We start from the raw sequence: 468,446 nt of genomic DNA, 5'->3' as shown, positions 1-468,446 counted from the left end.
AAAGTTTAGATTTCTATCTAACTTACTCCATGTAGACCATAACCCCTTGAATATAACCCCACTCACTAAGCTTGGTTGAGAGATAAATGTTATTGTGTTTTTTATTCTGGCGTCTACGCCGATGTAACATAGCAACAAGTCAAAGAGGTCAATATGATGTCCTCATGTATTTGTCTATGAACATCCCCATAACCTCCCCGACCCAAACAACCGAAATTAACAAGGCAATGAGTACAAGCCAATCAGAGTCAGAGTAGGGTGGGTCATGACTGGAGAAGAGTGACACAGGTGAGTTGGGGAGGTGCTGGCTCTGTTTTCAGAGTTTTCAAATGTGACGTTTCAACTGTTGATGCTCCTCTGTCAGTCATTGTATCAAACCCGTCCTGCCCCATATGAAATACACTGTTGTGTTTGTTCAACCACAGCCAGGTAGAAATCTGTCTGAACAGGAGAGTGGCCAGACTTATCTGCCAGAGCAACTGAAACATGAACTTGCATATTCATCTGGCTCCCAGGCTACTCTGAGGAGCTTTAAATGGACAAAAGTATGTACGTATTTTAAAATACTGTGAATGTTTTGAAAAAGGCAAAAGAACAAGAAACCAAGCACATCAGTGGTCTAGAAATTTAATTAGCCACCATTCAGTCACCATTTCCAGGGATGATTAAGTTAGTGATATAACTGCTATTGATTTCAAATAACCATCTTGGATATTCACCATTGAGAGAAAATTGCATTTTTAATTGGTCTTTGTACATTTTACAAAACTAATGTATACTGTGTATGTCTGATATTAATGCTCTCACTGTGGCACAAACTTAACATACTGCAAGCAGCATCAGGTGTTCCTGTCGGCGTCACAGACATGTAACTGATATGCAGTCAGTGAAGTCTGCCAATCATTCAACTATGTAAGATGGCTGCACAGCACTGACACAATTGGTTATAGGCCTTCCATAATAATACATTTGACATATTTCTAACATGTTGGAAAGTGATATTGATTCCAGTCAGCTTGGTGTGTTACAGTATGAGAGGTCTGCCTCACAGCATGAATCTTCTGCATCAGTTTTGGCTATTTGTTTTTTAATTGCATGATGATACATTTACGCAGAATTTCATTTCTCACTTACTACTGTGCTATGACTTCATGCTTATATGTCATACAGCTAAATATCTAAAGTGGTTCTTAACTTTAAGACTAAAACTTATTATCTATTTTGAGTTGGATTAATTAATGAGTAGGGGTAACTTAGAGGGTACAGGCATTCACTATTTTACTGTCAGTAAAACATAACATAACATAACATAACATAGATGTGATGATTTGCAGTTCAAATGCATCTCTGCACACCCTACCTCGCCAGAGGTCTCAACTCACAGGTTGACAAATACTTGACTTGGTTGAACCATGAGCTGTGTACAGTATTTATTTGAACATTTAGACAGCTGCAGTAGGTTGACCTAATATGCAATCTTAGATCATTTTGTAATAGAATTAGACAATACTGAACACTGCTGTATTGTGGAATTTGCACAAAATTGTGATTGTTCTCTGTGATGTTATTGTTTTAAATGATCATGTCTCGATGGGAACCCCAGACCTGAGAAATATCTTCAAGAGAGTGATAATTTGAAACAAAACCCTGATTTTATCCCGACTAAGTGTTTTTGTCCCTAACCCTAAGCCGATTGTAACCATAGAACTGTCACATTAAAACAACATTATTAGTTTGTGAACAATGAAGAAACATCACAAATCTAGGGTTCTCATCTTGACACAACCTAAATAGATTCCCCAAAACTTTACATTTACCCAGAACTAACTGTACTTTAAAAAAAAATGTTGTGTGAATTGAAAACCACTGGAAGGTTTTAAAGTGTAACTTTTAAATAAGCTGACTCTGATTGAACACTGTTGTTAATTGAATCATCTGATGATGATTCAGTATGGCCTGGTTTCTGTATGCATGACATAAAAACTTAAGTAGCTTTTGCAGGGATTTTTCTGGCATGTTTTTTTTTTGTTTGTTTTGTTTTGTTTTTGTCTTCTAAACTGTTCAAGTCTTGTTGGATTTTTAATGCAATAAAAAACATTTTAAGCATCTGCGTTTGTTCCTGCAAGTGTCACAGACAACTGAAAAGACCATACAAAAGGACATACATGATGACATAATCAACACAACAAATATCCATGATTCTGGCAAACATGCAAACAGTTCAAAGATACATGCTAGGATGTGCTGGGTCACATCATTAGGGATGTTTCCTTCAGCATCATACAGCCTCAAATCAATCTGAAAACTTTTCACAGACCCCAGTCCTTGAGTAAATATACTTATTTTCTTAAAAATAAAAGAACAAAAAAAAAAAAAAAAAAAAAAAAAAAAAAACAACTAAAGGACATTGGGGATGTAGTTACCTGCCATTTGCTCAGAGACTAAAGGAGGAGGTGCTCAATCACTTCCTCTATTTATTCTGAGTGAAATCGTCAGTGACATCATGGGGAGGTGTAAATTAAGTCAAGTAAATTGTTTGTCCATTTTGATTTGCTGATTTATGTGGTAAGTTAGGGGAAAGTGTATAAAGTTCAGTGAAAATGAATGAACTTTATGACTTTTTTCTGGTACAGTATTTAGTTTTATCTCTTGAATGGTACAAATGGTACAGCCCAATTAACTCCAGCTGATAGAAAGCTCTATTTAAAGACTTGTTTGGTGGCTGTTCAGGGGAGAGCTCAGTGTGTAGCTGTGTGCACATGAGGTAAAGGCATGTTTGTTTTTTAAACATATTTTTTATTAGCAATTCTGAACATATAAAACAATACACATATAAAAAGAAAGAAAACAGTGAAGAGAAACGAAAGAAACTAATAACAATAATGTAATGTAATGTAATTTATTTTTTCAAAGTGTCATGCACCAAAAAAGGTGCCCAGCCCTCATGGGCTTATAAGACACTACAAAGAACAAAAACAAGACAAGTCAGGAGCAAACACCAAGATACAAAGAGAGCGAAAGAAACAAGGTCCTACATGACAAACTCAAATCAAATACTGAGGTCTCAGACCTGCTTACTAGAATTATATCACAAACCTTGAGCATATATAAGGCACATCACTATCTTTTAACAGATCAAATAAAGAGTACCCTTGTACGCTGCTGATAGGCATTTGACACAAATTGAGCTAAAAGAAACACTTTGTCTGTAAACAGGTATTTAAGTCTACATTCATCAGACATGGAGAATAAATCCAAACAATCATCAGACATTTTAAGAAAAAGCCTGCGTCTAAAATTATGATACAATGGACAATAGAACAAAAAGTGCATTTCATTTTCAACCTCACCCAAATCACACAAACGATACTTTCTATTTTCTTCAGGAATTGAATGGAATCGACCAGTTTCCACTGCCAGAGGCAAGATACCACATCTCAGCTGGGCACAAACAGACCTCTGTGCTCTAGTCAGGTTAAGGGTGACATAGTGCTCAGGGCAATAAATACAGTTATTCATACTATACATTCTCCATTTTGGTTTACACAGAACTTCTTCTGACCATTTCTTTTTATGATTTTCAAATATAATTGTTTTAATTTGACTGACATTACAAGATAATTTATTTCTGAAGATATATTGAAGACCTACTTTATCAAATATTTTTGCAATCTCTTTTGTCCAGAAATGTTTATTTAAAAGGTCCCAACAAAAAACTTGTTTTGTAAGTCTATTATCAGACATATTAATTAATCTATTCCATTATCGCAACATGTCACCCTTATGCCACACTTCACATGGCTCCCATCCCATGTCACCACATACAGCAAGTTTTGGGGCCATTTTATGCACGCCAAGAAAACAGCGCATAGCTCTGTTCTGGACTGCATCACATTTTGTTTGTTTATGATAACCCCAGACCCCCACGCCATGATCTAGAATAGGACAAACACAGGAATTATACAACTGAGTATAGGTTTTATAGCAAAGATCCCTACATAACTTAACCGTATTAAGGACAGCTCCCAGTGCCCTCCCTGCAGAGTCTGATAAGGTTTTTATTCCTTCTTCAAAGGTAAGATGAACATCTACAATTAGGCCTAAATATTTGTAGTATTCAATATGACAGAGAACTTAAACCAAAATGAAAATTAAACTTAGTCTGTACCACTCCCTTCTTTCTAAAATGCATAATCTGGGTTTTGTCTTTATTTATCTTCAATCTCCATTTACTGCACCAAACGCAGATAATATTCAACATACTTTGAAGATCATTGTCAGTCTCTGCAAGGAGAACTATATCATCTGCATAAACTAAAATTTAAACTGTCAGATCACCCAGACCAACACCAAAAGCTGCTTGCTTAATTTCTAATATTAAATCATTTATATAAATGGCAAACAGCGTAGGAGAGAGACACATCCCCCTGTTTGACACCAAATTGAGTTGAGAACCTACCTGTTCTATAATCATTAACCTGCACACATGCAACTGGTGTTTGATAGATTTTACGGCATCATAAAATTTACCATTTATACCAGATTTTATTCATTTAAAACTAAGAAGACCATGATTTATACTGTCAAAGGCTTTTTGAAAATCCACAAAACAGCAGAAAGTAGACTTCCCTTCCTGTATTCTAGCACCAACTATAGTAAAAAGAGAATATATGTGATCAATACAAGCTCTGTTTCGAAACTATTTTGTTCATCTGCTAGCAAACCAGATGTTTCCAGATAACAACACAGTCGTTCGTTTAAAATACTTGAATAGAGTTTATAAACACAACTGATAATACAAAATAACAAAAAGGTAGACACATTAAAAGCAAAAACAGGCAGTTGCACAAAGATAAAACTGAAGTCTTATCTCATTGTGAGGGGCTACATGGGAAAAAGTATATGCAGAATAATAAACTGGAAGGACTAATCTGGAGCTACATTCAGGAAAGTGGTGGGGGGGTTACAGTTTGGTTTTAATATAATCCATGAATGGTCTCCAAGTCCTCTCAAATTTGTCAGAAGAGCCACATATTGTAAATCAATTTTTCAAGGTTAAGATGCTGCATTACCTCTAATGGAGGAGGATCAGCCTCTCTGCTAACAAAGTGACAAATTTAGTTATTTTGAGATTAGTTCCACTGAGATCATTATTGATCTCTCCTGGTATGCCAAAAATAGCTATCACAGGAGCTGAATGGATGACCACTTTGAAAATATCAGACAGTGTTCTAAAGATTGAACCCCAGAAATTGTGTAGGTTAATACACGCCAGAATGAATGTGCTAAAGAGGTCGGTGAGAGTTTGCACTTTTTACAGGTGGGAATCTACGTCTAAGAACATTTTAGAGAGTTTGACTTCAGAAATATGAAGGTGATGCAGCACCTTGAACTGCATAAGGCTGTTAATTAAATTTATTTCATAACTGTTCAAAGGTAGGAAATGTTTTATTTATAAAAAGGGCCTCCATGTTGCCGTTCCGCTTCCAAATACCAAAAGATTCATCCATGATGGACGGCGGGAAGAGGTGGCTGGGACAAACAGGAGCACTCTGACATCCATAGTATCTTCTACAGACCATATTTTCAAAGAGTTACAATAGGATTGCTCTTAACATATCTTAGTGACAAAGGCATTGGAGAAAGGTATGGTTTTTTGAGTTTAAATGTCTGTATAGCTGTGTATACCTGATATTTAATTAGTTTCATTTGATTCAGTTTCTGTTAAAGGAACAGTTCACCCCAAAATGAAAATTCAGTAATTATCTATTCACCCTTATGCTGACTGAAAGTCAAGTTTAGTTTTTTTTATTCCACAAAACACTGCTAGTTTCACAGGAAAACAACATTGCAGAATCTCCCACACAGTGGAAGTGAATGGTGACCAGTTTTCAAACTTAAAAAACAAAGCAAAACAGCAGAATAAAATCATGAAATGCCTCCATATGCTCGTCTGGTGTAATCCAAGGCTCCTAAAGCCCCAGCTTGTCAAGTTGACTAAAATAATGTTATTTACACCGTGTTTTTAGCCTGAATCTTCATTGACTTCACTTTCTTAGCTTGGAGCCACATTCACATGCACATGCACACTATCTGATCTGGCTGTGTGTTTTCTGACAGTGTGCAAACAGCATGTCAGGACTTTAGGAGACTTGGATTATACCAGACAAACAGTGTAGATGCATTTTATGTTCTTCTAGTTGTTTGAAACCTGGTTACCATTCACTTATGTTGTTGGGCAGATTCTGCAACGCTGCTTTATGGTGAAACTCAAGCAGTGTTTTAATAAACCCAACTCTGAGGGTGAGAAGATAATAACTGAATTTTCATTGTTGGGTGAACTATCCCTTTAAGGTTTTTTTGGTTGTTTTTGTAAATAAAACCTTTTTTTTTCTCCTGTGCAGTCTTCAAGTCTGCCTCCTACTTCACCCTCTGGCAACTGACCCAGGGCCACTCTTTATATAAGAAAAATACTGGACTGTTAAATTTTTGTATGTTCCTTTTTGTGTTAAGTAAGTATGACAAAAATAAAAACTAGGGATTTTTTTTTTTTTTTAAATATCTGCCAAGGACACAAAAATTGTGATAGTTGAATAATGACCCATGTACAGCGCCCCCATTATAGTGAAGTCTGACAGTCATGTAGTTCTGTGGAACAATTATGCATAATGTTTTTGTTTTTATACTTGCCTGTGGCTTTTGCACCCTGCAGTCACCCTTTATGGCTGTGGATGCTCCATGTGACCCAACAGACTGCTCTCAGTCTATATGCTACACCCTTATCACCAGTTTAGGGCTACTTTTCACGTGATATGCTCGAGCTGTATTACATTCATCCACAAACACGGAGCATCAGCGGGCGCGCGCAGCATCCGGAGGACCGTGCGCGTTCGCGCGTTGCGAAAGTGAAAAGGGGCGGGAGAGGAGGAAAGAGAGCGGGGGAGGGGAGGGGTGAGAGACAGGGGAGTGAAAATGATGGCGACCGATGCAGAGGAGATAACAAACCAAACAAACCCCTGTCCCATGCTTGACAACAGTACTCTGTCCATCAAAATCACGCGGAAAAACCAGGACAGACACTGGAAGTTGCGCTTTATTTACCTGCAGTGCTGTGAGTACCGACACACACCACGACATTGTTTCGAGTCAAACACCGGTACAGGCCACACAAGCCCGGTCACAATACACAGAAAAATACGCTGCAACACTGCACACACCGACATACTGTTTGTCACAGCACGAGAAATACATGTGTGAAGAACCGAAGAGAACCTCCAGATAACGTGTTGTGGAAGAGGGACAGCACTCATGAGGACAAACATGGAGAAATAGTGGGAAGTAAATAAATAAATCTTTTGCTTTTTCTGCAATAAGCCTAGCAAAACATTATCTTAAATTAATCATCGGGATTTATCATCCAATTTCACATGAATGCAAAGAACCGAGAGGCGTTTAATACCTTGAATTTCAACTATAGATTATACCGGTGGTTTTTATTTCACTCGTTAACTATTTCAGAAAGTTGACATTCACGTGGTGCTTGGATTTTGTCTTGTCATTTAGCCTAACACTTAGTTAGCTGCTTTCAAATATTCTGTAACAAGCTTATGTGTCACTGTTGTTAAAGCAGACTGTGTGTGAGGGTTATTCCTTACAACGTCTGACACAAAAAAATGGTTTAAGAAGAAAGTGAGGGATGAAGAAGCTGAATAAGTTATTGCAACTTTTACAGTTACACTGTCACATACTCAAATTTCTGGAATTAAATAGTTTTTTGGATACTTGTACTTTTCTGAGTAGATTTTCAAGTCTGTATTTTTACTCATACTTAAATATGCATTACATCATGTAATCTACTTAGTTGCTTTTAAAATCATAATTAAGTATTGAGTACAATTTGACTCAATATCCGAACCTTTCATCTACACTTTTGAAGCCAATCTGGTGATCTGATCACAAACGGACCAATGAAAACATGACAAGTTTCACAGGGTATTTTTGGGTTTGTTGCAGCCTGAAATGCTTGAATGCCACGGCAGGTTTGCCAAAAATTTGCCATGCATGTTTTTCAGTGTTTTCAGGCCTTTTTTGCAATGAAATTGCAGGAGAACGAGAAAATTGCATAAGAATGTTGCAATTATTTTTTCATTACAATCAAAGACAACTTGTTCCAGGGTGTTCTAAGTAACCTTAATGAAAAGGCTCACAAGTAAAAACAGCTCTAACAAAATGTGCTTTATTTGTGGATAAAGTGCACAGAGCGTTGATAAATGTCAATAATGATGACAAACCTGTTCCTTTCAGTACCCGTGATAAAATCAAAAAAATATAAAGGCAAAAAAACAGGTGAATAATAAAACAAAACATTAACTGGGTTCATTGAGACGTACATGTGGGGTGTCAGATTTGTGGAAAGGTTGCAGAGTTTGGACAAAATTGCAAGGCTGCGCAGAGTTCACAGGGATTGGTTGAAGTTTTGTGAACTGCTGCGATTGCAGCTTTGCAACTTCCTAGAAGGACTGACATATGGACAAAAAACTAAACACTGCAGCAACACAGGTTTAGAGCAGTGTTGTTTCTGGCAGCCATTTGTGATTTAGTTTTAGTCTTAGTCTTTTGGACGAAATTCTTATTAATTTAAGTCACATTTTAGTCATTTCTATCCTTGATAGTTTTAGTCGGCGAAAACTAAAAGGGTTTTAGTCATTAATTTTAGTCGAAAAAAATAATGACTTTAAAACATTACATTAGGCCAATACAGATATAGGAAATTGTAATTGAGGTTGACAGGTTGTGTTGCAATTCATAAAGCAACAGTTAACTCTCTTAATAGTTTTGTATAATAACAAGATTCCTTACCAGTTTGATAGTGCTAGCCAAGACTTTCTCAATTGTTTTATTTTCTTCTGGATTATGTGTAAAGTATATCCATAAATCATCACGTCTTTTCTGCCCACCAAGCCTTTGTGCTGATGTTGCCGCCATGGTCCATGAACTGTGTGTGTGACTGGCCCGGTGTGCACTGTGTCCGGTGGTGGGCGTGACCAAACAAGGATGGGATGCAGGTGCATTGCTGATATCTTCAGCATTTGGCAGACAGATTGCACGTACAGTTGGAGGAAATACCATGCATTTTGATAGTCCTAAAGCCAACCCACTAACATTTTCGTCTCGTCTCGTCAACGAAAACAACAGATGCGTCTCGTCATATTTTCATCATCAAAGAGCTATGTTTAGCTCATCACCGGCTCGTTTTAGTCATGAAAAAAAGGTGCGTTAATGAAATCATTTCGTCATCGTTAACGAAAACAATACTGGTTTGGAGGAAGGATGTTGATGATTAATCGATTAATCACAATTGAGAAGCTGACCAATTAAAAATCTATTCATGGATGCTTAATCACTAGTCTACAGATGGAAGTAATTGCATACCATTTTACATTATTTTGTCTGGTGGAGCCATTTGTTGAATAAGGAAACTAAAACTTAAAATGAGAAAAAATGACGAAACAAAACAGAAAAACATGTTTTGTATCTTATAAATTATTCACAATTAATCAGTTGTTAGCAATTTCAAGTATTAGTCAAAGAATTGCAATGCAAAACCTCTTTGATTGATTGCTGTTATTGATAATTTACAAACAATCAATAATTTAATGTAATACTCTGAGTAGTTTTTGAGATGAACACTTTGTACTTTTACTGAAACAGTTTTCTAATGTCAGTACTTTTACTTGTAACTGAGTAATATTTTAATAACTGTTGTCTTCAGGTTAGTTATGATAATCTGAGACTGCTGTGGATTGGGGTGAAAATAATCATCAAGAGACTGATGAACAACAACAGCACTCAGGCTCCATTTGCTCTCATGATGCTGTACAGAGACCATAAGTACCAACAGACCTTCCCAGAGGAATCCAGCTTAACCAGGTTACAACTAGCTCACATAGCTTACTTTGTGTTTCAGCAGCAGCTTGGTGTTTATCAGGATAATGATGCATCTTAGGCCTTCTCACAGAAGACATGTCAACATGTCACAGTAGGAAAAGCAAAGGTGTAAGTAATTGAAAGTGATGATGGTTGAATTCCATGTAGTATTGTTCATTGTGGCTGGCTGTCATGGCTTACTAGGACACTTGAACAGAATGGAACCGCTGTATGGAGGCTTTTTATTAATTTTTTTTTTCTGTTGTTTTTTGCATTTGAAAACTAAACGGGACCTTCAATTGGCATGAAGGTGAGTAGATAATATCATTTTTGGGTGAAATATCCCCAGACCCACTCCTTTTCCACCGCAGCCCGTTTGGACCAATGATAACCTAATAATTTTAGTTTTGTTCCATTCAGGTAAAACAGAATCAGAGTGCTGCAATTGTGTGTATTGCCTCATTGAAAGAGGTCTGCTACACTAAATGGAGTGGAACATTAAGTATCATTTGTTTATTTGTGGAATTAATAATAATTCTATCCATGCTTTATGCAGTACGCAGTAGGGCTGAAAATACCGATAATTTGCAGTGTCTTGCAGTAACTTGCTGAATGTTGCTTAATTCATCCATTGATCATTTTATGTAATGTCAGACAATAGAGAAAAATTCCAAGCACCATTTCCCTTGACTGGTGGCGAGACGAGACATGTGGCAGCAGAAATTGTCCATTCCATATTTTGATAAAAAAAAAAATAATGTCGACAGTTTTGTTGGTCAGAGAGTACATCAAATGTTCTGACATTTCTTAGCTACGTTATGACACATAAACAATGTTCTGTAATGCTGTTATTAAGTCAAATGTTGGCTTTTGACTATAAGTACCAGACTGTAGCATGCCAAAAGACAAGGGACAAATGTTTGAGCTGTCGAAATCAAACTGCCATTAAATGTCTATTAAGGTTACTTTGTGCATGTTGCTGTCTCACTCTCATAGTCCTGTCTCTGTCTTTGACACAAGTTATTGAGTCATTATATTACATGCCTCGACAGCTGTGTGAACACAGACAATCTGAAAAAGATTATGATGACATGTCTAATTACTGACACCATATGTCCCTCAGTCATCTTTAGAGGGGTGGTGGGAGAGCACAGGAGAGGATTGATAAAAGAATCATGAAAAATGATTAGGCTGATTTAAAGTGTCAGCTTATTTCTAGTGATGATGGGAGGTCCGTAGAGTGTAAGTGATGGATTTGAATGCGACAGAAAAGTGACCTGCCTCGTCAATACAACTATCAACCTGTGGTGACAGAGGGGTTGGTTGATGGTGTTTGTTGTCATCATAATAAAGGTGCTCGCAGATGATTTTCATTGTGTAGGAATTGACTTTCTGGAAATATGGAGTGTAAATATGAAAGCTTTTACATCAAAGTAAGCCTTTAGAAAAAGTGTTTTTTTTTCCAAGTACTAATATATATATATATATATATATATATATATATATATATATATATATATATATATATATATATATATATATATATATATATATATATGTATACACACATATGTATGTGTGTGTGTTTGTGTGTTAATTAAAGTAAAATAAAAGTTAACAGTAAAATAAGTAGCAAATCAGCAAATCCTATGACAAGACCAAAAGCAACAATGCATCAGTCCATCTGTCAGTATTTAACAATTATTTCTTAAACAATTAATCTAGCAATTATTTTTTCAATTAATCTATCAATTACCTGTTCATTCATTTCATTATTTTATTATATAATAATTAGTTTACTTGAAATACATATCAAAAACTTATCACATTAATTATTTTGATGTTTCATCCATCTTAATCCTGAGAAACAGACACATAAAGCAGATTAAAATAATGATAACAGTGGCATGTTTTAAGTTAGTCTAATTTCCACACTATTTAATAGACTTCAGATGTCTGATCAGAAAATTACTGCACCTCAAAACAAAATGAGCTGGGATGCATATTCATTTACTAATTAATCACTGTCAACTCTTCATTGAACTAGACAATCACTATCTAGACTTCAAAATTAAACAGGTGATGACATGGAGTTATTTCATCACTGTAGTCATATGCAGGTAAAATGATCTCTGACACTGTATTTTTGGATCAGTGTGGGCCAAAGAAAACACTTGTTGTCTGTAGAAAAAGTCGTTGTAAGCAGCTGGACTTTCTAGAATTCTCAAAGACATTTTGCCTTTCATCCAAGAGGCTTCTTCAGTTTTTGCTTTTTGTTGTTTTTCTGCTGACTGAAATGAATTACAGACAGTCTAACGTTAGTTTTAACCATTTCTGCCTCATACATGGCTGATAAAGTGAACAAAAAGTACAAAATGACGGAATAACATTGTTAGATGTTAGAAGTTAACAGCAGCAGTGCAGACATCACTTTACAGGACATCACGGGGTGATGAAGAAGCATCTAGAAAATCTATCTTAGGTGGTTTCTACTAACAGAACCATGTTCTACATGTTGATAATCTTCATATATGGTGTTTGGATGCTGACAGACAGTAAACAGGATGATGATGCTGCTGCAGCTGCAGGGGGAGGACAGGTCACTCGGTGCTTCACTTCCAGCACTCTTGTGGAGCAGTTTGTCCTGCTGTGATAACTCATGTCCAGTTTGTGGAGCTAAAGAGAAACAAACTGTTGTGTCTTTATCTAGAATATGACCACACTTTAGATGATTGCAGTGAGTCTTGCTTTCTGCAGCTTATTCTTGAATCCATGCTCTAATCGCACATAGCAGTTCATAGTGATGCGTCAACGCATGATATGCAAATGGACGCGTTTTCATAATTGATTATTTTGACAAATAGCCTCAGCCTTAATTTGTTTTATTTTTAAGATTATTTTGTGGGTTTTTTGCCTTTATTATGACAGGACAGCTGAGGATATGACAGGAAAGGGGTAGAGAGAGAGAGGATGACACACAACAAATGTGCTGCAGGCAGGAATCGAACCAGCAGCTGCTGCAGAGGACTGACAGCCTCAACACATGGTGCACACACTCTACCAACTGAGCTATAGGGGCGCCCTTGTCAGCCTTAATATTTAACAAGGTTTGCCACAGTACATTGACTGACTGGGTGTCCAATACAAATACATATACACTGCAATTAAAATAAATAATCTGCCTTTTGATTCCATCAATTCTCTACTTTAATTGACGCCATACCATGATGCCTTACCATATCTAATTATGCTTTCCAGCACAGACAAAAGCTTGACCAAAATAAATCAATAATTTCCTCTTTTTCCCAAATACTGAGTCACCAGTGTCCCAGACAGTGATGCCACACACAAACCATAGGCCTAGTAAACACAGGCAATGATACACTCACTAAAACGCTGATGACTGGTTCTCTGGCTCCTGAGTTTGGTATTTTCAGTAGAACTTTTTCACAGCAGCCATATTGAAATGAAATAGTAGGATGAACACAGGTGTTATGAGTCACGGTAATTAAGGTCCCATTCCTTTTATGCCTAGTACACATTTACACAGGAAGTTTTAAAAAACTGTGTTTTAATGTCCAGGTGAACATTTTGGCCCTTTCTAAAACAAAAATCTCCACCTATATTAACATGCATGAAAATACCTATCACATGAAAATTGACTTACATTCAACAGCATGCCTTTGTAAACAAGAAGCAGGCTCTAATGATGAGGCAGAGAAACATGACTGCTAGTCACAATATCTTCCCAGGTACTTCTAGTTTTATCAAAACATTTTCCGCAGTGTGTGTTTTTGTCTCACTTTACCATCACTGTGTTTTCAATGTACTTTAATGTCTTCCTAATTATATGTTTCATAACATCTGTTCAGTGTACAAACTATAAGACTCCAATATCAAAACACAGTTTATGCTTACAGCCACATATTCATGTACAATTTTAGTTTGGCTGTTCTTTAAACTGCATGTGAATTTCACTTTCTTTACAGCAGAATCACCTTTTCTCTTCATTGTAGGCCTTTTACATTATTACAGAACCAATTAACATACATCTATATCTAGCTGCACTGCTAAATGCAAACAGGATTAACGGTAATTTAGCAGGTGAGTTTAATGCTAATTAACACACGCAGAATTAACACACTAACAACACACTAACAACTGCTGTTGCAAACTTTGATGCATCCAATCAAATCCATTATTGACAACATCCATGAAACACAACTTGTCACTTATCTCTTAGCTCGGGGTTGTTTTACTTTCATGTGCAGCAAATGCCATGTGTTAAGTAAAAGTTGACAACAAGATCCTTCACTTCAGGCTCTGCCCCCCCCCCCCCCCCCCTTTTCTTTTTTTAAATGTAGTCTGGATGCAGGAAAATGGTACAGCAGGCAAACACAGAGCTTATTTTCTCATTTTGCTTCTTCTTCCACATGTGGACATAGTCTTTCATTGAGGTTAATCAGGCCAGTAATCTAAGTTTTCTCGACATTCATTGTAGTCCCCTCATGTAAACGAACAGGGTAACCATGGAGATAACAGCATTACTGACATGTAGGGATGGGAATTGATAAGATTTTATTGATATCAATCGCATTAACAATTCTGCTTGACTATCCAATTCTTTATCGATTCCCTTTTCAATTCCTGTGAATTTTCTGCTTGGAAAAAATTATGCCTATTATTATCACTATTATTACCATTGTTGTTGTTCTTCTTGTTCTTCTTCTTCTAATTGTTATTATTATTATTATTAGTATTATCATCATCATCATGTATAAGGTTACATGAGGCTGAAACTGAACTTTAGTGGAGAAAATTTCGGTGTCAGTTGATGTTAATGGACTGTGTTTGGTAGTTTTCACCATCTGGGAGGCTTATTAAATGTTCATGACTTCCTTCAACCATTGTGGGGCACTGTAAGGTTCAGACAGGTCTGTCAGGTCAGACATAATGCTGAGATAAGCTCTCATTCACATACGCCCACGATGTAGTCCTTCGAATATAAATTTACTATTTGAAGTTCCAAAACATAAATGTTACATTGTGTTGGTGTTTTAATGTACAGTTGTTGCTTTCTGTTTGTGTGATGTGTTTGTTCAGAGACTGGTGGTTTTTTTCAGTAATTGTCATTTTTGTACTGGTTTAGTAGAGTCTTGGTGTTGCCATGTAAAGCTGGGAACTACTGTTCCCAGTAGGGATGCACAGATACCACTTGTTTTCAGACAGAGTACGAGTACAAGTTCTTACATTTGGGTACTTGTCAATACCGAGTACTTATACTTGATAGTGCCATTACAATTCTTAAAATAACTTTAAAAACATATTTTTTTTGTTTGTTTTTTTTGTCAGATGCTCACTTTCTAAATGTAACAAATTGTTGTTGTTTCCTGCTGCTAGTGTAACCATAGTTACTATACACATTACATCTTGGGGTTATTTGTAGTAAATTACTTTACTGATTATGTGTTCCATGTTAAGCTGTGCAGTTTACTGTGTGCATGATATATTTCAGTATAATAATTTCACAATGTTATTATGGACTTCCAGAATTAAAGCGATAGTTCTCCCAAAAATGAAATTTAACTCAGTATCTCCTCCCCCCTGTGCTGATGTGAGGATGGGTGAAGATCTCCAGTTCACAAAACACTCCTGGAGCTTCAGTGCAATAGCATTGCAGCCAAATCCAGTACAATTGAAGTGACTGGTGGCCAGTTTTGAAATGTAAAAAAAGAACACACACACACACACACACACACACACACACACACACACACACACACACACACACACACACACACAAAACAAATGTCTCCATACTGCTTGTGTGGTGTAATCCAAATGACATTAAAATTTGACCCAAAAAGACGCCATTTATACCATGTTTTTATCCTAAATGTCAACTGTAGCCTCTCAGACCTGATCCTCGTGCACACACATGAAGTGAGTACACAGGCTCTCACCCAAGCTGCACGGCTGCAGCAAAGAAACGATGTTCCTCTCCTGGGACATTTTCTTTGTTGAAAGTTTGTGAAGTCAACGCTGCGCGTAACAAGTCACTATTTCTGAGCAGATCTCTCTCTGTTGTCTGAGTCGCTTCCAGGTAGCACGTAAACACAGATGTGAAGGTATAGCAAGATCTTGTATATCGTGTGTCGCGCCGCTTGGCCGAGAGCCTGTGTACCCACTTTAGGCGTGTGCACGGATCAGATCTGGGAGGCTACAGTTGCCATTTAGGATACAAATATGGTGTAAATGGTGTCTTTTTGGGTCAGATTTTAATGTTGCAGCTTATGGACACTTGGATTACACCACATGAGCAGTATGGAGACATTCTGTGTTGTTTTGTGTTGTTTTTTTTTTTACATTTTAAAACTTACTGAAGATCTTGACCCATCCTCACATCAGCACAGGGGTGAGTGAAATTTCATTTTTGGGTGAACATTGCTTTAAGTTTACTGTTACAAATGGTGTTATATTTGCTAATTATTTCATTATTATTTACAGCACTAGTATTTTAATTACATATTTACATGTGTAGTATTTAAGTATCTTCTAAGTATTCTTCTTCTTCTGTCCCTCTTGTCTAAGATCTAATTAGTTCCTACCTGTCATTGTTTAGGGGGGACAGGTATGAGTGTGGTGCCATGTGTGCGACAGTGTTGTTCACCCTGCTGTGAAGCCCAAAGAGTGAAGTTGCGTGTACTGTGCTGTCAGGCTGTTTTAGTGAAGATTCACTACACAAAGAGACAGACTGGTTGCAGCTGTGTTTTTTGTCCTTTGTCTTTGGATTAATTAGTCGAGGAATTTAACTTATTTGTCCATTGGGACTCATTGGACAGTGGCTGGCTGTGGTCTACAGGTGCACTCTGTGCATTTATTTCAGTTTTAAAAAAAACTTAGATGTAATTTTACAGACAGTTTCGGTTGCTGTGGTCATCAGTGGATGATGTTGAGGACAGCGAGTCTCTCGTTGATAATGATGATGCGGCCAAAAATAGAGGGTAAGCATCAGCAAACACCTTGAACTCTGCATCATGTTGGTTGGTTCTTTAGATGTTTACTTGTATCGAGCGGCTTCTTTTTGTGACGTGGTATCGGGTGTGGGGTATTGGAATATTTTTGTGAGTAGGAGTATATGAGGACAGTATCAGACCGATACCCGGTGCTGGTACTGGTATCGGTGCATCCCTAGTTCCCAGCTATGAGAAGTAAAGGTAATCCTTCAACTTATGCTAAACGTTCAGTGTTTCCCTTATAGTTTATTTGGCAGGGCGTCCTGCCCCCCCAACAGACGCCCCCGCCCTGCCAACAGGACCCCCACCCAGAAACTCAGTTGTAGATTTTTTTTAAATTCCATTATTTAATTTTAATTTTAATCAAAATGGCCTATAACAGGTGTTTTTTATCAAATAAAAAGCTAACTCTTAATTTGTGCGATTTCAGAGTCGGATGCGTTGCTATCGTTTCATTACATTCATTACAATGTATTTCTCCTCTCCTCTGTGATGGGCGGGTCTCCCCCCTCATTCCTCTCTCACAGCAGACACCCATACACTCAGAGAGCAGAGGAGAGAGTTTCTGACCGTTACGGTAAAAAACAACAACAAACAAACAAAAATTGTAAATGGACGACCAGAGGTTCCCCAACTGTTCGCCCTGCCAAGCAAAAATATTGGCCTTTTTTTTTAAATGAACCGTACGTGGCGAGGCAGGAAGCACAGGTAGCTCTGTGGCCAGTGTTAGCCAAAATGAGAGCATCTCTCCCAGCCCCGACCACAGTGCTTGCTGATCTCCTATGACAAAATTTTCATATCGCATTTTTTTTTTAAATCGTATCGGTTTCACGGTATTTGACAGTATTTTTTTTTTGTAACAGTGTTCTTACCCACATTTTCTTCTACTGAGAACAGAATTACTGCAGTTGATTGGCTTTAAACAGCCCATTTTACTGTCATAAGGACTGTATCATTTTTTTTTTTTCATGTCCAGAAACAGGTAAAAGCATGACCTCTTCAAAGTATGGCAGGGACGACTGTACGATTAAACGTGCCCACACACACTAGTCAGCACCAAAAATACTAGTCGTTTAAAATATTTAAAAATAAAATATTTATCAATCTTTCATTCATGCATGATGCCAGTTATCTGTTGCCTCTAAGATTTTATGCAGCCGCACGCTAGTCGGGTCTGCAGCACTGTCAGACGGCAGCCCCTCTCACCCAGTGTGTATGAGCCAATCGCCCTGGCAACACCGGATATTAACATCAGCAAAGTTGGACAGATGAATGTAGACTGTGACAGAATAAGCTGATTTATATTCACTCGACTGGAGAAACATGCCCATATTAAGCTGCTGCTACTAGCACTGCTAACTTTAGCCACACTGTGTGTCAGGCTGACAGCTAACATTAGCTCTGGGTCCTTTACCTGCAGACATTGTGACCCTCTTCAGTCTGGAAAGGTGAAGCGTTTATTGAGTTGTTGTCATGTTTTGTACATTAATGTGTAAGGTTTGTATTGAACAGCGCAAAGTAGCGTGCATTTCAGCAGGATTTAAAGTACAATTTGGTGATTGTAGACTGTGATTAACGGCTTCAAATGGCTCTTTATACACAGTATTTTTTCAGACAGTGTTTAACATGATCAATTAATAGGTTGTTTTCAATTTTAATGCCTTTTGAGTGTTTTCTTAGTGTTAGACTAGTCGACTAGTCTAAATTAAATTTTGCTGTTTTACTTTGTCGTTTAGTTGAGTGGGAATTTAGTCGCCAGGAACATCCCTAGTACACACGCTCAAGCAAGCACACCTGTGGTGTTTGTGTGCAGCAGTGAAATGGGTCCTGCTGAAACACTTTCCTGCTGCACACGTTCCGGACGTTGTTTGGGCTATTCACTGGTATGGCGGTATATGAAAAATTAATATCATAATGAAAATAAAGACCGGTTTTCGGTACGAACCGGTATACTGCACAGGCGTAGGTGGTATGTAGTACTACTGCTCATTTTCCCCGAAGCCTAGTAACCCTGATGTGCTGTTTCATAAGATTGTAATAACTTCTGAGTTTAGCGGAGGCCCACTTATTTCAGGCGAAGCAGACTGCCTCCTGTATAAATTGCTGTGGGAAACCCTGACATTATTGTATCCAAAGGCTTACATACCATACACATGTACACACCACCAACAGTTTGAGAGTTTGACATGTTATGTATATTCACTTTGTTACTGACAGACAAGGAGATTAATGCTACATTCATATCGAAGAGTCATCTTCTTATCTATCTCTTGACAATAAAGAGGACAAGCATATTTCCCATTATTTACTAGTAATTAATCATGACATTTGGTCATAATTAACTGATTAATCTGATCAAAGTATCAAACTACACTCCCAAAGGTTTAATTTGTACCCACAATCACTCACAACATAATTTTAATCATGTAGTTTTAGTATATTTTGTTGCAGTGGACCCACTGCCCTGCATGTTGTAGAAGTTTCCCTGCACCATTGAACAGGTCATTATTAGGCTTCTGCAAGGGCTTGATGATGAGCTGATCATTTGAATGTGATCTGTTGGGAGAGGGAAACATCTAATACATACATACAGGACAGGTTGTCTCCAGGACCATGGGTTGTGTGGTAACAAGCTCTTTTAATTTGCCTTTTGATTTCTCAGTGGATGTTGATTTCTGCAGCTGGAGGGAAGTTGTTTTAAGGCAGTAAAGGTACAGTGGATGGTCAGGGTCATTTGTAATAATATAGACTTTGAATCTCAGCCGTAGAAGTGAAGTAGGAATAGTTGGACATGTGAGAACGAATGATCTCAGAGATAATGTGTAACTCTACTTTGACTTTAACACCTATGACTTCACTTGGACTTGAGCCCTTTGACTTGGGCATAACAACACATTGTACAAGTAGGATGAAAGGTGCAATTGACAATTCACAATAGTAGACACACAAATACTGAAATTAAACAAGTTTAGGATTAGAACTTGCGACACATTATTTTTGTTGTTTGTTTGTTTTTTGACTTGATACTTTCCTGTCCTGGCTCAGGACCCAGGATTTCCAGAGCAGACACCTAACGGACACATATTGCAGTCATATCAGTGGATTATACCATCTTTTTTATTTTTTGCATAATCTATTTGGAAGAACCTGCTGACTTTTTTTTATTTGTGGTAATAAGTTGATCTTAATTTTTTGTCTTTCTGAATACTTTGATCTGACCAAGCTTTGTTTGTCTTCCTAGATTTCTTGACCATTGCAACAATATTGGGAACTGGAATCTTAGGTGAGAACTTCTGTTTTCCTTCTTACAATACAGAAAACACAAAAGCTAACCGACAGTCCGAAAACCTGGACATCACACTCATACTTGAAACCATGGTAGAACTTAACATTGGCTCTAAGGAAAACACACACTTAATGGCCATGAGGGGAAACAAAAATAATGATCATACATTAACCATAATTGGTTTGAAGTTGATGAGTTGTTCAGTTTGGGGAACACATTTGATGAAAAATTGGATGCATGGATTTTTTGAAGCAACTAACCAACATTCAAGTGCTTATAAAAAAGAATGAATGAAGCTGAAACAAAATGTGTGCCTGAAACTAGAAGATCTATTCTTTCTTTTGATGTATTCCATGCTAACATATTCATAGAACTTAATATTCTGTGGGTGTTGAAATATCAGACAATTTTGTCAAAAATGCTGGCGCTTGCTGGCAACTGTATAAAAAAATGCTGGCGGGGAGGGCTGGCAAACAGTATCATGAACCACTATTCATCAATGGTACTGCTGTGAAGAAGGTCAGCAGTGTGAAGTATCTGGGGGTTCACATTGATGAGGACCTCACTTCAACCACTAACACCTTAGCAGTCCTCAAAAAAGCTCAACAGCAGCTCCACTCACTCCGCAGACTCAGGAAAACAGGCCTCCCCACCACACACCTCACCACCTTCTACAGGGGCACCGTTGAAAGCATCCTGACCTATGGCTTCACCACCTGGTTCGGGTGCTGCAGTGCGAGGGACAAAAAGCAACTTAACAGACTGGTCAAGACAGCCAGCAAATCATTGGTGCCCCACTCCCCTGCCTGATGGAGCTATACCAGCAGCACTGCATCAGTAGAGCCACCTCCATCATCATGGACCAGCTCCACCCCTCCCACCACATCTTCTCCCTTTTGCCATCAGGGAGGAGATACAGCAGCATCAGCTGCAAGACTAGCAGGAAGCTGAATGACTTCTTTCCCCAGGCTATAAGACTTATTAACGGACTGTCCCCCATCCCCACATACACACCCACACTCACCCTTGACAGCTGGTCACCTGTCAAGTCAAGAGACTGAATGCACTTTTTGAGAGAATGGACTGTTTTTTATTCATATTTATTGTCTATTATGATGCAATATTTTATTATTTTTACTATTTTATGTACATTTCTATTGCACTGCAGTCACAGATCGAGAAACAAAATCTCATTCTTTTGTGTATGTAAATGCACAATGAAAATGACAATAAAAATCCTTGATCCCTTGATCCTTGACCTTGAAAACACCTTTGATGACTAATTAAATTTGGCAAACAAACACTGAAACAAAATACGATGATGATGATGATGACTTAGATTTATGGAATAAAACACCCAGTCTCTTCACAATTGATCAGATTGGATTGATGGCTTTTGGGGAACGGACTGACTTGTGAATATACAGGGGTGTACAGATGTGTTTTAACTAATACAATGTTTAAAAAAACTTCTGGTCTTAATTCTTTCTACTGGACTTTGTTTTTATATCAGTGAATTTGGAATATAATTAAGGCTCTGTCCATCGCTTGGCTTTCATTGGCAGAGCAAATTTAACTGTGGTTTATGAAGTGTAGTTAACACCAGAGAGATTTTTGTAGAGGTGGAAATTACATGGGACATTACATTTAAGTACTTTGTTTTCAGCAGGGTCTTCATGTAGTTCCACAAAGGTGGTGCCCCTCCAAGTTAATTCTTGTTCAATCACTTAAATCTCATATTGAAATCAGCACTATCCATAAAATTTTATGGTAAGTTTGAGCCAGAGCGGAAAGGAGTGTCTGTGAGAAAGACAAACGCAGACAGTGACAGACATGCAGGTAGATGTGCTGACAAAAAATTCAGACCTTGTCTAATTACAACATGTCTTCAGATTTACTTAAGTAAATACATTCTGAAACAGTTCCATATGTTTCTTACCTCTAGGTCTTCCAGTGACAATAGCCCATGCTGGACTGGTGCCTTTCCTTGTCTCCTTTCTTGTTGGCTTCTTTGTCCAGGTAATTAACACATGACTTCAAGGGACTCTTTTTTTTTTAGACTAACTCTGTCTGTGAAAACTCAAAATGTTGTGAAATAAGTGCATATGAGTCTTAACAGTCACAAAGACTACACTTAGAACATAGTCAAGATGAGGCATCATTTCCTTGACAGTCTAGTCTATCTTAATGTTCATGTCTGTATGTTTTAACACTGCCAAGAGTCCTTTGTCTCTTTTTTGTAATGTTATCAAGCACAAATATTGTTAAATTTTTTTTTAAAAAATGTCTAATTTTCACTGTATTTAATAGACTCCATGCCAGATGTCTGATCAGAAAAATACTGGACCTCAAATTCAAAATGAGCTGCAATGCTTTAATTTAATCACTAATTGCTTATTAAACCATTAAACTGGTTATGACATGGAATTATTAAACCGCTGGAGTCATATGCAGGAAAGATGATCACTGGCAGTGTATTTTTGCATGACTGTTGGGCAAAGAAAATAAGTGAAAGAATTACATGACAATCTATAACATTAGTTTTAGCCATTTCTGACTCATGCGTGGCTGATAAAGTAAACAGAAAATACAAAACGACAGAGTAAGACCGTTAGATGACTCATGATGTTAAGTTAACAGTAGTGGTGCAGACACATTTAACATGAGAGTGATGAAGAAAATCTATGTTAAGTGACCTCTACTAACAGAACCATGTTCTACATGGTGATAATCTTCATATATGGTGTTTGGATGCTGACAGACAGTAAACAGGATGATGATGCTGCTGCAGCTGCAGGGGGAGGACAGGTCACTCGGTGCTTCACTTCTAGCACTCTTGTGGAGCAGTTTGTCCTGCTGTGATAACTCATGTCCAGTTTGTGGAGCTAAAGAGAAACAAACTGTTGTGTCTCTGTCTAAACTATGACCACACTTTAGATGACTGCAGTGAGTCTTGCTTTCTGCAGCTTGTTCTACGGATGAATCCATGCTCTGACCAGGCGCAGCAGTCCATAGCAATGCGTTGATGCATGTTATGCGAATTGACATATTTTCGTAAGTGATGATGTTGATTACGTTGACAAATCACCCCAGTCAGATTAAACTGCAGAGTGCTGGAAATTGTCCCTCTTGTCTGCCACCACCTGCTCTCACTTTCCAGGCGAGTTTATCTCAACAAGCCTGATATCTGTGTTTATATACAATACTGCTGTACTTATTTGTTGTCCTGTAACACCCATTTCAAGAACAAAATATATATTTATTTCTATCCTCCATCATACAGGCTTTGCTTATCTACCTGTTTGTGGAACTTCTTCAGAAATGTCAGGTGGTGCAGCTAGAGTCTCTAAAGGTAAGCTGAAGTTGAATTTTACTTTTTGGGCTCCATTAGTAACACTGAAACAGACTGTGACACCAGTTTCACTGACAAAACTAGAAACTATATCCTTTTTCATGTCAGCCATATTATGATTTATTATTATGAAATAGTAGGGTAAACACAGGAGTTGCTAATGATGCTGATAATTGAAGGTGGCTGAAGTGATTGTGGAGAAAGATAGTTGATTGTTGAGTCTCATTCACTGGTCGTCAGATACAAACACTTTAAGTTGTGGGGTTGTTGGCTCAGACTGAGCCACTCAACAAAACTGGACTCAACAATCAATTATCTTTCTTCAGAATTGCTTCCTCCATTTTTAATTATCATCATTGTTAACACCTGTGTGTGAACTACTTTTTCATATTGTGGCTCACTCCACCTTAGCCTTCCATCTCAACAGGGAGATTATTTGTCATTGTATAACTTGGATTGATCTTTCCACATGTATGTTGATCTTAGACAGGTGTTGCAGAGTGCATTGTGATGGATCAGGTGGGCGTGGAGAATCCAGCCCCCATAGAGGAAGAGGATGAGGATGATGAGAGTGAAAATGCAGAAGCAGGTAAGAAACCTCTTTTAAGCTTTTCTTCAAAATTAAATCCTTCCATGAATTCCATTTACCTTCTTCCAAGTTTTAAATTGATTATTAAATTTATTTAAATCTTGTAAGTCTACCTTTCCACTGATCAAGGCCTACTTGGACTTCATGTCTCTCAGCATTTATATGTATTTGGTACTGATCCAAATAGCCAACAATCACACACTTGCACTCACATTCAAACTACTGAGATTCCAAATTATTCATAACATTTTTCTCTACATTTTCTCGAGGAAGATGAACAGGTGGTAGGATTTATTTCTTTTAAGCAGTTTCTTCTTTTGATTAAACTTTTTATTTCTTTTTTTAAATATTTAAGCCTGTATTACAAATTTACAAAATCATTTGCATATATGAAAAAACAAGAAAAAAGAGGGGAGGCATGCACGGTCATCTGATAGAGTGTTACACAGGCTATCATACAACATTACACCTCTAACTCAATCACCAAGTACAAAAAGAACATGATACACTGAGAACAGGGATGGGACATATGAATGTCATGGTGATGCTCTCTACCTGTCGTTTCCAAATAGGGGCACCAGGTCTTTCTGAAAGCATTGAAACTATTATTAACTCTGTGAACACACTGCTCAAATGAAGCTATCCCAGCCAGCTCATCTGATTTTCTCTATGACTGCCAGTTCCAAAGCACTATCCAGCTTCCTGTTCTGAGGGCTAGTCTCACCCAATAACATACTTGTGGTGACAGTTTAGCCTCTAATGGCAAGACTCAAACTATAAGTCAAGCTACAGTGTAAAAGTCCACACTGTTGCAATAAACTGTGGTGAATTGCATCATATTGCAGTATAACCTGCTGCATCAGTACAGGGCTGATTTGAATTGTATTGATCTGTTAACTAGATGTTTCAGATCACTGATTGCACAGTGAGGTATTAATCAAATAGGTCTCAGTTGGAGAGATACACATACCTCCTGAAGCCTCATTTGTAAAAATCTAATTTATAATCATCATTTCAAAACATTAACCAGAAGAGAGGGTGATGGCAAGTTGCCAAAATTCTTTCCCTGTCTGTAATTTAATGTATTTTAGTAAAAGGTCTCCCTGTTTTTTGATCCATTTTAATTTGACATAGATGCTGTAGTGCAATTTACTTGTTGTCTTTATAGATTTAGGAAAATACATTCCCTCAGCACTACATAGTGAATGAATAGTCTTTTGTTTTGTTGAAAGGTTTTGCAGAGTTGTCTCTGCTAATTTCAGCAAGACACATTCTTTTTGGCAATGACGGCGGCCAACTGTATCACCGTGCACAAGGACGTGTGCATCTACTCATGGATGAGAGGCTCGTGACAGCGCGGGATGTAAATGCTGTAGGGTCATCTGTAACATTAACATCACTGAGTGATCTAGCGTGGTGATGCGGTTGTCGATTGTAGTTTGGTTGAGAAAACTCCGGAAAGTGGCATTGCTTTTGGGTTTTTTGAATGTATTTATTTGGCGCTGTGAGCATCACAAGATGAATGCCAACTAGTTCCATTGTATTCAAGAGGAGGCAGTCATCTTTAAACCTGCTATTTCCAAAAGTCTGCAACTTAAAAACAGTCTAGATCGAGAAATAGCACTATGGATAAGAAGAACTGGTATTTTGGGGTGAACTGAACCTTTACAGGGAAAATGAAATCCTAGCATTGTGATCTTATCCAGAGCACGTTAGACTTTATTATGTGTGAAGACAGTGAATAGGCAGTTGGGTTTGACTCCTGCCTAGTGGCTCTTTGTCTCCCATTCCAATACAAAGTCACCAAAGGTGCACATTTAACATACTGTATGTGACATGCAGCAGTGTAATATAGCTTGTGCTTGCCCTTGGTTTGGATGAGCACCCAGCATGACAAAACCATCTTTTATATGCCAAATAACAAAATATGTTTTTCCCTGAAAGTGAGAAGGCCTGCTGAATAAAAATAGCTAACCACTGTTTTGATATTCAATTGTCAAGGTTTAATCTCTCCTCCACACCTGTCTAATTTTATCGTCTCCATTACAAGCATCATGTGGCCAAACACTCTCCAGATGTATTTACACTGTCAGACCCTCAGGGATCTCAGACAATATGCAGAAAACCTTTCAACCATGATTATTGGTGGATTAGTAATGAGGCTTATTTCAGACTGATCCTGTTATTTGCTAATAAAGTGTCAAGCACTCTCATTACAAATCTGAAAGGGGTGCCATACATGCATATGTGTGTAGCTGCTTATTTCAACAGCCTCATGCATAGAAAGAAACACACATGGCACATATCCACAGACAGTGACATTGATGGCTTGACCTCGTTTTCTAAGAAATGCTGTTGCTTGATCACGTCTCCCCCATGCTGCCTGGAATGAAAACTCTGATAATGGCTGTAGTTATGTCACTTGAGGATTATGACAATCACTGAACACACTCATCAATCTGTGACTGGCCTCTTCAAGTACGGCCTCTGTGGAGAAGGTCAGTTGTAGATAGGAAGTAAATGCTCCAAGGTTGTTCAAACTCTGGAAATGCAAAGGCAGAATAACAGACTGTGCAAGTACTTAATCAGGATGTGACAGTCATCTACTGTATCTTTGAAGCATATTATGCAGGTAATGGTTTATTCATACATACAAGAATAAAGAGGCACTGGAGAGAAAGTGGACTATTACACATATTTCCCAAACACAACATAACCCTTCAGGCTGTGTCTGAGATTACCTGCTTCTTAAATTCTAAATTTCACTTTGATCCTTTGCCTGTGACAGGATAATTGGTGAGTGTTTGAAATAGATTTTTTTTAACTTGTCCAGTTTGCTCAAGCATAGCCTACAAGCAAAAGCAATTTATGCTGAAAGCTTCACAAAGGGTTGAAACCCTGATTTAAGCACTGATTTATAATTATATGGACCAGTGGCTTCATAGGCCTACACTGCTGAGTTGTTTGGCCTGTCCCTCCGACAGGAGAAATTATATTGTATAATGGCTAATTTGGTGTCTATGTAATTGCCATATCTCATTTTCAGTGATCGGCCCCAAGTCCATGGGCTCATATCAGTGTTTGAACTGTTTCTGTACTTTCAATTTCAGAGTACTGATGCTTTTCTGTTTTTGCTCACCTTATCAGGGATCATGCAGTCACCTCTCTGTGTGTCTGGACCTACAGCTTGTCTGCACCTAATTTCGAATACAACTGGACTGATAAGCCCAATTTTTGTGCACATTCTTGACTGTATGGAGAAAGACTTCTGTGATTCACATTTTTTGAAAAACCTTTCTTTATGATTTAATGCCTTATGTGTGTATGGCCGAGGCATTATGTTTTGAGGTTTCCCATTATTGTGAATGTAATATCTGAAGTAGGGATGTTCCTGGTGACTAATTTCCCTATCGATTAAACGCAAAATTTAATTTAGACTAGTCGACTAGTCTAACACTAAGAAAAATTTAGCAGAATTTATTAATTTATAATGTTTAACACTGAAAAAATACTGTGTATTAAGAGCCATTTGAAGCCGTTAGTCACAGTCTACAATTGCCAAATCATACTTTAAATGCCGCTGAAATGCGCGCTACTTTGCGCTGTTCAATACAAACCTTACACATTAGGGCTGTCCCAAACGATTATTTTTCTCCCGATTAATCTATTGACTATCTTTACGATTAGTCGATTAGTCTAACGATTAATTTTTCGACAAATCTAGCGATTATTTTTTGGTTGACGATGATTAATTCACGAAAACACTTCTGAACACTTATTTAAATTCTTTGTTTATTAATTAATTAGGTAATTAAGTAAAAAAAACTTTTGAAATTGAATGAACAGTCACATCTCTTTTAGGCAAGCATCATGACGTGTGAACATGAATGAGGTATTTCTCTGTCTATGCATTACAGTGAAACAATGTGTGAGCACATGTTCAGCAGCCCAAGTAAAAGAATTAACAAGAATAAATAACTAAAAAATAAATAACTCTTAAATAAACACAAAGTCCAATGAGGTCAAATACTGAAGACATTAACTAACACCAGTGCAGGTGAATACAAACAGAACTTTTTTCCAACAGGATTTAACACAATTTCACTTCTCTCATCTCTAGTATCTCTATATTGTTCTCTCTAGGAATTGAAGTGAAGGAATGTGAGCATGTCTACATGGTAAAACCGGGTCATATTAGTTAGTAAGTTAGATGGACTTTCTGTCGTCTTCCAGCAGTACACCTGGGTGACGTCACTTCAGGTGTTCATTCATCGCTGATGTGCTGCTGTGGTACGCCAACTCGGCTTTACAAAGGCTACAGACGACCAACTCGTTTCACTTTTCTTTGAAATATGTCCATACTTTGGACTTTCTTGTCCGCTTTTTTAGCTGCTTCGTGGTGCCGCTCTCCTCTTCCCCGCCCGGAACGCTGGAATCCGGAGCCTCCGCCATCTCTGCTGTTCTCCTTTCTTTTCTGCTGTGCGCGCTTGTTTACAACTGACGGTATGCATGTGTTGACGTATTTACATCATCGACACTCGACGGTATGCTGTGCGTGTCGATGTATTTACGTCATCGACGACGTCGACTACATCGAATAATCGGGACAGCCCTATTACACATTAATGTACAAAACATGACAACAACTCAATAAACGCTTCACCTTTCGGACTGAAGAGAGTCACAGTGTCTGCAGGTAAAGGACCCAGAGCTAATGTTAGCTGTCAGCCTGACACACAGTGTGGCTAACATTAGCAGTGCTTGTAGCAGCAGCAGGAGCTCAGCTTGCAGGTTTATGTCTGTGTAAGTTCTTAATGTGGGCACGTTTCTCCAATCGAGTGAATATATATCAGCTTATTCTGTCAGTCTACATTAATCTGTCCGACTTTGCTGATTGCTGATGCCAGGGCGGTCGGTTCATGTGCACTGGGCGAGAGGGGCTGCTGTCTGACAGTGCTGCAGCCCCGACTAGTGGTGTGTGGCTGCAACAGATAACTTCAATATTTCATTCATGAATTAAATATTTTAAACTACTAGTATTTCTGGTGCTGACTAGTGTGGGTGATGACATTTAATTATGTAGTTCACTAATTGCGCGCATTTCAAATCTGAAGGCTTCACTGTGACATCATCATGTTCAGCTCTCCATCAGTCCTCTGTCCTCCTCTGTAAACACAGCATGAGTCTGACTGGAAGTGGTTTACTGGACTCATACATGTACCGTAGAGTAATCCCTTCAGTTTTGTCAAAGATACACTTAATACATTTTATTAAATTCCTTCAAGGTTAAAGGTTGATATAATGCCAAGTTCCATATTAAATTCCTTCAGAATCTACATGGCATGCATTATATGAGTCTGTACAGACATGTACCTGGCTTGAATTTTGAAAACGCAACAGCAGTATATCTTTCCAGATGTCATGACAGAGTTACCCAAGAAAATCTACAGACCTGCTTGTGAATTTTATGTTGCTATTTTTTTCTACTGAACTACACCCAATGGTATCACCGTGCATTAGGAAGCATGCATTTACACATGGATGAGTAAAACCTAATACTGTAGTACCAAAAATGATCTGCAGTATGTGAATTCACAACCAAACATTTACTCTTGTCCAATATATTTCTATATTTATGACATTAACGGACAACAACTTGGCAGTTTGTGTAACAAAATTTTAGATTAGGGCTGCTGATCACTCTGCATTCATAATTGATTGATTGATTGGTTGTTTGATCTATAAAAGGGTGAAAAATATTGATTGGTGTTTCCCAAAGTCCAAGATGATGTCCTCAAATGTTTTGTTTTGTCCACAACTCAAAGATATTCAGTTTACTGGTAGAGAGGAGTAAAGAAACCAGAAAATATAAACATTTGAGAAGCTGAAATCAGAGAAATTAGACTTTTTACTCTAAAAATGACTCAAACTGATTAATTGATTATGAAAAAAGTTTGCGTTTAATTTAATAATTGGCAGCTCTAGTGAGGATAATATAAGGTGATGTGGAAATGGAAGAATGGTTGGGAATGTTCATTTATGCATAAATTAAATCTTACCAAGATTTATTAATAAAGTCATGATAGTAGACTTGCACTGATTAATCAGCAATGCTCGGAATCGGGCCGGTTTTCACATGATGGGCCCCGACCAGTGACCGGCCGGTCAGCGTCACAAATCTGATTCTGTGCCCGTCATTGTCACACACATGTTCTGCACGATGGTCACGTCATGCGCGCAGCAGACAGACTGACCGTGATATCACCACAGGGCTCATAACAGCTACACACACTCAGACACATCCTTGCTTGAAGCTGGTGTCAGCGACAGATTCCAAGAAGAGGATAAAGAGAAGACAGACAGTCTACAACGAGACAGAGCAGCTGACAATGTTACAGAACAGCCGTAATCTCTCTAGCATTTCAGGTTAATGTTAGCCAGCAGCAGACTGCTGTTCACAGAGGGACAGTTAAAATCTCACCTCCTGTTCTGGCTGAAGAATAAACAACCTGTGTTGATGTGTCTCCTCAAACATTTTCTCATCCAGACTCCTTTAACTTCTTCTCATGGCAAGGTTTTACTGCAGCAAACTGCTGCACTGCATCAGTCTCCGGTTTGTTTATATCTAACCCTAACCCTAACCCTAACCCGCTTCCACAGGAGATCACATGAAACCGCGTCCCGCGAAATCCCGTGAGATCATGTTCACCCAATTCATAATCTTAATATAAAACTATTATAAGGCCTGGCTGTAACCTGGAGGACTTTGGAGAAAGTATTTAATGAATATTTAATAGTCAGCGTTTTATTATGAACATCCAATTTAATTTTTACAAGAAAAGTTGCAAAAATGTTTGTGCTGTCAATTGCAGTTCTGACTGAAAATCGGAATTGGCCAAAATCGGAATTGGTAGGTCAGACCCTTCAAAAATCGGAAATTGGAATCGGCTAAGAAAATTGAAATCGGTGCATCTCTACATGATAGTTTGTCATTCTTCAAAAGTGGATCCCCAGGAACAAAGTTTGACACACACTAGTGTAGAGGACTTGCATCATTTCTATTTAAACCCAAGCACTGGCACAAATGATTATGATGGTGTGTTTGTGTGTATGGGTGTCTGTGCCCTACTGTTATAAAAGTTTGACTAGCATGTTTAATAATGTACACTGTGGCAGGACCACTTACATCCAAGTTATTATACCTTAAACAGGCAGTCATCATCACCTAATCAAGGTACAGGCTTGATAGCTCCCCCTTGTGCCCAGATGCATTCTATTTCGATTGTTCCTGTTATAAGTCAGAGATCACAATATAGGTGCAGGGCACGTACACAGAACAGTTTCAGACATCCAAATAATATTGTTGCTGTACCTCGCCAAATTCAATCACAGCCAGTTCCAGCCACAACTAACATGGCCTTACTTAATGTCGAATCACTCACCACAAAGTCTTGAAACTTGTCCACCAAACTACAGCTTCTTCCACTCAGTTAGAGAGAATAAAAGAGGGGGTCGGATTGCTGTTGTTTTTTCCAACAACTTCAGCTGTGCAAGGGATAACTTGATTTTTCCTCATTTGAGTACATTGCATTTTCTGTAAAGGCTGAGCCAATGATAATTATTCTTACAATATGCCGCCCTCCAAAGCTGTGGACAGGTTTTCTCTCTGAGTTTTCGGAACTTTTATCTCTCATTATCACAAACTATGATAGAATCATTGTAAATGGTGATATTAATATCCATGTCAATAACTCATCTGACCCAAAGACCAAAAAATTCCTCAACATCTTGGACAGCCTTGAACTTAAACAGCATGTTACTGCCCCCACCCATAAGCATGGTAGCACACTGGATCTAGTTATTTCCAGGGGAATCTCTGTTGCTGATCTATTGGTGTGTGATATAAATGTGTCTGATCACTACTGTTTATACTTTAATATCTCATTGAATACCATAAGACATCATTTTGAAACCACAATTAAGAGAAGAAATTTAAGTAACGCTGTAGAGTTACAATTTGCTGAGCTTGCAAACTCCCTAAATCAAGATCTTGTTAATCATCCTATAGATGCAATGATAGATGCATTCAATAGTCATCTGACTAATACACTGAATAAAGTAGCTCCTATGAAAACTATAAAACGTTCTCACAATAAACCAAGGCCCTGGATGAATAAAGATATTCATGCATTAAAGCAGTCATGTAGGAAAGCTGAAAGAACCTGGAGAAAAACAAAGCTACAGGTACACCACAAGATCTTTAGAGAAAAAAATGTATTGTATAACAAAAATGTCTGCACACAGAGATGGATCCATTTCTCAAAGATCATTGATGAGAATAGTGGAAACTCTAGAGTCCTATTCTCAACCATCAGTAGACTTCTACACCAGGTTCCCTCTGGCCCCACGGAGGCTTCTGCCCAGAGATGTGAGGAGTTTGCTATCTTTTTTAAAAATAGAGTTACCTTGATCAGGTCAGGCATTGGTGGTACAGATGATAAAATTTGTAACACACCCCATGGCTGCTCCCCAGTCTTTAGATGTTTTGCTAGTGTTTCCCATACTGACCTTCTTAATATTGTTACCGACACATCAGCCTCCACTTGCGGTCTTGACCCTGTCCCTAGCAAACTCTTCAAGAATGTATACAACAGCCTGTATCCCTCCATATTACAGATAATTAATACTTCACCTCAAACAGGCATCTTTCCCAATGCCTTTAAGACAGCAGAAGTGAAGCCTCTACTGAAGAAGGCAAATCTTGATGCAGACAATATCAATAATTATAGGCCAATATCTAACCTGCCTTTCATGAGTAAAATCCAGGAGAAAGTAGTTTTTAATCAACTCAACAACTTTCTCAATGAGAACAATATGTTTGAGAAGTTTCAATCTGGTTTTAGGTCCAATTATAGCACAGAAACAGCTCTAATCAAAATAGTGAATGACATGCTACTGACTTGAATCAAGTGTCAGTCCTCATCCTCTTGGACCTAAGCTCAGCATTTGACACCACTGATCACTCAATACTAATCAATCGTCTTGAAAGATGGGTTGGTCTTTCTGGCAGCGCTTTAGACTGGTTTCGGTCTTATTTAACTGGTAGGAGTTTCTATGTCAGTATGGGTGATCATGTCTCTGCGAAACACCATCTACCCTTTGGTATCGCACAAGGAAAGCTGTCTTGGTCCCCTGCTCTTTTCCTTATATATGCTCCCCTTAGGTCACATTATTAACAAATTCAGTATAAATTTCCATAGCTACGCCGATGATACCCAATTGTATATTTCTGTTGAGCCAACCAACCCAAATGCCCTTCCCTCTCTGATTGCCTGCTTAGAAGCAATAAAACATTGGATGAATTACAATCTTTTGAAACTGAATGAAGATAAACAGAAATACTACTGCTAGGGCCAAAATGCAAGAGAGAGGCAGTTTTTAACACACTTGGAAACTTGGCTCAACAAACCAGATCACAAGTTGCTAGTCTTGGTGACATCATGGACTCTGACTTAAGCTTTGAAGCCCACATTAGCAAAGTGACCAAGGCAGCCTTCTTTCACCTGAGGAATGTTGCCAAAGTCATGCCTTTTTTAGGAAAGCAGGATGCAGAGACATTAGTACATGCTTTTATCACTAGCAGGTTGGACTACTGCAATGCACTGCTTACCGGCCTACCAAATAGACTGATTAGAAAACTTCCAATGAATTGGTCCAAAACTCTGCTGCTAGACTTTTAACAAGGACAAGGAAAAGAGAGCACATTACTCCTGTTTTAGCTTCTCTGCACTGGCTCCCCATTTCTTTTCAAATTGATTTTAAGGTTCTTTTACTCACATATAAAGCTCTTAATATAGCACCTTCATACATTTCTGACCTTGGAATTCCACATCAACCAACAAGAGCACTCCGGTCTGCCGACGCTGGTATTTTAACTGTTCCTAAAGTAGGCCACAAAACAAGTGGGGAAACTGCTTTTAGCTATTATGTTCCAAGACTCTGGAACACTCTACCCAGTTACCTCAGACATGCAAGCTCTGTTGGCACTTTTAAAACTCAACTGAAAACCTACTTGTTCAGGAAAGCTTTTAGTGTAATATATTTCTACCCTGGTCTGTCATTTTTTACTATCTGCATTTGCCTGTTTTTTTATTAGACCTTATGTTACTAAGAATCATTTCTATTTTTATTTTCTATTTATTCATTTACTTATTCTTATTTTTTTCCTCTTTCTTTGTGATCCTCCATTATGTCTTTTAATGCCCGTTTTTAATGTTTTACTCTGATTTTATGTTATTACTGTGATTTTATGTATTTCTGTCTTGTCTGTTTTTGCCTATATTGTCATTTTTAATGCCACATTGTAAAGCACTTTGGGTTGCATGTTATGTGTGAAAAGTGATATATAAATAAAGTTATTATTGTTGTTATTATTATTATTATTATTATTATTATTATTATCATTATTTCACACCTGTGTGTGTATAAAAATAACAGAGTAAAAAGACAGTTTCTCCAAGAGGGATTAATAAACTATGCCACCTTCTTCTTCTTCTTATACACCAGTGATGTAACTATATTATACTGTATAATATAATATAATGTTTTCTGAAATTTCTTTATTCTCTTTATATCATATCTATTTGACTTTTATTTCTCATGTTATTAACAGTGTAATCCTGATGCTTTGGCAGCATTGTTTATGTGACATTCATACGAATAGACCCTAGTGAATTGAAAAAATTTAACTGAATATAGACAGCTGTGCACGTGCATTTGTTATATTACTTTTGATCCAAAACCAAGTCGACGACATTGCTAACACAACCTAACATCAAGCAGGTGCAACATAAGACAGCATGTTAGGTAATGTTTCTTACTAGTCCAACATCAAAAAGACCAGCTAACTGTCTTATTTCATAAAGCTCTCACCAACAACTAGATGCCTCTGTGACATTTGCTCTTATCTGGAGGCCTTTTGCTTGGTCATGTTCTCTTTGTCTCTTCTTTGCTTCTGCTTTGATGTCTGTAAGGGCTGATGAGCATAGCTACATTGCCTGCTTGCCCTGGACCTGAAAGTCACCTCCTCCTGGTGGTTCAGAGCTCCTGTGCTGGCGGTGTAAACGCCAACTCTCTCCTGGTGCTCTGAGCACCCAGTCAGCAGTGCAGCTATGAGTTAACTAACAACAGAAACATTTAGCATGAGTTTAATTTAAGGTCAAACAGAATACTCAGTAAGTGGCTGGGGGACATCAGAGGAAAAAAAACTTCTCCTTAAAATATGATCCACTTTCACCAAAATCTGTGACATAGTTGGCGGTGTGTGACTTGATGCTGTAAAGCGTTATGAACTTTTTACAACCTGCCCAGCAAAGTCACAGTACGAGAACACGTATTTGGGACATAGAGTGACAATGACAATGTCACCATTTACCCTGAAGCTTTTATTATATGATAGCATAGCTACATAATGTTGCTTGAAATTGTCTTCAAAAGATCAACACATAATATAATAAATAGTTTAGGCAAAATATGAAAGTAATCAATGACATGGTGAACCTGAGGTTGGCAACAGGGGACTGTGATTTAACCACAGTTGTGGCCTGATGGTCTGAAACCTTTAATCACTATTATAAAAAAAAAAGAAAATCTCACTTTTCTCATCACCTCTGTCACTTGATCCGTGTCTCCTGAAACTATTTTAACAAAACATTCATTTTTGATCCATGTTCCTTCCTCACTGAAGGGTCAGAGGGAATACATGATTTAATCTTAATGTTGTAACTCCTGTGACTGTAACCTTCAAATCCTTTCATCCATAGTTTTGTGACTTGGATTCATTGAATTGACATCCTGTCTGTCTGTGTCTTCCAGATACAGGTTTACTACAGTCAGATGCACTACCTTTGCACAACCAAGCTGAGAACCTGCAGCCCAACCTTCACCTACTTGGCCGCCTCTTCCTCTCCCGGCCAATGAGCCATGCCTTCAACTGCATCCTTCTCTTCCAGTTGTAAGTTGCCATGGTGATGACAAAGTCCATAATTTTACAGGATGTTAACATTGCAACATTTGCCAATCATAAAATAAAAAGCACTGAGTGTAGGAGAGAGTATGTGGGTGGATGTGTTTTTCCTATCACTTTAGTCCATTTGTTCTGTGTGTTAGGTTCAGCCTTCATCATTATACTGTGACCTGCTTTTGCTAAGAAGCATCTCCCATTTCACATGTGCATTTTTGCTTTTATAAGCAGAATTGAGCACAATTTTCTTCCAGCAATATCTTCCATTATAGTTTGTACATCTCCACTACACCACTAAATGTTGAAATTGTGATTTAGTGTTTACAGTAGCTTGAGAGGAGAGGGTTTAGTGAAATTCAAACAAAACGATCAGATTGAAATGTTAGAATTACTATTCTCATCACTGGTTTCACTGTCAGCACTAACCTGGGTCAGGTTCCGTTATACCAGGGGTATTCAACTAAAATTCAAAGAGGTCCATGCCACCTTTTTCTCCTCTTATGAGTTTGCAGGTCTGTATTTAGTATTTAAAAAAATAACGACAAGAATACCATTAAAGTACAACAACAGCAATAAAAATGTTGATTTTTCAAAAAAGGAAAGAATAACATGCAAAATATTTAAATTGTAATTAAGTAAAAACATTAATACCACAATGTAAAAATACCTAAGTAAAGAATATGAGTATTTTTTCCATCACAGCAGGTCAGTGATCAGTGTTTCAGTGGCTCTCTGTGGATCAGTGAATAGTGTTTTATTTATGGCGGCCCGCCACATTAAAAACATCGACACCACGACATGATTTTCTATTATTGGAGCTGAGCACCTTTTTCGGTCGTATCTGGAAGGTAACTCTTTATTTGCACAACTCTCGCGAGATTTGTGTTCGTTATTTCTACTAAAATAATCAAACTCGCATGATCTTTCACAGGTCTAGGGTTCCCTTCTAGACACGACCCTCTCTGTCTCTCTGTCAAACTACAGACAGCAGACTGTAAACAGCACAATATTACACTCTGCAGTGTTTCACACAAAGACTTTATTTGTGTGGACACCCAGGTTTGGTTTGTCACCAATTTTGTCATTTTGATTTTTTAATCAGTCCGAGAGGACGACGGTATCAGTGATTGATTAGTGATCAATCTGCCCTCCTCTCCTCCCTCACCTGTTCACTCTGCTGTCAGAAGGTCTGAAAGTTTCTCACAGAGAAACACAGACTCTCCTGTTTTACGTATAGGCCTCCTTATACAGTTGTTTAATTTTATAAGTGCATCTGGTTGGTGTCGATGTCATTAACCATCACATTAGTTTCTGTTGTAATAAACTCCGTCATTAACAACAGTTTCCTCCACACGCAGCTTCTGTGCTGTTGGTCTGTGCGTTTCCTGATCAGCTAAAGAAGCGGCGGAAAGACTAGAAAAGTTGCACCAGTTAAAATAGAAGCATTCTGCCAAAATTTTAAATCTCTTTATAATTTATTGGTTATAGGTCCGGGTCCGTATAGGACGGCGTGTGGGTCCGGACTCGGACCGCGGTCCGCCTGTTAGGGACCCCTGCCTTATACCAATGTGCAAGTGAGAAAGTTTCACATAGGTAAGAGACAGAAAGTCTTAATCATTTCCCATCTGAGAAAACTGGTTGGGATAATAGAAGTTACTGCATAAAAGACTGCAGCAGCCGTGGGTTCATCTCCCGCCCATAGCCCTTTGCTGCATGTCATTCCCCCACTCTCTCTCCCCATTTCCTGTCACATCTTCAAAGACAGGTTAACAGCATCATAAAAGCACACTTGCAAATGTTGGCCCGAATTAAAAATAAGAAAAGATAATATGCACAAAAATATTAGCAATGTTTGTAACAGTAGAAGAATTCTAAGTTAAACAAGTGCACACGGCTCTAATCAATATGTTTATATCAACAATAGATCAAATGATATGTGTGATGTTGAAGTAGTTGTGTGTGCTCTGTCAAAGTTGTGTCCAGCTGCAGCAGGCATCTATGTTTAAAGAAATCCCACCGTACACTGCCTGCCTGATGGTAGACAAAGTTGGAGACTAGTTGACTTCAAGAAGAAGTGAAGAATTTAGCAGTAATGAAGAGTTTAATTAATAATAAATTAACTTCTTTTTTATGTTTTATTAACTTTATTATTCCAGAGGGAAATTGTTTTGCAGTGTGGTTATAAAACACACTGGTACACAGCACTGTCCTGTCCTTTTTAAAGTTTTCACTGACTGATTATAAGGTGCCATTTAAGTAAGAGATACTTACTTTGTATCAGTAGTGGTAATAATACTGGCAAAAATCGTAATGATGATAGTAATAGCAGTGTTTATGTATTTATTTATTTCTCAGGGACAGTGCATAATTCATTGTCGCTAAGGGTCATGGGGGGCTGGAGCCTGTCCCAGCTGACATTGGGCGAGAGGCAGGATTCACTCTAGAATTACCAGTTAACCTATTATGCTGCATGTTTTTGGACTGTGGGAGGAAGCTGGAGAGAAAAATGAAGAATGTAGTGGTAAAAGTGATAGCATTAATATTAACACCACTACCTTGACTAGCACAATAAATAATAATAATAATATTAATGATAGTTGAAACTGTGGGTGTTGAGCAGCTGTTCTAGGTCTCTTGCAGCCAAAGATCCAGACTCTAGAGCTCCTGGGGCAGAAGTATCTTTCATGCAAATGCAAGCATTACTAAAGTAATACTTTAGCATTTTATGCAATTAATTATATCTGATAGTGTAGGCATGACGTATAGCCATACTTTCAAATGTTTTGATGGCATCTTGGCACATTAAACTGCCATCTTCGTCAAATACTGCACTCAAATTCACCATGCTACTGACCGTATGGGTTGTAGCTGCTGCAGTAGTGGGCCAATCACACATCACATTAATAAATCAAAAGAAGCTTGTGGTGTTTGCCTGCAAGCAAAATCATACAAATGGGGCTGGGTTGAACAAGACCTGCATTCCATCTGTTTGCTCCCAGCTCTAGAATAAATGTCTGTTCTGCTTGGCCATTGGTGACTAGTGTAAGATGCAATATCTTGTTGATGTTTAATATAACAATGCTAGAGAAAAACCTGCCAAGTCATTTCAGTGTCAGTGTTCTGTACCAGCACAACTATTCTCCACTGAGCCAGGACAGCAGACTTGTGTTAAATCTGTCCTTGAGGTTCAGACTTAATATCATTGGCTTCTGCTGCACAGAGATATTGAGAGTTACAAGGCAGAGCCAAACACTGATAAAATATGATCATTGCTGGAGCATCTGCTGTCCACCCACTTTTTAAGATGTCCAGCTTCTTTTCAGTCATTTTTTTCTGCCTTAACTTTTAATTTGACAGCTAGTTACAGAAACCTTACATTACATTAAGCCCACTGTGGCTGGTTAATGTAAAAATGCACAATACAATCGCTGCTTACACAAATAGTGTACATTATTTTTAGTTAGAAAAATGCTGTAGTTCAAAGAACAACATATTCCTTGCTATAAATCAAACTGATGTTCGATTTCCCTAATGGAGAACCGCATTCTGTATTTGTTTTTTATCAGTAACCAATGGCTGCAAGCTAATGGTCCATCTGTGTCACTCAGGAAAAGTAATGGTCTGGAAAAGTCATTGTATAGACTGATACTTAATTTTGACAGGAAGAAAACACTGATGCATCACTCAAAAACAAGGCTTCAGTTAGGGTAAGGACCAGATGTGGCTACTGGGGACATTCACTTGTCTGCAGCATGGTAATTTTTTTTTACAGTAGTACACTAGTCTAGGATGAAGGACAGGGTGGTGTGTCAATGTGTGTGTCCTTATGGGCACAGAGAAGGGGTCAGCGCTTTTAGCATCGCTGGTGGAAGGTCTTGTTATCAGTGTGCAAGCAGCTCTGTAACACCTGACCAATCAATAGTTCCCTCATTGTGTTCAAGGAAGCTTAGTGGTCGATCAATGCCAAGACTCGACCACACACACAGATGCACACACACACACACACACCACACAAAACATGACCTGCATATTTTACCCTCAGCGCCCCTTAGTCTTTATGTACTGCCCTACAGAGTGGAGCTGTTGTACAACACAAATAATGACAAAATGATACTGGATGCAGAGTATACACTGTAGGCATGCATACACCCATGCACACACACACACACACACACACACACACACAGACACTTAAATGAATACACATAATTCACAGTGAACATGCATTTTAAATAAGTTAGAATTCCAAAACAATTTGTTTGCTGAGAAAAATTACTTACATAATGGAAACATGTATAGTTATTAAATGTACTATGTATTTTTGTGTAGTTAAGAAAATTTTAATTTAGAAGACTCTATAAGTATTTTACCTTATGTGCCTCACTGAACCAGATGCATGCACACCCACATATGCAGATGGCTGATTCACTAATGAGTGGATTACATAGCACAAAATATTAAAATGAACCCCTTCTTGAACTTTTGCCAAAGCTTCCTTAAATTTAAATTTTAATGTACAGTATGTTTTTTAAGGGGAGATTATAAATTTTCAATATAATCCTCATTGCAGTTCAGATTCTTTGAGAGCCTCAAAGAGCAAAAAAGTGTGTAACCATTTACCATGAATAGCCATGTAGTTTTTTGTAAAAAATATTTTTGGCCTTTTTATGGCTTTATTCACAGGACACCTAAAGATTTCACAGGAAAGTGAGTAAGGGTGCTAACTTATTCTTGTGTCACTTAATTTGTGTAGGGGCGGGACGCCTTTACACAAATTAAGCTCAGCTGTTAGAGTGTACTGAGGCTGTCGGTCCTCTGCAGCGGCTGCTGGTTCGACTCCGCCTGCAGCCCATCTGCTGCGTGCCATTCCTTTTCTCTCTCTGCCCCCTTTTCCATCATATCATCAGCTGTCTCTATCAGAAATAAAGGCAAAAGCCAAAAAAATAATCTTTAAGAAAAAAAAAATTGTGTAGGGGCTCGAGTTATATGGTCGCAATTAACAGAAGATTTTCTTACGTCTTGCTGTCAGGTATGTTTCTCTGTGTTTTATTGTATTATATTGAATGCAAGACAGAACTCTTGCCCTTTTGCTGTTGTACTCCATAGGAGAGGGGCTCGAGTCATATGGTCACAATTGACGGAGGATTTCACTATTTATGTCTTGCTGTCAGAACTAAATGGAGATCACCTCCAAAGATATCCATGGCCTGGGCTTCTTCATCACAACACAACACAGATAACACTAGAGTTCACCAGTTATACTCACAGTCTAGGCAGAGACAGCTGTTTGTAGGCTAACCAAGCTAACTAGCAGTTAGTGGTTAAAGTACGTAACATTAAGAAGTATGTAACTAGTAAAGCTTTGTCCATCGGCACACTTCATAAATCACTGAACATTGAGGCAGACAAGCTAGAAGACATTAGATAGAAAACTAGAGAATATTTCATCCATACATTATGATCCAGTTTCACTAAAATCCAAAAAGTTATGAAGTTGTCTACTTGGGTACAATAATGAGTCCCCAGAAGCACTCTGCTGTATCATTTGTCCAATCTAATCCTCATCCCATTTGTGGTCTGATGAATGGTAAATTAACCATGTTCTGTGCCCCATGTTGATGTTTTCCATGTGAAGATGGAGCTCAGTATGACTAGGTGCTGTAGTCTTACATAGCCAGACCAATCTTTGAGCTAACTAACCAACACACAGCTAAAGCAGCCACTAACAACATGAAAACTTGTCTGTTGGTCAGAAAACCCTGTAGCATAAATCAGCGTACATACAACCCCACTTCAGAGAATGCTTAAACTGTCCCTTTAATCCCTTATGATCTTCCTGACATTTATATATGTGTAGTAAATATCTGGAGTTTGAAATATCTTACAGTTCCTTTGATATCACAGGTTCTCTGTTCTTTGCTTTGCAGCTTCAGTAAGTTCCTGGTTCAGAAATGCTGCTTAAATTGCTGTAGATGAAACTTTCCAAATTTCTTTGCAGTTTCTTTTAAGATTTGAAAGAGAAGATTTGAGAGAGTGGGTGTAAAATAACACATTGCTGTCTGGAGAAACAGCTAATGGATTTGCACTCTCAACAACCAACTGTTGAGAGATTAGAGGCTTAAATTTCTATGGAACAGAACAGATGTTGAGGAAAAACCTGTCTTGTCATTCACTTTGGATTGAAGCCTACAGTAACTTATGTTCAGCAACATCCAGCTCAGTTATGAAGGCACAGCATTTTGAAAACAGATTTCTGGCTTGATGTGAATGTGAGATGCTCAAAGTACATGGGCAATGTACAACCAAAACATTTGCTTTAAGTAGCCCCCAAGGGCAAGTTTTGTTTTGATGCAAATATAAAATAGGGAAGTTGTGGAGAATCAAGGAACTGCACTGCAAACAAGAAATGACTTTAAAATTAAATCTCTTAGCTGTTTTTTAGCCTCAGGCACTATGATGAGTCAACATCCTAATTTTTAACAGTTTTTACAACAGAGGAGTCCTAATTATGACAAATGATGTCCAATCACTGCCTAATACCTAACAGCCTCTCTTTTTTCTTCCCCCTTTCATCGTCTTTTTTCTCCTTTTATCTTTCTCTGCTCTTATTCTATCTTCCTACAGTATTTCTATTGGAATTAGTTATGTCTTAGCTGGCAGTGAGGCCTACGCTGCTCTTCTTAATGTCAGGTAAGTTTTCCACATGCACAAAAAAAAATCTATAGAAAAAGAAAAAAACACTAAACATATTCTTATCATCATGGTATGTAAACTGCATAATATGTAAGGTGGTGCAATCTGTGCAAGGCCTTATAAATTGAAAGAAAAAGCTTAAAATCAGCTGGACTTGTACTGGTAACTAGTGAGGAGAGGCTAAAGTGGGTGCTATATGACAATTCTTTTAAATGTTTGTTAAGATTCCACAGCATTCTGAACAAGCTGAAGATTTCTAGTAGCACAGCTAGGAAGACCAGAGAAAAGGGCCTTACAATAATTAAGTGTGGAATACAGATATGCATGGATCAGGCTTTCAGCAGCACAGAGTGAGAGAATAGGTTAGATTTCAGAAGTATTACTAAGAGGAAAAACTGCTGTCTTGGTAATAGCCTTTATATGTGACAGGAATATCAGACGAGAATCGAAACTCACTTCACGGTTTTTCATGATCGTGATGATTTTTCATCAATGTAAACACTAATATCCTCAATGCAACATTTGACTGGTTTAACAACCAATAACTCTCTTTTTATTTACATCTAACTGCTAAAAATTCCCCATTTATCTTTAATTTCAGATAGACATGTCTCTAAATGTAGAATTTGGACAAGGTCATTTGACTTTACAGGTGTGTATCATCAGTGTAACAGTGAATACAAATGGGAAGCATGAAGAAAAGCTTTGAGCGAAGGAACAGTCCCTGGGGTAATCCAGACTTTACTTCAAAAATTCAGAGATTCGTAACATACACATTGACTTTTATTTGATAAATATGAATGAAACCATGAAAGCACCGTCCCCTAGATATGCTTTTTCAAAAGGCTTAGAATGTCTATTGAATCCAATATCAGATCTGCTTGTTGACTCTGACTCCTTTCAAGTCTCCAATCATATCCATCTGTGGATTAGCTTGAATATCGATATGATATGAATTAAAGTGTAACTGGGACATGCCAACACGTACCACTGACATGATCAGCCAGATCATTTCACTCCACAAGACTCACCACTTTGTTAGTCTTGTTGAAGTACAACAACACATTGTCCACTTGACCAGCCAAGGCTTTCATTTTAGCCTACTGGCAATGAACTATAATATGTCAAAGTAACTACAAGAGTAATGGTCATCGCACACTGAAAATGAGAACCTGAATTAAGAGATGGAGGAGCATAGAGTAACCTGGAACCTGCTCTAAAACAGCACAGCTTATGTGATTTCAAGGGGATTTCTAGATGGATTTTCTAGTCTTCTCTATTAACGTTCCTAAAGCTGGCACTGTATTGGATTATTGTTCAATTTTAAAGCAGCTAAAAGGAACTTTTATTTTGTACAATAATAACTGTAATGTGACGTTCTTTTGGAAAATTTAGGATCCAAGTTACTTCTAAGTACATTATAAATAATGATGTGATAGATACACCATTTATGTATATAAATGGTTTTAGTTTAGTTTTGGTTAAGGTATTGTAGATAAAGTTGAGGAAATTCCAAACTCACCAGAAACTTTGGTTGGAGTCAACTGTTGGTGATTAGTAAAATCCACAGTTGGTGGTGGTGGTGGTGGTGGGTGGATTGGCTCCTGTGCAACATATGAGTCAGTTTTATTCTGAGTTTGTTGTCCTCCTACATATAAATCACCAAAATTATTTTTAAGGTTAGCAGCTCTTAACAGCATGTGACACAGAGTGAGTTATTCAAACAGTTAAAATGTAAAGAAACAAAGACTTGACAAAACACTTCACTGAACAGTGAGAAACATTGTGAAGAAAATCAAACAGCACCGCAGGTTTTCAGATAGTCATATCAGAGGAGGAAACTGTGATTATTAGCAAAAACCTTCCTCCTGTTTCTCACATCAGTCTGGCCTCCATCAGCTTCACTTAAAGCCAGAAGTTGAAAGTGAGTTGTCAGTTCAGGGGAGTGTTGCTTGAGGCGACACAAGCTCACAATAAAATCTTTTTCCTTGAAATTGAATTCTTTAAAAGCTGATGCAACCCTCAGAGATGATAGCTGCCCACTAGAGTGGGAGGCTCTGAAAGCATTGCATGAACTTACAGCATTTCTTTTAATTAAAGCAAACAACACACACACACACACACACACACACACACACACACACACACACACACACACACACACACACACACACACACACACACCAGCAGAGAGGCTTTCTAAGGCAAAATATTTTGTTATCAGATGGTGAGGATTTATTTATTTTTAATTTCTGTATTAGATGACTAACCCAAGTCTGAAATTTAAATCTCTGCTAACGAAAGCTAAATGCTAAATTAGCTGTGAGCCTTCTCCACTCACTTCACTTAACTGTGGCCACTACTTCCAAGAGAGTAAACTGGCCTAATTGGCTGACATGAGTCAGAATTTCTACATGCAACAAAGTACTTGTAAATGAATCAAGTGTTGATGTTTTTCAGATTAGCTCTAGCTGATTGGCCCTCATTACTTTTGGACAACATTTTGTGTACAGATAACTATGTTGTCACACTTCAAGTCAAACCAATTTTACTTCACTGGTTTTAGAGTAAACTCATATCCAACTGTTTCTTTTACTTTGGAATTATCATTTCAATTTCAAGACTGAATTGTCTGAACAGACTAAATCATATGAAATTGACACAATCTCAACACATGGCCCATTAGTAGCAGTTCTGGTGCTTTCAGTTATTTCATAAGATCTTCTTCAGCAGATGGAGTTTGCCCAGTTGTCTTGAAAAAGGGCATTTAAACATTACAATAAAAGCAGAGTAAATATGAAAAACATATTCTAGTATTATTTAGATGCAGCTTTATTGTGGAGGCCCTGGAGTTGTTTAAAGCCAGTTTTGTCAGAGGTGAACCTGGTAACAAAAGTGTTGTAGCAAGTAATGCAGCATATTACTTTTGCCTTTGAGGAATTGGTCTGTAATTTTTCAACAAATAATATGGAAGGAGTAACTGTTTGAGTAACTTTGAGTAACTTTCCCAGTACTGCTGACATTCACATTTCTCTCTTGAAAACAGAGTACAAGATGCAATTTCTTCTTTTATTTTCTCATGAAGATGATCTCTGAAGAAGTCAGGTTAGAGCTGTCATAATATAATAATCATAGTAATACTGTACACTTATAGAATAAAAGCTAAAATGCTTCAAGCCTCTGGTACCCATGACCATGCTGTCATATATTACCACCCTAGTTTATAGCTATTACTTTTTCGGCCAAAACATAGCATTAGGTCACAAAAATACTAACACTCCTCCTGTCTACCCACGGAAGGGGACCAGAAATCCAGGCTCAAATACAGGCTGAAACAGCCTGTAGTTTTTCCTTAATTCCAATAACTTTACTGTCAATACTGCCAATATAGCACACATTGAAGAATTTATTTCTTCATTTGACTATATTACCATAAAGACTGATTGGGCATTCACATAAAAAGTGGTGAATTTTTCCTTTAGAGTGGTTCTGACTGAATAGGGTATTATCATGCTGGTGTCGCTGACTAACTCCTCCACTACTCTCAAGTCACTGAGTTATTGCAGCGCAGTTAGCTGTCTCTTCAAGGGATTGTTGTCTCCTCCCCCAACCTCACACCTCACTCCTCTCCCAAGCCTATAATTACCTTTATCAGTTAACAGGACTAATTTATTTTGTCATGCCCCAGTAAATATTTAACCCAAATAATATTATTCAAACAGTGCAGGTCAGTTGGACCACTTTGTTGGCACGCCTGGGTGCTTCATTATTCAGCACCAGGGGAGATGCTGCGATGTGTTGTGGGAGTGGGAAGGCAGGGTTACTGGAGTGAAAAACCTTGGGCAGCCTCCTTTGGATAAACCACCTTATTCCTCCTCCCCAGGGGCAGCAATCAATAGGTTGCTGCAGGTCTCTGCACAAAAAATCCTCTCTCAGTCCCACTGCTGCAGGATAGTGGGTGTCTTGGAAATAAACCCCACAGAGCTCTGCAAGATTTAAAGCATCACTGAGATCCAGTTTCAACCCAGTGACCAGATTATTGTCTCTTAATAATCCTTCAACAGACTTTAAGGTTTAGACAGTGGTCAGATTCTATTTAGCTGGAAATATTTTAGAATTAAAACACTACTTTAAACCATTAAGTATCAGTTCATTCTTATTTGTTTAAAATAAAAACAAGCTGACAATAGTTTCTACATCTTACTCTCTTACAAATACCCATTTGTAACAACCGATACTCTTGCCTGTCTTTTGCCAGCTGTCTTGCCTTTTATTGTCTAAGCAAATTAGGGAGTTGTACCTTATAAAAAGTGATAATGCAATGGCTCTGAATGATATATATATATATATATATATATATATATATATATATATATATATATATATATATATATATATATATATATATATATATATATATACATATATATATATATTTATATGTATATATATACATTAACATAGGTCACAAATCAACAAATGATCATTCAGACACACACACACACACACACACACACACACACACACAATAGACTTGCACAAATTATGTATGAAATGCAATATCTTAAAATAAAACACACTATAATAATGTTCATATATGGTTCTTTACAGGTATACAAATTCCTTTCGTTTTTCTTTGGCAGTGTATGTTAGTCTTTCCAGACCAAGACATTCTGAAAGTTCAGGAATAGTTCATCCATAAATGAAAAAAAACATCCCTCTATGCTGCTTGTCAGGTGTAATCCAAGTCTCCTAACTGAATTTGGGGGTAAACTATCCCTTTAAGTGGCCTGAAGTAACTTCAACTTGCACTTGAAGCTTAAAGTAATAATTCACCCAAAAATGAAATTTCACTCAATATCTCCTCCCCCTTGTGCTGATGTGAGGATGGGTGAAGATCTCCAGTTCACAAAACACTCCTGGAGCTTCAGTGGAAAACAACGTTGCAGCCAAATCCAGTACAATTGAAGTGACTGGTGACCAGTTTTAAAATGTAAAAAAAGGAACAAAACAAAAAAAAAAAAGCACAAAATGTCTCCATACTGCTCATGTGGTGTAATTCAAGTGTCTGTAAGCAGCAACATTAAAATTTGACCCAAAAAGACGCCATTTCCACCATGTTTTTAGCCTAAATATCAACTGTAGCCTTTCAGACTGGATCCATATGCACACGCCTGAAGTGAGTACACAGGTTCTCGCCTGGGGGAAATATAAATTGACACAGCAGCTGTACACCTTTAAAGTTGTGGTTTTCCAAGTGGATGAAGTATTCCCACATGAGTAAAACTACAAAGTATTATCAGTAATTGTACTCCAAGTATCAAAAGTAAAAGTATTATAAATCTAATGCAGTAAAAATAAGCACAATATTTGCTTTTTTAATGTAGTGCTGGTATTTTATAGCATCTATCAGAATTACTCAAAATAAGAGTATCTCAGAATTGTTCTTAAGAACAGCACTTAAATAAATGTACTACTCTGTGTGAAATAAAAGCATATAGCCCACACATGCAACACATAATAAAACTGTTGAAAATTAAAGTCAGATACAGCTGACAGCAGTTGTTTGTTTTTGGAAGGTGGCTGTAATTCGGACCAGAGTTTGGATCCATCACCAAGTTACAAAGTACCAACCTTTACTGTCACATCTTGGCTATGAAAGTGCTTGTTAATTTTTAGCAGTCAGTTAATGTTTGTTGATGAGATGTGCGCAGGTGTCATGGATGTTGAAGGAAAACAATGAAATCATTTTGAAGGTTCTTGTGTTCTTTCTCCACAGCCACATCTATGTGATCCCGGCCTTCACGTGGATCCTGACTCTTGCTATCCTGCTGGCCCACACAATCATCCAGCCAATCACATCGCTGCTTACCCTGCTGAAAGGAATCTTGCTCATTGTCACGGTAACCATTGTTCTATCTCATCACTGTGTTTGCTTTCAATAACCATCATGCACATACAATTTAATGGCAGCAACATGTTTCTTTTTTCATGATTTCATGATATATCTCATTGATTTAAAATACATCCTTTATGCTTCCATTACACATTAATAACAACAGTTTCACTTATGTTAGGATGTACATGTATTTGGGCCACAGACTAGCAGCCAAAACTAGTAGTTGGTCTCAACTAATCACATGAGAGTCACAGCAGATAGAGATTGATCACTAGACTTTAAAAATGTTAAAAAGAAGATTTCCCTGTTGTAAAAGCTCTTCAGTTTCAGGTAGCATTGTACTAATACACTATTATGACAATTATTGAAAGGGTTATGTAGATGATGTATTGCTGTGCAGCTCTGTTGTATACATTTCAGTGCCTTGCGTGGAGATAGGATGGACAAATAGGATGTGTCCAGATGATGATGATGAGGAAATAAAACAAAACAAATAGAATACTGATAGCGGACTATTTTCCTATCCATAAACAAACTTTTATGACACATCCTATAAAAAACATGAAAATCAGGAAGCCATGCTCTACAAAATTTTGGATAATATTACTGGAGAAAAGAACAAACACTTCAGTGATATTGTGACTGTTATTCAAAGAATTTCAACTTGAAGTAAAATGACTACAACAGGAGACAGTGATTTTCTGAATCTATGTCCTGAACACACAGCTTTACTGAAGTGCTGTTTTGTCAGGACAGTAAAGTAGAGGTGAAAGAGTAGCATTACTTATATGTAAAGAAGAAAGGATGGAAAAATAAAAGGGGAGTAAGAGAGATGTAGTAATCAAACTTTTATTGCACTTACAGAGAAAGTAATAAAACTCCTGGTATCAGTTTTTGCTTTTGTTCTCTCTTCTCTGTAAAAAAATCCATACAGTTTTTACCCATCCAACTTATGTAATTAATTTTTGAATCTCTTTTCCAGTACTCTGTCAAATACAGTACTGTTGCAGTATCTGTCTACATTGATGGGGACCTTGGGTACATCCCAAGTCTCTGAAATTGCATTCATCCATACATTCCATGCGTCTTTTCCTTCCTTAGTACCTCCCACTGAGGACTCATGGAGAGACATGGGGAAACTATGTAAGGAGTGAGGACATGACAGAATGTCTTTCAAGGGACATGAGACGTCCTTTCTTCTGGAGCGTCATGTGAAGCAATGTTTGTTTGTTATGATGGCGACAGATGATCAGCTGTCAGTCAGTTTTAACAGCTGTACAGACTTCTGATTGAGTCTGTGTCTGCACATGTGTGTGCTGTGTTGATGTTTATATGGACTCACAGTTCTCATAAGTGTCAGAGCAGCAGCCTGGTTGACAAACACCTGCATGTAAAAAACAGCCTGCGCTCTGCACCTATACTGTGACTGTGTTCTGACCAGAGGCAGAATGCTTTTATATTTATTCATTATTTTCATCTGTGTTCATTGATATTCTGATCATGAATTCATTATTGAATAACTCAGAATATGATTCTGGTGTCTTTTGAACACTACAAATGATTTATTAAGCTAAAAGTTTAAGGGAAAATTAAAATGATGTTACTTGTATTGAACCTGATGTTTGCTCAGAAATGATCAGCCTCACCTGTGACTGAAGGAAATAATGATCAATAATGTAAAAAGTGTTTTCACTGACAGACAGACTCTCCTCTGTCTGACTTTATTTATAACCATAATTTTAAAAAATAACTGGGGAAATCACGATTAAAAAATAATTAATAAAGAAGATTGTTTGTGGTTTTCAGTGATCAGCAGATCAATTCTGAATTCCTCTGAATCCTTGTGTGAATAAGTCATCCCCCCGCCACCACCTGAACTGTTTAGAGTCTCAGAATTAAGGATAAGCGTCTCCAGGTCATTTACTTTAATAATTAGAGAAGCTGCCACAGACGTTTTCCTGCAGGCAGCTGCTGTGCCAAGTGCGCAATTGCGCACTGCTTCTCTCCTAGTGGAGAGATGCTTCCTCCTGCAACCCATCCACTATTAATCACAAAGTATATTTTTATGAACTGGCCAGCCTGACCCACAGAACAACTTAAATCTGAGCATCACAGACTTTCACAGATTTTTAACTGGATGGTAAATCAGGAAATAAATTAAATATAATAGTGAATAGGAGTGATGATGGTCATCACTTTAATCTGTTATTTGTCTTCACTCTGGTATGAAACTCCAGTTGTGTATCAGATCAGTCTGATCAGCTGAAGCATGCAATCAGCAACTTTTGTCTAATGAGGGGGCATGAAGGCCGGTTAAAAGACGTCTGTGAAGGCAGCTCTTGTGTATCCTCGCTCATCGCCCTTCAGTGATCCCTTCTCCCTCCTTGATCCTCGCTCCTCCAAGCCAGAATTAGTGACTTGGGGTGTTTCTTCAAGATGGCGGCCCAGAAGAACTTGGATGGGGATGCATCCTTTATTTCAACAGCCAGTCAAATCTTACACAAAGCAGTAAAGTCAACATTCTGCCATTGGCAGAGCAGATGGTCTCACTGAGTCACACACTGAGTGCCACAAACACTGAACAACAACCCACATTTAGCTTCTTGCTAAAAATCTACTTCTTATCTAATTTGCATGGACACACATCTTGTCCTGCAGCTTAGCTTGTTGAATGAGCCACCAAACAAACATTCAGTGGAACAAAAAGAAAAGTCAACATTAACACCAGTATTACTGTGTTTCACCACATTACAGGCGGTACATATTATTTAGTTTGGAGCTCAAAGTAGATGCAGTACTTCTTTAGTAAATAGAATGTAGCTACAGGCCCAAAGGACCAGAATCTGCACTATTTTTAGCTACTTAAAACATTTATCATTTCTTGTAATGTTGGCTTAATTACTGGATTGACCTTCACCAAAGGCCATGACTGGTCAGGCATAACTAAAAAGATTTAAAGGATTTTTGCCCAGTTTCTTGAACCAGCCAAACACTGATTGATTTAAATTCTTGCCATGTGACATCATGTCATGAATTAAGTATGAGAAAATTGAGAAAATTTCCCTCTAAAATTTAAAGGGTGGCTGCTGGTCCTTAAAAACCCTTAACATATCTTAAATTCATATTTAGCAATAAAATGCATTAAATAAGGATTACTTATCAGTCTTAAATTATGTTTGGGTCACATAAAGTTAAATATTAAATATATATATATATATATATATATATATATATATATATATATATATATATATATATATATATATATATATACATATATATATATATATATATATATGTATGTATAGTGAATACTGTGAGCATAGTTTAAAATTCACTCTAAGTACTAATGTCTCTACAGTTAATCTTAAGAGCTGAATTCAAATGTCCCCATTATCCTGTTACAGTCTTTTAGGTTTTTTGCTGTTTAACACTCCAGTTTACATTCTTCATCATTTTAACCCTGTCTGCAGTGCTTCTGTGTAGCTTTTAATCTCCAATATGTCAGAGCAAGTCTTAGTCATGGCAGAGCACTTGCCAGCTTGAACTGCTGATTAGGATTTTGCACATTTCCCATTCAGAATATAAATATGAGGAATGATGACTGGATAATGTGGGTCAATAATTGTTCAACTCCACAAATATCTGGGCAAAAGACAAGATGTAAAAACTGAGGCAATCATCAGTCCAAAGTACATGAGAAATTATGACATCAGACTCTGTAGGCTAAATGAGACAGGATGGTATAAATGTATTTATTAGGGGTGGGACTCGATTAAAAAATTAATCTAATTAATTAGAGGCTTTGTGATTAATTAATCTCAATTAATCGTATTTTAATGGCATAACAATATTTGCCACAAGAAGCAACATTTTTCAATTTAAATGGACTTTGGTATATGACTGAATCAAATGATAGACACATGCAAACATTTAAACAACAAAATATTGTTTGTTTAGCATCAGTCTGACAATGGCACTATAAATCATAATGGTGGCTATATTCAAGCTTTCATAGAACTTTATTTAAACTCAGAGGTGTTTCAGAAGCGTTTCAGCAGTGCAGAGTTTTGCCCGTCTGATTGTGTTTACCTGCTCTGATTTTGTTGATTAAGTCCTCTTTCCTTGCTCTTTGTGCTTCTACCATGGATAAGTAGGCTACATAGTTAAATTGTTTATGTTCTGTCTGTCTTTATGATCGTGAGTCTGCACAGGTCTTTTATTTTGAAAAGATTCTCCCCTGTTTTCTGTGCCTGACTTCCTACCCGTTTGACCTGCTCTGTGGCAATTGACACACCATCAGTCAAAAATAGACTTGCTGCGTATTTTCTGCGGAGCGGAGCGCTGAGCTGCTTCTGGGACGCTGCTGAGACGCGCCGCGGCGCTTCTGGTATAAATTACAGCATTGACTAGAATGGCAGCGTATCTCTCCGAGTGCAGCCACGCCTGGTGTAAATTAGGTTTCAGTGTGATTGGCAGACCAGGAACTCCTGCACTGACAAACATTCTGTGTTGTCTGGAGTGCAAACTGCGATTAAATGCGTTAATGTTTTTTTTTGGTTTGTTTGTTTTTTAATGAATTAATCGTAATTAACACATTAAAGTCCCATCCCTAGTATTTATTTAAAAGCCATGTTTTAACTGTAAAACTGGAGAACCACAAAAATTAATAAATAATAATAATCATAATAATCATAATCAATATTAATATAAGGGTGTAAAGGAATTTCAGCATGGAAATTGGGAATTCTATCATGATATAGTCTCATTTCAAGTCTGGCTGTAGGGAAATTTAAGTGATATCATTAAGGACAAATATATTTTTGTCAAACTAATAAACATATTTGGACAAACTTTTTTTTCACTGTATTTTCACACGTTTCATTGCAAAACTGACCTTACATTTCAAAGATCTTAAGTAGGGATGTGTGTAATTAGTCAACTGCACAAGGCCTTAAACTAATCGCCTCCAGAAATACTAGTTGGTTAAACTATCAAAATTTTATTCATGCTGAATGCCAGTCAACTGTTAGCTCTAAGGTGCCATCCATCCGCCCACCATTAGTTGGGACTGTGGCCCTGTCAGACAGCAGCCCCTCTCACCCAGAGCGTATGCCCCAATGGTCCACACTACCCTGGATGGTTTTATCAGCAAATGTCATGTGGCAATGGCAAATGGCAGTGTTTAGATATAGAAAATAGAAATAAGGTTAAGTGTAAAAGTGGTATATAATCACTCAACATGTGACCACATTCAGCACAGACATGGACATTAACCTGCAAGCAGAGCAGCTGCTGCTAGCACTGCTAATGTTATCCACGCTGTGGGTAAATGTTGTTGTTTGCTCAAACTAGGGTTGGGCGATTGGACGACTATCGTCTATCAATGATTGGCTGAATCCATTGCAGATTGCTTTTTTGCTTGATTTTTAGGGTGATATTTGTCATTTTATTTTGCTAATGTAATAGTCTGCAGAGTGACAGCCTCTGCTCTGCACTGCGCTCTCATCCAGTGGCGCAGTTCACACCCACTCAGCTGACCATGAGTGCTCTGAGCTGGGTGACAAGTGAGAAGAAAACAGCCTGCAGAGTCAGACTCTTTTCATGTGGTAAAGTGAGGATTTATTTTGACCAAACCAGAGTTGCTGGAAGAGTGGACAGACTAACAAAGATGGTTTTGGTGAGTTTCACATGAGTTTCTGTCGAGTTTAAATGAAGTGTGTTTTCCGAGACGTTAACGAGCCAATTAAGCTTGTATTAGTTTGGTAAAAAAGAGGAACCTGAATTCATGAGGTGAACAGTTGTATTCCTCTGTTTAAAATGGAAAATAAGTGTGAAAACATGTCATTTGTAGACACTTTGTGAGTTTTTTTTGTCCACTGGACGTAGTGAACGTATGCAGCATGCGTAACATAGTGAATTCGCCACTTGTGCACATCTCCCAGCTGAGACCTGAGAGGTTCACAGTGCCATTTTATAACTAATGCACTATATTATAATATTAAAATATCTGTATAATGTGAGTAATGTTATTGCTTGGTATTTTAGAAGCTAGTAGTTCACATGACTACAGACCTCCCTCCTTCTGAAATATATGATTTATTGTGCAGTGTTTTACTGTCTGCCTTTTGATAAAAAATTAAACTAAATGGAAATGTTTTAAGAGTCTTCTCTCACCTTCACGCTTCACACTTTATAGGCATTTAAGCTTTGTCTTCATTCACTCCCTAAAAGTGCATATCCATTGGCCATCTTTGTTAGATGTCATGTCACCATGACTGCTGTGTTTGCTTGTGAGGTCATGCTGGTAAAATGGATGAAAGTGGCTTTGTACACTGGTCACCTCATGCAGAAGCTGTGGTGCTTATTGAGCTCCCACTGTGTGTGTGGTGGTTTTGGGCTTTTCCAGGTCAGTGGATAGTCAGCAGCTCAGCAGGAGCTCTTGAAGGAGGTCTTTAGGTTTGGGCCAGAATGCATTTAACACCAGCACATCCTAAAGGTTACACTGATTCAAAGAATAGTAGTTAGCTGCTGAACTGCTGTGTCAGGTGTTGACCAATGCTTTGATTGACATCCTCCTTCTCATAATAACTACACAATATTACATTAAAGTAATGAATTAAAGGTTATCTTTCCATTTCCATTTTCATGGCTATGTTAACAAAATATTCACTAGTCATGATTATGAGTATTGAGAAAGTGATCTCTGGCATTAGTAGAGGATCACTCCACAGCCACTGTAGGGTACAGTATGACTCAACTCAACTCATTTCAGAAATAAAACAACTATGGAAATTCTGCAAGTTTAAGCTTTATATCTGCAGTACACCTTTTATAAAGCATTTAAAATGTGTTTATTGTTTTACTGACGAGAGGAAAAAAACAAGAGCCTCTTAATTCTGCCTAAATGCACTTTTGTCTCATTTATGACGTATGCCAAAATGTCCTATGCTCTGTAGTTTTCCTGATACGATGCAATAAAAACAATGAAATGTCCTGTTAACTCAGCCTAAATGAATTTATTTCTCCTTTATAAAGTCCTAACACATGTATCTGTTTTGATAAGTGTCAAGATAATATAGGGTGGTGTGAAAATGGCAGTAAAAATGGTCAGGAATGTTTATTTATGCACAAATTAATTTAGTTCACCTCAATAATAAAGCTTATCAAAACTTGGGTCACAATAGTCTGTCATTTCAAAAAATTGTCTCCCTAGGAAAACACGTTTGGGAAGCGCTGCTTTAGCTGGCTAAAACTGTCTTGACACCTTCAACTTCCTGCTCATTTATCGTGCATTCCCCAAACTTAGGTCAGAAGTTTACCAGTAATACTTTTTTATCATTGTATGAAACCACTGAGTGGTCACAGAAATTTAAAATACATTAGAAAGATGTGTAGCTCAAATGTGTAGTTAAAACTGGTGTTGTTACAATGCTGGAATTTCTCTTTTAGAGTCAATACCTTAAAAAATATAGATATTCAATACAATTTTCAATACCATGGGAAGAACTGACTCAATACAGAGTGTAAAATTTTTGATTTCTTTTTAAAGCCAAATAAATGTATATGTATATGTAATTATGTATAACTGTTAGGTGGGACGGTGTTGCATGTTCTCCCAGTGCCCGTGTGGGTTTTGTCCAGCTGTTGCTGTTTCCTTGCACACTCCAAAGACATGCAGGGTAGGTTATAATTGGAGACTCTTTATGACCTGTGGGTGTGACTGTGAGTGTGAATGTCTGGTCTTATATGTGTTAGCCCTGTCGATAACTGGCAACTTTCCCAGGTATCTCAGGGTGTCATGATTGAGAGGTTGTAGCTCAGTCTATAAAGAATACAAGAACTTTTGTGCTTTTAATGTGCTGTAGATATAATGCCATTGACTTCAACTCTTTCCTAGTGTGAAGAAGGAGATCCCTTGTGCCTCCTTGTGATCAAATACATGATAACTTTTCAAAATTGCAGCCAGTCAGCCAGTGACAGAACTATAAAACACCTAAATGCGTTATGTACTGTTGTTATTGCTTGGTGTCTCAGTTTGAGAACTCCACCTTTACTTCATAACTTACAAAAAGAATCATCTCAGCCAGTGGAGGAATTGCTTATGCAGCTTTCCATTTTTTTGTTTTTCTACTGGGCTCGTCTCTCTTTGACTTTGCCATTTCTGTTCCTGAAGACAGTTTGTCACATTTCTTTCATTCCGTATAATTTCCCAGAGGACAGAGCTTTCATTTTCTTTCTTTGTTCTTCTGCACTTTATATAATATGTTAGTTCAGCTTAATCACTGACATATTGGAAGATTAGCTGATGCTGTATTCTTACTGGAAGAAATCAGTGTCAGTCATATCCCACTGGCAACGAGGCAGTCAGCCATAGGTTTTCTACTGTTACACAAGACAAAAGTATGGTAGTTTGTGGGCTTCTGGGAGGAACATCAGCAGTGTCAACGTGACATAAAACAGCACAAAATTGAACAAAAGAATGAACTGGCACAGTGAACCATCTTTATCTGGTGTATTCTTCTTTAAAGTATTGATAGTGTTTTTCAAACCAAACCTATTAAATATGACTCCAATTATTTCTCACTGTGACTAACAACACAACCTCACAGATAGGCTTAGAGTTTGGAATCTAGGAGTTTCTAAAGGAGCTATCTGCCACTTGTTAAATTCATACTCCAAACCAAATGGGGGGCAGCATGTCACCTGAATGGTACTGGAAAGTCATATTAGAACATAGTTGTTGAGAGAGTGAAAAGACTAACCCATAACTTACACCAGGTGCACCTGCGCAGCGGTTTTGCTCTGTCATGCACACGACTTCAATTTATACCAGCAGTGTTTCAGCAGCGCAGAGTTTTGCCCGTCTGATTATATTTACTTGCTCTGATTTTGTTGATTAAGTCCTCTTTCTTTGCTCTTTGTGCTTCTACCATGGATAAGTAGGCTACATAGTTAAATTCTTTATTTTCTGTCTGTCTTTATGATCGCAAGTCTGCACGGGATCTTTTATTTTGAAAATCAACCGGATTCTCCCGTTTTCCGTGCCTGACTTCCTACCTGTTCGACCTGCTCTGTGGCAATTGAAAAAAAAATAGACCTGCTGCGTATTCTCTGTTCAAATTTGTCTGGATGGTTAATAACACATGTCTCTGTGATGTGACAAACTCACACACATTTATTGCTGTTTTACAGTCCCTTAAGAAACAAGGAAATGCATAGTCCGTCCCATAGGTCTTTATTTCTTTTAACAAGCAGCTAACTTTACAAACGTCAACACTGTCAGTAACATTATACAATTAGCTACCTTTTTAAGTTATGGCTAAATAGCCAACATTAGCATGAATAGCTGAACATGGTTTCTTTCTTGGACAGCGCTACATCTTCATCCTCTCATGTTAGATACTGCAATGACTCTCTATCTGGAGGTGCAAAGTGGTTTTACAAGCAGTCGAGCTGGTTAGCATACTTCAGGAAATATCTCTGCCCCACAATTGATGAAGCCTTTGATGTAAACATAAGAACTGATAGTTTGTTCACATTCTGTTGATAATTTTAGTTAATTGAATGTTTTAAATTAAATGTCTTAATTTCCATTTTTTCTTTTCTAACATAAATTGCACTAACAGTTCAGACTACAACCAGACGACCCAGTGTCAGTGAGCAGACTTAAATTTTTTCAGAAAGACATCCCCAAAATTAAACATTTTTTAAAAAACTCACATCCTGTGCTTATTTTGTTCTTCACCCCAAACCTGCCAACCCCTCCTAGTGGTGATACCCTCTAACAGTGAGTCAGGCTCCACCCAATCCCTGTTCTGTCCCCAGTGGCAGTCTTGGCCCCGCACCAGTGTCTGCAACACACATCTTAAATCAGCGTTCCTACCCTTTTTTTCTTTCCCTTTAACTTAATTGACTGGGAGTGCACTGTCATATAGAAACAGCAAGGTTGTTCAAATCGAGGTTCGGGCAGGGCTTTTTCTGTGTGGAGTGTGCGTGTTCCTCCTTTGCTTGTGTGGGTTTCCTCCAGTTGCTCAGGTTTCCCTCACCATCAAAAACATGTATGCTAGGGCAAGTCTTCAGTTAGCACCCCTGAATGATTTATTTCCCTGGACATATAGCCAAGTGCTTATTTAATTACTTCATTATCCTCTTATTTATTTAATTTTATACTTTTAATTTTATGATTATTGTTTTTTTTTTTTACTGAATCTTGTGTAATTTGTCATTGTTCTTCATCTGTACATCAGTGTCTTACATTTAGAGCTTGCTGATATCAGATTTTATGAATTGTGGCTAAAGTAAGCACACATTTTTTAAACTTTGCCTTTCTTTTCTTTTTTGTCAAAAAGTTGCTAAAATGTTTTCTCTAATTCACAACCTGCTTCAAGTGTGTGTGCTTATCTTTGTTGCATATGCATAGGAGGGAGAGGTAGCAACAGTGGAACTCTGCAACCAGTAACTGTTCGTAAGTGTAGCATCAGCACACCAGGGATTACATTTAAACATGGGCATTTGTAACTGGATAATATGGAAACACAGCATTAAACATAAAATGCATGTTGCACCTGATCGTCAGGGTGCTTTAGGAGGCTGGATCTGAAATAAATGCTGAAGCATCAAGTATTGATGATTACAGTGTCTAACATGTACTGTAGTCCTTCCCATTGACAAAGATATGCGTCCTTATTTTCCCCTCAAGACATCTTGGGTTGAACAAATTCTTGGCTTGGATTTCATTTTGATATTGATGGGAAAATGAACCATATTGCCAATTACCTCCGGGACTTATTGGAAGCTACACTTCACTGTATGCTACCAAATTTGAATCCTACTTTCTAAATCAGGCATGTCCGAAGTCCGGCCTTATAATGAATTATTTATGGCCCGCTAGCACTAGAATAAATAAATCACAAAACTTTAAAATGTAATTCCTCCTTTCACCACATGGTGGCAGCACCACTTTAATGCTATCTGGCTCTGCATCCTTGCCGCGAACCCTTCTCCGTTCATTGCTGCCATGGCAACTGCAAAGAAAAAGAGGAAAGTTGACAGTGAGGGCCGCCACTTTCAGGAAAGATGGGAATTACAGTACTTCTTCACTGAAAATCGAGGCAGTTGTGTTTGTCTCATTTGTCAAGAGACTGTTGCCTTGTTTAAGGATTTTAACATAAAGAGACACTACCAAACTAAACATGCTAACACATACGACAAGCTAACAGGGAGTGACCGCGCTGAAAAAGTGAAGTGAGTCAAAGGAAAGTATCACCAAAGCAAGCTACGAAGTGGCCATGTTAATAGCTAAACATGGCAAACCTTTTACTGAAGGTACATTTATCAAAGACTGTGTCATGAAAATGGTGGAGAACATTTGCCCCGAGAAGAAGCAAGAATTTATGAATGTTTGCCTGGCACGTAACACTGTGGCACGGAGAGTTGAGGACATCATCAGATATTCAGAGACAACTGGGGGACAGGGGAGTGGCTTTTGATTATTTCTCATTAGCCTGCGATGAAAGCACCGATGCATCTGACACTGCACAGCTCTTGATTTTTTTAAGAGGAATTGATGACAACATGAACGTAACAGAGGAGCTGCTTGACCTCCAAAGCCTTAAAGTCCAAACCAGAGGAACGGATTTATTTGTTTCTGTTTGTGAAGCTGTTGATGATATGAAACTACCATGGAGTAAAGTTTCTGGGATCATTACAGATGGTGCGCCTGCCATGGCTGGTGAGCGAAGTGGATTGTCCACACTGATCTGCAATAAAGTCAGCGAAGAAGGAGGTAACGCTATTAAACTTCACTGTATAATTCACCAGCAGGCTCTCTGCGCCAAACATCTCAAATTTGATCATGTTATGAAACCAGTGGTAAAGGCAATCAATTCTATTTGCTCTAAAGCTCTACACCACCGACAGTTTCAGCAATTCTTGCTTGACATCCAGGCTGAATACGGAGACGTAATATATCACAACGATGTGAGGTGGCTAAGTCGGGGGTCCACAATGCAGCGATTTTTCTCTCTCAGAGAGGAAATTGGACATTTTTTGGGTGAAAAGGGGCAGCCGATGGAAGAACGGTCCGATCCTGTATGGCTGGCAGATTTGCCTTTTTTGGTTGACATAACGAAGCATCTGAATGCGCTGAATGTTAATCTGCAAGGACAAGATGCAGTGGCAAGCCAGCTGTATGCTCACATCAAGGCCTTTGGAACCAAGCTGCAACTTTTCCAAAGACACTTGTCCCAAACAGAGCCCTGCACCGCACACTTCTCAGCTTTGAAAGAGGTCATTGACAGTTTCCCACAGGACAACATTGGTGCGCAAATGATGAGTTATGCAACAGCTATCGCATCTCTTTCTATGGAATTTAACAAACGCTTTTGGGATTTTGCAGTTATTGAAAAGGACACGTTGCTTTTCTCTTCTCCCTTCTCTGTGGACCCTAATGATGCTCCTCCACAGCTGCAGCTGGAGCTCATTGAGCTGCAGTGTGACGATGAGCTGCGCGGCAAACACCAGCAGCTTTCTCTTGTTGACTTTTACGTGCAACTGGATAAAGGCAGGTTTCCAGAAATGCGAACATTTGCTAAGAAAATGCTGAGCTTATTCGGCTCCACATATTTGTGTGAGCAGACATTCTCTGTCATGAACTTAAACAAGAACCGATTGAGGTCAAGACTAAGTGACTTCCACTTACGTGACATTTTACGTATCTCAACCACTTCCCTCAAACCAGATCTGGCCTCTTTACTGAAATCCAGATCTCAGTATCACCCTTCTCATTAGTGTCAGCAAGTTATTGGTTTCTTGATCAATCTGAAATTGAGTGTTTTGAACGGTAACATCTGTCACTATTAACAGTGAAAAGCCAAAAGCATACTTATGCACTTGGACTTATGGCACTTATTTTATTAAACATCTTGAATAAGATTTGGTTATAACTGTTGATGTTATGTACCTGTAGATGTGACACAAACTATTACTGTCTGAAAGATCTTGTAAAAGACAAGAGCAAAATTCACTTGTTTTAAACTTTAATAACAGACAACTTTGCATTACATATAACTCCTGTTTAAAATGATCATGAGGCAAAGATATTTATCAAACTCATGGAAATTTAAGGTATTCCATACAGTTCAATGTTCAATGTTATCTGACTCTCCAGATATGAATTAAAGGCAGAATTGTGTTTTTAGAGTTGTTCACATCTGCCTGAGTGGCTTATATTTGGTTACACTGCCATTTGAAAAGTAAAGATAATTGTGACACTGTTTTATAACAGTGTACATTTGCATGTAACGTTTGTGGTTGAAAAAAACATCAGAAGGAACTACTGGCCCCCGGGCATTTTCACTTTATTAAATCTGGCCCTCTTTGCAAAAAGTTTGGACACCCCTGTTCTAAATCTATCAAATTAAAATATATACGGGCATGTATTGAGGCCGGTGCCTTGTCCCATAATGCCATAGTGCAGATGAATGAATACATGTTGGTTGTAGGAGAACAAATATCCATACACCAACATCGGATCAATGACTTCATCCCTCCAGAGCAGGAGGCAGCCAGTGGAACCTTTATAGCTCCCTAAAGGATCCTCTGTCCTTGAAGAACAAGGGGGAAATGGGACAGATTGGTTTAAGACACACCCTTAAAACGCTATAAATTATTTCATACATTCACACACAAGTTTTTAGAGGTACACAAAATAATGCTTACCTCAGTAAGTACTTGCTGTTTTTCATAGAGGTTGTTGTTTCATCAGCGCCCCGTAGGTGGAGACATTTACGCAGAACCTCACTCACATGTATCCTCATGCACACACATACACACACAATATGAGAGAAATGTGTCCTAGAGATAAGTCCCAAACAGGAGGAGGCGTTAAGATTTAGAGGTTCACTTCTGGAGCGGGGCACTGAGAGCCATTCCCTGTACTCTGCATCAATATGAGAGAGAGCCGGGCAGGCAAGGCCGACTGCTCCAGAATAAAACACACTATCGTCAAGCACCAGCCATTTATGGCCCAGCAAATGTGATTTTTCTCTTTGTGGCTGAAATATTAATGTTTCTATTTTGGTATACTTAGAAAGAAAACAGCAGTTTCCAGGCCCTAAGCTGCCAAGACAGAGGGGGCACATAAAGACAGGGGGAATTTAATAAGTGATGTCATGGCAAATAAAAGGGTGACTGAAGTATGACCTTCAGTCAGCGACTATTGTAAAGCAAAAGCAAAACCAATGTAATGGGCATAAAATGTGTTTCAAGATTATTTTAATCCCATTTACATCATTTTTCATGGAAGAGCAGCCATTGATGTACTTTCTTTGTATGACTGGGGACTGAAATGATTCATTATATAAAAGTCAAACAGAGCAGGTGGATCTGTGCTCCACTTTGCTAATCATTGGTCAGTTGTTCTCTTATTTTTCTTAGACATTTAGAGCCTGGAGCAGCATTGAGCAAGTTACTAAGGAAATGAAATAAGTAAATAAATAAATGACTTTTATTCATTACTTGTTTTAAAAGTAATAATATTACTTTATACATTATTTGGTATCAAAAGTGATTAATTATAGTGGCCTGGTAGCTCAGTTGGAAGAGGTTACCAAGGTTGTGAGTCCTCTGTATCAGCTGGGGGTCAGCTCCTGTCTATAGCACTTTGCATGTCAACCCCCCCGTCTCTCTCTCACTCTCTCCTTTCCTGTCATATACATATATCTTCAGCTGTCCTACCCATTAAAGGCATTAAAGCCCCCCAAAAATACAGGGTGTCCATAAAGTCTCTTTACAATTTAACAAATTTATTACAAAGGCAAATGAATAGACAAATCTGTGGAAATTATTACAAAATGAAAAGTTTTTGTTTTTTTTTTTGGCTTCATTTAATGCACCTCTATATGGGCACCAGTAGTTGCACGAAGCACATCAAGATGGTACTCGATTTCTTTTCTTTGTCCAACACTGTCCCCGTCTCCATAAATTTCTTGTGCCATGCACGAATTGACGGACGTGACAGTGGATGTCTTCCATACTTAATCCTGTAGTTTTGCTGAGTCTGCGTATCTGATTTTTTTTTTTCTTGAAGAGTAGCCTTTTTTTAGGGTTTTATTTAACAGAACCTATTTCATCAACAGGGTACCTGAAATACACAAATGCAATGTGATTAAAAACTTTGATAACCATTGAGTACATAGAACAAATCTCATCAATTGGTTTTGTAATATTTTTTTAAATTGTAAAGAAATTTTGTGGACACTCTGTATTTTTAAGTAATTAATTACATTACTCCCTCTACAGTACTATATTACTGTGGTGCCTTGTTGGCAGCTTTGTTGTGTTCCAAAGTTGATCCACTGAACTGTTTACGTCCACACAGCTTTTGTAGTCAGCTGTCCCGATGTTGGATGCGGTGGAAATGTAGTCCATCTCCCAGAGTGTGGCCTTCAAATTAGATTCATCACCATTATAATTTCTTTGGAGGAACAACACAAAATAATGACAATACTTCCGCCTGAGGAAAGTATGCCTCTGTCATCCTCTACCCTCTGTCTTAGCTTTTTGGCTAGAAGCTGACCTGACATGCCCTGACCTGCCACAGGTACACATCATCAAAAGATAACCTACCTAGGTCAAAAAGTAACTCAATAACCCATGAATTAGTAACTATAATATACAGTCATTTAATATATAATATTACGGTAATATATACAGTATTATAGCACTGAGTAATGCATTAGTGCCCAGCACTAGTGTAGACAATATAGGTCCCCCTCCTCTTCTGTATCAGAAATCAGAGCTACTGTTGACATTAGCTTCTCCATTTATTCTCTGTTGCAGTAAGGTTGATTTCATTGCTTTGTTTTTGCATTAGTTTGATATTAGGGAATTGGGTTTGAAGAGGTAGCTGCTTTACCACCATGTCAGTTGCCAAAACTCACTCCCACCCAGCTTTTGTACGTTACCCAGCACCAAAGACCAGACAGTTGGAGAGGGCAAGTTCAGCTACATGCTTTTCACCAACTGATGTCAGGCTGGACATCAGTTTGGACTTGGGATTTTGCTATCCCTTAATGGGACAGTTCATTCCAAAATCAAAAATATGTGTATCTCCTTTTTATTAATCCAAACTGTTTTGGTGTGAATGGATATCAGCCATGGACTTCTATCCAGTATAACAGAACTAGGTTCCACTAGTCCTTTGGTGCTCAAAGCATGAAAAAATACAGTTAAGAAATTAAAAACCAGTTTCTCTTTCCAAAATCATGATGCCATTACTCATAGGGCTGGGTATTGATTCAGATTTCCTGAACTGATTTGATTCAGTTCAGGTCCTGATCCAGTTTGATTCAATTTGATATCAATTGAGCGGGGGATATTTTAATTACAATATCAGATTTACCCAGATATGAAAGAGATTCTCAGAAAAGTAGTGCGGTAAAGTGTACAAGGACCCCTCTTATGTGGTGAATAAGTTGCATCAATCATGTAATTTTTATTAAACATGACCTGACCAACACGCTAAATCTTACACCACGAGATCTCATGCTATCTTGCACTACAAGATCTTGTGCCAAAGGCTTGTCATGTGAGACTAACAAAGTTAAAACTGCAGGCTGTATCACACATCCACAGGAGAAAAGATGTATATTAAAGAATTGATTTGGGGATTTTATGAATTGATATTGGAGCAGGCAAAGGAACATTGATTTGAAATTATTAATTGATTTTTTTTAACCTGGCCTTAGTTACTCAAGATAATCCACAGACCTTGTGTTCATTCTGCTGAAGAACTACTTTTCTTCTAATAGAAAGAAAATAGTTCCTACATGAAACTGCTCACAACAAGGTCTGTGGATTATCTTGAGTAACTGGGTCATGATTTATGGAAAGAGACACGTGTGCCATTTAGTTACATTATATTGTAGAGAACACAGACATCTCCATGGCTGATATCTCCAAAACTCTACAACTCATACCAAAAACATCTAGATGTATAAATAGCACTACAGGCCATAAAAAAAAATGGGTATCTCTAATTTTGGGGTGAACTGTCCCTTTAAAGAAACTACTGCAATATTCTGGATCATTTTGAAACCACCACATTAGCCTAGGCTAAGGCCTTGGTCACACTGCCAGCCCAAATCCATTTGTTGGCCAAATTTTATTCAGATTGATTTTCAAAAGTTGGGACAGTAAAAAGACACGTGAAATGCATTTTGTGCAAAGTGAATCCGAGGCACATGTAGAGGTGGTTTGAAATGAGATTTAGATCAGATTGTTGGGTGCGACAGAGGCAACAACTTGACAGCATTATTTGTAGGGTACGATGATGGTTCTCCACTTCTCATGCTGTCTTGTTGGAAAGCCACATCACCAGCATATGTAGTTTTTGACTCTCTACGTTGTTTGTTGTTACCTCAGCAACCCATGCAGATAGGTTGGTGATTTCTGGACACACAAATCCGTGTGATCGCTTGCAAATAAGTGTGGACAGGCTGTTTTAAAGATCTGATTTGAGAAACAAATCTGATTTGCCTGCAGTCTGTTCACCACTGGCTGAGCACTTCTGGCTGTGTGAAGTATACAGCTACATTAGTGTTATCTTATAAACCACATTGGTTGTGAGTTTGACAGTATTTTTAGTTTTACACAAAAAGGTACAATGGATACCTTTCAGCCAGAAGTGATTATTGAAAATGGTCTTTGACTACAGAGGCTTTTAGCCATGCCTTCTTCTTTAGCTGATATGGTGAGACTTTATTTAAAAGGAGTGTTCCTCTAGTCTTTATGAATGTGAAGCGTGGAGCGCCCTGTCCTCCTCCTGCAGCAGCATCATCATCCTGTTTACTGTCTGTCAGCACCCAAACACCATATATTAAGATTATCAACATGTAGAACATGGTTCTGTTAGTAGAAGTCACCCCAGTGTTAGAAGTGATGTCTGCACCACTACTGTTAAATTTACATCATGCATGATCTAAAGGTGATATTCTGCCATTCTGCACTTTCTTTAACTAGTGTTACAGATTGTCTGTAATACATTTTAGCCGGCAGAAAACAACAAAAAGTATTTTCTTTGGCCCACACTGATGCAAAAATAAAGTGTCAGAGGCTCTCCGCTCGCACTGCTGCAGCTTACAGCATCCAGTTGGAGAACCGATATGACATCCTCGACCTGCATGATTTTCCCCCACTATCCGGGAACCGGCAGCCTCCTCCACCTCCCATCATCCAGGTCCAGCGGATCGCCATCTCCCTCAGTGAACATACCTGGATGAGCCTCTCGCCCCACATCCCGCCACTCAATGCCAAATTTCACTCCGGCTCCACGGGGCCATTACTCCGCCATCTCCCCCGTCCACCTCCCGTACTCTGCTACCTCACCGAGGGCGAAATCTACATCTCCGCCGCCTGCTTTGCTCAACACGCTGGTTATAGATGATTCAATAATAAGGCACATCAGGAGAAGGTCAGCAGTGACACACTGTTTCCCAGGTGCTAAGGTGGCGGACATTATAGGCAAGATTCCCAGCCTCTTAGCGAAGCACACCTGTACTAAGTATGTCATCATCCATGTCGGCTGCAATGACGTCTTCAGCCAGACCTCTGAAATATTAAAACGGGATTTTGACAAGCTTCTCCACTTGCTGAACAGCTGTGGAAAGCGTGTTTTTATCTCCAGCCCCATACCTCCAATTGGCCGAAGTGTCGGTCGTTTTAGCTGGATTCTTAGCCTTCACACATGGCTCCAGTCTGCTTGCACGGTGCACAACATGGTTTTTATTGACAATTTTAACCTCTTCTGGAACCGTCCATCTTTTAATCAAAAGGACTGCATCCATCCCAGCAAGTTGGGTGCTCGTATTTTAACACACAACATATTCCATTCAGTTCTTAATGCTCACGCTGTTTGACTGTATCCCACCACATGTCCAGGTGACCAAAGAGACTCTGTCTCGACACTGGTCACTTCCGGTCAGGCTGACTTCTTCCCTGCCCCGCCCTCATCATCACCTAATCAAGGTACAGGCTTGATAGCTCCCCCTTGTGCCCAGATGCATTCTATTTCGATTGTTCTTGTTATAAGTCAGAGATCACAATATAGGTGCAGGGCACGTACACAGAACAGTTTCAGACATCCAAATAATATTGTTGCTGTACCTCGCCAAATTCAATCACAGCCAGTTCCAGCCACAACTAACATGGCCTTACTTAATGTGGGATCACTCACCACAAAGTCCTTTACAATTAATGATTTAATCTCCGACGTGTCTTGATTTCATATTTCTTGTTGAGACATGGCTTAGCTCTGATGGTGCTGCTGTCCTTATTGAAACTTGTCCACCAAACTACAGCTTCTTCCACTCAGTTAGAGAGAATAAAAGAGGGGGTCGGATTGCTGTTCTTTTTTCAAACAGCTTCAGCTGTGCAAGAGTTAATTTTGGTGATTTTTCCTCATCTGAACACATTGCATTTTCTGTAAAGGCTGAGCCAATGATAATTATTCTTACAATATACCGCCCTCCAAAGCTGTGGACAGGTTTTCTCTCTGAGTTCTCAGAACTTTTGTCTCTCATTATCACAAACTATGATAGAATCATTGTAAATGGTGATATTAATATCCATGTCAATAACTCATCTGACCCAAAGACCAAAAAATTCCTCAACATCTTGGACAGCCTTGAACTTAAACAGCATGTTACTGCCCCCACCCATAAGCATGGTAGCACACTGGATCTAGTTATTTCCAGGGGAATCTCTGTTACTGATCTATTGGTGTGTGATATAAATGTGTCTGATCACTATTGTGTTTATTTTAATATCTCATTGAATACCATAAGACATCATTTTGAAACCACAATTAAGAGAAGAAATTTAAGTAACGCTGTAGAGTTACAATTTGCTGAGCTTGCAAACTCCCTGGATCAAGATCTTGTTAATCATCCTATAGATGCAATGGTAGATGCATTCAATAGTCATCTGACTAATACACTGAATAAAGTAGCTCCTATGAAAACTTTAAAACGTTCTCACAATAAATCAAGGCCCTGGATGAATAAAGATATTCATGCATTAAAGCAGTCATGTAGGAAAGTTGAAAGAACCTGGAGAAAAACAAAGCTACAGGTACACCACAAGATCTTTAGAGAAAAAAATGTATTGTATAACAAAAATGTCTGCACACAGAGATGGATCCATTTCTCAAAGATCATTGATGAGAATAGTGGAAACTCTAGAGTCCTATTGTCAACCATCAGTAGACTTCTACACCAGGTTCCCTCTGGCCCCACGGAGGCTTCTGCCCAGAGATGTGAGGAGTTTGCTATCTTTTTTAAGAATAGAGTTACCTTGATCAGGTCAGGCATTGGTGGTACAGATGATAAAATCTGTAACACACCCCATGGCTGTTCTCCTGTCTTTAGATGTTTTGCTAGTGTTTCCCATACTGACCTTCTTAAAATTGTTACTGGCACATCGCCCTCCACTTGCGGTCTTGACCCTGTCCCTAGCAAACTCTTCAAGAACGTATACAACAGCCTGTATCCCTCCATATTACAGATAATTAATACTTCACCTCAAACAGGCATCTTTCCCAATGCCTTTAAGACAGCAGAAGTGAAGCCTCTACTGAAGAAGGCAAATCTTGATGCAGACAATATCAGTAATTATAGGCCAATATCTAACCTGCCTTTCATGAGTAAAATCCAGGAGAAAGTAGTTTTAATCAACTCAACAACTTTCTCAATGAGAACAATATGTTTGAGAAGTTTCAATCTGGTTTTAGGTCCAATCATAGCACAGAAACAGCTCTAATCAAAATAGTGAATGACCTCAGACATGCTACTGACTTGAATCAAGTGTCAGTCCTCATCCTCTTGGACCTAAGCTCAGCATTTGACACCACTGATCACTCAATACTAATCAATCGTCTTGAAAGATGGGTTGGTCTTTCTGGCAGCGCTTTAGACTGGTTTCGGTCTTATTTAACTGGTAGGAGTTTCTATGTCAGTATAGGTGATCATGTCTCTGCGAAACACCATCTACCCTTTGGTATCGCACAAGGAAGCTGTCTTGGTCCCCTGCTCTTTTCCTTATATATGCTCCCATTAGGTCACATTATTAACAAATTCAGTATAAATTTCCATAGCTACGCCGATGATACCCAATTGTTTATTTCTGTTGAGCCAACCAACCCAAATGCCCTTTCCTCTCTGATTGCCTGCTTAGAAGCAATAAAACATTGGATGAATTACAATCTTTTGAAACCGAATGAAGATAAACAGAAATACTACTGCTAGGGCCAAAATGCAAGAGAGGCAGTTTGCAGCATGCCTTTTTTAGGAAAGCGGGATGCAGAGACATTAGTACATGCTTTTATCACTAGCAGGTTGGACTACTGCAATGCACTGCTTACTGGCCTACCAAAGAGACTGATTGGAAATCTTCAGTTGGTCCAAAACTCTGCTGCTAGACTTTTAACAAGGACAAGTAAAAGAGAGCACATTACTCCTGTTTTAGCTTCTCTGCACTGGCTCCCCATTTCTTTTCAAATTGATTTTAAGGTTCTTTTACTCACATATAAAGCTCTTAATATAGCACCTTCATACATTTCTGACCTTGGAATTCCACATCAACCAACAAGAGCACTCCGGTCTGCCGACGCTGGTATTTTAACTGTTCCTAAAGTAGGCCACAAAACAAGTGGGGAAACTGCTTTTAGCTATTATGTTCCAAGACTCTGGAACACTCTACCCAGTTACCTCAGACATGCAAGCTCTGTTGGCACTTTTAAAACTCAACTGAAAACCTACTTGTTCAGGAAAGCCTTTAGTGTAATATATTTCTACCCTGGTCTGTCATTTTTTGCTATCTGCATTTGCCTGCTTATTTATTAGACCTTATATTACTAAGAATCATTTTTATTTTTATTCTATTTATTCATTTATTTATTCTTATTTTTTATCCTCATTCTTTGTGATCCTCCATTATGTCTTTTAATGCCCATTTTTTATTTTTGTTTACTCTGATTTTATGTTATTATTGTGATTTTATGTATTTCTGTCTTGTCCGTTTTTGCCTGTTGTCATTTTTAATGCCACATCGTAAAGCACTTTGAATTGCATGTTATGTATGCAAGGTGCTGTATAAATAAAGTTATTATTATTATTATTATTATTATTATTATTTTTATTATTATCATCATCATCTTACCTGCATATGACTCCGGTGATGAAATAACTAACTAAACATCACCTGTTTAATGATTAGTTAGTAAATGAATATGCATCCCATCTCATTTTGTTTTGAGGTGCAGTAATTTTCTGATCAGACATCTGAAGTCTATTAAATAGGGTGGAAATTAGACTAACTTTAAAACATGCCACTGTTATCATTATTCTAACGTGTGTATTTTTCAGGGGTAAGATTGAATAAAATACTGGAATATTAATGTGACAAGATTTTGATATGTATTGTAGGTAAATTATTATAGAATTGAATAATAAAAAAAAGTTAAATTAATCAAAGATTAATCGATTAACTGAAAAAATAACTGATAGATTAATTGTTTGAAAACAAATAATTGTTAGATGCAACCCTAAGACAGATATTGGAAAGTAACTCATATTAAAGGTATTTTTCATATCTGATTGAATAGAAGCTTGAAATGATTAGAAATCCATGAAGGCTATAATGTCATATTTTGGATGAAGGATGGATGCTACAAGTCTTAACTTGTTTGATGAACAAGCTTTCATGTATTTTTTTTCATCTCTTGTTGAGACTTAACTAAGTTTCCAAGGACAGTTGTGTCATGTGCTTCTTCACTGATTGAGTGACAGGTAGACAACAACATGCAACTTGTAGCTGTCCCTGAACAGTCTCCTGGCTCCAGGAGGGGGCAGGGGACAGTCTTCTGACAAAAGACAGAAACACCTTCAGTAATTCCAAAGTTTAGTAACTTGTGTCGTGTTTGTAGCTAGAAGCAACCTGGGATTTGTTCATTGGAGGAGGTTGTGTGAACCTGTGGCTTTATGATGAGGATGGGAATACTAAGGTGAATACTGAAGTGCTTCCTGCCTACACAGAGGCTGTTTGTTGATGGTCAGTGAATAGCTCTGATGTGTGGGCTGGCTGCTTGTTGAATCACACTGTCTCTCTTTCTACACATGTTAAATACACGTGTGGTGGTGTGGAGTTCGGCTGCATAAGAGAAAGTAATGATAAATGCAACAAATACCCACTACTGCTAAGTAATTAGTAAAACTTTCTCAATTAGTCCATATCAGATAGAAAATTGGTTTATAATTGTTTTTCTCTATCTTACTTGTTGTTACAATATGACAGAGGCCTAAAAGGAATATTTTATTTTCTTTTTCCACTTTTAAAATCAGAAAATGTATTAAAATAACCTTGACAGCATTTACCAGGATTTCCGAACATTCTCAAAACAGAATCAATGCTGACGTCTCTTTGATTGCCTCACTTCATAGGAGTATAATCCTAAATAAAGCAGTCCATAATTTATTCCAGTTTCCAAACACTGGCCTCAGGGAGATGTTTCAGCTCTGCAAAAAAAAAAGTTACATTACTGCATCAAGCTCCTTTTAAGTCAACTTTATGAAAAGTGAATGTGAAAACTTGGCAGTAAACAACTTATGAAGTAGACTGATGTTTTGAGAAGGATTTAAAAGAGTTGGTCAGAGGTCTATGAGGAGGCAGGATGGGGGACATGTAAGCAGCCCCCTGGGCACTTTTGTTGATTGAGACTGATTCTAGTGAGACAAAGGCTGACCTGCAAATAGCCTGATGAGATTCAGACAGACACATCAGCAATTTGTTTTCTTTGGAAGACATTCACATCACTGCACCCTTTCCATGTCTTTAACAGTGATGATCATAGTGGAAACATCATCATGGAGAGTGTGAACATCTATTTTACTCATCCCTACCTGTCAGTTTGGGTACCTGTCAAACAGAACCCCACACTTGTTCTCAGCTATTCTTCCTTATTGATGATGGTGTAGCTTTTCCCACATAAGTGTGCAAACAAAGTCAACAGTAGAATCAGGCAGACATCAATCCAATCACTCCCTCAGCCTCTCATTTACTGCTTCCCAGATAATAGACACTGAAAAGTTTATTCAGTAATGAGCAGTGGATTGGTATTTCAGACTCCTACTAATAATTATTATTTTGCATCATTACTGACAGCACTGCATTGTGGGCTCATCAGAGGAAAGTAGTGTACATGCCATTTCCATCATTTTTTTTTCCTTTGCGGAAGTTTGAGTGCATTGTACAGTGTAATGGATACTACAAGTGTACCATGTAGTAAATACGGCCTGTTTTTGGACACATCTGTACACAAAACTTGAGGATGTCTAATAAGCAAAAATAAGTAAAATCACCTGTGTGGGTGGATCATGGGTGTGCAGGGCCAATCCAACTTGCAGAGATAACCTTCAAAATACACTGGACACAGACCTGGAGGGACACATCACAGAATGTGAGTGAGTCCCTCATTTCTGTTTTTACATGACTGGTCTTTTCTGTACATGCTGCTATGCAGCCTTCTAAGAGGTCAAAACTACATAGACATGTAATGTGTATAGAACTGTTCCTACTGTGCAATCCAGCCAGGACTTTGACCCAATAATGATAATGATCATGAAAATAATAATGATAATAATAAGAAGAATTAATAGCAATTAGGAAAAAAATTGTATAGTGCACAACCAGATACTACAAAGACAAAGTCTGTGTAGCAGGTAAAAAACTGTCCCACCGACATGTACAGCATCTGTGTCCCATATATTTCAGCCATAAGGCTCAAACAGTTTCTATCTTTTGACCTGATAGAAACCTTTAATTTGTCCACAGTTGCCAAAAATCTCAATTAGTTTATTTAATGTAATATGCCCAAATGATCTATTTATTGAAAAACAATTAAGGCAAATCTTAAGATGCATATCTTTTAGCCATTTCGTAAACAGTGACACTGTGTAAGTCTAACTTGTTAGTAGTAGTCATTTTTCAACAACCCAACACAGAAAAATAAATGCCATCACACTCCTCGTGGTCTGGTGGCCCAGACATGCAAGATGGAGTGCCAATTTTTTAGTTTGACACTGAGACAGCAGAGCAGATGTTTCAGAGCAGAGAAAACTGCTCACTATTTCATGATTTTAAATACCTAATAGAGATGCACCGATTTCAATTTTCTTGTCTGATTCCGATTTCTGATTTTTTTGAAGGGTCTGACCTGTCGATTTCGATTTTGGCCTATTCCAATTTTCAGTCTTTCTAAGAACTGTAATTGACAGCATTCAAACCATTTTTGCATCTTTTCTTGTAAAAATTAAATTGGATGTTCATAATAAAACACTGACTATTAAATATTTATTAAATACTATTTAAATTTTCTCCAAAGTCCTCCAGGTTACAGCCAGGGCTTATTATAGTTTTATATTAAGATTATGAATAAGGGGAATGAAATCTTGCGAGATTCCATGATCTTGCAGGATTTCGCGGGACGCCATTTCATGTGATACTCTGTGGAAGCAGCTGTAAACAGATGCAGAAGTTAAAGGAGTCTGGATGAGAAAAAATGAGACACATCAACACAGGTTGTTTATTCTTCAGCCAGAACAGGAGGTGAGATTTTAACTGTCCCTCTGTGAACAGCAGTCTGCTGCTGGCTAACATTAGCCTGAAGAGCTACATAGTTTATGGCTGTTTTGCGACATTGTCAGCTGCTCTGTCGCCTTGTAGACTGTCTGTCTTCTCTTTATCCTGTTCTTGGAATCTGTCGCTGACATCAACTTCATGTAAGCATGTGTCAGAGTGTGTGTAACTGTTATGAGCCCTGTGGTGATATCACGTTCAGTTTGTCTGCTGCGCGCATGATGTGACCATTGTGCAGAACATGTGTGTGACAATGATGGGCACAGAATCAGATATGTGATGCTCATGAGCCGGTAGGCCTGTGCAGTATACCAGTTCGTACAGAAAACCGGCCTTTATTTTCATTATGATATTAATTTTTCATATACTGCCATACCGGTGAATAACCCAAACAATGTCCGGAATGTGCACAGCAGGAAAGTGTTTCAGCGGGGATCCATTTCATTGCTGCACACCAACACCACAGGTGTCCTTGCTTGTGCGTCTGCACTAGGGATGTTCCTGGTGACTAAATTCTGTGTTGATTTAGACTAGTCAGCTAGTCTAACACTAACAAAACACTCAGAAAGCAGTTAAAATTTAGCAGAATTTATTAATTTATAATGTTAAACACTGTCCGAAAAAAATACTGTGTGTATTAAGAGCCATTTGAAGACGTTAATCACAGTCTACAATCGCCAAATCGTACTTTAAATGCTGCTGAAATGCGCACTACTTTACACTATGCAATACAAACCTTACACATTAATGTACAAAACATGACAACAACTCAGTAAACGCTTCACCTTTCCAGACTGAAGAGGGTCACAGTGTCTGCAGGTAAAGGACCCAGAGCTAACGTTAGCTGTCAGCCTGACACACAGTGTGGCTAACGTTAGCAGTGCTAGTAGCAGCAGCAGCTCCGCCTGCAGGTTTATGTCTGTGTATGTGTTTAATGTGGTCACGTTTCTCCAGAGGAGTGAATATATATCAGCTTATTCTGTCACAGTCTACATTCATCTGTCCGACTTTGCTGATATAAACATCCAGGGTTGCCATGGCGATTGGCTCATACACGCTGGGTGAGAGGGGCCGCCGTCCAACAGTGCCGCAGCCCCGACTAGTGGTGTGCGGCTGCATAAAATCTTATAGGCAACAGATAACTGGCATCGTGCATTAATGAAAGATTGATAAATATTTTAAAAATGTTATTTTTAAATATATTAAACGACTAGTATTTCTGGTGCTGACTAGTGTGTGTGGGGACGTTTAATCATATAGTCATCCCCGCCATGTGATGGCAACCATATTTTGAAGGAGTCATGCTTTTACCTGTTTCTGGACATGAAAAAAAAAAAACATGATACAGTCCTTATGTGACAGTAAAATGGACTGTTTAAAACCAATCAACTGCAGTAATTCTTTTCTCATTAGAAGAAAATGTGGGTAAGAACACTGTTGCATGAAAAAAAATACAGTCAAATACTGTGAAACGGATACGATTTTTAAAAAAAACCTTGATATGAAAATTTTGTCATACTGGCCGGTCACTGGTCAGGGCCAGTCATGCTGAAAATTGTCTGGTTCCGGTCTCTGGCCGGTCGATCAGTGCATCCCTAATACCCAAGTATGGAGGTGGAGCCAAGTGGTGATTAGTTTAGCTTAGCATATGGACTGTCAGCAGGGGGAAATGGCAGTTCTCCTCTGTCCAAAATGTAAAAAATATGCCAACCAAACTCACAAATTCACACTTTGTGTCAGTCTCTTTCTTGCAAGGCAGGGTCAACCAAGTTGTCCTTACAAACGAGAATAAAACAACTCAGCTGACTGTCAACCCTAAATACACTGGCCAGGAGTCATATCCACAATGGGCCACTTCCCTCCTATAAGGGTCTGTGGGTGACCCAAAGCTGGTCCGACCAGTTAAGGAGAGGAAAAGGGAAGGTAAAAAAAAAAAAATCTGTCCCTGGCTGACTGACCCTGGTGTCCCGTTCTGGTGTTCCAGTTTGGGGTAGCACTTCCACAGATTTTTACTACGAGTTATTGTTATAAGTAAAATTATTATTACTGTCGGGACTTGTAGCAGACTTGGAGGCAGAAAAGCGTGGTACACCTTTCCTCCTTCTAAAGTTAATGCAAGAGAAGAGAAAAGATGTTGATGAAAATTGTTTGTTTGCTAATCTGAGTTGCCTTCAGTTAATAGCCTGAGCTCAGAGAAACAAGCAGTGTGTACTTGGCAGTAATAAAAATGGTACAGCAATGCCATTCTTCAGGTAATTTATATTTACATTTAATATTCTCAATATATATGCAAATATGTAGGTATATGGCCTCTGGTACCTGGGATTTTGGCCATACAACTGGGGTTTGGCACAGTTCACATTTGGACTGATACAATGCCAATACAGGTATCTGGAATTTGATACTGGTACCTTACAGTACCTAACAGGTTAAAAAAAAAGTAGTTTCTAATGTAAAAAATAAGTCCAAACTTCTATTTAACACACCTCACAAATTAAACTCTCTCTCCCTTGTCAAACCCATCCCTACCACCTGCAGCCTGTCACCATGGCAACGCTGTTGTTTATGTTACCGAGGAAGCACACGCATATGTTGTTATGTTGTCTTTGTTGTTACCACCACTGTGCTTTATTTATGTTAATAGTCTGCAATTCAAGATCATTGGTTTAATACTAAGGTTTTGGACATACTAATAAATCTGACAAACTGTCGTGGCAAGCTAAATAGCATGTTGGTAAAGACTTTCAGATATAGCCAGTGGCTGAATGTTGGCTAAAGCTGGTAAAAATGCTAAGCCAACCAGTTTATTACAGTAAAAAAGCCCAGTCATCTCCAATAACTACCTGTCCAACAAGCTAATTAATCACCTGAAGAAGCTGATATAGTTGTTGATGCCTTGATTAAAGTTTTGTTGTTCATGGAGGGTTAAGTTGCACTATTTAGACGCTGACTGAAGGTGCACTAACATTAGTTGCAGCTGCTGTGGGAGACTTGGCACTCAGGCTATGAAAAACTGTTCATTCTTTAGCTGTATTCTGTGTTTGTTAGGTGTTATGCCCTTGCCAGCTTTACATTTCACATTACATATACTGCAGTGAGTGTCGTCTCTGTGTTGAAAGGTTTAACAACACTCTGGGCTGCTTATGGCTCACAATTACCCTCAGCAGTGGGTGTGACTCAAAGACTCACTGCTGCTGCTTGCTTGCTTGCTACATCACTCTCTTAATTCCTTTTTCTCTGCACCCCAGGTTTCAATGAGGCACCAATTGGGTTAATGTGAATCCATACTCAGTAATCGGCTTGGGCGGTATCCATTTTTTCATACCGTCATATCCTCCTGACTTTTTACCAGGGTATACAGTATTATGGTATTAAAACAGCTCAACTAAACTACTCTATTGCAATCAATACTCCCACAATGTATGTGGAGCTGAAACAGCTGGGAAACAACACATGCAGGAGCTCCACTTTGGTCTTGAGAAGTTGCAGCTTTTATTCACTTACAGAGTCAAACCTAAACCCTAAACTCTTTACAGCACGACTTGACCACTCACCTTTCCCTCTGCTCAGCATGCGTTCACCATAATTCTGACTCCAGTAATTAGTCTGCCCCTTACTCTCTGTGAAGTTACACACTCATGATGAAACTCTACTCTGACCACTCACCAGTCTGTGTGTTTGTTAGCTTACCCTTATCATCTGGACTGAATTTAAAATGGTCCAGAACAGGGGCAGAGGCATTTTTTCATCTTTGTAATGAGTTAGTCCTTTAACTTTATTTCCAAAATCTCTCTTCTTCACATGCAAGTTATATTTGTCTGCTCAGCTGTGCTGCCATGCACAGACTGACACCTGGTGGTGTAAGATACACACTACAATACAGTTAAGTAGAAGGAGGAGTGTCTGTATTTATGACAGTACTGAAAATCTTCCCGTCTGGATCTCTTAATACCATAATATCTTTATACTGCCCAAGCTTACTCAGTGGTACAGAGGTACAGAGAGTGGTTCAGTCAGTACCCTTAAAAGTACCAAGTTTGTGGAAGTTTACTTTCTGTACGACCTTTGCTACAGGTTGCTTCCACTCATATCATAGCATCAACATCTTAGTTGCCAGGGAACAGCAAAAAGTACACATGCTGAGCAAAGAGTGAAGTCACACCTACTTCTCCCAGATGGGACCTCTCACTTCTTATGAAAATCTCTTCTCTTCTCTTCTCTCCTCTCCTCTATCTGTTTCCGGTGAGTGTGAGTTGTGGTGGCGGACGTGTGAGTGGCGCGGAGTTTGAAGATTTTCTGTAATTTATTATTTGTTATTTATTAATTTTCCGGTTTTCCCGCTGATTTCTTCATCTGTCTTACGTACATGATTAGGTAAGCTTTTTTTCAATATTTTTTGAGTATTGGCTGAGTGATCAGTGGTTTTGTCCGTTGGTTTCTCGGGAGGAATCCGAGACGCCACCTCCGTCTATCTGGCAGGTAGTAGGGATAGTGCCGCCGGATAGCTTTGTTACCGTGAAGGAGGTTCTGCTGGCTGCTGGTGAGCAGGTAGGACATGATGATCTTTCTTTTGCATTGTGAATGAACAAAGCTGTGGTTGTGTTTTTGACAGATGAGTCTCATGTCTATCAGCTGATACAGAGCAGCGTGTTTATCAGGGACGCTTTTGTGCACATATCCCCTCTGTCAGTTCCCTCCACACGGAACACCGGACACGGTGATTTATACCTAACGAGTCGTTAGAGAGCGAGCTCCGTAGGTTCTGCAAGTTTGCTAGTGGATTTAAGATAGTAAGTTTGGGATGTAAGGATCCAAAGTTTAAGCATGTGCAGTCTCTGAGACGGCAGGTGTTCATGTTTTTGGATTCACCTTCTCAAACACTGGAGGTGTCTTTCAGAGTGAAGCACAGTGATGGCTCTTATATGGTGTATGCTAGTTCAGACAGTTGAAATGTTTCGAGTGTGGTGATGTGTTTGTGTGTCTGCATAAGAGGCAGTAGGCAGCCGGCGGCTCATCTGTTGCTCGCACCGCCTCCCTCGAGGCGGCTGATGCTGCTGTGCCGGGTGCCGCGGTGGCATGGCGGCTTCTGATGCCGTGTCAGGTGCTGCGGTGGCAGATGACGCCACAGGTGATACTGCGGCTGCGCTGACCGCCACGCCTAATGCAGCTGTGGTTCCTGAGCCCGGGGTTGGGCCTATGGCTGCGAGTGTGGCGGTGGAGCGCGGAGTTGTGAGTGTGGCAGCTGGTAGATCTCATGACAAGGAGGAATATGTCCAGTTTGAGCAACAGGCTCATGTGGATGCAGAGAACCTGGGCAGCTCTCAATCTGCAGGCACTGAGATGCAGTCTCAGTCTGCAGAGGAAGCACCTTCTACAAGCTCTGCAGGCATGGAAAACGTTGTCATTACAAGTGAAGTGCTCAATAGCCAGGCATCATATGAGGGTGATTTCATGGACTTTGGCTTGGAGTCAGATACTGTATCTGTGTATGAAAGCAACAGGAACGCAGATGATCTCTATTCTTTAGAGGACTTAAATAATTTCCTTGATGTAACTTTTAAAAAGTCTGTTAAAGTGAGTGATTACTTTAGTGACACTGAAAAATGCATCAAGTCTGTGGACAAAACCAACCAAGACTGGTTGGTTTTGATCTTTTGGATGAAAAAAAATGTTTTCGCCTGAAGAAACACATTACATCTCTGAGAAAGGCAAAAGACAGTCGACCTGCTCGAAAAATCAAAAAAGTAACATGATTATGTATCACTCAGTGTTTTGCTCTCTTTACTGTTCTCTGCTTGTTTCTTCTTACCTGTTTCTCCTCTCTCATCTTTCTATGCAGAACCTTAAAATAGGGTCTTTAAACATTAATGGGAGGGACAGGCAGAAAAGTTTCCACTCAGAAAAGAATAGATGTGCTTTTTTTGCAAGAGAGACATACAAATTCAGCAGATGAGGTAGATTGGTGTTTATGGTGGGAGGGCTCGTATTCTCTTAGCCATGGCACCAAGTGGAGGGGTAGTTGTTCTGTTTAGACCAACTGCAAATGCAACAGTTTTATCTTCTACTGAAGTGGTGAAAGGTCGACTGTTGATTGTTAGGGCTGAAATATAGAGTTCTGTTTTTTGTTTTGTCAGTGTGTATGCCCCAAATCAAGAGCCAGAAAGAGTAGGGTTTTTTACCCTGTTGAAAAACGAGTTGATTAATTATCATCAGGATCAACTGATTATCGGTGGGGATTTTAACTGTACACTAGATTTTACAATGGACAGGACAGGTGAGGAGCCCCACCCACAGTCATCTCAGCCTTAACAATGTTATCACACACTTGGATTTGTTAGACAAATGGAGGGTTAAACATCCACAATCTAGGCAGTATACATGGGTGAGGGTTGGTAACAACAGGGTGAGTGCAGCCAGATTAGATAGGTTGTATATCTCTCAGAATCTCAGTTCTAGACTAATTCACAGTAACATAAATCCAGTTGGTTTCACTGACCATCATTCTGTCATCATAGATTTGGTCAGTTCTTCAGGTGATAGGGTTAAGTCCCACTGTTTTTTTAATAACAAACTTCTGCAAGATAGTACTTTTTGAGCACTTTTGGCAGCAATGGACAGGGAAAAAAGGCGATTTTAGTTCCTTGAAGCAGTGGTAGGGGGGTTGGTAAGGCACAAATTCATGTTTTTTGTTAGCAGTACACCTCCCATTCCACTGCTAAAATCAAGGCAGTAGTTCAGGAACTTGAAGTCAGTATTGAAAACATTGAGGAAGGGTTACATAGGGACTCTGATCCTACCATGGGTCATGTGCTGCAGGAGAAGAGGCTGGAGTTGAGCTCCTTCCTGCAGGAGAGGGTCAAGGGTGCCCTCGTCAGGTCTCACTTCCACCAGCTAAAGGACATGGATGCCCCAATTTCTTTTTTTTTTCAATTTGAAGAGATCAGTGGCACAGAGGAAGCAGATGACCTGCCTTAAGCTGCCGGAGTGACCACGCGGCCAAGTGAGATGAGGAACTGTGCCATGGGTTTCTACGTTGAACTTTTCAGGGCAGAGCAATGCAGCATGGAATGCCGTGAGGAGCTCCTGGAGGGGCTTCCTCAGCTCAGCGTGGAGGAGCAAGCTGCACTGGACTGTGAGCTGACACTGGAGGAGTTGACAATTGCTGTCAACCAGTTGGCATCAGGACGGGCACCTGGGGTCTGTGGTCTCTCTGCTGACTTTTATAAGCGTTTTTGGAATGTTCTTGGACCTGATTTGCATTCTGTTTTGCTGGAGTGTTTCAGAGCAGAGTCTCCTGTCGACGAGCAGTACTTTCCCTGCTGCCCAAAAAAGGGGACTTGACCTTACTTAAGAACTGGAGGCCTGTTGCCCTCCTCTGCACAGACTATAAGGTGCTTTCCAGGGCCTTATCAAATAGATTTAAGAACGTCTTGGAAATAATCATTCATACAGATCAAACATATTGCATACCTGACAGGACAATCATGGACAACATTTTTCTCATTCAAGATGTCATTGATGTGTGTAGGTCTTATAATAATGTCAATTTTGGTATTTTGTGTGTTTGGACCAGGAGAAAGCTTTTGACAGGGTGGATCACTCTTATTTATTTTCTGCACTTAGGGCTTTTGGTATTGGTGATGGATTTCTAGCTTGGATTGGTTTATTGTACAGTGGTGCTCAGTGTATGGTAAAGACATGAGCAGGGCTGAGTCGGCCAATCCCTGTACAGCAAGGGATAAGACAAGGCTGTCCTACCTCAGGTCAGCTTTATAGTTTAGCCATTGAGCCCTTGCTGTGCAGTTTGAGGGGTCGGCTCAGTGGTCTGTCACTGCCTAGGTCCTCGGACCTTGATCATCTTCCTACTATTTTGGCCTATGCAGATGATGTTAGTATTGTTGTCACAAGCCAGGGGGATGTTCAGTGTTTGCAGGACACCCTGTCCCTGTATGAAAAGTCATCTGCACGGGTAAACTGGGCAAAAAGTGAAGCCTTGTTGGTGGGACACTGGAGGGATCAGGCAGTGCCAAATCTGCCTGGAGGTCTTGAGTGGGGGAAGGAGGGGCTGAAAGTGCTGGGGGTGTTTTTGGGCACAGAGGGCTTTCAGGCAAAGAACTGGGAGAAGGAGGAAAGTGTGCGCGTGGTTGTCTAAATGGAAATGGTTGCTAGCCCAGTTGTCATATAGGGGAAGAGTTCTGGTTGCCAATAACTTGGTTGCCTTGGCCCCTTGGCGCAGGTTCATTGCTTTGACACCACCAAGAAGCCTGATAAAGGATTTTCAGAGAGCAATCGTGGACTTTTTCTGGTCTGGCAAACATTGGGTCCGGGCAGCAGTCCTCTATCTGCCTGTGGCTGAAGGGGGACGGGTTGATTAACATCCAGTCTAAAATTGCCTCCTTTAGACTCCAGACTGCACAAGGACTCCTGTATACCTCTGGCCCAGGTTGGCTCGATACAGCTAGACTGCTGGATAGTCGGGCGCTTGGGCTATGACAAACAACTTTTTTCTTTTACAACCTGAGGATGTGGTTCTTGCTGGACTGACACCATTTTACAGTTCTGTGTTGCAGGCATGGCAGACTTTCAGGTTTGCACATACCACAGATGAGACTCCAGGTATGTGGTTGTTTGAGGAACCCTTGTTTTTTAACAATTTTCTAAGGACTCAAACAATGCAGTCTGCCAGCCTGCGAGCCAGCCTTAGAGAAGCTGGCTGCACCAAATTGGGCCATCTGATGAAGATGACGGCTACATCTGCGGACACTCTGAGAGTGAGGACTAACATCACCTCTATCAGGCTTAGAATGGTGGAGGAAGTTTGTGCTGCCACAATCCCTGAGAGCGTTTGCAGGGGACAGCACTTTGTGTGACCAGTGGGCTGAGAACAGTGAATACAGTTTTCCCTCTCTGCTCATCACCCCAGCAGTGGCAGGAGGGAGGAGACCAGCTGCTGTCGTTCACAACTCCTCACCTCAGCTAAAGGATGCAGGGAAAAAAGCAATTTACCACGTCTGCGTCAAAGTTCTGAACCTGCAATCTTTGGCAGGGTTGAAGGAGTCGAGGTGGACTGAGTTTTTTGGCACAGACGTTTCGCCGAAAGGCAGCTGGCGGTCCCTGTACAAGCTGCCCGTTGAAAAGCGGACAGCAGACCTCCAGTGGAGGGTTGTACATGGTGCAATAGCTACAAACTGACACAGAGCGCACATGGATCCGGGGGTAGGGGAGGAGTGTCTTTTCTGTGGTCAGACTGAAACTTTGGCACATTTGTTTGTACAGTGTCCTCGGCTGTCAGCACTTTTTGAACTATTAAGAAGGTTGTTCCAGGGGTTTGGTGAAGCTTTTTCTTTTGGTTTATTCATCTTTGGTCCGAAATACTGTGCCAGGAAGAAGAGTGTTCAATCCATGATAAATTTTCTCTCTGGTTCTGCTAAGTTGGCCATCTGGCTGACACGTAGGAACCACGTTCAGAATGTCGGCAGTGTGGAGCCGGTGCCGGTTCTGGAGGGCCTGTTAAAGGCCAGACTAAGAGTGGAACATGCCTATTATAGGATGACAGACAATATGTTTGCTTTTTGTCAAACATGGACTGTTGGGAGGGTTCTGTGCTCTGTGGGGGAGGATGAGGAGTTGATTCTAAATTTCTGATTGAAGATTTTTCTTTTTCTGGTTTTAATGGTGGTTGTTATTGTTGTACATTAGGCATTGCAATGGTTCAATAAAGGGATTTTGAAAACCAAGCCTCTCCTCTCCTCTCCTCTCCTCTCCTCTCCTCTCCTCTCCTCTCCTCTCCTCTCTATGATTTCATCCAAATCAATGTGCTGCTCCAGCAGCTCCTTTCAGCCTGACATCTGACTGATTGCTTCATACAAAAACCTGCAGCCAACTAAAAAAACATCGAAGCCCAAATGAAGTTGATACACCTTGATAAGAGCTCTATTCAGCCATTGTGAAATAGGCCTGAATGAAGCTTTGGCCATTATATCAACCACACATAGAAATGTGAACGAACACAGTTGAACACATACACACACACAAACACACATACACACTCTTTTTAAATGAATCTCATGCACCGAGGTGTGGAATTGTGTTCGAAGGTAGATTATTCACGGAGAATCGACTACAATTTCACGGCTTTCTGGAAATAATTAGCGTGACATTTATTCAGGCTTTATAATTGGTGAAGACTCCAGACCCTCACCTCTAATAAAGTTGTCATTGAACCTTTAATGCTGCTCACTCCCATGACAGCAGGGGGATATTGCAGGGCGGTCAAATCATTTGGAAGAGGATAATGGAGTCAGGTTTATGGTGTGTGTATGTGTGTTTGTTTGTGTGTGTGTGTGAGTGAGTGAGTGAATGAGTAGTTAAGTAAAATACGGTTCATTCCTCGTCCTAATGCCCTAATGAAACCTGCCACAATTTCTCAAAGATTTTAAAGAGTCCTCTCAGATGGTTCAGTCCTTTTTAAAAGCATTCATTGGCATACAAGACTTTTAGTTATTAGTTATTAGAACCAATCATCCTGTTGTCTTCAACATTCAACACTCCTTTCCACTTTTCTAATTGCTCTTCATCATTTTTGTTCAATTTTGTGTCTTGTTTCCTCTTCGACTCTCCTCCCTGTCATTGCTCTCTGGATTGTTCACATACCTTCCATCTCACTTTTATTTAGTTTGTTCGCTCCACTCCTCTCTCATCCTTTCCTCTGACACTTCTATCTCTCCCTTTCCATTAGCAAACAGACCACAGTGTGTTTTTGTTGCACTAAAACTCTCACTCTCTTTCTGGCCACCCACAGAGCCTGCGCTCACTTATCTACCTAAATGTTGTACAGGTTTTTGACTTCATGATGGTAGTGGTTTCAGCAAAGCTTCCAGTGTGATTATTCTACCTCACAATACTAACTTTTTAATAGACCAGGACAGAAACTATCAACAGAATTCCTCAAATCTTTTGTAGTTGTTCAAAAAGTGAAAATTAAACATCACAGAATAACATTTCAAAGGACAGAAAGGTTAAAATTAATCAAGTGCAAGAAATTAGCCAACAACAAAAAATACTTTTATACCTACATCCATCACAGTGCTTAATGATAAATCATGTAACATTCTCATTCACTGTTTGTTTTACATTAAAAAAACAAAACAAATATGTATTTGGTTTTACCGTCCTGTGCTGCCTACATGAAAAATACCCTGTTTATCTACCTTCATCTTGAGCTTGACTTTGATAGAATATCTATTGCCTGTATGGATAAAAAAAAAAACTGTGTTTGTGTGTCTCAGGTGGCTGTGACATTTGCATTGGGGTCAGAGGTCGGCCTTCAGAGCAGCAGTGACTTCAGTCAGATGGGGAAACCTTTCCTAATGGGCACAGTGGCTCTGGGTAAGAATGAACTTTGTACAATTTTGCACATTTTTTCTTTGTGTCTACATCTTTTCACCTTTTTGCCCCTCTGAATCCCTTTCATTTCTCCAGTCCACACTCCCTCTTCTACTGTCCTTGCTTCTTCCTGGGCCAAGAACACTAAAGGCACATGATGGATGATATTCTCCAACCACTTGTATTTAGAGTTGCCAACTAGATTTTGAAAACTAACTTGTAGCAAGTTCACAGCAAAGTGGCCAAAATATACTGCTCCATTAGAAAATACAAAGGTACAGTAGCTCATGTTGTAGTTCATCGATGACCAACGAAGCCATCTGATCCAAGACAAAGATTTTCAAATTGTAGCAAACTATGAGACAACTCAGGAGGGGAAAGCAGGGCTTGGCTCTGGGTGTGTTAGTCAGGGAGGAGAGCTGCTATCCCTGATATTGTTGAGCTGTGGAAAGATCGCAACCAACATGTTCTCTATGGAGGTAGAAGTATGATTCAGATCTGCCCTAAGACTTGTTGGTCTGTCTTGGCTGACACATCTCAGTTTTTCCTTATAATCTTTTATTAAGGATGTTAAATGAAGACAGAACAGGTAAGAAAGACATTAAGTCATATAAGCAATATATGTAGTCACACCTGCCTGGTAATCCCCACATCACCAAGCATTTTCCCAACGTCATACACCCAGATCCCTAGCCCTCCCCTGCAACATGCGAACAGTTATACAAAAGTTGAATAGACTAATTCCATACTGACAATAAAAAAGAAAAAAAACATATGAATAAATAAATAAAACGACAACAACAAAAAAGTTTGAGAGAGTTGGTCTTGAGTTTACATCACTGACTGCATTTTAAAGACATGTAACCTTTAGCATACAGTCAATGATCCACAGGGGCGGAGAACATATATTTTAAAAAATTACTATAAATTCATGCCTATTATGACACATCACATGAAATGTACAAAACAAGCATCAGTATATGACTCTGTACTGTGGTACTGTACTGTCTTTGAATTCATGGCATTTTGTGATTTTTAACTAATTACTTAAAGTTCTCGGTGTGCTTGTCTGGTAACACAGAAGAGCAACAAAACACACACTAGTGCATGTGAAAATTACATCTTCACACTAATATACATAGCACAGGCTGTGACTTTATTTTCCTTTCCTGTCAAATGGCAATTCAATTTATTAGTCTGTGGTTATTTTACAACTGTATATTTTCCTGCTGTGCCTCAAGATTGGGGGTTTTGCACCCCTAACTTCAACTCTGGGAGGACATAAAACCCAATGCTCCCCTCCCCCATAGATGGTGCCTATGATAATAGTTTATTTCTTTAATAACATATTGTCCTCTGAGGGACTTCAGCTCAGTCTATATAATAACTAAATGCACAAAATTCATGTTTTTGTATCAAGGAAGCAGGATAATTAACATCAGCTTCACTCAGTTTACATCAGTGAGGATGTTTTAGACAGACAGTAAAGTGAACTCCAACACACACAGAGGAGATAAAGAGGAGAGAGACAGTGTCTGGACAGTTCATCAACAGGACAGTTTAAAATGGTATGGGTGTCTGTCTAATGGGCACTTGGGCAGACTCGTGGTGTGAGAGCACCTGAGTGAGATTGGAGCAGGACGTAGCAGGAGAAAAGGCAACACTGAATCCTTTAAAAAAAAAAAGCCGCTCTGTGCTCTATCCAGTCCTCCCCCACTCCGCTCCGCTCACATGCTCTGGATGACACACTGGTGTGTTGGTTAAAAAGTGACTGAAAAAACATGTGGAACAGTAAAAGAATCCCACAGATAGATGTGCCATATGAATGGATGCAAACACATTTTCAAATAAAGTTTTGTCTGCATGCAGTAAAGAAAAATGGCAAACACTTTTGTGAGATTGACCTGCTGTTCTGTTTGTGTGTCAACAGGAGGGATTGTAAACGTGATGCCTCTGCTCTTCTCACAGATCTCACACAACAAAACACAGGTAAATCTAGTTTTATGTCTTGCACTGCCAGCTTATCTGTACACTCATTGTTCTGAATTCAGTTCCTGATATTCTTCTATAATATACATTGAGAAAGATAGACAGTAAGATGTTGGGAGGAAAGTCATCTCTTTTAGCCATCTTTAAAACCAGTGAGGCTGGCCAGTATGGAAGTCGGCTTAGCAGGTCCAGTTATTGCCAGGTCCAGTTTTGTGCAGACATGACCTACACAGGTATTATTTAAAATAAATCAGTATGGACACTGATATGATACCTTGAATTCAGTGCTTGGTATTGAATTAAAGTACCACATGCTTTTTAATATCCCATTTGGTCAGCCCTGCTGGTTTCCATTGGCTGTGTCTCGCTATTGCTGCCAGGCAACTAACCCTGCCTGCTGGTGGGATCAGTCTTTATTGGTCAGGTCAGAAGTGCTGCTGGTTAGGGCACAGCTCTTTCCCAGGCTCATGGTCTAGTTTTTGTTGGACAGGCTCCATCTGCTACTGTAATGGTAATATTAGGAATTGGGCTCAGCAAGATACTGTCAAGAAGAATACAAATCAACAAAATGAGATGATTACAAATCACCAATCAGACCTCAAACAATGAAAAACCTTGTGGAAAACATGGTGGAGAATAGAATTTGTTTCATGTATTAATTTGAGGAATGCTACAGTCCTCCTTATGGTTGTTTCAGTTAAATAAAAATTTAGTTAGTTAGTTTGTTTAGTTCTAGTTAACTAAACTAAAAAGTAAAAGTAGTCAAGTTTGTCAACACAACAAGCATGAGGAATATTTGGTGCATATGTTTTGAGTCGGCCATGTTGACATGACAGTGAGTCAACAGCCTTCTCAGAGTATTGAAATATTTATTCTGAACTTCTTAAATCTTACACCTGACAAGCACACCCCATATTTTTAAAGAAAATAAAACCTATACCGAAACCTATTAAAGCTAAACTTAAACTAGTTATTTTTAAACAATAAAAAAGCAAAATGAAAAGAGCAAACCCAATCTGGAAACTTAACTGAGTAGAAGACAAAAATTAAAAATGAGATAAAAAGTAATGAAACATACAAAACTATAATAACTCAGCCCCTCATCACTTCAGCTCTGGTGTGCTTTTGTTGAATTTTTGTATTGAATTATATACAAACTTTTCCCCCTCACTCAACCTTACAATATTATTGTGATACATTTTTTTGAACTTCTTGTTCAGAATTTCCACTCAAGTTTTTTTAATTAATTTTTTTTTTTAATTCAAAATGCTCATATGATCAGGTGAATGGAAACACACTGTGCTTCAAATCAAATACAGTATGTGGGTACTTGCAAGTGTCCTTTTGCCTCACTGTCTCTGACTGCAAACTTGCATTTCTGCTGCTGCAATTGTCAAAGTGTCTTTTTCAGAATAACATCCTCTGATTCAATTAAATAACCACCTACATCTGACTTGGCTAAGGCACTACAAAATGTATTATCTTCTCTGACATGATTTGTATGTTTTGAGCACATTATCTCCAAAGTGTCATTGATGATGGATCTTTTGCATTAAACACGGACATATTGCATAAAACACACAAAGGCAAGGTCAGACCCACCAAGTGTAGTTGCTTCAAGCAAGTGTGTAACTGCAGTTGACTTGCCTGAAAGAGCTCTTCAGCATTGTTGAAGTGTGTAAGTGCACAAATGTCTGGGAGTGCATACTGTCAAGTATGTAGCAAATTGAAGTTGTACTGCTAAAGCTGTTTGATAATTCAGTATTAATGGTTATCTACTTTCACTGGCATTGTATCATGATGATAGAATCACACTGTGATATCATTTTACAAAACTCAGCTGTAACTCAATACAATACAGTGTTGGCCACCATGTACTGTATTTTCTTTCTATTCTTTATGTTCAGATCCTGTGGTTTCGGAGAGCAGTGCTTGGAGGTCTGACAACCTGCACTGTGCTCAACATCCTCTGGTAAGCACATTATTCTCCTACTGTTTCATTTTCCTTTACAGCAGTGTTTCCCAAACTCTTTTTCTCATAACCCACTTTTTAAAAATGACATTGGGACCCATTTCACATCAAGTCTTATCAATAAAGTTTGGGAAGAGTTCACTTGTGTATAAATGACTTTTGATTTTTATTGCCTTTTCTGCATCACCCTCTATTATCTTGACTCGTTGTTTTATTTCCTCTTTTTAGGAAAACAACAGGACAATTTAGCCTACTTCCTCACTGAGACAAAAGAAGGCAGAATTAACAGTCTCTTGTTTTTTTCTCTCATCAGTAAAACAATACACACATTTTAAATGCTCTATAAAAATGTATACTGCAGATATGAATCTTAAATTTGCAGAATTTTTTCCACTGTCTTTTATTTATTTTGGGACCCAGAGCAAATCTCCTGTGACCCACCTGTGTGTCCCGACCCAGTCTTTGGGAATAACTGCCTTAGAGTCATATCCTTTCAGCCATTGCAAGAAAAAAAAAACCTTCTCTAACCACAGTGTCCAAAATGAAAAAAACGAAACATACCGTCGAAAAATTTTTAGGCAAGCCATCTGGCCAAAACAAAAAGAAAACATTATTTTATAGAAAATACAATTTACCAGGTTTTCTTTCACTTTTTTAACATTTATTTATTAAGGCTAGGTTCACTGAAAGTGATGCTCTCTTTTGTAGGAACATCCTGATCACATTCATGCAGTCATACAGTCACACCTGGAAGCTGCCCAGTACAACCCTAGTCTGATCAGCTAGCCACTGAGCAGCTACACCACAGCATTTGGGGTTAAGTGCCCTGCTCAAGGGCACCTCCATGGTTATAATGAGGGCAGGGCAAGTGCTGCCTTTTGCTTTCACTGCCCAGATTTATCCTGCCAGTCAGGGGAGTGAACTGGTGACCTTCTGTTCTGGTCCCAAGCCTGCTTCTCTAACCCAAACTGTCCCAGTCTGAAGCTACTCCTGTGTCATGGCAGACTTTTTCTCCACATCTAGTGTATTGTCTCCCAGGAGAGAGTGCCACAGGACACAGGACAGGGCTATTTCTGTGAATGACTGCCACAACCTCTCCAAAGGCAGAGGGGTCAGGGAGTATGGAGACTGGAAATTCAGGGGGGTCACTTTGTTTTAAGAACAGTAATGATTAGATTTAAAATTGCATGAAATCCATGAAAGGTAAAGATTTTGTTATTATTTTGGAACAGCAACAGGTATTTCTTTTTTGTCAAAATATTTTCTGGATGATTCTATAAGCATCAAGTCTTCTAAAAGATGATGAACAGCAGGCTGTTATTATCTGTGGATGGCAGATGTGGAAATACCTGATTAGGATGAAGGCTGATGGCTGTCATACCTGGAGAGTATGATTGGGTTCCAATAACCATTTAAGCCAGATGTGGAAATTGAGAAAATTCAGCTTTGATAGACCATGATTGACATTGAGCATTGTGGTCAGATGGTGCTGGAACGTCTGGGAGACAGACACGTGGCAGGACCCTCTGAGACCTTCAGCAGAGGCTCGAGGACAGCAGGCAGTAATGGCAGCCAGGATGGTAGAGAGAGAAAGAAGGCCATCTGGCATAACAACCAGTGGCAGAGGAGTCCAGATGCAGCAGAGTGCGCCGACCATCCACAATCTCTTGAAACCTATTTTGTAGCTGGAGAGCCTCAGACAGATGCTGAGGGATCATTTAACCTGCTATTACCTGCCCTCGACAAATACCTAAATACGTAAATATGGCTTGCAATCCTTAACATCTTCTTTAGTGGCTTCACTTACATTAGGTCAACTGGCTGCATCTAGTGTTTCTAGTGACAGCAAAATAAATCATACACATGAGACACTACCATCTGTCCATTACACACACATACACACACACACACACATACACACACACACACACACACACACACACACACACACACACACACACACACACACACACACTAGAAAAAAGAATGAGACCCAACTCTGTCAGAGTATTATTAGGAAACGTTTAGCTTTTCTGTAGATATTTGGCACGTGTCTGTGTCAGTCAGTGGAAACGACAGCTTGTTTCAAGACAAATAAGCCACAAACAGAAAGACAAAATTTATGGCCTTCCACCAATTTTACATGTCCAACTCGAGTCAATTTACTGATCATGGAGAGTTCCACTCAGTCTGCAGCTCTGGAGACTGTCTGTCAAGTCAAAGAAAATTACTCAAGTGACACCACCCAGGAGTATCAGCTTGGGCTTGGGGACAGTGTTTTAATGGAGCGTGTCCGTTACTTATTCTTAAAAAGATTTTGCCATTGCCAGCAGGTTGGCAAGGTCTTTAGAAAATAAGCTATGTAGTTGAATAATGGAAAGTGTATGATTTATTGTTTTTGAAGTTTGAGCCCAACTAGGCACGACTATAAAAACCAGGATATCTCAGCCTTTGCTTGTTTGCTTGATTTTGACCTGTCTTTGTCTCTGTCAAAGCCCCCAACTTAATGCAAGTGTAATATTAAATCATCAGACCATTACTTTAAAACCCTTCCTTACACTGATATTATGGACAGAAGCTCTCTCACATCAGTAGTCTCCTAACTCAGTTTCTCTGGCTAATTCCTGTCCTCCCTTCTTCTCTTAGTTATATTACTTGATCATATCATCACATAATGTCTGTTCCACCACTGTACTAATCCTCTGACACTTTAAGTGCATATCCAACGTATCAACACCAGCCAAATGAGCAAATCACATATTGTTTGTTTTAGCAATCAAGATGTCCGTATGTGCTGCATGCATCAGCAAAGAGGCTAAGCGATGTGTGGCCTGTGAAAGACCATGTGCCCAGGTTCTATTTTTGCAAGGTTTCGCTTCTTCACCTCCAACTTATCTACTTTCATCAAAATTGATACTAATGTCTTTGATGTTTGTTTCCCCTCCAGTCAACAGTCAACACACATGATGAGAGACTAGTTTACGACACTGAGAAGCAGCACATCTTAGGTGATCCACAGCACCCTGTAGGTGCCCTATAGGAATATGCTCAAACGTGGTTTTAAAGGAAAACAGGGAGCTGTTGAAAGTTACAAGTAAACTGTCCCGCAGCTATCTAGAAATAAGCCTGTCTTAAGGACATTATGTTAGTTATGAGAAAGTAACTTAATAACTTAAACAAGCGAGCTGCTGCAACACTGCTCACAGTACTGAGAAACAGCTCACTGTCTGTTAGGAAGCAGTGTAAGCAAGACTGACACCATACTAAGCCTTGTCCAACCTACTAAAACCACACAATACAAATAACTGTCAGGTGGGCATTCACTGCAATTTTTAAGTCCAAATACAGCAGATATATAGAATTTAATATCTATCAAGTGCAGTCATTCTTGTCTTGGGGACAGTCCGTTAATAAGTCTTATAGCCTGGGGAAAGAAGTTATTCAGCTTCCTGCTAGTCTTGCAGCTGATGCTGCTGTATCTCCTCCCTGATGGCAAAAGGGAGAAGATGTGGTGGGAGGGGTGGAGCTGGTCCATGATGATGGAGGTGGCTCTACTGATGCAGTGCTGCTGGTATAGCTCCATCAGGCAGGGGAGTGGGGCACCAGTGATTTGCTGGCTGTCTTGAGCAGGGCCCCGTTTCCGAGAGCCTTCGTAGCGCTTAAGGTCTTAAGGTCTCCCTTAAGGTTACGGGCTGTTTCCCAGAGTTGGGACAACCTTAGGGGAGACCTTAAAATACAACTTACGACGCACGTAGCGCTATGAAGGCTCTGGGAAACTGGGCCCAGTCTGTTAAGTTGCTTTTTGTCCCTCACATTGCAGCACCCAAACCAGGTGGTGAAGCCATAGGTCAGGATGCTTTCAACGGTGCCCCTGTAGAAGGTGGTGAGGTGTGTGGTGGGGAGGCCTGTTTTCCTGAGTCTGCGGAGTGAGTGGAGCTGCTGTTGAGCTTTTTTGAGGACTGCCGAGGTGTTAGTGGTTGAAGTGAGGTCCTCATCAATGTGAACCCCCAAATACTTCACACTGCTGACCTTCTTCACAGCAGTACCATTGACGAATAGTGGTTCATGATCCTGTTTGCCAGCCCTCCTGAAATCAATAACAACCTCACTGGTCTTGTCCACATTGAGGAAGAGGTTGTGGGAACTACACCGTGAACTCAGCTGTTTCACTTCCTCCCTGTATGCAGACTCGCTGCTGTCCTTAATGAGGCCCATCACTGTTGTGTCATCTGCGAACTTCAGGATGTAGTTGTTGCAGAATCTGGCAGTGCAGTCAAAGGTGAGCAGGCTGAAGAGCAAAGGGCTCAGGATGCAGCCATGCGGAGAGCTTGTGCTCACTGTGATGGTCTTTGATGTGCGGCTGCCCACCCTGACTGTCTGCTGACAAAAAGTTGTAGACCCAGTTGCAGATGCTGTTGTCCACTTTTAGCAGCTGCAGCTTTTCCACCAGCTGCTGTGGGATGATGGTGTTGAAGGCACTGCTGAAGTCTAAGAACAGGAGCCTGACGTAGGTGTTCTTCTCAAGATGAGACAGCGTGAGGTGGAGCATGGTGGAAATGGAGTCTTCTGTGGATCTATTTCTTCTGTAAGCAGTGGGTCCAGGTCAGCAGAGAGGCAGGTTTTAATGTGCTGCATGACCAGGCGTCCAAAATATAGTCAGTGATGGAATGAAATCCCTGCCACAAGCAACGTGAGTCCTTAGCTCCAGTGAATTGGCTGTTCAGTGTTTGTGCATACTGCCTTTTTGCCCCTTTAATTCCCCGGGCCAAATTAATTCTTGCAAGTGCATATGCTGCAGAGTCTCCAGCTCTGAATGCCTCGTCTTGTGCTTTGAGCAATGAGCACATTTCCCCCGTCAGCCATGGCTTCTGATTAGCTCGCCTCTTGATGGTTCTGACCTCTGTTACATCCTCAGTAAACTTATTGATGTAGCTAATCTGTGTATTCCTATAAATCTGTCTTCCCATCATGTGTTGCTGCCTCTCTGAAGATGTCCCAGTGTGTGGTGTCAAAACAGTCCTGTAGTGCTGCTGTTGCGTCCTGTGGCCACATTCTGACCTCACTGACCACTGGCTTGTCCCGCTTCACTCTGGGTCTGTATTAGGGGTGGTGAAAAAAATAGATTATTAATTAATCGCGATTATGTTATGGACGAGTATGAATCGATTATTAAATTTTCAAAAATCAATTATTTTTTGCATTATTTTATTTTGCAAAAATGTTATCTCGCGGTCAACGGAAGTTGAACGTCATGCAAGCGTGCCCAGTTCCAATTCGCAAGTGTGTGCAGCGGCCGGAGCGAATGAGCCATACGAGCAGGTGTGTAAAATGGACGAGCAACCAACTAGGGCTGCAATGAATCGCCTTCTACGGTTTGGCATGCATGTGATCCGCGGACCACATGTGAGCATCATAGTTTTACTGTCACTGTTACTTTTGTATACGTTATAATACCCGAAATCTCCATGCAGAGTTGCAGTGAAAAGACAGGACAGATGCTGCTGTGTGCAGCGCATCTCTGTGAAGAGCGACTGATTTAAAAGCCGTCACATTGCCTTGAGTGAAATCCAGACCATAACTTTTTTCACTGATGTAACTCTGCTATCACCAAAGAAACAGATCATAAAACTGTGATGTTTATTGAAACTTTGGTGATATCAGCTGTTTTAACTTCTACACAGCTCCTCTCTGCTCACCAGAGCAGCTCTGTCTCACTCCGTCTGTGACACAGTGTGTCTGCTGATTGATTAATTGATCATGACTTCTAACCAATCAGATGTGCTGCTGTAGGCGGGACATTGAGCCAGACTACAGAGCGTAGTTGTGTATTATACTGTACAGTGTATAATGATCTAATATATGTATAGTATATACATAGTACAGCACTGTATAAGTTTGAAGTTTTTAATATTATTACCATTATCATTACTATTATCATTATTATTACATTACATAACTATGGTGATAATTACAGACAGACAAAGATCAAAGTCAAGTGCATTTTTAAAATAATTTAACCCTAATCCCACCACTTTTTTTCTTTTTTGCACTACACAGGAAGTGCTTTGAGTTGTTACTCAATAAAAGAGTAAAGTAATTCAGCAACTGACTGTTTTTTTTTAATGGTGCAATAACTTTTTAAACTATTTTGGGTTACTGTTGTCAAATGGAAAATCAATAATCGCTAGTCGAGAATCATTAATAATCGAAAAATCAGTTGGTAATCGAATCGGGACCTCAATAATCGTAATTGAACTGGATCGGGAAATCAGACAGATTAACCACCCCTAGTCTGTGTGCTGGTATGAGTCTGACAGATATGTGGTCTGAGTTACCAATATGGGGGAGAAGCTCCACTTTGTAAGAGTTTTTAATGTTTGTATAAGCCAAGTCCAAAGTGTTGTTTCCTCTGGTAGCAACATTTACATGTTGGTAGAATTTAGGCAGAACAGATGTGAGACTTGCCTGGTTGAAGTTGCCAGCTGCTGTGAAGAGAGTATCTGGGTGTTACTACTGCTTTTCGCTGATGTTGTTGTAGAGCTCCGACATAGCTTCCTCCACATTAGCACTCGGTGGTACGTAGACGGCTGTTATGAAGACAGCTGACAGCTCCTGCAGCAGGTAGAAGGGTCGACACTTCACAGTCAGTAGCTCTATATGTTGTGAGCAGCGAGTGGAAATGGAGATAGAATCCTGACACCACAACCTGTTGATGTAAACAGCCAGGCCACCTCCTCTCTGCTTGCCAGTTAGCTCAGCTGATCTGTCTGCTTGGTGTAGCATTAGCCCCTCCAGCTGTACTCCAGCATCTGTGATGTTCTGATTCAGCCAGGTCTGGGTGAAAACAGTAACGCAGTGGTCTCTCACATCTCGTTGGGAGGCTCTCCGCAGTCTAATAAGGCCCATTTTATTGTCAAGGGATCGGAATTTCACCAACAAGAGTGTGGGTATGGCTGGCTTGTGTGGATTAGCGGCCTTGTTTCTGTCAGATTCTCAACAGGAGAAATTTAGATGTTGTCAAAGGACCAGAATGTAAAAATATAAAATTAACAGGAAAGCACATTTTAAACTCAAGAAAACTCAAGTAAAACTGGTGTTTTACTGCATGAGATCATCTTTGCACACCCATGACAGATTTCACTGAGCTATACCCAACAATTGGCTTTGTCTGACCTTTGGTGTACTTTACTGATCAGCTTCTGGCAAAACAACTTACAGCAGCTCCACACTATAAGTCTCTCTCTCCTCTGGGATACTTCTCTGAGATTTATGAGCTTCAGGCTGCCTTTTTTTCTTTTGTGTCCAACCTACACACCAGCTTCTGAAAGCAGTGTTTCGTGGCAAAGCAATGCTATATAATGGTACGTTTTTTCACAAGGGAGCTCCATTTATTGATCCATGATAACATTTCAGAGTGATTTCAATGCTCTGTAAACAGGCTTCACTTTCTCTCATACACATTCACAGAGCCCTTTGGTCAACACATGCACTGCATAAACCCAAAGTATACTTATACTCTCAGTTAAGTAAATGGATGGGTCAACTAAGTGTTGTCTTTCACATGGATTCCACCCTTTAACAAGGCTCCACGTCAGAGGTTGCGCTAGACTTTTTCATTGTCTGTCATTTTGACTGACAGGCTCATAAAAATCCCGTCATTATCTGTTTTTACCCGTCACTTTAATTTTTAAAATGATCATAATTACATATTCAATAGCATTTACTTTTCAGTCATTTTTAATTAATATTCAGTCCGAACAAGCTGAACAGAGAATCCACACCGTACCTCTTATATCAACACCACTGGGCTTTTTGAAGAAACTTCAGCTGCTGACACTCAGCTGCCGTGACACTAGGTGCGTTTGAGATGATCCAGGTCTGCGCAGAATTGATCAGCGGTGATCGCCGCATAGTGCATGCCGGTTAGATTTGTGTCCGACTTGATCCCGACTTGCACTGACGTCATGCACATGTGGGCAACGATAACCTCACGAGATCGAGGCGGCCGCAGTTTGTAGAGCCAGATGCTGCAGCTGCTCTCCACCGACTGCAAACGCCTGGCTGTCACCTGATTGACAAGCTGACAGGCTCTGATTGGCTCTTAATTTTGACAACAAACACCACGTGTTGTATAAAATACAAATTTTCTGTGTAATTGTAATATTTAATGCTGGACATATCAATCTTCTGTTGTGCAATGAAGTTTTAATCTGTCAGCAAGCAGATATTAGGTGTCTGATAATAATAAAGGTTATATATATGATTTATCAAAAGAACAGTTTAGTGCTTTACAAGGCAGATAAAAGAACAGATGTTACAAGCGTCAAAAGGAGGATCTCTTCTATTTTTACTTCAATCAGCGATCAAGAACGCACTTTATTTCTTCAGCTATGATCATGACCTGCAGACTACAGGTGACCTACAGGTGATCTAACAGGATGTTCGTGTCTCTTCCTCTACTCTCTCGTTAAGTCTGTTGAAAACTGTCCGACTTGACTGCAGCTTTTTGTCTCCACCTCCTGCTGCGGCCGCCTGATCTCGTCTCTCCAGGCGAGGCGCAGTTCATCTCGAACGAACCTAATAGCTAATTAATATGCTCACTCGCCACTAAGTGGTCAGGGCTGTGAATTGCAACCTGTCAAAATGACAGATGACCTTCAGATTTTTCCGTCACCGTTTTAAAAAACCGGTCAATGACGGAAAATATTCGGTTAACGCGACCCCTGCTCCACGTATTTAACTTTTCATCTGATTGACATGCAACATTGATGAACTGTGGTCTACGCTAGCCACTGCATCCACTTTCACTGGCCACTCTAAAGAAAAATCCACACCACAGTTCTTTTGGCTTGTTGTGGTAGATGCAAAGGCTGCTGACCTGCAAAACTGAACAGGTGTATCTATGGTCAGGCAGTATCATGCTTTGTATTCCTCATAGTAACTATATTTACTATTTATTTATTTATTAGGGAAGTCTTGTCTTCTGTGTTTCATCACCCTGTACTGCAGGTCCCCACCCAGTATGCTTCTTTTGCGTTCAGCCAGATCGTATTATTCCCATGTTTTGGGATTGTCTGCCATGTTTTCACTGTCATGTCCTCTTGGTGATCTGGCATTAGTGCCACTGAGATTACTTTTCCCAAACTGAGGGCTCATTCACCTCAGCATTTACAACAGTTTTCAATTTTAATGGAATTATCATCCTCAGTGGCTGCTTCTTTTGCAAAATTTCCACTTTGGTGAAGTTTAACATGGGAATTTGTGCCGTATACAGTTGCAAATCGGTATTCTGCAGCTTTTTGCCATGAACAGAATTAGTCACAACAACGGTAGCCATGGTGCAACTTGATAAAATAGTCATTACTTCACCAAGGTTTCAGCACTATTTCATAAAGACACACAAAGAGTCACAACTCTAACTATGGTTGGGGTCTGGCAAGTTTGACTAAGCACTGTCACCCTCCGGCCACCGTCCTGTTGTGTCAGGAAGGTGTTGCAGGGAACTCCTTTCTTTGTGCTTCTTTATCTGAAGACATTTGTGCTGCTGAAAGGGAAATGAGCAAGGCCACATACCTACCGGCTAGGCATCTATCCCTGACCAGCTGTTATCAGTCATACAAACATCAGCCTTCAAGAGAAGTGAGAAGAGGAGCTTCTCAGAAAGACAAATTTCACTTGCTGCAGAGTCCTCATGCTTCTTTCCAGCAGATGCCCTTCGTAGTGAGGAGCTAGCTTCCATCTCACCCTATCCCTCTAGGCAACAAAACAAGACAGGCCCAAGTATTCCTTATGGTTCACGTGTCTTATATACAGATCCATCCATATGATCCATAGACTCTGTCTTTGCTGACTTTTTAGGGTCACAGTTTGTGTGTAACACAACAATAAAGGCATCAGCAATGCCCGCTAATTCTGCTACCCTGCCACTTCACAAGTAGATGCAGTAATTAGAGCACACCCCCTTTAATGTGGCTCATATTTGTGCCTCAACACGAGTTGCTTGACAATGTGTGCAATAAGGGACCATTCTGCTTCAAATTAAGTACGTTTCATATCATTGAACAGATTTTGAAAACCTCTGTCTCTCTGAAAACCTTTCCAATGTCAAAACTGGGGCTGCATCCAACAATTTCTGTAATTTTCCTAAACCAACAATCCATTAGGCATGCCCACTTCATGCAGCGGTTGGCCAGGTATGCAGACTTAAGAACGGAGGCAGGAGGGATTTAAACTTCTTACTTATGCTCTACTCTGCTACTTCCATCACTTTTTGTGTGTACAGCCAATTGAAAAACTGTGTAGCTTTTAACAAGAAATTACTGTCGTTCCCATTTAAAAAATCGTGGCGTCTCATTCATCTCCATGGGGAATGCCCAATAGTCTGAAAAATGTCCCACTGGACTGGAAGTCCATTTGTCTAACAGCCTGTCCAATAATCCATTATCCCAAAAACAAATGCCAGTTGATCTGCAGCTGTTAGAATTAGTGTGTTACTACAAGATGAGGAAGATGCGGGACAAATACAGTTGGCTTTTGGTCCAAAGGGACATTTTTTTGACTATTGGGGCTTCGGAATGATGGGTGGTTAGAACAATGGCATGAGGCCATATCTGTCACACTGACACAAGTTTTTCTCCCCAACTTCGAACGTGGACATCTGTAGCAGCTATAGAAATGTCCTTCAGGCACATTCTTTATGTTCAACCATACCCTGGTCTTGAACATTTTCAGTGTGTGGATTTGGAAGGAGGTGAGGTTCAACCCAGAGTCGATTAACAGTATGAATCCCAACAAGAATAACATAAAAGAGTTATCATCCATCTTTGAAACACTGTGCAGGCTGACAGTGTGTCTACATAGGAGGTGTTGAAGCCGTATTTTTCAGTCGTCCGTCTCACATGCATTTGATGGAACAGATACACATCTATTTTAATCAATCCAACTGTCCACAAACTTAAAATATGATGTTTTCAAGACTATAGGGTTTTAGAGCCTGTTTGCAGCTAATAAAAAGTAAAGCATTCAAGCATTCATTTGAAAGACTTATTGCTTTCTTTCTGTCACATCTTTCCACTGGCTCCCTTTTTGTTGGCTGCCGGAGATTATAAACACTTCATATTATCTAATAGCTCAAAACTATGATGGAATAACTGAACTGAAAAGTTTGAATTGCCGTTATTTGTTCTTCAAAAGGCTTAAAGTGTGGCATAGTTTGTTACTATAAGTTGACTAAAATCTTCAAGACTTACACTGCACAGATGCAAATCTTCTTTCTTGAGTTGCTTTCTCTCACCTCTCTCTCTTTCTCTGATCACACTACTTCTTTTTTGGGTCCTGTTCCCTGCTTGACGTTCTGGTAAGCAATTTCCTCTGCCTCCATTTTTTAGACCATAATTTTGATTGATAATTATTGTTGGGGACATAATTCTGTTGAGCCACCCGGCAGAGTGAAAGACTAGTAGAATAAAATAGAAATGGTGTGTTGTTGGGTGCATTCGAGCGTAGCCACAACAAATGAATGGATAAATCTCTCAGAGCTGCAGTCTGCACTGCCGATTCAAAGAGACCAACAGCCATCGCTGCAGAGAGAGGAGAAAACGTTCTTGTCCATGACTCGCTTTCACTCTCTCTCTCCCTGCAGCCTAACTTTATGGCCTTTGGTTTCGAACAAAGAACTTGTGATTCATCCTCTGCTTCCCACTCTTTTGCTTTTGTTTTTGGAAAAACCTTCAAAGACTAGCTGTACCCTGAAGGATTATCAGGCTGATTTCCACCATACTTGAACATTTTGACAATCCAAGGGGAAATCCCTGTTGGAGGCCTGCTGGTCAGACATGATCGTCTCTCATAATACACATATCTGAGCTGATAATAAAAGCACATTTGCCATAGCAGTTGATAGAAACAGTATCAGTATCAGTATTCTTGTGCTGTGTGAGACTCCATCCTTTGAGGAATCCAGCATGAACATCTTCCACTGAGAGACTCAAAACCAAAAGCTGGTGAAATCCATCATTATCTATGTGTTGCAGTAGTGTCAATCTAGATGAGATTGTAAGTTCATAGAAACAGTACTCTGCAGAGCAGTCTTATCACAAGATCCATTTAGTAGCTGTTGCAGAGATTTTGTTTGTATCACAACATTTTCCTCAGGATTTTTCTGAGCTCTTAAAAATGCTTGCTTAAAAATTGAGACCTTGGAAACAGTAGTTAACAAAACAGTTTCATCACACAGTCCATGAGACATGAAGACTCCTCTCGCAAGACTCTGCTTTTTACAACTTTTCATTGCTGATATAGGATTTGTTAAAGACAAATCATCTAAATGTTGTAGCAGATATGTTGAGATATGTGTGGTTTCAAGATAATGTAGGGTTGTAAACCACAATGCAAACTGCTTTCTTGCAAGGCAGATCTCTTAAAGATCAGTTTGCCCTGATCCATAAATCTCTCTTTGTTGAGACAGGTGTACCTCATTTATCAAACAGACTTAAATATCAAACAGATTTTGATCCTCAGTATGACTTGGGCAGAACACAGTGTATAAGCAGCTATTTCTAAAACCATACTTAACGATGATCTAATCTTTAAGTCTAGACTTGACATAAGTGATTTTCCTGCTGGTTATGTAGAGGTTACGCAATTAGGGACATACAAAAAGCTTGTTTTTCTCTTTTGGTCCATGGCTGTTCCTGATTAAATGAATTTGAGATTTGAGTACGTAAACAGTGTTTCACACAGAATCACAGTGTGCCTATGATTAGGAGAAGGTTATTTCTCATTTTACCATTTTCAGATTACTATTTTAGTTTTTAGTCACAAACTACTTTTATCCGCTCACCTTGGTTTTCCCTTTCCCCCATCTCTTTTCTATTTTCACACACATACACACATGTGCACACACACACACACACACACACACACACACACACACACACACACACACACACACACACGCACGCACGCACGCACACACACACACACACTCTCTGGTATAATTAATGAACACACACTGGGGCTTGCCCTGCCTTTCTCTGTTTCTTTCTCCCTGTATGTGTCTGATCTGCTGACTGGTAGCACATGTGACAATGATGATGACAAATTAATACTGCACATTTACCACATTCAGTTCACAGTTTACAATTGCTAGATTGTATTCTGGACAGCAAAAAGTCTCACCTGTGTAAAAAAACAGATTTTTGAGATGAGAGACATGACATTAAAATGTGCCCTATCACCCTGAAATAGCAAAATTCCTTTAAACACCTCAAAACATGTTTTAATATTCAAGGTTTATTTTGGCAACAGCTGTTATAATACATTATATTGTTGCTACAGCTCTGCATTTTGAAGTGAAATTATCAGCCAATTGTTCAGAAACTCAACTGTTGGAGAAAAACCTTTGTTTTTAGATTGACACTTCATCAAACGGTTACCAGATGCACAGTAAATGGTTGCCTGGGGCTAAGGGGGAAATTAGAGTAACTTGACAGCATAAACGTTACCTTGCTTGTCACAGTGATTTTAATGCAGTACTGTCTTGTTAGCACACATTGAACATGCCACCTCTGCCATCTTTGTAGTCTGAAAAAAATCATCATGATAAAAGTTATAGTAGATATCAGACAAAGTAAACAGACAATCACAATGAGCTGTTCACTTATTTTACCTTGATCACATCATGTGCAAATAAGACTTCCTCACACATCAGATGGTTCAGTTATAACTGTGCAAACAGTGTTCACACATCAATTATGATAAATGTCCATTTATGGTGATAAATCCAGTTGAATTGAAATGTAAGTATCAATACAGTCATTTAACATTAATGACATTGTTTAATATTCATTTCTATCACCAATGTCCAAATTAATTGTAATAAAAGCCACAGCATCTGCCTATGGCTGCAGATTCTGTGTGTTCATGTCATGGCACTCTGTACTTTCCAGACAACAATGTGATTTCCATGATGAAGCGTCTTTCCATTTGTCGAGCTGCTGTTGTCATGCATCACTGTGATTGTCTCAGCTGTTTCAGAGCTATGACAGCAGTTATATGCCTAGCTGAGAGTATATTTATTAATTACCCCACCCTCCGATCTACATTCCACTTCACTCAGCCATGTTGCACTTTGCCCTGCTGCACATACATGATCAAAATTAGAAAATGTACCTACCACTTTGCTCTGGTCATTGCACAATTAAAACAGGGCCCTAAAATTTGACACTATTGTGAAGGTTGAAAGGTAACTGACATTAGAGAAAAAAAACAAGCTAAAACAGTTTAAATTCTACATGTTATTGAAGCAAACCACTTAAGTTACACAGTCAAATATTTTTTTTTTCTGCAAAGGCTTTGGAAATTCTGCCCTTAAGAATCCAGCAGCAAACGATCCAGCAGGAGCTCAATAAACCTCAAGGATCATGCAGTACAGACCCCAGCAGACACACAGCATTGAGAGATGGCATGCAAATAATACACAAGAAAATAGATGCCAGTGTCTAATATGGTAAAAAGAAACTAGAACAAGAGGAGGCTGTGGGGTTGGAGGGAGTAGATCAGGGGTGTCAAACTCAAACACAGAAAGGGCCAAAATTTAAAACACAGTCTAAGTCGCGGGCCAAACAGGATTAACATTTATTAAACTGTCTTAAACTGACTATGTTTTATTCAGAAATATGAATTTTAACAGCCAGACTGCAACAACATTTTCCTCAATAAAAAAAATAAATAAGATTTAAAATATATTTTTTTCAACAATAACAAAAGAAAACGAGAATATTTCAGCTCAGAATATTTAAGTTCACATATCCAGGTGGGGGTTACATTTGAAAATGCTTGCTTTTTGTCTGCACACAAGATATCGCACATTTTAATCATGCAAACCCTCAATGGCACTGAATCTGGCATAAAAATATGCTCATATAATAATATTACAAACCCATCAGCCCATCAGGTACAGATGAACATATTGACCTGCTCAATTTAACATTAAGGCCAAAACGCACTGAGAACTTCAACAGAAAAGTCAACTGTAGCTTCTATGGCGAACTGCAGGCTTCAGATTTAAAATGTAACACCACAGAACCAGCTGTATTTTAGGAAAAGGTTAAACTGCACACTGACACACACTGAGGAGATGAAGATGACAGAGTCTGGACTCTTCATCATGACTTACAATAATGCAGCAATTAAGTATTTAAAGGTACATAAATCAGACTTGGAGTAAAAAAAAAAATCGCGCACCACATAAGTGTACATTAATATTATGATTTATGATCATAAAAAGTTTTCTGTCCACATCTGTCCATATCGACACGCTCTCTCTTTCTCTCTCTCTCTCTGCTGTGGGTCAGTCTTATTTTTATTTTTACCTGGTTTCAGGTGGAGCTGCAGTTCATCTCCCTCCTCATATACTTGTGTTTCTTTGCACTGAGTCAGTTGCCTAAATAGACAAACCTGTTTACATTGTCGTTTGACAGAAGCTCGCGTCTTCGCAACTGCAAGCTGATTTATTTCTCGAGTTGCGCGGCAGCTGACGGAGTGCATTGTGGGACTTGTAGTATGAGTGGTGGGAGTGCTATTTACCGACGGGCCATTCATAATAGACACATGAAATTAGCTCGCGGGCTGTATATAATTGAATCGCGGGCCTTGAGTTTGACACATGTGGAGTAGATTAACAGAACAAGTAACTATCCAGCAGGTGGGTGAAAACAATGTAACCAGCTGCAGCAGCGTTATGTTACAAATGAAATCATCATCAACACTGAGACATTGTCAGTTTCTGATGAGCGCCTTATTTTCCAGTTTGAGCATGCTTTATGATTCAGTGCTCTGCCAGAACTAAGGCTTTGCTGCATTTCAGCTTAGTATGGCTCAGTCTTGCTGATAAATGTGTAATTAATTCATGATAGTGTCCTTGTGAGACTGTAAAAGTAGCAAGTCTCTGTTTCCATGTCAGGCTCAGAGGTAGTCTCATTCTCAAAAAGGGAATGTTTAAAACCAGACTTGGAAGGGAGGCTGCCATATCTCTATGACTCCTGAAAAGTCTCAGGAAGTGAAAAGAGTGCCCCAGTACAACTACCATATATTGTAGCTTCTCCTACTATAGGAAACATTAAACTTGCATAAATTGTTTATCTTTCTGATGAGATACATGTCATAATCAAATAGCAAACAAAGCTCACTAAATATTTTACAAGGATTGGTCTTTTTCTTTCTTTCAAATACATCCCTCCTCTACCTTTCTCATACTTAGTACAGTCCAGGAACACATCCATAAAATTAAGTCCAAATTATCTGAGTCTGGTTTGTTTAAACAAGAAGATGGTCAGGTGAAGTACAGGTGTGGAAACAAACTTAATAGCACTAACACTGCCCCACTAACAACATGCTAACATTACAAATCATTTACAGTTAACACCAGCAAAACAGTACTGACCATGCAGTGGCAGCTAGACGTTAAAAGTGCTGTTAAAGCACTAAGTTCTCTACTTTGATGACCAGCAGTTCACTAACACTGCCCGTCTCCTGTTTGGTGCTTTGTGGGTAGTGTATAGGGGGGTTATCAGAGCTTTTGCCTCCTGCTTTTGGAAACGTTCCTGATGAGAGTGATGAAGCTATGTGTCATAAAACCACAACATTAAGCTGAAAGACAGAGACACTCAACAGTCCTGAAGGGCACTGCAGAGTTGGATGATGATCTTTTGTTGGTTCATCACTTTTATATTACACACTATATTTGCATCCATCCTTACACAAAAATATTGATTCGTGCAGCATGGTGGTGACTAAACAAGCCTTGTGACAGGACAGGAAAAGTTCCTCTTAAGATCCTGAAGCTCAAGCTCTGGCAACTAGTCTCAAACCATTTAGTAGAAATCTACCCATTGTTTTTAATTCTTCTTTTTGCACACCATGAAAGTTATTTAAGTCTGCTTCTTCCATAAAGGATTTTTAGCTAAAATTAGATATGACATCTTCTGGAAATTATGGGATGGTTTATAGTTAGCCTTTCTTATGCTAACTTTAGCTTCCTTGCATCTGCTCTCCTCCCATGACCTGGAATTTGCTCCTCCTATGCCATCATGGAAGAGCTTCCATTTCCTTAGATTTATCTCAAGATGATGAGAGAGGAGACATTTGGAGGAGCTTAGAGTGAGGAAACAGGTGTATCCTACACCAGACCTGGGCATTGTATGGCCTGCAGGCTAGATCTGGCCTGCATGATGGTTCTATCTAGCCCGTGAGGTTGAAGACCACACCATTTTATTTAAGAGGCTAAAGAGACGAATGAAATTATCTAAATCGGCTTCTATTTTGAAATGCTTGTGTGGGGTGAGTGCGCTTCCCCCTGTCACAATTGTTTGACGTGAGTGATGTTTGCGGTCGCTGCATCTTCTGCTGACATGACTGAGACGCGCCCACGGCAGGTTGATGAATGAATGAATGAATGAATGGGGATTTTCATTTTGTTCGTGGAATGCAGTTGATGGAGGAATACGCTGGAGTCACCAAATGAGCACGAAAAAGCATGAGGTTGATGCTGAATGTCGAGTGTGTAATAAGTCATGGACTGTTAAGTATTTTTTTCTCGGAGGTCAGCAATAAGGCTGTGTGCTTAGTTTGGAACAAACGTTGCTGTGTGGAAAACAGTATTATCTTTTGTCAAGATTTTTGTGTTTTTGGCATTAACATCCACACAGTAACCTACACCTGTGTTTATAGGTCAGGACAGGAGATATTGTACTGTTTTGGATTTTTTCCCATTAGGTTTGTTTTGTTGCTCAACATTCTTGCCAAAGATAAAACAGGTATACAGGATGGGTTGTATCCACAGCATCCCTGGTGTGCTGCTTTAGATTACCTGTACAGTATTTTCAAAGACTCTTGCATGATTTAATGTTCTTAATAAGATGCTGTTTGGAATGATTTTCAATATAATAAATACTGAAGACTAAGAGTAAGTGTACAGTATGTTTTCTATATTTAATCTTAACGATAAAATTGAGGTACAGTGTGACAGAAATTTATGCGGACCTCTGCAACAATCAGGGCTTCTCATGTGGCCCCTTAGGAAAAATAATTGCCCACCCTTGTCCTACATGGTAGTCTATTATCAACTGGTGTGATGTATTTAAAGTAACCCCTGCAAGGTTGATACCCAGGTATCAAAGTAATGAAATTTAATTTTGGTTACTACTACATACTACTGTGTTTTATGTTGTCATCCAGCTATTCCTTCTGTTGTTATGTGTGAATGATGTCAGTCTGCATTGTGCTCCCCTGCTCTCCAACTATTTTTTCACTCATCTCACCGCTGCCTCACTCTACCTGCCAGCCACTCCCACCTGATCACCCCACTCCGCTCACCTGCTGCCACAGCTGCTGCACATCAGCCAGTCAGCCCAGTATATAAGCCTCTCCAGCTGCCTCACTCATTGGCAGATTGTTCTTTGCTCACATCCAAGACATCCAGTGTTCCTTTCCTGCCTGATCATCTGTTGCTGACTCTGCCTGCCTCTGACCTGCCTGCATTGTCTGTCTCCTGATAAACACAGCCTCTTTCTGCCTGTGCTGTGTTTCCTAATGACGATGCTTCAGCGTGAGTTCCTCCCCGTTTACCTATTGTCTGCGTGGCTCAGAGACTGTTGGTGAGAGGCGATACACGGCCCTCTGTGTGTGTGTGTGTGTGTGTGTGTGTGTGTGTGTGTGTGTGTACCTACCTGCCGGCTCCTCGATCCCTCGCCTGGCTTCAACTCACCTCCTGCTCATCCCTCTACGGCTTGTCTGCCTGTTCTGACGACTCACCTGGTTCCGATTTCTCTTCCTGGCTCTGACCTTCCGCCTGCTCGTGCCTCGTCAGCTCCGCTGCCTTGTATGCCTGCTCCCCTGGTTCCAGACCCTTTGCCTCATTGACCCTGTCCCCTGCAAGCCCTTCTCAGTTACCTTTGCCAACTAACAAACTGAACTGTTCAGGTTTGCGGGCCCTCAGTCCTGCTTCCGGGTTCGGCTCAATTCACTCCCTGAGCCTAAAACTCAGAGACAGTGTGTGGGCTTTGTGCCTGAAGAATGAACTGTTGCCTGTGTTCCTGTTTTGCCTGTGTTACAATAGAGGTCACTCTGTGCCTGTGTGCTGCAAGTGGGTCCAATACACACCTGTTACAAATGAATGTTTATATTAATATCTTAGAAATTAAAGACAAAATAATGACAGCATTTCCAGAGACAAGTGGCATGATTGTATGTTGTTGCTTATTTTATATCTTACTATAAAATTGTAATCCATTATTACCAATATATCTTTAATCCGATTACATCTTTTTTTCTATCTTTTTTTGTATCCTGATTAAATAGCTTCATTACACGTAATACATAACTCCAAAAGCCTGTGTATAAATGCTGCATCTAAGTAACTGATGTTGCTCAAGACTGATGCTGTGGGACTGTTTGCAGCTTCAGCTCCTCCATCCTTGTGTCTGTTCCTCACATCTCTTTCTCTCATCCTCGCTGGGAGGAGCTAAGACACAAGAAAGAGAGGGAGGGAGGTGATGAGACATTACATTAACATAATGAAAAGCACCCATGGGCTCCATTGACTCATGGTATCTTCATGTGAACACAGGGCAGTCATTAATGCTTTAGCCTCTCATGCTGCCTGTTCATAAAACATCTAATCCTCTGCAACATGATTAGACACAGAACAGCAGCTTTTTGTGACAGGCATTTTCAATTAATTAAAGTACCAGAAGCTGAAAGTTACGTAGGAATTATAGGCAGCCATTGTTTTTTTGGTTTGTGTTGTTAAATCCTGTCCAGTATTTTGCCCTTGGAAACACATAAATCCAATAACCATATCTATAGTGAGCTGCATATTTTGCAAGGAAATAATATTTAAAAAATGTTTCAGAAATAAATATTTTCAGCAGGACTCCATTAGTGGCTGAATATATAGTATCAAATAAGTGTTTAAGTTGTAAGTGTTTGAATTATTAAAAACAAATATCTGCTCTATAATAGTCAGGTACAAACAGGTTTTAAAGCTATGTCCATAGCCTGATGTGGGTGCCTGAGTTGGTGATGTTAATTATTTGGAGTTGACAATGCCTAATATGAGTGGAGGTATATGTGCTCCAATAAATGACATGCTTGTATCCATATTTTAGTAATATTCGTCTACCTTTATTAACTTTGTGTGGATCCGTGTGTGTTTCAGGTGCTGGGCAGTGTTGGAAATCGTCCCCCAGACATCGTTACCAGAGAGGCAGATGGCAGCTGAGATGACAACCCAGCCTGACTCCAGTAGCCTGTCTGGTCCTCACTCCACTGTCTCCCCACTGCTGTACTCCAACATCTCACTAGAGGAGTAAGTCTTTACTCTAAATGCTCTCTTGTCCTGTTTTGTGTCTTATGTGTCATATGGACCAACGGTCATTTGGCCACAGACCTCCTGCAGTAGCATGTAAGTTCTTACTGCCTAAACATATTTTCTGTCATTAAGGTCAGGCACATCTTATTCTGCCATGTAGTGGACATTTATATAGTTTGTCCTCTCTCTAGGCCTGAGGTAAAAAACCTGATTCCTTTTGATTCATTTTACTTTAGCTAAGTATGATGGAACTTTCTGTAATCCTTGCTGTAGTAGATTCATAGAAGAATTAATTTCAATAGTATACTGCAATATTTTCTATGTTAGAAGACATTGAAATAAATGTGAGCTGCAGCCAGAGTCCAGTTTACTTCAGTTTGTCTTCTTGTGTGTCTAATGGTATATCAGGGTGTTCTCCTGCAGTCACTTTGAATTACATTTTTACTTACTTTAATGAACCCCACCACAATTTTTTGATTGAAGGCCAAGATTTTACTGTAAATGTCTCAGTGCAATTATTTAGTGCAGATGCTCAGAGGGCTTTGCTATTACCCGATCAAATTAACTAAAATAAAGTAGTGAGTAAAATTTGCTCCAGAGGACACTTTGTGGATGATGAGAACAATCCTTACATGGTGGGAACCAAGCCAAACCGTTGATATTGGGTTGCGTAGAACACAGCTGTAAAGCTTTTTCTTAGTAGAAAATCCAAAGAACATTCTTAGAAGCTTCCTCTGACACAGAGGTCCTCAGCTGAATCTCATTACAAAATTATTAAAGGGAAATTTTGTCATATTTCATTTGGATATCCAGTCAATGTCGTCAATTGAAGCAATCAGTTCTTCAATACAAAGTTTGTTTGTATAGTCCAATGTCAGGAACCACATTTTGCCCCAGGGTGCTTTATGATCTCTATGTGTGCGACAACTGTCCTGTGTACCCTTGAAAAAGTAAGGAACCGCTCTCCTCTGATCCTCAGGGAGATCCACACAGGAGGGATCCCCATCCCAGGATGGACAGACATGCAATAGATACATGTGCTATATTCACCAAGAGAGTCCTCCTGCTGCGAAATCTGTTGTTCCTACAACACCCAGTGGTGATGCCATTGGTGTTAAGGAAGAATAACTGGCTCTTTCAGTGTAGATTTCTTGTCTTTGGCTCTGGGTAGCCAAAAGGTATGCTATGTTTGTCACCTAACTCTACATTTTGGCCAACAGAGTAGAAACTATAGGGTAGGGTGGTGATACACAGCAATGTGGGTGTTTAGGTTACTAAGCACTCAAGGAATGTATTGCTTTTATTGACTACATTTACCATCAACAGTGACTGGAAATCCACATGAAATGTGGCAATTTTTAAAAGCTTTTAACCTTGTGTGCAGCTGTAGACTCCTCAGCTGGTGTAGAGCTGTGGATTTAAACATTTTTCCATGAATCTGAGATTCTGAAGTACTAAATTTCAGGTTTGATAGTTCAAGAAGAACTCAAGCCAAGGTCTACTCACTTGCTTGGTCTGAAATTGTGGCAGCTCTAGAGCCAGACTCAATAATAGGTGGTGTATACTGTAGGTTTAGACAAGAATGTACTGAAGAGCCACACCTTAAAAAAAACCAAAATGACAAACTATCAAAGCAGCTCTTCTGCTTTGCTACTGTCATCTGTTATCTGAGATAGAATTACATATTGTCAAGTAACATCCATTGACATCAGCTCAGCCCTTAAATAATTTGGCAGGCATGGAGCTTTTTTTATACTATTACATTGTCTACTCTCATTCTAAGACCATAAAACAGCACCACATTGTCATTTTTCATACCAAGTTAGCTTTTTGTCATCAGAATTGTACAGTATGCTATTCCATTGATACCGAGGTGACGGTGATGATATATCAGGAGAGAATTGTGTGTATGCGCACAATTAACAGCTCTTGTACTGAATATGTAATTATTTCAAAGCATCTTTGAATTGTAATAGCTCTCTGGCTCAGGCTTCCCCTTTCCATTAAATCCTCCTTCACTGATTTGCAGAACAACCATTTCTCATTCTGATTGCTCGGCATGATTTTTTATTTCTGTGTTATTCTTTCCCCCCTACCGATCACTGCTCATTGTTCATCTCTTTAAAAGGCAGAGCTCTTGTGACCCACATGACTAAGACAACCTCAGTGACAGGTATTCTGCTCTCTCTGCTTGCCAGAACTGTGGCTTTCATAGACCAACATTGCCCCCTAGTGGATTTTTATAAATTGTTATCAAAAAGCATCTGTTAGGAGCACATGCTTCAACCTCCGATGTTCTAACCTTGGTCCTCGCGTCTGTTTTAGAGAAGCTATGTGCATTTAAAGCCATGTTGAGCTGAAGGGGGTAATAACAAAGATAAAAGTGCCTCGTGTGCTGTCGCTTGGATCACAAAACTACAGTTTGCTTTGTGAGGCTTTGCAGTTTTTCACTGTTACTCTTCAGATAAAACTGGAAAAAATTGGGAGATGCATAAAAAATATCTGGATGATTTTGTCCACATGTTGCTGAGTCCAACTAACACAGCTCATGTCTGTGGTAGGCTGTTGTCAAGACTGCAGTAATTTATGAAAGCGCTGTCTTTATGAACAAGTACAGTTGGTATTCATCAAACATTAAAACTCCTGATACTAGGAAAACAGACTAAAGTCTCTTTACAGTCATTGTGTGTTCCAGCATTGTTACTGCTGTTATTGTACTTATGTTGTGTTCAAAAACATTTCAACTATTTACAGACTTCCAGAGGTGTGAAGTAATGAAGTATAACCACTTTGTTTTCAGGTATTAACTTCAGAATGATCTTTTTTTGACAAATTTCACTTGAACTCCTACATTTTAACACAAATATATGTACTTTCTACTCTTTTGACACTTTGAACAACAGGCTCATTACTTTAGTTTTAATGTATTTAGGAGAATATTCTTCTTTTTTTTCTGCCTCATAATAATACGTGATGATTCATTGGTGTATCAATCAGTGCATATCACGCACAGGCACAACAGACATAATAAGATGAATTTGTCATAAAAGACATAACAAACAGAGAGGGAGACTCAACCACAGAGGAAAGGCATCTAGTGAATCTGTCAGTTTTATGTAAGAAGCTTCTTATCACTATACGACTGATTTTTTTAGACCCAAAAGGGCACACCTTCATTCAAAGAACTGCTGAGGCTGAACTAAAAAAAAATTACCAGTCCTGGAGAGATGGGGGAATTTCTTGATCATGTTTTAACTTCTGTTGCTGGTATTGAAAACTGATTTGCAACTTGGAGCAAAGTTAATTCTTTATTTCAAGTAAAGTTGTTTTTTTAGAGGGGTGGTATAGCTCAAAATTTCATGACAATCATTCATTTTGTGATAAAAGTACCAAATTTGGCAGTTGTGTTGATACACAGATTAGGAACAAATCTAGGTTTTGGGTCATCACCGCGGGCTGCCATGGGCATCATAATGCCAATCTGCAATAGCCTAATGTCCACATTTACTCTAGATATATTACACTATATATGTGCCAAATTTGGCACATATTTGCCACCCTTATGTGCTTCTGTACCTTTATATAAAACAAGTAATGTTTGCTCTGTATCCACCAACCAATTAATACTATTTAGGGCACTATATAGGACTAATAGAATTTAAGTACATGATCAATTATTATGTAAATTGCTACAGAGAGTATTTGGGTTCTCAGGGATACTAGGATCTAGGTTAATGTCCATTATTGCATGTGGGTCCAATGGAATAGGATGGTGTGACCAACAGCTGGCAGCCATTAGAAATATGACTGGCATTCCCACCAGGGGACGAGTTGGTGATGGCCCAATACCCACATTTGTTCCTAATGTATCTATCAACATATCTGCCAGATTTGGTGCTTTTATCACAAAATGAACAATTCTTCACTATTTTATTTTATTTGAAGTTAGAATGGTTTAAGTTTAATCTTATTATATTATGATGTTCAATTAGCTTTGCACAGAAACAGACGGCTGAAATGTCCTTCAGAGGGCTACTGTTTACTTTTATATTTCTTCTTTTATACATTTCAGTTGAATCAGTACCTCTACTTTTTACATAGATGTCTGTACTTCTACTTGAGTAAAGAATGTGTGTACTTTTGCCACCTCTGCACGCTGTATTTGTTGTCATATGATTTGAGTTTATGAGCAAATGTAGTTAGACTGCGACTGACTGCGTGCAGAATCTTTGATACTGGCTCAATCTGGTTGTTACGTCCCTTAGCTCGTGATGGGAAAAGGGAAGGAACATAAAACCAGTTGTAATTGGTAAGTAAAAGTTATTTATTAGTACCGGCAGTTAAAGAGGCAAGTACACACACAAAAAAAGGCATCTAAGCAGGCGACAGGGCCGTTGAGTGCTGCTCAACTCAAAGAAAATAATAAAACAAAAAGAGAGCTCCCAAAATGGGGCTTAACAACTACCTACCATGGCTAAAAGGAAAAGAACCAAAAGGGAAGCCTGTAGCTATCTACCTGGTCGAGGTTAAATAAAAATACAAACGAGACAGCACCCCTATGCCTAGTGTAATCTAATACAAAGACAAAATCCTAGCAAGTGTGTGACTCGACTTCAGTCAGTTTTTGAACCTGTTCCCTGGCCCAGTCCCTTTCATCGAGTACCTCATACAGAATGACTTAACACAGAACAACAACGAGAGGCACATGTGGCAAGCTGTCTATGGCAAAGGCAGCCGCCCTGACTGGCACGCTCCCTGAGCTTAAATCTCGTCGCCTTCCAGCTGCACTCCTGTGATTGGTGGATGGGCAATTCAGAGACACCAATCAACAGGCCGACCAAGAGTGTAGGTGGTGCAGGTAACGCCCTGCGTAGCTGGAGGCCAATCACGGGCCGGAGTTCACACACTGCAATATACAAACAGAACTACGTGGCAAAAGGGTTAAGCATGGGGGGGGGGGGCGGAAACGGCGGTGGCCATAACACTGGTTCAATCTCCAAAAGATACTGTTTAATACCTTTACAGTTTCAAAGCAGAGAACATAAGATGGAGACTGTCAACTGAAATTCAGCTACTCCAAACTATTTTATTGTACACTTTCTCAAGTTACTTTTCCCCAAAATAAATAAATAATGTCACTGCATGGGGACCAGAAAAAAAAAAACTTTATATAAATTAGCACTTCGGTGTAATTCAAAGATGAAGAATTTATTTTAACTAGGTTTTTTTTCCCATCATTATTAATGCAGCTTGACAATTACATGTCATAAACAGATCTTTCACAAGGAGACACAGGTGCTCAGTGACGCAGTATAAGAGAAACAAGACAAATAGAGGCATTAATGGTATAATTTCACTTGGAAAGAAATTATTACTTTGTTTTCCAAATAAAAATAGAAACAGTAGTGGACAATCTATCGGTTGACAGTTTGGGGGAGTTGGGGTTTGTTTACATTTATTAATTTGGCAGTCCATCGTCCAAAGCAATGCACAACTAAGGAAAAATCCAAGCCACAGTAGAACAAGGAGAACCCTTTGAAAACAGAAACCGTCAGTGAGACATTCCACCAGACTCAAGTGTCACAGCGCTTGCTGGTGCATTAAGTTCACATAAGTGGAAACAGATTTGTTTTCTTATTTTTTGAGAAGGGTTGAGAGAGAAAAATAGCACCTTAAGTAAGTCCTCTCAGAAGAGGTGAGTCTTCAAGTGATTTTTGAAGACAGAAGGGGATTCTGCTGACAGAATCAAGTTTGTTAACTCATTCAACCACCAACAGACCACATGAGAAGAGTGGTGATTGAGATGTTCTTCCTCAGAGTCACAATCACAGTAGCACTGGTTGTCATCAATTTGCCGCTAATAGTGATTGACAATGCTCATAAATCTGAATGAGGGAGGTAGGTGGCAAGCATTGCTTGAATTTAATGTGAGCAGCCACAAGGAGCCAAAGAAGAGCAGTTAAAAATGGAGCGACATGTCATTGGTTGATTGAAGTGCTGGGCCATTTACAGAATATTACAGCAACAGTATGATTTCAGATGTATACTTAATTAGATAGGACTGGTCTTTTTGATATCATATGGTGTGAAGCAACAGATGCAACACGTTAAATGGAGGTTAATTTATCATCAATCAAGATACCCAAGGAACACAAGGACTGGTTAGGATCACAAGAAATTCTGCTGGTGTTCCATCATGCAATTTCAAAGATCCTTGAGGCTGAGGTCCCTGCTGGGACAAGCGGAACATCGGGTGGGAAGGATACATAGAGATGGGCAGAGATCAGCATAGCAATAGTAAGTAAGTCCACAAGCAAGTCCACGAGAGGTGGTGTATACTGAAAAGAGGAGAGGACCAACCACAGATCCCTGTGGAACCCCAGTGGAAAGAGAATTACACTTGAGATGGGTTTAACATGATTAATTTTATGTGTCACAAAAGTTTGTAGGGTCAGGTCAAGTTTACAAGCAGAATTACTTAAACTGATATCTAAAAATGGTGTTGAGACCAAGTCAAGATCAGTGCCAAACCAAACTGAGTACTATGCAAAGATTTAGGTTAAAAGGATATACGTGCTAGCAAATGTAAATATTGAGAATGATGTAGATATGTAGCTGCAAGATTTTTGGATATTCCTTAACCTTTAAAAAAAGTTTGAAAATGTTAGGTCCAGGTCTAGAGATGACTAGACTAAGACACTTAAGTCCTGAAAATTTTTGTAGTCATACTCCAAACTATGTTCATACAGAAGGTTGGCCAGCTTGGACAAATTCTGTGCTTTTCATTTTGTTCTTAAAGACATGCTAACACAGCCTGTGCTGGGAACAAACCGGTCTGTTATTCAATCCATGATTTTATTTCTGCTGATAAAAATATAGAACAATAAATGTGGCATTTGCAAATGTTGGCTGTGCATCAGCGCTCACTGACATCTCTTGGCAAATATGCCTCCAGGCATTTCTTGCAGCCAGTCTTTCACTGGGAATTTTTACCCTGCTTTGTGCACTGTGAAGAGGATTTTAATTATCTTGTATCTTTTAAGTAAATTGAGTCAAAAAGTCGTGCAGATCTTAAAAAAGTCACATACAGTGTCTGATGAAAGCAAAGAATGTAAACATTAAAACAAAATGGCATGATTAATATTTTTTGTCATTATTTGTAACAAGCAAAATGTTGCCTGGAATGGTGTTTTTTCACCATACAGTCATTGCATTTTTTTCAGTCATGGCAAGAGACTGAATCTGATGAGAGGAGGATTGAGGCACATGAAAGGAAATACTTCAGTAACTTACACACACACACACACACACACACACACACACACACACACACACACACACAATTAAGCTGCACCTTTATGAATATTTTGAAATACAAACGAAAGTAAGATGAAAAGATTTTAGACTATGACTAAGATTTCTTAAAAAGATAGTTTGGATTATTTGATGTGGGGTGATATGAGCTATGAAAATATTGTCGGCATACCCTTGGTTTGGAAAAGCTATATTTAAACTATTTTCACCTCTTTCCTTTGCCATCAGACAGCCTTTTCCAGTGTAGAACCGCTGTTAAACAAGTTAAATGTCTCTCTGTCCAAAGCAACCAGACTCCTTTGGAAAATCTCATTTTACCTCTCAGAACACTGGAGCTGCCTTGATTGGTTAGTTTGTTTGTGTCATTGTGACTTCATTGAACCAGCCCTTTAAAACACCAAAGTCACACATCATGGTACAAAGACTGTCAACAGAAAGGTAAAGATGTGAAAATATTCAAAATAATGCTGATATTGATTGATTTTTTTTAGGTGGTAAATTAACAGCAGTACATTGCTTTGCCTCCTACACTGGTACTCCTGCTGCTTCTCCAAACTGGGGCTGCACTGACTGCCATCCACTGTAGACTATTGATGAGTACCTCATAAAAACTCACTTTAAAAAATATGAACTATCCTTTTTTGCTGCAGAAATACTTTGTGGGGATAGAAAGACCAATGAGACTAATAAATAGCATAGTTTTGACATATTATACAGTACAGATGTTAGTTAAAGTTTCTCCTTCCTTTTTCATCAGGTTACAGCATGTTTAACAGACAGAAAACAAAGTAATTTAGAAACTCCTGTTAATGTATATGTTTCCCTTTGAAAATTGACAATTAGGGATCCTAGCTAGTCAGTCAGTCTGTATTACAAACTGTAGAACCCAGAGAAAACACAAACATTTAAAAATTTAAAACGTGACAGCTGCAGCTGTGACAGCATCTCTTACTTTCAGCATTAAGGTTAGAGCATGAAAACACACCACACACTCCTGTGTGTGTCCACTCCTGTGAGGGCTGTAACCTTATCCTTGTAGATCAGGGTGGATGAGCAGCAGTCTTGCATGCTTTCATCAGGGGCATTTAGATTAATACAGGGTGTCAGGTGTGGCAGTTTGGCAGGAGGCACAGTCTGAGAGGAGTGCAGGAAAAAGCTCTTCTCACACATCAAACAAACAAGTCAGCAACTCGCCCCAGGACAGCCGCCTGCCATCACAGTGCAACAGGTGGAATATTTTTCTGCCCACTTCCATGCATATTTCTATAACATGATGAAATTAAATGCGCCTGCTTTGATCACGTTGATCGTCTTAGTTGACCATTTGGTATCTTTTTAAACAGCCGTAGCGTAGCTGTTTTCTAAATGGGCCATCAGCTGATAAAGATGTTGACTTCTTCTGTGAGCTTTAGTTTCAGATCACTACAAAATCATTACAAAGTCCTGTTTTACAAAAGAGTATTATGTATAAGTTAAAAAAAAAAACAAATGAGAGGAAGAAGATTTTTTTAATTATTTTGCATTTCAAATATAAAGTTGAAATGTTGAGAATGAAGTTGAACTTTTAATAATAGTGTCAAGCTAAGAAACAATAAATCAGGATTTTTTTGTGCAAATGTTGAGAAGTCGTCAGATCAATATTTCATCTTCATTCTCAACACTTTAACTTTATTCTAAACATGCAAGAAAAGTCTTCCTCTCATTTATTGTTTCCAAAATCTGTCACCTGACGCTATTATTGAAAGTTTGACCTGGTGCATCTTGGGCGCACAGTTGAAGGTGCATGGCACACAGGCATGTAGGATGAAAGGGGGTATATCTAGTCTCTTAATTAATCATAGGTGTGTTCTGGGCCTTACATGAATGAAATGAATTACGTATTGGTACCTTCTCATGCAGTCTCTCAGAAGTCTCTGTCTGGGGAACATCCTCTGTTACAATGACAGTGCATATCATCTGTTATGGCACATATTCTGGCCTCCATCTCTATGATGAAGACTTCTTCTAGACCCCCTCCTCCCATAGTCATCGATTACCTTGCTGTGGTGAGACCTTTAGGTTCAGGTAATACAAGACTAACAACAGATGTTGTTATTCCCCTCTCCTTGGCTTTAGCAGGTCTCTTAGTTTTATATTACTGATTTTACAATGAAAGATTTTCTTTTTATGAATCTCTGAAAGCAGGGGTTCAATCTCCAAACTTGCTGACAGTGGAATCTGCATCAGTGTGATAAACCCACTCTTCTTGTCATCATGGCTGCTCTGTTACCACAGAAACACACACAGCTTTTCCACTGAAAACTCTGCAATTATGAAGTTATTTATACAACCTGCTGATAGCAGCACTCTTTGTCCAGTCTGTCAGTTTTTTTTGCAAATTCTCCACAATTTCATCACGCTGAAGGTGTTTCAGAGAAGGCAGACACTGTGAATCTTTTGAGACATGCATGCCATCATAGAGTCTGAAAACAAACACATCACTATTCTGGACTTCTTCTTCCTATTTGCTTCCATTTTTTAACTCTGTATCTGAAGGTGGAACACTAGCTATCATTCCTGTCACAGCATTTGTTCAAAGTCCAAAGCTCCTCCATGACTTTATGAGACTTATTAGCTTCTGCAATTTGAAACACCCAAAAATGATGTGTTGTCTTTCCCTTTGCCTGTCCTTTTAATTTGTTTTGTTCTTCTGATTTTGGATGATTAACATGTGGTGTGGTGATTAAGCAGCCTAAACAATGCTGAGAACTGTAAAGAAAAAAAAAAAAAAAAAAAAAAAAAAAAACTCCTCTTGAATGGAGCGGGTTAGGCTAAGGTCCGTTGATTCTGATCCTGTCATCTCTGAGCACAGAACACATTTCCTCAACTCTGAAATGTTTGTCACTGGGTTGGGTCAAAGTTATATGTCTTGGCTATGAAATCACAGGTAAAGTCCCAAGACAAGTCTTAAAGGGGTAATATGTAGCATTGCGTGTGCAAAAATGAGTACTGCAGTCCAAATGACGACTTGGAGCCGTGAAATCCTGTTTAATGCACAATCTGTGGTTTGAGGGAGTTGCTTCCTCTTGCCTACTCCTCAGACATTGCAGAGACAGGCAGGTTGCAGGAGCACCACAGGCGTGCAGGATGCATGCAAGATTATAAATTGACAATAACAGAGTTGATCAGCTGTTTAGAACTGTCAATTGTCCGTCAATGTAAAGTTACAAACAAAAGCCCACAACTCTGAAATAACACTGTGGATGATGAGTGGTTGCCTGTCTCACTTTGTGCCAAACTCAATTAACATTTTGCTCAGTTTAACAGTTATAAACATCTACATCTTCTACAAGATTCATAATGATTTCTAAAGACTTATTAACAGTCAGTTATTTGTCAAAAAATTGTCAAATGAGTAATTGGGTGAAAATTCTGCATTACTCTTAACTCTGATTAATGGGAACTCGATATACAAAACTGTATATGGAAATTTCAAAGGGCATGGCAGCTGCAGCGTTCACGTGAAAGGAAGTAGAGCTGCACAATATATTGTTTGAGCATCGTCATCGCAATGTATGTGTGCACAATAGTCACATCGCAGGTCCTGCAATGTAGGAGGCAAACAAAAACAATCTAATTTCAAGGGTACCTGACACACACTGCGTGCAGCGATCCACCAATCACAATCGTTCTTGATCAGTTTGCCAAAGCAGACCACACCCCTGTATATGGAGTGAGTCACAAGATCAGTGCAGGTTAATTGTCCACAAGATGGTGGCAGTGCAGCATAACATAAAGTGCTATTCAAGTCATCTGGTGAAAATTCCTGTATTTTTTCATATCGCAGTATATATATCGCAGGGTTAAAAACACATTGCAGTGTCAGTTTTTTCCAATATTGTGCAGCTAAAAGGAAGCGAGTATTTCAACTAAATGTTTCCTTGAACACATTGTGTTAATTTTATGATTTATTACAGTAAATATATGACAGAGTTCTCCTTTACAGGTTCAGTGCGTAAGACTGAGGTTGGTTTATTGACAAAATATGACAGAAAGTAAAGATAGTATTCAGTATTGTGTTTTAATTAGTGTATAATGACCTGAGAATAAGGTCGGTTTATTGTTACCTTAGAACAGTATTTCTCAAACTGTTTACAGCTTGTACCACCTCAGAAAATACTGAGCTCTCCAAGTACCATCTTTCTGTTTTGTGTCATTTGGTGCCAGCAGGTTTAATGAACACTTCTCCAGCACTTATTACGTAGACTCTTCTTTGTAACGGTTCCTGTTTATAGCCAGGATCGCAGTGTATTGAAGCATTCTCTTCATTTTACCCCCACTTGCTAGATCACTACACAGATGATGCATGCGCATGATCATGAGTAAGTAGGAGACTGCTCTTGAAATATTTCAGTGATGTCATTTCATTTCTATCAGAAATATGTAGTATTTTGATAGTGTGTGTTCTTAAATTAATTCATTTCATTTTAAAAATTATTGTTAACATTCCTTCATGTACCACTAGAGGGAGCTCACATACCACCAGTGATCCATGTACCACAGTTTGAGAATCTAAGCCTCACAGCTGGTTCACACTACACGCTTGAGCAACGCTTGTGTGTGGCATTACCTGTTTGTTTTCATTTTGGCGCCCATATTAACCGATTAGAGCATCCACACAGCCTGCTTGAGCAGCGTGTCATCAAGCCTGACACAGATGTCAAGTTTTCCATCCCTCTACATGTTAAAGGTGTGCAGGAGGCTCAGAGAAGAGCAATACTTAGTGCTTCATGAGTCTGGACGGTCACATCTTTTTTCTTCTCTAAAAAACGTGAAACACAAGGGTGCACATGGTGAATGGATTAAACTCTGTCTTCATCTGCTCTAACATAAGCTGCAGACGTTGGTATGGCTAACTAAGGCTAGCTTACCAGCTGTAGTAACTTTACCTCCACACAAACTTGTTAGATCCCACTGCATCTCCATTTTTTCTGTTGGGGTTTGAGGAGGAGGATGTGAGCTGATGAAGAATCAAAGTGGGCCGACAACGATGCATCTCTTTCCGTTTTGCTGTCTCAGGTCTAAGCCAGGTTAGCTTAGCTCTTATCCTGACTGTCTTCTATGATCACAGCCCAGCTGGGTGACCTGTCTCAAGGTCCGCTGCACTACTCGAGTCCCTGTGCTTCTTTTTCCCATGTTAATGAGTGTATTTCTGTCATTTATCATGTAGATATACCTGCTGTATTTCATCATCTGAATTGCAATGTTTGCTGAGATGTAAGCTAGCTTTAGCCTCAGTCTGTTAGCATTAACGTTATATCATGTACACAGCTGCTAGCTGACTTTACATAAACACTTTCACTGGGTTCTTGTTTTAAAACATGTCAGATGGAAACATTAAAACGTCAGCTGGAGACTTCTGCAGTTAGCATTAGCATTAGCTTACATCAGCCAGCTACACTTATGAAATCTGCTTGTGAGTCATTATTTTAGCCGACAAAGTCCACCATCATCAACTAGAAATGAGAAGCTAAGGAACCACAGGCCTCATGTTTCAAAAATTACTCCCAATTTCAATGTTAATTCTGCCACTGTTATCACTGTAAACTGAAAAAATGCAGTGCAAGAATCGAAGCTTAGCAGGCTTAACATCAGTAACTAAGGAGGGCGGTGCTTAGTGAAGGGTCATTTGAAGATTATTTGCTGTGATTGCCTACAAGCAAAATGTTTTCTATATGTGGGTGCAACAAGGATTGAATGCAGGTATTGTTTGGAGTCTCATTGGAGAGGTTTTGATACTATGTGATAAATGGTTATTTCAGTCACTACCTTAAAGGAATCGAGTACCAATACCCAACTCTTGATAGTTCTGGTGTCAGACAGGTCTTGAGGCAGACTGCTTAAACAAAATGGTTTGTGAACAAAGTGTTAGGAGCCGCTGAGTGAAGCAACTCTTGTCTTTGCTCATCTCTAGGCTCTGCAGGGCTTTGTGGTTGTAGGAGTGAAGATCAATTTGTTTCACATGAAGCCAATATTTAACTAATAATTGTTTTGATAATTGCCGTTTGATATTATTATTTTGCTGTGGACTAAAGTGTTTGATGCATTCCCAGTTGTGTAAAAAATATGCTATGATTGACATGAGTTAACACTTACACTCTGTTACCACTATGTTAATGCAAGACACACAGTGGTTGTGTAACAGATGTCATGCACACAACATGCACCTGGGCTGTTTGCACCATAGCTCATGTTTTCTGACTTGAAGTCTTTCAGTAGTTCCCTCCTGCGCTCAGAGTGACGTTCTCACTTCTTTTAGTTGCACTGCAAAGTAAAGCAGAAAGAAGCAAATTAATGAAACCACAGCATTTTACAGCACCAAGAGACAAATGGGCAGAATTAGAGTTTAAAATGGAAACACTGATTCATAGGTTTAGCCCTGACCTGGCATATGTTATACTACCATTTGTGCCTCATTTAATATTTAGGACAATATTTCCCCAACTGTAGTATTCTTGTATCTCCCCAGGAGATCCCAGTGCAGGCTGGGAGCTGGCCAGCTACCAGAGAAACACAGGGAGCCAGGCTCTATTTCAATGACTCGTAATGAAGATTAACTAATGCAGAGGGCAGCCCTTTATAAATGACTTACTGTTAAAACTGTAAAGGAATAGACAGAGGACTTAAATGCAGAACCAAACTTAAGCTTTGCAATGCCACAGTTCAAGTACAAACCGGTGGGTTATTTGAACTCTGCAGTCAAACTTTGTCTGTGTTTGTCTGTGAAGATTCTCAGTCATCCAGGTCATGATATTCATAGCAAAGGTTGTCGTAGGCAACTGGACTTGGTAGTTTGTCTGTGCTCTTTCTCTGGTTTCACTAGATAAGGGCACATGTGAACATAATCTCTCCAAAATCACCTGAAACTCACAATAATACAGACAAACAAAAACACCAAAGTAACACAGTAATACAAGCAAACTAACTGATCAAGGCAACAGTAGATCAGAGGGGTTACTGTTTTTTTCAGTAGAATGTGGCAGCTTTGAATCTGGTGACTGTCTCTGGTTAAACTAATCATATCAAACTCTGTAAAGATCTCTCTCTGTAGTGAATATTTCCATAATGTTGTCAGACACTTTGAATAATTCAAGCCTGTATACTGTATATATTAAAAACAAACACTTCAGTTGGACATACTGTTATGGTGCTCAGTTTCACTTTTGCCGGCTGCAGCGTCTCCTTGTTTCCCTGTGGTATTACTTAGACCAGGGGTATTCAACTAAAATTCAAAGGTCCAGTTAGAGAAAATTTCCTAAAGCAAAGTTCATCATAATGTCTAACTTGTGTTATGATTTAGAGTGATATATACTGAAGTAGTGTAGTAGTTGTATCAACATCTACATCAGGGGTGTCAAACTCGTTTTGGTTCAGGGGCTACATACAGCCCCATTTGATCTCAAGTGGGTCGAACCAGTAAAATTAAAGCATAATCTATTGATTATTGTGCAGATTAATCGAGTAATCAGATAAGAAATATTGCGTATTCTGCATTATTTTTCTATTACATTACTTTTGCTTTATTTAAGAACAATGGTAATATACAAAAGAGAAGATAAGACAGGTCTATTAAATGAACAACTATAAATTGCTAAAGTAAAAATACTCAGTAAAGTAACTTTACTTTTAATGTAGATTTACTTTTACTGTATTTACTTTACTTTTTACTTTTTTTTTTCAAGTACAAAGGTAAAAGTAAAGGTAGTAATGTCTGCAGAAACCACAAACAGAAGAGTGAACTAACTCTTTTAACTGAAACAGTCACCAGTTTTGTTAACATGTTAAAATCACAACATTTTTCTTCTGGAGCAGGACAGACGCTCCCAGACCACCAGAGGACAGGGGACTGGTTTACCAACATGCCACCTTTTTCTCCTCTTATGAGTTTGCAGGTCTGTATTTAGTCATCAAAAAGTAAAAATAAGAATACCATTAAAGTACAACAACAGCAATAAAAATGTTGGTTTTTCAAAAAAGGAAACAATAACATGCTAGATTTTTAAATTGTAATTTAGTAAAAACACTAATAGCACAATGTAAAAATACCTAAGTAAAGAATGTGAGTATTTTTTCCATCACAGCAGGTCAGTTATCAGTGTTTCAGTGACTCTCTGTGGATCAGTGAATAGTGTTTTATTTATGGCGGCCCGCCACATTAAAAACATCGACACCACGACATGATTTTCTGTTTTTGGAGCTGCGCACCTTTTTCGGTCGTGTCTAGAAGGTAAGTCTTTATTTGCACAACTCTCGCGGGATTTGTCTTCGTTATTTCTAGACTCGCGCGATCTTTCGCAGGTCTAGGGTTCCCTTCTAGACACGACCCTCTCTGTCTCTCTGTCAAACTACAGACAGCAGACTGTCTTTAAACAGCACGATGTTTCACTCTGCAGTGTTTCACACAAAGACTTTATTTGTGTGGACACCCAGGTTTGGTTTGTCACCAACTTTGTCATTTTGATTTTTTAATCAGTCCGAAAGGATGACAGTATCAGTGATTGATTAGTGATCAGTCTGCCCTCCTCTCCTCCCTCACCTGTTCACTCTGCTGTCAGAAGGTCTGAAAGTTTCTCACAGAGAAACACAGACTCTCCTGTTTTACACAGAGGTGTATAGTAATGAAGTAGATGTACTTCGTTACACTACTTAAGTATTTTTTTTGAGAATTTGTACTTTACTTGAGTTGTTTTTTTTATCAGGGCTTTTACTTTTACTTCACTACATTTAAAAGTTTAAAAAGATACTTTTACTTCGTTACTTTGACATTTGCCACCTCGTTACTCGTTACAAATTAAAATAATCTCTGCATGAGATTCCGAGAGGACGAGAAGAACCATGTAGGCTACGGTACTCTCGCGCTTTAAATGCGGAATGCGCGCGGGGGCGGCAGAGAGATCACTACAAACATGGCAGCCGCAGAGCATGTGGATGAGGGAGACACAGAAGACGGCGCACAGCGTTCAACAGAAGCCGACGGTGACGGTCACCCCTGGTCTTACTTGGAAAGTATGTTCAGGTACCTCGGGATGGAGGGAAATTCCTACCGAATGAAGTGCATCTTACATATAGGCCTCCTTATACAGTTGTTTAATTTTATAAGTGCATCTGGTTGGTGTCGATGTCATTAACCATCACGTTAGTTTCTGTTGTAATAAACTCCGTCATTAACAACAGTCTCCTCCACACGCAGCTTCTCTGCAGTTGGTCTGTGTGTTTTCTGATCAGCTAAAGAAGCGGCGGAAAGACTAGAAAAGTTGCGCCAGTTAAAATAGAAGCGTCCCGTCAAAATTTAAAATCTATTAAGAATTTATTGGTTATAGGTCCGGGTCCGTATAGGACGGCGTGTGGGTCCGGACTCGGACCGCGGTCCGCCTGTAGGACCCCTGACTTAGAGGTTACAGCTGTAGAATTTATTGCTTCCACCATGACAAAAAAATGATTTGCTCAGTCCCTCATTATAGTGACAACCTTTTCTGAATTTAACAAGATCTTTTTCACGATTTAACAAGATTTTGTTACATTTTGTGTATTTTCTCATCATTCCAAATTGTTATTACAAGACACATTTCTTGTTATAAGAATATCACTTATCACTTTATTTTTTAACATCATAAAAACTTAGTGGAAGAGACTGGATCAGTAGTGGTTCCCCCAGCAGTAAATGCCAAGGTAGACAGATCGTCAGTTGTAGCCAGCCAGGTAACTGATGTGATCAAGTTGACAGATGTTGCTGCTTTACTGCCTCGTAGAGAATTCAAGATACACAGTGGACAGATTTCGGACTCAGATTCTGATGTTAACTATAGCTCACTGTGCAGGCAGATTGATGAAGGGCTATCTGAGAATTTCACAGAGGCAGAAATAATTCGTACTGTCCTAAAGATAATTAAACCTGGTACCTTTAAAGAGATGTTGATGACCAAAGATGGGTTAACTGTAGCTGAGCTCAAGCGTTTCCTCAGAGCACACTTACAAGACAAGAGTAGTGCTGAGTTATTTCAGGAGCTTAGCAATGCAAAACAACAGGAAAAAGAGAGCCCACAACAGTTTATGTACCGGTTAATGGGTCTTAAACAAAGAGTACTGTTTGCTTCTCAGCAAGGTAGCTCAGAGTTTCAGTATGATGACAAACTTGTCCATGGAGTATTTCTTCACTCATTGTACCAGGGAATAAGTGAGAAATATACATATGTCAGGCGAGACCTTAAACCTCTCATTAACAACACAAGTGTAACTGATGATTTTATCCTAGAGATAATGACAAAGTCAATTAGTGAAGAGGTTGGGAGACAGGCACGCCTAGGGCAAACATGTAAAACCAAAACAGTCACAGTCAACGCCACGCAACAAGGGGAGAGGCAACGTGCAATCCAGCCTCCAGCTGAAGTTCAAGCTAGTGTCCTTCAGACTAAAGCTGAAGTCCAGGCCAACCGCACAGCTATACATGAACTGACAGCACATGTTTCAGCTTTGGCAAAAACTATTGAAAAGGTCCTAACTCCTATGGCCAGTACTTCAGAGCCATCACAAGTCAACACAGTAAGTACTGTGTCAACACCCAAGTCCACCACCAAAGGGAAATGCCAGTCATGCAGAGCTCAAGGGACTGCCAGCTGCAACCACTGCTTCAGGTGTGGTCAGGAGGGGCACCGAGCTGTTGGTTGCCTGTCAAAGACCAAACCAGCGGGAAACGTGATGAGGTCACTGGGGAGGGACCACCAGTGACCAAACAAGAACCAGTGTCCCCTGTCACAGTAACCAACCACGACTCCATGACTTCATGTAACAGCCAGCCCCAATTAAAACACAGAGTCAGAAAAGGAAGTCGCGTTGCAAAGCTGATAGGCAAAAGGTGCATGCTTACCTGTTATCTTAATGGTGTGAAGACTGAGATGTTACTAGATAGTGGAGCGCAAGTCACCATACTGGAAAAGTCCTGGCTAGAAAAAAATCTACCAGATGCCAAAATCCAGTCACTCGCAAACCTTCTGCCAGATGATCCACTCAGAATCACAGCAGCTAATGGGACAGATGTACCATTTGAGGGGTGGGCTGAACTATTAGTGGAAATCAAAAGTGCAAAACATGGTCGAGTAGCCATTAATGTACCCGTGCTAGTGAGTCAGAGTTGTGTTAGTGGTTTACTGCTAGGGTTCAATGTAATAGAGGAAATCATCCTAGAGAGTCTTGAGAAGCCAGGGAGTGTCAGTCTCAGTGATTTACTAGCAGAAGCTTTAAAGCTACATCGAGATACTGCTGAAACCATTGTTTCTGTAATCGCTGAAACTCCAGTTCAGGAAACACTTAGGAATGACACCATCAGAGTAGGAAAGAGAGGTCTTACAGTTCCAAGTGGCCAAATCTGTGAAATAAAGGTTCATGTCAGGTCGTGGCCAAAGGGAGGAACAATGTTATTTGAACCCACCTTGGAGAGTTTCCTGCCAGAGGGGCTAGAACTGTTTCCAGCATTGGTCGATGTGCCCCCTGGTACCTCCAAAGCTGTAAAAATCCCAGTCTGTAACTCCACCAAGCATGACATTTTCCTGTCACCAAGAACAGTCTTAGGCTGTATTGAGGAAATCATTGACAGTAGGCCAGTAAATCTCTATTCCTATTCCCAGCAGCCAGCAAAGTCAGACAGTGACACACACGTGTGCACCGCACAGGTTAGCCCAACCAGTAACGTCAGTGAGAGAACCAGCACCTCAGCAGAGTCACACACACAACAAAAGTGGCATCCTCCTGTCAATTTAGACCATCTTAATCAGCAACAGCAGGAGGTTGTGCGCCAGATGCTTTTTGAGGAATCTGATGTGTTTGCAAGAGGAGAGGGAGACATAGGCTGTATACCCAACCTACAGCTCAAGATCAATGTTGTGGACAACAACCCGGTTCAGAAGTGCTATAACTCTATACCCAAGCCCTTGTATAAGGAGGTGAAAGAGTATGTGCAGAATCTCCTAGACCGAGGTTGGATCCGCAAATCTGTGTCTTCTTATTCCTCCCCAGTGGTTTGTGTCCGAAAGAAGGACCAAAGTCTGAGACTGTGTGTGGACTTCAGAGGGGTGAACCAAAAAACTGTCCCAGATCGTCATCCATTGCCACGAATCCAAGACCTCCTTGACAGTTTGCAGGGCAACACGTGGTTCTCCATCCTGGATCAAGGCAGTGCATACCATCAAGGGTTTGTAAGTGAGGAATCCAGGCACCTCACAGCTTTCAGTACACCATGGGGGTTGTACGAGTGGATACGTATTCCATTCGGCCTGACGAATGCACCTGCAGCTTTCCAGAGGTGTATTGAGGGTGTACTGGAAGGTATCCGAGACGAATGCTGTGCCCCATATCTCGATGATGTCTTGTGTTATTCTGTGTCTTTTGAGGATCACCTACACCATCTCAGACAAGTTCTCAACCGCATGAGGGAACACGGCATAAAACTGAGACCAACCAAGTGCGAGTTGTTTAAGAGGGAGGTTCGCTACCTTGGCCGATTGGTGTCTGGAGAAGGAGTCAAGATCGATCCACAGGATTTGGCAGCAGTGATAGCACTGAAAGAAAAAGAGCCTCACACAGTTGGAGACGTCAAATCCCTGCTGGGATTTCTGGGATACTACCGCTCCTTCATCCAAGACTTCTCACGACTGGCTAAGCCGTTGTTTGAACTGCTGCAAAAACCCACTGAAACTGGTAAAAGTAACACTCAGAACCAGATAAATAAAAATAAAGGCAGAGCTAGGAATGTAGCTAAAGGGCAGCTCCCCTCAAAAACACCCATTACATGGAGAGCAGAGCACAGGGATGTTGTCACTAAACTAGTGGATATGCTGACTAACCCACCCATCCTAGCTTATCCTAACTTTGACCTTCCATTCATACTGCACACGGATGCTTCCAATGAAGGGTTAGGAGCAGTGCTATACCAGCGTCAGGACAATAAGTTGAGGGTCATAGGGTACGGCTCAAGAACTCTAACTCCTGCTGAGAGAAATTACCATCTCCACTCTGGTAAACTTGAGTTCTTAGCTCTCAAGTGGTCGATCTGTGACAAATTTCGAGATTACTTGTATTACGCCCCAACGTTTACAGTATACACAGATAACAACCCTTTGACTTATGTCCTCAGTACTGCCCGACTAAATGCCGTTGGACACAGATGGGTCGGTGAGCTGGCTGACTTTCACTTTGATGTTAAGTACAGGCCAGGGAACATGAACACAGATGCTGATACCCTGTCAAGGTACCCTGTAAAACTCCAGGATAACATGAAAGAACACACAGAGACAATGTCACCTGAGGTTGTGTCTACAGTATGGCAAGGCAGCAAAGCTGTTCAAGACAGTGACGTGCCTTGGGTTGCAGCTTTGCAGCTTGATGGTGAAAATACAGATGTGGTGCCACCCGACAGCATTCACGGTGTTAAACCAGGAAATATCTGTGCAGCACAACAAGAGGATCCAGCCATCAAGGAAATTGTCTCTCTAAAACTGCAAAACTGGACTCATAATGAAAGAGACAAGAGAAACATGAGCAAAGAGACAAAGAGACTGCTGTATGAGTGGAATAAGCTGGTGGTGGATGATGGGATTCTCTACCGACAGACTGAACAGCACAAGCAGCTTGTTCTCCCAGAAAAGTTGAGACCCATGGTGCTAAAGGCTCTCCACAATGACATGAGCCATGTTGGGGCAGAGAAGGTAATCCACCTTGCCCGTGAGAGGTTTTATTGGCCCAATATGCAGCATGACATAGAGAACTATGTTAACAAAAGATGTGCTTGCATTAAACAGAAACGTCCTAATCGTCCCCAGAGAGCGCCTATGGGACACATCTCCACAAGCAGCCCATTCGAGTTGGTGTGTATTGATTATCTCCACCTGGAACAGAGTCAAGGCTACGAGTACATCCTCGTCCTTGTTGATCATTTCACACGCTTTGCTCAAGCGTACCCAACAAAGAACAAATCTGGAAAAACTGCAGCCGATAAGATATTCCAGGACTTCATCCCTCGGTTCGGGTATCCTGAGAAACTTCACCACGACCAGGGTAGGGAATTTGAGAACAGTTTGTTCAGCAGGTTACAGCAGCTGGCGGGTATTGGGCATTCAAGAACAACACCGTACCACCCGCAGGGTAACCCAGTGGAGAGACTGAACCGCACACTCCTTCAGATGATGCGTACATTAGAAGAGGAAAAAAAGAGTCAGTGGAAAGATCACCTTCTACATGTTGTGCATGCCTACAATTGCACGAGGCATGAAGCCACCGGCTTTTCCCCATTCTTCCTCTTGTACGGTCGACCCCCGCGCTTACCTGTTGACTTACTGTTCCCACCCAAGAGAGGGTCTGAAACACCTGATCGGCAGACATATGCACAAAAATGGGCGGACAGGATGCGCTCTGCATATGAAATTGCGGCAAACAACAGTGAAAAATCTTCAGCCAAAGGCAAGGGACAGTATGACAGAACAGTCAGGGGTGTTGTTCTCCAGCCAGGTGACCGAGTGCTGGTGAAAAACTTATCAGAGCGAGGTGGGCCTGGCAAGCTGCGGGCTTACTGGGAGCAGGTTGTGCACCGTGTCGTGGAGAGAGTTGCTGATAGCCCAGTGTATAAAGTGCAGCCTGAAAAAGGACCCAAAACACTGCGTGTGCTCCATCGAAACCTACTTTTGCCAGTGAATGAACTGCCCCTGGAACAAACACTTCCTGCCCAAGGTCAAAAAGGAAAGACAAAGTCAAAAAAAACACAGAAACAGACAGCTACAAACACTAATGAAGACGACACAGACAGCTCTGATGAGGAGTATACTTACCAGCAGATTCCATGCTACAGGTTAGTGAGACCCCAACAGACAGAGCATCGTCAAATAGAACACCATTCACAGATGGAGCAAAGGCTAAGGGCCAAAGCCTGTGAGTTTCACCCTGCTGTCATTGAGGAAATAGATACCCAGGACCAGAGGGAGAATGTACCACCAGCACAGGACAGGCTACTGGAGGACAGGATAGCAGAGGAGAATGTACCAAGAGCACAGGACAGGCTACTGGAGAACAGGATAGCAGAGGAGGATGGACGCCAAGCAGAGGCTGAGGCTGTCAGACGATCCCAAAGAACAGCCAGGCCAAGACAGATGTTCACCTATGGCACACTGGGACAGCCATCGTACCAGCAGTGGGATGCAGGAGTAAACTCACTAATGCCAAGCTATTCTCCTCCAAGTCATCTCAGTGCTGTTCCCCTTCCATACTTCACACCCCCATACCCTTACTACCACAATTGCTTTGCCCAGACGTATTGATGTGTCTAATAGACTCGAGTAAATCCTTCATTGTAGGCAAATGTCAGGAGACATTCAAAAAAAGCAGGGGAGAGTGTAAAGGGTTTAAAAATAATAAGTTAAATGTGGTTAACACTATGGTACAGTTCATGGTTAAAATAATAAGTTAAATGTGGTTAACACTATGGTACAGTTCATGGTTAAGATAAGTTAAATGTGGTTAAAAAATAGACACCCCTATAAATATTTTTTATTTTACTGTGTCTTAAATAGCAATTAAAATGTCAATTTCATTGTGTTTTACTAGTCACACTGCCAGTGTAATACTCAGAAAGGTCAGCAGAGGGTGCATAGAGCTTGGGAGGAACCTAAAACCCCCATAGAGGCAGCGCTGCATAATAAATACTGCAGCCAAACCGGACACAAGCTAAAGTTGTCCGCCTCTTTGTTTACATCTACAGGTGGGTTAATAGTTCCCTAAAACACATGCAGCTACTGAGGGGCAAGGGTTAATAGTTTGTGAACCCTTTGTGATAATGTGTGATGTTTAGAGTTGAGTAGTTTGCAGTAATGTGTCAAAATAAGATGTTTTGCTGTGTGCTGCTATGCTAGGCTAGCGAATTGTTTGCTAGGAGTAGAGGTAAAACACTGTGTAATAGTGAGGCTGAAATGCTAATGAGACACAGCGGGGTTTGTTTATTTGTGTTCACGGAGCCGAATGGATGTAAAGGGCAAGTTCACATATTTCGTTTTTATTCAATACGGTTTCTGCCTATTTTTAGTGTGTTTATTGGTAACTTGGTGGAAGATGCAAATACAATTGGTTAGTGAAGGTATGCAGTAGAAGTAAAATTACTGGTTAACAGGTATTTACTGTGTGTTTTCTGAGGATCTGAGGATGTCTGTTCAACCTGAAAGTATAGTAATTTACCTGAAGCTACAACAATGCTGTTAGTCACCTCTAGGAGTCAATGGATATTGTCATTCTTGAAACTGAGTAACTTGATTTGAATATGCCACTTGTTAAGTGCATAATAAATACTGCAGCCAAACCGGACACAAGCTAAAGTTGTCCGCCTCTTTGTTTACATCTACAGCTACAGACAGCGGCAGTAGGATATTATCACAACCCTCCCTGACACACCCAGGGCCAGGAGGGCAACACAAAGCAAAGTTAAAATGAACTTTTCTCAAAATGTAAGTTGGTACGTTATATAAATATATATTTTTTTGCTGTGAGAGACTATGCAAAACATTTTTTTACCCTGCCACAAGTATTTTATAAAGATCCTTAATAAAGTCTACATGTCACTAACTTACAGTTTTTTACAATTGCTTATGCACAACTTTGAAAAAGGGCTCATTTTGTCAAAACTCTACACACAATTCACCCTACAGAGGTAGCAGAACACCTCAAATCTTCTGCAAAATGAAACACTTTCAAATTCACAAACACTTTCACATTCAAAACTGTACAAAATGGAACACACAAGCTTCATATGATCTGATTTTGTTTGAACCAGTTTGACATTGCTTTGCTTAGTCTAAAACACATTTAACATTTCTACTTTTTTTATGAAAAGTCTGTTTTGTTTTTGTTCCCTTACGTACATGAATCATGTTCATTCAACTTTGTTTCATTCTATTTCTCCGCTGGTCCTCTGTGTCCCCGGCAGTGACTTTGTCCCCCAGTTTGGGAATCACTGTGTCAGGGTAAAGTACATGAATATATAGATCAAACACAACACATAACAGTGCTACACACTGATGAAAATATTATTTCTCTCCACATTGCAAAATCAAATAATTCATCCATACATTTCCAAAGTTTGCATTTTGCACTGGAAATCAAAACAGAACATTCTAAATAGAATAAAGAACATAAACACAGCAGCAACATGTGAATAACAAAACAGAAAATATGAATTACACTCAGGCTTTGACCTACATTGTACTGATTTGTGCTCATGTCAAAATATCCAAGTTACTGCTGCAACAGCAGATCTGTTGAGGTCAAGCTGAACACTGTCCAGCTTCTCTTTGTGTCAAACCTAAAATTTACATCATGGTCAACATATGGTGCACATTTGATAACTTTGCTACAGGTAAACTCACCTGCTGTCTCTTTATAGTTCTCATGCCTGACTGGAGAGTTTACAGTTAAGCAGCTAAGTGTCTGTTCACCTGACAGCTTTGTTTGATCCATTGTTTGAATTGTGTTGTATTTTGAAAGGGCAAAGAAGTGACATGATATTAGATTTGTGTGTCTAATATAGAGAAGAGTGTTCAGGGATTTGAAAAACACTGCATTCAGTATTTAGCAAAAAATGTGAGGCTGAGAATGTGCTGCTAGTCGGGGTGTAACGATTCACTCATGCATCTGATGCATCAGACTTTAATGTGTAAGACATGAGTGCATCAGTTCAGAGAGCCTGCATTGGTAAAAAGCTGAACATGATTCAGAAACAAATCAATGCAGCATCGATGCATATCGATATATCTCATTAGAGCATGCATAGGTTTCATTTTTGGCATCGAAGAGCTGCTGTGACTTTCCACCGTTTTCTCTCTCCTATGCCTGCACTGCTCTCTGGATGCCTGCTGCCGCACTCACACAAAACAAGTGCTCCCTAATCCCTCTCCTGTATCTACTCTACTTTCCTCAAAACAAACCACGTTGAAAACAGCAACAGAAGTGACATTGTACTGTGCAGGGCCGTGCAGAGACCTTTGGAGGGGCAGGTGCTCAAAGTTAAAAGGGGACCACGAATTTGCTCCATGGTGCTGATTCATAATCTTAGCACTCTTGTAGTGCTAATAATAAAGTAAAAAAAGAATTAAATGATATAGAAATCATGTATTTAAATGTATTTGTGCTTTTATTCAGTTTGACTATCCACTTTGCGCGAGACAGCAAGGTTATAAAAGTTATATATTTTATATTTATGCATATTTTGTGTGTATATATACAGATGTTAGAAACAAGTACTGATATGTTTAAATGAGAGGAGAATTCGGCCAATAGTCGAACCTCGGATCCAGGAGAAACAATGCGGTTTTCGTCCTGGTCGTGGAACACTGGACCAGCTCTATACCCTCCGCAGGGTGCTTGAGGGTTCATAGGAGTTTGCCCAACCAGTCCACATGTGTTTTGTGGACTTGGAGAAGGCATTAAACCGTGTTCCTCGTGGCATTCTGTGGGAGGTGCTTCGGGAGTATGGAGTTCGGGGCTCTCTGCTAAGGGCCGTATGGTCTCTGTATGACCGGAGCAGGAGCTTGGTTCGCATTGCCAGCAGTAAGTCAGACCTGTTCCCGGTGCATGTTGGACTCCGGCAGGGCTGCCCTTTGTCACCGGTTCTGTTCATTATTTTTATGGACAGAATTTCTAGGCACAGCCAGGGGCCGGAGGGAGTCCAGTTCGGGGACCACAGGATTTCATCTCTGCTTTTTGCAGATGATGTTGTCCTGTTGGCTCCTTCGAACCAGGACCTTCAGCTTGTACTGGGGCGGTTTGCAGCCAAGTGTAAAGCGGCTGGGATGAGAATCAGCACCTCAAAGTCCAAGGCCATGGTTCTCAACCGGAAAAAGGTGGCTTGTTCCCTCTGGGTCGGAGAAGAGTCCCTGCCTCAAGTGGAGGAGTTTAAGTATCTTGGGGTCTTGTTTACGAGTGAGGGGAGGATGGAACGCAGGTTGACAGATGGATTGGTGCGGCAGCAGCAGTAATGCGGTCGTTGCGCCGGTCTGTTGTGGGAAAGAAGGAGCTGAGCCGAAAAGCGAAGCTCTTGATTTTCCGGTCAATCTACGTTCCTACCCTCACCTATGGTCATGAACTTTGGGTCATGACCGAAAGAACAAGATCTCGGATACAAGCGGCTGAAATGAGTTTCCTCCGCAGGGTGGCAGGGCGCTCCCTTAGAGATAGGGTGAGGAGCTCTGTCACCCGGGAGGAGCTCGGAGTAGAGCCGCTGCTCCTCCACGTCGAGAGGAGTCAGCTGAGGTGGCTTTGGCATCTATATCGGATGCCTCCTGGACGCCTCCCTGGGGAGGTGTTCCGGGAATGCCCCACTGGGAGGAGGCCCCGGGGAAGACCCAGGACACGCTGGAGTGACTATGTCGCTCGGCTGGCCTGGGAACGTCCCTCCGGAACACCTGGAGGAAGTGTCCAGGGAGAGGGAAGTCTGGGCGTCCCTGCTCAGACTGCTGCCCCCGTGACACGGCCCCGGATAAGCAGAAGATAATGGATGGATGGATGGATGGATGTTTAAATGAGAGGTTGAGAAAATCACAATTCAAATTCTTCTAATTGTTGTATTTATACTGTAATAGTAATAATTAATAATTATGTGAATATGCATGTACATTGCATAGTTTTAGTGAAATAATAGCCTATGCCTCATTGCCTCTAGAAACATAGGAAAAACACCGCAACTCACTTGACAGTAAAATGATACATCTCTCTAATGCACTTTGCCCATGACAAAAGAAACATATAGAAACAAAAAGAAGCCTGACATACTTTTTCCCCTCAGCACGCTGTGTGTGGTTAACTAGCGGCTATAACTTATGAGAGGTGTGTGCAGAGTCAGACACACACACACAGGATGCTCATGGATCGTATCACGGTTTTGAGTAACGGATCGGATCATTTTTCGGATCAGCAAAAAAGAAAAAAGTGGTGGGATTAGAGTTAAATTATTTTAAAAATGCACTTGTCTTTGATCTTTGTCTGTCTGTAATTATCACCATAGTTATGTAATGTAATAATAATGATAATAGTAATGATAATGGTAATATATTAAAAACTTCAAACTTATACAGTGCTGTACTATGTATATACTACACATATATTAGATCATTATACACTGTACAGTATAATACACACCTACACTCTGTAGTCTGGCTCAATGTCCCGCCTACAGCAGCACATCTGATTGGTTAGAAGTCATGATCAATCAGCAGACACACTGTGTCACAGACGGGGTGAGACAGAGCTGCACCAGTGAGCAGAGAGGAGCTGTGTAGAAGTTAAGACAGCTGATATCACCAAAGTTTCAATGAACATCACAGTTTTATGATCTGTTTCTTTGGTGATAGCATAGTTACATCAGTGAAAAAAGTTATGGTCTGGATTTCACTCAAGGTGATGTGACGGCTTTTAAATCAGTCGCTCTTCACAGAGATGCACTGCACACAGCAGCATCTGTCCTGTCTGTTCACTGCAGCTCTGCATTGAGATGTTGGGTATTATAACTTATACAAAAATAACAGTGACAGTACAACTATGATGCTCACATGTGGTCCGCGGATCACACACGTGCCGAACTGTGGAGGGCGATCCGTTGCTTAGCAGCGCTTAGCTTCAGGGCACATCTGGGCAGTGAGGGCACATCTACGTGGATCATGTGACCAACCGAGGGTAGATCTGAATTATTATTATTTTGTTTTATTTGTTATTTTGGGCCACACAGACAGACTTTTACACACAAACTTACAAAAAACAAACAAACAAACAAACAAACAAAAAAACACTTTGACAAAAGGGCACTTTGGGCATCAAGGGGCAAAGGGGCAGGTGCTCCTCATTTAGGCTACAGGATCTCATTTACACATGAGACTCATGATAAGAGTTTTACTAAATATAGTAACAGTAGAGACAGAGAGAAGGAGACATTACAGTGGTGTTAACATATCAGGATTTCTTTTTGCAACTGATAGCACTCTACAAATGTATCATTAGTTGACGCAAAATGTAAAGATTGATACGTTGTATTGTCTTGTTGTATTGTGACAGAGCTGAATCGTATCAAACTGAACCGCTGCCTATTTAAAAATGTCTAAGATGTATGATATTGTTGAACATGTCGAATCAGCTAGCTGATGGTGAGGTTTTGCTTTTTTGGTGTAAGGTTTCACTTACTGTGTGTTATTTTTTAATTTATTTTTAGTGTGAAAGTAATTGTAAAAAAAAAACTGCAGCAAGGAATGAATAATTTTATTAGTAAAATTAGCATTCAGTCTCAGATCAGCTGAGATTTAGGAGTGACTGTTACATAAGACTTTGCCAGAGCCAGATTACCATCAGACATTTAAAACAAATATTACTGGTTGTACTTTTTATATTTTACATCCAGTTTTGTGATTCAGTTGTTTTCCTGTGACCCAGCTCTTACTTACTTGGTCTTACATGTTCCAGTACTCTGAAAACTCAAGTGTTGTGTGAGGTCAACCCTCTGAGGGATGACATTTTAAAGGAATTAGAGAATGCAGACATCTTGGATAACAGGAGGAAAATCTTATTTTACTAAAATTCAAATCTCACTCTGTTTTACTCAATGATACAACTGCACTGTTGGTTAGGTTTATTTCCTGGAATGTCTTTTTTGTTAACCATGTTTAATGACATAAACAAAATGAGCTTACATGGTGAAAAATACAAATTATTTTTTCTAGACACCACTTAGCCCTCTGCTGACCACCTTACAGCTCCAAAGCCTCCTGTGACCACCAGATGAACTAACTCTTCTTCTGTTTGTTTTCCCCTCAGGTCTGAGAAAGCAGGAGAGATTGCAACTATTCCATTGACTAAGGTACGACTCTGCACTCCTTTTTGTGTGTTTGTATTGGTCAGTTGTAGGCCAAAGGGCATATGAACATTCTGAAGTACTCTGAATTAAAATAAGCAAAATGAAAACGGGTAGAAGTCAATGCTGAAGCGTCGATTCTGATGCCTCCGCCTGCAACAGTTTCATACAACTGTGACTTTTTGTGTTCCCTACACCTGATTGAAACCATTGATTCATTATAAATCCTATTTGCAAGTGTCCCAGGAGTTTAAGAATTATGGCTCTATTGATACAGTATACAGTTAATCAGAAAAGATTGCAAGGAAAGAGCTATTACCTTTATTACCTAATAGTATCCAACATAGTTATTCAAAAATATATCAAAGTCAAATATAAAAAAGCTTTAAAATTGGCTGAGTTATTGGCATAAGTGTGTTTTTAGAGACAGGTCTGTCAGGTGGCCATTTTGTGGCCATCTCGAAAGCATTGGTCTCCAAAATTTAATCAGTTCATGTACCTGTTATAGAGTCTTAGCACACAAGATTTGGTGCAAATCTGTCCACCCGTTCAAAAGTTATCGCACAAACAAAAATCTGTGACGGACGGATGCATGGACCCACGTACGGCCGGACAACCGGAGAACAGTATGCCTCCGGCCCAGCACCTTCGGTGGGCGGAGTCATAATAATACCAATCACCTCAATATTATTGAGAATTATATCCTTCATTAACACCCTTTCTCATTCACATATGGACACTACATAAATATCCCAAACAGTCAGATGAAGTTGATGAGGACAAACTGTTTCTAGAACCTAAGCTTCTAAATATCACTTGATTACATTGAGAGGAATTTGGGTTTGAGACATAAAATTTAGCTCAGAAAGGTAGCACTGGTAATTATTAACTTCATGAGGTGTGTTTGATTTTTGTTTTTATTTAGTGACAAGATTCATTTGTGTAATGCTCTGTGTGTGCCTCATTGAGTGTTGTTTGATGTCAGACATATGGTTCAGTCTTCAGGTCCCTGGCTCATTCCCTCAGCAATTATTACATGTCTGGAGCCCATTGGCTCATCATCTGTTAAGGTCTGTTCAACACATGCATTGCATAAGTTGTTTCTGTAACCTTCTGCTATAGTTAGTAACGGTGACTGTCAAGGTCATGACACAGGTCACTGTAAAAAACGGCATCAAAACATTTTTAGGTCATTATATACTTCAAGGTTTGGAAATGAAACCACATATCTCATCTCATCTCTTCTGGTGTCTGTTGGAAATTTGGAGTTTGTTTCATAGCTTGTCACATGTCCTGCTTAAAACTACTGAAGCATTCATTATAAATAATCCAGTGTTTTTGAAGAAGATTCAAGTACTTGCAGAGATCTAATCAAAATGATGTTTAAGGGCCAACTAACTTTCCACACACACTTTGATACCATCACAATCAGTCCACAAAAATGGACAAAATAAGAGGATTAAAAGGCAAAATATAGAAACAGATTAAAAATAAAGAACACAACACCAGAATGCACATACATGCTCTGAAGTCGTGGATAGTTAAGCAGCAGGTTCACACTGGAAAGTGTTAAGTTGCCATGATAATGTCACATAAGTACCTTTAAGCTGAATGAGTAGCTACTGTTGTACTGGCTAGTAAAACTGAAGCACCTTGTCAATTAAACAGAGATTAAAGACAGATAATGCTGTTAGCATTTAACAGCTACAACTGCTATGAGACTTTTACAGTGCATCTGTGTTTAAGGGCTTGTTCACATCTGCCTTGTTTGGTCAGGATATTCAGACTGGTTTGATCCAAACCAAAATTACAGGTGTGAAACATCCCCCAGAACACACACCAAACAGCTGAACTTTGGTACGATTGAAACAGGGGGAGACAATGGGTGCTATCTCCGGCCTGGAGCAAAGCGGCACACAGTGTAGCTGTTATTACTTTTTTCTGACTTTCGTAGTTGTCATTTTCTCACCCAGACCCCACATTGTGCAAGCAGCAAATGTGCTTGTGCCCATCTGTGTGCCCATGGCTGTCTTGGTCTTAAAATGATGTGTGGTCAGGTGCATTGCTGGTGCATTGTTATCTTGAGGCACCAGACAGGGACTGTACCACTGACCAACAAAAACTTGGTCTCAAGTCAACAGTCTGATGTTTTCCGGCTTTTTAAAGGACACATTATTCAGATAATGAGATGACACTGTGTGGGTGGGTTCACAACACACATACACTCTGCTTCCAAAGCACTGCAATTAATTCACAAGTGATAAAAATTAACACCCTGAAAGAGGATGACTGCAGGTGGGTGAAATAGGATGAAGCTGAGGATTAAGCAGCCATATAAATCTTGACTTCCATCAGAGGTGTCTAAGAAATCTTTCCTCTGAAGAGTTTCCTCCATCCTGTCTGTTTATAGCTAAAGTTTTTAGCTTTTCTTCTTAATTGTTAACAATATTTTCCGTCTTGAAAATAAGCGTGCATAGAATTAAAACTAAAGTCTCTGATCATTAAAACATTGTTTAAATGATGTTGATTTCTTAATTGTATATTGTGTTGTCTGACAAGGCTGCTGTCAACAGGGGCGGTTTTTGGTATGGGCGAAATGGGCCGTTGCCCAGGGCGGCATCGTGGCGGGGGGCGGCATCATGCCCATCGGGCATTGGCAATTATTTTATTTTATTTATTTTTTTTGCGCACCCATGCTGCCCCGACATCATGCCAGCACATTTTGGGATTGCATGGGCACCAATCGGTTTTCTATTGCCCATCTGCAGGGAGTAAGGGCGCCCTGCATTTGGTGCTGGTGCGCCTGCTGCTTGCCGCACAGGAGAGGGAGGGGCGGGCCGGCTCTCTGCTGGAGCGGCCGGGAGAGGCATCTAACGCACAAGTTGTGGAAGAAGAGAGGGAGGGCGGGTGCATTGACAATACCATGCACCATAAAGGAGGCAAATCATCCACAAAGTATTGTTTTCAATAAATTAGATTTAGCCATTTAGGCTATGTATTGGACATCCATTTTTCTGTGGGTTTCAGAATTAACGTCTTCCATCATGACTGTTAAAAATTTAACCCGTCAGCCAGGCGCATATTCAGGCCTTCTCCCTGATCCAGCCTCGGCTGTAGGCATGCATCTAATAGTGTAACCATACCATAAGTTGGCCATATAAATCGCGTCAGTAATTGCTTCCAAATAAAGCACATTTAATTCGTAGTATTATCAATCCAAGCCCATAATGTCACAATTAATTTTTCCTTGGTTGTGCGAAATCGCAGAAAAAAACCTATACAAAATGACAATTGTCATCTACAATCACGGTTTTATGATCTATGTGGAGTAAGTTAGAAAATAAACAAATGTTTTTTTTTATTTTTACTCCATTAACCATTGACTATGACAGCACTCATTGAGATGGGTTGAGAAATAACAGTTAGTGGTTTTTAACCCAAAACATGTATCTGTTCACAGGTCCATGTGTGTATAAAAAAATAACAACAGACTGAAAGCATGCAGTTTCCCCAGAAGGGATTTATAAAGTACAGATATCTTTTCTTTTCTTTCTGAGCCCCATCCCTCTATCAGTATTACTGTACCACTTGAAAATCAAACAGTGTTGATAATGCTTCATAAATTCAGTGTCACAAAAATCAGATAACACAGAGACACATAAGAGACACATAAAAAAGGGGGGAAAAAAAAAGAAAAAACAATACAAATAGATACATAGATAGTAACAATTGGGTAGTAAGAAAAACACAGAAAATAAAACTGATATATGTTAAAATTTCTGAGTGCTCTTCTTGTAAAATGATAGTTCTTTTTTTTGTATTTATAGCCTATGTAAGTATCTGTATCTGCCTTCTATACTGTCATAATTGTTATGTTTATTTCTTATTTTGACCTCTGTGTGTGCTTGTTTTATATTTAATAGTTCTTCTTTTTCTTTTTCTATGTAAGTTCCTATGTAAGTTATCTGGTTAAATTCAGTATGGTTCTAACAACAGTTTGTACGATAAAATATGTTAATGTACAATCCTTAATATGTTTTATGCTGTGTGTGGGCAGTGGTGGTGGTGGTGCATGGTGTCATACGGGGGGCGCCACAGGGGGTGTTCGCCCAGGGTACCAAACAGGCTAGGACCGCCCCTGGCTGTCAACCTACAGTATTGAACTACTGTTGTAAAGTTACCATGTATGCTGTAATGTTACAGCAGTCATCCTTCTGTGACTCAGATTGTGTATAACACACACAGTGAGAACAGGGGGAGATGCTGCATCCTGTTTCACCCACCTGCATGTTGTAGGTGTTTCCCTGCTCCAACACACTTTGCTTATGCAGAGACTTGATGACAAGCTGATAATTGTAAAGTAATAAAAACACAACAATTCTTTGATTATACACTAATGCAGGCATGTCCAAACTGTTCCATAAAGGGCCGAGTGGCTGCAGGTTTTTGATCCAACCAGTCTACAGCACACCTGATTCGACTAATCAGCTGTTTGAAGACTGACATCAGGTGATTAAATGAGTCGAGCCTGGTGTGCTCCGGCTTGGTAGGAATGAAAACCTGCAGCCACTCGGCCCTTTATGGAACAGTTTGGACATGCCTGCACTAATGGAAACATACGTATGAATATGACATTCTATTTCTTCCATATTCTGCCTGTAAATCCCCCTAAAAAAGAAAGGGCATAATACAGTATACTGTGTGCTCTGTGTGTGTGTGTGTGTGTGTGTGTGTGTGTGTGTGTGTGTGTGTGTGTGTGTGTGTGTGTGTTGGGTCAGATTATGGTTTGTGGTGAAATCAAATGTGGCAAGATGTGGTCTATGTTTTGACCAAACATTAAATTCAGTTACACAGGAAACAGTACAACTTCTTGGGTTGCTAATGGAAACATGCAGCATTTAGCTGTGGTGGCTGGCTGGGCCTGGCTGACTAAATAATTGGGATCAGAAATTGTACAATGGCCTGGCTTGGCTCCTTTGGAGAGGGTATATAGTTCAGGAGGATCAAACTGGAATCAGTTAGATTTTTATCTAAAAATCTTATTAGCCTAACTGGCAAAGAGGGGGTTGGCCCACACAGATCCACTACAAATTCACCAGCAGAGCAGTGAGTGATGGTACCCAGCATAATTTTGTCTGTAACGAATTTAGGTGTTCATTCTAACCAGTGTGGTGATTTTCACTGATGAGCACTACTACAAAAATGAAGCTAATCATTGAAACACAACAACAACAGCCTGTCACTGAATCAAACAGGTATTCAGTCAGTGTGGATAAAGGATGCTCCCTAAAGTGTTTTTGTCCTCACATCACATCTGTCCAAGCAGAAACACAAGTTTAGACCTATTTCTGTGACCAAGTATGAAGTTGTGTGTTTACTTTAGTTACAAAGAGTGTATTGATTTTTAAAAAGTTTTTAAAAAGTTAATTTTTTTTTTTTTTTAAATTCTGTCTTCAAAAGCCAACTCTTTTATTAAAAAGCTCAACATTCATAGTTTAAGAAAAACATGTGCCAAATTTGTTATTTATAAGTTATTTATTAATTCACTCATTTTGTTCAAGCTGAGCAAGACAAAAAACATTAAGTAGGCTGTTATGTCTTCTCTCAATTATTTATTTATTTATTTTTTGGTGTGTGTTGTTTTTTTGTTTTGTTTTGTTTTTTTTGTTTTTTTACCATTTTGCTACATAGTGCAGCTGAAGATAGACAAGAAAAGAAAGAATGAACATGTATGTCAGCCTCAGGTTGAAACTGAACCCGTGTTGCTGCTGAGGCCTCAGGACATAGAGAGGACACTCTACCAAGTGAGCTATTAAGATAGGAAATTATATACCAGGATCACATTATCTTGGCATTTACTTTTTTTGGTAGTTGTGTCTTTCTTTTTACTTTTGCAGCAGTATTGGCCTTTTTATGATTACCTCTTCTCTAATCTGCAGGGTTTGTTTCACTGCTGAGAAGAAAATCACTTTCATTTTCTCTTCTTTTTGTGACATCTTATCCTCTTTTGACAATCAGCTGTTCTGGGCTGTTTCACTCATAATGCAGCTTGTTTTAGCCTGGCTTGAGTTAGCACTGACTACACCAGGATAAATTCTCATAGTGGAACAGCTTAAGACTTGAGTGGAAGTTGAAGTTAATCAAGCCAGACTTTTACACTTGAGTGCAGACTTAATTATCAGCCTTGATGGAATCCCCCCAGGCTCCTCAGTGAAACTGACACATGTATTTCAACATGTGAAATCATCTTAGCAGCAAGATACAGTAGTGTTTAAAACATTCCAGAAATAAAAATCCTTCTCTGAGTGTGCAGCTTCTTCTCAAACTAGATTCAACATGTTCTACAGTACAAAAACGTGCCTCCCTTCTTCTTTCCTTCTCATTTTCAACATCCACCAACATCCATCACCTTCCCCACCAACCCATGTAGATTATTAATGAACATTACAGGACATACTCCTGGGTGGCTGAGCTGATCCAGGTCTTTATAGCCATCAGTGTCACCGTGTCCTTCCTGGTGATGGGATCTGCCATGAAACACACCAGTAAGTTTACACCTGCTTCAATATCACTAATTTACTCTGTTACCATTAATGTTGCTGCTACAGAGAAAATTACAATAAAAAGAAAACACTAGTGCCATGTTACCTTGTCAGAAAGGTGGTTAAATTACTCTCTAAAGCTAGACAAAATTTTCATGAGGGAAAAGAGGTCCCCTTGAACTATCTTTCTCTGTCTGTCTGCATTTATAAAGGCAGTTGTCCATCCTGATTGAGATTTTTTACCTGACAGGATGACTCACTTATAGCTACAGAGTACTGTAGGTCAGGATGAGCTACTGGTAGTTCAGACTGTCAGTGACTTCCTTGAGTCCTCTCTGGGTGCCACACAAACTCACTGTCCGACCAAAGAAACAGTCTGACAAAAGTCCTGTAACTTGTTGTTTTTACACTTTATATTTTTTGTACAAATTAAACAAACAGGATATACCATATAAATGAGTGAGTGAATGGAGCCACGCTAGTTGTTTCCAAGAGTGGAAGTAACTAATTACAAATACTCAAATTACTGTATTTAACAAGTTGTTTTGGGCACTTGTACTTTTATGAGTAGATTTTCAAGTCTGCATTTTTCCTCATATTTGAGTATGCATTACATTATTTAATCTGCTTAGGTTAAAATCATAGTTGAGTACTGAGTACAACTTGAATCAGTATCAAAACCTTCCATCTGCATTTTAGTAGCCAATAAGTAGGCAATTATCTGATCACAAAACAAATGAAAGAATGAGATACAAATGAATAACCAAACATGCTGCAGCAGCACACATTTGGAGTAAGGACGTTAGTCATTAGTCATCAATCATTAATCGATTAATCGTCATTAAGAGTCTAACCAATTAAAAATGTATTCATGGATATTTAATCAATAGTAATGACTGCAGCTCGTTTGACATTATTTTGTCTGGTGGAGGCATTTTTTGATAGGGAAAATTAAAGTTAAAATGGAAAAAAAAGAAGACAAAAAACCCCAGAAAAAAAATTGAAAATGAGAAAAAAAAAAGTGATGTATATCTTGTAAATTACCAACGATTAATCGATTGTTAGTGTTTTCAACTGTGGTTAAGGGAAATAAGCAAAATTTGCAACCTCTGTTTGTAGAGGTGAGAGTGAGCACTGAGCAGGACAGAGCAGATGTTTGGACTAATTCAGACTTAAGATCTGGAGAAACAGAAAAGCCCTGTTGATAATTCACTAAACAGAAGCAGGTAAAAGTAACTAATACTGAGTAGTTTTTAAGAATAATTGAATAATAAAAAACAATGAACAATTGAATACTGAATACTTTTACCTAAGTGTACTTCTAACACCAGTACTTGTAACTGATTAACATTTTAGCAGTATAACTAGAGTACAGATTTTCAGTACTCTTTCCACCACCACCTTAAGCTAATTCTGTCTGTAGCATCATATTGAATGGAAGGTTATCAGAGAGGTATCGATCTTCTAACTCACTTGTCAGCAAGAGAGCAAAGAAGTCACTTTCCACAATATTGAAGTATTCCTTCAAGCTTCAGGTACAATGTGTTTAGTATTGACTGACTGATTGTGTTTATTTCAGTTGATGGCCTTGTAATCTCGCAGTGGAGCAGCAGACTGGAGTGGCTGTCTAAAGCCTGGGAGAGAAACCTGCCAAACAAACACCACATCTGCTCAGCAAGAAGGTGAGTGCACAGTGTGAGACAGGAGTGAAGCTGAAGTGTTCAGTTTGGTGGCTCATCTTTGTGATAACATACATAACACAACATCAGTTTATTCTCTCACCTACACAAAACAGAAGGTGAAAAGTTTGAGCTGATATAATGGTTCATGTCAGACACAGAGAGAGCACACAACCTCTCATAGGTCTGATGGCATGGCTGTACGTTTGGTGTGCCAGGTCACTAACTTTTCTCACAGCCTTACATTCTGTATACTGCTAATGACATGGTTGAGAAGAGTTCTACATTTTTTTCTGTCAAGTTTGAATGAAGTGTGTTTTATGAAGAGTTAATGAGCTTATTAAGCTCATCTTAGTTTGGTAGTTAGTTTTGGTAAAAAAAGAAAGACTTGAATTTTCGCTTGCACACCAGACTCCATTTACAGAAATAATGGTTTTATTATTATTATATACAAATTATGAAGTGAATTAGTGAATAGAATGTTTAGATATGTTCACAAGTATAAATGTCCTGTAAAGTACAATGTATAATGGTGTGTGTTACGTCAAGCGTTGTTGTTCCTCCTCTTTTTTGTTAATATATGCAAGATGGCTGTACAATTTGTGTGTTTTTGTAGCAATTACCAAAGTGCTTCAGGTGCATTACCGCCACCATCTGGACTGGAGGAGTGCTCACCCTGATTTTCATTTAGCTAACACAACTAAAACAAATTGCAATCATATTTATGGTCTGGCTATGAAGATGCATATTAGGCTTGGGCCTAATGACATTTTACCGAGGTATGCAGTATAGGAATGTGCAGGATTAGTCAACTACATGATTAAACATCACTACCTTCACTAGTCAGCACCAGAAATACTAGTCAGTTAAACTATTTATTGATATTTTATTCACGTACAATGTCAGTTAACTGTTGCCTCTAAGGTGTTATGTAGCCACCCACCATTAGTTGGTGCTGCAGGCCCAGGACAGTGAGACAGATGACAGCTCATAAAACCAGCACGGTTTGTCAGGTTTTGATATAGAAAATGGAAATAATGTTGAATGTAGACTGTGACAGAATAAACTGGTATATAACCACTCAACTGGAGCAACATGTGACCACATTCAGCAAAGATACCAACATTAACCTGAAAACACAGCAGAGAAGAGAACACGTATTAACACACATAAATTCACACCTGTTGTTGTGATACAAACTCAGTGCATTTATATCAAGTACTGTACTTATTTTGTACTTCAGTTCCATTTTATCTAACATTATATTTCTACACTACATCCCAGACAGACACTGAACTTTTTAATCCACTTAGCTGAAAAAAGTCTAACCAACTTACATAGTGTGCATATAGGGCGGACCGGCTCTGATCATGTGTTACAGTTTAACCTGAAACAACATCTGTCTGTGCTTCACTGGTGGCTGCTGCTGCTGCTGTACAGCATTCTGTGGATAGCAGCGTTGGTGGCTTTTTGGAAAAATCGTGGCTGTCTGTACTCGATGAGAAGCGCAAGTGAGAATGAAACATCTGCTCTTCAGGGCAGGCTACGTAGGCTACATGCTCATTGGTGGCGTATTACTGCGTACTGCACATTGACACACACACACAGAGACAACACGGTGGTACAGTCAGAGAGAGGCTGAGAGAAATTACTAGAACAATGTCATTTTCAAAACGTAAAAGATGTGGGGCTTTTGAGCAAACATCCGGGGCTTAAGCCTCAGTAGCCAGCCCCTAAATCCGCCTCTGCTGTACTGTAATACTGTGTTAATGTAGGTGGAGCTGGTCATCATAGTGGTACTATTCCCACAGCTGGGAAACAACACACACAGGAGCTCTTGTGTCTTGTCTTGAGAAGCTGCAGCCTTTGTTCGCTGACAAACTCAAACCTAAACTGTAGCCTAAACTGTACATATTCTGCCAGCATGACAGCTTTGCTGGTCACCTTTCCCTCTGCTCATAATTCACCATAACTCTGTCTCCAGCAATTAGTCTTCCCCTGGCCCTCTGGGATGCTCGCTGAAGTTACACAGTCATGATGAAACTCTAAACTCAGGACAAAACTATGACTTAATCACCAAGATGCCATATTTCTTCTTCTTATGAACGCCGTGTTTGTGTGCTCATCTGGGCTGCGGCACAGACACTGACCCTGGTCACACACAGGAGCATCTGTTTTTATGACAGTATTGAAAATCATACCATAATTTTGTAATAACCTGGTATAATGTAATTCCTTTATACTGCCCAAGCCTTTATGTAACTGGTATGTATGTTAGCATAAAAGGGAATGTATTACATTACATCTAGATATAATCTATCCAGATAGGCAAGTGTAACTGTTAATTTTTCCATTGTGGGATAAGTTGAGTTGTTAAAAAAGATAGATCATAAACCCTCGAATATAACACCAGTCATTGAGATTGGTTGAGAAATAAACAATATAGTCCCATATTTAACCAGAAAAAAATGCAGCTTCCCTGTTTACATGTGTTTTTCACAGGCCAGTCTTGAATGAAAACAGCAGCAATGTTCCGTACGATCCAAAGGCCAGTGCAGTGTCTGCACATATCTCTTTATTTTATCGGTCACTTCAAAGACGATATGACGCAGCTGTTTATCTCCACTAGCTTGATCAGCATTACAGTTTTTTCCAAAACTCTTTTGGAGTTGAGGCCAAATTTTACATGTCACTGCCATGTTGTGGACCTGCCCAGGCACACAGTGTTCCTACTACATTCCCAAGACATCTGGATCTTTTAATTGGGACATAAACGCTATCTAATTAGCTCAAAAGAAGGCTGTGTCATAATCCAAAAGTCTGAAGTAAAATGTTGTCAGACACCTCCAAAGACATCTTTTAAACTACAGATGACAGATCCTGTCATGCTGCAGACAATATTATTACACATTTTTGACAAATGTTACTGTCTTGTCATAATTTTAGTTTAAAGCAAACATAAAATCTGTATTACACTGCTGAGGAAATTCCCTTCAGGCACAAGACTTCCAAAGTTTCACCACTCTTACACCATTTTTCCCCAAACACCAATGGATGCAATTGCACAGTGAGTTTACTGTCAGGTTCCTTATTAGATTCTGCTTTTGCTTTCTTGTCATTCTGGTTTAATTATTTAACCTGTAGTGTATTTCCTTGCTTGGTGTGAACATATAATTCACCTGAAACAGTTTTCAGATGTTGACTTCTGCATTTAATTTCATGCTATTCTTCTTTGTCTTTCTTCCAGCATTGCAAAAGGATTCATGTCACTGCTGGGATTTGTAATCATCTTTATTGTGTCAGTGTGTGATCCCAGGGTAAATGATGCAAACACACACATTAATGGTGAAGAAAATGATGATGGTGAAATACTCTCCTGGAATTCTGCCAATTACTTACCTGTCTCTCTCTTCAGGGTTTTGTTGTCATGTTGGACAAAGTTGTGTCGTTCTCTCTCAACACTGAAGTTGGACTGTTTGTCTTCATCATGCTGAGAGAATCCAGAGAGGACAGATTTCAGTGAGTACCTGTGGTTCATACAAATACATATGTCATGTTGGAGAGAAAAAAAGATTTTATGAATAATTTGGAATTTTTTAACTGAAGGTGAAGCCAGATGTTTAGTAATTTAGCTGTTTTGCACAAAACAGACTTCTACAACCCCATTTCTCAAAAAGTTTGATGGTTGTTTAAAACCAATGCAATGCAAAGATTTGCAACATTGTTCATTTGAATAATAGTATAAAGAGAAGATATTTAATGTTCAAACTAATTATCTTTATTGTTTTTTGTAAATATACACTCATTCTGAATTTGATGCCTCAACATGTTCCAAAAAAGTTTGGACAGTATCAGTTTACCACTGTGATACACTGCTGTTGTATTTTGTGCTTCTTAATGTACCACACATTGTCAGATGGAGACAGGTCTGGACTGCAGGCAGGTCAGTCTAGTACCATTGTTCTGAAACTACTGGACTATTTGTCCAGGCAGCTTTTCACCACATCCATGCTTGTGAGTCTTTTCGAGGATGCCCCTTAATGCCCAATCATGATACTGCCAACTGTGACCAGTTCACCTGTTTGCCAGTCCAACGTTCCAAAGAAGTGTTTTTGAACATTTCACAACATTCAGTCTTCTGTTGCTCCTGTCCTGACTTTTCTGTAACATGTTGCAGGCATCAAATTCAGAAAGAATTTTTCAAAAAGAATTTTATTAATAATAATAAAAAAATAAGTTTATCAGTTTGAACATTAAAAATCTTGTCTTTACACTGTATTCAATTAAATACAGGTAAAACAGGATTTGTAAATCATTTTATTCTGTTTTTATTTACATTGTACGCAATGTCCCCAACTTTTTTGGAAATAGGGTTGTACATTTACTGTGTTTCTGTAGTTTGCTTGATTTATACTGAACACATCTCTGCAATTTTACAATTATTTGCAAGGATACAAGGAAATTTTATTTATCATTTATGACAGGGTTGTAAAATGAGATTATGATGTAGCGCCCTCTTTTATTGATTGATTAGGTGGAATTGGCTGAAGAAGTACAAAATTTAGAACAGACTAATTTACATGGAGAAGAGCTGAGGATTAATGAAATAGCTTCACGGTCTGTGGGAAGGTGGTACAGGAAGAGAAGCTTCTGTATCTTCTGCCTGATGGCAGTGGGGTGCAAAGGCTGTGGCAGGAGGGTCATGTTGTCTTTTAGTACCCTTTTTGGGCTCAGTGCAGGCTCTTTCTCTCCCCACTATCACTGATAATCAGTACTTAATGGGTACTTAATATTTAATGGTATTTAATTGGTTATAGTTGTTTGCCAACTACAACTACAGCGAAGTTACAACTTTGACATACAGGGTGAATGAAGTTACCAGTTATCAATACTAAATGGATATTTAAATGTGTTTAATTAAGCTTTTATTTAAAGGAAGTTCCAGTTTTCTCTTTAATTAGCACCAAATTACAGTGTTGGCAATATCATATCAAGTGGAGATACTCTGGATGTCTTTTGGATCATTGGGCCTCATACAAGAACCACTTGTACAAACAGATTTGTTCTTAAAGCGATAGTTCTCCCAAAAGTGAAAATTCACTCAGTATCCCCCCCCCCCCCCCCCCCTGTGCTGATGTGAGGATGGGTGAAGATCTCCAGTTCACAAAACACTCCTGGAGCTTCAGTGGAAAACAACGTTGCAGCCAAATCCAGTACAATTGAAGTGACTGGTGACCAGTTTTAAAATGTAAAAAAAGAACACCAAAAAAAAAACCCAAAAAAACACAAAATGTTTCCATACTGCTCGTGTGGTGCAATCCAAGTGTCTGTAAGCCACAACATTAAATTCTGACCCAAAAAGACGCCATTTCCACCATGTTTTTAGCCTAAATGTCAACTGTAGCCTCTCAGACCAGAGCCGCATGCACACGCCTGAAGCGGGTACACAAGTTGGGCCTTCCATGGCATTAACAACACTCACTTTCCTGTTTCTTTGCTTTAGCAGGTGTTTACTTCCACTGCTGACACTGTTAAAATGACACATTTTCTTTCATGGATCTCTGAAAGCAGGACGTCAAGCTTGAAACTTGTCAAGTTCTTTTTACTCTTTGATGCTACTTTCATGAATATGAAACATGAACATGAACACTTCTTGACATATGGAGCAGGAAGTGAAGCCTTATATGGTATTATTGGAGTGTTAATTTTGCTAATTTACAAGTCTCATGAACGTGCACTCAGATACACACAGGTAGATCATTTCCATAGTTATCTGAAGTTATGAGCGTTAGTTTAATCTGATGTGACGTTTGTTTGAGTCCTACGTACAACTAAAGTAAGAGAAATGTAAGATAAGAATATGAAAATGTTCTTGCATGAAGCCCAATGTACATAAAACTTTTCTACATTTAGCTGGAGATATTTGGCATATTTGGAAACATAACAATCTTCATGAGAATTAAAAATCAACTTGTGTGAGTTTGTTCTCTCTGACTGCTGTTTCCCTCTCATCCTTTCAGACACATGGCGGTTCCTCTGCCAGTAGGTGACTGTGTGTTCAGCCTCAGCTGGCTGCTCCCCACCTACTTCCTGTTTGCAGTAACCTATGATGTCCTGCAGACTCTGGCCGATGTTGCTCATTACCTTCATTTCTACAACCACAGTCAGGAAGCACACATCCACAACCTGACTGCGAGTTTAACAGCAGCCAATCTCTCTATCCTGCTCTGATATGCGAGCAGAACAGCACGAGTTGAAATTGCCAAAATTTTTAAGCTTAGCAAGTGCTTTATATATTGTATTCCCTCTTTTCAAGCTCTGGATACAGTTTTAACATTTTAAAGATAAGTATTATTTATTAGTATTATTTATTTGCCATTTTTGTGTTTTTGCACTCTTCTTTTACAGTCTACTCTGTCTTTGAAACTACGGTGGCCTCTCTGCGCATGCAAGCTATATCATTTTGTTATTGTTTTTATTGGCAGAGGATTTCTCCACCGTTCACCAGGGGCCAGTTGTATGCTCAAACACATCCATAAAATGTGCCCAGCTCATGCATTTTTCAAAACAAGTGTACACCTGATTTTACAGCACAATCTGTGGGGGATATTTTAAGATGAAATGAAAAAGAAGGTGAGAGACAAAATCATACAGGCCAAACTATTGAATGATAGTCCAGTTAAAGGAAAGCTTACAAACAATTTAGGTTTAGCGCTTTAGGTTGAGTATTGCTTGTAGCGGTTATAATAATTTTCTAGACACAAAAGTAAATACTGAGATGCTGCAACAAAGTTTGAACAGGTCCAACATGGCAACAAGCACGAGGAGTAAAGACAATCACACAGGCTGTAAGTATCTGACACAGCTCCCTCTGTCTGTTCTTTTCATTGACCCAAAAGGTAGTAGACTGGTGTTCACTTCCACACTGATTGAGATCTATAAGAGAGCCACGTGTACACACAGCTTTAATTATCAGATGAAGAGCTTGAGTCTTGAGATTAATGCATCTGGTCCCTGGTGCTGTAGAAGTGTAAATACTCAAGTTTGAATGAAGTCTTGATAGATGATACAGTAGGCAGAGTTACTATTAATGTACTATGCAGAGTATAAGAATGACATTTATTTGAATGAAAATGTACATTATGTTCACTAAAGCACTATTATCGTGATAAAAATTAATCAGTTTAATGGCTGTCTATTTACTGTTGCCCTCAGTATCTTAATCATCACCAAAAAGCTGGAAGTCCAGTGTAGGACAAGGGTTCCCAACCATTTTTGAATGATAGACCATTTTTATTTTGACAATAACAGTAGCCATGTTTCCATCAATGTATTTTTATACCAATCTTAAAGTATTGCATTAGAAAAGATTGATGCACATTGCAAACTTTAAGAAAAAACATCCTAAATTTTACAAAAGAAAGCTTCTATGCTCGCTTGAGGTGTTTTTGTGCCTTATTTGGGGGGAAAAGTGAGCTTCATGGGGTGGAAACACTGTCTGAATATCAGAAGAGAACCCTGAGGGCCTTCTATGCATCCAAAGAAGGCCTAACATATCAATATTTCAAATATTATATTCAAATATATTATAATTGATTTATTTCATTTATTCTTTTAGGCTATTCTCTTCCAGTTCTAACCAATTCTACCTTATTGTCTATCAACTTTGCTTCAGAAATGAAAGAGTACTGTCCTGAAAACAGCTAAATAGAGTTATCCAATTAGATTTTTTGTTGTCTCTAGGCACAGAAAGGTTAGAGCTGGCTCACTGATTGGTCAGGACTTAATCATTGGGACAGAAGGCCACAACCTGTGTGTTTGTTTAGAAAGACCAAACCAATCACATTTTGATTTACAGTGGGTGGAACCAAAAATCATTCCCTTAGGCCTTCCTGAAGGACAGTGGTACCTTGCGCGAGATGAAGTAGTTGAGAGCGATGCTGTTGCTAGGTGGCTAACTTGATAGCGCTGCTTTTGCAAGGTACTCTTTAACAGCGTAGTGGAGGATCTGCAAAGGACTGTGTAGTTAAGGAGACTGAAATTGTGCTCATCCCCAAGTCTGTTAGAAAACTATTTTCAGACGCCTGAATCTTCTTTTTTAAAGCTACTTTAAAGGTACTGTGTGCAGCACAGCAGACAGAGCTGTGTTGGTAGACAGAAATTATAGAACTGGACATCTATGCTACTTGCAACTGTGTGTGTGGTACTGAAACAGAGAAATAAGAAACTCAGAATGATTCATATAGATTATTACAACTCTTAATTTCAAACAAAAATTTAATTATAACTTATCCAAACAATAGTAGATTAAATTTTAATTATCTATTGTTTAATACAAGTTTAAGTAAAGAAAGCTGGGGAAAAAAAACATTATTTATTCAGCTATCATTGTGTGGTTTTTGCTGCCCTCTATTGGATTTCTTTTGTATGTGGCAGCTACACACTACAAACACATGTCAGAAGCTACCTGCTGCTTCTTCCAGCAAAATATTTTTCCATTGTGTTGCATTTTTAATGTGCCTGGCAACTTTTGGCCAAACTGAAGTCCCAGCTGTGTGGTGTGACAAACTTAGAACACACATTTATTGCTGCATTGCATAATTTTTAATACATGAATCTAACAGAATTGGTTCCATTTACTGCTTATCACAGTGAACTCCTAATAATTGCATTACGGTCGTGGATGGACACAGACTTACTCAAAATTCAACTAAAATTTTTGACACATTTGGATGGAAACGCGTCTACTTAAACAGAAATAAAGTTAGAATAGAGAGTTCACAAATTAAATTGTTGGTTCCTCCAATCAGCCTCATTATCAAGGTAATGATATAGCCTGTCAAGTTGCACAATTATGTTTATTATTTATTGCTTTTTGTAAAATTGTATGTTATGTGATGGCTAATTACACACAGTCCTACGTATTGGTCTGCAGCCCCAGGGTTTGGGAACTTCTGGTGAACTACAGTACAATCTGTTGAGTGCTTTACCTCTCAGGTCTGATGAGTTTTCACCAGGGCTGGACTGGGACAAAAATAGGCTCTGGCTTTTTTTTTACCCAGACTGGCCCCCCATGCATACTTTACTGTTCCCCCAAACCACTACAAATAAATGCTGTGAAAAAGTGATTGTACCAGTGCAAGTGGACCAGTGTCCTCGCTGACTCTCAACTGACTTCCTGGTGATCAGAGGTGACTGTCCCCAATCCTGGAGACAGTTGTAACTTGATTAGGGGACAGTTGCAACATATTAAAAATACATTAAATTTGAAAATATGTACTGTTTTACTATAACATCATAGTATAATTTATTGTATTAGTTATGCATAGAAAACAGGCTTACCTTGGGTCAATGTGCAGAAATTACAGATGCTCTTCAATCTCTCTATATTTCATTGTGTGACAGGAAGAATGAAACATTTGCAATGCAACAAACTTTTGTTAAACGTACATTTATACTTGGGTGAACTATCCTTTGAACAGTTACTTGTTTATGTTGAAAAACATATGGTCATGTGGTCAGAACATCATATGCTAGCTGACACATTGACTTAAACACAATGCTCTGTCACTTAGAAGTCAACAAAACAAGGATTTGAACTAAGTTTTGATTGATACATAAAAATGACCAGGATAGTATGACAAAAAGTCTGCTCACCAAAGTACTTTATCTTCAAAAGAAGTTTTTTTTGTTTGTTTATTTATTATGCAGCAGCAGATGTTGAGTATCATCACTCTAGCAAGTTTTGACTTGTTACAACCGTCCCTTGTTGCAACTGTTCCCAGTCTACCTTACCAACTATACAGTTCATCTTTTTGGTGCTCACGTGACCACGTGACCCTGCAGCTAAATGGACAGCAGCACCAAGTTTGAACATGTCACTGTGAGTGGAAAAAGTTCTAGATTCAGCTGCTGTGGGCCTGTTACCACACACAGAGTACTAACCATTATTATAGTTAATACACAAGTCACAATAAACATAGGACAACTATTGCCTGTTTTTGGAAGTGAAAACTGTTTTTATATATCATTTCTACTCCTTTCTTTCTCTTCTTTTTAGTCCTCCTAATACATTGTTTCGTGCTGTTATTCTATCCCTTTAGGTGTGTATGTAGCTCTTTGGCTTTGTGTAATGAAAATCTATATTTCCCTGCACTAGGGAATTGCTATATTTTAGCACAGTAGGGGTGATCTATTAAAATGTTTCAGCCGATTTGCACATCCTGTCCAAAAGGTGCCTAATAATTTTAATAATACTATCATACGATGTAGACCCACTGTAGGTTATCTGCTCACCAGTTGAACTACACTCTGCTCCTACTCACTCTGTTCCTCAGCTTCCTGTCACATGGTAGACACCTCTCCTCTTCCCAGCTGCTGCTGCATGTCAGGCAGGTACTGCTGTTGTAGATGTTGATCAGCCCCTGCACCAAACGTTTCTCTGATTTTTGCACATTTGGGGACAAACAGAGAGGACAGGGAGGAGGGCTGGGGCCGGCCCACTAAGAGACATGATTGGGCCAGTCTAGCATTACAAAAAAAAAATATTGCCAACAACCAGCCCTCAAAGATGCATCAGCCCACTGGAAAAGCTGCCCAGTATGGCAGATTACCAGTCCAGCTCTGGTTTTCACTTATATTTAAGGCATGATCACACATAAATGAATGTGGGGGAACACCACACACACACGTCAGTTGAACTTGAAACAGATTTTGCATGTGTAACCATCCCTCAGTCCCAGTCTCACATTTGTTTCCATCTACACTTGAATCAAGTCTGTGGAAGCCAAGAACAGCCACGCTTGCAATAATTTTATTTCAATGCTGTCATCTCAAGAACACAAGTTACTATTTTCATAGAAAATAGATTTTCTTAGAGAAAACAAGTTTTGTTATCTCAAAATAACAAGATAAACAACATGTTATCATGAAAAACCTAGAGGTATTACAAATCAGTTCATAAAAAGTTAAGTAAATATGGTTTGTTTTTAAACTCCCAAATCGATCCCTCATTAACCTACTCCTCTCCAGCTTGCATTAAGAATGTCAAGAAATTGTTTTCTCCATAACAGTACAGATTAACCCATTTTGATGAGGTAACAGAATTTAAAAAAAAAATCATTGCAAAGCATAGCCACTATGGCTTGTGTGTATCTTAAAAAAATCTTTTAGCTGTGGATTCCAGTTTTTGCAATCCAATGACTCCACAGCGCACTGATCACCTGAGTGGAGCCGTGAGGGAAAAAAAGTCCCTTTTCTCCCACTTTGCCAAAATGCACTGAGAATGAAGCCTGCGTTTGGAGTTTGATCTGGTGTTTACCTCAGGCAGCACTGCATTTCTACACACACACACACACGCACACATAAATAAAAACTCCAAACTCTTATCAAAATATATTTTATTCTGGACTTTTGTTTCACTGATCTGACTTAAATGATAACAGATCGATGTGATGCGAGTTGCAGAAAAAAAACAACAACATAGAGGCTTGGAGATGGGTGAGATGCTGCTGGGCTGACATGATGCTCTGTTGACTCAGCTTTAACTTTGGCCATGTTTATCCAGACACACTGTGTGGCACAGACCTAAGGATGGCATGAACACATCAGAGGAATTCTCCCATGTGTGAGATTTTCATTAACTATTGGTTCAAGTGCTTCAAATACAGGGAAGAAATAAACAATTAAAAAAGTACACAGGACATGAAATTTCTGAAAGCCCAATAATAGAAATCTCCACGTTATTCCAGGGAATACAGGAGAAAACATATTGATCTGTAGTTGTACAAGCATTTGTCAGAAGCAGAGGTGCTCTGGATGCAGATGTTTAAAGATGTTCTGAATGAAGCCAAAGCATAAACTTTGACAAATTCAACAGATGGATAAAATCCACTTCAAAATATGCTTTGGCCAATACATGACTCTGGAACATTTAGTTTTTTCAGTAGATTATGACAAAAAAAAAAAAAAAAAAAAAAAAAAAAAAAAACTAACTCAAGTGTTTGTTGTCTCAATTTTGCATCGGTACCTTTTTAGCACAGAATAAAAGATAGTTAGCGTATACAGAACATTTTTTAGAGAGTGTTTCCCTACTTTCTTCAAGAGCAGTGATAAGATTGTAGACAACAGTATGGATGCACCAATTGCAATATTCTTGGCAAAAGTCATTCTGATTTTCTGTCTTTCTAAGCATACACAATATTTTTGACAGTCACCCTACTGAACATGCTGTGGTCTAAGTTTCTTGTTCTGAATGTCTTTTGTGGTTGTTCCTCCACAGCTTAGTTTGACTTTATAGGTATTACAAATTGTTAGTTGTCTTCTTCACTCATGGTGAGGAATTTCCATACCAACGACATGCTAGCATCTGTGTCTCTGCCTGAATAACATGGACTATCTTTCGGTGCTGTGACACAAATCAGCCCATCACCAGAAATGGCTAATCAAGCTGAAAAACAATTCTGGTCACCAGCAGATCAATTGGTATATGTTAACAGAACAACCAATCAGAAATCAAGTGATCAATGATCCAGTTGGCTGTATAGAGACGAAGGAGAAAAACACTTCAGTGGATAACAAACTAATTAGCAGAGAACAGATTTTTGTTTTTTCAAATCATCCTTCTTTTTGGGTGAAAAGGGTACTTCTATAAAATATAATAGATTGTGCAAAAAATCTTTTTCTGTGCTCAAAATGTTCCATTGTGCAATAACAATTTAGACACAAATGTAACTACATAGTTAACCAATGAGATTACACAATCTGCTTCCAGAGCAATTGTCTCCACAAAACATCTGTGATTCCCAACTATAGCAATGAAAATGTGGGAACCAGAAAAAGTCCCTTGAGTCTTGGCTTGATTGAAAAATTACATTTTATTCAATTTAATTGTCTTGTGTGTAAGCCAAGAGGGATTTCAGGATTAAGTCATTTTCTGGGACAAAGCATCCCAAAAAGATTCAGGCCAAAGAAAAAGTAAAACATTTCTTTATTAAAACAGACAAATTTAGTTGTAATTTGCTCTCTGGGAGAAGACTCTTCCCAGGCAAGGTGCCTTCAGAATGACAGCTCAGCTCAGTAAGCCTAACATTACAGGGGTCAACCTTTAACAAAACCTTTTAAAATTTATAAAACATGTAAAGTAACACTGGCAATAAATCATCAATTCACATTTTTTTTTTTCAAATCTACAAAGAAATTACAAAAATGTAACTTTAAATTTGTATTTAAAAGAGTATAAAATGTCAGTTAGGAACCGCAGAATAAAATGAGAGCAGAATTTTGGTGGTGAAGAACCAAGAGAGGGCAGATGAATTCAAACACACTGAAGGTACAACCTGATATTTTCTGTCTCACTGTTTTGACTTCACCAAGACTCACATTATAGGTAAACAACTTTCCATTTGACCTTTAGCTACTTCACGTTCTTTTATGTCTGGTTTGTTGCTACCCTTTAACACTTGAGCTGGGTTATAAACAGTACAACCCCACTCACAAGTACCTGGTGATAAAACAGATAAACATGAAAATGTCCAGATATTGCTTTAATGTTACTGCTTTTGGGCTTGATTCTGAATAGCAACCTTATGTTAAGATCAGCCAGTAAGATTCAACAGAACTTGAGGTTTCTTTCTATTCTTATGTAAAGACAGGCAGATTACAAAAAACATTAGTCCTCTTCATGCCACAGAAATATGAGTGGGTGTGTTACTTAAACAACTTAAACTATCAGCAGACTGAAATTGTAGTTATAGCAGTCTTAGAGGCAGAGCTGCTGTGGAATAATTAAGTTATTAAACCTTTGACAGAGCAGAGCCAAAGAACAGATGTTTCCAACAGAGGAAGAAGTTAGCACCTGGCTAATTTGAATGGTAAAGACAAAACTTTGGTCAAAATACAATTTAAAAGGTATCAGTGGCAATGGCATTTTCCTCCTTAAGTCAAGACAGCAGGCAGGTGCAGCTATTTGGAAGCTGGAGGCTGACACTGCTATTTTACTGTCTGTGTCTGCACAATGTCAATTTTGTCATTAAATGACAGCACAGACTTCAGTCCACACAGCCACTATGCAAAGCGACTGGATGCCGAACTACTGTGCTGTCCGTGACGTCCATATAGACATCTAGGCTTTAGCTAAGCCAGCTCATTTCATACAGCCAGGCTGAGGCTGAAGTCACTCACTATGTAGTACATAGCATTTTATTTCTACAGGTATGTATGCTCGGAGTAGAGTAGGGCTTCACAGTTAATTGAAAACGCAGGATGACAAAATGCAAAATCCAAATAGAAGCAACAATTTTTGGATAAAGGAAAAATGCCACATCATACCATTATCATGTCACATTTTTTTCAGCAAACATGAAATGCAACAATTGGCATTCCCATTAAAATTGAGATTCTTGTTGCAATATCTGTCATTATGTATTATATATACAAAATGAATCACTCATTCTTGAGAACTGGCACAAAACTGTATTTTAAGGGGTTTAAATTTTTACTCTTCAATTCTGCTGGAAAATATATTTTAAAATACTAAAACCTGCTATTAAACTTGTAGCAAGCCAACCTCCTGATAGACATCAACTCTGTCAGATGAAAAATCTGACATTTGACAATGTCACCAACTGTTCTATGAATGTTAATCAAAATACACATTTTTAAACCATAATTCTTATTTGGCTTCTAAACCTTTCCATGACTGATGAAATCATGTTTTTTGCAAAAAAAAACAAAAAAACAAAACAAAAAAAATGTAATGGGGCTGATGGATATCTCATAATCTCATAATTAATTGAAGTTGTAAAGTCTTGTCCAGGACAAGGCTGTTTTCCACCACAGAGCAAGTTTTAGAAATGAGGAAAATGAAATAAGACCATAACATACACACACACACACACACACATATGTATGTCTGTACATATGTCTATGTGTATACATACATATGTATAGACATAATTTATATAGACAGCGAGTCTAAATATCTTCTGCCATCCTTGAATAAATGCAGCAACAGAGCTGCTTGCATGAGCGACCAAACTGTTACTGTGTGGATTTTTCTTTGGCTCTGCCCTCTGAGGTTTAAGTCACTAAGATGGTTTCTGTCTCCAGAACAGAGCTTTTCCACCACCACACTTCAAGGCATTGTATTATGTATGATTTGAGGCCTCTGAGGGTGAATCAAATTAGAAAATGTTAAAGGCTCATTTGTAAGATGGAGACACTACTCCACAGCAGAGTTACTGATGGAAATTTAAAACTGCTGGAATCCTACTGGCTGAGTGTTCCATGTCATCTGAGATGGGACCTGTCGCATTATCTAAAAGTCAGAACAGCCTTGAACATTCAGAAAAGTGGAGGTCAGCTTCTTGCCATTTTCTCTGTAACTGTTATGGAGTTCAGGGAGGAGAAATGTGGGTAAAACTATTTAGATCAAATAGTGCACAGACAGCTGTTTTTAAAGCATCTACATGTACATCAACTGTGTCCTGTGGATGTACACAGGGACTCCAGAGCTTGTCTTCCATAGAAGAGAACACATGAATTACTGCATTTTGAGGTGAACTGTGTGACCCACTGACTACTGCAGAAAGCACTACTGAAACACGTGAAAGAAAAAAGCCATTAGGTTCACCACGCTGGTTTGAAAACGTGATGAGGACACTGTTTTTGAGAGCTGTTTGGTGTTTGTATGCATGTACTTCTCCAATTAATAAAACTCCGACCTGACCAGCCTGACCCCTCCCCCAAAGATAAAAAATATAAAAACATTAAAACAAGAGATCTGAAATTTAAAAAAACTAAGTGCCATCCTATTTTATGGTGGAGAAGTTGATATGTCTGCACAATGAGATCCAACTAGTAACAAAGATCAACACTTTTTTCATTGTTTTTCATTTTGACGATGAGCATGGTTTACAGATCAAAAAAGCAAAATAACTTCCAAATTTTGGTACATATATGGATCTGTAACTTTTTTTTGTCTATCAGTTTTTTCTTTTTTTCACTGCATCCCTTCTGCATCTCTGGAAGAGTCTGCACAGATAGAGAGGGGCGCTTCTGTCCGCCCGTTTATCCATCTGTCTGTCTGTCCATCCATCTGTTTATCCCTGTGTCTGGACCTGCTGTGTCGGGTGCTTGCTTCCTGTTCCTGTTTCCTGCTTCCTGTCTGTCGGTGGGCGGGGCCATAGTCGTTAGCATGAGCAGTACGCAGGGCAGGCAGGGACAGTCATTTGGCTATGTACACATTCATGGTCGGTCCATGGCTTCCAACAAACAGCAGCACTATTTCCGAAGGTCTAGTACACACACCTGGGACGGACAGAGGAGGACAGAGATCAATGTGTAGCATTGATTGATTTAAAAAAAACAAAAACAAACCTAAACATCCAAACAGTCTGTGTCCACTTACAGATCCATCTGATGCGCTGGCTCCCACTTTGTCCCCCGCTGCATTCCAGCAAACCTCGAAGATCCCCCCCGTCCCTCTGTAACTGTGGACTAAAGCACCTGTCTGCAGCACAATAGACAGACACAGAGTGAAGGGAGAGATAACAGGCAGAATTTTTTTTTTTCTTCTCTTTTTTTTTGGGGTGTGTGTGTGAGGGGGGGGGGCACTTAAATATCTTTAGACAAGTTTTAACAGAAAATACCCTTTCACAACAGCATTTACAGCCAGTGCAGTACTTCGATTATTTGGCCACTTGGGGGCAGCAGAAGTTCAACTGTCCCCCAGCTGAACGTAAGTATTTGAAATATTTTTTGTTTACTGGAGACATCAAAACTATGAAATATGGAATTATGTAATAAGCAAAAAATGTGAAAAACAAGGCATAAGGAATAAGGGTCTTTTTGCCTTTAATTGTCGACTTCTTCTCCAATGCAGCTGTCGACCTACAAGTGTGCAAAAGTTTTGCTCTTAGATACTTTAGATTCTTATAGTACATTCATCTGTACTTTTGCTTTGACACCCTTGACACGGTTGGTATAATCTGAACCACTTCTTATGAAAATAAAGAAAAAACATTGCCACAACAGAACACAACAGAATGGCTGACTGCTGCTGCTGGAAACAAGGTGGATGACAGCTAAGTTGCAGAACCAAAACAATGAGTTGCATGATGCTTAAGAATCAACAGAGCTGAGGGGAACTGTAAAGTCACGTGATCATTTTCAATTTTTTTCTGTTTTGTGTTGTCGTTTTTTTCTCATTTTTAGTTTCCTTATTAAACAAAAGGCTCCACCAGACAGCATAATGACAGATTAGGTGCAATTACTGCCATCTCTAGACTATTAAATATCTATGAATACATTGTACATTGTATGATTACAGCACTGCTAACATTAGCCACAGTCTGCAAACCAATATAACATTGGGCCTCGTGCAAGAACATTTTTGTATTTTTGGCTTAAATTTCTCTTACTTTTTTTGTATGAGAGGCTCGTTTGACATACAACATGAAACGCATATAACTTCAGATAACTGTGTAAATGATCCACCTGTGTGTATCTGAGTGCACGTTCATACTCGTAAATTAGCATAATTAACACCCCAATAATACCATAAAAGGCTATGTTTCCTGCTCCATATGTCAGAAAGTTCAATCATGAAATTGGCATTAAAGAGTACAAAGAATTCTACAAGTTTGGAGTTCGGCGTACTGCTTTCAGAGATCCATTAAGGAAAATCAGCCATTTTAACAGTGTCAGCAGTCGCAGTAAAGACCTGCTAAAGCACAAAAACAGGAAACGCGAGTGCTGTTAATGCCCTGTTACCTGAGGGTCAAACTGTCACTGAAATAAAGAATAAACATCACAATTTGAAATTGAATTTGAAATTTGACTTATGAGAGGAAAAAAGTGACTTGCCACAGCCACAGTAAGGGGCAACTCCTGACTGCAGTGAAAGGAGAGACTTAATATACCTGCATGTGCAGATATACGGCCAATACACCTGACAACAGGTAAAAATAGATAATTCTAAATCTAAGTCTAGATTTTAATTTCCATTTAATGAACAGAAAAAGCAGCCCCTAGTATATATACACAATAACAAAATGAAAAACTGAGTAATCAGTCAAATGTGGTTTTACATACTCTATGTCAAATTGAATTTCACCTCTACTGAGGGTTATCTGGTTTACACTCAGGTAGTGGAAACCTATATATCACAGCTTGCAGCATATTTATGACCAGCAGTGACACCTTCTACATCCTGCTTCAAGTAGCTACTATCTCACACACACACACACACACACACACACACACACACATGCGCACGCACGCACACGCACACACACACACACACACACACACAGAATCCCTCCCTTTCTCTTCCTACCTGTGTATTCCAGATGTGCACGCATTTGTCAAAGGAGCCACTGGCCAGATGCCGACCATCAGGACTGAAAGCCACACTGTAGACTGGCTCCTGGTGTTTGGTCAGCGTATGGATACAGATGCCTCTCTCCACGTCCCAAAGACGAACTGTGGAGTCAAATGATGCACTGTGGACGTAGGAGACAGGGACACATGGGGACACAGAGTGTTGGAGTCATTTTGCTTTTCTGCTAGGTTCAGTTCAAACCTTGAGGCAGAAATACTCAGATTGTTTGTTTGCATCTGGCATGTACAGAAAGCTCAAAGGCCACATTATACCAATTTACTTTTTGCATAATACTAATACTGACCTGGCTAGCATGAGGTTAGCGCTGGGATTGTTGGTTCCAGGGCCAGTGGGACTCCATTTGATGGTGTAGATTTCTTTACTGTGGGCCTGCAGGTCATGGACACACGAGTCTTGCTTCATACTCCAAATCTGAAACAACAACAAAAAAAAGTCTTTATCATTCACTTTATGAAACCATTAAATGGCAGATGTGTTAACACAAGAGTTTACAGCACACACCATAAACACATATGGCCCTTTTCCATACACAGAGCTGGCTCGACTCAACTGTCAGCCCAGCATGGTGGGGGTTTGCATTTCCATTACAAGAGGGCTACCCACTTGAGGGTGTGTCTTTTACCTTAAGACAAGCAGGTCCTTTGTTGTTTTGTTATTTAAATGATTTATTATGACGCAGCACAAACACAAAATGTTTTAATTCGGGGGTATCATCAGTAGTAATTTAACACGACTCTGACACAGCTGAAAGTGAATATGAAATGTTAAAATGATGCAGATACCTGAAAGTACAAACAGCAACACAGGAGATAAACTAAATTTCAAAACATTAAGATTTAGTTAGAAGCTGAGAGAGAGAGGTGAATCAACAGCTGCCCAAAAGGAAAAAGTTTGGCTTTTTACAGAGCAGCAGACATTTTGGGATGGCATCTTCAATCAAAACACAAGATGAACAGGGGAACTAATGAGGTAAATATTTATTGTCATTTTCTCAGCATTATAATTGTCTGTCAAACATCTAACTCCATATCTATGTTCTAAATCTTTTAATATATTAGTTGAGAGAAATCCCTGCACATCATGAACACATGAGTACTGTCTTTACGGTTCAGCACTGTCAGCTCAAGGACAGCAGTGATAGTGATATTAATGACACAAATGTCCAATATTTCAGTAGGTTTAGCTCTCAGCTCACCTTCAATGTCATGTCATCTGAGCAGGAGGCGAGCAGGTTCCCTGTGGGATCCCACTTGATTGCATTTACTTCATTCTGAAAAGAAGAGAGGGATGAAGACATGTAAGCATGTGCACAAATGTTGAGCTGTCCTCCAAAGATACCATTTCAAATGAGATCACCAAAACTGCTAAACTGATCTTGAGGTCATATATGCTACTAAATGATTATAAATACATTCAACTAAACCGGTTTAGACCAAATATCCATATGAACTGTTACTTTAAGTGCTGTGTACCCTTTAAAAGTAAACACACACTCACAAGTGAACCACTTACTGTGTGTCCCTGGAATGTTTTAATGGGTCTGTCCTGTCCCAGTTTACAGACATGGATGCACATGTCTGTACTACAGGAGGCAAACGTATTGTTACTCTGCCAATCCACGTCTAGAGCTGGAGCTGTGAGAGACAGAAAGATGGATGTCACCAAGGTCAAACAAATACTACAGCCGAATGAAGAGCAAATCGTCACAGGAAGACATGCTATTATACCTGAATGGAAGGGAAATTGTTGTTTGGCTTCTCCTGTGTGGGCGTCCCATATGATTGTTGTCTGGCAAGACACACATACAGTTAGAACTAACAATGACTACACAGTAAATTACATGACAAGAACATGGACAGGACATGACATGGCTATGCACAGATTTGTTGAACAGATCCTGGTTTACCTTGTCTACTCCTGCACTGAGGATAAAATTGCCTTTTTTATTCCACTTCAGGGCAAAGATTGGACCTTTGTGTTGGCCAAGTGTACTGGCCAGGTTTCCTGTGGAATGAAACACACAGAAAGGGAACAAAACCTATTAAATCTGAAACAAAAAAAAACAAAAAAAAAACAAAAACAAAGCACTGAGGAGTTAACTAACAACACAGAAAATACATTGTAAGCCAGACAAACCAATTTAACGGCTTTATGCAAAAATCGGCCTCTAGGTGGTAGCGTTGTTTAAGGATTAACTACAGCATACAGGCTGCAGTGCAGACAGACGAAAAAACACGAACTACAACAGCATTCATTCATTATTATTAGAGTTTCCACTACAGATATCTCTACAGAAATTCACATCAAAATTATTAAGAACTGTAACTGAAAATTTAGAATTTTCCACTAAATCTATATATCTATAAATATTGCTCATGTTTAATGATTGAAAGTTATCTCACCATCCTTCGTCCATATTCTGGCAAAGCCGTCATAGGAGCCTGTTGCTAACAGTGTACCCTCGCTCTGTCAGAGAGAAAGGAGACAAGTGTAAGAGTGTGTGTGTGTGTGTGTGTGTGTGTGTGTGTGTGTGTGTGTGTGTCTGTGTGTCTGTGTGTGTCTGTGTCTGTCTGTCAGACAGGTGATGGCAAGGCCAGTTAGGACACATTGCAGCCTTACAGAGTTCAGTGTGAGTGAACATTTGCTGTAATTCAGCTGATGTTAGAGGAGAGGCCTGCATTTTCCATCAGTGTGGACGCTTTCCAGGAAATATTTGCCTCTACCCTTGGCTTAGGTTTACAATCCAGTGGCTGAACTGAAGGAAAATTCCACCCTCTGATACTCTTCCACCATTAGACATCATCAACAGTTTTGTACTCTGTGCTCTAGAACTTCCTCTGTGATAAGGGCTTTGTTGTCATTTGCCTTTTTGTGCAGTACAGTGGAAATCCATAAAAAAAACGGTACTTATTGACTGTGAAGTAGCATAATGACACTTTGACACTGATATATATCTGTACTATTCCCACAGCTTTGACCTGGTCCCATACTTAACATTGAATTGATCAGCCATGCAGGGAGACTCACATGTTATGTCATGTTTGTTTTAGCATGCTTACATTCCAGTCTAGCGAGGTGACATCTTTGTTGCTGGGGACGTCCTGTCCTCCCTCTCGTATGCAGTGTCTCAGGACCAGCTGTGTGGAGCTGCTTGTACTGTTCTCACTCAGGTTCCAAATACGAGCTGTTGAATCACCAGAGCTGAGACAGACAGACAGACAGACAGGTGTTGGTGGCTATATTTTAGTGAAATAAAGGTTACCAGGATAGAATCTGCAAACGATCCCCTAAATCACCTTACATACAAGTCAAACCTTAGCAAAACTTTTTGCAACTCTTGTCATAAGTTTTTAATTACATTTAGCTTGAAATATTTTAGACAACTGAAATGCATAAAATGATGCCACAATATGGTTACCACGATAAAATGTCACTTAAAGTTAACAATATATGATTATTAGTTGACAGAAAATGAATTGCAATATATTGTTTAAGTTGGTTATCAAACAAAAATGACAAACACTTGCTGGTTCCAGCCTCTTAAGGATAGGATCTGTGAACCACTATGTCCGGCTGGGCATCTTTGATGTATTTGTTTCTACTTTCCTCTCTACTGGTGCAGTCTTATAAAGGCATAAAATGCCGTGTTCACCTGTTTGATAAATACAGAGTGAGAAAACACTGTGGAAAAAAGGGAAGGTGACTTACCCCGATGCCAACAGATCGCTGACTGGGTTCCATGCACAGATGAAGACCTCAGACTCGTGGCCCCTCAAAACCATGGCCTTATTCTGAGGGATCTCCACATCTCCGTCCACCTCCATCAGGTCTGCGTGGTTGTCTGAGAACAGAATTGGAGGTGACAGAATGTTAACAAGCCAGAAAATACATTGTCATCAAGCTTTCTGTAAGGCCTTGGCCTTACCACTTAACCACTGTCAATAAGTGATCTACCTCACTGAGTTCTTTAATCAATCAAATCATTTTTTTTATAATAAAACACTTAAAAGATATTAACACAACTGGTTATAACTGGTTATGAAACGATCTCAATTGAGTACTGCCTCTATATAACCTACATAAGTTAAAAAGACCATCCATGAGAAGACCATCTATTCTAATGATAATAACAATTAATCAATGATAGATTAATCGGTCATTACGAATTCGATCAATTGTAAAATTTAATCGATCTACTATCAAATAAACATCTGACATATGTAGCTCTTTACATGTTTCATAGGCTACACTCTTAAATAAGGCTTCCAAAAGGGTTCTTCTTGAAGGGCTGTCTAATTGTTCTATCCAGAACCATTAGCTTCTGAAGAACCCTTTTTGGAAGAAACTGTTTGTCAAGGGTTCCTTGTAAGACTTCATTAAGAACCCTTTTCATCCAAAGAACCTTTTTTAGAAGAAAGAGTTCTTCAAGGATTATTGAAATCCTAAAGAACTCTCATTAAGAGTTTGTCAAGGGTTCTTTGTACCATAATATAAAGAGGTTATTGGTGGAACCTCCTGAACCTTAGAAAGGTTCTGGATAGAACCTCCAGAGAGGGTTCTAGGTGGAACCATTGCACCATAGAAGAGCTCTATGTAGAACTTCTCAAATGGGTTTCTGAGTGAAACTTTTCATAGATGGCACTTTTTTTTATGTTTCTAAGTTGAACTCTTTGAAAGGTTTCCAAGTGAACTTTTAAACAACATTTCTGACAGGAACCAAAAATGGTTCTGCTATGCGAACAGGCTGAAGAATCCTAAGTGGTTATAGTGAGCACCTTTACTTCTAAGGGTGTATGTAACGCTGTCAGAACGTGGAACATGTTGCTGTGGAAATAAAACATTGATTGAGGGTAAAAAAAACACATTTAGTGTTGTTTCACATAATTTCACTTTTGACCTAACATTTGTTGTTATTAAGATAGAAACTTTACACTTTTTTGAGTTTTATGTCAAACTGCTATTCCAAGTTCAACAGTAAGAAGTTAACAGTTTATGTGTATTGTGTATTACTGTGTATTAACAGTAAGAAGTAGCTTCATCACTGCAGGTAGCTAACTACCACTGCAAGTCCTTGACTATTTCTAAACATATTACTCACTAGCTAAGGCATGGGCTCCGTTCTCCTCCCCGTTGGCAGTATTCTCTCCATTCTTGGCGTTGCCAGTGATGCTGCCTCCGGTGGCTGATGCCGGTGCTGAAGCTGCAGCCTGCTGCTGGGCCATTTTGTCCCGGTAGGCCTGTTGCCTCGTCTGTACGACATCAGGCATCACAGCATCAATCAGGGACAGAGACTCTATGGGCCGTCCATCAAATAATGTACCGTCCTGCAGAGTTGGAGGAACAGGCAATTAGAAAGGAAACAGGTGAAGACTTGTTCAGTAGTGATTTAACTTGTTTGTGTCCCACCTCATTGATGCTGACTTCAGCCTCAACATACTGCAGGCCCTTCTGGATGATGCTGATGAGGGCAGCAGGGGGAACCAGAGCACCATTGATGTTGGACTGGCTGATGTGACTCTCTATACCGAATGTGAACGCTGAGTGGGAGAACCCTGCAGAGGAGGGGAGGAGGAGGAGGAGGAGGAAGAGGGCAGGAGGGGAGGTCATTGAGCATTGGATGCTACAACATAGTGTAGATCCCAGGACATAAGATTTCCCTTTAAACACAACCTGATTCATTGGAGAAACAAATTGCGTTTTCTTCAATGCCATAAAGCCAGATTTTTCCTTACATAGTACTGCTGCATTCTCTTTTTTCACATTCCAGAGCATTTCTCATATTTGACAACAAGATACTTTTGGAGGTTATGACCAAGAGTGTTTGTATTGCAACCTCCACAATGTTTAACATCAGACTTCAGAGTGTTCCTGAAATCATTTCTATTGTGTCGATACAATGCAGTAAAAGGCATTAATACTTGAAGTGCACTTTGGGATGTGACAATTAAAATGTATTGAATAAACATAATAGTGTATATCTACACCAATGTGTGTTTACATCAGTTCTGAATTTGTAAATGAAAAATAACCTGATGGGAATTTCTTTTTTCATCCCAAGCTGGCTTGGACACATGAGGTGTAACAGTTCACAAAATTCACAGACTGCTACGTACCTCAGTTTTACAGTTGAGCTGATCATTATATGCTTCTCATGGCCAATACGGATGAGATAACCAATAATTTAAGATTTCTGTACTTAAAAAGAAGTTCATATAACCTGCAGTCTATGCACCCCTGAGGGTAAAATAGGCTCAGATGTAGCGAGCAAAGTGATTTAATGATTTAATATTCCACAGCTCTGACCGAACCAAATCTAATATATAATATATCACTATTTCGACGAAACGAAGAATGGTTCTGACCTTACAATTTTGGCTCTTACAGCACATTTTGACAAAGAAAACAAATTTAAATATCGTCCAATTTTTTTTTTTTTTTTTTTAAGTTATGTTTTGGGCTTTTTTGCCTTTTTGACATAGGACAGCTGAAGAGCAGACAGGAAACAGGGTGAAGAGAGGGGATGACATGCAGCAAAGGGCCACAGGTGGGAATCGAACCAGCGGCCACTGCAGAGGACTAAAAGCATCCATACATGGGGCGAATGCTCTACCAACTGAGTTACAGGGCTGCCCCATCGTCCAATAATTTACTGACCCTGATATTTATTGTGCAATCAAGGATTTTTATTTGGCAGGGAAAAAAATAGAAAAAAACATTTGTGTCTCATTTTCCGTCATTCACATTTTGTTAAGAAAAAAACAACTAACAAAAATAATTAACCTAATTCAGATGATGCTGTGTAAGTGACGTGTTTGAAGTGTTTCCACAGACAAATCCGACTTCCGCTGAACAATATGGCCACACAGTTTACTGACACTTATCTTTGTCCATTTTCAATCTAACTAACCAGCACCAAAAACAGTACATGAGCTTGGCAAACTGACTAAACCAACTAGCATGCTACAACTAAAACGAATGGTGTACGGCCAAAACATTCTGAGTAAATTCGGCACTCTCTCATGGGTGCGAAAAGTATATATAGACCAATTTGACAATTTTTGTCACAGAGCGTGCCAAACCAAGGAAGTCGCATACCAATCCAAACATGTTGTACCAAACAGTTCAGGAAGAATTGTACCATTACACCCCTACACACCCACACATTTATTTCACTCACAAAAGTGTGTCTCTGGAGGCTGGTTGCTTCATCAAAGTCACTGCACATGGCAAGTACTGTGCATATATGTTGTTAAAAGTTTGTCAATCAAAAGATCAGGTTTACCACAACTGCACCAGCTGAGCACTGATACCTCCGTCTATGAAAAATGAATGACATAAGTGTGAGCCATGACCCCGTTCTGTAATACACAGCTAATGTACATACACAAGTCTCTCACAGTCTGCTGATTGCAGTTAGCTTTTATTTCTGCACCACATTAATGTTGTAAAAGGGGCAAGAATACAACCAGGGCAGGATTTTTTGATGCCTGAGCCATTTGTACCTTATCAAATATATTCTGTAAAAATATGATATGAGGCAGCAAGGTAAGTTGCAGATACACACATATAAAAGTGGAGCAGTGCCAGCTAAACCGAGTCTCCTGGCAGCTCCTCTGGGGGTTTTGGTTTACATAGCTCACACCAGTTAGATAAACGTCACTGTCACACTTACAGACTCCCTCGCAGAGAGGGCAGGGAGCCTCAGTGTGTTAATCGACAGTGAGGTATATTTACAGACACATTTTAACTATAAAGTTGGTCTAAAAACCAGACACATTCCCACCGTGCAGGTCAGAACTTTGCATGGCAGCAACTCTTAAAAAGCCTTCAGCACTGTTATCTGAGTAAAGGTGCTGTATAATTACAGTGTGTTTACATCTACGATTGATTAAACAGTAGATGGTTCAGACTGACTGTGTGAGAAGAACTATATAAACACTGCAGACAGACAGTTTTGTGGCTGATGTAATTTCATTCTCCCCCAGCCACTTCTCTTCACTATGTGTCGAACCGACCGACCCACACACATTGTGTTGTGTACACACAGCAACCAAGCTGACCAAACAAACTAACTTTCAGGTGTCTGCTGGGCACTACTCCTACAAGCAACAGCAGAGAATCATCTTCTCCCTCATATTCATATTCAAAAAAAGTCCATACCACTCCAAAGTTTAAAGGTCTTGCTGTACCAGTCTAAAATGTAATATAATGAACAGAGAAAAGCATGGAATCTTCATATTTGAGAGACAGAAAACAGGATATTCCTGTCATTTTGTATGAAAATTGCTTTGACCATTAAACTACTTTGAGAATCAATGAATAATTAAATTCTTTTTTTACCACTTGTCCAGTCAGGCAAGTGAGTTGCCAGATTTACTTGCTCAACATGGCATTTACTTGCCCTGGGCAAATGGACAGACAATATTAAGGCACAAATTAGTGACTAAGAATATTCACCATCACTTTGGTAATGCTTTTGAAAAATGTATTAAGTAGACAGAGTGCAGACTAAATGCAGACTTGCATTGCGGGCATAACAAATCAATTGCTTATTATTTGGACCATCAATAATTGCTGACATGTGCAACAGAATGACACTGAATATAAGACTCTGATTGGTTGGAAGCAAACTAATGCAAAATATTAGGAAATTACCAATACATTATGACATGAAGATTTAAAAAAAATGCAGACATACCTGACTCCTGTAGATATCTGTAGACCAGGAAGTTGACCTCATCACTGCTAATGCTCATCTTTACTCCTGTTACACCATGAGGTCAGCACGCACACTCCTAGCCTGGAAGGGAAACAGTCAACACAACTGCTCAATACAGGAGACTTCAGTATAATTAAGACAGTTTTTAGCCAGCCTAAAGTAAATACTTGAAAACTTTATTTTTATTTCAATCAAAAGACAAGGTAATTTCTCAACTCCACTGTTGTGAAAACTGTTAACCTACATGCCTAGTCTAGCTCAGTTTAAAGTTTAGAATACCGAGTACTGTGTATGAGATTGATAGGCTGCACTACTCAAATATGTATTTGTATACTTGTATACAATTTAAACATGATTCCATTTGGGGTGGTTAATCTGTCTGATTTCCTAATCCGATTCAATTACGATTATTGAGGTCCCGATTCGATTACCAACCGATTTTCGATTATAAACGATTCTCGATGAGCGATTATTGATTTTCCATTTGACAACAGTAACCCAAAATACACCACAAAGTTATTGCACCATTAAAAAAACAGTCAGTTGCTGAATTACTTAACTCTTATTGAGTAACAACTCAAAGCACTTCCTGTGTAGTGCAAAAAAGAAAAAAGTGGTGGCATTAGGGTTAAATTATTTTAAAAATGCACTTGTCTTTGATCTTTGTCTGTAATTATCACCATAGTTATGTAATGTAATAATAATGATAATAGTAATGATAATGGTAATAATATTAAAAACTTATACAGTGCTGTACTATGTATATACTATACATATATTAGATCATTATACACTGTATAGTATAATACACAACTACGCTCTGTAGTCTGGCTCAATGTCCCGCCTACAGCACAGCACATCTGATTGGTTAGAAGTCATGATCAATCAGCAGACACACTGTGTCACAGACAGGATGAGACAGAGCTGCACCGGTGAGCAGAGAGGAGCTGTGTAGAAGTTAAGACAGCTGATATCACCAAAGTTTCAATAAACATCACAGTTTTATGATCTGTTTCTTTGGTGATAGCAGAGTTACATCAGTGAAAAAAGTTACGGTCTGGATTTCACTCAAGGTTATGTGACGGCTTTTAAACCAGTCGCTCTACACAGAGATGCGCTGCACACAGCAGCATCTGTCCTGTCTGCAACTCCGCATTGAGATTTCAGGTATTATAACTTATACAAAAGTAACAGTGACAGTAAAACTATGATGCTCACATGTGGTCCGCGGATCACATGCGTGCCGAACCGTTGAGGGTGATCCATACGGGACACAGATCAACTGCAATCCGTTGCAGCCCTAGTTGGTTGCTCGTTGCTGGTTGTTTCTCATCCATTTTACACACCTGCTCGTACGGCTCACTCGCTCTGGCCGCTGCACGCACTTGCGAATTGGAACTGGGCGCACTCGTGTGACGTTCAACTTCCGTTGACCGTGGGATAACATTTTTACAAAATAAAATAATGCAAAAAAAAATAATCAATTTTTGAAAATGTAATAATCGATTCATACTCGCCCATAACATAATCGCGATTAATTAATAATCCATTTTTTTCACCACCCCTAGATTCCATACAGTATTTCAGACAAGTTGCTATGTTTTAGAGGGCATATTTAAGGCAGCTTGCCACAGTCAAAGAGACTAGTTGGTAAAATGAATAGCTGGGCTGTAGCTGACTAATACAAAGATCTCTAACACAACATCTGAACCCATTCAACTTTTGCTGGAATGTCACTTGGTAGGAACTGTTAGCTAATCAAATACAAACAAGAGACACATTCCTGGTAGATTACTTTATGATGTCAACACTTCATTTCTACTGTTGCTTCACAATTGTTACAACGAAAGATAAAATGAGTACTGCCTTGACAACTTTCCAGAGCAGCAAACCCCCGTCTCACTGTGCAGCATTTTGGTGTCGGTCACGTCAAGCTTGTGGATTTATCACTCAAACTGAAGTTTTTCAGTTCTGATCAGATTGCGATGTCTGAATTTCGATACTTTTGCAGAGGCTCAATTACTGGTAGTATTATACAAGTAACTAACAACAACGCAAATCAAAATTACACAAATTTATTTCAATACTATATGTAAATGCATAAGTCAGATGTTAAAGCCAGGTGGAAACGGGATCCTGGTCGATTATTTTAGACTTAACAGCTTAAGGTTCAATCTTAAGACCAGTCCTCTTAAATATTTCTATAAACCATAATGATCTTGTCTTTTCAAATATATAATATGCAACTTTATGCTGATGACACTATTTTATACTGTTGGGAATGAATATATAAAATCAGCCACTGATCCCTGCAGCTTTCTTTCAATGCTTTGTAGGATATGCTCATAGATCTCAAAGTAGTGTAGCACTTGGCAGATAAAATATATGTATACTGTTCTCCAGAGCTAAATACATTAATTACAATTCTCTCCAAATTTACTCTTAACAGTTAAATAGCAAGGAGTCCCATATTATAAATAGAGCATCTGGACTGATGCACTATGTGAAGTGCTCTACATAGGGCACTACATAAAGCACTCACAATGTGTATGCTGGTATGTGTGTATGTGTGTGCAGCAACTCAGGAAATGTACAGAATTAATCATTTCTTCAGCTGCTCTTTAGTGTTAACAGTGTTTCTCCCTCTTAATGCATACCTTCTCAACTGAACTACTCGATCTAAATAAATAAATAAATAAATAAATTAATTAATTAATTAAAAAAAATACAAGATGTGAGGAACTCAGCCAGATTGTAACATCTGCTGTGGCATGACGTCTTCAGTTTTTTTGTATCCAAGCACAAGTCAGGGGACTGTGATCCTATTGCTGCTTTGACTGTGGTTCCTGAACTGAGAAGGATGGGAATCACAACTTCAAAAGCTCACCAAGAGCTGATTCCAAATAAGGACCAGCTCAAAACCCATTTCCCCTGAGAATAATCAGCCATGTAATGCCTGGAGTTCAGTGTCTGCAGCTTCCTCTCCCAGGAGGAGGAGGCTTTCTGTGCATTTAATGGCATTTAAGTGGATGAAACACTCTCCTGGGTACTGTGAGCACAGGGTTACATTTCTTTTCCCAGGATGTTAGATTTTCGTCATCTGGCATGGCAAAACGTTTAGCATGACCTGTGGCCTCAACATTGCAGAATGTTCGGAACTTCAGAAGTAGTCAGGATCAGACTGTGCTAGGGGTGGACAAGCAACTAAATTCTTCTTATCTCCCAAGACATACACACTGTGTAACTACAACTCTGCCCTCTTCTTTTTAAATATATCTTTATATTTGGGACATTAAATGCTTCACAGAAGGTGGAACAACTTTGCTTAATTATTTTCTGATCAAATGCTTTTGGGCATGAAAAAACACATCTGCAAAGATCACTTTATCTAGTGTCTATGTAAAAAATTAAGTTGTAATTTATAATCAGGATGATTTCAATCAGGTTGAAGAATAGCATACTGTCCATGTAACCGCAGGTACTGCCAGGTGGACACATTTCTACTGGTCATGTCTCCAAAACCTAGCCTGTGCTGACATTAACAAATATTTCTTGCTCTTCCAACCAATTAACATGATTAATAAATTGTAGATTTCACACAGTTTGAGAATTAATTATATAATTTATTTAATGATAGCCTGAGGAGAAAGTGGTCACTGCAACAGCAGCCCAGTGCCTCTACTCCTGTGACCACTTTAACTAAGCCAGTGTAGTGGAGCCACAACAACAACAAGAGCAGCAGCGGTAGCAGCAGACTCCACACCAGAGATGGAGGCAGCAGACTCAGAGCCAGTTACATCACCTCCACAGGAGAATAATGCTGCCATGGCTGAGCTGTTTGGGGATCTGTTTGGGGACCCTGGAGACGGACAACAACTCTGTTGGCAAGACAGCAGAAGAGGAGGTGATGTTATTCACTGGCATGTTGGCTCAGCGATACTTATCTGTGCTTGGACCCTCTGTCTTTTGTGAGAGACAACTACATTTTCCATAGAGATGGTTGTCAGCAGGCTGACTGTTGTTAGGGTCAGATACACAGCAAGTACATAGAATAACACAAACCACCTCCAATGAGAATTTCAGATCAATTTAATCCCAGTTGCAAACACTGCTACAAACATAGCTCAGTGCTAACTGGCATTTATAACATTTTGTGAGGTTCACATAAGTCATTACAACTGCCCCATGAAATGCTGGCATTGCCAGTATACTGTAGTCTGAATTAGGTCTATTATGAAATCAAGAGCAGCTGTTGGGCTGCTTTCACTTCCAGTTTGCAACAGTTTCACATTGCAAACACTTCAGCTGCCTACTAACTTTAAAACAAGCTATGCCCCTGCACTTTGTGGTTAGTGTGTGTTTATGACAGAACTGTGCAACAGCCACTGTTGAAAAGACCACAACAGGGTGAAAATACATTTTTTTGTATAGTGCCAGTTAATTAAGACCTGACTAATTCTGACACTGATCTTCCAGATCCCCTTTGAACATCTGAAGTTACACTACTATAGAGATAAATACATTCAGTGACCAGAAACATAAACACAGGCAAATTGATATGCAATAGTGTGAGAACAATGACATGCACTAATGAGACAGCATTATTGTGGGAAAGATGGGCAGACCATTAGTACGGACTGTTCCAACTCTGATATCAGCATCTGAAATGCGTTCAATACAGCTGAAAATACTGCATGGGACATCTGCGAGAAGGCAAGTCTATGCACAGATGCAATATCACATAATTTATTAGCCCCAACACAAGGTTTGTATTTTGCCATAAAACAAAGATAGCAACCATATCACATTCACACTGGGGTAGTAGCACACGGGCATTAATAAATAACTGGATCAGTATCCGGTATCGCAAAGTTCAAGTAAGTATTCAAGTAAGGACAAAGTTGGATAAAAACGAGAGATGCACCGATCGACCAGACAGAGACCAGAACTGGCGGGTTTTCAGCGTGACAGGCCCTGACTGGTGACTGGCTGGTCAGCGTCGCATATCCAATTCTGTGCCCATCATTGTCACACATGTTCTGCACGATGGTCACGTCATGCGCGCAGCAGACAAACTGACTGTGATATCACCACAGCGCTGATCACAGCTACACACTCAGACACGTTCTTGCTTGAAGCTGGTGTCAGCGACAGATTCCAAGAACAGGATAAAGAGAAGACAGTCTACAAGGAGACAGAGCAGCTGACAATGTCGCAAAACAACCATAAACTTTGTAGCTCTTCAGGCTAATGTTAGCCAGCAGCAGACTGCTGTTCACAGAGGGACAGTTAAAATCTCACCTCCTGTTCTGACTGAAGAATAAACAACCTGTGTTGATGTGTCTCTCCAAACATTTTCTCATCCAGACTCCTTTAACTTCTGCATCTGTTTTTCTCATGGCAAAGTTTTAGTGCAGCAAACTGTTGCACCGTGTCCATCTCCGGCTTGTTTACATCTGCTTCCACAGATCCACAATTTCGTGAGTCATCACATTCAGCTGATTCATAATCTTAATATAAAACTATAATAAGCCCTGGCTGTAACCTGGAGGACTTTGGAGAACATTTAAATAGTATTTAATGAATATTTACTAGTCAGTGTCTTATTATGAACATCTAATTTAATTTTGACAAGAAAAGTTACAAAAATGTTTGTGAATGCTGTCAATTACAGTTCTTAGATTGAAAATCGGAATTGGCTAAGAAAATTGCAATCGGTGCATCTCTAAATATTATTGAATGAATTTGTCATCGGCAGGTCAGACCCTTATAAAAAACAGAAATCGGAATCGGCTAAGAAAATTGCAATCGGCGCATCTCTAATAAAAACATCTCAAATAATCACTTCAATACAATGCTGTCAAATACAAAATCACAACAAACTACAGCCTTAACCTTTGACCTTTAGATCAATCAGCACAGAAAAGTCTATGTTCAGCATCCACACGTTTGACATAGCAAGTCCAAGAATGCAATGTTTCCTGGAGACTTGTGTTTTACAAGAGTGTAAAATAGCCCTAAAACAACATTAAACCAAAAGACAGAAACTCTCCACTGGAACTGATATGAATAACTAAATAATAATAAAAGCTGTCACAGTATAAAAGAACACACCATCAGCTGCAGTGAGGGGTTTAAACACAACACAAAATGAAAATGAACCCTTGCCACTAGGGCTGCAATGTATCAAAAAGGTTTTGAGTCAGTTAATTTTTTGGATCAGCAAATTAGGGTTAAATTATTTTAAAAATACACATACATATAGTTAAAAATTACACATTAATAATAATAATATTATACAGTAATGCTATACAGTGTACTTTGAATACTATGCAGTACTGTACTATGCATACACTATGCAGTATTACTTCATTCTGAAGGCTGGCTCAATGTCCCCGCTGACGGCACTGATTGGTTAGTAGTCACGAGTAATAGCCAATCAGACACTGTCACAGACAGGCAGAGGCCGTGCTGCACCGCTGAGCAGAGAGTAGCTGTGTAGAAGCCAAGACAGCAGCTATTGCTAAAGTTTCAATAAATATCACCATCTTATTATCTGTTTCTATGATGACAGTATAAATACACCAGTGAAAATGCACAAATTCATGGTTGGGATTTCACTCGAGGCCATGTGATGGCCTCAATCTCTCTTCACCGGCATGAGCTGCAAAGTAAAACACAGCAGTATCTGTCCTGCCTTTCTCTGCCACTCTGCACTGAGATTTTTGTGTTATTACTTATATAAAAATAACAGCAACAGTGAAACTGTACACGTATCCCCAGATCACATGTGTGCTGAACCGTGTAGGACGACACGTACGGGACACATGACAATTGCGATTCATTGCGCACCTAACTGCCACAAATCTTTGTATGTATCACAATATCACAAGACAGTGTTTTTGATATAGTAACACAGAACATAATATTGCAGTACTCAAGTGTTTCAATAATTTCTTTGTGTTAAGTTGCCTTTTCTGATTGTTTTAACCTAAGTTTGTATTCAGGCCAATGGAGCATGTGCTTAAAGACCTCTATTCTTAAAACAAGCAAACAGTTATATGGAGTGAGACTATTTCAACTTGTTTCCATTGTATTGACCACTGCCTGGCCCAGTCATGGGAAACTACAAACAGTAATGATCTTACAACACAATTTGTTCTCAAAATGCTAAATCTAAGACATGTTATAACATTACACTAGATATTAATCTTAGTCATGATGAATTTCTCTAACAGTGTTCTATGGTAGCACTGGGGGTGGCGTATATTTAGGCAGTAGAGCATGCAGAAATTTATTTGAGCCAAACACAACAGCATCCATTTGATCAATACACTTAAAACAAGAGAGGAGGCAGAGTAAAGAGTAAAGTAAAAATCACCTGCTGTTGTGTTTGGTTGAAATGAAAACCTGCAGACTGTTGAGTCACAGATCACCAAGACCCTCTGCTCAAATCCCATCTGACAGCAGCAGTGCCCAGGGAGGAGGACCAAAGGTTTGTAAACAGAAAGCTGGAGTTCCCTCCACCACCATCCCTCTGCAGTGGCGCTGTGGAGCCACCAGCTGCAGCCTGGATCATCTGTGTTGACAGTGTGGGAGAACAGAAGGGGGATGGGAGAGGAGAAGGGAATCTCTGTCTCTGCATATCTGCCTTCCTCTCCTCCCTCCCTCTCCCCTTGTGACTGCTGCCAGTGGCAAACTGGCCTGTACAGTAAATCTTAAATCAAGTAACAGCTCAACAAGAGAGGAAGACAGGGAGAAAATCAGGACATGATGAATAAATACATGCAGCATGTTACCTGTTCTCTAAGCGTGGCATGATACTGACAAAGCGAGACTAATACATATTAATGAGAGTCAATGAGAGGGAGGTTTTGTCCCTCTCAATATAAAATCAATATCAAGTAAAGTAAGTAAATCCTATCTGCCTTGGGTTATCAACTGGCATACATCATTCATCAAGTCAAACTTGGGCTAATGAAACATCCAATCAAACAACAGAAATATAACAACACCTTATAAAATATGCAATGACAAACTACTTGCTGTCACAACACATTTAACTGTGCATCAATCATATATTCCTCTTAGCAGTTTTTCTCTTATAGCAAGAAAACACAAATGATAACATAATGTATTGGGCTATGCATTGATATACAAGATATATATCATGATAAAAGGGTTCCAGTTCAATATACTGCAATGTATAGCTATACTGTGAGCAAAGGTGATATATTGCCTTGATATATGTCATATACGAAGAACACACCACCATATCCCTAAAATCTGAGTTGATTCAGTTTATTTTTTATGCAATCAGAACAGTGAAGATAGTAACAACACTGCCATCTAACACTTTGGGGTTTAAAGACAACACAGAATGAACTACTGCTATGAATCTCTGCATGTATCACACTATCACGATACAGTGTTTTGAGAATCGATACAGTGATACACGATCAATATTTTCTTACACCCCTGGTATACAGACAATATATTTAGTGTAATAAATAATAAAATTACTACAATATGCCAGCAGAGATCAAGGAAACATGCTAAGCTGAAATACTTGCTAACTGGACATCAAAGCTGCAGCCACTAGTTCCCCCTTGAAATATCTGTTCCGGACCAGAATAAATTTCTTTATGCCCATTTCAAGTTAACTGGATTTCAAATTAATGCTGATTGTTCACCAAATGAGTAAATGTTTGTTTACAAGTCTAAAGAAATCATTAATAATCTTAAGGTGAAAGTGTAGATGTTTATAACTGTTAAATTAAGCAATATGTTAATGGAGTTTGGCAGGTAATGAGACAGGCATATTATCCTGAAAACTAAAACTGTTCTCTCTCTGGAGTTTGAGTTCAGTGGCTGCCTAACTTTACATGAACACAACTGACTATTATAAACAGCTGATCAACTTACAGTTAAGGACTTTATCGCTTGCTATTGTCAATTTACAACACTGCACATATCCTGTGCTCTTGCAGTGTTCCTGCAGTCTGCACGAGCTCCCCAACCTGGGGAGGAGAGGAAACAACTCGCTTCAACCATATATCATTTATTTTAAATAGGATTTCAACCTATTTAGTCTATGGGTCCAAATTACTATTACAATGCTTAATTGCTCCTTTAAAGCCCAGCTGGATGCCATATTTTAATGTAAGTAGTAGTGGATGAGGGGTTTTTCCTACCTGTGCATGAGACAAATAATATATCTGGATTAAGTCATGTGTAATGTGTTTTACATACTTACAGCTTTACATATATATACATATAAACATATATATATACATATACATTTATATATATATATATATACACATTTATATATATATATATATATATATATATATATATATATATATATATATATATATATATATATGTATGTGTGTGTGTGTGTGTGTGTTACAAGAACTTTTAGTAAAATTAAATACATAAATAAGGTTTCCTTTTCTATCTGAAAATATATAACAGAAAAATATGTTAAATAAATTACCTCTTAAATCAAATTAAAATAAGCATATCTTTGGGAATGCTCTTTTCTAATATTAATAGCCCAATGAGAGTAGAACACAGAATATACTGAATAGAATGCAGGTTTGTCTCCTGCTTAACAAAATATACAGATTTGCAAATAACAAAAATCTAACAAAAAAAAAAAAAAAACTCCTTCCTGCCCTGAGGTACACAGTTCGTTACCAATCGAAATATTTATTATTATATTATTATTTATCCATCATATATCAATATGTAAATGAAAACTTAAAATAAAATAAAATAAACTGCCTCTATATTAAATAAAATAATAAACAGACAGACAGTATAATGCAGAACACTCTGAGTAGAGAACAAAATACCCAATAAACAGAACAAGACGCCATCTTGCTCTGATTAGGTAAGTTTTCTGCTGAGGTACACATTTCTTCACCAGCAGGGTCCGACATAAACAGTTGCCCGAATGCCTGGGGCAACTAAAAATAACCAGTGGACAAGCAAAACCTGCCCAGACATGCCCAATCGGACAAGCACCAACTTTGATCATATTTTTATTATCATCATTGTTTTTCCTCTCTCATTTCTGTTACTACGGAGCCCCAGAATGGTCAGTTACGGCATGCTGCTGCTTCCATTGCCTGAGCATCTCTCCTAACGTGTAGACATCAGACATTCACTCAAACATCATGGCGGAATGCTCACAGCCAAAGTTAGCTAAATTGGCCCATGAGACAGAAAAGTGACACAGAACATTTCTCCCTTCGTGGAAAGAAATATATCCGTGGGTCGAGTACAATGCTACAATACTGACTATATACTGCACTGACTGAAGAGAGTTACCGGCCAAAGCCGATAAATACAGATAATTTTTCCATGGCAGCACCACTGTTAAACAGGTGGCTCACCTGTTCAGAGAGGACACGGAGGGTATAACTGGTAGAGTTGGGCGATATGTAGAGCTGCACAATATATCGTTTGAGCATCGTCATTGCAATGTACGTGTGCGCAATAGTCACACTGCAGGTCCTGCGATGTAGGAGGCAAATGAACTAAACGTGTTCTCATCTAATTTCAAGGGTACCTGACACACACTGCGTGCAGCAATCCACCAATCACAATCGTTCTTAATCAGTTTGCCAAAGCAGACCACACCCCTGTATATGGAGTGAGTCACAAGATCAGTGCAGGTTAATTGTCCACAAGATGGCAGCAGTGCAGCATAACATAAAGTGCTATTCAAGTCATCTGGTGAAAATTCCTGTATTTTTTCATATCGCAATATATATCGCAGGGTTAAAAAAAATCGCAATGTCAGTTTTTTCCAATATTGTGCAGCCCTAGCAATATGTTAAATTGTCCCAGATGATGATCGTTGGCCCATCCATCGGTGACTGGCAATATCTTCGTCCCCCCTCCCCCACCATCCCATCCTGCCAGGTCTCAGCTGGGAGATGTGCGTAAGTGGCGAATTCACTATGTTACGCATGCTGTGTGCATTCAGTACATCCAATAGACAAAATAAACTCACAAACTGTCTAGAAATGACATGTTCTCACACTTATTTTCCAATGGAGAAATACAACCGTACACCTCCTGAATTCAAGTTTGTGTCTTTTATCAAACTAAGACGACCTTAATTGGCTCGTTAACGCCTCGGAAAACACACTTCATTCAAACTCGACAGAAAAATGTAGAACTCACCAAAATGAGAGTTACGTATGTAACTGCGGTTCTATGAATTCTGGATGACCGCCAGAGGCAGTGCTTAACACTGAATATTATCTGTCTCGCACTCGCGCAGGTCGAGAATTTAATATCAACAAAGTCACATGTGACCTGGGATGACATTGGACGTAGGGTATATACGTCCCCGTCATCAAGGAGAACGTCCCTACAGAATCTTCTCGCCAGATTCCGAGTGACAGACAACTCTGGCGGCCATCCAGGATTCATAGAACCGCAGTTACATACGTAACTCTCGTTCTATTTCATTCTTCCTGACCGCCAGAGGCAGTGCTTAACACTGGATGACTACTACCAACGTAGTCACAAGGAATCCCACCTTACTGAGGACAAACAGCGGGTTCATGAAGGACAGCCACTGCCACTGCATGGGGAACGGCCATGTTGACCCTGTAAAAACAGGAAAAGGTGCACGGTGTAGCCCAGGTGGCTGCAGCGCAAATCTCACCGAGAGGCACCCCTCGCAGCGCTGCCCAGGAAGTAGAGACACTCCTGGTGGAATGGCCCTGAACACGAAGAGGCAAGGGCAGCCCCTTTGACCTGTACGCCTCCTCAATCACCTCAACAATCCACTTGGAGAGCCTCTGTTTGGACAGGGAATGCCCTTTCCTATGGCCTCCATGGCAGACAAACAGACTATCAGAGCGTCGAAAGCCCGCCATGACCTGTACCGAAGACGGTACGACGAGTGTTGTGTAGTGTTTTATACAGTCAACAAGCAATGGATTTTAGTTAGAAATAAGTTGAGAGCAAAAGTATGTACCACACAGCCAGAAAAAGAACATCCTAGGCAGGGCAAGTAGGAATTTAGATGGGGCAAGTACATTTGAGGAGTATTTGCCCTGCAGGGCAAGTAGGAAAAAACCTTAATGCCAGACCCTGACCAATATAATATTTTCTCCTATATAGCCCTGTACTTCTTTTGCAGGTTTTTGTGTGAGGAAAACTAGCATATTGACAGCTTCAGGTTTCAAGGATGCCCTGTGGCAGGATACCATGTTGACACTGTAACTGGAAACTGTTTTGGAAGGGGAATTGGTGACTGGTACCAAAGATACTTCTTTGCCAGGTGGCTCAGTGCTGGAAAGATGACTCCGTGTTCCAACACCAGCTGCCAACAAGTAGCTTGAAAGTTCACTTTTTTCTGTGTCAGTGTGGTGTTTGTGGCTATTCTCTGCTTGAAGAGGCTACTGGCAAGCATCTTCAAACAGACTTCTTTTTCTTAGTTGATGCTGGCATTGTGGCTTCATGGACTGCAAGCTCAGGCACAGTGGGCACACCTGTACCAGGCTGACAGCTTTCCTTAGCCAAACAGCAGAGACTCTGCTTCCGAGACAGCTTTGTGTTTCAATTAGGGCTGGGCGGTATGACCCAAAATTCATATCACGATATAAATTGAATCCCTTCACGGTAACGGTATTTATCGCGGTATAAATGTTGCGGTGTAAAACTTATAATGGAAGTGTTTCTGAAGGGGTTTTGTAGTCCCTTAGCAAAACTAAATTGATTTAAACAACAACTAAAAAAGCAAAGATATAATGTAATTTTTTGAGTATTTATTGTGCATATTGTAAACAATACTTCAAGTAAGAGAGGTTTTCTGTAAGTCAAATGGCAAAAACAGTGAAAAGGTTCAGTAATCCTGATAAAAATCTGTAAAAAACACCTAAGTAAAGAATGTGAGTATTTTTTCCATCACAGCAGGTCAGTGATCAGTGTTTCAGTGACACATTAAAAACATCGGCACCATGACATGATTTTCTATTTTTGGAGCTGCGCACCTTTTTTTAGAAGGTAACTCTTTATTTGCACAACTCTTGCAAGATTTGTGTTCGTTATTTTTTACTAAAATAATCAAACTCGCGCGATCTTTCGCAGGTCTAGGGTTCCCTTCTAGACACGACCCTCTCTGTGTCTCTGTCAACAGCACGATGATACACTCTGCAGTGTTTTACATAAAGACTTTATTTGTGTGGACACCCAGGTTTGGTTTGTCACCAACTTTGGCATTTTTATTTTTTTAATCAGTCCGGGAGGACGACGGTATCAGTGATTGATTAGTGATCAGTCTGCCCTCCTCTCCTCCCTCACTCTGCTGTGAGAAGATCTGAAAGTTTCTCACAGAGAAACACAGACTCTCCTGTTTTACATATAGGCCTCCTCATACGGTTGTTTAATTTTATAAGTGCATCTGGTTGATGTCGATGTCATTAACCATCACGTTAGTTTTGACTGTTGTAATAAACTTTGTCATTAACAACAGTCTCCTCCACACGCAGCTTCTCTGCAGTTGGTCTGTGCGTTTCCTGATCAGCTAAAGAAGCGGCGGAAAGACTAGAAAAGTTGTGCCAGTTAAAATAGAAGCGTCCCGTAAAAAAAATAAAATATATTAATAATTTATTGGTTAGGTCCGGGTTCGGCGTCTGGGACTTTGTTGGCAGTCAGTTACTCCACTCATCTTGCAGATGACATTTTTATGCTCAACATCTGACTTTTTAAACCCGAGCCACGTCCAAATCACGGATGCTTTTTTTTTTTTTTTTTTTTTAAACCAGCCCCTCCTTCTCCGCTGTTACTGTGCTTGTGGCCATTTTCACACGGAGGCAGGTGCAATGACGTCATTGACGGTATGACGGTAGAGCAGACATTTCTACCGTGGCCAAATTTATACCGTTTTCTACCGTCATACCGTGTATACTGCGCAGCCCTAGTTTCAATGCATCAATATTTTCACTTGGGATGCATCTGGCCCTGAACCATGGATCCATTAATAAGGCCCTGTCCGATAGGTCACAAGTGGCTGGTGAGGTAATCCACAATGCAGGTTTTGATCAATTTGCACAGCTCGCCATCGCCTTCTTCATTCATTACCATAACCAGTGGTGGACTATTCAGATCATGTACTGTGGTAAAAGTACCACACTACCACACCATAAAGATAAAATAGCACACCATAGTAAAAAAAAAGTACTGCATTAAAACAGTTGTAAAGTATTGCCAGGAAAATGTACTTCAAAAAATAAAAGAAGTCAAGCTCCACTGCTCTGCTGCTCTGACAACTCTCCCATTGTCAGTTGTTATAGCAACTAGTCCTTAAACATTGAGCTTCCAGCTTGAGAGGGCATCCTGCAGGGCTTGAACTATATGCTCTCCAGTATGATCTTGGGGAAAAAAGCTGGTGTGCAGTGTGCAGTTTTCATCTTCCAGTCTTCAAGTGAAATGTACCGTCAACTCATATATGTCAAACTGACATGTCCAGCTTGACCACATATGTGGTCAGTGTGAAATGAGTCACTTTGGTGAGGCAGTAATTAAATTTCTATCTGACCGTGGTGTAAATTACCGGCAGTGCTGCTCTTGCAAAGAAGTTGTGATGGGCAACTGGCATTTGGGGTCAGTGGTTTTAGCGGCGTTTTAAAGCCGTCTTGCAACACAATAGTAACAGGACCCACATTAGTTATATCATGCCATTTGGCCCTTCTCTTTTCATAATGTGGATATGTGAAGTTTGCAACATGCTTGGTTTGAAGCAGAATGCAAAGGGCTTCAAGGCAGACAGCTGAGAAGGCTTTGTGGACAGGGTTATAGCAGCAGCAGCACAAAGTTTGACATACTCTTCATACTTCAGTTTGTGTCACTGTTGTAAGTGGTGGAAGAGATTCTAAGTGCTTCCACTTTTGGACAACTTGTTTGTGGCATTGTCTACAAATGACATCAGTCATCATTCTCATCATTATTCTGGAATGATCACTTTTGCATTACAATTAAATTTTTAATGAAAAAAAAAAAATTGTGCTTGTGCGGTATTTGTTGGGGTCTGTATTAAACAAACAAGTTTTCTTTCATCTGAAGAACAAGACTTTTAGGCCAAGGCATCTCTGCAGCACTACAGTGTTTTGTTATAATACTGTTTTGTCACACATTTTCCTTTTTCAAAAAATTGTGATTTGGTCCTGGCTATGCGATTTGGATATTGCACTTGGCCATACTAGGAATGGACATTTAAAGCCAAAATGCTATTTGATATTCATTGGGCACTATTTGACAATTATTCAAAGATCAGAGACACCCCCCTATGGACACACAACCAGAAAGACCCACAGCAACACACACACAAAAATATTATGTACACACGTGAGCAAAGGGCCACATATACAAAACTAAGCAGCTCGCACTGTAGCATAAATTTCCAAAAAAATGCAAAACAAAAAAACAGTTACAGCATCTGATCACCTACTCTCATGATATAGTTGCTTCAAACAAGGCTTAACGTTTACACGTCTCTTAATTGTCGACCGGTATTCCACAATTTAATCCAACAGCGACCAAACCTCTGTGAATAGCCATATTAGCAACACAGTAGCACCAAATTCAACAGGATAAGCTACAGAGTAAAAACTAAAACACAAAACATGAAAAAACTTTCAGCTTTCCAATTTGAATTTGGGTCAAAACAGCTGATATTTACCCATCAGCGAGCTGGAACCAATACCAGCAGGTGCTTGTTAAGAAAGCGGACAGACAGAGTAAAATCCAAATAAACTTTTTGCCCATTCAACTCTTCTGTCCTCTGACGCTGGGAGCGGATGTAATGATTTGTGCTGCTTCACTGACACGGTGTCAGTTTGGAGCCAGTAAATATTCAGTAAACAGCCTGCCATTCTGAAATAAAATACAGTATGGTCCGCAGATGTCCCATCGGCAATTCTACCTCGACCCGTAATAACGTGAGATCTGGCCGTATCGTGTTATTTCCAGGCGCCTGTAAAACAAGGGAAACAAACAAGAGAAAATAGGTTTTAAAATACAAAATGATAGTCACATGGACTATTTGATTTTTTATAATTTAATGACTATTCGAATATTTGAAAATCATGTCCCATCACTAGGCCATACTGCAATTTCGATTATATTGCGATTATTTGTGCATCCCTCGTGTGTGTGTGTATTCAACTGGTACAGAATTGCATATGTGATGCTGACCGGTCAGGGCCAATCACACTCACCAGCCAGTCAACTGGTTCATCCCTACACCCCCAACTTTCTGAAACATAGATTACAGCCTGGCCTTTACAAACACTATTGCTCATCAGTCAAACTATGAAAACCGCATTTTGACACTGGTCATCTAAGGAAGTTAGAAGCCGTGACTCTGTGATAGCACCTGAAAGAGTCTGTAATTTACATTAAATACAGAATTACCACTTTATAGCTTATGCTCTCTATACTGCCATGTACAGCATTTTGACACTTGACTGCACAATTCTTAACTTTATGCAGTGAAGTATTTCTCTGTATTCATGGTAGTATGTGAATGGCATTTGTTACGTAAACAACTGAAGGTGTTGCTTTTACTGGAAGAGTCTGACCACCATATTATGTTAATGGTACATGCTGCTTGTGTGAAAGGGCTTCTTTAACAGGCAGGTGCATGTCCTGAAACTGTTGCTGAGGAAACTCAAACTGCCACTCCACACAGCTGTGTCTCACCGGATCATGTGCATTCTTTTGTCCCTCCCAATCTGTGATAATAATATCCAACATGCAGGTTTCATGTTCTTTGAACACTTTACTGCATCAATACATAAAGGAGACCCAGGCTGTGCACTAAGCCTGCTCTGCAGGTGGAAATGGGGCTCATTCCTATTTAAAGGCTCTGTCTGAGACCTGAGGGTTTGGCTCTATTTTCAGAAAGTAGCAGAGCGAAATTCAGGCTGCAGGGGATAGGAGGATTTAGGGCTGATATTCTCTCACACTAGAATAGGGCTGGGTATCAGTTGGATTTTAATAAATTTGATTCAGATTCTGAACTATTTTGATAATCATCATTTTTCATGCAAAAAAATTTGATGGTTACACCTACACAAATGTGAAGATTTTATGATTTTCTTTTAATTACTTAAATAATTTTAATTTACAGTATCTCACAAAAGTGAGTACACCCCTCACATTTCTACAAATAGTTAATTATATCTTTTCATGGGACAACACTGAAGAAATTACACTTTGATACAATGTAAAGTAGTCAGTGTACAGCTTGTATAACAGCGTAAATTTACTGTCCCCCTAAAAATAACTCACAGAACATTAATATCTAAACCACTGGCAACAAAAGTGAGTACACCCCTAGGTGAAAATGTCCAAATTGGGCCTAAAGTGTCAATATTTTGTGTGGCCACCATTATTTTCCAGCACTGCCTTAACCCTCTTGGGCATGGAGTTCACCAGAGCTTCACAGGTTGCCACTGGAATCCTCTTCCACTCCTCCATGATGACATCACGGGGCTGGTGGATGTTAGAGACCTTGCGCTCCTCCACCTTCCGCTTGAAGATGCCCCACAGATGCTCAATAGGGTTTAGGTCTGGAGACATGCTTACCAGTCCATCATCTTTACCCTCAGCTTCTTTAGCAAGGCAGTGGTCATCTTGGAGGTGTGTTTGGGGTCGTTATCATGTTGGAATACTGGCCTGGGGCCCAGTTTCCGAAGGGAGGGGATCATGCTCTGCTTCAGTATGTCACAGTACATGTTAGCATTCATGGTTCCCTCAATGAACTGTAGCTCCCCAGTGCCGGCAGCACTCATGCAGCCCCAGACCATGACACTCCCACCACCATGCTTGACTGTAGGCAAGACACACTTGTCTTTGTACTCCTCACCTGGTTGCCGCCACACACCCTTGTCACCATCTGAACCAAGTAAGTTTATCTTGGTCTCATCAGACCACAGGACATGGTTCCAGTAATTCGTGTCCTTCGTCTGCTTGTCTTTAGCAAACTGTTTGCAGGCTTTCATGTGCATCATCTTTAGAAGAGGCTTCCTTCTGGGATGACAGCCATGCAGACCAATATGATGCAGTGTGCAGCGTATGGTCTGAGCACTGACAGGCTGACCCCCCACCCCTTCAATCCTCTGCAGCAATGCCGGCAGCACTCACACGTCTATTTTCCAAAGACAACCTCTGGATATGACGCTGAGCATGTGCACTCATCTTCTTCGGTCAACCATGGCGAGGCCTGTTCTGAGTGGAACCGGTCCTGTTAAACCGCTGTATGGTCTTGGCCACCATGCTGCAGCTCAGTTTCAGGGTGTTGGCAATCTTATCTTCTTATAGCCTTGGCCATCTTTATGTAGAGCAACAATTCTTTTTTTCAGATCCTCAGAGAGTTCTTTGCTATGAGGTGCCATGTTGAACTTCCAGTGACCAGTATGAGAGAGTGTGAGAGCCATAACACCAAATTTAACACACCTGCTCCCCAGTCACACCTGAGACCTTGTAACACTAATGAGTCACATGACACCGGGGAGGGAAAATGGCTAATGGGGCCCCATTTACCTCCAAGACGACCACGACTACAAAGACAAGTGTGTCTTGCCTACAGTCAAGCATGGTGGTGGGAGTGTCATGGTCTGGGGCTGCAGGCTACATTAGCCACCACCAGCATGACACACCCAAATCTCCTACTGAACTGCTGACGGTCGAGTTTCATTGCGGATAATGTGGGTGCAAGTGGTTTCATGAACCAGTCAACTAGTCGACTATTAAAACTCATCTATCCATCCATTCATCTTCAGTCTTCAAAGTTGGGTTGCGGAGGTAGCAGCCCCAGCAGGGGACCCCAGACTTCCCATTCCCTGGCCACATTAACAAGCACTGACTGGGGGATCATGAGGTGTTCCCAGTACAGGGTGGAGGTATAATCCCTCTACCAAGTCCTCCATCTGCCCCATGGCCTCCTCCCAGCTGGACGTGTCCAAGACACCTCCCTAGAGAGGTGATCAAGTGGTATCCTTATAAGATGCCCGAGCCACCTCAATTGGCTCCCTTCTACTCCGAGTCCCTCACAGATGACTGAGCTTCTCATCCTATCCCTAAGGGAGATGACAGCTACCCTCCTGAGAAAACCCATTTCGACCATGTGTGTCTGCAATCTCATTCTTTTGATCATGACCCACCCTTCATGACCATACGTGAGAGTCGGAATGAAGACTGACCAGTAGGTCGAGAGCTTTGTCTTCTGGCTCAGCTCTCTTTTCGTTGGTAACGTACGGTGAAGTGAATGCAATACAGCTCCCACTGCTCCAGTTCGCTGGCCCATCTCATGCTCTATTGTCCACTAACTCAAGAACAAGACCTTGAGATGCTCTCTTGGGGTAAGAACTCATTTCCTACTCGGAGTAGACAATCCACCGGATTCCTGCTGAGAACCATGGCCTCAGATTTAGAGGTGCTGAGCCACTCCTAAACATGGCAATGCGGTCTTTGGTTTTTAGCAGCACAGAGCTGTGCTGTGTGTAGTTGCTGTTGACAAGTCATAGCTGTTGCGCTTGATTTTAATACGGCACACTGCGGTGCACTACAAGCAGAAGACAGGCAGCAAAGAGCAAAAGACAGAAAGAAACATGGTGATTGAAGGTGGACTTAACTTTGGTTGGTGTTCAATAAAGTTGAAAATTTTGTGCATTTTACTTAATGTTAACAATCAATAATGAAATAATAACTAACAATTAACAAGATACATAAACACACATCTTTTTTTCTCAGTTTAAGTTTCACTAAAACAACTGTAGCTGCACCTTGGTTATGTGAAACAATTTATGAAGCAGAAACAATTTAATGGCTCAAAATAATGTCAAATGAGGCACAATTTCTGCCAAGTCTACACTAACAGGGCAGATCAAACCAAATCATGAGAAGTGGTGGAGAAATGGTACACAATACATACCCTGTCGATTAACAGTTTTAATCAGTTTAATTCTGAACAGCCATTAGACATCAACATGGTTAATGTTCAACACAGATTTATCTGAACAATCTATTTCTGCGCTATTTTATGTTCAACAGATTTTAAGATATTTAGAGAAGGAAAGACTCTATTTCTGCACGAAGGAAGTCATGTTATTACTGCAGTCAAACAGCCTTCAGCTCAACCTTGCTAGGGGTTATGTCCAATCAGATCATGGCTCATTTATAATTAGCCTCTAAAAGCCAATCAAGGATGCTGCTACTTAACCTACCCCAGGTTGGTCCCTCCACTTAGTTAACCTTTTATGAATTAATCATTGTTATTGGGTGAAAAAAAAATCTCCTGCAACAAACTACTTTTTGGGCAGAGTCAATTACTAAAATACAATAGTCATTAATGCCCTTATGCACATAAGGTTTTGATTAGGAGGAAGAACCCAAGGAATACATGATATTGCTAGTTCTGTCAAATCAGTGCATCAGGAATAGTCCATTTAGGTGACTAACAACAATGCTAACATTAGCATCCACTTCGAAGGAACATCTGCTTTAATTAGCATTGTTGAAAATGAAAATAAATCATAGTGGAAAACCCTAGTTATGTTTTTTTCAGTTCCAGAGTGCAGTTGTGTAATGCACAGTGACAACAGAAATGAACTCCAATATGCATGTGGCTCTCCCCTCCCCCTCTCCAGGGTTATAGGTCTCTTGGAGTGACAGATTGCACTGGCAAGCCTAGCTCTGCCTCACATGGCCTATGTGAGGTCAGCAAGGCTAGCTGTCTGTCGGTGACAGATGGTAGAATGTAGGCCTTGCCAGCTAGCCTCGCTTGATGGACAGTCAAACCTGCTCTCTGCAGCCTGTGTCCATCTGAATGCAGCAGGTCAGGAAGGGCCACTGAATCAGTGGTGGTTATTGCATTGCAAGTTGCTGTGCTGACTTGGATCAGAAGACCTTGCCTAATCAGAATCCCAATCACTTCAAGAATCTCTGTAGAAGGTCAGATGTGTTGCACATATTAGGAATAAGTCATGGTTACTATTTGCTTTGCAAATCTCATACATATCTAGATATCACACTGACTGCAGCACAGCAGTCAGTGAGAGAGACAGAGCCAAATCATTTTTGTACAGTATGTTCCTGTGGTCAAACACTGAGATCAAAAAAGGCCCAAAAGAACTACAAAATCACTAGTAGACAATACTGAACAAGAGCCTACAGCTTGGTTTAAAACCATAATGTCCTCAACTCAGGATTATCGACTTTCGATACAAGTCATATCATGCAGTAAATCATGATGTGTTATTTCAATGTAGGGCTGCAACTAATGATTTTTTCATAGTCGATTAATCTGACAATTATTTTTTCAATTAATCATTTACTTATTTGGTCCATAAAATGTCAGAAAATTACATCCTTAATTGAAGTCTTGTTTTCATTTTTTTAGAGTGTTTTTGTCTGTAGTAAGCTGTTAATCTACATACCCTTACCTAAGACCCAGACGAGCATCTATTTCCAGCAACAGACAAACAGGATGAGCCAATTTATTGACCGCTGGTGGTATTACACGACCATGGGTAGGTGTGAGTGAGGCTGGAGTCTTGGACCAGAATAAATACTGTGAACTCCCTTTACCTGTGCAAGTGCACCACATTACCTTTATAAACGAAACAGATATGGATTAATTACCCTTTGAGCAGCAATTGTAAGTCATACAAGCTGTGCTAACTGGATATCCAGCAACCAATTCATTTCCAAAACAAGTGTAGCGGTTGGGTTCGATATAAGCACAAACAGCGATTGAAGCCTCAGTGCCTTTATAAACTCCACCTGATAAAGAATAAGTGTGCTATTTTCAATTTGGGTCATATTTTACAAGCTTTTGTCAGAATTACCAGATCACTGCAAGTCTTCCAAAGCATAGTGACAAATAACTCAGTCCTACCCATCAAATGATAAATTCCAGATAACCTGCAGACATATAACTGACTTGGAACATCTCCACCATGTGATATTTAGAAGATACTGTACTTCCTTTGACAGGAAAACCTGAACCAAAATCAAACAAAACTAGAATGGCACTCAGAGAGCTCAAACATCTGCCAAGGCCAAATGCTCTTTCTCATAATGTTGCCAAGAGTGAACAAAAATTTGTATCCATCGCATGATTCAGAAATTGAATGCTTTCTTCCTTCACCCAAGCTTACACCATTCCACGAAGTTTCATGAAAATCAGGCCAGATGTCCTTCCTGTATTACTGCTGAGAAACAAACTGAAATGAAAACATAGAGGTACAGAGGTGATAAAAACAATAAGGCAGCTATATAAGGAATTAATAATTAATTGATTATGCCCTTTGTGTGATAGGCTATAGGGCTCAGTCACACCAGAAAGCTGCACTGTGAAATTTTTCTGCACATCTTCATGAAACATGGGCTGCTATAAGGTGTGGTAAGTAGGGATGGGAATTGATAAAGATTTTATTGATACCAATGCCATTATTGATTCTGCTTATCGATCTGATTCTTTATCGATTCCCTTATCGATTCCTGTGGATTCTCTGTGTGGAAAAAAGTAGGCCTATTTTATTATTATTATTATAATTCTTATTATAATTCTTATTATTATTATTGGTATTATGTATAAGGTTACATGAGGCTGAAACTGAACTTTAGTGGTGAAAAGTTCTGTGTCTCTGTTGATGGACTGTGTTTGGGGGTTTTCACCATCTGGGAGGCTTGTTTAATGTTCTTGGCTTCCTTCAATCACTGTGGGGCGCTGTAGGATTCAAACTTGTAAGGTTCACATGTGGTGCAGATATAATGCTGAGACACATTATATCTTGTACATCTTGTAAACAACCCAGAGCTGATGTTAGCTGCCAGCCTGACACACAGTGTAGCTAACGTTAATAGAGCTAGCAGCAGCAGCTGCTCTGCTACAAGTTAACATCCGTGTCTGTGCTGAATGTGGTCACATGTTGCTCCAGTCGAGTGATTATTTACACCAGTTTATTTTGTCACAATCTACATTCAACATTATTCCCATTTTCTAAATTAAAACAAGGCTGAACTGCGCTGGTTTTACAAGCTGTCATCTGTCCGACTTCACTAATATAAACATCCAGGGTTGCCAGGGCAATCGGGGCATAAGCGCTTACAGCGTACAGCGAGAGGGGCTGCCAGTGACTAGTGGCAGGCGGCTGCATAACATCTTATATTCTGCATGAATGAAATACTGATAAAGAGTTTAAGCGACTAGTATTTCTCGTGCCAACTAGTGAGGGTGATGACATTTAATCATACAGTCGACTAATTGCGCACATCCCTAGTGCATAGTTCATGCTGCAAGAAGATAAGATAATGTTTCGTTCTGTGTAAAAGGTCATAGAGAAGGGCAACACAGCCATATGTGCAGACAAAATTTACACGCATATGCACAGGTTTAATTAGCGCAGGATTCCTAATAATGTCACTGAATGCATAATTTTGGAAGTAGTTCTAAAGTGGAACCTGGAAGTTCGTGACAAACCAAACCTGGATGTCCACACAAATAAAGTCTTTGTGTGAAACACTGCAGAGTTAAACATCGTGCTGTTTACAGTCAGTCTGCTGTCTGTAGTTTGACAGAGAGACAGAGAGGGTCGTGTCTAGAAGGGAACCCTAGACCCACAAAAGATCGCGCGAGTTTGATTATTTTAGTAGAAATAACGAACACAAATCTCACAAGAGTTGTGCAAATACAGAGTTACCTTCTTGACACGACCGAAAAAGGTGCGCAGCTCCAAAAATAGAAAATCATGTCGTGGTGCCGATGTTTTTAATGTGGCGGGCTGCCATAAATAAAACACTATTCACTGATCCACAGAGAGTCACTGAAACACTGATCACTGACCTGCTGTGTGGAAAAAATACTCACATTCTTTACTTAGGTATTCTTACATTGTGGTATTAGTGTTTTTACTTAATTACAATTTAAAAATTTTGCATGTTATTGTTTCCTTTTTTAAAAAACCAACATTTTTATTGCTGTTGTTGTACTTTACTGTATTCTTATTGTTATTTTTTGATGACTAAAAACAGACCTGCAAACTCATAAGAGGAGAAAAAGGTGGCATGTTGGTAAACCAGTCCCCTGTCCTCTGGTGGTCTGGGAGCGTCTGTCCTGCTCCAGAAGAAAAATGTTGTGATTTTAACATGTTAACAAAACATTCTGGTGACTGTTTCAGTTAAAAGAGTTAGTTCACTCTTCTGTTCGTGGTTTCTGCAGACATTACTACCTTTATTTTTACCTTTGTACTTGAAAAAAAAGTAAAGTGAAAACAGTAAAAGTAAATCTACAGTAAAAGTAAAGTTACTTTACTGAGTATTTTTACTTTAGTAATTTATAGTTGTTAATTTAATAGACCTGTCTTATTTTCTCTTTTGTATATTACCATTGTTCTTAAATAAAGCAAAAGTAATGTAATAGAAAAAAATGCAGAACAGAATTATCAGATTACTCAATTAATCACCAGAATAATTGATAGATTATGCTTTAATTTTACTGGTCCGGCCCACTTGAGATCAAATTGGTCTGGATGTGGCCCCTGAACTAAAAAGAGTTTGACACCCCTGATGTCGACGTTGATACAACTACTACACTACTTCAGTATATATCACTCTAAATCATAACACAAGTTAGACATTTTGATGTTCTGGACCTTTGCTTTAGGAAACTTTCTCTAACTGGACCTCTTTGAATTTTAGTTGAATACCCTAAAATGCTCAGACTTTTAGTTGACTAAAACTTGACTAGACAAAAAAAGAGTATGAAGGTGACTAAAACTAATAAAAACTAAAATGACAGATGGACACAAAGACTAGACTAAAACTAAAATCAAAACAGGCCGCCAAAAACAACACTACTTACAGGTTCTGAGACAAATTTTGAAAAACTACACCAGTATATTTTGCTATGCAATGTTTCAGATCAGATTTGTAGATACTGAGTTATTGAAGCAAATGTGTGACCTGTTGCAAAAACACTGGCAATATGGTAGCCTCAGAAGAGCACATTTGGGGTCAGACTCAGACAACAATACCTAACATACCCAGTTGCTGTTTTGGAGAAGAAGCCACCAAATGGACATAACTCTGGTATGATGTAAGAGGACAGTGGGAGCCATGTTTTTTATAAAGAAGATTTCTTTGTTTCCCATACACAAAGAGGGAATAAATAACAACAATTACAAAGTAAAGGATCACAAAAATATCTATAATAGCATTCACAGTTGGCTAATTAATTATTTTAAACATTGGTATCAGCACAGAAATCACACTGGGTGCATTCCTACAACAAACGCATAGAGGTGTTAAAAAAACCAAAATAGAGCAGTGGCAAGCCTAATGCTCATTCTGTCTTATCCGTATTTAACTAACTCACTTCCTGTGTCTTCATACCTCTCTGATTTTTCTGCTCTGTCTGACTAAAAGCTTTTGAGCATCAGGGTTAACCTGGGACAAACCCTCTGCGAGAGGTGTGGATTTTTTGGCTTCCTGTTGGACACACTAGAGGAGAGAAGTGTCTGAAATACTTGTGGTGTATTTTGAGAATGGGGGCACACTCTGAAGAGGCGTAGCACACAAGCTAATTTCTAGGCAGACTGCAGCACTGAATCAATACTGTGCACTGACTCATTTTAAAACAAAGACTTATTTCTTCTCATCTCATCCTTGTGGGAGCAACATGGCTTTCCACACAACTGCATCAATAAAAAAAAAAAAAAAATACAAAACACATCCTAAAATGAGAAGCTATGTTTTCTAAAGACTTTTGGCTATTCGGGAGAGATTTGACACTCTGCCAGTTTTCTCCTGTAACCAGTGGCAGGAAAGTGTTAGAAACAATACTTGGGAGTCAGTATGAAATTAAAAACAAAGATTGGGGTGAAAGGTATCTGCAGGGCACCAACAAAGTCTATAATTGCTCAATATAGGCCTACTCAAAACGACCAGAGCACACTGAGCTACCTGCAGAGACAACACACGATGATGAAAATCGCACAACACAGAAACCAATGCCTTTTTGCCTCTTTGATATCACTTATATATTTTACAGCTAGGGGTGATAAGAATTGATCCATCAATCGGTCATTAAGACTTTGATCGATCATGTAAAATTTAACTGATCTACTATCAAATAAACATGTATGTAGCCCTTTACATGTTTTACAGGATACACTCTTAGAAATAAATGTTCCAAAAGGGTTCTTCCTGAGGAGCTGCGGTTCTACCCATGACCATTATCTTCTGAAGAACCATTTTTGGAGGAAAGGGTTTGTCAAGGTTTTCATCAAGAACCATTTTCATGCAAAGAACCTTTTTTAGGAGAAAGAGTTCTTCAAGGACTGTTAAAAACCTTGAAGAACTCATCAAGGATTTGTCAAGGGGTCTTTCAACCCCCTGGATTGATTCTAGATAAAACTCTTGGAATATAAAAAAGTTCTCAATGGTTGAATTTAGGGGTGTGCGATATGACGATATTAGATCGTGAAGGATTAGAACGTGTAGACGATCTGCCAAAGTGAGGAGATCGTATGGATCGTTCAGGGGTCCCTAACAGGCGGACCCACACGCCGTCCTATACGGACCCGGACCTATAACCAATAAACTATTAAGAGATTTTAAATTTTGACGGGACGCTTCTATTTTAACTGGCGCAACTTTTCTAGTCTTTCCGGCGCTGGTTTATCTGATCAGGAAACACACAGACCAACTGCAGAGAAGCTGCGTGTGGAGGAGACTGTTGTTAATGACGGAGTTTATTACAACAGAAACTAACATGATGGTTAATGACATCGACACCAACCAGATGCACTTATAAAATTAAACAATTGTCTATACGTAAAATAGGAGAGTCTGTGTTTCTCTGTGAGAAACTTTCAGACCTTCTCACAGCAGAGTGAACAGGTGAGGGAGGAGAGGAGGGCAAACTGATCACTAATCAATCGCGGATGCCGTCGTCCTCTCGGACTGATTAAAAAAACATAAAAATGCCAAAGTTGGTGACAAACCAAACCTGGGTGTCCACACAAATAAAGTCTTTGTGTGAAACACTGCAGAGTGTAACATCATGCTGTTTACAGACAGTCTGCTGTCTGTAGTTTGACAGAGAGAGACAGAGAAGGTCGTGTCTAGAAGGGAACCCTAGACCTGCGAAAGATCGCGCGAGTTTGATTATTTTAGTAGAAATAACGGACACAAATCTCGCGAGAGTTGCGCAAATAAAGAGTTACCTTCTTGACACGAGCGAAAAGGTGCGCAGCTCCAAAAATAGAAAATCATGTCATGGTGCTGATGTTTTTAATGTGGCGGGCCGCCATAAATAAAACTATTCACTGATCCACAGAGAGTCACTGAAACACTGATCACTGACCTGCTGTGATGAAGAAAATGCTCACATTCTTTACTTAGGTATTTTTACATTGTGGTATTAGTGTTTTTACTTAATTACTATTTAAAAGCCTTGCATGTTATTGTTTCCTTTTTTGAAAAATCAACATTTTTATTGCTGTTGTTGTACTTTAATGGTATTCTTGTTGGTATTTTTGGATTACTAAATACAGACCTGCAAACTCATAAGAGGAGAAAAAGGTGGCATGTTGGTAAAGCAGTCCCCTGTTGGGGGTCTGGGAGCGTCTGTCCTGCTCCAGAAGAAAAATGTTGTGATTTTAACATGTTAACAAACCATTCTGGTGACTGTTTCAGTTAAAAGAGTTAGTTCACTCTTCTGTTTGTGGTTTTTGCAGACATTACTACTTTTACTTTTACCTTTGTACTGGGAAAAAAAGTAGAAAGTAAAGTAAAAACAGTAAATGTAAATCTAAATACATAGCATAATACATAATATAAATACATGTAAGATCGTGATAAAATCGAAATCGTGATTTTCTAATAAAAATATCGTGATATGATATTTTTGCCATAGCGCCCACCCCTAGTTGAATTCTTGTTAGCACCCTTAGAAACTTAGAGAGGTTCTGGATACAACCTTCCGAGAGGGGTCTAGGTGGAACCATTGCACTATAAAAGGGTCCTCTGTAGAACCTACAACAGGAGGTTCTGAGTGAAACATTTCACAGATGATTCTAGATATAAGCCTTTATGTTGTGTTCTTGGTAAAACTCTTTGAAAGGGTTGCAAGTGCACTTTTATTAAAATGTTCTAACACAAATCAAAAATGAGTGAGTGTGTTTTAGATAAAGCCCACAGCAGATGTTCTCAGTAGAACCCTGAGTTTGGTTCCAGATAAAACCCTTGGAATATAAAAAGGTTTTCATCAGAACCCCAGTTTGGTTCTAGGTAAAAACCCTTGGAAGCATAATCACAATAGAAAATTATGCTGAGTTATGGCATCGTGAATGAAACAAACAAGCTGAGCTGAGGGCTCTACAATGAGGGAAGCAAAGCCTTCCAGTAAGGCTGACCTGACATTAAAACAGTTAGTTGCCAGAATGGGCAGCAGCAGTAGCATAGCTGTCACAGCAAGGCATCTTGGTTCAACCAGAGAACCAAATGAACAATGTCACTAATTTAGGCAGAGAGTCCTTGGGTCTGAACGTCAAGAAGATGACCATCACAATGATGGCTTCCAATGGGGCTTGTCCTGCATTGTACATTGTGCACTGCTGCATACAGTTCACAGGAAATCTGATGGATTCTGTAACAGTTCAAAACAGGAAGCATGTGCTGTTCTTCCATTGGATATTGAACTGAAGCTTTTTCATACTTTCTGAGAATCACAGATGGTTACAAGAACAAAGTCCCTTCCAACATGTATGTTCATCTCAATAAAATAACACTGAGGAGGGGAAGGACTATAGGAAGCAACAACCTTTATAGGAAATGTGGTCCATGTGTGGGGTAGCAAAGGCCTTAACAAACATGTTTCCACCACAGGAATCTCCCCCAAGGACTGGGAACCTTTGGAGGAACTCAGTCCATTTCCACCGCAGGGACCACGGTCTAAACTGAGTACCGGAAACATTATTTTACTGCCCAAAAGTCCCTGCAGGGTGTAGTAGTTCTCTCCAGAAGTACTAGTGTTGTCACAATACTGGAGTTTCGAATTTCAATGCAATACCTTGAAATACATTTGGGAAAAACTGTCTCAGGTATAACATTTTTGGTTTTTATTAAAAGATAAACGTAGCAAGGCTATAAAATGACAAAGGATATTCAACTGGAGCAAATGAAATGTGTGACGAAGAAGAAAGTACTGTAAGCAAGTGAGAGGAGGCAGAATCATGTGACACTGCAGTGGTGTGCATCAACTCACTGTTGGATAGAAGAGAAACCAAGAAAGTACAGCTGATATCAGAGTATCGATACTGCACAAAATGAGTATTGAAAACATTTCATACATTCAGTAATGATATACTAATATTTCTGACAACACTAAAACATACAGGAATTTTGGGAGTGGGTTCTGAAGCACTGAACATTTCTAATTGGTGGAATACTCTTTATTTCAGCTGTGATTTGTTTAAATCTATCTTTTTTTTGGTCCATTGTACTTGGATACATCAAAGTGGAGATACAGATGAAAGCATGAGACAGTGTTTCTGTAGTCACAAATTTGGCATACATGTAAAAACAGACATCACTTTTTGTACATCACTATTCTGCTATTTTTGGTGTGAAAAGAAACCAGTGGCTGTCTCAATGGCTGAATGGTTAAGGCGAATACCACTAGACTGTGACCTCCTGTGTTCAGGCATGCAATACCCCCTCTCTTGTTTCCTGTCGGTGTCTACACTGACCTACACTGACAAAAATGCCCCCCAAAAAATGTTACTTTGAGGAAAATAAAAAATAAAAGAAACTGAACCAACCGGAAAACAAGTTTACTAACCCATCAGATATATGTTTGAAAATGCCCTTCATCAGTGTGTTCCTTTTCTATCTTAATCTTGGAAAAACATGAGTTCTGAACTGCGTGAGACTGTAAGAATATTATGATTCACCACTATGCATTCTATTTGAATCCTGATTATGATAATAAATGTAGCATGATAGCACATTATACAACATGATACTACTGGCCTATACAAGACATAGGCCTACAAAGACCTAGACTTTGTCCACCAAGACAGTAACTCAGACAAAGGAGCCACTCACAAATACACAGAATACACACAACTGAAAATGCAAATGTCTCTCTAACAGAGACATTTAGCAGGAACACTAACAATAAAGTTTTGTAAAAGGAATATGTTGACTTTTCCCGAGAATTCTCAACAAACTTTAGGGACAGACATCAAGCAACAAGAACCATCCTCATTAAGAACTAATGGCAGGTTGTTCAAAAGCCATTATCGTAGACTAAAAAAATCCAAATTGCCTTGTCTTTTGAGCATTATGGATATTTCACAATTTCATGTTCATATAACTCTAAAGGGTCTATGATAATAAACAGGCAGAAACACTTTACAGCCCAACATGGCTTGTAGATCACTCACCACAGTTGTAAGTCTGTATGCACCAGCAGTATGTTCAGTCAGGGCCTTGTATCATGGGCTCAGAACCTGCAACAACAGGCAAGAGTCAGTCAGAGGCTTTTGAGTTGTATGGGAAAGAAAAAGTATGTAAGTAAACATCTACTGTACTGTTCCACCCAAAGTCAAAAGATCACATCATGTAATTAAAAATGCAACATATAAACCATTTCTCAAAGAACTTCAATAGAAAGTGAATGGTTTATTTAGAAGAGTAAACAAACCTTTATGTAAATTGCATGTCTATTCTTGGAATGAGCTCCGCCTATTTTTTTAACATGAAAAAATAATTTTATAATTTCAAATTTAGTCAAAAATTGTCTAAAAAAATGCAGCCTTAATGTGCATGTGGACAGAGCACAGTACAAATTGCTGCTGATGCTCTCATACTGTTCCATTTATTGTCCCATCAATAAACAATATTCCAGCAAAAGGCGGGGAATAAGAAGAATGCTATCTAGCAAACAGATTCAAATGAGCAACATGTTGCAATGGTGCATGCAAAACTGAGTACAGCCGTCCAAATAGAAAGCTGGAGCCATAAACTGTACTATATATTTGGTTGAAGTTGTATTTAATATATGATACATGGCTGAAGCTCTGAAGGAGTGCAGGACACAATATCATATATTGACAATCACAAGTGACAATGACTTCTCCACGGTAACTTGACCAGCTGTTTATGACTGTTAGTTGTCAGACAATGTAGAGCATGTGTGTCAAACTCAAGGCCCGCGGGCCACATCCGGCCAGCGATTCAATTCTATACGGTAGGGCTGTGCGATTGCCTCTAAATTTCAAATTGTAGATTGTCATTGCTCTGGATTGCCAATACACGATTAAATTGGCGAAGGGGCAGGGGCGGCACGTGTCCTTGGCACGTGTCTTATGTTTATCGCCACCAGTCAGCAACACTGCCAACACTGACACTGCTGTGGCTTTGGTGGCAAAGAAAAACGCCACATCTCCAATTTGGAAGTTTTTTGGGTTTATCCCAGATGCCAGAGGTGAGCCGACGGACACAACACAGCCTATATATGCAACAAATGTGTGTCCGTGAAAAATGTTCAGACAACCAATTTATTTGCGCATCTTCGTCTTCATCATCCTGCTGAAGCCACAAAACTCCCGATCCCCCAAGCTAGCACTTCAAGCACTGCAGGTTTATACTTTTTGTTATAATGACGTTATTTTTAATGTTTTGCATCACATGCAAAAGTGAGCGACACCGCTGCGCTGACAAGCCGGAGACGTGTTGCTCCTCCTCACTTCAAGTCGCTGTCATTAACTTTTAACCTGCAAAGGTGGCGGTGCCGCAACACTGTAGGAATTTATGAAAGCCCTTGTGTGAACATTTCAGTAGTTACACATTAAAAAAATATTTATTTGCAATTAGCCTACTCTGTTGAACGACCCCGAAGCATTAGCAAACGGCTGTGTCAGGTCAAATCAAAGAGATGCACCCTGTCACTGTCACAGGGCTGGCTGACAGTGTACCCTGCGCTGAGAGGAGAGGAGAGGAGAGGAGAGGAGAGGAGAGGAGAGGAGAGGAGAGGAGAGGAGAGAGAATGTGGATTGTAGGTCTGTTTGTAAACGGGGCTTCTCTAACAGTCATGTATTTCCTCCAGAAACATCTCTTAATGCACAGAGTGCCTTTTTTTTTTCAAAATCGCCTTGATAAACAGCAAATCGCCTGGCAACCTTCCAATCACCAATATATGATTTAATCGGTGATCGTCCCAGCCCTACTATACGGCCCGCGAGATAATTTCATGTGTCTATTATGAATGGCCCGTTGGTAAATAGCACTCCCACCACTCATACTACAAGTCCCACAATGCACTGCGACAGCTGCCGCGCAACTCGAGAAATAAATCAGCTCATAGTCGCGAAGACGCGAGCTTCTGTCAAACGACAATGTAAACAGGTTTGTCTAGGTTTGTTTAGGCAACTGACTCAGTGCAAAGAAACACAAGTATATGAGGAGGGAGATGAACTGCAGCTCCACCTGAAACCAGGTAAAAATAAAAAATAAGACTGACCCACAGCAGAGAGAGAGAGAGAGAGAGACAGAGAGAGAGAGAGAGAGAGAGAGAGAGAGAGAGAGAGAGAGAGAGAGAGAGAGAATATCGACAGATGTGTCGACTTGATATAAAAAACTTTTTATGATCATGAATCATAATATTAATGTACACTTCTGTGGTGTGCGATTTCTTTTTACTCCAAGTCTGATATGTGTACTTTTAAATACTTATTTGCTGCATTATTGTAAGTCATGATGAAGAGTCCAGACTCTGTCTCTCCTCTTCATCTCCTCAGTGTGTGTCAGTGTGTAGTTTAACCTTTTCCTAAAATACAGCTGGTTCTGTGGTGTTAAATTTTAAATCTGAAGCCTGCAGTTCGCCATAGAAGCTACAGTTGACTTTTCTGTTGAAGTTCTCAGTGTGTTTTGGCCTTAATGTTAAATTGAGCAGGTCAATATGTTCATCTGTACCTGATGGGCTGATGGGTTTGTAATATTATTATATGAGCATATTTTTATGCCAGATTCAGTGCCATTGAGGGTTTGCATGATTAAAGTGTGCGATATCTTGTGTGCAGACAAAAAGCAAACATTTTCAAATGTAACCCCCACCTGGATATGTGAACTTAAATATTCTGAGCTGAAATATTCTCGTTTTCCATTGTTATTGTTGAAAAAAATATATTTTAAATCTTATTTATTTTATTGAGGAAAATGTTGTTGCAGTCTGGCTGTTCAAATTCATATTTCTGAATAAAACAGTCAGTTTTGGACTGTTCAATAAATCTTAATCGTGTTTGGCCCGCTACTTGGACTGTGTTTTAAATTTTGGCCCCTTCTGTGATTGAGTTTGACACCCCTGATGTAGAGTAAACCCTGTAAACAAAAGCCCACTACTGTGAAAATTCACACTGTAGAATCAGAGTTAAGTTGCTGCCTGTCTCACTGCCTGCTAGACTCCATTAACATATTGCTCAATTTAACCTTTAAAAATATCTACAGCTAATACAAGATTATTACTGATTTCTTAGGACTCATAAACAGACACTTAGTCATTAGGTGAACAATCAGCATTAATCTGGACTCCAATTAGCATAAAACTGCATTAAAAAAAACACTTATTCCAGCCCTGAATAAAAATTTCAAAGGGGGACACTGCAGCTGCAGCCCTGATGTCAGAGAAGTGAGAATTACAACTTAACATGTTTCCTTGATCTCTGATGATATATCATGCTTATACTTATGCTAATTTATAACTTAATATAATTTATACAATGCTAATTATAAACCAGGTGTGTACAAAATTTTTGCATATTTTTTCTTAGGATGCAAATGCATATTTGTTAGGCCTACAAGATACACACAATGCTTTGTGGGGAGACACTGACTGTAAACATGACTAACTCCACTGAGAACCTTTAAAGCTGATTTCATGTCACTTACTAAGGACAGACCGCACCAATATGCCAGTGCAACAAGAGACATTTTCACCGCCAGTGCCAACATCAGTAAACATCAACAAAATGTGAAATAATCCCAGACTAAAGCCATGCACTGAAAGTAGAAAGGCTGAAAGCATCAGCCGGCAGTACATGAGGAATGAATGGTCTAACCATGTGACTGACACTCATTCAGGAGTCTGAACAATGCTTCACCTCTTCAGTCCGAGGACAGAGGGAGACAACAACACACCACTACAGGATGTTCACTGCCAACATATACACACCTGTGTAATGTAAAGCAATGAGCTGCTGTGATACTGAGATTCAGTTTGGTAATTATTAAAGCTGCACACTGAGGTGGCATTAGAGTGTTGCTGGATTGCATAATACTGTGAAGTGTACTGGAAATCACTGAACATTTAGATTTTTATCCAGGCTCCCTCTCCTGGCTTTCTCCCCTATTTTCCCTGACCTTGATTCCTTCTGTGTCTCTGTCCTTCCAGACACCCTTTCCCTTGACTCCTCTGTCACCCTTCCTCCCATCTCTCTACAATGTTGGCGAGGCTGTGGCAGAGGCTGCAGAGCAAAGGGAGAGATAATGTTACCATAAAGAAAGCAGTAGTTGGGTGTGGCCAGAGAAACGCCAAATTGTTGATGGTTGCGGATGGCATGGCAGGAATGAGGTTTGTAGGCAGTACAATGCTGTCAAGATGTTTATTTCTGACTGAACATGAAATATGAAACACCTGTGTTTTTATCTCTGCCTTCATTAGTAACCCTTTTAACAGGAAAGATCAACACTAATACACTCTTTTATAAATAGCAGCACCCAGGGGGAGGAGGAGGGTTTTGATTTTCACTTTTAAATTATGCTGTAAAATACATTTTAAAGGATCAAACTTAACTTGGCTATTAAACCTTTTAGTAGGCCAAATTTCTCATGATTAAATTTTTTATTAAATAATAAGGCTGACGGAGTTGACATCTCATCTTCGAAACTTGATGTCATACAGAGTTGACAAAATGTTACGCTTTTTCATTTCACAGCATAGTCGTCGTAAGCAGCCATTTTATTATTTTTTATTATTTTAGTTGCTCATAATGCTTAATGTTAATCAAAATACACATTTTTAAACCATTATTCTTATTTTGCTTTGATTTACAAGGGCTACAGAGTTGACAGGATATGGTTGAGACAGACCTGACAGCAATATCATATAATGAATTTGTCAAAAAAAATAGTTTGTTAAAATTTTCCAGTGCTTGAGCTGCCTTTTTTAAACCAGGAAGTGAGACGGGGGTCCTTAAGCCTTTTTATGCCTGATTAAATCATGTCTTTGTAAAAATCTGACAGAGTTGATGAAAATCAGGGACACAACTATAAAAGGCAAACATTCGTTTAAAACAAAGATTAGATTATAGAGCTGCACAGTATATCGTTTGATATACCGTTCTCATCTAATTTCAAGGGTACCTGACACACACTGTGTGCAGCGATCCACCAATCACAATCATTCTTAATCAGTTTGCCAAAGCGGACCACGCCCCTGTATGTGGAGTGAGTCGCTGGTAACAACATTGAAAAATGAGCAACGAACAAGAGAAAATCGCCGAAAACGAAGACTTGGTGCCAAAAAGAAAAGCAATGCCAGTTATCTGGAATTATTTCAGCTACAAGAAGGATGATATTGACCAAACACGTGTTCTGTGTCGACAGTGCCTTGCACCTGTTGCTACAACGAGAGGTAACACAATTAATTTGTTTGACCATTTACGTCGGCACCACACAGCTCAGTATGACGAATGCAAAGCCAGATCTGAATCGGATCACATGTGAGCATCATAGTTTTACTGTCACTGAAACTTTTGTATAAGTTATAATACCTGACATCTCTATGTAGACAGATGCTGCTGTGTGCAGTGCATCTCTGTGAAGAGTGACTGATTTAAAAGCCGTCACATCGCCTTGAGTGAAATCCAGACCATAACTTTTTTCACTGATGTAACTCTGCTATCACCAAAGAAACAGATCATAAAACTGTGATGTTTATTGAAACTTTGGTGATATCAGCTGCCTTAACTTCTACACAGCTCCTCTCTGCTCACCGGTGCAGCTCTGTCTCATTCCATCTGTGACACAGTGTGTCTACTGATTGATCATGACTTCTAATCAGATGTGCTGTGCTGTAGGTGGGACACTGAGCCAGACTACAGAGCGTAGTTGTGTATTATACTGTACAGTGTATAATGATCTAATATATGTATAGTATATACATAGTACAGCACTGTATAAGTTTGAAGTTTTTAATATTATTACCATTATCATTACTATTATCATTATTATTACATTACATAACTATGGTGATGATTACAGACAGACAAAGATCAAAGACAAGTGCATTTGAAAAATAATTTAACCCTAATGCCACCACTTTTTTCTTTTTTGCTGATCCAAAAAATTATCCGATCTGAGACTCAAAACCGTGATATGATCCGGGAAAAAAAATCCTGTTTTTTTTCATATCGCAATATATATCGCAGGGTTAAAAAAAATCGCAATGTCAGTTTTTTCCAATATCGTGCAGCCCTAGATGATTATAATAGCACATTTGTAAACTTATATTATCAGTGACCATCTTAGTTTTAGATGCTGAAAGCTTACAATTTCTGAAATGGTGAATTCTTGTCTTGGACAAGTCTTTTCCGGCAGTTTAGAAATTAAAACAATTAAAGCAAACCTATATATGTATATAAACTTTTTTTTAATGAATTAGTCAATCAATTAGTTGTGTGGTCCATAATATGTCAGAAAATAATTAAAATTAATTAATTAATCCTGTCCCAATCTTTTCAATTGATAAGTGGGTCCAAACCTGTGAAACAGGTGGGGCGCATGGATGTTCAATCAATCTGGTGATCAACCTGGCAATAGTTTTTCCACTATTTGATTAGTTGTTTGGTCACTACAATGTCATAAAATGTTTATCAAAGTCCAAGATGATGTCCTCAAATGTCTTGAATTTGCAAAATTTCTTCCATAATTGTTTATTTATTTAGCGACCCAAATAAAAGCTCCTGTGACCCACCGTTTGGGAATGATTGTACTCAATAGGGATGTCGCGATACTAGGGATGCACCGATTTGAAAATTCTGACCGATACTGATATCCGATATTAATATTGCTGTTATAGCTGATAACCGATATTTACCGATATCGATATGTTTATATGTATATATATATATGTACATACATATATACATATATACATATATATATATATATAAGTACTCACTAAGCCCTGGTCCTCATTTGACGCTCCAAAATCGAACAAGCAAGCGTCAAGTCAGTTTGACGTGCGTCAAGATGCTTTCAGTGCGTGTTCTGCCATTTAGAACAATGGGTGCGTTTCAAATCGCGAGAGTCAGACGCCTTTAGTGCGTTTTGGCCTTTCCTTTATTTTCAAAATGGAATCAATCCTGTGCCTTTGTCACTGACACTGTCACATGCCCAAACAAATACAGCATGGCCAAATATCCCTCCCCCTCCTCCTCCACCTCCCGACACACATACACAAATAGCAACTAGACGGATAATATCCGTTGATAATATCGGTCCAGTTTTACTCATCGGACCGATGCCGATGTGTTAAAAAATGACAAATATCGGTCAATACCGGTATTAATGCCGATATATCGTGCATCCCTACCCGATACAACTTTTTCACTTCTGATACGATACCAATATTGCAGCCTTGAGTATTGGCTGATACCGATATTGATCCGATACAATATCAGCACAAATTATACATACTTTTATTACTTATTTTGTAGTGTGGAATGTTAGAAAAGGCTTGATCAAGTGATGTTACTCAAACAGAGAACAGTAGTCAGCAACCAGAGTCACCTATGGATAGAAGTGCTGGAGCAGAAAATGGACTGCTTATCGAAGTGGTTATATCAGAGATTTTAGATGCAGTCTGATAAAATCCGATACTCGTTTTTTGGCTAATATCGGACCGATATCCGATATCAATATCGGATCGGGATACCCCTAGTACTCAAGTAGTAAGTGTAAATATAACATTCTATCCCCTAACCTTATTGCTGCTGCTGCTAAATAAGTGTTCAAATATAAATTCTGATGCACTGCACTTTTTTAAGAATGCACAACGGCTGGGAAGATGCAAGGAGAATTCAGAAGTAAACAAAATATAATTTTCTATTTGAGAAAAAAAGCACCAACTCAACAAAGTGAACAGACAAGACACCTTAGGCACAGTTGACACTTTGACTTATTGAGATAAGAGAGGTGGAACAGCAGCCAGATTTATTTCTACCCAGCACAGCTCATTTCAGTATTGACACTGGAACAGTTTCAACACAGTAGAGTTCAGTTTTTTGCCTAGTTTGTTGAGTAGTCAAGAGTGTGTCAAACGGCAAACTAACCTTAAGCACAAGCCCTGTATCAGCTAGGTTCTGATTCTCAAAATGACCAGAGCATAATGGTTTACGACACAGAAAGGATCAGAAATGGCTTCAGCTTTATACTTTATAGCCTCAGTCAAAGCCACTAGCAATCAATTGAAAATGCCTTGATAATCATAGATACTGACCCAAGAACAGTCTGACCCCATCTTTATCCAGTGAAACATTTCCAACACATGCAACCATTCCTTACTCTAAGTGTGAACATTCACAGGCATAAATTTTGAGTGATATCTGATGTCTGATTGTTAGGCATACAGCTTCAACAGGTGTGATGGCTGTGCAACAAAATACACCATGCACAGTATCAAGCTGTGCTGTTGTGTCCTTCTGTCATCAACAGCCATGTTGTTGGTTGTTGTCAAGAGTGCTGGCATACCAGAATTGGCAAGGAGGCAACATGAAGTTGAAGTCCTATACATGAAGTCCTATAATAGAGCTGCACGATATATTGTTTGAGCATCGTCATCGCAATGTACGTGTGCGCAATAGTCACATCGCAGGTCCTGCGATGTAGGAGGCAAATGTGTTCTCATCTAATTTCAAGGGTATCTGACACGCGCTGCGCACAGCGATCCACCAATCACAATTGTACTTAATCAGTTTGCCAAAGCGGACCACGCCCCTGTATGTGGAGTGAGTCGCTGGTAACAACATTGAAAAATGAACAAGAGAAAATCACCGAAAACAAAGACTTGGTGCCAAAAAGAAAAGCGACGTCAGTTACCTGGAATTATTTCAGCTACAAGAAGGACGATATTGACCAAACACGTGTTCTGTGTCGACAGTGCCTTGCACCTGTTGCTACAACGAGAGGTAACACAATTAGTACGATGAATGCAAAGCCAGATCTGAATCGGACCACATCGGACCACATCATAGTTTTACTGTCACTGTTACTTTTGTACAAGTTATAATACCCAACATCTCAATGCAGAGCTGCAGTGAACAGACAGGACAGATGCTGCTGTGTGCAGCACATCTCTGTGAAGAGTGACTGATTTAAAAGCCGTCACATCACCTTGAGTGAAATCCAGACCGTAACTTTTTTCACTGATGTAACTATGCTATCACCAAAGAAACAGATCATAAAACTGTGATGTTCACTGAAACTTTAGTGATATCAGCTGTCTTAACTTCTACACAGCTCCTCTCTGCTCACCGGTGCAGTTCTGTCTCACCCCGTCTGTGACACAGCGTGTCTGCTGATTGATTGATTGACTCATGACTTCTAATCAATCAGATGTGCTGTGCTGTAGGCGGGACATTGAGCCAGACTACAGCGCGTAGTTGCGTATTATACTGTACAGTGTATACTGATCTAATATATGTATAGTATATACATAGTACAGCACTGTATAAGTTTGAAGTTTTTCATATATTACCATTATCATTATTGTTACGTTACATAACTGTGGTGATAATTACAGACAGACAAAGATCAAAGACAAGTGCATTTTTAAAATAATTTTACCCTAATGCCACCACTATTTTCTTTTTTGCTGATCCGAAAAATGATCTGATCTGTGACTCAAAACCGTGACACGATCCGAAAAAAAAAAAATCCTGTATTTTTTCATATTGCAATATATATCGCAGGGTTAAAAAAAAATTGCAATGTCAGTTTTTTCCAATATCGTGCAGCCCTATCCTATAAGCAAGTAGACTTGCTTATAGGGAATCTCAAAGGTGCATGCTCTCAGTATCAACCTTTTTCCTTGACTAACAGAAAAGGAAACTTGGTGCCTTAAGAGAGCACAGCTCTTAACACAGGTCAGTGTCAGCTCTACCCATGGTGACAGTTTCATTTCAGCTTTAGGGGGACAGATGAGATTTAAATGTACCATGTCCAGCACTGTCACATACAAATGCTCTGCCTTTTAAATATTTAATACTATTTATAAATTAGATCAAGTTTAAAAACATGAATGGATGCTTAAAATCTAAGACACAGACATTCATTCATTCATTTTCTGTAACCGCTTATTCTGTAAGGGCCACGGGCTGCTGGAACCTATCCCAGCTGACACTGGGCAAGAGGCCCTGGACAAGTCGCCAGTTCATCACAGGGCTGACACATAGACAGACAACCACTCACACTCACACCTACAGGCAATTTACAGTCACCAATTAACCGGAGAACCCGGAGAGAACCCACGAGAACATGCAAACTCCGCACAGAAAGGCCCCGCACCAGCAAGCCAGGGGATCGAACTCGGTACCTTCTTGCTGTGAGGCGGCAGTGCTAAGCACTGCACCACCGTGCCACCCAAGACACAGACATTGTAGAATAGTAATCCAAAGTAAACTGTCCTAAACTGTAAACAGCCAACCTACTTGTATTTATGGTGTCTTTAAGTGTGTCACGTTATTTATTCAAGTTGTAGTAGGGTTCACCTCCTTATGAAGCCCACCAAATCCACTTTTCAGCAGAGATGCACTGATTGCAATTTTCTTGCCCAATTGCGATTTTGGTAGGTCTGATCTACCAATTTATAATTTTCAGTCTAAGAACCATAATTATAAATTAATTTGGACGTCCATAATAAAACACTGACTATTAAGTAACTTTTACATTTTCTCCAAAAGTGTTCCAGATTACAGCCAGGCGTTATTACATTATTATATCAAGATTATGTACATTTGATTATGTAAACGTGATTTTGCATGATGTCATGGAAGCAGATGTAAACAAACCGGAGACTGATGCGGTGCAACAGTTTGCTGCAGTAAAACTTTGCTGTGAGAAAAACAGACGCAGAAGTTAAACGAGTCTGGATGAGAAAATGTTTGAGGAGACACATCAACACAGGTTGTTTGTTCTTCAGCCAGAACAGGAGGTGAGATTTTAACTGTCCCTCTGTGAACAGCAGTCTGCTGCTGGCTAACATTAGCCTGAAGAGCTACACAGTTTATGGCTGTTTTGCGACATTGTCAGCTGCTCTGTCTCGTTGTAGACTGTCTGTCTTCTCTTTATCCTGTTCTTGGAATCTGTCGCTGACACCAGCTTCAAGCAAGAACGTGTCTGAGTGTGTAGCTGTGATCAGCGCTGTGGTGATATCACAGTCAGTTTGTCTGCTGCGCGCATGACGTGACCATCGTGCAGAACATGTGTGACAATGATGGGCACAGAATTGGATATGCGACGCTGACCAGCCAGTCACCAGTCAGGGCCTGTCACGCTGAAAACCCGCCAGTTCTGGTCTCTGTCTGGTCGATCGGTGCATCTCTCGTTTTTATCCAACTTTGTCCTTACTTGAATACTTACTTGAACTTTGCGATACCGGATACTGATCCAGTTATTTATTAATGCCCGTGTGCTACTACCCCAGTGTGAATGTGATATGGTTGCTATCTTTGTTTTATGGCAAAATACAAACCTTGTGTTGGGGCTGAGTGTGTGTAGCTGTGATCAGCGCTGTGGTGATATCACAGTCAGTTTGTCTGCTGCGTGCATGACGTGACCATCGTGCAGAACGTGTGTGACAATGACGGGCACAGAATCGGATTTGTGACGCTGACCGGCCAGTCACCGGTCAGGGCCTGTCAAGTGAAAACCGGCCCGATTCCCAGCATTGCCGATTAATCGGTGCAAGTCTAATGTGAATACAGAATCTGGTACAGAATCAAATATGTGACGCTGACCAGCCAGTCACTTGTCAGGGCCAGTCATGCTGAAAGGTATCAAAAATTAATTTACACCAATTTCTAATGTTCTAAAATCTCCATTTTTTTATTGTTTAATTTGTTAAAATATGTCAAAAATCTGGCATGGTCTTAATGAGTACCTAACAAACCCTTCATGCTCAAGGGTGGTCTAAATAAATAATGATTTATTGATAAATAAATATTTATTCTTAAATATCTTAAGAATACAAAGTTGTTCTGTTCAAATCTGTAATCTCTTTGTTCTCAGTGGCTTTTTTTCATCCCTTTTTTCGTCTCCACTACTCTCCTGTGGCCTGTAAATGACTTGAAATTACATGTGACCAACCTGTTGCTGTGTACCCAATGCAGAAAAAAACAAAACTTATTACAGGTCTTCTTTGGAAAGTAGCCAAAAACAATTCAAGAACAAAATCAAAACTCAAGCCAAAATTACTCTTCAATTACTTAATACTTATGGTGAGGTTTGGCCAAATTTCTGGTCCAGCGGGACAACTGAGAGATTTATGCCTTTATGCCTGCCTGACATTTTACCAGGGTGTATGGTATCATGACAACTTACACATGTATATGTGTGAAATAGCTCAAATCAACTCTGCTCTACTACAGACAGTACTCACTCAGTGTAGGTGAAGCTGATCATCATAGCAATGCTGTTAATTAGGAAACAACAACAGCTGCAGCTAGGGCTGCGTGGTATGACGGTAGGAATGATATAAATTTGGCCACGGTAGAGATTTGTGCTCTGCCGTCATACCGTCATCACACCTGCCTCTGTGTGAAAATGGCTGGTAACGGCAGAGAAGGAGGGGCTGGTTAAAAAAAAAAAAAAAAACAGTGCTACATCCGTGACTTGGACGTGGTTTGGGTTTAAAAAGTTGGATGTTGAGCAGAAAAATGTCATCTGCAAGATGTGTGGAGTAACTATGACCGCCAACAAAGCTAACACAAGCAATTTATTTTCCCATTTGAAATCAAAACGTGCTTGAGTATGCAGAGAGCCAGAGGCTGCGCTCGGCTCAAACACAGGCTCAGTCTACGACAGGGGACCCTAACAGGCGGAACGCGGTCCGAGTCCGGACCCACGCGCCATCCTATACGGACCCGGACCTATAACCAATAAATCCTTAATAGATTTTAAATTTTGACGGCACGCTTCTATTTTAACTGGCGCAACTTTTCTAATCTTTCCGCCGCTGGTTTAGCTGAACAGGAAACGCACAGACCAACTGCAGAGAAGCTGCGTGTGGAGGAGACTGTTGTTAATGACGGAGTTTATTACAACAGAAACTACCGTGATGGTTAATGACATCGACACCAACCAGATGCACTTATAAAATTAAACAACTGTATAAAGAGGCCTAAACGTAAAACAGGAGAGTCTGTGTTTCTCTGTGAGAAACTTTCAGACCTTCTCACAGCAGAGTGAACAGGTGAGGGATGTGATCACTAATCAATCACGGATGCCTTCATCCTCCCGGACTGATTAAAGAAATAAAAATGACAAAACTGGTGCCAAACCAAACCTGGGTGTCCACACAAATAAGCCCTAGCTGCAGCCTTTATCATCTAAACCCAAAATATTCACACATTTTTCTTTTTTACTACTTAATTGTGTATTTTTATCCCCCAGGCATCATGTTTCTTGGATTGGCTGCGCTGCCTTTACCTCCAGTAGGAAACTGACCTCTGGCGACATAATCTCAATACAGCATCTCTCTATCAGTTTAATACCATAGAAAGAGAATCGTCTGTATTTTTGATGGTAATGAAAATAATACCGTCTGTATACTGCAATACTTGATACAGTCCAAGCCAATATTATTTCATTATAACACTGTTTTGCCACACATTTTATCAACCTTACCTTTTATCAAAAAAATTGCATCTTCAGTAATTTGGATATTGCACTGGGCCAGATTGTGATTTCAATAATGTTTAGATTAATTGTGCAGCCCTAATACAGACACATTGCTGGTTGTCAACTTTGTAAAGGATGCCTATGTCCCTGTTATATCGACCCTTACACAATACAGTTACCAGTAATTCCACTCATAACACATCATATTAACTCTTCTTTAGCACTTACTAAATGAACAATGTAAGTAAATAGAGGGTTACCCAACAAAAATAAACCAAAACAGCAAAATACAGCATCAAAATTTAAAGGTTTCGGGGCGCCCCTATAGCTCAGTCGGTAGGGCGGGCGCACCATGTATTGAGGCTGTTAGTCCTCTGCAGCGGCTGCCGGTTCGAATCCCGCCTGTGGCTCATTTGCTGCGTGTCATCCCCTGTCTCTTCACCCCCCTTTCCTGTCATACCTTCAGCTGTCACTGTCAATAAAGGCAAAAATGCCTAAAAAATAACCTTTAAAAAAAAAAAAAAAATTTTAAAGGTTTAAAATATTTCATAAATTTACATTCATTGATACCTTTGTGCTCTCACTTGCATTAAAGACAGGTTATTAGTAGAGATGCACCGATCGACTGGCCAGAGACCGGAACCGGCCGGTTTTCAGCATGACCGGCGAGTCATCACATTCAGCTGATTCATAATCTTAATGTAAAACTATAATAAGCCCTGGCTGTAACCTGGAGGTCTTTGGAGAAGATTTAAATAGTATTTAATGAATATTTAATAGTCAGTGTCTATGAACATCTAATTTAATTTTCACAAGAAAAGTTGCAAAAATGTTTGTGAATGCTGTCAACTACAGTTCTTAGAAAGACTGAAAATCGGCTAAGAAAATTGCAATCGGTGCATCTCTAGTTATTAGGCTATCCCTAAATCTCTTCTTTCTCCTATACTAGATGCATGTAAAGTAATCCATGTCAGACATAACAGCCACAATCAGAAACAAGCCACTACCATACCATCACACCTTCCTAAAGAGATAAAAATCACTGCTCCCTTGTATATATGGGGAGCTTATGGCCTACAGACCTTTCATTCAACAACACCACCACATCATAAACATGGGTCACATCACTAAGTACTTGTCAACACCAGAAATCCATGATGAGATCAGTTCTCTGGCAATACTGGCCAATCCAATCCACAAGACATGCTCCACCAAAGCATGGAACCTTCAGATTTATCCCTGCATTACAGTCAAACACATTAACTTCTGAACCTGTGCTGAGCCCAGCTATCCCTGATAATAACACAATTAGACTTGCACCGATTAATCGGCAATGCTGGGAATCGGGCCGGTTTTCATGTGACAGGCCCTGACCGATGACCGGCTGGTCAGCATCACATATCTGATTCTGTGCCCGTCATTGTCAGACACATGTTCTGCATGATGGTCACATCATGCGTGCAGCAGACAAACTGACCATGATATCAACACAGGGCTCATAACAGCTACACACACTCTGACACATGCTTACATGAAGTTGATGTCAGCAACAGATTCCAAGAACAGGATAAAGAGAAGACAGACAGTCTACAACGAGACAGAGCAGCTGACAATGTCGCAAAACAGCCATAAACTATGTAGCTCTTCAAGCTAATGTTAGCCAGCAGCAGACTGCTGTTCACAGAGGGACAGTTAAAATCTCACCTCCTGTTCTGGCTGAAGAATAAACAACCTGTGTTGATGTGTCTCCTCAAACATTTTCTCATCCAGACTCCTTTAACTTCTGCGTCTTTTTTTCTCACAGCAAAGTTTTACCATAGCCATGTCTGTGTCTGGTTTGTTTACATCTGCTTCCACGTGAGATCACGTGAAGTCGCATCCTGTGAAATCCTGTGAGATTCCATGATCTCGCGAGATCACGTTCACCTGATTCATAATCTTAATATAAAACTATAATAAGGCCTGGCTGTAACCTGGAGGACTTTGGAGAAAATTTAAAGAGTATTTTATGAATATTTAATAGTCAGTTAGAAAAGTTGCAAAAATGTTTGTGAATGCTGTCAATTAAAGTTCTTAGAAAGACTGAAAATCGGAATCAGCCAAAATCGGAATCGGCAGATCAGACCCTTCAAAAAATCGGAATCGGGGGAGACACAAGGGGGCGTCGGCAGGTATGGATGCGCATTCGTGAGCTCCCAAACTTGAACTCTAACAACTGCTTTTATCCTGACCATTTATTGTCTATCAACGTTACCATAGTATCCGACTACTCTACCCATCAGTGCTTGGCAAACCTCAGGAGTAAAAAATATCGCAAACAAGCCGGTTACAGTGATACAAGCCCCGACAACCGCCAAGCTAACAGTGCTAGCATGGCAGATGGACAAGAAGCACTTGACAGTTTATTGAAAGCTGTCCATGATAGCAAAGAAGACCTGCTTAAACACATCGACAAAAAGACGACGGACATACAAACATCACTAACCAAAACTGAAAACTCCCTCTCTACATTATCTGAACAAATCCAAGAGCTGGAGACACGAGTTGGCACTAATGAAGACAACATTAATGAATACTGCAGCCGCACGGAGGAAATGGAAAAACAACTGGCTGTCCTAAAAGAAAAAGCTGATGACCTCGAAAACTGTAGCAGAAGGTCCAAAGTAGGGCTGGGCGGTATGACAAAATTTTCATACCAAGGTTTTTTTAAAAAATCATATCAGTTTCACAGTAGTTGACGGTATTTTTTTTTTCATGCAACAGTGTTTTTACCCACATTTTCTTCTACTGAGAACAGAATTACTGCAGTTGATTGTCTTTAAATAGCCCATTTTACTGTCATAAGGACTGTATCATGTTTTTTTCATGTCCAACCACAGGTAACAGCATGACCTCTTAAAAGTATATTTACTAGTGTTGTCACAAGAACCGATACTTCCGATACCAATTCGATACCAACATGAAAAAAATAATTCGATACTTGCTTTTTTCTGGTACCGTCAGAACCGAATAAACCACGTCTCCTTCGGCGAGCCGTGTCGATTCTTGGTGGAACTGACGGGGGCATTATACGCGTGAGCAGCACAGAGCAGTCAGTGGCGCTGAACAATAAAACCTGCCGTCTTAGAAAAAAATAGCTTCAGCAAGTGAGAGCGGTATAACGCGTCGGCTCGTCGACAAGACAGGTACTAAGAGTCGCGTGTGGAAAAATTTTGCATTCGAGGCGGATGAATACGGAGCAATTCTAGACTCGAACAAGCCCACATGCAAACAGTGCCTCAGAAGTTTTCAAACGAAAGGAGGAAGCACATCAAACCTGGCCAAACACCTCAAAGACAGGCACCCCGACTTGTTTAGAGAATTCAAAGTGAGTGAGTTTCCGTTTACTATCACTGTTGTCACTGTCACGTTATACGTTAACCCGAATATGCCTGCTACGTTCCGTGATTTTGGCATGAGAGTCAGCTGAAGCGCAGCCGTGCAGGCTTCTAGTCTCTCGCTCAGTCATTCCCTCGTGTAGATGAAGTTTACAGTCTGCGTCATTATATGTAAGGTGTCATGATGAGATACTGTCTGACAGTCTCTTATGTTATTTAAACTAAAAGTTTGTTTTTTTCCTTTACAGTATCAGTGTGAGCCAGACCAGGAGAAGCAGGAGGAAAGTCACACACTAACAGCCAAAAATCACTGAAGCTTTTGAAAGGCACAGAAATTATGACTCGAATTCAACGGAGGCAAAAAAGCTGAATAGGGCAGTAGCAGAGTTTCTGCAGTTGTTTTTTTGTTTTTTTTTATAATCGTGGTATCAAATTAGTATCGAGAATCGTGAAAATTCACAGGTATTGGTATGGACTACTGAAATTCTGGTATCATGACAACCCTAATGGTTACCATTACATGGACGACTATACAATTAAACGTCCCCACCCACGCTAGTCGGCACCAGAAATACTAGTCATTTAGAATATTTAAAAACGAAATATGTGTCCATATTTCATTAATGCATGATGCTAGTTATCTGTTGCCGCACACCACTAGTCGGGGCTGCAGCACTGTCAGACAGCAGCCCCTCTCACCCGATCACCGTGGCAACACCGGATGTTTACATCAGCAAAGTCGGACAGATACATGTAGACTGTGACAGAATAAGCTGATATATAATCACTCGACTGGAGAAACTTAACCACATTAAGCACATACACAGACATAAACCTGCAGGCGGAGATGCTGCTGCTGCTGCTGCTACTACTAGCTGCTAACGTTAGCTCTGGGTCCTTTACCTGCAGACACTGTGACCCTCTTTGGTCTGAAAATGTGAAGCGTAAGCCTATTGCACAGTGCAAAGTAGCGCGCATTTCAGCAGCATTTAAAGTACGATTTGGCAATTGTAGACTGTGATTAACATCATCAAATGGCTCTTAATAAACACAGTATTTTTTTCGGACAGTGTTTAACATTATAAATTAATAAATTCTGCCTTGTGTTTTCTTAGTGACTATTCTAAATTTTGCATCTAATCAACAGAGAAATTAGTTGCCAGGAACATCCCTAGTACACACGCTCAAGCCAGCACGCCTGTGGTGTTGGTGTGCAGCAGTGAAATGGGTCCCTGCTGAAACACTTTGCCTGCGCACGTTCCGGACATTGTTTGGGCTATTCACCGGTATGGCAGTATATGAAAAATTCATATCATAACGGAAAATAAAGACCAGTTTTTGGTACGAATCTGTATACCACCCAGCCCTAGTCCAACGTATCGACATACCGGAAAGAAGATGGAAGGACGGGACATGGCGGGGTTTCCTGGAGCAGCTCATATTGAAACTCCTTGGCGGAGACAACTTCCCATCCCCCATAGTGGTCGAGAGAGCTCACCGCGTTGGCAAAGTTTCAGAGAGGCCACGACCCATCATTGCAAAGTTCCTCAACTTCAGCCATAAGGAAAAGGTCCTCCGTCTTGCATGGGGAAAGGGTGATATTCTTCTGGACAACAAGAAGATATCCTTTTTCCCAGACTACAGCTCCGAGTTGCAGCGCAAAAGAGAAGAATTCAGCACAGTGAAAAAGAAACTCCGGGAGAAAAACATTGATTATGCCCTGTTTTACCCGGCCAAACTAAGGATCCGGCACCAAGGAACTGTTAGATTTTTCTCTTCGCCAGCTGACGTCCAAAGTTTCCTTACAGAATTTGAGAAGTGAGTAATGACATTTGACATGCGAGAAAGTACTAGCAGTGACACTGCACCCACCGAATGATTTTTGTTTACTCTACACCAAGCTAAAAATGAATAACTAATGGTGCCTAAATGCTCTAGATAGTGTTCTCTTTAAATCTACTTAATTTTCTTTATTATTTCTTCTAGTTTGTGAATGACACACTGTGTCACGGACACTAATATTCATCGCCATACTTTAGTAAGGGCTGTCAATCTATTTACATTTCTCATTGTTTTATCAAGCCAGTCACAACACAGACCTTGCATCACGCAAAGCGGTAGATTTGTATTTATATATCCATTACTCTGCTTTATTTATTTATTTATTCATTTTTATAATTTCTCAGTTATATTTCTGTTCAACACGGATCTGTGGTAATTTGTTTACAGCAGCTGAAAGCAGCTGTACAGTTCATTAGAGTAGTTAAATGATAACATAATCATTGTTTTCGTTACAGTATGTTAAAAGAGGGGTTAATGTTCAGGGTTTTTTAGGGTTCTGTTTTTTGCCCATGATTCTTTCTCTCGTTGCACTTACACTTACGATAAGCTTTCACGTTAATTAAGTTATTCTGCGCCCAAGTACACTTGCGTCATCACCTACCTCCCCTCACCACCTCACTGTCCGTTGCTATGGTGTAAAAGAGCCAAGATCCCAACTGCAGTCCACTTCTTTTTTTTGTACTGTTCACTTTCACACCTGATGCAGACTGTACCCAAGTACACATGAACCATACTTTTCAAGTCTTAAAATCAAAGGTTCCTGGCCATAAATAAAACACCTGCTTTTGTTTACTTCTGTGTGAAACTGAAGACCAACTGATAAATAACTGCTGCAAATTTTGAGTGGTTAATCTGCCACCATTATTTGCCATGCTAGATTGGTAAACCTATTATCTTAGATCAGCAACAATACTTGGTGGCACTTACTGCACATTGCACTACATGAATATATATACATATATGAATATATCAGCTATACATTGGGTTTTTGGACAAAGTCATTTTATTTTGTTAATTTACTGATATGCATGAACGACAGCTGCTGCTCTGCAACTGACTCTCATTCATTAGCACAGTACACACTCACTGGCCCGAAGGATGAGTGCACTGAGCTGGAGGACACCAGCCTGTAGAGCCAGACTATTTTCACATCTAACTCTAACAGATTTATTTTGACCGAATCAGAGTTGGTGATTATTAAAACAGGTTGCCAACGGCGGCCAGTTACTCTAATATACTCCCATTGGTTAAGACCAGTATGACTCAGACTTCAGTAACACCACACATTCACAATGACAGAAACTCTCCTGACAAAATCAAACATGTTAGGCAAAACAACATTGGCATGGGCCACAAAGCCAGGGTCAGCAATTCACATTAAATCTGCACCCTCAATGCAGCTGCAGTATGGCGTGGTGTTCCTGTGTTGGCAGGTCAACCCTGTCCTGGAAGCTATGGTGTGCTCACTGTCCCTGTCTTTTCTTTCTGGCAACACAGAGACACCAGCTGGATTGGATTGTTCCCATCAGCTAATAAGCAAAGTAAGCATTCCTAACACAGTTTTGTATGACATGTACTGGTTCTGCTTCAGTCAACAACACTTGCATCAAGGAGCTGACCAATTATAGCAAAATAGTTAAATGAGCAATATTAAAACAATAAAGGAGGTTGGGGTGGTGAGGGAAGCTGCAGCAGCAAACAGCAATTGAATGAGTATATCAGCTGAGGTATGTCCTGGTCAATGATATGTGAATGCAGGGGAGCAGCCATTGCCTGACACACAAATGTCTTTGCTATTGGCTGAGGCTGTGAGCCTGCCATCTCAAAGATGACCAAATTTAAACTCAGTGCAAAAGAGGAATGCAAATTTGTGGCCATGCCCTTTTCTTTGAGTATGTGTGACCAGGCCCTAACAATGAGAAGTGTCAAGTTCTGATGGCCAAGCTGTATACCTGCATAAATTTGATTGGACATCAGCTGATAGCCACACAGCTGTGAATGATCCAGTGGTTGTGTAGTATGAATAAAAAAAGCCTAAAACAATTTCAGTGTTCTGCCTGAACCAATACTTACATTAAGAGATGCGATTGCTTACAAACCATTTAATAAAGTATGAAAGAAAACATTAGTAGAGCTGTTCCAATACCAGTATCAGCAAAGTCTTCCAATACTGTTTGTAAATACAGTTCCAGGGTACAGCAAGTCAACAAGTCTTTGCTCCAATCTGATACCACAAAATTTATGAAACCCAAAACAGCAGTGCACTGCTGCTGAAACTGGACCACCACTGTTGAAGTGGGATGAGAGAGGAGGGGAGAGGGCTGAGTCTCATTTCTATAGAAACTAACGTTGTGTTATGTTATGTTACCAATGCTTCATAGCCAGATTAATTAACACACTTGTGAGTAAAGCATAAGGGACAGGACAGTCTCATCTCTTCAATTATTTTGCACTACAGAGGCTTCATACACAGGTCAATTCACACAACTGTGAGCAGATATTATATATTTTACTGACATCAATATTCATTATTGCTAAGTGAAACAAAAGGGAGGCAGTATGATTTATTTATTTAATTAACAATTTTCTTTCTCACAATGATCTGGTACTGACACCATGTTAGTGAAATAAACACAAATCATAGTATTTTATGGTTTTTTTTTGCATGCTATTACTTTGTGTACCCTTACTATCTTGTTAAAAGTTAAGTTAAAAGTGTCCTAACAAAACAACTGGCCCCAGCCAACATACCCAGCAAGACTGATCCAGAACCACTGCTACATTACTGTGCACAAATATGGGCCTACTGTATGACCTGAAGAGCCCTTCTGGTGTCCGCAGACACATAGAAATCTGGACAAAAACAAAAAAGAAAAAATTTTTGTGGGCTTAAAAATGTGCACTTTCTGGGTAGGAACTGCACTGGTAGCAAACTGGCACTCAGTTCAGTTCACATCAGACACTAAGCAAAGTTCAGGTGTCAGGATTACTATCGGGAAGGGAAAAAAATTGGAGCATCTCTAAATATGTCAATAAAAAGAGTAATATGTGGGGTGCTCTGGTGGCTCAGTTTGGAGAGAACATGCCCCACATACAGAGGCTAGAGTCTTCAGCAGTGACCATAGGTTCCATTCCAGCCTGTGATCCTTTGCTGCATGTCATCCCACCATTTCCTGCCTGTCTTAAGCTGTCCTATCAAATAAATGCTAAAAAGCTCAAAATAATCTACAAAAAGAAGAAATAAGCTAATATACAGCTGGCACAACAGGCGCTACTGACAAACCAACTGCAGGAGATGGCAAGCAATCACAACAACTGCAACGTTCATATTTTTTTTTCTTTTTTTCATGACAGAAGTGCATGTTAAATTAATGAGTCAATGCCTAAAAAAATCCAACAAGCTATACAAGGCCAGTAACAATTCAAGCTCAATACTGGTTGTCTGTGACCTCACTTCAAACTTGAAAACTTTATGTTTGCCATGTTTTATGCTTTATGAAGGCAGTGTTTGCATGCTGCACAGCTAATGGAGCTACACCCACTGGCTGGGGCGATACTGGACTAATGCTGTAATACTGAGGGACAGTCAAGAGAAACTGTGTAAAATTAAGGCCTCATTTGAGGTCAACTAAATAATAATAAATAATGCTTGCAAGTAATGTTTTTTTCCTGTTTTTTTTTTAAGTTATACTGCAGTGTTAATTTTGTTGTTACATGGAAGCCATACATGTCTGCTGTGTGATTCGCATCTCCAGTGTGTGTGTGTGTGTGTGTGTGTGTGTAAGTGTGTGTGTGTAAACTGACTTTATAGACATGTCCTGGGGTTACAATATAGCTACATCTGAAAATGAAATGGTCCAACTGAAGAAATTCATTTGCAATATTGTCTAACGATGACTTTACACAAGCAGCTAGCTTGCTCAGACCACAAGGACAGATCCACATTAACATTACATATTATTTATTGGTCCCACATTACTTTACTTATCATAAATGTATTAATATGAAAAAACAAACAAAAGAATGGCACTAACACAGCTTTGAGCCAAACCTAAATAACTGCAGATCACTGCAACAGCACTGACCTAATATTGTTACATGCTTAAATTTATTGGTAGATACAGCTATACTGACAAAACCAGGCTCTCTTTCAAGCTACCCACGGTCATTATTTCTTAGGAGTATATTGAGGACTTCAGGCCATAGACCAGTGATCATCAACTGGCAGCCCGCGGGCCGGATTGGACGGTTCGGCGAGCCGGGTTCAGATTGGTTGGATTCCAAAATTGTGAGGATCAAAGAGAAAATATCATGTGGTCCACACTATTAAAGCAACTGAAAACGGCAACAACTGAGACTCTAAACTATCAGTAATCCCCACCATTTATGACTCTATTTAGGCTACATTCCAGATGAGGACAGACTCGCTGCACTGTTTAAAATAGCATGGTAAATAAATACTAACCTAGTACCAGAACAAAACAGGTCACAAATAATGTTCGCACATCAAATAAAACGTTAAATGGGCTATAGTGATTTCAAATCACAAGGCTGAAATGGGCTACTCACACTGCTTAATGGCTGAAGTTACATTTCCCCTCTGACACCAACTTTTTCACATCAGGCTTGGCCGCTGTCAGACTTATGAGCAAACAGTCCTCCAAAGACAGGTTTGACAGTCGGTTCCTCTCGTGTGTTTTTATCGAGTTCATCTTGGAGAACGCAGCCTCGCAGGTGTAGGTTGAACTGAACATGGTGAGCACATACATAGCCAGCGTCTTTATTGTGCCATAGTTCTCGGGACAAGACACCCAAAATGCGCTCAGGCTTTCAGCACCACGGAGAGCAGCCTTCATGTCGCCTGCAGCCTGGATTTCAGCCACCTCGCTCTGAATGGCCACCTCGTCCAACGGCATCATTTTCACTGTTTGTGGAAAATTCTCCGCTTGGGCTGATGGTGAATGGGTCACACACAAATCCAATGACATCCCTGGAAATGAAAAAGTCATCGAATCTAGCACAGAAGTTGTCTTTTAATTGTGTGATGAATGTCTTCATCTTGTCTGTTACGTTGCTTTCTCCCACCGTCTTTAGTGTGTTGAAGTGCAGCAGCCTCTCTGACAACAAATCTGCATGGAACAGGTCAAGTTTGTTCCCAAAGGCATCAAGTTTTTCCACCAAATCCACCACTGATTTTTCTTTTCCTTGCAGCTGGAGATTAAGTGTATTCAAATGGGAGAAAATGTCTGTTAAAAACGCAACGTTGCACATGTATTCTCTGTCTTGCATGATGCAGAGATGGTCAGCTGCCGCTTTTGATTTACTTTGTTTCAAAAAATCCACTACTTGGACACGGAGTTCAACGAAGCGCTCCAGTGCTTTCCCCTTACTGAGCCAGCACACGTCATTGTGGAGTAACAGGTCATCATGAGAAGCCTGGGATTCGAGCACAAATTTGCAGAACAGGCAGTGCTGCGTGCTTGAATTTCCTCTGATGTGGTTAATAATTTTCATTGTTTTCTCCATCACCTCTTTGAGCTCCCCGCTTAGCTTTGCGCACAGCACGCTTTGATGGATAATACAGTGAAGTGCGTTAGTTTTAGGAGCGACAGTCTTTATTTTGCTCACCAGACCCTTGTTTTTGCCAGTCATGGCAGGTGCACCATCTGTCACTGTCAGGTTGATTTTATCCAGGGACAATCCATGGCTTTTAAAAAAATCCTCCAGTTTTCCAAGGATGATGTCAGCAGTGGTGTTGTCCTCCAGCAGAAGCAATGCCAGCAGCTCCTCTTGGAAATCTTTGCCATCAAAGTATCTGACAAAAACGCACAACTGTGAAATATCCGTGTTGTCAGTGGACTCATCAATAGCCAGCGAAATGTATTTAGCTTCCTTGATCCCATCAATGACAACTTGCTGGAGATGCTCTGCCAAGACGTGTACACGACGTGCAGCAGTTGAAGCAGAGGGAGGTATTTGTCCATGGATTTGTCGTTCCTCCAGAACGGTGACCATGCACTCCTTTAAAACCTCACTTTCCGTGAAAGGCCGGTTATGTTTGCAAAGCACCCAGGCAGCCTGCAGAGAGGCACACGTTACTCTCTCTTGATCAGTTAAAGTTCGAGTAATAATGCCACTTGCACGGGAGTAGGCAGATTTCAATGTGGCGGTTTTTCTCTGACGAGCCTCTGACTGCTCAGGATATGAATCCTTGAAATTTGTATGTTTAGTGTTGTGGTGACGGCGCAGATTATATTCTTTTGCAACAGCAACAGTTTCGTTGTAAATGAGGCATACAGGTGACGCATTTTGGAAGGTTGGCATGATAAATGCATACTTTTCAGTCCAGTCATTATTAAAGGATCTGTTTTCCACATCAACTTTTCGTTTCATGGCCTTTGAGAGTGCCATTTTACCTGTGTTAAGAAGCCTTTTCCTTTCACTTCCACAGTGTTTGTTTTTCAAGTGCTCTATAAATAAAGTTGACTTAATTGAGTTGAGGCAAAATATCTCTATCACTCCTGGTGGTTAACTGTGGTAAAGGTGATAGGAGCCTGACTCATAAAGGCTAAAAATGCCTTCAGTTTTGTAATGAAATGAGAAAAAAAAATAAACAATAAACATCAAATAATAATGTTATGCCAAAAATTGATTTTTATTTAATTTTTATTTGAGGGTCCGGCCCCCAAGGTGACTGTCCGGTAAAATTCTGGCCCTCTGACAAATATAGTTGGTGACCCCTGCCATAGACAGTAGAATTTCACAATAAAACAGTAAATTTAAAAGTCATTGTACTTGGCATGTGTACTTGCACATATCTGAGTGGTCAACACAGTGTGTTGCCAGATAAAAGTGGACTGCTTTCTGGCACAAGTTGGACTGGGATCATCTTTTTTGGAAGAGGCATCTGCAGCTGCCCCCTGCTGTGCCACCACAGTGCTCTCATTGAAACTAATAGGGAGGCTGTGTTATTTTAACCCAGATCTATTGTTGCTGTGAAAGCAGCTTAAATATGAAAACTGACTATTCTGACCTCAGTTGTAACCAGTTACAACTCAATTTACTCAATTAGTAAACAGCTCCCTGTTTGTAAGATGCTGGCCCACAAAACACAAAAATTCAAGCAACTGATATACACACAAAGTGAAACTGCCCCAGTCTCAACACTGTAATATACTTTTTGTAGTAGGTTAACAGTAAGCCATTCATTATTTGACAGAAAAACCTCAATAAACAACAAATGTACATTTCATCAAGATCAAACGATTTCTTCGTCTCCCCTTCTACATCCTCCCATGCTCTCCAGTCTCAGCTGAGAAATGTGTGCAAGTGGCGAATTCACTCTGGTTAGGTCAAAATAAACCATGTGAAAAGAGTATAGAGTCTGACTCTGCAGGCTGTTTTCCTCTCACTCGTCACCCAGCTCAGAGCACTCATGGTCAGCTGAGTGGGTGTGTACTGCACCGCTGGATGAGAGCGCAGTGCAGAGCAGAGGCTGTCACTCCGCAGACGACTGCTTTACCAAAATAAAATGACCAATATCACCCTAAAAATCAGTCAAAAAAAGCAATCAGCAATGGATATGGCCTATCGTCAATAGACAGTACATTCCTCCTATCACCCAACCCTAATATGTAATACATATCTATATATCTATACATATATCTGTCTGTGTGTGTGTGTGTGTGTGTGTGTGTGTGTGTGTGTGTGTGTGTGTGTGCTTAACAAATTTAGTAGACCACCAGTCAATGTAAGGTTTATGCCACAGCTGCCGTAAATTAACAGCATTGGTAATTAGCAAAATCATTTTTTATGTTTCTGTAATGGTTAATACACCAGTATGTAGGGCTGGGCGATATGGAAAAAAATCTTATCACGATATTTTTTTTCCTATCTGTCGACACCGATATATATCACGATATAAATCAAATCACAATTTTTGTCAAGCTTAAAGGTTCCCTTTTACTCCTAAGTGAGATCGTTAGAATGTGAAGGTGAGAAGGTTAATTTTGGTTTAAATATTATTTATTTTCTGTCAAAAGTTGAACATGACAAATGTACTGTAAAACATTATACAACTGTATTTCAAATAAATAAAATAGGTATATATAATAAATTAAAATCTCAATTCTGACCAGTCCAAAGCTTTCAGTTTTACAGGAGAACACAAACATATGGAAGCCCATATGTTTACTACGTAAGTAGCAAGTAGTTGCTACGTAAGTATTAGAGGTGACTTTTGTAAATGTTAGGAGTTTGGTATTATTTTAAAGTCTTTTAATCAACACTTGTTGTAGTTTTGACCATATTGTTTGACTGTGAAAGAACCATATATCGTCTTCAAGAAATGTAATGTTTATTACCTTATGTAGCACTATATATCGCTAGCATGCCATGCACGCCATGGTTGTGCCTGAAAGGTGATGGAGGGTCCTTTGAAGACATCTTTTTGGTAGTGACCTCCAGTGGAGTACCTGGAATTTGCTGGAGCTACTCTCCTAGTTTTTGGGTCACAGCCCCCAGTGCTCTGATTACTACTGAAACCGCTCATTATTTTGACTTTTTATCTCATTATTTTGACTTTTTATCTCATAATTTCAACTTTTTTATCTCATTATTTTGACTTTTTATCTCATAATTATGACTTACCTTGAGGATATTTTTTTCTTTCAGTGGCGGAAACGGGCTTCCATACAAACAAGCTCCAGTTTTCGTTAACATTTTCTATCGAAGGGACACTCATTTTCTCTTTCATCTCTCTCCCACTCCTGACGTACTGGTATGCAAGGCTGCAGCAGCCCAAACACGTGTGCTGCTAACGGCTGCTACTCCAACGCATCTATCTGTGCTGTGTGTGTCAACCTAATCTGACGTGGCTCTGTTCCAGCCACATGATTGGTTCGGCGTGGCGCTACTCTCATTATCATTGGCTGTTCGCGTTGTCTGTCAAAACATGGATAGAATGAGTTCTATCGACGTTGTATCGACCACGTCTTATATTTCTATCAAGAAAAAGTTATTTCGCGATAGTTATCTTTATCGTTTTATCGCCCAGCCCTACCAGTATGTAGAAGCTCTTTAACCAAAATGATATTTTTAATGCTAAAATATAATTATTGTTATCCATGAATTTCAAATTTACTGTTTTACAAACAAAGAAACAGAAAACATAGTAAAGCACATTATTATTTCTTGATTAAAATGGCAAATTAGTTATTTACTTGCATTCCTGAACAGAAAAATTAGTTTTAGTGGTTGAATGCTATGCTTGATTAATTTCTGACTTCTCAGAGAAGCCCAGTGAGCCAGCTCAAATTTGGGTACAAAAAGGTGAATTCAGTTTGAAATTCCTCATTCCTGTTCACAATGGTAAAACGTCGAGAGTGCACTGAAAATGAAAGAGTACACATTAAAACACTTCATGATGCTGGATGGTCTCTCAAACAAACAGAGAAAGACAAAGTGTCTCAGTGTGGTCAAGTCTGCTTTGGAGTCAATCACTGAGACTGGTACTTACAAAATGCAGCAAGGAAGAGGCAGGAAATGAAAGTTAACTGAAGCAGATGTCAGACACCTCAAGATTTTAAGTACTGAAACAGAAGGAAAACCACAGCTGATCTTCAGGCAGAGACAAATGCTTCTAGATCAGAGTGAGAGAAAGTCTCCAGAATGACCACAAGCAGACAACTGATGGAACAAGGTTTAAAGGGAAGACTAGCTGCTAAGAAGACATTATTGCGGTCTGAAAACATCCAGAAACGCCTCAGATTTGCCATGAAGCACAAACTCTGGACTGTTAATGACCGGAAGGAGGTACTCTGGATTGACGAGTCCAAGTTTGAACTCTTCAGTCAACATCGTCGTGTTCATGTCCACAGAAAAGCTGGAGAACGTTTTGATGCCAGATGCATTGCACCCACAGTGAAACACGGTGGAGATTCCATTATGGTATGAGGTTCCATTTGTGGAAACATGAACAAGAATTTCTACCACAACATCTTAGTGCATCATGGAATCCCTTCTGGACTGAATCTGATTGGTTGTGGGTTCATATACCAACAAAACAATGACCCCAAGCATACTTCAAAGCTGTGCAGAGACTATTTGACTAAGAAAAAGGAATCTGGACTACTGAAACTGATGGACAGGTCAAGTCAAAGTCCAGATTTGAATCCTATTAAATACATTTGGGATTTAGTAGATTCAAAGATTGATCACACAAAGGTTTAATCTAAAGCAAGTCTATATGTAGCTTGGACAACATCAAACTGTATGCCAGGAATGAGCGGAACATCAACTCACTGATCCACATCACCAGGATCTACAGCAGTGATATTGGAATGTTATTCGGGCTAGAGAAGTGTGGTCGGATGGTATCAAAGAGAGAAAAAATCATCAGAACTGAGGGGGTTGAACTACCAGAAGGCAGCATCACAGAGGCAGAGATTGAGGCTGCTGATATCAACACAAGGAAGCTCCTCACAATGCATGGAGGCACCAATCCAGTCCAATCCAATCCCAATCCAGCACCCTGAGACTGTACACTAAGTGGAGTGAGGGAGGCTGGGGACTGGTGAGCTTCCGAGACCACTATCCAGGATGAAACAACCAAGATCCACGAATATATCAGGAAGATGGCCCCTGAAGATGATGCTAAGTGTATACCTGAGGCAGAAGAAACCCAATAATGCAGAGGAGGAGGATGAACCATCATGGAGGGACAAGCCCCTACATGGCATGTACCTCTGTCAGACAGAGGAAATGACTGATGTCAAGAAATCCTACCAGCAGCTGGAAAAGGCTGGATTGAAAGACAGCACAGAAGCACTAATCTCGGCAGCACAAGAGCAGGCACTTACCACAAGATCAATCGAGACAGGGGTCTACCGCACCAGACAGGATCCTAGGTGCAGACTGTGCAAAGATGCTCCTGAGATGGTCCAGCACATGATAGCAGGGTAAGATGCAGGTAGGAACAGCATACATGGGACACCATAACAAGTGGCTGGCATAGTGTACAGGAACATCTGCACTGAGTATGGGCTGGAGGTCCCTCGGTCAGAATGGAAGACACCTCCTAAGGTGGCTGAGAATCACCAAGCCAAGATCCAGTGGGACTTCCAGATCCAGACCGACAAACTGATGATGGCTAACCAAACAGACAACAAACAACAGAAGAAGGCAGTGGTGATAGATGTCCCAATCCTGAGTGACAGCAACATCAAGAAGAAGGAGCACAAGAAGCTTGAAAAATACCAAGGGCTAAAAGAGGATCTGGAGAAAATGTCGGGAGTGAAGGCAACAGCGGTTTCAGTAGTAATCAGAGCACTGGGGGCTGTGACCCAAAAACTAGGAGAGTAGCTCCAGCAAATTCCAGGTACTCCACTGGAGGTCACTACCAAAAAGAGCGCAATCCTCTGGACAGCTAAGATACTGCACAGAACCCTCAAACTCCCAGGCCTCTGGTAGAGGACCGAAAAGTATAGGAGACAAAGGGGGGGGGGGGGGGGGGTGCTTATTTTGTGTGAGCAAGGCAGCAGGCATCCAGCAAGAGCAGTGCAGGCAGGAGAGAGAAAAGAGAAAGAGAAAAGTCACAGTAGCAGCTCCTTGATGCCAAAAATAAAACATATGCACATCCTAATGAGCTGTATCGACAAACTTGTGCTGCATCGATTTGTTTCCAATTCATGTTCAGCTTTTTATCAATACAGACCCTCTGAACCAATGCACTCATATCTTACAGATTAAAGTCTGATGTATCTGATGCATGAGTGAATCGTTACACCCCTTATATATACACACTCACCGGCTACTTCATTAGGTACATCTTACTAATACTGGGTTGGACTGCCTAAATGCTTCATGGCATAGATTCAACAAGGTGCTGGAAACATTCCCCAGAGATTTTGGTCTATATTGACAAGATAGCATCACACAGTTGCTGCAGATTTGTCAGCTGCACATCCATGACGTGAATCTCCCATTCCACCACATCCCAAAGGTGCTTTATTGGACTGAGATCTGGTGACTGTGGAGGCCACTGGAGTACAGTGAACTCATTGCCACATTCAAGAAACCAGTTTGAGATGATTTGAGCTTTGTGACATGGTGTGTTTCCTGCTGGAAACAGTCAACAGAGGATGGGTACACTGAGGTCGTAAAGGGATTGAAATGGTCAGCAACAATAAGGGCTGAACGATTTATCGTTTTCTGATCGAAATTGCGATTTCAGACAACGCGATCACGTGATCGCCAAAGCCGTGGTTTTTTGCAGTGCTCCTGAGGGCTGTACTACGAAGCAAGCTCAACACAGCCAGGCTTTCTTTGTATGATCTGGATCGACAAAGCCTAAAACTGCAATCAGAGATAACAGGTATCATGATGGTGGTTATCAACTCACTTTCTTAATCCAGGCTTTCGTCTTCAGACTCTGTGCGCGCTCACATAAAAGGGGCGTTTGTTGCGTCATTTCACTCTTCTTCCGCATGAAATGAAGCGATCGCGAGCCACTTACTTAAAGCAAAATGATCAAGTTGTTATAATTACGAGCTGTGGAAAGTATACTAAAACGGTAAAAAACAAAATTGTTGCTGCAAATAAAGCAGGAGAAGAAGAATGATGTCAGAAAATGACTGATGGACTAAATGCGGTCTTAATGCTGCCGTTTATTCTAACATGAAAACTGCACATTAAACAATAAAACTCCATACAGAAGATTTAAACATGATTAAGTCTGTCTGACACTGTCCTATGATGACAGAGACGTGGAGATCACTGAAGTTTTTGGCTAAACGAACGTAAAATGAGTGTTACGGATTTGATTTGATTGTCCTTGATAAATGATGATGAATTTTCTTATCAGTGATCTGAGCTGCAATATCACCAAAACAAAACAGATAACAGTAAAAAGTATTCAAAGTGTCTGTAGTTGCTTCATCATTATTTTAGTGTGTGGATTATATACGATGTCAATCAAAGTGTTAATATGATCTGGAGCAAACGGGGAAAATGACTCTGCATCACCAAACGGAGGTTACCATCATGACAGCGCGATGCATACAGTTTGTACCGCTGTTTCATTTTTACATTATATGAATTCGTTCGGTGATATTACGAACATACAGCTCAGCAGCTTTTCATTTTTAATGTCTTCCCTCAGTTTAAAAGCTATATCGCTCATAAACAACCTTGTTAGGACAATTATAAGTTAAAGAACGGCGCGTTTTACAGACGATTTAATCTGAAACTCTTAACATAACCTGCTGCCGACCAGGTCATGAGTTTAGCATAAATTACCACGGTGATCTAGCAGGTTAAAAGAGAGACACTTTCGTGACACTGAAAACCCTGGATTTAGACTCAACATAGCTCGCTAACACATTAATCTCGCTTCGTAGTTACACTCCTCTGACGTGCATCACAACCGACAATGCAGCGAACGTCATGTGGAACTTAATGAATGGACCAGACCTGTGTGTGTGTGTGTGTGCGCGCGTGTGTGTGTGTGTTTGTTTATTAATTTATTTATTTATACGGATTTAATGTGATGATGTGTGCGAATTGTCTTCAGTATAGTCAGTAGTTTTTCTTTTTCTTATTTTTCTTTTAGCCCTCACAAATACCTAGTTTGAATAATTAATAATGATTGTAAATGTTACCATACATTGTGAATATTGCACTGAAGCTTGATTTGAAGAAAAAAAATCGTGAATCGAATTGAAATCGCAATATCTGCCAGAAAAATCGCAATTAGATCTTTTCCTAAAATCGTTCAGCCCTAGCAACAATACTCAGGTAGGCTGTGGTGTTTAAATGATGCTCAGTTGGTACTAAGGGGTCCAAAGTGTGCCAAGAAAATATTCTTCACACCATTACACCACCATTAGCAGCCTGAACCGTTGATACAAAGCAGGGTGGATTCATGCTTTCATGCTGTTTATGCCAAATTCTGACCCTAGCATCTAAATGTTGTAGCAGACATTGAGACTCATCAGACCAAGCAATGTTTTTCCAGTCTTCTACTGTCTGATTTTGGTGAGCTTGTGTAAATTGTAGCCTCAGTTTCCTGTTCTTAAATGACAGGAGGGCACCCAGTGTGGTCTTCTGCTGCTGTAGCCCATCTGCTTCAAAGTTTGACCTGTTGTGCGTTCAGAGATGGTCTTCTGCATACCTTGGTTGTAGCGAGTAGTTATTTGAGTTGCCGTTGCCTGTCTATCATCTAGAACCAGGCTGGCCATTCTCCTCTCACCTCTGGCATCAACAAGGCATTTTAGCCCAGAGAACTGCTGCTCACACAAAATATATTTTTCACAAAAATGTTGGCCCTTGAAAGTTGCGTGTAGATTTACATCAACTCCATGATTTAGGCAGAAAAAGAGTTAGCTATTCCATAAGCGCTGCTGTCACTTCCTGGTTTAAAAAAGCCAGCAATAATGCGCTAGCACTCGTGAGATTTCTATTTTTGACAAATTCATTCAATAATATTTAGAGATGCACCGATTGCAATTTTCTTAGCCGATTCCGATTTTCAATCTAAGAACTGTAATTGACAGCATTCACAAACATTTTTGCAACTTTTCTTGTCAAAATTAAATTAGATGTTCATAATAAGACATTGACTATTAAATATTCATTAAATACTATTTAAATCTTCTCCAAAGTCCTCCAGGTTACCGCCAGGGCTTATTATAGGTTTACATTAAGTCTATGAATCAGCTGAATGTGATATCGTGAGATAATGGAATCTCGCGAGATTTCGCGGGACGTGATTTCACGTGATCTCCTGTGGAAACAGATGTAAACAAACCAGAGACAGACGCTGTGCAACAGTTTGCTGCAGTAAAACTTTGCCGTCAGAAAAACAGATGCAAAAGTTAAATGAGTTTGGATGAGAAAATGTTTGAGAAGACACATCAACACAGGTTGTTTATTCTTCAGCCAGAACAGGAAGTGAGATTTTAACTGTCCCTCTGTGAACAGCAGTCTGCTGCTGGCTAACATAAGCCTGAAGAGCTACATAGTTTATGGCTGTTTTGCGACATTGTCAGCTGCTCTGTCTCGTTGTAGACTGTCTGGCTTCTCTTTATCCTATCCTTCTTGGAATCTGTTGCTAACATCAGTTTCATGCAAGCATGTGTCAGAGTGTGTGTAACTGTTATGAGCCCTGTGGTGATATCATGGTCAGTTTGTCTGCTGCGCGCATGACGTGACCATCGTGCAGAACACGTGAGACAACGACGGGCACAGAATCGGATATGTGACGCTGACCGGCCGGTCACCAGTCAGGGCCGGTCATGCTGAAAACCAGCCGGTTCCAGTCTCTGGCCGGTCGATCGGTGCATCTCGAATAATATTGCTATCAGATGTGTCTCCACCATAGCATGTCAACCCTGTAGCCCTTCTAAATCAAAGCTAAATAAGAATTACAGTTTAAAACTGTGTATTTTGATTAGCATTAAGAGAACTCTGAGCACCTTTTAATAATAAAATGGGTGCTCACTACAGCTATGTTGTGAAAAGAAAAAAATGCAACATTTTGTCAACTTTGTAAGACGTTAATCTGACAGAGCTGACATCTACAGTACATTGAATAAAAAAAAAACAAAACATCACTACGAGGTTGGCCTGTTACAAGGTTTAATAAGAGTATGATCTTTTAAAATATATTTCCCCAGCACAATTGAATAGCAGCTATGTCCAAATTCTCAAGAAATGAGTGATACATTCTAATGGAGTATCAGATGATCCAGCATCTCCAATATCTACTGAATTGTAATATGGGATTTCCATAGAGGTTGGGACAGAGGCTGCAGGGTACAAATAATCACCCTCAGTCACTCTGGAGCAGAGGGGAGAGAGGGGCAGCATGCCTGTAAACTTTAAAGCCTTGTGGGTGAAGAGGGGGAGGGTCACCCAGCACAGACACATTCTTTACAATGTTGAACTTGACCCCTGGGGTCACCACACACACCATGTGACTGCTGTCAACTGTGTGTGTGTGCATGCATGTGAGCAAGCTTGAGTGTGTCTGTGTGTCTGTGTGTGTGCGTGTGTGCGTGCGTGCGTGCGTGCGTGCGTGCGTGCGTGCGTGCGTGCGTGTGTGCGTGTGTGCGTGTGTGTGAGAGAGAGAGAGAGAGCGAGCGCCTAATATTATCTAACCTTTTAACATGTTTGTGCACTTAAATCTTCATCTGCATTTTATTGGAACAAGGATAGTGACAAGAATTTAAATGTATGGCAATCCTTCATGCTCTTTTAAACAACAACACACAACTTACAACATACAGCATATATTTCTGAATTTTTTTTATGGAACCATATCTACCAACAGCACAGTGACTCAGTGGTTAGCACTGTCACCTCAAAGCAAGGTCCTGGGGCAGAGCCTTTCTGTGTCGAGTTTGCATGTTCTCCCTGGGTTTGCCTGGCTTTCCTCTGGGTGTTCCAGTTTCTCATGTATATGTTGGGTCATCCAGGGCCCTAAACTGGCTTAGAAATGGAGTTGGTCAGTGTTTGGATGGGTTCAGAGCAGAGAACAAATTTCCCTCAAGGGATCAATAAATGATAACTTAAACATTAAAGTATTGACACAGGTAGACAAACAACTATTCACACATAAAGGCAATTAACCCTGCGTGTCTTTGGAATTTGGACAAAAGTGGGGGACCCGGAGGAAAGCCACAGAGATATGGGGAATGATGTTGTCACAACCAGCCAGTGGATTCAACCCAACAACCCATCTTGCTCTAATTTGTACTTTGAGCATCTGTAGCCACAATGATCTGCGTGTCATAAAAAATATAATCTGCATACGTCAGCAAGGATCTCCACAGCCCAAATATATATGACTGTATTTAGAAAGTGAACCACATGAGCATCTACTTGGCACTATACGTAGACAATGAAGTCACACATGAAGTCAAACTTAATAGTTAAAATTTCCCTGAAATCAAAATTATGGTTTAAGTGTTTTTATTAAATGTGTATTGATCTGTAGGTCACAAGACACCAGTATTTGGCCCAGCAATTACAGAAAAGTCATTTTGTAGATATCCTCAGGATTTTTAATGATATTTCATATTTTGTCTTTTCCTGCCAAACCATTAGAAACAGTTGACACATTGTACCTTAAAGGTGTTGCTAAAGTTTGTCCAATGAAACGCTTTCTCGCTTATGAAGCTGTGGAGCATGGAAGACAAATACATCTGTTCACCAGAGTGAGCTGAGTATTTCTGCGGAACAGGCCTTCCACAGCTGTAATCATGCCTGAAGAGTTGAGCCTGTCGAGGCCCGATACCATCAAAATTCTGCCTGAAACCAACTCGAACCTCAATGGCATATTTCAGCCCGAACCCGATTACAGCCCAACATTTTCCTTAACCAGCTTCCCTCTATGCACCGAACAGTAGGAGATTTCAGTGACAGGGACAATACATGCAGGGAATTGGAATTGGCAACGACTGAAATGGGTATAAAAATTAAAATAAATAAATAAATGAACAAATATAGTACAATCTGAACCTGACATGAGCCCGAGAAATATCTGAAAAATAGGGCCTGACCTGACCCCAACCCATCACGTCTGGCTGGTTCCTGTCAGGTTCGGGCACGGATCTCAAGTTCTACTTCACTGTACAAAAGCACAACTTTATAACTTTGTTCAGAGTGGATCCTATTTTCTGGGTTCCCCTCTGATGTCCTCCTGCTGCTAAAGTAGCTAACCATAACTGTTAGCTAGCAATACCGTTAGCGGGCAACAGAACCAGGCTGGGCCCAGCAGGAACACAACATTGGTACTGTAGCCTTTAACCTGTTGTCAAATTGGCCTCCACTTGTCTCATGTGTTGGTCCCGGTGTTCACTGAGAGCTCTCACTCCAGGTCCACTCTCTCATAGTGTTACATCCATGGCCTGCTTTAGCTGCATGACAGGCAGATGTAACACACAGTGCAGCTGTCTACTGTAAATGCCAATGAATCTCAGTGACAAGTCCCTCCCTATCTGCCTGTTTTACAGGAAACACTTAATACTCCACTGGCCATTTCAGGGGAACTTTTTAGTGTTGTCATCACAATGTATCTCTATGTAACCTACACGCCAGCATCTAGCCCAACAATGACAAAATGTTGTTTTGGGGATATTCTGAGGTATTTAGGTTTTTCCAAAGTCTTTTCATAGAAAGCAATCAAAAACATCTGATGACACATCCTACATCCCGGGTGTATTCTAAATTTGCATCCGATGAAAGGCTTTCTTGCTCATGATGCAACTGGAGCATGACACGAGAATACATTCATTCTCCAGAACATACTGCAGTATTTCTGGGCAACAGGCCTCGCTGTAAAAAGCACAGCTTTCTAACTTTATTCAGTCATTTGCTGAATCATATTTTATAGAGAAAATATTTTCTGTTTTTGCTCTTATGTGCTCCAGCTGCACAGCTTCAACTTTTAAGTTATTTAATTACAGAGCTTTCCAAATGAGCAGATGGCTTTAGCTTACCTGTTGCTAAAGTAGCTAACAGTAACTTTTAACTGCTATTGCAGAGAAGTTCATTTTAAGCCTGGTGCTGTATGTACAGTGTGTGTATACACTGCAGTACAGTGGAGTACAGTTGAGTTGAGCCATTCATTACACAAGTTACCCACAAATACTAGGAATGTGCATGATTATTCATCTACATAATTAAACTTCACCACCCTCACTAGTTGGCATCTGAATTACTACTCGGCTAAACTATTTATCAGTATTTTATTCATGTACAATGCCAGTTAACTGTTGCCTCTAAGGTATTTTGCAGCTGCCTTCTACTAGTCGGGGTTGTGACCCTGTCAGATGGCAGCCCCTATCGCCCAACGTGTATGCCCCAATGGCAAACCTAACCCCAAATGTTTTTATCAGCAAAGTTGGACAGATAACAGCTTGTAAAACCAGCATGGTTTGGCGGTGTTTTGATATTAAAAATGAAAATAAGTTTGAATGTAGGCCGTGACAAAATAAGCTGGTATAACCATTCTACTGGAACCACATTCAGCAAAGACTGGCAAGCAGAGCAGTTAGCTGCTGTTAGCACTGCTAACATTAGCCACACTGTGTGTCAGCTAACATCAGCTCCAGGTAAACAATGTCCTTAACCCCCAAACACCATGCAAGGTCATTCACAGTCATTGTCCTGGTGGAAAGATAGCTTTACTTGTTGCTAAAGGAAGTTTGCTACCCAGTAGTCACCATTAGCTCAGTCAGCCATGACTCAGCCTCAGGGTGCTCTGAGCCAAATCCAGTAAGAAAACCACCACACAACTGTAGCCTATACCCTGACGTCAAGCTGGTCTCCACTGGTTTGCAGAGGCTGTTTTGATCCTGGACTGGTCGTGTTCACTGGGGGTTTTCAGCTGGAGAATCAGCCAACACAAATTGGATCACTCTCCTTCCTATATCTATGCTGCATGGCAGGGGGGGTGAAGTCCCTCCCTAGCTGCCTGTTTTACAGGAAAGACATAAGAAAAAAGCACTCCACTACCCATTTCATGGAAACTGTACAATAGCAGTGCCAACCACTATACCACCATCACACTAGCTCTTTAAAGTTAATTCTCCCTCCTTCATGTTGTCTTGTCACTCTCTTCTTCTGCAGCGGTTCGCAAAAACCAGCAGAGGTGCATTATCGCCACCAACTGTCGTTTAAATGTCACATGAGAACATGGTAAGCAGCCTTGCTGGCCAAATCTCATTACACTGTGAGGCTGCTGGATTCATGAGATCATGCAAGAACTGCAAGATCACATGATCACACAAGAATGCAGCCTGTGGTGGAAACAGTGTTGGTAAATCTACCTGTGGACTACTGTTGCATGGTGTACCCTCATATTGCCCATCCCTACTTTGTAGTGTTATTGTTCTACTATTGCTACACTCCCCTCTCATACAACACCATTACAATACACAGCATTGTATTTCTACTAGTATTCAATTTAATTAAGTCAATAATTCAAAATATCAGTATCACCAAAGTTAAGCTATGTACTATTTTATGCTGTACATATACTATGTATTCATTTGGTGGGTAAGGCTAATTTATATTATAAATCATAGCAATTTTTCTTCTCATCTCTGTACATGTACAGGATTCAGAGCTCTTCCATATTTGAGTTTCTCTGTCTCATGTCAGGCTGTTACCTAACTAAGCAAGACATTTTCACTCACTGCACTTCTTTGTCCATTTTGTCTTTCCCTTTTCAATTCACAACACTGACGAGCGCTGGTTACATAACTGTACTACTCCACCACTCTCTGTGATTTAATAAGGCCAACTAATCAATGTGTCCTGTGTAGATAACATGACTCGGCTGCCTACTCTCTAAATAACCATATTCTCGTGTCCTGTGCTCAACGTTTTCTCTGGAAATGCAACATTGAGGACAAATACACAAATCCAGTATATACTAACACTGTTCCCATTATAGTCCAGTTAGCCTTCTGGTCACAGCTTAACTGCAGTGCATAAGATTTAACTGTACACATCTCGATTTCCTCTCAGTCTGAATAAGCAATTGAAACTAGTGACTAATCATACAGACAGACGCACAACAGATTTCTCTCACTGTCTCGTTTCAAACTGTGGTGTCAGGTACCATATGGACATTTATAGAAACCTAGCTTCCAGTCAGGAAAAAGGAGAATGGTCAACAACAAGCTTGTTGGTAAAGAAAAATGGCTATGTCAATCAGCTGTCAAATACCAATCTGATTTCAATGCAACTTTGCTTCACCACATTGCTGACTAGCATCAGCTCAGGAAATTGTGAAATGTACAACAAGATAATTACAGCCAAAGCTTGTTATACTGTTCATCTTTAAAAGACTTTTGGACACTGCTCAGGAATTGATGTACCAATAAGCAAGGTCAAAATAGCGTGCCCTTCATTAGTATTAAGCTTTGTACAACTTACTGTGCATATCTGGTGCATTCAAATAAGCAACTAACTCATTGTGACATCAGAAAAGGAAATACAGAAGTAGCAGAAAAATGCATTGCCAGTCAATGACACAAGGTCATCTGTTGTGTACATAATTCTACTGTTCTAACAGCTTTCTTCACTTACAACTTATTACTGACACAGTATACAACGCTGTACAGTTTCAGGACAAATAATGTTTTACATTTACAGAAATATACTGACTGTAAATGCATATTTCGTGTGTATGAGGCTGCCATGTCTATGACAACCACACACTTGTAAATGTCTAGTGCAGGGGTGGGCAATTATTTTTCAAGGGGGGGCACATGAGAAACTGATCAAGCTGCTGTAGGCCAGACACAAATAATATAAGATTCTAATAATGGCCAAATCTCTAAACACTGAATGGTAAGAAGTGTTCTACTTGGGGCATTTTTACTACTACCCTTTCTGAATTGCCAAATGATGAATTGAAGGCTAATATTTTTACTGGCAATGTCCAAAACTTGATGTTTTATAGCATAACATGCATGCTGCATACAGGTTGCAATGAACACAGCACTGACCCCCTTTCAAAATAAAGGTCTAATGGTAAGCAAGATGCTATTGACTGTCTTTGCTAGATTTTTTTTATTTTTTGCATTGCTATGATTGCATTGTGGGCCACATGAAACCTTTCAGGGGCCACATCCAACCCTAAGACTGTATTTTGCACTAGCAATCATATCACATCCTCACATGGTTAGTAGTATATAGCTGGTAAAAACTAATAATCTGTTTAGGTGGCTTACAATATAACTAGCCAATGTAATTATGATGACTTTTATTTACTAAAATTGAATTGTCTGGTAAAAGATTCTCAAGTGGGGCAGAGTCAAGTTCAACACATCCTGCATGTACTCTACCAGCTCTTTTTTAACAAATAATTCACAGCAGCAGAGTTGACCCTGATCTTAATTTGGGTCATCCATGATGGATAAAGGACAACACCTTTACGCCAGCATTCTACCCTCATCAAATGCAAGTTTAGCAAAAGGACTGCTTCAATAGCACAGCAGACAATTATTCAATTCTTGCAATGATTTACAACTGTTCATCATAAATACTTGTGTGGTAACCAGTAACAAATCAGAACTTTTACATAATAACAACCATAACAGTAAACAGAAAAGATCAGCACAAAAGCAAAAATAATAGAGGAAATATCGAGCAAAACTTCCAGTCCAGTCTCAATCAAACAGATATTGTTGTTTAAGTGACACCTGCATACAGAGCTCAAGTCCCACCCCACCTCTGTACGAGCTTCAGTTCCACTTGGCTCCATACTGCACTACACTGCATAGAGCATTTCTTTCATAATTCTCAAAAGCTGACAGTTGACACGGACACTGTCCACATTACCACCTGGTCAAGAAGTGGTGACAATTACTTTAAACACCTTCATATGCCATACATCAGTGACCGTGAAAAACACTTGCTTCTGTGTGATTGGCCAGTGACCTTGCTTGACACACTTAGCTAACCTCAATGCACGGCGTAAACAAAGACTGAAGTATGTGTTGCTTCACCTCTTGTGTTGTAAGTTGCACTTAAATACACCACAAAGACTAACAACCAGCTGACTTGACATGCATATATGTTGTGCACCAGTTTATAAGTAAATAGTGCTGAGAGGAGAAAACAAACTCCTTGTCTTGTCATATGGTTGAAAAGAAAAGAGAAAATGAGATATATCCAGGATGCTTAAGCAGCCAAATGTGAGATAATAAGGGCCAAATGACGCCAGATAAACTGCATTAACTACAGGCAACCACTGACCATAGACAGTGAGCTTTATGTTATGTTCTACATTTCTGTTACAAAATGCAACTGTATTGTTATATGATGCAAACACCACATATCAATATTGGTATAGGCAGTATTGTTTGGGCTTGACTAGCAACAACTAATAAACATTTACACAGCCATTTTTTTCTCTACTAAGTGGTTGTGATTTATGTGTAATGATGAAGTCCAAAGCTCATGAAGTCACGTTCTCATACATTATTATTTACATTACCTACTTTCAATATTAGCTGCAATATTGAAAAAAACAAACAAACACCAAAGCTGAAAAATTACGCGTGAAACACTGTAATAGATTTTTTTTGTAAAACTTAGAGGAAGCTGTGAGTTCAAAAACAAACTATTTGATTAAATTTCAATTCATCCCTAAAAATACCATAACAAAATTAGCTTGTAAATCCTGACTCTGGCTAAACAGAGCCAGAGCTTTTTCCTTATCTGGGACTGGTACATTGTGTCATTGAGTTGAGCTTCACAAGGTTGGCAAGTGGCCCTCCTGGGTGTGTGTGTGTGTGTGTGTGTGTGTGTGTGTGTGTGTGTGTGTGTGTGTGTGTGTGTGTGTATGTGTGTGTGTGTGTGTCTGTGTGTGCTCACCCCTCCCCCACACTGCCTGTGGCTTTGGAGCAACCAGCTGCAAAGCACTCAAGAAAGTCTGACACAAAGGTGATCAAATATTATATATTATGGTCTAATAATATACAATGGACTTTGGTGCATTTATAAATCTACTGTTTGTTACAGATAGTTAATGTTTACTGGCAACATTGCTTAAAGTATGGTAATAACTAGGGCCTGACCAATATTGGATTTTTGAGGCTGATACCAACATTAAGGAGAAAAAAAAATTCTAATATTAATTAGGGATGTCCCGTTCCGATCACGTGATCGGAAATCGGGGCCGATCACGTCATTTTCAAATGATTGGAATTGGGTGGAAATTATCGGATTTAATCTTACAAACAACAAGCATGGCCATATTCACGTTTTAAATCCATCCTGAGGTACAAAGAGATTGTCAAATGGAATGACAATAGCTTAGTTTTAATTTTAATAAGTTCCACAACATCAATATTCATTGTTGCACAGACGGAAACAACACCGTAAACGTCACAATTTTACAGCAGGCGGGGAATTCAGACAACATAATAGTAGTGAGCTGGTAGTTAGTAGGCTAATGCAGGGCAAACATGTCACCTCAGGACAGTGAAAATGTCTGCAGTTTGGAGGTATTTTAAACTGGACAGCGAAGGCAGTGCAACAGCCACTTGTAATGTGTGCAAATTGCGCATTGGTGGAAATGTGGATGTGTTTTCTTTTTTTCTCCTTCTTATTAATGCATTGCTGAAGTATCGGATCGGGACTCGGTATTGGCAGATACTCAAAATCAAATGACTTGGAGGCCAAAAAATGTGATCGGGACATCCCTAATATTAATATATCTGCAAAGAGTATAAAATATATAGCCTATAGCAACAACCATTTTTGCAACACTTGAGACAATGATATATAACGGAGATTTAAAGGAGAAGTTTGACAATAAACTTGTGTCAAGTGTCCAAAATGATATCAGCACACTGAAACAGTAAACTTTCACTGGTATTTTTTATAATTATATGAAACAATAACTAAAAAAATGTATATGTATGTATTAAACCTAAATTAAGAAAAAAAATATATGCCTATAAAGACAAAGTGCATATCTGACAACATATTGGCTGATACTGATACAGACTGATATGGCTGTGATAGCCAATTATCAGGCCACTAATATCTGTTGTAGGGGTTGGCCATATGCCCTAAAAATATTATGGGACATTCCGCAATACAATATTCTTTGATGCCATGACAAAATACTGAAAAAAAAAAAAAAAAATCAATAATCGATTAATTGCAGTTAAGACATAAACTAATTAAAAACGTATTCATGGTTATTTACACCTCATCAGACAAAGTTGTCTGGTGGAGCCATTTGTTGAAGAAAGAAAATTAAACTTAACCTTAAAATGAGGGAAAAAAGAAAAGACAAAAAAGAAATTAAGGAAATAAATGTGTGTTTTGTATCGTATAAGTTATTAATGATTTACTGATTTTTGCATTTTCAACTACTGGTCAAAGATAATGCACGAAATTTGCAACCCTAGTTTTGAGCAGTGACTGTGACATCAATACTCTGAGTAGTTTTTGCAAAAATACTTTGTACTTTTACTCATGTGTATTTCTAACACCAGTACTTTTACTTGTAATTGAGTAATATTTTAGTAGTGCAACGGAACTTGTAATTGAGTACAGATTTTTAGTACTCTTTCCAGCACTGACGGTATGACATACAATCAGGCTCTAATAATAATAACACAATGCACATTGATAATAAAGTTTCAACAGAAACATCATCTTTAACTGTGGTAAAACTAAAGTAATGACTGAAGAAAACATCTAAAACTGATAAGTAATTATGAAACAAAATGATAACATTGCTTAAACTATAGTTTCTGTTTTCATTAACAACGGCAGACAAAGTATTTAAAGTTTATGAGAAATAAAAGCATGGAAGAACTAAAATGCAACAAAATAGTTCATTAAAAAGTTAGATATCTTAAATTATAAAACAAAATAATTTCATTGTTGATTAAGAAACGTGACACGTTATAAATGATATACCAATGTTTGAGAATAATTATCATTCAAGTGTATTTAATTCAGACCTAGTAGCAGCAGTAGTTGCAGGAAGGAAGCGCGCGCTCACAAACACAAACCAGCCACGAGCTCTGCCCTACGAACACATGCACCGTGCGCGCGCATACTCACGCGCTGACGCTGCCCATCCCCCACCCAAACAGAAAATATAAAAATAAACGTTCAAAACAGCGCAATAACCCGGCCAAACCTCGTATGTACAGTCACATGTGACCACTCTACAAGGGGGTATAATTTATAACAGTTATAATAACGGAAAAAGACGATAAACACTCACCAAAAGCTCCAAATCACACAAGGGGGGTGCCTTCTCCTCTGTGCTCCTAATATGGAATCTCCTCCTCCTCCACCACCGTTGTTTTCTAGCTCTAATTAAACCTCGAAAAAGCGTTATAACAGCCCTCAGACCTTGCCAACCGGTGCTAGGAATCCCCAATGACCGATGTGTTTTGGATACACGGGCATATATGGTGATAAATCCCCTTAAAAATGAGCTGGATGAACAGTTGGGTCTAGATTGTAGGTTTGCTCGCTAGTAGAGAAAAGAGCCAAACGGTTCAGTTGCAGCCAACGGCTTCAGACTGAAACACAGAGCAGCTGACCTGCCAGGCGAAAATGAGGTAGGCCTGAGCTGCTCGCTGCAGGAAGCACACTCCAGTCACATAAACATCAAAATGGGTGTCGCAGTATGGAGAAGGATTGTGTAGATAGGCTGGGGTTGTCGGTAATTCTTCAAAAACAACTTACAAATATTAAATTAAAATCAATTTTAGACCAATGTGATTTTTCAATATTATACCATAATGGGTATTTTGTAGAGTAGCTGTATGCATGCAAGCTTTGCTGTTACAAGTTAGAGAAGATATTTTTATTCATTTATTTTTAAGTGTTTATGTTTTAATATTTTAAGTATTTCATTGTATAAATAAATGGTGATAACAGTGAACAGAAATTCTTTTAAACTGATTCCCAGCTATATTTATCCTACGTTTTTCCTCCATCAAACTCTACCTCACTCCACCAAAAGCTCAACTATAGTACCCTTCCTAATACCTTAATCAGGCCTGAAAAGTTGAGCCCAACAAGGCTCAACAATATTCTGTCCAAATCAACCCGAACCTGTCCCTCATTAGCATATTTCATCAAACTCGATTGTGACAGGGAGAAAACATGGGGGATTTGAACTGGCAATGACAAAACTGGGTAGAAAAAAAAGAGAAATGAAAGCCCAACCTAACCCAAACCTGTCAGGTTCGGGCACAGATGTCAAGCTCTAGTCCCTTCCCCTCCAGTTGACCACCACTGTTTAAGTGTAAGACTTGAAAGATACTTAATCAGAAAGTTTATACGCCCAACAGTCTGTGTGTTTTCATACCAGGATGTAGGACTGGTCACATGAGCAACAGCTCTTGCTCATTCTTTTGCTTCCTGCCCAATAAAAGGATAAGGAGTCGCTGGATCAAACACATCAGACAAGATCACTGTAGGAGGAACCGTGATATTGATGTTGCTGATATAATGTGGTAAATGAGAGATGCAGTTCACTGAGCGGTTTCACACAACATAAATGGTACTACAACAAACCTGAAAAACTGCAACTTTCTTGACATCATATGTGTAATTTGTAGCACATTCAAACAGGATAAAAAATAATTTGTCTCTCATCACTGACTGCCATTCATATTTTTTCTCAAGTAAGATTCCACTTGAAGGGGAGGGACTTTGCCTGTCTATAAAATAGACTATTGGTTAGATGGCTGTTGGTTAAAGCAATATTGCCTGATTTGACTGATTTTTAAAAACAAGAAAAAATGTTTTCTGTCACTAAGATTGATTTAGACTTATGTGTTAGGGGCAGCTATATGCTGCGTAGCTATGACAGGCGAGCTGACTTGTGCTCCCAAGCAGCAATCTCCAAGGCTGAAAAATGAAGCCAATGCAGAAGTGCCAAAAACTGCAGGTCCTCATATGGTCATTTCAGGCTGGCTTCAAAAGCAGCTCAGTCCCTAGACTCCCATATTAAAATGCCCAGCTCTACAGCAGAAATATATAACAATATAATATGTTTGCAGCCTGGTACAAAAAAAATATTTTATCTTTTTGGCTAATTTCTCTGTTCATGACAACTGTTGACTGACAACCCATTCAATCAAATAAAAAGTATTTGGTGGCAAAATGCAGACTATTCTGTAAAATAGTAATTGAAACATATTACATTTGGTTTACAGTTGGTTTCATTTATTCCAATATATTTTTTTATTGCAACATAGTACTACAGCTTACTTACAGCTGGGTATTTTGTGGCAGCGGCAAGCTAAACAATTCTGAGACATACTGGTGAGGAAGGCTGTGGCCACAGGTTGGTGGTGGTGGAGTGGTAGAGGTGGGGCATCTTTTCGATGTAAACCACATCATTGCATTGCAGAGAGATGCACATACAGATACATACAGATGCATATTCTGCAGACATTAATGATGAAAACAGATAACCACCCATTCATGTTTGCATTACCAGAGAGCATATGCTCATTAACATGCACACATTTACACGAACAGCGCAGATAAGGTCCGGCTAAGACAAACACACACAGAAAGCCCTGGGGTGGTGTGAGCTTTAGCGTGGCTGTAACAGGAGAGTCGAGGATGGATGGGTAATGGCTTTTATACAGGGAGGGATGGTGTATTTCCTCAGCCTGTACTTTCACATGCCTAGGGAGGTTTGTAGTACAACAGGGCCCCTACAATTTTGAGAGTGGCAATCATTTTGCATTGCTCTCATTTCAACACAGTTCAGCCTGTACTTGTCACTTGTTCTGTTTTTGGAGGAGATGCAGCTATCTCAGCAGTGATAACTAATTTTGATGCTTTTGTGGCCCATTACTGCTGAATGAATGAAGAGAAAAACAGTGGTGTAGAAATAGCTCCAGTGTAGCAAATTGTGAAGTGATGCACCTCAGGGCGAAGCAGACCACTGTCAGGGTAATGACTTTCTGGGAAACCACAACACACTATCTATATGCAGCACTCATCCTCAGTGTTTTCTTCTTCTCTGTTGACTCTGCCGCAAACACTCCACCTCCACTAGTACTACTAATGAGCTTTTACTTTGATAATGTATTTTATTGAAAAACATGATTTTAATACTATATCCTACCACTGGGATACAAACAGAGATGGATTTCATAATCCTGAAACAATTACTCCTCAACTACTGTAAAAACCAAACAAAACAAAAAAACCTAGGTTAATATTAATACTCCTATACTGACGAATCTGGTCGCCGCTTTACGCCATCTTGCGGCACTGCCATTGCTGCGGTGATACATCATGTCCATCGATCTCAGTGTCTGCTGGTTGGGTCTCTCTGGATCCCCAAAATTTGCAAGACTCTCACAAGATTTTTCATTGGTTTAGTCAAAATGTTCCATCCCCAAGATCTTGAGGATTTGAGGTTCCCTTCTGAGCTTGCATTCATTCGCACTCATACCTTTGGGAGACACCACTGCAGCAATGGCAGCTTGTTAACTTAAGGTACCCTGCTGGATTTTTCTATTGGGATGTCATGAGAACCAATACCTCTGTACCAAGTTGATGCCAAAATTTTTAGAACATGTGTACTCATTTTTTTACAGCATGAATTAACAGTACAGACATGACAGGGAGAAACGCTTACAACTTCAAACTATTTATAATTTTTACAACTTACGAACACTTGACACTTGTGTATAGAGTTTTTATTTATATTGTTGCCTACTAATGTTTCTTATATACATTTATAGGACTATATGCCGTTAGTTTTAAGTAAATGTGGCTGTTATAAAAAGATACTGGTGTATTAACAGATTTTTCTGCATTATCATCAGCAGTTCGATTTAGAATTGTCACTTTGTCATTTTTGTATACTACTATTTATAATGGAATGGTCAGAAGTGTTCTAAAAAGGGCACCGCTGATGTCAAGTGATGAACTGTGGACTTTGTGGCAATTTCCAAAAGGTGATGTTTTACGGTGTACCATGCATGATGCATACAGGTTGTAATGATGGTAGCAGCAAAAGTAGAAGAAGAAGAAGAAGAAGTGGAACATAAACAGTTTAACAGTTTAACAGTTTTACCGTTTAATATAAAAGATACAGGTCATTGTCATTACCAATGACTACAGCACCGAGCCCTTTCAAAATAAAGGTCTGATAACAGTTTAATGTTAAACAAAATGCTAATAACTGTCTTTGCTAGATTTTTGATTTTTGGTATTTCCATGATGACCTTGCAGGCCACATGAAATCTCAGGAAGCTAGCTGCTGTGTGCTAGTCATAATTATACATCATTGCAGATAATTCTGCGGTTTGATCATTTCTTTTTCCACATGTAGCTATATTGTTACCACCAGGATATGTCTACCAAATAAATTTACACACAGCAGCAACACAGATACACACACACCGTAGACAAGGATCACAGAGCAGAACTGGCTGGCCTCTGTATAACAACAAAGCTAACACAGCTTGCCCTGCAGTATAAACTTTCACAAAAAACAACATGAAAGTTACTGACATCTGACCTACTACTCTTGTTATTTAGTTGGCTTCAAATAAGGCTTACAACTTAACTTAATAAGGTTTAACTCTAATTTTGTTGTACAACACTGTGTTGTATAATGACAATAAATGTCCTTGAATCCTTATGGGTCACACAGTTTCTGTTGACTGACTCTCAATGTGACACTAGTCCAACATTGCTCCAGCCTGTAGGATTAGCCACAATAGTCACTTAATATGCTAAATGGTAAATTCAAGAGGTTTGAGGTCAGGTCACAGAAACCTGGTAATGATCCATCTTTGAGCTTAAACTGATACTCACTCTCATGTTGCTCATCAAATTTTTTGAAGCATTGAGTCACTACTTTAACACAGATTGAATTATAACACAGCTGTAGTTGGCTTGTCAGTTGCATGGCATTTCAAAAATTTCATTTAGTTATTGTGACAGCCCTGGTGGAAAACAGACAGTGATGTTCAAGTTACCCAGGGAATGCAATAAGTATTTTTTTTACTTATTACTCCTTTAAAAAGTAATCAAATTACTTATTACTTATTATGTTATATCAAAGTAATTAGTTACATTACTTGTTACATTATCAAATTACATTTTTACCTTGTTGGCGTTAACTGCTACACCCAGAAAGCTTTGGTTGTCAGCTGTCCAGATGTTGGCTGTGGTGAAAACAATGTGAATCTGAATCTGAATGTGTTCTTCAAATTAGATTCAGCACAACTGATTCTCTCTCAAGGGGCCAAACAAACTCAAAGTAATGACAGCACTCCCACCTGTGGAAAATCTGCCTTTCTCCCTCTCCTTCATCTCCATCCTTTGTTTAGCTTTTTGTCTAGCTGCTGACATGACCTGCTGCAAGTACACATCATCGTAAGATAGCCTACCTAGATCAAAAAGTAACTCAGTACCTCAGAGTTACTTGTAATAGTAACTGTAATATATCACTGTTTTAGAAATTGTAATCCCTTACACTACTTATTACTGGAAAAAGTAATAAAAATTGCAGTAAGATATTACTGATTAATATATTACTGCCCAACACTGAAACCAGCTAGTCTGGCTCTGTTGGACAATGAAAAAGACTATAGCACCTCAAAGGTCGCTAATTAAAAGGTTGTTAAAAAAAAAAAAAAAAACTTGATTAGTACACAAACAAAAATGCAAAAAAATCAAGTTGTAGTTTTACAGGTAAATGCTCATATTTAAATGCCTCTAAAAATACATTACTGTGCAGTGTGTACAATTTACAGGGATTTGTGATCAGAATATGGCAGAGATGGGATAGAATTGTCATAGTATCTTTTCATCATTTTACATAAAAAGTAGCTAAATCTGGTGCATGTACAGTCATGTTTATGAACATGCACTGTCCCTGTTAAACAAACCAATGAAATAATAAAATATAATTTTTTTACAAGATTTGTAGCCACTGTAGCTTCAGGGTCCTGACATTGTGTGTGTGCTGGCTCATTTTCTCGTTGAACAGCTTATTTTTATACCACTTTACACCTGCCATGCAAAACAAACTTATGTTAATGCTGGTGTAATCGCATATAGAACATATGACAATCGGACCTCAGCTGGGTGTAAATGAAACCTGTAAAGTCTGACCAAATTTTTGGCATGACCAAGCAAATTAAAGGGTCACCTAACCCTTCTGGCAAGCAATACTGGCAAAGCTACCAGTAGTACCTAGCAAGTCTTTACTTACAAAAAAGTATTGAAATTTTGTGTAAAGAAAAAAAGGTGTTTTTCTTGTAAACACTTCATGCATATTACAAAATAGCTCCTAAAAACACTATAGTAATGTGATGGGTGTACTTAGGATGCAAATGACCTTTATTATAGGTTTGGCAATAGAACTAGTTACAAAGGAAAGACACTTTGCCATTTAATCTTTGTGTCATCTCCAAGCAACACACCACATGGGACATTGTCATCTGATTTAGCCAGGAGGTATTAGATGACAACACAGAAATACGACTGCCTGTTTCTTTCACATGTGTTTACCTGGAGTGGAACAGTAGAAGTTAGAACCTGTGACAATTAAATTCTCCTTTGGAACAGATTCTGGTGCAGATTCTTCCATGTGAGGCTTTATTTGCATAGCTCATTATGTATGCAAGAGAAAGTAATGCAATGAAAAACATGGTAAGCAGGAGAACAGGAATATCTTATTAAAACTGATCAACTGAATCATAATTTGTGTATGAATGACCAGACAGGAATTAATGCACATTAAATATCCCGAACATCCAAAATGGTCACAAGTAGAACAGTATTTTTCACCACAGCTGCAAAACCAATTTAGGTCATTTACAAAGATGGTAACAGTTACCAAACAGTTTTTTTTCATGTGTGTTTCAGCTGACAAAGTGTACTGTGAGAGACCTCCATGAGAGACCTCCATAGCTCCCCTCTACTTTACATAGTTTTAGACTGACTCTCAGCTCATTGTTAATGTGTCTGGTCCACATCTTGTTTTGGTTCACTCTCATTGCTCTCATAGGTATGTTTATGGCAGCAGCTATTTTCAGAGAAAATCCTGTAACACTACCTGCTCGACACCAAACAGTTACAGTTAGCACCTTGCTGATGAAGTTGGTGAAGACAAAAAACGGGGTTAAAAGAGAGTGAATATTGAATCAGGCTGCCAGAGACACAGCTCCAAATGAATGATAATGTTGCTCCATACCTGCTGGATATATAAATAGGCAAATATTTGCAAACAAATTCTCCATATCAACTCAGAACGTGATGATATGCCAGTGTTATGTTCACAACTTATGTCTGCTGCTGCCTGTGAATTAAAGGGAGACTGAATTGGAACCTGACTTCTAAATGCTCCATTATATATTATAGGTAATTGCTAAGATTGCCTTTTGTTGCACGTTTCATTGTTTTTCCATCTCCTGTTTTTCATTGGCCTGTTTGTGATCAGATCACTTGACTGCCTCCTAAAATGCACATGAAAGGTTTGGATATTAATTCAAATTGTACTAAAGTAGATTTCATAGTGTAATGCATACTTACATACAAGTCAAAGTACAGACTTGAAAATCTACTCATAAAACTACATGTACCAAACAAACTACTTAATTACAGTAATTTGAGTATTTGTTATTAGTTACTTCCACCCCTGCCCATATATATACAAACACACACACCCTTCTGCTGGCCACATTTCAATCACTGCACATCCAACAATATAGCCTCAAATCCCGTACCAGCATTATACTATATCTACTTCAAAGGTGTGCAATACTTTACTCCACCTCTGGCATATTTAGTGCTTTGACAATGACAAGGTCTCAACAAAGCATGGCTCCACGATATGTCTTCATAAGGCCTTACAGTAATGGCTGTTCTCTACCTGCGGAGCAATAATTTATCCTCCACGAGGAGACTGGAATAGCATGGTTGGCTGTTGCTGTTAAGTGATTAAATTATTTATCACAGCAGAGACAGAGACAGAGAAAACCAGATATTCCATGAATGTGTGTGTGGGCTTTTATGTGGGTGTGTGAGGAAACCTAAAGAAATGACTTGCATCTTCTACATAAGTGCTTGTGTGTGTAGAGTGGCATGGTGTGTTCTGCCTCATCAGGCTGATAAGACAAAGAGAGGCTGCTCGGTTTAATATCCCCATCGATCCCAGCTCACCTTGTTACACATTAACATTTACAACTAGGAAATCCAACTCAGACAGTTAAAGAGTCTCCTGAGGTAAAAGGGAGATAAAAAGACAGAGAGGTGCTCTTTGAGGTAGGAGGAGGAAACACTTGGGGGGGGGGGGGGCTTGAGTCACAAAGTTGAGGCCTTGAGACTTGGTAAAAATCTCAACTTGATTTAGACTTGGCATTAGGCACTCATACATTGAGAACTGACTTAGACTTAGGACAGATGACTTGAAAGGACTTCACATTTTTTAAATTTAATATTTGCATTTTTCTAGATATTGAGAGAAGAAGCAGAGGGCAACTCGGGTAGGGGACAAAGCACTAGGGATTAATATTTTTCCAGAAAATAACACTCTGTTTTTTCTAACCCAGGGACAGAAGCACACGCACACACACACACACACACACACACACACACACACACACACACTTATATACATCATACACATACCTTAACTAAAGCCAACCTTATTTCTGCTCCCTGACATCATTAGAACTGTTTTATGTAATCATGTCAGGTCTGCACTGTCAGTATGTCTGTCCATTGTTTTCTTTATTGTTTTCCTGTGTCACTTGTTTTATTCTTATCACACTATTTAAAAAAAAGAAAACAAAAATCTGTCATTATCTCCTCACCCTCATGCTGATTGAAGATTGGGTTTAGTTATTTTGTCCACAAAACACTGCTGGAGTTTCACAGGAAAACAGTGTTGCACAATCTCACAAACAATGGAAGTTAATAGTGACCAGTTTTCAAATGTAAAAAAACAGAATAAAAACATAAAATGCCTCCATACCTCTCATCTGGTGTAATCCAAGTCTCCTAAAGCTCCAACATGCAAAGCTGCCTTTAAGACTATTTTATGCAGTGACTCCTGGTTCTTTATCAGCTGTTAAGAGAAAGAATAAGTAAGACCTGCTGTTGTCTCACTACATCCTGGTACAAAAACACACAGCCATTGTAGCTTCAGCAGCTAATGTTAGTGTGACTGTGTGGTGTGTAGTCTTTCTAATTCCATATATTCATAATCTTCATATTCTTATACTTAAACAGTTTGTACAACAAACAGCGACTTGTAAAATTATATTTTAAATTAAACATCACTAATCATAATTCATGGCACAATTCAAACAATCAAAAAATAATTTGTCACTCGCCATTGACCACAGTTTTTCTTAAGTTAGGTCCCATGGTGGTCCACAGGAAGAGACTAGGAATAGCTTATACTACACTAGTAGCAATACCAAATAATTGAGTGAAAATCTTCCGAACAAGACTTTTCAGCTCTTCAGAACTTTTGGACTGACAGTCAACACGACAGACTGATGACCTCGAATTGTACTGAAGTATCTGTGGGTGAGTTCCTCCTCCAAAAACCTTTGAATCAAGAACTGTTCACAATACAAAGTCTTATTGAGTCTATATTGAATGGTTTACCTGCTATATATTAGATTATTTTGTCAGATTTTTCACATCCCAAGGTCAATATTTACACAGAGATGACCTGAACAAAACCGAGCTGAAGGTGCTCTTTGTATAAAGGCAATGCCTTAGCTGAAAGTCATAAAAGGTGAAAAGCCCTTAGAATGGGAAGCACACAGAAACATTTCTGAGGCAGAAGAGACATGACCAAGAACCTTAGGGTGAATATCAAACAGTGTGTGGGAGCAGTTCAAATGTGTGAAGCTCAATCCATCTAACTAAAGCCCTTTCATACATGAAATGTGACAATGCTGGATTCATCTGTCTGTAAAAGTAATTACTTTTGGGCTTTCAAAGACAGGTCTCTGTTGCATAAATGTTCAACACAGACAGGGAGCAGTGGCTACTGTAAAACATACAAGTGAAATTGTTGGCACATTTGCATAATTAGAGCCTGACACATCACACAGACCCAGCACTCCTGGATGCTGCGTAAGTAGTGACTTAAAGAGATAGTTCACCCAAAAATGGAAATTCAGTCATTATCTACTCACACTCATGCTGATTAAGGGTTGGTTTTATTTTGTTAGTCCACAAAACACTGCTGGAGTTTCACAAGAAAACAGTGTTGCAGAATATCCCAAACAATGGAAGTGAATGGTGACCAGTTTTCAAATGTAAAAAACAATAGAAAACACCATAAAATGCCTCCATTCTGCTCAGCTGGTGTAATCTATGTCTCCTAAGGCATTTTTTGTTTTTGTCTGTTGTTTTTTACATTTGAAAACTGGTCACTATTCACTTCAATTGTTGTTGTGAGATTCTAAAATGCTGTTTTCCTGTGAAAGTCCAGCAGTGTTTTGTGGACTAAAAAAATAAGCCAAAGCCCAAACGCAAAAATATAGACTAATTTCTGGGTTCTAGTTCTCATTCCTGTTAATGGTGACCAGTTTTCAAATCTAATTTTCATCAATATTGCTCGTCTCGTGTAATCCAAGTCTCCTAAAGTCCCAACATGAATACCAACCCACACACACACCCAGTTCAGACAGTGTGCATGTGCACATGAATGTGGCTCCAAGCTACAGATCTACAGTGAAGATTCAGACTAAAAATATGGTGTAAATAAAATTTTTCAACATTTTGTCAACTTGTCATTAGTCACTAGTCAACTTGTTTGGGCTTTAGGAGACTTGGATTACAACAGACAAGCAGTATGGAGATATTTTATGTTTTTATTCTCTTGTTTTTTTATGCTTGTATTATAGTGGCAGTAGATTTGTAATTTGGTTTTCCTACATTATGATGGATCACACTGCTTTTCTTGGCAAGAATGGCCCAACTCTGCCTCTCATTGTTTTGCCTTCGTTGGTTGGGTTGGGTAGGTTGAGAGAGTCAAATTGGGTAAGGTTAGTGTAAGAATATTTCTCCTACCATTCTCAGAAGACATTGTCTTCTATTAATTTTCTTACAATATGAATATCAATAAGAAGATTCTTGAAAGTTGAATAGGTTGCATAATCAATCACTGTGGGCAGCAGTTTAAGATTTCTGCTATACAACAAATACAGATAAGCCATAAACCTAAGCCAAAATGTGATGCATGTCAATAAATCATAATAATTGAAAAGAGTACTGAAATTATGTCAGAAATTTGAAAAATTACAAAAATTGGCCTGTTTTATATCAGTTTACTGAATAAACACAAAACATATTGATCCAAAAGATTTCTAAATATAAAAACATGAACAAAATATTTCTTAACACTGCATAAATTATTGAAACCATGTACATCTTTTAGTTTCATTGATTGAGATTGAGAGTGCAAAGACATTTTTATATTTTCATCTGCAACAGAAATATTTCCCCAGTGTCTATGTTGGATTTTTTGCTGGGGTGGGGTGGTTATGGATGGGACATGGAGTTGTACCAGAAATAGTTTTATTAGGACTTTGGTTTTATACATGAGAGCGGCGCAGAGCCATAGTGAGCTGCGAACGTGTGCGTACGCCTGAAGGGAGCCTTGAATTCAACAAGACATTCCCCTTCTAGCACTACAGCATTGAAATATTAGTGTGAATGCGGGGGAGAATACTGCTACCTGATTGGTTTGTGCTGACCAGAGCACTTGCAAACTGACCCGAGGGCAGACAACAGTTACGACTCATTCGCCGATTTGGACGTTTGGACTTGGGCAAAGAAGAAGAAATGACAGACTATTGAGTACTGTCTTAATTGATGATCTTGTTTCGCCACTGAACCCTGTATTAAAGCTGTGCTGTTGCACATTTCATTGGAGAAGTTGCTAGTCTCGTTTCTTATACAGTAGGGGTGCAACGGATCGCAGTTGACCCGTGTCCCGTACGGATCGACCTCTACGGTTCGGCACGAATGTGATCCACGGACCACATGTAAGTATCATAGTTTTACTGTCACTGTTACTTCTGTATAAGTTATAATACCTGAAATCTCAATGCAGAGTTGCAGTGAAAAGACAGGACAGATGCTGCTGTGTGCAGCGCATCTCTGATTTAAAAACCATCACATCGCCTTGAGTGAAATCCAGACCATCAACCACCAACTTTTTTCACTGATGTAACTATGCTATCACCAAAGAAACAGATCATAAAACTGTGATGTTTATTGAAACTTTGGTGATATCAGCTGTCTTCTTCTACACAGCTGCTCACCGGTGCAGCTCTGTCTCGTCTCGTCTGTGACACAGTAACCGTTTCTCAATACCAAGTACGCCAAGTTTAGACTTACGGACTTGGCAGTTCGGACTTAGCAAGTTCGACTTGGGAGTACAGTCTCTCGAGGACGGGAGGACACAGGACGGTCATTCTGCTATTGGGACAGTAGCGTACTTGATGATGTCACCATCTCAGCTTGTCTTGGCTTAGCCACTTCCAGTTATTTTCACCATTAATATATATTTGAAATAAAACGAAATATGATATAAAACACAACCCTCTATCTTGTTGTTTAAATGTGATGAAAACAAATTATATCTCGTTTTACTACTATAGAGATATCAGAGCCAGTGGCCAATTTCAAAAGGTCATGCTGGGATAAGGCTGTTTTTAGCGAGGTAACATGAATGCTAACAGCCCAGTCATCTTGCCAGCTGGCGAGGTATGCTGGCTGTCCCGTTAGCAGGACAACACATCTCCGAAAACTTTTGAGCAAATTTTAAACTATGCGTTATCATGATGAATCGACCACAGATTTTAATGTCTACATTCTCACATAAAATAATCTTAAAATTACATTCCGTGTTACTAAAACAATAGTATTTCGACACTTGTAACTTAAAGTTGTGGGTCCTTTCCTCTGCCATTGTTGCTACAAAATGCATTCTGGGATACATGGCTGCCCCAAGTCCACACAAGTCACCATCCGATGCGTCCTCGATAAAACGGGCAGGGCAAGAACACATCCGGGTATTTGACTGTACTTGGCGAGATGCGGACTTTTGAATTGGAACAGTACTTGGAGTGAGACTGATGACGTTTCTCAAGTACACGAGAACACAAGTACAGAGAAGAACGCATATTGTCTGCTGATTGATCATGACTTCTAACCAATCAGATGTGCTGTGCTGTAGGCGGGACATTGAGCCAGACTACAGAGCGTAGTTGTGTATTATACTGTACAGTGTATAATGATCTAATATATGTATAGTATATACATAGTGCAGCACTGTATAAGTTTGAAGTTTTTAATATTATTATCATTATCATTACTATTAGCATTATTATTACATTACATAACTATGGTGATAATTACAGACAGACAAAGATCAAAGACAAGTGCATTTTTTAAATAATTTAACCCTAATCCCACCACTTTTTTCTTTTTTGCTGATCCGAAAAATGATCAGATCTGTGACTCAAAACTGTGATACGATCCGAACCGTGAGTTTTTTGATCTGTTGCACCCCTATTATACAGCATAGTTGTCGGTCTTATTTCTTATAATGCATAATGTGAATATGTATAGATACTTTATTATACATTCATACTGTCCTGTAACAAGCTTGATTTTTCTCTCAAAGTGCACCAGATTGATGCATTTAAATATAAAATGTCCAAAATTTTCTTCCAGTGGAGCGTGCCCCCAGACCCCCCTAGAGGGGTTGTATCCTTCTCACCTTTTGCACCCCTGACCCATTTTCATGCCTGCTGACATGGAGGTAATGTGCAACATTACAAACATATAATGTGATGACATAAAAGACAGAGGCCTTAGCTTTCCATGGCTTTTGTCACCACCTTTTGTATGTAATGCAGTGCAACGCAATGCGATGTAAAAACATCATCAGAAGTGAAACCTTGGCTTTCCAATCTAACATAACCTGGCATAATGTAACTAGGGCTGGCAAAATTAGGCGTTAATTTTGTAGTAGTTAGGTAGGTAGTAGGTAGGTAGTAGGCGTTAACGCAAATTCTTTTTAATGCCACTATTTTTTTTTATGCACAATTAACACACATTCTGTTATATTGGCCTGACCCATAATTTGAATCAGAAGTGAGCTTCCCTGTCACCTGACAATGTAAACAGGCTTGTCTGTTTAGGCAACAGGATCAACACAAAGTATATGAGGAGGGAGAGGAGAAAGTGCTGATCGAGCTGCAGCTCCACCTGAAACCAGGTAAAAGTAAAAACAAGGCTGAGCCACAGCAGAGAGAGAGAGAGAGAGAGGGAGAGGGAGAGAGAGAGAGAGAGAGAGAGAGAGAGTGAATACGGACAGATGTGTTGACTTGATATGAAAACTTTTTATGATCATGAATCATAATGTTACTGTACATTTCGGTGGTGTTTGTTGTTTTTTTACTCCAAATCCAATTTTGTAACAACATTGTACCATAATATCACCACAATGTGGTGACGAAAAAGACAGAGGCCTTAGTTTTCCATTGCTACAGTAATGAGTCTCTAGTCATGATGCTTTTTAAATTTTAGATTGATTTAAACAGGATCATAGAAACAACGAGAGAGAAATCCAAACACCTTTGCCACCACCTTTTGTACTAAACGTAACGTAGCGTAATGTGATATAACGCAAGAGAAAGGGATTGGCCCTATTTCTAGTACGGTGTGCCCTATAGTCTCACTGCTTATTTATAAACAAACAAACAAACAAGTATGTATGTATGTATGTATGTATGTATATGTATAGTAGCCTAGAAATGTCCAACACACAGTACACACAGGCAAGGTCATTTTACCAAAAGTTGTATCCAAGCTCATTTTATTATTGTTGGTCCTCTCTGTTTTTCTCCTCTTGTCTCACTGCCCATTACACTGCCTCACTACTCAGATGGAATCATCCATCTCCACACAAAAGGAGAGAGAGAGAGAGAGAGAGAGAGAGAGAGAGAGGAGTGGGGGAGGGGTGGAGAGCGAGCTTATTGTAAACTGTAAGAGGTGTGCAGCAACTGGGACAGATTATGTCTGCGGAAGCGAGGACTGCAGGATCCCACCCATCCCCCATATACCACACACACACACACACACACACACACACACACACACACACACACACACACACACACACAGTAGAGCTCATTTGTGCCTGGCTGGTCACCTCACTGCAATAGATAGATTCCACCCCACCCCCTATCCTCTGCTCAGTCATTCAGACCTGGGAGAGTCAATAACAAGCTGACATCATCATTGGTTTTGTAGCATACAGTGCTGCCTTTATTCTAGCAGCCATATGAGAGAGAGAGCAGCATCTTCTGTGCCGCTGATGAGGGGCTGAGCGACTAAATGCAGGTCAGAGAGCAGAGGTAGAGAGAGGTGGATGTATGCAGAGCGAGAGAGAAAGAGAGAGAGAGAAAGAGATGGCAGAGTGGGGGAGGGGAAGAGCACTGTGGTTGGCCTTTCTAGTCTGGCTGCATCAGTGACACTGACCAAGATGCATATCACACATATACTGTACGTATAGAGGGACACCCTGGTATGCAGATGTACATACACAATCACACAAACCTTCATGCACACTTGCAACTATATGTTACCATGCATAGACAAAATCTAAATTAATAGTTCAATATTTTAGGAAACACAATCATTTCCTTTTTAAAGAATGGTCGATCACGTGTCTGTGTGAAGTACAAAATCAGACGCTTTGGTCTGTGCATGATAACTCCCCATGGAAACTGAAAATGAGTTGGTGGTGGTAACGTGCTTAGAAATGTATCAGTGTGCTGACAGAAACACTGCAAGCTAGCATGGATGTAAAAAATTTTGGATGTAAAAAAGTTGTTCAAAAATGCACTTGATAAGAGCTTGATGATACCTCACCGATGCCTGAAAAATATCCAGCAGTAATACCTGGTCATATCAGTTATGGGTCAGGGAGGAATGAGCTACAGTCAATGAGTGCAGATATGGCCTGTGGAAGGAAAGCAGTCAAGAAGGAGAGGCTAAAGAGCACCTGAGCCGCAGCCAGAAACACCCCAAAAATCATAGTGTTCACATTTCTCTTCAACTAGATTAGCTGTTTCCCTCTGCCCCAGTCTTCATGTGGTAATCTAGGCTAAAGACCTTTTAACTAAGCTTGAAGTGATAAAGGTACCCTGTGAGTGAGGTGTAATGTTTTTATGAATGGATCCCAATTTGTTTGCGTTGTGAACACATACAAGGACACACATGCAGGCATACAAGGATGTGTATGCATAGACACAAGTCATAGACTATAAAACATGAACATAGTCGCCATGACGTTAGCCATAGGTCTCTGAAGAGCCATTATGAAACTCTCAGTGTGGTGGCTGTGGCCGTCACCTTCTTGTCAGTGACTGGCTCTGCTTTACTCCCAGCTAATCCACAAATGTGCAAAGAGGTGGTATGTCAAGTGGGTAGCTAGCCACCTGTCACCTGCTACCACTGCTCTTCCCATTCAGTCTCTTCAACCCTGGCTGCACTCACTTCCTCTCAAAGAAAAGAACACAAACCAAAGGAAGCTTCTTGGCATCGCCATGCAGCATAAATTGCAGCCAGACCCAGACGATGAAGTTTGGTAGTTAAAATAAACCAAGCAAGAGCACAACTGAGAGAGTATCACCATTGGGTTCATGAACTCCATCCACATAGGACCCGAGATATTTCAGGCAGAGTTAGTCTGATTGGCAGGTACAGGTGAAAATAACAGCAGAAATAGACAGTTTTGCTGATTTTACATATCAAATTAAACTGACAGTTTTCTACCTTGAAGTGTTGTCACAATGATTTGGTCTACAGAGACCAAAACTATTGGTTCTGGAAATCAAGGTCTCAATCCTTTTTCCCATAGATAATGTTGCTTTACTAATTGAGCACTCCAGGATGGACATGCAACTCCTCCAGCTGAATCATCAGAACCTCTGAGCAACAAGATATCTGTTTCTTCAATAAAAAGCTGAAGCCTGTGGACATCACTGAGCTTCAGATTCTGTTATGTGGATGCTAATGTTGGGTGGGTGGACAACAAATTGGGTGGAAACAAGATTGTGATGATGTTATAAATTGATACATAAATCAATTATATTTCAGATTCTGGGTCAATTCTGGATGAATTCATCAACTATGGCACCACATTGTATTCTGAACAGCAGTGATGATGTGTTTTCAGTTTGCTACAGATTGGTGTTTCTGACAAGTTTCTCCTACACAGCAACAGAAGAGGCTCAGGTCTCAGAAATGGGGATGACATAATTTGAACTGGTGGTTATAACTTATAAACTTACAGGATTGAAACATTCTAAGTTTATATGTTAAGTAATACTGAGCTTATTGTTTCAAAAAATATTTAAAATGGGAATACAGAATGAGTAAAATATTTATAGAACCAGCTTCTTCTCCTCCACTTTCCAGCTGTATATGTATTCCTACCAGTAGCAGAAGAGTTTACAGCCATTTGATGCATAACAAGGAATGTACAAACTGACTCAAAGGTACCCAATGGAGTTGTTGACTACGAGTGGTGCTATAGAGCAATGGTTTGATGAGCATTTTTCTTTTAATATCATGCTCTATTGTTTAGTTTATTTGATTTGTAAAAGGACAGTGTGAAATGACATTGATCATTTGCAAGAAATGAAAACATGGTTGCACCAGATTTAGCGAGTTGCTTATTTCTCTGTAGTCCTCCATATACCAAGCAGATGCAATAAATTTAAAGTGCAATACAGAATACAGTAAATAAAGGTGCAGGCCCATAAATAATAAAAACAATAAGTGCACACTGCATAGTCAAAATACAATATGAAATATGAAATATACAATTACTACATTTTTTAAGTGACAAAGTTACCAAGGCCTCTGCTTTACACAATGAAAATGGTAGGTACAGGCTGCAATACAAATTACCATAGGAAATGCACAATAACTACATTCATTGGCAAAGTTACAAGCACATGTACCCACAAGGATATCGTATAACATCTGTGTACCTGCTGGGTTAACCCCTAACAACTATCTAAGATCACTGCTGACAAGACTGACTGCTTAAAATCTAGTTGTTAACATCATAGGAGAAATTATATTGTGAATGAGGTTACAAATGATGTGTTACACATTCTTGCTGACAGTTTTATGCTATTCTACTTATTGACAGTTGTTGGTTAGCCTGGAAACCAGACGAATCTGCTGAGCTCATGCTAATTTGCTGTGGCAGAGAGCCCGCCTTTCATTTAGACAGAAGTCCTTCAGCCTTAAATATGGTCAGGACAATCACAAGCATGTATTTCATATGGAGTGGAATCTTTACACTGATTTTCAGAGAAGTACTATCAGTCCAGATTTGAAAAGTCACATGTCACACGTTTCATTGCTCTGATTGGTTGTAGATTTATCCAACTGTCTTCCAAAACTAAGGTAAAACTGTAAACTAGGCAGTGCTGATGAAATATGAATCAATATTATGTTAATGCACAGTAGTTTCAAAAGAATAGTCAATAGAAGTTTCTATGGTGCACAGCAGGCTTCAGATTTAAAATTCACACACCACAGAACCAGCAGTATTTTAGGAAAGGTCGCTATTTATATGCATTTATTTATTATTTAGTATTATTATTGTTAATAATAGTTAATTTCTTGATGAAGAGGGACAGACAGCATCTGGACTCTTCATCATGACTTACAATAATGCAGCACGGTGACAAATGTTTTGTGGAGGAGACGTGTCTGTCAGTTTGGCTTTTACAGCAACAGATATTTTAATCTGTAGTGTTTAAACCACAGAACTGTACAGTAACGTCAGGATTCATCATCAATAAAGTTTTTATATCAGTTAGTACTTCACACACTCGCTCTCTTCCCTCCCTCCTCTCTGCAGCTCTTCTCTCCTCCCTCACTGTTATGCTCAATCACCATGAAGTAATTAAGTATTTTAGAAGTACATAAATCGGACTTGGAGTAAAAAAAATTGCGCACCACTGAAGTGTACAGTGACAGGAGGGTGCATGTGCGGTGTGAGAGGTCGGATGAGCTAAATCCTACCACAGCGCAGTGTGAAAATGGTCAAATAAATCGAAAACTTTAGAGACTTAACTTCAGCAGTGTTAAAAAAGTAATAGTTAAGGTTTTAGTGTTTGAGCTGAACCTACGAAAATTGAAGAAGGATGGATATAACTTAAATCATTTGGAATGCCTAACATTACAAGATCTCAGACCGAGATGTCAGCTGGAGCCAATTCAAGGTTTGATGATTTGGAAAGCAATTTAGACAAACTTCTAAATCTCCAAACTGCTACCAAGACACTGGTGTCATCTGTGGCTCAAAGAGTTGATGCGCTGGATAAAAAACTGAAATGTTGATAGGCAATATGCACAAGCAGGTGGTTAAGCAGCAGGCTCATCAACGCCGCATAACAGAGTTTGAAAACAAACTTCAGCTCGCAATGGATTATATTGATCAACTCGAAAATCGTCATCACCAAAATAATCTGAGGCTTCTGAATGTGCCGGAATCACTGGAGGAAAACGTGGGGATGTTTGCCTTCCTGGTCAAGTTTTTGGATGAAGAGTGGAAAATAAAAAGACAAAAGTGAAGGAAGAGGACTTTGAGAGCGCACACCGCCTCGGCCCATTTAAAGACAATGCACGCTTTCCTCATATCATCACATTTAAAATGCATCATCTCCAGAAGAAAATCATGATCCTGAAGGCTGCGAGTAGACGAGAACCAGGTGAGAAAACATCAAGGTTCAACACATCTCGACACAGTTAAGGAAGAAACGAGAGGCATTCTGGCCTGTGAGAGAATAACTGCATAAACTTGCAATTAAAACCAAACTTTGGTATCTAGCGGTCCTGCAAGTTCAACAAGATGACGACAAAAGGGAGTTTGTACCACCACAGGAGGCCCTTCAGGCCCTTACTTTTTTTTTTTATATATAAAAGTTTCCAGATACGATAAAATTGCTGATGAAATACAATGTGTTTTGTTAAACTTTACAAACTACTGATATGTTATTCTTTATAGCCATTGGTTACACCATGGGGTGGAGCAGGTTCACTAGCTCAATGTAGCATGTCTAAAGAAGAGAAGATGTCAGGGGTATATGTAAGTGTAGGACGACCATTAGCGGCTAGCGTTTGCAGTAAAGATGACAGGAGGTCAAGGATACCAAGCATCTGGTGTTTATTTACAAAATTAACAGCATCACTAACAGCATTACAGCAACCCAAGTGAGGTCTGACCAGCAACACAGATAGATGGGAACTGGCGCCTTAAATACTGCGTCCCTGGTAGACCTGGTTGGAAGATACCATTAACAGGTGCTATCCAAATTAATTGCTGTTCAAATGCATCTAAACCATATATAAAGTGTCAAAATCAAAATATATCCAAAATCCCACTAAATGCTGTTTACTCCATTAATAAACACCCAAGCATAATTAATATTAATAAATATTTATAAATACAATACACTTCCAAAATCCCATCCCCTTATCTCCCTCCTTGGTTCCCTCTTGGAACATTTAACATGCCCCTTGTAGCCGGGGGGACTCTTTTGGCCGTGCGCCCTGGAGTGCACACAAGGAAGACAGGTAAGTAAGACACAATGCAAACAATATTTAAACTTTTGCACTAGTGCACACACTTGGTCCCAATATAAGCACATCTATATTTCTGCACAGAACTCCAAAATATAATTGTTGTTCGTCAACCAAGAACAAACCGATGCACGATACTGTCGGAGCCTAATATCACTCCGCTCTTTCAGGCAGCGCCACGTATCAGTCGCTGCATCTGCCAGAAGACACAACAATCATTCATGGTTCAAACCAACAATAATATCAATAAATAGAGCAATAAATATGCTACAAAACGTGCAAAATATGCAACGTGCAAATTATTCTGTGCCAATTTCTGTAATATAGTGCAAATATCGCTGACAAAGTGCCAAGTGCCATTATAACTATGTATAGTTTAATTGTTTGTTATAAAGTGCAATTAATTCTGACCCACATTGTGCAATATTCCCAAGACCAAAGTCATCTGTCCACATTAACGAAGTGCCCTTCGTTACAGTAAGTTATATATATTGTAAATTTATTTGTGTTTTATAGTCTGTTTGTGTGTCTGTATATTGGGTTATGTTCTGGGTCATTGATCTCTACCGGGGTTTCCCCCGATCTTAAAGCAACCATGTGTGCTATAATACGTGACAGCACAAGGAGTAATGGTATTAAATAAGAGTACAGAAACTTTTCCTAATAAATTTACCATTTGTACCTGGAATATCAATGGACTAAAAAGAAATAAAAATAAAGTTCTAGGTCACTTAAAAAAACTGTCCTCAGACATCGTCTTGAGCTTAATTTCAAACCCGGTAAAATACAATATCTTAAGAGACAGTGGGTGGCAGAGGCATTTAAGTCTACCTTCACATCCAGCAGCAGAGGAGTTGGAATACTTACCAGTAAGAACATTTCTTTTAACCTTTCTCAAGATGCAGATCCAGGTGGCAGATTCCTGATTATAAAATGTAATATTTTCGGTAATAGATACACTTTAATCAATATTTATGTCCCTCCTTCATCTGATGTGGTATTCCTTAATAAAATCCAGAAAATACTTGATAAGACTCCAACAGGAATACCGTATTTTCCAGACTATAAGTCGCACTTTTTTTCATAGTTTGGCTAGTCCTGCGACTTATACTCACGTGCGACTTGTATAAATTAAAATATAAAATTTCACATGTTCTTAAATGTTATTTTACACTGACCGATATGACCAAGGAGTAAACATTACGTACAGCAGCGAGAGGGCACTCTAGGCTTGTGACAACTACTGGTATCTGCTACTCCTGTACCACTGAAAATTAATTTAAACATTAACTTAAAGACAACTGAGAAAGACTTAACACAAATGCCCCTCAAAAGAAAATCATATTCTGCAGATTACAAGCTGCAAGTAGTGAAATATGCAGCTGAAAATGGTAATCAAGCAGCAGAAAGAAAGTTTGGACTGAGCGAGAAACTTGTGAGGGACTGCAATGAAGAAAACAAAGAAAGCTAATCGCGGGCTAAAAGCAAGATGGCCACAGCTGGAGGAACAAGTTCGCAGATGGGTGCTTGAACAACGTGCTGCCGGGAGAGGCTTGTCAACGGTGCAGGTACGTCTCCACGCCCTGGTAGTTGCCAAGGCAACGAATATGAATGACTTTGAGGGAGGACCTTCTTGGTGTTTACCGCTTCATGCAACAAGCACGGACAACGGTTAAAATAAATTTCCCCCAAAAAATGCGACTTATAGTCCAGTGCGACTTATAGTCCGAAAAATACGGTAATTATATTGGGTGGAGACTTGAATATTTTTAGCACATATGATAGCTCATGTAAGAACAGGAAAGTACAGCCACCGACATGATTATCAGAATTTCTCGCAATAAATGACTTACAGGATATATGGAGGATAATGAATTCCAAAAGTATAGATTATACATATTATTCACATGCTAAAAAAACATACAGCAGAATAAACAACATTTTTACATCTGGTATAGGACTGAGTAGTGTAAATCTAACAAATTCATGATATCGTCATTTCAGATCATGCTGCGGTTACGTGTGTAATGATGCCTTCAATAAATAAACTTTCTCACAAAATCTGGAGAATGAATCGGAAACACCTGACACAGGATCTTAATTATATTAAAAATAATATTGAGATATTTATAAGTACAAATATTGGCAATACAACACCGACTGATAGACCTCCAACAGATATTGTATGGGACGCATTTAAGGCATTTATAAGAGGGATAATGATATCATTTTCAGTTAAAAAGAAAAAAAAGAACTAGATCAGGAGATCAACAGAGTAGAAAAATTAATAAATAATCTTCAAAATATTCATAAGAAAACTAATGCCAAGGATGATTTACAAAGACTGCAAAAACTCAAATTAGAACATGATAATCTGTTACTAAAAAAAGTTCAAGATATTAAGCACAATTCAAATAAAATATCCTATGTATATATATATATATATAATAAAATAGGAAAACAATTGACCTCTCTGGTTAAAAGAGTAATTAAAAGACACACTGTAGTTTTAAAGGATACAGTTTCCAACAGGCCAATGATGGATAATGGAATAATTAATCAAAAGTTTGCAACATACTATGGTATTTTATATAAATCTGACATAATAACAAAACTCAGTTGAACTTAAATGTTTATCTGCAGAACAAAAAGAAGATCTTAAAAAAAAAGGAAATAACAATCTCAGAAATTAAAATTGTGATTGACAGCTTTCTCTCAAAAAATGCACCTGTCATGGATGGATTACCAACAGAGTTTTATTCCACATTTTGGACACAGATCAATTCATTATTGTTCATCATATCATGAGTGTTGTTAATAATGCATGGAAACAACATGTTATCCCTGTAATAGTTCAACAAAAGGAGGACCCAAATGCAGACAATGAGAGGCTTCCAGCTCAAAAAGGTTTAATAAAGTAAAACAATGAACAAAGAAACAAAGGCTTACACTGAGGGGAGGTAAAATCCAAAGGTCAAACAACAGAATCCACAAAGAGGCAAATTCAAAAAACAGTTCTGGGGGGAAAAAACATGGAAGAAAAACTCGGGGGGAAGACACAAGGGTTGGCTGTTGTGGAAACACACACAAACAAACTGACAAAGACACAGAGACACACGGACTAAAAAGACTGAACTAATGAGACACAGGTGGGAAAACAGGTGAAACACATGACAATTAAAAGGGCAGGACAAAGACAGTTAGTAAAAACAACAAAAACACACGAGGAAGAAGAAAGCCTACAAAATAAAACAGGAAGTGTCCAACAGAAACCAAAACCTTGACAATCCCACAAACAATGTACCAAGCAATTATTAATGTAATCCCAAAATCAGGAAAGGAGGGTAACGCTCCATCAGAGTATCGACCAATTAGTTGAATCAATAGTGATAATAAAATTATTACCAAAGTGCTTAAAAACTGAATAGCCAAGATACTTCCAGATATAATTCACTACAATCAAACTGGCTTTATACAGAATAGAAATCTTAAAGTCAATATTAGGACTTGTATATCATTAATACAGTATGCTAAGAAGCAAAAATTAGATTTGACAATGATGGCAGTGGACGCAGAGAAAGCTTTTGACCGTCTGGAATGGGTATATCTTTTTAAAGTATTAGAAAAGTTTGAATTTCCTGAGGAACTAATTGACATGATTAAGACAATTTATAAGTCACCAACAGCTCAGGTCTATGTTAATGGAACTTTATCTGAGGTATTTACATTAAGAAGAGGCACGCGGCAAGGTTGTCCATTATCTCCCTCCTTATTTGCGTTGGGGATTGAACCTTTAGCTCAGAAAATGTGACACACGGACGAAGTCACGAGTATAAATGTTGGTAAAGAAAAGTATAAATTGAGTTTATTTGCTGATGATTTGATTCTATATTTAACAAATATTAAAAAATCTCTTCCAAAGGCAATGGAGATCATAGAGGATTTTTCAAAAATTTCTGGCTATAAGATTAATCTTGAAAAAACTGAATTCATGCAAATTAATGAAAGATCTGGTAGCCTTCAAGAGGACTTTAAGAAATTTCAATGGAAGAAAAAGATTAGATATCTTGGTTGTAATATAAGCCCTGAAAAAACACAATTATACAAAGATAACTACCTTTCTCTAATTAACGATCTGAAAATCAGCATCTATAAATGGACGGATCTACCTATAAATTTAATGGGAAGAATACATTTGTTTAAAATGATATGGTTGCCAAAATTTCTTTTTATTTTTCAAACTATTTCATTAATTCCTTCAAAAAAAAAAATTATACGGCTCAATGCTTTGCTCACCTCCTTTATTTGGGCTAATAAAGCACATAGGCTGAGTAAAACAACTTTGCAAAATGTAAGAACTGAAGAAGGTCTTAAGCTTCTAAATCTAGAGCTCTACTACTCTGCTTCTCAGATGTTTTATACCGATCGTATAATCAATAACACAGGGGAAGAGCCCTGGATAAATATTGAAAACCAACAGTTAAAGCCTCACAACTTATTTACTGCTCTGTTTACAAAACAAAATATAAAAGTATCTAATTTTGTTATAAATAGTACATTAAAAACATGGAAGAGAACTGAAAATATATTAGGTGTGCAACTTAGTACACCTAGGAACACAGAGCTTTAGAATATTCAGTCAATAAATTTTCAAAATGTGGAGCTTAACTGGGTTTCTTGGAGCGTAAGAGGAATTAAATATTTATCAGATATGATTATGCATAACAAGGTACAATCATTTACTGTACTCCAAAATAAATTTACATTGACAAATCAAGAATGTTTTTGATATTTACAGCTAAAAAATTGTATTACTGAAAATTCTACTTTACAGTATGATCCAGTGCCTGGATCTTTTGAGGTCCTTTTGTTTAAAGAGGGAAAAAAGGAAAAAAGACTTAGTAAATTACATAATATGCTACTGATGGAACAATCTAAACAGTATTCACTTCAAAAAATATATAATGGATGGAACAAAGATCTCCATTTTAAAGAAGCTGAAACAAGATGGAAGGAATGTTTATACCTCACTAACAGCATCGCTACAAACGAAAATCTCCGGTTAATACAATACAAATTAATGACAAGAATATATTACAGTAGAGACAAAATTCATAAGTTTTATCCAAATTCCTCTGATCGATGTGTGAAGTGTGGCTCTCATGACTCCCTTATGCATTCCTTCTGGTCCTGTACAAAAGTGAACAGTGAAATCCAAGACTGGATATCTATTACATATAAAATAAAAATAATTTTTTCAGCTCAACTGTGTAATTTTCAATATGCTGAAAAAATAAGATACACTTTGGGATGGCAGATTATGTTCTCCTCCCTCATCTATAAGACGCTCATTTTAAAACACTGGAAAAAAAAACAGAAGCTCCCATTCTACAGATCTGGAAAGATTTGATGAGATATTATTTGTCCATAGAAAAGACATTATCTGAGGATAACAACAAACTAAAGCAATTCAACAAGGTTTGGGAACACATATATGTTGCTTTCAGTGTTGGGACTAACGTGTTACAAAGTAACGCGTTACTGTAATGCCGTTAATTTTTGCAGTAACTAGTAATCTAACACATTATTTTTTAAATTCAGTAACTCAGTTATCGTTACTACATGATGCGTTTCTCCGTTATTTTACGTTATTTTTTGTGTAGTCTCGGCTAGAGACTGAGCTGCAGCCAGAGCCGTGTAGTCCTGAATCTTCCTGTGTGTGTGTGTGTGTGTGTGTGTGTGTGTGTGTGTCAGCGGGGAGACGGGAGAAGACACGCTGTGTGGGCGTGTCTGTTTACAAGACTGGTATCATCATGGCGTTGGTGGCAGAGCCCAAGTTAAGTTTCTTTACATGGAGATATTCTCACTGCCCAAAATAGCAATTCAAACCTGTTGAAACACCTACAGAAACAACATGCTGCGATTAATGGGAGACATGTTTTCATAGTAACTAAAAAGTTACCTTTCACAGTAATGCATTACCTTTTGGTGTAAGTAATCAGTAAAGTAACTGATTTACTTTTGAAATAAAGTAACTAGTAATGGTAACTAGTTACTGGTTTTCAGTAACTAGCACAACACTGGTTGCTTTATAAGATTTGAAACAAAAATAACTGGTGGCAGAGAGGACAAGGGGGGACTCTGGTGGAGATCAAGGGGATAGAACTATTGTGAGTTGTATATTAATGTGTGTGCATGTGTGAGTGTGTTTGAATGTTGTGGGGGCGAGTGAATTGGAATGAGAGAAATGTGAATAGCAGGTAGGAATGAAAGTCTTGTGTCTTGTATTTTATGTCTTGTGTATATAACAGGATTAGGACTCGATTAAAAAAAATAATCTTAATTAATTAGAGGCTTTGTGATTAATTAATCTCAATTAATCATATTTTAATGGCATAACAATATTTGCCACAAGAAGCAACATTTTTCAATTTAAATGGATTTTGGTATATGACTGAATCAAATGATAGACACATGCAAACATTTAAACAACAAAATATTGTTTGTTTAGCATCAGTCTGACAATGGCACTATAAATCATAATGGTGGCTATATTCAAGCTTTCATAGAACTTTATTTAAACTCAGAAGCGTTTCAGAAGCGTTTCAGCAGTGCAGAGTTTTGCCCATCTGATTGTGTTTACTTGCTCTGATTTTGTTGATTAAGTCCTCTTTCCTTTCTCTTTGTGCTTCTACCATGGATAAGTAGGCTACATAGTTAAATTGTTTATTTTCTGTCTGTCTTTATGATCGCGAGTCTGCACAGGGTCTTTTATTTTGAAAATCAACCAGATTCTCCCCTGTTTTCTGACTTCCTACCCGTTTGACCTGCTCTGTGCCAATTGACACACCATCAGTCAAAAATAGACTTGCTGCGTATTTTCTGCGGAGCGGAGCGCTGAGCTGCTTCTGGGACGCTGCTGAGACGCGCCGCGGCGCTTCTGGTATAAATTACAGCATTGACTAGAATGGCAGCGTATCTGCCCGACTGTCGCCACACAGCCGCGCCTGATGTAAATTAGGGATCAGTGCACTGACAAACATTCCGTGTTGTCTGGAGTGCACACTGCGATTAGATGCGTTAATTTCTTTGACGCGTTTTTTTTTTGTAATTAATTAATCGTGATTAACGCGTTAAAGTCCCACTCCTTGTTTAAAGGTATTATTAGTTTTGTGGCTGAAAGATTGTAAGAGCCAGTTGCCTAAACACAGAAGCCTGTTTACATTGTCAGGTGACAGGGAAGCTCACTTCTGATTCAAATTATGGGTGAGGCCAATATAACAGAATGTTTGTTAATTGTGCGTCAAAAAAAAAAATAGTGGTGTTAAAAGAAACGTGTCCACGTTAACCTGCAGCCCTATTAAACATACAACATACACTATGCATTAAGCAGCTTCAGGTGTGCTGGTAGGTGTATTTTTTTTTTTACTTTCAAAGTATGCTAAATACTTCAAGTCCTCATGCTAAACTAGCCTGACCACAACCTTACTCAATCTGTAATTAATGAAGACATCAACATCTAGGCATATTCTCATTTCAAGTTATTATTTCACTCCAGTTTGTTGCACTACTTCTTGCACTATCTCTCAGCCAGAGCTCCCTTGCCGTTCCCCATTACACAAGACAGACACAGACACACACACTGGCCTATGTGAATACACAGACACACTCAGCCTACACAACATTCCAATCAATTTTCCACACTCAGGCTCAGCATTCCAGCCTGGTGTGTGTGTGTGTGTGTGTGTGTGTATAAAAAGCTTTAGATGTTGCTCTAGCAGGGGGCCCAAGTGAGAGACTTTCTCTGTCAGATCAGCTGCACTGAGTTTAACTGTTAATCCGAGGCTGCAACACTCTGCTCTCTGCCTTCCCATAACTGCTCTCAAAACACTGTTCACTACACCTCAACCAGCAGGGGGCAGTAGCATATCTGGTGACTAGATTAAAAGTGTTGCTATAAATAAAGCTCATTGTTTTAAGATTTTAGTTGTTTTCACCAATAAAGACCCACACATTTTTTTCTCGTTTTTCCTTAGAGAAGACACTAACATTAGTTTAGAGTAAACAAGGTAACAGCTGTAAAAATGCAAAATAGCAGATTATGTCCTACAATTCTGAGAAACAAGAACAACAGGAAATGTAAAAGTACTGAATGTTGGAGGACATGCAGGACTGGAGAGAAGTAAGCTCCTACACACTGTCAACACTCTTCGTACATTTATTTAGAGCTGTGTTTTTGGTGGTTGATGGTGTGACTGGCACTTAACCCATACCCATAGAAGTGTTGACAGTTTGTTGGCGTTTACTTGTGTTTATGTCCAAGTGCATAGCACAGCAATGCCTCTGTTTTCCTGGGTTCTGGTGTCCCATCAGAGAGGCTTATCTATGGGATTTTTATACCTTTTTATAAAATTCAAAGCATCTTAAACCTCAGTACTGCGTGGCTATTGGAACACGGACCAAAAAAAAAAAAAACACTGCCCCCCCTAACATCTGTTTTTTGTCTTCAGTGGGAAAGGATAGAATCAGCATTCACCTATTCCAGCTGATATTGTGTGAGAGATAGGGTACACCCTGGACAAATCAGCAGGTCATCTCAGGGCTGACACACAGAGACAGACAACCATTCATGCGCACATTTACACCCATTGGAATCACTACTTAAACTGCATGTCTTTGGACTGTGGGAGGAAACTGGAGTACCCAGAGAGAACCCATGCAGACACGGGGAGCACATGCAAACTCTGCAGAGAAAGGCCCTGCCCCAGCCACAAACTCACCAGCCCCCCAGTCAGCTGCTAGATTCAAGAGCCTTCTTGCTGTGAAGCAACAGTGCTAACCGTGCTGCCCACCATAAAAATAATAATTTACAAAAATGGCTACAAAAGTACTCAGAGCTGAACACACAGACACTGTAAAAATGTCTTTCTTTCTGCTCTCCTTCACCTGGCACGTGTGGGGGGGGGGGGGGCTGGAGCACCTGCCCCTTTGCCCCTTGATGCCCAAAGTGCCCTTTTGTCAAAGTGTTTTTTTTTTTTTTTTTTTTTTTTTTAAGTGTGTGTGTAAAAGTGTGGCCCAAAATAATAAATAAAACAAAATAATAATAATTCAGATCTACCCTGGGTTGGTCACATGATCCACGTAGATGTGCCCTCACTGCCCAGATGTGCCCTGTAGCGAAGCGCTGCAAAGCAACGGATCGCCCTCTACAGTTCGGCACGTGTGTGATCCGCGGACCACATGTGAGCATCATAGTTGTACTGTCACTGTTATTTTTGTATAAGTTATAATACCCGAAATCTCAATGCAGAGCTGCAGTGAACAGACAGGACTGCAGTCGTCTTTTAAATCTTCACAGAGCGACTGATTTAAAAGACGACTGCCGTCACATAACCTTGAGTGAAATCCAGACCGTAACTTTTTTCACTGATGTAACTCTGCTATCAACAAAGAAACAGATCATAAAACTGTGATGTTTGTTGAAACTTTGGTGATATCAGCTGTCTTAACTTCTACACAGCTCCTCTCTGCTCACCGGTGCAGCTCTGTCTCACCCCGTCTGTGACACAGTGTGTCTGCTGATTGATCATGACTTCTAACCAATCAGACGTGCTGCTGTAGGCGGGACATTGAGCCAGACTACAGAGTGTAGTTGTGTATTATACTGTACAGTGTATAATGATCTAATATATGTATAGTATATACATAGTACAGCACTGTATAAGTTTGAAGTTTTTAATATTATTACCATTATCATTACTATTATCATTATTATTACATTACATAACTATGGTGGTAACTACAGACAGACAAAGATCAAAGACAAGTGCATTTTTAAAATAATTTAACTCTAATCCCACCACCTTTTTCTTTTTTGCTGATCCGAAAAATTATCCGATCCATTACTCCAAACCGTGATACGATCCATGAGCATCCTGTGTGTGTGTGTCTGACTCTGCACACACCTCTCATAAGTTATAGCCGCTAGTTAACCACACACAGCGTGCTGAGGGGAAAAAGTATGTCAGGCTTCTTTTTGTGTCTATATGTTTCTTTTGTCATGGGCAAAGTGCATTAGAGAGATATATCATTTTACTGTCAAGTGAGTTGCAGTGTTTTTCCTATGTTTCTAGAGGCAATGAGGCATAGGCTATTATTTCACTAAAAGTATGCAATGTACATGCATATTCACATAATTTTGGACTATTACAGTATAAATACAACAACAATAACAATAATAATTAGAAGAATTTGAATTGTGATTTTCTCAACCTCTCATTTAAACATATCAGTACTTGTTTCTAACATTTGTATATATACACACAAATTCAATATAATATGCATAAATATAAAGTATATAACTTTTATAATCTTGCTGTCTTACGCAAAGTGGATAGTCAAACTGAATAAAAGCACAAATACATTTAAATACATGATTTCTATATAATTTAATTATTTTTTTTACTTTATTATTAGCACTACAAATAATAAAGGGCAGATTATGAACCAGCACCATGGAGCAAATTCGTGGCCCCCTTTTAACTTTGAGCACCTGCCCCTCCAAAGGTCTCTGCACGGCCCTGTCCTTCACACACATAAATTCAGTCTTGGCTGTCCTATGCACAACAGAAAAAGCAACCAAAAAAACCAATGGGTCTGCTAGCAATAGGGAAATGGTGTCCTATTTTTTAGAAAATTGGTATATACACAATTGTTTTGGTGTAAAAAAGTTGGTACTAGAGTGCTGCAGGAATGAGAACTAGAACCCAGAAATTAGTCTATATTTTTGCATTTTGGTTTTGTCTTATTTTTTAGTCCACAAAACACTGCTGGACTTTCACAGGAAAACAGCATTTTAGAATCTCACAACAACAATTCAACAACAACAACAGACAAAAACATAAAATGCCTTAGGAGACATAGATTATGCCAGCTGAGCAGAATGGAGGCATTTTATGGTGTTTTCTGTTGTTTTTTACATTTGAAAACTGGTCACCATTCACTTCCATTGTTTGGGAGATTCTGCAACACTGTTTCCTGTGAAACTCCAGTAGTGTTTTGTGAACTAAAAAGCTAAACCAGCATGAGGGTGAGTAGATAATGACTGAGTTTTCATTTTTGGGTGAACTATCCCTTTAAATACATTGTTAACTGTGAATGGAGAATTATTTTCACTAACTACAACAACATAATTTTCACTACTTATGGATTTTAAAAATTTCTTTGTCATGTCTTGTGGTTGTGTCTCACTTGAACTATTGGCTACTCTGACCAATGCAACTACCCGTGGTACTTTTTTGTTTTGTCTGCAAACTTTCATAAAACATGTACAAATATGGACAAAAAGAATGCAGAGTATGGACAGAAGGCTCCATCTATATCTGTATCTGATGTTAAACATAAATGAGCCTTTAGAGGTGGCTGAAGTCATGCAACTGGTGTAATTTGTTTATAGCAATAGCTTTTTACATCTGGTGATTGCATTTACACTTCAGAAATCATAGGTGTTCATTTGTTAATGAATTATCTTGCTGAACAGAACGTGTAAACAGCATAAACCTTTGTTTGCCATAGAGCTTTTTTTCTGCACTAAAGCAAAATCCAGTGGATATTTCTGCATTTGCTTTTTGTGGATCTGGGTTGGCCTACAAAAATATTTAATCTCTGGAGCAGTCTATACAGCCATTTTTAGTGCCTGCCCCCACAGATATTACTCAATCAAGCTACAGTAACGACAGTGTCAATCAAGTTTAATTTCGTAAATTCAGATGCTTCATACCACTCGTGTATACCTACATCAGTTGGTTTAGAATTTATAGTGAAATTGTAGGTACATGGCTACCTCTGCATCTACACTACATGGATCACTGTTCAAGTGAAACAGGAGAATTCTGTATTTGTTGACCAAATGAGTGGCTGAGTTAAACTCTGCATACATCATCAAAAATAAATGTGTAGAGGAATGGATGGCAGGGCTTTAAAAAGTTACCATCTGACAATCCCAGACATACTTCCATAACCTCTATCATGACATAGATTATATGATATGATAGAGGTTGTGGGTTGTGACACACAGACACACACAAAACAATGACAAAAGAAAAGAAAAAGTGGGATAGTTGTGTGTGATATCAGCCATGACTGGGAACATGATGATGTGTCTGCGTATGTATGTGTGTGCGTGTGTGTGTGCGTGTGCTGTGGGCTGCACAGTGGACAAAATTAAGGTAATTTCATGGCCTAGTGAAGCTGACTTGTAGCTGTTTCCTTCACTGCTGTTGCAGTATGGCCAGTGAAATGTACATCAGTGTAGATGCTGCTGTAAATGGTATATGGTAGATGGTATATATATATATATATATATATATATATATATATATATATACATATATATATATATATATATATACATAGTTGTTATTATTATTGTTGTTGTTGTTATTGTTATTATTGTTGTTGTTGTTGGTGGTGGTGTAATTGGTCTTAATATTGAATACAGTGTGATAATATCACAATATATAATATAATTTAGGAGATGGTTTATAGTATATTATTGTAATTTATGAGTAGGTGAATTCAAATGTGAGATGATGAAATAAATGATTTTGAAATATGTTCTGAAACATTCAAGGAAATGGCAACTGTAAGGACATTTCCATAATATAACTGTTATGTCTTATGTATAATTTTATGCACATGCCAGACCCGAGTAAGAATAGTGGCAACATTTTCTCCAGCTAATGGGAATTCTAATGAACTAAACTAAACTAAACTAAGTTGTTTATCACACGCAGCCCTTAGCAACCAGTTATGAGCAGTGTTGTGCTAGTTAGTTACTGTTACTAGTTACTTTATTTCTAAAGTAACTCAGTTAATTTACTGATTACTTACACCAAAAGGTAATGCAGTACTGTGAAAAGTAACTTTTTAGTTACTATGAAAAAAAAGGTCTCCCATTGAGTTTTCTCCGTTTAAGTTTTCTTTAGCTCGGTTTCCATTTTTGCGTATTCGCTCTCTAGGTACTTAGAAAAAGTGTTTCATCCCATTTGTCGTGTGACGCCCGGTATCATGCTAACTAGCTTCCTGAAAGCAGGCGACTCAACAATAGAAATTGGCTGCATGTCTTCTACAACATACCTTGCAATGGCTTTATCAATTTTTTCCTGGTTAGCAGGAGCAGTCAGTCCCTCAGTTCAAATCCAGCTGCTGTTGCTGAGGTGGTGGAGGTGAAGTGGCATCTGTGTCTGTACTCTTAGCTACTAGCTTCATCGCAGCATGTTGTTTCTGTAGGTGTTTCAAGAGGTTTGAATTGCTATTTTGGGCAGTAGATAAGATCTTTGATCCAAGACACAACTTACATTTAACTAAAACGTTCTTGTCTTTGTGCTCGACAAAGGTCAAGTAGTGAGAATATCTCCATGTAAAGAAACTTGACTTGGGCTGCCATGATGATACCAGTCTTGAAAGTTATCACCATACATGTATAAGTCCAGTGATGATTTGATTTGATGTATAAGTCCAGTGATGATTTGATTTGATGTATAAGTCCAGTGATGGTTTGATTTGATGTATAAGTCCAGTGATAGTTTGATTTGATTTGATGTGTAAGTCTAGTGATGATTTGTTTTGATTTGATGTATAAGTCCAGTGATGGTTTGATTTGATTTGATGTATAAGTCCAGTGATAGTTTGATTTGATTTGATGTGTAAGTCTAGTGATGATTTGATTTGATGTGTAAATCTAGTGATGATTTGATTTGATTTGATGTGTAAGTCTAGTGATGATTTGATTTGATTTGATGTGTAAGTCCAGTGATGGTTTGATTTGATTTGATGTGTAAATCTAGTGATGATTTGATTTGATTTGATTTGATGTATAAGTCCAGTAATGGTTTGATTTGATTTGATGTGTAAGTCTAGTGATGATTTGATTTGATTTGATGTATAAGTCCAGTGATGGTTTGATTTGATTTGATGTGTAAGTCTAGTGATGATTTGATTTGATTTGATGTGTAAGTCCAATGATGGTTTGATTTGATTTGATGTGTAAGTCTAGTGATGATTTGATTTGATTTGATGTGTAAGTCCAGTAATGATTTGATTTGATGTGTAAGTCTAGTGATGATTTGATTTTATGTCTAAGTCTAGTGATGATTTGATTTGATGTGTAAGTCCAGTGATGATTTGATTTGATTTGATGTGTAAGTCTAGTGATGATTTGATTTGATTTGATGTGTAAGTCTAGTGATGATTTGATTTGATTTGATGTGTAAGTCCAGTGATGGTTTGATTTGATTTGATGTGTAAATCTAGTGATGATTTGATTTGATTTGATTTGATGTATAAGTCCAGTAATGGTTTGATTTGATTTGATGTGTAAGTCTAGTGATGATTTGATTTGATTTGATGTGTAAGTCCAGTGATGGTTTGATTTGATTTGATGTGTAAGTCTAGTGATGATTTGATTTGATTTTATGTCTAAGTCTAGTGATGATTTGATTTGATGTCTAAGTCTAGTGATGATTTGATTTGATGTGTAAGTCCAGTGATGATTTGATTTGATTTGATGTGTAAGTCTAGTGATGATTTGATTTGATTTGATTTGATGTGTAAGTCCAGTGATGGTTTGATTTGATTTGATGTGTAAGTCTAGTGATGATTTGATTTGATTTGATGTATAAGTCCAGTGATGGTTTGATTTGATTTGATGTGTAAGTCTAGTGATGATTTGATTTGATTTGATGTGTAAGTCTAGTGATGATTTGATTTGATTTGATTTGATGTGTAAGTCCAGTGATGGTTTGATTTGATTTGATGTGTAAGTCTAGTGATGATTTGATTTGATTTGATTTGATGTGTAAGTCCAGTGATGATTTGATTTGATTTGATGTGTAAGTCTAGTGATGATTTGATTTGATTTGATGTGTAAGTCCAGTGATGATTTGATTTGATTTGATGTGTAAGTCTAGTGATGATTTGATTTGATTTGATGTATAAGTCCAGTGATGGTTTGATTTGATTTGATGTGTAAGTCTAGTGATGATTTGATTTGATTTGATGTGTAAGTCTAGTGATGATTTGATTTGATGTGTAAGTCTAGTGATGATTTGATTTGATTTGATGTATAAGTCCAGTGATGATTTGATTTGATGTATAAGTCCAGTGATGGTTTGATTTGATTTGATGTGTAAGTCTAGTGATGATTTGATTTGATTTGATGTGTAAGTCTAGTGATGATTTGATTTGATTTGATGTGTAAGTCCAGTGATGGTTTGATTTGATTTGATGTGTAAGTCTAGTGATGATTTGATTTGATTTGATGTGTAAGTCTAGTGATGATTTGATTTGATTTGATGTGTAAGTCCAGTGATGGTTTGATTTGATTTGATGTGTAAGTCTAGTAATGATTTGATTTGATTTCCACTGGGAAGCATACTGTCAGAATCATAATCAGAATATCTTTATTGTCATTGTAACATGTACAATGAAATTAAAATGCCCAACCAGTCAGTGCATCATTCAAGTCATATAAACATTATAAAGGAGCATAGTAAATACCTAAATAAATAGTGTCAAATAAATAAGATATAAAAAAAACCAAACACGCAATCATACATTCTGTCATCTGTCAAATGGCACACTCCCTTATTACACAAGCAGTATGTATTATGTTTTGGCTTTATTGAGTGTGGTTATTGCTGTGGGATAGAAGCTGTCTGTATCTATTTTTCCTTGTTCTGACTGATTTGTACTGTCTGCCTGATGGCAACAGTTCAAACAAGGAGTGACCAGGATGTGAAGTGTCCTTTCATGGCTCTTTTGAGACAGCGAGAGCTGTGCAGTTTTTCCACTATGCAACTGGTGTGCCACACACACATACAATATGTCAGTATGCTCTCTATGGAGCACTGATAAAAGGACACCAGCAGTCTCTGGGTGATGTTGTTCTTCCTGAGCACTCTAAGAAAGTCCAGTCTCTGCTGGGCCTTTTTCAGCAGCTCAGAGGTGTTCACGTTCAGGTCAAATTCTCCTCAATGTGGACTCAGGAAGTCAGCCACCCTCTCCACACAGTTTGGTGGAATGTCCATTTTCTTCTTTCTGAAGTCTATTATCAGCTTCTTGATCTTTGACAGTGTGGTGCAGGGTAACCTGCTCCTCAATACCTCAGATGTCAACTTAGAAACTATCCTTACATCAGAGTGATAGAGAGCTGAATATTTTGATGTTGCAGTGAAGTTGAAATTTGATCTTTTGGATATTAAACGTGGATATAAAGTGTTTCTGAGATATCACTTTCACAACAACAGAACAGACGTGAAGTCCCAGTGACCTTGATCTTTGACCACCAAAGTCAATTTAGCCCATCTTTGAATCCAAGTTTTCAAGACTGAAGAAATACCTCTAAGGCATTCTTGAATTATCATATTCACAAGGACAACCTGAAAACTTGATGCCACAGGCCACAGCTGCTGCTAGCTTGGAGTCTTACAAAAAGCTTTTTCAAAAATTCTGAATCACAGAAGTCCCTCAGAATACAGTCATAGATATGCACAAAATTAGGCTGAACAATCCAGTAATATTTGAGATTAGGTCCTAACAAGCTTTAGGTTTGTTGATCAGTCATGCACATGCTCACTCACTCACACATGGACACACAGGCACACATGCAAGCGATTGCATGCTCCCCTGGCAGGGATAAAGAAAAGTTTAATAGAATTTGATTTGAAGACATATTAGAATCAATATAGGTAACTGATTTTTTACAGAGATGTAGTGCTGATCAATTATGCAACACACAGACCGTGCAATCAATCCAGTTGCACAATTTTCTGTTATGAGTGGAGGAGACTGACTGGACAGATGGGATCAAATCTTTAAAAAGTATCAACCCCTTTAATCAGTTTAACCACAGCAGAAACACATTTTTGACTGTGGTGCTATTCACCTCTTCACTCTATGAAGTCTCATGTTTTACACATGAGACTCACATTTTTTGAGTCTTTGCTGTTATCCCACTGCTGTGAAATGAAAATCTTTCAGACTGTCACACTATCAAAGAAGATAGAAACTCCTTCAATAGCTCCTTATGCCTGCCAGCAGTAGATAATGTGGTAAATAAAGTCATTTCCATCGTCAGCTGTAGTTCAGGAGTGGTACTGCTGGGTAACCTGTGTAATTTTGTCACACTGTGTGCAGTGAAGTCAGAACTGCTAAATAAAACAACTGCAGACTTTCTCAGGTTTTTAGCTCTTGTCTGAGATTAACCTGTATTTCACCTTTTAGGCCAGATGCCACACCATGCCACAGGCAAATCCCTCTTCTTCTCCTCTGATCAGCAAATGCTCAATCACAGCTTAGTAATCAGAATTAGGCACAGCATGCTTGTCAAGCTTTGAATTTCTCTACATGCAGAAGTGGTGTACATGGAGCACTAAAACAATACTCCTTACCTTGAGGTTGTGTTCCACCATTCAAGTTACTATTTACATCCATGTGTGTCCAGACTCATACAATATATGTGCTGAAGACCAGATGAATTTAATAAAAGGTGTTAAGCATACTTTTTGGCAAAAAGGAAAACATTTTTATTCCAGTGATAGATTTCCAATGATGAACATGCTGTTGTCACTTTTTGTAGAACATTAAGATGTCACAGTGAAGTTGACCTTTGTCCTTTTTCGTATAAAGTGTCATCACTTCACACATCATTTTATCCTATTAGACATTTGTGTGACATTTTGCTATTATTAGTGTTAAGGATATGCGTGATTAGTTGACTACATAATTAAACGTTGCTACTCTTGCTAGTCTGCTCCAAAAATACTAGTCGGTTAAACTATTTATCAATATTTTATTACCTCTAAGGTGTTATGCCCCAGTAGATGGCAGCCCCTCTCACCCAGTGCGTATATCCTAATGGTCCACATAAACCCCAATGTTTTTATCAGCAAAGTTGGACTTATGGCAGCTCATAAAACCAGCGTGGTTTGGCAGTGTTTTGATATAGGAAATGGAAATAAGGAAATGGAAATAAGTGTTTTCTTACTGTTAGACTAGTCAACTAGTCTAAATTAAAATTTGTGTTTAATCGAGGAGGAAATTAGTTGCCAGGAGCATCCCTAATTAGTGTATGACCAAAAACATGTTTTGTAAGGTCACAGTGACCTTGACATTTGACCACCAAATTCTCAGTTCACCTTTGAAACCAAGTGGACCTTTGTACCAAATTAGAGTAAATTCCCTGAAGGCATTTCTGAGATATCATATTCACAAGAATGGGACAGAGGGATGGATGGATGGACAATCTGAAAACATAATGGTTGACACTGATGTGGAGGCATACAAAAACTGTGAGCAATGGATTAAACTGTTTGTCTGCTCCAGCATGAACTTCGAACTTTAACATAACTGGCAAACAAGGTACCTATAGTAGCTACTAATACAGTGTCACTTACAAAGCCAAAGAGCATTAGCTAAAGACATTATCACAAGTTAACAGGTCACGTTACAGACACCATGTGCAGGACCTAAACATTCACAGTGTGGGAGCTACTATATAAGACTTAAGGCAAACATTAGTAGCTTGGTTTACAAGCCAACAACCCCTATTTCAGGTAATTCCTTCTCCTCTGAATACTGAAGACCCTTTCACATGGTGTTCCTTTTGTTTACTTCTTGTTTGAAATCCAGCGTTATGATTGTAAATTCCATTTGTGTGATGCCAGAATGGAAAGCTTGACAGGAGTAGCAATAGTAACTACGAGGGGTGAAGCTTGAACGTCAATTGACAGACTTAGCACGTGTTCAGAGGGATAACAGTCCTGTGTTTAAACAATTTAAGGAAAACATATTTATAAATATTATATTCCATTTCTGCCAATAGATACCCCTAAATCTTACACACTGGACCTTTAAGATTCCAATAGCAGGAGACCTCGAGACACAACAACATCAAATCATATACTGTCAAAGTCATAAACATCTTTCATACACACCCACCTACATATACACAGACACACACACACACATATATATATACAGAGTGCCAAGTAACGGATACCTCAGCTAGTGCAGTGATAGCCCAGATGGCCTGCTTACAGCAGTGACCTACATAGACCCAGGAAGACCAATGGAAAGAACAGAGCAACACACACACAGGATGGATGTGTGTCTGTGTGTGTGTGTGTGTGTGTGTGTGTGTGTGTGTGTGTGTGTGTGTGTGTGTGTGTGTGTGTGTGTTATTCCTGGAGGACAGAGAAAAAGGGAGCAATTACACCACATTTATGAGTGAATCTGAACTGAGTATTTCTAAAGCAATTTATTCTCCTTAGTCAAGTTTTGTTTTGATGGCCAGTTTAGCATTAATTCATCAGCTGTGTTAAAATGTTGAGAATTAGAAAGACATGCTAATCAGTACATGATCAGCACATGATCAGTCTACAAAGTATTTACTTGGGGGTAAAGTATTTTTTCCACGTAATGACACTCTTAAAGGTAATGTGCCTCATTTCATCATAATGTGATTTTTTAAAAATCTGCTCTGATTGATATTTTACATTAGCAGCAATTGGCCCTGACCATATGACAGACAAACATCAATATGTTCCTTTTCCCCCACAGATCTGTAAACCAGCTTTTTGTTGCCATTGCCAGGTTTAAGCCCTTTAGCTTACCTTGTCAGACTGATGATGTTCCGCCTCAGCTCTCACCACTTACCTCTCAACTTCTTGGTTGCCTAATCAGCTCCTACTCTATATAAAAAACAGCATAGAGAATCCTGTCCATCCAAGACCATGTGGAGGCTTGTAATCATAAGAAACAGACAAAAAAAGAAATTATGTAACTACATAGCCTACATCCCCATGGCAGAAGCACACTGACTATGGATAATAACCTATACAAGTCCACTGAACTACCCCTTTGAAAGTATCACAAACAGTTTTCTTCCATTAACGACTTCTGTCATGAATTTGAATTCTGACTGGATGTCAGCTCCTCTTAACTTTTTATAGATATTTTGTTCTATAAAGCAAAACCAGTTAGAAACATGTAGAGACAGAGGTGTCTTTAAATGCTCATACGCCAAGTAAATGTTTTTCCTGGCAATTATCAAGCAAGAATGTTTGGTGGAACATGAACTGCCATGAAAAAACTCTTTCAAAGAGAAACTCACCACTAATCCAGGCATATTTATGTTCAAGACAAAATCCAGTGGTAATTGTTGTTCTGTTGTGCAAATGATGGCACCTATCTGCCTCTAGTGTTGTTGTTGTATAGTTGCATATAAAAACAGTTTTTCATACATCGTAATATGCCTTATCTTTGCAAGTAGAAGCGCTGACAACAACAGGCTGAGGAACGTTTTACTTCACTGAAAAGTAGTTCAGGGTCTTTGGGTGAAAACATGGCTATAATGGTGAGTTTTTGTTGGTACACCAGACAAAACATGACATGCCCTCTGGGGTGCCCTAGTAGTGGACAAAATGTGGTAATGTGCCATCTAGGTTGCCCCTCCAGAAAATGTGATGAATTGGCTGCTCTGTTGTAGTTGCAGTAGCTCTGTTACAATTAAACACTTTTAATCTAAACCAGGAATAGGAAAGTTTTCATGATTTTTGCAGCGGTGGTGCCCTTTTTTTAATTTTATTTCTGCCCCTCAGACATCCTGAGTTTGTCCCTAGTGGTGGGTAATGTCTCATCTTTGTGTTGATTTACAAGTTTGTTATGCATTACCTGTCAGACCTGACTAGTTCCAGAACAATATTGAAGATATTTTGATGAAAAAAATTGAAACCAATGGGAAACATGTATAGACATCAGTGTCTTTAAATGCCTATGGAGTGAAGAAACACTTTCGCTGGATATCATGCAGGCAAGAATGTTTGGCAGAACATGAACTGCCATAAAACCCTTTCAAGGAAAGAGGAAAAAACTTGCCCTGTTATCCAAGCCTCACATTCTTCTGTCACAGATGGTTCTGCTTAGTGAGCACCTCATACTGACTCTGGATTGGATGGAATTTCAAGAGAACCCATGCTTTAAAAAAGAAGTGGCTCATTTGGGGGAAACAAACGTCAGTTGCTTCTTTTCAGGCATCATGATTTGTGGTTCTTGTGGGTTGCTTCACATGGAAATATTTCTTTTCAACTGGCTTGTCTACTTCCAGCAGACAATGTGAGCTGAGCACTGTTGTTGATTGGTTGAAACTGGGAAGAGAGTAGGGGCTAAATTTATACAGAAACAGTTCCAAAACCAAGACCATCATCCAAGTTGAGTTGTTATTTGGGTCCACCTCAACAAGGCTGTGTCCCAGTGCCACACTCTTAGAAATCAAAGTGCTAACTAGAACCATAGAGGGTTTTTCACCTTGTTCCCATAAGAGAACCCTTTTATAAAGGTTCCACTTGGAACCCCTTCAGAGTGTTTACCTAGAACCCCAAAATAGAGAGTTATACCGATAATCATCTGTGAAAGGTTTCACCCAGAACCCCTTATGAGAGGTTCTACAGAGAACCCATTTATTGTGTAATGATTCTACCCACAACATTCTCTGGAGGTTCTATCCAGAATTTGGAACCATTCTAAAAGGCGCTAAAAAGAACCCACAAACTTTTTTATATAACGGTTCTATCTAGAACACAGTTGAGGAGTTCTCCTAGCAACCTTTTTATGTTCCATGGGATTTATCTAGGACACACTGAGAACTTTTTTCACAGCTTTCATCTAGATACCATCCAATGGGTTCTATGAAGAACCCTTTTTTATTCATGGGTTTTATCTAGAACACATTCAAGGGGTTACTGGGGACCTTTTTGACTTTCCAGTGGTTTTATCTAGAACATTCTCAGCAGGTTCTACAGAGTTCTTCAAGGATTTCAATAATCCTTGAAGAACTCCTTCCTCCAAAAAGGGTTATTTGAATGAAAAAGGTTCTTATTGCAACCCTTAGTCTTACAAAGATGTTTTCTTTGCTGAATTTATTATTTATTATTGAATTTATTTTGTTCAACCTCACACTTTCCAATTAGATTCAAACCAAACACCCTTGTAAACAAAAATTATAGAGACTAACAAGTATGGTTTTTATTTGAGAGTGTTTTATTCTGCCTTTTAGTCCTATCCTGCCAGGTTGGTTCAGTCAAAACATATCTGACTCCAGTTATTGTAACTTGGAATGATGCATGCTGTGATTTCCCCTCCCTTGTATTCTTAAAAGGTAAGAAGATACGAAGCAATAGCTGATATTTATCATCAGTCCAGACTGTGGTCTGCCCTCAGTTCAGTTTGTTATGCCTGGCTTCCAAACATGCCAAACCCCTGAATATCAAATGTCAACATCTGTGTCCTTATACCCCTAAAACTTTGTATAATTCCATCCATAAGTCCTCCTAACACTTTCACAAACCACACTGCAGTTGTCTTGGAGCTGAACAGAGACATCATTCTCAGTTTTACAGTGCCACTCAGTCTTTGTGCTACCCAAGTTCTGCTGGCAGTGTTCCTGCTTGGCCAAGAACACTGAACGTATGAAACACAGTTACCAGAGTTCATATAATCTGCTCCAACATGCATGGTGTGAACACACCCTCAGTGCTGCAAAAGAATGTTAGATTCAGAATGCAAAGGCATGCCTGGAAAAGAGCACGTGTTGAGCCTTTTTGTTTCACCATGTTAGCTCTCTGACTGTTGTCTTTGAAAGTGGGTAAGTAACTGTCAGAGTGAGACATCCTCTTGATTTTACATGCCGTGATTGAGTTGATGTTGTTTTTATTCTGGATGCATGTTTTTAATTGCTTATATTTCTGGATTTATTTATATGGTTTTTTTTTTATCAGTAATTATATCTATATATATTTGGAGTTTATTATTGTTTTTATTAGTTTTCATATTATTGCATGGTTTTATGGTTTCATTTTTGTAATGCATGCTGATGGGACCTGTAGATTGGCATGCTTTGTGGACTGAGGATGAGAGGAACTGAGAGTAACTGACCACACCCCCCAAGACTCATGATTGGCCAGCACTGGTCAGTGTGCTCTTCTTAAGGTGATTGGACACAGGTATCATGGAACCCGGAAGAGGGAAGCAAGGCGGGATAGAGACACACGAGCGTGACGAGAGGAGGAGGACAACGTGCACACATATATGCGGCACAGAGCTGGAACGCAGAGCAGAGGTGACCGTATGGAGGATCTGCACAGGCAAAATGCAGAGTGGAAAAGCTGCCAAGATGAGGCACCGGGCCGGCGTGTGGATGCGGAGCAATGGAGACCTGGTCAACGCCTTCTCAAAGGAGAGTTGAAACACGTTTTCTGGTATAATTAAGAAACCCACACCCTTGTGTGACAAAACTTTTGTTTTTTAAGATTATTTTTGGGCATTTTTGCCTTTATTTGATAAGGACAGCTGAAGATATGACAGGACAGGGGGTAGAGAGAGAGGGATGACACACAGCAAATGGGCCACTGGTAGGAGTTAAACTGTCGGCCTCTGCAGAGGACTGACAGCCTCAACACATGGGGTGCATGCCCGGCTAACTGAGCTACAGTAACTTTCAAAGGCATAGTTCATCCAAAAATGATCAGTCATTATCTACTTACTATCATGCTCATTGAGGGTTGGGTTTATTTTGTTAGTCCACAAAACACTGCTGGAGTTTCACAGGAAAACAGTGTTGCAGAATCTCACAAACAATGGAAGTGAATGGTGACCAGTTTTCAAACATAAAAAAACAACAGAATAAAAACAGAAAATGCCTCCATGCTGCTTGTCTGGTGTAATACAAGCCTCCTAAAGCAACAAGATCCTGCTTCCCTTAGTGCATACATGAATCACATGAATGATGAGATCCGGATCACACAGTATGGCTCAAAATAGTGCACTGTAACCCAGATTTATGATATTTATGTCACTTGGTTTCCAAACAATTTCAATGTCAGATAATAAATAAATAAATAAATTCACTGGAACATGTTGTCACTTGGTATTCTTGATTAACTGGTGCATTTAACATGCACAAAGCAAAGCTTGGAACCCATCCCAATGTCAAGGCATTACTGAACCATGTCCCTGCCCATACTTTTAGCAATCTGATATGGCTGATTGAAATTTAAAGTAAATGTACAGAGGTATTTACTGAAAAAAAAAAAATACTGAAAACCCTGTTTTGTCAGCTACTAACTATAAACAATGGGGTTATTATTAGGAATGCACCAACACCACTTTTTACATTTGGCTTACTTGCCAAAACCAAATATCCATATGAGTACTTAAGAGTCCTTCCAGGAAGTTGTAATCATAACAATTAACACAAAGTTAAACAATCCCTGTGATTTTTGCATAACCTTGCAATTTTGTCAAATCACCACAACCTTTCTGCAAATTTGACCAGTCATTGCAGTCCCTTGGGCAAATGTAAGTACATTTCAATGAACCAATTCAATGTTGCTGTTTTTTTTTTTATTTTGTCACAGGTACCGAAAGGAACATAAAGTTTGTCATTGTTACTGACATTTATTTATGCTCTGTGCACTTTTATATTTTATAATTTTGTGCTAGATGTTTTAGCCAAGCTTGAGCTCCTAAAAGATTTAGCCTCTTGGTGGAATAACGTCAGGTGCACTTCTTCATTTACAAATAAGCATATTTTGTTAAAATGTTTATAATCCTGAGCCTTTTTGGTAAGATTGCTCAGAGCATAGTGTATTTTAACTCTCCCTGGAACAAGTTGCCTTTGATTTTTATTGAATTATACAAAATATAAATTGCTTTTTTTTTTTTTTTTTTTTTAATTTTCATTTGCTCCTATAATTACATTGCAAAAAATGCCTAGAAATATCACAACATGGATCACATTTTCTTTAGAAAAGCCACTGGGAAATCATTTTAGGCCACAACAATCCCAAAAACAGCCTGCAAAATCCTGGAGGTAGAGACTTAATAATGCCATTACAGTTCTTACAATGACTTTATAATCAAATTTGATTTTCACAAGATGTTCCTCACTTTCTAACCAAAATAAATTAGTTATTGCTGTTTCCTGCTGCTTGTGTAACTGTACTAACTGCATACGTTACATTTTTGGGTTATTTGTATTAAGTTACTGTGCTGAATTTGCACTCCTTAAGCTGTGTGGTTTACTGTGTACATTATATATTACAGAAGTAGTCATTCCATGTTATTATTATGGACTTGCAGAATTAAGTCTACTGTTACATGCAATGTTACAATAATTGTTTCCTATCATTTATGGCACTACAGGATTAGAACTTTAATCTGGCCTGAAAAGTCCCTGCAAAATTCTGCCCAAACCTGACCTGAACCCATCCCTCATTAACATATTTAAGCCCGATTACAGCCCAACATTTTTCTTAACAAGCTTCCTTCTATACACAAACAAACATTAGGAGTTGGCAGTGACAGGGATAATACATCAGGGGAATTTGAATTGGCAACGACAAAATTTGGAAGAAAAGTGGAAAAGAAAATACTACTACTACTACTACTACTACTACTACTACTACTACTAATAATAATAATAATAATAATAATAATAATAATAATAATAATAATAATCATCATCATCATCATCATCATCATCATCATCATCATAATAATAATAAAGCCGAAACCAAATGAAGCTGATGAAATGTATGTGAAACTGACCCAACACAAACCCGTTGGGTCTCGTCAGGTCTGGGCATAGATTTCGAGTTCTATACATTAATTAGTCAGTGCACTGTTATGCCCCGGCCTAGGGGAACCATTGACACAACATGAATAGGTGTTACCCCAGTCTTCCCACTCCAAGAAAGGCCAGCAACACTAAGTAAGCCAAGTTCAAATTGAACAGTTTTTATTTTGATTCAGAGGAAAAAAGGGCCAACATAACAAACAAAACACTCTAAATTAATCCTAACTTCTCTAAACAAAATAAAACACATTTTTAGTCTACCTCCTAAAAAATTAAAGAAATAGGAGAAAAGTTTTTTTTTTTTTTTGAAAGGCTTCTCCCTCCTACCAAACTGCCCTGTTATTTACAGGCATTTGCAAGGTTTAAGTTTTAATTTACTTTAGGCGCAATTGCAATTGATCTTCCAAAACTCTATGGAGTACAAACTATCTTGTGACAACTCTTCTACACAGCTTACTATGACGAACAAACCATAACACCATGCTTGCACTTCATTGTGGTGGAAAGGCTAGAGGAGAGACAGAGCACAGTCTACTTGTGGTTCAAATAGGCCCTCCCCCTGACCAATCAGGCTGCAGCAATTAGGCACCACCTGTCCTCAATTCACTTGCTCATTCAGGAGAGAGGGAGATCACACACACATCAGGGAGAGGAGACACTGCAACAAAAAACATGCAAAATTATATATGACCCACACGGTCATAACAGCATTCAGCTAGCTTATGGCCCTAACCTTCTGTCTACAGGTGCACGCTGTGAGTTTGTTTTTTATTTTATGGGCCATTGCCAAAGAGGGATGCAAGAGGAATTATTTTCCCCTGGCAGTGTAATTTGGACAGTATTTATGACGCTGCAGTCATTAGTGAAGACGGTGAGGACAACAAATCCTTGCTAATAATGACAGCGCAACCAAGAAAAGAGGGTAAGCTTTAGTAAACCCTCAAACCCCAAATAGTTTTCAGAGGCTTCATCTATCAAAGGAAAAAAAAGCTTGAAAATGCAGAATATGAATGCTTAAGCTCATCCAGGTGGTCTGCGCACTTTACATTGTAGTGATCAGCTAGTGCACGGGAGGTTACTGGAGCTCATTCCCACACACACACACACCCGTCACCGTCACACACACACCTCCGGCCAATGGCTGCCGACACCTCAGTGTCTTATATTGATGACGATTCACCAAGATGGTGCACACACAGTCTGACGAGGGAGCGGTGAGGCCGCCCTGCTGTGGAATACCTTGCGTGCATCTTTATTTTCGTACTCGATAGTCTGCGTAGTTGCTGGGAGCCGTATGGTGGAAATCTGTCGGGAGGAGAAGTCTGGTTGTTTAATCACAGATGACACGTACCCAGTGGATTAATAACATCCTCCATTTCCCACGATCTCCTGAAGCCACAGCGTCTGTGGAATACTCCCGACTGACTAGACAGAGACGACTGGACTGGACTGACTGGACTAGACTTACGAGAGGTGACTCCGGTTTGCCGTGAGTTCTTTTTTTGAACTGACTCTTCTTTTTGAATTAAGTGTTTTGTTTTGTGCACCGAACTGAACTGTGGGAACAGTGTGCCTTTTCTTTTGTTTTGTTTGGACTATTTGAAGGGGAAAATCCGGACTGGATTATTTTGAGTTCTGGAAGGGATTGTTTCATTGGTGGCTGTAATTGTTTGTGTGTTGCAATATACTGAGTGCTTTTGATCCTAATGCAGTGGTGTTGTGTTGTTTGTGGCCTTGCTGGGGAAGGGAGATATGTTCTTTACGGTGAAAAGAGTTTTTTGTTCTTGAATTTATGTGCGGTTGACAACTTAAAAAATTATAATACTGACTCACACCCTGACGAAGTATTGTTAGGCGCTTACCTAACTGGCACCCCAAACATATACGTCTGACTGTTACAACATGATGTTGGCCAGCTCAGTGTCAAGCTAATGTCAAGATTACATAAGGTTATTGTCTGTTTGATATTTAAAAGACTGCGTAGGAGTTGGAGGCATCTAGCAGTGAGGCTGTTTATTGCAACCGTATTGACCGTACTGTATTCCCTTCACCTCACCCTCGCCTTCTAAGCATGTAGGAAAACTTGCAGCAGCTACAAAACTTGCAAAAAACATGAAAAGATGTTTCTACAGCCAGTGTTTGGTTTATTTGTTCTGGGCTACTGTGGAGAGATGGTGGTTCAACATGATGACCTCTGTGGAAAGAGATCTGCAACCTCTGTGCAGTAGGGCAGTGTTCCCCAACCCTGGTCCTCAGGGCCCACTGTTCTGCATGTTTTAGATGTTTCCCTGCTCCAACACACCTGATTCACATGATCAGCTCGTCATCAAGCCTTTGCAGAAGCCTGACAACAACCTGATCATTTGAATCAGGTGTGTTGGAGCAGGGAAACATCTAAAACATGCAGGACAGTGGGCCCTGAGGACCAGGGTTGGGGAACACTGCAGTAGGGAGTGTAGGGGTATTGAAATGAATGGTTTCTAAGTGCATTATGATGCGGACATGGATGATTCTGCATCGATGCAGTGACAGAACATAATCGATTATAGCGTAGACATGTTCTGTTTTGATTTCTAAAATTCAAAACTTCCTGGTAGCAACCAACGCCGTAGCAACCAGTGTCGTAGCAACATCCTATTGAATTGTGGGAAAATGGGGCAAGCGCAATATGGCAGATGGAGGTGAAAATCAGAAGTAAGTGATAAAAAAAATGCACCAAGTATTTTAAAAGCAGACCCCTGGGCACATTTCAGATTTTATGAATTTGCTGGGAAGCACGAACTGGACAAGAAACACGCTGTATGTAAAGTCTGTCACGCAAAAATCAAACACCTTGAAAATACCACTAACTCAAGAAACCACATTAGCTGTTGTCACTCTGAGAAGCTAACGCCAGGCATCGTTAAGAAAACAACAGACCCAGCCAAGAATTGATGAGATGCTGTCAACAAAATTTAATTTAGACCAGTCGACTAGTCTATTAGTACTCTAGTAAAATACTCAGAAAGCAGTTAAAATTGAATGCAGCTTACTAACTGATAATGTTAAACTGTCTATTCAGAGCCATTTGAAGCTGTCAATCACAGTTTACAGTCACTGAATAGTATTTTAAATGCGCCGTGCAATACGAACATTGCACATTAACCTACAAAACATGACAATGCCTCACTAAATGCATCACCTTTTCAGAGCAAAAAGGATCAGTGTCTAGGGGTAAACAACATTTTTTTACCTGGAGATGACGTTAGGTGCCAGCCTGCTACACACTGTGGCTAATGTTAGCAGAGCTAGCGGCAGCAGCTGCTCTGTCTATAGGTTAATGTCTATGTCTGTGCGTAATGTGGTCACACATCACTCCAGTCAAGTAGATATGTATCAGATTATTCTGTCATCTTTGTTTTCATTTTCTATATCAAAACACTGAAACCACACTAGTTTTACAAGCCATCATCTGTCCGACTTTGCTGATTAAAAACATCCAGGGTTGGGTGGGCCATCAGGGCATGGGCATGTGCTGGGGGAGAGGGGCTGCTGTCTGACGCATCTGCAGCCCTGACTAGTGGCCAGCAGCTGCATAACACCTTAGAAACAACAGTTAACTGGCATTGTATATGAATAAAATAAAATATTGATAAATAGTTAACTGACTAGTATTTCTAACCCTAACCCTAGTAGATAGAAAAGGCTCATTCTAAGGCAGGAGTGGGCAATTATTGCCATTGGCCAGACACACATGATATAAAGTCCTAATAATGGCCAAATCTCTAATACCGGAATGGTCATAAGTGTTCTATATAGGACTCTTCTACTGTTGGTGACTCTTTCTGAATTGCCATGTGATGAATTGTGGACTAATAGTTTGTTGGCAATGTCCAAAACTTGATGTTTTACAGTGTATCATACATGAAGGTTGAAACAACAGCAACAGCAAAAGTTGAAGAATAACAACATAAACAACATGGATATACAGTACTGAGTGAAAAAGGTAACGAAAACAAAACACTTCTTATTTTCAGGTGATTCCACACTGGTGAAAACATACATCTGCATATCATAATCAGATTCCATTTCTGCCAATAAATACTGCTAAATCTTACACACTGGAGCTTTTAAAATATTTACCAAATAACCAAGTATATGTACTTAACTTATCTGCACAGTACAATACATGCACATAAGCATGTATTCTACTGTGAATTCTCATTAATATAATATAATATAATATAATATAATATAATATAATATAATATGTTTATTAGACAGGCCATCATTATATTTGTCACTGTGTTTCATACAGAATATACATTTCAGCCATGGTGTGTTTATTGCATTATGAATTGTTATATCAATCATTTCTTTAATTTAGGCCCTTTCATGTAGTCTAAATGTAAGAAAATTTCATGAATGACTTCATCAGGGACATCCTAGTACCAGCTGTAGCAGTGAATGTTAACGAGGTGGAGCTCTGAGTTTCAGGTGAGGTCCACAGACACTCACTTCTCACCAGCTAGTTGGTGTGGGCGACCCTGACCTCTGACCTCACTGCTGGCCCACCATTTGGCAAAAAAAGTCCCTCAGTGACCCGCTGTACTTCATTTGTCCTCCACTTATCACACTTATTTTGGCAGGACACACCAGTTCTTCTCTCCCTTCCCCTCCCCCCAATATTTTTGTACTGTATCTGTGTGGCACCAGACGTTCCCTTCACACACACTCTCTCTCTCTCTCTCTCTCTCTCTCTCTCTCTCTCTCTCTCTCTCTCTCTCTCTTTTGCAGCTCTGAGTAAAGAAGCTGCCATTTTCAGAAGTCTGGCAGACGAGAGCTAAAGCCTTGGGAGCTGTGGAGATCAAAGTATTCACACACACACACACACACACACACACACACACACACACACACACACACACACACACACACACACACAAATGTTCCTGCATTCAGCACCCACAAATGCATCCAAATATGTCCTCACATACACACACAGATGGAGGGATGTGACATATCAGCATCAAACTGGAAACGACAAGGTCTTTCCCATGGCACATTTTTTTTGCCTTTTTATGAATACACACACACGCATGCATTCATGCACATATGTACATACACATACACACCGAAAATATTTGAAATCTGAAAGTGTAGATTATCCCTTTGTGTATGCACTGCTCTGACAGCTTTTTAGTGCTGTGTGTGTGCATGTGTGTTGAAGCCAAATGGATGTGACTGACAAGATGCCCCACATTACCTCTGTGCATGATCTTAGCTTTGAGCAAGTTAACATTTTCCTCTGTTCCATTCACCCTTCCCCCTTTTTCCCTCTTTCATTTTTCTCTTTGTCTCTTTCATCATAACCCCACACCCCTCTGCAGCATCCTAACATTAATACTAGAGGGTGGTGAGATTATCCAGACTACAGTGGTTTCAACTCAAACCCCAGCATCTCCAGAGAGCTCCATATTCTTTTACGTAATGGTTCATCATTTACCAAGTACCATGGAGATTGGGACGCAATTTTAGATGTGTCTCTGAAGGTGAATAATAAAGAGAGCCTTGAGTTTTCATTTGGCACTTGAATGGGATTGTCTGTGATGCTTCAAGCACAGGATGGCCAGTTAAGGAGTTCACTGTATCCAAATAAATCTGTTCCTTCTTTGTACTTAATTGTGTGTTCACAGACAGACCACTGTTGGAGCTGTATAAACTTGGTATGGAAGGACTGTTATACTCAAACTCTACACATCATCATGAGTTCTACATTTTAGTCTGAATACATTTGTTTAAAGTAAGACTGTGCCACTGTGGCCACAAGTGGCGATTACAGGATAATGGTACACTGAATTTCCCTTCATGTCAGTGTCTTTAAAGGCAACGTCATTACATGACCTGACTGAGAGTAAGTGGAATGGGACCATGATATGGATGTATTAAAGTCGAGATGAAATGGAGAATACGTTGTTAACCCTTTGAGGTCACATCCCTGGTCATATTGTGCATGTATTTTATAATATATGTCTTATATCAAAACCCAATCATGCTTTCTTCCTGTAAAACAAAAATATGGCATCTGCTCACATAGGCTTGAACCAACCTATTTCAACAAACTCGTGCTGTGTCATCATGCATTAATGAAGTCAATACACTGATAATGACACTTTTGGAAAATGTTTATATAGGCTATGACACACAGCCTATGATGAGGTCATATATGCCTACAGTGAACACCAAAGGGTTTGGCTTTACATGCATAATCACACTGTGAACTATGAGGTAGTTGCTAATGAAAACACAATTTCTGTGGAGAAATTGAGACTGTGGGCCATATCTTACACGCAGTGCAAAGCAGTTGTGCTGCTGGCATAAGTGGTTTTGCTATCTTACACTGGCATAAGTGCCATTTTTGTCATGTCTGCAAGACAGCAAATGCACTTGCGCCTGGTCTGTGCAGCTGTGGGCAGGAGGTCTAAATATGAAGGCAATACAAAGTACAATACAATGTTTGTTATATTGTGCTCAGCACATTGGAGTAAAAACCACTTGTGCTTTAGACCAGCTAAAACCTGGTTGAAGTGCAAAGTCTGGTCTTTCAGCACAAGATAGCACCTGGCGTGTTGGCCAAAACACACACACGTCTTCACAATCATCACCTTCATTTATAATCATTCTTGTTTACACAGGGGAGTGTGGATTAGTTAAGTGTTATTTGAACATATTTTCTATCAGCAATAAAGTGTAAATATTGAAGCTAAAAGCCCCACTGACCAGATGGCCAAAGACATATCGAGTATCTATGCACTACTGAAGGAAACATCAGAGACTCAGGAGAACAAACTGAATGCTATACAGTTGGCAGTGGCAACCGTGGAGACCAAGCTATCTGACATCGCGGCTAAGCAACGCCGAGTCCCGCTTAGACTTCCTTGAGAATGCTAACAAGGCACTGGAAGCTAACCCTCCTGCTACTCAAAGTGAGGTGGAAATACTGCGGCAGAAGGTAGACGACCTGGAAAACAGGAGTCGGCGGAATAACGCTTTGTCGGATTCCCAGAGGGATGTGAGTGTCCGGATGCACTAGCTTTTCTACGCAGCGTTATCCCGCAGATGCTGAATATTGTCTTCCTGGGGGGCCTTGAAATTGACCGCGCACACCGGTCCCTTGCCAGACGCAGACTTGATGGTGAGCCCCCTAGAGCGATCCTCGCCCGGTTTCTGAGGTTCCAGGACAGGGAACGGATCGCCGAAGCAGTTCAGAAGATGGGAAAGGTGAACTGGGATGGCCATCACATCATGGTCTTCCCAGATTACTCCAAGCTTGTCACAGAGAAGCGGGCGGCTTTTAACCAATGCAAACGCCTGCTGCACAAACGCCAGGTGAAGTTCTCCGCGATGTATCCAGCTGTGCTCACTCTGAAGATGGCGGAGGGTAAACATGAGTTCACTGACCCCAAAAAGCGCTCGACTACATTCGCTCACTGCCTCCATAGAGAGCATACTGGGGCTTCGCCTCTGGGGTTACAGGAGGAGACCCTATCCAGATTAACTGTGCACTTGCTTCAAGAAAGGACAGAGCTGTTGGGATGACCCTCAAGGCGGGACCATAAACATTTTAAAGCGCCATTGATACAAGTATGCCTCATGCTTTACACTCCTCATGCCTATTTTACCATTCTTGGCAAAGGACTCGTAGTGCTCACAAATTCATATTATATTAGGTGCTTATTAGTCTCTACTATTTTTGTTAAATACACACTTAAAATGGAAGCCATTTAAGTTAAACCGAGATACCATTTCTGGGTCATTTAATCCTATGGATGGAGGTTGTTTTATTCCTTGTAAGTACCCTTTGCTCCAAGTCATATTCCCATCCAAATTGTTATTGTTTTAAGCTGTTATTATTGTAATGGGATCAAGAACACAGTAATGTCTTTAACCTTACTAGGGCGATTTACTTTGCCATCTATTTTCGAATTGAGTCTTATATATTTACCCAGATCTGATGAGGCTGTAATATTGTCACATAAGATGGACATTCTGGTATAACCATTCTATGAAGGTTTTTCTGGATGGCGGGTGAGGTACTCAATTTATAATGTTGTCATTGTTATAGTTGACTGTTCGCGGTTAATGACCTTGCAGTTTTCGTACTGATAAAGCTCTTCTTCATTTCTTGTATGTTGCATAGCTATGGCTGCGTGACTGCCCTCTTTGCGGGCTGTTACACTGTTCAGAGTCACTGACCAAGATTTTTGTGTGTTAGGCCTGGCGTTTTTGGAGTGCCTATGGGTGATAGCTGTTCATGGTTATTGTAGATGTGTTGATTTTGAAGTTTGTACCTTTTTTTCCTTTCTTTTTCGCCGGTTTGTTTATTTTCTGTTACTCAGCGATGATGGTCTCAGTCATGACTTATATTTTCTATATGCAGCAGTCATTTGGGCTATATAGACGTCATGATGCAGGCTGATCAGGGAAGGGCCTTGAACTTAATAACATGGAATGTCCAGGGTCTTAATCATCTAGTTAAGAGGAAAAAAATTATGACATTTATCAAATCCAAGAGATGCGACATCGCATTTCTTCAAGAGACTCACTTATTGAGAGAGTCTGCAACAAATTCCTATGGAACAACAAACGACCCAGGTTAAACTGGAAAAAGCTACAGGGCCCAGTTGATCAAGGCGACTGGGGGTCCCAAATTTGCTGTTTTATCACACCATATGGCTGGACACATGGTGCACTGGGCACTGCCCCCTGAGAGAGCCCCCCCCCCCCCCATGGTTTAATCTTGAGAGTCCCCTGTGCAGCCCACTCTTACCTTTGCATTAAATTACCACTAAACTCTCATTAGGGATACAAACCCATCCGATTTTATCACACTTACAATGGGTGTGGAAAAGGATGGCTTTCATATTCAAATTTAATGCTCATCTCCACAATGCAGCTTCAATATGGCTCAATCCTAAACTTTGCATAGGGAAATCACCATTTCTTTGGAGATCTTGGGTTGACAGGGGAATTCTGGTCCTTGGAGACCTATATGAGGGGGGTGTCCTCAAGTCCTTTAACGATCTAAAGGCACAATTTCATTTACCCCAACAACAGTTCTGGAAATATTTACAACTTAGACACCTATTACTCCACACCTTTGGATCTATCTCAACACCTCCTCCTACTGTAAGCTTTCTTACACAAATAATCAAAGTCTTTGGTGCAGGACACGAGGCATCATTGTATTATGCAATGATTCCAAAATGTTCTGATAAAGGCACGTCTTCTCTTAAACTGACCTGGGAGGCAGACCTTAGTGTAAAATGGAATGGAGCAGGATATTACTAAACCTTAAAAAGTTGTCCAGGGAACTCAAAACTAGGCTTGTCCAATTCAAGATTCTTCATAGAGTCTACTGGACCCCTATCGAGTCAAGCTAATACAAACCCCAGAATGCTGGAGGTGCCGCAACGGGGAGGGTACACTGACTCATATGTTGTGGAGCTGCCCCAAAATACAAGACTTCTGGTTTGAGATTCATAAAAATGTCACACAAATCATGGGGTGTGACATTCCCTTTTGTCAGAGGCTGTATATCCTGGGGGATCCAGCTCTGCTTGAGGACCTCCCATCCCATGATGCAGAATCAGTGCAGACTGCACTAATTGTGGGTCGCAAGCTTATCATTTCAGATTGGAAGGCACCCTCAACCCCCTCTGTCAATCTGTGGCATAATCAGTTAGGTAGACTAGCTGCACTGGAAGGTCTGTCATACAGACTCATAAACAGAGTGGAAAGTTTCAAATTGAAGTGGGAACGTTACTTTCTCAACATTGGAGGACCACAATAGTAGCAAGGGGCTCAGCCTGCACTACATGTTTGTATTATGTACCTGAAATCGCTGAGTGTGAATATATTATTGCTTTTGTTTTGTTTTGTCTTGTTTTGATTTGTATCTCTCTTTTTTTGTTTTTATTGTTGCTGTGGTTTTTGTTGGATTGTCTCAAATACTGTCAATGTTCCTATATTTTTCATAAACAAGCTCTGATATCAAGACTGATATACTGATACACCAGATATCTTTCATATGTATGCTTGTAATATTGTCACCTTAAAACCCAATAAAATGTTAATCATAAAAAAAATTAATGTTAAACAGTCGTGCGTGCGTGTCTTTAAAGATAAACTCACTAAATTTTCCACTTGTGCTTTAGATCAGCGTAAGATAGGGCCCTGTATGTGCCATGTGCAGCCTGCAAGAAGCATCATGAATGCTGAGCTGGCTAGGTAGGTACTTTGTTCACATGCTAATGTCAAACGGCTAATCGGCATTAGACTTAAAGGGATAGTTCGCCCAAAAATGAAAATGCAATCATTTTCTACTCACCCTCATGCTGATGGAAGGTTGGGTTTAATTTGTTTTGTCCACAAAACACTGCTGGATTTTCACAGGAAAACAGAATTACAGAATCTCCCGAACAATGAAAGTAAATTCTGGCAAGTTTTCAAATGTTAAAAAACAACATAGTAAAAACATAAAATGCCTCCATACTGCTTGTCTGGTGTGATCCAAGTCTCCGAAAGCCCCGACATGCCAAGTTGATGGGAAAAAAGTCATTTACACCATGTCTTTAGCCTAAATCTTCACTGTAGATCCTTAGCTTGGAGCCATGATCATGTGCACATGTACACTGTCTGAACTATGTGTGTGTTGTCATGGTGTGCAAAGGACCTATCAGGGCTTTAGGAGACTTGGATTACACCAAATGAGGAATATGGAGGCATTTTATGTTTTTTTTTCTCTGTGGGTTTTTACTTTTGAGGACTGATCACCATTCACTTCCACTGCTGGGGAGATTCTGCAACACCATTTTCCTGTGAAACTCCAGCAGTATTTTGCAAACAAAATAAACCCAACATTCAATCAGGATGAAGGTGAGTAGATAATGAGTGAATTTTCATTTTTGGGAGAACTGTCCCTTTGGGAACGGTAAGAAAATCATTGTTTTCCAAGTCATGCCCTCAATCATCTTGTTTTGCCCACAGCCCAAAGATATTCAGTTTAACAGCCACAGAGGAATAAAGAAACCACAAAATATTAACATTTGGGAGACTGAAACCAGATACTTTTGACTTAATGCATTGTGTGCATCCTTAAGGTCCAACAAAAATGTTGAATGCATTTTTCTTCCTCTTCCTTCTCTTTTTAGTATTTTTAAGAATGCATTTTTAACATATTGCAGTCTTCTTGTCAGCTGTTGCTGGTGTATTGCTTCTTGCTACTGCTATTAAGTTTCTTGGTACAGCACATCTGTGGACCAGTGGAATAATGTGAAACCAATAGCAAGACTGGGTATTATCACCTACAAGTTGAGTAAGGGTACACTACCATTTCAAATCCTGACAGAAGCTGCACACTCAGACAGAAAACAGTTCAACAGGCAGAAATAAGGCAAGATAATTGTCTGTAGATTATCTAGGAAATAGATTGAGGTGGGCAACTCGGCAGAAGAAACAGTGTTTGCTTTTTCTCTAATGAATTATTTTTTTTCTACCAGTGTGTAGAATTTAGTGGCATGTAGCAGCAGGTCACTCTCCCCATCCAAGTGTGTACAAACTATGGTGGCTGGGAAACCCGCAAAAAATTAAAAAGCCCCTCTTTAGAACCAGTGTTTGGTTTGTCCATTCTAGGCTACTATAGAAACATGCTGGCCTCCATGGAAGATGACTCACATCCTCTGTATCATTCTAAGCTAATGAAACACAACAGTTCTTACTTTCAGAATATATACACTGATGAAAACATACTTATGAATATTATATTCAATTTTTGCATCTTCTGACAATAGATGCCTGTAAAGCTTACACTCCATACCTTTAAAGAAAAGATTCAAGATATGTGTATGTGCCAATGAGAGGAGAATTAAAAATCAAACATCAACAATTGCATTCTTTCATTAGATCTTTCAATGAGTAACAATATCAAGAGATGAGCAGATGAGCCCTTGAGCAAAACAATGTAGTTGAAGTTGTGGCCAACAGAAAAAAGCGTTACCTTGATTAGTCCTACAGTATTGGTATGATATTGTGAACTCGAAATGACTGCCAAACTCTGGAAAAATTCATCCTTGGCAGCTGCCAAGAAATTAAGGTTTTAAATGAAGGAAGGTTAAAAAATCAGTGAGATATGGGACATTCAACAGAAAGGGCACAAGAATTGTAATTCAGTGTTTTCTGGTATGTACACATTTGAGTGAAGAAAGAAAAAGTTGGACAGCAGGACATCTCTTCTCTTTCTGTTTTCAGTTTTTTCAGCCTTTGCTCCAGACAGAAAGATAAATGTCATATCATCTCTCCCAGGATCAACCAGTGTTTTCTTTTAACATCCTCCTCCTGCCTTTGCTCTAAAGAGTAAGCACACTCTCTAGTCATGGCTTAATGGTGTAATGGTGTTATTTCAGTCTGCTACACAATGATGTCATCTACAACAGTTTACAGTCGATGTAAGAGCAAATAAAGCAGAAAGTATTTCATAAAGCTGCTAAATGGTCCAAAAGACAAAACAGCACAGTGAGGTGAATCAATGACAGTGTATCAGATGAACTGCTTACTCATTCACCCAGTGAATGTTTGAAGCAGGAGAGATGGTCAGGTATTTCAGGCGCTGGGATCATAATTCTTTTGTGGTTAACTTTTGGAATAATAACCTGGGACACACACCATACCTTGCAGTTGATGGCAGCCATGAAGTCATCTGATTTAAAAGTATTATCTTGGCCTCAACCTGTGACTTTTGTCTATATTTTGCCTGTAGACATGATTTTCATCTCAACCTTAATGTCAACCAATTTTACTTTCTTTTCTGTTGAAATGACTTTGTTTTATTTGCATGTATATGTGAATATAGTATTTCAAAGTACTCCAAACTACTAGTAGTCCTTCAAACATTTATTAAGTATAGTGACAGTTGCAGCCTGTTCTGATATGTCAAATACATGTCAAATACAGCAGCTTGGTCAGTCTATTCTTCAAACTATGATGCTGTAGATACCCCTGTGGTGTCATTTCTGGAGGCAACCCTCTCGCATTACATTTTGATGTGCCGTTGAAGTCAGGTTATGTTGTATAAAGAGTAAGAAAGTCTGAAGGAAGTGGGGTGGATGGATGGGTCAAACAGAAGTATAAACATAAGTTACATACATTACAAATGTAACATACATGAGAAGAAGTCAACATTGAATCTCGATTTCACAGAGGACACAACCCCTGGTCTCCTTCTCAACTTCTATTTATGTAAAGTATGTGCTGTATGTTACATTCATAATGTACATAAATTACATAATGTACCTTACATAATGCAACTTATTTACAGAAACAAACACAGCTTTTCTACCTTTATGTTGGAAGACCAAAACACAGCAAAGAGGGGTTAAAAAGGTCAATACTGACTTTTTTTTTTTTTTTTAACTTACTTGAAGTTGTAAATGTTGTAAAAGCTGCATCACATCATGCATATTACATTATACACTTCAACTTAATATGTAATTTATGTACTTTTTTTTAAACCAAAATCCTAAATCTAACTAAATAGTTTTTATGTCTTTAATTGTCTACTCTATCCATTTTTATTATTGTTAACTTGACCACAGAGCCCTTTATGTGCAAAACTAAGCTAGAGGGGTACCTACAAGGGTTGAAACATAAGGGCTGCTGCATTTGATGAGTTGGGAGGGAGAAGGAGTTGGATACTTGCTTGGTCTTGAAGTTAGTCACAACTTAACAAATGTACAGTATTTCTGTGATGCATGATACGGAAAATTCAGTTCATCACTAGTGAGCATGCGCAGAAGAGGAGCGTAAACTCAGAGAGTGTGCTGCTCCCACTCCAAACTTTTGAATGAAAATTCAGGTTAATATGTAATGATTTAAGTGTTTCAGTCTTCAAGCAACTAATCTATCATATGGTGAACGAAATGCCGCCAAAGAAAGTTAAGAAACATTTCAAGATGTCATTAAATCAGCGTAACAGTCCATCAGAAGGTGAAGAGGAACAAAGGAGACAAGCAGAGGAGGGGAGTGCTATGGAAAGCGGGTCATCGCAGGTGAGCCATGCGGAGCTATCAACTCTAATACGCTCCATAATAAGAGAAGAAATTGGGGCCACTTTCAACAGAATCCAGCCGCAGCTTGATGCTTTAAAGGTGGAACTCGACAGGTGTGGTCAGAAGCTTGGGGAGATGGAAGAAGGGCTGGTCGGTGTAGATGATCGTGTGGTTACGTTGGAAGCAGCACATGAAAATCTAATTAAGGAAAACAATGAGCTTAAAGACAAAAGAGAGAGAGAGAGAGAGAGAGAAGCTGGAACTACACAGCAGAAAGTCAAATCTGCATGTGTTTGGACTGAAAAGTGATATTGAGAAGGGTGACCCCACCGCCTTGATGACAAACTTTTTCAAGGAGGTGTTCCATGGGGAGCACACTTGTGAACCTGTTGTGGAGATTGCACACAGAATCGGTCCGGTTCACAGCTCGAAACCCAGACCAATGATTGTAAAAATGCAGAGATATCAGACGAAAGAGGCAATTTTGAGATTGGCAAGAAGTAAGAGAGAAGTGATATTTCAAGATACTCAAGTAAAGATATTTCCTGATATAACACCTGAAATATTGAGGAGGAGAGCCCAATTCAGTGACTTAAGGATGAAGCTGTGCAAGGCTGAGGTGAGACATGGACTATTGTTTCCAGCCACGCTTATAGTTACCTACAACGGACAGACGAGACTATTTAAAGACTGCAATGAGGCTGAGACTTTCTATAAAGAAGTAATCGGTTCTGCAGCACAAGCTGGAACGGACGTAAATGACTGAATGAGGTCTGATGTGATCTGATGGTGTGATAACGCCGAGAAGGAGGAAGAAATGGACTGTACAGCAATGGTAATTGTTTTGGAATTAAGTGTTTAGTTTAATTATTATTTAAGTTATTTATGTATTTTGAGGCAAAATGTTATTGGTATTTTGAATTGTTTAAGTCATTTATTGTTATGTGTTTATCAATTGTAATATTAGTTAAATGAATTTCTCTTAGCCATTTTTTTTTTAAATTTAATTTGTTGTTTTGCATTTCCAGTGTTTATTACTCCTAGAGAACAAATTGGATTACCGTAATTGGAGATATGGCCTGAGGGAAAAGTGACCTGAATTTAGTTTAATAGTGATTATTTTTTTCAATTATGTGTGGGAGCTGTTAGCATGCTCTACTTATTAAGTATAGTTTGAGTAGGACGTATGGATGGTAGATTGTCGGTGTTTGACCGTGTGGTTGTGTATGTGACTGTGTGTGTGTTGAATGGGTTAAATGTGGTGTTGTTTTTGGCTCTCAAATTGAAAGGAAGGGAAAACAAGATAAAATTTAAAAGACCATCTTGATCTTGACACAGTTGCCAAGAAAAGGGTTAAAATTTGCACATATAAATATTTGCAGTCTACGAAATAAACTGAATAAGATAAAAAATATATTATCATGTGGTATTCACTTGTTAGCAGTATCAGAAACTCACTTAGATAACACATTTAATGACTCTGAATTTGATATTCAGGGGTATAGTATATATAGGAGAGACAGGAATGCATATGGGGGTGGTGTAGTAGAATTTATTCAACATCAAATACCAGTAAAAATAAGACATGACTTGATGCCTGTTGACATTGAAGTCCTTTGGACGCAAATTAATTTACCATATTTGAAACCTATGCTGGTGGGATGCCGCTACAGACCCCCAAATGCAAAATTAATTTATTCAGATAAATTGTGTGAAATGTTAGATAAAGTGTGTGATCTTGATAATGAGATTTATTTTCTAGGTGATTTAAATATTGACTGGAATATGTTGAATTGTGCACTCAGAGGGAAGCTGGAGGTAATAACTAATGCATGTAACCTGGTGCAAATGGTGGACAAACCGACAAGAGTGAGCATAAAGAAAGATGGGTCTAAAAGTGCAACATGTATTGATCATATATTTACAAATGTTAGCCATTTATGCTGAAAGGCAGTATCAGTCCCAGTAGGCTGTAGTGATCATAATTTAGTAGTGCTTGCAAGGAAGACAAAGGTTCCAAAGGCAGGACCTAGAGTAGTAGTAGGAAGATCAATGAAAACTTTTTGTGAAGAGTCATTTAGAGAAGACGTCAATAGTATATGTTGGGATTGTGTGTTAGAGAAAGATGACCCTAATGATGCTCTTGATGTCTTTAATGTGTTGTTTATGCAAGTGATTGAAAAACATGCACCACTTAGAAAGCAGACAGTCAGGTATTTGAGATCACCTTGGATAGACAAGGAATTGAGAGAACATATGAATCAAGGAGATGAGGCAAAGAATGTAGCCATTACATCAAATTATGAGTCTGACTGGCAAATTTATAGGCAGTTATGGAATTACGTAACAGCATTAAATAAAAAGAAGAAGCAATTGTATTACAAATGTAAAATTAAAGATGTAAAGAATGATAAGAAAAGGTTGTGGAGTTAAATAAATGGCATGATGGGACGGATGCCCAGATCCTGCCCTGCTTATGTTGAAGTAGAGGGGAATTTTTTAACAAAACCAGTACAAATTGCTAATTATTTGAGTGATTATTTTTGTGATAAGATAAATAATTTGAGGAGAAATATGCAGCAAATAGGTAACTATACCTCCACAACACTAATTAGTGATTTAATAATGAAGGATAAGAAATGTAAATTTAAAATGGAAAAAGTTAGTTACTGATGTTGAGTGTTTGCTTAAAAAATGCAAGGACAGGCCACCAGATGTAGATAATTTAGATGTTAAATTTCTTAAATTGTTGCTAATTTAATTGCTGTTCCTGTCTGTCATATTATTAATTTGAGTATTGAAAAATGCATTTGCCCACAGGCATGGAAGACAGCAAAAATTATTACACTTTCAAAGAATCCAGCTGGACCATTTTCTGGTGCAAACAGTTGCCCTATTAGTCTGTTACCAGCTTTAGGAAAGCTTATGGAGAGAATTATTTTTGAACAAATGCAAACTTATTTTGATGTAAATCACTTAAACTCAGATGATCAACATGCTTATAGGCCTGGTCATTCCACTTGCACAGCTCTGACACAGATGGTTGATGACTGGCAAAGTGAGCAAGATAAGAAGAATTTAGTAGGTTGAGTGTAACTTGATTTTAGTTCAGCCTTTGATGTGATAGATCATGCTTTGTTGTTAGATAAGTTAAAACATTATGGCTTTACTTTAACTGCATTAAGATGGATGGAGAGTTACTTGACAAATAGGAGGCAGACAGTATTTTTTAATGGCAGTTTTTCAAGGGTTAGAGAGGTTACTTGTGGAGTACCTCAAGTTAGCTGTTTAGGGCCGTTATTGTTTTCTGTTTTTGTCAATGATTTGCCACTAGCTTTGAAAGAGGCTCATATGGTAATGTATGCAGATGACTCTACAATATATGGGGCTGCACCATCAATAAGAGACCTGAATACTGTCTTAGATATGGAATTGACATCAGTGGTCAAATGGGTGACAAGCAATAAACTGGTACTTAATGTTGGTAAAACAAAGTCTATTATAATAGGACCTAGGTGTCACTCAAAAGCTGAACTAGTGCTGAAATGAAATAATATACCGATTGAATAAGTACAAGAGATAAAACTTCTGGGTATTATTTTAGATCATTAATTAACATGGTCAAAACAAATTGATTACATTGTGAGTAAGATGGGTAGAGGTGTGTCAGTCGTAAGGAGAATATTAAAGGTATGCCATCAGACGTCATGAAACAAGTTTTGAATGTTTTAGTTCTGTCACAGCTTGATTATTGTTTTGTGATTTGGTCTAGTGCCACAATTAAGGAGTTAAGAAAATTACAAGTAGCTCAGGATAAAGCAGCACGTTGTGCTTTACAGTGTTCTTATAGAACTAATGTAATAGATATGCATGACAGTCTGGGTTGATTAACTATTAGTCAGAGATCCACTTATGTTTTGTTAAATTTTGTTAGGAATGTTTTGTTGACATGATCACCAAAGATAATATATGAAAGGTTATTCTCTCAGTTGGCTCGACACAGTTGTCAAACACAATATGTAACAGAAAGATTGTTCAAGAGGATACTAAAGTTCAGTTTAAAATTTTGTTAAAACAATATTTACAGTTATTTAAGGAAACATAGATGAGGTAAATGGTGTAAGAAACAAAATGTAAACCTGGTGAAAGCAGAGAATATGAGATGTTTTTGTACCCTAGCTCTTGGATTTCAATGTGTTGAGGCACAGGATGGATAAATATCATTTAAGGTCATTCTGATTACATGTTTATTATGAAGAATTATGAATGTATGTGCTATGATTTCTGGATTAATAATGATGGATTTATAATTCTGTTCATGATTTAATGTATGTTGTACTGAATTACAATTTGTCTCTCTACCTTATCTTACATATTTATTTTATTTTATTGTAAATTTAAGAGATGAGCTTTTATGTTTGTTTTGTTTATGTGGTTGTGGTGTCTATAAGTGTCAATGTGTGTATGTGTGTGGCCCCAGGCAGAATAGCCAATGCTTATGCTGGTGCTAATGGGGATCCTAATAAAGACAAAAGACAAAGAATCCAAATAGGCTACTTGGTTGAGTTTCACCTAGAAATGCTGCAAGTTGATATCATTGAACTAAACATCTTCTTTATGGTTGCTGGAAAGCCCCCAGGAGGAGCACTGGGCTTTGAAGCCAATTTAACATAGTGGCTAAATGTGTAATGAGAATGTCATGTGATGTATGGTGGCACAAAAAGACTTTTTTTCTCATAAACTTACATTGTGAAAGAAGCTGTAAATCAATTGAGAGATTTTTTTTTTTTTTTTGAGCATCACAATCCCCACTGAATGACTCGTGACCATTCGGTCCAGTAACACTTGGAAAGCCTAGAAGAGTCATGGAGATCAAAAGCTGAAGTTAGCTGGCTCAGCCGGCATAAGTCTTCGGTGTGCTTGCACTATAGACAGCAATATTTTATACCCTGAAGTCGGCTTCATGTGACACTGAGCAGCCTTTGCGGGAATTCATAGAGGACTACCTCCAAGGCTGTGTCTGGTTCACCTCAATACATCCATGGTTGTTGGTAGTGAAGGTGGTCCATGTTGAGATTTGGTTCCAGTAGATGCTTTTATATTTGCTGTAGAAATTGCTTTATGAGAATATTCCACCAGTGACCATTCCAACATCCTAATTTCCTGCATAAAGTGCAGTGTTTCCCCTATAGTGTATTTGGCAGGGCGCCCCGCCCTGCCAATGGGACGCCCACGCAGAAATTCAACTTGTAGATTTTTTTTTAAATTCCATTATTTAATTTATATTTTAAAAGGGCCTATAACATGTGTTCTTTTTATCAAATAAAAAAGCTAACTCTAATTTGTGCAATTTCAGAGTCAGATGCGTTGCTATCATTTCATTACATTCATTACAATGCATTTCTCCTCTCCTCTGTGACGGGCGGGTCTCCCCCACCTTGCTCCTCTCTCACAGCACACACCGATGCACCGGTGCAGACACACCCACCCACACTCAGAGAGCGGAGGAGAGAGAGTTTTAGACCATTAAGGTAAAAAAACACCAACAAACAAACAAAAATTGTAAATGGACGACCGGAGGTTCCCCAACTCTTCACAAAATATCGGTGTTTTTTAAACGAACCGGTGGACTGCGGCCAGTGTTAGCTAAAATGAGAGCATCTCTCCCAGCCCTGACCACAGCGCTTGTTAATCTCCTGCCCCTGTTAACGTCGCCACGACTAGACCCAAACACACCTGTTCAGCGCTCCAACCGAAGCACGCAGTAAAAAGCTGCAGACGGGTCACCACCGTCAGTCTGGCTTTGATCCAACATGGCTGTCAGACTGTAGATACTCCACATGGCTGTACAAGAGTGAACTTGGTGAGTGAATTGATTAATGAAGATGGATGGATGGATGAATGGATGGATGGATGGATGATAGATGGATGGATGGATGGATGGATGGTTGGCAGACACAGCGCCAGGATTTTAATTTCGGGTTGGCCATGGTAACTTTGGTTGGGCCTTTTAATTACAAAAGTTAACACTGTTTCCAACTGATAATCTCACTTTAACAAAATCATACTGTGGATGGCGACAATCACTTCCAGTTGATTATGACACTTTTAAAATCTTTTGAACAGTTTCAGTCTGCAGTTTATATTTATTTTAAATGGCACAGGATATCTCCTTATCTATGTTTTCACTATGGATCATGTAGATCAGTATATCAATTCATTAAGAAAACTGTCATAATATTCCTTTTAATGCATTTACATTTGATCAGGCTGGATTACTCTTTAAATTGATTTTAAGGAAAGAGAGAAAAACGAAGCGATCAGAATAATGGGTGAGCTACAATGACTTTTAACAGGAGAGAGAGTGCGCGGTAATGGGGTCCTTTGGCAAGAGGGTCCACACTCATTCCAGCCGAGGCACCACCACCATCAACTCCCCCCAACAACTCCCCCACCCCCCCCACCCCGCCCAGCCCTGCCAAAGCAAAAAAGCTAGGGGAAACACTGAAGTGCTACAGGAAACCACTCACTGTTGACTGCTTCACATCACAGATTTGTTCTAATCTAAACTGCTAAACTACTACTGATGTCAATCTAACAACAGGATACACAATAAATGGCACCCATGCACTTTTATGTAAGCACCTCCACAGAGCAGGAGTGCTGCTTTATTTACAGTTGGGATCAGCAGGCTCTCCATTCGTCAAAGTGAAGATGAGGACTGATTCACCGAAACACTTTGTACTTGTACTCATGTTGTATCGTCTCAATTATCTAAGTCCAGATGAAACAACTTTTTTAGACCATCTAGCTTCCTGAGAGTGAGGTATTTCTGAGTGACACAGGACAGAATGCTATTTGAATGTTTAAAAGTGGGTGTATCCAGCTTACTGTCGCTAGTTGTTAATAGCTGAAGATTAGTTGATGGGTCACAACATTATTGGCCAAAGTAGCTTGGTTCAGGTTTACATGAGCACACATCATATTTTGTTTAACTGTCAGTAAACATGATGGGATTTTGATATAAGAACACACTTTTTTTTCTGTGGCATTTGTTAAATAGGTACACAACATGACCGGGGATGTGGTCTAAAAGGGTCAAAAGAGTATTTTTCATGTCGTCTTAACTTTTTTCTTCCACACACATTATACATGTTAAAAAATAGTTGCTGAAAACACTGAGAGCTATGTAGCTCTGAATTGTGGAGTTTCTTCACGATTTCTGTGTTCGGGGTTTTTTGGGTGGACCTGAAATATGGCTTGGTGACACAAAAGAGCAGTGCTCCCCTAACGGATGATTCACAATACATGTTTGTGCAGTGTGTGTGCGTGGCATTACCTGTTGCCCTCCCCTGTGTTAGGCAGGGTTGCAGCCACGCTTCATCTAGAGATTTGGAGGCTTGCCCATTTTTCCCACATGATGCGCACTGCTCTAATACATAATACATATTAAAAATGATCTGTTGACAATGACATCGGCATTGTAACCGGACATCAACAACAGGACACCTCTCACTACAGTTCTATTGTCTACATCGGTGCAGTATGTCACAGATGTGACAAAAAAAAAAAAAAAAAATCAGGAGCAGGGCTATGTTTTTTTCTTTCTCTCTATTCATTCTGTTTAAACAAGGGGGCAATCACTGACTGCACTCAGAAAACAGCTATTTTCTTCTCTTCAAACTCTTCTGCAAACTCTATGTAGAAAGATAAAGCTTTCAGCAGCTGCCTCAGCAAAAATGCAGCCTATGTAGACCTCACAGAGTGTGCAAGGTGCAGCAGTGTGGTGGTGCTGTTACGCACTGCTCCAGTATGTAGTGTGAACAACCTGAAACACTTGGGCCTTTTCCACTGGCACTTTTGTCCACACCAAGCCAAATTGCATTTCCATTATCACTTTCAGCGTGTCAAGCCAAACCTGAGATGGACCTACTCTGTAGTGGGGCCAACATGAGCAGTGACATCTTGCTGACTGTGGCCAACCTGTGGCGACCCTCCCGAGTAAAAGATACACCTTTGAGTGGGTAGCCCTGTTGTAATAGCAATGCAAACCCATGCTGCTGGCTGCTGAGTCAAACCGAGTTGAGCCAGGCCAGCTCTGTATATAGAAAAGGGACATAAATAAGCCTCCTGAATCAATTCACAAACAACACCCGCCACCCCCATCCCCACCCACCCGTCTCAAACACACCTTCAGCAACTGTCACTCCAAATCAGCCGACAGTTACTTCTCACCTCTGTTCCAAAAACCCAACACTGAAGAAAAATAATTGCATCCAGGAGCATTAATTCTCCAGTTAGTTGAAAGGTCAGCATTCTCTGGCTCTGGTGTACATGTCAGTACATGTCCAGTTAAGCTGCCAGATGGAGCGTCCATTAGGTAGTAGTGTTTCTGACACTGAGACAGACACACTCCCACCATTTCAGAGCAGAGAAAACGGCTAATTTTTTCATAATTTTGAGATCTAATTTTACATACTTGGTGATTTTTTAATCATTTAAATTTGGCTGTGTGGTTATTAACACATGTTTCTGTGGTGTGACAAACTCAGACCGTATTTATTATTGCTTTATGCATATTATGCATATTCACATTATGTACAGTACATTCATGCATATTAGGCTTTTGAAATGACTCATTTCAATACACAGCAATTTTATGCACCTCATGCCTTAATCAAAATATGATGAGATGAATGGTCTATCATCTGTCACTCAGTCACTTCTTTGTTCCTGTGAAGCCAGTGTGAATCAGGCAAAAATACAGTTTTATTCTGAAAGTCAAAATATTACTTTGATAGCATATGCATCTCTACTGTACTGTATCTGTACTGTGAATTGAAAATCAAAATACAGGGAGGTGTGTTCATTTTTACTTCATATTCTGTCAAAAATGTATATTTGATTCCAGCTGAACAAACTGAACTGACCGGAGAATTTTGTCAATTTACTACACCCCCAGAGCATACGCACAATGTTTGTGTAGGCACAGTGTAATTATGTTTCAGTGAGTGTGTATGTGTGTGTCTGTGATAATATAGGCTGCCTGGATACAGCTGAGCCAATGACAGACATATCCTGAGTTTCCTTGGCAACACTATAGCAACCTTTGCTGTGAATGAGGCTGCTATTTCATGAAGAATCAAAAGGATGAAAAACATGTATACAGTATCTACAGTGCAGATTATTTTTCTTTTAACTAAATCCTCTGAAGGGTAATTCTAAAAATAGTTGCATGAACAGCACTGATATATAGATCATGTTTTACCACCACTAAACCTTTGGAACTTGCTGAAACCATTTCATTTAAAATATTTGACATTGAAACTGTTGTGCATAGAGAATCATCTGAGATAGAGCAAATGCAGAAAAACAGTTAGAACCTGTTTTACTGGCCAAGTAAAGCAACATGCACTTACATACCGTTTTACATGCTTGCCAGCTTTAACCATCTTAAAAATTCATCTTAAAAGTGCATCAAAGGGGAAATTCAGCACGTGGATGTCTAATCGGTCCAGTACTATTGATCATAAATATAGTCAATTGAAGCAATACATTTTATCATTTATATTATATTGAATGAGAAAGTGGAGTTCTCCTGATGCTGTTGGTGTCAAGGAAGAACTATAGGCTACTTCAGCTTGGATTTCTAATCTCTGATGAGTATGAGTATTTTTGCCACCTAAGGCTCACAAATGCTGGACCTTAGATACGGATATGGATGCAGACAGAGCTTTCTGTCAGCACTGCATTCATTGTGTCTGTATTTTTGCTGAAAGAAATTGCACATGTATTAAATAAGGTCTCTATTTCAGGGGCATATTGCCCATGTATAAAATAGAATCTGTGCATCAAGGACATATTGCACAAGTACATAAATGGTTTGTATTTCATTGACATTACACATGTAGTGAACATGTTGTTATTGTCAAGGAAGAACTACAGGCTTTATTTATTTTGGATTCTTTAACTTTTCTTATTTTATGTCTTACTTAATTTCCTTGTGCGCTACTACTTTTTTGCTCTGCTGTTTAAAATGTAATGACCCCTACAGAGGATCGACAAAATCGTATGTAAAGCTTACAGGTAATCAACAATTCAAGTGAGACACAGCCACAGGACACGAGGAGGTAGTTGACATTGCGATGTAGCCTATTTGGTGTGTGCACAGACCACTGCTGCCTACAATGCCAGCTGTTTTGCCTCAACAGGCACATCATTACATTACATCATTACAACCTCCTCCAGTGTCACCATGTACATTGTTGCCAGAAACTTTGACTCTTCTTTGTCTTAGGGGTAACTTCTGAGTGGAGCCATCTGGTGGATGTATTGCTGAGCAGCATGGAAGTATAAGTGGGCAGTGACAGTTACAGCATTTAAAATGGACTTATCTGTTTTTGTGTGTAAAACGCATAACGCTGTGTTATAAATTTATAGCTCTCTCTGTCAATATAGTAGCTCAAATGACTACATTTACCATCAACATTGATTAGTCATCCACATAAAAAGTGCAAAATTTTCCCTCTAAGTGGCCAAACCTTTCCATCATGAGCTTTAAGCTTGTTAGTCGACTGTCAGCCAATGAGATGCTCCTCATCTGTTGAGTAATCTATGTAGTACGATAAGTGTGAACATCAAGTGTTCACCTAACTTTAAATATTACAGCAGAGATCCAACCAAAATATCTAAGGAGCAGCCAACAGGATAAATCTGCAGGCATTTTGGCAATGTTAGTGGCACGGTTCTAAGTCAGTCCACTTCTTCAGTTCACACTTAAATATTCAACAACCAGAGGAGCTTTTCAGTCATACCCTATTTATGCAATACTGTTCAGGGACATCAGTTTGCAGAAATATTTTGAATAAGGAAAAATAATACATTTATACGGCATGCAAAAAATTGCATGGTTTTTACCTCCAACTACATGCAATTGACCCTTCACTAAACCCTACCTCCAAACAGCAACTGTCCAATCATAGCTTAGCAACCATAACTAGAGCTGTCAAGCCTTCTATTGCTGTTCATGTTGAAACTGTGCAGGAGGCTCTGTGAAGAGTGATATTCGGCGTGTCATGAGTCTAGACAGTAGCATCTTTCTGTAGTCTCTAAAAGACCTGAAACACAAGAGCACACGTGTGTGTATTAAATTCTGTCTTCATTGCTCTAACATAAGCTGTGAATGTTAGCATGTGTGGCTAACTAACACTAGCTTACAAGCTGCAGTTACTTTACCTCCAGCCAAACTTGTTAGATCCCACTGCATCTACATTTGTTCTTTGGGGTTTTGAGGAGGAGGATGTGGGCTGATACAGAATCAAAGTGGGTCAACGACGATGCATCTCTGTCTGGCTCACTCTCTCAAGTCTAAGTTGAGTTTGCTTAGCTCTTATCCCGGCTGTTTTCTGCGATTGTGGTTTGTCTGGGTGACCTGTCTCAAGGTCCGCTGCACTAATTGAATCCCTGTGCTTCCTTGTCTCACATTAATCAGTGTATTTCTGTCATCTATCATGTAGATACACCTGCTATATTTCACCAACCAATGTTTGCTGGGATGTAAGCTAGCTTTAGCCTCAGTCTGTTAGCATTAATGTTATATCATGCATGGAGTTGTAACTTTGCATACAAATTTTCACTGGGTTCTTGTTTGAGTTTGAGTAGCAATAGCTTACATCAGCCAGTTACACTTTGTTTTATTATTTTAGCTGACAAAATCCACTGTCATCAGCTAGAAATGCAAAGCTGATTTTGTTTACTTCTCTAAGGATTCAAAGACCTTGCGTTTCAACAATTATTCCCAATTTTGATGTTAAATCTGCAATCGTTATTTCTGTGCCAGAATGTAAAGTTTGGCAGGCTTAGAAATAGTAATTAAGGAGGGTGGGGCTTAGGGGTCAGTTAGCATAAGGTGAGCATGTCTGTAGAGAGGAGACTCTTGGGCACCCATAGAACCGTCATTCAGATAGCTTGAGGTGAGAAGGTGAGGGACCCCTTTGAGAATGGCCATGCCAGTTTTCCCTGGCTAAAATTACTTTGTGGCCCCCTTCACAACAACCTGGCACAGCAACCCGTTTTGGCACCAATGGATTCATTAGGTCAGGGATCTTCAAATTTTTTTAGGCCATGGACCCTACCATTGATAAAGACACGAAGCTGGATCCCCTACAGATATTGCCTTGAATTATTTGGGGCTTCTCTCATTTGCAGTGATTTAGTAGCTTAGCTAGGTCGTGTGATTGCACAAGAATTTATGGCCTTTTACCAGTTTTGTATGAATTATATGTTTGTTTTGTTTTTGTTGTTTTAATGAGTAGGCCACGAATCAGTCCCTCTAGGAAGTTGCAAAGACAATGAATACAAATTCAGCCAATCCCTGAAAATTCTGCACGACCTTGCAATTTTGTCTAATCGCCGCAACTCTAATGCAAATTTGAATACTCATTGTAGCTTCCTGTGAGCTCCAACAATCATAGCAGTCCCTCACACTGATATGATATATGTACGTCTCAGTGAGCTGACTCAATGTTTTATTTACTAATTTGTTGTATTTTTATTCTTTTTATTTTGTCATGAGTACTGAAGAGGTTTGTCACTGTTATTGACATTCTGTACACTTATATTTTGTTATGGTTTTGAGTGTGTGCTCAAAAAGATTTTGTTTCTTTGTGACCCCTCACCACCAAGTGAACTTAATTTACATTTGAAGTATGTTTTGAGTTTTTGTAATATTGAGACCTCAGAATAGAGTGTGGTTTCATTCTCCCTGAAACAAGTTGCCTTTATTTTTAATGAATTCTACAAAAGAAGAAGAAATAAATTTAAAAAATCACAACTTCATTTTTGCAGTTTTTATTTGCTCCTTCAATTTCTTTGCAAAAAACACCTAAAAACAGTGCAACAAATCAGGCATTTTAGGCTGCAAGAATCACAAAAACAGCCTGCAAAATCCTGGAGGGACAGTAAAAATGCTGGACATAAAGTTGCTGATGTACATTTTTTTTTTGAAACTTTAATGTTTATTGGTTTTTTGTTAGAACAGTCAACCCCAGAAATTGAGAATGTCAACTTCTGACTTTTTTCACAAATAGGAAGAAAAAAAAAAAATCACACATATAAGAAAATAAAAAACACAATAAACAAAAGTAAAAACACAACAGTCATGGTTATAGGTGTCTGTAGTCTAAAAAAGGGCATACACAAGTTCATTATCTTGAGGTTTAAATATCAATAGGTCCATGCTCATTTTCCTTTTTTGTCGTAGACCATCCATTTCCTCCATTTGCACATAAACACATTTTCTCTCAATCTAAGCAAATAGGTCATTTTTTCCATATTATAAATCTCTCTCACAATTTCTAACCAATGTTCTATGGTAGGAGGGTCTGCTTTACACCAATTTCTTGTTATTGCCTTCTTACTTGTTACCAACAATATCCTGGTTAAATACCTATCATTATCAATGACATAGTTATTTATATTACACAGGTATATAACTTTGCATTCCCTTGGTATTGGATATCCCAAAATGTCTTTAATTACATCGCTTACATTTTTCCAAAATAAATTTAATTTATGGCACTCCCAAAAAATGTGTGCATGGTTTGCCTCTCTATTCCCACACATCCTCCAACATGCTTGTTGTGAACCACTTTGTTTGCTCTTTATTGTAGGTGTGATGAAATAGCGGGTCAGGTTTTTCCACCCAAACTCCCTCCATGTCTTTGAACTTGTAGTAGTATGTTGTGTTTCACACATGTTGAGCCATTCATCCCTTGTAATTTCAATGTTTAGCTCTCTCTCCCATTTTGCCTTGATGTACATAGTTGAGGAAGGTTTGCAATCTCTTAAATTTTGGTACAGAGTAGAAATTATTTTGAACCGTGTCCCATTGTATGTCTGAATCATTATATCAATTATTCCGTTTAGTGTTTTTGTATATTGCATTTCCTTCGCTGATGTACATTTTTAAACAGCCACAATATTGCTGTTCAAATCGTCATGGCTGAAACACACCACCAAATGTGATGATCCAGTGTGTCAGCAGGTTTTCACACAAAGCCTGGAGGTGGTTGAAATGGGGCTTTGGACTTAATAAGGTGGATCTGTACTGAAGCCAGTCCTCTTCATAAACACCGGTGCACTCAGGTATCTTACTTTTGGACACATTCATGCTGTGGGATTTACAAATTAATAATACTGATTAAATCTACCATCTCTATTATATTTTCCTTCTATTGCAACTGGTATTTCTATTATTGCTACTACTTTCAAGACTAAAATGTATTTGTGTGCATGAATAATTGGGTACTTGGAAATGTGATCTTTCCTTTTATAGTCTTCAATTTGTGCAATGTGGTCTCATTAGTATATTGATAAGATGCCAATTTGCATCGAGAGTGTTAACAGATATGAGTTGGAAGCTATTACAGGCAGTCACATTCTGAGATGCTGACAGGAGAAATATTGTGTGTGTGTGTGTGTGTGTGTGTGTGTGTGTGTGTGTGTGTGTGTGTGTGTGTGTGGTAGAGAGAAAGCGATATGAAGGATGGCCAAATCAGCACGCTCTAATTTCTGTCCCAGCCAATCTTGAGGCAGCCTAATGAAGACAGAGCTAACAATCAGCTCCCCTGCTGGACAAGAGAGAGAAAACATGATATTTATTCCAAATTGCACCTATGTGGTTATTATGTAGAGGACATGAAACCTGACAAGCTGTGCCACCACAGGTAACATCTCCCACAATTTACATGGTTGCTTATTTTAATTCAATGAATATGGCAGACCTGGGGCCATACTGTTTGCAGAGTCTGTTTGACAAAACTACCAGTGCTGATCTATTACAGGTCCAGAGTGTAAGACTGGGAGTATCGGTAGAATATGACAGGACTGGAATATAATGTTGTAATGTTTTTATTAGTGTATTACCACTTGAAAATAAGAATTGTTGTGGTCTGATTACCTTAGAATCAGCTATTTATATCTACAGAGGGCCTCTCCCATGGAGTCCACCATGTCGCATCGCCATATTTCTACAGTAGCCCAGAACAAGACAGCCCTAGAAAGTGAGACATATTTTTTGTGAGTTTCATGGCCACTGTAACATACTTGCCCACAAGTCTTTTGAGACAGAGAGCATATTTGGGATTTTTTGTCACCCAACTTTTAATATGGTTTTTGGTCACTCGGTCATCACAACAGATATTATCACCTGGAAGTTTAATGTGACCCTAAACTGTCATACGCACATCCATCAGAGACAGAGAGACATTAGCATTTTTTTGTCAACATGAAAAAGTCCAATACTTGGACTTCTTTTAACTCCGTTTTAGTACATTTGGTTCTGGTAAATACACAGTTTATGATTAGGTTTTATGACCTGTAACTTTACTAAGACATTGAAAAGCTTTGTAAACCTGAGGGGAATTGCAGCATCGGGTGATCATTTTCTGTACACTTGTCAGAATGAGAGACCCTCTCAAATTAAACATAGTCAATACACTGTTAAATGAAAGTATTGAACAGAGCAGCTTTAAAGTACAAAGATTAAGGGGAGGTGAGTTTGGATAAGGTTCATATCCTCAGATCTTTTGCCAAGCGGAAGTAGGAGCAATATTTCAGAATACTGAACCTCAAACAACAAAATTACACCAGCAAAACTACTTGTATGGCATTCTGAGTGGCCACAATCAAAGGTGGGGTAAAAAGCCAGGTTAGACAGTCTTTGCAAATGTATTGATTGTGTTTGACAAATGGACAGTAGATTTGTGAAAAAGATTTTCTTCCCTCCATACACCTGGCCAGTTGGACTGTCTTTTTGGATTGTCTTTTTCATAAAGTTAGAAAAACTGCTGGATGCAGGTCAAATTTATGGCTTGATTAGATAGGGGTGGTAAAGGGATAGTTCACCCCAAAATGAAAATCCAGTCATTATCCACTCACTCTCATGCTGTTTGAGGGTTGGCTTTATTTTGTTAGTCTGCTGGAGTTTCAAAGGAAAACAGTGTTGCAGAATCTTCCAAACGATGGAAGTGAATGGTGACCAGTTTTCAAATGTAAAAAACAATAACAACAACAGCAACATCAAAAATCTGCCTCAATATTGCTTGTCTGGGATAATCCAAGTCTGCTAAACACCCGACATGCTGTTTGCACACCGTCACACCACACACACACAGTTCAGGCAATGTGCATGTGTACATGAATGTGGCTCCAAGCTAAGGATCTAGAGTGAAGATTCAGGCTAAAAACATGGTGTAAATATTTTTTTTTTCACCAACTTGGCATGCTGGGTCTTTAGGAGACTTGGATTATGCCAGACGAGCAGTATGGAGGCATTTTATGTTGCTGTTTTTTTTCACCCCAGTTGTTTTTTTACTTTTGAAAACTGGTCACCATTCACGTCCTTTGTTTGGGAGATTATGCAATGCCGTTTTCCTGACAGTGTTTTGCAGACTAACAGAATAAAACTGACCTTCAATCGACAATAGGGTGAGAAGATAATGACTGAATTTTCAGTTTTGGGTGAACTATCCCTTTAATTATTAATAATGTATTATTACTGTTTAGAATATCTGCAACTCTCATTGAAACAAAACCCACATTCAACTATTCTTACAAATGTTTGTTTGGGCATAACTGAACAACTTATGTCATGTTATGTCATGTTTCATGCTGTTTCAGTGTTTATTTTGTAAGTTAATCTGTTGAACTCAGCCTTAGCATGTTATGCAGCTAGTGTGGCTACTACCACAGGCTGGAGTGATGTTCTCTTGAACAGCATGTGGACTCGCAGTTTAGGTTGCTGTTTGTAATAATAACACAGTAGATGGCCGCATGGCCCACTCTCTGTGACAACATTAGCTTACCTTGTCATTGCTGGTGTTCACAGGGATTTTGTTGACAAGCTTTCTGAATGCCGGCGAATCTACTGTTGATAGGGACTGCAAATCTTCCACAATATACTTTGCCAGCAGTCTCCTCACTTCTCTGGCTTCAAGAAGCATGGCAGAGAAATTTAACTTTTGTTGCTTTGTCTTTCCTGTATGCTCGTCCTCGGTTGTCTTTCTCAAAGGTGCATCTTTCTCACTTAGCTTAGTGTTAGTGTGGCACCGGTCCAGGTTACTAGTGCTATTTTTTTGAAGTAGAGAGTTCCCTCTGTGTCGCACAGAGATTGCACTTGACTACTATGCTCTTGTCCTTTTCTCTGATGAACTGAAAATAATGGGAGTATGTCCATCTCACAAATGTAGAATCCGTGTCTGTAGTCATCTTTGCGAGTTCCAGCAACAGGAAATCACTCTTGTGGGTTTTTTTTCTGTTGTTGGGAATAAAATGACAAATATCGCCCTAAAAATTGGTCAAAAAACGCAATCTGCAATGTATTCAGCCCATCGTTGATAGACAGTGTATTCCTCCAGTCGCCCAACCCTAGAGTGCAGGTGTCTTTGTGTTGTATGAAAATTTACTTGACATGCCTTGAAGGTTATAGTATAGCTATGTGTGAAAAAGAAATGGTGAAACTGCAAAAATTAATTTGCAACATTGTGTAATTATGACTAGCACCCAGCAGCTAGCCTGCCACCGTAAAGTTGCCCAGTGGACAATCAGATGAGAACAACAGAATAAAACTTTGCATCAGGCATGATTGCATCAAATCGACAAATTTATCATTAATGGAAGTCATTTTGTAAAACAAACAAAACAATAAAGCATACCGTGCTGTTGAGCCAATCTAGGGGGAAAGTTTGTAACCATTACGGCCTACTGTTGAGTTAAAATTGTAATAGTATATATTACAGTATAGATATACAAGCAGTCCCTCCAGGAAGTTGCAATGTTGCAATTGCAACAGTTCATGCAAATTCAACCAGTCCCTGTGAAATCTCTGCAACCTTGCAATTTTGTCCAAATTCTGCAACTTTTCTGAAAATTTCATTCATCTAATCATCATTGCATTGCATCACAATTTTCACTTGGTCCCGCAATTTTATTACAAGAAATGCCTAGAAATATTGCAATTGTCTAGAAAAGTGGCAGTGAAATCAAACATTTTAGGCTGTAACAATCCCAAAAAGCCCTGCAAAATCCTGGAGGGACTGATTTCAACTTTTTTTGTAATGATCAAATTGATTAAAATTTTTGTATATTTCAAAATAGTTCAGTTCCTCTAAAAATCATTATAAATTTTGGCTCCATACATATGTATAACCCTAGATAGTGCATTAGTAACATTAAGTTAAATAATCACAGTTTTCTTATGCAACAGACAATTCAAGCACACAGCTCTTTGCAGCTCCTCTCTTGTCACTCCTCCATCTCTCTCTGCTCCTTTACTTTCTTTTACTGTTCTTGTACCTGTGTTAGAAGGAGGGAGAGCTGAAGGAGGGAGCGGAAGACAAAGGTAAAGGAGAAAAAATAGGAACATGGAGAATGTAAATGCAGACAGATGGTAAATACTTCTGTCCTGTAGGGAGCCATATTAGACTGCAGAGCACTGCTGCACCCTACATGACAAGACCAGGCAGGCAGACTATGTGTGTGTGAGTGTGTGTATGTGTGTGTGTGTCTATGTGTGGCCAGGCAAGCAGACTCTCAGTGAATGTAGGTGAAAGGGCTTTGCCGTCAGAGCGAGGCATTGCAGAGTCGAGCAGAGCAGGGATAAGCTATAATCTACACTCCCCCGCCATCTTTCCCAAGGGGGCGTGGTGGAGAGGCAGATCAATGTGGGAGGAGGAGGGGAGGGCAGTAGGAGAGAAGAATACTTAAGTAATTTGATTAAGTTTTCGAGTAAAGGCAGCAGTCTCTGTTATTCTCTCCTGTGGTGTTCTTTGCGGTTTCACAGCCTTGAAGCATGACTGTAAAAAGAGACCAAAAGCTGCAGTAAAAATGGCTTCTTGTTCTAATGCTCAAACCGATGTTTGTTCAGAGGGTGTGAAAATATAAATGTTCTAAACACTTTATATTGTCCGTCCATATACTCAGTATGTTCCAGACACAGCACTGTATTTCACAGTGGTTCACTACTTATGCACCGGCTCGACAGTTTCAAGTTCACGTTTATTACCAAAAATAAAGAGCGTGTGTCGAGTATAATTTTAACATGTTATTACCATTCAATGATGTATACATTTTGCACAAGCACAAAATCTTTTCAAGTGTTGAAGAGGCTATTTATCAGTGATTTGCTTCCACACTGTTATGTCACACTGTTCTAACTCCCCAAACGTCTTAATCAGCAGCTTGATCAGGGTTCCTATATACTTAAAACGATGCTGCAGGTGCCACTTTGGCGTTAATTTTGGAGGCAAACCCGTGTAGTGATTTTGACCCAAGAGGCTGGTGTTTGTGTCCCATATGAAACCAGTGGTCAACGCTGACTTGTTAGGAAGTTAGGTAATGTACATATATTGTTACATAACTTAAGTATGTCACATTACATTATGTTGTGTTACATAACTAACATACATTATGTAATTTTAAAAGAAATCAACTCAACTATTGGTTACATTAACCCATCCATTGATCCATTGTCTTCCGCTCATCTGGGGCCAGGTCGTAGGGGCAGCAGTCTGAGCAGGGATGCCCAGACTTCCCTCTCCCTCTACTATAGTTGGAGCACATCCTTTGGTCCCCCTTCTTGAATAGAGGGACCATCAACCCAGTCTGCCAGTCCAGAGGCACTGTCCCCAACTGCCACGCGATGTTGCAGATGCGTGTCAACCAAGATAGCCCTACAACATCCAGAGACTTGAGGTACTCAGGATGGATCTCATCCACCCCTGGTGCCTTGCCACTGAGGAGCTTCCGAACTACCTCAGTGACTTCAGCTTGGGTGATGAATGAGTCAACCTCTGGGTCCTTCCACCATCCAACAATATCCCCAGTTGAAGTCAACAGCTCCCCACCACCACTGTAAACAGTGTTGGCAGGGTACTGCTTCCCGCTTCTGAGGAGCCGGACGGTTTGCCAGAATCTCTTCTAGGTCGACCGGTAGTCCTCTTCCATGGCCTCCCTGAACTTTTCCCATACTCGAGTTTTTGCTCCCGCACAGCGCGCTTGGCCTGCCGGTACCTGTCAGCTGCCTCAGGAGACCCATGAGCCAACCAAGCTCGATAAGACTCCTTCTTCAGCCTGATGGCATCCCTTACCTCTGGTGTCCACCACCGGTTTTGGGGATTACCACCGCAGCAGGCACCGGAGACCTGACGGCCACAGCTCCGAATGACCGTGTCAACAATGGAGGCGGAGAACATGGTCCATTCGGACTCAATGTCTCCAGCCTCCCTGGGATCTGGTCAAAGCTCTCCCGGAGGTGAGAGTTGAAGACCTCTCTGACAGAGGGTTCCACCAGACATTCCCAACAGACCCTCACAATATGTTTGGGCCTGCCAAGTCTGTCCAGCTTCCTCCTCCACCAGCGGATCCAACTCACCACCAGGTGGTGATCAGTTGACAGCTCAGCCCCTCTCTTCACCCGAGTGTCCAAGACACACAGCTGAAGGTCAGTTGACACGACTACAAAGTCGATCATCGACCTCCAACCTAGGGCATCCCCCGTGCCACGTGCACTGGTGTACACACTTATGCTTGAACATGGTGTTTGTTATGGACAAACTGTGACTAGCACAGAAGTCCAATAACAGAACACCACTTGGGTTCAGATTGGGGGGGCCCTTCCTCCCAGTTACGCCCCTCCAGGTAACACTGTCGCCACCCACGTGGGCGTTGAAGTCCCTCAGCAGAACGATGGAGTCCCCAGTTGGAGCACTTTCCAGCACCCCTCCCAAGGTCTCCAGGAAAGCTGGGTACTCTGCACTGCCGTTCGGCCCATAGGCTGAAACAACAGTGAAGCACCTATTCCCGAGGGCGACGACCCTCTCATTCATCAGGGAAAACTCCAACTATAAGCAATATAGTTAGCTATAAGCAAGTCCACACCAGCCTGCTGCCTCTCACCATGGGCAACTCCAGAGTAGAAAAGAGTCCTGCCTCTCTCAAGGAGTTGGGTTCCAGAGCCCAGACTGTGCGTGGTGAGCCCAACTATCTCTAGCCGGTACCTCTCAACGTCCCGCACTAGCTCAGGCTCCTTCCCCCCCAGCGAGGTGACATTCCATGTCCCCACTGAGAGATTCCATGTCCTGGGATTGGGTCATCGGGGCCCCCGCCCACAACTGCCACCCAAACCACACTGCATCAGTCCCTTCTGAACCCTCCCGCGGGTGATGGGCCTACGGGAAGGGTTACATTAACCCAAAGTATGATATTTTCCGAAACCTAAACAAGTAATGTTTGTGCTTTTATTTTGAAATTACACACTGATGTTGCATATATATCATATATATTGATGCTAACTAAACAAGCCCTGCATGTGCAAAACACCTACAGCATCATACTTTGTAATGTAGGGCCACTGATCCAGCTGCCATATTTGACTAGTTGAGTGAGATTGTATTAATTATTTTTCAATAACTGTAGGGGTTTGAATGTACAACCCAATTGCTGCCAAAACAGAAAGATAGTAAAATAGTCATGTAAAAGTGTTGTTAATGAGGCAATATGCTTTTATAGGGTCAGTAGGTAAGTTTTATAAAAATAACTTTTTTGTCATCCTGACAGTTGTACCATAGAATAGTATCAAATTTGGGCTAGGTATTATTGATCTTTACGGTATGTCCAGTGTTTGTACCTAGTACAACCTACCTTGTACCTAGACTGTTGGGTACCGAAACCTATACCACCGGTACACAACCGGACACAGCACAGATTATAGCACTTCATGCTTGAGGTTTCAATTGAAATAGTAGCTGGCGGTAAGTAGACTTCCATTAGCAAGCACCTAACATAAACATGGTTAAAATGCCAAGCAGAACAGTCTAGTCAATCGTAAATATTTAAAGGTTTTGTATTTAGTTATATTAACAGTTGATATATATCAATTTCAAGTTCAGCTCTGCTTTAGTAATGAAAAAAGCCATTTCATTGACCATCATTTTGTACTTCTGTTTTTCAAGTATTGGTTCAGGAACTGTTTAGGCACTGGTGCTGCTTTAAAAGTATCTTTTTAGCAGGGAGAAAAACAAAAACCCAACCCTTTTTTTTTTGGTTATTTATTTTTTTTATTTTGTGAAGCAAGACATGGACAGTACAGACAGGTACTGGGAAAGAGCAAAGTTTGTATTGGATAAGGGGGAGGGAAGTCTGAATTCAGAATCAGAATCAGAATCAGAAATACTTTATTGATCCCAGGAGGGAAATTATTAGTGTTACAGTTGCACCCATACAAGAACAACTAGAATATAAGTATATATATTTATACAAATATAAACATATAGAAATATAGAATATAGAAATTAAAATAGAAATATTCTGTAGAGATAAAGCTTTTGAGAAGTAAAAATAAAATATTAGAAAATATGTGCATTGTGCATTAAACTATATACAACAAAAGAAAAAATAATACTAAGAGGTGTAAAATATGTAAACATTAACACTTGTATGTAAGTGATGTACAATAATATATACAGCAGTGGTACACATACTAGTGTAAAACAACAGTATTCTGAAGATGGGGACAAGTGTAGGATACCTGTATTATAATAAGAGTAGTGGCTGATTAAAAAGCTCATATAAATAAATAATGTAGTGGTGATACCAGTGTAGTCCTTGTATTGTACAATTTAATTCTCATAATTATACAGAGTATTAATAGTTGAAATAATTGCACATAACCACATTGAATGGCAGTATTGTACATATGATAGATGAAATATAAATAATATTCTTCTGATGAAGATTCTCATGATGAGCTTCTGATGATTGCATGATATAAATGACTAGGAGTAGCTTCTGACAGTGTTGATGTAAGTCCAGGTCAGTTTATTTACTCTGAGTGTCAGACACTGAGGGAAGAATTGTACAGTTTGATGGCCACAGGTAGGAATGACTTCCTGTGGTGCATTTTGGAGGAAACAGTTTCCCACTGAATGTGCTCCTGTGTTTAACCAGCATGTCATGGAGTGGGTGGGAGACATTGTCCAAGATGACATGCAGCTTGGACAGCATCCTCCTCTCCAACACGGCTATCAAGGAGTCCAGCTCCATCCTCACAATGTCACCGGCCTTGCGGATCAATTTGTTGAGTCTGTTGGCGTCCGCCACCCTCAACCTGCTACCCCAGCATGCAACAGCATAGAGGATAGCACTGGCCACCACTGACTCATAGAAGATCCTGAGCATAGTCTGGAAGATGTTGAAGGACCTCGCTCGCCTAAGAAAATAGAGTCGACTCTGGCCCTTCCTGTAGAGAGCTTCACTGTTCTTTGCCCAGTCCAGTTTATTGTCAGTGTGTACCCCCACGTACTTATAGTCCTAATTCTTCTGTGTGTGTGTGTGTGTGAGTGTGGATGCAAAGGAGCAATGGGGCAGTAAAATAAATACATAAATTGCTCAATTAATTAAAAAAAAATCAAATTAATGAATTAGTGCTGAATAATGAACAAAAGAAAGGGAACAGAATGGGAGAAGAGGAAGCAAAAAAGGAAAGATAATGAAATGAAATGAAATTTAATTGAATTTGAAAAATTCTACTTATGCATCCAGAAATTTATCATTTTATTTATATGAAGAAGAAGATACAGACCCCTTTATTTGTGGACTTGTTTACATGTGCTCGCTTAACTCAGCTACCTAGTAGATGTTGGGTTTTTACACTTGCAGCAGTGTTTATCACAGTCCAGCAGATGAGAATACACCTTGTACTTCAGGGCTTGTGAAATTATAAATAAACACTGTCAGACTAAAACACAGCTTCCTCTTAGTGGTTTCATAACTGTCTCACAAAGAAATCTAATAGTACAAATAACCAGAACATTAACATTCATGCGTTTCATCTTTGGAAGACATCAGTAATAAGACTGGAGTTGGAAATGGAGCTTAAATGAACTGTTCATACTTTTATGGCATACTTTTAAGTCTCCTGTTATATAACACACAACAGTTTTGGCTGCAGGAGATGCTTACTGTTCATTGGGGAGAAATCTGCTTTCACTGCCTAACAAGACAGCTATAAAAAGATAAAGATTCAGTGTGTGTGTGTTTGTGAGGGGACCTACGTGAGCTTGCTGCAGGCACAAACTGGAAAGGACAATCAACAATTACAGGCAGGCAGGCGTGGGGATGAAGGAAGTAGTGGGGGAGGTGTAGTGGAGAGAGAAGGAATAAAATGAATCAGGGCCTGTGTGCTTGGTTAGGTCAGATAATGAATTGCTGAGTGGAGAGGGGGAGGACGAGGAGGAGGAAGGCTAGGGTCACTTTAGGGTAACTTGTCTCACAGGAATAGGCAGATGAGAACTGCACTACTTTCTGTGTATTGTGTGCACACAGGGGGATGCACACACACGTGTATGAGCATGTGGGTGATGCAATACAAATTCCTGCTGTGAGCATCATGCTATTCATTTCACTGAACTAAGTAATATGCAAAGAAGCATAGCAACAAAGACAGAGGAAGACTGTAAGATAATAAACATGGATGTAAAAAATAGAGGTTTTATAAAATCTGTGTTTCAAGGAACACAATGCACATGCAGAAATGCAGTTAGTCAATGAGCAACTGATTACCATAACAACCTAGACACCAGAGTCCTGTAACTGAGCCTCCTGTAATGCCACAAAACTTTCCAAAGATCAGACTGTTAGGATTGAAACAGCTTGTTACTGCAGTTATTCAGATAATAAAATTGATTTGATGTCTAAAACACTGCAGTCATAACACCCCCAAACAGCATCATAATTTCATTCTGGAAAAAAACATAGATTTCAACCTTAAAGGGTCTTGAACAAAAGAAAAAAAAAAACAGGATCCCTCCTTTACTGTCACATCTCACATTAAATGCTCAAAGGAGCAACATTAAATTAAATTCAAAATGTTCAAAACTTGAAACATCATTGACAAAATATGGGAATAAATAATTTTTGTGCTTTTCATGCCTTTACTTTGATAGAGAGGGGATTACATGTAGCAAAGGGCCACAGGTGGGAAACAAACCTGTGGCTGCAGCAGAGGACAGATAGTGTGAGGACATGGGGCATATGATCTACCAACTGAACAACTAGCTCTCTTCAGTCTAAATGTAAAGAAGGGAAATATTATTACCCTCATGTCTGTAATAAACCATTCTGAATTCAAATTTCTCTTTATCTTTATCTTTTCTTAATCCTGTTTATAAAATAAATTTGACAGAAACAAAACTCACCAAAATGTCTCGGTTTGTCTTTCCACTGTTCCACAATCACCAACTCTGGTTTGGTTGAAATTAATGCACCATGTTACATGAGAAAATATTCTTGCTCCTAGCTGCCTGTTGGATGCCTGACCTTCTTCTTGCTCATCTCCGCTTCACATTTCTTCAGTCCCTGCCTACTGCACCTGTGGTCATATTTTACACATTGCTCCTTTAAATGATAATGCAACCCCATATATGTTGTCATTCAGGTGAAATTATTATTGAAGTGCTTCATATATGGTAAATACTGCAAAGATGGTGCATGCACATACTGCAACTGTTGGCAAACTTCAGTATATTTTTGTTTTAATCTGTTAAATTTTGGCTTCCCTGGTGAAACTCCTATCACCTATGACACAAATACACTTATAGGCATTGGAAAAGGATGCACAGGGTTTGTACTTAAAAGAAGCAGACCTTGAGGTGATCACTTCTGACCACCCAGCCAGACCAAATGCCCCAGGAGGAGAGAGAGGGGAGCAGAAGATAAGAGAGAGGTTAGCCCAGTTTGCACTTAAAGCTGCTCCTGGCTAACGTCCACACTGACCACACAACAGGCAAGCAGAGACTGTTGTGCCCACATTTTGCAGCAGCATCTGCCCAACACTGTATACAATGCATGCTGCGATGAGGTCAGTTTTATTCACTATAAGGGCTTGTTATGTGAATCAGTCAATGCAAACTGAACCAGTTATCACTTCATAAATAGTGACCCCCCCCCCCCCCAAAAAAAAAAAAAAAAATTAAAAAGTACATACTGTAATTTTGGATATTTCTCTACCCTAAACATTTTACAGTAGTTCACAGCTGTGCTTGACTGTGATGAATTGTATTAGCTAGGCTTCCAACTTAATATTTAAATTCACTCTCCAGTCTTCCAGTTTATTAACAGATGTTTCCTCAAGATGATCAGATCATCAGTACTCAGTACCTGTGAGTACCCACAGTTACAGCTTCAGGTAGTAAACAATAAATACATACCCAGCTGTTCACTCTCAGTGGAATTTTACAGTGTTTAACCTCTAAATGGACACTGTGATATGAATCCTTTAATTAGAGACTGCAGACAGAATGTGTGTCATTCCTGCTGCTGGATTTTGGCTGCAGCCTCTAAGTCAACTGGCAGGGAAGCAGCAAGCAAGGAAGGCTTTATGCATAGGCTTGGTAGGGAAATATAGTTGACATTTGGAGCCAATTTAAATACAGTACAGCAGAGAGAAGAAGTCAGGGTGTTCTGTAGAAACATTATTGTCAGAAGAGAAGCCCTATGGCAGCAAAATATCTGGGAAGAATACTAATGGTGAAAAATAGCTTGTTCTCTACTAAGATGCTGATGTGGAAAGTTGAATCACTACAGGGCATCCGATTAGAACTAGCACAATCACAGTTACTTAATTGAGGGCTTGAATCAAACACTTGGTGGGTCATTTCCACTTGAACCGCTACTTTATTAAAGGTGTAAGATAAATGTGTTTTCTTTTTCTTGTACAAACAATGGACAATACACCCTCAATTCAGGCAGATGAAGTCCCAAAGCCAAAACTTTCTGTCAACAATATACAATAATATACAATATCAACAATAAAATACAATATCTGTCTCTACATGATGGGTCTGCCACTCACTGATCATTCTCTCGCTGCATGATGATTAAAGCTGCACTGTGTGGCCTCACCTTAGCTGCACATGATTGGTGAAACAAATGAAATTGAAGAACCAATCAAAACTATCAAATATAGAACAGTCCCACCTTCTCAATCCATTGCCTTTTCCACAAATGGTGCAAACACAGTCCAACAAGGATGCATTTTGACGGACCAGTCCATTTTCAACAAAGTAGCCAAGTCACACATGTTCTCATATTACAGCTAAACAGTGAACTGAAAACGTTTCTAAAAGGAAATAAATAGGCAATGTAGTAACACAATTTTGTTTCATATTTGAGCAGCACTGCCTCCTCTGACAGTTAGTTTGACTAAGTTTCGTGAGCCTGGTCCACTGTGTTCAGTTAAGTCATGATTATGTAAATTCAGATATGATGATTGGTCCATCAACTTGCTGTGTTGTATCCATCATGCACATTGATCTGACATACAGTATCTCACAAAAGTGAGTACACCCCTCACATTTCTACAAATAGTTAATTATATCTTTTCATGGGACAACACTGAAAAAATGACACTTTGATACAATGTAAAGTAGTCAGTGTACAGCTTGTATAAAAGTGTAAATTTACTGTTCCCTCAAAATAACTCAACACACAGCCATTAATGTCTAAACCGCTGGCAACAAAAGTGAGTACACCCCTATGTGAAAATGTCCAAATTGGGCCCAAAGTGTCAGTATTTTGTGTGGCCACCATTATTTTCCAGCACTGCCTTAACCCACTTGGGCGTGGAGATCACCAGAGCTTCACAGGTTGCCACTGGAATCCTCTTCCACTCCTCCATGAGTTTTTCCACTACCATTTTTTACTAACTTGGTTAGGGTTAGGCAACAAAACTACTTTGATTTCAGAACAAGGTCTAAAAAGAGCTGTCAAAATTACAAAATTACTAGTTACAGCATACCTTTTATTGATTTATACCTTAACAACCTTAAACAAATATGATGTCAACTACTGTTGTCCTCTAAGAGCATATTCTTTAAAGCGTGTGTGTGTGTGTGTGTGTGTGTGTGTGTGTGTGTGTGTGATTTGGGTCGGGTGGATGGTGATAGCAGTGTTCAGGGTGTGTGCGAGGAAGGCATAAATGGTCTAAGAAAGTGATTCCCTTAAGTGCATGTCCTCATAAAACAGGAGGTGTGTGTGTATGTGTGTCTGTGTGTGTGTGTGTGGGGGGGGGGGGGGGGGAGAGATAGAGCAGTGAGGTGGGGACGGGAAGGAGAAAAGAGGCAAGCATGATGGAAGGAAGAGAGAGGATGGATAAAGACAAGAGAAAAGGGGCAAAGACAAAAAAAGAAGGGGAGGGGTGACAGAGCAATGGATAGATGGTGTCATGGTTTGGGATTTTGTTTGTTATTTCCTGTTTTATTTTGGTAGTTTCTGGTCCTCCCTCGTGTGTCCTGTTTTTACTTCCTGTCTTTGTCTGTTTTCCCGCCCTTTGTGTTCAGTAATTGTTTTCACCTGTCTTTGACTGCCCTCACCTGTGTCTTGTTTTCCTCCCCCTCCCTAGTGTATTTAATCCTGTCTTGTCCTCTTTACTTTGTTGGTTCATTCTCTTGTCTTGTCTCCCTGCACCATTCATGTAAGCTTTTGTTGGTCTTTTGTTAATTAAATTTCTTTTGGACTCTACCCTCTGCCTGTTGTCTGCATTTGGGTCCTCCTAGTTGAACTCTTAACAGATGGATTGGATTAATGTTTAATGACTCCCATTGCAGGGAGATCTGGATAACTGGTATGGTATCCGGAAGCATGGAGAAAAGGGCTACAAATAAAAACAAATGTGGATCATATGACCAAATATTGCAACAGATAATATAAACACTCTTCTTATGACCAAATCACATTAAAAGTCCAACATTTGCAGGATGGGAAAAGCAGCTGCATTCTCTGCAGAACCTACTACAAAAAACCCCCAAAACAATTAAAGCTGCAAGCAGCATTGAACAGGCCCATTGAAACTTCCTGTTTCATGGCAAGATATCAAAACTCGATACCATGCCACACCCTCCAACATTAGCCAAATCTTTAAATAACTTTTGATCACATATTATGCTAGATGGCACACACCAATTTTGGAATCAATCTGATCAATTCTGTAGCTTTCTGGCTAAAATGCAATGCGTGCAAAGGGCTAAAATTGACCATGAAATTAAAAAAAATGGCTGACTTCTTGTTGGGTTTAGGGTGTGGCTCTAAGATGCTTTTTGTATGCCAGGACATGAGACACTACAAGTTTTTGTACATGTTTGCTTCATTAAAATAGTGTAGGGGGTGAGATGGAACCATTTTGCAACACTGACTAAATATTGTCCTGTAAATGTATTTAGGCTGAGTGTATTATCAAATATGTTATGTTTGGGTCAGATTCAACCATGAAGTGCAAAGCAACTTTCTGTTTCATGCCACTGGGACATCCTTCAACAATAGTTAAATCTTTAATAACTTTTAACAGAAGAGTACAGTGACCGATAGAGAGCTGAACATTATGATGTCATACTGAAGTTGAGATGAAAACAAAACAAAACAAAAAAAAAAAGAAACTCTCAAGCTCCTTGACTGGCTCCTTCCCACATGGCTGGTGGGCTCAGTTCTTCACTCCAGGATCTTTCAGACCTCTTTCACAGCAACTGACATGAGTTAAATGCAATTTTTGATGTCAGTGAAACAAACTGTGTGACACTTATGCAAATAATTTTGATTACAGTTATATCCCAATTGTTGTATGAAAGCTTTAAAAAAAAATTTCACTTCCCCTCAATTTCATTTAATTATACATGATTCAAGACTTTGAGGTGAAGTTATGAGTAATTTGAAAAATATTAATTTCTGATGATTAGAGTTAACTATTTACAATTTCATGTTCACAGTAATGTAAAAAAAAAAAAAGTTACATTTGCTGAAACTGCCTCACACATTTGCCTCAGTCTACCTAAGTTACTACAGCATTCAAAGAAAAGTAGGAGAAACAAGAGAAATCAGTAGAAGTAGAAAGGAGGACATTTTTTTTTTTTTTATCAAGGATGAGGTTTGATCTCACTGGTTTCAACAGTATATTAATGTATAAACCTGCTACAGGTGATGTGGTCATTGTGGACTACAGGAAATGGTGGAACATATAGTTTTATATTTCCAGAAACTAAGACAATTTAAAAAGAGACAATTAAGACAATTAAAACTACACTTCAAATAAACTAAATGGCACTGGACATTAGAGGTTTGTTTTGTGCAAACTGGCCAAAAGCTTTAAATACATGTGGGTTCAGGCCAGAGCCACTATAACATTTGGGAAAACTACAAAAGTAAAAGAGGTTATCCTCTATTTGTCACTTCTAACATTAACACTCATAAACATTTCATACAATTAATAATTAAATACTTCTGGAACATACCTGTGACGTACCTATGCCCACTGCCAAAAGCTATATCAGACAATTTCTTTTTTTTACCACGACTTACGTGTGTGCCAAGTTTCATGCACCATCAAGCTTGTTTAGCTCCTCAAAAATGTGACTGAAGAGAATGAAAAAGAAGAATCCAAGCAAATCCAATAGGGTCTTCACACCATTCAGTGCTAACACTCTATAACAGGTACATGAACTGATAAAATTTTGGAGACCAACGCTTACGAGATGGCCGCAAAATGGCCACCTGACATACCTGTCTCTAAAAACTTGAAAGCATTGGTCTCCAAAATTTAATCAGTTCATGTACCTGTTATAGAGCGTTAGCACACAAGATTTGGTGCAAATCCGTCCACCCGTTCAAAAGTTATCACGCAAACAAAAATCTGTGACGGACAGACAGAAGGATGGACGGACGGAAGGACGGATGCACGGACTCACGTACGGCCGGAGAACAGTATGGCTCCGGCCTGGCACCTTCAGCGGGTGGAGGCATAATAATTAGGAAAAATTCTGTAGGGGGTAAATAAATTTCTCAAGTTTCCCGACACTCATTTTTTATGCATCTTCATTGATGAGAAGTTAATTGGAAAAAACATACATTTTATTCATAACAAAATTGTGAAGTCATTGGGAAACTATGAAGATTTGTAAATGTTTCTTGTTAATTGGCTTTATGTTATTGCATGATTTATCCTTATTTGATTTATGGTAATATTGCTTGGGCAGATACATACCCCACCATAACCTTAATTTGCTGCAAAAAGATTTGTAAGTTCAACAGCTCTCTTCAAGAGTCTCTCTTCCGACTCTGCATAGGCCTCAGTTCCTCTGTTCAGAAAACATAACATTCTTTCAGTACATGACAAAAATATTCATCACATATGTGTTTATATAGAAATATTTGTTTTTTTGTCTTTTTCTTTACCATCATCCTTTTATAACTTCTACAAATTTAATTCTCAAGTTCACTCAAATAACACTCATTAAGTTGATCATCTTCACTTTCCTTTCTATAAAATGAAACATGGACAGTTATCCTTCAGACATCATGGCACACATATATGAAATACAAATGTACAGGTTATTAAGGGCTCATCTGCTTTAGTGGGTTTTTAAAAGGAAACTGGCATCACATTTAATTCATGATATTTAATTATTGCTTCACATATTCACATTTTTTGTTTTTTTTAAAAATGTATTGTTTATGTATTTCTTTGTTTTCACTGGATTGTTTGTATATTGACTCTTTTCAGGTTTTTATACTCATTGTGTTTCTTGTTGACATCATTTGTTTACTTAAAAGTAATAATGCTAATTAAAACTAGCATTAACATAATTAAGTATTAAGTAATAAATAAGTTTTTTTTTTCCTAAAAGGAGGGGAAGTCCCTTGTATAAGCCTGTAGCTTCGTGACATCTTCTGACACATTTATTATATTTTTTCTTTCGTTATTGTATTTTCTATGTGTGCAAATAAAAAATAAAAACAACTGATTGTGAACCTATATCACTGTGCACATCATGCTCCAGTAAATCTTTGGATATTCAGAGAAATTGAGTCTGGCAATCTGTAGTGATTTTGCTGTGAAATCTACAACTACAGTACAGTGACACTGTCTGTCATTAGATCAGTCAGTACCGCCTCTTCATCTTTCCCTCCATCCATCCATCTCTGCCATGAAGATGAAAGAGGGGGTTAACAGTTAATGAGAGAGAGAGGGACACGAGGAAGGGTGGAGAGGGGACTAAATGAATGGAAGAGGTGGATGGAACGTATCACAGGGGATAGTGAGAGAGAGACTAACATGGAGTGAAATTAGAGAGCTAGAAAGGAAAATGAAGGGAAACATAAGGGAACTGAGATAAAATGAGAGGGGGAGGAGAGAGATAGAGTTGGGGAAGGAGGGGTGAGGAGTCAGAGAAAATTAGCATGGATGGAAGAGAATAGGAGAGGGAACATGGGGAGAAATGAGTAAGTGAGTATATGTGTGTGTGTGTGTGTGTGTGTGTGTGTGTGTGTGTGTGTGTGTGTGTGTGTGTGAGAGAGAGAGAGAGAGAGAGAGAGAGAGAGAGAGAAAGAGAGAGAGAGAGAGAGAGAGCTGCAGAGAAGAGGCAGGGTGATGGCAGGCTGTGCTGCATGATCAGCACTGCTATTTATAGATCTGTGGAAACAGGCAAGGAAGACAAGACCAGCAGCACTGCAGACCTGCACTATTATCAGTCTTAATATAGACTCCAACTCTACCTGGTTTAGTAGAAAGGGACATCTGTCTGCATGTGTGTGAGTGCAGGCATGTATTTGCCTGTATCAGGGTATTCTCTTCTAATTCTAATTTAAACCTTGTTATCAAGTTTGCTTCAAAACTTAGAGTTATCCAATCAGATTTTTTTTGTTGCTGTCTGTGACAGGTGAATTAACCAATCAAATTTTGATTTACAGGGGGCCAAGAATAATTCCCTTTGAGCTGTCTGAAAGTCAAAGATATGTTGCTTGAGATGAAGCAGTTGAAACTTACGCTGCTACTAGGTGGCTAACTCAATAGCACTGCCTTTTTCAAGGTGGACCTTTGCAGCGTGACAGAGGATCTGCAAAGCACTGTATTTTTAAAGGAAATCGAAATTGTGCTCATCCCCGAGTCTGTTAGAAAACAATTTTCAGACACTTGAATCTTCTTTTTTAAAGCTACTTCCAACAGCACAGCACAGCAGACAGAGCTGCAGACAGAAGTAATAGAACTGAAACTGTGTGTGTGGCACTGAAACAGAAATAAGAAACTGATGATTCCTATAGATTATTACAGCTCTTAATAATAAACACAAATTTAATTATAATTTATCCAAACAATAGTAACAGAGTGAATGACAATTATCTACTATTAATACAAGTTTTAGTAGAAGACAATACTTATTCTACTATTACTTATTCTGCTGTAAAAGTATGTTAAGTATGAAAAATAAAAGTAACCACTGTGCAGTAAAATGCTCCCTGTCAGTAACTAGTAACTGTACCTGCAAATGTAGTGGAGTAAAAGAGTTGAGTTGAACTATAAAGTAGTATAAAATGGATGTAATTTGAAGGAACAATACTTAAGTATAATACTTGAGTGAATATACTTATGCATTCCTCCGTTGGAGATGGGATCTTCTACAAACTTTTAAATAGTTGCTGTTTTGTGCAGAAAAGTGGGCAACACACCTTAAAGTAAGTACTTTATATAAACCTGTCAAAGACATTTAACCAAAGAGCAACTGATAAATTTATATCTCTGTTACAATTCAATTGGGTGGAGGACCCAAACACAGACAACAGAAGACTTCCAGCTCAAAAAGATTTAATAAAGTAAAACAACAAAAAAAAAGGCTTACACAGATAAAGGGAGGTAAAAATCCAAGGTGCAACAAATCCGCAAAAGGCAAACTCAAAAACAGTCCAGGGGAAAAATAAAACAGTAGAACCTCACGAGGGAGACACAGGGGATGCAGACTGACATAAAAACACACACAACAAACTCACAAAGAAACACAGGGGCTAAATAGTCTGAACTAATGAGACACAGGTGGGCAAACAGGTGAAACACATGACAATCAAAAAGAGTGGGAAAAGACAGGAAGTAAAGACTAGACACATGAGGGAGAACCAAGACTACCAAAATAAAACAGGAAATCACCAACAAAAACCAAAACCATGACAGTACCCTCCCTTCAAGGGAGTCCAAGTCCAAAATCCAAAAAGTCTCAACAGTCCAAGAGGAGCTGGGTGGGCGGAGGGGGTCTGGAGGAAGGCAAAACAAAAAGAGTCACAATACTCAGGCACACAGCCTGGCAACATGGATCTGGACAGAGGTCGGGTATGACGGCCTGAGGGCAGGGCAGAGGCGTAGACCTCGGGCGGACGGCCTGAGGGCAGAGCAGAGGCAGAGCAGGAGACCTCGGGCGGATGGCCTGGGGTCAACCTGAGGAAGCAGAGCTGATCAGGAGGGCGACCTGGAGGCTGTTGATGAAGGAAGAGCCCCTCTGGAGACCGGCAAAGGCGGCGAAGGCAGAGCCCCTCTGCAGACCGGCGAAGGCAAAGTCTCTCTGGAGGCTGGCGACAAAGGCAAAGACCCTCTGGAGACGGGCGACGAAGGTGAAGACCCTCTGGAGACAGGCAACGAGCAGGAGTACCGCCGGCTGCTGAAGGGTCCCGCCTTTGCCGCTGGCGGCGCTGGCAAAAATGAGGGCGGAACCCCCTTGGGCAGTCAGCGGCACTGGTGAAGTTGAAGGTGGGACCCCTCGGGTGGCCGGTGGCGCTGGTGAAGACGAAGGCAGGTCCCCGAAGGAGGCCAGCACTGAGACGATGGAGCATCTGACAGGAGATGCAGTGATGCCTGGGTGACTGGAGGCAGCTGCAGTGGCGACAACTCTAAATGCGGCCCAGCCAGACCAGGAACTGGAGGTGGCGGCTGCAGCCCAGCTTGAGCAGGAACTGGAGGTGGCAGCTGCAGCGGCCCAGTCAGAGCAGGAACTGTAGATGGTGGCTGCAGCTGCGGCCGTGGCCCAGCTGGAACAGGAACTGCAGATGGTGGCTGAGGTGGCGGCGGCGGCCCAGCTGGAGCAGGAGCAGGGGCTGGCGACGACTGCAACGGCGACCCAGCCAGAGCAGGAGCTGGCTGCGGTGGCCCCATTGGGACAGGAAGAGGCTGTGGCCCAGCCGGAGCAGGACATGGTTGCGGCCCAACCAGGACAGGAGATGGTGACGGCGACCCAGCCGGAACAGGAGATAGCTGCGGTGGCCCCACTGGGACAGGAAGTGGTTGCAGCCCAGCCAGAACAGGACATGGCTGCGGCACAGCTGGGACAGGAGATGGTGATCTAACTTTAGTCTTTCAGCAAAACAAATTGTAGCATAAAAGATAATTATTATAAAGGATTTGCACTAATTGAATCAACTTAACAAAGGCAAGTTCCATTGGGCTGTAAAAAATGTTCATTCAGTTCAGCAAATACAAATGAAGGCCTTCTTGTATATAAAAATACACTGTTGCAATACTTTAACATGTTTACCTGATTTTCAATATAGCCCTCCGGGACCAAAAAAATCACCAGCTGCAACTGGCAGTGAACAGATTGTCAAAAAAAAAGCCAAAGTGTAAAAGCCCTGTGACTAAATAATGCATTAAATTATACATAGCTACTTTACCTGTACCTACCAAGGACAGGCCATGGTGGTAAAAAACTCTCTCCACAGCACAAGACAATAGACTGCACAAGACTGGAGAGGACACATGCAGTAACTGTACAAACCTCTCACTTGCACAGAACAAGATACTTAATTAATCAGGATGGGAAGCTGTGTTAGGAAAGGAAAGTGATCCAACTTTCCTCTCCTGTGTTTCTCTTCTGTTGATTTCTCTTCTCATTGTCTCTAAGCAGATCATCAGCACCAAGGTCAGTTGAATGGTGTGAAAACAAAGTCTCACATTACATTCTCGCCCTACATCCCATCTGAACAGCTCACGCTGAAACACTCTGACTCACTAATAAATCTTTCAGGGCTTTTAGCCTTGTGCTTGTTAGTATTATTATGTTTATTAAATGTTTTGCAGTGACACGTATAAATACAGCTCAGTTTATCCACAACACTAAGAATGAGTAACATCATTGTAAACAGTGTTTGCTGCTACCCACAAAGCTATTCATCAACAAATAAATTTACAGGCCAAACTGTTGCATTTGGCTACATCTTAACAAGGTAATAGCATGATTGATATAAAACCAGAGCTCAGATCCTTTCTCTGTCTCACTACTTCGTGGGTCTGCAACCTGCAGCTCTGGAACCACATGCAGCTCTTTAGCCCCTGTCCACTGGCTAAATATGTCTTTGGCAAAAAAAAAATATGGAAATGAAAAACTTTTGTTTTGTTTTTTTAATTGCATTTTAATTTTCATTTATCGTGTTAATTTATCAAAAGGTTGAAAAAACAAATTTTCAAGACATCATATTGCAATATTTTTTTTAGTTTGAAGCCCAACTCAAACTCTTGAGCTTTGAAAGAATTTTATCAACTACTAATCTTTTGTTGAGAAAGCTTATTTCTCTTCTTTAGATAAACTTGAGTTTCAGAAAGCCCCAAAATTAAATTTTCAGTTAAAACCATTTCATTTTCAGGCACTAAAATACTGATAAATAAAGCTCATACTTCACTGTGACCAGTTTTTGAAATACAATTCATATTTAATTTCTAAAACTAAAAGATTGAAGTTCATCTACATAAGAAAAGTAAATAATCTCAACTAAAGATTCTAGGTTGGCAAAACTGTTTAAAGTTTATTTTAAAGGTCAAAAAATTTGAGTTGGGATCAAAACTCAGAAATCCAAAAATTAACCAAATTAAAAAACAAAAAAAAGTTGTAAAATTTTGTCAACTAAAATGTGTGTCATAGCTGATGTCTGTAGCATGGTGCCTTTTCCTCTGAAGTTTGATTGTACCTCCTGAGTTTAAAATGCACTGGACTGAGGTGTGCTGCAACATTTGGAATCTCAGACAAAATTCCAGGTGAAGCTCAAAGCTCCAAAAACACTGGATTATTTATCCAAAAGACATCTGAGTGAAATACTGCAGCATGTGATGGATTTACCTTCAGCAGCTGGCTGTGGCAAAAAGTGCCCCTCCCTGTAGAAAGACGTTAAAATCTTCTGAAGAATCCATCCGAAGCCTCATATCAAGTAAGTGTGAGCGTTTTCAGACTTTTGCTTTTTTTTAACTTGGAGTGGTCATTAACTTTATTAAGCCAACTATGTTGAACAGTGAAGCATGCCTGGTGCGAGCTGTCTGCTGCACTCAGCAGCCTCTGAATGCGAATGGAATGTGGAATCTGTTTCACCTCGATTTTATTGACTTTAAAAACACCTAATGACTCTTTAACAGATAATGACTTGTTTTAACAATTTTTGTTTGTTTAAAACATGAAACAATTGGTGCTCAGTCAGACAGTGACAGATCACAGACTGAATTTGGCATTTCATCCTTGCATGCAGCTGCAGCAAATGTCAAGTTGCATGCAGCCTGAACAATTTATAATACGTCCATTATAATGTTGATTAATGTTGAAATGATGTTCTTCTGCCTCAATAACAATCATCAACACTGCCAGATGAAACACTAAAGTCATCAGGTTTAGAACCCACATGCACACAGTGTGCCTCTGTTCCCAGAAAATGTGTAAATTTCAGGAAAATTTTAATCCCAATCCCTCATCACATCACACCTTAACATTATGTAGGCCGATATTTTTTGATCCTGCAATGTTCAACTCAAGTCAAACACAGGGGCTCCAATAATAATATATCAAACAGTATTCAATCAGGGGAGGGAGAATCTGAGCTCTGAGTGTACAAAATATATTTAACTGACGTGCGTGGTTTGTGCGCTCGCACAAAATATTTTCCTGTGCTCACAAAATATTTCTCTGTGCTCACAAAATATTTTCCTGTGCTCAAAATCCACAATTGCTCACTCAGGATTGTGGCACAAATATGACTCCATAGAATTCAACACTGTTACGAGTTGCTGTCTTTTGGCATATTTTAGTCATACTTTTGTATGAATCAACATTATGATGGTATCCTGGCTATCTTTACATCAGTAAGAACTAAATGACCTTCAAAGGCAAAATCTGTACCAAAGATCTTTTGGCACTATGCCTCATTTAAAATGCCATTTTTTTATGTGTTTGGGTGTTTTTGACCATATTTTCATTATATTTTCCACAAGGTTTGCAGGTGTACATCAGTAAATAAACTCTGTCTATTGTGTAACACACAGCATACCAAGGCAGTGAAAAAGAGGGAAACAATACATTGGAAAATAATAATACAAGTTAACAAAAAGTACTTTTTCCTCTTCTTTTAATAAATTCATCAATTAACATTTAATCACATTATAGTCCTACTAATATCACTAACACAATTTAATATACAGTTAAAGCTACATAAAGCATACCTCTACACTTTTGCCCGACAAGTAATTTTAGCTACAGTAATTTGAGTATTTGTAATGAGTTACTTCCACTCCTGACCCTACCCCTTCCCCATGGGTCTCACAATATCCCATTATACGTTCATGATATTTCATCGACACACAATGCACAGTGCACAGAAAACAGAATAACAACTGTGCATTTCTATCATATTTCTTTCTTCTCTTCTTTTAAAATGTGGATATTGCAGCCTAATATTACATTATGCATAATATCATGTTTAATAAGTTTGAGGCTATATTCTATGTTCTGTGTAAATGTTTCTATTGTTCATCAAATCACTTTGAAAGTGATCCCATGATTTCATTCGTCACTGTCATTGTAAGTGTAATGGACTCTGCAGCTTCAGAATGATTTTTAAAGTTAAATATTTCTAGTTATTGTCATAGTTGGTATTCTATGTGCAACTAATTTATATCTCAAACTTATTTTTAGCATTTCTGTACTGCAATTTCTTGTTACCATCTGACACAGATAAAATGATATATTTGCAATAAGCTAATATCGCTCGATATATCAGCTGTAATGTAATGTAGCTCTAATCCATAAATGGAGCACCCTTGCAATGTGTATCATTGAATATATCACATATTGTCCCAGATCTAGATTGGCTTGTATATATTTTGGCAGGAAGACTACCAACAAATTGTAACATATTTCATTATTTAAACTGAAACCATTATTAAAACATATTATTTTATAATTCTTACTTTTCCAGTTTGTTGGGGTTGATTTCATCCCATGTGTTTCTAAAGGGATAGTTCACTCAAAATGAAAATTCAGTCATTATCTACTCATCCTCATGCTGACTGACGGTCAGGTTTAGTTTTTTAGTCCACAAAACATTGCTGGAGTTTCACAGGAAAACAGTGTTGCACAATCTCCCAGACAATGGAAATGAACGATGACCAAAAAACAACTGGAAAAAACAAAAAAACAAAAAATACCCTCATACTGCTTGTCTGGTGTAATCCAAGCCTGCTAGTCCCAGCATGCCAAGATGACTTAAAAAAAAAAAATCTAATTTCCACCATGTTTTTAGACTGAATCTTCACTGTAGATCTTTAGCTTGGAGCCACATTCACATTCAAACTGTATGAACTGGGTGTGTGTGGTGTGCAAACAGCATGCCGGGACTTTAGGAGACTTGGATTATACCAGACAAGCAGTATGGAGGCATTTTATGTTTTTTACTGTCGTTTTTTTTATGTTTGAAAACTGGTCACCATTCACTTACATTGTTTGGGAAATTCTGCAACCCTGTTATCATGTGAAACTCCAGTAGTGTTTTTTGGACTAACAAAATAAACCCAAACTTCAATTGGCACAAGGATGAGTAGATAATGACTGAATTTTCATTTCTGAGTGAACTATCCCTGTCTGACACTGTAAGAATAATTTCACCAGTGGCCACAGCTTTAACTCTCCCTTTAAATCTGTGTATTTATAGACTTTCACAGAACATTTACCCCACAGTGAAATTTGACAGCATACTATAATAGCTGGGATTCTTGTCAGTTCTTTCATGTCATAATGTGAGTCTGACTGATAGTGTTTCAATGGAGTGTAATTATTATCAGGTAAAGGTGAAAATATATAAATAACACGTTTGTATTTATAGTGAGAGACTGTCAAAACAGAACATGCCAGTGTCTCCTGCTGGTAAAATATGCAACTTGTCATCTTGAAAAAACTCTGTCCTATGTAAAATTTAAGTCAGTATTACACACATCAGTGTGTGTAATATGGAAATATTCAACAAATGACTGTGTGTGACTCCTGTTTTTTCATCATAAATAGTTGCCTTTTTATTGCATAATATACAGTAAAAACCGTTCCAGCAGTGGTGCAGAAAGAGTACAATTCCAACACATGTTCCCCACTTCTCCAGCAGTAAAACATCTGTTTTGATGGAAGAACTCACTGACACAGAAGGCAATAAGTAGAGAGAAGCTCTTCAACCTGAAAGCAGTGCAGATGGAGAGGAGCCAGTGGGTGGTTGAAGAGGTAGGGACACTGAGGCCATGTGAAGGCGAGGAAGAGGAGAAACATTAAGAAATTGGATGAATTAATGATGAATCTGCAGGAAGGCAACCAGAGCCACAGCTTAGAGTGTGTATGTGTGCGAAGGACACACAAAGAGATAAACACAGTGGAAAAGGGGAGGAAGCATTCAGAATGAGAGAACCAGAAATGGCTAGTGTGCAGCAGTGTATATGAAAGTAGCAGAAATGAGCTCAGTGCCAGCGGTGTCAGAGCAGCAGTGACAAGTCTATATCAATACTAGATTAGATTTGATGACAGAAACTGGGCAGGTTGGGAGTATTTATCATGACAGATAAGGTTTATTCTAGGGTTGAAGCTCAACCATTCTTGAGAATTGGGACAAATCATATCCTATCAAAAGAATTTAAAATTGACAAAATTATTCTTTGAAAAAAATCTTTGAAAATTATTCTTTAAGGATTTATATATACGCTGCCTGGCTAAAAAGCCTTGAGCTTTGATTATGGCATGTATTCTCTATAATTTGTTTCTGTCAAGAGTTACATTAATTTTTCACCAAGATCTTTTATTGATGATGGGAGAGTCTTCTCTAGCACATCCCAAAGATTCTCAGTGGGGTTGAGGTCTGGACTCTGTGGTGGACAATCCATGTGTGAAAACGATGTCTCATGCTCCCTGAACCACTCTTTCACCATTTGAGCCCAATGAATCCTGGCATTTTCATCTTTGAATATGTCTGTGTCATCAGGGAAGAAAAAAATCCACTGATGTAAAAACCTGATCATTCAGTATATTCTCGTAGTAAGATGACCTCATTTTTTGGACACATAACACTGATGAACCTGGACCTTAGCAACTGAAGCAACCCCAGATCATAACATTGCCAAAGGCTTGTACAGTAGACACTAGGCATGATGGGAGCATCACTTCACCCACCTCTCTTCTTACCCTGATGCCCCCATCACTCTGGAACAGGGTAAATCTGGACTCATCAGACCACATGACCTTTTTCCATTGATCCATAGTCCAATCTTTATGCTCCCTAACAAACTGAAGCCTTTTTTCTGATGAGTCTCACTGATAAGTGGTTTCCTTAAGGCTACACAGCTGTTTAGTCCTCTTCACATTGTGTGTATGGAAATGTTCTGTCTTTCACTGTTAAACATAGCTGTGAGTTCTACTGTTGATTTTTTAAAATTTGATTTGACCAAATATTTGAGTGATCTCTGATCACGATCACTCAAGATTTTTGTCCGACCACATTTCTTCCTGGAAGATGATAGTTCACCACTATCTTTCCCGGTTTTAATAATGTGTTGGACAGTTCTTAACACAGTTTTAGTAGTTTCATCAATCTCCATAGTTGTTTTCTTTGCTTGATGCAGGACAATAATTTGACCCTTCTGAAACAGAGTAACATCTTTTCCATGACCACAGGATATGTCTTCTGACATGGTTGTTTAAGGAATGAGAAGCTACTCACTCAGTTAGTGTTAAATAACTTGTTGCCAGCTCAAACATATTATCCAAAGGAAGACTCTTACCTATTGGCTTAGTTAAATCCAGGTGGTGACTTTTTTGGCTAGGAAATAAATGTAATGTATGAATGTTTTGGTTTGCTTTAATTTCTTTATTTTCTAAACTTGCTCTGTGCCAAAAGACACCCTTATCCTAGACAAGTATTCTTCAATTTAAAAATGTGTTAGTAATGTGTTTAATGTCTTAACATAGATATAAAAATGTCCTATAATAATAATGTTTACAGAAACATGATTTAGTCAGGCATCAAGGTTTAGCTATAACTTAAGCTCCTGTCACTCTTCCTAATTGGAAAAAGGCAGGAATACTGGTGGTCAACCTTCTAGTTTTCACGAATTCATTAAACATCATCTTAACTATGTGTTTGCTATGTGTTGCAGCAATAAACTCTGTAGCCCCTCTACTTCTAATGAAGAATGTGGTGGCAATTTCTGTTGAATAAAGCACAGAAACATGTCTTTCTGTAAGGTTTACTAAGGCATCTGCAGATGGACTCAGCACAGTCAAAGAATGAGCTGGGCAAATGAGCACAGAACAGAGAATGTTTATGTATGTTTTATACAGAGATAAATGCAAGGTCAGGAAAGGGTGGGTTGCATATTGTTATCACATGATGGTACTGGACATTCAGAAAAACAATACAGCACTTCTGGCTTGTTCCATCTCATGTTATCTTGTGATTCACACAAGTATATTGGGCCTCGCTCTCTGGCCTGTCCTTACGTAGTTGCAATATGCAGATGCAGGATTACATGAGAAATGGGAATTTCCATCACAATAAGAATTTCAAAAAAATAAAAGGCTTCTCACTGTGCTGTGAAATGAAAAAAAAGTAAAATTTTGTCAACTTGTCTACATTTAAGAAAAAAAACAGATGTTTGGCCTGTTACAGTGTTTAAAAAATAATTGACAAGTAAACATCAAAATCCCTCATATACAGTTTTCATACCAAGAAAGCTAAATTAATTCAAACTTTCATCACATCAATCTCATGTTTAGCATTTGTGGTCTGGCGGTATCCTTTTATTACATCAAGAAATCTGAAAATGCTCGTGGCTTATGTGAGCTGCAGACTTTTGTTCACCACAGTGCCACTTTCAGTTAGGGTTAGAGCTCAATTTTTGTTCCCCATCTGACAAAAATCATCTCAAGCAGAAACAGCCACTGTGAGAGGAAGCGGAGGGGAATGAAAAAGAGAAGTGCTGCTGCAGCTGTTTGGCACTTCTTTATCTTGGATGACATCAGAAAGCCAAAGCCATCTGATTTGGACTAAGCTGTGTGGCGTTCTATGTGAAAGAAATTAGGAAATGATGAAAATATGGCACATACTCTTGCTCATGTCTTTAGTTCCTTAATTATTGGAGACTATACAGACCTCATGAAACTAATTCAGTGGTATTCTGTTGGTCACCACACATTGCAGTATGTTCAGGATTGTCCCACTTACAAACTGGGTGTCCTGACTCCCAGAAAATATCTGTAAAACACTAATGTTGCATTCAGGATGGTAGAATGCAAACTGGATGTCATTTTGGTGGACACGAGGACAGTAAAATTAGGTGAGACTTCAGAGAATACCATCTATGGTAACTGCTATCCAAAGTTAGAATACTTAAATTTTTTACAATTCTTTTACAACTGGATATGATGTAACTCCCAGGAAACATGGCTGAGCTGGATATTGAGAAGCTAATGGACCAGTCTGAGGGACTGTACAAGATGGGAATCAAAGCTAATTAAAAACGAAGTGGGTCAGGTGCTAGCACCAAAAAGAAGCGGAGGTGAATCCCCTTACTGACCTTCCTCAACCCTACCATCAGGGAAAGGCCAACCAGTGGGAACATGCCTGAAAGCCCTGCCCCCAAGGATACGGCGCAAAGTGAGGAATCTGAGAAGTGTGCTGTCCTCGACTTGGTCCCTTTTTTTTTTTTTTCCTGTTTTTAACTTTTCTGCAAATTTGACCAATCATTGCTTACAGTGAGATCCAGCAGTCGCAGCTGTCCCATGAATCATCTCAATGTTTCATTTCATTATTGCATTTATATATTTTTTTATATATTTTTTATCACAGGCACTGAAAAGAACATAACATTTGTCAGTGTTATTGACATTTATCTGTGCACTTATATTTTATATATTATTATAAATTATTATTATAATATTTTATAATTTTCTGCTTGCTGTTTTAACTGAGTTTGAGCTCCAAAAAGATTTTGCTTGTTTTTGTGGAATACCCCCCAGGTGCACTTCTTCATCTACAAATAAAGCAGATTTTGTCAGAGTTCTTATAATCCTGAACCTTTTTGGTAAAGTTACTTAAAACACAGAACAGAGTGCTGTTTTGTTCTCCCTGGAACAAGTTGTCTAAGATTTTGAATTGAATTATCTAAAAGTATTAAAAACATTGCAATATACATCACAATTTTAAGGCATTTTAGGCTGCAGCAATCTGAAAAACAGCCTGTGAAATCCTGGAGGGACTGATAAGAAAACTGATGATGAACTTTGGTATCTCAGCCTGGCTCAAACACTCGAACATCTGTCTTACGAAGAGTTAGAACAGAAGAGCCTTTTTCAAATTAATGGAGCTCATGCTGTTTTCTGGTTCCAGGTTGTATGCTGTGTGTACATGTGTATCTAAACATGCAGTCATGTGTACATGTGAATGAGAGAGATTAGATAATCTCTCACTCCAGATGAACTCCAGATTGCAGTCATGTTTTATGATTTGAGTTGTGTTCAAACATGTAATGCATTTATGATTAAATTAATTATTAAGAATTAAGAAATATTGTAGAGGCCTGGTAGCTCAGTAGGTAGAGCTTTTCCTCCAGCATCCCCGTCTTTTTTTTCCCCCTCTCATGTTTCCAGCTTCCTATGAATAAAGCAGAAGCCAAGGCCAAAATTTTGCCAGACACATCAGAAATGCAGCAAATAGGAAAAAGATTTTGCTGGCAGCTATCTCGTGAAATGTGTTTGCAGTGTGTAGCTGCCACATACAAAAAAGCCAGTAGAGGGCAGCAAAAGCCACACAATAATAGCAGAATAAGTAATATTGTTTTTTGTTGTTGTTTTTTTAAAACTTAATCTTGTATTAAACAGTAGATAAATGCCATTTCCTCTGTTACTATTGTTTGGATAAATTAATAATTAAATTTTTGTTTTATATTAAGAGTTGTAAAAATCTATATGAATCATTCTGAGTTTCTTATTTCTCTGTTTCAGTACCACACACACAGTTACAAGTAGCATAAATGTCCAGTTCTATTATTTTTGTCTACCAACACAGCTCTGTCTGCTGTGCTGCACACAGTAGCTTTAAAGTAGCTTTAAAAAAGAAGATTCAGGTGTCTTAAAATGGTTTTCTAACAGACTCTCCTAAAACAACAGAGCCCTTTTTCAAATTCTTTGATATGCTCTGAAACTCCACCTTGAAAAAGGCAACTCTGTCAAGTTAGCCACTAGCAACAGTGTCTCATTTGATTTGTCTCAAGCAAGGTATCGCTGACCTTCAGGAAGGTCTGAGGGGATTATTCTTGGTCCCACCCACTGTAAATCAAAATGTGATAAATTAATTCACCTGTCACTTTCTAAACAAACACACAGGCTGTGGCCTTCTGACCCAGTGATTAAGTTCTAACCAATGAGTGAGCCAGCTCTAACCTTTCTGTGCCTGAACACAATTAAAAAATTCTGATTGGATAACTCTCACAAATTTCAAAGGGTGCATACAAGGATCGGCAGCAAGTCACATCCAGCTTTGTGTTTGTTTGGTTTGCTTTTTTTTTTTACTGTTATGCACTGAATGGATCGGCCTGAGAGTTCAATGTGAAGAAGGTGGTGTTGTCCCTCTGCACTGTGGGAATGTTTTAAATGTTTTAATGGAATATAGAAGGCATGGAGTTGTCTGTGTTGTTTTTACTGTGGGCGGCATTCCACTTCGATGAAACTCTGAATGAGTTACCAAACCCAACACTCATCCAATACAGCAGGGATTTTCTCGTGCAGTGGAGTAATCTTCAGGACAACAACCTTCCCTTGGATCTAATCTTTCCTGACCTAAACTGGTATGCTACTACATCAAGTGGAAGAGGGGACTGTATCGGTGAGCAGCCCCGCAAGACCAGGAAGCACTCCAGTTTTTGATTTTAACCACTGATGTTTGAAAAAGACTCTGAGAGACTTTTATCAATATGTTACATGCCCGACCAGACTCAACAAGACACTGGACCTGTGCTACAGTTCCATTAAAGGAGCATACAAATCTATCCCACTGTCCCCTCTGAGGGGGGCTGACCACAACTGCATCCATCTCATCCCGTCATACTACACGACTTTGAGAAGGGAAAAAACCCTCATCACATGGTTTAAAAATTGGACTGATGCTTTCATCCTGAGCCTTCAAGGCTGTTTTGACTGTACAGACTGGGATGTGTTTAACGAGTCTTGTTCTGACATTGACAATCTTACTGATGCAGTGTTTCCTCTAGGATTCTTTTCAGCAGCGGGGGCAGGCGTTCCGTTTCTCTTCTTAGAGAAATATTTCAATAAACTCATCTGAAAAATGCAGTCAGTTGTTACATAATGGTGTGTAGATATTAACGTTAGCCTAATACTATCAATTAGTTTACTCACGTTAGCGACACTGATTTGGCACCGGGACAAATTAACTTAAACTACCGATAAGTTACGTAACGTTAGCTGGTCATCAACATATTGTCAACGTCTGTTTAACTTATAAAATCTATGTCAAGTTATCTCAAGCTAATAACTTACATCTACCTCTTCTCCGGCCGGTAATTGGCTGCTTTATTGTTCATTTGAAATTGGGGAATTTGCTCCTCTGACTCTGCCCTGTCGCCTAGGTGCTTGACATGCTTGACGACCGTGTTCCCAAACAACGCTAGCATCATGCAAATGAGCACCCGCAAGTAGAAGGTGGAGGGATGCGGCAGTGGTGTAAAAAAAAAAAAAAAAAATTTGAAGGAGTGGCGGCTAGGATTTAGGAGTGGCGGGCCGTCAGCTGTTATGTTTCCTACTGTGTGGATAGTGTAATTCCTGATACGTTTGTTAAAGTGTATCCAAATTCTAAACCTTGGGTGTCTAAATCACTTAAGGTATTTATTACAGATCAAAGGTGTGGTGGATGGATCTGCTTAGAAAACTTGAGCTGGTCTCTTCATCTACAGTGGAGCTCCAATCAGAGAGTGACACAGGAACAGGGATCTCAGTTTCCTTTCACTTTAATGTCAATGAGATAGTGACATAAGCAGTCATATGATCTCTGAAATTATAAATCAAAAATATAAAACACTGAGTTACAATGGATATATGCAACATATTATCATTAATTCAATGCTACTAGCATTTACACATTACTCAAGCAACATCAACATGGTAAACAACAATATAAACATTCATATATCACAGCATTAAACACCGGAATAGCCCTTTAGCAATAGTTTACAGATACTAGCACACACACTTCTTAACAGACCAAACTATATAAGCATAACCACACCAGAATTAGTGATTCATCATTTGCATAGTCAGCTCTAGCATAAACTTAACATTAAACATTAAATTACTTATGCCATGCAAATGACAATTAACTAATAAACAGCTGAACATGAACCACTACAAACGTGACAACATGTATAAACTGGGAAAAACAACATTAAAGTTCCCTAACCACGCATTTTAGCCAACTTACTTTGTTCATCCACACATATGGTGCTCAGATGCTGACAGTCCAGACCAGAGTGACAAAACTACAGAGAGCACACGTAAAGGACCCCTTAGAGGCCTCCCATAGCAGTCCTGGTCACTGCCTGACCAAATTACCAGACTCTACCATTTTCCCCCTATGGAATGGCACCACCTACTGGCGAAAATGGGGAATTCAGAACAGTATTGTTAAATAGAAAAAGGTGAGCTTTTAGAGGGGGTGACCTCTTGCAACTACACAGACTGAAAAGGGAAGTCAAATGTGAGATAAGAAGAGCAAAGCAGTGTTACAAAGTAAAGCTAAAGCGGAAGCTTAGTAACAATAATCTGGGTTCTGCCTGGGATGGTATGAAGACCAGTGTTGGCACACAGAATAGGAAAAAGAAGAAGGTAGCGCTGGAGGATTTTAGATGTGAAAAACAGCTGGCTGATGTTTTTAATAAGTTTTACCTTTGACTGTTTGATTCCCATGATTTTAGGAATGTGATGCTAGAGCAAAAAACAATTTAAGTGACACCGTTTCCATTTCCCTTGACAAATATGCTGTGGTAAATGGTTTTAAACACGCTAGAGCTAAAAAAAAAAAAGCCCCTGGCCTGATAATATAGACAGCTGGGTGCTCATCTCCTGTGCAGAGCAAATAGGTCACATTTTTCATTATATTTTCTAGTTGTCCCTCAGTCAGCAGAAAGTACCTAAAATTTGGAAACAGTCCAGTCATTCCAGTGGCCAAACACAATGACCCCAAGGAGTTAAATGACTTCAGGCCAGTTGCCCTGACCTCCTTGGTCATGAAGTATTTTGAAAAGTTGCTAAAGAAAGAACTCCTTACAAAACCTGAGCATCTTCTTGATGTGCTACAGTTTGCCCTATGGCTGTGGTGTAGAGGATGCTACTGCCACTCTGCTTACCCTGCTCCTTAAACACCTTGAAGGTAGCAAAAGACATGCTAGGATTTTATTTGGTGATTTTTCATCCACTTTTAATTTAATCCAACCACACATTTTAGTTGAAAAGTTCTTAAAATATTTTAACCTTGATTTTAATATGGTGGTTGGATTCTTGATTTTTTAACTGAGCGAACTCAGCAGGCAAGGGTGAACGGTTGCTTGTCTGAGGAGAAGTCTCTCTCTACAGGGTCTCCTCAGGGATGTGTCCTGTCACCACTCCTATACATTATTTACACTGATGAATGCCGTAGCCAGTATGACAACAGATATATTTTAAAATCTGCCAATGGTTCAGCTATTGTCAGTCTTCTCAACACAGATGACACTGATCATGGTCCTGTTGTGGATGATTTTGTACTCTGGTGTGATAGACCATTCCTACAACTAAACGTGGCAAAAACTAAAGACATGGTCATTGACTTTAGGTTGAAGCCCCCTGCTCACCAGCTCACCACCATTAAATGTCAGGTGGTTGAGGTGGTAGAGACTTACAAGTACCTTGGTACTGTGATTGACAAGAGGCTGACTTTAAATGCAAAAACAGACATGATTTGCAAGAAGCGTTAGCCTCGCTGACCTGTACAATAGACAGTTGGTGAGGAAGGCTAAATCAATACTATTAGTCAATCTCCACCCCCTTCACTCTGAGTTCCAAGTTCTACCCTCTGGATCTCGGTTCAGATTTCCTGCTGTAAAGAGCAACAGATTCAGGAGCTCCATCCATCTTCCAGACTTCCCTCTACCTGGACACTTCCTCTAGGTGTTCCGGAGGGAAACCAAGGCGTTCCCAGGCCAGCAGAGTGACATAGTCACTCCAGCATGTCCTGGGTCTTCCCCGGGGCCTCCTCCCAGTGGGGCATGCCCGGAACACCTCCCCAGCGAGGCGCCCAGGAGGCATCCGATGTAGATGCCTGAGCCACCTCAGCTGACTCATCTCGACGTGGATGAGTGGCGGCTCTACTCCGAGCTCCTCCCGGGTGACAGAGCTCCTCACCCTATCTCTAAGGGAGCGCCCTGCCACCCTGCGGAGGAAACTCATTTCAGCTGCTTGTATCCGAGATCTTGTTCTTTAGGTCATGACCCAAAGTTCATGACCATAGGTGAGGGTAGGAACGTAGATTGACTGGAAAATCGAGAGCTTTGCCTTTCAGCTCAGCTCCTTCTTTCCCACGACAGACTGGTGCAACGACCGCATTACTGCTGCTGCCGCACCAATCCATCTGTCAATCTTGCGTTCCATCCTCCCCTCACTCGTAAAAAAGACCCCAAGATACTTGAACTCCCTCACTTGAGGCAGGGACTCTCCTCCGACCCGGAGGGAGCAAGCCACCTTTTTCCGGTCGAGAACCATGGCCTTGGACTTGGAGGTGCTGATTCTCATCCCAGCCGCTTCACACTCGGCTGCAAACCACCCCACTACAAGCTGAAGGTCCTGGTTTGAAGGAGCCAACAGGACAACATCATCTGCAAAAAGCAGAGATGAAATCCTGTGGTCCCCGAACCGGACTCCCTCCGGCCCCTGGCTGCGCCTAGAAATTCTGTCCATAAAAATAATGAACAGAACCGGTGACAAAGGGCAACCCTGCCGGAGTCCAACATGCACTGGGAACAGGTCTGACTTACTGCTGGCAATGCGATCCAAGCTCCTACTCCGGTCATACAGAGACCGTACGGCCCTTAGCAGAGGGCCCCGAACTCCATACTCCCGAAGCACCTCCCACAGAATGCCATGAGGGACACGGTTGAATGCCTTCTCCAAGTCCACAAAACACATGTGGACTGGTTGGGCAAACTCCTATGAACCATCAAGCACCCTGCGGAGGGTATAGAGCTGGTCCAGTGTTCCACGACCAAGACGAAAACCGCATTGTTCCTCCTGGATCCGAGGTTCAACTATCGGCCGAATTCTCCTCTCCAGTACCCTGGAATAGACTTTACCAGGGAGGCTGAGGAGTGTGTTCCCCCTGTAGTTGGAGCACACCCTCCGGTCCCCCCTTCCTTGAGGCTGACCGGTAGTCCTCCTCCATGGCCTCCCCAAACTTTTCCCATACCCGAGTTTTTGCTTCCGCAACCACCCGGGCTGCAGCGCGCTTGGCCTGCCGGTACCCGTCGGCTGCCTCAGGAGTCCCACGAGCCAACCAAGCTCGATAAGACTCCTTCTTCAGCCTGACGGCATCCCTTACCTCCACCACCAGGTTCGGGGATTGCCGCCGCGACAGGCACCGGAGACCTTACGGGAGGAGGAGGAGGCAGAGAACATGGTCCATTCGGACTCGATGTCTCCAGCCCCCCTTGGGATCTGGTCAAAGCTCTCCTGGAGATGAGAGTTGAAGATCCCTCTGACAGATGGTTCCACCAGATGTTCCCAACAGACCCTCACAATACGTTTGGGCCTGCCAAGTCTGTCCAGCTTCCTCCCCTGCCAGCGGATCCAGCTCACCACCAGGTGGTGATCAGTTGACAGCTCAGCCCCTCTTTTCACCCGAGTGTCCAAGACACACGGCTGGAGGTCAGTTGATACGACCACAAAGTTGATCATTGACCTCCGACCTAGGGCGTCCCCGTGCCACGTGCACTGGTGGACACCCTTATGCTTGAACATGGTGTTCGTTATGGACAAACTGTGACTAGCATAGAAGTCCAATAACAGAACACCACTTGGGTTCAGATTGGGGGGGCCCTTCCTACCAATCACGCCCCTGCAGGTAACACTGTCGCCACCCACGTGAGCGTTGAAGTCCCTCAGCAGAACGACGGAGTCCCCAGTCGGAGCACTTTCCAGCACCCCTCCCAAGGTCTCCAAGAAGGCTGGATACTCTGCACTGCCGTTCGGCCCATAGGCCGAAACAACAGTGAGGCCCTATCCCCTACCTGAAGGCGCAGGGCGGCAACCCTCTCGTTCACCGGGGAAAACTCCAACACATGGCGGCTGAGCTGGGGGGCTATAAGCAAGCCCACACCAGCCCGCTGCCTCTCACCGTGGGCAACTCCAGAGTAGAAAAGAGTCCAGCCTTTCTCAAGGAGTTGGGTTCCAGAGCCCGACTGTGCATGGAGGTGAGCCCGACTATCTCTAGCCGGTACCGCTCAACCTCCCGCACTAGCTCAGGCTCCTTCCCCCCCAGTGAGGTGACATTCCATGTCCCCACTGTGAGATTCCATGTCCTGGGATTGGGTCGTCACGGCCCCCGCCCACAACTGCCACCCAAACCACATTGCATCGGCCCCTTCTAAACCCTCCCGCGGGTGATGGGCCTACGGGAAGGCGGGCCCACGTTGCTCCTTCGGGCTGGGCCCGGCCACCAGGCGCTCACCTGTGAGCCCGACCCCAGGCCTGGCTCCAGGGTGAGGCCCCGGTAACGCCAATCCAGGCGACGTAAACATTCCTGATGTTGAACTATTCATTTGGGGCATTGGAACCGCTCTTAGTCTGACCCATCACCTAGGACCTGTTTGCCTTGGGAGAACCTACCAGGGGCAACAAGCCCCCGACAATATAGCTCCTGAGATCATTCAGGTTCTCAAACCCCTCCACTGCGATAAGGTGGTGGTTTAAGGAGGGGGATTCAGGAGATCATTCATTCCCGTTGCTATTTCCCTCCTAAACTCAGGTCTTGGGAGTCGATAGCAGCAATGGCACCCTGCTGTTACTACTGTTGATGATGAGGATGATAATGGTTGTTTTGGTGACTATGATGATGGTGACATTGGTGTTGATAGTGTTTTCATGGTTCTGCCTATTGTACAGATCTTGTTTATTTCATGTATTGTCTGATATTGGTTATATGATATATGTTACCCCCAGTGCACTCTTTGTAGGCTCTGTTGTGTGTCTTTGTCTGTCTTGCTGCAAAATCAATTGCCCTTTGGGGACAAAAGTAAGTTGAAGTAAGTTGATTTGAAATACTGATATGTTAGGTCTTCAGGGTTCCCCTCTGGAGGCATATATATGTTATATGTATGTTATGGCTGTCAAAGCGAACACTTTAATAAGGTGTTAACGCAAATTCTTTTTAACGCCACTATTTTTTTTTGGACACACGATTAACCCACATTCTTCATATTGGCCTGACCCATAGTTTGAATCAGAAGTGAGCTTCCCTGTCACCTGACAATGTAAACAGGCTTGTCTGTTTAGGCAACTGGCTCAGTGCAAAGAAACAGAAGTATATGAGGAGGGAGAGGACAGAGTGCTGATCGAGGTGCAACTCCGCCTGAAACTAGGTAAAAGTAAATATAAGGCTGACTCACAGCAGAGAGAGAGAGAGAGCATCATGAATCATAATATTAATATACACTTCTGTGGTGTGCAATGTTTTACTCCAAGTCTGATTTGTGTATGTTTAAATACTTTACTTCATAACCCTAACCCTAACCCTTCATCCTTCCACCATTTCTTCTTTTTTTTTATTTCTCCATGCCAAAGGCACTGCAGCTATCAACTGATAATATTCAAATTGTGAACAAAGGACTCCAAATATTTCCCAAAAGTAATTAATATGAATAGATATTACCATTTACATCCATTATATAATTTATAAAAATAATGATTTTTGAACAAATTGTTCCCAAAAGATAGGTAATCGATCATTATCTATCACTCTATTAATATACTGGAATTAAACCATAACATTTGCTGCAAAATGACATCAACAGAATCTGGTGGAAAACACTGGAACTGTAACCAAGCTTGAACCATGTCTCCAAAAAAAGGTGATACATTGATGAAGATCTTTTGTATATATTGTATTATATTGAAAATGGGTTTTTCAAATCTGGACAAGTGGAAAAAGTTTATATTTGAATATTGGATGAATGTCACAAATTAGTGGTGATGAGCTCCACTCAGGATTCCAATATATTTTCTGTGACCATGATGCTTTTAATGCCAAATTTAATGCTTTAAGATTAATTAACTTAACTGTCATGGTTGTAGGGTTTTTGGTTTTGGTCTGGTCTGCTTTGTGTTTCTTTTTTCTTTGTCTCCCCTTTCCCCCTCCCTTTTCCTTCCAGGGCAGTGTGTGTGGCAGCGGCGGCAGTCATTGGCTGGCTCAGCGTAATGAGACGCACCTGGCTCTCATCATCACATTCCCCCTGCTATATGAGCTCGGCCAAGTCACCACTCCTGTGCCGGACTATTCAGTCGCAGTCGCCTTCAGTGTTCCTCCCGACCGTGTGTGCAGCTCTCGAGCTCCTGAACTGACGCCAGCTCGGTTACCCCCCTGCCTGCTCTGCTGCACCAGCCAGCCGACCACGTCCAGCACCTGCCCTCGTCTTCAGTTGTTTTTTTGTCCCGTGTAAAAAATAAACTTTTTTGAAAACTTTTCACTATCTCTGTCTCTGCATCCAGGGTCCAGGCCAAACTCAGAACGTAACATTAACTCCTTCTTCATCCTAATCATTATACAGATATTTACGCTTATTTTTTTCTGGTTTGTTATTCCACATAAAATGAAATACAACTTGATTATATATTTTGTATAATGTTTCATCAGGGGATGAAAGAGACATTAACAGGTGGGTAAATTGAGAGGTACACAACGAATTGACAAGGGTGACTTTACCAAATAAGGATAATGTTGTTGATTTCCATGGACATGAGATCTTCTCCATTTTTTGAAGCTTACATTCAAAGTTAGTTTTAACAAATTCATCCATCTGTTCTGGAATATGAATACCAAGTACATCTATTGGTCCATCTGACCATTTAAGTGCTGAGTTGCATGGTAGGTGTAATGTAGAACCATGTAAAGAACCTATTCGCAAAATAATACATTTATCATAATTTGGCTTCAAACCAGACAGACTTGCAAAACCATCCAAATCTTAAGGAGAGCATTCAAATAGTTGTCTCTCGGTGACAAAAGGAAAATTGTATCATCTGCATATAATGAAATCTTTGATTCATGTCCATAACTATCTACCTTTAATATGAGTGTTATTTCTAATTTTTATCACTAATGTTTCTATTACCAGTAAGAACAAATGTGGGGATAGGGGGCAACCCTGTCTGACACCCCTAGACAATGAAAAACTTTGTGACAGAATGCCATTGTTTATAATCTTACTTAATGGTTTATTGTATAGTGCTTTAACCCAACTTATCAAAGAGCTACCGAAATTAAAAAATTCTAAACATTTATAGATGTACTCCCAACTCACTTTATCAAAAACCTTCTCAAAATCAGCCACAAAGATTAGACTGGTTTTCTCATACAACTAAATAATTTCCAAGAGATGCCTGATGCTATCTCCAATGAATCTACCCTTGATAAATCCATTCTGCTCTTCTCTCTTCTCTTTGACTTTTTTGATTCTAAAGGCAATTCATTTAGCAATATTCTATTATCACAACACAATAAAGTTAGAGGTCTCCAATTTTTTTAATTTAATTGGATCCTTGTATTGCCCATTTGCCTCTTGTTTTAAGAGAAGAGAGATCAAACCTTCCTGTTGAGTGCCACTCACTTTACCAATCTGAAAAGAATTATTGAAGCATGCTAGAATGGGATCTTTTATATAATCAAAAAATGTCTTATAGAATTCAATCGGAATCCCATCTAGACCTGGTGATTTATCTGATTTAAAGGAATTAATTGCTTCATAAAGCTCATACTCAGAAATCATACCTTCACAGTCTTTTCTGGGCTTCTGACAATTTTTTATGATAAGAGGGTGGGAAAAAGGACTGATAAAGTATAAATTCCTCTAAAGTATAAATATTTTGAAGGATTTTTCGTCTTCGAAAATTTCCAGTGATGATGATAATACTGAACCATTCTCAGTCATTAACTGAGTCACATTTTTCCTTGTTTGATTCTTTTGCATAAGTTTTAAAAAAAATAAGCTGTACATTTCTCACCCTTCTCCATCCATGTAGCTTTAGAATTATTTGTAATGCCACTGTTTTTTTTTTGTTTTTTTGGGGGGGTGGTTTTATGGTAAAATCTCTCTAACTCCTTTTGTTTGTTGTCCAAGAGCTCATAAAGATCTGAGGGAGCTTGACTAGCTTGGTCAATCTTGACACTTAAACTATTTATTTCTTGTAATAATTAATTTTCATAACTTTTATTCAAGTGTTTCCAGGAAGAATATTTAATAGAGTGTCCCCTAAACAAACATTTTAATGAGTCCCATACAGTATGGGGATTGCCACTACCCATATTGTACTTTGAAAACTCAGAAATAAATATTTTAGTTTTTTCAACAAAAAGATGATCATCTAATGAAGACTGATTAAACTTCCAGAACCCTGGACCTCTGAGAACATCATCAGCTATCACATGGAGTGTTATAAGTACATAGTCTGAGTGCATATGTTCAGTTATGTCTGTCATAGATATCTTGGAACTTACGGTAGTGAGAAGGATACAAGGAAATAATCAATCCGACTGGCCATTTTTTTCTACGCCAAGTATATCTGATTTTTTTAGGATTTTTAAGTCGCCATATGTCAACTAAATTAAAGGTAGACATTAGCGTTTGAATAGGTTTTAGGGCTTGTGGATGATAATTAACTGAATGACATTGTTTGTCAGCTCAGATCAACTCAAACTGGTTTCTTGAACATGACAATGAGTTCACTGTACTCCAGTGGCCTCCACAGTCACCAGATCTCAGTCCAATAGAGCACCTCTGGGATGTGGTGGAACGGGAGATCCACATCATGGATGTGCAGCTGACTAATCTGCAGCAACTGCATGATGCTGTCATGTCAATATGGACTGAAATCTCTGAGGAATGTTTCCAGCACCTCGTTGAGTCTATGCCACAAAGAATTAAAGCAGTTACGAGGGCAAATGGGGGTCCAATCTGGTATTAATGAAGTGGCTGGTGAGTGTAGATATGCAACAAACTATGCTCTTTTGAACACACTTCTCACCCATGCTATCATTTTTGCCAGCTACCACAAGCCTTGAGCTAACAGTCAAGTGTGGGATAGGGTTAGCTAGTCACTCCCAATCACATTTTACTTGATACATGTCAAAGTTAGATGAGTAATCTGTATTAGAAAAGCTCCAAGCTATAGATGAGAACTTGAAATTACTTGTTCAAAATAATATTTTTGGGCATTTTGCCTTTACTAGATAGAGAGAGGAGGAATGACATATAGCAGAGGACTGCAGGTTGGAATCAAACCAGGGCTGCTGCAGACTGATAGGGTAAGTACATGAGGCGCACAGTGCTATCGGGGCACCTAGCAAAACCACTCTTGAATTCACTGTCTATAAATGCAAAAACATGAGACAGTAGTGACATTCTTGACAAAAACAAATCTAACTTAAAAGTTGAACTATTCATCTGGTTCAAACTGACAAATGAACTATTGGTTTGTTTAGGTCAGGCTTTGGTAAAATGTGGCCTGGGGCCAGATGAAGCCCACTGAAAGGTTTCATGTGGTCTGCAAGGCCATCATGGAAATACCAAAAATTAAAACTCTAGCAAAGACAGTCAAAAAGATTTTACTTACCATTGTTATCAGACCTTTATTTTGAAAGGGGTCAGTGCTGTGCTCATTGGTAGTGATAATGAACTGTATCTTTTATACTGAACTGTAACTTAATTCACTCAGTGCTGTACATCACTGTACTGAATGTTGTTCTACTACTTTTGCTGCTACTGTTGTTGCAACCAGCATGCATGGTACACTGTAAATCATCAAGTTTTGGACATTGCCAACATAATATTAGCCCATTATTCAACATGGCAACTCAAAAAGAGTGATCAGCAGAAGAGCCGTATATAGAACACTTCTGACCATTCCATGATTAGAGATTTGACTATTATTAGGACTAATAATTTATGTCTGGTCCACAACAGCCTGATCAATTTGTCATGTGGCCACCCATGAAAATTCATTGCTTACCCCTGGTTAGAGCATATACAAAGTATGATACATTGACTAATGTTCCTTTCATTCATATCTATATTGTTTTTTGTATTTGTCAGCAAAATAATTAAGGTGCAGTGCCTGCCAGGTGGCTTTTCTCTCCCAACTCTGCCCAAGTGACTAAAAAAGCTTTCATGTAAGTGTTAGAGAACTTGCACATTGCCAGCACAAATTTCAAGCCTGTCAGACAAAGTGTGCGTGGAAAGTGAATGAGTAACCTTCTCTCTCCAATATTATTGTCAAGGTGCCTTTGGTGATGCTGCAGTATAGGAATAAAAGAAGATGTGGTTGTACTCAAAATAGCATGATATAGTGAACGGTCGTGTAAGGCTCCTTTGTGATATTTGATGAAAATGCCTTGACATGAATAAAGCCAAATAGTATAGGTATCAATCCAAAAAGATAATATACTAGGAAAACACTGTCAGGGACCATTTTTTGCTAAAAGACTACTTTAAATAAATTTTGCTTACATACCTTTACCTTAGTATGGTTTAAAAGGGAGAACTTCTTCTTGCAGTGGAGTATTTTTACAGGGGGGTATTATTTGCTGTGAAAATGACTTCATCTACGAGTCTGGCTAGGATGTGTTCCCATTACCCCAATATGTTTTGGAAATGGAAGCCATGGAAATTCAATCAGGTGGTCGGTCACAATTTGTCAGGAATTCCAACTCTTAGTTGTTTTTCATCTGGTTTCTTGTCTCATCATTAATTCTCCTGTCATTTCAGATCACGCCTCCCTCTCAGCCCATGCAGCCGTTCATTGCCTGCACCTGGTTTTCCCCGCCCATCTCCACACCTGTGGCCCATTCTGGGTTTTGCAGACTTCTACAGACGGTTCATTCGTAACTACAGTTCGGTGGCAGCTCCCCTCACTGCTCTCACATCCCAGAATGTGCCCTTCCGGTGGTCCTGCGCAGCTGAAGAGGCCTTTGGTGAGTTAAAGTCACGTTTCACCTCTGCTCCCATTCTCATATTCCCAGATACTGCTCGCCAGTTTATTGTGGAGGAGGATGCCTCGGACACCGGTGTGGGGGCAGTTCTTTTTCAGTGGTCGGCTGAGGATCAGAAGGTTCATCCATGTGCCTTTTTCTCCCATAAGCTGTCTCCTGCGGAAAGGAATTATGACATTGGGAACCGGGAGCTGTTGGCAGTGAAGTTTGCTCTGGAAGAATGGAGACACTGGTTGGAGGGGGCGGAGCAGCCATTTGTGGTCTGGACTGATCACAAAAATTTAGAGTACATTCGTTCAGCCAAGCGGCTGAACTCTCGTCAAGCCAGGTGGGCCCTCTTCTTTAACCGTTTTGATTTCTCACTCTCATACAGACCAGGCTCTAAGAACCTCAAGCCAGATGCCCTGTCTAGGCAGTACCAGCCTAGACATCTGACCCTGAGGGTATCCTCCCACCTGCATGTGTCATCGGGGCAGTAACCTGCCCCGATGACACATGCAGGTGGGAGGATGCAGTAACCTGGGAGGTGGAGGACAAGGTAGAACGCTCCCATGCTGAACACCCTGCTCCTAGTGCTTGTCCGGATAACCGGTTGTTTGTTCCTGCCAGTCTCCATTCTCAGGTCCTTCAGTGGGGGCACTCTTCTCAGCTTCCACCCCCAGTCCAATGGTCAAGCAGAGCGCATGAATCAGGAGATGGAGACAGCCCTGCGCTGCCTCACTTCCCGTAACCCCTCCTCCTGGTCCAAGCAGCTTCTGTGGGTGGAGTATGCCCACAACACCCTTCCCAGTTCAGCCACTGGTCTCTCGCCTTTCCAGTACTCCCGAGGGTACCAACCACCCCTCTTCCCGGAGCAGGAACATGAGGCCAGCGTTACCTCTGTTCAGGCGTTTGTCCGGCGCTGTCAACGCACTTGGATGCAGGCTCGTTCCACACTCCTCCGTTCCTCCGACCGTTTACCAACTGTTTGCCAACCGTCATCACACTCCTGCACCCCGTTTCACCCCAGGGCAACGTGTCTGATTATCCACACGGGACCTTCCCCTCAGACTGGAGTCCAGGAAGTTGGCTCCCCGCTTCATAGGCCCATTTCCTGTCTCTAAGGTCATTAATTCAGCTGCTGTCCGTCTTTGTTTGCCCTCCTCCATGAGGATTCATCCCACCTTTCATGTCTCTAAGATCAAACCTGTCAATGTGAGCTCGCTTCAGCCCTCCTCCAGACCCCCACCACCCCGCTCATTGATGGGGCACCTGCATACACGGTCTGTCGCCTCATCAGGTCCAGACGACGTGGTAGAGGTTTGCAGTACCTGTTGGACTGGGAGGGTTATGGTCCAGAAGAACGTTCATGGGTCCCTGCTTGCAGTATTCTGGATCCATCCCTCATCACTGACTTCCACCAGGCTCATCCTGATCAACCAGGGGGGACGTCACGAGCCGTCCCTAGAGGGGGGATTCTGTCAGGAATTCCAACTCTTAGTTGTTTTTCATCTGGTTTCTTGTCTCATCATTAACTCTCCTGTCATTTCAGATCACGCCTCCCTCTCAGCCCATGCAGCCGTTCATTGCCTGCACCTGGTTTTCCCCACCCATCTCCACACCTGTGGCCCATTCTCACATCAGTCCCTCAGTGCTTTTATACCGGTCCATTTTCTCCTGCTCTTTGCCAGATTGTCTTGTGTGTTCTTTTGCCGAGCTTTCCAACGTTTTCCCCTTTTTTCTGTATCACCTGTTTTTGGACCCTGCCTGCCCGTTTTGAACTCCGGATTACCTGCCTGCTCCTTGTCAGATTTGTTTGCCTCCCAAACTGATTTCCTGGTTTTGACTCCACTTGTTTTTTCCCAGTAAAGTGAGCTTTGTCTAAAACACCACGGTCATTGTCGTGCTTTTGGGTTCAACTCTGTACTAGTGATCCTAACACAATTACTGTTGGGTTTTTTTTTCCTTTCTCTCTTCCACAACAACAACAACAACAACAACAACAACAACAACAACATCATGACGACTCAGAAGGGCTTTTCACACTACATATTCCTAGCCTAGGGCTATTCTTAGCCCGGGGATAAGAGTTAATCCTGGGCTAACTTGGCCCCTTTTCACACACACATTGTTAACCCAGGGTTAAGCTAAACCCAGGGCTATATGACTTACATTGCTGTTCTTCTAGCTCTGGGTTAAAGCCCCTGCACACCAACACAGATGTTTTGCCTTAATCTGGCTGATTATCTTCTTCTTCAAATGTTTTAGCCCCGTTTCACACTGACAGCTTTTAGCTCTGGGTTTAATTGATTTTCAGTGGATAACCCCGCAGTCTCACGGCTAACCCTACTCTGGAGCAAGGCCAGTTAATGCCATAATAACAGGGGGTTTACTTGGGAACTAAAGATTTTCCTACTTGACTAGTAGTCATTAGAGCCAATAGTCAACTAGTCATTGTATGTTCATGACATTAATTTGAGTATTTTCATATATATACTGTTGAAGCATTAAGCGAGCCACTGTTTAACAGTAAAAGTGGTAAAGATTCTGAATGTGTCTAAACAACCAGCAAGGAGACTGTACTTTCAGTTAATTATTTCAACACAGTATGACCTCACACAAGTGTTGTTGTTCAAAAACTTGGGAATAAATTAGGGATGCACTTATACCACTTTTGGTATCGATTCCATGTCAGTATCACCCAACATGGAATCAGGTGTTGGGTATCCAAGTAGTTTTTTGAGTACGAGTACGCATACATGAGGTCAGTATTGGACCGATACCCGATGCTGGTATCGATATCGGTACATCCCTAGAATAAATACTTCCAATTTTTAGACTTATCACCATGATGGACAATGTATACCTATAAATTAGCTTGCTATAAACTCGCCCCACAACTGCTTCACACCTCCTGTCCCTGCCTGAACCTGCTGTGTCTTCACTGTACCCGGAGTCACAGTCCTGCACATCACCAAGTGTATTCCTGGTTGTAAAACTGGCCTACATCCGTCTCTGTGGCTGATAAGACCACTAACTGAGCTAGTGGCAGCTACAGCTAATAATGATATAATTCTCTTTTTCCCTGGTAGATAATAATATAGATAGATAATTTGCTTTTCTTTTTGAGATTAACTTGAATATTTGAGTTTTAGAAGCTCAAAAATATATTTAAAAAATAAGTCACAGTGACCTGTGAACCTGATTTGTCATTATTTTTAATGCCTTAAAATTAAATGTTTTTAATTGAAAAAAAGTAAACAATTTTAATAATAATAAAATAAATACATTAACCATCATTCATTTTCACTTTGGCAATTTTACTCAATGATTCTTTTTAAATACAACTTTTTTGGGTTTCTAAAACTCATCAATTTAAGTTTATCCTGTATGTGTTTCCATAAATTTTTTGCCAGTCAAAGGGAGCCACTGGAGAGGGGATAGCCTCAGGTTGCAGCACCCCAGGCTAGTCACAGCTCCAGAATGGAGTTTGAGGTGTTTTTGTTTTTCTGTGACTAACAGAAACATTGTGGACCATGACTCTTTTCACTGACTTAAGTCGCTATAATGGTACCATTACATAAACAGGGACTTTTTACTAATTTTTTATGGAAGCGATTACTTCATATCTGAATATGTCAAATATATTTGATGTATGGCCCATCCAGAGCACTACCTGTATTCTTGTGCATGACTCAAGCAGGCTGTCTTACAAAGCCTTAAAAAGAAATATACAGTATGTGTGTGTGTGTGTGTGTGTGTGTGTGTGTAAGCAGGCGCTGACATGATGTCATGTGACAGATTGAGGCCACTGTGAAAAAATCATGAAAGAGTGGCTCCAGTTATTGATCCTGGGATTAACAGTGGAGCTGCGCAGATAACACAAATATGGGCATACAAAGGGGTGTGTATAAGTGCCTGCATTCAGACTGAAATCCACCAGATACATACATGCATACTCTCCCACGTTGTATGTTCATGTGTATGATAACATGTTATCATAATTTTTTTCTGCGCTGTCTTATAAATTTGAAAAATCACTGGTAACGTATTGTCACTCTGGTCTGTTTTCTAGTGTAATACACGGTACTTTGTGTATTACTTAATTAAACTTTAGAAGGGCTGTGGGTGAAGGAAGAGCACGAGGAGAGCTTCAACTGTTGTTACTCGATCCACTTTAATGTCCGCAGGAACGTAGGACAACTGATTACTGACAACCAAAATGACATTTCACATCTAATATATCACTCCGCCAATCTTGATCACAACTAATATCACCTGCACATAAGGTGCGCCACATTATACAGGTCCAGATTAAACTTTAACAGCAGAATACAACTGTAATTGCAATTAATCTAATTATGTGGACAAAATAATGAACAGTGAAAAATAAGATAATCTACTGAATATATCCTCACAAAATAAATCTCATTTTACACTAGCATCCTATGTGGCATACAGGTCACAGAGCCTGAAAGATTCCACAGAGGGGACTGAAACAACCTCAGGCAAGTTCACTGCTCTACTCATGTCTTAAGAGAGGATACCGACCTCATCCAACATGTCAAAAACAAGGAGATACAGATAGACAAAAATGCCATCACTGCAAGGACTTAATATCATAAATGTGAAATGAAAGTGTGTACAGATGTATACTTACTACAAAAGTATTTGTATAGAAGTGTTCTGACACCATTTTCTTCTTCACAATATCGATTCTGATACCTTAACTTTGTGGACTGGCCAATACCAAGTACCAATATGATACCAGTGCGTTGAAATAAATGATTACTTACTAATTATTGCTATAACACCACAGGCTCATTTATGCCCCCTTTCAATATGAAATATGTCTATTTCAAATGATGTAACCGTCACTGTCCACATACCTGTTAACACTTTCCCCACAATTGACAAGTCATTTAAGACACAACGCTTCCCTGCCAATGATGAGGTATCTCGTCAACTGCTGTTTTCAATGACAGGCAATAGGGGACAAAAACTGTCCCTCTAAGAATAAGAGAACCACTGGAATGAGCTACCATGAAAACATTGGTGCTCAGCGGCAGAGAGCATTGCGACCCAGCCACCGCAGCCAGCCTGGGCAGACAGCGCTCTGTTTCAAGCGGGGCACACATACAGTTAACATTAGCCACACAGATGAAAGTGATGTCACACGTAATATGAAGTGAAAAAACAAAACAAAAAAAGAACAAAAATAAAAACGTGAAGTTGATGTCCTGTTAAAAAATGTCTCTTTCACAAAAACACATTTTTTGTCTGAGAAGTGTTTTTTTTATGTTCAATGCTTTTAAAAAAGAGAGACTGAAGTTGGAAGAAATTAGAAGATTGGTTCTTTCTTTTGATATGTTCCATGTTAACATATTTTTGGAACTGAATATTCTGTGAATGTTGATAAGTCAGTGACTTTTGTCAAAAATCCTGGTGCTTGCTGGTAACTTTTTTAAAAAATGCTAGCAGGGAAAGAGTTAACGTTACCTAAAAGAAGAGTCAAAAGTTACTGACAACAGCAAATATGGCAATGCTGAAGGTGGTATAAAATAATTAGAAAGAGGTTCATTCTTATAACACAGAGGCAGTGGTGATTACAGTGGCCTGTGCTGCCATTAAATCCATTGTGACCTGTGAACTCCTTCATTGCATCCCGTTGCTGTGTCTCACTTTAACTATTAGCTACACTGCCCCTACAACTGCCGTTGGTGTTGCTCCATTTCACCTGTATCCGTATGGCTTCAGAAAACGTGCACAAATACACATATAATATTTTTGCAGAGTGCAGACAGAAGGCTTTGTTCATATCCATATGCTTATCTAACATTACACATAAATATGCCTTAACCATGTATAGATGTGATATGATTGACACACTGAAAGGGTGTTAAGTGTCTGATGAAGTGCAAGACTCGAAACCAGTTGTTCAAGGGTGCATGCTGAAGGCATTTGAAAATGTATTTTTTACATTAAGCATGATTGATAGTTGAATAATCACTTTGTATGATGGAAAGAAAGAGGGATGAAAGCAGGTGAAATGTGAATTGATGTTTAAGCTTTGTATTATTCACAAGCTGTTGAATTAAGAATTTCGTTTAACATTTAGCACAACATTTTACAAAACTGAATTCACATTTCTTATTTTCTAATTCTTTTAATACTTTTGACACACAAATATATCAGACCCACAGACTTAAAACAGCAAAGACAATAATCTTGCTCTTGTGTTTATTTGTATTTAAGTAGTTGGGTAGTAGTTAGGGTAGTAGTATGGAAACTAAATGGAATAACTGCCACTGGAATGAAAGGAAAATAATAAAGTGAACTTCAAATGAAATATATGACTACTAAATCATCAACTGAAACTAAATAAATGTGCAAAGAATCTTTAATGTACGCTCTGTGCAAAACAAGCTCAAGACTGATTAAACAAAGCTGATAATGCAACCTCTCATCTTTCCCTCTTGTTGTTCTGTCAGTATGCTCTATGTTTCTCATGTTCTGCCTGTATGGATCAACTTTTTGAATTTTCTTTGAATGAGCCATTTACAGTCTGTTCTCCCAGCAAAGCTGCCACAGCTGCACAGCAGTGACACAAGATGTTAGACTGACCCCTGACTCACTGAAGTTGTGCAGAACAGATATTTAAAGATAAACTTGGCTAACTCATTTTGTGCTCCCATTAGAACCTTGATTAAACACACTAACGTAGGTGTTGATGGGACAATACCCAGTGCAGCTCATATCATTTCATCATTGTCTCAATTGAGACCAAGAGGTGAACAGATTATTATTACATAGTCTGACTCAGATGCACACTGCTGTCCTACCATTGGTTGCTTGCTTCAAGCAGTATTGTGGCGTCCATTATCTCTGTTTTCAAAGTCAATGGAAAACAAGAACAACCTCCTAGCTGCAACCTACACACCGAAAATGGCAAACAGCAAAAGCACATCGGATGCTCATGATATTAGCATAAACAAGCTATCAGCTGTTCTCCTTTGTGATGATGTTGTCTTTTTAATACCAGAGCTCACCTCCCAATGTGCCAATGTGCAAAACAAGTTCCCCCTCAACACTTTTTTGCAGCACTGTTGCTGCATCCTGGGCTTAGCACCACCCAAGACATTTGTGATTGGTTTAAAGCAGGGGTATTCAACTAAAATTCAAATAGGTCCAGTTAGAGAAAATTTCCTAAAGCAAAGGTCCGGAACATCATAATGTCTAACTTGTGTTATGAGTATGAGTGTTATAAGTAGTGTAGTAGTTGTATCAACGTCTACATCAGGGGTGTCAAACTCATTTTAGTTCAGGAGCCACATTCAGCCCACTTTGATCTCAAGTGGGCCGAACCAGTAAAATTAAAGCATAATCTATCGATTATTCTGGTGATTAATCGAGTAATCAGATAAGAAATATTGCGTGTTCTGCATTTTTTTCTATTACATTACTTTTGCTTTATTTAAGAACAATGGTAATATACAAAAGAGAAAAAAAGACAGGTCTATTAAATGAACAAAATTGCTAAAGTAAAAATACTCAGTAAAGTTTAGAAAACTAAACTTTTCTTTTAATGTAGATTTACTTTTACCGTATTTACTTCACTTTTTACTTTTTTTTTTCAAGTACAAAGGTAAAAGTAAAGGTAGTAATGTCTGCAGAAACCACAAACAGAAGAGTAAACTAACTCTTTTAACTGAAACAGTCACCAGGATGTTTTGTTAACATGTTAAAATCACAACATTTTTCTTCTGGAGCAGGACAGACGCTCCCAGACCACCAGAGAACAGGGGACTGGTTTACCAACATGCCACCTTCTTCTCCTCTTATGAGTTTGCAGGTCTGTATTTAGTCATCAAAAAGTAAAAATAAGAATACCATTAAAGTACAACAACAGCAATAAAAAAATAAAAAATTTCCAAGAAAAGGAAACAATGACATGCAAAATATTTAAATTGTAATTAAGTAAAAACACTAATTAAAACATCGGCACCACAACATGATTTTCTATTTTTGGAGCTGCGCACCTTTTTCGGTCGTGTCTAGAAGGTAACTCTTTATTTGCACAACTCTCGCGAGATTTGTGTCCGTTATTTCTACTAAAATAATCAAACTCGTGCAATCTTTCGCAGGTCTAGGGTTCCCTTCTAGACACGACCATCTCTGTCTCTCTGTCAAACTACAGACAGCAGACTGACTGTAAACAGCACGGTGTTAAACTCTGCAGTGTTTCACACAAAGACTTTATTTGTGTGGACATCCAGGTTTGGTTTGTCACCAATTTTGTCATTTTTTAATCAGTCCGAGAGGACGATGGTATCAGTGATTGATTAGTGATCAGTCTGCCCTCTGAAACATAGACTCTCCTGTTCTACGTATAGGCCTCCTTATACAGTTGTTTAATTTTCTAAGTGCATCTGGTTGGTGTCGATGTAATCACGTTAGTTTCGACTGTTGTAATAAACTCCGTCATTAACAACAGTCTCCTCCACACGCAACTTCTCTGCAGTTGGTCTGTGCATTTCCTGATCAGCTAAACCAGCGGTGGAAAGACAAGAAAAGTTGCGCCAGTTAAAATAGAAGCGTGCCGTCAAAATTTAAAATCTCTTAATAATTTATTGGTTATAGGTCCGGGTATGGGCCGTCACTGAATATATCACACACACTGAACAGTTACCAGTTGCTGTGTTGCTGCAGCCTGCCCCTCTCCCTCCCTATCCTGTCCTAAAGTCTTGAGAAGGAAATGTTACCAAATACTATATTTAATAAAAAATATTAAATAAAAAATAATACCTGCTGTACATAAGAGGTTGGGACGATATAGCAGCTTTGTAGCACATGCAGGCATGCACACACGCATACGCACAATGTTACTGCTTTGAAGAGAGGACAGCTCACATTAATGGAGCATGTGTGTTGCTTCACATAGTGAACAATGTGTGGTGAAACCTACAATAAGACAGAATTGGTGAGTCTGACACTGATTGTTTCACAGTGACAGAACACTGCATATTTCTTGATTCGTTCACTAATGTACTGCACAGTGAATTGGATCCCTGAGTGACAAACCCGCTGAGCTTCTCCAGCCCTAGCCCTCCTTATTGTTGTGTTGGGTTCATTCACAGACGATAACGACCACTTTGAGTTAGCGTTCAGAACGTTAACTTGAATAACTGTCAGGTGAACATTACATACATGACTCTGCTTTTTTTCAGGACCTCCATCCCCCTTACTTTAAATTGGAGTGAACCTAGATGTGTTGTGTACATAATTCAGTTAACACAAGGGGCATTGCCTATCCACATTTTCCCTTGAATCATTTTGTTACCCCCTTTTGTATTATAACAAAATCACATCACCACATCTGCATAACGTTGCAGTGACATTTAAACAATCATTAGAAATAAATTAATCTGCTCCCATAACCACGAATAAGATTGAAGTCTTTACAGTCTCACTGTGGTTTTATTTCTTCTCTGCCTGACCTTGTCCTCATGATGCCAGGTGTGCGCTGCGATTTTTTTGCTGGCGACCCAGTCCCTGAACCTGTCTCTGGAGGAATAACCACTTCTGATGTATGCTGGTGTTGACTCTTACTCTGAGGCTCTGGCACTGGCATAGGCACAAGATGGCTATGATTCCTCCTCAATGTCCCTTGTGGGCCACTGACCAGGTAAGACCTTGGGCTGGGGTGGGTGGATATCACTGTGCCTTGTTTTTGCATCAGAGATCCAGACATGGTCTCCTGGTGACAGCTTTTCCAGATCTCTCATTCTGTGCTTCTTATTGAAACCTTCTGCATCCATCCCTCTCTTTCTCAACTCTTCGTGATGGAGTTGTTGCAGGTCTGGGAGAGCTGGCTGCAACCTCTCTGGAAGGGTGGGTAGTGTGGTGTGAAGGCGCCGTCCCATGAGCAGCTGGGTAGGGCTGTAGCCATTACTCAGGAGCATGGCTCTGTAGGCTAATAAGGAATGATAAGGGCCTTCTTAAGCCTTCTGGTGGAAACACAAGCATTGTCTAGAATGGCCGCAAATTGGTGTGAGTGCTGCGCCTGGTGGAAATTAGGGATTAGCTGGGCACTGAAATGCTGAATGAGAGGGTCGTTTACCACATTTGGGGCATACGTTGTGTTCTGCCTTGTTCTGTACTAGTTTCTTTTTTCTTTTTGTTGTCCCTGTGTCTGGTCTTTGACCTTGTATTTGTGCTGTTTTCCTCTCTTAACATGCACAGCATCCACACCGGCTTTACCAGCATACATTTCTCCTCTCAAATCAGTCTGTTGGTGCTTTATTTCCCCTGACTGTCTCACCATTGTGGTAGCTTTTGTGAGGGTGAAGTCCTTATCAAGTTGCATCTTCTCTGATAGTGATGAATCTCTAAGACTTACTACTAATTTGTCCCTCAAAAGTTCACTGTGCAGTTCCCCATACTCAAAGTTTTCTGCCAGTGCAGTAATGAATGAGTCCACTGGTGCACTCTCTTGTTGAACTTAGCTCATTCATATATGATGTGTTTTCTTTGGGACAAAATATGTGTCAAATCCCTTTTTTACTGCTTCATATTGCTGGCAATGCTCACTCGTTAAGTCCAACCATCATAGCACATCAGCCTCATCCCCCATGCAGTACACCAGTGTATTTACTTGATTAGCTTCAGAGGAGTTGTTTAGATTACTTGCCAGTCTGAAACTCTCAAATCTCCTTATCCCCTTCTCCCACTCCTGTGGCTTTGAGAAGTCAAAGGGTTCGAGAGGTTTAATGGTAAAAGTCACCATCAGAAGTGCCATGAATCCCAGCTGAGGACCACCCGAGTGTGCTGCTTCCTCGTCTTCCATGTTTGTTCTTGTGCCAGAGGCCCGGTTGCTCGCCATGCACTGTCTATCTTACGGCCTGCAGCTCAAAGCAGCTCTGCTTCTGGCACCATGTTGTGTTGGGTTCATTCACAGACGACATACATGACTCTTTTTTCAATACCTCCCTCCTGGAACTCATTTATGCCCACCTTATGACATCATCAACAGGCTGAATGCCAAACAGATTACTTTACACCACACTTATCAAGTAAGTGTAGGGAAAACATTCATACTGTCCCATTAAATTCTAAACTCACTGGCTCCATCATGAACAACTGTTTTTAATGGCCTCATCAGCGAACTGAAATAAACAGTTGGTTTTGTTTCAGTTCAGTGAGTGTGGCTGCACAGTGGAGCTCCAGTGAAGTACTGAACACTTTAATGAATGAATCTTTTGAACGAACTGATTATTGTGATTCAGGACACTGAAGAGAACTTCAGAAAAGAACCCATCGTAATCTTAGTTTGGGAAACGAAAACATCTTATTCATATCCTTCACTTTTTACCAGCAAATAGAGGTAACTTATTGATACAGTTATCTCAGTTGACTTAACTGTCTGATCTAATCTTCTCAATTGCTTATTGACACTGAATGATAAGAGTGACTGTTCTTCAGTCATAAACATAGTGCCTCCTGTGCTGTTAACTACTTGCAAAAATACTTACCTAATAACTGCTCTAGATTTCCTTAAAGCTAGGCGCACGGTTTTAGACATGTTTTTTAATTCCAACGCCTACTGTACCAGTAAATCGTCCTAGAGCCAAAGTCCATGATTTATGTGATCACACTCCACAGTCCAGCAACATGAGAGCTCAAACTGTATGTGTAAAATATAAAAATAAAACAGCCCATCAGCTCCCGTGGACCATTCTGACTTTTGAGAATTGTCAATAAAGATTTGGCAATAAAGGCAGATGGAAATTTATTTGCTCGCACTGGTGCAAAGGTGTGTATGGACTTGCAGGTGGCTAGGAAGACATGGACAGTATTACTTGTGCATTTTGCAGTGAGAACTGAAGGTAAGCTAGCCACGTTTTTCTGTCCACATGCCATGTCGTGTTGTCTTGGTGATTTCAGATACTTTGCTTGTTACTTTGAGCAGACACAGTGAGGAAAAAAGCACTAGCACTGGGGAATCAATTTGTGGCTGTGATGATGGCTGGCCAAAATTTCAGAAATGTCACAAACCCTAGTGTTACTTTTTAGCCCCAGCCACATTGGAGTGATGATGCTTTGAAAGTATTTTTCTTCAGAGAAATACTTGCTAAATTAAAACTCAGTACTCTATCATGACATAAAAAATGAGTACAGGATGGCACACTGTGCACTATGTGGACAGGGATTATAGGGTTATAGATTATAGACGGGCATTTACAATCAGTCACTGCCAACATCTTCTCTTTCTGCATCTGTTTTCCACAGTCTGGTATGCTGCTGTGTCCTTATGCAAGTCTGCCAATGTCACTTATAAATAGGCATGTAGCCTAGAGTGTTCACAGCTCACACCCCAAAACACACACACACACACACAGAGGCATGCACAGCACTGCTGGAGAACACATTCTGCATAATAATGAGAGAGTCTTCATATTCAGCTGTTGTTATTCGGTTTGACTGAAACCTTATGGCAAAACATTTTTAATAATTCATATTTCTGAAGACAGAGCAGCTCATCCACTAACTGAATGTAACTGGCGATAGACTTGTGTACTGGATGATGGAATAAAAGCTTTGATTTTTTTTACAGTTTATGGTGGCAAAGTACAAATCAAAACTTGGATTGTGAAGCAGCAGAACACAATATTACACAGTATAAAATAATTTTTTTTTTTCTTAATTCACTGAGCACCACTGAACTTTGTTTGGACATCTTAACTTAGCCTGAACTGTAATGTAGCCAGGCTTCTCTTTTAATCATCCCTATTTTTTTCTCTGGAAATCTGTCTGTTGCAGACTTGCCATCTTTTCTTCCCTGTCTGCCTTTATCTCTGCAGGCTGGCAATCCTCTATATGTCTGTCTGTCTCTTCAACTTGTGTCTCTGTTGGATACTGAACACTTCTGAAGACTCTCGCCCTCTCTCTCAAGGGAGGGAGAAACAGCAAGAAGCTGAGGGTTAGGAGGAGGGTGGGGAACTGAAGGAAAGAGGACTGAAGTATGTTTCAGTCAGATACTGTCAGGATTTAAAATGTAGGGTTCTCTATATCAATACTATTTGAGTGGGTTCTCAACCTGATGATGATGGTGATTGTAAGATATACATCTACCAAATCAGAGACCTTCACTGCCCTACTTGGTTTGGTAACCAAGAAGTAATCAACTGATTCTATTCAATCTAAATGACACCCCTTCCTTTTTGTTATTCTGGTTTTTATGTAACTTGATGCAGCTCACCACAGTAATCTCTAATTTACACTGAGCACGGCTGTGCCGCGTAACGGCTGTGCCGTGGCACTCAGGGAGATGCACTGGCATTCTAGTCAATGCTGTAATTTATACCAGAAGCGCTGCGGCGCGTCTCAGCTCGGTGCTCCGCTCCGCAGAGAATACACAGCAAGTCTATTTTCGACAGATGGTGCGTCAATTAACACAGAACTGGTTGAACGGGCAGGAAATCAGGCACAGAAAACAGGGAAGAATCCGGTTGATTTTCAAAATAAAAGACCCCATGCAGCCTCACGATCATAAAGACAGACAGAAAATAAACAATTTAAGTACGTAGTCTGCTTATCCATGGTAGAAGCACAAAGAGCAAGGAAAGAGCAAAAATTCAACTTTTGAATTCTTTTTAATCAGTTCCATCCCCAATTATTGTTAAAGGTTGATCAAAAATTTGGGGGTTGGGGAGCTCGAACATTTGTCATCTTCTACAATGGGAGCATGCCAGAAAAAATTTGGGAACCACTTGGGTAATACAACATCACAAGGGACAGCAATGTTGGTGTTTGTGACATGTATTGCGCACAATGAGAGATGTAGCTCACAGAACTCACTCACTAGGACAAACCTACCACAAATTGCTATGTTCTGGTAAAAGTATTTTTTAAAATGACAAACATCGTGTGTAACTCAAGGTACAGTTCAAACAGAACCAAAAATAATTTTTTCTCTTCCCATGACACTACTTTTCACGTTTTGTTCCAAAGTTAGGTCCCAAAGGGCAAACCGGAAGGGGAGAGACCTCTGTATTGGTTGGGTGGGGTTCCACTGTATTGCCTGCTATTGAGGGTATCCAAGTAAGCTGGCTATTAGTTCTGATCACATGGTGTGTCATAATCATGGAAGAAACAAATGTATTTTTAGACGCTAGACAATGAAAATTAACTCTGTAGTACAAGGAAAAGTGACATGTAGTCCTGTTCTTTTCAACTGTGCCTGCTTGTTAACGGGTGGTGTATCATGCTCAGTGTTGGGACTAATGCGTTACTGTAACGCCGTTATTTTTTGCAGTAACTAGTAATCTAACGCATTATTTTTTTATATTCAGTAGCTCAGTTAACGTTACATGATGCGTTACTCAGTTATTTTACGTTATTTTTTGTGTAGCCTCGGCTAGAGACTGAGCTGTAGCCAGAGCCGTGTAGTCCCGAATCTAAACTCTTTGTAGTCACCAAATTTTACTACAGAAGATTTAGCTGGGGCGGCACGGTGGTGCAGTGGTTAGCACTGCCGCCTCACAAGAAGGTCCTGAGTTCGATCCCCCGGCTTGCTGCAGCAGGGCTTTTCTGTGCGGAGTTTGCATGTTCTCCCTGTGTCTGCACGGGTTCTCTCCGGGTTCTCCGGCTTCCTCCCACAGTCCAAAGACATGCATGCTAGGTTAATTGGTGACTCTAAATTGCCCGTAGGTGTGAATGTGAGTGTGAGTGGTTGTCTGTCTCTGTGTCTGTCCTGTGATGAACTGGCGACTTGTCCAGGGTGAACCCCGCCTCTCGCCCAATGTCAGCTGGGATAGACTCCAGCAGCCCGCAACCCTTACGGAATAAACGGTTACAGAAAATGAATGAATGAAGATTTAGCTGACATCTAGTCTCAGACAGCCACAGCTTCTTCCTGTTGCCAACATTCACTTTCTTGAAATGTGTGTCAAGGGGGGTGGGGAGGGCTAACAGCTGGTAATTTTAAATAAGAATTGAGTCAAGTTTTTGATTACATTTGAAGGAGGAAATTTTACATTTAAACACAGCAATGGTGAAACCAAGGCACTTCCATTTGATAGATATATCTTTGAAGTAAATGTAAGTGTGGTGGGACTCCTCCAGCAGTGCAGAACAGTGAGTAGGTTGAATGCAGCCTGGGCCTAACTCCTCCTTTGTTCCTACCTCCCAATCAGAGCCAGGGAATATAAGGCACCTGTGGGCTTTTCCTGCCTCATGTCCTGTTCCTGCTGTGGCTGTTAATGTTTGCTCATGCCAGGTATATGCCAAAAAAGCATTTTTGTGTACAACTGTACTTGCATTTTAGTTTTTTTTTTAGCATGTGCAATGTGTTGGCTGACCAGGTACCGGTTGACTTCCCTCCTACCCTGCTGAGCCCAGACCTTGAGGTGGTGAGTAGGGTGGTTCATCACCAGCTTTTATATGAAGATATGATTTTTTTTGTTTTGCTTTGCCCCTTGCCTGTTTTGCCCTTACTTATTAATTTTTTTTGAGTTACTTGTTGTTTTAATAATTGTTGAACTATTGATTTGTAATTTAGTTTTCCCCAGTTGGGACTATTTTGTCATAGTCCCCCTTTTTGAGTTCTTTGTCCAGTCTTTGTCCAGTTATTTTGTAAATATTGTTTAGGCCAACTGGGGTACATATTTGTTTGTTGTTTTCTTAATTATTTTCCTCGAGTTTTCTTTATTTCAGGAGTGGAGAATCCTACTGGTGAGAGGCTAGGCACCCGTGGTGAGGTCCCTTCACGTTTGTGTGAGTAGTTGCACTGGGACACCATAGACTGCACCATTTTTCTGTTTAAGGATTGCCGTGTTTGCTGTGCCCACTTGGGGTAAGTAGTGGTAGCACCCCTAGACACTCCTGAGTAGTCTGCCTCTCCCAAGTGGCCTCAGCTCAGTTTCTTAAGTTTTGCTTAGGTTGGGCTGAATTTTTTTAAACTATTGTATTCACTGTTTTTAGAATTTATATCAAGGCCTCTTTACATATATTGTAATAAAGTAATTTTATCTAGTTATTTTTGGTTATCGCTTGTTAATAATCATCTTTTTCAGCAGTTCCAGCCCCTGCTATTGCTTTGATTATTTTGCTTATCAATAAATTTCTGTTTTGAGTACACGTCTCAGCCTGTTTCACAGTAACGAAACTGTGACTTACATTTACCCTTTACACAATATTCAAGGTGCTTTAGGAATTTCCTGCGGTGAAATTCCCCAGGTGGCATTGTTTGGCATATTCTCTATTCTTCCCTTATGTCATAATTCCATACCTACCAACCCACTCCACCCCTCGCCTACATATGATTTATTTACCATCATACTGGCTTTACTTTCTCAAGTTGATGTGTGGATCATGTCCTCATCTTTTTCAAGCATTAAATTCTGGAATTGTCCTCTGTATGGCAGGAACACTCCAGGAAAGATGCTCAAACTGTATACGTTTTGCAAATGGAGCAACCAAACAAAACGGTGACCTACACCTAAAAACATTGCTCCATTAGATTACCTCTGGTAGAAAAATCCTCAGGGTACCTTTAAATAGTAAATGGTGTTGCATCAGTTTGATTTATGATATGACAAAACAAATGTGTGTACGTGTGTGTGTGTGTGTGTGTGTGTGTGTGTGTGTGTGTGTGTGTGTATATATACATAAATAAAATAGAAAAATAAAAATATGTATGCTGCCTCTCAAATGTCTCCACCTTGAATTTAAAGCCAGTTCACCTTTTGAGGCTGCTGTAGCTGATCAGTGTGGAATGTTGAACCCAAATTGACAAACTGAATTAAAGTCAGCAGATTTGTTTCCACAGAGGAAATATCACTGAAAGTATGAGCACACATGTCCTTTTGTTTATCATGTTTAGTCAAATATGAGTAAAGTTTGTTTAGAAAATATTACTGCATTCACAATGCTAATTTCAGTTAGTATGTTAATGGTAATTCCATTATGTGTTAGCATCAAGCTAAGTGATAATACACATTGAAAACACAAGATGGCACCAGTAAGATAACATCAGATTTCATTTGATATTCATGTTTCATTTGATATTTGAGGTTCATTCCATATATTCAGTTTTTGATTCCATACAATTGAGGTTCATTCAATATATTCAAGCTTCAATCATTCCATATTTTTAAACATATATTTAATAATTTCCTGAACGGCATGCAATCATATGTGTGTATATATGTGTATGTATTTAGCAGTTGGATAATTCCAGGGTTAATTCAGACAACCAGATCAATCCTGATCAAGGCAATTCAATCTAGTATAGTAGTTAACACTACTGGCTGTGACACGGAGGACCGGGGTATGAATCCTGATTAGGATAATGCCATCTAGCATAGTCGAATCCTGGTCAGGACAATACCATCTTAAGTTAGTGGTTAACACTACTGACTATGGCACAGAGAAGCGGTGTTTGAATCTAGGGCTGCGCGATTGCCTCTAAATTTCAAATTGTAGATTGTCATTGCTCTAGATTGCCAATACACGATTAAATTGGCAAAGGGGCAGGGGCGGCACCTGTCCTTGGCACGTGTCTTATGTTGATCGCTACCAGTCAGCAACACTGACACTGCTGTGGCTTTGGTGGCAAAGAAAAACGCCACATCTACAATTTGGGAGTTTTTTGGGTTTATCCCAGATGCCAGAGGTGAGCCGACGGACACAACACAGCCTATCTGCAAAATATGCAACAAATGTGTGTCTGTGAAAAATGTTCAGACAACCAATTTATTTGCGCACCTTCATCTTCATCATCCTGCTGAAGCCACAAAACTCCCGATCCCCCAAGCTAGCACTTCAAGCACTGCAGGTTTATACTTTTTGTTATAATGACGTTATTTTTAATGTTTTGCATCACATGCAAAAGTGAGCGACACCGCTGCGCTGACAAGCTGGAGACGTGTTGCTCCTCCTCACTTCAAGTTGCTGTCATTAACTTTTAACCTGCAAAGGTGGCGGTGCCGCAACACTGTAGGAATTTATGAAAGTCCTTGTGTGAACATTTCAGTAGTTACACATTAAAACAATATTTATTTGCAATTAGCCTACTCTGTTGAATGACCCCGAAGCATGAGCAAATGGGCTGTGTCAGTTCGAATCAAAGAGATGCGCCCTGTCACTGTCACAGGGCTGGCTGACAGTGTACCCTGCGCTGAGAGGAGAGGAGAGGAGAGGAGAGGAGAGGAGAGGAGAGGAGAGGAGAGAGAATGTGGATTGTAGGTCTGTTTGTAAATGGGGCTTCTCTAACAGTCATGTATTTCCTCCAGAAACATCTCTTAATGCACAGTAGAGCGCCGTTTTTTTTTTTTTTTCAAAATCGCCTTGATAAACAGATCGCCTGGCAACCTTCCAATCGCCAATATACGATTTAATCGTTGATCGTCCCAGCCCTATTTGAATCCCCATCAGGGCAACACCATCTATCCAGTGTGGGCCCTTAGGCGAGGCCCTTGGTGCTATTAGCTTGGCTCAGGATGAGAGATACTATAAATGCAAGAGCCATACTGGCTCGGACATCACACGGGATAACAAGGGTTAACAAGCAGAAGGTTTAACGTGTCAGGTATCGGGGAACCAGGACAACCTGATGAGAAATGGGCTACTAGAACAAGACATAGGTGGACTAGGGCAGAGAACTTGGATCTGTTGTAAGGGCAAGAGTGAGAGGGGTTACATGCAGAGAATGTGGGATATATGGAAACTTCGAAACCCATCATCCACACTAAGAAACAACTTCTAGCCCAGTGTTCCAACATCTGCAAGCATGGACTGCTGTCACAACTAGAGATTGATGAGATGCAGCAATCATGCTCCAGCAAGGGGGAAACAGGACCACAGGTCAGACGGGGGATGTCATCATCACCCCTCTACCCCGAGGCTGGGTACCAAGCCCTTACAGAGATTTCATTAACACAAGGGCCGCTGACCTGAGATTGAAGATCATGGATAAACTCGAAACACGGCTCCCTCATATCAGAGTACAGAAAGATATAGGGAAGAAGGAGATACCTAGAAAGTACAACAAACTGCCCATACCAGAGGCACTGGAGACTGCCAAGCAAAGGCTCACAGCTCTCACTATTCTACAAAAGAGATACACAGGAGAAGCAGAAGCAAGGAAAATAAATAGGATGTTCTACACTGAACCATCTAAAGTGTACTCCCAGGTAATAACACAAGGGCAGACCTGCCAAGAACAGTACTGGAAAGGCATATGGGAGAAGGAGTCATCACACAACAACAATGTTCAGTGGCTAGTGGATCTAAGAGCAGACCAAAGCAATCTCCCAAAACAAGAGCCAGTAACCATTACAATGGCAGACAGCCATGAAAGAGTTTCAGGTATGAAGAGCTGGACTGCTAACCCAAGGGCAGATGATCCTGATCATGAAGGACCCTCAGAAGGGTGTGATTCCATCCAACTACCAGCTGAGGGGGTTGAACTACCAGAAGGCAGCATCACAGATATCCAGGACAGCTACAAATACCTTGGGATCCAACAGGCAAATGGGAACCATGAGGAGGCCGCAAGGAAGTCAGCCACAGCCAACTACCTACACAGAGTAAAGCAGGTGCTGAAAACTCAGCTGAATGGGAAGAACAAGGTCCATGCCACCAACACATATGCCCTGCCAGTCATTGGATACCCTGCTGGCATAAGGAGCTGGCCAAAGCAAGAGATGGAGGCCACTGATATCAAGACAAGGAAGCTCCCCTCAATGCATGGAGGGTTTCATCCCAAGTCTAGCACCCTGAGACTGTACACTAAGTGGAGTGAGGGAGGCCAGGGACTGGTGAGCGTCCAAGCCACTATCCAGGACGAAACAACCAAGATCCAGAAAAATATCAAGAATAAGGCCCCCCCTAAGATGAGATGCTAAGTGTATACCTCAGGCAGCAGAAACCCAATAATGTAGAGGAGGAGGATGAACCATCATGGAGGGACAAGCCCCTACATGGCATGTACAGTATCTCACAAAAGTGAGTATACCCCTCACATTTCTGCAACTATTTAATTATATCTTTTCATGGGACAACACTGAAGAAATGACACTTTGATACAATGTAAAGTAGTCAGTGTACAGCTTGTATAACAGTGTAAATTTACTGTCCCCTCAAAATAACTCAACACACAGCCATTAATGTCTAAACCGCTGGCAACAAAAGTGGGTACACCCCTATGTGAAAATGTCCAAATTGGGCCCCATTAGCCATTTTCCCTCCCCGGTGTCATGTGACTCGTTAGTGTTACAAGGTGTCAGGTGTGAATGGGGAGCAGGTGTGTTAAATTTGGTGTTATCGCTCTCACACTCTCTCATACTGCTCACTGGAAGTTCAACATGGCACCTCATGGCAAAGAACTCTCTGAGGATCTCAAAAAAAGAATTGTTGCTCTACATAAAGATGGCCTAGGCCAGGGATATTCAACTAAAATTCAAAGAGGTCCAGTTAGAGAAAATTTTCTAAAGCAAAGGTCTGGAACATCATAATGTCTAACTTGTGTTATGAGAGTGAAATATACTGAAGTAGTGTAGTAGTTGTATCAACATCTACATCAGGGGTGTCAAACTCATTTTGGTTCAGGAGCCACATGCAGCCCAATTTGATCTCAAGTGGGCCGAACCAGTAAAATTACAGCATAATCTATCGATTATTCTGCCGATTGAGTAATCAGATAAGAAATATTGCGTGTTCTGCATTTTTTTAATTACATTTCTTTTCCTTTATTTGGTAATATACAAAATAGAAAATAAGACAGGTCTATAAAATGAACAACTATAAATTGCTAAAGTAAACATACTCAGTAAAGTAACTTTACTTTTAATGTAGATTTACTTTTACTGTATTTACTTTACTGTTTTTTTTTCCAAGTGCAAATGTAAAAGTAAAGGTAGTAATGTCTGCAGAAACCATAAACAGAAGATGGAACTAACTCTTTTACAGTTTTTCTCAGTTGCTTTGGTACATTTCTCAGATCAGAATTGAAATTCTCAAAACTACTTGTTCAATCTTCACATTGTGTCACTTGTGCACATCAAAAAAGTAGTCTTCATTTCTTTGAACAAGTTGCAAATGCTTTGGTACATTCATGCAAATGATTATGTACAATTCTCTGCTGTTTCCTACATCAATTGCTTATGTCATGTTGATCAAAATGTATTATAATGGGTCTCTATTGAATAGTCTCACCCCCCACAACATTTAGGCATTAGTTCATTGCATAAGTCTTTACATGCAAAATGGTTGAACAAGTGAACTGAACCCGAGTGGTGTTCTGTTATTGGACTTCTGTGCTAGTCACAGTTTGTCCATAACAAACACCATGTTCCACCAGTGCACATGGCACGGGGATGCCCTAGGTCGGAGGTCAATGATCGACTTTGTGGTCATGTCAACTGACCTCCAGCCGTGTGTCTTGGACACTCGGGTGAAGAGAGGGGCTGAGCTGTCAACTGATCACCACCTGGTGGTGAGCTGGATCCGCTGGCAGGGGAGGAAGCTGGACAGACTTGGCAGGCCCAAACGTACTGTGAGGGTCTGTTAAGAACGTCTGGTGGAACCATCTGTCAGAGGGGTCTTCAACTCTCACCTCCGGGAGAGCTTTGACCAGATCCCGAGGGAGGCTGGAGACATCATGTCCAAATGGACCATGTTCTCCACCTCCATTTTTGACGCAGCCATTCGGAGCTGTGGCCGTAAGGTCTCCGGTGCCTGTCGCGGCAGCAATCCCCAAACCTGGTGGTGGACACCGGAGGTAAGGGATGCCGTCAGGCTGGAGAAGGAGTCTTATCGAGCTTGGTTGGCTCGTGGGACTCCTGAGGCAGCTGACGGTTACCGGTAGGCCAAGCGCGCTGCAGCCCGGGTGGTTGTGGAAGCAAAAATTCGGGTATGGGAAAAGTTTGGGGAGGCCATTGAGGAGGACTACCGATCAGCCTCGAGGAGATTCTGGCAAACTGTCCGGCACCTCAGAAGGGGGAAGCAGTACCCTGCTAACACTGTTTACAGTGGTGGTGGGGAGCTGTTGACTTCGACTGGGGATATTGTCGGACGGTGGAAGGAATACTTCGAGGATCTCCTCAATCCCACTGACATGCCTTCCATAGAGGATGCAGAGGCTGGGGACCCAGAGGTTGACTCATTCATCACCCAAGCTGAAGTCACTGAGGTAGTTCGGAAGCTCCTCAGTGGCGAGGCACTGGGGGTGGATGAGATCTGTACTGAGTACCTCAAGTCTTTGGATGTTGTAGGGCTGTCTTGGTTGACACGCCTCTGCAACGTCGTGTGGCAGTTGGGGACAGTGCCTCTGGACTGGCAGACTAGGGTGGTGGTCTCTCTATTTAAGAAGGGGGACCGGAGAGTGTGCTCCAACTACAGGGGGATCACACTCCTCAGCCTCCCTGGTAAAGTCTATTCCAGGGTACTAGAGAGGAGAATTCAGCCAATAGTCGAACCTCGGATCCAGGAGGAAAAATGCGGTTTTCGTCCTGGTTGTGGAACACTGGACCAGCTCTATCACCTCTGCAGGGTGCTTGAGGGTTCATAGGAGTTTGCCCAACCAGTCCACATGTGTTTTGTGGACTTGGAGAAGGCATTCAACCGTGTCCCTCATGGCATTCTGTGGGAGGTGTTTCGGGAGTATGGAGTTCGGGGCCCTCTGCTAAGGGCCGTACGGTCTCTGTATGACTGGAGCAGGAGCTTGTTTCGCATTGCTGGCAGTAAGTCAGACCTGTTCCCGGTGCATGTTGGACTCCGGCAGGGCTGCCCTTTGTCACCGGTTCTGGAGTCCAGTTCGGGGACCACAGGATTTCATCTCTGCTTTTTGCAGATGATGTTGTCCTGTTGGCTTCTTCAAACCAGGACCTTCAGCTTGTAGTGGGGTGGTTTGCAGCCGAGTGTGAAGTGGCTGGGATGAGAATCAGCACCTCCAAGTCTGAGGCCATGGTTCTCAACCAGAAAAAGGTGGCTTGCTCCCTCCGGGTCGGCGGAGAGGCCCTGCCTCAAGTGGGGGAGTTCAACTATCTTGGGGTCTTGTTTACGAGTGAGGGGAGGATTGGTGCGGCTGCACCAGTAATGTGGTCATTGCGCCGGTCTGTCGTGGGAAAGAAGGAGCTGAGCCGAAAGGCGAAGCTCTCGATTTTCCAGTTAATCTATGTTCCTACCCTCACCTATGGTCATGAACTTTGGGTCATGACCGAAAGAACAAGATCTCGAATACAAGCAGCTGAAATGAGTTTCCTCCGCAGGGTGGCGGGGTGCTCCCTTAGAGATAGGGTGAGGAGCTCTGTCAACCTGGGAGGAGCTCGGAGTAGAGCCGCTGCTCCTCCACGTCGAGAGGAGTCAGCTGAGGTGGCTTGGGCATCTATATAGGATGCCTCCTGGGGAGGTGTTCCGGGCATGCCCCACTGGGAGGAGGCCCCGGGGAAGACCCAGGACACGCTGGAGTGACTATGTCACTTGGCTGGCCTGGGAACGCCTTGGGGTCCCTCCGGAACACCTGGAGGAAGTGTCCAGGGAGAGGGAAGTCTGGGCGTCCCTGCTCAGACTGCTGCCCCCGTGACCCGGCCCCGGATAAGCGGAAGACAATGGATGGATGGATGGATGGTTGAACAAGTTGTCATTTGGCATTAGATCGACCAATGATCAACCAGTTTTCTGAAATAGCTCAAAGGTTCATCTCACAAACCATCAACTGGCAAGTATATATATATAGCACAACACAATGTTACAGTGTCTGACAATGGAAGGACAAGGAATTTGATGGCGTCGACAGCCAGAGAGAAAAAAAAAAAGGAAGAGGAGTGAGGCTGCATGGCGGAGGAGTTGGGAGGCAAAACAGAGGAAGAGGCAGAAGAGGCTGAGGACATATGTGCGTTCCTGATGAGATAAGAGCCACACTTGTAGACCATGTTCTCAGTCATAAGCTTACAATGGCCGAGGCTGGTCGAAGGGTGCAGCCAAATGTTGGGAGAACAACTGTGTCCTCAATCATTCAGACTTTTCGTCAACAGAACAGGTATATAATCTACCAATAGGCACTGTACTGTAATACTGTATACTTTCTGTAATGCTTCATACACTATTACTGTATTCCACTTGCATTTTACAATATACAGTAAGTATACTTTATACAGTGACATTTATCTTACTCAATTTTGTGTTTTGCATTACTATATTTTTTCCACATAGGACTAAAAGACAACTTCACAGGATTGGCCCCTTTTCACATCTGAACAGGAGGAGGCTATTTGCACCATGGTTGTAGAAAACAATGCCATAAGACTAAGGGAGATAAAGAGTGCCATTATAGAGGACAACAACATCTTTGAAAACATCCAAACAGTCAGCATCTCAACCATTGACAGGGTGCTGAAAAGACACCAAATGAATATGAAGCAGCTGTACACTGTTCCATTTGAAAGAAATGGTGAAAGAATGAAGGAGGTGCGCTACCAGTATGTACAGGTAAAACATGTATGAGCATGCAGTAACTGTACCTCACAATAAACAGTACAACATCGTATAGTGATATACAGTACAGTAAGTGTGACCTTTACACATTTGCTATGGCTGTAGAAAAGAAGATGCAATATGTGCTGTATACATTTGATGTAACTGTATCTTGTCCAAAATGAAAATGCATGTAATTCATAAAACTCATTTTGTGTCCTCTGGATATAGAGTATATTGGAACTGGAAGCAAGTGAACCACCGCACAACTTCATTTACATGGATGAGGCTGGCTTCAACCTAACAAAACGCAGAAGGCGTGGTCAAAATATCATCGGCCACAGAGCTACAGTTGACCAGCGGGGTGGGAACATAACCATGGGTGCTGCTATCTCTGAGAATGGTGTGCTAATGCATATTCCCATTATTGGGCCATACAATACAGAGCATCTTGTCACCGTTTTAGATACTCTACAGCAGGCATGTCCAAACTGTTCCATAAAGGGCCGAGTGGCTGCAGGTTTTCATTCCTACCAAGCCGGAGCACACCAGGCTAAACTCATTTAATCAACTGATTTCAGTCTTCAAACAACTGATTAGTCGAATCAGGTGTGCTGTAGACTGGTTGGAACAAAAACCTGCAGCCACACGGCCCTTTATGGAACAGTTTGGACATGCCTGCTCTACAGGGATCTCATCCCTGAACAAGAGAGGGGTCAGATTGGAGATGACTTGCCAAAGTACGTGATAGTTTGGGACAATGTCAGTTTCTAGCGCTCTAACATCATCAGGCAATGGCTTGCGACCCACAACAGAATGCTGATGGAGTTCCTCTCACCCTACTCCCCATTCCTTAACCCCATTGAGAAAGTTTTCTCAGCATGGAGATGGAAAGTATATGATCGCCAGCCACATACACAGATGACCCTTCTGGCTGCCATGGATGCAGCGTGTGATGACATCACAGCAGATGCCTGCAGAGGCTGGATAAGACACTCTAAAAGATTCTTTCCACACTGCATCACAAGAGAAGATATTCATTGTGATGTGGATGAGAATTTGTGGCCCAACAGACAGGAACGTCAGGAGGTGTAGGAAGACTGCACTGTAATTCCTACAGCATTGCATGTACAGTTTTCCCTCAGGAAACTGTCCTATGTTCACATTTCTACTGTTGTTTTTTTGTTTTTGTCTTTGTGATATGGAGTGCTGTCTTTTCCTTTCTGTATCACAATGACATGGTCAATAAATTATAGTACAAACAGTAAAAGTGTAAATGTGAATCTTGTCCAGTCTCTTGCAATCAATCTCCCACATACACTAACGTTTAACTTACAATTTACAATAACTGTCATCAAAACTTTAGTCATAGTTTACATCAGAACATCCCTCCAGAGTACACTGTTATATTGACAACATGACTAAGCAATTAGAATGTCTTATCCGTATACAATGACACAAGGACTTGTCATTGTGATGGCACTGACATGTTCATTGACACAGATATTTACTTTTGAGAGATGAACTAAGGATTTTGAGCAAGAGACTAGCTTTTGCAGGTAATTCATGGTGTTTTGCTATTTGTACAAACTGTTTTGAGAAATGCACTCACTGTTTTGAAAATGTCTAGGATGATTTGAGAAATGCACCAAAGCGACTGAGAAAAACTGTAACTGAAACAGTGACCAGAATGCTTTGATAACATGTTAAAATCACAACATTTTTCTTCTGGAGCAGGACAGACGCTCCCAGACCACCAACAGGAGACAGGGGACTGGTTTACCAACATGCCACCTTTTTCTCCTCTTATGAGTTTGCAGGTCTGTATTTAATCATCAAAAAATACCAATAATAATACAATTAAAGTACAACAAAAGCAATAAAAATGTTGATTTTTCAACAAAGGAAACAATAACATGCAAAATATTAAAATTGTAAAGTAAAATCACTAATAGCACAATGCAAAAATACCTAAGTAAAGAATCAGTGAATAGTGTTTTATTTATGGCAGCCCGCCACATTAAAAACATCATCACCATGACATGATTTTCTATTTTTGGAGCTGCGCACCTTTTTCGGTTGTGTCTAGAAGGTAACTCTTTATTTGCACAACTCTCGTGAGATTTGTGTTCATTATTTCAATTAAAATAATCAAACGATCTTTCGCAGGTCTACGGTTCCCTTCTAGACACAACCCTCTCTGTCTCTCTGTCAAACTAATGACAGCAGACTGTCTGTAAACAGTACGATGTTACACTCTGCAGTGTTTCACACAAAGACTTTATTTGTGTGGACACCCAGGTTTGGTTTGCCACCAATTTTGTCATTTTATTTTTTTAATCAGTCCGAGAGGACGACGGTATCAGTGATTGATTAGTGATCAATCTGCCCTCCTCCCCTCCCTCACCTGTTCACTCTGCTGTGAGAACGTCTGAAAGTTTCTCACAGAGAAACACAGACTCTCCCGTTTTATGTATAGGCCTCCTTATACAGTTGTTTAACTTTATAAGTGCATCTGGTTGGTGTCGATGTCATCACGTTAGTTTCGACTGTTGTAATAAACTCCGTCATTAACAACAGTCTCCTCCACACGCAAGGAAGCCTCTTCTAAAGATGATGCCCACAAACAGTTTGCTAAAGACAAGCAGACTAAGGACATGGATTACTGGGACCATGTCCTGCAGTGAGACCAAGATAAACTTATTTGGTTCAGATGGTGTCAAGGGTGTGTGGTGGCAACCAGGTGAGGAGTACAAAGACAAGTGTGTCTTGCCTACAGTCAAGCATGGTGGTGGGAGTGTCATGGTCTGGGGCTGCATGAGTGCTGCCAGCACTGGGGAGCTACAGTTCGTTGAGGGAATCATGAATGCTAACATGTACTGTGACATACTGTAGCAGAGCATAATCCCCTCCCTTCGGAAACTGGGCCACAAGGTAGTATTCCAACATGATAACGACCCCAAACACACCTCCAAGATGACCACTGCCTTGATAAAGAAGCTGAAGGTAAAGGTGATGGACTGGTAAGTATGTCTCTAGAGCTAAACCCTATTGAGCATCTGTGGGACATCTTCAAACGGAAGGTGGAGGAGCGCAAGGTCTCTAACATCCACCAGCCCCGTGATGTCATCATGGAGGAGTGGAAGAGGATTCCAGTGGCAACCTGTGAAGCTCTGGTGAACTCCATGCCCAAGAGGGTTAAGGCAGTGCTGGAAAATAATGGTGGCCACACAAAATATTGACACTTTGGGCCCAATTTGGACATTTTTACCTAGGGGTGTACTCACTTTTGTTGCCAGCGGTTTAGACATTAATGGCTGTGTGTTGAGTTATTTTGAGGGGACAGTAAATTTTCACTGTTATACGAGCTGTACACTGACTATTTTACATTGTATCAAAGTGTCATTTCTTCAGTGTTGTCCCATGAAAAGATATAATTAAATAGTTGCAGAAATGTGAGGGGTGTACTTACTTTTGTGAGATACTGTACCACCATCAGCTAGAAGAAGTGGTTGATATCAAGAAATCCTACCAGCAGCTGGAAAAGGCTGGATTGAAAGACAGCACAGAAGCACATGGCAGCATTAGAGCAGGCACTTACCACAAGATCAATAGAGGCATGGGTCTACCGCACCAGACAGGATCCTAGGTGCAGACTGTGCAAAGATGCTCCTGAGATGGTCCAGCACATCATAGCAGGGTGTAAGATGCAGGTAGGAACAGCATACATGGGACACCATAACCAAGTGGCTGGCATAGTGTACAGGAACATCTGCACTGAGTATGGGCTGGAGGTCCCTCGGTCAGAATGGAAAACACCTCCAAAGGTGGTTGAGAATCACCAAGCCAAGATCCTGTGGGACTTCCAGATCCAGACCGACAAACCGATGATGGCTAACCAAACAGACATCATGTTGATCAACAAACAACAGAAGAAGGCAGTGGTGATAGATGTCGCAATCCTGAGCGACAGCAACATCAAGAAGAAGGAACATGAGAAGCTTGAAAAATATCAAGGGCTAAAAGAGGAGCTGGAGAAGATGTGGGGAGTGAAGGCAACAGTGGTTCCAGTAGTGATTGGAGCACTGGGGGCTGTGACCCACTAAGAGAGTGGCTCCAGCAGATTCCAGGCGCTCTTCCAGTCACTGTCCAGACGGGGAGGAGGGGTTGAGAAAGGGAAATCTTTATTATTTTTTTTTAAATGTATATATCTCTAGAGAGAGAGAGAGGGAGGGAGATCAGTCCTCCATCCAGTCCTGACATTAAAGTGTTGTTAAAGTACTTCACTTTAAAAAACCTTACTGTAAATCTGTTTTGTTATCTGTACAGCAGCACAAGGGTACAACAAAGCCTCTTCATTTAACTACAGTAGAGCTTCACAGTCATATTTCCTTTGGTTTCCATCATCATCTTGTAGTTAGTATTATCAGTGCACACAGCAGTTGAAACAATACACAGAAATCTTTTCCATGTGTCTAAGAATTCCATTAATTTCTGGATGTTTTAGAATCATGCCAGGCCAGTTGGTGAGGTTGTGTAACTCTCTCTGTCATGCACGCACACACACACACACACACGCACACACGCACACACACATAGCTCTGGGGTTCTTAACACTGAATTGATGTTCCAGTTCTATTTAAAGCTCCTGCCACAGTGAGACACAGATAACTTCGTTCATTAGTAATAACCTGAAATATTCAATAGGAGGCAGGCAGAGCGCCAGAAGGAGGTCAACACAGAGAGTTGAGTAGGGGTGTTGGAAAGCTTGGTTGAACTGTTCAGGCATCATTAGCTGTTTCCATCCAACTGTCACATTGTAAAGCCCTCAATCACTGTCACATTCTCAAAGGGTCAAGTGAAATCTAAAAGGCTTTAAGTCATTTATTACCTTAACCCTTGTGCCCTCCTCAAATTTACTACCCTCTGGACACCTTTGTGGCAAAAATGGACACGCACAGAAAAACTGCTATTAAATCATCATACATCATCAATATTTTTTTCTGCTTTTTTTCATAAATCACATAAACAACTTAAGACTGGCACAAAACTACCAAACATTCAATCATTTTCAGGATTTTAACCCTTTAAATGCCAGTTTAATTATTTGAATTACTGATGATTTTTTACCAAAAAATCACAAAAAAATATTTTTTTTCCCATATAATAAATAGTAGGGGGATGGGACTTTGGTGGTGATTAGAGTCTTTGATGTGTCAAAGATTATCAACAAAATTGATTTGATTGCATTAGTATTTTTTATGTAGTGCCAGATACTCCCTCTGGACACCTTCGTGGCCAAAAATGGCTCATTGACATCCATTATAAACACATTTTTTAATCTCACTGCCATTACAGTATAAAACCATACATTCTGTAATGTCAGCATTTCATTTTGAAGAAAAGTAGTGATATTTGACATTTCTACCGTATTCCACCAGATTCAACTGTTTTCCCATTGTAGGCCGATGCATGAAATTCTTGCATTTTTGCCATTAGATTACATTATATTATGGAGCCATGTGACTACCAGGGGGCCCTAAGAATGATTTGGGTTTGTGTGTGTTTGTTTGTGTGTGTGTGTGTGTGTGTGTGTGTGTGTGTGTGTGTGTGTGCACATGTGTGTGTGTATGTGTGCACGTGTGTGCGTATGTACATGTGTGTGTGTGAGGGGGGCCAGCAGGTGTGCGTGCATGTGAGAGAGAGTGTGTGTGGATCTGTAAGCACACACTGATCATTTCAGGGGTGAAAAGGGGCATCTTTTGAGGGATGTGCGTCATTTGTCTTTGAAGAGGTGCTCTTGCCTTTGCTGTCCTCAAAAACAAAATCATAAACAACTGTTAGTGTGTATATGCACCTGCTTTCACAGCCAAAGATAAACATGTAGCTTGGCTGAGGAGTCATTTCATTAGTGAGCAGAGACGGAGAAAGACTTGGAGCAAAAAGAGAGTGGAGAGGACACTGAGGATCCCGGCAGTGAGTAGACAGCAAAGAACAGGCAAACTTGGTCTCTATCACATACACACACACACACTCTCAATCATTTATCTGTTTCTGTCAAACACACACACACACATACATTATATGTTCAAACCCTGGATATTTCGGTTTCAAATTTTTGTTCATATCTCATATGTTCTGTTGTGTTCTCTTTTGTTGTTGAAGTTTACAAAGTTGTTGCAGTTTGCACCATAAATGTTCAGACTGATGAATCAGATGATGATTTAAAAATTATTTCACAAACACACACACACACACACACACACACACACACACACACACACACACACACACACACACACAAATCACTCTTGGGGCCCCCTGGTAGTCACATGGCTCCATAATATAATGTAATATAACCGGCAAAAATACAAGAATTTCATGCATCGCCCTACAATGGGAAAACAAAAGACAAATGACACACATCCCTCAAAAGATGCCATTTTTTCACCCCTGAAATGATCAGTATGTGCTTACAGATCCACACACACACTCTCTCACATGCATGCACGCATGCATGCACGCACATCTGCTGGCCCCCCGCACACACGCACACACGCATGCACGTGCACACACACACAAACACACACAAACCCAAATCATTCTTAGGGCCCCCTGGTAGTCACATGGCTCCATAATATAATGTAATCTAATGGCAAAAATACAAGAATTTCATGCATCGGCCTACAATGGGAAAACAGTTAAATCTGGTGGAATACGGTAAAAATGTCAAATATCACTACTTTTCTTCAAAATGAAATGCTGACATTACAGAATGTATGGTTTTATACTGTAATGGCAGTGAGATTAAAAAATGTGTTTATAATGGATGTCAATGAGCCATTTTTGGCCACGAAGGTGTCCAGAGGGAGTATCTGGCACTACATAAAAAATACTAATGCAATCAAATCAATTTTGTTGATAATCTTTGACACATCCAAGACTCTAATCATCACCAAAGTCCCATCCCCCTACTATTTATTATATGGAAAATAATTAATTTTTTGTGATTTTTTAGTAAAAAATCATTAGTAATTCAAATAATTAAACTGGCATTTAAAGGGTAAATATCCTGAAAATGATTGAATGTTTGGTAGTTTTGAGCAAGTCTTAAGTTGTTTATGTGATTTATGAAAAAAAGCAGAAAAAAATATTGATGTATGATGATTTAATAGCAGTTTTTCTGTGTGTGTCCATTTTTGCCATGAAGGTGTCCAGAGGGTGCAAAATGTGTCACGGGAGTATGAATGACATATAAGAGTAAAAGACACTGGATTTAAAAAAATTTTACACAAAAGAAAAGTTCTTACAAAAAATCATGCCACAAGCTGTAACACAGCCAAAATGATCACCAAATAAAAAAAAAAGTTGAGAAAAATGTACAAAAATGCCCAAGGAGGGCATAAGGGTTTGGCCTCTAATGGTAGGAGGTGTAGCAACAATGAGAGTTAACTCCTCACAGATGCATCTTAGGTAATCAAGAGCCAGGCCAGTAACTCAGCAGCTTGTCAAATTGTCACTAAATGTAATCTATTGAGTTGTGTACATCAACACAAATTAATATTTTCTGTCAGCATGACTTTCAAAGTAATTAAGATGAGCATAGTATAAAGAGTCGGACAGGATGAGGATGTATGGATGGGTGGGTCAAACAGAACTTTAACACAGGAGTCCTGGGTTAGTTTCCTGCTGATCATTTCAGGGAAATAGTTATTTTAACCCAAACCCTGAACCACCTAAATCTAACCAAGTAGTTTTGGTCCCTAACCCTACCCAAGGACTTTATTTTGAAAGCGTAACAGGATATTGCATATTTATCGTTGGTAAATTGACCACGGTATCAGGATGACAGAATATAATACATCCGTTTGAAAGTCATACTGTGTCTCGAAAAATAGATTTAATAGATTCAATTTTGTGACTATTTCATCGACTGCCTTGAGACTGCAAGAGCAACATCAGCCCAAACATTTTTCTCAACAAGCTTCCCTCTGTATAATAAACAGTAGGAGTTGGCAATGACAGAAAGTACATGGGGGAAATGGCAAGGACAAAATTGGGGAGAAAAATGCAAAAATGATACTACTACTACTACTACTATTACTATTAATTATCATAATAATAATTATTATTATGATTATTATAATAATAGTAATAATACAGCACAAGCCCATGAATTATGTGAGAAATATTCCCCAACCTGCTGGGTACTGTTGGGTTTGGGCACAGAGCTCAAGTTCTAGCACCTACAGCATCATACGTTGAGTCGTAGGGTCACTAACTAAGTGGCCGTATTTGACAAGTGAGAATGAGCTATTCCTTGAGCAGAAACAAAAAAACATCTTCAACACTCAGCATCTCTATCTAATCGCAGGACCTCCAGAATATATGGTTCAGTAATTTTATCCTTACTTGCTGGTGTACAATAAACCTGAACCTCAACCTTAACCTTTCCTTTCCTTCTCTGTTTTGCCTTAACTCTGTCTCTGTCAGTCTGTCAGTGCAGAGAAAATACTCAGGGGAGATGCATGACCTCTTTCTCTTGTAAAGATAAAAACAGAAGCACTCCATGAGCACCACACACCAATATCTGTCTTGACATACGGCTTGCACGATAGAGAGGCATAGGCTTTTCAAGGCCATGCCAACTCTGTTTCTCTATTGATGCTCATAGGGTTGTAATTTAAAGATGAAGAATGTCATTTTTGGATGGATGTTGACCATTTGTAAAAGCATATTTATGTCCCAAGCACTGAAACAGTTTCTACAATGTGGATAAGTGTTTTTCATTTTTTAAAGTGATGCAAACACTCATCTGTGCAGCCAAAATGCTTTGCAGCACATAATAGACGAAACACTAGGAATTCACAAACCAGTATTTTACTAACCTTGTGTATTGAAAAAGTGGTTATATAACACAGAGCATTCGTGTTTGTTTTCTATTCTATATTCAGACATGGTACACTTGTCGTAGAGGTTTTGAGAATTGGAACATTAGACATAACATTGGAAATTGGAGATGTTTTGTTTGTTTTTGTTTTATGAGGCAATATGCACAAGCCAAGGCCAAAAGTCCACTCTTCTGTTATCTGCAAATACAACCTTCAGTATTATTCAGTCCCTCCAGGATTTTGCAGACCTTTTTTATGATTGTTGTGGCCTAGGTTTGTGAGCAAAAATTGTGATGCATGTTGCAGTGTTTGTAGGTGTTTTTTGCAAAGAAGTTGTGGGAGCAAGTGATTTTTTTAATTCCTTCAATTGGTTTTGTATAATTCATTAAAAATAAAGGGAAACTTGTTCCAGGGAGTCTGAAACTAGGGCTGGGCGGTATACCGGTTCGTACCGAAAACCAGTCGTTATTTTTGTTATGATATGAATTTTTCATATACCGCCATACTGGTGAATAGCCCAAACAACGTCCAGAACGTGCGCGGCGGCAAAGTGTTTCAGCGGTGACCCATTTCACTGCTGTGTGTACCAGGGATGTTCCTGACAACTAATTTCTCTGTTGATTAGATGCCAAATTTAATTTAGAATAGTCACTAAGAAAACACAAGGCAAAATTTATTAATTTATAATGTTAAACACTGTCCGAAAAAAATACTGTGTATTAAGAGCCATTTGAAGACGTTAATCACAGTCTACAATCGCCAAATCGTACTTTAAATGCCGCTGAAATGCGCGCTACTTCGCGCTGTGCAATACAAACCTTACATGCTTATGCTTCACCTTTTTAGACCCAAGAGGGTCACAGTGTCTGCAGGTAAAGGACCCAGAGCTAACGTTAGCTGCAGCCTGACACACAGTGTGGCTAACGTTAGCAGCTAGTAGTAGTAGCAGCAGCAGCATCTCCGCCTGCAGGTTTATGTCTGTGTCTGTGCTTAATGCGGTCACATTTCTCCAGTCGAGTGAATATATATATCAGCTTATTCTGTCAGTCTACAATCATTTGTCCAGCCTCGCTGATGTAAACATCCGGTGTTGCCACGGCGATTGGTTCATACAAGCAGGGTGAGAGGGGCTGCCGTCTGACAGAGACGCGGCCCCGACTAGTGCCGTGCGGCAACAGATAACTGACATCATGCATGAATGAAATATTGACACATATTTCATTTTTAAATATATTAAATGACGAAAAATGAAATGATAGTATTTCTGGTGCAGACTAGCGTGGGTGGGGACGTTTAATTGTATAGTTGTCCATGTGATGGTAACCATACTTTGAAGGGGTCATGCTTTTACCTGTCTGGACATAAAAAAAAACATGATACAGTCCTTGTGACAGTAAAATGGGCTATTTAAAGACAATCAACTGCAGTAATTCTGTTCTCAGTAGAAGAAAATGTGGGTAAGAACACTGTTGCATGAAAAATAAATACCGTCAAATACCGTGAAACCGATATGATTTTTAAAAAAAACGTGATATGAAAATTTTGTCATACCGCCCAGCCCTATCTGAAACCACACTGTGTTCTTAGCATTCTTATGAAAAGGTCTCAAGTGCACAGAGCGTTGATAAATATCAATAACAATAACAAACCTCTTCAGCACCTGTGACAAAACAAAAAAGAATAAAAATACAACAAATCAGTAAATAATTAAAACTGGTTGGGCCTCATGTAAGAACATTTTCATATTCTTGTCTTAAATTTCTCTTAACTTTTTTCATATGAAGGACTAGTACAAACACACCACATCAGATTCAACAAACGCTTGTAGTTTCAGAAAACAGTGTAAATGATCTACCTGTGTGTATTTGACTGCACCTGCATGAGACTAAAAATAGCATCAAAGAGGAAAAAGAAGTACTTTACGAGTTTGGAGTTTGATGTTCTGCTTTCAAAGATCTATAAAGGACAGACTGTCATTTTAACAGCATTAGCAATGGAATTAAAGACCTTCTAAAGCAAATAACCAGTAAAAGTGAGTGCTGTCAATGCTGCGTTACCGGAGGGTCAGACTGTCACTGAAATAAACGTGAAATGTCTCGATATAAAAATGACTTAAGAGAGAAAAAAAACGACTTGCCACAGCAAGGGCCGGTCAATAATTGCAGCCAGAGGAGAGGGTTAAGTGGAAGTTTTCATCACAGAGAAAGAATCTGGACAGACTTCATAAACCTGCATGTGCAGATATATGGCAAATATATCTGATGACAGGTAGTAATAGATCATTGAATGTTTGATGAGAGACTTTATCTGTAAATTTACAATTATATTACAATTTGAAATGTAGTCAAACAGGATAATGTTGACATAATTATGAAGTGTAATTTATTCTTCAAACTCAAAATGTCTTTCAACGAATGAAATATACATTCATTAGTGAAAAACAGTTTGGATATTGTGGATATAAAAACGGTTTGGACAATAGCAGAGTGACTGCACATGACTCTACAACAGGTCTGGACCATTTGGAAATTGTGTTTGTACCTGAAAGGAAATTCAAAATACAAGAAAACTGGTGAATGCCACAAGTTCTCTTAAATCACTCGTACACACCACTTAAGAACAAATCTGTTTGAATGAATGGTTCTTGCATGAGGCCCATTAAGTCGGTTCATTGACATGTGCATGTATGATTTTAATAGAGGGGGACTACTTTGACAGCTGTAACTTACAGGAAACTACAATGATTGGGCAAATTTGCGTAAAGGTTGGGGTAATTGGACAAAATTGCAAGGTCGTACAGAATTCACAGGGATTGGCTGAATTTGTATTCATTATTGCAATTGTAACATCACAACTTCCTGGTGGGAAAATTAGAAAATTTTGTCTTTGTATGTCTGGTGGAACTGCAGATAATTCACATTTGGATGTCAGCAAGAATATCATTAGTTGCATGATTGTATGATGTATACATGTTTCCATAGCCACACTGTGGTTTGAGAAAAAAAACGTTATTGCACAATTGTGGTGTTTTCCCATGAAACCAATGTCCCACTGCAGGGTTTAGCAACTACACATGTAGGCTATGCCAAAAAGATTAGTAGTGTCACTAAAAAACTTAACTGCCATTCACCATATTTTAAGATGTATGGTATTTATTCCGCAAAAGCCATATTTTCCGATCTCCTTCAACCAATCAGATCAACTCAACTGGAAGAAGAGTGAAAGCATTTTTTTCATTGATAAAAGCCTTCACTGTCATTCTTTGCTCTTCTTTCAATGAAGAAATACTCCCCAGTTCTGAAATAAGTGATGCTATCACAGTATGTACCTTAACCTCTTCAGGAGCCACCTCTGTTTGTTTGAGACGAGTTGTTTCCATAGATGCTTCTCACTGTCGAAGTAAGCAAAAATCATGCCCATAGCTGCCAGTAGTCACTCCGAGGACACCGATTCACTTGCATCAGCTTAGAGCCTAGCAAGATGGATTCTTGTGTGATCGTAGCTCCTTCGTGGAGTGTAAGTAACCATTAATGCACCCTGCTGTACTGAGAAATTATGAAAAAATGCCTACTTAACAAAATATGCTGTATTTTATACTGATTTCCACTGCCTGTTTTAATACTTTTTCGTTTTTCTTGGGAAACATGAATCTTATCCTGAAGATCCCAGCGTGTCCTCACCAGAGAAATATCTGTGTTGGTTCTAAGTGCAAGCACCTCATTCCATTTGATAAGTCTGTTTACTGTTAGGCAGTGATCCCCAAGTGGATGTAGTAAATATGAAAGGAGAAGTATAAGGAGCTATAAAGTCTGCGTATGGAGGAGGTGGAGTGGATGGATGGCTCAAGCAAACACAGCACCTTCACCAAGGAGACCGGGGTTTAAGTCTTGTTTGTAAATATACACTCACCAGCCACTTCATTAGGTACACCTTGCTAATACCGGGTTGGACCCTCTTTTGCCTTCAGAACTGCCTTAATTCTTGACATAGATTCAGCAAGGTGCTGGAAACATAAGAGATTTTGGTCCACCAACAACCATGCCACTTTCAAATCACTTAAATCACCTTTCCCATTCTGATGCTCGGTTTGAACTTGACCATGAACTTTTCTTGACCATGTGTACATGCCTAAATGCATTGAGATACTGCTATGTGATTGGTTGATCAGATATTTGCATTACCAGGCAGTTGAACAGGTGTACCTAATGTGGCTGGGAGTGTATGTTGTTTTGGCAGTAGCTGACAATCAGACAATCAGTTGTTTTGGCAGTAGCTGACAATCAGTACTAATAGGTATCAGTAGTGTGGAACCCTGAGGGCCCTCTGGGCTTGACTTATTTCATTTAATTATTGGGCTATTCTCCTCTAATTCTAATTTCAACCTCATTTTCTACAACTCTACTTCAGAAATAAAAGGGTTACTGTTCTGAAAACAAAAATACAGTTATACAATCAGATTTTTTGTTGTTATCTCTAGGCACAGAAAGGTTAGAGCTGGCTCACTCAATGGTTAGGATTTCATCACTGGGACAGAAGGCCACAGGCTGTGATTGGTTAATTCACTTGTCACTTTCTAAACAAACAGACATTTTGATTTACAGCAGGTGGGACTAAAACTAATCCTCTTAGATCTTTGTGAAGGTCAGCGATGTTCCACTAGGGACAAAGCAGACGAGACCGATGCTGCTGCTAGGTAGCTTACTTGATAGTGCTGCCTTTTTCTAGGCAGATTTTCAGTAAATCTTAATCTTAATACTTAATCAGTAAAATACTGTGTTATTCAAGAGACTGAAATTTTGCTTGTCTTCAATTCTGTTACAAATATATATATTTTTTTTCTTTTTAAAGCTTCTTCCAACAGTGCAGCACAGCAGACAGAGCTGGGTTGGTAGACAGAAATTATAGAACTGGAGATCTATGCTACTTGTAACTGTGTGTGTGTGGTATTAAAACAGAGAATGATGTTAATATCAAACACAAACTTAATTATAATGTATCCAAACAATAGCAACAAAGTAAATTGCAGTTATCTATTGTTTAATACAAGTTTAAGTAAGAAAATCTAGGAAAAAATTACTTATTCTGCCATTATTGTGTGGTTTTCACTGCCCTGTACTGGATTTTTTTGTATGTGGCAGCTACACACTACATACACATGTCACAAGCTACCTGCTGCCTCCTGCTTATTCCAGCAAAATCTTTTTTCCATTTTGCTGTATTTTTGGCAGATATTTTTGGCAGATCTAATAGTCACGTTTTGCCACTGGGTATTAGGATGTGTTGGAAGATCCACTTCTCTTTTATCCCTGTTTTCTTTTCTTTGTTTCTTCAGTTTTTATTCATTATTTTAGATTTTGACTTAAAATTTAAAAAGCTTCAAACTTCAAACAAGATCCTATATACAGAAATATCAACCCTTTCTCATCCCAGCTTGTCACATGAAGACATATTTGTCATGTCCCTTGGCAGCTCATATAAATGTACAAGGTACCCCTTAGCATTTGTATGAGATGCCTTTTATAACATGGTTAACGTTGTGAAACAGTTGCAGTTTAGTTAAGTTTAGGAAACAAAACTACTTGGTTAGGTTTAGGAAAATACCATGGTTTGGGTAAAATAAGTACATTACCTATGTCACATAAGACACACGCATAACCTTATGTAACTTAAAGCTGTAAATAATGTTTACCTTTGGTTTTTCACAGCACACAAACTCCAGTCTCCTTATTGAAAGTCCTGTGTTTGTTTGGTCCACACATCCACCAAACCTGCTCCAAATGTGGACTTTTGCTCTTTATATTTTGTCACTTGACATCATTGGGTTTACATTGAAGTAATTTGAAAGCCTGTTGTATCCCATATAAATGCTGTACCTTGTGCTTCTAAGACACAGAGGTGCAAGACAAAGCATCCATTTGATTACTTGGATATGAGAACTACTACTAATAATTGTTAAAGAGACAGATCACTACATTTTGGTACAAAACATTTGTAAAAAAAAATGTTATACCACTATATAACAAATTTGTAAAAAAAAAAGTTATATATTGGTATAGTTTATTATGCATACTGATTTGTTTCAGTGTTAACATTTTGATTAATACTGCCTCAAGAGACAAACTCAGATCAATCAGTCCTTATGAGACAATGTATTCCTCAGCTACACAGTACACTCATACTCACTCTTTTGGTGGTGAGCCAAACCAAAGTTTGAAAACCAGGTAGTGAGTGTCTGTCCAACATTGTTTTTTTTTTTTTTTCAGGAGACTGTCATGTAATATACTTAGTGATATTTCTCCCTGCATTGCAGTGCTGTCACACACTCAAGTGATGTCCTTGGTGAATTAGAAAGAAGGTTATTCGCGTCTCCAGATGGCTCACTTATCAATAATTCATCATGTGTTTGAATGCTTTCTCTTGCTCTTCATTCTTTGCACTGAATCTAAATGTGAAAATTCACTGAAAATGCTCCTCTGGAATGCTTTGTCACCTAAATCTTTGAAAAACATTTGACATTATATTTTTAAACTTCAGTATTTTTTTGTTAACTAATAAATTTTCTGGACAGTCGATGATTAGTAAAGTCTATCATCCTAGTCTTAACATCAAAATCAAGATCAGTGTAAATGTACTTACTAGCATCTGTTAAATCAACAGTAAATTTATCATCATTTACATCTTTGGAAAGTATTGAGGGATGGACTAACAGTTTGTTGATTTTTTTCTTTTTATGGGATTTGCTGACAATGAGAAAAAAAATAAAAATAATTCTAGCCCTATTTGACAGACAGTCTGGACAGATCTGCAACAATGATTATATAAGATGGACGACGTGACAGCTCCCTGAAAGTGAAAAACCCTTGCCCCCTGGTGGCTGGTTGCAGTATAGTTCATAAACCTCACCCCCTCCATATTAGCTGACAGGACATGGGATAAAATAAAAATAAGTATAAAATAAAAAAGTACACATCAGATACATTTTTTCCAAAGATGGTTTCTGTCATTTTAGGTGTTGCTGTATTATTTTAGTGTTCAATTATCTTATAAGTTTGGTTTTGATTAGATATTTGATGCTATAAAAAGGGGGTTTCACATCATGATTGACAGCTGAGCTCTGCTTGCAACTGATTAAGCTCGGTGTATGGGTGGGTAGTAGTCACCAGTGCAAAATGCCTGTGCTCATGTCAAGGATATTTTGGCTTCAGTTTTCTACAGTGGGCGGAAGCAGAGATGCCTAACTTTATATGTGATCTGCAGCCATGTTGGAGTTCCACTCCTTACTTGTCTTGTTTTTACAGGCCAGTCACATCAGATAGTATCCTTGGGAAACTGGTGTTAGAAACTTGGTGGTGTAAGTGATTTCATTCAGTAACAAACTCTTAATAAATGGATAAATCTAACCAAACAATTTCTTAAAACCACATGAACTGACAAGTTTATGAGTCATTTGCTATGGAATGTATAGCTGGCTGTCCCTGCATTTAGACAGGTTTTCACCTGTCCTGGATCCGGTCAGGCCAATCCCCAAACTTTTATTTTATATGGGGCAGGCTAAAGGGATAGTTCACACAAAAATTAAAATTCACTCATTATCTTCAATTGAGGATCAGGTTTAGTTGTTTAGTCCACAAAAACACTGCTGGAGTTTCACATGAAAACAACACTGCAAAATCTCACAAACAATGGAAGTGAATGGGGACCAGTTTTCAAACAAAACAACAGAAAAAAAAAGATAAAATGCCTCCATAGTGCTCGTCTGGTGTAATCCAAGTTTCCCAAAGCCTCAACATGCCAAGCTGACTTGAAAGACATACTTTACACCATGTTTTAGCATGAATCTTCACTGTAAATCCGTAGTCACTTTCATGTATAAGTGCACACCATCTGAACTGTGTGTGTGGTGTGACGGTGTGCAAGTGAATGTGAATGGCATGTCAGCGCTTTTAGGAGACTTGGATTACACCAGACGAGCAGTACTGAGGCATTTTATATTTTGTTGTTGTTTTTTATATTTGAAAACTGGACACCATTCACTTCCATTGTTTGGGAGATTCTGCAACACTAATATCCTGTAAAACTCCAGCAGTGTTTTGTGGACTGAAAAACTAAACCAGACCTTCAATCAGCATGAGGCTGAGTAGATAATGACTAAATTTTCATTTTTGGGTGAATTGTCACTTTAAATACAATAATTGTCTGAGGAGTGTTAGTGGTCCAGAATTGAAAACTTACAACAGTGACACACACTTTGAGTGCAACATACCAGGCACATTAAAAAATGAAATTGTCAAACTAGACAGTGTTCAAATATCAAGTAAGTAAATATGAAGTAAGATTCTGATACCGCATTGCTCACCTCAAATGTTTTTAGAAACATATTGTAATGTACTTTTTAGCTGTATTTTGACAGAGCTTGCACTTGGCCATCAGTTTTTCCTCCTTGAAATTGAACCAAAACACTGCCCCAACTTGCATGTGTCACTCACAAGTTTCGTTTTTCTGTTTGGTTGTTTGTCTATCCCGTTGCATTCAGATGCATTTTAGTCTGTCCCCCTTTAAAACCAAAAATGACCTGAGATCCCAGACTAATGCAACTGTCAGGTTAAGATAAACTAGTATATACTGTAACTATAGCTAGGTTGTCAGTGATCATGGCTTCTGAGTGACACACATCACTATCTAACTGCTGAAATGATTAGGAATATGATTTGATTTGACATGATGACTGATTGAACCCAGTTGGAGTGTGTCTGTTCCAGTCTGGGTCATCTGCAGTTGACAGTCTGCAGATAAAATGATTTGCAATCATGTATGTTTTGGTTCAAGAATGCACAACAATTGACTTTCCTGAGGGATTTGCAGGGTTGTCTCCCACCGAATCTCCAATGGTTACTGACCAAAGGTTCAGTGCGTTGTCTAGTGTATGTACTCAGTCATAAGGTTTACAGTCCTTCCTGACTGTCAAAGACAAAAAATCTATGCAGGTTGGGGGAAACAATCTTGGGGCTGGCCAGTTGTTTTACGTCTCAGTTAATCATTTTTGGATTCCATTGCATTCTTAACTATTAAGAACAGTTCTAATGGAAAAATAAATAATGCTTTCTATTTTTATGGCATAATTTGGATATCTGATTTTTTATGACTGCAATTTAGCCATGTATGTCTGTTATTGTGCATTTGTCCTTTAAAATATTATACAAAGATTTAACATAACATTTCCCATATACACTAGCAGCACACACAGATATAGTGAGTGTGCTGCTAATGTATATGGGAAATATTGTTGTAAACCTATTTTCACCACAGTGTTTCTTCTGTAGTAACAGCCAAGCAGAAACAACTCTTCATTTGCGCTAGCACACATAGCCTCCGGTCTCCTAGGCAACGGGCCAGGTTTCCCGCGGTAACAAATCGCTGAAGCTCATTGGTGAGAGGATGAGGAGCTCCCTGCAGCATTCCCATGGCAACCAGCTCTGTAGTTTCTGAGAATTGATGGCATGGTTTTTTTTTATAACTCTAACACCAGGCTCACCCCCATACTGACAGACACATTTTATATTACAGTACATTTGTCTTTTCCAAACAGCTCAGTTCTCCCATATATATATATATATATATATATATATATACATATATATATATATATATATATATATATATATATATATATATATATATATATATATATTATTTATTTATTTATTATGTCATATACATATATATATATATATTTGTATATGACAGAAATTCGAGCATGTCTTTAATATGTGAAATGTATCATTATGTGCATTATGACTGAAACTGTAGTCATCGGAAAACTGACAAGATTAGTTCTTTGCTGAAATTCTTGAAATGACCTAACATTTCCTGGCAAGTACCGTGTTGTTGTTAATGCCACTATAGAAAGTCCAGCCTGGTCTCATCAAAAGACATATAAGTAGCATGTCAATGTCTCAATTCACTTGCCAGAGTATGACAATTTATTTTTTATTATGCATTATTATTTGGTCTCTACAGACCGATGCAGAGACGGTGTGTCATTTTATGTATGAATGTTATATAAGAAAATTGTAGTACCAAAGAGCAAGAAAGTCAACATATGAAGGAGTTGGGGTGGATGAATGGGTCAGACAAACACTGGACACGTTGGACTTTCAGCCAATTTGTGTCTTATGTAAAATCCAAATGGCAACACTGACTTACTTATTTTAATCCAAACCACGATCTTTGAAGCTGAACTTCCCTATAAGCCTGATGTCATCACATACTGACGTTTCATCACCAGTCCTCAGTATAAAGAGGGAGAAGGTCTGCACATGGGGGAGTCTGGCTAATGGAAACGTTATTAAGAGTTGTATGATACATAACATTATGTGGCTTTTGTCATGTATTTTTGTTTTGCAAGTCACTTTAGGGACATTATGTGATGTACATAACATAACGTAGTTATTGTAACCCTGAAAATGGTCTTATTCCCAACTCACCCAAGTATTTTTGTGCCTAAACCTAACCAAACTGAGACAGTTTCACAGTGTTAACTGCATGTGTTACAAATGGCTTTCTGGCCTCAAGGGGAGGTGACAAATCAAATTGGAGTGAGAATCTTACACAATGGACCTTTAAGTCATATTGTTGAGTTATGTACCACTGCTACTATAATATTCTGTATATCCAAGAGTGTGTTAAGCAATCACATATACACAGAAATACACACAAGCATTTTCTCTCTCATACACACACACGCACATTGGGTAATCAGGCCCTCTTTGATCATCCTGGTTTGACTCAGTGGTTGCTATGCCAACAAGCGAGAATAAAGCTTTGAGCTGCAGTACTATGGCTTTCATGACTGATCCAACATTTACCATACCCCCCACCCCCAACCCCCTACCCACACCCACACACACACACACACACACACACACACACACACACACACATATAAAGAGTTCCTTTTAGTTTTTGTGCAACAGCTTGGCGGCTTTAGTATTTAGGTCACTTCTTTATGGAGGGAGAGAGGGAGGAGGGAAGGAGCATCCCAATGTAATGGGACAGAACACACACACACACACACACACACACACACACACTTGTGATCGATTCAGTACTGCTCCGCTTTCTCCATCCCTTTGTGAATCTTGTGGTCTTTGTGTCTCTGCTGTTCATTTGCCAGAGGACACATGAGGGATTCTTGAAGGCCATGTGTCTTGTTCTCCTCGGCCTTCCTTCCTCTTGTCTCTCTCTATCTGCATTCTCTTCACTTTTTCCTCCCTCCTATCTAGCATGACCTACATTTCCTGCCCATGCCTTGGCCCTTTGATTTCCCCCTGTCTTTTCTTCTGTCCCACCCCGCACACATTAAAAGACACACACATACTAACACACACATGCACACAGTCCCACAGCAGGATGGGGGTGGGGTGGAGTCACTAAATCCATTTAGAGCTGTTAAGGGTGGAGTTCTAAAATAGAATGCCAAGCTAAGCCCTGAGTGAACCCTACTTTCAAAACACAGTGTGTGTGTGTGTGTGTGTGTGTGTGTGTGTGTGTGTGTGTGTGTGTGTGTTAGATAGTAGTTGAGGTTAACCATACAGTGCCTCCAATGGACAAACAGCAAACAGCTTCTCCTCAGTGTTGACATGTATGACTCCACACTGCCACCTGCTGGGCCTTGTTCACGAGTACAACCACATTTCACTTTTACATCACAATCAAATCATCTCTGCTATCACCTAGTGTTGACAGCCTGGTAACTGCAGTCTGAAGAAATCCTGTTTTACATAATGACCCAGTTGATTGAATACATTTCCCATTAAAACATGTTTGGATAATTTCATTCTGTTAAACTTCTGCACAGACTGACTCAAATGCAGCTGTTAATTTTGATGCCACTAAAAAGTGAAGATTTTTGGTCTCTTCAGTGTAAATGCGTGTGAATGCAATAAAAACATGTTTTAGGTAGAAGAGTGCACTCGGTAAAGTGCAGATTCCCGCTAGTCAACAGATGGTGAAGCACCTACTGTAATGCTACCACAGCAGAGATTTACAGAGTTCCTCCAAATCTAACCTGACCCCCACAAACACTGACCTGAGCTGAAATTAGATTTCAAACTGAGGCAGTTGTTGATCATTTGCAGCCACTAGTGGCTGTCTAAGAAGAGTGAGAAGTCAGCTGTCAATGACCATATAAAGCTGAACAGCCAAAATACAAATCACTGCCTCACAGTTGCATGTCTCATCAACAGGTCAAGTTGCACTTCACATCTGTTGTGGAATTTGCCTCACTTGCCTCACTAGCTCTTAGAGTGTTCCCTGAGTCTCTCTTTATAGGGGTGACAATGCAGCCGTGAAGGGTGCAGTCATAGGTCATCTAACCTGAACAGGCACACTAGTAGTTGGTCACTCTGCACAACTACAGTCCACAGCTGCACAAGTATGAGAGTAGTGCATCCCCCAGATACTTTCTCCTGAGGTCCCAAGGTTATGGCTTATCGGGCAGACAGACTGTCTCCACATTCTCTAGCAGGGCACAATACATGAGCAAGGCCGACAGATACAGTGATTTAGAGCAAAGAGGTGCATAGCTCCTTGTTTTGCACTTATGCCCAATAGAATTTGTGTACACATAGATAGACACATCAGGGCCATACATGGTGGCGTGTCAAATTCCAGCGAATGTCAGGGGACAGTTAAATACCTTCACTCGAGGAGTAACCTTCAGAATTGGGTTGGCAGTCACAATATTCTCAGTGTATTGCTAATCTGAATTCTCCTCGATCGAGCTTCATTAAATACTCCTGTGTAAGTCATCTGGGACTCCCGAACTCTTCTTCAGTGTCTGAGTGAACCATTCTTCAGAATTTCCACTACAACATCCATGTGTGTTCAGACTCATATAATGTCTGTAGTGAAGACTTTGGAGGGATTTAATATGGAACTTATCACTATATTGACCTGTAACTTTTAAGGAATTCATGAAAAGACATTAAGTGTTTTTTGTCAAATGGAAGTGGTCATATACATGTGTGATGAAACATGTTGCCTTTACTTAAAGAGTTTTTTTCTTTTTTACAGTGGGCTGATAGGGAGCTGGACCTTATGATGTCACAGTGAAGTTTACTTTTGACCAAAAATTTGATCTGATTAGATATTTGTGTGTAATTTTATCATAATTAGCAAATAAATTCTTAACTTATAGCCAAAAACATCACTGTGACCTTGGCCTTTGAGCTTTGATCACCATTTCATTCTTGAGATATTGTGTTCATGATAATGGGAGATACAGTGACCTTGACCTTTGATGTCTGACCACCAAAATTTAATCAGTTTATTGTTGCAAGTTGCTGAATGAAGACGCCACTCAGAATGCTTGTGTCACAATTCCTGTATTCATTCATTTAGCATGATACCAACCACAGGTCTTCTGACAACTAGCTGTCCTAACAAATTTCAACCACAGGGTGGAAATTCCCTGAATTAGATGACCTGGAAACCTAATGCTTGTCGCCATAAAAACATAAAGGCATCAAAGTCATTTAGAAAAAGATTTTTCCAAGGTTTTTCAGGAATGTACAAAAAAAAATTAGGTTGATCAGAATTAGAAATGCCATAAACTACTGTATTATTGATTAACTACACCTACTTAGAGCTGAGGAAGGCAGTTTAACTTTGGCATCATTGGGCAAAAGTTCCAGAATAATCTTTAAGCATGTAATTTACAAGAGACTTTGGCAAATCACAGGTCAGTAAGATATTTGATCAGAGTTTTATTCCCAAGACATCAGTATTTGTCAACATGAGAATCAGACTAAACAATCAACCATCTTACTCCAGAATCACTTATGGCACCCTTAGTTTCACACAGTTAGGGTTAATATTTTTTGACAGTAATTTTTATGATATCCTAATGGTGTGTTTGCATCTTTACTAATAAGAGCACCCTCCTGTTACGGTTTGGAAATTTTGTTGGTCACTTCCTGTATTATTTTGTAGTCTTAGTTCTCCTGTATGTGTTGTTTTTACTTCCTGTCTTTGTCTGTTTTCCCGCTCTTTTTGATCACTAATTATTTTCACCTGTCATTGACTGCCCTCAGCTGTGTCTTGTTATCCTCCCCCTCCCTAGTGTATTTAATCCTGTCTTGTCCTCCTTAGTTGTTGGTTTGTACTTGTCTTTGTCAGTGTTCCTTGTTGTATTTTGGTTGCATGTGGTTTTTCCTCCTGGGTGGATTTGTTGTGGTTTTTTTCTTCCATGGACTTTGATTCTTGCTTCTCCTGGAATTTTAGTTGCCTTTATTTTCCAGTCTCCTCAGTAAGTTTTTTGTGTTTTTTTTTTCTCTGTCTTGTTTCAAATTCACTGCCTTACATTGATGTAAGCTTTTGTATCTTTTTGTTTTGCATTAACTTTCACAGAACTGGGGGGTATACTACGAAGCAAGCTCAACACAGCCAGGCTTTCTTTGCATGATCTGGATCGACAAAGCCTAAAACCGCAATCAGAGATAACGGGTATCACGATGGTGGTTATGAACTCACTTTGTTAATCCAGGCTTTCGTCTTCAGACTCTGTGCGCGCTCACATAAAAGGGGCGTTTGTTGCGTCATTTGACTCTTCTTCTGCATGAAATGAAGCGATCGTGAGCCACTTAAGTCAAAATCATCAAGTTGTTATAATTAGAAGCTGTGGAAAATATACAAATACATTACGGCAAAAAGCAACATTGTTGCTGCAAATAAAGCAGGAGAAGAAGTTTGCTGTTAATGCGGTCTTAATGCTGCCGTTTATTCTAACATGAAAACTGCACATTAAACAATAAAACTCCATACAGCAGATTTAAACATGATGAAGTCTGTCTGACACTGTCCTATGATGACAGAGACGTGGAGATCACTGAAGTTTTTGACCAAACCAACGTAAAATTAGTGCAACTGATTTAAGATTGTCCGTGATAAATGATGATGAATTTTCTAATCGGTGATCTGAGCTGCAATATCACAAAGACAAAACAGGTAACCGTAAAAAGTATTCAAAGTGTCTGTAGTTGCTTCATCATTATTTTACTGTGTGGATTATATACGATGTAAATTTAAAGTGTTAATATGATCTGGAGCAAATAAGAAAAAATGACTCTGCATCACCAAACGGAGGTTACCATCATGACAGAGCGATGTATACCGTTTGTGCTGCTGTTACATTTTTACATTATATGGATTCGTTCGGTGATATTATGAACATACAGCTCAGCAATTTTTCATTGTTAACCTCCTCCCTCAGTTTAAAAGCTATATCGCTCCTAAACAATCTTGTTAGGACAATAATTAGTTAAAGAAATTTTTACAGACGATTTAATCATAAACTCTGAACATAACCTGCTCCCGACCAGGTTATGAGTTTAGTATAAGTTACCATGGTTATCTAGCCAGGTTAAAAGAGAGCCACCTTCGTGACACTGAAAATCCTGGCTTAAGACTCAACATAGCTCGCTAACCCATTAATCTTGCTTTGTAGTACACCCATCTGGTCCGCTCTCTCTGTTGTCTGCATTTGGGTCCAAACCTTAAAACCCCTGAGCTTAACACCTCCTTTAATTTAGATTAAATACAACTTTTTCATCATTGTACGGGTGAAGGTATGAGAATGCGAAAATAGTATTTATGTATGTATGTAATGTATGGTATGTATGTAAAGTAAATACACAGTGCAGACATAAGAACAAGGACAGCTAGTAGTACACATTACTTACAGAATAAGTATGAACATGAACTACAATGGCTGGTCTACTACTTTTGGTACACACTGAAATATCAACAACTACTGGATGGATTGCCATGAAATTCTGTGCAACATTTCACCCACAAGATGAAATCTAATCACTTTGGTGATCCATGGCTTGTCATCTAGCACCATCATCATTTCAAAATATTTTAAAATGTCCAGTAATTAAGTTTAAATACCTGCAAAACTAATGACATTCTAAAAAGTCTTGGCCGTGCCTTGTGTTTATGAAAATACAGTAGAATTTTTTCACAGCAGCCATTTTGACATGAAATAGTAGGGTAAACAGGTTGTACCGATGACGCTAATTAAAGTTCCATTCCATAGTGTAAAAAGCACTTATTGTTATTAAATCATTCCTTGCTATTGACAAGATCATCAGTTGAAGATGGTGTTATCTAGCATGAAAACATTGGTGCTCTGCGACAGATCTGCAGGTCGGAGAGCATTGGGCAGGGGGCAGACACACAAACCAATGTTAGCCACACTGGCGACAATGATGTCACACATAATAGGAAGTGATAAAAAAAAAAATAAAATAGTTGATATTCTGCTTAAAAATGTCTTTTTCACAAAAATGCTTTTTTCTCCGTTTTGTCAGAAAAGAGGATTTTTTGATGCAACCAACATTCAAGTGCTTATAAAAAAAAGAGAATGAATAAAGCTCAAACGAGTGTCTGAAACGAGAAGATCTGTTCTTTCTTTTGATATATTCCATGTTAACATATTCATAGAACTGAATATACTGTGGATGTTGCAAAATCTGTGAATTTTGTCAAATATGATGGCTGGCTGGCAACTTTAAAAAAAAAATGTTGGCAGAGAAAGAGTTGAAAAGAATTTTCAAGAGTGTGAACTCCAGGAACATGAGGAAACTGTCAACTGCCTTCACCAAGTGGCTGAATCACACTTTGAAGTAGATGGAAATGTCTAATCGTGGCTGCCCTCTGCCACCATCAGGAAAGTGAGCAAAGCCTCCATTTCCTCCAATTCTCTCAGTGTTTGCTTATTGGATTGTACTTCTTCCTGTGATGTGTGTGAGTGTAGGCAGTCCTCTCAGTCAGTCACAGTCGTACTGTTAGACATATAGCAGCAGCAGTATGTTATACCAGAGGAACTTCAAAGACGCCTGTGGCCACTGCACCATAGGGTGACCCCACTGATCTGTTTCCCCATTCAGTCCACATCAGCTCTAATGTCTATTTCCATGACCTGTTATTAACATGTAAGAACTGTAACAATCTTTTGGCACATTATTTGTTTAATAGAGAAGGTATTGTAATTGGGCCATTCATGCAATCTAGTGCCTTTGGTTGTAGTAATAAAAGTTTATAATTTTTAAAATATTGTATCAGAAAGGTTACATACGGAAGTGCATTGCACTCACCGGATAAAAAAAATAAATAACTGCACACCCACGAAGATGTAATTAAATTCATATATATGTCTATGAGTAAATTAAAAACTTGGTTTGTTTACAACTGTGGCTTTGTATTCTACCCTGCTTACTATGTTTACCAAATAACATATAACCATTTTGGGAAATTTCTTGATTTAGTAGTAGTAGTAATAGAACTAATAGTCAGCTTTGCCTTGTGGGAGTCAGCTAGCTGCCACTAGAGGTCAGTGTGTCTAATGTTAAACCATGCCTGCTGCATGTGTATAGCTTCTTAAAGAACAGGCAAGCTTAGTACATGGCGAGTTGTACTGTGCTCATGAATCAAAGGTTTTGTACATTTTATAATGATCAGACTGTGTCATATCTCCCAGAGTGAATTTTAAATGCTATGGTATGGTCACCAAACTGATTATGGTACATTATGGATTATGATGTCAAGTGTTTGTTTTTCTGTCCAACATGAGATGTTAGCCGAGCATGGTTTGTACACACGTAAATTACTTGTATGACCATACTGATTATTGTTAGGCAATCATTTAATCTAACAATAAAAGTCAGTCACCTAGATATATATGATAGAAGCTTATAAATCACTATGGAAATTCTTGTGCCACATTGCTCTAAATTACAGTAACATACAGATAACAACAATAGAGCATCAAATATAAGTGAAATGCCCTTCAACCAGGTTTTAGCTGGTCTAAAGTACAAGTGATTTTTACTCCAATGCACCGAGCACAAGATAGCAAATGCGCCTGGCCACGCCTTCGTTTTGCCTTCATGTTTAGACCTCCCACCCACAGCAGCACAGACCCGGCACAAGTGCATTTGCTATGTTACACACAGCAAAATTGGCACTTGCATTGGTGTAAGATAGCAAAACCACTTGTGCTTTACAGGGAATATGTAGATATGTAGAATCAAATAGCACTAGCCATTGCCATGGGAACTTTAAATGTGATTGTGATCTTTTCATAAACAAGTGGATTTTTTTTTTACTTCAAAGCTGCCCTAATGACTTTTTTAATGTTGGCAATCTAACAAATAACTTGGCTATGTGTAATGTGGATATACTTTTGATGCCTTGGAGCATTTTAGCATCTTAGAGCTAATTTTTTTTTGGTTCACTTTCACCACTCTCATCAACTCTGCTTCCAACAGCAAGTAGCTTTACTTGCCACACAAATTGTCACACAAATTGCTTTTGGAACAGTCATGTGTATCTTAGTGCTGAAAAATGACCTGCAATGTTTGTCAGTTAGGTATGAGGGCTTAACACAGAAGGTGAAGTGCTTTGGTTATTGTTGTTTTTCCTCCCTCAGTCTGTCATTTCCTCCTTTTCACTCTCCCTTTTCCCCTCCCACACCAAACAGTCTCTCTCCCCCAAATACCACAGACTAACATCATCACACTGATTATTAGTGTGAGCAGTGAGGGGCAGTATGGTTATTATGGCTTTCCCTCAGCCTGCAGTATAGGAGTCATGCTGAGGGCTGCTCTGTCCCTGATAGACACAATATCACATGTTGGCTCAGCCCAGAGGACACTTCTTAACATGCCATAGGATTAAATGACCAATTGAACACCTGCTGTCAGGAAACTTTTTGACTTCAGCAGCATTTGAAGGTAAGATTAGATAGTTTGACAGAATGAGAAAAGGGGGGAAAACGTTTGGTGGAGTAAAGGCCTCTGGTGACATTTTGGTGTTCGAGAAGGTGTTTGGTTGCACTGCCCAAAAGTTTAGGGTGTTTGTGGTGACTGAATTTGATAAAGGTGCACCCACTGTGAAGACTAGTTCCACCACTAGGTGAAGCTCTTCTGTGTAATGGCTGGATTTGCCAGGCACTGAAATGAAAACAAAATCAATGCAATCTGTCTTGTGTTAGCTGTAATTTCAGACATCTAATAACTTTGCCTTTGTCATGGTGGTTTAACAGCTCATGGCTGTGATGCTTTTGTGCAGCACAGACCTAGCCCTCAGCTAGGTCCTAAGACTTGAAGTTAAGAACAAAATATGTAAGCTTGTAAGCTCTCACTAACATGCATGCCATTCTAAGAGGAAGCACAGTGTGACTAACCTTAAAGATGGTTACTTTGGAGACACACCAGACTTCTTACATCGGACAATGGATCAAATGACAATATATAATCTGAAAGGCAAACTTTAATGTGGCCATACAATGAAAAACAAACTCATTCTCTGCATTCAACCTATCCTGTTATCCAGCACCTTGGTCAAGGGTCCTGCTAGAATTGACATAACATACCAGAGCACCTGGAGGAAATCGCACACAGGCAGAGAGAAAACATGCAAACTCCTCACAGAAGGCTGTGTCTGAACCAGGATTCAAACCTCTGACCTTCTTGCGTGAGGCTAATCATAGTGCCACCATTGTGCCTAAACAGGGCAGTCATAGTGACAAACCTACAAATAATTGTCTCTGTCAATAAGTATTATCTTACACAGAATGTTTTAGTGTCTTTCAGCTCAATTTTTTGGTCTTATGGACAGCAACTTTGCTGTTTGGTTCACTCTCAGCGTTCTCTTGAGCATTATTCTTGGTCACAGCAGGCAGCTGTCCAGATAAGAGGAGTATCTCGCTTCTGTATAGTGACACATTCTGAGTGGTAGATTGGTGGATATCATGATTTTATTGGTTGAAACTGATTGGTTTGGTGGCCTGGTAGCTCAGTTAGTAGAGCATTCAACCCATATACTGAGACTGTGTACTGTGTATGTACTCTGCAGCAGCTGTGGGTTCAACTAGCTAGTGGCCCTTTGCTGCATGTCATCTTCCCACTCTGTCTCTCCCTTTCCTGTAAAAGCTGTCCTATAAATTATAGGAATAAAAGCAAAACAAAACAAAAAAGAAAATTGATTGGTTCTACATAAGCATGTCATTTTATTTTACAAGGACAAAACATGATTAGATTGTGATATAGATATATAGACTTTCTCGTTGTTCATTATTATGACAGACAGGGTCATAAAAGTCAAATTTTCTTGCTATTTTAATTAAAATGTTTTAATGATAATGAGACCTAGCCTATTTAATAACATTTACTTTTCAAAAACAACTGAATCACAATAACATTTAATACACACAACAAACTCACAGAAAATGCATTGATTTAACCTGACATGCCAGATGGTTTGTTACACAGAACCATCTGGGAAGCTGTCTATAGTGGCTGTTTGGAAAAGGGCAGCTTCTTAAAAAAAAAAAAAAAAGTAAAAAAAAAAAAAACATCTGTCACATTTAACACAGGCTAATGTCACCCAATCAGACCAACTCACCCTAACAAAAGCTTTTCCATCGATAAAAGCTAGGGGTGCGTATCTCACTGACTGAGACCGATTCGATACATATCTCAATACATGTTTCATGTTTGATACAGTTCAGCTCTGTCACAATATGATACAATATGATGCAATACAAGAAATGTAATGTGTGAATCTTTACATTTTGATTCAGTTAATGCTACATTTGTAGAGTGCTGTTAGTTGCAAGAAGAAATCCTGAAATATTTACTAAATATAGTAATAGTAGAGACAGAGAGAAGGAGACAATACAGTGGTGTTAACATCTTATTATGAGTCTCATGTGTAAATGAGATGATGAGATGAGACTGTAGCCTAAATGAGAATATGTCAACAAACTTTAAAACTGTTTAAAATATTAGTATTTTTGCAGTAAGATGATGTGCTGCTCTGTTTCATATGAAGAGTGGTGTGGCTTTGATTAGTGTGGAGGAACAGTGATGCTCTGTGTTACCTGTTCTCACAGTGACATGACGTCTCTGTGGGTCAGACTCATGTCTCTGTTCTCTGCTGTCAGACACGTTTTACATAAATGATCTGCAGCAGAGTTTCTCATCTTTCTTATAAAACCCAAATTTATTCTACTCTTGTGCATTATGAAAGTTTGGTGGTGCGACACGGTACAATGTCACTTCTGTCACTCTTTTCAGCGCCGTCTGTATTGAGGACATGAAGAGGAGACACAGGAGGGGAGCCCTTGTTTTGTGTAAGCACGGCAGTAGGCATCCAGTGAGACCGGAGGCGAAGGCAGGCAGAGAGAGAAAACGGTAGAAAGTTACAGTGGCAGCTCCTTGATGCCAAAAATGAAACATATACACATCCTAATGAGATCTATTGATGCGCTAGTGGTGCATTGATTTGATTCTGACTCATGTTCAGCTTTTTACCAATACAGGCTCTCTGAACTGATGCACTCATATCTAACACATTAAAGACCAATGCATCGGATGCATGAGTGAATTGTTACACCCCTATGCTATATCATTCTTCATATTTAATTTTCACATTGCCTAGTGTGTGTTTTGTTGCTCTTATGTGTTACTGGCTGAGCACACCATGGACTGTAATTAATTAGTTAACAAGTGCAAAGTGCCATGAATTCAAACACCTCTGATCATAATGCACTAAATACAGTAACTTATGGCTTTACTATCAGAATAAGATACACAGCACGATATCTGCCACCAGCTTTGTGTGGAAATACTTCAATATACTAAACAATGAAGATGCAAATTGTGTGCTGCCCTGGAGGGATAAAATGCACTGGATGTTTGCTGCAACATCTGGAATCTCAGACAAAATTCCAAGCTAAAGCCCAAAGCTTCAAGAATACTGAATTCATAGTTTATTCAAAACACTTCTGGGAGAAATATATTATGATCCAGTTTCCTTCAGCTGTGGCAAAAAGCGCCTCTCCTTGAATAAAGATGCGAAAATCTTTGTAAGAAGAAGCCTCACACTAAGGGAATGAGAGCTTTTTTTTTTTTTTTTTTTTAGATTTTTGCATTTTTTTCTTTGAGTGATCATTAATGTTATTAAGCTGATTATGTTGAACATTAAAGCAGGCATTAAAGCAACCTCTGAATGTGAATGGAATGTGGAACTCACATATATCAGCATAGTGTACCTCTGTTCCAGGATAGCAAATGTGCCATTTCTTTTGGAAAGTGTTAATCCCTGCCCTGCACTACAGCACACCTTAACATTATATAGGCCAAAATTTTTTGACCACCAAATGTTCAATTCAAGTCGGCCCCATGTATGTGTGTATGTATAGTGTTATTTAAAGTCAGGTTTGATTTTGTATAGATACTCTTCCTTACCTTATCCACATGGCAGTCTTCTTCTAATCTTTATTTGCATTGTGTCTGGCTGTCAAAAGCTGCAAATGTGTGTGTGTGTGTGTGTGTGTGTGTCAGCGGGAGACGGGAGAAGACACGCTGTGTGGGCGTGTCAGTTTACAAGACTGGTATCATCATGGTGTCGGCGGCGGAGCCCAAGTCAACTTTCTTTACATGATGATGAGATATTTTCACTACTTGACCTTTGTCGAGCACAAAGACAAGAACGTTTTAGTTAAATGTAAGTTGTGTCTTGGATCAAAGATCTTATCTACTGCCCAAAATAGCAATTCAAACCTGTTGAAACACCTACAGAAACAACATTCTGCGACGAAGCTAGTAGTAGAGTACAGACACAGACTCTGATGCCACTTCACCTCCACCACCTAAGTGGCTGGATTTGAACCGAGGGACTGACTGCTCCTGCTAACCAGGAAAAAGATGATAAAGCCATTGCAAGGTATGTTGTAGAAGACATGCAGCCCATTTCTATTGTGGAGTCGCCCGCTTTCAGGAAGCTAGTTAGCATGATACTGGGCGTCACACGGCAAATGGGACGAAACACTTTTTCTAAGTACCTGGAGAGCGAATACGCAAAAATGGAAGAAAACTTAACTTAAAACTTAATGGGAGACCTTTTTTTTCATAGTAACTAAAAAGTTACTTTTCACAGTACTGTGTTACCTTTTGGTGTAAGTAATCAGTAAAGTAACTGAGTTACTTTTAAAAATAAAGTAACTAGTAATGGTAACTAGTTACTGGTTTTCAGTAACTAGCACAACACTGCACTGATACTATATCAACTTATATCCCTGAATTCAACAATAACATACATTCATTTTAGGGGTAATCCAGAAGAGAAGGTGATCAAGGTGATGATTTGCTCTGTTTTTCTTGATCTTCGAGGGTCACTTGTTGCACATGGCATGAATTGTTTGGCTTTGAAAAAAACTTTTAGTATAGTATTTATTCAGCATTACAATAAGGATGTTGAAAAAAGCAGCCATTTGCAGACAGGTGAGTCACAGGAGATTTCATGTTGGTCACTAATTAATGGAAGAAATTCTACAAATGTAAGATTTTTAACAGAAGTACATGTTTGATGAAGCATTTAAAATACGTGTATTGTTTTACTGATGACAGGAAAATACAAGAGCCTGTTAATTCCACCTTGAATGCACGTATTTTCTCATAAAATTGTCAACATAAACCACCGCACACTGAACTGACTTACTATAATATTATTAGGAGCGAACAATGCATTTTGCCCGAGGCTTCTTCAGGTTCACTCAACAGAATCACATAAGCACCCACAGGTGTGCTAAATATAAATGACTAATTATCACAATTATTTCACTTTTCTTTTTCAACACTTTTTCTTTAACATTGTTTAAAAACATTTTTCAAAAGATAATTTTCAGTTCATCCAAAAAGCATAATAAATTTACACAAAATTAAACAAAGCAAGATTCATAGAGTTACAAGAATAACATGTGATTTAACCTCATACCATTATGCAGCTGACTGAGTTGAAGATTTTAAAAAAGAGAGACTTCAGGTCCTACTTCTGTCCCTCTACACTGCTAGATGGAAAGAGGGAGTGACAGGGAAGTACACCTGATCCTTGAGACTGGCCGTGCAAAGGGAGTTATGTGAATTTATTTTCTCATTTATGAAGTAGGCTAAAATGTCCTATACTGAAAAAATGAAACTTCAGTAGATTTTTTACTTTTGAGCCAAACTCAAACTTATAAGGTTTGAAAACTAATAATGTTTTGTCTATGATTTACTTTTCTTGTAGATGAACTTGAACCTTTGAGTTTTAGATATCCCTCCAAGAAATGTGTGTCAAGTATTATTGAGTGACCTCAAAGTGAAAGTGAATATTTGTCAATATTTCAATTAAACTATTTTATTTCCGAGCACCCCAATACTGACAAATCACTGCCACAGCTCACAATTTTTTAACCTCAATTTTTTTTTCTTGATGAGAGGAAATAAAAGCAATGACTTATCCTGTTAACTCAGCCTAAATACATTTATTTCTCAGTTTTAAAGTATTTAACATATGCATATGTAACTGGGTATAATGATAGTGTATGAAAGTTCCTCACATGGTTCATATGCACATTTCATCAACAGCTGAACCGTTCATCAAAATTGTGTCAAAATTGCAATATGGCCTACTGCAATGTTCAAATGACAGCAAGTGCAATATTTGTTAAAGGAAAAATAGCATTTAGAATGAAATATTGTCACGCTGCAGAGATGTGTTGCCCTACACATAATTTTCTGCTGACATAAGAAAAAATTTGTTTGGTACAGATCTCAGCAAATATCATACCATAGTCCTTTTAATGTTTTAAATGAAAATGTCAATAATTATGTAAAAAATATTGTTTCCTCTATTACTGTAAATCATAAATCAATTAAAAAATATTGAAATATTATGTTATTTTTTTCAAGACCGTTCAGCCTTAACATGAAGAAAAAAAAATGTTTGTTTGTCTGATTTTTTTTCAGTGAATTGAGTGAGCTACCAAAACCCAACATCCTGTGATCAGTTGTCAAAAGAAGCACAAATACATAATTCTCCAATAGTTCTCTAATATTTGATACAACAAAATTTGACCAAATTAACACAGGTGCATACTGTATTTAAGATGTAATTTTAAAACAGATATTTTCAAGATTTCAAGGCATTAAAACTGAAAATAAAATTTAGCAAAACTTTAGCAGAAATATTTGTCTTTGCATTGATTTCCGTAAAGACGATCACACTCCAGCCATTAGACTGTGACAGAAATAAAAAGGGAGACACAGTTGTATATGATTTGTGAAACCAATTTATTTTCAATATTAAAGAGAAAAGGGTAAATAATTGTTGAATGTGGTAAGAAACAGTGAGCTGGCGTACCTGGAGGAAAGTCATGAAAAAGACTTGCTGTAAGGTGACAGTGCGAGTCAAGTCACTTCCCATGAGCAAGCACTGGGGTGGTGGTGGCTCTGAAAGTCGTGATCTGTTGGATTAGGGTTAGGTTGGAGGTTGGGGGTTTGGTGGTGGTTTGTTGTGGCTCAGCCATGCAAGGAGAGGTAGTAATACGTGGTGTCCACAATCCATCTGACAAGACGCCTTAATCATCTGTCAGCATTGGCTTCTTCAGATTCTGGTATTTCAATACAGGTGTCTGGATGTGGGCCCTCGATGCTGCAGTGTCTGTTGGCTGGTCCTGTTGTATGATAGCCAGAATACTGTTGACCGGGTTCTGGTGTTTGCTTGGTGTCCTGTATCTCAATGCAGATGTCAAGAGGGGAGTCCTCAACCCTGCAGTGTCTGTTGGCTGGTCCTGCTGTATGATAGCCAGAATATTGTTGACTGGGTTCTGGTGTTTGCCCAGTGTCCTGTATCTCAGTGCAGATGTCAGGAGGGGGGCTGTCGATGATGCAGTGTCTGTTGGTGCGTCCTGCCATATGATAGCCAGAACACTGTTGACTGTGTTCTGGTGTTTCTTCTTCTGGCAGGTCTTTGCAGGTGTTGGAAGGGGGGTGCTTAACCCCGCAATGAAAACTCTCCGGTTCTACTGCCTCATCCAATGAAGACTGGCTACTGTGTTCCGATGTTCCTTCTTGGGGGTCTGGTGTCTCTATGCTTTTGTTGTGTCCTGCAGTCTCATGGTCAGAACACTGTTGATTGAGTTCACTTAGGGTGCCAGCAGGGAAGCTTTCAACCCCGCAGTGAACATGCAGTCTTAATATCTGATCAGATGAAGACATTTGACTGAGGTTAGACGATTCCATACCATAGTAGCCTGTGTCCTCTGCAAACTCCTCTCGTGTCTTGAATCTCCAGCACCGCTGGCTGTTGTTTTCTGATTTGAAATTCAAGGGAGTACAGCTTCCCAGGTCCAGCACCTCATCCTCTGGCTGGCCTTGAGTCTGTATTATGAAGTTTAGAACATCATAGTCTTTGTACCCAGGGTAGAGGGGGCTTCCTGTTGCCAGTTCTACAATTGTTACGCCCAGAGACCACATGTCTATAGCCTCCCAAAAAGGAGCATGTAGCATTAATTCTGGCGCCTTGTACCAGGTGGTTCCCATCTTGAGACCAGACTGGAAGTCTGATGATGGCATTGCCAGGACAAAGTCAATCAGCTTGACCCTCAATGGCTGCTGTTGACGGTCCACAATCATAATATTGTCTGGTTTGACGTGGGCAATTCCCATTGAGTGCAGGTGGTAGAGGGCTGTTGTCAGCTGATGAACAATTGGTCTCAGCTCTGTCATAGGAAGTCCCCTGTAATTACGCTCGTCTAAGTAATCAAGCAGGCTTTGGTCAAGGAGTTCGAAGTTGAGACATATTTGCTACTTGTCAAAGAAAAATCTATTCCACTTGATAATATTGTGTGTGTGTGCACATGTGTACGCATGTGTGTGTGTGTGTGTGTGTGTGTGTGTGTGTGTGTGTGTGTGTGTTTGTGTGTGTGTGTGTGTGTGTGTGTGTGTTTGTGTGTGTGTGTGTGTGTGTTTGTGTGTGTGTGTGTGTGTTTGTTTGTATATGTGTGTATGTGTGTGTTTTTATGCACAATGCCTACGTGCTGGATGGGAAGTAGAGTGAACTTTTGTTTGTGTTGGTCACAAACAAAAAACTTACTGTGAAATGCAAAATGTAGAACATATTATTTCAGTATGACAGGAAGAAAACTACATAAAAACAGAAATATCTTCCTTTTTTAAACTGATCAGAAAATAGCTGTTAGTCTCAAAATATGTCCTCCAACTTTGGATTCAGCTGACATATTACTTAGCTACTGTAAAATGTAGTTCAGCTGATAATTTAATTACATGTTCTAAAGTGACGTCCCAGCAGTGTGGATCATTCCACTAATGATGCCTCACTGTGGGGGAGCCATGAAGTCTGGTCTGAACCATTAACAGCAGCTGTCTCTACCCCTCTACCATTAGCACTCACTCTACCACTCACAACAAAATATATCTGAGACAAGGCAACTCTAATCCAATCTACTGTACATCACACTGTCTTTCCAGCTCTCCCTCTGTCTTTCTATCTGCCACACATTCATATACAACGTCAGGAGACAAAGGTTATCACTCCAGCTGTAGTTTTACAAAAATATGTCTGTACCATTCAGCCAGTGTTATGTGTCATCATAATCTTACCAGCTACAATAGAGGTGTTCTGGTAGAGCCAGACAGATATTTCAGTCAGCCGATATTATCAGGATATTACTGGGATATCATTGCTGTCCAATTTGCACCGACAGCTGTTTTGTTTTACTGAATATAATGCATTCTTACCTTTTTACCTTTTTTTTTAGTTTTATAGGCAGTACATGAACTATATTTGATAATTTTTCACATTTAAGGCAGTGCTAAAAATTACATTAACCAAGTGCTTCACATAACACAGACATAGACTGAACATAAAAACAAGAATAGAATGTCCAAAAATCCACCTGTAAAAAAAAAAAAAACATCTTCACAGGGATAAAACCCTCTGATAATACCAGTAAATGAAAAATAAAAAAAATAATGATGAATGCATCTCATGTTATCCACACAAGCTGGAAAATTAAACCCAACAATAATGAATACTAAATATAATACTAAATAATAATAAAATTAAAGTAAAAAAAAAAAGAATATAGGAAAATACATTTTAAAAGAAGACGAACCAAAATGCAAAATTGAGTTTTTAGCTTTCCTTTAAAAATATTTAGTGAGATAGCTTCCCTTATGTTCCAGAGCTTGTGTACCTGAGAAACACTGCATCCCCGTTTTTCCTCTGGCTATTTCTGGGAGCCTCCAACACACCAGTTGCAGATAATTACAGGGTTCTTAAAGGCAAGTAGAGATCAAGGGTATTAGCAATATAGCTTGGTTCTAGCAAAGAGAGAAGGACTTTAAAATAATTTCTTAGTGTTACAGGAAGCATCTAAAACTGGACCAATGTGTTCTGTCTTGTTGGGTCTAGTTAATAGCCAATCTGCAGAGATTTGAATGAGCTTAAGTCTTTCGGTGGTTTGTCCTTGTTTTTATTGCCAAAAGATGAAAAGACTGGTAGTAATGGAGATTATAGCTGCAGCATCATTTGGTTTAGCAGGGATGTAAAGTTGTGTATCATCTACATAACTATGGAAGCCTACATTATGCTCTTTTAACAATGTGATGGTAGCATATATAGTAAGAATAATAATGGACCGCGGCAGCTGCCTTGTGCAACCCCAAAATGGATATCATGTTTCTCAGAGACATTATCCCCGATACGAACGTAAAACTTTCTGCCCTTCCCTTTGATATATGTCTTGAACCAGTATTTGTTGTTTGTCTGTGGCTGACTTCCTGCCCACTTCATCTGCTCCATACAGCGTGACACTTCACTTGAGTGGAGGAGAGCGGAGAACCATCGTTGGGCCATTGATTCTGACTTACACAGACTTAAGTGAGATAAAGGATCAATCCTTCTACTTCTACACTCTCTCTGCTCCTGGACGATGGAGAGGGGAGGTGGTAGATGAACAAGGGGCGATGGATTTGGTCATTTTGCCAATAATAAAAATATTTCAAGTGTTTATTACCCAGATAAGTTTCATGTCAGGTTCATGTCATGATTGACAGCTGAGCCCTGCTCATGATTTAGTCAAGCAACCACTCCTGCACAGAATCTTGCTCTAAATGGCATCAGCAGCACCTGTATCTATATTTTGACTTCATTTATGTATGGTGACAGAAAGTGGACATGTGTCATCCATCTTTATATGCAGTCTATGAAACAGCTTATCTTTGGAAAAGAAAGACACCCAGTAGAACACTACAGAGGGAGATCTGTTGATAAAACAAGCTAAAGTTTATGTTTAGTTTGTAAGCCTATAAGTCTATAAACAGGGGTGGAAATAACTAATTACAAATACCCAAGTTACTGTAATTAAGTATCTTTTGTGGCACTTGTACTTTTATGAGTATTGAACACATTTTGAATTAAGATCCAAACCTTTCATCTGCTTTTTCTGTAGCCAAGCAGGTGACCAGATCACAAACAGACCATTGAAAACATGACATATGGATGAAAAACTAAACACTGCAGCAGCACCAGTTTGGAGTAAAGACATTAATGATTAATAATTAATCACCACTGTGAATTTAACAAATTCAAAATGTATTCATAGATATTTAATGAATAGTCTAGAACTGACAGAAATTGTACCTCATTTAACATTATTTTGTCTGGTGGAGCCTGAAGCCAAAATGAGGAAAAATGACCAAAAAATATATAAATAAAATAAACTAATAAATTAATAAATAAATACTTAAATAAATAATTTCATAGTAAATATGTGGCAATTACCAAGTAACATATTCAAAGTTTCTCTGAATTTACCCATAAATTTCATGATAAGTATGTGATAATTCACTAGTGTCATTTTCATGCAAGTGGGTGGTAATTACCATTTCACATATTTCTTTGTAATCAACTCCCCCCTGCGATCTGTCAAGGATAACTGGTTATGGACAATGGATGGATGGATGGATACATGAAAACAGTACTTGCAAATTATCACAGAACTTAACATGAGGGCATTTTTAAGAAATTTCAAATATATTAATTTGTGCTTGTACTTTTAAAATAGTTTTCTAACACCAGTACTTTTACTTGTAATTGAGTAATACAGGCTATCCACAAAGTCTCTTTACAATTAAAAAATATATATATTACAAAAGCAATTGATATGTTAATCAGATTTGTTCTATGTACTTAGTGGTTATCAAAGTTTTTAATCACATTCATGCTTCACACATGAAGCAAAAGATCACTGATGCCTTTGCCACCATTGATGAGGCTATGCTACAGTGAACGTGACAAGAAATCAAGTACCGTCTTGGTGTGCTTCGTGCAACTACTGGTGACAATATAGAGGTGTATTAAATGAGGTAAAAAAAAAAAACAAAAAAACTTCAATATCTAATTTTCATTTTGTAATAATTTCCACAGATTTGTCTATTCATTTCCTTTTGTAATAAATTTGTGAAATTGTAAAGAGCCTTTATGGACACCCCATGTCACAGTACTTGTACTTGAGTACAGATTTTCAGTACTCTTTACACTACTCTGGGGGAAAAGTGATGGCAACACTTTTCAATTTATTTTAGCCCATATGTGTATCTCCTTATTGCTTTAACAGTAAGTTCACTTTACTGTAGCTTTATTTTATGAGCTGCACTTTAACTCTTTGATTCTAAACTAGGCTGAGCAGCTGTGTCACACTCTGTCGCTGTCTGTTCTGCGGTCAGTCAGGTGGCAACAGACAACTGCAGCCAGCACACAGTGAAACACATGCCATCCAAATTACCTTCCAGAAACAGAACCATGACATCACTGCTGAGACACACTGTGTGTGTGTGTGTGTGTGTGTGTGTGTGTGTGTGTGTGTGTGTGTGTGTGTGTGTGTGTGTGTTTGTGTGTGTGTGTGGTAGGCATGTCTATGTGTCTGTGAGTCCAATCCTGCTACCACAGAGAATGTCAGCACCTGTGCCAACAGCGTGCCACTTGATGGTCCCGCCCTATGTGTCAAAGTGGGACAAGTGGCTTAGCTTATGAACTGCTTGACATGAGGCCAGCATTTGTGTTTGGTTGTGTATGAATGTATGTGGAGGTGTGGTGTGAGGCTGTGTTGATGTCTAAGGATGCAGTATGTGGACAGTATGTGCAAGCATGTGTATATGGCACAGATTGTATGACCACATCAGAGAACATTCCTCTGGTGGTTTTAACAGCACAGCACAGACATGCTGCCAATGACCTTTTCAACAGTTGTAAGAAGAAAACATGTATGAACACATGTATGATTTTCCTTCTTAAAACAAAAGATTTTAAAAAGATTTTTAGACTTTTATATTAAATGTACAGGTAATTACACTGTAAAGAAAGAAAGTTCTGAATCAAACTAAAAACTGTTTTTGAAATAAACAGAATCAAGTGTTGCCAACCTATATTCCTTTGCTAAGAAATTCAGATAAACTTGAATCTTTGGGTTTTAGAAACCCCTAAAAATTGTATTTCAAAAATTGTTAAGTAAGCTAATTGAAGTGATAGTGACAAATGGTTAATAATTTAATATTTTTGATTGCACCCAAATAGTGACAAATCATTTCCACAGCTCACTGTGAACAATTTCTGAAATACAACTTTTTGGAGTTTCTACACAGATTCAAGCTTATATAAAGAAGAAAAGTTAATTAACTCAACGCAAGATTATAGATCAGCAAAACCTTGTTTAGTGAATTAAAAAAAAAAGGCAGTTGTTTCGTTTTCTCAACTTTTCTCTCAACAGTTTAACTACCTTTATGTATAATATAAAGTCTACATGTTTTTCAAAAATGTTTTGTCATGTGCTTTCATTTCAATGAGTTTCCACAATTTTTGAAAAAACAGTTTCTTTTATCAAAAGAAGAAGTAAATTATCTCAACAAATCATTATTGGTTGGTAAAACTCAAAATTCTATTTAATTATGTTGCCTTGAAATTTTGACTTTTCTCAACTTTTTGTTTTACAGTGTACAGACACTACTCCAGAGCTTAAAGCTTGTGTCCAATTATTGCTTTTCTTCTGTTTTTGTCCAGTGCCACAAATTAACCATAAACACCACACTCACATACACACATACAGACAAAGCTATTATTTCAGATATCTGTCATCCCTTGAAAGGTCAGAGGCATTGTGTCTCAGATTGCTGCGCCCACAAGAGCGTGGTGCCAGACATTAGATAATAGCTGGCAATGCAATCTGGGTTCTGGCCCATCCGCCATAAAAAGCAGAAGCACTGTGATGCCCACTAGCATTTTTTAATAAAGTTGCCAGCCAGCACCAGCATTTTTGACAAAAGTCACTGATTTTTTAGTACCCATAAAATCTTCAGTTCTATGAATATGTTAACATGGAATATATCAAAAGAGAAGAACAGATCTTTTAGTTTCAGACACAAAAAACATTTTGTTCTAGCTTCATTCATTCTTTTTTATAAGCACTTAAATGTTGATTGGTTGCATCAAAAAGTCCACTTTTGAGCTAAAAAAGAGAAAATGGCTTTTTGTGAAACAGACATTTTTAAGCAGAATATCAACATTTTTACTTTTGATTTTTTATCACTTGTTTGACACGTGTTTGACATCAGTGTCACCAGTGTAGTTAACATAAGGTGTGTGTGTGTGTGTGTGTGTGTGTGTGTGTGTGTCGCGCCACCTGGAACAATGTCTGCCCTGGCTGTGGTGTGGGTCCCAGAGGCTGCAGTGCGAGCAGCCCCACTCTGTGCCCAGGCTTAGTGGTTGGGTCATGATGTGCTCTGACCCATGGATTTTTGAGCGCTTTTAACGAATTTTCAAATTGTTTGAAAGCTGTTTTCTGAGACAAAACAAGTTTAGAAATTAAAGATATTAAAGCAGTCCAAAACATTTCATAAATGACATATATTTCATATAAATCTTTAATAAATACATTTTTGGTAGTACATTCTCAAGAATGGGCGTACATTCATGTCTATACATGCACATACATATAAATATAGTCTTCCATATTCATACGGACTCCTATGCATACTTGCAAGTGTGGGCATTAATCTCAGATTTCTACTTTAAGCTCAAAGCACTTGAAACACGTGTGGAGAATGTGAAGGAACAAGGCATGGAAAATTGAGTGCCTCTGAGTCATTCACCTTCATCATAATTCTGGACCCTGACCTTTGTGACAGCACTCCAAACAGACAGGCCGGTAGCTCTTTCCTGTTTTAACCAGCAGAAGGACGTAGTTAAAATAACAATGTGTTGCTTCATTTCACTTGACTTCAGGAACATGATTGCTCATTGCCTTACTGTGTAAAATGTATTACCAACCGATCATTTGTGGTTTTTCAGTCCAATAGCACAATTCCTCTTGTAGCTGGGTTAAATTACATGCTCAATCAAAATGAACTGCAGAGATTTCAGAACAGTATCATGAAAGTTCTTATACAAGGTCTCTACTTTGGTAAACAAACCAAAAATAAACAAGGAAATGTATCCACAGTAAACTTCCAAGCACTGAAGACTTGACACCATTCATGAGGATGTCCAGTCAGTGTTGATGGTAAATGTCAGTTGAAGAAATAGATACCTCAGTGCTGCTACACTGACTCAGAAATCCAAGTTTTCCAGCTGCAAAATCTGTTGTATTCCTGCACCCACTGATGTCACGGTGATGTTGGTGTTGAGGAAGAACTACAGGCTGTTTCAGCTACAATTTCTCTTCTCCGCCTCTGGGTATCCATCTCATACAGTCCCATATGGGTTTACTTGATTGATTAGTGTTGACTTGAATGAAACTTGAATGAGTAAAAAAAATGCCAAATCATAAAAAATGAGAAATTCTCTGCTCTGAAATGCAGGTGTGACCACTCCACTGTCTCAAGGCCCTTACACCAGTGGCACAGGTAGATTTGCTATTTTACACCAGTGTGACTGCCATTTTTGACACATCTGCAAGATAGCAAATTAACTTGTGCCTGGTCTGTGCAGCCATGGGCAGGAGGTCTAAAAATGAAGGCAAAAATGAAGGCATGGCCAGGTGTGTGAGCTATCATGTGTTCAGCACATTGGAGTAAAAATCACATGCGCCTTAGACCAGCTAAATCCTGGTCAAAGTGCAAAGTCTGTGGCGTAGTCAGTCTGAATGTACAAGATAGCAACCAGTGCATTTCAATCAGGAGAGAGTAAGAGTAAAAGAAAATGGTTTATTGGCACATGCATGAGATATGAAACATGAAAAGTCTTTGGTGGTTAGACCCCATTGAGGTGAAACAATATGCACATATATAAATGGGGGTGATGAAGCTGTAGTGAAGAGAACCCCCCAGGGTCTAGACACTGGTGGTGGTGGTGGCGATGAGGTGCAAAGCAGAGACTGGTGAGGTGAAGTGGCTTCGGACTCCTGCTGCCTGGACCTGAAGACTGGAGGAGAGGGCGTTGAGGAGGATCAAGGTGAACATCGTCTGGCTACCTGGGTCCAATAACTGGAGGAGAGAGGGGTGGTGGAGGGTCGCGCGACTGACTGAATGACAACTGATGGAGCAAAGACAGAGGCAATTTAAAGTTTGGCAGCAGCAAATTGACTGGCTCCTGTGATCGTGGCAAAATCTGATTGGATAGTAAATACGAAGGTAAACGCCTACAAACAGCTGATTAGAGGGAATAGGAGGAGAGAGACGGAGTAAAGGAAGTTGTGAATGAAGGCAGCATAATAGTGGGTCTTCCTGATTGAATTTACGCTGAGCTTCATTTAGCCAGAGCACACACACGTCTCCACAATCGTAAAACACCTTAATTTATTTTCAGTCTTTCCCCCACACAGGAGTGTGGATTAGTAAAGTGTCCATTGAACAGATTTTCTATCAGCAATAACGGAGAGACAAATGATGTGTCACAGTAGGGTTGCCACCTTTCAGAAATGAAAATAAGGGATGCCCACCACAGCTCCACGGGGCCATGACCACCACGGGCCCGACTCCCGTGAGGTGGGGCGCCCGCAGCAGTGCTATGTTTTATCTTGTGCCAGTGTTTTTAGTAAAGGGGTGATCAAGAAAGCAATTAGTCATACTGAGTGATGGACAAAGTACTCAACCCCAGTAACTGAGTCAAAGTATAGATACTCCTGGTCAAATATTACTCAACTACAAGTGAAAGTTGCTCAGTCAAAATTTTACTTGAGTTAAAGTACTAGAGTTCTTGCTTTTAAAAATATTTAAGTATTCAAAAGTACATGTTTTTTAAAAATACTTAAGTATTCAAGAGTACAAATTACAAAGTACATTTTCTAATATCAATACATGCTGTATTGTTTTCACCATGCATTTACAGAACCTTGTAACTCTCTAAACCACCTGATGATGCACTGATTTGCTTGTAGAACCACTCTGCTACACAAAGCCTATAGAAACACCTATAAAAACTTCAGCATAGAAATATTTTCTGATGTAAATGTATTAAAATCACTGCATAAAAGCAGATTGAAGTTAACTGTAAGGAGTTCTCCAAGTCTGTTAAATAACTGAGATTTCTTTCTGTCTTCAGAGGCAGTATATATACATGAATTATGTGGTATTTTTCACCCCAATAAAAACAATCCAACTTTGAAAGCTACCTGGAATAATTAATAATTATAATAACATCTTGAGATTTCATTTTGTCTTTCTCCTGCCGTCACCATTACCACTTTTTGTTTGAATGAAAGAGGGAGAGTTTGCTTGTTCTTGTTACAGAGCGCCTGGATGTCCACTTTTACATCAGTCCCATTTGAGAGGAGCTACTGTGATTGGTTTCCTTCTGTGAGGAACACAGCATGTGACCAATTGCATTTTAGAAAAGAAACAACAGCAACAGCTGACTTCTAAGCTCAGTCAAAAAGTAACAACAACCTTCATAGAAATGTAGTGGAGTCAAAAGTACAATATTTGTCTTTGAAATGTAGTGGAGTGAAAGTCAGAAGTTTGCAAAAAAAACAAATACTCAAGTTAAGTACAGATACTCAAAAAATGTACTTAAGTACAGTACTCAAGTAAATGTACTTCACTACTGTCCACCACTGGTCATACTTAAAGCTCGAAATTCTTTATTACCAATGAACACATTCTTTATTGTGCAACATTGTTGCATATAAGGTGCTGTTAATTAGGCTACATAAAGCTGTAATTACATGCATCCCTATTTAACATACAGTGAGGAAAATATATAACAAAGTGCCATATGCACACAACTTAGTTATTGCACAATCAATTAACCTATTTAATGAGATACTGTATGATCTACCACAGGGCAGTAGCACTAGCACCTAAAGGAGATCTGTTTGTGTGGAGTGTGCAACAATGAACTTTTAAAATATAAACTAAATAAACTGAGAACTTAATGTAACTTTTAAAGTGCATAACTGTTCTTGCTGTAGGGACTCCTTTTGTGAAGCCTGGGGACATTTTTACTTAAAGAGGAAAAAACAGAAAAAAACAAAACAAAAACACTTGTAAACTTGTTTATCTGAGTTTTCGCTTTTGAGAACGTGGTGGAGTATCGTGGTGTAGCGGACATTTTTAAAAGGTGTGGGTGAGCAGCGTCAGTGTGTGGTGTCTGTCTCTAGGCAACGGTGACAGCAACGCACATAGGCAGCCAGGCACAGACACCAGAGCGGGGGGGTCCTGCGTAGATCCCGCCACGACAATTTTGCTGGCCTTAGTATTTCCTGTGTTTTATTTTGTTCATTATTGTTAGAATTAGTGTTGATGTGTGTGTGACAGACGTGTATTGGACATTTACGAAAATAAGGAACAAATCGTGTCCCGTATTGGTTCAATATGGGACGCAACATTTAATTGTCAATTAAAGGACGATTCCGTATTTTATGGGACAGGTGGCAATCCTATGTCACAGTGTCCCCTACCACCTCGCAGTGAAAGCAGCAATTAATGAAAGTGTTGTGGCTTAAATGATGAGATATCTCATCAATGGCAGGAAAAGAGTTAATTGAAACTCCTCTTCTCCCACACCAAGTTGTGCACATTGTAAAAGTGGCAATTTTTCCTATTTCTAAGCTTGCAGTTGAATATCACAGTCACTACATTTGAAATGGGGAAAACACTGATTTTGCTCGTTTTGGACATACAGTCTCCAAAATAAGCTGCCAGACACAAACCCCACAGCTAACCTGGGTAACATGAGGGTTTATCCTCACTCTTGTTGAAGATAAACAGCAGGATGGAGACAGATATTTTCTTAGGTAGCACTTTACTGTACTCCACACTTCAGCAACTTCACAACAGCAACATTTCCCTGGTTACACTTCCTTGTCACGGTCATGTCAACGAACCAATGAGAAGCTAGGATTTAGACTGAGGTAAATGTGTGTGAGAGTTAAAGAGGCAGATCCAGTAAATCATTTAAGTCAGGGGTGCCCAATACGTCGATCGCGATCGACTGGTCGATCGCAAAGGTAGTGCGGGTAGATCGCATGCCATTCAACAAGAAAATTAGATGTTAGCCTATCATCCATCCCCAGTATGGCATTTGCCACTTGACTGACATACAGGGCAGCCAGTGTGAGACATAGCCGCGGGAACATATTCTCAGCAGGGGGGGGCTGAGAAAAAAAAAGCTCTGCGCTGCACTCGCAACTCCCTGCATTCATAATAATGATTAAAAAATACCCGCACAGTAATTAAGACTGCAAAAATCTGTCTGTATAACTGTCCATGGTGCCGATCACCTTGTCAACCATAAACAATTTGTCACGGCTGCTGTCCATGTCACTGTGATGCTGAACTCTGTGTGTAAAGGCGCCGTGTGCTGCGCGGCGGCAGCATTAGAAAAGAAAAGTGTCTGACCGGCGTCACACAACTCCAAATGTGGCTTTCCTCTCCGGGTTGGCGCTGATGAAGCTCCTCATTAGGCTGCCAATGTCCAGACTGTCCAAAACATCTCCATGAACATGAAACAAACAACGCGATCGCCGTCCTCAATATAATGGAGCCATCTCCATTTGCTAAACCAGCTCGCACTGAATGACCGACAAAACGTTTCTTTACCAAATGACCTTCCCGGAAATGTGAAGCTAGTTGTTTGATGCGGTGCCTCTGAAATACTAGCATTTTGACCTGGGACGTTAGCTTGAGTTGCAGGTGCACAGCTGATGTCCCGGTCCCGGGGGTCACAATCTGGGGGTGGGCTGTGAGTCTGCCTCCTCACTTTTAATGTAGGTAGATCATTTTGACTTGGTCATTTTAAAAGTAGCTCGCAAGCCGAAAAAGTGTGGGCACCCCTGATTTAAGTGTTTTAACAATGCTGCTGTAAATATGTTAACATGTAAATATGCAAATAATAATTTTGAACATAAATGCATAAGTCGTTTACTGTACAAACATTATATTGTAAATATATTTTTAGCAAATTCCTAAAATAAATGAAATAACTTGTAAACCTTACATCGCCTTCTTCTTTCACAAAAGAAACATCCTTGTTTCACATACAGCAGGGAGAAATAGATAATTGGCAATAATAAGAACAAATAACAGCTTCACTTGAAAACAAAGTCCATAAGGTATCTGGAAGGTCTAACTTGATGTCTTATGGGGGGCAGTGAAGAACAAGAGCTCAAAATGTGACAGTTGGGATAGTGTCAGAGTGGTGAACCATCTCCAGTATTTCAAGGGGCCTTTGCAGTGAGGAGCTTTTGTTTTGATGTAGTGGGGTCACTTAACTACATGAGGTCTCCAGAAACATAGCGAGTGTGCTTGACACTTTTGTCATACTGCTGTTTCTGCTGGTTGTGGGCACAATCTCTGTTCCGTGCAACAGAACGGAAGGCTGACTGAAGTTTGGGGGTTAACTGTGCAACATAGTCAGCAGGAGAACCTGGAGTGGATGAAGATGGTGTGGCATTATGTAACAACAGGTTGGCAGGCATCCTTGCTTCATGGCCATGTATGAGGAAGAATGTGTTGTAACCTATTGTAGAATGTGGGCTGGTGTCGTAGGCCTAAGCAACTTGGTTGAGACAGTCATCCCATTCACTTGGCTGTTGAAGAAGTGACTTTACTAACTGATCAATAAGTGTTCTGTTGAATCTCTTGATCATGCTGTCACACTGAGGATGATATGGGCTAGTACGTGTTTTCTGGATGCCCAACAGTTCACACATACATTTCACCAGTTTAGATTCAAATTGGCATCCTTGATCTGTGTGCAGCATTTCTGGAATACCATGTTCACAGATGTAGTTTTCAAACAGACATTTTGCAACTGTTGTGGAGCGCTGGTCTGGAATGGCATATAGGTTGACATACTTGGAGAAACAATCTTGAACAACTAGCACATACCTGTTGCCACAACTTGTGATGGGGAGCTCAAGTATGTCAGCTGTGACCTTTTGGAATGGCTCAGTAGCAACAATTGTTTTCATTGGAGTTCTGTGGTGAGGTGTGGGACTCCGTCTTGCATCACATGGAGTAGATTGTTTGCACCGCGTTTTAATGTCACTTGATATGAATGGCCAGTAGTACAGCTGCTGAGTATGTTTCAGGACTTAATCTGCAAACAGATGACCAGTTACTGAATTTACATGCAGCAACTGTAGGACAGTGTCTTTTAAAGCATGAGGGGCAACAACTGGATGGCTGAGTGCAGGGGTCCCCAAATGGCGGACCGCGGTCCGAGTCCGGACCCACACGCCGTCCTATACGGACCCGGACCTATAACCAATAAATTATTAATAGATTTTAAATTTTGACGGGACGCTTCTATTTTAACTGGCGCAACTTTTCTAGTCTTTCCGCCGCTGGTTTATCTGATCAGGAAACACACAGACCAACTGCAGAGAAGCTGCGTGTGGAGGAGACTGTTGTTAATGACGGAGTTTATTACAACAGAAACTAACGTGATGGTTAATGACATCGACACCAACCAGATGCTCTTATAACATTAAACAATAGTCTATACGTAAAACAGGAGAGTCTGTGTTTCTCTGTGAGAAACTTTCAGACCTTCTCACAGCAAAGTGAACAGGTGAGGGAGGAGAGGAGGGCAGACTGATCACTAATCAATCACTGATACTGTCGTCCTCTCGGACTGCTTTAAAAAATAGAAATGACAAAATTGGTGACAAACCAAACCTGGGTGTCCACACAAATAAAGTCTTTGTGTAAAACACTGCACAGTGTAACAGTGTGCTGTTTACAGACAGTCTGCTGTCTGTAGTTTGACAGAGAGACAGAGAGGGTCGTGTCTAGAAGGGAACCCTAGACCCGCAAAAGATCGCGCGAGTTTGATTATTTTAGTAGAAATGACGAACACAAATCTCGCGAGAGTTGTGCAAATAAAGCGTTACCTTCTAGACACGACCGAAAATGGTGCGCAGCTCCAAAAATAGAAAATCATGTCATGGTGCCGATGTTTTTAATGTGGCGGACCGCCATAAATAAAACACTATTCACTGAACCACAGAGAGTCACTGAAACACTGATCACTGACCTGCTGTGATGGAAAAATACTCAGATTCTTTATTTAGGTATTTCTACATCGTGGTATTAGTGTTTTTACTTAATTACAATTTAAAAATTGTGCATGTTATTGTTTCCTTTTTTGAAAAATCAACATTTTTATTGCTGTTGTTGTACTTAAATGGTATTATTATCGCTATTTTTTTATTACTAAATACAGACGTGCAAACTCATAAGAGGAGAAAAAGATGACATGTTGGTAAACCAGTCCCCTGTCCCCTGTCCTCTGGGGGTCTGGGAGCGTCTGTCCAGCTCAAAAGAAAAATGTTGTGATTTTAACATGTGAACAAAACATCCTGGTGACTGTTTCAGTTCAAATAGTTAGTTTACTCTTCTGTTTGTGGTTTCTGCAGACATTACTACCTTTACTTTTACCTTTGTGCTAAAATAAAGTAAATACAGTAAAAGTAAATCTACATTAAAAGTAAAGTTACTTTGCTGAGTATTTTTACTTTAGTAATTTATAGTTGTTCATTTAATAGACCTGTCTTTTCTTTTGTATATTACCATTGTTGTTAAATAAAACAAAAGTAATGTAATAGAAAAAAATGCAGAACAATATTTCTTATTTGATTACTCGATTAATTGGCAGAATAATTGGTAGATTATACTTCAATTTTACTGGTTCGGCCCACTCGAGAAAGTTAGACATTATGATGTTCCGGACCTTTGCTTTAGGAAATTTTCTCTAACTGGACCTCTTTGAATTTTAATTGAATACCCCTGGCTTAGTGGATGGGTTGAAAACTTTATGACAGAGTAAACCATTATGAAAGCTTAGTCTGTACTCTTTCCAAAGTGCTATCTCAGCTGTTGTGCACTTTTTCATGCACCAAATGGCAGTTTCTGATGTCTAGTTTTCCAGCTGATAACTTCTGACAGTATGGGGTCTTGTTATTCCTTTTTAAGATCTTCTTCAGGGAGGTTGTAACCGCCAGACATATATGTTTGTGGTGCCAGTTAGGTCAGCGCCTAACAATACTTCGTCAGGGTGTGAGTCAGTATTATAATTTTTTAAGTTGTCAACCGCACATAAATTCAAGAACAAAAAACTCTTTTCACCGTAAAGAAAATACCTCCCTTCCCCAGCAAGGCCACAAACAACACAACACCACTGCATTAGGATCAAGAGCACTCAGTATATTGCAACACACAAACAATTACAGCAACCAATGAAACAATCCCTTCCAGAACTCAAAATAATCCAGTCTGGATTTTCCCCTTCAATAGTCCAAACAAAACAAAAGAAAAGGCACACTGTTCCCACAGTTCAGTTCGGTGCACAAACAAAACACTTGATTCAGAAAGAAGAGTCAGTTCAGTTTTTTTTACCCCCCAAGAAATAAAAAGCAAAAAAGAGAACAAAAAATAAACTCACGGCACACCGGAGTCACCTCTCGTTAGTCGAGTCCAGTCAGTCCAGTCCAGTCGTCTCCGTCCGGTCAGTCGGGAGTATTCCACAGACGCTGCGGCTTCAGGAGATCGAGGATGTTATAATCCACGGGTACGTGTCGTTGGAGATTGAACAACCAGACTTCTCCTCCAGACAGATTTCCACCATACGGCTCCCAGCGAACTACGCGAACTATTGATCACGGAAACAACGATGCACACAAGGTATTCCACTGCAGGGCGGCCTCACCGCTCCCTCGTCGGACTGTGTGTGCCATCTTGGTGAATCGTCATCAATATAAGACACTGAGGTGTTGGTGGCCATTGGCTCCGGCGTGGAGGTGTGTGTGTGACGGTGACGGGGGTGTGTGTGTGTGTGGGAATGAACTCCAGTAACCTCCCGTGCACTAGCTGATCGCTACAAGGTGAAGCACAAATGTGGAAGAGACAGGCTGTACACTGTAAGGACCTGAAGGATGTGGTTTGGTCTGGTTACAGGAAACTGGTTTTGGGTCAGTACTGCTGGAGCTGTGGTGATATATAGAGCTGACAGGACAAGATGGACTCACAGGATGTGAGTGTCTGTCATCAGGGTGTAAACTGGTAGAAGCAGGGCAGAGGGCACTCTGGTGGTCTGGTGTCAGCAGGGCGACGTGATATTGCATCTGCATTCAAGTGGTGGTGGCCATTTTTGTGAATCACAGTCCATTCAAAAGGATCAAGTTCAAGAGCTCATCGTGCACGATGACTAGTTCTGTCATTGTCAATGGGTATTTTTCTGAGACCCAAGAGAGGTTTGTGGTCTGTGACAATAACATTTATTATTATCTATTATCAACTGCAAGTGTAACAGATGAATACAGCTGCATGTCTACTCGCTAACATGCAGCTGTATTTATGTGTCACACAAACAACTGATACACTTTTATAGGTGATCATTTTCTGAAGCTGTGGCTTTATCTCTGTAACGCCACCTGATATCTTGACCATATATTTGGTGAATACTTCCAAACTTACAGTCATGATAATAAATACATATTATCAACAGAACATGGGGGGGAGGGTTACTTGTGTGAGTAACCAGCATCATGCCCATGGCTATGTTATATTGTTAGCTAAAGCTAACAACAAACTACAATTATGTGTGTAGGATGAATTACCTGTCCAGCAGAAAACACGGAACTTCATTTCCATTGTGTAAATGCTGTGCTGATGCTGGTCAGGTTAGGTGTCATGTACCACTTGCCCCCAGGTGACGCTGCTCTGAGACTCATCCCTTGCCTGAGCCATACTAGAAGTGCAGGTGGCCCTAATCTCCTAGGAGGCTGAGCTTTGCTTAGGCCATTCTTCATATATCCACCCCCATAAATGTCCTGTTGATCACAGCCTCCCAGGTTGTCCATTTTCTTTGATGATGTTGACTCACAGCTCTGATCTTGTAACACTGCTCTTCCAGTTTCGCCACTTTGGAGATCAAGTGGCTTTTGACCACACTTTGGGTTCAGTTCCCCATCAGGGACACTGGCAAATACTCAAATACTGGCAAGGGCCAGTTTTGACTGGCCCTTCCTGGCTGCAACAGTCCAACTGGTTTCCTCGTGTTTCAGACGACTGATGGTCTGGTCTACTACTTACAGCCTGTTCAACCTTGCCTTAGTGTTTGGACACAGCCCTCACCTTCTCCTGTCTGTAGCTCAAGGTGATGGATTTCAGTGGAAGCTTCATGGTGTTTGTCCCAAAAACTGCTGCATCAAGGAAAGCGCAGCCATTTCCAGATGTAGTTGTTGGCTTTTGTGTCCATATTCAGAGATGTTGTTGAGTCTGTGAAACACAGCTTCAGGGCCAGGGTCGGGGTGGGACTCATTTTCAGCCCGGGGATTTCACCAGACCAGCCCTCATGCACGCGCGTGCGCGTAAAAAAGCGTTTTGTTTTTTTTTTTCCCAATTTTAGACGTTTTTTGCCACTCTTTTAGATAATCCTTTTAAACAACATAATTATTATGGGTCCAGAATATAGCTTATATTCAGATATTGCTGAGAAATACAAAGAAATGTTTGAGTAGTGCACTTTTTAATAAGCTATTAGTTTCATCGTCCAAACTTATACAGTACAAATGAGGTAGGTATAGACATATTAACAACTAATTTAGTGCAAAATCTGTAAATACATTGTTTCACAATGTAATGTATAGAGCATAACATAAACTTAAAGCACACATCAAACAATGTGGTATTTTATACAACACAATACCATACAGAATAAGCAAAAGTGATGACATTTTATGTTTCACTCAATAACAGTTCTAACAGCTAATCAGTATAACATCCTCACATTTAGTGCAAACAACTCCACACACACACACACCTCTGTCCTTTTCATCATCTAGCTTATTTTCTGACCCCTAAACCATTAATACCTGCCTGAGCAGTACACTTGTCTCTGCAACTCTGTTTATAACAGTATCGTTGTCCAGAGACATGAGAATCTCCTTCTCAGTGCTCATGAGCATGAATGCCTCAAGTTTGTTTTGGGTTAAAGTGCTCCTGAGTCTGTTTTTGATAAACTTTAATGTAGAGAAGCTTCTCTCACAGGCCACTTGTGTGATGGACAGGGTTAAAAGAAACTTGTAGGCTAGTCCGATCACATGGTAAGTATCTGTTAGAAGGTTGTACTGAGAGAGGATAAGATGAACACAAACAACACAGTTCTTACAGGAGGAACAAGTTTTGCTTTCTAGTTCAACGTCCTCCAGCTCCATGATGGGATCCTCCCCATTTCCCTGTGGCATTTCACTAGCTGTCCTGACCTTATAATCCTCCAGAGGGGACTTTTTAAGTCTATCCCACTGAGATGCAAGACTGTACAGTTGTTCACGTAAGGTGCCAGCAGTAGCTGTATCATCAAACCTCAGCAGACATTTGCTTATATCTTCCATAGCTGAGCTAGGTAGACCATTTTCCTTCACATGAGCAAAGTTTCTAGGATCTAGACAGCCAAAGTCAAGGCAAATTGTGGCATTAGCAGAAAACCTTGTCTGGATACGGTTTGTCACTGTATCTGTAATGACATCATGCACTTTCACCTTAAAGTTTGCCTCTGCTGATGGTAGTGGCTCATCTGCTGCAAGCTCTCCTGGCATTGTTTTCTTTTTATTGACCCTTCTTTCAGGAAAGGTAGTCTGTACTATCAGCTCACACTCTTCCTCTTCTTCCAACTTTTCATTTGCCCAATTAACAAACTTTTCAGCTGCATGCTTAACTCCTTCAAAGTCCCTAGAGCACTTCCTGAGACTCTCCTCTGCCCCGTCAACCAGACGTTGAGCTGTGATGATATCCATCCCCTTGGTCTGTAAGTAGCTTGAGAGAGGGGCGGTATACTCAAAGATTCTGAGGAATATTTGAGCAGTGACTACAGTTTCATACTTCAAAAGGCCTTCGATAAAGCCCTGGGCCTTGGCCTTCACAGAAGGCTTCTGTGTGTCGTCATTTACAATAGTGCTTAGAGTAAGGAGCGCCTCCACAAACAAGGCTCCCTCGGGACTCCCAAACCTCCCAAACACTTTACTGAGTGCCTGGTCCTTAGCCCACCACCTAGTTGCCCCTATTGGGCACAGTCGTCTATGCCGCTTGTCCTGGCTGATCCCTGTCCACTTCTGCATTCGTTTGTATGAGTCGCGTAAGAAAACTGCAATATCATTCAGCAATGCAAAGAGGGATGCACTTTGCACCACACTGCCAGTGGTGTCTGCTAGGACAAGATTCAAAATATGTGCATAGCACCATAGGTGAATCTGGTGCGGAGACAGCTCAGAAAGTAAAGTAGAAAACCCCTGATACTGCCCCTGCATATTCGCTGCACCATCTGTCGCGTTGCCCACACATGTGCTGATGTCAATATTAAGCTTCTCTAGCACTTTCTTCAGGAGGTCTTTAAAGTACTCTCCTGTAGAGGACTCACAGTCCACTACAGCAATCAGCCTTTCATGAATGACATCGGTCACATATCGTACTATGATGGAACACTGGTCTTTGGTGCTGATATCCTGCGTTGTATCCAGCTGAACTGAAAACATGCCAGCTTCTCTCACTTCCTCAGCTATTGTGGATTTTATCAGCTGACTGATGGCATCTACCACTTTGTTCCAGGTGTAGTTGGATAGCAGGGTCAGTAAAGATCCTCTGCCTTTTGCAGCACTTCTATGCTGCTCCTTGCTGTCTTTAATGACTTTCTCTACATGCTGTTGGAGGCACATGTCATATTTACTCAACAGTAGAATCAACTCAAGGGCATTGCCATGATTAACAGCAACATTTTCTAAGGCATACCCTGACTCTTCCTCTCCCCTGTAGCTCAGCCCACATTTGCCTATAACTTTCACAACATCTACAACTCGCTCCATCACCTGACGTTTCTTTTTCACTTGCTCCGCATGTAAAGACATTTGGTTTCCTGTCAACAAGCTTTTGACATCTCCCTTTCGTGCTCTCATGAAGTACGCATTTGCACTGTCTCTATGGGTTTTACTTTGTTCATGTTCCTTTACCCTTTGGTGACAATGTGTCCAATCCTTCATCCCACCCTTAATGAAAGGACTCTCACTAAGAAAGGGGGCAAATGCCAGACAAAGAGAACAGTACAGATGTTTTTTTTCTTCATTGTATGTAAGCCACTTGCGCTTAGTACCATGTTTGTAGTAAAACACTTTTGGTATAGGCACATTTGACGGTTGTTGGGGGTGAAAAGAAAAAAAAGTGTCCAGGTCCTTGGATTGAGGTCGAGCAAAGTAATCAAAACTACCTGCAGGGTTCTCTTGGTCTGTCCTATTGGTAGCTTCAGGTCCAGTATCCTGCCGCTGAGCTGCTGCATCAGTTACTGCTCTCCCTTCCATACCTTCTTGTGTATCTGATGCACCTTGATTTAATCACAATAAGAGCTTTAGCAAACTGAGAGAATACTGGATCACCTTTAACATCACAAATAGAAAAGTTCCTCTTTAAATAGGAATTCTCTTTTTTTCAAACTGGACTGAGCAATCTTACCTCCAACCCACTCTGGAGTTGCCAAAACATCATCATAGCTGCTGCTGGTGATGGAACTAACACCAGCTTCAACAAGAAAAAAAAAAAGTTTAAGTGTGAATGAGGTGGGCTAAAAATACAGCATAGGGAATCTATATAAAAATGAACAGTGCTTTGTAGGCGAACTCAAGTTACTCAACTAACTTTGAGTAGCTAAACATAAACACAGTGCTACTCCCACCTTGTGCAGGCTGGCTGTTGGACCTACTCCTGCTTGGACCTGGTTCTTCTTCACTGTGAACTGTCTGCTGCGAGGCTGCAGCCGTCTGTTGTGAAACTAAGACAAACGTTTCTCACATTAAACAGGACCTCACATTCCGATTGCTTTTTGCGCATATTAATTAAAGCGTTTCTAGACGTCAACACATGTTAGCGTTGGCTAACGTTATTAGCTAGATAACAGTGCAGGTGCAGGATAAGTGTATTTACCTGTCCCTAGTTTGACAGCAGGCTTGAGGAAACCAAACGTGTCAAGCTTAGGAAATTTCGCTGCAGATGCCTCTGCAGCTTTTCTTTTTCTGAATCTTTGCTTTTCAGCACCACCTTTCTCCTTCTTCTTGTCCATAATGATGAGCCTCACCCGACGTTTCTTTTCAATGCAGCCGAGCCTATTAGGAAATTGAGTGCTGATTGCTAAATGGGCGGACCTCGCGGCTGATCTGGAATCAGCCCTTACGTGCGAAATGGTACCACTGTCGTCATTTTAAACTTGTCTGGGATCAGCAAGGGGGCGGCCGCGCCACTGAGTGGTATTACTACCTCCCATACAACGACAGGAGACGGCGCTGTTTCTCTGATACGGCATTTTTACTAGAATAAATGGCTTGGTTTTTATGGCACTGCGGCCGCCGCGGCCCGAGAGCGCAGCGGCCGTTCGGTGATTTCCCCGGTACTCCCTATGGCCACCCCGAGCCTGTTCAGGGCCACAATAGACACTGGTGTGAAGTGAACTTGAAACACCAGACCTTGAATTCTTTCTTGGAAGGAAGCTCTAGTCAAGCTTGCTCAGGACTGGGATTTCCATCATTATCGTAACACCAGACCTTGAATTCTTTCTTGGAAGGAAGCTGTAGTCAAGCTTGCTCAGGACAGGGATTTCCATCATTATCAACTGAGAAGGAGATGTTGTCATTCTTGACTCCATTCTGGATTGGGAGACACCGGCACTGGTTTTATTTTCATCCGAGCCCACGGAGCTCTTCAAGCAGCTCTTCAAGCAGCTCTTCAAGCAGCTCTTCAAGCCTTTTCAGAAGTCTGCAGGTGCACGCAGCCAATTGAAGGAGGATGGTGACGTCATCCAAATAGTTTTGCAGGGCAGAGTTTTGCAGAGTTGATGACCCAGTTGTCTATCCTTTTCTCACACAGAAATGTAAGTCATTGAAGTGGTTAGCTGCTAAGCTCTGGATACATGACGGTATGTAGAAGAAGTGTGAAAGTGATGAGCTTCTTATCTTGCCATTTGCAAGATTCAACCAGACTGGGTGGAGATCTGATTTGCTTTGTTTGGCTGTCTGGATTTGTGGGTGGGTGAGAGAGTATCTCAGAATATAAAGAAAGGGGGGGGGGGGGGGGGGGAGAGAGAGAGAGAGAGAGAGAGAGAGAGGTGTTTCAGTGAGCAGCAGCTTGCTGAAGTCACCCAGTAGAGTTAGTGAGGCAGGGCGATAGTAAGCTGAAAGTAGTCATAAATGTGGTTAAACTTTTCAAAACTCGACACACACAAGAGTTGCTGCAGTATATATGAGATGAAATGCAAAGCTGGCAAGGGTGATTGTGTGTGTGTTGACTGTGATAAGTTTCTTGGTTGGCTTAGCATTTTTACTAGCCTTAGCTAACACTCAGCCACTGGCTGTGTCTGAAAGTCTTTACCAACATGCTATTTAGTTCACCACAACATTGTATGAGATTTAAGAGTATATCCAAAATGTATGAAACCAATATTTGTGAATTTCAGCCTATTAACAGGGAAATATTATAAAATGTAAGCATAGTAGCAGCATAAACAATGACATAATAGGACTGATATGACACATGTATGGTGTGTAAATGCTCTAAATAAATAACAAAATATTTTACATAAATCACAATGTTTAAACTGAGAAGTTTGGAAATTTTTTACAGTTGAAGTTACAGTACTTTATTGCAGAGAGAGTTAAATAGCGAAAAAGATACTGTTAGGTACCTGTACTGAATACCAGGTACCAGTATTGGTACAAATGTGAACAGTATCCAACCCTATTATTCATTACTCTACCCTGCCATGACTTTGTCAAGTTTTATGTATTTTATGTAATTTGGTTGGTAACTGTGAGGACAGATGTTTTTGACACAGGATGAAGAGGATTTCAGACTTTGACACTGTGTTTTGTCAACAGCAGTATTTTCATGTTCATGTTTCTCCCCTCTCTGTTAATCTGAACCAACCCCCATACAGCCCAGCCACCTCCCATTTCCACACTGACCGATACTAATGAGGTGAGATGTAAACACTTGACACCTCAGTAAAGCCTATTTTACCTTCACCAGACATGTGGGTTATTATTTAGGAAAAGGCTCAGGATGCAGGATTGTCACTGACCAGTTTCTGTTTTTTCTCAGTTTTCATCTGTTTGCTTTTTATTAGTTATTTTGGTTCAGACCTTTTTTGTAACAGTCAACAAAGATTCAGGTTTCCTTTTTAAGTTCTACAGTTCATCTATTTTTTTCTCTTTAAATTTAAAGTGTCCTCAAAGTTGAACAGTTTGTGATACTGAAAGTAAAAAGAGCTTTAATGTTTAGCAGCTTCAGCTGAAGATTGCTGAGCCTGATTTCAGGCAGCAGTCACAACTATTTGCCTTTGTGAATGAAGTGAAGTTTGGATAAAGGCGAGCAACAAGCTAATGGGTGGAAGTGTAAGGGGCCATGCAAGGGGACAATTGCTCCGACAGTCAGACCATAAACTTTTGTCCGACACTAATAATAGAAATCAGGTGAGCTCCATTTCATCATTGCTGTATTATACTCATACAGTTGTGCTTGTAAGTTTACATACCCTGGCAGAATTTATGATTTCTTGGCCATTTTTCAGAGAGTATGAATGATAAGAGAAAAACTTTTCTTTCACTCATGGTTAATGGTTTGGTGAAGCCATTTATTGTCAAACAACTGTGTTTCCTCTTTTTAAATCATAATGACAACAGAAACTCAGTGTTTCCTCTACATTCCCGCCACTCCTAAATCCTAGCCGCCACTCCTTCAAATTTCTTTTTTTTAAAATTATTATTATTGTTGACGCAAATACACCACCGCCGCATCTCTCCACCTTCAAAACAGACTCCTGTCGGGTACTTGCAAGCACTAAGGTAAACTGCAGATAACTATCTTGCTCAGTATGGAAATATACTTGACTTGCGTCAAGCATGTCAAGCACCTAGGCGACAGGGCAGAGTCAGAGGAGCGAATTCCCGAATTACAAATAAACAATAAAGCAGCGAATGACCGGCCGGAGAAGAGGTAGACGTAAGTTATTAGCTTGAGATAACTCGACATAGATTTTACAAGTTAAGCAGACGTTCACAATATGTTGATGACCAGCTAACGTTACGTAACTTATCGGTAGTTTAAGTTCATTTGGCCCGGTGCCAACTCAGTGTCGCTAACGTGAGTAAACTAATTGATAGTATTAGGCTAACGTTAATATCTACACGCCATTATGTAACAACTGATTGCATTTTTCAGATGAATTTATTGAAATATTTCTCTAAGAAGAGAAACGGAACGCCTGCCCCCGCTGCTGAAAAAAATCCTAGAGGAAACACTGAAACTACCCAAATGACCCTGATCAAAAGTTTACATACCCCAGTTCTTAATACCGTGTTTTGCCCCCTTTAACATCAATGACAGCTTGGAGTCTTTTGTGGTAGTTGTGGATGAGGCTCTTTATTTTCTCAGATGGTAAAGCTGCCCATTCTTCTTGGCAAAAAGCCTCCAGTTCCTGTAAATTCTTGGGCTGTCTTGCATGAACTGCACATTTGAGATCTCCCCAGAGTGGCTCAATGATATTGAGGTCAGGAGACTGAGATGGCCACTACAGAACCTTCACTTTATTCTGCTGTAGCCAATGACAGGTTGACTTGGCCTTGTGTTTTGGATCGTTGTCATGTTGGAACGTCCAAGTACATCCCATGCGCAGCTTCCGGGCTGATGAGTGCAAATTTTCCTCCAGTATTTTCTGATAACAGGCTGCATTCATCTTGCCATCAATTTGGCCAAGTTTCCTGTGCCTTTGTAGCTCACACATCCCCAAAACATCAGCGATCCACCTCCGTGTTTCACAGTAGGAATGGTGTACCTTTCATCATAGGCCTTGTTGACTCCTCTCCAAATGTAACGTTTATGGTTGTGGCCAAAAAGTTTAATTTTGGTCTCATCACTCCAAATGACTTTGTTCCAGGAGTTTTGAGGCTTGTCTCTGTGCTGTTTGGCGTATTGTAAGTGGAATGCTTTGTGGCATTTGCGTAGTAATGGCTTTCTTCTGGCAACTTGACCATGCAGCCCATTTTTCTTCAAGTGCCTCCTAATGGTGCATCTTGAAACAGCCACACCACTTTTTTCAGAGTCCTGTATTTCAGCTTAAGTTATTTGTGGGTTTTTCTTTGCATCCCAAACAGTATTCCTGGCAGTTGGCCAGTATTCCTGGCCACTTCTTAATTAGAGTTTGAACAATGCTGATTGGTATTCTCAATGTTTTATACAGTCCAATTATCTTTTCCTGCAGATCCTTTGACAATTCTTTCGCTTTCCCCATGACTCAGAATCCAGAAACATCAGTGCAGCTCTGGATGAAAGATGCAAAGGTCTGTCAGGAGCCCAGAAACTCACTGACCTTTTATACAGATACTGATTACAAGCAAACAGATCACAGGTGAGGTTGGTTACCTTTAGTAAGTCTGTGTCAACTTGTGTGCATGTTATCAGGCCAAAATCTCCAGCGTATGTAAATTTTTGATCAGGGTCATTTGGGTAGTTTCTGTTGTCATTATGAATTAAAAAGAGTAAACACAGTTGTTTGACAATAAATGGCTTCACCCAACCACTTACCATGAGTGAAAGAAAAGTTTTTCTCTTATCATTTATATTCTCTGAAAAATGGCATTTTAGTAGGCAAAACTTTTTTTTTTTATTTGGTGTGTCGGCTACACATTTTTACAACTAAAGATAGTAAGAATAACCAAAGGCCTACAACAATGACAAATGAAAATTAAAAAGTTAATTAAAAGAACTGTTTACATATATATATATATATATATATATATATATATATATATATATATATATATATATATATATATATTTTAGCAGGGTAATAGGGAACTACTGGAGAGGGAGAGAGAGCACACTACATACAGCATATATACATGTTTATTAGTCTTCAGTTCAGTGGGATCTAAATGTGATGATACTTATTATTTGATATTTCCTTGAGGTTGGGTGACAAGGGGGCCAAACATTCCAGCATCTGAGCAGGGCTGAACAATTTATGGAAAATATCTTATTGTGATTTGTCTGATCAGTGGAATTGGTATTTAAATTGCAGTCATTTCCCGTAAATTAAACTACAGACCTGGTTGTCATAATAAACAGCATATGATTGTCCCAAACATGATCACTAACTTATCTAGTTTCTGCATTTATATAATCAGATGAAGCAGTTTCATTTTGCTATTTGATATTAGTGACATACTTGACTTTGACTAATACTATTTAAATTTAATCATGATATTCAAAAGTGATATAAAGAAGCAAAGTCGACCAGTTATGCAATAATAACAAAATGCTGATACGAAAGATGTGACAGTGTTTTGGTATTGGGCTGACCACACCTGACAGCATTGCAATGGAGCTTCTGGAGCTTAAGTTAAAGGGGACCTATTGTACTCATTTTCGGGCCTTTTTATTTGATTTCTGGACTCCTATAGAGCAGCTACACACAATCGCCCGCACAAAAAGCTTTGTAGATCTTCGGGACGCTGTGCCTCTCGCTGCATTTCTTCCTTGTATTTTCTGCATCCTGCGAAAACGGTCTGTGTAATTTACTCCATCCCCCGGTCCTCCTCCATGTACGCCTCCCGCCGAGCCCACTCCACTGTGATTGGTCACACTCCAGAGGACTTTCAAAGGGCTAGCAAGCGCTGCCGAGCCCGGCTACTGGCTAATCCAGCTTCGTACTGGCCCGTGTTGACAAAACAGTCACCTGTGACATACTGTAGACAGACAAACACGGAGGTATTTTTCCTTTGCTGGTCGGGAAAAAGCAACTCTATCCACTTCTGCCTGGTGCTTGCCTCTTTAGGAAAGCTAAACAAAGTTAACTTTCCTTCACACCCGAACAATCATTTTCTGGGAGCCATTGCTCAACGTGCTAACACTGTGAAATCATTGTAGACAGCAGGGGGGTGTACTATGACGGAAGCTAAACACAGCCAGGCTTTCTCTGCATGATCTGGATCGACAAAGCCTAAAACTGCAATCAGAGACAACGGGTATCACGATGGTGGTTATCAACTCACTTTGTTAATCCAGGCTTTTGTCTTCAGACTCTGTGCACGCTCACATAAAAGGGGCGTTTGTTGCGTCATTTGACTCTTCTTCCACATGAAATGAAACGATCGCGAGCCACTTAAGTCAAAATCATCAAGTTGTTATAATTATGAGCTGTGGAAAATATACAAAATACATTACGGCAAAAAGCAACATTGTTGCTGCAAATAAAGCAGGAGAAGAAGTATGCTGTCAGAAAATTACTGATCGACTAAATGTGGTCTTAATGCTGCGGTTTGTTCTAACATGAAAACTGCACATTAAACAATAAAACTCCATACAGCAGATTTAAACATGAAGTCTGTCTGACACTGTCCTGTGATGACAGAGACGTGGAGATCACAGAAGTCTTTGACCAAACCAACGTAAAATGAGTGTAACTGATTTAAGATTGGCTGTGATAAATGATGATGAATTTTCTAATCAGTGATCTGAGCTGCAATATCACAAAGACAAAACAAATAACAGTAAAAAGTATTCAAAGTGTCTGTAGTTGCTTCATCATTATTTTACTGTGTGGATTATATACGATGTAAATTTAAAGTGTTAATATGATCTGGAGCAAACGGGGAAAAATGACTCTGCATCACCAAATGGAGGTTACCATGACAGCGTGATGCAGACAGTTTTTTGCTGCTGTTACATTTTTACATTATATGGTTTCGTTCGGTGATATTACGAACATACAGCTCAGTAATTTTTCAGTGTTAATGTCCTCCCTCAGTTTAAAAGGACAATAATTAGTTAAAGAACAGAACTCATAACCTGCTCACGACCAGGTTATGAGTTTAGTATAAGTTACCATAGTTACCAGGTTAAAAGAGAGCCACCTTCGTGACACTGAAAATCCTGGCTTTAGACTCAACATAGCTCGCTAACCCAGTAATCTCACTTCATAGTTACACCCCTCAGAGCAGCGATATAACTTCCGAAGCAGAGCGGGGGAGCGGGCAGGCCTAGAGCACATGCCAGGGTATGACCATATAAGTAAGTCTGGCACGCATTGACGTCAATGTTACTACACCGTTAAAAAGACAGTAAAACAGAGCATGCAGAGCCATCCAAAACAGCTTGCAGGACTCACTTCCAAATGCATGAACCTCAATATTTGATGCTTTGGAATCGTTTAACACAAGTATCCGACATTGTGACAACATTTATAGGTCAGAAAAGAGGAAAAGCATAATAGTTTCCCTTTAATCATTGTTCCACACACAGAAAGCTATTCACGGCTTCGGACATCTCAGTTTAGAGCTTTTAGGTAGTAAGCTTGTAACAATGATATCATGTTCATCAAGTTTAGCTGGAAGATGCTGTCAACTCTGTTCACTAGCTGTCTTTGAAAACTAGACAGTTACTGAGCTAGCTGTTTGAAAATGAGCATCTAAATTGCTCATGAAAAAAAAAGACTTTGAACAAAATTGTTCAGGTGTGGTGGCCTTGTAGCTCAGTAGGTAATGTTTGCCCCATGTACTGAGGCAGCAGACATGGGTTTGATTCCCAACAATGGTCCTTTGCAGCATGTCAGGCTCCCACTCTCTCTCCCCTGTCCTGCTGTCTTATAATTTAATGTCATAAAAGCCCCAGCAAAAATTAAAAAGAAAAGAAACTACTCTGGTCCAAGACAAAAAATATCAAAACTTTGCAGACTGTTACCCGGGATTTACACCAGGCGCGCCTGCGCCGCGGAACGCCTGCGCCGCGGTTTTGCTCCATCATGCACACTACTTCAATTTACACCAGCAGCGTTTCAGAAGCGTTTCAGCAGCGGAGCGTTTTGCCCGTCTGATTATGTTATTTGCTCTGATTTTGTTGATTAAGTCCTCTTTCCTTGCTCTTTGTGCTTCTACCATGGATAAGCAGGCTACGTAGTTAAATTGTTTATTTTCTGTCTGTCTTTATGATCGCGAGTCTTCACGGGGTCTTTTATTTTGAAAATCAACCGGATTCTCCACTGTTTTCCGTGCCTGACTTCCTGCCCGTTCGACCTGCTCTGTGCCAATTGACGTGCCATCCGTCGAAAATAGACTTGCTGCGTATTCTCCGCGGAGCGGAGCGCCGAGCCGCTTCTGGGATGCTGCTGAGACGCACCGCAGCGCTTCTGGTGTAAATTACAGCATTGACTAGAATGGGTTCTATTTCCCTGCGTGCCGTGGCGCAGCCATTCCGCGGCATAGCCACGCCTGGTGTAAATGCGGGGTTAGCCCTCAAGACTCCTGAGGTTACCTGAGGAAGATCTATGGTGTATGTTACCAATTATTTTGTGTTTTATATGTGAAGTACTTGTAATGCTGGTTTTGTTAAGTGCAGTGGCATACAGTGAACATGTTTTTAGGGCAACAGGCAAGAGTTTATTTTCTATTTACAGAAAATAAACTAACCTCTGAAAAACAGTTAACACAAATTTCACTTGCTACTGAATGGTAAACTCACAAGCTGAAATTTGGAAATCGCTATTTTTATATCTTGATTTCGATTTTAAAACACAATTAGTCATCAGCCCCAGTCTCAATGTAGAATTACACCTTTGGTAAAACTCAAAAATGTTAAAATTATATTTGAAAGATTTTAATCAACTGTGATCCCCACAGATTTCTAAATTTTATACTAAATTAGTTTTTGGAATTTTCTAACATTACTCTCAGGATAAAGCAAAAAGGTTGAGCAATAAAACTAAGAAGCTTTTGACTGGCCCATGTGACACTGACACATATTGTTTAAATCTTTTTCATTATCCAAGACTTCATTACCCAGAATTCTTGTCAGGTGGCATCTTCTTTCTGTTTGGAGGATGATACTAGACTCCATCCTTTTTGGCTTGTTGTTACCCTTGAAGCCCTTGAATACCATGAGGCAAAGTCTACTCACAACCCCTCATATATTGCTTAGTTGCGAGCAGCTCAACCAACATTGTTGTCACATTGTTTCATTTTGATCTCCAGCAAGACAAAATGATTCAATATTTTCAAATTTTAAACATGAGCAGAATTTTTAAAGCAAAAGCATGTATTCATGTACCCCATAGATGTATCTTGTGACCACTTCGGGGTGGGGGTGGAGCTCAACCCCGAGGTTGGGAACCACAGGTTTAGTAGAATTTTAGTCTTTTTATTCTTCATTTTCATTTTTATTTTAGTTTGTTTTTTAAGTTATGTTTTGGGGCTTTTTTGCAGACAGGAAATGGGGTGAAGAGAGAGGGGATGACACATAGCAAAGGGCTGTAGGCGAGAGTTGAACCAGTGGTCGCTGCAGAGGACCAACAGCCTCCATACATGGGGCAGACACACCAAATGAGCTACAGGGCAGCCCCTATTCTTCATTAACCTTTGATGAAATTTCCCACAGCTGACCATCTTATCACCAGTGTAAATTTCAAAAAGCCTAAGCTGTCACTGAGAGCTCAGCGGTGCTTAAAGGTTTTTCTCACTGCAACCACCAACCAGACAACGTACATATTCGGGATAAATATTGACTCAGGCACCTGTCAGGTGCTCCATCATTTATAGGCCTATTACTTTTATAGACCAAGGGTGTCTTTGTGTCTGTGTGTGTGTAGTGAAGCATATCTCAGTCAATATTTTGTCCTGTTACGCTGACAGCACCTGCTTTAGTAGCCAGGAGGTTTTGGTCCTCTGGTTGCTCCAGTTCATGCTGAACTCCCCACCTGATTAATTTCTTATTCTTATTACCTCATTCAGGCTGGAATTTCAAAGATAAAATATGTAATATTGATTTTGGTGTTGGAGGTTGGTTTAGTTAGTGTGACTTAATATCTCTTTGCCAGTAATTATAGATGAAGATTTTGAACAGGGTTCATAGTTGGCTTTTATATGATTGTTTTGGCACATTCACTAGACTGCAATGAAATAAAAATAAAACAATGCAGCTTTTAACTGTAAGATCTTACTTGAAAGTTTTATGTAAGCATTTTTTTTTTCCAAATTAAAAGAGAAAGTGTTGTATGAGGGGGCAGGATAACACTCAAACAGTCTCAATTTAATACCTGCTGTCTCTATATGACCTACATAAGGAAATAATAATATTGGCTATTTCTATACGGTTATTCTTAATGGCTGGCTCTGGGTCAGATTCTCCATGAAATCAGATTGAATGAGTCTGTGTTTACATTTGTCCAGGCAAAGTTACAGTGAATAGTATGGGAGCCAGGTAAAAAGTAAGAGGAGAACTTTATCTAGATTGTTTTATTATTGACAAGGTTGTGGTTATTATTACTGCCTTTGTCCATAGGGGCCTCCAAAATCAACAAGTTAGGAAAATTCTTGTATACTAACTTAACTTAAACATTTAAGTTACAACAGTGGGAATAAATTAATTAAGTATATTCACTCAAATACGGCTCAATTCAGTACCTGTACTGTATTTGAATACTTACATCTTATAGTATTTGCTACTCCCCTGCATGTTAGATGGAATTATTGTGTGTTTTTTCTTTTCATTTTTGATAGACCAACCAGTTGTTTTCAAACTTTTTGGCTCCTGATCCCTTAAAAAGGTGTCTTGTTGCGCCATCTTTTAGCTTCAATTTTACACATAAAGAGGTACAATTATATTTGAAAAAAAAAAATTGTTGTGTAGCTTGTTTCTTCTCCTTTACACCATTTATCATCCCACCACCCTTCAGATTTGTCTTGTGACCTTTGCTTAGCCCAGCTTAGAAGCACTGGACTAAAAGTAACAGTATGCTATGCATTTGTGCATCAGTATTACTGTAAAGATCTAATATTGTCATACAGTTGAGGTTTTTTGTTTGGTTTGGTTAGTTTTTTGTTTGTTTGTTTTATTTTTTTATACTTTATGTACATTTAGCACCCTGTCATGAACTGGTAACTTGTCCAAGGTTTACCCTACCTCCCTCAAAGCCAGCTAGAATTGGCTCCAGCTCCCCATGACTCTCTAAACGATTGGCGATTACAATGGATTGGTGGATTGATGTGCATTTAGCTGATAATACATTTGTACTTACACTTAAAGGGAGAGTTCACGCAAAAATGAAAGTCATTCAGTCATTATCTACTCACCCTCAAGCTGATTGAAGGTCAGGTTTAGTTTTTTAGTCCAACTACACTGCTGGAGTTTCACAGGAAAACACTGCTGGAGAATATCCCAAAAAATGGAAGTGAATGGTGACCAGTTTTCAAATGTACAAAACACAACAGAAGAAACATAACATGCCCCAGTACTGCTCTTCTGGTGTAATCCAAGTCTCCTAAAGCATGCCAAGCTGCCATCAAGAAATCATTAACACCATGTTTGTAACCTGAATCTTCACTGTAGATCCTTGCTTGGAGCCATATTCACATATGTCTGCATACTGTCTGAATTTGGTGTGTATGGTGTAACTATGTGTGAATGGACGAGCAGTATGGAGGCATTTTATAGTGTTTTGTTTGTTTGTTTGTTTGTTTGTTTGTTTGTTTTTTACATTTGAAAGCTCACTTCCATTGTTTGGGAGATTCTGAAACACTGTTTTCCTGTGAAATTCCAACAGTGTTTTACAGACAAACAAGTAGTTAATAGATAGAGAACAGCAAGTAGGTAATGACTGAATTTTCATTTTTGGGTGAACAATACCTTTAAGTAGGATATTACATCCATTTCCTTGTAAAAGAGAGATTTTACATAGTGGTACTTTTACAATTACAACTTTTACAACTTTTCTTCCATTCTTCTTTTGCCTTGGTATTGGCATTGTATATATTCTCTTTACAGGAGAGAGTGATAAGATCAAATGATCATCCATGTTTATCTTAATATGAAGACAACTCACACTGACAAATGGATGAGAATGAGGACACTGGAGAGAGGAACGTGTGCACCTTATAACTGACTCAGGGAAACAGCACCACCTGCTGGACTCTAAGTATATTTTTACACATTTACTTGCATGCACTCACATAATGCAGCTTTGTCCATCTGCATCCATGTCTTTTTGGCAGTGGTAAATCCTTTACTAATACTATGCTGTAAAATACTCTGTTTAAGAGTCCTGCATTGAAAATGTTGCTTGAATCCACTCGATCACTTCAGTAAAAATAGGTGTACTAATATCACAATGCTCCATTGCAAATAAAAGCCCTGCATTTGAAAATGTTACTTGAACAAAAGTATCATCAGGAAAATACACTTAAACTAGGAATCTTCAATGTTTTTCAGGCCATGGACCCCTCGGCTGATAAAGAGACAGAGCAGGGGCCCCTTCTACATCTACTGCATTGAATATTTGAATTGAATTGAATACCTTTATTGTCATTGTACATGTACAATGTGCAATACCAAAACGACATAGAGGATGAATAGAAATATTAAATATCAGTATGAATGTAGACATAAAAATATAAACATTAAAAATTAAGATGTAGGTAGGTAGCTTTGGTTAGAGCAGCACTGACAGCTGCATCTAGATGTATCACACCTTGAGGTCTTTTCTGGTTTGCAGTTACCTGCAGTTGCAGTTGTAGCCTGGCCAATTGGCTAATGTTTGGTCCTTTCGCCTCACCCCCTGCACTATCGCCAGTGTTTTTTGAAATGGAGGGTATGCTTACGGGTGTCTTATGAATTTATAAAACAAGTGTGTCTGTGTCTGTACATTTAGGATAATAATACAGCTGTTGTTTCAATGATTCATAGCTAACTATGGTTCACTGTTATGAATAGGTGCTACATAGTGATTTAGTGGGTTGGCTAGCTCACATGATTGCACAAGGATTCATCAGTAGTCTTTTGTCAGTGTTGTGCAAACTTTTTATTGTACAAATTAAGCAAGAGCTTATTTTTTTTTTACTGTTTTATATAAAAATGTAAAAAATGAAACTCAAATTTCATAGACTTTTAAAACCGGCAATTTTAAGGACCAGTGTGTAAGATTTACAGGGATTTATTGGCAGAATATAGCAGAAAGTATTTATGAGTAAGTTTACATCAGTTATCAACTGAAAATAATACTTGTGTTTTTGTTACCTTAGAATGAGCCCTTTATATCTACAGAGGAAGCAGCTCCTCCTGCACGGAGTCTGCCATGTTGCAACACCATGTTCCTACAGTAGCCCAAACCAAACACTGGCTCTACAGAGGCCCTTTCACTGTTTTGTTAGTTTTTCATCAACTATAGGTTGACCTACACATTTGGAAAGGGAGGTTGAGTGGTATTCACTTGAGTGCAATCTGCAGTCTCACTGCTAGAGGCCAATAAATTTTACACACTGGTCCTTTATTTATTTATTTATTTATTTATTTAGACTACTTAATCATTTTAAAAGTTTGTCATATGTTGAGTATGTAAAATCTTAATTTGTAAACCAATAACTACAGCTGTCAGCAATACTTAGTTTAATATTTCTCTCTGAAATAATAGTGATTTTGAAGTATGACATGTCATGAAATAGCCCTACACAAGTTAAGTGCAGATACCTCAAATGTGTACTCAAGTATAGTGCTTGAGTAAATCTGGTTTACATTCCACCACTGCATATTGTCTTTGTTTGTGGCATTAGTAGTAAGAGCAGGGCTCAAACTTGAAGGTGCAGAGGGAAGTAGTAGGAGATTTGTTTTTTTTTTTTGTTTGTTTTTTTTTTATAATTCACCTTTTACAAGCTTAAGGGGATAGTTCACCCAAAAATGAAGATTCAGTCAGAATCTATTCACCCTCATGCCAATTGAGGGTTGAATTTAGTTTTTTAAACCACAAATCACTGTTGGAGTTTCACAGGAAAACAGCATTGCAACCTGACATGCTGTTCACTTGCATGCACACACGGTCACACAACACACACCCAGTTCGGACATGTGCACATGCATGTGAATGCGACTCCAAGCTAAGGATCTAAAGTGAGGATTTAGGCTAAAAAAATGGTATGATGATGTCTTTCAAGTCAGTTTGCTGTGTCGAGGCTTTAGGAGACTTGGATTACACCATGCAAGAGTGTTTTCCATCCATCTTAAATTGTGCAGGAATAACAGTTATGTGTTAAGAAAGGAGTGTGTTTAGAAAGAACTCTCTTTAGACAAACATAACATTCACATGTGTTGTAGGCCTGTGCAAGTTTACAGTCAGTCAACACCCTCATCACACATAAATCAAACACGTTCTCAGAAAAGACACATGCATACACACACACAACATAAGCCCCACACTTATATTAGGTTACATGTGTTCCATACTAACAGAGAGGCAGACTGATGTACTGTCACAGTGATTTTTTTTCTCTACAGATCTTTCACAGAGTCAAAGGCTGCTGTGGAATATAGCAAGATTAGAAAGAATAAATGTCCAAGACTAAGAATATGAACATGCATGCAACTTCTGTCATTTCAGAGTTTGTAATAATTCATGCCACAGACCTTTTGGTTGATGCCCAAATGAATTTAGGTTTAATACTGTGCCCTATAAGTGATAGGAGAACCTAGATATTATGAAGAATAATGGCATTGTGAACTCCATTCTAGCAAAACATGATTAAGGTAGGCTGACCTTCCTCATTTAAAGGTAAAATTCACCATTTTTCATATGGATTACTTTATCCTTCCCCTAAACACAATAAAAACAGACTTACTTTGAATCTGAATATTGTACACATCTATGCAAGTCAAAAGGATTATAAAACAAAAAAAAAACAAAAAAAAAAACTTGGTGTTATCGCCCGGTTGAATTGTTTTTTTTCACCAAGAAGAAGCAACAGGATGTCTCATCACCCCCCACTGCAACAACACACAACAGCAATCACAACAGCAGCTAGCCTGGCATGCTAACTGAGACAGCACCATACTGAAAAGTGATTACAGTGAATGCAACTTAGACCACATCATCCTGAGAAGTGAAAGCAGTGAAAGTAAGTTTTCTGTCATGGCCAGTCCACAGAAAATGTCCCCTGCTTGGGAGAGCATATTGGAGGAGATAGAAGAAAAGTTGCTCTCACTGTCAGTAACTGATCTGGGCCGTGTTTCCCAGTTTCGATGTATCTTAGTGCTCTACGAAGGTCTCTAAGATATACCATAGCAAAGGAACTTCTTTTCCTACAAGTGTTTCCCAAACTTGTCCCTTAGCGGGTGCTCTTACAAAGAGCTGTTAAGGTACATCGCAAGTTGGAGCTGTCCTTTAAAATGATGTTGTAATATTACAAGCCTCGCCACAATAATTTTACCTCCATCAAATATTATATCATAAATGTGGCCATGCCTCCCAGAGATCATCTGCTAAACTATTTGAAACCTAGTCCACACATACAAAGGTTTTTTTTTTTTTTTTAAACAGCGTTTTAAAACCAAATCTCCATCCAGACAAGTGTTTTGGCACCATTTCATGCAAAATCCGCGTCCTACTTATGTTCTACATCATGTTTTCCTCTCTCTATATATATGGTAAAACTGATAATGGCGGGCTTGTTGTGGGGAGAAATGAGGTTGCCTGTGCAATAGGGCAAACATTTGGGGTCAAATTCTTGAAGTTGCAGTAAAACCATGCTGCTTTTCACTGTTAAAATGAAGGGCAACACTTGACATGTGATTATATCTTTGCACTTTTCATTTATTTAAAACTTAACTTTAGAGATTGGAAACAAAAGGGTATGGGGAGTCTCTTGAGCATGCTTCTGCAGTCTCCCAGAGACAAAGCTGAACTGCAGAAGCACACCAAGTGCGCTCAAGAGATTCACTCATGTCCATATAAAGAAAGGTCTGTCACACAGCAGGTGGAGGTGACTCGCCATATTAAAGCTAACAACAGACGTATCCCCTTTGGCAACATGTTTTCTGTCTCCCTCGACTACAAGTTTTGCCTATCTTGGCCACCCTACATTTTATTGCCTAATTGTTTTTAAAAATGAATTTGGGTGCCACACTTTATGATAGTGGGCTTATTGTGGGGAGAAATAAAGGGTAATTATGATGCTTTGGTGACTGTGTGACATGGACTGTTTGCACGGGAAAAGTGGAGGAGAAAAAAATCAGGAACTTCAGGCAAAAATGTTGATGTTTTGTCTTGTTTGAAAACCAGCATTGTACAGTGCTGCATGATGTTCGGGCGGGGGGTTGACACCATCATCGTGTGTGTCATCATCTTCTCCTTCATTCTTCTCCGGAGGAAGACATGTTTGCGCACGCACAGCAATGTTGTGTGACAACGATAACAGCAGGTAGCTTCAGAGCAGGTAGCCACTATCTCCGAGGAAAAAACCTCTGCCGAACGCTCCTCTGGCAGTATCTTGTCCCACAGCTGAGTCGGCCCAGATTCGTGCGTGCTGCCAGGTCACTTGGCGACAACATCCACAAAAAGCCCTCTGTGGTCCACCACCACTTGGGTGTTGATGGCGGAATGTCCCTTCCGGCAGATGGAGGCCTGGTCGTCCATGGACGGGTTGGACACAGGGATAAGAGTCCCATCCACCAGTCCAATCAGCTGGGGAATGCCAGCCATAATGTGGAAGCTCTCGTGTGCCTCTATGATGCCCTCTCTCCTCGCAGGCATCTTGACTTAGTCTTGTGCATGATGCACAAGGACCTTGGTCACAGCCTCCACACTCCATGAAACCGATGCCTTGCTCAGCCCGAATCCATCTCCCATCACCTCCAAGAAACTACCCACTGCGTTAAAATGCAAAGCTGCCAGAAGCTGTACCTCTGGGTTGAGAGCGAAGTTGCACTTGGTAGCTCTAAATGTATGGGGACACAAGTGCAAGCAGATTCAGGATTTCCTAACGTGGCAGCTGATTCTTGGGACAGGATTGCACTGTCTGAGAGGACATCAAGCGGACTGAAGTTTGTCCTTAAAATGGTTAGCATGAACCAAATGGCGGCGCCTTTGGTTCATTTGAGTGAGCACAACAATACGCTGTATTACAGCCATAATCTAGTCTACAATGAAGCAAGCAGAGGCGATGCGCACGGTCTCTTATATAGCTGCTGATGGCCGCTTGATTAGTTTCCAGCCGGCCTCATTAGACAAATCAATTTGTCAAGTATCTGTCAGATATCCAGTATAAAGTGGTGGGGAACAGGCTGTAGCCGAGTCAGATAAAAACATATCATCAGTTAGTTAGGTCCATTAAATGAATAAATAAATAAATACATAAATAAATAAACACATTTATTCATAATATTCAATATTCATTATTATTTTTCATGAGGTTAATTTTAAATTAATTATGTAATTTGCGCAAGGAGTCTAGATGTGAATTATACTGCAACTGTTCATTTAAAAAGCATAATTTTGGCCTAATAAAGCTAAAACTCTGTTAGGATAAATGTAGCACATCACTAAGAGACATCTTACGAGTGGTTCAGACCGCCCTTCTTAAGATATACCTTCAGAAGATATATCTTAGCTAAGAAGACTCTGGGAAACAGCCCATAAGCTTAAGGGAGACCTTAAGATACAACTTACAAAGCACGTAGCGCTACGAAGGCTCTGGGAAATGGGGCCGTGAATGATGTCTGTACAGCTCTTAGTTTGGCTGTGGATGAGAGTGACAGAGACTTGCCTTGCAAGCTGAGACAGCTTATCCTTCAAGAACTTAGAGGGAGAAGATGTTACTGCACTTGAAGATGAAGAGCTGTCTTTTTTATTAAAGTTAAATGGCCAAATTTGTGAGTTAAAGGAGAAAAATGATGACAGTAATGAATCCCAGTGTAAACAAACAGCACCACAGCACCACTCGGTAGGAAATGATGGTACTACACCTAACAACTCAAATGAGATAGGAAAGGGCAGTCCTGCCATAGACACAGATCTAGTTATTGCTCCTATAAGAAGTCCTGCAGTTGTTTATCCACTCTACAGAAGATATTTAAAAATTGTGGGACAAATAGGAGAGCCAAACCAAAAGAACAAATTAGGGTATGTCAGCCTGGAAAGACAAATCCAAAGAGGGGAAAAAAAACGTGTTGACATTAGTGATGTGACATACGCAAAAGATGCGGCTCTGAGAGCCGATGCTTTGTAGTGAATCAGAAGAGCCGGATCGCATCGAGTGAGAGCTGACTCCCAGTTTTTTTCCTTTCGCTGCTTACCTCAGTGCTCAGCCTGAGCTCTGTTCAAGGCAGAACTTTTTTTTGATTGGTCAGCATCGCAGCCAATCAAATGTGAGGATATAGGCTCATACCATTATGTGAAAACAGAGAGGAGGGTGCTCCACTGCAGTGGTGCTGTCTGTCTGTCTGAGCGTTAATTTGTGCATTAAAATGTTTGATTGAAATATTAAACAAAAGAATGGTTTTGTAACAGAATAAATGCACAAAATTAGGCAATTATAAGGCTTCTCATAAAAACACTGAACATTAAAGGTTTTTTCAACACACAAACCATTAATTTTTGCAAAGTTATGGTAAAATAAAGGCCTACAGAAAATCCTAAATTAAGAGCAGTTCAGGAGTCGAAAGAGCCGGCTCTTCTTTGGGAGCTTAGCCAAAAGAGCCAGCTCTCTGAAAAGAGCCGAACTTCCCATCACTAGTTTACATCTGTAGTAACTTAACTCGACTCCCATACAGCTAAAAACGCTCAACGGTAAAACAAACAGATATGAAAGTCACAACACATTGTACCGACTTCCCACATTCAGTATTATCTGTCTGTGCTGCGGCTTGTGAAACATAAATTTAATAACTGTACTGCAGATATTCTGTATCATAGCAACCAGAGTGTCTCAGCTGAGGAAGAGACAAGCTAAAGGTGTACAGCTAAAAACAAACATAATTTCATAAAGGTTCATAAAACATGATATAATACTAAAGCACAAACTACTTACATGTGGCTGCGGTGTGACATTTTCAGCAGATATCGTCTGAAGTTAGCAGCAGCCAGAATTGCTAAAGAGGGATATGAGTAAAAATTGTCACTCAATGGCCAATGTCTCAAGATACATGGAGGTGTAACGTTAGTGTTAATCCAATCAATGCAACACGGCAGCACTATAATGTAATATAATTCAATAATAAAAATATTTAAAGTGAAATACTGACCAAAAATGTGTTTTCATCCAGTTGAATTTTCCTCTTTCCTAACCTTTGGTGGGTAGCAACAATGCCAAAGGGATTCTGCAACCTCCCCAGATAGCACACGCACGTCATGCAGACGTCAGCATGATGAATAAAGTTGCATCGGCAAGACATCTTATGGAGAGTGTTTGCTAATTGGGAATATGAGAGACATCGGCATTTGGTCAAAAATATGCCCTCCAGACAATGTTTGGACGATGAATCAAAGCTTATATGACCTTTATTTATTTAGGTTAGATCATTCAATCAGCAA

At 39.6% G+C, this 468,446-nt stretch overlaps 3 protein-coding genes and 1 pseudogene across 6 annotated transcripts; 3 read left to right on the top strand and 1 right to left on the bottom strand.

Annotated features, from left to right (window-relative positions):
- The first annotated feature begins 6,957 nt into the window (after nucleotides 1-6,957).
- LOC146323411 (uncharacterized) lies at nucleotides 6,958-154,814 on the top strand. The gene is made up of 18 exons (XM_084722362.1): nucleotides 6,958-7,111; nucleotides 20,185-20,226; nucleotides 22,175-22,248; nucleotides 23,513-23,581; nucleotides 24,068-24,170; nucleotides 36,045-36,183; nucleotides 42,817-42,882; nucleotides 48,665-48,788; nucleotides 85,765-85,864; nucleotides 87,792-87,850; nucleotides 89,758-89,822; nucleotides 110,041-110,190; nucleotides 139,369-139,411; nucleotides 145,836-145,950; nucleotides 147,527-147,629; nucleotides 150,874-150,943; nucleotides 151,042-151,145; nucleotides 153,647-154,814. Exons 1-18 carry the CDS (start codon nucleotides 6,973-6,975, stop codon nucleotides 153,855-153,857), a joined length of 1,776 nt encoding a protein of 591 aa, XP_084578488.1. The 5' UTR covers nucleotides 6,958-6,972; the 3' UTR covers nucleotides 153,858-154,814.
- LOC146323412 (general transcription factor II-I repeat domain-containing protein 2-like) lies at nucleotides 60,185-67,232 on the top strand. Its single transcript, XM_084722918.1, has 3 exons — nucleotides 60,185-60,797; nucleotides 60,963-61,415; nucleotides 66,925-67,232. The coding sequence occupies exons 1-3, from the start codon at nucleotides 60,185-60,187 to the stop codon at nucleotides 67,230-67,232; spliced, it is 1,374 nt and encodes a 457-aa protein (XP_084579044.1).
- An 8,029-nt stretch (nucleotides 154,815-162,843) lies between the features above and the next one.
- On the bottom strand, nucleotides 162,844-250,041 carry tbl1xr1a (TBL1X/Y related 1a). 4 transcript variants are annotated; one of them, XM_084722359.1, is made up of 17 exons: nucleotides 249,743-250,041; nucleotides 209,213-209,316; nucleotides 205,240-205,305; nucleotides 174,728-174,829; nucleotides 171,436-171,581; nucleotides 171,128-171,353; nucleotides 169,738-169,870; nucleotides 169,089-169,230; nucleotides 168,432-168,495; nucleotides 167,936-168,033; nucleotides 167,757-167,817; nucleotides 167,542-167,663; nucleotides 167,225-167,299; nucleotides 166,313-166,440; nucleotides 165,964-166,129; nucleotides 164,035-164,136; nucleotides 162,844-163,934 (listed from the first exon to the last, which is right to left on the bottom strand). In XM_084722359.1, the coding sequence occupies exons 4-17, from the start codon at nucleotides 174,783-174,785 to the stop codon at nucleotides 163,908-163,910; spliced, it is 1,548 nt and encodes a 515-aa protein (XP_084578485.1). In that variant the 5' UTR covers nucleotides 174,786-174,829; nucleotides 205,240-205,305; nucleotides 209,213-209,316; nucleotides 249,743-250,041; the 3' UTR covers nucleotides 162,844-163,907. The 4 variants fall into 4 exon arrangements, with proteins under 4 accessions (XP_084578485.1, XP_084578486.1, XP_084578484.1 ...); XM_084722360.1 differs by lacking the exon at nucleotides 209,213-209,316 and adding an exon at nucleotides 182,130-182,327; XM_084722358.1 differs by lacking the exon at nucleotides 209,213-209,316.
- Nucleotides 250,042-392,605: 142,564 nt separating this feature from the next.
- LOC146323409 (uncharacterized) lies at nucleotides 392,606-393,995 on the top strand (annotated as a pseudogene).
- Nucleotides 393,996-468,446: the final 74,451 nt, after the last annotated feature.

Source organism: Lutjanus erythropterus, chromosome 7 (genome assembly GCF_056507025.1).
Source record: "Lutjanus erythropterus isolate fLutEry1 chromosome 7, fLutEry1.hap2, whole genome shotgun sequence".
NCBI lineage: Eukaryota > Metazoa > Chordata > Actinopteri > Lutjaniformes > Lutjanidae > Lutjanus > Lutjanus erythropterus.
Note: the sequence above shows the minus strand (reverse complement) of the source record. Positions and strands in the feature narration are given on the sequence as shown.

Coding starts and splice junctions, on each gene's coding strand:
- LOC146323412 (XM_084722918.1), top strand. CDS start 60,185: ATGTTTGCCTGGCACGTAACACTGTGGCACGGAGAGTTGAGGACATCA. Junction 60,798..60,962: donor AAGTCGGGGGTCCACAATGC/AGCGATTTTTCT, acceptor GACAAGATGCAG/TGGCAAGCCAGCTGTATGCT. Junction 61,416..66,924: donor ATTCGGCTCCACATATTTGT/GTGAGCAGACAT, acceptor GCACTGCTGCAG/CTTACAGCATCCAGTTGGAG.
- LOC146323411 (XM_084722362.1), top strand. CDS start 6,973: ATGATGGCGACCGATGCAGAGGAGATAACAAACCAAACAAACCCCTGT. Junction 7,112..20,184: donor CTTTATTTACCTGCAGTGCT/GTGAGTACCGAC, acceptor TTGTCTTCCTAG/ATTTCTTGACCATTGCAACA. Junction 151,146..153,646: donor TCCAGAGAGGACAGATTTCA/GTGAGTACCTGT, acceptor TCATCCTTTCAG/ACACATGGCGGTTCCTCTGC.
- tbl1xr1a (XM_084722359.1), bottom strand. CDS start 174,785: ATGAGCATTAGCAGTGATGAGGTCAACTTCCTGGTCTACAGATATCTA. Junction 171,354..171,435: donor CTGAAGTCAGCATCAATGAG/GTGGGACACAAA, acceptor CCAACTCTGCAG/GACGGTACATTATTTGATGG. Junction 169,231..169,737: donor AGCGATCTGTTGGCATCGGG/GTAAGTCACCTT, acceptor TGTCTGTCTCAG/CTCTGGTGATTCAACAGCTC.